This window comes from Ranitomeya variabilis, chromosome 2 (genome assembly GCF_051348905.1).
Source record: "Ranitomeya variabilis isolate aRanVar5 chromosome 2, aRanVar5.hap1, whole genome shotgun sequence".
NCBI lineage: Eukaryota > Metazoa > Chordata > Amphibia > Anura > Dendrobatidae > Ranitomeya > Ranitomeya variabilis.
Window position 1 is genome coordinate 1038247897 of NC_135233.1, and position 576716 is coordinate 1038824612.

The 576716-nt window shown below is 46.4% G+C and overlaps 6 protein-coding genes and 1 long non-coding RNA gene across 18 annotated transcripts; 3 read left to right on the top strand and 4 right to left on the bottom strand.

The window, feature by feature from the left end:
* Positions 1–10552: 10552 nt before the first annotated feature.
* Positions 10553–35080, bottom strand: ITGB1BP1 (integrin subunit beta 1 binding protein 1). 3 transcript variants are annotated; one of them, XM_077291402.1, is made up of 7 exons: positions 34993–35080; positions 30936–31035; positions 29395–29473; positions 27312–27448; positions 26779–26871; positions 15362–15511; positions 10553–13143 (listed from the first exon to the last, which is right to left on the bottom strand). In XM_077291402.1, exons 2-7 carry the CDS (start codon positions 31005–31007, stop codon positions 13060–13062), a joined length of 615 nt encoding a protein of 204 aa, XP_077147517.1. In that variant the 5' UTR covers positions 31008–31035; positions 34993–35080; the 3' UTR covers positions 10553–13059. The 3 variants fall into 3 exon arrangements, with proteins under 3 accessions (XP_077147517.1, XP_077147516.1, XP_077147518.1); XM_077291401.1 differs by having other exon boundaries at positions 34917–35062; XM_077291403.1 differs by lacking the exon at positions 34993–35080 and adding an exon at positions 34412–34436.
* On the top strand, positions 35037–95481 carry CPSF3 (cleavage and polyadenylation specific factor 3). The gene is made up of 19 exons (XM_077291400.1): positions 35037–35095; positions 59048–59174; positions 62299–62362; positions 62909–63006; positions 66881–67009; positions 76271–76448; positions 77078–77167; positions 78095–78245; positions 79616–79791; positions 79889–80047; positions 81081–81227; positions 81595–81747; positions 82310–82418; positions 82514–82612; positions 90087–90181; positions 92850–92937; positions 93974–94043; positions 94810–94906; positions 95175–95481. Exons 2-19 carry the CDS (start codon positions 59104–59106, stop codon positions 95277–95279), a joined length of 2079 nt encoding a protein of 692 aa, XP_077147515.1. The 5' UTR covers positions 35037–35095; positions 59048–59103; the 3' UTR covers positions 95280–95481.
* LOC143808582 (uncharacterized) lies at positions 45213–59037 on the bottom strand. The gene is made up of 3 exons (XR_013221980.1): positions 58764–59037; positions 54976–55265; positions 45213–45447 (listed from the first exon to the last, which is right to left on the bottom strand). It is a non-coding gene; the product is annotated as an uncharacterized LOC143808582 (long non-coding RNA).
* Positions 95482–98494: 3013 nt separating the features above from the next.
* IAH1 (isoamyl acetate hydrolyzing esterase 1 (putative)) lies at positions 98495–117479 on the top strand. Of its 5 annotated transcripts, none has more exons than XM_077291413.1 (7): positions 98495–98583; positions 108424–108492; positions 112796–112848; positions 113069–113217; positions 114666–114827; positions 115443–115564; positions 116296–117478. In XM_077291413.1, the coding sequence occupies exons 2-7, from the start codon at positions 108445–108447 to the stop codon at positions 116473–116475; spliced, it is 714 nt and encodes a 237-aa protein (XP_077147528.1). In that variant the 5' UTR covers positions 98495–98583; positions 108424–108444; the 3' UTR covers positions 116476–117478. The 5 variants fall into 5 exon arrangements, with proteins under 5 accessions (XP_077147528.1, XP_077147532.1, XP_077147531.1 ...); XM_077291417.1 differs by having other exon boundaries at positions 98553–98571; positions 116296–117479; XM_077291416.1 differs by lacking the exon at positions 98495–98583 and adding an exon at positions 98600–98618 and having other exon boundaries at positions 116296–117479.
* A 9412-nt stretch (positions 117480–126891) lies between these two features.
* Positions 126892–338102, bottom strand: ADAM17 (ADAM metallopeptidase domain 17). Of its 5 annotated transcripts, none has more exons than XM_077291410.1 (20): positions 322646–322807; positions 319274–319623; positions 304099–304231; positions 303157–303290; positions 302440–302528; positions 301654–301816; positions 279053–279195; positions 278616–278702; positions 273987–274100; positions 273512–273656; positions 272849–272937; positions 271987–272139; positions 268358–268557; positions 252053–252156; positions 250216–250350; positions 145803–145933; positions 145526–145604; positions 143099–143187; positions 137931–137987; positions 126892–127416 (listed from the first exon to the last, which is right to left on the bottom strand). In XM_077291410.1, the coding sequence occupies exons 2-20, from the start codon at positions 319404–319406 to the stop codon at positions 127078–127080; spliced, it is 2517 nt and encodes an 838-aa protein (XP_077147525.1). In that variant the 5' UTR covers positions 319407–319623; positions 322646–322807; the 3' UTR covers positions 126892–127077. The 5 variants fall into 5 exon arrangements, with proteins under 5 accessions (XP_077147525.1, XP_077147523.1, XP_077147524.1 ...); XM_077291408.1 differs by lacking the exons at positions 126892–127416; positions 137931–137987; positions 143099–143187; ... (1 more) ...; positions 145803–145933; positions 322646–322807 and adding exons at positions 225444–225967; positions 236026–236082; positions 239970–240058; ... (1 more) ...; positions 241946–242076; positions 338033–338102; XM_077291409.1 differs by lacking the exons at positions 126892–127416; positions 137931–137987; positions 143099–143187; ... (1 more) ...; positions 145803–145933; positions 322646–322807 and adding exons at positions 225444–225967; positions 236026–236082; positions 239970–240058; ... (1 more) ...; positions 241946–242076; positions 337996–338022.
* LOC143810172 (isoamyl acetate-hydrolyzing esterase 1 homolog) lies at positions 214316–218776 on the top strand. The gene is made up of 3 exons (XM_077293051.1): positions 214316–214473; positions 215072–215193; positions 218428–218776. Exons 1-3 carry the CDS (start codon positions 214368–214370, stop codon positions 218605–218607), a joined length of 408 nt encoding a protein of 135 aa, XP_077149166.1. The 5' UTR covers positions 214316–214367; the 3' UTR covers positions 218608–218776.
* Positions 338103–395842: 57740 nt separating the features above from the next.
* YWHAQ (tyrosine 3-monooxygenase/tryptophan 5-monooxygenase activation protein theta) lies at positions 395843–410898 on the bottom strand. Of its 2 annotated transcripts, none has more exons than XM_077291404.1 (6): positions 410747–410898; positions 406879–407293; positions 399768–399891; positions 397908–398071; positions 397506–397601; positions 395843–397015 (listed from the first exon to the last, which is right to left on the bottom strand). In XM_077291404.1, exons 2-6 carry the CDS (start codon positions 407173–407175, stop codon positions 396950–396952), a joined length of 747 nt encoding a protein of 248 aa, XP_077147519.1. In that variant the 5' UTR covers positions 407176–407293; positions 410747–410898; the 3' UTR covers positions 395843–396949. The 2 variants fall into 2 exon arrangements, with proteins under 2 accessions (XP_077147519.1, XP_077147521.1); XM_077291406.1 differs by lacking the exon at positions 410747–410898 and adding an exon at positions 409849–409999.
* Positions 410899–576716: the final 165818 nt, after the last annotated feature.

Below are 576716 nucleotides of genomic sequence, written 5' to 3' on the forward strand. Positions count from 1 at the left end.
TTTTCACAGAATCACTTTGCCTCTCCGTAATCTGGTATCCCCAGCTTCACATCACGCTCCTATATTCTATCTACGGGGTGTCCCTAAAGTCTGGACACATAGGCAAACAAATAATTTTATTTCTTGAAATTACGGTATGTAACAACATTTTATTCAAATGGAAATCCTATTCAAGAAGTTTTTTAATATTCCATTATTTGCGATGCAAAGGTTGACACACCCTGCAAAATTCTATTATAGTTAATTAAATTAATTACAATTAGTTAGAGAATTCCTGTGTCCAGACTTTAGGGATACCCTGTATTTTATCTCCCAGTTTCTAATTTATCATTACAAATGTTCTTTCCTCTTATTTATGCTGCTGTATACAATCCCTGTGGTTCTACTGAAGTTGGAATACTTAGAAACGTGTAGGGAATAAACTGCACTACCCATGGATTTGCCTGATTCTGACTCCTCGATCTGATATCAGGTCACCCGCTATCTCTAAATTACCCGCATATAAGACACTGCTGCTGTTTAGCATAACTCGGCATTAGTATACGAAATCAAACTCCAGCAGAATGCATCCAAACATCTTGGAGAACTAACCACAGATCTTCGCTGTATGAGGCTTGCACAAATCCTTCCGTCTCTTGAAATATTTAATACATTTTCCACACAAACTCTTTTAGGAGTATCTCTAAGGACCTCAACTGTTATCCCATAAACAGCAAACAATTGTTAGAGAATGTCTGCTAAATTGATACTGATGACTTTTCTTTAGGAAGGTGCATTAATATCTGATCAGTGGGGGTCCAACACCTGGTACCCTCACCAGTCACCTGTTATGAAGGATAGGTCATCAATATTAAATACCTGGACAACCCTTTTACTGAATGACCATATGCAAATTGTCTCTTCAGAGAGGAAGAGGAGTAGAACTCTAGCTCCACCTACTGGAAGCAGCGATCCTAAAAGTCAATATGATTCTGGATAAAAGCCAAACCAGAATGTCAATTTGCAGACACTGTGTTTAGGGGTATTGCCCCTCATCAGTGCAAGGTAAGAGATCAGTTTTGGCTGTGTGAGAGGCTCAGGATTGGGGTCACGTTTTTTTCCTTGTGGTAAATGACAAGCCAGGCTTGGCATGTCAGAGTGAGAAGACTTATAAGCCATGCATGATCTTCTTGGAAATTAAATACGCAAATTGTCTCTATAGCGAGGAATAGGACAAGAACTCTAGCACCACCTATTGCAAGGCTTGTTAAAGAGTCGATAGTGACTTTTAGGTGGCGCTAAAGTTCTAGTCTTCTTCCTTTCTGAACAGACAATTTGCATATTTAGTTTCCCAGAGAAGCATGCATGGCTTATAAGTCTCCTTACGCTGCCATTCCAGGCTTGTCACACTCAACAAGGTGAAACGTTACCCCTTACACCATTGAATGAACATGAAAGTTACATGTCAGACTGGAAAGCGGCCAGTGTCTTTAAATCACCTGACGGATGATGGATAGTGGAAATTTAATGGACACCATTTTTTGCTACATCTGATTACTTAATGCCGCCATTTCTCTCTTGCTGGAGACCTCTATAGTGTCCAATTTGGAGATGGAAAAGGGCCTATATCTGGCAGGCGGAAGCAGATGTGACCTAATGAAGGGCAATGGGTGTGATGACTACATCAGAAATTTATTTTCACTTTTAGTGGCCAGTGTGAAAAAACGGATTACTTACCGGTAATACTCTTTTATAGGTCCCATAACAGCACCCACTGAGAGATGGGATCTGCCCCTAGGAACAGGAAACATACAGAGATAAAAGGGGCGGCCCCCCTTCGCTCCTCAGTTGTATTACAGAGAATAGGAGGAACCGCCACCAGGTTTTAGTTAATAATCTCAATTATATATACATATTTACAATCTTATATACAGTCTACCTTAACTCACCACCAAGGCACCATGTGTTACTATAAGGGAGGGATGTGAGTGGGTGCTGTTGTGGGCTCTATAAAAGAACATTACCGGTAAGTAATCCGTTTTTTTCTATTTGCCACGACAGCACCCACTGAGAGATTTACAGAGACAATCACCTGGGTGGGACCACCGTGTCAAGAACTAATACTCCAAAAGCTAAGTCAGAGGAGGAAGATAGGTCTAGCCTATAGTGCCTATAAAAGGTAGAAGGCGAAGACCAGGTTGCAGTCTTACATATAAGATCTATTGGCACGTCCGCCTTCTCCGCCCAAAAAGCCGACATAGCCCTTGTAGAGTGTGCTCCCAGATTTCTTGGTGGATCTCTTCTCTTAGCTTTATATGCCAATATTATAGCATCTCTTATCGAGCGGGATAATGTATTCTTCGTGACCTTGGAACCCTTCTTATTACCCTAGAAAGATGCAAAAAGAGCCCTGCTCTGCCTCCAGTCCTTCGTTCTGTCTAGGTAGGCCAAAACAGTCCTCTTTACATCCAGGGTAAGAAGTTTCTCCTCTCTTGGTGTCGAGTGGTTCTCATAAAAGGTAGGAAGAAAGAAATCTAGTAGCGACTTTGGGAAGATAGGACGGGTCCGTCTTTAAAATTATTCTATCAGGTCTTATTGATTAAAACGGAGGATCTATTGACAAAGCTTGGAGATCGCTCACTCTCCTAGCAGATACCAAAGCTACTAATAATACTGTCTTTAACGAGATACATTTCAATTAGGCTATTTGAAGAGGCTCAAAAGGGCTTTCAGTTAATGCATCAGAACCAAATTTAAATCCCATGGGGGAACCTGTGGAATATGGACCGGTTTCGGACGTTGACACGCAGATACAAACCGAGATACCCATCTATTACCTGCAATGTCCTAATTAAAAAGAGCTCCTAAAGCTGAAATCTGAACTTTAAGAGTGTTTACTGAGAGACCTAATTCAAGACCCCTCTGCAGAAACTCTAATATGGAAAATATTGGTATGTATGTAGATAAATGTGCTGTGTGAAACTCAAGAAATTTTCTCCAGACCTTAGCGTAAATTTTTGTAGTGGACGGTTTTCTACTTTTCATAAGGGTGTTTATTAACCCCTCAGCGAATCCTCTAAGTTTTAATAATTGCCTCTCAAATTCCAAACTGTCAAGTTCATACCCTTGACCTGAGGGTGGAAGAAGGGGCCCTGTGACAGCAGGTCTCTGGTCTGCGGAAGAATCCAAGGGTCGGAGATCGACATTGTTTTCATGAAAACCATGGCCTTTTGGGCCAAAACGGAGCTATTACCAATACTCTTGACCCTTCTTCCCTTATCTTCCTTATGACTATAGGAAGATTCCATGGGGGAAAGGCATAAGCCAGAGTGAATATCCGTGGGATCTGCAGGGCGTCGAATACGTCCGGATTGTCCTGCCTGCACAACGAGGCGAATGTTCTGACCGGTCTGTTGGATCTTGTTGCAAATAAGTATCTAAAGGTACTCCCCATCGGGAAGTTATCATTTTGAAGACCTGTCTACTGAGCATCCATTCTCCTTGATGAAGAGTGTGGCGGCTGAGAAAATCTGCCCGAATATTGTCTATACCCCTGATATGTACAGCTGACGGACAAAAGATGTTCTTCGGCCAGATTCATGATGCTTGTAACTCTCATGAGATTGTTAGACCGCTTACCTCCTTGACGGTTTATGTAAGCTACTGAGGTGGTGTCGGAAAGAATTCTTGTATGGGAGCCTCGTAACTGCTGAGGAAAGTGAAGTATGGCATAATATATTGCCCTCAATTCCTTCATATTTGACGAGTCACTAGTCTCTGCTCTAGACCATTGACCTTGAACTACTTCCTCCTTAAAATGTGCACCCCAGCCCCAAGTTTCCATCCATATCATCTCAGGAAGGGGATCCCCAAGGGACAGTTTCTTCGTCTTAGAAGAAACTGCAGTACCAACAGCGACTTCCTACAAGAGGCTAGAGACTTATCGTGTCGGTTCAGGAAGAGAGGATATCCTCAAAGGACTATCTCTGGTGCCTTTCAACATGCTGCAGAACAAGACAGGAGCAGTCTTCTCACCAAAAAGGTACGTGATTCTTCTCGGCCTTTGTCTCTAATTACCACATACAACAACCAGTGGGCGGACATCCGAAAAATACTTCAGAACAACTGGGATATTCTTATGAGTGAGAGAAGAATTGTACCCTTCGTCTCAAGCTCGCCCTGTTTGGTGGCCAGGAGAGCCAAAAACTTGAGAGGGATACACTGTGCCACAGCCACTATCAACGACCCTCTTCAAGATTAAATAGTGGCACTAGGATATATGGCTCATATCCGTGTGGCGGTTGTACTATTTGCCAATATATGATTGCACAGGATGGTTATTCAATACCTACCCTCTCTTTTCAGATTCGACCTAAAGAATTTTTCACCTGTAAATCCAGAAATATTATCTATGCGATCTTCTGCGACTGTCCAAAAATTTATGTTGGACAAACGACACAAGAACTCAGAAGACGCATTCAACAACATCTATCTAATATCTCAATGGCTTGCAGGGATCGAGAAAAGAAGAAGGTCCTGTCATCAGTGGCTATGCACTTCCTGGACGTCCATCAGGGCAAAACATCTGGCTTCAAAGTTATGGGACTTGAGAGTGTTCGGACTAATATTAGGGGTGGAGATAGCTCCAACAGTCTTCTCCGTTGTGAAACGAAGTGGATATTTAATCTGAAAAGTTTGGCTCCTCAGGGCCTGAATGAAGAAATACTCTTCACAGGTTTTTACAAAAAACTATGACCTTGCATATCTGGTCAGTATCTATCTCGTTGGCTTTCCATATATTTTTTACTCATCCTCCTCATTCTTTCGGGATGGATATATATCCCGTATTTTGTAAACCGCTTCTGTAAAGAAGTCTGATTCCTTGAGGTGATGTTTTCTCATTTGAATAACTGTCTATGATGTACCTACATGCCCCAATACGTGCTTAATATGTTTGGGAGTCCAATCTCTCTATAATATGAAAAAAAATTTTTTTTTCTTTTTTTAACTGCTGCTGTGACATCCCATTTCTATTTATTCATATGGATACCTATACCTACAGGGTTTGGTGGCCTTGTTTATAGAAGTAATAGTTACTGCCATTGAGTTAACTTGTTTGGATTCACATTAATAGGCCATTCAGTACCCTTTATGAAATCTTTTAGTATGGTATAGATAGTACCACCGGGGTGGGGTTTTGTGTGTCAATCTTTTGGAGCCTATTATTGTGATCACTACTTAGCTCCTCCAATAGTACTTCTCCTGGTGCCGATATTCATATGGCCCCTCGGGTCTTGGTAGGTGTATGGGCATGTTATATACTACCCCATGCGGCATTTTATTATTATCATCTTTATTCTCTGTCTTGGATGTATATCCATAATTGTTTCTTTGCTGCCTCGTAGCTAGGGCACCTATTTCATTTTGGTTGTGCTATCCACATTCCTGTCCATGATATGATATCATCTGTGACATATCATGCACTTCCTGTGCTTGACCGTTTGGCTTTTATATGCATCATATTCTGCTCGTTATGGCGCTTGTGCAAATATGCTATGACAGCATTGTGATAATAGAGGGACCCACTCTTTCAGTACCTATACTTAGCGCATTTATATGCCGTCATGGTGCCCTTATTCCGGCACTTTGTTCCTTGTTGCCGTAGATACTTGGAATGTATAACAACGAACGTGTGAAGCATCTTGGCGCATGCGCAATGGTTATATCGCCCGCCATCTTGGGACACCTTGCCCGGTCTTATGTCTATGACGCTGGGACACCTCCGGTCCCTAGTGGCGCTTCAGCGTCCATCAGCCCACACATTGCCGTTCCCTGCTCTTGGCGCATGCGCAATGGTTATATCGCCCGCCATCTTAGGACTCCCTGCCCGGTCATATGCTTATGAGGCTGGGACACTTCCGGTCTCTAGTATGGCGTTTCGGCGTCTATCAGCCCACACATCGCCGTTCCCTGTTTAGGGAGTTTTTTCAGCTGGTATGTATTGATTTTGATTTTGGTCTATAAATAGTCAACATAATACGGACACTAGTACTTCCGCTCCTGACGAAGCCACGTTGTGGCGATACGCGTTGGGCGTTGTTTGCCCCCCACTACCGGTGCCATGCTGGCTTAGCGCTGGTTTAGCCTTGGGCAGGTTGTATTTGGCGTCCATAACTCCCTCTTGCTCCCCCTTGCATGTATCCGTATGCCTTTCCATACAGCCATTGGTGTAGGCAAATTTGGCATTTATATGCACTGCATGTGCAGGCCTATATATATTCCATCTATAGTCTGTGGTATCTAGGTATTGTCCTCCATTTATATCACAGCCCCTATATGTCCTGCTTCTATCATTCTATTGTTTGTTTGTGGCATTTAGGATATATTTATATACCTCTGATTCATCAGAATACATGTCTGTACGCTTCTTCTTCTTTATGCAGTAATTACTTTAGACTCTGTATACTTTGCATGCAGCACTTTATACATATGTGGGACTAGTACAGTATATGGGACTTAATTATTAGTTCTGATTATTCATCTCGATATGATTCCCTATTTAACATATACAAAAATACCTGTTTGCAAGGGGGTGTTCTAGATTGATTACTAGTATTTCTTGAGCTCTATTATATTTTTTTGAGCTTTATTACATTTTCACATTTGTTATGGCCATAACAATCACATGCCTATAGGGCTAACACCATAAATTTTACTCTTGGAGTAATTGTATATTTTATATGTGCTTTTCAACATTTGTTATTCTATTGTGTGCAATTGTCGTAGTATATCTACAAGATACATCTTTTTTGTACTGATCTGTATCCGGTTTTTGGGGGGCTACCCCTTCATGGGGATGTACCTATCAGGTTTTTAATTGTTTTTAATGTGTGCTGTGTCTTGTATTGACTATAATAAAATTAAGTATTAATCTAAAATTTGTTCTCTTGGTGATCCCCGGTTGTGTGTATGTCTTCTTTCTCTTCTTGTTGACATTACTCTCTTGGACATACCCCGGGTTGATCCCATTTTTGATATAAGGCTGATGGTGCCCTCCACTCTCTTCTTCCAGCCCCAAGGACTAGCAGCCGTGGTAATTATGTTTGAAGGGACCACCACCCAAGGAACTCCATCCGAGAGATTCTGGGTCTAACCACCACATAAGGGAGTGAACTACATCTAATGGGAGGAATAGTCTGCATTCTAACTGCCACTGCATCCTGTTATCTTCCTGTAACACAAATTTGTGTAACTCCCTAGTATGCAGTTGAGCCCACCAGACTGCAGGAATACATGATGTTAATGATCCCAGTAAAGACATAGCATTTCTTAATGACATACTACATCTGTCCACAGCAAGGCCTACTTTATCAATTATGGATGTCGTCTTTGCCTCAGGAAGCAGATATTTCTGGCTCACCGAGTCTAGAAGAAGTCAAAGGAACCTTTCACACGTCACCAGTTGGAGTTTGGATTTTTCCCAGTTGATAATCCAGCCAAGTGTTTGCAAAGAAGAAACAACCTCCCCCAACCTCTGTTCACATTGAAGGGGGGATTTCCCTACTATTAGGAGGTCATCTAGGTACGGAATAACCAGGGTGTCTTTTACCTGTAGATAGGACATTACCTCTAATAATAATTAGGTAAAAATTTGGGGAGCCATAGATAATCCGAAGGGCATTGCTCTAAATTGTAGATGAGAAATCTGGCCTCCTATCATAACTGCTACTCGAAGGAACTGTTGATGTGATTGGTGTATAGGTAGATGGTAATACGCATCTTTAAGATACAAAACCGCCATATAACAGCCAGGAAACAGGATTTTAATAGCTGAACGTATAGACTCCATTTTAAAGGTTTTGGATTTTAAAAAGGTATTACATTTTTTTACATTTATTATAGTCCTGAATGAACTATCAGGCTTTGGAATGAGGAACAAGGGAGAGTAAAATCCTCTCCCTCTTTGAGATGTCGGAACTTCTATCAACACTTGTTTGGCTAAGAGGGATTTAATTTCCAGCTCTAATGCCTGTTGCTGTGGAAGAGACTTTAAGGAAGTCAAGATTCCGGAGGTTTCTGGATAAAGTCTAAGGTCAGGCCGGATGGCACAATATTAATGGCCCAGGAATTAGAAGTTATTTTCTTCCATTGGTGACTGAAATTTAGCAATCTACCCCCTACTGGCAGGGAAGAACTAGCGGGTTCTATCAGCCGGTTTGAAGAGACGCCTGTTAAATAGGTTTCCCTTTTGTCTGAAATCTTTATTATTCCAGCGGTCCTTAAAGTCTTTTCTCCTGCCAAATGCCGGCTTCCTGAATGCCCTTCTGTAGGAGGGAATGAAAGTATTAGTAAACCCTTTTTTTCTTTCACCTGCTTTTGTCAGGATATCATCTAACATGGTCCCAAAGAACGTAATTTCTCTCTCGACATTCTGTTTTTTATATTCTGATCTAGCTGGTCCAGCCAAACCAGCATAGACTTGCCTGTACATGTTGCCGAAATTGCTGGTTTGAAAGCCGTTATGCAAGCTTCCCAGGATCTTTTTAGAAGCGCATGTGATTTTCGATCCATTGGATCAGACAGGGTTCCCACATCCTCTACAGGTAAGGAGGAGCGGCATCTACCTTAGGAACTTTAGCCCAAGTGGCCAGGTACTCGTCATCAAAAGGGTAGCGTCTTTTACAAGCTATGGGCACAAACCCTTTTTGCCCGTTTGTTCCACTCTTTTTTTTAACCAAATCTTTAATCGTCTGAATTACCGGAAACACTCGACCCTTTCTCTGGGAGAGACCCGCAAACATAGCCTCTTGCGGAGTCTGGGGCTCCTTAGATTCTGATAGACCCATTGTGTCTCTTACAGATTTAATTAGATTATTCACCCCGTCTGTTGGGAAACATACATAGTCCTCCTCGTCTGAGGATACGGATGTCTGTGAAATGTCTGAATCTATCTCCCCACTCTCAGAAGATGTGCCTGCTGAGGGTGAGGGTAACCTTCTGCTGGTTTTCTTTCCTACATTTATAAATGGTTCAGTAAAGGACTGTAGATCCTGCCAGATCATTAAGCGAATGTCCTCCATTTTGACCGACCCCTCCTCCTGTAAGGTACTACTTACACAGAATTGGCATAATCTCTTGGGGTAAGTGTCTGGCAGGGGTTCAGAGCATAATGCACATTGCTTATGCTTAGTCTTGCTCGTTTTTTGGCCTATAAAACAATAGAAAAATAGGCGACCATCTCTTAGTATAGTATAAGACAAAAACTCACCCCGCCGAATGACCATAAAAAAAAAAAATACCGGCTGTAGGCATATTTGTTTAGCCTGGGGTGTAGACCGGGTTGAACTTCTGTCCTTTCCCGTCTTGTCAGTGGAATCACTCACTTTAGACTGTCCACTACCTTTCTTGCTACTGTCATGTACTGGCAACATTAGCTCCTCCAGTGGGTGCGTGGTATTGTCACTTGGGGATGACATTTTGGCGCACAAACGACCACCTTAGCAAACATCTTAAATAGCTATGGAGGCAGGCTATCACACACACGCCCCCTGTGGGGATTTTTTTTAACGGAACCGAAGCCCTTCATCCTCCGGATAGGCCCGCTCTGTTACCGCTGCTCTAAGTCCTATGGTATAGCGGCCGCACCCAGGTACGTCCCCACATCTGCCATGGCGCTCCCGAAAGTACACCCATCTACTTCCGGGGCGCTCCAATCACTGTGCAAGCGCGCGTCTCCACGCTGCTGCACAGCGTTCCCCAGCAGCGTCTCTTACCGGACCTCCATTGAATCAAGTAGGCGGCTGTTGCCGGCGATACCAAATACTCCACCATCTTCCCAAGTTGCGGCACACACAGTGGGGCATCTTGCAAACCAGTGTCCCAGCAGGGAGACTGGCATAACATGGACATTAGGATCCCATGTCACAGAGGAGACCCTGCTGCTCCATCAAAAACTGCACAGGTGCCATCCAGGCGGGTATTCCTCTTCTCATATAATCTTCAGATAGTCTTCTCTGTAGGTTCCCTCTAGGACCAGGAAACCAACTGAGGAGCGAGGGGGCCGCCCCTTTTATCTCTGTAGGTTTCCTGTTCCTAGGGCCAGATCCCCTCTCTCAGTGGGTGCTGTCGTGGCGAATAGAAAAAAGTAACTTTAATCTGAAATACTACACAAAAGCTCATTAGTAATTATGGAGGGGGGGGACCACTTTTATTCTCGGCAACCATTTTGCACCAGAGTCATGTCTGCATTGTCAAGAACGGTGTCCTGTACCATCGTAGAAGCAGAGATGTGAAAATGACAAATTCCCTCTGAATGTGTCGCTGGGTTCCATCTGGTTTGGGATTTGATGGCAGAAATGGCATTGCAGCTTGTTCTACGCTACTAGCTGACACAATCTGCGACCAGGGCTCAACGCAGATGTGAACACAGCCTAAGAAGTTCTCCTGAAGCACTTTAATAACCAATCCTTGATGGAGACTTCTGAAACCAAAACCCAATGTCTGCACTGAATGGGAAAGGAATCAAACATGGGACTCTATCAACAAGAACATGCTCAGTATGTTTTTTTTTTCTTCTTGAGGTTTATTATAGTGCATAAGTTTTAATGACCTTTTCGGACAGACATAAGGCAATTACATCAACGTAACAAGGCAAAAAAAAAAAAAATCTGATAAATAAGATGTACCACAATGAGAAATGCAGCATTAAGATGTACAGTACATGCGTAAATCACCTCGCTGTGGAGACAAAGACGCCATGTAACATTGGAATGCCAGTGGTAGGCTGCCAGCCTGGCCCTGCTATATGTGGCTGCCAATGTGGCCATCCTATACATGGCTGCCAATGTGGCCATCCTATAAGTGGCTGCCAGCGTGGCCATCCTATAAGTGGCTGCCAGCGTGGCCATCCTATAAGTGGCTGCCAGCGTGGCCATCCTATACGTGGCTGCCAATGTGGTCATCCTATACGTGGCTGCCAGCGTGCTAAGTAAACACAAACCTCCACAGTCCTAGCCCTTGTTACGGCATGACAGCAATAACCCGATCATAGCGGAGATCCTATAAGACATATCTTGCATTGCATACTAGGAAATGTAGTTTACTCATCCGCAACAACTCATATGTTAAAGTTGTAAACACTACAAGTACCACAATGCCCGCTTAGTGCAGACACTCCGTTAATAAACTACTGCACAAAAAGGCTTGTCGGTACCTAATGTTTGAGGCTATGTTCACACGATGCGGTTTTTGCTGCGGATCCGCAGCAGTTTTCCATGTAGGTTACAGTACAATGTAACCCAATGGAAAACAAAACCCGCTGTGCCGACGATCCTTTTTTCCCCAGGAAAATCCGCACGGATTTGCCTGCGGAAAAAAGAAGTACCATGTCAATTCTTTCTGCGGATTCCGCTGCGGGTTTCCAGCAGCACCAATAGGAAACTGCAGTTGGAAACCCGCAGTGGAATCCGCAGTAGAAAAAGGATCAAAAACCGCAGGGAAAAGCACCGCGGATTTCACTGCGGATTTTACCAAAAAAGGACCTGAAAAATCCGCAGTGAAAAAAGGATCGTGTGAACGTAGCCTGATAGGGCAGAAAAAATGCAGTATTTTATAGTAGGAGCAAAAGTAAGGCTATGTGCACACATTGCAGATTTGACTGTGGAATTTTCTGTGCAGATTCTATATTTCTTGGCAGAAAACACAGGTCAGAATCTGCGCCTTTTTTTTGGTATGTGCACACGTTGCAGATTTTTGTGCGGATTTCTATTATGGAATGGGTGCAGAAACGCAGCAGATCTGCACAAAGAATTGACATGGTCCTTTTTTGAATCTGCTGCGTTTTCCGTGCAGATTTCTCCGCACCATCAGCACAGCATTTTCTTTTGCCATTGATTTACATTGTACTGTAAATCACTTGCAGATCTGCAGCGTTTCTGCGTGGAAAAAAAGCTGCAGATCTGCAGCAAATCTGCAATGTGTGCACATAACCTAAAGATATGATTAAAATGTCCTTCACATGTTGCTGGGTGCGGTTTTGTTTTTATTCTAAATGCTGCCTTCGCTTCTTTCAGTGTTTTCTTGCATCTTTTCCCATCAAAACCAATGAGGCTGCGGCAAAAAAAAAAAACCTGCACATTTTAATACAGGATTGTGACTGTCTGTTTTTATCCTGTGTGTGAACAAGGCCTCATTTAGATGCAGGAGCAACCACCAAACTGAAGCTGCTTCAGTAAAATGGCGGACTATGAAGTGTGCACGACATATATTCTTATTTGGCTGCTAAGGTGAAGGCAACTGGAATGAGGCAAGGGCCGGCAATTCTCTAAGGCCACGTTTAGTATTTGATCAGTATTTTACATCTGTATTTTTTACCTACTCTTGGTTTTGGCTTACAAATACAGAAGTGGTGACATGTTTCTATTACGCTTTTCCTCTGGTTGTTCCTCTCCTGGTTTTGGCTTACAAATACTGATGTCAAATACTGACCATGTTAACGATTGATGAGAATATATGAGCAGCTAAATTACTTCCCAAAATACCCTGGAAATGCAGATATTGGAAAATGCGGATATTCAATTGGACCGAAATGTGTTAAAATCAGGATGGGCATCAAACATCTTGTACCGATCGCTTTTAGCAGCACTGTGATATCAGCGCAGGATGGGAGAATCCACCATTGTTCTGTGACTACCAGGCAGAGGTACCGAGCACTCCGCAATGGCTACCATCCTGTAACAAGGAGCCGGCCCCTGGTTGCTCTGAGAGTTGTAGTCTTCTCAGTGTTCATGGAGCTTCTACCATATATCACCTTGTAGCCCGGCTCCGAGGCCGCACTGGTACAGGTAAATCTATACGCACATAAGTATTGTACCATGGCTCCTCCACCCGTGTAATAAGGGGACGAAGCTTCATACCTGAACCTCACAGATATCACAGGACTGTGAGTAATGGCAGCAATGGGTGCATATAAAATATAGTTCTGGGATCTATCCATGTCCTCACAGATCCTGGACTGCGGCTTCTTCTCCATGAGACATTGTAGGATAATCCTGGTGGGGTCGTCTGTGTCCCAGCACGTGGTCATTCTGTAGGCACTCGTGTCTTCTCAGTGAGAACAGAGTCAAACGCTGTGGAAAGGACCTTACAGATGGACTGCGCATGTTCCTGTAAGGAGAATGGAGCAGACGGATAAGTATTGGGAACTTCCATTAATGTAACTGCACACTACATACAATTCTCCAGGCCGTCTCTTGATCCGCCAGGTTAGCTCCTGTTCAGACACCACTTGGAGCCTTCTCTGTGCATTGGAGGACACCAGGCATACCTCACAGGATGCAAAATATCCGCCAGCCCTACACAGAGTGAAAGTTACCTACACAGCAGCTTGTCCCGTGGTCCGCACTCTGGTGGACCGATTCATCAACAGTGGCATAGCACCAGTCCAAGGTGCCAAATTCATTAAGAAAAATACCGCATGTCACTTAATGAATTCTTTGCATGTTATAAGAGGCGTGCACCCCACCAGAAATGCCGGTAATTTGATGAGTGTGACGGGCAGGCGTTGTCATGCCAAGTGCCCAGCTCCGGTCATTTCGGTGGAGCCGATTCATACTGGTGTGAAAGCGCAAAAAAAAAAGTCAAGGTTGCAACATTTTTGCGCAACTGCACAAAAATGTTGAAACTTTTCAAAGCTTTAACGCCACTTATCTGTAGTTAAATCTTTGATAAATTGGCCACCTTATATTAACCACGACGGACAGCCCTGTACGCTGTCATCATAGAGAAGCGAAAAACAGAAGGCCGGCACTCATTTGTAGGTTTTCATGGAATAAATTCTACCGATTCTGCAAACTTACAAGTGAGTGCCGGTCTTCTGTTATTTGCAATGGGACACCAACCATCGGCACGAGAACCACAGATGGCGGGCCAACTGGAATCATGGTTTATTGGAATCATAGAGAAGCAGGAGAATGACGGCTGCTGCCCCTTATACACCAGCCATGATGTCAGTGCACACTATTAACCCTTTCTTGGCTGCTAGTTCCTGCATATCCAGACTTCTATGCATTGGAAAATGTAAAATAATAGAAGCCATCACGGCTTGCTAAGGGATGAGAAAAAATAAGGAGATTGTGTATTCCCCACTAATCCTGGCAATGGAGATAGGATCTACGCTGACAGTGCCAGAGCTGTAAGTCCCAGCAATGGAGATCCCAGGAGCCTGCAGGTTTAAGCTGTGCTCGCAGGATCAATGCTGTGCCCGTAGGTGTTCGAGCTAGTGAACGCAGGGTCAGTGCTGTGCCCGCAGCGTGCGAACTAGTGCCTGCAGCGTCCGAGCTAATGCCCGCAGCGTCTGAACTAGTGCCCGCAGCGTCCGAGCTAGTGCCCATAGGGTCAGTGCTGTGCCCGCAGCGTCCGAGGTAGTGCACGCAGGGTCAGTGCTGTGCCCGCAGCGTCCGAGCTGTGAGCGCAGCGTCCTAGCTAGTGCCCGCAGCGTCCGAGCTAGTGCCCGCAGCGTCCTAGCTAGTGCCCGCAGCGTCCGAGCTAGTGCCCGCAGCGTCCGAGCTAGTGCACGCAGCGTCAGAGCTAGTGCACGCAGCGTCAGAGCTAGTGCACCCAACGTCCGAGCTAGTGCACCCAACGTCCGAGCTAGTGCACGCAGGGTCAGTGCTGTGCCTGCAGCGTCCGAGCTGAGACCGTAGCGTCCGAGCTAGTGCCCGCAGGGTCAGTGCTGTGCCTGCAGAGTCCGAGCAAGTGCCCTCAGCGTCCAAGCTAGTGCCCGTAGCGTGAGAGCTATTGCCCGCAGGGTCAGAGCTGGGTACAGAAAAGCTCACTGGGATTCCTGAAGGTACAGGGTTATCCCTAACTCATAGGCTATCATAGCCTCAATAAATGAATATTTTAAACAGGATTTTGCATGATGGAGTAATGTCATAAACTACAATATTCCACACTTACTTCTTCGCGTTATATTAACATATACCATCCAGACCATGCCCTTTTGGCCTCCGTCTGACCAGTGTATATCAGTACAAGGCAGAAAAAAAAAAAGTAAAAATATATATATATACACACATATGTATATATATATATATATATATATATATATATATATATATATATATATATATATATATATATATATATATATATATATATATATATATATATATATATATATACATACATATATATACATACATACATACACGTACACACACTCTATCATAGTGAACGACTAGTAAAGAGCCCTATGGCTAGGTTCAGTGTGTATGTATAGGGCTTTCTTACCATACAGGCTAAATGTAATGCCGAACAGTGCAGTGAAGCGCACCTTAGATTTACCATAAAGCTGGAGAAATCTGATCTGACCAGCACTCACCACATTGGCACACTGATAAACCCACAGGCTACACTGGTCCTCACTGGCATCTTTGGTCTTCAGAGCTAGCAGACTCTTCCCAGGCACCAGGCCGTCATCATAGCACACCATGGAGACAACGAGATAGAGCGGGTGCCGGTGCAGCACATCCTGGAAGCACAGGAACAGGTGAATACACAACTTGGCACTGTAGTTCCCAACCATTCCTGAGGGCTGAGCCGTCTTCATACATGAACTTACTGATTTAAAAAACACCTCTGAACCCTTGCGATTAAATGAAAAACAAAATGTAAAACAGAAACTTAATCAAACAAAGTCCAGCTCACCAGGGTCGACATCCTCGGAGACTCGTAGCACAGAGCCGCTGTGTCAGGGAGTGGAAGAATCAAGAAAATGATGAGGAATCCAGCTCAACGAGATAGTGAAAAACACCTTTTCTTTATTCCCTTGAAAAATGTGTTCAGTGGAGGATAAAAACATCAGAACTAACAGAGAATAAAATGCAATATCAACGCGTTTCTGGTGACCAAGCACCCTTAGTCATGATATCCAATGTGTAGCTTGTCTTACATTTTTCTCACATAGCGATTTACCAACGATCACGACCAGCGATACGACCTGGCCGTGATCGTTGGTAAGTCGTTGGGTGGTCGCTGGGGAGCTGTCACACAGACAGCTCTCTCCAGCGACCAACGATCAGGGGAACGACTTCGGCATCGTTGAAACTGTCTTCAACAATGCCGAAGTCCCCCTGCAGCACCCGGGTAACCAGGGTAAACATCGGGTTACTAAGCGCAGGGCCGCGCTTAGTAACCCGATGTTTACCCTGGTTACCAAAAAAAACCAAACAGTACATACTCGCCTTTCGGTGTCCGTCAGGTCCCTTGCCGTCTGCTTCCTGCTCTGACTGAGCCGCCGTACAGTGAGAGCAGAGCGGTGACGTCACTGCTGTGCTCTGCTCTCACTGTACGGCGGCACTCAGAGCAGGAAGCGGACGGCAAGGGACCTGACGGACATCAGATGGTGAGTATGTAGTGTTTGTTTTTTTTTACATTTACGCTGGTAACCAGGGTGTAAACATCGGGTTACTAAGCGCGGCCCTGCGCTTAGTAACCCGATGTTTACCCTGGTTACCAGTGAAGACATCGCTGGATCGGTGTCTCACACACCGATTCAGCGATGTCAGCGGGACCTCAACGACCAAAAAACGGTCCAGGCCATTCCGACACGACCAGCGATCTCACAGCAGGGGCCTGATCGCTGGTACGTGTCACACATAGCGAGATCGCTACTGAGGTCGCTGTTGCGTCACAAAACTAGTGACTCAGCAGCGATCTCGCTATGTGAGATGGGGCCTTTACACTGAGATCCGGTGAACACACCGGTACAATAATTAACATAATTGCTGAGCAAGGTGAAAGCACATGAAAGTGAATACAAATTAAAAATTAAAAACAAGTACTTTGGCTGGATAGAAATACAATATAGACAATGTGCTATTCACAATATTAAGTAGTTTTTGGATTATAGATCCTGTTACATAAAAATAGCAGCAAAAATATCTGAAATATATGGAATTTCATTTAATGTCATTATTTTATGAACATGAAGAAATTCACCATAATTGTTGGCACATCCAGTATAGGAGCAGATCTAATACGAACAGTCAATTTTTAAGTCAAGATCCAATTAAATGATTTTGACAACAATTAATTTCGTTCCATATGTTTGTTTTGCACTATGAGTATTGAGGAATTAGTATAATTAGTGGCAGGTCATGCATTATATGTTATATATGGGCATTTAGAATTTATAGTGCAGGGTTTCCTGCCAGGAAGATCAGTCCTGGAATATAAAAAATATAAAAAAACCTCATTTACAGCTTATTTATGTTTGGGAATTAGCTCTACTGACAGGATTTTCCGTGACACAGATTACAAATGCCTTTTTTTTGGCACAAAATGTTAGTATAAATAACAACATGTAACCTCAATAGTCGTGAGCAGCTCTCCTGTCTATCTTCCGGAAGATTTGATTTATAGCCTAATCAGACTTTAGAACTTATCTCTCTTACAGGCAACTTCAGGACAAAAATTCCAAATGTTCCTCTCTGGCACCTAATGTAATACTGGGTAATGATGCATAACGGCAACAAACTTACGGAGTTCCGTTATCTTCCCTTCGGAGGATCCGACCCGCTAGTTTATTTATATTCCAGGACTGATCTTCCTGACAGGAAACCCTGCACTATAAATTCTAAATGCCTATCTATAACATATAATGCATTCTATATTTCAAAATATTCTTCCCAGTTTATGTGGCTTATGCCAGTATAAAATATGTGCAGGGTATCCCTTCCTTTTTCTAAAACCGATATAAAGGTTAGATCGCTACATCAGACCTGCCTCTAATTATACTAATTCCTCAATACTCATAGTGCAAAACAACCATATGGAACGAAATTCATTGTTGTCAATTAATTGTTGTCAAAACCATTTAATTGGATCTTGACTTAAAAAAGGAGATTTTTGTGTACTCACCGTAAAATCTTTTTCTCCGAGCCAATCATTGGGGGACACAGGACCATGGGTGTTATGCTGCTTGCCACTAGGACACTAAGTAAACACAAAGAATTAACTCCTCCTCTGCAGTATATAACCCTTGACTGGCCAGTAATGACCCAGTTCGGTAGTAAAGCAGTAGGAGTATAAGAAAAAACAAGACAAGTAAACTATGTCAAAAACTGAGGAACAAACCAAAACAACCACCAGCCAATAGGCTAACAGGGTGGGTGCTGTGTCCCCAATGATTGGCTCGGAGAAAAAGATTTTACGGTGAGTAAACAAAAATCTCCTTTTCTCCTACGCCTCATTGGGGGACACAGGACCATGGGACGTCCTAAAGCAGTCCCTGGGTGGGGAGCAATGGCACTGCTAAAACCCCATGTACCACTGGCTTACTGAGGTACCGCTGTCTGCAGAATGCGCCTGCCAAGGGCTGCGTCTGCCGAAGCCTGGGTATGAACGGGATAGTGCTTCGTGAAGGTATGCAGACTGGACCAAGTCGCAGCTTTGCAAAGCTGTTGTGCTGACGCCTGGTGCCGAATGGCCCAAGAAGCACCGACCGAGTCGAATGCACCTTAATCCCTGCTGGGACAGGGGTGTTCCTGACGCGGTAGGATTCCTGGATAGTGGAGCGAATCCACTTGGCTAGAGTGGCCTTTGAGGCGGGTAGACCTTTCCTATGTCCCTCTGGAAGCACGAACAGGACATCCGACTCACGGAAGGGAGCCGTGCGAGATATGTACCACCGAAGAGCTCTAACTACATACAGGGTATGGAGAGCTCTCTCGATACGATGGGTGGGTGCCGGACAGAATGACGGCAAGACAATGTCCTCATTGAGATGAAAAGAGGAGACGACTTTGGGTAGGAAAGAGGGAGAGGTCCTCAAAACTGCCTTGTCTGGGTGAAAAATCAGAAAAGGAGGTCGGCAAGAGAGAGCTGCCAACTCAGAAACTCTCCTGATTGACGTAATCGCCACTAGAAAGACCACCTTCCATGAAAGGAGGGTGAGAGAGATGTCCTGCAATGGTTCGAAGGGGGCCTCCTGAAGAACTCCGAGAACCAAGTTAAGATCCCATGAAGCCAAAGGCATTCTATAGGGAGGGACCACCCGGGGGGACTCCTTGAATGAATGTCTTAGGGTGCTTTCACACTAGCGTCGTACAACGCACGTCGCAATGCGTCGTTTTGGAGAAAAAACGCATCCTGCAAAGTTGCCCGCAGGATGCGTTTTTTCTCCATAGGGTTGCATTAGCGACGCATTGCCACACGTCGCATCCGTCGTGCGGCGGATGCGTCGTGTTTTGGCGGACTGTCGGCACAAAAAAAGTTACATGTAACTTTTTTTGTGCGTCGTGTCCGCCATTTCCGACCACGCATGTGTGGCCAGAACTCCGCCCCCTCCTCCCCGGACATCATAATGGGGCAGCGGATGCTTTGAAAAACTGCATCCGCTGCCCCCGTTGTGCTTTTTTTCACAGTATGCTTCGGAACGTCGGCACGACGCATTGCGTCGTGCGTTGTACGACGCTAGTGTGAAAGTAGCCTTAACCGGCAGTCTGGAAGCGATCTTTCGTTGGAATAGGACTGACAATGCGGACACTTGTCCCTTGAGCGAGCCTAGGGCAAGGCCTGACTCTAAACCTGATTGGAGGAACTCCAGAATGGACGGAATGGAAAACACCAGAGGAGAACGTCCATGGGCATTGCACCATGAAAAGAAGATGCGCCAGGTGCGATGATAAATGCTCATGGATACGGGTTTCTTAGCACAAATCATGGTAGAAGAAACCTCTGGAGAAAATCCGGCTTGGGCTAAAATCCAGGATCCCACAGCCACACCGTCAAAGACAGGGTCCCGGAGTTCTGGTGGCAAATCGGGCTCTGTGAGAGAAGATCCATGCGATCCGGAAGCCGCCAGGGGACGTCGGCGACCATTTGAACGAGTTCCGCGTACCATGCTCGGCGCGACAATGATCACCGGTCTCCCCTCTGCCCTGATCTTCTTGATGACCCTCGGGAGCAGAGGAGGAGGAGGAAATATGTACGGCAGGTGGAACCGATGCCACGATAGAACCAGCGCGTCTGCTCCGATGGCGCAAGGATCGCGGGATCGAGCAATGAACTGGGGAACCTGGTTGTTTAGTCTTGAGGCCATGAGATCCACGTCCGGCGAAGACAAATCTGCTGGAAGACTTCCGGATGGAGGGACCACTCACCTGAGGCAAGACCTTGGTGACTAAGGAAATCCGCTTCCCAATTCTCCACACCCGGTATGTGGATCGCCGAGATGAGCGAATGATTGGTCTCGGCCCAGCGTAGGATGTGGGAGACCTCGAGCATGGCTGCCCTGCTGCGGGTTCCCCCTTGCCGGTTGATATACGCCACAGCTGTGGCATTTTTGGATTGGATTCTGATGGGATGGTCTGCGAGAAGGTGGTGAAAATTGCGTAAGGCAAGTGTGATCGCTCGAATCTCCAAGATATTGATTGGAAGACGCGACTCTCGTGTGGACCAACGACCCTGTGCCGTGTGATGATTGAAAACTGCGCCCCAGCCCAAAAGGCTGGCATCGGTGGTCACCACTAACCAGCGCACTGGGAGAAAGGACTTCCCTTGGTTCAGGGAGGACTGTAGCATCCACCACCTGAGGGTCTGCCTGACCTGTGGGGACAGGCGAAAACGACGGTCGAGGGAGAACGGACTCCTGTCCCAGGCTAACAGCAGCGCCTGTTGCAGGGGACGGAGATGGAACTGCGCAAACGGAACGGCTTCCATCGCCGCAACCATTTTCCAGAGGATGCGCATCGTGAAGCGAATGGAGTGAGGGACTGGGCGGGAGAGCTTGCGCAATCCCTGTTGTAAGGACAAGACCTTCTCTGGAGGGAGAATGACTAACCCGCGGGAAGAGTCCAAAATCATGCCCAAGAAGCAGATTTGCTGAGCCTGCACTGGAGGTGATTTCTCGAAGTTGATTTTCCAACACAGGCGAGAAAGAGAATCCACGGTGATACTTACAAACTCCTCGCAGGCAGAATGGGACGGACCCTTGATTAAAAGGTTGTCGAGATACGGAAGAACTACCACTCCCCGAGCGTGAAGAATGGCCATGACAGCTGCCATGACCTTCATGAAGACTCTGGAGGCAGTGTCGAGTCCGAAGGTCAAGGCCACAAACTGGAAGTGTTCGTCCTGGACTGCGAAGCGCAGGAACTGCTGATGAGAGGGAAAAATCGGGAAGTGTAGATAAGCATCCTTGATGTCTATGGATGCAAGGAACTCTCCTTTTTCAAGGGACGCGACAACGGAACGGAGCGAGTCCATCCTGAAGTGTCGGACTCGTACGAACTTGTTTAGCCGCATGAGATCCAGTATGGGTCGTAGAGTTCCGTCCTTTTTTGGGACCACGAATAGGTTTGAGTAAAACCCCTTGAACCTTTGGGCTCGAGGGAACGGAACGATGACACCGTCCCTTTGAAGCGCCTGTACAGCCTGAAGAAGATGTGACGCTCTTGATTTGGAGGGGAGAGGACTGGAAGAAACGTGGAGGGGGGATAGAAGAAAACTTGATTTTGTATCCGGAGGACACGAGCTCCCTGACCCACTCATCGTGAACGACCGAGAGCCAATTTTGACGGAACGAAAGAAGACGTCCGCCTACTTTGTCGGTGTCCGCCGGACACGTCGATGAGTCATTGTGTAGAAGGTTTAAGGGATGTGGATGCCTTAGAGCCAGAAAGTCTCGGTCTGGGCTTCCAGGAGCGGTTAGGTCTGTATGAGACCTGGGGATTTCTGTTTTCCCGCCGTCCCGAACCAGAGGAAGTGGATGACCAACTGGGGTTGTTACGAAAGGACCGGAATCAAAACTATAGTTGATTCCGAAAGGGCCGGGCAGGTTTTCGCTGAGGAAGAAATTTACTCTTCCCTCCGGTAGCGTCAGAAATGATTTAGTCTAGTTTCTCCCCAAATAAGTGGGCAGCTTGGTAAGGTAAAGAAGTCAGCGACTTTTTAGAAGCAGAATCTGCTCGCCAATCACGGAGCCACAAGGCCCTCCTGATGGAGATTGCGTTTGCAGCCGCTTGCGCTGTGCAATTAGCCGCATCTATGGAAGCGTTAGCTACGAAATCTCCGGCCTGAGCTATCTGGTTAGCGAGTCTGGCCGCCTCTGGGGGGAGATTACTGTCGTGGACGGTAGAGGTTAACACCTCTGCCCAGGCAACCATTGCCTTAGCCACCCAGGTAGCGGCAAAAGATGAAAGGAGTGCTGCTCCTGAGGCCTCAAAGACTGAGAGAGCCAGGTAGTCAATTTGACGGTCAGAAGGGTTTTTGACTGATGAACCGTCAGACAGAGATAAGACTATTTTGGATGCGAGTCGCGATACGGCAGGATCCACAGAAGGAGAGAGAATCAACTCCTTCATCAGGTCCTTGGAGAAAGGATACTTAGCTTCTGTGGATTTTGAGCCGTAAATCGCTTATCCGGGTGTTACCTGTGTTTTTCGACAATGTCCTGAAACTCAGGGTGATTAGCAAATATCTTTTGAACGTGTTTAGTCTTTTTAAAAGACACGATGTTCCTGAGTGGATACAGATTCCTCGTCCACCATTAGTGTTTTGTTGACTGCCTCAATAAGGGAGTCAAGTGTCTCCTGACCAATCGAGGAGTCTTGGGTTAAAGATTCTGCCGACTCGTATTCCGAGTTATGTTCGCTGTGGCCCTTGGGGGAGGGGGAGCGAGAAGATGAGCTCGCAGATACTGAAGCTCGAGCGTGTACGGGGGACGAGGGATGGGTTCTTTTCCTGGAACCCCCGAGATTCCCGTAGTACAGTACGCCCCTTGTGGTCGGACGGCCCCATACCGGCGCTAGATTCCGTAGCGGTGGACAGAGGGGAGTTCTGACTTAGGGAGGATCCCTGGAAAGAGTCCAATGCCTTGACCAAAGAATCCATTGCACGTGACAAGGAAGCGGCCCACTCAGGAGGGTTAGGCTCGACGGGGTCGGTGGAGACATTGGAGGAGGCAGAAGGCGGCTGCGCACAGGCCGGGTCACAGTTCTGGCACAGAGGGGTATTGTGGGCACGTGGCAATGCAGAATTGCAAGTGGCACATGAAGTAAAAAACACAGTGTACTTTTTATTGCCCCTTTTAGCCTCCTTAAATTGAGACATAGTGTATGTCTATTCTCCAATAAACTGCGATAGCAGGGCTATGGGTGCAGAGAAGGGGTTAAGCTTTTCCCTATGGAGTGGAGCAGCTTACCCACGGTCCTGTGCTGGGGTCCCCGGGGAGGAAGAGAAGGAAGGTGGCGTTTTTGGCTGATTTCCCTGCAGAAGTGACGTCCCAAGATGGCGCCCGAGATTTACAGGGCTCTTCTCGTTCAGAGCGAGAAGCACCTGAGTAGTGGGCAGGGCTCCGGCGGTGGGCGGGAATTTTAACTGCGGCCTAGTCCGGCTGAAGAAGCCGGGGACTAAATTTATGGAGCCGGCTGGCGGAACGCGCCTAATGATTGCCGCCGGCGTCTAGCCAGCGGTATCTCTCCCCAGGGACCCGGACCGCACCTTCCCACGCAGGCAGGAAGGGTACTACTCACCAAGGAGGGATGCCGCCTCCAGCTCAAATCGATCCTCCCTATGCCAGGGGATGGAGAGCGCCTGTGCGTCTTCAGATGTGCCTGCCACAGGGGACTTACGGCTGTGCCTGCCGCAGGGGACTTACGGATACGCCTGCCGCAGGGAACTTAAGGCTACTGTGGGGACTACATGACGCCGAGGTGAAGGCTTGATTGCAGAGGAGACCGAGAGATGCACATAAGAGATATACTCTATGTGCTCACCATCTTACAGGGGGGAGATCGGGACCATATAGGAACCGTAGCCCTAGCATAGATTAGGCGTGCCCCAGTCGTCGCAGGAGAGGTACGGGGAGGTATACTCGCCGTGCTCGCCTGTTGATGGTTCGGGGGAGAGCGGACCCTAGAAAGGAATCCATCGCCCCCTTCACTCCGTTAATTAAAAAATAAAAAATTTATAGAAAATAAAAAAAACGGTGGGGTCTGAGAACAGACCCAAGTGCCTCCTACAGACACTAAGCAAGAACTGGGTCATTACTGGCCAGTCAAGGGGTATATACTGCAGAGGAGGAGTTAATTCTTTGTGTTTACTTAGTGTCCTCCTAGTGGCAGCAGCTTATCACCCATGGTCCTGTGTCCCCCAATGAGGCGTAGGAGAAATTGACTGTTAGTATTAGATCTGCTCCTATACTGGATGTGTCAACAATTATGGTGATTTTTTTCGTGTTCATAAAATAATGACATTAAATGAAATTCCACATACAGTACAGAGCAAAAGTTTGGATACACCTTCTCATTTAAAGATTTTTCTGTATTTTCATGACTATGAAAATTGTACATTCACACTGAAGGCATCAAAACTATGAATTAACACATGTGGAATTATATACTTAACAAAAAAGTGTGAAGCAACTGAAATTATGTCTTATATTCTAGGTTCTTCAAAGTAGCCACCTTTTGCTTTGATGACTGCTTTGCACACTGTTGGCATTCTCTTGATAAGCTTCAAGAGGTAGTCACCGGGAATGGTCTTCCAACAATCTTGAAGGAGTTCCCAGAGATGCTTAGCACTTGTTGGCCCTTTTGCCTTCACCCTGCAGTCCAGCTCACCCCAAACCATCTCGATTGGGTTCAGGTCTGGTGACTGTGGAGGCCAGGTCATCTGGCGTAGCACCCCATCACTCTCCTTTTTGGTCAAATAGCCCTTACACAGCCTGGAGGTGTGTTTGGGGTCATTGTCCTATTGAAAAATAAATGATGGTCCAACTAAACGCAAACTGGATGGAATAGCATGCCGCTGCAAGGTGCTGTGGTAGCCATGCTGGTTCAGTATGCCTTCAATTTTGAATAACTCATCAACAGTGTCACCAGCAAAGCACCCCCACACCATCACACCTCCTCCTCCATGCTTCGCGGTGGGAACCAGGCATGTAGAGTCCATCCCTTCACCTTTTCTGCGTCGCACAAAGACACGGTGGTTGGAACCAAAGATCTCAAATTTGGACTCCTCAGACCAAAGCACAGATTTCCACTGGTCTAATGTCCATTCCTTGTGTTCTTTAGCCCAAACAAGTCTCTTCTGCTTGGTGCCTCTCCTTAGCAGTGGTTTCCTAGCAGCTATTTTACCATGAACGCCTGCTGCACAAAGTCTCCTCTTAACAGTTGTTGTAGAGATGTGTCTGCTGCTAGAACTCTGTGTGGCATTGATCTGGTCTCTAATCTGAGCTGCTGTTAACCTGTGATTTCTGAGGCTGGTGACTCGGATAAGCTTATCCTCAGAAGCAGAGGTGACTCTTGGTCTTCCTTTCCTGGGGCAGTCCTCATGTGAGCCAATTCATAGTTTTGATGCCTTCAGTGTGAATTTACAATTTTCATAGTCATGAAAATACAGAAAAATCTTTAAATGAGAAGGTGTGTCCAAACTTTTGGTCTGTACTGTATTTCAGATATTTTTGCTGCTATTTTTATGTAACAGGATCTATAATCCAAAAACTACCTAATATTGTGAATAGCACATTGTCTATATTGTATTTCTATCCAACCAAAGTACTTGTTTTTAATTTTTAATTTGTACTCACTTTCATGTGCTTTCACCTTGCTCAGCAATTATGTTAATTAATTATTGTACCGGTGTGTTCACCGGATCTTAGTATAAAAATGCAAGACAAGCTACACATTGGATATCATGACTAAGGGTGCTTGGTCACCAGAAACGCATTGATATTGCATTTTATTCTCTGTAATTGCTGATTTTTTATCCCCCACTGAACAAATTTTTCAAGTGAATAAAGAAGAGGTTTTTTTCACTATCTCGTTGAGCTGGATTCCTCATCATTTTTTTAAAACAGAAACTTACTGAGAAGAGGCTGCAAACATCGGATAATGATTTATACAGGGGAGAAACATGGGGTATAGTAGGCTTCACCCACTGAATAGCAAAAGCTCCCTGGGAACAGTAATGGAGGCTCTTTATCCTCAATAGGGAAGGTGCTCACCAGTGTGATAGCGGGGTTTTCGTCCAATACATCTCAGCTTTTTGCTGCTCAGCCCCATTCAGTTGCATAGAGATGCAGAACGAAACATGGACGCCGCTTTGTTGAGCGCATGGACCATGCAATAAGCTTATCCTAAGGGCATCAAAGTTGTATGCATGGCGGAGGTGATCTAAGACTGAACATGGGGATACTCGCTAGGCAGTACAGCTGACAAGGCCGCTTTGATGCCCAGCTAATATCATGCCCGGGTCTCATTAACTAGAATAGGATCCATGCCTATTGCTTTCTGGTGACCGGACAATCCCTCCACACCTGACGTCAGACTGGATGGAAGAGCGTGCCTGCAAAACACTGGGTCCCAGGAAGCTCCTTTGTGTCCCTGGCATAGAATTACTAAAGGGGTTTTCTACTATTAAAAAAGTTATCAGATAGTAATAAAAGAAACAAATACAGTATTCACCCTCCCCTGGTCCAGCACTGGCTCCTTTATTTCACCTGTAACAGTGACTTCACAACTACCATGGAAATCACCGCTGCAACCAATCACTGAACTTGCCATCACCAACAGGAAAGCTGCTGAAGCTCAACGACTGGCTGCAGTGGTCATGTGCGCTGTAGTCTTGATGTCGTCGCTGCAGCCAAAACACAGACAGCGGAGCAGCAGGTGGGAGCCAGGTCTTTACCGAGGGAGAGGGAGTGCTCATTTTTCTGTCTTCCCACCATTACAGGGTGTGGTATGTTATAGCCAGGCACCATAAGGAAGATACAAGACATCTACGATTACTCACATACTGATCCAACGTCATTACTTTAATGCCATATTTTGAAACGACCATAATGAAATCTTCATCCGAAGGCACAAAAGGAAGCTTTCCATCTTGCTAAAATAGAAACATGAAATTATGAAATCTCACTCAGTCAGAGATATTGTATAGGTGCTAACGGGCTGCTATAAAGGCATGCCGAGACTATGGAGCATTTCGTGAAGATGGCGCACTAGGTTAATAAGGCAGCAATGAGAGCCCGGACACAGGGAAAACACACTGATCTTTGTGATTGTGGCGATCTGACGTGTCTGGTACTACACTGAATAGGACATACACATATTCTGGCACCTCCTAGAAGGCGCAGAGTAGAAGAGAATATCGGGCTCGAGAAAAGTACTATTGTATATGGTAGCACACAAAGCACCTACCGATCCCCCATAAGTCCTACAGGGCTGCACATGGTCAGCGCAGACCTGTCATCTGCATACATACATGGATGCCATTATTAATAATAAAGATATTAATCCTATACGTCTGATTGTTATAACCATTACCTGTGCAACATCAATGTAGTTTATTAGGTCCAGGGATCCTTGCAATGTTTTGCTTTCCTCCGGCCTCACTCTTTCAACGGATCCCACATATTTCACCTTGAACTCAGCGCAAGGCTCTGAATTACTTGAGGCTTGTCCTGTCGGGAGCAGAGATGAAGAGGTTAATTTACAGATATACATGTAAGCCTCATCCGCGATTATAGTGCCCGATTACTTCTCTGGTGCGCCCGGGTGTCCTGCTGCATCGTGGGCTCCCGAGCTGTGAGCGATCTCTGCAGCGGTGAGAGGAAGCGCACTTCCTGTGAGCTCGGTTCATGCAATCATCTTGTTAAAGGAGACGCACACATTTACCACTGTGCAGTACATAATATGGACCAGACATAACGGGCAAATCCCCTGCTAACTAGTGTAATTAAAAAAAAACTATGAAAATGCAACACAAGGTTAACTGAGGGGGGTAAGCATTTTTTTTTGTTTTATTCCCCCCTCAATATTTTATACACTCCACAAGAAAACCAAAAAAATTTCCTTTAATTAAGCAAGACTTTTTTGGTTTGCAGTTTAGGATAGGCCACCTATGTGTAATATGTGAGCATAGTATCTAGGTACCAAGGAACCGGCACCAGTGACCAGGTATCAAGGAACCGGCACCGGTGACCAGGTACCAAGGAACCGGCACAGGTGACCAGGTACCAAGGAACCGACACCAGTGACCAGGTACCAAGGAACCGACACCAGTGACCAGGTACCAAGGAACCGACACCAGTGACCAGGTACCAAGGAACCGACACCAGTGACCAGGTACCAAGGAACCGGCACCGGTGACCAGGTATCAAGGAACCGGCACCGGTGACAAAGTATCAAGGAACCGGCACCGGTGACCTGGAAACCTGCACCCGGTGCTCAGGGGCACATCAATGCCCATGTATGCTCTATGTCTGGCACTACAGCTCAATCCACCAAGTATGGAGGCCACCAGCAATCACACAGTGATGTTCTATACTAAGAATAAGCCATAGATTTAAAATACTAACAAACCTCTTTAACCCTTCATGGACCAGGCAATTTTCCTTTTTTTGTTAGGAGATTTCATTTTTTCCTAACAGTTTTCCCATAATACTTTTTTTTTTATTATTCAGGCAACATGGCCGTACGAAGGCTTGTTTTTTGCAGGACTAATTATAATTTTGAATGACACCATATATTTTACCATATAATGTACTGAAAAATAGAGAAGAAAATCCAATTGCAATCAAATGGAGAAATAAAAAAACATTAAAATTCCACCATTGTTATTTAAGCTTTATTTTTACCCCGTCCGTTGTGCGCTCACAATAATAATTGTCAAAATGATTTTCAGGATTTTACAATCACAGCAATACCAAACTAGTAATATTTTTATTTTAGTGATGGAAAAAAATTGTGAAATATGTATATAAAAAAAAAAATTGGGTTTGTGTCGCCATTTTTTGAGTCTTGTACCTTTGTTATGTTTCCATTGATGGATCTGTGTGTGGGGTCATTTCTTCGGGAGCGAACTGTAGTTTTTATGGATACCATTTTGTGGTACATAATGACTTTTTGTTGTGTTTTTTTGTGAGCAGGTGTGCGCAACTAAAAAAAATTTAATTTTGGAGTTTGTTTTAAAAAGAAAAAAAAAAAAAAAAATAGGCATTTTTTTAACATCCTTATTTTTAATGGGGAAGAAGGTAGGGATTTCAAACTTTGTGTCTATGTGTATGTATGTGTGTGTGTGTGTGTGTGTGTGTGTGTGTGTGTGTATGTATGTATATATATATATATATATATATATATATATATATTTATTTATTTTTTACCTTTTACTGGGTTTTTTTATTCACTTGCACACAACATCTTCTTCAGGTACAATCTGTCTGAAAAAGTGTTGCAAGAAATGAACATAGTGCACAGCAATATCAAAACGACATTGTTGTGCGCATGTTCCATCTTATGTGCAGTCTTTTAACAGTTTCAGAATTATGGAAAACTTGTAAGTGACGAAAAGAAGTGACACCTAGAGGTGCAGCTCGATCACCCTTGGATGGCTCAGAAAGTAACTTACCAAAGCTTTTAGTAGAGTCTGTATCAAGGCTAGCCACGGTGCTGGATCTGGAGAGGCCCCCCAGGCTGGAATCTACAGACTAAGAAACCAACATTACCAGTCAAAACCACAAACCCAGCAAATAAATTAAAGATCTCCTTTCCCCTCTTCATATCAAGACATCGTACCTTTCATATAAAGACATCAGAGCAGCCATTGAACCATCGCCTAAAATAACACCCGACTACATAGACTATTACAGCAAAAGGATATTATAGTACAGCCCATCTCTCAGGACCTTCCTGTGTGAGCGGTTGTGTGCCATGTAATACCACCCTTTCCCTGCAGGGGCAGCTGCAGAAGGTTAGACCAGGAGGTCAAAACTCAGTCATTACATCTCGCACACTGATAGCTCTACTCTAAGCTATAGTGGAGGCGTGTTCTTTTTCTGCTGTGTTGCTGCCTGGCTATGATTGGTCAACATCATACAGGGAGAAGAAGTGCACGCCCCCAAGTGAAAACTATCTGAAAACACCCACTTGGACTTAGCAAAAGTTAACTCATTAGGTGCCAAATTCTTTGATTACTAATATCTCTCCAATGGAGAGGCCTAAATAAAGTAAATAAATTCTTTTATTTCACTCTGCAGCCACTATTGCAATGTGAATATAGTTTTTACATCTTTATTCAAAAAAATGAAGAAAAAATAATAATTTTACAATAATATACTAAATGTAGACAGACGGCTATACTTTTGGCATGTACTGCACCCACCCATAGCCCTGCATTCACACATCCATGTAAAATGGAAGTTTTTCTTCTACGTGCTGCACCCGTTTTTTTTCTAATCAGTTTTTTTTTTTTCCCGCCGAGGCAGGTAGACTGTGTGAACGATTTTTATCCATTGATTCTTAATGATGCATCAGTTAAAAAAGGGATGAATCTCGCATGTAAATGTAAAATTGACGAACAAAGTCTATCTTCTGGGTTTCCTCAGGTTTACACGGATCCACATAGACTTTAATGGCTGAGCCTGACCCACACAAAACGGATGAGAACTGGACGTGCTTAGTCTCACAAAAGGGAAATAAGGATCCGATGTGTAAGGATCAATGAAACTAAGGGTCTGTGTGCTGACAGAGAAAAAAAAGGACCACATTGATGTGTAACTGTAGCCCTAGTCATAGCCCGAGTCTACCACTTAGGTCATGCAAGCCAAAACCAGGAGCAGGTGGTGTGTTTCTATTATACTTTTCCTCTGATTTTCCCTCTCCTTGTTTTGGCTTACAAATACTGATGTAAAAAACTGACCAAATACTGAACGTGGCTTCCAGAGAGCTGTGGATGCCAGACATGCATCAGTCTGTACTACATGTAAAGTATTCTTTTAAAATCTTTTTTTTTTTTTTTTTATTCGACTGTTGGAAAAAGAAAAAAGGTTTTAAAAGAAACAGTGGAAGAATTGGACGTCCCCTTTTTATCTGTACCTATCAGGGCACCAAAACCTTTTTCTCTTGTCCACCCTGACACACAAGGAAACCTCTGGGGTACAGAGCACGGACCTTACTCTTGGTGCTGATCTCGCTGCTTTGTGAGCTGCTGCTGCTGTGTCTCTTCTTCGCCTTGCGGAACATCCTCTTATCTCAGGTCCATCCGGACGTCCTGTGGGGAAAAGACATTTGGAGGGTGAATATCGCTGCTCCCAGCATTGTATACAATCTACAGAATTATTATGTATTATTTGTTTACAATCCATGTAAATAGTAACAGAGTTTTTGCTTGTAACTTTTACGTTTTCTTATTTTATTTATGTTGCATGTTTAAGACTTTTTGTCTTAAATATTGTTCTATTTTGACCACTTTAATGTGCGATTACTTGGGTAACTTTGTCTACTGAGATCTGAAAGAGAAAATCGTCTATGGTTTTTTCACCCATTTTCATGCTACTACTGATGATGAGTAAACATGTTCGGATAAGGTGTTATCTGAGCATGCTCGGGTGCTGACTGGGTGACTTCGGCGTGCTTGAATACTATGTTCGAGTCCCCGCAGCTGCATGTCTCACGGCTGTTTGACAACCGCAATGCATGCAGGGACTACCTAACAAACAGGAAATCCCTGCATGTGGTTGGACTGTAAAACAGACATGGGACATGCAGCTACAGGGACTCGAACATATTTTGAGCACACAGTACACACTGTAAGCACCCGAGCATGCTCATATAAAACCTTATCCCAGCACGCTCGCTCATTACTGCATGTTATCTATCACTTTTTGCAAACAACCTCATTGTAAAAGGGTTTATCAATGGAATGTACCATCACCATCTAATTCTTAAGGGTCTGAATGCCAGGAAACTCATGACTGACATACAGTGCCTTGCGAAAGTATTCGGCCCCCTGGAACTTTTCAACCTTTTCCCACATATCATGCTTCAAACATAAAGATACCAAATGTAAATTTTTGGTGAAGAATCAACAACAAGTGGAACACAATTGTGAAGTTGAACGAAATTTATTGGTTATTTTACATTTTTGTGGAAATTCAAAAACTGAAAAGTGGGGCGTGCAATATTATTCGGCCCCTTTAACTTAATACTTTGTTGCGCCACCTTTTGCTGCGATTACAGCTGCAAGTCGCTTGGGGTATGTCTCTATCAGTTTTGTACATTGAGAGACTGAAATTCTTGCCCATTCTTCCTTGGCAAACAGCTCGAGCTCAGTGAGGTTTGATGGAGATTGTTTGTGACCAGCAGTTTTCAGCTCTTTCCACAGATTCTCAAATGGATTGAGGTCTGGACTCTGACTTGGCCATTCTAACACCTTTTATTTGTGAACCATTCCAGTGTAGATTTTGCTTTATGTTTGGGATCATTGTCTTGTTGGAAGACAAATCTCCGTCCCAGTCTGAGGTCTTTTGCAGACTCCAACAGGTTTTCTTCGAGAATGGTCCTGTATTTGGCTCCATCCAACGTCCCATCAATTTTAACCATCTTCCCTGTCCCTGCTGAAGAAAATCAGGCCCAAACCATGATGCTGCCACCACCATGTTTGACAGTGGGGATGGTGTGTTCAGGGTGATGAGCTGTGTTGCCTTTACGCCAAACATATCGTTTGGCATTGTTTCCAAAAAGTTTGATTTTGGTTTCATCTGACCAGAGCACCTTCTTCCACATGTTTGGTGTGTCTCCCAGGTGGCTTGTTGCAAACTTTAAATGACGCTTTTTATGGATATCTCTGAGAAATGGCTTTCTTCTTGCCACTCTTCCATAAAGGCCAGATTTGTGCAATATACGACTGATTGTTGTCCTATGGACAGACTGTCCCACCTCAGCTGTAGATCTCTGCAGTTCATCCAGAGTGATCATGGGCCTCTTGGCTGCATCTCTGATCAGTCTTCTCCTTGTTTGAGATGAAAGTTTAGAGAGACGGCCGGGTCTTGGTAGATTTGCAGTGGTATGATACTCCATCTATTTCAATATGATCGCTTGCACAGTGCTCCTTGGGATGCTTAAAGTTTTGGAAATCATTTTGTATCCAAATCTGGCTTTAAACTTCTTTGATTCTTCACCAAAAATTTACATTTGGTATCTTTATGTTTGAAACATGATATGTGGGAAAGGGTTGAAAAGTTCCAGGGGGCCGAATACTTTCGCAAGGCACTGTAGTAAAGGATTTTACACCAGAACCCTCAGAAAAATGGATTTTACCTGCACATTAACTCAGCAGTCTGTGCCGGGAGATAACCAAATGGGGCTTATTGCAATTTCCTGCCCCTGGGTAGCGCACTACAACATTGCATCAAATGATGGAGGACATGTTGCGACCCACGACCCGATGGGACCAAACCTGTTGGAATTTTGGTTGCAGGTCAAACACAACTTTGCCCCCTATAGACTTACAGGCAAATCGCAGCTATAAAACAGTTGCACAAATTATTTTGGACATGTGACTTGTCTGAGATCTGCATATGTGACCAGTGATGTCCTGTAACCATAAGGCCTCATTCACACATCCATTTGTTTTTTTATGTACAAGAAAATGGACTGTTTTTCCAACAGTGTCCTGTATCCAATTTTCATCCGTTTCTCTGCTTTTATCATCACATTAGTTTTTCTCACATGCAAAAATAAAAACATTTTCAAAGCTTCTCCTGCTCATTATTTGGTAAAACCAATGTTGGCGTTCACTTTCATGTGCGAGATTTGACCCACACATTGGACATGTCTATTTAGAAAGAAAGAAAATGGTTCACAAAACAATTACCGGTACATGATCAAACCAATAGACTAGAATGGGTCCATGCTACACCACGTTCACACGGTCAGTATTTGTAAACCAGGAGTGCAACAATCAGAGGAAAAGTATAATAGAAACACGTCCCCACTTCTGGATTTATCACCCACTCCTGATTTTGGCTTACAGATACTGAGGTAAAACACTGACCACATACTGACCGTGTGACCGTGGCCTAACATCAATGAAGTACAAAGATATAACATATATGTGAAACTGATGTTGAAATGAGGCCTAGGTCTAACATGGGGGAGGGGGTGCGAAACAACAGTTCAGAGAAAAAGTTGCACCAAAATCAATAGCTATAGGGTGTAACCCCTTCCTGTCTGCTTTCAGAGAAAAAAAATGGGTTTCTGCAGCAGATTTCAGACTTATGCAGAGGTTGAAGTTGCCCCCAGGTCCTGGGGTGGGGGTCAGGGGCCAAAAATATCTCTTTGGCCCATATGAGACCAGTTCTGTTAGACCCGTGATAGTCGGGGTCTGTGCTGGGAGATTTTTACTTCTCCCCTCGCTGATAACGTAGGTCACACCCCTCCCCAATATTGCAGAAATCCCCACTCTCCAGCACCACTCTCTTTAGTCTGTGTATCTGGGATGGGTATTCTACCAATTCCTTCACACAAGTGGAAATAAATTCAGCATCCCAGGCCGCTCTTGAAAACGGTCTTAACAATCGAAACCTCGTTTTTTGCTTTTCTGTTGGACCAGTATTAAAAGCCAAGAGGATTATTCTTCCACCCACCCTTCACATTCCCGGGCCCGCGCCCCTGATCGCAGCACACCAGCTACTGCTAGTGTGTCGGGATTATACTGCCAGCAACAGGGCCCTTTCTCATAAATAGGGCATTGATTACCCAGAGTAACCAATAGGATCACTTATTTCATGTTCCACACAGCGCTGCAAAGAAGAGAGCTGCAATGTGATTGGTTTCTGTGGGTAACTGCTCTCAGCACCAATAGGATCACTCCTTTCATGTTCTACCCAGTGCTGCAAAGAAGAGAGCTGCAATGTGATTGGTTTCTGTGGGTAACTGCTCTCAGCACCAATAGGATCACTTCTTTCATGTTCTACCCAGTGCTGCAAAAAAAAGAGAGCTGCAATGTGATTGGTTTCTGTGGGTAACTGCTCTCAGCACCAATAGGATTACTTCTTTCATGTTCTAATCTGCGCTGCAAATATAAGAGCCGCAACCTGATTGGTGGCTCAGCTATTCCGCAATAGTGTTACCCAGCACTCATTACTTTACCTTTCCCCACCAGCCCGGGTAACCGCTCGCCTACCGAGCCTCTCCTGCCCCTCACTCTAGGGTACAGCTGACATACCTTCGTCTCCGTGGCGGGGAGTAAAAAAGCATGTGGAACCTTACGGTAGAGAACACTGGACACCGGAAGTGGTGGAAGATATTCAGATACGGACTGATAGAAGGAAAGGAGAAGGTTGTGGCTAAATCCAAGTCGGCTAAAGGACCTGGTCCCTCTGCCGACTGGGAAATAGCCCACTCTGTGTGAGAAAGCTAAATCCCAGTCGGCTAAAGGACCAGGTCCTTCTGTGCACTGGGATTTAGCTTTCTCACACAGAGTGGGCTATTTCCCAGTCGGCAGAGGGACCAGGTCCTTTAGCCGACTTGGATTTAGCCTGCTCTATATAAGAATGCTAAATCCCAGCAGATAGAAGGACCCTCATTGTATATAGATAGATATGAATCCTGTCATGTGATTTTTTGCAGTAATATTGAGCTGCAGCCTGGATATGACATCTGATTACACATTTATTTATATGTGACAATTATACACACGAATTTTCCCCTTAATCCCAGTGTGTACAATATTCTGCGCCAATCTCATCCTCGTCCCGTTTTATTTACTGGTGATCATTTTTGTAGATCACACAACCACAGATTTTTTTCCATGCATGCACCTAGGAGTGTTTTAACCCTCGGGCAATTTTCCGTTTTTTTTTTTTTTTAATTTCCTTCCCATAACTTATTTTTCCATCCACATCGCCATTGGGATTTTTTTGTTATTTTGGCGGGACGTTCTTATTGATACCATTTTGGCGCGGATACCATGTTTTGATCACCTCTTATTTCATTTTATTGCAATGTTGCTGCGACCAAAAAAAATGTAATTATGGCGTTTTTTTTCTCGTTATGCCGTTTGCTGATCAGATTATTTTACATTTTGATTGGTCAGACCTTTCTGATCACGTCAATTCCAAATTTATTTATTTTTTTAAATGGAGCAAAAGCGATATTTTTTTTTCTGATATTTTTATGATATATGATGTAAGGCTACGTTCACATTTGTGGTCCGCGCCGCAGCGTCGGGCGCCGCAGCGGCGCCGCATGCGTCATGCGCCCCTATATTTAACATGGGGGCGCATGGACATGCGTTGTGCTGCGTTTTGCGCCGCAAGCGTTGGATGCAAGAAACGCTTCAAGTTGCATTTTTTTTGCGTCCAACTTTCGGCCAAAAAGGACACATGCGGCGCAAAACGCAGCGTTTTAGCGTGCGTTTTGCCGCGTTTTTGTTTGCGTTGTGCGCTGCGGCGCACAACGCAAATGTGAACGTAGCCTAACTGCATCATGTGTTGTGAAGGGGTCAATACTATAATTATTGGCCAAATGGACCAGGTCCTTCTGCCGACTTGGAAATAGCCTGCTCTCTGTGAGAAAGCTAAATCCCAGTCGGCTAAAGGACCAGGTCCTTCTGTGCACTGGGATTTAGCTTTCTCACACAGAGTGGGCTATTTCCCAGTCGGCAGAGGGACCAGGTCCTTTAGCCGACTTGGATTTAGCCTGCTCTATATAAGAATGCTAAATCCCAGTAGATAGAAGGACCCTTATTGTATATAGATATATATGAATCTTGTCTTGTGATTTTTTGCAGTTATATTGAGCTGCAGACTAGATCTGACATCTGATTACACATTTATTTATATGTGACAATTATACACACGAATTTTCCCCGTAATCCCAGTGTGTACAATATTCTGCACCAATCTCATCCGCGTCCCGTTTTATTTACTGGTGATCATTTTTGTAGATCACACAACCACAGATTTTTTCCATGCATGCACCTAGGAGTGTTTTAACCCTCGGGCGATTTTCCTTTTTTTTTTCTTCCCATAACTTATTTATTTTTCCATCCACATCGCCGTTGTGAATTTTTTTTATTTTGGCGGGACGTTCTTATTGATACCATTTTGGCGCGGATACCATGTTTTGATCACCTCTTATTTAATTTTATTACAATGTTGTGGTGACCAAAAAAAAGTAATTATGGCATTTCTAGTTTTTTTCTCGTTATGCCGTTTGCTGATCAGATTATTTTACATTTTGATTGGTCAGACCTTTCTGATCGCGTCAATTCCAAATTTATTTTTTTTTAAATGGAGCAAACGCGATATTTCTTTTTCTGATATTTTTATGATATATGATGTAACTGCATCATGCGTTGTGAAGGGGTTAATACTATAATTATTGGCCAAATGGACCAGGTCCTTCGGCCGACTTGGATTTAGCCTGCTCTCTGTGAGAAAGCTAAATCCAAGTGGGATAAAGGACCAGGTCCCTGTGAGTGTTTTAATACTAGACCTAGCAGGATAAAGGACCAGGTCCTTCTGCCAACTTGGATTTAGCCTGCTCACTGTGAGAAAGCTAAATCCCCGTTGGCTAAAGGACCAGGTCCCTTGGAGTGGTTTAATACCAGACTTAGTAAGCTAAAACACCAGGTCCTTCTGCCCACTTAGCTTTAGCTTGCTGTATATAACAAAGTCTAGTGGGCAGCGCAGTCCACCAGTGATTCACCAATCTGATGCACTGTAATGATCCCACTGGTTCACTGTCGGACTTCCGTACTGTAGTGCTGATGTGTCACGCTGGGGGCAGTCCGGCAATCCAACCTACTACAATGTTTCCGCCAGGTTATGCGTATTGCCGGTCACTGTGCTCCTTGAGTTCACCTCAAGTGACAGTTGACAGCTCAGAGGGTACTGTGATAACCGCAAACTGTAATCTCCAGTGACCTCACAGGTGGCGGCTTCCATGCCACCCTTAGTGTGTGTACGGCGGACACGGGGAGGGGTCACGTTTTATGATGTCACTGTGGCTTCTGTATGTATTGGAGCAGGGGATCGTCTTGGGACCTTGATGATGATGATAAATGGGTGAAAGAGGGTGTCTGTTTTTATATTTTAATTACCGTACATGTTTTTAATGTGTTTCTTTATTTTTACTTACAGTGTTAGTGAACTGGGTGTTTCATAGACACCTCTCTATTACTAACCCTGGGCTTGATGTCAGCTGTGATTTTTGACAAATCACAGTTGTAATTATACTTACAGCCCTGGCAAAAATTAAGAGACCACTGCAAAATGTCCAGTTTGATTTTTCTCTTTCTAGGTATATTTTTGAGTAAAATGTAAATTGTTCTTTTATTCTATAAACGTCTGACATGTCTCAGAATTTTCAAGAAATAAATTTAGTATTTTTTTCTAACAAAGAAAAATGGTCAAAATTAAAAAAAAAACAGTGCTTTCAGACCTCAAATAATGCAAAGAAAACAAGTTCATAATCATTTAGAAACAACAGTACTAATTTTTTAACTCAGGAAGAGTTCAGAAATAGTGATGAGTGAACGTGCTCGCCACTACTCGTTACTCGCCCGAGTATCGGGGTACTCGGCGAGCAGCGAGCATTTCCGGTACTATTCGGCGGTAACTGCAGTCTCCACCCAGAAGTTTTAGCGGACTTTAGAGACCCAATCATGGTGCAGAGATTGTCTGCCAGGCCATGAAACGCGGCAGCCATCTTTGTTGTGTCGTGCAGTGATTGGCTGGGCCGTACAGCATCATCCCAAGTATAAGAGACCTGGTGCCGCCCTGCTCGCCGTATTCTGTTCCTGTTTCAGCGAGAATAGGGAGAGCTGCTGCCGAGATAGGGTCAGAATCGTGGTTTTAGAGTGTAGGTCTGCAACTCTTACATCCACAACTCCTCAGAAACCAAAAGTCCTTTTTAGGGCTAATTTGTGGGTCCCGATATTGCAGCACTAGGTAGGCAGGGCATAGCATATCCACATCAGTGCAAGGCCAGCAGGCACTGTATGTGCGTCCATTGCTCCCACTGCATCCCTCCCAAAGCTCCATAACTGCCTGCAGCTGCAGCTTATTTACTGTCTATATATTTATTTTTCCTTCATTTTTTTCAAAAATCCCCCCCCCCCAAAAAAAAAAATACAGTCTGTTCTGTCATACTGAGGCCTGTTGAAAAGTTATAGTTTGTCAGGCATACGTAGCATAGTTGTCTGTGCGACCCTTGTGCTCCCTTTTTTTTGGTGTTTTAAATTCACTGAAAAAGGCCTCATATATCTGCGTGCTCCATGTTTGGTCATTGGAGGCCGGTGTACTTATTTTTTGACTGTGTGATAGTCAAATTCTATACAGCACTATTTCGTATCAAAAAAATTCAAAGGCTACAGATTTGCCAGTGTGGTGTTTCCGTTACAGCCGTCATATATCTCTGTGCTCCAAGTTTGGGCATTGGAGGCTGGTGTACTTATTTTTTGGCTGTGTGATACTCAAATTCAATACAGCACTATTTTGCATAAATTAACTTAAAAAAAACATGAATACAGTCTGTTAGGTCAGGCTGAGGCCTGCCTGGTGTTTGGGTTTGAAAAATCATAGATTTGCAGGCATACTGATCACATATTATTTCGCTACTAATAAAGACATTTGTGTTGAGCATTTGAAATAGTGCAGTAGTCCATTTAAAATGGTTAAGGCAAGAGGCAAAGGACGGGGAAGTGGACGTGATGGTGCATCCATAGGATGAGGCCGTGGGCAAGGTGAAAGTGGGCAACAACAAAGACCCACATCTTCTCGCTCGACATTCCTGTCCCAGTTTCTAGGGTACCGCAGCACACAACTATTGAAGCCAGAGCAGTGTGTAACGGTTGTTGGTTGGATAGCGGATAATGCTTCCAGTCACTTAGCCATCACCACCACTACCTTGTCTTTCACACGGTCAAGTCTGAGTAGCCGTGAGTGAGGCCAGGATATTCCTCACCCTGATCCTCCTTCCTCCCACCATGCCGAGTACCCTGAGACAACTGATCCCACACTTGGACACTCTGAAGAGCTGTTCAGTTTTCCATTTCAAGATTCAGAAATCTCTGCAGGTCAACTTGAAGTGGGGAAAGATGAGATCGCATGTAGAGCTGCCCAAAGCTTTGACCAGCCCCAGTCACACGAAGGCAATGGTGGGAAAGTGTCACAAGAGGTGGACCATGATGAGACCTAATTTCTAGAAAGTCAGGAGGAGGAGCAAGGTGCACATGTGGAAGACGAGGTGGTGGATGTCATAGTAAATGACCCAAGCTGGCAGGAGGACATGCGTAGCGAGGACAGCAGCACAAATGGGGAAGGAGGCATATCCCCCAACAGGCAGGAAGAAGCAGTGTGGTGGCCACAGACAGAAGGCGTGCATCCGTTCCCTGTAACACCAACATGAGTGAAGTTGCCATTCCACCTGTGAGATCTTCCCGAGTCTGGCTATTTTTTAAAGACTCTGCCGATAACCCTAAACAGGCCATTTGCAGCACCTGCCATGCCTGCTTCAGCAGGGGTAGCAAAACAACCAGCCTGACCACCAGCATGATCAGGCACATGCAAGCAAAGCACCTGACTTTGTGGGCCGAACCCCAGGCTCGAGGACCACTGCATGCTGGTCACACCACTGCTTCTTCCACTGTTTTGCATAGAAGCCAATCCCTAGTACACCGTGCATGTGAAGATGCCTCTAGCCCTGCACCTCTTGTGGCCCACAGTCAAGCAGCACCATCAGCAAGCCCGTCCACGTCCTTGACCCAGCACAGCATTCAGTTGTCTATAACCCAGTCTTTGGAACACAAGCAGAAATACCCAGCCAACACCCCACAGGCCACAGTCCTCAATTCTATTATTTCTCTTCTGCTTGTGCTAGAAATGCTGCCTTTTAGGCTTGTTGAGACGGAAGCATTCCGCAACCTGATCGGGGCGGTCATCCCAAGGTACTCGGTCCCCAGTCGCCACTATTTCTCTCGGTGTGCCGTACTGGCATTACACCAGCATGTGTCCCACAACATTACCCGTGCCCTCAACAATGCTGTTACCGGGAAAGTCCACCTAACCACGGACACGTGGACAAGTGCTTGTGGGCAGGGACGGTACATCTCAATGACGGCACACTGGGTTAACATAGTGGAAGCCGGACCCAGTTGGACCTTGAGATGGAACACATCCTCCCCACGCTGAGGATTGCTGGCCCTATGTCAATCAGGGTTGCCCCCACAGTCTACAGCTCCTGCACCTCCTCCTCCTATTCATCCTCCATCTCTGAAATCAACACATCAGTCAGAAACTGGAAGCACTGCAGCACTGCCTCAGCCAAGCGGCAACAGGCTGTGCTGAAGATAATCTGCATAGGTGACAAACCGCACAATGCAGAAGAGTTGTGGACAGCGCTGAAAGAGCAGTCAGATGTTTGGATGACACCGCTGAACCTACAGCCAGGCATGGTCATGTGTGACAATGGCCGAAACCTGGTGGTGGCTCTGAGGCAAGGTGAGCTCACACACGTACCTTGCTTGGCCCATGTGCTTAATCTCTTGGTTCAACGTTTTCTGAAAAGCTACCCGGAGCTGCCGGATCTGCTAGTGAAAGTACGCTGTCTGTCTGACCATTTTAGAAAGTCAGCTACAGCTTCAGCCGCCCTTGCCGTGCTTCAGCAGCGTTTTCAGATTCCAGCTCACTGACTATTGTGTGATGTCCCCCATCCCCACGCGCTGGAACTCTACGCTGCATATCTTGGAAAGGAGCAGAAGAGGGCCGTTGTTGACTACCAACATTAACAAGGCCGTCGAATTTCAGGTCAGACTCCACACATAAGACCTCAGGAGTGGACATGGATGTCAGACATATATAACATCCTCCAAAACTTTGAGGACTGCACTAAGATGGTGAGTGGCGATGATGCCATAATTAGCATCACTATCCCGCTTCTCAGCATTCTGAAAAACTCTCTGCTCACAATCAAAGAGGATGCATTGCAGGCGGAGCACGAGGACATGGAGCAAGGAAACATACAGGGGGATTACACTCAGCCCAGCCTCATGTCTTCTCAACGTGGATTGGTAGGCAATCAGGAGGAGGAGGAAGAACAGGAGCTACTTTCATGTGCTATAGATGGTACTACAAACACACCTGTATTAGCTTCTGTTCAGTGGGGATGACCTGAGGACAGGGAGGAGGAGGAGGAGGACAGCATCGTCAGTCGTCCTGTTGATGAGGACACGGAAGTCTTGCCTGTTAGCAGTCTGGCAGGCATGGCTGACTTTAAGTTGCACTGCATTTCACGTGACCCTCGGATTATCAAAATTTTGGGTGACACTCATTACTGGTTGGTGACACTTCTAGACCCACGCTACAAGGAGAACTTTCAATCTCTTCTGCCTGAGGCAGAGAGGTGTACTAAAATTTTGCAGTACCACAGGGCCCTTGTAGCGGAATTACTTAGAAAATTCCCATGTGAGAACGCTGGCAGCAGACTTCAAGAGTTTGTTGTACAACCAAGGACTCCAAGCAAGAGAGAGACAGAAGTACAATCCAGCTCAGGCAGGGGAACAATGGCCAAGTTCTGGGACAGTTTTCTCAGACACTCCCATCGTGGCGGCACAGAGGCAAGGGGTACTGTCACAAGAAGTGCAATGTTTGGGAAGATGGTGAGGGAGTACCTTGCAGATCGTGCAAACATCCTCCGGGATTCCTATGTGCCTTTGAATTATTGGGTATCCAAGCTGGACACGTGACATGAACTGGCTGTCTACACCTTGGAGGTCCTGGCCTGCCCTGCTGCTAGCGTTCTGTCAGAGAGGGTTTTTAGTGCCGCTGGTGGAATTATAACAGAAAAGCGCATCCGCCTGTCAACTGAAAATGCTGACAGGCTGACTCTTATAAAAATGAACAAGGCCTGGATTGGGAAAGACTTCTGTACACCACCAAGTGAAAACAGCAAAACATAACCTCAAATACATTCTCTCTTTTGGGGAGGCGTATTCTTATGCACCTCTTCACAACCCAACATGGGTATACGCTTACAGATTTGGTCTGTTTGTTCTTATCCTCCTCCTTATCCTAATCCTCCTCCTCCAGAACCAATATATCACCAGCGTGAACGTGGTCTGTACGGTGCATTTTGGCCAAGGATGCTCTGATGGCACTCTCTTATTTTTTTTTAAAAAGGACAACACATTGGGGAACTGGGCATGACATTACATTGGGCCTACTTCTTAACTCGGTCTCCTGCAAACTGTCCTGTACCTGCCAGTAGATCACCAGGGTGAACGTGCTCTGTACTGTTATAGGCCAGTGAATTTTGGGCAAAGGGGCTGTGCTGGCAATATTTTTTTAAGTCCAAAAAGGACAACACATTGGGAAATTGGGCATGACATTACATTGGGCCTACTTCTTAACTCAGTCGCCTGTTGTGGATTCTTTTTTTGGGCTCCCTCTGGTGGTTACAAGTGGTACTGGGTGACTTTGGTGGGTTGCGGTCTCTGGTTTCCACCTGTCCATCATAGGCTGGGTGTTTCCTATTTAACCTAGCTTTCCTGTCATTCCCTTGCCGGCTATCAATGTAATCAGAGTGTCTCTGTTTGCCTCTGCTACCTGCTCCTATAATCTGCTGGACAAGCTAAGTTCTGATTTTCTTGTTTTTTGTGTTCTGCCTTATCATGTTTTTAGTCCAGCTTGCATACATATGAGTCTTTGCTGCTGGTTGCTCTAGTGGGCTGAAATTACTCCCCATGTACCATGAGTTGGCACATGGGTCCCAGTAATTTCAGGATGGTTTTTTGAAGAAAGGGTTTTTCGCTGACCGCCTAGATCTCTTTTGTATCCTTCTGCTATCTAGCTTTAGCGGGCCTCATTTTGCTAAAACTGTTTTCATACCTGCGCATGTGCCTTCCTCTTAATTCACCGTCATTATATGTGGGGGGGCTGCTATCCCTTTGGGGTATTTCTCTAGGAGGCAAGAGAGGTCTGCTTTTCATCTTCTAGGGGAAGTTAGTTCTCCGGCTGGCGCGAGACGTCTAGAGTCCCCGTAGGTACGTTCCCCGGCTGCTGATAGTGTTTGTGTTAAGTTCAGGATCGCGGTCAGCTCAGGTTCCATCACCCTAGAGCTTGTCCTATTTTTGTGCTTGCCCTTTTGGTGATTCCCTGCCATTGGAATCATGACAGTCGCCTGCAATCTGTCCTGTATCTGCCAATAGATCACCAGGGTGAACGTGCTCTGTACGGTGCATTTTGGCCAAGGGGCAGGGCCGGACTGGGACTAAAATTCAGCCCTGGCATTTGAAGTCACACAGGCCCACTTGTCGCCTGGTGACTGTATAATATCTTTGTACAATTGTAGGTTACAAGAAGTGAGGGGAGTGTAACACGACTATATAACATATAATTACAGCTGTATCCAGCATTACAGCTCAGTCCCCATAGAATGTAATGCAGCACAGCCCCCATAGAATGTAATGCAGCACAGCCCCATAGAATCCTGTAATGCAGCACTGCCCCATAGAATTTAATGCAGCCCAGCCCCATAGAATCATGTAATGCAGCACTGCCCCATAGAATCATGTAATGCAGCCCAGCCCCATAGAATCATGTAATGCAGCACTGCCCCATAGAATCATGTAATGCAGCCCAGCCCCATAAAATCATGTAATGCAGCACTGCCCCATAGAATGTAATGCAGCCAGCCCCCCCCTACAATCCAGTTATCACCCATTGATATGTAATAATAAAAAAACAAAGTCTACTCACCTTTCCTCTTGCCCCGCGCTGCTGCTCCTGGCTCCGGTCTCAGCAGCTGCAGTCTGCCCGCCCGGTCACACAGCAGGTGCGCGATGATATGACGTCATCGCGCACCCACAGTGTCAGCGGCAGGCAGAGCGGGGAATGATGGGAGAGGGAGCGTCAGCAGACGCTCTCTCCTCCATCATTGCATTCAACTGTACCGGTGTCTATGACGCCGGTATAGTTGAATGCGGGGCCGGGAGTGTGCTGACAACGGGGGGAGTGTGCCGACAACGGGGGGAGTGTGCTGACAGCGGCACACTCGAGTGGCCCACTACTGCCACCGACCCTTCTGGCATTTGCCAGAACTGCCCGATGGCCAGTCCGGCCCTGCCAAGGGGGCTGTGATGGCACTCTTAGTTTTTTTAAAAAGATCCCACATTGTGGAATTGGGCATGACATTCCATTGGGCTGACTTCTTAACTTGCTCTCCTGCAATCTAAAATGTTCCTGCCACTAGATCACCAGGGTAAACATGCTCAGTACTGTTATAGGCCGTTAATATTTGGGCTAGGGGCATGCGATGGCACTAGTGTACTTTTAAAAAAGGTACTGTCGGGGTCGTCACGACAATAACCCTCATTCACCAGTCATCCCAAATTAAAGTATGAGCAGAGCATTTGGTACCGGGTAAGAATGAGTCAGACAAATAGCTGGTTCAATCTCAGTTGATGCTCGTGCGTCTACCAGTATCGGCCACGATCACAGCAACTGCGTTTATTTCCGGATACACAGTACTATATTGTGTGTTAGGAGAAGGAATGCATTGGGCGGGGTTTAAGCAGTATATGTCTAGTATTCAGTCTTTCTGATTTGTCCTGATGTCTCCTGGCGAATCCTCCTTTCTTCACATTCCTCAAGTTTCAATTTAAGAAGAAATGATACTTCTTTCCTCAGAGACAAAAAGTAGGGCAAAGGTGAATACTGGCAGCCATTTTAAATACAATTACATCTATATTAGCTAGCAGATGGGAAAAACTTATTGTTTCACAGTATAAGAATACAACAGTACAAAAAGTGTATGAAGATATATCTTTTCACCTTGACAGTACCCCCTTTGGGGAATTGTTTGGCAGATCATGCACTTCATTACAAGTCTCAGAGACCCACACCACTACATTGGCCCTAATTCTTAACTGTCTCCTGCAATGTCTCTTCCTTATCTCCGACAACATGACCTGGGTGAACATGCTTTGTATTGTTATAGGCCCGTGAAGTTTGGGCATGGGTGGCTGTGATGGCAATAGTATATTTTTAAAAAAGGTACCCCCCATTGGTGAAACCACATCCTTGATAGCAAGCACTTCACATTTGTGTACCTTAAAGAGCTCACTGGAAAAGCTCCTTTTTGTGTTGCCTGGTTGCGTAAATTGGACACAATACACTTCATATAAATTTGATAATGCAATGATGTTAGTTTGGCTCAGTAGTTTATTACAAATATTTCTTTGTCCACTATATTAGTTTCTCTCCTTGAGAGCGATAACTTTGGCTGCCTCAAATGTACAAATGGCGAATATACAAATGGCGATTTGTAAACAAGATTGAAATACTGTACACCGAATGCATTCAGACAATCACATAGCTGCATGTCTTGTAAAACATTTACAAATGTGACAGACAATGCTCATAATGCACCATGTTGATAAATGTTTGTTTTCTCACTTCAGAAACAGTTTGAAGCCTCTATGTTTGCTGTTTGTCGTTGTAAAACATTAAGGTTTACTGAAACTCTGCCTGTGGTGGTTTGATCTAAATCCTTGTGGTTTTTATTTTCTAGTGGTTTATGGCCACTCGTCTCATGACTCCATGATATCTCAGTTTAATACACCCGTGAAAGCTGGTCACTTGAAGGTGTGGGTGAAACTAGAGTTACTACATAGTGTAAATCACTATATAAGACCAGAGAAACATGACTAAGACAGATACCAAAACTGGGGTACCTGTACATGTACAGTGTGCTGATACCTGCATAATTGGGGACGCCCATGCAGTGTAGGTAATCTCAAAGGGGTTCTCTGTCTTGGTGTTGCTCCTCGGATATTCCAGACGGATGATATTTAAAAGCCTCTTGGTGATGATCTAAGTAGACTGTATGAAGTTAATCTTCATATATACACGTAATCAGTATATCTATGTAATCCTTATATGTAATCATTAACTTTTGTATGTTATTGGTAACATATACAAAAATGTACGCACTCACACTATTCAATCTTAATATTCCTTGATTTTTGTAGTTTGCAATGAAATTGCTTTGTATTGCTAGGATTAGACTTTTTTAAAGCCGTATCTGAACCTTAGTGTTAAAAACATGGCAAACACAATTGCCAAATTTCCTGTAAATAATTCTGCAAAGAGGGAACCATCATACCATAAAAAATACGAGTGGATTTTCATGGGCACATCCAGTATGTGTGTTCCAAGGCCTAATGGGGTGCATATGACTATGCAGCAGGGCTGGCCTTGCCGCCAATGTGTAAAACAAAGGAGTACGGAGTACAAAATGCATATTGTGAAGTGGATTTTCATGGGCCCATCCACTATGTGGGTTCAAAGGCTTATTGGGGTGCATATGAATTGGTAGCAGGGCAGGCCTTGAATTCAATGCAACACTTTTTCAGGAGTCCCCCCTGGACATCTTATGACAGGGGTATTGTGGTGCGTCGTAATTCTTGGCAGCCCATCCACTCACAGCATAGGCTACAACAGCTTAGGAGACCCACTGTTTCATATTGGCCCTTTAAGAAGATTAATGCCGCCTGATGCCAGTAAAAATAGGCTCTGTGACTTTAAGAGTCCCTCCTTTATAAATGAAACAAGATGGGTCTGCTTATGTGTCACACACCACATGGCCAGTTAAATGTTACAATGACATTTCCCAGTGAATGCATTTGTAGTGGTTGAAAGCAATGTTAAAGTTGAAAAACGCTTCAAAAACGCTGCGTCTGAACTAAGCCTAAGGCTGCCGTCACACTAGCAGTATTTGGTCAGTATTTTACATCAGTATTTGTAGCCAAAACCAGGAGTGGAACAAATAGAGGAAAAGTATCATAGAAACACGTCACCACTTCTGCATTTATCACCCACTCCTGGTTTTGGCTACAAATACTGATGTAAAATACTGACCAAATACTCCTTGTGTGACGGCAGCCTAAGAGGGAGAGGAAATTTTCGGCCTGGGGTTAAATATTTGGCCTTACAGGCCAGCAAAACCCATTTTGGTTTCGTTTTAATGTGTTTTTTGTGGCACCAGGAAAAATGGCATGAATCTCGGAAAAAAATTATTAAGGCTGTGAACTAGGAGTCAGGAATTTTTTCAGGGGCGATCCCCATGATGTTCCTGTGTCTTTTGAGCAGTGTTTCCATCATTTTTAGACCTTAAAAGGACCCCCGGGGGAGATCGTAGTAAAAGTACTTGGGTCTCCCATAGACTTATATTGGGTTCGCTGTTCTGGCTGAGTACCCGAGTATTCCAATTTGCTCGACCCCATCACTATTCAGAAATTAATATTTTGTGTACTAACCATAATTTTTAATCACAGCTTTCATGCATCTTGGCATGCTTTCCAGCAGTGTTTCACACTGCTTCTGGCGCACAAATGTAAGCAGTTCTTTGTTTGATGGCTTGTGACTATCCATCATCCTCTTGATTACATTCCAGAGGTTTCCAGTGGGGTTCAGGTCTGGAGAATGGGCTGCCCATGGCAGGGTTTTGATGTGGTGGTTTCTTAATTTTGGCCAGAGCTGTATATATTACCCCAGTTGCCACTGCACACATGCAATCAGGAAGAGCTGAGTCGATGCTCAAGAATTAGCGCTTCTTAGGGTATGTTTCCACGGTCAGGAAACGCTGCTTGTTTGACACTGCGCAGAGCTGCAGCGTCAAACAAGCAGCTTCCAGATGTTCCAGCATAGTGGAGGGGATTTTATGAAATCCCGTCTCCACTATGCGTGGAAACCCGCACGCGGCGGCCCTGCGACTCCAGACATGCTGCGCGTCTTTTCAGATCGCAGCATGTCCGTACACCTTGCAGGGACGCAGCGTCCCCGCAAGGCATATCACAGGGCCCTATGGGAGCGAGCGATCATCCCGGATGTGAAGAGTTAACACATCCGGCATGATCGCGTCGCAGAAAGGGGGCGGGGCTTCGCCGCTGCGGCGATACCGCCGGCCATCCTGACAGTGGAAATATACCCTAATAGATGCTCCATTTCTCGTGCGGCTGAGGACTAGTCTCATTAGTGTTGGTAGGGGCCAATATCCATGGACCTTCACAGCTTTTTAATATCAGCCCTTAGCTGTCTGTTTTGCCGTAGCTGGTTATTAAAAATAGAGGGGGCCCCAATTAATTTTTTGGATGAGTCCACCCATTTTTTAATAACCAGCAAAGAAAAAGCAGACAGCTGTTCACTGATTAATAAGCTGAAAAGTTAAATCTTTATTGGGCCCTTCCCAGCATAATGAGACCAGCTCACAGTTAATGTGGTCTCGTACTTTTGCGTGGTAAAATGGGGGTAGTAAGCGGTAAAGGTGAAAAATAGAACAAAAAGGGGGTAAGCAGGACAATAGCCCTGAAAACAAATGTGGATAGTAAGATCACTTAAAATAACAGAGAATAAAAAGTAATAATAATCTTGAAAAAAGAGGCATAGGTCCAAATGTAGGAGGAGGTGTAGTAGGTGGATGAGCTTGAGGCGAATGTGGCGATGAAGGTGGAAGAGGCAGGGGATGAGGTATCCAACAGTTTTTTGGAGGATTTTTTTTTTTTGTAGGGACAGCATTTAAAAGAACATAGTATAAAATAAAAAAGAACAATGTAGATACAGTAGTCGGATGTCCTAGTGGAGGAGGAGATGTAGGTGGACATTGCAGTGTAGGTGGAAGAGGCAGGCCATTATTTTGGTGGATTTTATTTCTCTTCCTTTTTGGTAAGGCCCCAAAATAAAACAAATGGCAAATAAAATATAACAATGTCTGGGTGCAGATGGTACCTTTGTCTGGTTTGCCAAAGGCAAAGACAAGTCCTGTGGACTCCACTCCTGGTTTCTTTTAATGAAGGCGAGAGTGGCCACGTTGGCTTTGGACAGGTGGATGCGCCTATGTGTGATATCCCCTGCTCTGATAAACAAATGTTCCAACATTACACTTGCCACGGGGCATGCCGGCACTTCCAAGCCTAGGCCATGTGTCCAGTTTGGAAACCAAGAAGTTAAATGGGCAGACCCAACTTAGTACATGCAGACGTGTGGACATAGACATGTACTCTTCCACCATGTTGTTATAACACTGGCACCTGGTTGTATAGACCGTATCAGATGGTGGTGCTGGATGCATGCTGTGTCATGCTGATGAATTTTTTTCACATTTTAGCCATGTTAACCCTCCCTTCTGAGGTGGTGCCACAGCTGCGTTGGCGACTTCCTCCTCCTCTGCGTTGTGTTTCTTCTGTCAGGTGGGAATGCCGTCAGTAGTGCCTCTACCAGCATGTGCTTGTATTCACACATTTTGCCATCCCGCTCCAGTGACGGAACAAATAATGGTACTTTGTCTTTGCAGCAGGGATCCAGCAGGGTGGCCACCCAGTAATCAGTAAGGAAGATCTGGGCAACTCTGCGGTCGTTGCGCAGGCACAGCAGACTGTATTGGCTCATTCCGCCCTCTCTCTGTTGGAGTCCCTCAAGGCTCTGGCCTGGGGCCCCTACTTTTTTCCATCTATACCCTTGGCCTAGGATAACTCATAAAGTCCCATGGCTTCCAGTATCACCTGTATGCTGATGACACTCAGATCTACCTCTCTGGCCCAGATGTCACCTCTCTGCTGTCCAGAATCCCGAAGTGTCTAGCAGCCATATCCTCCTTCTTCACCTCTCGCTTCCTAAAACTCAATGTAGACAATACCGAACTCATCTTTCCTCCATCTCGCGTATCCCCCCTACCTGATCTATCTATTATGGTAAGCGGCATCACGCTCTCTCCCACACCTGAAATACGCTGCCTCGCGGTAACTCTCGACTCTGCCCTGTCCATCAAACCGCACGTCCAAACTCTTGCCACCTCCTGTCGCCTCCAACTCAAACATATTGCCATAATCCGTCCCTTCCTCTGCCCTTAATCTACTAAAATGCTTGTGCATGCCCTCATCATCTCTCGCCTCGACTACTGCAACATCCTCCTCTGTGGCCTCCCCGCTAACTCTCTTGCACCACTCCAGTCTGTCCTCAACTCTGCTGCCCGGCTAATCCACCTCTCTCCTCGCTACTCCTGTTTCTCCCCTCTGCAAATCCCTCCACTGGCTCCCAATTCCACAACGAATCCAGTTCAAACTACTAACACTGATCTACAAAGCCATCCACAACCTGTCCCCTCCCTATATCTCTGAACTAATCTCCCACTATCTTCCCTCACGTAATCTCCGATCCTCCCAAGACCTCCTACTCTCCTCCACACTTATTCCTCACACAACCGCCTCCAAGATTTCTCCCCAATATCCTTCATCCTCTCGAATTCCACGCCTCAACACGTCCGATTATCCGCCACCCTTGGATCCCTCAGATGGAACCTGAAAACTCATCTCTTCAGGAAAGCCTACAGCCTGCAATAACCATTCTGCCGCCTCACCACCACCAGAGCTACTGCACCCCCGACCTTTTGTCTCTTCCCCATTATCCCATAGAACGTAAATCCGCAAGGAAATGAAATTTCAACTCATAGCTGTCAAACAAGTTTATTACAAGATGAATAGTTAGAAATAAAAAAGAGAAATATATAAGTATGCATACATACAAATCAATAATAAAGAGTTTTAGAAATCAAAACAATGAATTAAACATTAAAGACAGATTAATAACAAAAGAAAAACACATTTTTTTACCAAAGTCCACTGTGCTTTAGCTGCAAAAATTGTATTGTGGTGCTTAAAGGCAACCTGTCACCCCCAAAATTGAGGGCGAGCTAAGCCCACCAGCATCAGGGGCTTATCTACAGCATTCTGTAATGCATTCTGTAATGCTGTAGATAAGCCCCCGATGTATCCTAAAAAATGAGAAAGAGGTTATATTATACTCACCCAGGGACAGTCCCAGTCCTGTCCGATGGGCATCGCAGTCCGGAGCCTCCTATCTTCATCAGATGACGTCCTCTTCGTGTCTCAATTCAGTAGACAGCGGGATGCCATACAGAAATAAAAACGATCACAATTGTGGGTATCCCCAACGTTTCGGCATCAAATAGCCTTTCTCAAGGGGTATCAGTTTATTTGTGATGCGACCAACAAGGTGAAAGGCTCCCGCTTAATCTTTTCAACGTCCGGAACAAGGCTCCAAGTAAGGACAAAATGACAAGGACAAAACCTGACCGCAGCATTTTGTCCTTACTTGGAGCCTTGTTCCGGACGTTGAAAAGATTAAGCGGGAGCCTTTCACCTTGTTGGTCGCATCACAAATAAACTGATACCCCTTGAGAAAGGCTATTTGATGCCGAAACGTTGGGGATACCCACAATTGTGATCGTTTTTCTTTTCTGTATGGCATCCCGCTGTCTACTGAATTGAGATAATAAATATACATTTACTGCTGAAGATTTATGGTGTGCCGGAGTTATCTATAATACAGGTCCTTCTCAAAAAATTAGCATATAGTGTTAAATTTCATTATTTACCATAATGTAATGATTACAATTAAACTTTCATATATTATAGATTCATTATCCACCAACTGAAATTTGTCAGGTCTTTTATTGTTTTAATACTGATGATTTTGGCCTACAACTCCTGATAACCCAAAAAACCTGTCTCAATAAATTAGCATATTTCAACCGGCCAATCAAATAAAAGTGTTTTTTAATAACAAACAAAAAAAACCATCAAATAATAATGTTCAGTTATGCACTCAATACTTGGTCGGGAATCCTTTGGCAGAAATGACTGCTTCAATGCGGCGTGGCATGGAGGCAATCAGCCTGTGACACTGCTGAGATGTTATGGAGGCCCAGGATGCTTCAATAGCGGCCTTAAGCTCATCCAGAGTGTTGGGTCTTGCGTCTCTCAACTTTCTCTTCACAATATCCCACAGATTCTCTATGGGGTTCAGGTCAGGAGAGTTGGCAGGCCAATTGAGCACAGTAATACCATGGTCAGTAAACCATTTACCAGTGGTTTTGGCACTGTGAGCAGGTGCCAGGTCGTGCTGAAAAATGAAATCTTCATCTCCATAAAGCATTTCAGCCGATGGAAGCATGAAGTGCTCCAAAATCTCCTGATAGCTAGCTGCATTGACCCTGCCCTTGATGAAACACAGTGGACCAACACCAGCAGCTGACATGGCACCCCACACCATCACTGACTGTGGGTACTTGACACTGGACTTCAGGCATTTTGGCATTTCCTTCTCCCCAGTCTTCCTCCAGACTCTGGCACCTTGATTTACGAATGACATGCAAAATTTGCTTTCATCAGAAAAAAGTACTTGGGACCACTTAGTAACAGTCCAGTGCTGCTTCTCTGTAGCCCAGGTCAGGCGCTTCTGCCGCTGTTTATGGTTCAAAAGTGGCTTTACCTGGGGAATGCGGCACCTGTAGCCCATTTCCTGCACACGCCTTTCCACACCAGACTCAGTCCACTGCTTCCTCAGGTTCCCCAAGGTCTGGAATCGGTCCTTCTCCACAATCTTCCTCAGGGTCCGGTCACCTCTTCTCGTTGTACAGCGTTTTCTGACACATTGTTTCCTTCCAACAGACTTACCATTGAGGTGCCTTGATACAGCACTCTGGGAACAGCCTATTTGTTGAGAAATTTCTTTCTGGGTCTTACCCTCTTGCTTGAGGGTGTCAATGATGGCCTTCTTGACATCTGTCAGGTCGCTAGTCTTACCCATGATGGGGGTTTTGAGTAATGAACCAGGCAGGGAGTTTATAAAAGCCTCAGGTATCTTTTGCATGTGTTTAGAGTTAATTAGTTGATTCAGAAGATTAGGGTAATAGGTCGTTTAGAGAACCTTTTCTTGATATGCTAATTTATTGAGACAGGTTTTTTGGGTTATCAGGAGTTGTAGGCCAAAATCATCAGTATTAAAACAATAAAAGACCTGACAAATTTCAGTTGGTGGATAATGAATCTATAATATATGAAAGTTTAATTGTAATCATTACATTATGGTAAATAATGAAATTTAACACTATATGCTAATTTTTTGAGAAGGACCTGTATATTGGACTCTTTTTCTCCAGAGCACCCCTGCCTAAGTATAGTGAGCACCCTTGACTTTTGTTTTGGTCCTCTTCGTGTCTTCACGCTGCGGCTCCAGCACAAAGTACTGCAGTGTGCAGGCCCCTCTGACCTTTCCCGGCGCCTGCGCACCACAGCGTGAAGACAAGAAGAGGAAGTCATCCTATTAAGATGGGAGGCCCTGGACCGGACCGCGACTTGGATCGGACCGCGACTTGGATCGGACCGCCAGCGTGAGTATAATATAACCTCTTTTTCTCATCTTTTAAGATACATTGGAGGCTTAACTACAGCATTACAGAATGCTGTAGGATAAGCCCCTGACGCTGGTGGGCTTAGCTTACCATCGATTTTGGGGGTGACAGGTTCCCTTTAACAGACGGAGCCGGGGCGGGGGAGACGGAGCCGGGGCGGGGGAGACGGAGCCGGGGCGGGGGAGACGGAGCCGGGGCGGGGGAGACGGAGCCGGGGCGGGGGAGACGGAGCCGGGGCGGGGGAGACGGAGCCGGGGCGGGGGAGACGGAGCCGGGGCGGGGGAGACGGAGCCGGGGCGGGGGAGACGGAGCCGGGGCGGGGGAGACGGAGCCGGGGCGGGGGAGACGGAGCCGGGGCGGGGGAGACGGAGCCGGGGCGGGGGAGACGGAGCCGGGGCGGGGGAGACGGAGCCGGGGCGGGGGAGACGGAGCCGGGGCGGGGGAGACGGAGCCGGGGCGGGGGAGACGGAGCCGGGGCGGGGGAGACGGAGCCGGGGCGGGGGAGACGGAGCCGGGGCGGGGGAGACGGAGCCGGGGCGGGGGAGACGGAGCCGGGGCGGGGGAGACGGAGCCGGGGCGGGGGAGACGGAGCCGGGGCGGGGGAGACGGAGCCGGGGCGGGGGAGACGGAGCCGGGGCGGGGGAGACGGAGCCGGGGCGGGGGAGACGGAGCCGGGGCGGGGGAGACGGAGCCGGGGCGGGGGAGACGGAGCCGGGGCGGGGGAGACGGAGCCGGGGCGGGGGAGACGGAGCCGGGGCGGGGGAGACGGAGCCGGGGCGGGGGAGACGGAGCCGGGGCGGGGGAGACGGAGCCGGGGCGGGGGAGACGGAGCCGGGGCGGGGGAGACGGAGAGCGGGGGAGGGAGACAAATTTAGTAATTATACTCATCAATCTGACATTATCAGACGCCCACAGTGTCATCCCTTTGGGTCCTCACATGGATTGTGGGGGCACCGCCATTCCACTTGGTGAAAAGAAGTCCAGTGATGAAATGACATCTGCAGGGAGGTCACTGCTCTGGGGGGCACAGGATGGGGAAAAGTCACAATACCTAGAATAAAACAGAAAAAAAATCATGCAGAAAACTGGATACAAGTAGTGGCTGACACCAGTGGCCACCGGGCTAATACTGACCAGCACAGAGTGCGAGGGGAGAATAAAGTCAGGGATCTGGAGACATTGTTGTAAAGCTGCTTCGCTCCCAGAGGTCATAGCTCAGTCATCAACCTGACAGCAGGTGTCCCCAATAATATTAATGAGAACACATTTTATGTATATAAAAAAAAAAAAAAAAACAGGACCGACCCCTCACCACCAGGCAGAGATTCTCATGCTAAGTAATATCAATCCCTCAGAACTCCATCATTCATCCCCTCCCCTGTTCGCCCCCACACACGTAGCACTATACTTTCCTGCACCCCCCCACCGCAAGTGACATCACACACACTGACCTGCACACCACACAGACCCATGCGAGTAACATCAGCCCCATTCTCCCCAGGCAGCCCCATGCAAGCAACACCACCCCATTCTCCCCAGGCAGCCCCATGCAAGCACCCCCCCCATTCTCCCCAGGCAGCCCCATGCAAGCACCCCCCCCCATTCTCCCCAGGCAGCCCCATGCAAGCAACATCACCCCATTCTCCCCAGGCAGCCCCATGCAAGCAACATCACCCCATTCTCCCCAGGCAGCCCCATGCAAGCAACATCACCCCATTCTCCCCCAGGCAGCCCCATGCAAGCAACATCACCCCATTCTCCCCCCCAGGCAGCCCCATGCAAGCAACACCACCCCATTCTCCCCAGGCAGCCCCATGCAAGCAACACCTCCTCATTCTCCCCAGGCAGCCCCATGCAAGCAACATCACCCCATTCTCCCCAAGCAGCCCCATGCAAGCAACATCACCCCATTCTCCACAAGCAGCCCCATGCAAGCAACATCACCCCATTCTCCACAAGCAGCCCCATGCAAGCAACATCACCCCATTCTCCCCAGGCAGCCCCATGCAAGCAACACCCCCCCATTCTCCCCAGGCAGCCCCATGCAAGCAACACCCCCCCATTCTCCCCAGCAGCCCCATGCAAGCATCACCACCCCATTCTCCCCAGCTGCCCCATGAAAGCAACACCCCATTCTCCCCAGGCAGCCCCATGCAAGCAACATCACCCCATTCTCCCCAGGCAGCCCCATGCAAGCAACATCACCCCATTCTCCCCAGGCAGCCCCATGCAAGCAACATCACCCCATTCTCCCCAGGCAGCCCCATGCAAGCAACACCACCCCATTCTCCCCAAGCAGCCCCATGCAAGCATCACCACCCCATTCTCCCCAGGCAAGCAACATCACCCCATTCTCCCCAGGCAGCCCCATGCAAGCATCACCACCCCATTCTCCCCAGGCAGCCCCATGCAAGCAACATCACCCCATTCTCCCCAGGCAGCCCCATGCAAGCAACACCACCCCATTCTCCCCAGGCAGCCCCATGCAAGCAACACCACCCCATTCTCCCCAGGCAGCCCCATGCAAGCAACACCACCCCATTCTCCCCAGGCAGCCCCATGCAAGCAACACCACCCCATTCTCCCCAGGCAGCCCCATGCAAGCAACACCACCCCATTCTCCCCAGGCAGCCCCATGCAAGCAACACCACCCCATTCTCCCCAGGCAGCCCCATGCAAGCAACACCACCCCATTCTCCCCAGGCAGCCCCATGCAAGCAACACCACCCCATTCTCCCCAGGCAGCCCCATGCAAGCAACACCACCCCATTCTCCCCAGGCAGCCCCATGCAAGCAACACCACCCCATTCTCCCCAGGCAGCCCCATGCAAGCAACACCACCCCATTCTCCCCAGGCAGCCCCATGCAAGCAACACCACCCCATTCTCCCCAGGCAGCCCCATGCAAGCAACACCACCCCATTCTCCCCAGGCAGCCCCATGCAAGCAACACCACCCCATTCTCCCCAGGCAGCCCCATGCAAGCAACACCACCCCATTCTCCCCAGGCAGCCCCATGCAAGCAACACCACCCCATTCTCCCCAGGCAGCCCCATGCAAGCAACACCACCCCATTCTCCCCAGGCAGCCCCATGCAAGCAACATCACCCCATTCTCCCCAGGCAGCCCCATGCAAGCAACATCACCCCATTCTCCCCAGGCAGCCCCATCACCCCATTCTCCCCAGGCAGCCCCATGCAAGCAACACCACCCCATTCTCCCCAAGCAGCCCCATGCAAGCAACACCACCCCATTCTCCCCAGGCAGCCCCATGCAAGCAACATCACCCCATTCTCCCCAGGCAGCCCCATGCAAGCAACATCACCCCATTCTCCCCTGGCAGCCCCATGCAAGCAACATCACCCCATTCTCTCCAAGCAGCCCCATGCAAGCAACATCACCCCATTCTCCCCTGGCAGCCCCATGCAAGCAACATCACCCCATTCTCTCCAAGCAGCCCCATGCAAGCATCACCCCATTCTCCCCAAGCAAGCATCACCCCATTCTCCCCAAGCAGCCCCATGCAAGCAACATCACCCCATTCTCCCCAAGCAGCCCCATGCAAGCAACATCACCCCATTCTCCACAAGCAGCCCCATGCAAGCAACACCCCCCATTCTCCCCAGGCAGCCCCATGCAAGCAACACCCCCCCATTCTCCCCAGGCAGCCCCATGCAAGCAACACCCCCCCATTCTCCCCAGGCAGCCCCATGCAAGCAACACCCCCCCATTCTCCCCAGGCAGCCCCATGCAAGCAACACCCCCCATTCTCCCCAGCAGCCCCATGCAAGCATCACCACCCCATTCTCCCCAGCTGCCCCATGCAAGCAACATCACCCCATTCTCTCCAGGCAGCCCCATGCAAGCAACACCACCCCATTCTCCCCAGGCAGCCCCATGCAAGCATCACCACCCCATTCTCCCCAGGCAAGCAACATCATCCCATTCTCCCCAGGCAGCCCCATGCAAGCAACATCACCCCATTCTCCCCAGGCAGCCCCATGCAAGCATCACCACCCCATTCTCCCCAGGCAGCCCCATGCAAGCAACATCACCCCATTCTCCCCAGGCAGCCCCATGCAAGCAACATCACCCCATTCTCCCCAGGCAGCCCCATGCAAGCAACATCACCCCATTCTCCCCAGGCAGCCCCATGCAAGCAACATCACCCCATTCTCCCCAGGCAGCCCCATGCAAGCAACATCACCCCATTCTCCCCAGGCAGCCCCATGCAAGCAACATCACCCCATTCTCTCCAGGCAGCCCCATGCAAGCAACACCACCCCATTCTCCCCAGGCAGCCCCATGCAAGCAACATCACCCCATTCTCCCCAGGCAGCCCCATGCAAGCATCACCACCCCATTCTCCCCAGGCAGCCCCATGCAAGCAACATCACCCCATTCTCCCCAGGCAGCCCCATGCAAGCATCATCACCCCATTCTCCCCAGGCAGCCCCATGCAAGCATCATCACCCCATTCTCCCCAGGCAGCCCCATGCAAGCATCACCACCCCATTCTCCGCAGGCAGCCCCATGCAAGCATCACCACCCCATTCTCCCCAGGCAGCCCCATGCAAGCAACATCCCATTCTCCCCAGGCAGCCCCATGCAAGCATCACCACCCCATTCTCCCCAGCAGCCCCATGCAAGCAACACCACCCCATTCTCCCCAGCAGCCCCATGCAAGCAACACCACCCCATTCTCCCCAGGCAGACTCCCACTTACCTGATCTATGACTTTGGAGAATGACCCCCATAATACCCCAAATCTTGCACAAAAATCCTCGAAATCCAGCCATGACATCCACAGCCTCCTCCTGTCTGCTCTGCTCTATGGAGGAAGAGGCAAATCCTGCACAAAACACTCCAAATCCAAATCCTGCACGAAATCCCGCCATGACATCCACAGCTTCCTCGTGTCTGCTCTGTCTGTTCTATGGAGGAAGAGGCGCCGCCCCTTCCGGTCACATGGGCAGAGGTCCTTTAGCCGACTTGGATTTAGCCTCTACCGAAAGGAGAACGACCGGAAGTCGTGTTGACTGGCTGGGAATGAGGCTGATGTGAAGATGTCTGTGAAGAGGAAAGCGGAAAGTGTGATCCCGGCGGAGGAGAGCGACCAGCTGCTGATCAGACCGCTGTGAGTGCGGCCTCCATGGCTGTGTGCAGTGTCAGACTGTGTGTGACTACTAGTCTCAGCATGTCCTCAGGATGCAGATAGGGCCAATTCTCGGCTTCCCCTTCCCCAATTAAATAGGACGGGACTTATTTCTGAAGCGTATTTTTTTTTCTCAGCCGTGACTAAAATCCATCCTGAAAATTGTGATTGCTCTTAGATGAGTCTTCATCGCCGGGGTTGGCTGCAGATTGTGTTGGAATTTGTGCCTATTCCAGCCTGTGTGAACGCATTCCTACATGTCCCCATGTTTACACAGACACGACCCTCCAGAATGGACCTGTTCCCCTGTCTCCGGCCCGTACCTCCTACATGTCCCTATGTTTACACAGACACGACCCTCCAGAATAGACCTGTTCCCTGTCTCCGGCCCGTGTCTCCTACATGTCCCCATGTTTACACAGACATGACCCTCCAGAATGGACCTGTTCCCCTGTCTCCGGCCCGTACCTCCTACATGTCCCCATGTTTACACGGACACGACCCTCCAGAATGGACCTGTTCCCCTGTCTCCGGTCCGTACCTCCTACATGTCCCCATGTTTACACGGACACGACCCTCCAGAATAGACCTGTTCCCCTGTCTCCGGTCCGTACCTCCTACATGTCCCCATGTTTACACGGACACGACCCTCCAGAATAGACCTGTTCCCCTGTCTCCGGTCCGTACCTCCTACATGTCCCCATGTTTACACGGACACGACCCTCCAGAATAGACCTGTTCCCTGTCTCCGGCCCGTGTCTCCTACATGTCCCCATGTTTACACAGACATGACCCTCCAGAATGGACCTGTTCCCCTGTCTCCGGCCCGTACCTCCTACATGTCCCCATGTTTACACGGACACGACCCTCCAGAATAGACCTGTTCCCTGTCTCCGGCCCGTGTCTCCTACATGTCCCCATGTTTACACAGACATGACCCTCCAGAATGGACCTGTTCCCTGTCTCTGGCCCGTACCTCCTACATGTCCCCATGTTTACACAGACACGACCCTCCAGAATGGACCTGTTCCCTGTCTCCGGCCAGTGTCTCCTACATGTCCCTATGTTTACACGGACACGACCCTCCAGAATAGACCTGTTCCCTGTCTCCGGCCCGTGTCTCCTACATGTCCCCATGTTTACACAGACATGACCCTCCAGAATGGACCTGTTCCCCTGTCTCCGGCCCGTACCTCCTACATGTCCCCATGTTTACACAGACACGACCCTCCAGAATGGACCTGTTCCCCTGTCTCCGGCCCGTGTCTCCTACATGTCCCCATGTTTACACGGACACGACCCTCCAGAATGGACCTGTTCCCCTGTCTCCGGTCCGTACCTCCTACATGTCCCCATGTTTACACGGACACGACCCTCCAGAATAGACCTGTTCCCCTGTCTCCGGTCCGTACCTCCTACATGTCCCCATGTTTACACGGACACGACCCTCCAGAATAGACCTGTTCCCTGTCTCCGGCCCGTGTCTCCTACATGTCCCCATGTTTACACAGACATGACCCTCCAGAATGGACCTGTTCCCCTGTCTCCGGCCCGTACCTCCTACATGTCCCCATGTTTACACGGACACGACCCTCCAGAATAGACCTGTTCCCTGTCTCCGGCCCGTGTCTCCTACATGTCCCCATGTTTACACAGACATGACCCTCCAGAATGGACCTGTTCCCTGTCTCTGGCCCGTACCTCCTACATGTCCCCATGTTTACACAGACACGACCCTCCAGAATGGACCTGTTCCCTGTCTCCGGCCAGTGTCTCCTACATGTCCCTATGTTTACACGGACACGACCCTCCAGAATAGACCTGTTCCCTGTCTCCGGCCCGTGTCTCCTACATGTCCCCATGTTTACACAGACATGACCCTCCAGAATGGACCTGTTCCCCTGTCTCCGGCCCGTACCTCCTACATGTCCCCATGTTTACACAGACACGACCCTCCAGAATGGACCTGTTCCCCTGTCTCCGGTCCGTACCTCCTACATGTCCCCATGTTTACACAGACACGACCCTCCAGAATGGACCTGTTCCCCTGTCTCCGGCCCGTGTCTCCTACATGTCCCCATGTTTACACGGACACGACCCTCCAGAATGGACCTGTTCCCCTGTCTCCGGTCCGTACCTCCTACATGTCCCCATGTTTACACGGACACGACCCTCCAGAATAGACCTGTTCCCCTGTCTCCGGTCCGTACCTCCTACATGTCCCCATGTTTACACGGACACGACCCTCCAGAATAGACCTGTTCCCTGTCTCCGGCCCGTGTCTCCTACATGTCCCCATGTTTACACAGACATGACCCTCCAGAATGGACCTGTTCCCCTGTCTCCGGCCCGTACCTCCTACATGTCCCCATGTTTACACGGACACGACCCTCCAGAATAGACCTGTTCCCTGTCTCCGGCCCGTGTCTCCTACATGTCCCCATGTTTACACAGACATGACCCTCCAGAATGGACCTGTTCCCTGTCTCTGGCCCGTACCTCCTACATGTCCCCATGTTTACACAGACACGACCCTCCAGAATGGACCTGTTCCCTGTCTCCGGCCAGTGTCTCCTACATGTCCCTATGTTTACACGGACACGACCCTCCAGAATAGACCTGTTCCCCTGTCTCCGGCCCGTGTCTCCTACATGTCCCTATGTTTACACGGATACGACCCTCCAGAATGGACCTGTTCCCCTGTCTCCGGCCCGTACCTCCTACATGTCCCCATGTTTACACGGACACGACCCTCCAGAATGGACCTGTTCCCCTGTCTCCGGCCCATGTCTGTCCGTCTGTCAGGAGCTGTTTAGTGACGCCGCCGTGTCTCACTGATCGTCATTCTCCAGCTTCCTGATTATACAGCGTGACCGTCACTTTAACTTTTATTCCACAAAGCAGTATTACACATGAAAATAAACAACTTTCTAATAAATCGGAGCAATCCGCTTCTTCCTCCTCCGGAACGGATCGCTCACCCATCGCTGAGTAGCTGACGGTTGGTGCTTGTAATGTTCTATGGAGAGGCGCTCACAGACATTCTGCTGCAGGTTCTCCTACAATGACTGTTGTGCTCTAATGGCTTTTCTGTGTGTTTCTCTAGCGGGGCTGGTCAGGAGGTCGGCAGATCATGTATCATCTTGGAATTCAAAGGAAGGAAGATCATGGTGAGTGACCACCTCCGACATCACCAGTTTTATTATTTTTTTGTGTGATTTAGTTGTCAGTTTTGTCCCCAGTATTAATAACCTATTCCAAGGGCTCAGTCAGACTTCAGTATTTTCCACGTGCGAGAAAACCGGTCTGATTATTCTGCACGCTGTGATGATTCTGCCGTGCCGGAGTATATGATATGCATCTTCACCGTCATGTTCCGACCAGACTGTATCCGGCCTCACTGAATACACTTGCTGGACTGTGGCAATTACGTCTAGTCAGATTGTGGCCGTGAGTATGCATATCGAATACTTGCCGTCACATGATCACTATTCCTGTCATCAGTGACTCCTGACAGCGCGCAGTGTGATATAGAGTGACTGCAGACTTAGAGTTTTTGACCAGACAACCCCTTTATGGCTACATGTGTAACATATCACTGACTATTCATGAATGTTTGAATAAACATCTTCCCACCCAGCCTGTGGAATGGAAGAAACTTGCGCTGTCTGATTTTATGCCTTAACATTACTAACACTTTTCTTTTTGTACATTAGCTGGACTGTGGCATTCACCCCGGGCTAGAAGGAATGGATGCACTTCCTTATATTGATTTGATTGATCCTGCAGAGATTGATCTCCTCCTGATTAGTCAGTAAGTAAAATCCATACATGTGGAATCTGTCACCAGGTTTTTACTCCTTCATCTGAGAGCATAGATATATCACAGAAAACTACCAATCCAAATCGTTAGCAGTAGCAGCAAGGTAGTAGTGTTAAATAAAAAATAACTTTTAATAAATATCTTAAAAGAGGACTCAAGCCCCAAATAACACCAAAAGCAAAATAGCACAAACAAAAAACCACACACAGTATCACATATAAAGCCAGACGCTCCTGTCTAGCGCTGTAGTCCTTATAGCATGGTGACAAGCATTTTCTTATTACACCATAATGGCAATACCCTATCACAACCTTGCACAATTGCTTGTGCCTAACATACTATTTGTGCGCAAAAAAACAGCATGTTTTTAACAGTCAAGGGTATAAGCAGGAATGGTCTCACCAAACTTCAGGGACCTTCCTTACAGCGTCATTCCATGCGTCCGATGCATAAAAAACCGGGGGAGGATTTTCCACAGATCCTACTTGCAACCCCTTTTCTCTCTAATGCCAACGGACCCTATGGGAAGCCTCTTTGTTACTCGATCTCCCGACGCGTTTCTTTGGGCTCTATCATCAGGGGAGATGCCCAGTGTAGAAGAAATATGTGTGTGTGCCAGTCATCGCACTTCACACCGGAGGACCTGACTCACCGTGCGCGGGTACTTCATTTTATATAAGGCGCCGTCTTGTAGGTGTCCGCCTCCCATGCCTCTCTTCCGCTTTCAAGCGCGGTTTCCGGGTATACAGGGCGTCACATGACCATTACCGGTCACACCTCCAAAGGCTTGCGTGAGACGCATTCTGACACGCAAGGCCATATTATCGGGATATCCGGGGTAAGCATTCCCCGCCCCGGAGGCGTGTACAAGTGAATGATTGATGCCTGATATCGTAATGAGCCTAACCAGGCTCCGAAATAAGATAAAATATATAACGTTTAACCCCCGGAGTAACTTGGTGAAGTATTTAAAACTCTTTAAGGGGGTACAATTATCAAAAAATCCTACCACCTCCATTAATGGAAGGAGGATATAAATGAAAAAGAGGGACATTGGCAGTTTCCAAACAAGGGCACAAAAACAAGAAATATGGAAGGCTGCAAATGGTGCTATACATGAATACTGGTTAAGAACCAATCACCGTATTGCATTCCAAATTTGCAGCTCCTAAGCTCATACAGAGCATGCCTATATAATACTTCCTCCATAAGAAAAAAAGAAGAAACAAAGGAAAACCAAAACCAAAAAGTACAGAGGCAATTGATATCAAATTCATCACACAGTTGATGACATAAGGACGGGTATGATGGTAGTGACACTGGAGATCTAGCGGGATATGGGCCAGAAACATTTTGTTTTCCCTATCAAAACCCTAAATGGAGATCCTACCTATCCTGTGGGGGTTGGCACCCTATTAGAAACGAGAAATTGGCGCCCCCACTCCATGGAGGCTGTCCCTACGGGCCCTAATTCATCCTAACCACAGAGCCTCACTAAGTGCAAGGAAAAGGAACTCCATTAGAATAGTAAAGACCCACAGAGAGGGGCTCTTTTGGGACCGGAGGAGAAAATGCTTACAAAAAACAACCAAATGTCAGGGTCTCATTTAGACCCAAAGGTTGTTGTGTTTTAAGGCGGAAAATCCATTTGGTCTCGCACTGCAAGATCCTCCTGTCCCAATTGCCGCCCATTTTAGGTGCCTCTATCTTATCGATCCCCATGAATGTAAGACCCATTGTGTCCCCATCATGTATTGTGGCCATATGTCTTGCTAGGGGTGTATCTCTCTTTAGAGCAATGTCTCTCAGGTGTTCACCCACCCGTCTCCTCAGCTGCCGTCTTGTTTTTCCCACGTACTCCATGTCGCAGGGGCAAGTTGCTTTATAAATAACCCCCTTTGACCGGCAGTTAATGAAGTGACGGATCTCGTATTCCTGTTTCGTTACATTGCTTTTAAACACCTGTCCCGTTTCCATAACCGGACACCCCACACAACCACTACAGCGATAACATCCCCTGGTCTTGTTGGTAAGCCAAGTATCGCTTCTTGGAGGACAAAAATGGCTATGTACCACTCTGTCTCCTATTGATCTACCTTTTTGAAAGGTGATCAAGGGATGGGGTCCCACTAGATCTCCAATGTCACCATCCATCCGTATAGCACCATTTGTAGCCTTCCATATTTCTTGTTGTTGTGCCCTTGTTTGGAAACTGCCAATGTCCCTCTTTTTCATTTATATCCTCCTTCCATTAATGGAGGTGGTAGGATTTTTTGATAATTGTACCCCCTTAAAGAGTTTTAAATACTTCACCAAGTTACTCCGGGGGTTAAACGTTATATATTTTATCTTATTTCGGAGCCTGGTTAGGCTCATTACGATATCAGGCATCAATCATTCACTTGTACACGCCTCCGGGGCGGGGAATGCTTACCCCGGATATCCCGATAATATGGCCTTGCGTGTCAGAATGCGTCTCACGCAAGCCTTTGGAGGTGTGACCGGTAATGGTCATGTGACGCCCTGTATACCCGGAAACCGCGCTTGAAAGCGGAAGAGAGGCATGGGAGGCGGACACCTACAAGACGGCGCCTTATATAAAATGAAGTACCCGCGCGCGGTGAGTCAGGTCCTCCGGTGTGAAGTGCGATGACTGGCACACACACATATTTCTTCTACACTGGGCATCTCCCCTGATGATAGAGCCCAAAGAAACGCGTCGGGAGATCGAGTAACAAAGAGGCTTCCCATAGGGTCCGTTGGCATTAGAGAGAAAAGGGGTTGCAAGTAGGATCTGTGGAAAATCCTCCCACTGGTTTTTTATGCATCGGACGCATGGAATGACGCTGTAAGGAAGGTCCCTGAAGTTTGGTGAGACCATTCCTGCTTATACCCTTGACTGTTAAAAACATGCTGGTTTTTTGCGCACAAATAGTATGTTAGGCACAAGCAATTGTGCAAGGTTGTGATGGGGTATTGCCATTATGGTGTAATAAGAAAATGCTTGTCACCATGCTATAAGGACTACAGCGCTAGACAGGAGCGTCTGGCTTTATATGTGATACTGTGTGTGGTTTTTTGTTTGTGCTATTTTGCTTTTGGTGTTATTTGGGGCTTGAGTCCTCACTTAAGATATTTATTAAAAGTTATTTTTTATTTAACACTACTACCTTGCTGCTACTGCTTCATCTGAGAGCAGCATGATATATGGACTGAGACCCCATGCAGCTGAGGCAATGAAAACTAAATCTCCGAGCACTTACAAATACTCGGAGACCACCCAAGCGTGCTTGGGAAAACCTGAGCAACGAGTATACTCGCTTATCACTAATCACTAAGCCTATTCATTGGCTGCTGCAGTCACATACTATATTAATAAGGAGCAGGGCAGCAATGGAGGGGGGTTAAGTAAGGATTTTTTTTTTTTTACATAGGGAAAGCCTCTTTCAAATGTTCATATATTCACTTTTTTGGATTTAATACACCACTTTGTCCTGTTTCGGTTGTTCTTCACTGGTGTATAAGAAACGGTGAGCTAATAACCAAATTATTTGTATTGATTTTTTTATTTTTCACTCACTTACATAGCGCCAATAATTCCACTGCACTTTACATACATAGTCGTCCCTGTCCCCATTGGGGCTCTCAATCTACATTCCCTATCAGTATGTCTTTGGAGTGTGGGAGGAAACCCACACAAACATGGGGAGAACATTCAAACTCCTTGCAGATATTAATCTTGGTGGGATTTCAACAATGGACCCCAGCGCAGCAAGGATACAGTGCTAACCACTGAGCCACCCTGCTGCCCATTTTATTCAGCAGTCCTCCATTTTAAATCACTGTTTTCTTTTCTCCTCTTTAGCTTTCATTTAGATCACTGCGGGGCACTGCCATGGTTTCTGCAGAAGACGAGCTTTAAAGGCAGGACATTTATGACACACGCCACCAAGGCAATTTACAGATGGCTGCTGTCGGATTACGTCAAAGTCAGGTAATCTGGATCAGAATAATCACAGACGTGTTAGGAGAAATCGGTTGGATAAGATGCTACATTTGGCCATTTGTTTCTATGTCTTGTAAATAAGGGAATTGCTGCCATACTATAATCAGATTTATTTGGATGACCATATCGCTGTATATGGCGTAGATATGTTGTCCACTTGTTAGAAAAGCAGTTCTCATTGTTTACAGTCTTAAAATAACACTGCAGCTGAATTCACAAAGGATCATGTTCCTGATCATTAATTCCTCTGTCTCAAGCTTGAATTAACTGAATTTTTAGAGCCAAGAACATGACCTGCGAAATAATAAAGAATCTTTATGATAGGATAGGATTCTATCTCATCATATATCATTTTCATGTGTGTGAGCCCTTAAAGGAGTCTTCTGGTCAACATAAATTACAATATGAATACAAAAAAGCGTCAGTGCTTGGAGGACAAGGATACACACAGATGCTGATAGTGATAAAGGTGAAAATCTGTAAGTAGATCATAATAAATGTTATCAGAACATATGACAATATGTGTATAGTACCGAAAAGAAAGAAGGGGTCTATTATATTGGGGCTAGCGATGAGCGAACGTACTGGGATAAGGTGTTATCTGAGCATGCTTGTGTGCAGAATGTCTTTGTCATTCTCGAATAATATGTTCGAGTCCCCACCGTTGCATGTCTCGTGGCTGTTCAACAACATGCAGGGATTGCCTAACAAACAGGCAATCCCTGCATGTGCTGTGTGAAATGCAGCGGTGGGAATTCGAACATATTATTCGAGCACAACAAAGACATTCTGCACACAAGCATGCTCAGATAATGCTTTATCTGAGCACGTTCATTTATCACTAATTGGGGTCAGACCTAGTAGTACCTGAAAATATTTTCTAGTAATGACTAGTGCCCAAATGAGATTGCCTTCAATGGGATATGAGGTGACTGTAAACTCCGGAACTAGTGTCTCCGTCGTCCAGAAAGCCTCCTAGCACGTTATAGAATTGGATGGACTCTCAGTGGGACACCAGTCACTTTTAAGAAGGAGACCCACTAACCCAATTTTGAGGTAATATTGACTCTGGGCCCCAAAATAATTGACACTCCTCTGTCTTTTCGGTTCTGTACACATATAGTGACAAGCTCTGGCTGCATTTATTGTGATCTTACAGGTTGTTACCAGTTCTATCATTTATCTATTAGCTTATGTCTTTATCCTTCCTCATCCTCAGTGCTGACTCTGTGTTTTATTATTGCTGGGTAAGTGATCCTTTTACTTTCTGTATCCATATTGGAACAGTAAAGATAATGTGCTGTCCCTGGTTATGTATACGGACTGAATCACTTAGCTTCCTGCATTGTTTGAGGCAGGCCAGCGAGATTGGCTTACTATTGAGGGCATCTCGGAGGTTGGTTATTCATTGATCTGACATTTCAGTATAATTTTAATTGACCTGGCTTGCGCATGATAGAAGATAATTTAGACTAAATTGTGCTGTTAAATGTGTTCACAGTGTATAAATTGAAAGATTTTTCTTATTTCTTTATTGCTTCATTGGGGGACACAGGTGATCGTGGGTGTATGCTGCTGTCGCAAGGCGGCTGACACTAGGCAAAAAAAAGGAAAATGGCTCCTCCTCAGCAGTATACACTAGTGATGGGTAGTTCGTGAGTGAGTAGTTCAAAATGAACTAATCTTCAGAGTGAACTAGTTCGTCTAGTTCACCATCCTGACAGAGATTAGTTCATTATGAACTAAACAGCAAGTGGGAGGAGACAGAGAGTGATCCCTCATACAGCTCCTCACACTGAAGATCCCTGGTCTCACACTTGCTCTTTATAGCTCCTGATGCTGGAAAAGAAGGTAGTAAAACACTATACCACACATCAAATACAAATATAATAGTAATAATAAAAACTGAAATTGTACAGTAGACAGACCCAGCTCATGTGTGTATGAGAGTGATTCTGTGGTGTGGTTCATGCCCCTCACCAGTCTTTATGATAAGATCAGCCTCCTGTAGAGGATCAGCCTAGCCTTGCTAAAATCTTTACCACTGGCTCCTGTTCTGTTCTCAGGATGCTGAACGGCTTCTCAGCTCCCTCATACACAATCATTAGGAGTCAGTACTCTACACTAATACAGGGGGAATGGCTGCTGGGCTCAGTGAGATGCATCACGTTGAACTAGGCTGTCCTGAGTCATTCTCAACAGAACATCTAGTTCAGCAGTTCATTTAGTTCACAGGTCACATGACATGATGCATTTCCTATCAGCTCCTCACAGGAGCTAGGGTGGAGAATTATCAGGCTGTCTAATAGGAAGATTTTCTTTGCCCCATAGCAACCAATCACAGGTCAGCTTTCTGATACTGCAGTAGTGCAGTGCTCTGGCAAGTGAAATCTGAGCTGTGATTGGTTGCTATGGGCAGCAAAAGATCCATTTACTGTAAGGGTATGTGCACACATCAGGATTTCTGGCAGAAATTTTCCTGACAAAAACCGGACATTTCTGCCAGAAATCTGCATGCGTTTTTACCGCGATTTTGACGTGTTTTTTGTGCGTTTTTTCCCAATGCATAGAATAGCTGGAAAAACGCAAAAAAAACGCAAAATTAATGAACATGCTGCTTTTTTTACCGCGATGCGTTTTTTCCGCGGAAAAAAACGCACCATGTGCACAAAACACGCAGAATGCATTCTAAATGATAGAATGCATAATGTATGCGTTTTTAATGAGTTTTTATAGCGTTTTTATTGTGAAAAAACGCGAAAAAAATGCAAAAAAACCTGAACGTGTGCACATACCCTAAGGCAGCTTGGTAAATCTGTAGTTCTGTGTAGTTTCACCACATCTCTTCCTTTTGTAACCTATTGCAGTAGTGTGAAATGAATACTGTCTGCTCAGTGCTGAATACCAGAGACACTGCAAGTGACCATAATGTGTGCAGATAACACACTGCGCACTGGGAGGCTTGAATATTTCACAAAGAAAAAAAAGAAATTACTAACTTGAATAAATAACTTTAGAATTTTTTTTCTCCAGACTGAGTACCCCTTTAACAAGAGTTTGTTATTTAATGATCAGATGTATTAACTATTTCTGATCATTTTAACAAAACTATAACTCATCCTAGGAGCCACAGCTTCTGTGTAACGAACTAGAACTGATCCATCTCTTCTCAGCAGAATCCAGAGCACTACTGAACTAAATGAACTAAATGAACTAATCTTTTGAACTAATCTTTTCAGTGAACTAGTTCATGGTGAACTAATCACCAAAATGAACTAGATTTCCCATCACTAGTATACACCCACTGACTGGCACGAAGCACATCAGTTACTGATAAAGCAGTAGGAGAAGCAACCAAAACTCAACAAATGTACCAACCCAACAACAAAAGAACGTAGGGCTAATAGATCGCAAACATGGAGGGTGCGGTATCCCCCAATGAAGGCTCAAAGATGGAGAGAATTTGCAGTGAATACCAAAAATCCCTCTTTCTTTATCGCTTCATTGGGGGAAACCGGTAACCATGTGACGTTCCAACGCAGTCCCAAGGATGGGAAACAGAAAAAATACAAAGAAAACAGACTCTGGTCTGTTTGTCTGTGCAAACGCCACCTGCAGCAACTTCCTTCCCAGGCCTGCATCCGATGAGGCATGGGTATGAACCCTGTAAAACCTCGCAAAGGTGTGAAAAGATGACCAGGTCGCAGGCTTACAAATCTGCAAAGCAGAAGGCCTGGTAACAAACTGCCCAGGAAACTCCCACCGCCCGTGTGGAGAGAGCCTTTACCCCGGAGAAGGATGTTTGTCCTGAAAGTTATATGCCTCCAATATTGCCGAACGAATCCAACGGGCAATAGTGGACTTGGAAGCTGGGAGCCCCTTACGACGTCCCCAATGAAGGCTCCAAGAAAGATTTTAAGTACCAAAAATCCCTCTCTTACTTTCATTGGGGGAGGAAGATACACAAACAATGGGTAAAAAGACTTGCCCTATGAGACCGATACCAATAAATAAAGGGGGCTTCTCGTGTGCAGAGACTTAGCTAATCGGTTTGTACTCAGCTGTGGCTGAAGGAAGAAGAAAATTGAACAAGACTGACAGATTTTGTGGTTTGTAATAAAAATAAAATCCTTGCTGGTTTATAGAATTGTGAACATTGGAAGCGTGTGATGTCCTTAATGGGGTTCTCTACTTCTTGGATAACCCCTTCTCAATCACCATGTTTTCTCCCATGTGAAATAACCACAATACTCCTCTTCTGCACAGGCGCCGTACCAGTGATGTCGGCACATGCCGCATAATGTTAAACCGTGCCAACCCTGGATGGCATGCGCTGACATTGCTCGGATGGCGGCTACCCAGGCGGGGGAATATATTATCTTGCCGGGGGATATATTGATAAGGGGTTGTCCGATTAATGGACAACTCCTTCAAGCTTAATAGAAAAAGTAAAATCGACAGTGCACGTCTGAGCGGTTTCAACACCTTCCGACCAATCGATGCAATAGAGTGCAGAACTTGTAGAATTTGGCAGAGGTGTGCATGGAGGACCAGGTAGGGGTGTTGAATACCTGTAGTGTTGAATCTTGGTAGAGTGTCACGTATAAAAGATGAGGGTGGATCCCGTACTTAAAGTTATGCCTCATAGAGCAGATGCAGCAACAGAGTTTTCTTGGAGGCTCCCATCCGCTTATGTGGTCTGTCTGGGACGACAGTGGCAAAATTGTGCAGGCACCGGATTGTACAAAGGCAATAAGGTTGTGTCTACACACAGCGCGTACCGTTATCGCAGTACGACAGTGCTACATCACACCATTCATATTGAATGTGGTTATCACCATGACATCCAGGTACCACAAAATTCAAGGTAAAGTTTCATGGGGGGTAGCTCTTCCCACCACTGAAAGTATGGGTCATACAGATGCCTTGATAAATCTTAGGATAGGTCGGCCTCCTTGGCCTGACCAAGGACCGATCGTTTTGAGAATGCATTGGAAGTCAAGATGGCATCTTGAACCGCCGTGCTATTAAATACAGGGTTCTAAAATTCTGGCCAGACTGGATGTGGAGAAAGCAAATCTGGGCAAGTGGGATGGCATCAAAAGACATCTGTCAAGGTGGTGCAGGAGCATTTTTGGGAGATGACCAGAATCCCTTTTGCCATGATCACCTGAAGCACCAGAGTAAAGTGGCAAGGAAAACTGATAAAGCCAAGTGAGTGGAGTCCTTGAGATTATAGGCTGTGGTACCTCTTGGCTCATTTGAGGTGCCCCAGCACTCGAGACAAAATATTGGGATGAGTGGATGTTACCTGAAATCATGTGCCGGAGAAAGAAAGATTGCGCTTCACTCCACGACAAGAGATCAGTTCCCCATGGCTTCCAACGGCTTTGGGTCATGTGATGTAGAAAACTGGATATTCCTGCCCTTTCCCCCTGGGGAAAAAAAAATTACCGTCTGGAATGTTGCTGGGCCAAGGAGACTGGCTGCATATGGCCTTAACCCTCTTGCCCAGGATCTTTGTCTAGAACTGGAGAGGCAGAGAAGATGTGTTGACTGAAAGGAGTTATTTCTGAATGTGATTTGCTTGTCATCTTGGAGAAGTGCATGTGCCCCTGATGTGTTGAATAAACCCAAGCATTTTCACCAGAGATGGTCCTATGTCCTGAAAGGAGGGAACAAGACAATCTCCTACCAAAGTCTCTGGCTTGAGAAGATCCTCTGGCTGATTCCAAAGAAAGCTGCTTGCTTTGCCAGTCAGTCTTTTCACTGAGCTCCAGTCATGATCCTGGTTTTGAGCTTTTTCTGTCACATTTGGAAACACTCTTGGACACCAAAGTTGACACACAGACTGAGCGTGGAGCTTAACCTGGTGCTGTGAAATTGAATTTGGGGAATTTTGGGTGCCTTTCTAGTAGATTTAGAGAGGTGAGATACATGAGTGTCATTTGTGGAGATGCATATTTAGGAGACAGGTCCACAAGAAAGGGGTAAAAGATGTCAAAGCATTTGGGTTTTTGGAATTTCTTGCCATGTTGTGTTCCAGAACTTCAGAAGACCGAGTGGTTGCCAGAGTCGGTGTTTTTGTGAGAATTTGGTGCTTGAAGGACATCTCCTCCTATGAGGCAGATGCTTCTGCATCTTTGCTCTGTACGGTGTTCTGTCTAAAATAAGGAATTTTCCGCTTCCTTGGCTGGTTGTGGATGGAGTAATGGACTGGAAGAGGACAAACAAGGTAGACCTAACCTGACACTTGAAAATTTGCATCTGCAAACTGCACATGCATGGGTAACTGAGACTTGCCCACTCTTCCATGTTTTGACAATGCACATTAGCCTAGAAAGTGGCAAAAATGGGGAGAATGGTGGTGTTCAGCTCATCAGAGTGGATTCTAAAATTAGAGAAGGAACAATGGCAAATATAGAGAGTTCGAAGAGGGCATGAAAAAAAACAGGACTCTTGATACATGCTGCAGTGTCATGCCTAGATCAGTAGTGATCTACAAAAAGATGGCAGAAGGGGTAGAGGATTGGAGAAGCATGTGGTTCCCTGGCGAGAGCGACAGTGTGACTCTCATCTTAACCTCCCTCTCCAACATCACTGAAGGAGAGCTTACTCGCCTCTTTTCCAAATCACACCTCACCACCTGTGCACTTGACCCCATCCCCTCCCACTTGCTCCCCAACCTCACTAACATGCTCATTCCAGCCCTAACCCATCTCTTCAACCTATTGCTATCTTCTGGTACCTTCCCCTCTGCCTTCAAACATGCCACCATCACACCCATCCTCAAAAAACTAACCTTGACCCAACTGCTATGCCCAGCTACCGCCCCATATCACTGCTCCCGTTTGCTTCAAAACTCCTTGAGCAGCACGTCCATGCTCAAATTTCCTCCCACCTCTCATCTAACTCTCTCCTTGACAACCTCCAATCTGGCTTCCGCCCCCACCACTCCACCGAAACTGCCCTGACAAAAATTACTAATGACTTACTCGCAGTCAAAGCTAACAGACAGTTCTCCATCCTCCTCCTTCTTGACCTGTCCTCTGCTTTTGACACAGTCGATCACTGCCTACTGCTACAGATTCTTTCTTCCCTTGGCATCAAAGACCTCGCCCTGTCCTGGATTGCCTCATACCTTTCCGACTGCACATTTAGCGTTTCCCACTCCCACACTACCTCCTCATCCCGCCCTCTCTCTGTTGGAGTCCCTCAAGGCTCTGTCCTAGGGCCCCTACTTTTTTCCATCTGTACCCTTGGCCTAGGGCAACTCATAAAGTTCCATGGCTTCCAGTACCACCTGTATGCGGACGACACTCAGATCTACCTCTCTGGCTCAGATGTCGCCTCTCTTCTGTCCAGAATCCCAGAGTGTCTGTCAGCCATATCCTCCTTCTTCACCTCTCGCTTCCTAAAACTCAATGTAGACAAAACCGAACTCATTATCTTTCCCCCATCTCACGTATCCCCCCTACCTGATCTAGCTATTATGGTAAATGGCATCACGTTCTCTCCCGTACCTGAAATCCGCTGCCTCTGGGTAACTCTCGACTCTGCCCTGTCCTTCAAACCTCACGTTCAAACTCTTGCCACCTCCTGTTGCCTTCAACTCAAAAATATTGCCAGAATCCGTCCCTTCCTCACCCCACAATCTACTAAGACTCTTGTGCATGCCCTTATCAACTCCTGCCTCGACTACTGCAACGCCCTCCTCTGTGGCCTCCCCGCTAACTCTCTTGCACCACTCCAGTCTGTCCTCAACTCTGCTGCCCGGCTAATCCACCTCTCCCCTCGCTACTCCCCTGCAGCGAATCCAGTTCAAACTACTAACACTGATCTACAAAGCCATCCACAACCTGTCCCCTCCCTATATCTCTATATCTCTGAACTAATCTCCCAATATCTTCCCTCACATAATCTCCGATCCTCCCAAGACCTCCTACTCTCCTCCACACTTATTCGTTCCTCACACAACCGCCTCCAAGATTTCGCCCGAATATCCCCCATCCTCTGGAATTCCATGCCTCAACACGTCTGACTATCCACCACCCTCGGATCCTTCAGACGGAACCTGAAAACCCATCTCTTCATGAAAGCCTACAGCCTGCAATAACCATTCTGCCGCCTCGCCATCACCAGAGCAGCCGCCTCTCCATCGCCAGAGATGCTGCACCTCTGACCTTCTGTCTCTTCCCCACTATCCCATAGAATGTAAGTCCCCAAGGACAGGGTCCTCTCCCCTCTGTACCAGTCTGTCACTGTAAACTTGTTTACTGTAAACGATATTTATAACCCTGTATGTAACCCCTTTCTCATGTACAGCACCATGGAATTAATGGTGCTATATAAATAATAATAATAATCTATTTTTCTCCCCAGCATGTCTGTGACAGGACACCGGAGCTTGCTGCGCTTTGCTCTGTTTTTATACTAGGTCTTGTGACACTTGAATGGAGGGATTTCTTTATCTTTCCTATAAATTACAACATATCCACTGGATAGATGATGTCTGTCTGCTCAGACCATTGCAATTGTGGCCAGGTTCTTGCGATGCATCTTGCTGCATTACTCCAAGTCTATGGCGCTGACAAAGACAGTAGAGTCCAGCACTGTCCTCTGCTCGCTTTGTATTTGTAGTACTTATTCCTTAGAATGGCGTGGCCACACTCGTGACTTTACTTATCTTGCTCGTGGCCAGGGGTGAAACTGGAGACAGAAGTTTTCTGATTCTGGTCCTCAGGGGCCTAATGTGACGTTAGCACATTTTTGGGTATCAGTAATAATTTATGTAGTCTCGAATGCTTTTTTTTTTTTTACATAGTAGTTTGCACATCAGCCAGATTTGTAATCCGTTTTGTCTGGTCAATGCCAACCTTAACTGTACACTCTGCCATTCCACGATCAGATTGGGCCTCTTTATAGAACTTTTACTGGGTTATAAAACGGTCAGATACTTTGCAGATTTACAAAGCTTATTCCTGTGTCCCGGCTGATTCTCTGGTAGCTGTGAGAAGCTATTGTCCTGCACCCTGAGCTGGACTTATGAATATTATGGCATAATTATGCTCTGTGGAAAGCTGGGTCATGGCCCTCAGCGGATGGTTGCTGTTAACGGATTCAACTGGTAATTTTTGAAATGTCCAACTTCGAACAATCAAGCTGCAGCTTTTTTTTTCTTTCTTTCCTTTATCCAACCAGCGACATCGCTTGTAACATACGTTTTGTTTCTTTTCCTTTTGACCTCAGTAACATCTCTGCGGATGACATGCTCTACACAGAGACAGACTTAGAAGAAAGCATGGACAAAATTGAGACCATCAACTTCCATGAAGTGAAAGAAGTAGCAGGAATCAAGTTTTGGTGTTACCACGCTGGACATGTCTTGGGAGCTGCCATGTTTATGATCGAGATTGCAGGTGTCAAAGTGTGTACCCATTGTCTTAAACATCTAATGCTTAATCCCTTGTAGTAACTGTACAGAATGACTGTTCAAACCAAGCACTGGCGCTCGGTGCACCGTGGCATGGCTAAACACGAAGTGCACATTATCAACTCCTTGTCTTCCATCTATCTCCACCCCTTTCTGGCTCTATAAAGCCAGAGCTGTCAATCAAGTAAGAGGTGGGGTGGAGATCGATGGAAAACAAGGTGGGAAAGTGCAGTTAAATGTTTTGCCCCGCCATGATGTACAGAGTGCCTATGCTTGGTTTGAACAGTCATTCTCCTTTTAAAGGATTCTTGTACTTAAATGAAAATCTGCAGCTGGCGCAAGAACAATATGCCGACCCAAATACTTATTCCTTATGTTGTGTCGTTGACCTCCGCTCCAATGAACTTGTTATATAACAGGCACTTTTCCTGGAGCTGGGACTACGGCACAGTATATGGGTGGGTGCCATTCAGCCCCTCTACAAGTCCTGATCTCTGCACTCAAACAGGATTTTGATGGTTTATGCAATGCAAAATGTCACCCTGCCTGATATAAAATCCAAGAGTAAGTCTTCATCAGCAATACTAATGGTGTTTGTGACCGTGCAAGTCTTTGTTTTACAGTTGCTGTACACTGGCGATTTCTCCAGACAAGAGGACAGACATCTCATGGCAGCAGAAATTCCAAACATTAAGCCAGATATTCTTATTATTGTAAGTTTTATTTCTATGACGACATCCTAAATTTGCAAATTCAGTGTTCAGGTTAGGGTTAATAAAGTCAGATCTAAAGCGACCCTATAGTGTTGCTCTTTCCTAAAGATGTACATGACCCTGGGCTTACACATTAGTGAATGGCATATAATTCCTCATTCTGTGTTTGTCATCAGTTTTATGCCCTTGTATGTGCCCAAGTTTGCCAACTGGGACATTAAAGTCATAAAATTTTCTTCTGTCATCCCTTTAAAGGGAATCTGTCAGCCCCTGGACGCTTTCAAGCTATTACTATGAACATACAAGTAATAGAATGGTTAAAATAGTCCTATCTGTATGCCTTATAGCTGCGGTCTAGTTGTGGAGAAAGTTTTAATGTTTTATGTTAATGATTTCTTCCAGGCTCCGGGGCGTGCAGTTCCTGCAAGAAATCTTTGCCTCCTGACTTCATTATAATACCACCCCCTACCATGCATGTTAAACTACCCCGAGACATGCAACTTGTGGTGCCATAATCCCGCGCTTGAGCCCTGCACTCACGCTGTTCTGGGTACCTTATCCGCCCTTGTAATAGCAGTGTCTTCTTCATGCTTCTGCACAGGCAAGTTACTGCTACTGATGAATACACTACCATTACAAGGGCGGATAAGGTTTCTTCCAGTGCACCGCACGACCTGGAGCCTGGAAGAAATTCCCTTCTCACATGCTGTATATCCTGTTTTGTACTATACCCATGTAGTGTCACCAGGAAGAAAGGATGGTTCAGTGAATCTAAACGTTATCCTGTCCAACTTGTTAAAGTGTGCAACTGGAAAAGAGAAATGGGCTAGACAGCGTCTCAAATGGGGGGACTATGATGCCATTGTGATTTTTACCTTGGTCTTGTCTGTACTTACGACCTCTGTTTTTGCTCTCCATCTTCTATAGGAGTCTACATATGGCACGCACATACACGAGAAGCGGGAGGAGAGAGAAGCCAGGTTCTGTAACACCGTGCATGACATTGTGAACAGAGGAGGACGGGGACTCATCCCGGTGTTTGCTCTTGGTCGAGCTCAAGAACTTCTGTTAATCTTAGGTGAAAATTCATCGCAAAATAGTATTTATTGAAAGCCAGCCTGTATTCTGGTGCAATGGAAGGTTCTGTGTGTCCTTTTACAAATTCAATTTATTAGCAGAATTTACAAACTTTCTGCTGTTTGCAATAAAGCAATGACACGAGAACAGTATAAATGGCTCTGCGAGTATCACAAGGGGTTTCTCCAAATTCAGCACAAAATGACACCTTGTTGAAAGTTAGTCGGTCACACAACAGACATACAATGGGGACTAGGCCCCTATTAAGAAAAATAATTCCAGCAGGATACATTTTGGTTACTGAGAAATTGAGTTTTATTTCAAATGTAAATAAGTGAGCTTCAGCGTACTCTTGGCTCTTTACTCTGCCTCACTTTGCATTCCGAGTACTGATCCTGATTGATGGTTCTCGCTTTCCCACAGCGAGCGCTTCATGAACCCAAACTACGGTACCTCAACCCTGAAGGAGCCCGGTGGCACTCACACAGGTTCAGCAGAGATGTTCACGGTGTGGGTGCCATCCTGTTCTGTTCCCTGGCTCCTGTCTGTGGCTGCCATTCACTACTCTGATACTGGAAGTGCAACGAACGTTGGCTACCGACAGCAGCCATGTATGAGAGCGTGCCAGCACCAACACTGCGCGGCGTCTATGCTGACCCTGTGTGAGTGCCACCGGGCTTTGTCAGTGATGGGTAATCTGGATTAAGTTCATGCACTGCTCACTGTAGGAAAGTGAGCGTTATCAATCAGGGACATTGCACCGAATCCAAATTGTGGTAACGCCACTGTGCATGGAGTCCTTGGCCACGGCAAGGGTGCACCTAAGCTTCATCGTTTTCATATGAAATAAAAATTGTTCTTTCTGACACTAAAATACAAAAATGTATACTGCTAGTGTGATTTAAAAAAAAAAAAAAAGCCTAAGTCCCCTATATAAGTAGTTTAATTTGTGTTTTGGGTCTGACAGACACCCTTTATTGATTACTGTTACGACTTTTACTTCCTCTAGATAGTTCCTTTATTGATTACTGGAGTCTCAGAAATCTTCAGCTCCTTCATGATGAGCATCTTGAGTACTTGGTCTCTATGCAGTTGTGATGTATAGCCAGACACCATCTTCTGGCAGTGTTCCTGGGAATTATTTTACTGGTGACAGCAGAGAGTTTGTGCATTTTGCTAATAAATCTATTTTGCAATTGTATGTGTTCAGTATGTAAAGAGAAAAATCCCTTCTGCCAGTCTTCCACCTCGCTCACAACTGGTGGAGTGTCATCAGCACAACTCTTTCCCCATAACTACATTAACTACATACAGAGAAGTTGTGTGCTGACCTCTCGATACATAATGGACTGTTCCTAATCTTCCCTACAGATGAATACTGGCAGAACCACCCAGAGCTGCACGACATCCCCATATACTATGCCTCATCGCTGGCTAAGAAATGTATGGCGGTGTACCAGACCTACGTGAACGCCATGAATGACAAGATCCGCAAGCAAATCAACATCAATAACCCCTTTGTCTTCAAGCACATCAGCAACCTGAAGGTCTGATCTTATATTGTGCGCTGTGAGCTTGTAGACATCATATAATTGCAGTAAATACTTTGTATTTGCAAGAGGAACATGTCCGGTGTTATTTCAGAGCATGGATCACTTTGATGACATTGGCCCCAGCGTGGTGATGGCTTCCCCGGGTATGATGCAGAGCGGTCTGTCCAGAGAGCTGTTCGAGAGCTGGTGCACCGATAAGAGGAACGGAGTGATTATCGCCGGATACTGTGTAGAAGGAACGCTAGCCAAGGTAAGGGGCGGCCTTAGTCAGCAGATCATCGCTAGCTTTGCTGAAAAACTGCAATTATGTGATAGTGACATCGAGAAGATTCGTCCCTCTTTTCCATATGGACACCATAGACGTGTATGTCTTCTCCGCAGAAACACCCAACAAAGTATAACTCTCACTCTGGAGGACTTAACAGACATTCATTACTTAGATCGTTCTTTCAGCGCCATGTACTATTATTTGTGAAAGGCGTGCTTGTCCGAGTCTTCCCGTGTGTTCATGTTATTCGCATGTGATCGGCAGCAGGTCTGTCTTCAGGAAATGCATTGTCCTGCACTGCAAGAAAAGTGGACGCCGTTGTCACTGTGGCAAGAGCGTTTTTTTTGCAGATGATAGGATAAAGTCAGCAAGAAAATCTATTAAAATAGGCGTCAGAATCGGAGTCTAACAATTGGTGGTGTTTTACGGTAATATATAATTAAAGGAATTCTCCCAGTAGTGATATTTCACCCTACAGTATTATTTCATGCAAATGTTTTCACACATCTCGTTCAATCAGCCATGACCGTGATCTGTGGCCCATCACGGGAGCAGTAGGATTGTCTTTTACCTGTTGGCTTGTGTGGGTCTTTTGAATAGCCAGGCTGGCGCGATATCATGGCTGTATTGTGGCCCACATGACATAGCGCCAGGGCGGGATACTCCTGCTCCTGTGCAGCGACCACCGGCATGACCCAAGTGGAGACTCGATTTATACCAGATCTATACAGTGTATAACATGCCAATGCACTGTATGGATAAAACTACTGGATGCACTTTTTAATCTTTGAATTCAGGTTTATCCTTCAGTCCCCTCGCGCGGTGTGTATAATATTCGGCCCCCTCACCCCAGTGTACAACACCTTATCCCTGGTGTATTTGACTTGTTTTTTTCAAGAGGTATTGGAAAGCACTACTTTGTGTACTGGAAAAGGAGCACAATACGTTGGGTAAATAATCTTTCCAACTCATGGCTGATTTATACCAGATACCTAATGGCATCCTCTCTTTCCAGCACATCATGTCGGAGCCTGAGGAGATCACCACCATGTCTGGCCAGAAGCTGCCTCTGAAGATGTCTGTGGATTACATTTCTTTTTCTGCGCACACAGATTACCAGCAAACCAGCGAGTTTATCCGAGCTTTAAAGCCCCCTCATGTGGTAAGGCATTCAGATTGAAGTTTCACACAATTTTCTTATACTGAGGTCACTTCCCATTGATCGTCCCATCCCCTGTGTCGTTTGCATGGTGGCTGCTGGTGGAGGGACATCTCCTCTTGTGATACACTCTGTGCGCAGGTGACTAGCGCAGGTGCGGGGGGTGAGGCTGATTGACGATTAGGGTCACATGCCCACCGATTGCCATCTTTCTGACATTACCACTATACAGACAGGACAGAGGGCTGGGCTATCAAGGTGGCCTCAGTAATAAGAAAAAAAAAATGTTCACAGGCCTGCAAAGAATGGTACGGTATATTAGTGATGTAATGAATGGAGCATAACTATGTAGATCTGTGGTAACCTCCAGATACTGGTGCACGGTGAGCAGAATGAGATGGCACGTCTTAAAGCTGCTCTTATCCGCGAATATGAAGATAACGATGAGGTCGATATTGAGGTTCACAATCCCAGGAATACAGAAGCTGTGACCCTAAACTTCAGAGGAGAAAAACTTGCTAAGGTAGGAAGCTTTAATTCATAGATTCCATGTGATACTGGGGCTTACTCCGGTACTGCATTATACCAGTAGCCTTGTGAGCCTCAGTCTATGGGATATGCCCATATGTGGGTAAGGGACACTATCTTGAGGTGTTCGATACCCCAACCTCCTGACTCCCCGGTTACTGGCGCTCCTGATTAAGTGACTGTTCATGTCTGGGACATCCTTGCCAGCCTGTGTGTGCCCAGATGCCGCTACACCAGGCGGCTTCACATCCGCACCATCCGAGCTGCTGGGGGCCGAGAGCGGACAGTGCGCTCCAGCGAGCCCAGACGGCCTCTGTGCAGGACTTACAGGCCCTAGCAGAAGGAGCTTGCAAACATTGCATGTTTTTGGCCACCGCTCTTGGACAGAAGCGGTACCATGCTTCCCTGGCTTCGAGTGGTAAAAAAAAAGTGGGGCCTGTGGGAGAACGGGGAAAAATTGTAGTAACGTATGATTGGTTTTACAACCACTTTGAAATCATACTGTACCCATTTTGGATGTGGAGTATCCTTCTAAGATTTCTCTTTATTCCTCACAGGTGATGGGTTTGCTTGCTGATAAGAAGCCAGAACAAAGTCAGAGAGTCTCTGGGATCCTCGTGAAAAGAAACTTCAACTACCATATCCTTTCTCCAAGTGACCTCTCCAGTGAGCGCTCCGTATAGAACACACCTTTTATTATTACATTTCTGAGTGCTATGCCTAAAACTGCGGTGTACATGTATGTCTCTGCTTTCCTGCAGGTTACACAGATCTGGCGATGAGCACTGTGACACAGACACAAGCCATTCCTTACACCGGCCCTTTCAACTTGTTATCTTACCACTTACAGCAGCTCACAGGTCTGTGATTCCTCCACGCTGCTCCCGTTGTAATGGGACTGCACAATCCCCTCTGATTCTATTCAGATTTATTATACTCCGCAATCTCCAGCAAGGAGATGTTTTATGGAAAGCGCCATGGAATAAATGGCGCTATAATAACAAAAATAATCTTAAGTATATTAAACTAAACCTACAAATGTCCTTTCTTCTCACTGTAATGACCCCAACGGATATTTATTTTGTTTTTATGTGTGTATTTTTTACTTCTTATTGCAATATGTTTTCTCTCTAACTCAGCAGTTTATCTTCTAAAACCTCTCACGTGACACTGTACATAGCGAACTGCAGAATTCCTTAGAATGGTTGTCGCTTTAACATCAGGAGGCGAAGTGTGCGCTGAACCTGCGTCTACACGTTTGCCGGGACGTGTGTACAATCGGCTGCTATCATTCATCTGGCCTATTCTAATAAAGAAGACTTGTGCATGATACCTGCCGATTGTGCACGAGCCCTGGCAAATCAGTGTCTGGATGCAAAATCATCCGGCTCTGCTTGCCTCCCACTGCAGAAGTGAGTGGTGCCAAACAACCTGTTTTTTTTAAGAAATTCTTGCAAGGCTTATTTCAGAAAGGTATCTTTACGGGAAAAGAGGAAAAAACAAAACAGTGCTCCTCTTGTTACTTTACTGCCAATCCACTGCAGATGCTTTCATGGACCGCCATTTGTTTACAGTGATAACGCCTCAAATGCCAATCTTTGCCCTTAGTTATGATGTACCGCACTTGCTGGTGTATCCGAGTGCCGAGGCCAGTAGCTCCCCCCGCGTGGCTGCCGAAGGCCAGTAGCTACCCCCCCGCGTGGCTGCCGAAGGCCAGTAGCTCCCCCCCCCCCCCCCCTGCGTGGCTGCCGAAGGCCAGTAGCTCCCCCCCCCCCCCCCCCCGCGTGGCTGCCGAAGGCCAGTAGCTCCCCCCCCCCCCCCCCCCGGCGTGGCTGCCGAAGGCCAGTAGCTCCCCCCCCTGCGTGGCTGCCGAAGGCCAGTAGCTCCCCCTCGCGCGGCTGCTGCAGGCCAGTAGCTCCCCCAGCCCCCCCCACCAGCGTGGCCGCCGAAGGCCAGTAGTCCCCCCCCCCCCCAGTAGCTACGTGCCATATCACTGTCGGCTTGTAAATAAAAGTCAATCTTGGTCCGTCAACACGTATGCACTGGATTAGTGTGGGAATGAAGAAGTTAGTAATAGTTTTTCTTGCTTTATTTTACAGCATTGCTCACTTCTTTGAAAAAAAGCCCAATCTCTTTAAATGTATTATTACTCTGTCGCCTCATTGGGGGACACAGGACCATGGGTGTTATGCTGCTGTCCACTAGGAGGCGACACTATGCATAATCTGAAAAAGATTAACTGTGGCTCCTCCTGTGCAGTATACACCCCTGGATGGCATCAGCCTTCTCCAGTTTTTGCTTAGTGTCGCAAAGGAGGCACACCTAAAGATTTTTACTCCGTTTTACTCCGTTTCCCGCTTTCCGACGGGATTACAGATGAAGAAAAGAGGGTCTTCTGTGAGACCCCCGGCATGGCTCCTTCCTCGGCCCCCTATTATGGGGTGCCCAGTTGAAGTTGAGATGGCTATTCCCCATGCTGCTCCTTCCCCAACCCCTCGGGTGTTGGTTCGAAGTCGAGACCCCCCTCCTTCCCCAATTCCTTTTGGTTTCTGGGTTGAGGTCGAGGCGAGGATAAAGGCCCCTGAAGGTGTGACAACAGCACCCTCCCTATCCCCCTCTGGGGGTATTAGGTTGAGACACCTCAGGTAGGGCCTGTACAGGCAGCATCCTACAGCTCCGAGCAATGGGCCAGCATATTGCGCCTGCATCCAGGGACCCCAGCCCAGCTGCGGGCTCCTGTTGGGGCCGGGGGGAGTGCAGGCAGGCATGGCACATACAGACACAGGGCTCCCTGCGTCCCTGTCTCTGCGGCAGCACCAGCTCTCTACTGCCTCAGGGGGACCCCTCACCGGGCTCCCCCTTCCGCTTATAGCCCCACCGCCATCCTGCCTTCAAATCCGGAGGGGTCCGGTTCAGATCCGACCCCCTCCCGGACTTTCGCGCCGGCCTGGAGCCCTTCTGGGCCTCAGGCATCTAATTTAGGCCCCGGCTTCGGCCTAGCTGAAGCAGCAGCCTCCTCCCCGCCCCCCGGATGACAAATATGACACTCTACAGTGTCATACAAGGGGCGGATCGAGACAGAAAGGGCAGGTTTTTGATAGCCTTGCCGCCCTTTTCCAGCTCTCCGCCCCCTTCTCCTCCTCTCTCCTCTGTCTCTGCAGCCATTTTCGGCTGCAGATTAACCCTGCATCTCCCGGTCTGCAGGACCAGGCAGCCAGTCTCCGGGGGGCACAGGACTGTGGATCTTCGGCGCTGGACCTCGGGGCACACTGGTGGGGTAAGATCACAGCTGGGTTATTTTTACTGAGCTGTGAATCCATATTACCTATAAGACTCCCCTGTAGGTTCTCTACCCCTGTAAGGTCCATCTGCTGGCAGCACCTCTGCACTTTGTGCACTATGCAGGGCTCAAGGTCCAAGAGAACCAGGCAGATCTGCTATTATGCATTCTGCACAGCCTGCGGGACCGCTCTCTCCAGTAGTAGCACGTACCCGCATTGCCAGAACTGTATATAACCTAATGTGTCACTCGGTGTCTAATGCCACGCCAGAATGGGCTACTCAGTTCTCGCAATCTATGACGCCTTCTATAGATAACCTAACTTCCACATTGCTTCAGGCTCTGCAGGGTCATGCCCCGGCTATGACCGTTACCCAACAACGGGAGAGCTTGACTCAGGAACCAGATGACCCTGGCACATCCACGTCTAGGTCAGGACGCAAGCGGATCCATAGATCAAGTCCATCTGCATCACCCCATAGCACACGGTCATCCCCCTCTAGGGAGAGACACCGTAGCTCCAGGTCATCTAGACCGTCCCGTTCCAGGGACAGACGATGCAGATCTCCGCAATCACCAACCGGAGAAGGCCTTCTCCCCAGCCCACCCAGCAGGGGACGCCTCAGTGAGATCCCAATCCCTCCTAGCAATACAGCGCTAGTTGAGGACATAATATCTCAGTGATACACAGGATTCGGAAGGCATCTGCGACTCTGACTCGGACCGGACAGAGAAACGGAGGGGTCCCTGATCCCAATCCCTCCTAGCAATACAGCGCTAGTTGAGGACATAATATCGTCCATCCATCGGGTGCTGGACATTTCTGATCCGCCACCAGAGGTCCCAGAACATAAGATTTTCTTTGAAGGACCTCTGAAGCCGCCTAAGGTTTTCTCGAACCACCCAGAGTTTAAAGCGATCCTTAAAAAACAGCTCTACAGCCTGAGAAAAAATTTGCTAATCGCAAATATCTGGGGGCGAGGTACCCCTTCCCACAGAAGGAGAAATGGACAGATCCACCTGAGGTGGATTAAAAGTCTCCAGGCTAGCAGCACAGACCCTCCTTTCACTGCCAGATAGCTCAACCCTCAGGGACGCAGCAGACCGGCAGGTAGAACGCATGGCTCGTTCAATTTTCGAGGCAGCAGGGGCATCCATGGCTCCTGCGTTCGCCTCAGCTTGGGCTGCCAAGGCCATCCTGACCTGGGCAAAGAATTTACAAGCCTTCCAAGCATCCGCTCCTGAACTGTCGGACCAAGCGGTTCAAAATGCAGTTGTAGCAGATTATATGCTCCATGCAGCTCTGGTTTCAGCAAGGGGAGTCGCAGGGATAGCATCAAACGCCATCACGATTAGGCGTATCCTCTGGCTGTGGGAATGGCAAGCGGACGCAGCCTCAAAGGAGTCCCTCACGCACCTCCCCTACCTCAGTGGGAGTCTTTTCGGTGAACAGTTGGACACTATGATATCGAACGCCACAGGGGGTAAGAGTACTTCTCTTCCCCAACTGAAACCTAAACGCACTTACAAGAAGCGTAACCAAACTCGATTCCGATCCTTTCGGAATTCCTCCAGCTGGTCCGTCTCACGTCCGGTACAAAATCGTATCCGTTCCCCACGCAGGGATAACTCACGATCGACGCAAAGGTCGGACAAGACCTGGCAGTCAAAAGCAGGCCAGTCTAAGCCCAGAGGAGGAAAATCCCAGACTTCTCCTCCTCATGACTCACGGACTCCGGATAACACCACACCAGTAGGCGGCCGACTTTTGTAAAACCGCCAGCCAAGGCTCGAGCCTACCACCAAGCGGTCTCCTCGCTTTGTTAATCAGGAGTCATAGTACCGGTACCCACGTCCGACCGCTTCCGAGGGTTCTACTCCAATCTGTTCGTAGTTCCCAAGAAAGGAGGCAGCGTACGGCCCATACTAGACCTAAAACAGCTCAACAAATATGTACGGGTCCGTCACTTCCGCATGGAGTCCCTTCGGTCCATCTTGCGTCCATGGAGAAGGGAGAATATCTCCCCTTCATAGACATACGTGCATATACCCATTGCACCTGCCCATCAGAGGTTTCTCAGGTTCGCAATAGGCCAGGACCACTACCAATTCGTGGCTCTCCCCTTTGGACTCGCCACGGCTCCCAGAGTCTTCATCAAGGTCATGGCAGCAACCATGGACGTCCTGCATTCCAGAGGCATAGTAGTCGTTCCATACCTGGACGACCTAGTCATCAAGGCTCCCACCTTTCAAGGAATGCGAGCTCAGCGTCTCAATCACAACCGATACTCTCAGTTGCATGGGCTGGTTAATCAACCTACAAAGTCATCACCAACCCCGAGTCAGTCCCTGACTTTCCTGGGAATGTTATTCAACACTTCCAGGGGTCTAGTGCTCCTTCCCAAGGACAAGGCACTGGCCCTCCGACTAGCAGATGAAGAAAAGAGGGTCTCTTGTGAGACTCCAGGCATGGCTCCTTCCTCGGCCCCCTATTATGGGGTGCCCAGTTGAAGTTGAGATGGCTATTCCCCATGCTGCTCCTTCCCCAGTCCCTCGGGTGCTGGTTTGAAGTCGAGATCCTTCCCTCCCCCCCCCCCCCCCCCCTTTCCCAATTCCCTTTGGTTTCTGGGTTGAGGTCGAGGCGAGGATAAAGGCCTCTGAAGGTGACAACAGCACCCTCCCTATCCCCCTCTGGGGGTATTAGGTTGAGACACCTCAGGTAGGGCCTGTACAGGCAGCATCCTACAGCTCCCAGCAATGGGCCAGCACACTGCGCCTGCATCCAGGGACCCCAGCCCAGCTGCGGGCTCCTGTTGGGCAAGTGGTCTTCAGCGGAAGCGTCCATGCCCATCAACATCCTGGAAATTCGTGCCATCCTTCTGGCATTGAGGGCTTTCCATCACTTACTGGCCGCCTCTCACATCAGGATACAGTCGGACAATGCCACGGCTGTGGCATATGTGACTCATCAAGGGGGGACCCGCAGTACCCAAGCGATGCGGGAAGTGCCACATATCCTCCGCTGGGCGGAGGACACAGGGTCGGTCCTTTCGGCGGTCCACGTTCCGGGTGTGGACAACTGGGAAGCAGACTTCCTCAGCCGACAAGGAATAGACTCGGGAGAGTGGTCTCTCCATCCCGAAATTTTTCAACAGATCTGTCTCCGCTGGGGGACCCCGGATGTGGACCTAATGGCATCCCATTTCAATGCCAAGGTCTCCAACTTCATTGCCAGAACACACGATCTGCGGTCGCTCGGAGCAGACGCTCTGGTTCAGGACTGGACCCAGTTCCAGCTTCTGTATATTTTTCCACCTCTCCCCCTGATATCCAGAGGGTGAGGAAGATCAAACAAGAGGGAGTTTCAACCATCCTCATTGCACCGGACTGGCCCAGACGCACATGGTACGCCGACATCGTACAACTCACAGCAGACGCCCCCTGGCGTCTCCCCGACCGCCACGATCTTCTATCACAAGGGCCGTTCTACCACCAGAACTCAAGGGCTCTCAACTTGATGGCGTGGCCCTTGAGACCTGGGTTCTAACCCAGGCAGGTATCTCGACAGAGGTCATTGCAACCATGATCAGAGCACGGAAATCAGCCTCTGCCAAGATTTATTACCGTACCTGGAAAGTTTTTCTTTACCTGGTGCGAATCTCGTGGCCAGGTTCCACTCCCTTATTCCCTACCCAAAGTTCTTGGTTTTCTCCAAGCGGGTCTGGAGGCCAGTCTGTCATTGGGCTCGCCTAAAAGCCAGGTGTCAGCCCTCTCAGTGCTTTTTCCAAAAGCGCATTGCTACCAAGCCGCAAGTAAGGCCTTTCCTTCAGGGGGTTTCCCGATTGGTTCCCCCCTACAGACGACCAGTAGAAACGTGGGACCTCAACCTGGTCCTGACAGCATTGCAGGAACCACCCTTCGAACCCCTTAAGGAGGTCCCGCTCCGCCTTCTTTCCCAGAAGGTGGTTTCTTTCCTGGTGGCACTCACCTCGCTACGCAAGGTGTCTGAACCGACAGCACTCTCATGCAGACGGCCTTTCCTGGTTTTTTCACCAGGCCAAGGTAGTTCTTCGTACGGTCCCATCCTTCCTTCCGAAGGTTGTGTCAGACTTCCACCTCCATGAGGAAATTTCACTTCCCTCCCTTTGTCCGGTTCCGGTTCATAGAGTGGAGAAGGCTCTGCATACGCTTGACCTTGTCAGGCCTTTGCGTATATACGCGTCTAGGACTGCGTCCTTCCGGAGGTCTGATTCTCCTTTCCTCCTTCCGGAAGGCGGCCACAAGGGTAGGCCGGCTTCCAAAAGCTACTCTTGCCAGGTGGATCAAATCCACCATACAAGAGGCGTACCGCCTTAAGAATCCTACCTCTTCCAGCCGGTATTACGGCACACTCTATACGGGCGGTAGGGGCCTCCTGGGCCATTCGGCACCAGGCTTCGGCACAACAAGTGTGTAAGGCGGCCACTTGGACTAGCTTACACACATTTACTAAACACTACAGGGTTCATACCCAGTCCTCAGCGAGCCTGGGTAGATGTGTCCTGCAGGCGGCGGTGCCCTAAGTGTACGGGCCTGTCTGCACAATATTCGTCCATTGCTTCCCACCCAGGGACTGCTTTAGGACGTCCCATGGTCCTGTGTCCCCCAATGAGGCGACAGAGTAAAGGAGATTTTTGTGTACTCACCGTAAAATCTCTTTCTCTTAGCCTCTAATTGGGGGACACAGCTCCCACCCTGTTGCCCTTTCCGGGCTGTTGTAACTGTTGAGTTCTCATATTGTTTCTTGAGCTCGTACATAGTTGCCTTCTTACAGGCATAATTATGTTATTCATGTTACGTTCCTCCTACTGCTTTGGCACAAAACTGGAGAAGGCTGATGCCGTCCAGGGGTGTATACTGCACAGGAGGAGCCACAGTTAATCTTTTTCAGATTATGCATAGTGTCGCCTCCTAGTGGACAGCAGCATAACACCCATGGTCCTGTGTCCCCCAATTAGAGGCTAAGAGAAAGAGATTTTACGGTGAGTACACAAAAATCTTCTTTTTTCTTTCAGGCGAAGTGGATGAAATTGAAGTAAATGAGAAGGAGTGTCTGAGGGTCTTCAAAGCAATCACAGTGGTGAAGGAGGAAAGCATGGTCATACTGGAGGTGAGCAGAGTCTTCTGATTTCTCTCAAGGTTGTTTCGGGGCATTTTCTGTAGAATAAAAACTATGAAAACCCAAATATCTGCATATAAAAAAAAAAAAAAGATTCTTGATATCTGTTGGCCTGCAGTGAAGTTTTACACCTATAGTATATCACAAAAGTGAGTAACACCCCTGACATTTTTGTAAATATTTTATTATATCTTTTCATGGGACACCACTAAAGATCTGACACTGTGATAAATGTAGAGTAGTCAGTGTACAGCTTGTATAACAGTGTGAATTTGGTGCCCTCTATCTCAGCACACAACCATTAATGTCTAAACCGCTGGCAACAAAAGTGAGTACACCCCTAAGTGATAATGGCCAAATGGTGCCCAATTAGCCATTTTCCTTCCCCGGTGTCATGTGACTCATTAGTGTTACATGGTCCCAGGTGGGATTGGGGAGCAGGTGCGGTAAATTTGGTGTTTTCGCTCTCACACTCTCTCTTGCTGGTCACTGGGAGTTCAACATGGCAAAGAACTCTGAGGATCTGAAAAAAAAGAATTCTTGCTCTAAAGATGGCCGAGGCTATAAGAAGATCGCTAACACCCTGACACTGAGCTGCAACATGGTGGCCAAGACCATACAGCGGTGTAACAAGACAGGTTCCACTCAGAACTGGCCTCTCCATGGTTCACCACAGAAGTTGAGGGCACGTGCTCAGTCTCATAGCCAGAGGTTGTCTGTTCACAATAGACGTATGAGTGCTGCCAGAATTGCTGCAGAAAATACAAGGGTGGGGGGTCCGCCTGTCAGTGCTCAGACCATACACATTGCTGCAGAGGTTACAGGGGAGGGGGGTCCGTCTGTCAGTGCTGAGACATAAACATTTCTGCAGAGGTTACAGGGTGAGGGGGTCCGCCTGTCAGTGCTCAGAGCAAATACATTGCTGCAGAGCTTACAGGGGTGGGGGGGTCCGCCTGTTAGTGCTCATACCATACACATTGCTGCAGAGGTTACAGGGGAGGGGGGAGTCCGCCTGTCAGTGCTGAAACCATACACATTGCTGCAGAGGTTACAGAGGTGGGGGGTCCGCCTGTCAGTGCTCAGGCCATACACATTGCTGCAGAGCTTACAAGAGTGGGGGTCCGCCTGTCAGTGCTCAGACCATACACATTGCTGCAGAGGTTACAGAGGTGGGGGGTCCGCCTGTCAGTGCTCAGACCATACACATTGCTACAGAGGTGGGGGGTCCGCCTGTCAGTGCTCAGACCATACACATTGCTGCAGAGGTTACAGGGGAGGGGGGTCCGTCTGTCAGTGCTCAGACCATACACATTGCTGCAGAGGTTACAGGGGTGGGGGGTCCTCCTGTCAGTGCTCAGACCATACACATTGCTTCAGAGGTTAGCGGTGGGGGGTCCGCCTGGCAGTGCTCAGGCCATACACAGTGCTGCAGAGCTTACAAGAGTGGGGGGTCCGCCTGGCAGTGCAGAGACCATACGCTGCACACCGTATCAATTTGGTCTGCATGGCTGTCATCCCAGAAGGAAGCCTCTTCTAAGATGATGCACAAGAAAGCCCGCAAACAGTTTGCTGAAGACAAGGACACTATGGACGTGGATTACTAGAACCATATCCTGGGGTGTGATGAGACCAAGATAAACTTGTTTCAGGTGGTGTCAAGCGTGTATGGCGGCAACAAGGTGAGGAATGCAAAGACATATGTCCTACCTACAGTCAAGCATGGTGGTGGAAGTGTCATGGTTTGGCGCTGCATAAGTGCTGCCATCTGTGAGGAGCTACAGTTCATGGAGGGAACCATAAATACCAACATGTACTGTGACATGCAGAAGCAGAGCATGATCCTCTCCCTCCGGAAACTGGGCCGCAGGGCAGTATTACAACATAACGACCCCAGACACACCTCCAAGACTGCCTTGGTAAGGAAACAGGGTAAAGGTGCTGGACTGGCCAAGCATGTCTCCAGACTTAAGCCCTATTGAGTATCTGTGGGGCATCCTCAAGCAGAAGTTCGATAAGCGCAAGGTCTCCAACAACCACCAGCTCCGTGATGCCGTCATGGAGGATTGGGAGAGGATTCCAGTGGCCGCCTGTGAAGCTCTAGTGACCTCCATGCCCAAGAGAGTTAAGGCAGTGCTGAAAATAATAGTGGCCGCACAAAATATTCACACTTTGGCACAATTTGACCATTTTTACATAGCGGTGTACTTGTTTGTGTTGCCAGCAGTTTAGACATTAATGGCTGTGTGTTGAGTTATTAGAGGCCACCAAATTTACACTGTTATACAAGCTGTGCACTGACTACTGTACATTGTAACAACGTGTCTGATCTTCAGTTCTGTCTCATGAAAATATATAATAAAATATTTACTAGTATATCCCAAAAGTGAGTACACCCCAGACACTTTTATAATGTAATGACGACATCACTCAGTGACCTCAATAGGACATAATTGAATTCTCATTTCAGAAGTGTCATAAGCAGTGAGTGTGGCTGCACGCTGGCTCCGGGGTTAGCACTGCTGCCTTACCTTGGTGTCGCTAACAGTCTGGTGGGAGACGCTGTGACTTATATAATTGGATGTTTAGAATATAGGGTTATTTTGTTATCGGATTTACTATCCACATGCTTATTCTGGATACATTTTCTTTTTCCTTCCAGTGGGTGGCTAACCCTTCCAATGATATGTATGCAGACACCGTGGCCACAGTGGTCCTGGAGCTGCAATCAAATCCTCGCATCCAGAAAGGTAGGAGGGCCGGGATATTATGGTCGTAGCTGAACCTTAACCTCTTAATGAGCTGGGACGTAACACAACAGTCATAAGTAACAACGTTTATAATAATACAATAATTAAAGCAAAATAAGACAACCCTGCTCGTGAGAGCTTACAATCTACAATGAGGTGGGGGAGACAAAGTACAGGGGCTTATTTACAATGATGGTCCAGCCACTTAAAAGTAATACATGTTTGGTATCTGCATACTCATACTGACCTGGGGAATCATAATGCTTTGTCAGTTTTACAATAGGAAACATGGTATAAAATAAAAATTGTGGCATTGTATTTTTTTTTTTTATTTCGCCGTACTTGGAATTTTTTCCCCGTTTTCCAGTACAACAGGCCCTTACACAACCATATTGATTGAAAAATAAAAAAGTTATGGCTCTGGGAAGAAGTGGAGCAAAAAATAAAAGCCCACAAAAAAAACAGAAAATCAAATCGCAAGGGGTTAAACTTATGTACTTCTAATGCCTGATTTAGCCTAGAAGGCTTAAAACAGTGTTGAAGTAAAAGACGCGGTGCTCCCCCACGAGGATCATCCCAACCCCCTGTGTGGAGCCTCTGTATAGTAGACCCATGGGACTGCCAGGTCCCCATCACTTTTACCTCTTTGCAATGTTTCCAATTTCATTTTTTGCGTCTTGCTTGCCCCATATTGATTTCCCGAAGAACCGAGTCTTTTTAGAAATGTATCTCTGGGGTATCCAGATAGGGGGATTATGTGAACCATATGATACCTGGGTATTAGCAATTGTTTTATAGACAAGTTCTGTCACCTTGCTGCCCTCTGCATGTGATCACTCTGCATTTCCCACCTCTACTTTTAAGCAAGGAACTCTGGATAGAAAGATCAGGTGCCAGCGTTGGTACTGAAGATTCAGGATTCCCTAGTTTCTCGACGACTGTGTTGTCTCCTGCATATTCTAGAATTATGGAAATATTACTTGGTGCCAGGTTTGTTCAATGACTCCCTGTGTCTGTATTTTTATATTTTCCCTAGCGGTGAGCCATGGAGCCAGTAAAACAGTGGACATGGAAGCGTACAAGAAGAGACTGGAGATTATGCTGCAGTAAGTTTGGCCGGTTATGGAGCTTTTCTCTGAGGTTCTGGCTATAATTTATGAACGCTTTCCTAATAAAGCTCCCTGTACTACCGCACTATTCCTTCCAACTGATGCATGCAGATGTCTTTTATCTAGCGTGTAAGGGAGTCTGTCTACAGGTTTTTGCAATGTAATTTAAGAGCAGCATAATGTTGAAGAAGAGACTCTGATTCCAGTGATGTGTCACTTACTAGCCCGTGTGTCTGTTTCAATAAATTCCGTTTTATCAGCAGGACATTATCACTAGAAGACTGGGTGTCTTGTGCCTCCTGGTCCAGCCCCGCCTTCATCACTGATTAGCAGCTTTCTGCCTATGCACAGTGTACACAGAAAGCTGCCAATCGGTGTGGGCGGGGTTATACATTGCTCAGCATTCAGAGCACTGCTAGATCTGCAGCAGAGAAACAGGGATTTGTATGAAAATGACAGCAAGTGACACATGCTGGAATCAGGAGCTCAGCCCCTACATTATGCTGCTCTGACAGATTCTCTCCAATGTGGAAGATTATCAAATCTTCTGGATTGTTGCGTGGGTGTAGAATGAAACCTGTAATAATGTGCACACCGGAATCTGCCACACTAGGTTTCTGATATTTTATTTTTATCCCCTTGTGCTCAGTCGGGTCCCATGGGACTCCATGTTGTACTGCAGTCTCACTTTCAGGGTTATTGGATTATCACTATATGTATATAAAATGCCTGGGTTATGTCTGACGTGGTCCTCTTCCTACAGGGACATGTTTGGTGAGGAGTGTGTGAGCAATGAAAATGACACCACTGTCACAGTCACCGTGGACGGGAAGTCGGCCAACTTGTGTTTGGAAACTCGGGTATGTGACATACTAGCATTAATCTGGATACACAGAGGTGCGGGTATAAAGGCCTTTGCCATATAAGCCAGCATTGATGATATCGGGGCTTTTAAAAAAATCTATTTGTGAAGGTCAAGTCACAACCAATATGGCGGCCATTTACGGCCACCGGGTTTATACTGGGGGAAATGGAGGGTCCCGTGTCTGGATTTCACACATCACACGACTGTCTTTTATCAATGACTTTGGTTTTCCTTACGATAATCTCCTTTATTTCCCCTCTCAGACGGTGGAGTGTGAGGAAGGGTTGGACGAAGACGAGTCCCTGCGGGAACTGGTGCAGTTAGCGGCTCAGAGACTGTACGATGCCATCAGCCCCGCCTGTCTGTAACTTGTCACTCCGCTGTGTTTGATTTGTTTTCTTTCCTTCCGTTTTTCTAGTTGTTGTTTTTTTTTTTTTTTTAAATGACCCTACGGCTTGTTTTGTGATTGCGCTCACAATTTTTTTCAAGAGGTGATTTATGAAATATCGTCCCATGATGTAAATAGATGAAATGGCTGTGAATAGGAACAATAAATATTTTATAAATGGTCCCTTATTCCAGTGCATTTTATTCTATATACAATGACCCAAAAAAATAAAGTATTATCCACATGGATGGATGAAGGGGAAGCCGTCCGGAGCGAAGGTGATGATCACCAGTAAATTACAAGTACAGTATCGGCAAGCACGAGATGTGCAAACATGGCAGCTTGCCGAAATATTGTAAAAAAAAAAACTAAATAATTGCAATTAACCAATTATGTTTCTACTCTCTCCCCGAACCTCTTGTATTAAAGTGTTATTTAAAAAAGGAATAGTGGAAATTGTGTGTTCTGCATGGAAACTGATAAGCGCGCCTCACACGATAGGATCACTATCTGCTGCACTCGTCTATAGAAATTCCCTTCAGGGTATGTGCACACGTTGCAGATTTCCTGCAGATCTGCAGCTTTTTTTTCCGTGCAGAAACGCTGCAGATCTGCAAGTGATTTACATTACAATGTAAATCGATGGCAAAAAGAAAATGCTGTGCTGATGGTGCGGAAAAATCTGCACAGAAAACGCAGCAGATTCAAAAAAGGACCATGTCAATTCTTTGTGCAGATCTGCTGCGTTTCTGCACCCATTCCATAATAGAAATCTGCAGGGGTAAAAAAAGGAAGAAATCTGCGCAAAAATCTGCAACATGTGCACATACCAAAAAAAAGCGCAGATTCTGACCTGCGTTTTCTGCCAAGAAATGCAGAATCTGCACAGAAAATTCCACAGTCAAATCTGCAACGTGTGCACATAGCCTCAAGGGGTTAATTCTGCTCATTGTATAATGACCGTTGTGCAGCCATTGTTCACAATGCTTGTTGTTTGCCGTCCTGGTCGTGTGATCGCGTCCTGCGGGCGCAGGTTACAGTACAGTGAGGGTAGCGGCAGCGTTGGTTATGCTGTAAAGCTGGACGCTCATTGTGCAGCAGAACTCCCATCATCTTGATATAACCTGTAAAGGAATCCACGTGTTCACACTTCTCCTCTGCTAAGGGCCTAACTGAGGCTGTGAAGACTCTGCGGGGCTGAAAAGAGGCGGCTGGATGATAGCTCTGGTCTGAAAACTTCCACCTCGCTGCCTGCCAAGAGAAAGACCGTGGCCATCTTGAGGTCAGGACCTAGTGCTGTGATGTGAGGGGCGCTTGGTGGAGGAGAGGGGCTTGTGAGGGGTCACTCCGCAGTTACCCACCTGCATCATTGTGAATCCGGTGGTCCCGTCGGTCCTGCAGTCTCCGATTCCACGGAGACGTAAGGTCTCTTATCTTCTCAGCGGGCGGGAGAAAGAGACGCTGCTGGGTCGGGTCCTAGAACTGCCCAAGAACAAATAGTATGTGGATCACAGGCAAGCAAGGAAGGTGCCTGGGTACAGGGGGACCTTGCCTGCTACAGAACGAGGGTGCCTCTGCTGGGGAAGCCTTCAAAGGGATTGGGTGAGTGTGTGGTGGTCACTCTCCACTTCTCCCCCCGCCACCCCTTGGCGCCATTTACCATCTCCGCACAGACTGCTTTTCCTGTCCTCGGCTTCTGGCAATATCCCTACTGTGAATTAGAGGGCCTTGTGTTAAGGTCTTTGGCCGGAGGGCAGGCAAAATGGCAGGAGGGAGGAAGGCGCAACACAGAATTAAATTAAGGATGACGTCCATACACCCGGTGTGAAGAGACATCAGTGGGGAAGTGGCCACCAGATTGGGGAAGTTTCCTCATAGGGTAAAGGAGTAAAAAGCCGTGAGGGCGCACTTGGGATCCTTAAATAAGTCCTCAACAGGGTCTAGGTATGCAGCCCTAGAAATGGAGGAGGAAGACGATAGTCCCCCAGAAATGACCTCCACTTCTCAGAGGTCCCCAGAGGTAGGGAGAAAGAAAAAAGAAAAGCTGCACCTGTAAGTAAAGTTTAGGGAGATTCTCCCTCATTACTGGTTGTGCTGAACGCAGTCAATAAATGCAATCCCACCCGTGATATTCTGGCTGGGCAGGTGGGATTCATTCTGGAGACCATCTCCATACTCCCTCACAGGGTGCAGAAGGGGTGCAGCGTCCCACTGCTGGCGAGGGAAGAGTTAATGAGCTGGAGGGTGCCTGTCGCCCTGTCCATAGAGAAAGTCATACACAGGCGGTGGGAAATCTGTGGCCAGGGTGGAGGACATGGAAAATGGCCAGCGACTAAATAATATCAGGCTGGTGGGGGTCCCGAAGAAAGCGGAGGGGAGTGACCCGGATAACTTTGAAAAATGGCTCCTTGATACCTTCGGTAAAGATGTCCTTTCACACTTGCTTGCAGTAGAGGGAGCATACAGTGGGGTCTTAAAAGGGCAGTACTGCAGATAATGTTATCCCGTCTTTGGGATGGGGGATAAATTACTGATCTTTGGGGGTCTGACTTCTAGGACCCCCAAGAAGGCCGCACTACGGAGCCCCCTGTCCTCATTCCAAGGTCACGTTCACACAGGAGTGGGTGATAAATACAGAAGTGGGGACGTGTTTCTATTACACTTTTCCTGTGATTGTTCCACTCCTGGTTTTGGCTTATAAATGCTGAGGTAAAATACTGAGCGTGTGAATGTGGCCTATACAGTGCACACTTGGCGCTTTTCATCAGTCCCATGCACAACCAATGGACGAGCTGGAGCAATGCGCACCTCCGCTGAGGACCGGCCATCGCCTGTCAGAATGCCCCTTTAACTCTACTTTAAAATTACCTCTTGCACAGACGGCAACCAGACTTTTTTTTGGCCTCCTACTTTTGGAAACTACACCATGTATCAGATAAAAGGGAGCCGACCGTAATTCATCCAGATGAAGCACATTTGGTGGCAATTTGCACGTTAGAGCTCAATTATTGTTGTTTTATTAAATTAAAAAAAAAAAAGTAAAATGGGCAAAAGGAGATGTGAACACAGGAGCCATCACTGAGGGAAATCCTCTGGTCGTGGCCGGTCCGTCCGCAGTACCCAGCAACAGACACTAGATGGCGCTGTTCTGACTGAAGAGGAGGGAGAAGCAGCCGCCGCACTAGGTTCCTTATAAGAAGGCGGGGCTTGTGTGCGGAGTTGGTCATGTGACACGTCCTCTCCCAGAGCCGGGACGGAGTCTGCACACACTCGTGCGTGGATCTGTGAGTGTTTGCATCGTGGGCTGAGTGCGTGTGAGGTGTGAACAGCAGAGAGGTCTGCAGAATGGGGGAACTCCACGTCCTCCCGTGACCGGACCCTGCGCCCACTGACTGCAGCACCCCATTATAGTCCGACTAGAAGAATGCTTCCTGGGTATAGATATGAAACTACAACTCCCAGCATGCCATGAAAGCCACTGGATGCTGGGGCATGCTGGGAGTTGTAGTTGCAGGGTCGGAGCAGACCTCCCATCTCGGGTATACATATATTATTACACAGAAACGCTCCTAGTGAGGCCCAGGGGGCTACATGTCCCCCCGCCCCGATGGCGCCTACAGGAGAAGCCGCGGTTACAGGTTTACGCCATAATCCATAGTACGCGGGAAGTAAGAAACTTTATAATTTATCTTATCGGAGAAAGCTGCTTCCTTCTCCTCCTAGATTCATGTTTCCCTCTCCGCTCTGGAGTAAATTCAGGGTTCAGTGAAGCCAGATATCCCATTACTGAGATAGGAGAGGACAGCCGGAGGAACCCAGGCATTCTGCAGGAAGCTCCATACAACTTTATGTGCACCAACTGTGTGTGTATATATATATATACTAGCTGTCCTACCCGGCTTCGCCCGGGCTAATGACTGCTGTTAGCAAAATAGAATGTGTTAACAAAAATTTATTCTGCACACAAAAACCACAAAACAAATAGATAGAAATGTAATTATTAAAAGGCAAAAACTAAGCTAATAGAAGCATTTCACAACATATATTAGCTTTGTTATACCGAGAATGTCTTTGTTGCCTATATTAACCAATCAGAGCTCAGATTAATTAACTGTAGCAAAATAGAAGCTGAGCTGTGATTGGTTGCTATTGGCAGCCTGATAAATCCCCAGCCAACAGGAAGCCCTCCCCCTGGCAGTATATATTAGCTCACACATACACATAATAGACAGGTCATGTGACTGACAGCTGCCGGATTTCCTATATGGTACAGTTGTTGCTCTTGTAGTTTGTCTGCTTATTAATCAGATTTTTATTTTTGAAGGATAATACCAGACTTGTGTGTGTTTTAGGGCGAGTTTCATGTGTCAAGTTGTGTGTGTTGAGTTGCGTGTGGCGACATGCATGTAGCGACTTTTGTGAGATGAGTTTTGTGTGGCGACATGCGTGTAGCAACTTTTTGTGTGTCGAGTTGCATGTGACAGGTTAGTGTAGCAAGTTGTGTGCAGCAAGATTTGTGCGTGGCGAGTTTTGCGCGTGGCGAGTTTTATGGGTGGTGCGTTTTGAGTATGTGCAAGTTTTGTGTGAGGCAACTTTAGCATGTGTTGCAACTTTTGTACATGTGGCAATTTTTCTGTGTGTGCAAGTTTTGCATGAGGTGAGTTTTCCATGAGGTGAGTTTTGCACATGTGGCGAGTTTTGCGTGAGCCTAGTTTTGCATATGGCGAGTTTTGCATGTGGCGAGTTTTGCATGTAGCGAGTTTTGCGCGTGGCGAGTTTTCCATGAGGTGAGTTTTGCATGTGGCGAGTTTTGCATGTAGCGAGTTTTGCGCGTGGCGAGTTTTGAGTGGTGACTTTTGTGTTTCGACTTTTATGTGGCGAGGTTGGTGTGTGTGTGGTGAAATGTGTGCTGAGGGTCGTATATGTGTTCAAGCACGTGGTAGTGTGTGGCGCATTTTGTGTGTGTGTTCATACCCCCATGTGTGGTGAGTATCCCATGTCGGGGCCCCACCTTAGTAACTGTACAGTATATACTCTTTGGCGCCATCGCTCTCATTCTTTAAGTCCCCATTGTTCACATCTGGCAGCTGTCAATTTTCCTCCAACACTTTTCCCTTCACTTTTTCCCCATTATGTAGATAGGGGCAAAATTGTTTGGTGAATTGGAACGCGCGGGGTTAAAGTTTCACCTCACAACATAGCCTATGACGCTCTCGGGGTCCAGACGTGTGACTGTGCAAAATTTTGTGGCTGTAGCTGCGACGGTGCAGATGCCAATCCCGGACATACACACATACATACATACATACATACACACATTCAGTTTATATATTAGATATACCTGTATGTAATCTCCTGTATATAGTATATACCTGTGTGTCATCTCACCTATATATAGTATATATCTGTGTGTCATCTCCTCCTGTATATAGTATATACGTGTGTCATCTCCTCCTGTATATAGTATATACCTGTATGTCATCTCCTCCTGTATGTAGTATGTACCTGTATGTCATCTCCTCTATATAGTATATACCTGTGTGTCATCTCTCCTGTATATAGTATATATCTGTGTCATCTCCTCCTGTATATAGTATATACCTGTGTGTCATCTCCCCTGTAAATAGTATATACCTGTGTGTCATCTCCTCCTGTATTAGCCCTCGTTCACACGTTATTTGGTCAGTATTTTTACCACAGTATTTGTAAGCTAAATTGGCAGCCTGATAAATCCCCAGCCAACAGTAAGCCCACCCCCTGGCAGTATATATTAGCTCACACATACACATAATAGACTGGTCATGTGACTGACAGCTGCCGGATTCCTATATGGTACATTTGTTGCTCTTGTAGTTTGTCTGCTTATTAATCAGATTTTTATTTTTGAAGGATAATACCAGACTTGTGTGTGTTTTAGGGCGAATTTCGTGTGTCAAGTTGTGTGTGTTGAGTTGCGTGTGGCGACATGCATGTAGCGACTTTTGTGAGATGAGTTTTGTGTGGCGACATGCGTGTAGCAACTTTTTGTGTGTCGAGTTGCATGTGACAGGTTAGTGTAGCAAGTTGTGTGCAGCAAGTTTTGCGCATGGCGAGTTTTGCGCGTGGCGAGTTTTATGTGTGGTGCCTTTTGAGTATGTGCAAGTTTTGTGTGAGGCAACTTTTGCATGTGTTGCAACTTTTGTGCATGTGGCAATTTTTCTGCGTGTGCAAGTTTTGCGTGTGGCGAGTTTTGCATGTGGAGAGTTTTGCGCGTGGCGAGTTTTGAGCGGCGACTTTTGTGTTTCGACTTTTATGTGGCGAGGTTGGTGTATGTGTGGGGAAATGTGCGCTGAGGGTGGTATATGTGTTCGAGCACGTGGTAGTGTGTGGCGCATTTTGTGTGTGTGTTCATACCCCCGTGTGTGGTGTGGTGATTATCCCATGTCGGGGCCCCACCTTAGCAACTGTACAGTATATACTCTTTGGCACCATCGCTCTCATTCTTTAAGTCCCCCTTGTTCACATCTGGCAGCTATTAATTTGCCTCCAACACTTTTCCTTTCATTTTTTCCCCATTATGTAGATAGGGGCAAAATTGTTTGGTGAATTGGAACGCGCAGGGTTAAAATTTCGCCTCACAACATAGCCTATGACGTTCTCGGGGTCCAGACGTGTGACTGTGCAAAATTTTGTGGCTGTAGCTGCGGCGGTTCAGATGCCAATCCCGGACATACACACACACACACATACATACATACATTCAGCTTTATATATTAGACTAGCTGTACTACCCGGCTTCGCCCGGGTTAATGACTGCTGTTAGCAAAATAGAATGTGTTAACAAAAATTTATTCTGCACACAAAAACCACAAAACAAATAGATAGAAATGTAATTATTAAAAGGCAAAAACTAAGCTAATAGAAGAATTTCACAACATATATTAGCTTTGTTATACTGAGAATGTCTTTGTTGCCTATATTAACCAATCAGAGCTCAGGTTAATTAACTGTAGCAAAATAGAAGCTGAGCTGTGATTGGTTGCTATTGGCAGCCTGATAAATCCCCAGCCAACAGGAAGCCCTCCCCCCTGGCAGTATATATTAGCTCACACATACACATAATAGACAGGTCATGTGACTGACAGCTGCCGTATTTCCTATATGGTACATTTGTTGCTCTTGTAGTTTGTCTGCTTATTAATCAGATTTTTATTTTTGAAGGATAATACCAGACTTCTGTGTGTTTTAGGGCGAGTTTCATGTGTCAAGTTGTGTGTGTTGAGTTGCGTGTGGTGACATGCGTGTAGCAACTTTTTGTGTGTCGAGTTGCATGTGACAGGTTAGTGTAGCAAGTTGTGTGCAGCAAGATTTGTGCATGGCGAGTTTTGCGCGTGGCGAGTTTTATGGGTGGTGCGTTTTGAGTATGTGCAAGTTTTGTGTGAGGCAACTTTTGCATGTGGTGCAACTTTTGTACATGTGGCAATTTTTCTGTGTGTGCAAGTTTTGCATGAGGTGAGTTTTCCATGAGGTGAGTTTTGCACGTGTGGCGAGTTTTGCGTGAGCCTAGTTTTGCATATGGCGAGTTTTGCATGTAGCGAGTTTTGCGCGTTGCGAGTTTTGAGTGGTGACTTTTGTGTTTCGACTTTTATGTAGCGAGGTTGGTGTGTGTGTGGTGAAATGTGTGCTGAGGGTCGTATATGTGTTCAAGCACGTGGTAGTGTGTGGCGCATTTTGTGTTTGTGTTCATATCCCCGTGTGTGGTGAGTATCCTATGTCGGGGCCCCACCTTAGCAACTGTACGGTATATACTCTTTGGCGCCATCGCTCTCATTCTTTAAGTCCCCCTTGTTCACATCTGGCAGCTGTCAATTTTCCTCCAACACTTTTCCCTTCACTTTTTCCCCATTATGTAGATAGGGGCAAAATTGTTTGGTTAATTGGAACGCGCGGGGTTAAAATTTCACCTCACAACATAGCCTATGACGCTCTCGGTGTCCAGACGTGTGACTGTGCAAAATTTTGTGGCTGTAGCTGCGACGGTGCAGATGCCAGTCCCGGACATACACACATACATACATACATACATACACACATTCAGCTTTATATATTAGATATACCTGTATGTAATCTCCTGTATATAGTATATAGCTGTGTGTCATCTCACCTATATATAGTATATATCTGTGTGTCATCTCCTCCTGTATATAGTATATACGTGTGTCATCTCCTCCTGTATATAGTATATACCTGTATGTCATCTCCTCCTGTATGTAGTATGTACCTGTATGTCATCTCCTCCTCTATATAGTATATACCTGTGTGTCATCTCCTCCTGTATATAGTATATATCTGTGTGTCATCTCCTCCTGTATATAGTATATACCTGTGTGTCATCTCCTCCTGTATATAGTATATATCTGTGTGTCATCTCCTCCTGTATATAGTATATACCTGTATGTCATCTCCTCCTCTATATAGTATATACCTGTGTGTCATCTCTCCTGTATATAGTATATATCTGTGTGTCATCTCCTCCTGTATATAGTATATACCTGTGTGTCATCTCCCCTGTAAATAGTATATACCTGTGTGTCATCTCCTCCTGTATATAGTATATATCTGTATGTCATCTCCTCCTGTATTAGACCTCGTTCACACGTTATTTGGTCAGTATTTTTACCTCAGTATTTGTAAGCTAAATTGGCAGCCTGATAAATCCCCAGCCAACAGTAAGCCCACCCCCTGGCAGTATATATTAGCTCACACATACACATAATAGACTGGTCATGTGACTGACAGCTGCCGGATTCCTATATGGTACATTTGTTGCTCTTGTAGTTTGTCTGCTTATTAATCAGATTTTTATTTTTGAAGGATAATACCAGACTTGTGTGTGTTTTAGGGCGAGTTTCGTGTGTCAAGTTGTGTGTGTTGAGTTGCGTGTGGCGACATGCATGTAGGGACTTTTGTGAAATAAGTTTTGTGTGGCGACATGCGTGTAGCAACTTTTTGTGTGTCGAGTTGCATGTGACAGGTTAGTGTAGCAAGTTGTGTGCAGCAAGTTTTGCGCATGGCGAGTTTTGCGCTTGGCGAGTTTTATGTGTGGTGCCTTTTGAGTATGTGCAAGTTTTGTGTGAGGCAACTTTTGCATGTGTTGCAACTTTTGTGCATGTGGCAATTTTTCTGCGTGTGGCAATTTTTCTGCGTGTGCAAGTTTTGCGTGTGGTGAGTTTTCCATGAGGTGAGTTTTGCACGTGTGGCGAGTTTTGCATGTGGAGAGTTTTGCGCGTGGAGAGTTTTGAACGGCGACTTTTGTGTTTCTACTTTTATGTGGCGAGGTTGGTGTATGTGTGGTGAAATGTGCGCTGAGGGTGGTATGTGTTCGAGCACGTGGTAGTGTGTGGCGCATTTTGTGTGTGTGTTCATATCCCCGTGTGTGGTGAGTATCCCATGTCGGGGCCCCACCTTAGCAACTGTACAGTATATACTCTTTGGCGCCATCGCTGTCATTCTTTAAGTCCCCCTTGTTCACATCTGGCAGCTATTAATTTGCCTCCAACACTTTTCCTTTCATTTTTTCCCCATTATGTAGATAGGGGCAAAATTGTTTGGTGAATTGGAAAGCGCGGGGTTAAAATTTCACCTCACAACATAGCCTATGACGCTCTCGGGGTCCAGACGTGTGGCTGTAGCTGCGACGTTTCAGATGCCAATCCCGGACATACATACATACATACATACATACACACATACACACATTCAGCTTTATATATTAGATATAGACATAGGGGGTTTCCTAAACTAATGACCCAGTGTTACTGAGGGAGAAAATTAGGTTTGCTCTCCTGCACCAGCATCCTCAACCCAATCACTTCCTTTAATTACCTGAATTTAATACCTTGCAATCGCCACCCCATAGGTCAAACAATGACAGGTCGGCGGCCATCACTAACCCCATTCTGTCCAGCAACCAAGAGAAGCCCAGACTATTCTGCGTGGGAAAATCTCCCCAAACTGTCTTGAAGAGTTAATGGATTTATTTACCTTGGTAACCAATAATCCCATGTGGATCCCTCCATGTTCTCCAGTATCCTTCCATTAGTGTGCCCACACAGTACAGTGCCATCTTTGTGGCCTCCATGCATACTATGATGCCTCCACACCAGCATCCCCCCACACATACTATGGTGCCCTCCATACAGATTGATGCATCCACCCCCGTATCCCCCACACATATTATGATGCCCCCCATACAGATTGATGCCTCCACCCCCATATCCCCCCACTCATACTATGATGCCCCCCATACAGATTGATGCCTCCACCCCCATACATACTATGATGCCCCCCATACAGGTTGATGCCTCCACACCAGCATCCCCCCCACACATACTATGGTGCCACCCCCCATACAGATTGATGCCTCCACACCAGCATCCCCCCACACATACTGTGATGCCCCCCATACAGTTTGATGCCTCCACACCAGCATCCCCCCACACATACTGTGATGCCCCCCATACAGATTGATGCCTCCACACCAGCATCCCCCCACACATACTATGATGCCCCCCATACAGATTGATGCCTCCACCCCCGTATCCCCCCACACATACTATGATGCCCCCCATACAGATTGATGCCTCCACCCCCGTATCCCCCCCCACACATACTATGATGCCCCCATACAGATTGATTCCTCCACCCCCGTATCCCCCCCACATACTATGATGCCCCCATACAGATTGATGCCTCCACCCCCGTATCCCCCCCCACACATACTATGATGCCCCCCATACAGATTGATGCCTCCACACCAGCATCCCCCCACACATACTGTGATGCCCCCCATACAGATTGATGCCTCCACACCAGCATCCCCCCACACATACTGTGATGCCCCCCATACAGATTGATGCCTCCACACCAGCATCCCCCCACACATACTGTGATGCCCCCCATACAGATTGATGCCTCCACACCAGCATCCCCCCACACATACTGTGATGCCCCCCATACAGATTGATGCCTCCACACCAGCATCCCCCCACACATACTGTGATGCCCCCCATACAGATTGATGCCTCCACACCAGCATCCCCCCACACATACTATGATGCCCCCATACAGATTGATGCCTCCACCCCCGTATCCCCCCACACATACTATGATGCCCCCCCATACAGATTGATGCCTCCACCCCTGTATCCCCCCCCACACATACTATGATTCCCCCATACAGATTGATGCCTCCACCCCCGTATCCCCCCACACATACTATGATGCCCCCCATACAGATTGATGCCTCCACACCAGCATCCCCCCACACATACTGTGATGCCCCCCATACAGATTGATGCCTCCACCTCCCTCTGGCCTGTGTGTCATTGCTTCTCTGCTGCCAGTGGCCTGAGGGTCCTTCAGTCTCTACCCAGACGTAAACCTGGAGTAGGTATCTGACCACATCCCACCCAAGTCACCAGACCACTGTAGTAATCTCAGGCGTCAGCTCTTAGAGCGTTATCTGGCCTGGCGGAGACCACCAGAGCGGCCTGTGCTGGACCCACGTGGGTTAGACGCAGTGATTTTACCTTATTTTATTATTAAATATCATTTCTTGCTTATTTCTTTGTAATCACAAAAACCAAAACAAATCCTCTTAGAAATGACAATGATCCTCTTCACGTCCAGCAACTCATAACCAATAGAGAAATGAAGTGGCAACACGATCAAAAATGTATAAAAATATTAAGATCCCTTTATTATAAATGTTACAAAAATAATACAAAAATCTTGAGACAAAATAATCTCTCAACAGTATCACATCCTATAGATAACAAATGGCAGGGATGTACAGACTTGAGCGCGTACCGCGCATGCGCCTCTACTCTGTGCCCGAGGCAGCGCTGTATACAGGCAATGCATTAACTTGGTTATGGATCATGTGACTGGAAGTCGTGAGCTCAGAGCGACGCTCTCGTTCCGGAGTGGCAACATGCCGGGAACGCGCCGTTACAGCTGCAGGCACCTAATCCGCTTACGACATAAAAAGACTCCGGACACCATACGATCTACCTCCTGATGAAACTGCAGAGGCGGTGAAACGCGCGTCGAGGTGTAGCCACAGACCTTCATCCTGTTGTTAATATGGCCGCAGGTAATTTATGTATCTCTTACGCATGACTATATACCTAGCCGTCAGTATAGATAGCTTTCACATAGCTTCTCGGAGGGTAAATAATGAGTACTTGTTTCATGCACTGCGGGCCTGTTAACCCTATATATATGGACATGTATGCTGGCATGTAAGTTATCTACTTGTTATTATTATTTATTTGTTATTATTTACTTACCAGCATAGATGCACACATGACTATTTTAGTATGCATTTTTACTAGGATGTATAGGTCATAGATCCCTATAATTTACTGTCTACCGTTATGATTGTCCATGATTGTCAGGGAGTGTACATACCTGCCATTTGTTATCTGTAGGATGTGATATTGTTGTTAGATTAATTTTTCTCAAGATTTTTGTATTATTTTTGTAACATTTATAATAAAGAGTTCTTTATATTTTTATACATTTTTGATGGTGTTGCTACTTAATTTCTCTATTGGTTCTGAGTTATTTCTTTGTAAGTTGGAGAACCCCTTTAGCTCACAGAGGGGTCCTACAGATGAACACTCGGCTTGTTGAGCGTTCGTGTGTTTTCAGTAGAGAGTGGGGGGCGAGATGCTGCCATACACACGTGGCGGTGCCGGATCTTCTGGAGGATAAGAAGGATCAGGAATTTTAAGTTCAAATGACTGGATTCAGATGGTCTCACGGTCGTATGTTGGAGAAAGTCCTAACTACATGTAAGTGGTACCAAGCGGGTCACCTAGTAGCACATTAGTAAATGTGGGGCGATGTCGCCCTGCAGCGTCGTGGAGTCAGGGAAACTTGCAGGGCTTGGATGACGATGTAGGGTCTGCATAGGACCCCATGGGGAGGTGCTCAGTGTAGCCCCATCATTGTGACTTATTCTACTCTCCCCGGTCGTTTACATGGACAATTTCTCATAATATGTGATACTCCGATAATGATAAAGCTGCAGATCCGCCAGCGAGCCGTTATTAATCTCCATCCTCTGCGTCTTGTAGAATTCCACCCTGATTATCGAGATGATTTCTTGGCCGCTCATCCTCCTCTTCGGAGATTCAATCACCCAGGTAAGGAGATTTTCCGCTTGCTTGCATCCGCAGTCTTCATGCTGAACGTGATTTGCAGTTGCTGTAAGTGGAAGAAAATGCTGAGATGTCGCTTCAGTGTATAAACCCCGTCCTGTCCGGAGAGGGTCATTTATAATCATTAGCGCCCTGCAGCCTCATCGTGTCGCTATAAAGACATCGCTGGCAGATTATCTGAGCGCTGGCATCTGAGCTCCTGCCATGCACCGCTCCTTGGCAATCTACAAACCCAGACACCCCTTCTTATATGTTCTGGGGGCCACACTATTAGAGTAGAAAGTTGCCATCTCAGAGTCTTCCATTTCGGTGGACCATCGGACCCGCATTCTGGAAATTTGTGAGGTTCCCAGTGCTCGGATCCACAACGACCTAACAGTTATCATTAGTGATGAGCGAGTGCACTCGTTGCTCGGGTTTTCCTGAGCACGCCCGGGTGGTCTCTGAGTATTTATGACTGCTCGGAGATTTAGTTTTCCTTGCCGCAGCTGCATGATTTACAGCTACTAGCCAGGCTGAGTACATGTGGGGGTTGCTAGGGAATCCCCACATGTACTCAGCCTGGCTAGTAGCTGTAAATCATTCTGCTGCTGCAAGGAAAACTAAATCTCTGAGCAGTAACAAATACTCGGAGACCACCCGAGCAACAAGTATACTCGCCAGTAGCGTAGCTACCAGGGGGGCAGAGGGTGCGGTCGCCCCGGGCCCCGAGCTCAGAGGGGGCCCACCTGGAGCTACGCTACCCTTAACTATATTAGCCTACTTGCACGCCAATATAGTTGAGCTAGCCTCTGCAGCAGAGCAGGGACAGAATCTCCCTGCACTGCCGCGGTCTGTCCTGTAGAGGAGCATGTACCCGGGGACGCTGGGTGCCGGGCACTGTACCTGCTGCCTCCAGCAGAGCATACTGCAGACACGCACACATTGCCGGCTGTGTGGTGTCTGCAGCTGAAGAGACTTCAGGACGCTGCTTCTTCCCTCCCTGAGCCCTGCGTACAGGAGCAGGACAGGAGACAGGACGACGTAGGAGCTCAGGCTGCAGGGGGCTGGAGGTGACTGCACTGTGCAATAAGGAGGAGGCAGGACACTGTTCCCCTCCTGACAAGTCCCTGAGATTTCTTGCATCCGTTTTGCTCTGTCTCTGTCAGTCTCTCTCAGTCTCTCTCGCTCTCAGTCTCTCTCTGTCAGTCTCTCTCTGTCAGTCTCTCTCTGTCTCGCTCTCTCTGTCTCTCTCGCTCTCTGTCTCTCTCGCTCTGTCAGTCTCGCTCTCTGTCTTGCTCTCTGTCTCCCTCTCACTCTGTCTCGCTCTCTCTGTCTGTCTCACTCACGCTCTCTCGCTCTCACTCTCTGTCTCGCTCTCACTCTCTGTCTCGCTCTCACTCTCTGTCTCGCTCTCACTCTCTGTCTCGCTCTCACTCTCTGTCTCGCTCGCTCTCTGTCTCGCTCACTCTCTGTCTCGCTCACTCTGTCTCGCGCTCTGTCTGTCTCGCTCTGTCTGTCTCGCTCTGTCTGTCTCGCTCTGTCTGTCTCGCTCACTCTCTGTCTCGCTCTCTCAGTTTCGCTCTGTCTCGCTCTCTCTCAGTCTCTCTGAGTCTCTGTCTCTCAGGGTCAGTCACTCTCTGTCACTCTCTCAGTCTCTCTGTCAGTCTCTGTCTCTCACTGTCTCTCTGTCTCAGTCTTTGTCTAGCGCTCTCTCTGTGTCTCTCTGTCAGTCTCGGTCTCTGTCAGTCTCTCTCTGTCACTCTCTGGCAGTCTCTCTCTGGCTCAGTCTTTGTCTCACTCTCAGTTTGTCTCTGTCTCGCTCTCTGTCTCGCTGTCAGTCTCTCTGTCTCTCAATCTGTCTGTCTCTCTGTCAGTCTCTCTCTGTCTCAGTCTAGGTCTCGCTCTCTCTGTCTCAGTCTCTCTGTCTATCTCTCTCTGTCTGTCTCTCAGTCTCTCTCTATCTCTTGTAATGTGGTCCTGCAGCTGGGGTCAGGGTCCTATCAGTCCAGTGTGTGTCATCTCATATCAGTAAATACAAGGTAACAAACATCATAAAAATCCCCATAAAGTTGAGTATAAGGCTACTTTCACACTAGCGTTAACTGCAATACGTCGCAAATGCGTCGTTTTGCCGAAAAAACGCATCCTGCAAAAGTGCTTGCAGGATGCGTTTTTTCTGCATTGACTAACATTAGCGACGCATTTGCGACGCATTGACACACGTCGCAACCGTCGTACGACAGTTGCGCCGTGTTGTGGCGGACCGTCGGGAGCAAAAAACGTTACATGTAACGTTTTTTGCTCCCGACGGTCCGCTTTTTCCGACCGCACATGCGCGGCCGGAATTCCGCCCCCACCTCCCCGCACTTCCCCGCACCTCACAATGGGGCAGCGGATGCGCTGAAAAAATGCATCCGCTGCCCCCGTTGTGCGGCGGAGACAACGCTAGCGTCGGGGAGCCCGACGCTAGTGTGAAAGTAGCCTAAATATATATGATGAAAAACCAAGTAGAATAAAAATGGGAACAGCCAGTAGGTGAGTATAGATAATTACAATCACATATAGATGCATATGTATACTCAGTCTGAATAACATGGCCCGCAAATGGGGAGAAGGGAAAAAAAGAAGAGATGACATACAGGGGACGCACTTTCTTCTTTCATTGTGTGATATTTTACCTCCCCCCCCCCCCCCCTTTCTTCTGCTTTCCTCTTGTTTTCCATTCACCTCTTTAGGGTATGTGTCCACGTTCAGGATTGCATCAGGATTTGGTCAGGATTTTTCATCAGTATTTGTAAGTGGGTGATAAATGCAGAATTGGTGCATGTGTTTCTATTATACTTTTCCTCTAATTGTTCCACTCCTGGTTTTGGCTTACAAATACTGATGAAAAATCCTGACCAAATCCTGATGCAATCCTGAACGTGGACACATACCCTTAGGGTCTTGTCCAGACAAGAGTATTCCTTTTAGGGTTTCCTGGTTTAATTCAGGGACCTATTCCCATATGATGGACTCTATACGCATTTACTGGCTGTTTTTATTTTCTGCAATTTGCAGCCCACAGAAAGGGACAGAGTCCAGGATCCAAGAAAGATACAACGTGGGGGCTAAAGCGGGGGCCATTATACATTTTCGATTACAGCAGGATCATCTACTGAGGTTCCCCCTATACCCATGATTAAAGTGTGCCACCACAGTTGTAATCAAGGGTTAGGGGCCCACTCAGAAGGTTCGCCCCCCCTGAGCTGAACCCTTAGCTACGCCTCTGATACTCGCTCATCACTAGTTATCATCTATCCCGTTGATAGGTGCCCACAATGATCTAGAAGTTATCATCCATCCCGTTGATAGATGTTAATACCCGATGTTTGGCAACTGCGGAAGAACAGTCTGGGCAGCCGCGGCCTCGCTCCGCTGGTCACTGGGGGCTTACCAATATGGGATTTTACAGAGCAGCTGACTGCCAAACTTCACTTTCACAGACTTCTTGCTTTATGTATGTTGTACAGAAGTGCAACATATTTTTTACAATTCGGTTTTATTAAAAAATGTGCTCCATTTGGTTTTCACAGCCTCTTTGTTTTTCTGCATGTTGTTGACTGCGGAATGAGTGATCTGAGGATCCAACTGTGAGCTCATTCTGATGGAAAGTTTGTGACTTTTTTTTTGCATAGTTTTTCCATATTAAAGCAGAGCTGAACTTTGATGTGGTCATAGATCAGTCAACCTCGTACGTGGAAGAATTAATTTTCTCCATTCTGACAATTGTGATAATTGGACCACACTGAGATGTCATCTGAGTGCGGTCCAATTTGTTCCTGGACCCATTGACTTGCATGGCTGGTTTTGATCTGAAAATGAAAAATCACAGAGAAGTGAATGACCCCACAGACTATCACAGGTAGGAGCGCTCTCTGAGAAAACCACAGATCGTACTCGCACATGAAAGTCGGATATATGAATGAGCCCTATCCGTTGAAGCTTACTGACAGATTCTTAGTTAACTCATTCTGCTTTCAGCAATGTGCAGCATAACCAAGCCTGTAAAATACACACAATGCATAATTCTAAGTAAAACCCAATAGCAAAAACCTGTTGTTTGCTCAAAATACATGCAATTTAGCAAAAAGTAATGGCCTCTGAGGGTGTCCACATGCTTAAGGATTGCACCCTCAGGCAATATTAATACATTGCGCACGCAGCCCCATATAATCATTGCGCGGTCCCAGCATATTGTCCCTATTTGCAGGCGATCTAAACTATTTTTTGCACAGATCTATAATATTCTCTTTTTTTTTTGTAGTTTTCTTTTGAAACAAATGGCTGGGGAGCAACACTGGCTAATAAGCTTGTAAGGTGAGTGCAGGCTACCTAGGACATACAGGGGGCGGCGCGTTATCATGTCAGCCCGTACCGCCGTGTACCAGTCTTCTGCCACATTTATTGTATACAATCTGAAGCCCCGTCCTCATTTCAAACCGGTGTAATTGACGGAAAAAGTCTCCATGAATGCGACATTTTGTGACCTCTTCCCAATGCTGGACGGGTAGATAATGCGGTTTCTCTCTTTTTGCAGAAAGTGTGATGTCCTCAACCGTGGCCTGTCGGGGTACAACACCAGATGGGCTAAATACATCCTGCCCAAACTCATCCCTAATAGTTCCCATACTGAGAACATTGCTGCTGTTACCATTTTCTTCGGTGCCAATGATGGTTCTGTAAAAGGTAAGTTCACTTTCTGTGACATCATTGTGTATGGCTTCCTCTATAAGTAGCGGATGTACTATGCTCTGTTAGGAAGGAGTCCGGGGTTACGGGCTGTGGTACGGTGCCACGTGGCCGAGTACCATGCAGCAAAACGACAATCGTTGTATTTCAGTTTTGCAATGCTGGTATCGACTATTTGGTTTCTGCAAGTGAACCCCCTTTTTTTTTTTTCTTTTTTTTTTTTTACATACTGCACACCCGGATCTGTCCCCCAGTGCTGTCTACTGATAGTCGACCCTCTGCTCTAATTGCCGAGATCGGTGACATCTCATTTAATTCTTGGCTCAAGAGTGACCCAAGCATGATCAAAAGAGGTTTCTGTCGTTTCTTCAGGTCACCAGGATTTCCACTTAATTAGGTAATAGGGAATCTGTATACCCCCACCACGGTGGACTGTGTAAATAAGGGAATGTTCACACAGTGCTTTTTATCCCACATGAAAAATTCAGTGTTAGTAGGAAAAATGCTGCCTTACGTATGTTTTTCATTTTTTTATGCGTTTATTTTAAGTATTCAGGTGAATAGTCAAAAAACCACAGCAAAAAGATGCTGAACAAATTGACATGCTGACTCTTAAAGAAACTAAACATACCACAGCTCAAAAATTATAATACCTGATAGGATTTATAGAAGGATTCTATACAGTATAATCATCTCATGATTTAAGTTAAAATATAATAATAGTAAAAAAAAACAAAAAAAACTAAGTAGTATCAAATAACTTTTTCCCCAATCATTACATTAAAAAAAATCCTGCACTTACCCTGACCATAATAACCCACAGAATTATTGTAAAGTATTGTTCTCCTCTTCTTTCTTCAGGAGCACACCGCTCCCCAGCCTCTCCGCTTCCTGTCGGAGCGCGGTGTGCTCCTGATGATTGACAGTTCGGACCAGTGGCTAGGTCGTGCTGCTGACCCAAACTGTGCGATTGCCGATTCTGCACCCAGTGCCAGCATCGGAAGATTGCGGGGAAGCTGAACCTGGCCGGATCCATCAGAGCAGCGCTTACAAGCGCAAGCTCCTTCGCTAGAAGACGGGCCACCTCTCATAGGCTGCAGCAGTGGCCGGTAACCTAGGTAGCAAATTAATGGAGCGATGAATACCCATGTGCCCGGGTTCTCCCTCTTTGTTTTGAGGGGATCTATAAAAGATTATTGGGGGATAGTGTTGGTCGACCTCCACCATCGTCCAGGGTTCTCACATTATATGTCTCTCGATTTGATCCGACTTTGCTGATGATCCCTGGAAATGTCTCCTCTACTCTCCAGACTCTGCCCGCAAAACGCCCTTCACAAGTAATGAGGACGCCCCTTGCTGGGCACAAAGCTCCACCGCTCAGCGCCATGCTGGGAATAATACATCATTACTTTTCATTTTCTTTTCTTTTCCCTCCATTTACATAGAAGAAAACCCTCAGCAGCACGTTCCCCTGGAAGAATACACCGAGAATCTGAGAAGCATGATCCAGTATTTGATGAGCGTCGGTATCAAGCAGGATAAGATCGTTTTGATTACGCCGCCACCTATTCATGAACCGTCTTGGGAAAAGCAGTGCTTCACTAAAGGTACTAGCGTCAGGATAAGACTACTGAACGCGCCATCAATCCTCCTTCACGCTATTTATAGTACGCTCTCCATCTAATTCATACTGCGGCCTGATTGCTGCCACGCTGCTTCCCCCGCTCAGCAAGTCACATAGGAACAGTGGCAAGCAGCCTTTTATGGATCTCAGAGATTCCGAACTTTTGGGACAGTTGCAAAGTCAGGGCTGAGTTCACATAAAAAATCAACTAATTTTCATCCAGAGAAAACATGGCTGATTTTTTTCCTTCTGTATCATCATCGGTACATCACTCGGGTTTATACATCAGCGGTGATTAAAATGTACAGGGTCAATGTAATAAATGGAAATGTGGCAGTAAAAGCGAGACGCTATACGGATGATCCTTATGGGATCCAATTTGTTTGCACAGCGTATGTTTGAATGGGCGAGTCTCATCCAAGCTACGAAAGAGAATAGTGCATGCACCCATTTTTCGGTCCGTCTGCAAAAACTCATCTGAACAGTCCTATAGAAGAACATCGCTCTTACACTAACCCCATTACCAGTTGTGTACGATAATTGCAGGTGACATAGATTAACTCGCGCTGATAACTCTGTCCATTTGTTAATTTTAAAGGATCCAAGCTAAATCGTCTGAACTCTGTGACTGGGGCTTATGCCAAAGCCTGTGCTGAGGTTGGCAATGAATACGGGGCAGACGTTGTGGATTTGTGGACGCTGATGCAGGACGGGGGCTCGGTAAGAGGAATAAAATATATATATATATATATATATATATATATATATATATATATATATATATATATATATATAATCAATCAGAAAAATGCCACCAAAGGATGAGATGCTGAGAGAGAACCTAGGGCCGCAACAACAGGACCTGAGAATGTGGGATATATATATATATATATATATATATATATATATATATATATATATATATATATATATATATATATATTTATTACCACCCCTGCCGGCTATTGAATTCCGCTGTCACAAATTGACAGAGGCACTTTGATAGTTAACCAACAGCAATCAGAGCTAGCTCCGATCGCTGTGGCTAAGAGCTGTATAGCACATCCGGCAGCAGACCTATACTCCTGCATGAGACAGGCGCCATACACATACAGTGCTTGTTGGAAAAGGGGTCATGAGAATTCAATAATACTACCATCTAGTGGTTGAAACTGGTACCGCACCTCTTTAGGGGGCCGCTGTATCATCTTCTGCAACTCGTTTTCTTCAACTCGAACGTTCAGTTTTGCATAAAATAAATGTTAATTAAATGGGAATATTAAGGTTTGAAAACCCAACAGGACACTATTTTTCTTCTGGCAGCATAGCGGGTGGTTTTCTCACTCTACGAGGGGGAGGAGGCCGTGGCTTTGATTTCTGGGGTAGTCGTCATGTTGTACTCGTACGCCCCTGTTACTTGTGCCCTGATGATTGTGTTGTGTTGATTTCAGGACTACACGCTGTACCTGTCTGATGGGCTCCATTTATCAGATGAAGGGAACCAGTTCCTTGAGTCCAGATTGTGGCCCCTCTTGGAGAAGAAGCTGGGGGCCCTTCCTTTTATATTACCTTATTGGAACGACATAGACAATAATAACCCAGAATCCTCGCTTTTTCCAAAGCTGTGCTGAAAAGAAAGAATAATGATCCACTGCCATTTATAGTTAGTTATACCCCAGAATCAGGAATATGGGGGATACGCATACAATCTATAGAGACAACGTTGCACCTTTCTTCTCCGGATCGCTAGCTTACATTGCTGCTCTATATCTAATCCCATCATACCTCCCAGTGACAGGCGGGGTCTGGAGACAGAAAACAATAAATCTGACACCATAATGTCTGAAGGTTCTGTGTCACGTAGATCTATAACTCGGGCCTCATGCAGTCGGACATTTTTCACATCAGTGTTTCTCATGGATACAACACTTACCCATTATAATCTATGGAGCGGATTACATGTCTGGGGTTTTTCGGTGAACTGTGTCCATTTTTTATTTGTCCCGTAGACCAAAATTACCCATACGAGTCTATGGGTCCATGAAAATCACAGATCGCATAAGTGCGCTGTCTGTGATTTACATTACAGAAGCTTTTCAATTTTTTTTATCGTTATCCATGAAAATCACTCGTGTTCAAAACGGACACTGAGCAAATACTGATGAAATTTGGATCCAAAACACTGATGATTCTCCGACCATTTTTTGCATTTATGAAGAATGACCAATACAAATAGTGTTTTACCAGCAGGAGATTATCACCATCAGACCACGTGAGCACTGGTCCAATCATGTACACAGAGAGCCTGGTGTAGGCGGGGGCAGCTTACTGAGCTCTGCTACAGCTAACAACTATCATAACTGCAGTAAACTAAGTAACACATCGCTGGATTCAGGGTCTCTGTCCCTACATTATGTTGCACTCAGATGAGGTAGCAAAAGCTCGGTGACAGAATCCCTTTAATGGATATGAACAATCTTAGGGGTGTGTATATATATAATATACATACATACATATTACATAATATATATGTATATATTATATACATAAACAAGATTATTGTACCTGTTTTTATTATGTATACCCCTCCTCACATGTAAAGCGCCATGGAATAAATGGCGCTATAATAATAAAAAGAATATATACAAACACTTAAAATGAAGATGTCACTTGATTCATGCTGCAAAAAAAAAAAAACACAGCAGGAATCCCAGCCTGGCTGTCCGAGTGCAGCTAGGTGTGTTTTCCTCCAAATATAGTTTGAAGAGCCGGTAAGGGACCAAATAAAGAAATTGGTCTAGCCCGGCCCACTGTTGGGTGCCTGTTCCTAGCACCGATATAGGTGATTGACAGGTCTATGAAAAAGCCGACTGGGGGTGGCAGCTCTTCAATGTATACAGTTGTGCTGAAAAGTTTACATACCCTTACAGAATTTTTACTTTCTTGGCCTTTTTTCAGAGAATATGATTGAAAACACCAAAGCTTTTTCTCCCCTCATGGTTAGTGGTTGGGTGAAGCCATTTACTGTCAAACTACTGTGTTTTCTCTTTTTAAATCATAATGAAAACCCAAAACATCCAAATAACCCAGATCAAAAGTTCACATACCCTAGTGATTTTGGCCTTATAACATGCACAGGAGTTGACACAAATGTGTTTGAATGGCTACTAAAGGTAACATCCTCACTTGTGACCTGTTTGCTTGTAATCAGTGTGTGTGCATAAAAGCTGAGTTTCTGGGATCCAGACAGACTATTGCATCTTTCATCCAGCCACTGACATTTCTGGATTGTGAGTCATGGGGAAAGCAAAAGAATTGTCAACGGATCTACGGGAAAATGTAGTTGAACTGGATAAAACAGGAAAGGGATACAAAAAGATATGCAAAGAATTGATAATGCCAGTCAGCAGCGTTCAAACTGTGATTAACAAATGGAAAATCAGGGGCTCTGTAAAAACAAAACCACGGTCAGGTAGACCAACAAAAATGTCATCCACAACTGCCAGGAAAATTGTTCAGGTGCAAAGAAAAACCCACAAATGACTCTCTGAAAATTAGCAGTGTGGCTGTTTCAAGATTCACAATAAGGAGGCACTTGAAGAAAAATGGGCTGCATGGTTGAGTTGCCAGAAGAAAGCCATTACTGCACAAATGCCACAAAGTATCTCGCCTACAATACACAAAACAGCACAGAGACATGCCTCAAAACTTATGGAACAAGGTAATTTGGAGTGATGAGACCAAAATGGAACTTTTGACCACAACCATAAACGTTACATTTGGAGAGAGGTCAACAAGGTCTATGATGAAAGGAACACCATTCCTACAGTAAAGCACGGAGGTGGATCGCTGATGTTTTGGGGATGTGTGAGCTATAAAGGCACAGGAAACTTGGTCAAAGTTGAAGGAAAGATGAATGCAGCACATCAGCAAATACTGGAGGCAAATTTGCACTCATCAGCCCTGAAGCTAAAGCTTTGGACGTATTTGGATGTTCCAACGTGACAACGATCCAAAACACAAGGCCAAGTCAACCTGTCATTGGCTACAGCAGAACAAAGTGAAGGTTCTGGAGTGGCCATCTCAGTCTCCAGACCTCAATATCATTGAGCCACTCTGGGGAGATCTCAAGCGTGTAGTTGATGCTAGACAGCCCAGAAATTTACAGGAACTGGAGGCTTTTTGCCAAGAAGAGTGGGCAGCTTTACCATTTGAGAAAATAAAGAACCTCATCCACAACTACCACAAAAGACTTCAAGCTGTCATTGATGTTAGAGGGGGCAATACACGGTATTAAGAAATGGGGTATGTGAACTTTTGATCAGGGTCATTTGGATGTTTTGGGTTGTCATGATTTAGAAAGAGAAAACACAGTAGTTTGACAATAAATGGCTTCACCCGACCACTAACCATGAGTGGAGAAAGTTTTGGTATTTTTTATACTCTCTTAAAAAAGGCCAAGAAAGCAAAAAGAACCAACTATAAATTTAACAAACATCTTTGTGTGCCTAGTAGTGATGAGTGAACGTACTCATATAACGCCTTATTCGAGCATGCTTAGGTGCTAACCAAGTGACTTCAGCGTGTTCGAAAAATATGTTTGCGTCCACGCGGCTCCATGTCTCACGGCCGCGAGACATGGAGCCGCGTGGACGCAAACATTTTTTGAACACGCTGAAGTCACTTGGTTAGCACCCGAACATGAGATAACACCTTATCCGAGCACGTTCGCTCATCACTAGTGCATAGGTTTCACAGGTATAATCTTTCACAGTAAATATACACAAGACATAACTGATCTATACAGACCATTTTAAGAACAGAACCCTACTTAAGAGACTTCCAAGTAGGGTTTAAGAGGCACTTCTGATAATTATGACTTTTGAGCTGTAACCTACAAGTACTGGCAAGTAATTCAAACCGCCGGTCTCTGAAGAGGTCCTCAGGTGCCTCCCCTGGACTGGTCATCCATTTCCCCTATTGTTTTTCAAATTTCAAAAAACTGTCACATCCAAACATAAACTAAGTGTGAACAGATGCTAACCTAGAGTCAATAACTCATATACACTATATAATAATAATAATAATTTTATTTATATAGAGCCAACATATTCCGCAGCGCTTTACAACTTATAGAGGGGACTTGTACAGACAACAGACATTACAGCATAACAGAAATCACAGTTCAAAACAGATACCAGGAGGAATGAGGGCCCTGCTCGCAAGCTTACAAACTATAGGAAAAAGGGGAGACACGAGAGGTGAATGGTAACAATTGCTTTAGTTATTTGGACCAGCCATATTGTAAGGCTCGGGTGTTCATGTAAAGCTGCATGAACCAGATAACAGCCTAAGTATATAGCAGTACAGACACAGAGGGCTATTAACTGCATGAAATGTATGAGAACATGATGCGAGGAACCTGATTATGTTTTTTTTTTTTAATAGGCCACACAGGGATAGTTAGGTTAATGCGTTGAGGCGGTAGGCCTGAACAAATGAGTTTTTAGGGCACGCTTAAAACTGGGGGGATTGGGGATTAATCGTATTAACCTAGGTTGTGCATTCCAAAGAATTGGCGAAGCACGTGAAAAGTCTTGGAGACGGGAGTGGGAGGTTCTGATTATTGAGGATGCTAACCTGAGGTCATTAGTGGAGTGGAGGGCACGGGTAGGGTGGTAGACTGAGACCAGAGAGGAGATGTAGGGTGGTGCTGAGCCATGGAGTGCTTTGTGGATGAGGGTAGTAGTTTTGTACTGGATTCTGGAGTGGATGGGTAGCCAGTGTAATGACTGGCACAAGGTAGAGGCATCGGTGTAACGGTTGGTGAGGAATATGATCCTGGCAGCAGCATTCAGGACAGATTGGAGCGGGGAGAGTTTGGTAAGAGGGGGGCCGATTAGTAGAGAGTTACAATAGTCCAGACGGGAATGAATAAGTGAAACAGTAAGAGTTTTTGCAGAGTCGAAAGTAAGAAAAGGGCGAATTCTAGAAATGTTTTTGAGATGTAGATAAGAAGAGCGAGCCAATGATTGGATGTGGGGGGTGAATGAAAGCTCGGAATCAAGGATGACCCCAAGGCAGCGGGCATGTTGCTTTGGAGTAATGGTGGAACCGCACACGGAGATGGCAATGTCAGGCAAAGGTAGGTTAGTAGAGGGAGAGAACACGAGGAGTTCAGTTTTTGACAGGTTCAGTTTCAGATAGAGGGAGGACATGATGTTAGAGACAGCGGTAAGACAATCACTGGTGTTTTCTAAAAAGGTCGGCGTGATAACAGAAGAAGAGGTGTATAATTGGGTGTCGTCAGCATAGAGATGGTACTGGAAACCAAATCTACTGATTGTTTGACCAATAGGGGTGGTATACAAAGAGAAGAGGAGGGGGCCTAGGACTGATCCTTGAGGATCAGTCCTCAACAACAACACTCAAACAAAAAAGGCAGCACTCTAATACCAGGGGTAGTCGAGACCCTGAAGAACAAAATTCGGGTCGGTTTTTACCGTCCCTAGTCTTGTGATTGCCATTATTCACCGAATAACGGCGATCACAAAAAAAAGTATGCTAGAGAGAAATGGGGTCCCCCGAGCCCACCCAGTACCTCAGCCATCCCTGGACCCTCCAACTCTGTTTCTCGGCCCCTTGCCATCTTCTTCATCCTGGAAATAAATGGCGGACGAATGCGTAGTGCACCCGCCGTGATCTGCCGGCAGTACCTGGCAACAAAAATTTTTTCCTATTGGTTCATTTTGATCACTGTGATATAGACCCCCCTTTGTCACCCCTTAGGTAAAAGTAATTAAAAAAAAAAAAAAAAAATTTCCATTCTTTGCAGTTAGGCTTTGAGCTAGGGTTGTGTTGGGGTTAGTGTTGTGTTGAGTTTGAGGTTAGGGTTGTGATTAGGGGTAGGGCTGTGTCAGGGTTGGAGTTAGAATTGGGGGGTTTCCACTGTTTAGGTACATCAGGCGGTCTCCTAACGCGACATGGCGCCACCATTGATTCCAGCTAATTTTGTGTTCAAAAAGTCAAACGGTGCTTCCTCTCTTCTGAGCCCTGCCATGCACACAATCAGTGGCTTTCCCCCACATACGGAGTATCGGCGTACTCTGGAGAAATTGCACAACAAATTTTGTGGTCCATTTTCTCCAGTTACCATTGTGAAAATAAAAAAGTTTGACCATGGCGGAACATGGAGAACCCGTTGCTGAGAGACTAGCAGCATCCACAGTTTGTGGCAAATTGTTTTGGCGTCACCGCAGAGTCTCTTTTCACCTCCTCATTATCTTCCCCGCTCAGGCGTGCAGTTTTGGAATTCTCTATGTCCTGGTTTATCCTGCTGCGTGTCATGATTGAATGAGTTTACCCCGGTTGCCTCTCCACTGTTTACAGAGCTCGGCCCACACACCTTTGACTCCGTAAGCAATTATCACCAAAACAACAATACTTTCAGCATTAGACTAGGGCTAAATGGCGATTTTGACCAAAATAGCCGTCGTGCAACTAAAGCTCGCTCAGTGTCGCTGGTACATAACAGCATATTAGAACTGAAGGGCGTCACACTGGGACACCTACACCAAGTCCCCAAAAAATCCAACAGTCTGACTGATTCTCACAGCAGCAGAAATAGACATATACAATAGATTCCTCATCAGACCAAAATGAGCTCACTGACAGAGACTTCAATAACTCATTCTGTATCAAGAAATGTGCTGGGAAACAAGTAAGCAAATTATTGTCAGTAATGTATATCATATAGTAGGTGCCATCTGCCAAGCCTTTGTGAGGCACCTTCTTCCACAATTGTCTTTTATTACAGTTCTGCAGTCTGTGGGCTCCATATTCTGAATCTGAATCTAACAAGATCAGTGATATACGATTCGGAACATGTTCTGTTCAAAATGCAACGCCCTCCCTCCATGGAGGAATCCATGAGCTGCATGTAGACCAGCAATTACAATGGGACTACCTGTCATCCACTTATCACAAGTTACTAAATTAGAATTTCTTATGGTCGATGAATGATTTGGGTTGAATTCTCGTACCTAAACCTTTGGTGAATCTTATAGTCTGAATAATACTTACCGTAATTTAATCAGGTGATTGGCAGCCGGTTCACCTGCAGGATAATCTAAGTGACTCCCTTTCAACATGCTATAAACGGTCTGTTGTGTAATCCAAATATAAATCCAAGTATAAGCCATCTTTAACCCCTTAATGACCGCCAATACGTCTTTTAACGTAAGAGAATAGCCTCCCCATACAGGTGACAATCCAGCAGCTGTCGGCTGTACACTATAGCTGACAACTTGCTCTATCGGCCACGATCAGTGTTTGCATCGCCCAAATCTGTTTAACCCCTTAGATGCTGCTGTCAATAGTGACTACATCATTATAAATGGTTAACAGTGTGGGGCTTCCTCTTTATCCCAATTGGTGCCCTCAGATCATGATTTTGTGATCCTGATGTTTGCCATGGCAATTCACGACTAATTAGCGGCCTTAGAGTCTGACGGCTGTAGTAACCTGTTCAGAAGTTAGCGGCATTTAGGTGGTAAAAATACACTTTTTCATTTCTTTCATGCCACTTTGCATTAATTCCTGAAAGCACCTGAAGGGTTAATAAACTACCTGACAGCAGTTTTCAATATGTCAGGGGGTGCGGTTTTTAAAATGGTATCACGTTTGGGAGTTTTCCAATATATAGGTCCACTAAAGGCACTTTAAACATGGATAGGTCCCTAAAAAAAATAAATTTTGCAAATTTCTTTGAAAAATTGCTGCTACATTATTAAACCTCCTAAAATGCTAACAAAATAAAATAACATTTTACAAATGGTGCTGATGTAAAGCCGACATGTGGGAAATGTTATTTATTAATGTTTTGCTGTGGTATGACTATCTGGATTAAAGGGATAATCAAAGTTTGAAAATTGCTACTTTTTTAACATTTTTCTCAAATTTCTGATATTTTTTTTATAAATAAACACAAAACATATCAACCTAAATTTACCAATATCATAAAGTATAATATGTCATGAAAAAACAATCTCAAAATCACTGGGATTTGTTGAAGTATTCCAGAGTTATTATCACATAAATTGACACTGGTCAGATTTGAAAAATTTGGCTCCGTCACTAAGGGGATAAACAGAACAGAAAAAAATAAAGGAACTGGGGGAGCAAAGTCTTTTGCCTCTCTACAGGAAGTGGGGGTGGGTCTTGTTCCTTTCTACAGAAAGTGGGGGCAGGTCTTTTGTCTGTACAGAAAGTGGGTAAAAGGGTCTTTTTCTTCTCTACAGAAACTGGGGGCTGGTCTTTTGCCTTGTTACAAAAATTGAGAGCGTGTCTTTTGCCTTTCTACATAAATCGGGGGCGGGTCTTTTGCCTCTCTGGCTAGTGATGAGCAAATATACTCGTTACTCGAGATTTCTCGAGCACGCTCGGGTTTCCTCCGAGTATTTTTTAGTGCTCGGAGATTTCGTTTTTATTGCCGCAGCTAAATGATTTATATCTGTTAGCCAGCATAAGTACATGTGGGGGTTGCCTGGTTGCTAGGGAATCCCCACATGTACTTATGCTGGCTAACAAATGTAAATCATTCAGCTGCGGCAATAAAAACTAAATTGCCGAGCACTAAAAAATACTCAGAGGACCCCCGAGCGTGCTCGGGAAATCTCGAGTAACGAGTATATTCGCTCATCACTACTCTCTACAGAAAGTGGGTGAAAGGGTCTTTTTCTTCTCTACAGAAAGTGGGGGCGGGTCTTTTGCCTCTACATAAAGCGGGGGCGGGTCTTTTGCCTCTCTACATAAAGCGGGGGCGGGTCTTTTGCCTCTCTACATAAAGAGGGGCAGGTCTTTTGCCTCGCTACATAAAGCGGGGGCGGGTCTTTTGCCTTGCTACATAAAGCGGGGGCGGGTCTTTTGCCTCGCTACATAAAGCGGGGGCGGGTCTTTTGCCTCGCTACATAAAGTGGGTGAAAGGGTATTTATCTTCTCTACAGAAAGTGGGGGCTAGTCTTTTGTCTCTACAGAAAATGGGTAAAAGGGTCTTCGGCCTCTCTACAGGAAGTGGGTGAAAGGGTCTTTCTGATCTACAGAAAACAGGGGCAGCTCTTTTGCCTCTCTACAGAAAATGGGGGCGGGTCTTTTGTCTCTACAGAAAGTGTGAGAAAGGGTCTTTTGCCTCTATACAGAAAGTGGTGGGTGAAAGGGTCTTTTGCCTCTCTACAGAAAGTGGTGGGTGAAAGGCTCTTTTGCCTCTCTACAGAAAGTGGTGGGTGAAAGGGTCTTTTGCCTCTCTACAGAAAGTGGTGGGTGAAAGGCTCTTTTGCCTCTCTACAGAAAGTGGTGGGTGAAAGGGTCTTTTGCCTCTCTACAGAAAGTGGTGGGTGAAAGGGTCTTTTGCCTCTCTACAGAAAGTGGTGGGTGAAAGGGTCTTTTGCCTCTCTACAGAAAATGGGGCGGGTCTTTTGCCTCTCTGCAGAAAGTGGGTGAAAGGGTCTTTTTCTTTACAGAGAGTGGGTGAAAGGGTCTTTTTCTTCTCTTCAGAAAGTGGGGGCTGGTATTTTGCCTCTGCAGAGAGTGGGAGCAAGTATTTTGCCTCTGCAGAAAGTGGGTGAAAGGGTCTTTCTGCTCTACAGAAAGTGGGTGAAAGGGTCTTTTGCCTCGCTACAGAAAGTGGGTGAAAGGGTCTTTTGCCTCTCTACAGAAAGTGGGGGCGGGTCTTTTGCCTCTACAGAAAGTGGGGGCGGGTCTTTTGCCTCTACAGAAAGTGGGGGCGGGTCTTTTGCCTCTACAGAAAGTGGGTGAAAGGGTATTTATCTTCTCTACAGAAAGTGGATGGTGGGTCTTTTGCCTCTCTACAGAAAGTGCGTGAAAGGGTATTTATCTTCTCTACAGAAAGTGGGGGGGTGGGTCTTTTGCCTCTCTACAGAAAGTGGGTGAGTCTTTTTCTTCTCTATAGAAAGTGAGTGAAAGGGTCTTTTGCCTCTCTACAGGAAGAGGGTGAAAGGGTCTTTTGCCTCTCTATGGCGAGTGGGGGTGGGTCTTTTGCCTCTCTACAGAAAGTGGGGTGGGTCTTTTGTCTCTACAAAAAATGGGTAAAAGGGTCTTCCCTCTACAGGAAGTGTTTGAAAGGGTCTTTCTGCTCTACAGAAAGTGGGGGCGGGTCTTTTGCCTCTACATAAAGCGGGGGCAGCTTTTTTGCCTCTGCAGAAAGTGGGGGCGGGTCTTTTGCCTCTCTACAGAAATTGGGTGAAAGGGTCTTTTGCCTCTGCAGAAAGTGGGTGAAAGGGTCTTTTGCCTCTGCAGAAAGTGGGTGAAAGTCTTTTTCTTCTCTATAGAGAGTGAGTGAAAGGGTCTTTTGCCTCTCTACAGGAAGTGGGTGAAAAGGTCTTTTGCCTCTCTATGGCGAGTGGGGGTGGGTCTTTTTCCTCTACAGGAAGTGGGGGTGGGTGTTTTGACTCTACAGGAAATGGGGCAGGTCTTTTGCTTCTCCACAGGAAGTGGGGGTGGGCCTTTTGCCTCTCCACAGGAAATGGGGCAGGTCTTTTGCCTTTCCACAGGAAGTGGGGGCAGGTCTTTTCCTCCCCACAGGAAGTCGGGGCGGGCCTTTTGCCTCTCCACAAGAAGTGGGGGTGGGTCTTTGGCTCTCTGCTCCTGCTGTACTGTCACCCTGCATACAGATATAACAGAGGTGGCTTTCTGTTTGGAGCAAGGAAACTATGACAATGACCAGAGTAATGCACATCGAGAAGGTAAAATTTATGACAATTTATGGATAAATGAAACTGCCATGTGCATGAAAAGCACTTGTACTTAGTTGTGGAGGATGAGCACTGCATGTCCGTGTTCTTACTCTGGTTTTGGGTGAAACAACAGGTACACTTTACATTGGGTGACTGATGTTAAGAGCCTCTGCAAGGGACGGGTCTTCAGCACAGGTTGACTTTAGAGTGGCCGGATAACCTAGAACTAAATCTGAACCACAGTAAGGTTATGTCTAGGAATAAAAAGAATATTTTGCAATCATCCCAGTACAAAAGCAGTGTAAAGCAGTTTAATCATAAATAGACTTCCTTTTAAGAATACGTGTTAGGGTGTACAAAACAACACTTGGCAGAAAATATTAAATATATACAACATCTGGCAACTTCAGAAAACAGTGCACAATGCAGGGACTTCTTGTCTGCAGACACGTACGGGATTGTCATGGCCGAGCACCGGGGGTATCAGCACGCCGTCTCCTTGCTGTCCACTCTTCCTTGCCTCTGGAGTTTAAATGAAGAAGCCTTCTCGCTCCTGGTGACCGGGTGGTCGGTGAGGTCCTCAAAAGACTTGGCAGGAGAGCCGCTGTTGGGGAAAGGGTCATCATCAAACTGGTCTTCGAGGTGCGAGTCCATGCTGGGGTCTTCCTGGATAGTATCCATCCTCTGATGGTCGGCCTTAGCGGAGCTGGGGGCTACTGGCACTTGTTGCAAGGACTGAAATCTCGTGTTGGGTTGGGAGGATGGGAAAGGTTTGACAATGCGTACGGGGGCCGAGTCCATACTGCTCAACATTTCCACATTCTGTCAGGAAAACAACCAAAATCTAACATGAAGAAAACATCATATTCCCCATATGTAACCCATGACAAAAGTGAAATCTGACCGGTGTATGACTAAGGCAACTGGCTGCAGCAGGAGCCTCCCCCTAATTGCAGGTTTTATAAATACGGAGAAAATCCTGACACTTCTGTTTATCACTCGTTTTAGGTTTACTGTTCTTTTCATACAAGATTATTAACTCCTTAATGACCTGGCGATTTATCATTTTAACCTTTCTTATTTTACTTTCTTTTAAGAACCAGTTTGCTTGTGTCATCATTTTCCGTGACTTGCAACATTTTCATTTTTAGGTAGATGGAGCTGTGAGGGGGCTTGTTTTTGTTTTTTTCCCATGGTTACATGTTGTTATTGATAATTTGGTGTAGTTACAATATTTTTATTGCATTTTTGCAAAGCTGTCGCATTTTTTTTCTTTCCATGTTTGACCAATCAAGAGACGGTAATTAATTTTATATTTTGAAAGATCAAACTTTTATGAATGCAAATCCACGTGTTTTGGGGTTTTTTTACTTTATTTTTGAGATAATTTGATTGCTTATACTACATACACCAATATTACTGTATTACTCTAGATAGTACAAATCACGGTCTCCTATGAGACAGTCACAGGAGCACTGTCATGATAGGCACAGGGGTCTTCAGCAGACCCCCTGTTGTCATAACAACCCATCGGCGACAAGATTGTGCTGTGAGGAGCCGATGGGCGGTTAGAACGGATAACAGGTTAGCAGACACGAGTGGTTTGAGGCAAACTATAGCTGAATAACAGCCATTATCTGACAGGAATAGTGCGGGCTCAGCTCCTGAGCTTGCTCCAGTTATCCACTCCCGATAATTATCATTCATGTATGGCATTCGTCATTAAGTGTTTAGTGTTTGCCCCCTTCCTGATTTCCTATTCTTTTGCAAGTTTGTCACACTTAAATGTTTCAGATCAACAACAAATTAAAATATTAGACAAAGACAACACAAGTAATCACAAAACTGAGATTTTTGTGTACTCACCGTAAAATCCTTTTCTCCGAGCCAATCATTGGGGGACACAGGACCATGGGTGTTATGCTGCTGCCACTAGGAGGACACTAAGCAAATAAACAAAAAAAGTTAACTCCTCCTCCGCAGTATACACCCTCTGCTGGCTCTATCCTGAACCAGTTCGGTGCCAAAGCAGTAGGATCTCACAAACAGAATTGCAATATGTCAAAACCAAAAATGACTGAAGCCAACGGGCTAACAGGGCGGGTGCTGTGTCCCCCAATGATTGGCTCGGAGAAAAGGATTTTACGGTGAGTACACAAAAATCCCTGTTTCTCCTTCGCCACATTGGGGGACACAGGACCATGGGACGTCCTAAAGCAGTCCCTGGGTGGGAAAGCATCACAAGAGTTGAAACCTCACATGCCAAATGCTTAAAAGGTTAACTGATTAAACGAAGCCTACAGATGCGAAACTGAAGACTGCAGAATCTGTCTGCCAAGGGCCGCATCTGAAGAGGCTGGAAGATGAATGTTGTAATGATTAGCAAACTTGTGAAGATTGGACCAAGTCGCAGCCTTGCACACTTGCTGTGACGATGCCTGGTGCCGAATGGCCCAGGAAGCCCCCACTGACCGAGTGGAGTGTGCCTTAATCCCGGCCGGGACAGGCTTCTTGAATCGCTGAACGGATCCATCTAACTATCATGGCCTTAGAAGCAGGCAGACCTTTTCTGTGACCTTCTGGAAGCACAAAGAGGGCATCCGATTTGCGGAAAGACGCTGTTCTGGAAATTTATTTTCTGAGAGCCCTCAGCAGATCCAAAGTGTGAAGAGCCTTATCAGTACGGTGGACTGGAGCCGGACAGAACAAGGGCAGAACTATGTCTTCATTGAGATGAAAACCCAAGACGACTTTAGGCAGGAAGGACGGGGACGTCCTGGGCACCACCTTGTCATGGTGGAAAATCAGAAATGGAGGTTTGCACGACAAAGCCGCCAGTTTTGAAACCCGTCTGATGGATGTTATTGCCACAAGAAAGGCAACTTTTTATGAAAGAAGAGAAAAAGGAACATCCTGTATTGGCTCAAAAGGGGTCTCTTGTAAGGCACTGAGGACCAAGTTAAGGTCCCAAGATTCCAAAGGCATCTTGTATGGAGGGACAAGATGCGAAACTCCCTGCATGAAGGTCCTAACCTGTGGTTTGGAAGCTATCCGTCGCTGGAAGAGGACAGATAGAGCAGAGATTTGGCCCTTGAGAGAGGCCAGCGGTAAGCCTGAATCCAATCCCGCTTGAAGAAACAGAGGGGGAAGGAAAACGCCAATGGGGAACAACCCTTATCTTTGCACCAGGAGAAAAACGTTTTCCAAACGCGATGGTAAATACACATGGAAACAGGCTTTCTAGCGTTGATCATGGTAGATGCCACTTGATGCGAGAACCCGGCCTGGGCTAGAATCCAGGATTCAATGGTCAGGCCGTTAAACTCAGAACTCTCGAGTTCTGGAGGCAAATGGGTCCCTGGGAGAGTAGATCTGGACGATCCGGTAACCGCCAGGGAACGTCGGCGACTAGATGTACTAGCTCCGCATACCAAGCTCGGCATGGCCAGTCTGGAGCGACGAGGATAACCGGAATGCCTTCCGCTTTGAATTTCGGATGACCCTTGGGATCAGCATGAGTGGAGGAAAGATGTAAGGGAGACGAAATTGGCTGCATGGGAGTACTAGAGCATCCGAGCCGAAGGCTAATGGATCGCGCGACCGGGTTACGAATGTCGGGATCTTGGCGTTTAGCCTGGAGGCCATGAGGTCCACACCTGGAGTGCCCCAACGCTGGCAAATCTGCTGAAAGACTTCCGGGTGCAGAGACCACTCTCCTGAGGCTATGCCCTGGTGGCTGAAAAAATCTGCAGCCCAATTCTCCACTCCCGGAATATGAACTGTAGAGATGAGCGAATGATTTGTCTCGGCCCAATGCAGAATGTGCATCACTTCGATAATCGCCCTTTTCTGAATACCCTGGTGACGGTGGCGAGCCCAAAGGGCAGAGAAGTGAATTGAAAATGATCGTCTCCGACCGCAAAGCGTAGAAATCTTTGAGGACTTTCGAGGATTGGAATGTGAAGATATGCATCTTTGATGTCGATTGACGCAAGGTATTCCCGTCTCCATAGAGGCGATGACGGAACCGAGGGATTCCATCCTGAAGTGGCGCACTGTGACGAATTTGTTCAACAACTTTAGGTCTAGGATGGTACGCATGGTTCTGTTCTTCTTTGGGATGACAAAGAGGTTTGAGTAAAAGCCCTTGAACCTTTCCTTGGGAGGAACCAGAAAGATGATTGCGCTGTTGTGGAGGGCTTGTAAGGCCTGGTAAAAGGGGGCTGCGCGCGCCTTGGCCTTTGGAAGACGAGACTTGAAGAAACGCGTTGGAGGGGGGGATGTGAATTCGATTTTGTATCCGGAAGACACGAGATCTCTGACCCATTGGTCTTGAACGACCGTCAACCAGACTTGGCGAAACCAAATTAGACAGCCGCCTACCCTGCGTGTCCACCGGACACGGCAAGAAGTCATTGAGAGGAGAATTTGTGGGAAGGGACACTTTTGGGTCTGGATTGGGAGAGGTTTCTCCAGGAGTTAGAAGGTCTGAAGGAAGGTTGCGAACCCCTGCCTCTGTGTGGGGGCCGAGAAGAACTAGCGGAAGCGGCTGTGGATGACCAGCCTGTGGTATTGCGAAAAGGTCAGAAGCGAGCCTGGGATTGGTGTTATGATCCTAGTGGCTTAGGATCACAAATCTAACCAGCTAAGTAGAAAATAATAGGACGAGCTCTGGGGATGTGGTAACTGGACTAACCGCAAACCTGATCCTAACCGCACACACTATAGGCAGCCGTGGAACGTTTCCTGAAATCCTAGATGTCTTTTCACGGCCTGAGAAACTGACTACCCCTAAAGAGAAAGTAAAGACCTCACTTGCCTCAGAGAAATCCCCCAGAGATATAGATGCCCCCCACAAATAATAACGGTGAGTTAAGAGGAAAAGACAAACGCAGAGATGAAACAGGTTAAGCAAATGAGGCTAGATAGATAGCAGAAAATAGCAAGGGATCTGTGCGGTCAGTAAAAAACCCTATGCAAAAATATCCACGCAGAGAATGCGAGAACCCCCACACCAACTAACGATGTGGGGGGAGCAACTCAGCACCCCAGAGCACCAGCAAGCAGGGAAATCACATATTAGCAAGCTGGACAAAAACTCATCATATACTAGGAAACATCTTGAACACAGATGAGCAAAAATAAGCAAACAGAACTTAGCTTCTCTTGGAGAGACTGATAACGGATGTAGACAGGAGCAATCAGAATAGCACTGAATACAACGGCAACAGGCAAGGAATGAAGGACCAGGTGGATTAAATAGGAAACCTAACTAGCAGATGACGAGACAGCTGATCCTGCCAGAAACCTGCAAAATAACAAAAAGAGCCACCAGGAGGAGCCCAAAGAGAGAACTCACACAGTATGAGTGACATGGGCGGCACGCGACCAATCACAAGCCGTGACGTCACGGAAGGAGGAAAAGCGCGCATTTTAAGCAAAGAACGCTGCCGGTTCCCTCGGTGAGTTCCAGGCTGCGTCGGAGAGGTGAGTATAGCAATATTTTTTATTTTAATTCTTAATTTTACACATTAATGTTGTTTCGATACCGATACCCGATACCACAAAAGTATCGGATCTCGGTATCGGAATTCCGATACCCGCAAGTATCGGCCGATACCCGATACTTGCGGTATCGGAATGCAGTCAACACTAGTTTTGAAGCTTGTCTCGAAATGGGTGGATCTACTGCAGGGGACTCAGTCCACTCCTGTCTTAGAGTAGTTGCAAAAGGGTACCGAGCTACTAGCGGTTTGAGGTTTTGGTTAGCAAAAACCCTGTGTGGACGTTTTGTTCTTTAAAAAGACACTGGGTGATCCGGATTAGTACCGGGTTCGTCGTCCAATTCCAGAGAGTGATTAACCGCCTCGATGAGAGAATCTATAGACTCCTGGAATTCAGGGGAGTCTGGGGCCTCATCTGACTCATATTCTGAGTCGTGTTCGCTGCGCTCCCCTGGTGAGGGGGAACGAGACACAGAGCTACCAGATGTAGAGACATCGGAGTTTCGTGGGTCACGGGTACGTTTTCTAGAAGAATGTGTCCCTTTTGTGGCCGTCCTTCCCACATTTGAGGAAGGCTCTTGTGTGGCTGAGGGGCCTGCTACTGAAGGAAGGGAGATGCCCTGGCTTGAAGAGGAGTCACAAAAGGACTCTACGGCTTAGTGAGAGAAATCATGGACTGAGTCAAGGAAGCCCATTCTAGGGGGCTGGCACCGCTGTGTTCTACAGTAGCGGGGAGCTCCTGGGAACCTGAGGCGTCGCAGGCCGTACAAAACGGGTTAGGGTGCCCCCGAGGCAGAGAGACATTGCATGAGGCACATGCGGCATACACCACTGTGTGAGCTTTATCAGCTTTTTTAGTAGGTTTTGATTGAGACATATTGTAAAAAAGGGAGGCTACCACAAGTAAAAGACCTCCGGGAAGGGTTAAGCGGCATGCCTGCGGTGGAAGGGTTAGGATGTGTGTGACTGCCGTGGAGGGGTTAAGCGGCTAGCTTACCCATGTCCTGTGTCCGTGCCCCCAGAGAAGTCGCCTGCTGCGGTGCCCGGCATGCAAATGGCGTCGCCCATCTTCCTGCTTCAGGGGGAAGACCGCGAGAGTGAGTTTGGCGCTTCTCGTGGCTAACGAGAAGCGCCAGAAAAAGTGGGTGGAGGGAATGCCCAGGAGACCGTGGCTGCATAATGCAGCGTCCCAGAAAGGCAGGGCTATGCAGGATCTCATAGAGAGCTAAAAGAGGAGGGGGTGGAGCCGGCCAGGTGGACGGGCGGAGGCGGCTGGGTGGGCGGAATCGGGCCTACCTCGGCCAGAAGCTGGGGACTAAATTAGAGGCCGCGGCGATGGAGACGGCCGCGGCAAGCGGTAACGGCCGTGGCAGCTGGGATGATCGCAGCTGCAGCGGGGGAGCTGGCTATGCATCGCAGTCAGGATGGCGGCAGCTGGAGACAGCCGCGGCCATGGAGATGGCCACAGTCAGAGGATGGAGGCTGCAGGCACCCATCCGTCGCCCCGATGAGAGGCCAGGCTGTCGTTGCAGGAGGGGGTACGGGGAGGCATCACTTCACGTTCCCGCCTGTTGATGTTTTTGGGAGATCGGGACCTTGAAAGGCCCTGTCGCCCGCTCAATCCGTGTGAAAAAAGGGACAAAAATAGTAAAAAATAAAATAAAATCGAGGTCTGAAATCAGACTCTAGTGCCTCCTACAGACACTAAGCAAGAACTGGTTCAGGCTAGAGCCAGCAGGGGGTGTATACTGCGGAGGAGGAGTTAACTTTTTTTGTGTATTTGCTTAGTGTCCTCCTAGTGGCAGCAGCATAACACCCATGGTCCTGTGTCCCCCAATGAGGCGAAGGAGAAATGCAATTTTTTAATGAAGGTCTTTGTTATTAACTGAACAAGAAAACCACAGGCCCTGTGTGAAGAAGTGATTGCTCCCTAAACCTAATAACTGGTTGGTCCACCCTTAGCAGCAACAACTGCAATCAAGCATTTGCGATAACTGGCAAGGAGTCTTTTACAACTCTATGGAGGAATTTTGGCCACACTGGAGGGTTTCTGAACATGAACCAACTTTTTAAGGTCATGTCACAGCATCTCAATCAGATAATGTCATGACTTTGACTAGGCCACTCCAAAGTCTTAATTTTGTTTTTCTGAAGCCATTCAGAGGTGGATTGCTGGTGTGTTTTGGGTCATTGTCCTGTCCTGAAAAAGTGATAGCCCCCCCCCCCCCCCGATTACTGCCACACGTGTACTCAATCAAGAAATTACCTAAATAGGACTTGCCTGACAAAGGGAAGTAGACCCCAAAAAAACCCTCAAAAGCTAGACATCATCTCACAATCGATAGATTGTCCTGTCCTTTTTCATCACTACCGAAGCTACTGCCTCACCAACACCGGAGCTCCAGCAACCCCCAACCTACTGTCTCCTTCCCCATAATCCTGTAGAATGTAAGCCCGCAAGGGCAGGGTCCTCGCCCCTCTGTATCAGTCCGTTATTGTTAGTTTGTTTACTGTAAGTGATATCTGTAACTTGTATGTAACCCCTTCTCATGTACAGCACCATGGAATCAATGGTGCTATATAAATAAATAATAATAATTATAATAATTGTCCTGCTGCATAAACCAAGTCTGCTTCAGCTTGAGGTCACGAACAGATAGCCGGATATTCTCCTTCAGGATTTTTTGGGTAGACAGCATAATTCATGGTTCCATTTATCACAGCAGGTTTTCCCAGTCCTGAAAAGCAGCAAAACAGCCCCAGACCATCACACTACCACCACCACATTTTACAGTTGGTATGATATTCCTTTTCTGAAATGCTGTTATTTCTACACCAGATGTAATGGGACTTATACCTTCCAAAAAGTTAAACTTTTGTCTCCTCAGTCCACGGAGTATTCTCCCAAACTTCTTGTAGATCATCAAGATGTTTTCTGGCAAAACTGAGATGAGCCTTTATGTTCTTATTGCTCAGCAGTGATTTTCGTCTTGGAACCCTGCCATTCAGGCCATTTTTGCCCAGACTCTTTGTTATGGTGGAGTTATGAACACAGACCTTAAAGGGAACCTGTCACCTAGTTTTTTCGGTATGAGATAAAAATACTGTTAAATAGGGCCTGAGCTGTGCATTACAATAGTGTAGTTTGTGGACCCCGATTCCCCCCCTATGCTGCCGAAATACGTTACCAAAGTAGTCGTTTTCGCCTGTCAATCAGGCTGGTCAGGTCGCATGGGCGTGGTGTCTTCCCCCAGATCTTGCGTAGTTTTCCGTTGGTGGCGTAGTGGTGTGCGCATGTCCAAGGTCCCGAATCCTGCACAGGGGTGTGAAAATAGCAGCGATGTCCGTTATTCCATTGGTGGTCGGTGGGCGCGGCCATCTTGCTTTGGCCGCGCGTGCGCAGAAGCAGCGCTCTGCTGGCCGCGGCTTCAGGAAAATGGCCGCGGGCATCCGCGCGTGCGCAGATGGCTATCGCGGCGGCCATTTTCGTGAAGCCGAGATGCGAACTCTGCTTCACGAAAATGGCCGCCGCGATAGCCATCTGCGCACGCGCGGATGCCCGCGGCCATTTTCCTGAAGCCGCGGCCAGCAGAGCGCCGCTTCTGCGCACGCGCGGCCAAAGCAAGATGGCCGCGCCCACCGACCACCAATGGAATAACGGACATCGCTGCTATTTTCACACCCCTGTGCAGGATTCGGGACCTTGGACATGCGCACACCACTACGCCACCAACGGAAAACTACGCAAGATCTGGGGGAAGACACCACGCCCATGCGACCTGACCAGCCTGATTGACAGGCGAAAACGACTACTTTGGTAACGTATTTCGGCAGCATAGGTGGGGAATCGGGGTCCACAAACTACACTATTGTAATGCACAGCTCAGGCCCTATTTAACAGTATTTTTATCTCATACCGAAAAAACGAGGTGACAGGTTCCCTTTAACTGAGGCAAGTGAGGCCTGCAGTTCTTTGGATGTTGTTGTGGGGTCTTTTGTGACCTCTTGGATGAGTCATCGCTCTTGGGGTAATTTTGGTCGGCTGGCTGGCCACTCCTTGGAAGGTTATCCCCTGTTGCATGTTTTCGCTATTTGCGGATAATAGCTCTTACTGTGGTTTGCTGGAGTCCCAAACCTTCCGAAATGGCTTTATAACCTTTTCCAGACTGATAAGAAACAAAGTAATTGTGATCTAATTGCTCCAGAATTTCTTCCGATTGTGAGATGATGTCTAGCTTTTGAGGGTTTTTTTTAGGTCTACTTCCCTTTGTCAGGCAAGTCCTATATAGGTGATTTCTTGATTGAGTACACGTGTGGCAGTAATCGGGGGGGGGGGGGGGGGGCTATCACTTTTTCATACAGGATCTTGTAGGTTTAGTTCTCTTTTTCCCTTAATTATAAAGAGCTTAATTTTTTTAAAAAAGTGCATTTTGTGATTACTTGTGTTATCTTTGTGTAATATGTAAATTTGTTTAGGTATCTGAAACATTTAAGTGTGAGAAACATGCAAAAGAATAGGAAATCAGGAAGGGGGAAAACACTTTTTGACACATCTATAAATACAGACACCACATAGATGTCATTCTGTTTTACTTTTCTATAAGTAGGAGAAGCTTGGAAGCTAATGTTGTTGTCATGAGTAACAAATATTTTATATTAAAATAAACTTTCACTTTTCACACAGCATCAATGACCCTAATTAGTATTAGATTTCTACTTCCTGTTCTTCACATCGGCATTAGCAGCAAAAGTCTGACACTGACCTCAAATTTTTGTATGAAAGTCATCTGAGCTTGGTCTACCCTGGTTAAAAGTCATTGTTAAGGGAGGGGAGGAGGTGAGCTGTGACATTATCTAATGCCTGTGTTGATAAAGAAACTGCTGAAAAGTCTTCTGTAAAGAACAGTGGCCAGTATGAAATTTGCAAGATTTCTGATTTTTTTTTTTATATAGACCATGATGTAATAGGACAGGGGATGACTACCTGACACCTAGGACCCCTACCAATCTTGTAAACCAGTGATTTGAATAGCCCTGAGTGAATGGAGCAGTGACTGATCATGCGCTATGCTCCATTCATTCTTAATAGGACCGCTGGAAATTGCCGAGTGTTGGTCTTCAGCACTCCCATTAGAATGAATGACGCGGCAGTGCGCATGATCGACCACCGCTCCCATTCACTTGGGGCTCTTCAGATCTGTGGGGTTCAAGGAGTTAGACACCCTGGTATTGGGAAGTTATACTCCATCCCAATTTTAGGGCATAACTTTAAAACTTGAGAATACTCCTTTAAAAATAGGCAGAAAGACAATTCTTGGGGCCATGAACACACACTGTATTTTAGACATCGGCACAACTGCCATGTTTTCCCAGTGAAATCTTCTTCAGGAAAATGCTAGTGACCACTTTATTGAGGTGGCTTTGCCGTCGTTCTTGTGGCACAGAATCTCTTACTCTATATTGTGTACTATAGGGAGTGGGGAAGCATGAGCAGGTCACTTCCTCTAAACACTTCAAGGTTTCCGAACCCTAAAGTGGTTAAAAGCAGTGACCCAAGACAGAACGCACACAGCCATGTTGCTTGTACATTGCTGTGCACCATGTTCATTTTAGGGGGCGCTTTTGCGGAACTTATTCAGATGGATTCCGGGCGGAATCCACCTCAAAGACGCCATGTGCACATACCAGCAAAGAGACTGTCCAACGCCACCTTCTGACACAGGGGTGAGGAGCTGAGAATCCCTGTAATGTCTATGTCCACCGTCATTTTATTGCAGCCGCACAGAAGATAAATCTAATAAAGAAGCAGCCGATTGCAGGATGAACACTTACACTTGGCAAGAACAAGGACTTGGCGTTTTCTTCATACTGCTTGTCCAGCTTCTTATCCTAGAAAAGTGGAGAAAGCGCAGTAAAGCGTCACCATCCAGAGCAGGAGATTTTGGGTTTGTACCACCTGTAAAGGATCATGTACAGATTTTGTCCTGGTGCTAATGGGATAACTTGCTTTGCAGCCCTCTGCCATTGACCTTATATCTGCGGGTTCGGCCGATAGTGAAGCCACTGGCAACAACACTTTTCTGCGGGAATATAGTTTCCTATTCTGTATGATAGGGGGGGGTGGGCTATGATGGAGACCCCTCGGTATGATAGCGGAGGGTGGGCCATTAGTGGAGACCCCTCTGTATGATAGCGGGGGGTGGGCTATTAGTGGAGACCCCTCGGTATGATAGCGGAGGGTGGGCCATTAGTGGAGACCCCTCTGTATGATAGCGGGGGGTGGGCTATGATGGTGACCCCTCTGTATGATAGCGGGGGGTGGGCTATGATGGAGACCCTTCTGTATGATAGCGGGGGTGGGCTTTAGTGGAGACCCCTCTGTATGATAGCGGGGGGGGTGGGCTATTAGTGGAGACCCCTCGGTATGATAGCAGGGGTGGGCCATTAGTGGAGACCCCTCTGTATGATAGCGGGGGGTGGGCTATTAGTGGAGACCCCTCTGTATGATAGCGGGGGTGGGCTTTAGTGGAGACCCCTCTGTATGATAGCGGGGGGTGGGCTATTAGTGGAGACCCCTCTGTATAATAGCGGGGGTGGGCTATTAGTGGAGACCCCTCGGTATGATAGCGGGGGTGGGCCATTAGTGGAGACCCCTCTGTATGATAGCGGGGGGTGGGCTATTAGTGGAGACCCCTCGGTATGATAGCGGGGGTGGGCCATTAGTGGAGACCCCTCTGTATGATAGCGAGGGGTGGGCTATTAGTGGAGACCCCTCTGTATGATAGCGGGGGTGGGCTTTAGTGGAGACCCCTCTGTATGATAGCGGGGGGTGGGCTATTAGTGGAGACCCCTCTGTATGATAGCGGGGGTGGGCTATTAGTGGAGACCCCACGGTATGATAGCGGGGGTGGGCCATTAGTGGAGACCCCTCTGTATGATAGCAGGGGTGGGCTATTAGTGGAGACTCCTCTGTATGATAGCAGGGGTGGGCTATTAGTGGAGACCCCTCGGTATGATAGCGGGGGTGGGCCATTAGTGGAGACCCCTCTGTATGATAGCAGGGGTGGGCTATTAGTGGAGACCCCTCGGTATGATAGCGGGGGTGGGCCATTAGTGGAGACCCCTCTGTATGATAGCGGGGGGTGGGCTATTAGTGGAGACCCCTCGGTATGATAGCGGGGGTGGGCCATTAGTGGAGACCCCTCTGTATGATAGCGGGGGGTGGGCTATTAGTGGAGACCCCTCTGTATGATAGCGGGGTGGGCTTTAGTGGAGACCCCTCTTTATGATAGCGGGGGGTGGGCTATTAGTGGAGACCCCTCTGTATGATAGCGGGGGTGGGCTATTAGTGGGGACCCCTCGGTATGATAGCGGGGGTGGGCCATTAGTGGAGACCCCTCTGTATGATAGCGGGGGTGGGCTATTAGTGGAGACCCCTCGGTATGATAGCGGGGGTGGGCCATTAGTGGAGACCCCTCTGTATGATAGCGGGGGGTGGGCTATTAGTGGAGACCCCTCTGTATGATAGCGGGGGTGGGCTATTAGTGGAGACCCCTCTGTATGATAGCGGGGGGTGGGCTATGAGTGGAGACCCCTCTGTATGATAGCGGGGGGGTGGGCTATGATGGAGACCCCTCTGTATGATAGCGGGGGGGTGCGCTATGAGTGGAGACCCCTCTGTATGATAGCGGGAGGTGGTCTATGAGAGGAGACCCCTCTGTATGATAGCGGGGGGGGGCTATGAATGGAGACCCCTCTGTATGATAGCGGGGGGGTGGGCTATGATGGAGACCCCTCTGTATGATAGCGGGGGTGGGCTATGAGTGGAGACCCCTCTGTATGATAGCGGGGGGGTGGGCTATGAGTGGAGACCCCTCTGTATGATAGCGGGGGGGTGGGCTACGAGTGGAGACCCCTCTGTATGATAGCGGGGGGTGGGCTATGATGGAGACCCCTCTGTATGATAGCGGGGGGTGGGCTATGATGGAGACCCCTCTGTATGATAGCGGGGGGTGGGCTATTAGTGGAGACCCCTCTGTATGATAGCGGGGGTGGGCTATTAGTGGAGACCCCTCTGTATGATAGCGGGGGGGTGGGCTACGAGTGGAGACCCCTCTGTATGATAGCGGGGGTGGGCTACGAGTGGAGACCCCTCTGTATGTTAGCGGGGGGGGGTGGGCTATGAGTGGAGACCTCTCTGTATGATAGCGGGGGGTGGGCTATGATGGAGACCCCTCTGTATGATAGCGGGGGGTGGGCTATGATGGAAACCCCTCTGTATGACAGTGGGGGGTGGGCTATTAGTGGAGACCCCTCTGTATGATAGCGGGGGTGGGCTATTAGTGGAGACCCCTCTGTATGATAGCGGGGGTGGGCTATGAGTGGAGACCCCTTTGTATGATAGTTGTGGTGGGCTATGAGTGAAGACCCCGCTGTATGATGGGGGGTGGGCTATGAGTGGAGACCCCTCTGTATGATAGCGGGGGGTGGGCTATGAGTGGAGACCCCTCTGTATGATAGTGGTGGTGGGCTATGAGTGGAGACCCCTCTGTATGATAGCGGGGGTGGGCTACGAGTGGAGTCCCCTCTGTATGATAGCGGGGGTGGGCTATTAGTGGAGACCCCTCTGTATGATAGCGGGGGGTGGGCTATGATGGAGACCCCTCTGTATGATAGCGGGGGGTGGGCTATGATGGAGACCCCTCTGTATGATAGCGGGGGGTGGGCTATGATGGAGACCCCTCTGTATGATAGCGGGGGGGTGGGCTGTGAGTGGAGACCCCTCTGTATGATAGCGGGGGGGTGGGCTGTGAGTGGAGACCCCTCTGTATGATAGCGGGGGGTGGGCTATGATGGAGACCCCTCTGTATGATAGCGGGGGGTGGGCTATGAGTGGAGACCCCTCTGTATGATAGCGGGGGGTGGGCTATGATGGAGACCCCTCTGTATGATAGCGGGGGGTGGGCTATGAGTGGAGACCCCTCTGTATGATAGCGGGGGTGGGCTATTAGTGGAGACCCCTCTGTATGATAGCGGGGGTGGGCTATTAGTGGAGACCCCTCTGTATGATAGCGGGGGTGGGCTATTAGTGGAGACCCCTCTGTATGATAGCAGGGGTGGACTATGAGTGGAGACCCCTCAGTATGATAGCGGGGGGGGTGGGCTATGATGGAGACCCCTCTGTATGATAGCGGGGGTGGACTATGAGTGGAGACCCCTCAGTATGATAGCGGGGGGGGTGGGCTATGATGGAGACCCCTCTGTATGATAGCGGGGGGTGGGCTATTAGTGGAGATGCCTCTGTATGATAGCGGGGGGTGGGCTATGATGGAGACCCCTCTGTATGATAGCGGGGGGTGGGCTATGATGGAGACCCCTCTGTATGATAGCGGGGGTGGGCTTTAGTGGAGACCTCTCTGTATGATAGCGGGGGGTGGGCTATTAGTGGAGACCCCTCGGTATGATAGCGGGGGTGGGCCATTAGTGGAGACCCCTCTGTATGATAGCAGGGGTTGGCTATTAGTGGAGACCCCTCGGTATGATAGCGGGGGTGGGCCATTAGTGGAGACCCCTCTGTATGATAGCGGGGGGTGGGCTATTAGTGGAGACCCCTCGGTATGATAGCGGGGGTGGGCCATTAGTCGAGACCCCTCTGTATGATAGCGGGGGGTGGGCTATTAGTGGAGACCCCTCTGTATGATAGCGGGGGTGGGCTTTAGTGGAGACCCCTCTGTATGATAGCGGGGGGTGGGCTATTAGTGGAGACCCCTCTGTATGATAGCGGGGGTGGGCTATTAGTGGGGACCCCTCGGTATGATAGCGGGGGTGGGCCATTAGTGGAGACCCCTCTGTATGATAGCGGGGGTGGGCAATTAGTGGAGACCCCTCGGTATGATAGCGGGGGTGGGCCATTAGTGGAGACCCCTCTGTATGATAGCGGGGGGTGGGCTATTAGTGGAGACCCCTCTGTATGATAGCGGGGGTGGGCTATTAGTGGAGACCCCTCTGTATGATAGCGGGGGGTGGGCTATGAGTGGAGACCACTTTCTATGTTAGTGTGGTGGGCTATGAGTGGAGACCCCTCTGTATGATAGCGGGGGGGGTGGGCTATGATGGAGACCCCTCTGTATGATAGCGGGGGGGTGCGCTATGGGTGGAGACCCCTCTGTATGATAGCGGGAGGTGGGCAATGAGAGGAGACCCCTCTGTATGATAGCGGGGGGGGGGCTATGAATGGAGACCCCTCTGTATGATAGCGGGGGGGTGGGCTATGATGGAGACCCCTCTGTATGATAGCGGGGGTGGGCTACGAGTGGAGACCCCTCTGTATGATAGCGGGGGTGGGCTATTAGTGGAGACCCCTCTGTATGATAGCGGGGGGTGGGCTATGATGGAGACCCCTCTGTATGATAGCGGGGGGTGGGCTATGATGGAGACCCCTCTGTATGATAGCGGGGGGGTGGGCTGTGAGTGGAGATCCCTCTGTATGATAGCGGGGGGTGGGCTATGATGGAGACCCCTCTGTATGATAGCGGGGGGTGGGCTATGAGTGGAGACCCCTCTGTATGATAGCGGGGGTGGGCTATGATGGAGACCCCTCTGTATGATAGCGGGGGGGTGGGCTATGAGTGGAGACCCCTCTGTATGATAGCGGGGGTGGGCTATTAGTGGAGACCCTTCTGTATGATAGCGGGGGTGGGCTATTAGTGGAGACCCCTCTGTATGATAGCAGGGGTGGACTATGAGTGGAGACCCCTCTGTATGATAGCGGGGGGGGGGGGCTATGATGGAGACCCCTCTGTATGATAGCGGGGGTGGACTATGAGTGGAGACCCCTCAGTATGATAGCGGGGGGGGGGGGGGCTATGATGGAGACCCCTCTGTATGATAGCGGGGGGTGGGCTATTAGTGGAGATGCCTCTGTATGATAGCGGGGGGTGGGCTATGATGGAGACCCCTCTGTATGAACACCAAGGATAGGGAATCCCTGATGCACTCACCACACAGTGGACAAGAATACTGAGAGGAATCCAGAATAGCAAAGAAAAGACGATGACCGATCCCACAATGTTGTCTGCCAGGAACTTGCCTGCAGGAAAGAAAGAGACAGATAATGGAGAAAACGTTATAAAACCACCGCACTCCGGATCTCAGATAGTAAGGCCCATAAGCGTGACAGCCTGGGACCGGCGCCTCCATCTGCGCGAGGTCAATGTGGACCCTGCACACGTCCTCTCTGACCGGCTACAGCATGTGGCAGCTTTGGCTCCTGTCGCTTCTGCCTTACTTTGTACCTGAAGGGCCCCCATTCTCAGGATACAGAGGTGTGCCCTGCATCGGTCATACATTTATGTCTTATCCCATGATAGGACATAAATGGACACACATTCCTGATTTGCATAGTTTTTTATATGCAAATTGCCTCTTCTGAGAGGACGAGGACTTGGGCTCTAGCGCCACCTGTTGGAAGCAGTAATCCTAAGAGTCAATATCGACCCTTTAACGCGCCTTGTCACATGACTTAAGGTACCGTCACATTAAGCGACGCTGCAGCAATATCGACAACCATGCCGATCGCTGCAGCGTCGCTGATTGGTCGCTGGTGAGCTGTCACACAGACAGCTCTCCAGCGACCAACGATGCCAAAGTCCCCGGGTAACCAGGGTAAACATCGGGTTACTAAGTGCAGGGCCACGCTTAGTAACCCGATGTTTACCCTGGTTACCATTGTAAATGTAAAAAAACCAAAAACGTACATACTCACCTTCTGATGTCCGTCAGGTCCCTGGCCGTCTGCTTCCCGCACTGACTGTGAGCTCCGGCCGGCCGTAAAGTAAAAGCAGAGCACAGCGGTGACGTCACCGCTGTGCTGTGCTTTACGGCTGGCGCTCACAGTCAGTGCGGGAAGCAGACGGCCAGGGACCTGACGGACATCAGAAGGTGAGTATGTACGTTTTTTTTTTTACATTTACAATGGTAACCAGGGTAAATATCGGGTTACTAAGTGCGGCCCTGCACTTAGTAACCCGATGTTTACCCTGGTTACCATTGTAAAACATTGCTGGCATCGTTGCTTTTGCTGTCAAACACGACGATACACGCCGATCTGACGACCAAATAAAGTTCTGGACTTTCAGCAACGACCAGCGATATCACAGCGGGATCCAGATCGCTGCTGCGTGTCAAACACAACGATATCGCTATCCAGGACGCTGCAACGTCACGGATCGCTATCGTTATCGCTGCAAAGTCGGTTAGTGTGAAGGTACCTTTTAGGATAAAAGCCAAACCAGATACTATATTTGCAGATACGTGTTTCATAGTGTTTGCCCCTCATCAGTGCAAAGCAAGAGATCTGATTTGACTGTATGAGCAGCCTCGGAGGCCTAAGGGGTAAAATCTCTCCTTGTGGACAGTGACATGCCAGAGTAAGGAGGCTTATTCGACCTGCAATGCTCCTCTGTTTAATGAAATTTGCAAATTGGCTCTTCAGAGAAGGAGTTGGATTCTAGCGCCACCTATTGGAAGTAGCAATCCTAACTGTCACTATCAACCCTATAACGAGCCTTGCTATATAACCTTTTTTTTTTTATAAAGTCACTTCATTTTAGTCTTGCGGTATTCATTGCTGTCTTATATGTAAAAATCTTCAAAATGGTGCGCACAGTTCATGAATGCTGCGCAAAGCCAAAAATCATCTTTAGCGCAAAATTACTTTGAATAGTAAATACACCAGCACCTCGAAAGCAATGCTAATCACACTGCTAGATGCCGGAGATACTAGTAGAATATTCACCAATATAAAACATACAGAAAGATCTCCGCGCTATTTGTATGTCTATGGCAATTGCTTAAAAGGCAATACCTTGCATAAAGGACAACTCCTGGAAGGGAAACAAATAGAAGTTGCTACCAACACCCAATGGCAAAAAGATCAACTAATTAATAAAACAAAAACAAGACATTTTAGTTAGTTGATCTTTTTTGCATTTGTGAATGGTTTTACACAATTTAAGGAGCAAAGCTGGAGGTTTTACAATGGCCCTCACAGTCCCCTGATCTGAACATCATTGAAAATTTGTGGCTAGACCTCAAAATAGCAGTTATTGCAAGACGACCCAGGAATCTCACAGAACTGGAAGAATGTTCTAAGGAAGAATGGATGAAAATCCCTCAAACAAAAATTGAAAGACTCTTGTCTGGCTACAAAAAGCATTTTCAGGCTGTGATACTTGCAAAAGGAGGTGCTACTAGGTACTATCCATGCAGGGTGCGCAAACCTTTACATCAGCCAATGGAAATGTGTCATGTTTACCGTTATCCCTTTTAGAGATCATTTCATCTTCAACTTGCTTAACTGTTCACAGTTGACCAGGGGTGCCCAAACTTTTACATGCCACTGTATATACACTGTAGAAATCACTTACCCAACATATTGATGCTCAGTTTGTCTATGAAGTCCCAGATCCTCTCGATCACATCTTGCACTTGTTTCTCACATTTTCCCTATAAGAAAAAGCACACGAGAAATAAAGCAGAGGAGAATGGGTGCCCCCATAGCTATTCACCACGAGCAGATTTCAGGAGGCGGGCGACACTTGTGCTTCGCCCCGACTGTATACACACGGAACGCTCTGCGCGGTGACTCCGATGATCAGAGTCTAAATATCTGGAAGCTTCAGATACAGACAGGTGACCGCTTACATTGCCATCACAGAAGCCCACGGTGCACGGCTTTCCTTTCCGTAGCAAGCGGTTCTGCTTGGAGGCGTCCGTGTACGGGCTGCAGGTCCCATCGCTGTTTCGGCAGCAGACTTTACATGAATGCTCAGTTTCTGAAAGAACAAGATAAAATTATATCCTAGACAATTGGGCATTTTGAGCCAAAAAATGTATAATAGTTCTAATATTAAAGGAAAAGTCTCGAATTCCTCTTTATAGTCATAGATTTCTATTCAATGCATCTGCCACTAGGGGGCGCTTACAGTTGCACAGTTCCCATGCAGAGAGTGGAGTATCTGTCCACACGACTACAATAAACACTCCATAGACGTGGCCTATATGGCAGAGTGGGCAGAAAATAGCCTTTACTTACACGCATAAATTGTAAGGCTCGGTTTGAGTTTGCCAAAAGACATGTGGAAGACTCTCCAAATGTATAGAGGAAGGTGCTGTGGTCAGATGAGACCAAAATTAAACTTTCTGGTCACCAAGGTAAACGTTATGTCTGGCGCCAAACCAACAAAGCTCATCACCCCAAGAACACCATCCCCACAGTGAAACACAGTGGTGGCAGGCATCATGCTGTGGAGATGTTTTCAGCAGCAGGGACAGGGAAAATGGTCTGTGTTAAAGGGAAGGTGGATAGTGTCACATACAGAGATATTTTTGAGCAAAACATGGTTAAGTCTGTTAGTGATTTGAGACTGGGGTATAGATTCACCTTCCTCAAGACAATGACCCAAAGCATACTGCTAAAGCAACACTCGCGTGGTTTAAGGGGAGATTTGTAAATGTTTTGGAGCGGCCTCGTCAAAGCCCAGACCTCAATCCATTGAGAATCTGTGGTCAGACTTGAATATTGCTGTTCATAAGAGGAAACCATCTAACGTGAAGAAGCTGGAGCAGTTTTAGCTTGAAGAATGGGCAAAAATCCCAGTGACAAGATGTGGAAAATTCGTAGAGACTTATTCAAAGTGACTTGCGACTGTAATTTCTGAAAAAGGAGGCTCCACAAAGTACTGACTTTAGGGGTGAACAGTTATGCACACTGAAGGACAGTGATTGTCCTATTTGTTGTTTGCTTCACAATAAAAAGAAAAACAAATGTTCAGAGTTATAGGCATGTTCTTTAGATGAACTGATGCAAACCCTCAAAACAACAGTGAAATTCTAGGTTGTGAGGTAGCAAAACATTAAAAATGCCAAGGGGGTGAATACTTTTGCAAGCTACTGTCTGTAAATATAATATACTAGATTGTGGCCCGATTCTAACGCATCGGGTATTCTAGAATATGCATGTCCCCGTAGTATATGGACAATGATGATTCCAGAATTCGCGGCAGACTGTGCCCGTCGCTGATTGGTCGAGGCAACCTTTATGACATCATCGTCGCCATGCTGTGCCCATCTCTGATTGGTCGAGGCCGCCAGTCTAGTTATAACATCATAGTCACCATGGCAACCATTATGAAATCATCGTCACCATGGCAACCATTATGACATCATCGTCGCCATGACATCCATTATGACATCATAGTCGCCATGGCAACCATTATGACATCATCACCATGGCAACCATTATGACATCATTGTCGCCATGGCAACCATTATGACATCATCGTTGCCATGGCAACCATTATGACATCATCGTCGCCATGGCAACCATTATGACTTTTTCGTCGCCATGGCAACCATGACATCACCATGGCAACCTATTATGACATCGTCACCAGGGCAACCATTATAACATCATATTCGCCATGGCAACTATTATGACTTTATCATCGCCATGGCAACCATTATGACATTGTCGTCTCCATGGCAACCATTATGTCATTGTCGTTGCCATGGCAACCATTATGACATGTCGTCGCCATGGTAACCATTATGACATCGTCGCCATGGCAACCATTATGTCATCATTGTCGCCATGGCAACAATTATGACTTTATCGTTGCCATGGCAACCATTATGACATCATCGTCGGCATAGCAAACATTATGACATCATCGTTGCCATGGCAACCATTATGACATCATCGTTGCCATGGCAACCATTATGACATCATCGTCGCCATGGCAACCATTATGACATCATCGTCGCCATAGCAACCATTATGACATCATCGTCGCCATGTCAACCATTATGACTTTATCGTCGCCATGGCAACCATTATGACTTTATCATCGCCATGGCAACCATTATGACTTCATAGTCGCCATGGCAACCATTATGACATCATTGTCGCCATGGCAACCATTATGACATCATCGTCGCAATGGCAACCATTATGACATCATCGTCGCAATGGCAACCATTATGACTTCATCATCGCCATGGCAACCATTATGAAGTCATCGTCGCCATGGCAACCATTGTGACATCCTCGTCGCCATGGCAACCATTATGACTTTTTCGTCATCATGGCAACCATGACATCACGATGGCAACCTATTATGACATCGTAACCAGGGCAACCATTAGAACATCATATTCGCCATGGCAACTATTATGACTTTATCGTCGCCATGGCAACCATTATGACATCGTCGTCGCCATGGCAACCATTATGACATTGTCGGTGCCATGGCAACCATTATGACATCGTCGCCATGGTAACCATTATGACATCGTCACCATGGCAACCATTATGTCATCATTGTCGTCATGGCAACCATTATGACTTTATCGTTGCCATGGCAACCATTATGACATCATCGTCAGCATAGCAAACATTATGACATCATCGTCGCCATGGCAACCATTATGATATCATCGTCATGGCAACCATCATAGTCGCCATGGCAACCATTATGACATCATCGTCGCCATGGCAACCATGATGACATCATCATCACCATGGCAACCATTATGACATCATCATCGCCATGGCAACCATTATGACATCATCGTCGACATGGCAACCATCATCGTCGCCATGGCAACCATTATGACATAGTCATCGCCGTGGCAACCATTATGACAGTCGTCGCCGAGGCAACCATTATGACATCGTCTTCACAATGGCAACCATTATGACATCATCGTCACCATGGCAACCATTATGACTTTTTCGTCGCCATGGCAACCATGACATCACCATGGCAACCTATTATGACATCGTCACCAGGGCAACCATTATAACATCATATTCGCCATGGCAACTATTATGACTTTATCGTCGCCATGGCAACCATTATGACATCTTCGTCGCCATGGCAACCATTATGACATCTTCGTCGCCATGGCAACCATTATGACATTGTCGTTGCCATGGCAACCATTATGACATGTCTTCGCCATGGTAACCATTATGACATCGTCGCCATGGCAACCATTATGTCATCATTGTCGCCATGGCAACCATTATGACATCATCGTCGGCATAGCTAACATTATGACATCATCGTTGCCATGGCAACCATTATGACATCATCGTTGCCATGGCAACCATTATGACATCATCGTCGCCATGGCAACCATTATGACATCATCGTCGCCATAGCAACCATTATGACATCATCATCGCAATGGCAACAATCATCGTCGCCATGGCAACCATTATGGCATCATCGTCACCATGGCAACCATTATGACATCATCGTCGCCATGTCAACCATTATGACTTTATCGTCGCCATGGCAACCATTATGACTTTATCGTCGCCATGGCAACCATTATGACTTCATAGTCGCCATGGCAACCATTATGACATCATTGTCGCCATGGCAACCATTATGTCATCATCGTCGCAATGGCAACCATTATGACATCATCGTCGCAATGGCAACCATTATGACTTCTTCATCGCCATGGCAACCATTATGACATCATCGTCGCCATAGCAACCATTATGACATACTCGTCGCCATGGCAACCATTATGACTTTTTCCGTCGTCATGGCAACCATGACATCACCATGGCAACCTATTATGACATCGTAACCAGGGCAACCATTAGAACATCATATTCGCCATGGCAACTGACTTATGACTTTATCGTCGCCATGGCAACCATTATGACATCGTCGTCGCCATGGCAACCATTATAATATTGTCGGTGCCATGGCAACCACTATGACATCGTCGCCATGGTAACCATTATGACATCGTCACTATGGCAACCATTATGTCATCATTGTCGCCATGGCAACCATTATGACTTTATCGTTGCCATGGCAACCATTATGACATCATCGTCGGCATAGCAAACATTATGACATCATCGTCGCCATGGCAAACATTATGACATCATCGTCGCCATGGCAACCATTATGACATCATCGTCGCCATGGCAAACATTATGACATCATCGTCGCCATGGCAACCATTATGAAATCATCGTCGCCATGGCAACCATTATGACATCATAGTCGCTATGGCAACCATTATGACATCATTGTCGCCATGGCAACCATTATATCATCATCACCATGGCAACCATTATGACATCATCATCGCCATGGCAACCATTATGACATCATCGTCGACATGGCAACCATCATAGTCGCCATGGCAACCATTATGACATAATCGTCACCATGGCAACCATTATGACATAGTCATCGCCGTGGCAACCATTATGACAGTAGTCGCCGTGGCAACCATTATGACATCGTCTTCACAATGGCAACCATTATGACATCATCGTCACCATGGCAACCATTATGACTTTTTCGTCGCCATGGCAACCATGACATCACCACGGCAACCTATTATGACATCGTAAGCAGGGCAACCATTAGAACATCATATTCGCCATGGCAACTATTATGACTTTATCGTCGCCATGGCAACCATTATGACATCGTCGTCGCCATGGCAACCATTATGACATTGTCGGTGCCATGGCAACCATTATGACATCGTCGCCATGGTAACCATTATGACATCGTCACTATGGCAACCATTATGTCATCATTGTCGCCATGGCAACCATTATGACTTTATCGTTGCCATGGCAACCATTATGACATCATCGTCGGCATAGCAAACATTATGACATCATCGTCGCCATGGCAACCATTAATGACATCACCGTCGCCATGGCAACCATTATGACATCATCGTCGCCATGGCAACCATTATGACATGATCGTCGCCATGGCAACCATCATAGTCGCCATGGCAACCATTATGACATCATCGTCGCCTTGGCAACCATTATGACATCATCGTCGCCATGGCAACCATTATGACATCATCGTCACCTTGGCAACCATTATGACATCATCGTTGCCATGGCAACTATTATGACATCATCGTCGCCATGGCAACCATTATGACATCATCGTCGACATGGCAACCATCATAGTCGCCATGGCAACCATTATGAAATAGTCGTCACCATGGCAACCATTATGACATAGTCATCGCCGTGGCAACCATTATGACAGTAGTCGCCGTGGCAACCATTATGACATCGTCTTCACAATGGCAACCATTATGACATCATCGTCACCATGGCAACCATTATGACTTTTTCGTCGCCATGGCAACCATGACATCACCACGGCAACCTATTATGACATCGTAAGCAGGGCAACCATTAGAACATCATATTCGCCATGGCAACTATTATGACTTTATCGTCGCCATGGCAACCATTATGACATCGTCGTCGCCATGGCAACCATTATGACATTGTCGGTGCCATGGCAACCATTATGACATTGTCGCCATGGTAACCATTATGACATCGTCACTATGGCAACCATTATGTCATCATTGTCGCCATGGCAACCATTATGACTTTATCGTCGCCATGGCAACCATTATGACATCATCGTCGGCATAGCAAACATTATGACATCATCGTCGCCATGGCAACCATTAATGACATCACCGTCGCCATGGCAACCATTATGACATCATCGTCGCCATGGCAACCATTATGACATGATCGTCGCCATGGCAACCATCATAGTCGCCATGGCAACCATTATGACATCATCGTCGCCTTGGCAACCATTATGACATCATCGTCGCCTTGGCAACCATTATGACATCATCGTTGCCATGGCAACTATTATGACATCATCGTCGCCATGGCAACCATTATGACATAATAGTCGCCATGGCAACCATTATGACATCATCGTCGCTATGGCAACCATTATGACATCATCGTCGCCATGGCAACCATATTCGTCACCATGGCAACCATTATGACATCATTGTCGCCATGGCAACCATTGTGTCATCATCGTCGCCATGGCAACCATATTTGTCGCCATGGCAACCATTATGACATCATCGTCGCCATGGCAACCATTATGACATTATCGTCGCCATGGCAACCATTATGACTTCATCGTCGCCTTGGCAACCATTATGACATCATCGTCGCCATGGCAACCATTATGACATCATCGTCGCCATAGCAACCGTTATGACATCATCGTCGCCATGGCAACCAATATGACATCATCGTCGCCATGGCAACCATCATCGTCGCCATGGCAACCATTATGACATCATCGTCGCCATGGCAACCATATTTGTCACCATGGCAACCATTATGACATCATTGTCGCCATGGCAACCATAATGACATCATCGTCGCCATGGCAACCATTATGACTTTATTGTCGCCATGCCAACCATTTATGACATCATCGTCGCCATGGCAACCATTATGACATCATCGTCGCCACTGCAACCATATCTGTCGCCATGGCAACCATTATGGCATCATCGTCGCCATGGCAACCATTATGACATCATCGTCGCCATGGCAACCATTGTGTCATCATCATCGCCATGGCAACCATTATGACATCATCGTCGTCATGGCAACCATTGTGACATCATAGTCGCCATGGCAACTATTATGACATCATCATCGCCATGGCAACCATTATGACTTTATTGTCGCCATGGCAACCATTATGACATCGTAGTCGCCATGGCAACCACAATCGTCGCCATGGCAACCATTATGACATCATCGTCACCATGGCAACCATTATGACATCATCGTCGCCATGGCAACCATTATGACATCATCATCGCCATGGCAACCATTATTACATAATTGTCACCATGGCAACCATTATGACATCATCGTCGCCATGGCAACCATTATGACATCATCGTCGCCATGGTAACTATAATGACACCATCGTCGTCATGGCAACCATTGTGACATCAACGTCGCCATGGCAACCATTATGATATCATCGTCACCATGGCAACCATTATGACTTTATTGTCGCCATGGCAACCATTATGACATCATCGTCGCCATGGCAACCATAATCGTTGCCATGGCAACCATTATGACATCATCGTCACCATGGCAACCATTATGACATCACCGTCGCCATGGGAACCATTATGACATAATCGTCGCCATGGCAACTAATATGACATCGTCACCATGGCAAACATTATGACATAGTCACCATGGCAACCATTATGACATCACTATTGCAACCATAATGACATCATCAGTGCAACCTTTATGACATCACCATGGCAACCTATTATGACATCGTCACCAGGGCAACCATTATAACATCATAGTCACCATGGAAACCATTATAAAATCGTCGCCAAGGCAACCATTATGACATCATCGTCGCCATGGCAACCATTATGACATCATAATCGCCATGGCAACCATTATGACATCATCGTCGCCATGGCAACCATTATGACATCATCCTCGCCATGGAAACCATTATGACTTTATCGTCGCCATGGCAACCATTATGACTTTATCGTCGCCATGGCAACCATTATGACTTTATCATCGCCATGGCAACCATTACGACATCATCATCACCGTTGCAACCATTATGACATCACCATTGCAACCTATTATGACATCACCATTGCAACCTATTATGACATCATCGTCACCGTGGCAACCATTATGACATCACCATTGCAACCTATTATGACATCACCATTGCAACCTATTATGAAATCATCGTCACCATGGCAACCATTATGACGTCACCATGGCAACCATTATGACATCACCATTGCAACCTGTTATGACATCACCACTGCAACCTATTATGACATCATCATCACCGTAGCAACCATTATGACATCATCGTCACCATGGCAACCATTATGACATAATCGTCACCATGGCAACCATTATGACATCACCATTGCAACCTATTATGACATCACCATTGCAACCCATTAAGACATCTCCGTCACCAAGGCACCATGGCAACCATTATGACAACATCACCAAGGCAACCGTTATGACATCACTATTGCAACCATAATGACATCACCATTGCAACCTGTTATGACATCACCACTGCAACCTATTATGACATCATCATCACCGTAGCAACCATTATGACATCATCGTCACCATGGCAACCATTATGACATCATCATCGCCATGGCAACCATTATGACATCACCATTGCAACCTATTATGACATCACCATTGCAACCTATTATGACATCGTCACCGTGGCAACCATTATGACATCACCATTGCAACCTATTATGACATCACTGTCACCATGGCAACCATTATGACCTCAACCTATTATGACATCACCATTGCAACCTATTATGACATCGTCACCGTGGCAACCATTATGAGATCACCATTGCAACCTATTATGACATCACCATTGGAACCGATTATGACATCACCATTACAACCTATTATGACGTCACCATTGCAACCTATTATGACATCTTCGTCACCAAGGCAACCTATTATGACATCATCGTCGCCATGGCAACCATTAAGACATCATCGTCGCCATGGCAATCATTATGACATCATCGTCACCATGGCAACCATTATGTCATCATCGTTGCCATGGTAACCATTATGACATCATCATCGCCATGGCAACTATTATGACATCATCGTCGCCATGGCAACCATTATGACATCATCGTCGCCACGGCAACCATTATGACATCATTGCCGCCACGGCAACCATTATGACATAATCGTCGCCATGGCAACCATTATGACATAATCGTCGCCATGGCAACCATTATGACTTTATTGTCGCCATGCCAACCATTTATTACATCATCGTCGCCATGGCAACCATTATGACATCATCGTCGCCATGGCAACCATTATGGCATCATCGTCGTCATGGCAACCATTATGACATCATCGTCGCCATGGCAACCATTGTGTCATCATCATCGCCATGGCAATCATTATGACATCATCGTCGTCATGGCAACCATTGTGGCATCATAGTCGCCATGGCAACCATTATGACATCATTGTCGCCATGGCAACCATTATGACTTTATTGTCGCCATGGCAACCATTATGACATCATCGTCGCCATGGCAACCACAATCGTCGCCATGGCAACCATTATGACATCATCGTCGCCATGGCAACCATTATGACATCATCGTCGCCATGGCAACCATTATGACATCATCGTCGCCATGGCAACCATTTTGACATCATCGTCGCCATGGCAACCATTATGACTTCATCGTCGCCATGGCAACCATTGTGTCATCATCATCGCTGTTCTGTCTCCGCCATCTAATTTGTTACTTCCAATTATCTGTTTGCATAATTTGCAGTTTCTCAGCCAGTATACAGGACTTGATATATTCATACCTTTATTTGTAGTGCTTTGGCTCCCTCTAGCGGTCAGAGTCATGTTGACAGTTGTATTTTTCTGTTATGTATTTTTTATGTCTGATTCTCCTCCTCCTTTGCAATGCATTATGGTAGCTCAGCCTACATTTCACTTCCAGTTTGCCTTCCAGGAAAGAAGCTTACACTTCATCCCCCTTGCGATTGCATTGCCGGTATGTCTTTATGCTCTCTGTAGATATTTCTGCTCTATATTAGCCTAGCTTAACCAGTTGCACCAGTTACTAGCCTTCGAAATGTAATGCATAATGTTTATCATGTGTAGTATGTATTTGTTCCCTACCATGCACTGATTCTATGTATATCATTGTTCACAGTTTCACCGCATCAATATACCACTACGTTTAATAAAGCACAGACTCAACCACAGTCTCCTTATTGGACCCGGTATAGCGGTTTAGCTGACTGGATAGCTACAATGAGCCTGCCTCATTTAGTGAGGACAGAACAGTGAAACGGCAGCCATCCAACTAGTGGGATTCAAGTCACCGGCTACTCAGAGACTAAATACAGCTACAGCAATCTCTGCACAGCCAAGCACTTTCCCAAGACACCATGTCTCACAAATCGCATAGAACAAGATCTGTTACTTCCGTCTCCTCAAAGACAACATCCATCACCAGCGCGGTCGCCATTGCCCGCGCAAATGCCGAAGCCGCCAAAATGCGAGCAAGCTTTGCTGACCAAGAGATGAAACTTAAGTTAGAGAAGGAACGTGTGGATGCTGCCTTAGAAAGCCTAGCAGCAAAAAGGGAAGCTGCCGCAGCCCTCGCTGAAGCGGAATCGCTAGAAGCCGCGCAAAGTCCCAAGCCGCATAGCCAAAGCAGTATGTCGAGTCTGGAGTTTCCACTACAAGACTCACCACAACGCACATCTCAGTATGTTAATGAACTTCCTGATCCAAACTATAACCCTGAACCAGTACCAAAACAAGAGTATGACGTCTCCAGCGAAGTTAGCGAGAGTCATCACGAGGCTCAGCTCCAGGACAGAAACAAACTCGAAAACGTGAGACAAAACAACTCTGCTAATGACTACCTTGCCCCTCACCAGGTAACCAACGTGGATCACCCTGCTGACACACCGTACGTCAGACCGAAGCAATACGACACCGGCTGGCGCCACCCTGAGGACACTAACAGGTATGAACGCACCTCACATCACTATCAGGGCGACCCATCACCAGTATACTCTGCTGACAACCGGTTCACGACAGAATTTGCCAAGTTCTTCACACGACGTGAACTGGTTGCCAAGGGGCTCATGAAATTCACTGACCAAGCTGAAGGATACAGAGCTTGGAAAGCTTCCTTCCAAAATGTCATTAGAGACTTGGGGCTACAACACAGGGAAGAGATAGACCTGTTAGTCAAATACCTGGGAGAAGAGTCAGTCAAACACGCAGTAAGAATCAGAGACATTAATATAAATCGCCCGGAGACTGGCCTCAGAGAGATCTGGAAGAGGCTGGATGAGTGTTACGGTTCGGCAGAGGTAATAGAAAGAGCCTTGTTCAAAAGAATCGATGACTTTCCTAAAATTTCTAACAAAGGTCTCCAGAAACTTAGAGAGCTAAGCGACCTACTAAAGGAAGTCCAAGTTGCCAAATACGAGGACGACCTACAGGGACTTGCATTTCTCGACACAGCCAGAGGTGTTAACCCTATAGTCCAGAAGTTACCCTACAATCTACAGGAGAGGTGGCTCACACATGGTTCCACGTACAAATACAAACACAGTGTTCCATTTCCCCCCTTCTCCGTTTTTGTAGACTTTATACACCAACAAGCGAGAATTAGAAACGATCCCAGCTTTGACTTTGCAATGCCATATGCCACACCGTCACCACCTGCAAATCCACGCAGAACATCTGTGGCAGTACACAAGACTTATGTTTCTTCTCCAGGTTCTAATTACAGGTCTGCTGGCTGCTCCCAATCAGAGACAAAGGTGCAGGACCCTGACAAGCAGTGCCCACTTCATCAGAAGCCTCATCCTCTCCTGAAATGCAGAGCCTTCAGAGGAAAATCTATGCCAGACCGCAGAAGCTTCCTGAAAGAGAACGGTATCTGCTACAAGTGCTGCTCGTCCACAACTCATCTCGCCAAGGACTGCAAGGTCAGTGTAAAATGCACAGAATGTGGCACCACAGACCATAACACTGCTCTACACCCAGGCCCAGCTCCATGGAGTGCACAAAACACGCCAGCTAACAGTGAGCATGGCGGGGAGGAAAGGAACACTGATACAGCTACGCCAGAGATCACTTCACAATGTACCGAGGTCTGCAAAGGGACAATAGACAGTAGGTCCTGTTCAAAAATATGCCTTGTCAGAGTATACCCAAAAGGCCATAGAGACCAGGCTGTAAGACTGTATGCTATCTTGGATGATCAAAGTAATCGATCCTTGGCAAGATCAATATTCTTTGACCTATTCAACATCAAAGGGCCAAGCACTCCCTACTCATTAAAGACGTGTGCAGGTACTGTGACAACAGCAGGCAGGAAAGCTACAGACTACCAAATCGAGTCATTAGACAGACAATTCTGCCTACCACTACCTACGATCATCGAATGTAACCAGATCCCAGACAACAGATCTGAAATCCCTACGCCAGATGTAGCAATCCATCACGCTCACTTAAAGCGAATAGCACACCTTATACCGGAACTCGACCATCAGGCCCAGATAATTCTGCTGTTGGGGAGAGATATCCTGCAGGTTCATAAAGTGAGACGTCATATCAATGGACTCCACAATGCTCCCTATGCCCAAAAGCTAGACCTAGGATGGGTCATAATTGGCAACGTATGCTTGGGACGCATGCACGCCCCATCTTCTGTGACAAGCATGCTGACAAATACAATGGAGAAAGGACGACCATCTCTGTTTCAACCTTGTATCAATGAGTTCCATGTCAGGGAACTGCCACACAGCATCCAACTGCCCAACCATTTAATAGACTTTACTCACGACAGCAGTATAGTGTCGGGAAGCTATGAGGATCAGTTAGGGTGCACAGTCTTCCAGAGAACTAAGCAGGACAACCAAGTGGCAATGTCGGTAGAGGACAAGTTGTTCTTGGAGGTAACGGACAAGGGACTCGTTAAAGATGAGACCAACAGCTGGGTCGCACCTCTTCCCTTCAAAACCCACAGACCACGTCTACAGAACAACAGAAATCAGGCATTACAACGTTTCTCCTCTCTCAAACGTAATCTGCAAAAGAAACCAGAGATGAAAGATCACTTTTTCTCCTTCATGTCAAAGATTTTTGAAAACTGTCACGCAGAACTAGCTCCCACTCTCAAAGACTCTGAAGAATGCTGGTTCCTACCTATGTTCGGAGTATACCACCCTAAGAAACCAGGCCAGATTAGAGTCGTGTTCGATTCCAGTGCCAAATTTAATGATGTCTCCCTAAATGATGTTCTACTAACAGGACCAGACCTCAATAACAAACTGCTGGGAGTACTTATGCGCTTCCGTAAGGATTCCATTGCCTTCATCGCTGACATCCAGCAAATGTTCCATTGTTTCCTTGTGAGAGAGAGACAGGAACTTCCTAAGATTCTTCTGGTACAGAGACAATGATCCTACTAAAGAAGTCACAGAGTATCGCATGAGAGTGCACATCTTTGGCAACAGTCCTTCCCCTGCAGTCGCCATTTATGGACTCAAAAGGTCGGCTCAGGAAGGAGAAGCAGAATACGGAGCAGATGTCAGGCAATTCATAGAAAAGGACTTTTATGTCGACGACTGTCTGAAAGCCATGCCTTCAAATGAGACTGCCATCAGTCTTCTCAGGAGAGCCCAGGACATGCTTGCCTGCTCGAACCTTAGGCTTCATAAAATAGCCTCAAACAGCCAAGAACTCATGGAAGTGTTCCCTTCTCAGGACCTATGCAATGGTCTCAGAGACCTGGACCTGGGGTCAGACCCCGCACCAATGCAACGCAGCCTTGGGCTTCTCTGGAATCTACAGTCAGACACTTTCACCTTTCAGGTCAACCAGGAAGAAAGGCCTTTCACACGTAGAGGCGTCCTGTCTACCATCAACAGTCTGTACGATCCCTTGGGTTTCGCAGCTCCTGTTACTATACAAGGCAAGGCCCTACTAAGAGACTTAACTAGGGAAACATCTGACTGGGATGCACCTCTGCCACCTGATAAGAGGATCCAGTGGGAAGAGTGGAAGAACTCGTTAGCGGCACTCTCCAACCTGAATGTGCCAAGACCATACGCCCCTGTGCCATCTACTGAAATACAAAGCCAAAGACTGTACGTATTTGCAGATGCTTCTGTCAAAGCGATTGCCGCTGTTGCCTACCAAACCTACCTGTTGACTCCAAAGGTCAGTGCCACATTGGTTTCATTATGGGAAAGGCCAAACTCGCACCACAACCAGAGCACACTATACCCAGGTTAGAGCTTTTGTGCCGCAGTCCTAGCTGTTGAGTTAGCGGAGTTCATCACATCCGAAATGGATATCGACCTGACACAGGCCAAGTTCTACTCAGACAGCAAAGTAGTCCTGGGATATATCCACAACGAAACCAGGCGATTCTACGTTTATGTCAATAACAGAGTGCTACGTATCAGGAGATCAGTTCATCCAAAGCAGTGGCATTACACACCCTTGGTTCCAGTTCCTAACGACCCTGAGGAGCCCTTGCTATTGACTCCAGCTACTCTACTTACCCAGAAAACGGGACTGTCCAGTGCCCCTCCAGGAGGATTCGGCGCTAAGGACCTCTACAAGCACCAATGGAGACAGGTACAAAGTCTTGCAAATACTTTCTGGGACAGGTGGCGCAAACAATATTTGTCTACCCTGCAGCCACGTACGAAGTGGCAATCTACTAAACCTAATTTGAACGTAGGTGACCTTGTTCTTGTGAAGGACTGTCAAATTCACCGGAACCAGTGGCCACTTGGTCTAGTTACCGCAACATTCCCGAGCAAGGACGGCAACGTCCGCAAAGTTGAACTAAGGATGACCAAAGGGAATGAACCTAAGACATTTTCCAGACCGGTATCTGAACTGGTCCTATTGTTGCCTTCGGAAGAAAGGAGTAGTGACATCCGTTGATGTCAGACGGGGAGTGTTCTGTCTCCGCCATCTAATTTGTTACTTCCAATTATCTGTTTGCATAATTTGCAGTTTCTCAGCCAGTATACAGGACTTGATATATTCATACCTTTATTTGTAGTGCTTTGGCTCCCTCTAGCGGTCAGAGTCATGTTGACAGTTGTATTTTTCTGTTATGTATTTTTTATGTCTGATTCTCCTCCTCCGTTGCAATGCATTATGGTAGCTCAGCCTACATTTCCCTCCATTATCATTTCACTTCCAGTTTGCCTTCCAGGAAAGAAGCTTACACTTCATCCCCCTTGCGATTGCATTGCCGGTATGTCTTTATGCTCTCTGTAGATATTTCTGCTCTATATTAGCCTAGCTTAACCAGTTGCACCAGTTACTAGCCTTCGAAATGTAATGCATAATGTTTATCATGTGTAGTATGTATTTGTTCCCTACCATGCACTGATTCTATGTATATCATTGTTCACAGTTTCACCGCATCAATATACCACTACGTTTAATAAAGCACAGACTCAACCACAGTCTCCTTATTGGACCCGGTATAGCGGTTTAGCTGACTGGATAGCTACAATGAGCCTGCCTCATTTAGTGAGGACAGAACAATCACCATGGCAACCATTATGACATCATCGTCGTCATGGCAACCATTGTGACATCATAGTCGCCATGGCAACCATTATGACATCATCGTCGCTATGGCAACCATTATGACATCATCGTCACCATGGCAGCCATTATGACATCATCGTCGCCATGGCAACCATTATGACATCGTCGCCATGGCAACCATTATGACATCATAGTCGCCACGGCAACCATTATGACTTTATCGTCGCCATGGCAACCATTACGACATCATAGTCGCCGTTGCAACCATTATGACATCACCATTGAAACCTATTATGACATCACCATTGCAACCTATTATGACATCTTCGTCACCAAGGCAACCTATTATGACATAGTCACCATGGCAACCATTATGACACCACTATTGTAACCATAATGACATCATCATTGCAACCTATTATGACATCACAATTGCAACCTATTATGACATCGTCACCATGGCAACCATTATGACATCATCGTCACCGTGGCAACCTTTATGACATCACCATGGCAACCTATTATGACATAGTCACCAGGGCAACCATTATAACATCATAGTCACCATGGAAACCATTATGAAATCGTCGCCATGGCAACCATTATGACATCATCGTCGCTATGGCAACCATTATATCATCGTCGCCATGGCAACCATTATGACACCATCGTCGCCATGGCAACCATTATGACATCATCGTCGCCATGGCAACCATTATGAAATCGTCGCCATGGCAACCATCATGACATCATCGACGCCATGGCAACCATCATGACATCATCGACGCCATGGCAACCATTATGAAATCGTCGCCATGGCAACCATTATGACATCATCGTCGCCATGGCAACCATTATTACATCATCATCGCCAAGGCAACCATAATGACATCATCGTCGCCATGGCAACCATTATGACATCATCGTCGCCATGGCAACCATTATATCATCGTCGCCATGGCAACCATTATGACACCATCGTCGCCATGGCAACCATTATGACATCATTGTCGCCATGGCAACCATTATGACATCATCGTCGCCTTGGCAACCATTATGACATCATCGTCGCCATGGCAACCATTATGACATCTTCGTCGCCATGGCAACCATTATGACATCATCGTCACCATGGCAACCATTATGACATCATCGTCACCATGGCAACCATTGTGACATCATCGTCGCCATGGCAACCATTATGACTTCATCATCGCCATGGCAACCATTGTGACATCGTTGCCATGGCAACTATTATGACATCATCGTTGCCATGGCAACCATTATGACATCATCGTCGCCATGGCAACCATTATGACATAATCGTTGCCATGGCAACCATTATGACATCATCGTCGCCATGGCAACCATTATGACATTATCGTCGCCATGGCAACCGTTATGACATCATCGTCGCCTTGGCAACCATTATGACATCGTCGCCATGGCAACCATTATATCATGGTCGCCATGGCAACCATCATAGTCGCCATGGCAACCATTATGACATCATCGTCGCCATGGCAACCATTATGACATCTTCGTCGCCATGGCAACCATTATGACATCATCGTCACCATGGCAACCATTATGACATCATCGTCACCATGGCAACCATTGTGACATAATCGTCGCCATGGCAACCATTATGACTTCATCATCGCCATGGCAACCATTGTGACATCGTTGCCATGGCAACTATTATGACATCATCGTTGCCATGGCAACCATTGTGACACCATCGCCGCCATGGCAACCATTATGACTATTGTCGCCATGGCAACCATTATGACATCATCGTTGCCATGGCAACCATTATGACATCATCGTCGCCATGGCAACCATTATGACATTATAGTCGCCATGGCAACCGTTATGACATCATCGTCGCCATGGCAACCATTATGACTTTATTGTCGCCATGGCAACCATTATGACATCATCGTTGCCATGGCAACCATATTCATTGCCATGGCAACCATTATGACATCATCGTCACCATGGCAACCATTATGACATCATCGTCACCATGGCAACCATTATGACATCACCGCCGCCATGGCAACCATTATGACATCACCGTCGCCATGGGAACCATTATGACATCATCGTCGCCATGGCAACTAATATGACATCGTCACCATGGCAAACATTATGACATAGTCACCATGGCAACCATTATGACATCACTATTGCAACCATAATGACATCATCATTGCAACCTTTATGACACCACCATGGCAACCTATTATGACATCGTCACCAGGGCAACCATTATAACATCATCGTCGCCATGGCAACCTTTATGACATCATCCTCGCCATGGAAACCATTATGACTTTATCGTCGCCATGGCAACCATTATGACGTTATCGTCGCCATGGCAACCATTATGACTTTATCATCGCCATGGCAACCATTACGCCATCATCGTCACCGTTGCAACCATTATGACATCACCATTGCAACCTATTATGACATCACCAATGCAACCTATTATGACATCATCGTCACCGTGGCAACCATTATGACATCACCATTGCAACCTATTATGACATCACCATTGCAACCTATTATGAAATCATCGTCACCATGGCAACCATTATGACGTCACCATGGCAACCATTATGACATCACCATTGCAACCTATTATGACATCACCATTGCAACCCATTATGACACCTCCGTCACCAAGGCACCATGGCAACCATTATGACAACATCACCAAGGCCACCATTATGACATCACTATTGCAACCATAATGACATCACCATTGCAACCTGTTATGACATCACTGTCACCATGGCAACCATTATGACATCAACCTATTATGACATCACCATTGCAACCTATTATGACATCGTCGCCATGGCAACCATTAAGACATCATCGTCGCCATGGCAATCATTATGACATCATCGTCACCATGGCAACCATTATTTCATCATCGTTGCCATGGTAACCATTATGACATCATCATCGCCATGGCAACCATTATGACATCATCGTCGCCATGGCAACCATTATGACATCATCGTCGCCATGGCAACCATTATGACTTTATTGTCGCCATGGCAACCATTATGACATCATCGTCGACATGGCAACCACAATCGTCGCCATGGCAACCATTATGACATCATCGTCGCCATGGCAACCATTATGACATCATCGTCGCCATGGCAACCATTATGACATCATCGTCGCCATGGTAACTATTATGACATAATCGTCGCCATGGCAACCATTATGACATCATCGTCGCCATGGCAACCATTATGACATCATCGTCGCCATGGCAACCATTATGGATTCATCGTCGCCATGGCAACCATTATGACATCATCGTCGCCATGGCAACCATTATGGCTTCATCGTCGCCATGGCAGCCATTTGGCTTCATCGTCGCCATGGCAACCATTTTGACATCACCGTCGCCATGGCAACCATTATGACATCATTGTCGCCATGGCAACCATTATGACATAATCGTCGCCATGGCAACCATTGTGACATCATAGTCGCCATGGCAACCATAATCGTCGCCATGGCAACCATTATGACATCATCGTCGCCATGGCAACCATTATGACATCATCGTCGCCATGGCAACCATTATGACATCATTGTCGCCATGGCAACCATTATGACATAATCGTCGCCATGGCAACCATTATGACATCATGGTCGCCATGGCAACCATTATGACATCATCGTCGCCATGGCAACCATTATGACATCATCGTCACCATGGCAACCATTATGGCATCATCGTCGCCATGGCAACCATCATAGTCGCCATGGCAACCATTATGACATCATCGTCGCCATGGCAACCATTATGACATCATCGTCGCCACGGTAACCATTATGACATCATCGTCGCCATGGCAACCATTATGACATCATCGTCGCCATGGCAACCATTATGACATCATCGTCGCCATGGCAACCATTATGACATCATCGTCGCCATGGCAACCATTTTGACATCACTGTCGCCATGGCAACCATTATGACATCATCGTCGCCATGGCAACCTTCATGACATCATCTTCGCCATGGCAACCATTATGACATCATCGTCGCCATGGCAACCATTATGACATCATCGTCGCCACGGCAACCATTATGACATCATCATCACCATGGCAACCATTATGACATCATCGTCGCCACAACAACCATTATGACATCGTCGTCGTCATGGCAACCATTATGACATCATCGTTGCCACGGCAACCATTATTACATAATAGTCGCCATGGTAACCATTGTGTCATCATCGTCGCCATGGCAACCATTATGACATCATCGTCGCCATGGCAACCTTTATGAGATCACCATTGCAACCTATTATGACATCACCATTGCAACCGATTATGACATCACCATTACAACCTATTATGACGTCACCATTGCAACCTATTATGACATCTTCGTCACCAAGGCAACCTATTATGACATCATCGTTGCCATGGAAACCATTATAAAATCGTCGCCATGGCAACCATTATGACATCATCGTCGCCATGGCAAACATATTCGTCACCATGGCAACCATTATGACATCATTGTCGCCATGGCAACCATTGTGACATCATCGTCGCCATGGCAACCATTATGACATCATGGTCGCCATGGCAACCGTTATGACATTATCGTCGCCATGGCAACCGTTATGACATCATCGTCGCCATGGCAACCATTATGACATCATCGTCGTCATGGCAACCATTATGACATCTTCGTCGCCATGGCAACCATTATGACATCATCGTCACCATGGCAACCATTATGACATAATCGTCGCCATGGCAACCATTATGACATAATTGTCGCCATGGCAACCATTATGACATCATCGTCGCCATGGCAACCATTAATGACATCATCGTCGCCATGGCAACCATATTCTTCACCATGGCAACCATTATGACATCATTGTCGCCATGGCAACCATTGTGACATCATCGTCGCCATGGCAACCATATTCCTCGCCATGGCAACCATTATGACATCATCGTCGCCATGGCAACCATATTTGTCACCATGGCAACCATTATGACATCATTGCCGCCATAGCAACCATTATGACATCATCGGCGCCATGGCAACCATTTATGACATCATCGTCGCCATGGCAACCATTATGACATCATCGTCGCCATGGCAACCATATTTGTCGCCATGGCAACCGTTATGGCATCATCGTCGCCATGGCAACCATTATGACATCATCGTCGTCATGGCAACCATTGTGACATCATAGTCGCCATGGCAACTATTATGACATCATCGTCGCCATGGCAACCATTATGACATCATCGGTGCCATGGCAACCATTATGACATCATCGTCGCCATGGCAACCTTTATGACATCATCCTCGCCATGGAAACCATTATGACTTTATCGTCGCCATGGCAACCATTATGACTTTATCGTCGCCATGGCAACCATTACGACATCATCGTCACCGTTGCAACCATTATGACATCACCATTGCAACCTATTATGACATCACCATTGCAACCTATTATGACATCACCATTGCAACCTATTATGACATCATCGTCACCGTGGCAACCATTATGACATCACCATTGCAACCTATTATGACATCACCATTGCAACCTATTATGAAATCATCGTCTTCATGGCAACCATTATGACGTCACCATGGCAACCATTATGACATCACCATTGCAACCTGTTATGACATCACTGTCACCATGGCAACCATTATGACATCAACCTATTATGACATCTCCATTACAACCTATTACGACGTCACCATTGCAACCTATTATGACATCTTCGTCACCAAGGCAACCTATTATGACATCATCGTCGCCATGGCAACCATTGTGACATAATCGTCACCATGGCAACCATTGTGACATCATCGTCACCATGGCAACCATTATGACATCATGGTCGCCATGGCAACCGTTATGACATTATCGTCGCCATGGCAACCATTATGGCATCATCGTCGCCATGGCAACCATTATGACATCATCGTCGTCATGGCAACCATTATGACATCTTCGTCGCCATGGCAACCATTATGTCATCATCGTCACCATGGCAACCATTATGACATAATCGTCGCCATGGCAACCGTTATGACATAATAGTCGCCATGGCAACCATTATGACATCATCGTCGCCATGGCAACCATTAATTACATCATCGTCGCCATGGCAACCATATTCTTCACCATGGCAACCATTATGACATCATTGTCGCCATGGCAACCATTGTGACATCATCGTCGCCATGGCAACCATATTCCTCGCCATGGCAACCATTATGACATCATCGTCGCCATGGCAACCATATTTGTCACCATGGCAACCATTATGACATCATTGCCGCCATGGCAACCATTATGACATCATCGGCGCCATGGCAACCATTTATGACATCATTGTCGCCATGGCAACCATTATGACATCATCGTCGCCATGGCAACCATATTTGTCGCCATGGCAACCGTTATGGCATCATCGTCGCCATGGCAACCATTATGACATCATCGTCGTCATGGCAACCATTGTGACATCATAGTCGCCATGGCAACTATTATGACATCATCGTCGCCATGGGAACCATTATGACATCATCGTCGCTATGGCAACCATTATGACATCATCGTCGCCATGGCAACCTTTATGACATCATCCTCGCCATGGAAACCATTATGACTTTATCGTCGCCATGGCAACCATTATGACTTTATCGTCGCCATGGCAACCATTACGACATCATCGTCACCGTTGCAACCATTATGACATCACCATTGCAACCTATTATGACATCACCATTGCAACCTATTATGACATCACCATTGCAACCTATTATGACATCATCGTCACCGTGGCAACCATTATGACATCACCATTGCAACCTATTATGACATCACCATTGCAACCTATTATGAAATCATCGTCTTCATGGCAACCATTATGACGTCACCATGGCAACCATTATGACATCACCATTGCAACCTGTTATGACATCACCACTGCAACCTATTATGACATCATCATCACCGTAGCAACCATTATGACATCATCGTCACCATGGCAACCATTATGACATAATCGTCACCATGGCAACCATTATGACATCACCATTGCAACCTATTATGACATCACCATTGCAACCCATTATGACATCTCCGTCACCAAGGCACCATGGCAACCATTATGACAACATCACCAAGGCAACCATTATGACATCACTATTGCAACCATAATGACATCACCATTGCAACCTGTTATGACATCACCACTGCAACCTATTATGACATCATCACCGTAGCAACCATTATGACATCATCGTCACCATGGCAACCATTATGACATCATCGTCGCCATGGCAACCATTATGACATCACCATTGCAAACTATTATGACATCACCATTGCAACCTATTATAACATCACCATTGCAACCTATTATGACATGACCATTGCAACCTATTATGACATCGTCACCGTGGCAACCATTATGACATCACCATTGCAACCTATTATGACATCACTGTCACCATGGCAACCATTATGACATCAACCTATTATGACATCTCCATTACAACCTATTACGACGTCACCATTGCAACCTATTATGACATCTTCGTCACCAAGGCAACCTATTATGACATCATCGTCGCCATGGCAACCATTAAGACATCATCGTCGCCATGGCAACCATTATGACATCATCGTCGCCATGGCAACCATTATGACATTATCGTCGCCATGGCAACTATTATGACATCATCGTCGCCATGGCAACCATTATGACATCATCGTCACCATGGCAACCTATTATGACATCATCGTCGCCATGGCAACCATTATTACATAATTGTCGCCATGGCAACCATTATGACATCATCGTCGCCATGGCAACTATAATGACATCGTCGTCGTCATGGCAACCATTGTGACATCATCGTCGCCATGGCAACCATTATGACGTCATCGTCACCATGGGAACCATTATGACTTTATTGTCGCCATGGCAACCATTATGACATCATCGTCGCCATGGCAACCATAATCGTTGTCATGGCAACCATTATGACATCATCGTCACCATGGCAACCATTATGACATCACCGTCGCCATGGAAACCATTATGACATCACCGTCGCCATGGCAACCATTATGACGTCATCGTCGCCATGGCAACTGATATGACATCGTCACCATGGCAAACATTATGACATAGTCACCATGGCAACCATTATGACATCACTATTGCAACTATAATGACATCATCATTGCAACCTTTATGACATCACCATGGCAACCTATTATGACATCGTCACCAGGGCAACCATTATAACATCATAGTCACCATGGAAAGCATTATAAAATCATCGACATGGCAACCTTTATGACATCATCCTCGCCATGGCAACCATTATGACTTTATCGTCGCCATGGCAACCATTATGACTTTATCGTCGCCATGGCAACCATTATGACTTTATCGTCGCCATGGCAACCATTACGACATCATCGTCACCGTTGCAACCATTATGACATCACCATTGCAACCTATTATGACATCACCATTGCAACCTATTATGACATCACCATTGCAACCTATTATGACATCATCGTCACCGTGGCAACCATTATGACATCACCATTGCAACCTATTATGACATCACCATTGCAACCTATTATGAAATCATCGTCACCATGGCAACCATTATGACGTCACCATGGCAACCATTATGACATCACCATGGCAACGATTATGACATCACCATTGCAACCTGTTATGACATCACCACTGCAACCTATTATGACATCATCATCACCGTAGCAACCATTATGACATCATCGTCACCATGGCAACCATTATGACATAATCGTCACCATGGCAACCATTATGACATCACCATTGCAACCTATTATGACATCACCATTGCAACCCATTATGACATCTCCGTCACCAAGGCACCATGGCAACCATTATGACAACATCACCAAGGCAACCATTATGACATCACTATTGCAACCATAATGACATCACCATTGCAACCTGTTATGACATCACCACTGCAACCTATTATGACATCATCACCGTAGCAACCATTATGACATCATCGTCACCATGGCAACCATTATGACATCATCGTCGCCATGGCAACCATTATGACATCACCATTGCAAACTATTATGACATCACCATTGCAACCTATTATAACATCACCATTGCAACCTATTATGACATGACCATTGCAACCTATTATGACATCGTCACCGTGGCAACCATTATGACATCACCATTGCAACCTATTATGACATCACTGTCACCATGGCAACCATTATGACATCAACCTATTATGACATCTCCATTACAACCTATTACGACGTCACCATTGCAACCTATTATGACATCTTCGTCACCAAGGCAACCTATTATGACATCATCGTCGCCATGGCAACCATTAAGACATCATCGTCGCCATGGCAACCATTATGACATCATCGTCGCCATGGCAACCATTATGACATTATCGTCGCCATGGCAACCATTATTACATAATTGTCGCCATGGCAACCATTATGACATCATCGTCGCCATGGCAACTATAATGACATCGTCGTCGTCATGGCAACCATTGTGACATCATCGTCGCCATGGCAACCATTATGACATCATCGTCACCATGGGAACCATTATGACTTTATTGTCGCCATGGCAACCATTATGACATCATCGTCGCCATGGCAACCATAATCGTTGTCATGGCAACCATTATGACATCATCGTCACCATGGCAACCATTATGACATCACCGTCGCCATGGAAACCATTATGACATCACCGTCGCCATGGCAACCATTATGACGTCATCGTCGCCATGGCAACTGATATGACATCGTCACCATGGCAAACATTATGACATAGTCACCATGGCAACCATTATGACATCACTATTGCAACTATAATGACATCATCATTGCAACCTTTATGACATCACCATGGCAACCTATTATGACATCGTCACCAGGGCAACCATTATAACATCATAGTCACCATGGAAAGCATTATAAAATCATCGACATGGCAACCTTTATGACATCATCCTCGCCATGGCAACCATTATGACTTTATCGTCGCCATGGCAACCATTATGACTTTATCGTCGCCATGGCAACCATTATGACTTTATCGTCGCCATGGCAACCATTACGACATCATCGTCACCGTTGCAACCATTATGACATCACCATTGCAACCTATTATGACATCACCATTGCAACCTATTATGACATCACCATTGCAACCTATTATGACATCATCGTCACCGTGGCAACCATTATGACATCACCATTGCAACCTATTATGACATCACCATTGCAACCTATTATGAAATCATCGTCACCATGGCAACCATTATGACGTCACCATGGCAACCATTATGACATCACCATGGCAACGATTATGACATCACCATTGCAACCTGTTATGACATCACCACTGCAACCTATTATGACATCATCATCACCGTAGCAACCATTATGACATCATCGTCACCATGGCAACCATTATGACATCATCGTCGCCATGGCAACCATTATGACATCACCATTGCAAACTATTATGACATCACCATTACAACCTATTATAACATCACCATTGCAACCTATTATGACATCACCATTTCAACCTATTATGACATCGTCACCATGGCATCCATTATGACATCATCATCGCCATGGCAACCATCATGACATCATCGTTGCCATGGCAACCATCATGACATCATCGTCACCATGGCAACCATTATGACATCATCGTCACCATTGCAAACTATTATGACATCACCATTGCAACCTATTATAAAATCTATATTGCAACCTATTATGACATCACTATTGCAACCTATTATGACATCACCATTGCAACCTATTATAAAATCTATATTGCAACCTATTATGACATCACTATTGCAACCTATTATGACATCGTCACTGTGGCAACCATTATGACATCACCATTGCAACCGATTATGACATCACTGTTACCATGGCAACCATTATGACATCACCATTGCAACCTATTATGACATCACCATTGCAACCTATTATGACATCACCATTGCAACCTATTATGACATCACTGTCACCATGGCAACCATTATGACATCAACCTATTATGACATCACCATTGCAACCTATTATGACATCGTCGCCATGGCAACCATTAAGACATCATCGTCGCCATGGCAATCATTATGACAACATCGTCACCATGGCAACCATTATTTCATCATCGTTGCCATGGTAACCATTATGACATCATCATCGCCATGGCAACCATTATGACATCATCGTCACCATGGCAACCATTAATGACATCATCGTCGCCATGGCAACCATTATGACATCATCGTTGCCATGGCAACCATTATGACATCATCGTTGCCATGGCAACCATTATGACTTTATTGTCGCCATGGCAACCATTATAACATAGTCGCCATGGCAACCACAATCGTCGCCATGGCAACCATTATGACATCATCGTCGCCATGGCAACCATGATGATGACATCATCGTCGCCATGGCAACTATTATGACATAGTCGTCGCCATGGCAACCATTATGACATAATCGTCGCCATGGCAACCATTATGACATCATCGTCGCCATGGCAACCATTTTGATATCACAGTCACCATGGCAAACATTATGACATCATCGTCGCCATGGCAACCATTTTGACATCACCGTCGCCATGGCAACCATTATGGAATCATCGTCACCATGGCAACCATTATGACATCACCGTCGCCAATGCAACCATTATTACATCATCATCGCCACGGCAACCATTATTACATGATAGTCGCCATGGCAACCATTGTGTCATCATCGTCGCCATGGCAACCATTATGACATCATCATCGCCATGGCAACCATTATGACATCGTCGCCATGGCAACCATTATGACTTCATCGTCGCCATGGCAACCATTATGACTTCATCGTCGCCATGGCAACCATTTTGACATCACTGTCGCCATGGCAACCATTATGACATCATCGTCGCCATGGCAACCTTCATGACATCATCTTTCGCCATGGCAACCATTATGACATCATCGTCGCCATGGCAACCATTATTACATCATAGTCGTCACGGCAACCATTATTACATCATCGTCACCATGGCAACCATTATGACATCATCGTCGCCACGACAACCATTATGAGATCACCATTGCAACCTATTATGACATCACCATTGCAACCGATTATGACATCACCATTGCAACCTATTATGACATCTTCGTCACCAAGGCAACCTATTATGACATCATCGTCGCCATGGAAACCATTATAAAATCGTCGCCATGGCAACCATTATGACATCATCGTCGCCATGGCAACCATTATGACATCATCATCGCCATGGCAACCATTATGACATCATCATCGCCATGGCAACCTTTATGACATCATCCTCGCCATGGAAACCATTATGACTTTATCGTCGCCATGGCAACCATTATGACTTTATCGTCGCCATGGCAACCATTATGACTTTATCATCGCCATGGCAACCATTACGACATCATCGTCACCGTTGCATCCATTATGACATCACCATTGCAACCTATTATGACATCACCATTGCAACCTATTATGACATCATCGTCACAGTGGCAACCATTATGACATCACCAATGCAACCTATTATGACATCACCATTGCAACCTATTATGAAATCATCGTCACCATGGCAACCATTATGACATCACCATTGCAACCTGTTATGACATCACCACTGCAACCTATTATGACATCATCATCACCGTAGCAACCATTATGACATCATCGTCACCATGGCAACCATTATGACATAATCGTCACCATGGCAACCATTATGACATCACCATTGCAACCCATTATGACATCTCCGTCACCAAGGCACCATGGCAACCATTATGACATCATCACCAAGGCAACCATTATGACATCACTATTGCAACCATAATGACATCACCATTGCAACCTGTTATGACATCACCACTGCAACCTATTATGACATCATCATCACCGTAGCAACCATTATGACATCATCGTCACCATGGCAACCATTATGACATCATCGTCGCCATGGCAACCATTATGACATCACCATTGCAAACTATTATGACATCACCATTACAACCTATTATAACATCACCATTGCAACCTATTATGACATCACCATTTCAACCTATTATGACATCGTCACCAGGGCAACCATTATAACATCATAGTCACCATGGAAACCATTATGAAATCGTCGCCATGGCAACCATTATGACATCATCGTCGCCATGGCAACCATCATGACATCATCATCGCCATGGCAACCATCATGACATCATCGTCACCATGGCAACCATTATGACATCATCGTCACCATGGCAACCATTATGACATCACCATTGCAAACTATTATGACATCACCATTGCAACCTATTATAACATCTATATTGCAACATATTATGACATCACCATTGCAACCTATTATGACATCACTGTCACCATGGCAACCATTATGACATCAACCTATTATGACATCACCATTGCAACCTATTATGACATCGTCGCCATGGCAACCATTAAGACATCATCGTCGCCATGGCAATCATTATGACATCATCGTCACCATGGCAACCATTATTTCATCATCGTTGCCATGGTAACCATTATGACATCATCATCGCCATGGCAACCATTATGACATCATCGTCACCATGGCAACCATTAATGACATCATCGTCGCCATGGCAACCATTATGACATCATCATTGCCATGGCAACCATTATGACATCATCGTCGCCATGGCAACCATTATGACTTTATTGTCGCCATGGCAACCATTATAACATCGTCGCCATGGCAACCACAATCGTCGTCATGGCAACCATTATGACATCATCGTCGCCATGGCAACCATGATGACATCATCGTCGCCATGGCAACTATTATGACATAGTCGTCGCCATGGCAACCATGATGACATCATCGTCGCCATGGCAACCATTATGACATCATCGTCGCCATGGCAACCATTATGACTTCATCGTCGCCATGGCAACCATTTTGACATCACCGTCGCCATGGCAACCATTATGACATCATCGTCGCTATGGCAACCTTCATGACATCATCTTCACCATGGCAACAATTATGACATCATCGTCGCCATGGCAACCATTATGACATCATTGTCGCCATGGCAACCATTTTGATATCACAGTCACCATGGCAAACATTATGACATCATCGTCGCCATGGCAACCATTTTGACATCACCGTCGCCATGGCAACCATTATGGCATCATCGTCACCATGGCAACCATTATGACATTACCGTCGCCAATGCAACCATTATGACATCATCATCGCCACGGCAACCATTATTACATGATAGTCGCCATGGCAACCATTGTGTCATCATCGTCGCCATGGCAACCATTATGACATAATCGTCGCCATGGCAACCATTATGACATCATCGTCGCCATGGCAACCATTTTGATATCACAGTCACCATGGCAAACATTATGACATCATCGTCGCCATGGCAACCATTTTGACATCACCGTCGCCATGGCAACCATTATGGAATCATCGTCACCATGGCAACCATTATGACATCACCGTCGCCAATGCAACCATTATTACATCATCATCGCCACGGCAACCATTATTACATGATAGTCGCCATGGCAACCATTGTGTTATCATCGTCGCCATGGCAACCATTATGACATCATCATTGCCATGGCAACCATTATGACATCGTCGCCATGGCAACCATTATGACTTCATCGTCGCCATGGCAACCATTATGACTTCATCGTCGCCATGGCAACCATTTTGACATCACTGTCGCCATGGCAACCATTATGACATCATCGTCGCCATGGCAACCTTCATGACATCATCTTTCGCCATGGCAACCATTATGACATCATCGTCGCCATGGCAACCATTATTACATCATAGTCGTCACGGCAACCATTATTACATCATCGTCACCATGGCAACCATTATGACATCATCGTCGCCACGACAACCATTATGACGTCGTCGTCGTCATGGCAACCATTATGACATCATCGTTGCCACGGCAACCATTATTACATGATAGTCGCCATGGCAACCATTGTGTCATCATCGTCGCCATGGCAACCATTATGACATCATCGCCGCCATGGCAACCATTATGACATCATCGCCGCCATGGCAACCATTATGAGATCACCATTGCAACCTATTATGACATCACCATTGCAACCGATTATGACATCACCATTGCAACCTATTATGACATCTTCGTCACCAAGGCAACCTATTATGACATCATCGTCGCCATGGAAACCATTATAAAATCGTCGCCATGGCAACCATTATGACATCATCGTCGCCATGGCAACCATTATGACATCATCATCGCCATGGCAACCATTATGACATCATCATCGCCATGGCAACCTTTATGACATCATCCTCGCCATGGAAACCATTATGACTTTATCGTCGCCATGGCAACCATTATGACTTTATCGTCGCCATGGCAACCATTATGACTTTATCATCGCCATGGCAACCATTACGACATCATCGTCACCGTTGCATCCATTATGACATCACCATTGCAACCTATTATGACATCACCATTGCAACCTATTATGACATCATCGTCACAGTGGCAACCATTATGACATCACCAATGCAACCTATTATGACATCACCATTGCAACCTATTATGAAATCATCGTCACCATGGCAACCATTATGACATCACCATTGCAACCTGTTATGACATCACCACTGCAACCTATTATGACATCATCATCACCGTAGCAACCATTATGACATCATCGTCACCATGGCAACCATTATGACATAATCGTCACCATGGCAACCATTATGACATCACCATTGCAACCCATTATGACATCTCCGTCACCAAGGCACCATGGCAACCATTATGACATCATCACCAAGGCAACCATTATGACATCACTATTGCAACCATAATGACATCACCATTGCAACCTGTTATGACATCACCACTGCAACCTATTATGACATCATCATCACCGTAGCAACCATTATGACATCATCGTCACCATGGCAACCATTATGACATCATCATCGCCATGGCAACCATTATGACATCACCATTGCAAACTATTATGACATCACCATTACAACCTATTATAACATCACCATTGCAACCTATTATGACATCACCATTTCAACCTATTATGACATCGTCACCAGGGCAACCATTATAACATCATAGTCACCATGGAAACCATTATGAAATCGTCGCCATGGCAACCATTATGACATCATCGTCGCCATGGCAACCATCATGACATCATCGTCGCCATGGCAACCATCATGACATCATCGTCACCATGGCAACCATTATGACATCATCGTCACCATGGCAACCATTATGACATCACCATTGCAAACTATTATGACATCACCATTGCAAACTATTATGACATCACCATTGCAACCTATTATAACATCTATATTGCAACATATTATGACATCACCATTGCAACCTATTATGACATCACTGTCACCATGGCAACCATTATGACATCAACCTATTATGACATCACCATTGCAACCTATTATGACATCGTCGCCATGGCAACCATTAAGACATCATCGTCGCCATGGCAATCATTATGACATCATCGTCACCATGGCAACCATTATTTCATCATCGTTGCCATGGTAACCATTATGACATCATCATCGCCATGGCAACCATTATGACATCATCGTCACCATGGCAACCATTAATGACATCATCGTCGCCATGGCAACCATTATGACATCATCGTTGCCATGGCAACCATTATGACATCATCGTCGCCATGGCAACCATTATGACTTTATTGTCGCCATGGCAACCATTATAACATCGTCGCCATGGCAACCACAATCGTCGCCATGGCAACCATTATGACATCGTCGTCGCCATGGCAACCATGATGACATCATCGTCGCCATGGCAACTATTATGACATAGTCGTCGCCATGGCAACCATTATGACATCATCGTCGCCATGGCAACCATTATGACATCATCGTCGCCATGGCAACCATTATGACTTCATCGTCGCCATGGCAACCATTTTGACATCACCGTCGCCATGGCAACCATTATGACATCATCGTCGCTATGGCAACCTTCATGACATCATCTTCACCATGGCAACAATTATGACATCATCGTCGCCATGGCAACCATTATGACATCATTGTCGCCATGGCAACCATTTTGATATCACAGTCACCATGGCAAACATTATGACATCATCGTCGCCATGGCAACCATTTTGACATCACCGTCGCCATGGCAACCATTATGGCATCATCGTCACCATGGCAACCATTATGACATTACCGTCGCCAATGCAACCATTATGACATCATCATCGCCACGGCAACCATTATTACATGATAGTCGCCATGGCAACCATTGTGTCATCATCGTCACCATGGCAACCATTATGACATCATCATCGCCATGGCAACCATTATGACATCGTCGCCATGGCAACCATTATGACTTCATCGTCGCCATGGCAACCATTATGACTTCATCGTCGCCATGGCAACCATTTTGACATCACTGTCGCCATGGCAACCATTATGACATCATCGTCGCCATGGCAACCTTCATGACATCATCTTTCGCCATGGCAACCATTATGACATCATCGTCGCCATGGCAACCATTATGACATCATAGTCGTCACGGCAACCATTATTACATCATCGTCACCATGGCAACCATTATGACATCATCGTCGCCACGGCAACCATTATGACATCGTCGTCGTCATGGCAACCATTATGACATCATCGTTGCCACGGCAACCATTATTACATGATAGTCGCCATGGCAACCATTGTGTCATCATCGTCGCCATGGCAACCATTATGACATCATCGCCGCCATGGCAACCATTATGACATCATCACCGCCATGGCAACCATTATGAGATCACCATTGCAACCTATTATGACATCACCATTGCAACCGATTATGACATCACCATTGCAACCTATTATGACATCTTCGTCACCAAGGCAACCTATTATGACATCATCGTCGCCATGGAAACCATTATAAAATCGTCGCCATGGCAACCATTATGACATCATCGTCGCCATGGCAACCATTATGACATCATCATCGCCATGGCAACCATTATGACATCATCGTCGCCATGGCAACCTTTATGACATCATCCTCGCCATGGAAACCATTATGACTTTATCGTCGCCATGGCAACCATTATGACTTTATCGTCGCCATGGCAACCATTATGACTTTATCATCGCCATGGCAACCATTACGACATCATCGTCACCGTTGCATCCATTATGACATCACCATTGCAACCTATTATGACATCACCATTGCAACCTATTATGACATCATCGTCACAGTGGCAACCATTATGACATCACCAATGCAACCCATTATGACATCACCATTGCAACCTATTATGAAATCATCGTCACCATGGCAACCATTATGACATCACCATTGCAACCTGTTATGACATCACCACTGCAACCTATTATGACATCATCATCACCGTAGCAACCATTATGACATCATCGTCACCATGGCAACCATTATGACATAATCGTCACCATGGCAACCATTATGACATCACCATTGCAACCTATTATGACATCACCATTGCAACCCATTATGACATCTCCGTCACCAAGGCACCATGGCAACCATTATGACATCATCACCAAGGCAACCATTATGACATCACTATTGCAACCATAATGACATCACCATTGCAACCTGTTATGACATCACCACTGCAACCTATTATGACATCATCATCACCGTAGCAACCATTATGACATCATCGTCACCATGGCAACCATTATGACATCATCGTCGCCATGGCAACCATTATGACATCACCATTGCAAACTATTATGACATCACCATTACAACCTATTATAACATCACCATTGCAACCTATTATGACATCACCATTTCAACCTATTATGACATCGTCACCAGGGCAACCATTATAACATCATAGTCACCATGGAAACCATTATGAAATCGTCGCCATGGCAACCATTATGACATCATCGTCGCCATGGCAACCATTATGATATCATCGTCGCCATGGCAACCATCATGACATCATCGTCACCATGGCAACCATTATGACATCATCGTCACCATGGCAACCATTATGACATCACCATTGCAAACTATTATGACATCACCATTGCAACCTATTATAACATCTATATTGCAACATATTATGACATCACTATTGCAACCTATTATGACATCGTCACTGTGGCAACCATTATGACATCACCATTGCAACCGATTATGACATCACTGTTACCATGGCAACCATTATGACATCACCATTGCAACCTATTATGACCACCATTGCAACCTATTATGACATCGGCACCGTGGCAACCATTATGACATCACCATTGCAACCTATTATAACATCACCATTGCAACCGATTATGACATCTTCGTCACCAAGGCAACCTATTATGACATCGTCACCATGGCAACCATTATGACATAGTCACCATGGCAACCATTATGACATCACCATGGCAACCTATTATAACATCACCATTGCAACCTATTATGACATCACCATTGCAACCTATTATGACATCGTCACCGTGGCAACCATTATGACATCACCATTGCAAACTATTATGACATCACTGTCACCATGGCAACCATTATGACATCAACCTATTATGACATCACCATTGCAACCTATTATGACATCGTCGCCATGGCAACCATTAAGACATCATCGTCGCCATGGCAATCATAATGACATCATCGTCACCATGGTAACCATTATTTCATCATCGTTGCCATGGTAACCATTATGACATCGTCATCGCCATGGCAACCATTATGACATCATCGTCGCCATGGCAACCATTATGACATCATCGTCGCCATGGAAACCATTATGACATCATCGTTGCCATGGCAACCATTATGACATCGTCGTCGCCATGGCAACCATTATGACTTTATTGTCGCCATGGCAACCATTATGACATCATCGTCGCCATGGCAACCACAATCGTCGCCATGGCAACCATTATGACATCATCGTCGCCATGGCAACCATTATGACATCATCGTCGCCATGGCAACTATTATGACATAATCGTCGCCACGGCAACCATTATGACATCATCGCCATGGCAACCTTTATGACATCATCGTCGCCATGGCGACCATTATGACTTCATCGTCGCCATGGCAACCATTTTGACATCACCGTCGCCATGGCAACCATTATGACATCATCGTCGCCATGGCAACCTTCATGACATCATCTTCGCCATGGCAACCATTATGACGTCATCGTCGCCATGGCAACCATTATGACATCATCGTTGCCACGGCAACCATTATTACATCATCGTCGCCATGGCAACCATTATGACATCATCATCGCCACGGCAACCATTATGACATCATCGTCGTCATGTCAACCATTATGACATCATCGTTGCCACGGCAACCATTATTACATAATAGTCTCCATGGCAACCATTGTGTCATCATCATCGCCATGGCAACCATTATGACATCATCGTCGTCATGGCAACCATTGTGACATCATAGTTGCCATGGCAACCATAATCGTCGCCATGGCAACCATTATGACATCATCGTCGCCATGGCAACCTATATGATATTACCGTCGCCATGGCAACCATTATGACATCATCGTCACCATGGCAACCATTATGAAATCATCATCGCCATGGCAACCATTATGACATCATCGTCGCCATGGCAACCATTATAACATCATCGTCGCCATGGCAACCATTATAACATCATCGTCGCCATGGCAACCATTATGACATCATCGTCGCCATGGCAACCATTTTTTTTACATCACCGTCGCCATGGCAACCATTATGACATCATCGTCGCCATGGCAACCATTTTGACATCACCGTCGCCATGGCAACCATTATGATATCATCGTCGCCATGGCAACCATTATGACATCACCGTCGCCATGGCAACCATTATGACATCATCGTCGCCACGGCAACCATTATGACATCATCGTCGCCACGGCAACCATTATTACATCATCGTCACCATGCCAACCATTATGACATCATCGTCGCCACGGCAACCATTATGACATCACCGTCGCCATGGCAACCATTATGACATCATCGTCGCCACGGCAACCATTATGACATCATCGTCGCCACGGCAACCATTATTACATCATCGTCACCATGCCAACCATTATGACATCATCGTCGCCACGGCAACCATTATGACATCGTCGTCGTCATGGCAACCATTATGACATCATCGTTGCCACGGCAACCATTATTACATAATAGTCGCCATGGCAACCATTATGACATCATCGTCACCATGGCAGCCATTATGACATCTTCGTTGCCATGGCAACCGTTATGACATCATGATCAGTGACATCTCATTTAATTTTTGGCTCAAGAGTGACCCAAGCATGATCAAAAGAGGTTTCTGTCGTTTCTTCAGGTCACCAGGATTTCCACTTACTTAATTAGGGAATAGGGAATCTGTATACCCCCACCACGGTGGACTGTCTAAGGGAATGTTCACACAGTGCTTTTTATCCCACATGAAAAACTCAGTGTTAGTAGGAAAAATGCTGCGTTCCGTACGTTTTTCATTTTTTTAATGCGTTTATTTTAAGTATTCTGGTGAATAGTCAAAAAACCACAACAAAAAGACGCTGAACAAATTGACATGCTGACTCTTAAAGAAACTAAACATACCACAGCTCAAAAAAACAAAGAAAAAAAAACGCACAACAGCTGAAAAAAAGCATAAAAAAAACACACCGAGGGTCAAAAAACGCAAATTAAAAATAACGCACCATGTGAATGAGATTGTAGAATGAATGAACGTTCTGAATGAAAAGATGCAGTAATAACGCTGGGTGTGAATATACCTTCACTGTTCCTCTAATACCGACCTGTCCCTCAATGACACTAATTATATTACCTGATAGGATTTATAGAGGGATTCTATATAATCATCTCATGATCAAAGTTAAAATATAATAATAGTAAAAAAAATAAAAAAATAAAAACTGCAAGTAGTATCAAATAACTTTTTCCCCAATCATTACATTAAAAAAAATCCTGCACTTACCCTGACCATGATAACCCACAGAATTATTGTAAAGTATTGTTCTCCTCTTCTTTCTTCAGGAGCACACCGCTCCCCAGCCTCTCCGCTTCCTGTCGGGGCGCGGTGTGCTCCTGATGATTGACAGTTCGGACCAGCGGCAGGGTCGTACTGCTGACCCAAACTGTGCGAGCGCCGATTCTGCACCCAGTGCCAGCATCGGAAGATTGCAGGGATTGCTGAACCTGGCCGGATCCATCAAAGCAGCGCTTACAGCGCAAGCTCCTTGGCTAGAAGACGGGCCACCTCTCATAGGGTGCAGCAGTGGCCGGTAACCTAGGTAGCAAATTAATGGAGCGATGAATACCCATGTGCCCGGGTTCTCCCTCTTTGTTTTGAGGGGATCCATAAAAGATTAGTGGGGGATAGTGTTGGTCGACCTCCACCATCGTCCAGGTTTCTCACATTAGGCTACTTTCACACTAGCGTCGGGCTCGGTCCGTCGCAATACGTCGCTTAATGTTAGGCTACTTTCACACTAGAGTTAACTGCAAACTGTCTCAAATCGTCTTTTTTGCCGAAAAAACGGATGCGTCAAAAAAGTGAAAAACGTATGCAACGCATACAGCATTTCGACGGATCCGTCGCAAATCCGCTAAACGTTTCCGTCGAAATACTGGATGCGTTGCATATGTTGCATCCGTTTTTACGACGGATCCGTTTTTAAAATGGGAGGCTCCCAAATTTGATTGGCTACTGGAAAATATGGAAAACTATATAGTTACTGTTTTTACAGCCCATCTTTGAGGGTTTCAGTTTTGTGGCAGCGATGGAAGGTGTTCTTGTGAGGATTGCGAGTTTGGTTACCGACGTTATCTTTGAGACGAATCGCCTGGATATCATAGTGCGGGAGGAGGCGGCAGCGGAAAAACGTAGGATGCTTCTGCAGGAACGGAGACGGAGGCGACTCTGGATACGTCCGATTAATGAACTACGGATGACTCGGGGTGTCCAGTCCACTCTGTACCTGGAGTTGCGGCACAATCCACACAAATTCTACAATTATGTGCGGATGAGGATGGAAAATTTTGACTTTTTGCTTCAAAAACTGGAGGATGTCATCCGAAGGCAGGACACAAGGATGAGGCTTGCCATCACACCGGCGGAGCGGCTGATGGTGACCCTGCGGTAAGCCTCTTTTTTTATTTCATTGCTCATATTGAATGTTATATTACATGCTGCAGACAATACTGCGCTGACATATTGCGTTGCATTTTCTGCAGATTTTTTTTTTTTTGGGGGGGGGGGGGTTTGTTGACATGCAACTGCTTTTTTTTCTGTCATTGGTCATTTTTAATGTTATATTACATGCTGCAGACTTTACTGCGCTGACATATTACTCACTATTTTCTGTAGCATGTAATGTTTGTTTTGTTTGCGGCCATTCCACTGCTTTTTTACACCGGTTTCATGCAGGTTTTATTGTGTGTCCCGTCCTAAAAAAAAATTTTCACAATGCCATTTATTGAAACTTTTTGGTCTGTGCAATTTTTTATAACATTTTTTTTTTTTTTTTTTTTTTAAGTTTCCTAGCTACTGGTGAATCGATGACTTCGCTCCATTACCAATTCCGGCTGGGCATTTCCACTATTTCAGGAATAGTGAAGGAGACATGTCGGGCTATTTGGACCACTTTACAGCCAGAGTATATCCCCCAACCATCCATGGAAATCTGGTTGAGAAGTGCAGAACAGTTTCAGCAAATTTGCAATTTCTCAACTTGTGTGGGTGCAGTTGACGGGAAACATATAAGGATTGCGAAACCGGCAGGAACAGGATCGGAGTACTATAATTACAAGAAGTATTTCTCCATCGTCCTTATGGCTATTGCAGACGCCAACTGCAAGTTCCTTGCCGTGGACATAGGAGCGTATGGACGGTCCAACGATTCGCAAGTTTTTAAAAACTCACCAATGGGTCGTTGCCTTTATGGAGAGAGCTACGATTTCCCGTCAGCCAGACCACTGCCAGGAACAAGTGAACCAGCCATGGAATATGTTTGTGTAGGTGATGAAGCCTTTCAACTGTCGCCGCACCTACTGAAACCGTATAGTAGCCGGAACTTAACCCGTACCAAGCGGGTATTTAATTACCAGCTTACTAGAGCACGAAGAGTAGTGGAGTGTTCTTTCGGTATATTGACGGCGAAGTGGCGAGTTGTGCTGACGGCAATCAAACTGAAAACAACAACTATAGATGAGGTTGTTAAAGCCTGTGTGGTGCTCCACAACTTTGTCCTTTCAAAGGAGCCCGTTTCCTTGGATGACGAAGAGTTGGAGACAACCTTGTGGGACTACCGCAGCAGCTCGGTTCGCTCTACAGGTTCTGTTACAAGGATGAGGGACCAGTTTGCTGATTATTTTGTGTCACCTGTCGGGCGGATCCCATGGCAAGACATGATTTTGTAACCTGTTTTCCATGTGTTTTGTTTATGTAAGGGCAGTCTCACACGTCCAGATAATTCCGGTACCGGAAAAAATCGGTACCGGAGTTATCCGTGTCCGTGTGCCCGTGAGCTCACGCAGGCCATACGTGCGGCACACGTGTGCCGCCCGTGTGCCGAGTGGGTACCACACAGAGCGTGTGGTACCCACGCGTGTGGTACCCTGCATCGTGCTGAAGCCGCGATTTATATCTTCTGTGTAGCAGTGTTTGCTGCATAGAAGATATGAATAATAGTGTTTAAAATAAAGATCTATGTGTCCGCCGCCCTCCCACCCCCTGTGCGCCCCCCCCCCCCCCCCCCGCTGTTCTGAAAATACTCACCCGCTCCCTCGTTGGCTGTCGCTCCTTCCTGGTCTGGCCCCATCTTCTCCTGTATGCGGTCACGTGGGGCCGCTCATTTACAGTCATGAATAGGTGGCTCCACCCCTATGAGAGGTGGAGCCACATATTCATGACTCTAATCGTCGGCCCCACGTGACCGCATACAGTAGAAGGGGCGGCCAGCACGGAACACTGCGAGGGAGGCGGGTGAGTATTTTCAGAACAGCGGGGGGGCGCACAGGGGGTGGGGGGGCGGGGGACACATAGATCTTTATTTTAAACACTATTATTCATATTTTCTCTGCAGCAAACACTGCTGCAGGGAACATATGAATCGCGGATTCAGCACCAGTGGGGGGACAGCGCTTACTGTAGCGCTGTCTCCTGCACGCCACACGGACTGCAAACGGAGAAGGTCCGTGTGTGGTCCGTGTTTTACACGGACCCATTGACTTTAATGGGTCCGCGTAATATGTGCGCTCCCACGAACACTGACATGTCTCCGTGTTTGGCACACGGAGACACGGTCCGCAAAAAATCAATGACATCTGCACAGATGCATTGATTTTTATGGGTCTACGTGTGTCAGTGTCTCCGGTACGTGAGGAAACTGTCACCTCACGTACCGGAGCCACTGACGTGTGAAACCGGCCTAAAAAATGTGTTTCTCCCCAAAAAAAAAAAAGAAAAAAAAAAAGGCCCAAAAGCGTGGTTTTCTTGCTAGTAAAACCAATTATGTTAATTAATAATGTTATACCTTTCACACGTCTGGTGTTTATTTTTATTTTACCTTTTTTATTAGTTGCCATATTACCTTAATATATCCACACAAACACACGAAGACTAGAATTTAAAATCAGACAGAATTCTATTTTAACTTTTTAAAAAAAAAAAAAAAATTTTCTTAGCAAAAAAAGTAGAGATATTTTTTATTTTCAAATTTTTTTTTCTAAAACTTTGCAATTTTTTTAAAATAACATTTACATAACTACATTACAAATCTTCAAAGTATGGGGTGGAGATACGAGGGGAGGAGGGGCTGGAAGGTTGGATCACGTCGATAGGTGGGGAAACCCTACTTGTTTGGGGTGCAGTGGAAGGGGGGGTAAAACCAGGAGGCTGACCAGCGGGGGGTGGTGTTGGGGTAGGGGGAATACTTACTGGGGAAGAAAAGCTGGGCAAGGAAGAAAACATTGGGGAAGAAATTTGGTTTGGGGGCCGGGATGGGTATGGGGACTGGGTTGGGTGTTGGGACTGGGTTGGGTATTGTGACTGGGTTGGGTATTGGGACTAGGTTGGGTAGTGGGGCTGGGTTTGGTAATGGGGCTGGCGTGGGGTTTGGGGCTGGGTTTGGTAATGGGGCTGGTGTGGGGATTGGGGCTGGGTTTGGTAATGGGGCTGGTGTGGGGATTGGGGCTGGGTTTGGTAATGGGGCTGGTGTGGGTATTGGGGCTGGGTTTGGTAATGGGGGGTATGGTGTGGAAATGGGGCCTGGGGTGGGGCATGGTGTGGAAATGGGGCCTGGGGTGGAATTGTAGTGGATGTGTGGGTAGATTGGGGTTCGTTAAGGGCCTTCATTAGAGCATTATGGCAGGTATTCATTACCCGCATCTGTTGCTGAAGAGAAAGCTTCTCCATGCTCCTGAGCATGGATTGAAAAAAAAGATTGACCGGAGACTGACTTACATCTGAATGCAGCCTATCCAAGCGACTGCTGGTTTCATGGCTTGTTTCACTGATGCGGGATTGCACCATGTTGAAACCAGCAGTCACTTGCTCTCCCAAAATTTTGAAAGAGCTTTGGAAGGATGCATTCAGATGTAAGAATTCAGGAGCATAGCTCTTTTCCTGACCCCTCTGTCGCTGCCGCCACGAACCTAATGGTGGTCTCGAGGTGGCAGGATCAGAGGGGTGGGGTAAAGGGAACGCTATCTGTTCAGCATCAGATGCGAGCAATGAAGGCTGCAATAATGCTCCACTGCTTGGGGCGGATGAAGTGGAGGGGACAGAGGGGTCAGAGGAGAGGACAGAGGGGTCAGAGGAGGGGTCAGTGGTGTGGGGCCTACCGACGTGGCCCTCAGTGGCGGACTCAGGAGGGATCGCTCCAGAGGGCGCAGAGGAAGATGCAGGCGCCCGGTGGCTGGAGAAGGTGCTGTGAAGGAAAAAACAAAAGAAATTAATATATTGATATGAAAAAGCCCTGACTGAAACCAAACTAAGTTAGACAGGTTAACATGGTTATTAGTGGGCTGTAGAATACTTACACTCTGCTCAGCATGGTTCGCCTCAGGAAGGAGAGGGCCTGACCGTGTTTATATCTGCTCCTCTTCCTTCCTGCTGAGCCACTCGGGGCCTGCATCTCCGCGTTGAATTCCCTCTTAAAGCGATCCCTCAGTGACCGCCACTGCTTCCTAACCTTTCCACCTGTGAAGACAAGAATAAAAAGAAAAAAAAAAATTGGTAAATGCAATACATTACAGTCAGCTCAAAACATCACTGGAAAGTGAATACTTACATAGTTTGCTCTGCTGCTGTGGATGAAGGTCCTCCCACCTTGGAAAGATGTTATGACACACTTCGTCCCAGAGCCGACGGGTGACACCGGTATCGGCATGCCTGCGGTCAGCCATGTTCCACAGCGGCTCCCGCTCGCGAACCTCCTCGATGAGACAGTCTACATCAATGTCATCATCATCATCCTCCTCTTCTGCGGGAGCACGCTGTGAAGCCTGTGTCAAAAAAAGAAGAAGAAAAACAAACAAATTAGTACACTGAAACACTAAAGTACCAATAGAATCCCCCTCCCAAAAAAAAAAACTCACTGATGGCCTACCGCGGCGACGATTCCGCCGACTCTGGGAGCGGCTGGGAGAACCTTCACGATTTGCTGACTGGTCAGCAGCAGCAGCAGGAGACTGAAATAAAGGAAACAAATTCTCTGTAATGTAGGCATGTTTTCGGTGTTTAGTTATGTATGAAAATCTGTTTTGTGTATGGTGCAGTGTGATGTGTGAAGCAACTGTTTCACCACTACTTACACTTGGTTCCTCCTCCACTTGCATCTCTCCACCCGTCTCGCCCCCTTCTGACAGCTCCTCATCTGATTCAGCTTCCTGTTGAAACATAATTTATGCATGTAGTGATCCATAAAAATGTAATTTAAAAAAACTAAAAAAAAACAACATTTTTTGTGTTAACTTACCGATACACGCTGTTGCTGTGGAGGAGGGCTGTCAGAAGAGGACATTGTTGCTGTAGCAAGCCGGCAGCTGTGGTCCTGGTGTATCTGTAAGTTAAAAGACACTTGCAATCTGCTCTACACATTGAAGTAGCAGATTTGGGGTCTTCAAAACTTACTTGAAAAGATTGGTGGCTGTGGTCCTGGTTGGGACTAGAGGCGTCGGCGGCTTGCTGTGGCTGTGGTCCTGGTGTATCTGTAAGTTAAAAGACACTTGCAATCTGCTCTACACATTGAAGTAGCAGATTTGGGGTCTTCAAAACTTACTTGAAAAGATTGGTGGCTGTGGTCCTGGTGGGCTGGTCCTGGTTGGGACTAGAGGCGTCGGCGGCTTGCTGCGGCTGTGGTCCTGGTGTATCTGTAAGTTAAAAGACACTTGCAATCTGCTCTACACATTGAAGTAGCAGATTTGGGGTCTTCAAAACTTACTTGAAAAGATTGGTGGCTGTGGTCCTGGTTGGGACTAGAGGCGGCTTGCTGCGGCTGTGGTCCTGGTGTATCTGTAAGTTAAAAGACACTTGCAATCTGCTCTACACATTGAAGTAGCAGATTTGGGGTCTTCAAAACTTACTTGAAAAGATTGGTGGCTGTGGTCCTGGTGGGCTGGTCCTGGTTGGGACTAGAGGCGGCGGCGGCGGCTTGCTGCGGCTGTGGTCCTGGTGTATCTGTAAGTTAAAAGACACTTGCAATCTGCTCTACACATTGAAGTAGCAGATTTGGGGTCTTCAAAACTTACTTGAAAAGATTGGTGGCTGTGGTCCTGGTGGGCTGGTCCTGGTTGGGACTAGAGGCGGCTTGCTGCGGCTGTGGTCCTGGTGTATCTGTAAGTTAAAAGACACTTGCAATCTGCTCTACACATTGAAGTAGCAGATTTGGGGTCTTCAAAACTTACTTGAAAAGATTGGTGGCTGTGGTCCTGGTAGGCTGGTCCTGGTTGGGACTAGAGGCGGCGGAAGTGGTCCTGGTCCCTGGTGTATCTGTAATATGTATAATGGATTTATAGTTAGACCACCCCCTGAACTAGGTAATGTTTAAGATAAACACCCTGCTGAATTGATGTGAGAAATGTTCATTAAGGCCGGTTTCACACGTCAGTGGCTCCGGTACGTGAGGTGACAGTTTCCTCACGTACCGGAGACACTGACACACGTAGACCCATAAAAATCAATGCATCTGTTCAGATGTCATTGATTTTTTGCGGACCGTGTCTCCGTGTGCCAAACACGGAGACATGTCAGTGTTCGTGGGAGAGCACGTATTACACGGACCCATTAAAGTCAATGGGTCCGTGTAAAACACGTAACGCACACGGACGTTCTCCGTCTGGGGTCCGTGTGGCGTGCCGGAGACAGCGCTACAGTAAGCGCTGTCCCCCTCACTGGTGCTGAAGCCGCGATTCATATGTTCCCTGCAGCATCGTTTGCTGCAGAGAAAATATGAATAATAGTGTTTAAAATAAAGATCTACCTGTCCCCCGCCCTCCCACCCCCTGTGCGCCCCCCCCGCTGTTCAGAAAATACTCACCCGCTCCCACGTTGGCTGTCACTCCTTCCTCTCTGCCCCGCGCCTTCTACTGTATGCGGTCACGTGGGGCCGCTCATTTACAATCATGAATAGTCGGCTCCGCCCCTATGGGAGGTGGAGCCGCTTATTCATGACTGTAAATGATCGGCCCCACGTGACCGCATACAGGAGAAGATGGGGCCAGACCAGGAAGCCGCGACAGCCAACGAGGGAGCGGGTGAGTATTTTCTGAACAGCGGGGGGGGGGGCACACAGGGGGTGGGAGGGCGGGGGACACATAGATCTTTATTTTAAACACTATTATTCATATTTTCTCTGCAGCAAACGCTGCTGCAGGGAACATATGAATCGCGGCTTCAGCACGATGCAGGGTACCACACGCTCCGTGTGGTACCCACTCGCCATACGGGCGGCACACGTGTGCCGCACGTATGGCCTACGTGAGTTCACAGGCACTCGGACACGGATAACTCCGGTACCGATTTGTTCCGGTACCGGAATTATCTGGACGTGTGGGACAGCCCTAAAGGTGAACACCAAAACCCAAAAACAGGTGCACGTTAGACCATTCATTTCCATGTCCCCAAAAAAATATTTAAAAATGTGAACACACCATGTAAAAATATATTTACCACATTTTATTTTCAAAAATCACCTCCCCCAAAAAACCTTTAAAGTATAACCTTTATTAAAAAATGAGATGTCAACCAACTCTTTATTGCATGTGTAACCATTGGTACATACACCAGTTTTAAATTTACCTTTATGAAATGATACTACGGACATTGTTTTTAACAAACATTTTATTATTTATTTATTTTTTTTTCTTCACATCACAATTGGGAGCTGAAATGCTCTTTATTTTAAATACAAGTACGGTGCATCAACTGCGAATGGTTTCAACAGAAAATCAACACTTAAATAGAAAAAAAAAAAAAACAACACTCACACATTCAAACCACAAGCTGCAGACTAGACTTTGCCAAAATACATCAGATTTAACCCCTTAAGCCCCGAGGGTGGTTTGCACGTTAATGACCGGGCCAATTTTTACAATTCTGACCACTGTCCCTTTATGAGGTTATAACTCTGGAACGCTTCAACGGATCTTGGCACTGTTTTCTCGTGACATATTGTACTTCATGTTAGTGGTAAAATTTCTTCGATATAACTTGCGTTTATTTGTGAAAAAAATGAATATTTGGCGAAAATTTCGCAATTTTCCAACTTTGAATTTTTATGCCCTTAAATCACAGACATATGTCACACAAAATACTTAATAAATAACATTTCCCACATGTCTGCTTTACATCAGCACAATTTTGGAACCAAAATTTTTTTTTGTGACGGAGTTATAAGGGTTAAAAGTTGACCAGCAATTTCTCATTTTTACAACACCATTTTTTTTTAGGGACCACATCTCATTTGAAGTCATTTTGACGGGTCTATATGATAGAAAATACCCAAGTGTGACACCATTCTAAAAACTGCACCCCTCAAGGTACTCAAAACCACTTTCAAGAAGTTTATTAACCCTTCAGGTGTTTCACAGGAATTTTTGGAATGTTTAAATAAAAATGAACATTTAACTTTTTTTCACACAAAATTTATTTCAGCTCCAATTTGTTTTATTTTACCAAGGGTAACAGGAGAAAATAGACCCCAAAAGTTGTTGTACAATTTGTCCTGAGTACGCTGATACCCCATATGTGGGGGTAAACCACAGTTTGGGCGCATGGCAGAGCTTGGAAGCAAAGGAGCGCCATTTGACTTTTCAATGCAAAATTGACTGGAATTGAGATGGGACGCCATGTTGCATTTGGAGAGCCCCTGATGTGCCTAAACATTGAAACCCCCCACAAGTGACACCATTTTGGAAAGTAGACCCCCTAAGGAACTTATCTAGATGTGTGGTGAGCACTTTGACCCAACAAGTGCTTTACAGAAGTTTATAATGCAGAGCCGTAAAAATAAAAAATCATATTTTTTCACAAAAATTATCTTTTCACCCCCAATTTTTTATTTTCCCAAGGGTGAGAGAAGAAATTGGACCCCAAAAATTGTTGTGCAATTTGTCCTGAGTACGCTGATACCCCATATGTGGGTGTAAACCATTGTTTGGGCGCAGGGCAGAGCTCGGAAGGGAAGGAGCGCCATTTGACTTTTCAATGCAAAATTGACTGGAATTGAGATGGGACGCCATGTTGCATTTAGAGAGCCCTTGATGTGCCTAAACATTGAAACCCCTAACAAGTGACACCATTTTGGAAAGTAGACCCCCTAAGGAACTTATCTAGATGTGTGGTGAGCACTTTGACCCAACAAGTGCTTTACAGAAGTTTATAATGCAGAGCCGTAAAAATAAAAAATCATATTTTTTCACAAAAATGATCTTTTCACCCCCATTTTTTTATTTCCCCAAGGGTAAGAGAAGAAATTAGACCACAAAAGTTGTTGTGCAATTTGTCCTGAGTACGACGATACCCCATATGTGGGTGTAAACCATTGTTTGGGCGCATAGCAGAGCTCAGAAGGGAAGAAGCGCTATTTTACTTTTCAATGCAAAATTGACTGGAATTAAGATGGGATGCCATGTTGCGTTTGGAGAGCCCCTGATGTGCCTAAACATTAAACCCCCCCACAAGTGACACCATTTTGGAAAGTAGACCCCCTAAGGAACTTATCTAGATGTGTTTTGAGAGCTTTGAACCCCCAAGTGTTTCACTACAGTTTATAACGCAGAGCCGTGAAAATAAATTTTTTTTTTTTTTTTTTCACAAAAATGATTTTTTAGCCCCCAGTTTTGTATTTTCACAAGGGTATCAGGATAAATTGGACCCCAAAAGTTGTTTTCCAATTTGTCTGGAGTACGCTGATACCCCATTTGTGGGGAGGGACCACTGTTTGGGCGCATGACAGAGCTCGGAAGGGAAGGAGCGCCATTTGGAATGCAGACTTAAATGGATTGGTCTGCAGGCGTCACGTTGCATTTGCAGAGCCCCTGATGTACCCAAACAGTACAAACCCCCCACAAGTGACCCCATATTGGAAACTAGACCCCCCAAGGAACTTATCTAGATGTGTTGTGAGAACTTTGAACCCCCAAGTGTTTCACTACAGTTTATAACGCAGAGCCGTGAAAATAAAAATTATTTTTCTTTTTCACAAAAATGATTTTTTAGCCCCCAGTTTTGTATTTTCACAAGGGTATCAGGATAAATTGGACCCTAAAAGTTGTTGTCCAATTTGTCCTGAGTACGCTGATACCCCCTATGTGGGGGGGAACCACTGTTTGGGCGCATGACAGAGCTCGGAAGGGAAGGAGCGCCATTTGGAATGCAGACTTAAATGGATTGGTCTGCAGGCGTCACGTTGCATTTGCAGAGCCCCTGATGTACCCAAATAGTACAAACCCCCCACAAGTGACCCCATATTGGAAACTAGACCTCCCAAGGAACTTATCTAGATGTGTTGTGAGAACTTTGAACCCCCAAGTGTTTCACTACAGTTTACAACGCAGAGCCGTGAAAATAAAACATTTTTTTTTTCCCACAAAAATGATTTTTAGCCCCCCAAATTTTTATTTTCCCAAGGATAACAAGAGAACTTGGACCCCAGAAGTTGTTGTTCAATTTGTCCCTAGTACGCTGATACCCCATATGTTGGGGTAAACCCCTTTTTGGACGCACGGGAGAGCTCGGAAGGGAAGGAGCACTGTTTTACTTTTTCAATGCAGAATTGGCTGGAATTGAGATTGGACGCCATGTCGCGTTTGGAGAGCCCCTGATGTGCCTGAACAGTGGAAACTCCCCAATTCTACCTGAAACCCTACCCCTAACCGTTTACTGAACATTTTCTGACAGTCATAAGTGCCACGTATATAAGTGCCACGTATATAAGTGCCACGTATATAAGTGCCACGTATATAAGTGCCACGTATTTAAGTGCCACGTATTTAAGTGCCACGTATTTAAGTGCCACGTATTTAAGTGCCACGATATTTCAGTGCCACAATATTTCAGTGCCACGTATTTCAGTGCCACGTATTTCAGTGCCACGTATTTCAGGCACTGAAAAATACGTGGCACGTAAATACTTCAGTGCCACGATATTTCAGTGCCACGATATTTCAGTGCCACGTATTTCAGTGCCACGTATTTCAGGCACTGAAAAATACATGGCACGTAAATACGTGGCACGTAAATACGTGGCACTTAAATACGGGGCACTTAAATACGGGGCACTTAAATACGTGGCACTTAAATACGTGGCACTTATATACGTGGCCACTGAAATATCGTGGCACTTATATACGTATATACGTATATAAACGTATATTTCAGTGCCACGTATTTCAGTGCCACGTATTTCAGGTTAGGGGTAGGGTTAGGGGTAGGGTTAGGGTTTTTTGTTTTTTTCTTGTTTTCTTGTGTTTTTCTATAAAAACGCATGCGTTTTACCGCGTTTACATGCATTTTTTCACACATGTGGTTTTTTTAAAAAACGCATGCAGATAAAAACGCAAGTGTGAAACCAGACTAAAAGACGCTTTTTATAGCAAAAAAGTTTTTGCGTCTCCACATTTTGAGACCTATAATTTTTCCACATTTTGGTCCACAGAGTCATGTGAGGTATTGTTTTTTGCGGGACGAGTTGACGTTTTTATTGGTAACATTTTCGGACACGTGACCATTTTTTATCACTTTTTATTCCGATTTTTGTGAGGCAGAATAACCAAAAACCAGCTATTCATGAATTTCTTTTGGGAGAGGCGTTTATACCGTTCTGCGCTTGGTAAAATTGATAAAGCAGTTTTATTCGTCGGGTCAGTACGATTACAGCGATACCTCATTTATATCATTTTTTTATGTTTTGACGCTTTTATACGATAAAAACTATTTTATAGAAAAAATAATTATTTTGGCATCGCTTTATTCTGAGGACTATAACTTTTTTATTTTTTTGCTGATGATGCTGTACGGCGGCTCGTTTTTTGCGGGACAAGATGACGTTTTCAGCGGTAACATGGTTATTTATATCCGTCTTTTTGATCGCGTGTTATTCCACTTTTTGTTCGGCGGTATGGTAATAAAGCGTTGTTTTTTGCCTCGTTTTTTTTTTTTTTTTCTTACGGTGTTTACTGAAGGGGTTAACTAGTGGGCCAGTTTTATAGGTTGGGTCGTTACGGACGCGGCGATACTAAATATGTGTACTTTTATTGTTTTTGTTTGTTTTTTTTAGATAAAGAAATGTATTTATGGGAATAATATTTTTTTTTTTTATTATTATTTATTTAGGAATTATTATTATTTTTTTTTTACACATGTGGAAATTTTTTTTTTTACTTTTTTACTTTGTCCCAGGGGGGGACATCACAGATCGCAGATCTGATAGTGTGCACAGCACTCTATCAGATCTGCGATCATACTTTCATCGGAGCAGGCTGCAGCTTTCATCTGCAGCCTGCTCCGACCCGGAAGTGCTCCCTGCAGGACCCGGATACAGCCCCTCGGCCATTTTGGATCCGGGGCCTGCAGGGAGAAGACGTTCGGTACGAGGTGAGTACATCACCTTGTACCGATCGTCTCAGGGAAGCCCGCAGGGAGCCCCCTCCCTGCGCGATGCTTCCCTGTACCGCCGGTACACCGCGATCATGTTTGATCGCGGTGTGCCAGGGGTTAATGTGCCGGGGGCGGTCCGTGACCGCTCCTGGCACATAGTGCCGGATGTCAGCTGCGATATGCAGCCGACACCCGGCCGCGATCGGCCGCGCTCCCCCCGTGAGCGCGGCCGATCGCGTATGACGTACTATACCGTCACCGGGAATTAAGGCCCACCCCACCTCGACGGGATAGTACGTCATATGGGATTAAGGGGTTAAAAAAAATAAATAATAAAAAAAAAAATACACACATTTAAACCACAGGCTGCACAGACCACTATACTTATTAACCCCTTAAGCCCCGAGGGTGGTTTGCACGTTAATGACCGGGCCAATTTTTACAATTCTGACCACTGTCCCTTTATGAGGTTATAACTCTGGAACGCTTCAACGGATCTTGGCGATTCTGACATTGTTTTCTCGTGACATATTGTACTTCATGTTAGTGGTAAAATTTCTTCGATATAACTTGCGTTTATTTGTGAAAAAAACGAATATTTGGCGAAAATTTTGAAAATTTCGCAATTTTCCAACTTTGAATTTTTATGCCCTTAAATCACAGACATATGTCACACAAAATACTTAATAAATAACATTTCCCACATGTCTACTTTACATCAGCAAAATTTTGGAACCAAAATTTTTTTTTGTGACGGAGTTATAAGGGTTAAAAGTTGACCAGCAATTTCTCATTTTTACAACACCATTTTTTTTTAGGGACCACATCTCATTTGAAGTCATTTTGACGGGTCTATATGATAGAAAATACCCAAGTGTGACACCATTCTAAAAACTGCACCCCTCAAGCTACTCAAAACCACTTTCAAGAAGTTTATTAACCCTTCAGGTGTTTCACAGGAATTTTTGGAATGTTTAAATAAAAATGAACATTTAACTTTTTTTCACACAAAATTTATTTCAGCTCCAATTTGTTTTATTTTACCAAGGGTAACAGGAGAAAATAGACCCCAAAAGTTGTTGTACAATTTGTCCTGAGTACGCTGATACCCCATATGTGGGGGTAAACCACAGTTTGGGCGCATGGCAGAGCTTGGAAGCAAAGGAGCGCCATTTGACTTTTCAATGCAAAATTGACTGGAATTGAGATGGGACGCCATGTTGCATTTGGAGAGCCCCTGATGTGCCTAAACATTGAAACCCCCCACAAGTGACACCATTTTGGAAAGTAGACCCCCTAAGGAACTTATCTAGATGTGTGGTGAGCACTTTGACCCAACAAGTGCTTTACAGAAGTTTATAATGCAGAGCCGTAAAAATAAAAAATCATATTTTTTCACAAAAATTATCTTTTCACCCCAAATTTTTTATTTTCCCAAGGGTGAGAGAAGAAATTGGACCCCAAAAATTGTTGTGCAATTTGTCCTGAGTACGCTGATACCCCATATGTGGGTGTAAACCATTGTTTGGGCGCAGGGCAGAGCTCGGAAGGGAAGGAGCGCCATTTGACTTTTCAATGCAAAATTGACTGGAATTGAGATGGGACGCCATGTTGCATTTAGAGAGCCCTTGATGTGCCTAAACATTGAAACCCCTAACAAGTGACACCATTTTGGAAAGTAGACCCCCTAAGGAACTTATCTAGATGTGTGGTGAGCACTTTGACCCAACAAGTGCTTTACAGAAGTTTATAATGCAGAGCCGTAAAAATAAAAAATCATATTTTTTCACAAAAATGATCTTTTCACCCCCAATTTTTTATTTTCCCAAGGGTAAGAGAAGAAATTGGACCCCAAAAATTGTTGTGCAATTTGTCCTGAGTACGACGATACCCCATATGTGGGTGTAAACCATTGTTTGGGCGCATAGCAGAGCTCAGAAGGGAAGAAGCGCTATTTTACTTTTCAATGCAAAATTGACTGGAATTAAGATGGGATGCCATGTTGCGTTTGGAGAGCCCCTGATGTGCCTAAACATTAAACCCCCCCACAAGTGACACCATTTTGGAAAGTAGACCCCCTAAGGAACTTATCTAGATGTGTTTTGAGAGCTTTGAACCCCCAAGTGTTTCACTACAGTTTATAACGCAGAGCCGTGAAAATAAAAATTATTTTTTTTTTCACAAAAATGATTTTTTAGCCCCCAGTTTTGTATTTTCACAAGGGTATCAGGATAAATTGGACCCCAAAAGTTGTTGTCCAATTTGTCTGGAGTACGCTGATACCCCATTTGTGGGGAGGGACCACTGTTTGGGCGCATGACAGAGCTCGGAAGGGAAGGAGCGCCATTTGGAATGCAGACTTAAATGGATTGGTCTGCAGGCGTCACGTTGCATTTGCAGAGCCCCTGATGTACCCAAACAGTACAAACCCCCCACAAGTGACCCCATATTGGAAACTAGACCCCCCAAGGCACTTATCTAGATGTGTTGTGAGAACTTTGAACCCCCAAGTGTTTCACTACAGTTTATAACGCAGAGCCGTGAAAATAATTATTTATTTTTTTTTCACAAAAATGAAATTTAGCCCCCAGTTTTGTATTTTCACAAGGGTATCAGGATAAATTGGACCCTAAAAGTTGTTGTCCAATTTGTCCTGAGTACGCTGATACCCCCTATGTGGGGGGGAACCACTGTTTGGGCGCATGACAGAGCTCGGAAGGGAAGGAGCGCCATTTGGAATGCAGACTTAAATGGATTGGTCTGCAGGCGTCACGTTGCATTTGCAGAGCCCCTGATGTACCCAAATAGTACAAACCCCCCACAAGTGACCCCATATTGGAAACTAGACCTCCCAAGGAACTTATCTAGATGTGTTGTGAGAACTTTGAACCCCCAAGTGTTTCACTACAGTTTACAACGCAGAGCCGTGAAAATAAAACATTTTTTTTTTCCCACAAAAATGATTTTTAGCCCCCCAAATTTTTATTTTCCCAAGGATAACAAGAGAACTTGGACCCCAGAAGTTGTTGTTCAATTTGTCCCTAGTACGCTGATACCCCATATGTTGGGGTAAACCCCTTTTTGGACGCACGGGAGAGCTCGGAAGGGAAGGAGCACTGTTTTACTTTTTCAATGCAGAATTGGCTGGAATTGAGATTGGACGCCATGTCGCGTTTGGAGAGCCCCTGATGTGCCTGAACAGTGGAAACTCCCCAATTCTACCTGAAACCCTACCCCTAACCGTTTACTGAACATTTTCTGACAGTCATAAGTGCCACGTATATAAGTGCCACGTATATAAGTGCCACGTATATAAGTGCCACGTATATAAGTGCCACGTATTTAAGTGCCACGTATTTAAGTGCCACGTATTTAAGTGCCACGATATTTCAGTGCCACAATATTTCAGTGCCACGTATTTCAGTGCCACGTATTTCAGTGCCACGTATTTCAGTGCCACGTATTTCAGGCACTGAAAAATACGTGGCACGTAAATACTTCAATGCCACGATATTTCAGTGCCACGATATTTCAGTGCCACGTATTTCAGTGCCACGATATTTCAGTGCCACGTATTTCAGTGCCACGTATTTCAGTGCCACGTATTTCAGGCACTGAAAAATACGTGGCACGTAAATACTTCAGTGCCACGATATTTCAGTGCCACGATATTTCAGTGCCACGTATTTCAGTGCCACGTATTTCAGGCACTGAAAAATACGTGGCACGTAAATACGTGGCACGTAAATACGTGGCACGTAAATACGTGGCACTTAAATACGTGGCACTTAAATACGTGGCACTTATATACGTGGCCACTGAAATATCGTGGCACTTATATACGTATATACGTATATAAACGTATATTTCAGTGCCACGTATTTCAGTGCCACGTATTTCAGGTTAGGGGTAGGGTTAGGGGTAGGGTTAGGGTTTTTTTTTTTTTCTTGTTTTCTTGTGTTTTTCTATAAAAACGCATGCGTTTTACCGCGTTTACATGCATTTTTTCACACATGCGGTTTTTTTAAAAAACGCATGCAGATAAAAACGCAAGTGTGAAACCAGACTAAAAGACGCTTTTTATAGCAAAAAAGTTTTTGCGTCTCCACATTTTGAGACCTATAATTTTTCCACATTTTGGTCCACAGAGTCATGTGAGGTCTTGTTTTTTGCAGGACGAGTTGACGTTTTTATTGGTAACATTTTCGGACACGTGACCATTTTTTATCACTTTTTATTCCGATTTTTGTGAGGCAGAATAACCAAAAACCAGCTATTCATGAATTTCTTTTGGGGGAGGCGTTTATACCGTTCCGCGTTTGGTAAAATTGATAAAGCAGTTTTATTCGTCGGGTCAGTACGATTACAGCGATACCTCATTTATATCATTTTTTTATGTTTTGACGCTTTTATACGATAAAAACTATTTTATAGAAAAAATAATTATTTTGGCATCGCTTTATTCTGAGGACTATAACTTTTTTATTTTTTTGCTGATGATGCTGTATGGCGGCTCGTTTTTTGCGGGACAAGATGACGTTTTCAGCGGTAACATGGTTATTTATATCCGTCTTTTTGATCGCGTGTTATTCCACTTTTTGTTCGGCGGTATGGTAATAAAGCGTTGTTTTTTGCCTCGTTTTTTTTTTTTTTTTCTTACGGTGTTTACTGAAGGGGTTAACTAGTGGGCCAGTTTTATAGGTTGGGTCGTTACGGACGCGGCGATACTAAATATGTGTACTTTTATTGTTTTTGTTTGTTTTTTTTAGATAAAGAAATGTATTTATGGGAATAATATTTTTTTTTTTATTATTATTTATTTAGGAATTATTATTATTTTTTTTTTTTACACATGTGGAAATTTTTTTTTTTACTTTTTTACTTTGTCCCAGGGGGGGACATCACAGATCGCAGATCTGATAGTGTGCACAGCACTCTATCAGATCTGCGATCATACTTTCATCGGAGCAGGCTGCAGCTTTCATCTGCAGCCTGCTCCGACCAGGAAGTGCTCCCTGCAGGACCCGGATACAGCCCCTCGGCCATTTTGGATCCGGGGCCTGCAGGGAGAAGACGTTCGGTACGAGGTGAGTGCATCACCTTGTACCGATCGTCTCAGGGAAGCCCGCAGGGAGCCCCCTCCCTGCGCGATGCTTCCCTGTACCGCCGGTACACCGCGATCATGTTTGATCGCGGTGTGTCGGGGGTTAATGTGCCGGGGGCGGTCCGTGACCGCTCCTGGCACATAGTGCCGGATGTCAGCTGCGATATGCAGCCGACACCCGGCCGCGATCGGCCGCGCTCCCCCCGTGAGCGCGGCCGATCGCGTATGACGTACTATACCGTCACCGGGAATTAAGGCCCACCCCACCTCGACGGTATAGTACGTCATATGGGATTAAGGGGTTAAATCCATCAGAAAAAGGCAATTAACCAATTAGGCATGGACAAATGCACATGCAATCAACATGATGCGCACAAACATGCCTGGTATGTGTCCACGTTCAGGATTTCATCAGGATTTGGTCAGGATTTTCCATCAGTATTTGTAATCCAAAACCAGGAGTAGAGGAAAAGTATAATAGAAACATATGCACCACTTCTGCATTTATCACCCACACAAATACTGATGAAAAATCCTGACCAAATCCTGATGCAATCCTGAACGTGGACACATACCCTCCCACATGAACAGGCATAAGATTGGCGAAGGCATAATAAGGTGCAGGCACATGAAGACATACTTACAAAAGCACAGAGCCGTACAAAAATACACACACACACACACACACACACACACACACACACACACACACACACACACACACACACACAAAAGCACATAAGCTTTATGAAAATACACATATGTACAACAAAGGCAGAAAGGTGGACCCAAACAGAAGACGCATACGCACACGCACGTAAAAAAGGCTGACAATCCTTTGGCTGGAGCTGCATGTCTTCACAGTGGCTGGCATCAGGGTGGATCTGGACTCTAGCATGGCACTGGCTTGTGCAGGACGATGGCAGGCCTCTGGTTCTCTCCAGGTTTTAAGCTCTTGCTGTAGTCAGTACCTCATACACACACAAATGCACAGGCACACAGATGCACACAAAAATTGCAATACAGCTGGCTCCTGTGGCAGGCTCCGGTCTTGTGGCTGGCTGGGGTCTTGCTGGCAGTCTTCTCCTCTCTGGGTCTTGCTGGCATATGTGGGGTTGAAGGCCCAGGCCAGGTTTATATAGATTTGGGGGTGTCTGGCCAATTGGCAACAAAATCCTTCTTCTGAGCATGCTCAGTGTAAAAAAAACGTATTGCAGCGCTGCATTGCGTCATACGACATGTCCCGACGCATCCGTCGCTCATAGGCTTCCATTGTAGCCAACGACGTATGCCGCAGGATGCGTCGCGACACGTTTTTTAGGCGGAGACAAAAAACGTTACAATCAACGTTTTTTGCCGACGACGTGTCGCCAAATTTCGACGCATACGTCGTACGACGGACACGACGTATGCCAATCTGTCGCCATACGTCGCCAATACAAGTCTATGGGGAAAAAAACGCATCCTGCAAAAAATTTTGCAGGATGCGTTTTTTCTGAAAAAAGACAATTTGAGACGGTTTGCAGTTAACGCTAGTGTGAAAGTAGCCTTAGTCTACGGGGAAAAAACGCATCCTGCAAGCACTTTTGCAGGATGCGTTTTTTCGGCAAAACAACGCATTGTGACGGACTGCAGTTAACGCTAGTGTGAAAGTAGCCTATATATGTCTCTCGATTTCATCCGACTTTGCTGATGATCCCTGGAAATGTCTCCCCTACTCTCCAGACTCTGCCCGCCAAACGTCCTTCACAAGCAGGGGCGCTGCTATCATGTGTAGAGACCGCAGATAAAGAAGGATGCAGGGACAAATGGGAGCCAGAAAGCAAACAGCGTTTTTAACTTTTCTTTTAACTTCCAACCAAAAAGATAACAACAGTTTTCCACGCAGGGAACTTAAGTCCAAGTCTACAATATCACAGTAAATCCTATCTACTATATATGAGGCCTGAACTATACCCGAAGAACGCGGCAGCGCCTTACTAGTACCTCCCCTACTAAGGTAAAGTCAACAACGTTCACTTATCAGTGCTGTTTCAGCGATGTAGTCCCGGTGGTGAGGCTCCGTCAGCGACGTAGTCCTAGTGGTGAGGGAAGGCGGTGTCCTCCGACGTCGAGCCCAGGTGTAGATTCGAGTCCAGAATGTCTTTTGCGGTGCTGCGTTACCTCCCGCAGGCGGACGTTGATCCGGGGTAACAGTTTCCACGTCCAGAGAGGAGTCTTTTTGAGGAGAATTAGCAGAATTATAAGTATCAGTCACAGCTAAGAAAAACCCAGGAGGGCCCGGAGCACTCGGTGGCAAGATGCTCCCGGGGAGCGCGGTAATATTGTCCCTGAGCTGATCAGCACTACCCCTCTGCCTGGGGGGTCGCTGACGACGAATGCGCCTCTTTTTGGGGGCTCTGGTAATTGCCCGCAGTGTCTGTTGCACGTTTTCCCCCTGCTTCCTGCAAGTCTCACTGCGGCCTGCACACTCACAGCAACTGCGCTGCAGTTTCCTCTCCTCAGAGATTTCCCGCGCTTCTCTGCCCCTGCTTTCGCGCGTTTTGCTTTTTATCCTCTCCTCTCCCTGCGTCACTCTGCCTCCTGTCACATGAGCCTGGCTTCCCATGCGCCCCTCAAATCCGTCCCCCAGAACCCCGACTCCCGGCAACAATGGTTCCACCCGTCTGCACAGCTCACCAGGTCCCTGTCCCCTACATTCCCCCACCCTGTATGCTCGCCAGTCCCCGGGCGAGGCCTTCGCACTGACAGGTCGCCCACCTGACGGGTTGTTCCACACTTGGGTCTGTCTAGTGTGTAAGTCAGGACTGTAGCGAGTTGGGGGTCTACCGGCAGTAGGACGTTCAGAACGTCGTGGCTCGGGTCCTTGTGTAGGGGGTGTTGGGGGAATGTCGTCAGCGGAAGGGTGACTGGTCAGGGGTAGTGTAGTAGTCGAGATAGGGGGAGTATTTTGACGCCGTTCTTCTTCTTCATCATCTTCTTCATCCCACCAATGGTTGTTGTGGGACTCAGTCGTAGGTGGCTCTTCCCTGATTGCGGATACCGGGGTGTCCGAGTCAACAGAGCGACACAACCGGAGCATGTTGCGATGAAGAATGCGAGTACCTGTACTTCCGGGGGCCTCAGACTGCACTTCATATACAGGTCCATGCGGGTCTATACGGCGAAGCACCCGATAGGGTGTTTTTTCCCAATGATGGTCTAACTTGTTTTGCGGTCTTTGCTCTCGAACGAGTACTCGATCACCTGGCCGGAACTCTGGGGGTTTTGCTGTAGGGGTGCTCCGATGCTCCACTTCCCGAATTCGAGTGTGTACCAGTCGGTGTAAGGTCTGCAGCCGATGCCGATGATCACGCACCCACGAAGCCATCCCTGTTCGGGGGCCTTCTTCCTCCGAAGACAGTTCCAGATCTGTCATGCCTTTTCCTGGGCGCCCAAAGACCACTTCATACGGGGTGCGTCCTGTGACTTGATGAACTCTATTGTTGTAGACCCACACTAGGTCAGACACATACTCCGGCCAGCGGGCCTTCTGATCTTGTTCTAGCGCACGCAGCATTTGAAGCAAAGTCCGGTTAAACCGCTCACAAGCCCCATTTCCCTGGGGGTGATACGGTGTGGTGCGTGACTTATCAATGCCGTAGAGGCGATGCAGCTCTTCCATGACTTTGCCCAAGAAACAGGCGCCTTGATCCGAATGTATTCGCCTCGGACAGCCGTAAACTTGAATAAAGTTCTTACAGATAGCGCTCGCCGCCGACTCAGCTGTCTGATCACGGGTAGGGGTGACTACCGGGAATTTTGAAAAATGATCTACCATAACGAGGCAGTGTTTGTAGCCTTGATGCGCTGCTCCAATGGTAATGTAGTCTATCATTAATACTTCAAAAGGGGCAGACGTCGTGATGCTCTGCACAGGCGCCCTTTCCTCCGGTGACTTGGTTAGCTCACATTGTCGACATTGTCTACAGGCAGTTTGTACTTCCGCAAGCAGCCGAGGATGATAGAACCGAGTTTGCAGCCACTTAAACGTCCTCTTCACTCCGAAGTGTGCCCCGGACTCATGAGCTTCTTTAGCAACTGCGGCCACCACGGGCCCTGGTAAGACCATCTGCCAGGTCGGCTCGGAATCTGCCTGAGCCATGGTTAAGTGGCATAAGAGCCCGTCCTGAAGAGTTAGGCGCTCCCACTGCCGCAGAAGAAGGTTCAGGTCTGACGGGAGAGTTTGTCCAGGGGTTCTCACGGGCAATAGACCATTCGTTATCCACTGTCGCAATGGAGCTAGTTCCTGGTCTTCCTGTTGCAGCCGTGTCCATTCGTCCCGACTCTGAACCAACAGTCCTGTAGCCGTTCCGTTCCCGGTCTGTTCCCGGCTCACAGCCGTCCGAGCAGCGCCCCCGATGGCGTAGGGGATTTCTTCTCCCTCCAGCTCCTCATCTCGGTTAGTTCTTGGGGGGTTCTTCCGCAGACGAGATAACGCGTCAGCATGAACATTCTCCGCTCCTCGCTTGTAGAGGATACGGTATCTGTACTTGGCCATCCGGGCTACCCAGCGCTGTTCCAGGGCACCCAATTTCGCATTTTCCAGATGTGCCAATGGGTTGTTATCCGTGCATATCAGCACCTCGGAACCGGCCAGGTACTCAGCGAACCGCTCCGTCATAGCCCACACCACGGCCAGCAGCTCCACCTTGAAAGAACTGTAATTGTCCGGGTTCAACTCAGTCATGAAGAGACCGACTCGCATAGGCGATCACTCTCTCCCGCCCATCCTGAACCTGAGACAACACAGCCCCCAATCCCTGAGAGCTGCCGTCGGTGTGTAGGATGAACGGTTGCGAAAAGTCCGCATAAGCCAACACCGGCGGCTCCATGAGAGCTGTCTTCAAGTCCCGGAACGCTGCTTCTTGTGGCTCCTGCCATTGTATCTTCTTTCCCAGTTCCTTGGGGGAGCTTCCTTTCAGCAGGACTTGTAGATTGTGAGAACGGCGAGCAAAGTTCTTCACGAAGCGCCGGTAGTACCCAGCGAGGCCCAAGAACGCCCGTACATCCTTGGCGGTCTCCGGTGTGGGCCACTCCTGGATTGCGGCAATCTTCTCCTGCGATGGCCGGACTCCTTCGGCGGACACCACATGCCCCAGGTACTCGATCTGTTCCCGGAACAAGTGACACTTCTGGGGCTTCACCTTAAGCCCGTATTTCAGCAACCGGTCTAGTACCTGCTCCAGTCGGCACAGATGTTCCTCGAATGTTGGAGCATAGATGATGATGTCATCCAGATAAATGAGAGTGGCCTCGAAGTTCAAATCCCCCAGACACCGCTCCATTAATCGTTGGAAGGTGCCTGGAGCGTTGGCCAGCCCAAACGGCATTCGATTGAACTCGAATAGTCCCATGGGAAGGATAAACGCTGTCTTAGGACGATCTGCTTCTGTCATCGGGACCTGCCAGTATCCGCTGGCTAGGTCTAAGGTGGAAAAATATTTGGCCCGACCCAGCACGGAGAGAGACTCCTCGATACGGGGAAGTGGATAAGAGTCTCGGACGGTGCATGCATTTAGCTTACGATAGTCCACACAGAACCGGAGCATGCCGTCCTTTTTCCGCACCAGCACGATCGGGGCAGCCCACGGGCTCTGACTCTCGCGGATCACTCCCTTTTGTAGCATCTGGCCTAACAACGTCTTTACTTCCTGGTACATCTGCGGGGGAATCTGTCTGTACCGCTCCCTGATGGGCACTGTATCTCCGGTCGGAATTCCATGTTCGATGGCCGTGGTACAGCCAAAATCATCTTCATGTTGTGCGAACACTTTAGCATAATGTCCAAGGAGTCGCTGCACTTGTGAGATCTGTGATGGATCCAGGCCCGACAATTCCGTCCGCATGTGCTCCAGAATAGTTTGACCCTTTCGAAACGCTATTGGCTCAGGATCCTGCGTAGACCGGACACTGACCATCCAGGGATCAGGGGAATCCACCGTTAACTGCAAAGTATCTGGAGAGGGCATCACTTCTAAAGGTCGTAACACTTTGGCCATCTCACTTCGGACCCGTAGCACGACATCGTGTTCGTCCACATTCACACATCGCACTGGTACGGCCCCATTTTTAACAGTAGCCAGGGATCGGGCCACCAGCAGTCCTGTGGGCAAAGGGGATGTAAAGGTGGGCTCAATCTGTACTTGTACTCCTTCTAGAGGGATGCGAGCTCGTATGGGCAGGGATATAACAGTCTGTCCTGGGGGGAACGTCACCTTTGCTGTCGGGGAAGTAATTACTCTCCCTAGTATGTCTCCCTCCTGACAGGTCTCTTGCACCCGGACTTCCCTCACTAACTGTCTGAACACGGAGCCCTGAGGTGTACTGGTCCCCCACTGATAGGGGAGACTACGCAAGAGACACTCAAACAGAAAACTGCCAAAATCTTTCAATACGTTCATCCCCAAGGTCACAGTATGTTGTGGGCCGGGATCTCCCCGTGTTAACACAACCCCCCGGCGGCCCAGGTCCTTCCCACATAAAGATATTTGCATCCAGGTGACCCCTTCCACTGGGATGGGCAGCTGATTGGCGGCCTGTAACCGAATTACGGGACCCCATTGGGGTCTGACTGTCAAAGGAAAGTGTTTTCTAAAATAAGCCTCGGGCATAGTCGTGACTTGGGACCCGGTGTCCACCAGACAACGGACAGCCCGCCCTTCAAACTCTGCCCAAACCAGGGGGCAGCTGGCAACCAAATTTCCGGGACTTTCACCACCCATCCGCGGGGACTCTGGCTCCGAGCGTCGTCCCCTTAGCTCGGAGCCCTCTAGTTTAACGCCTGACGGGACGAGGCCCTCCCTCTCCGGGGGCACTCCCGTGCGAAATGTCCTGCCTCCCCGCAACCATAGCAAGCACCGGGGACCGGATAATATCCTGGACGAGCGCCACGAGCTGGACTCCCAGACCTTTGCCCCCGGGGTAGCTCCCTTGGGCTTCGCGCATTCTTTTTAACTTCAGCCAGTTCGTCTCTGATTTGTTTGAGCTCCTGCCGCATCTCCTGAACCCACGACGGCTCACCCCCTCCTGGTGCAGCAGTCTGGATAACCCGAGTCTCTCCTGTCAGGACCGTCACCCCCCTCTCTTGCTCCCGGGTGCGGGCCTCATTGCCTATGTCGGAGAAAGTCAGGCGCGGGTCGACCCGCACTCGTTCACGTAGAGCCTGTTTGGTCAACTCATCTCGCAGTCCCGTCACCAGTTGGTCGCGCAGGGTCACGTCAACATGTCCCATCCCCATACCATCTTTCCGCACGATTGCAATGTTTAGCTCTTGCAGAGCATTCATGTACTGAGTGACAGTCTCGCCTTCTTTTTGTCGCCGTCCAAACAACCGGGCCCGCAGCTCTCCCACGTCGGTGGGATCCCCGTGCGTCCCCTCTAACACATTTAACACCCCGGTAAAAGTATTCCGCTCTGTGGGGGGTCTCAACATCACTGAATCTCGGGCCTCTCCGTCTAAGGCCATAATGGCCACCTCTGCTTCCAGGGCCGGGGTCATAGGATGCATCCTCAGCAGCCCCCGCATCCTTTCAGTCCAACTCCACAACAACATGTTGCTCCCATTAAACTTGGGCAGGTTATTCAACATAGCCCCCAATGAGAGAGACGCTCTCGGCCCAGCCCCATCCTCCGTAACTTCTGGCTCCCTCTTTGGATCCTGCATCCTGCCGACTACGCCAAATGTAGAGACCGCAGATAAAGAAGGATGCAGGGACAAATGGGAGCCAGAAAGCAAACAGCGTTTTTAACTTTTCTTTTAACTTCCAACCAAAAAGATAACAACAGTTTTCCACGCAGGGAACTTAAGTCCAAGTCTACAATATCACAGTAAATCCTATCTACTATATATGAGGCCTGAACTATACCCGAAGAACGCGGCAGCGCCTTACTAGTACCTCCCCTACTAAGGTAAAGTCAACAATGTTCACTTATCAGTGCTGTTTCAGCGATGTAGTCCCGGTGGTGAGGCTCCGTCAGCGACGTAGTCCTAGTGGTGAGGGAAGGCGGTGTCCTCCGACGTCGAGCCCAGGTGTAGATTCGAGTCCAGAATGTCTTTTGCGGTGCTGCGTTACCTCCCGCAGGCGGACGTTGATCCGGGGTAACAGTTTCCACGTCCAGAGAGGAGTCTTTTTGAGGAGAATTAGCAGAATTATAAGTATCAGTCACAGCTAAGAAAAACCCAGGAGGGCCCGGAGCACTCGGTGGCAAGATGCTCCCGGGGAGCACGGTAATATTGTCCCTGAGCTGATCAGCACTACCCCTCTGCCTGGGGGGTCGCTGACGACGAATGCGCCTCTTTTTGGGGGCTCTGGTAATTGCCCGCAGTGTCTGTTGCACGTTTTCCCCCTGCTTCCAGCGAGTCTCACTGCGGCCTGCACACACACAACAACTGCGCTGCAGTTTCCTCTCCTCAGAGATTTCCCGCGCTTCTCTGCCCCTGCTTTCGCGCGTTTTGCTTTTTATCCTCTCCTCTCCCTGCGTCACTCTGCCTCCTGTCACATGAGCCTGGCTTCCCATGCGCCCCTCAAATCCGTCCCCCGGAACCCCGACTCCCGGCAACAATGGTTCCACCCGTCTGCACAGCTCACCAGGTCCCTGTCCCCTACACATGAAGCAAGTTGAGGACTTTGCTTCAGGCGGCAGCTCATCCCTCAAGCCAGGGGGCGGCAGAGCGGTGGTCAGAACACATGGTGCTGTTGCCGACTCTCCCTGTAATCCCTGCAGGGGGGCAGAGGGGGCCATTGCCCCGGGCCCAGTCACCTGAAGGGGCCCACCGGGAGATCCACTGCCGAGTCTGAGGTGTCAGGGAGAGATCAGCACAATGCCGGCTGCAGAGCCTCCCTCCGTGCAGAGTGCATGTGGTCTCACCGGAGGAATCTCTTCCTGGCTGCAGTAGTTACCTTCTGGCTGTGCAGTGTGTGCACGCTGGGTTTGGCTGAGGCACGCTGGGTCCTAGTGCCCTCCCTGCATCTATCTGGTCACTTCCTGGTTTTCCTCACTGCCTGAAAACGTCATCAGTAAGTGGGGATGGAATTTATTAGAGTAATTCGATTTAGGCATATCATGGTCACTGTGGCGGTGAATGTGAGAGGATTGTGGTATTGTGGGGGCTGAAGTGGGAGAGGAGGACAGGGCTCTGTGGGGTAAATGTGAAACGATGGGGGTTATTGTGGGTGTGCAGGGGGACAGGGCACTGTGGGGGTGAATGAGAGAGGATGGAGGTTATTGTGGGTGTGCAGGGGACGGCACTGTGGGGGTGAATGAGAGGATGGTGGTATTGTGGGAGGGGGACAGGGTACTGGGGGTGAATGGGAGAGTTTGAGGGTATTGTGAGGGCTGACGTGGGTGAGGGGGCACTGGGGGGCTGATTATTATTATACTGTGTAATGTTATGAGATATTCACTCTATCATATGTGAGGGTATGTGTCCCCGAGGTGTATTGGCAGCGCTTTGGATGCAGTAGATACCCCGCTCCGCCCAAAGTGCTGCCCCCTGTTGTACGCGCGGTGATTCCGCATATATTCATTGATCACAGGTGGAATCACCGCATCCTATTCATAGACTGTTTTATTTATCTTGTCGACACGGAGCATCTCCACAAGATAAATAGACATGCTGCTGTCTAGAAAGACGTGCCACATGTCCGGTTACGCAGGTCTGCCACCTGCGTCTATGTACACATAGTGGAGATGGGATTTCATAAAATCCCCTCCACTATGCTGTAACATTTGGAAGCTGCGGTTTCGACGCTGCGGATGTACACAGCGTCCAATCCCCAGCAAAACCCCAAGCAATACGCCCCTTGGAAACCTACCCTAATAGTTGCTGTCTTGGGGGCTGGAGATGGGGAGGTCGGGGGCTTTTTATTATTGCGAGCTGGGTCTTTTATAAGTATTAGTTAAACAAGCCTAGCAAAGAAGGTTAGTATTACTATAACAAGGATAAGTATTAACATAAGGGCGCAGACAGACACTGTATAACTCATGCGAGGATCGCATTACAATCCTCGGACTGGCCCTGACACCTCTCCTGACATAAGCTTGACAGCGTGATAATTACTATGCAACTGTCAGCCTCAGGTCAAGAGAGCCGACGGTCAGTCCGAGGATTGCGATGCGATCCTCACATGAGAAATACGTCAGTCTGTCTGCCCCCTAACAAGTATAACAATACAGTAACCACGGGCTGCATTCTATGTTATAAGAATACATTGCTCCCTTAATAGGCCCCCAGGGCCTATTAAGGTAATAGAGCCACCTTCAGCAGCACTAAGGCTGCATTCTGTGAAGGTGGCTCTTATGTTTTTGATCCCTAGTAACACTGAAATATTCTCTTTTATAAATTGCGTGCACTGACGCCGCTACCATGAGGCGACTTGAGCTCTTTGGCTCAGGCGGCAGAAGAGAGGGGGCGGCAGATTCTGTAACTAGATTTGCACTGCTAGGTTTTTGTTTTATTTTGAACTCCGGGTTCAAGTGCCCGCCCCCCCTCCTTCCTCCTGCCCCCCCTCCCTGAAGACGTAATACTCACCTTCCTCCAGCGGTGGCTGCAACTGTGTCTCAGCGCCGGTAGTGCGTCCTGTCTTCAGCGGTCACATGGTACCGTCATTAAGGTCATGAATATGCGCATATTCATCACCTTAATGAGCGCTACCATGTGACCGCTGAAGACAGGAAGGAAGAGGCTGCAGAGATGCCGGGAAGTTCTGCGCCGCCCGGTGAGAGGTGAGTATGACAGGGAAAAAGTATGGGGGAGCCACGCACACAGGGGAGAAGGATGGGGGAGCCACGCACGCAGGGGAGAAGGATGGGGAAGCCACGCACGCAGGGGAGAAGGATGGGGGAGCCACGCACGCAGGGGAGAAGGATGGGGGAGCCACGCACGCAGGGGAGGATGGGGGAGCCACGCACGCAGGGGAGAAGTATGGGGGAGCCACGCACGCAGGGTAGAAGGATGGGGGAGCCACGCACGCAGGGGAGAAGGATGGGGAAGCCACGCACGCAGGGGAGAAGGATGGGGGAGCCACACACGCAGGGGAGAAGGATGGGGGAGCCACGCACGCAGGGGAGAAGGATGGGGGAGCCACGCACGCAGGGGAGAAGGATGGGGGAGCCACGCACGCAGGGGAGAAGGATGGGGGAGCCACGCACGCAGGAGAGAAGGATGGGGGAGCCACGCACGCAGGGTGGGAGGATGGGGGAGCCACGCACACAGGGGAGAAGGATGGGGGAGCCACGCACGCAGGGGAGGAGGATGGGAGAGCCACGCACGCAGGGTGGGAGGATGGGGGAGCCACGCACACAGGGTGGGAGGATGGGGGAGCCACGCACACAGGGTGGGAGGATGGAGTAGAAATATGGAGTATAAATACTAGGCCCTATAGGGGGGGACACAGTGTGTATAGAAAGGAGAGGTCAGTGTAAAGAGTATGTACCATAAGAGGGACAGTGTGGGGGTCATATTTTGTGCAGACAATATAGTGAGGGGCAATTTTTCATTCAGGAGCATTATAATGACACTTGTATCTTTAAGGGCATCATGTGGAGACTTTCTGCAAAAGAGCGGAGAAGATGGAAGTCTGTAGAGACGGCTGTGGATGAGAAAACTCATCATGGGGTCTGGATAAGATGAAGAAAAGGAGAACGACTCCAGAGACAACGTCATCTATAAGGTATCTCGATGTAAATGTTATTTGTGATACTGACTAACTCTCATGTTTTTATTTATGTTAGGAGCATTAAAGGGGATGTCCAGGTTTGTAATGAGTCTGCAGTCATTCTTTGTGACTGCAGACTTCTGACTTCTCACAGTGCGCACTGCACGCTGTCAGGATTCTCTCGTGCTGGCGATTTAAATACATGCAGTCACATGCTGACTAGACATGTGTGGCCCCACTCTATGAAAATGAACTGAGTGAGGCCGGGCACGTCTAGTCAGAATGTGGTCAGAAGTATACAAATCACATGCTTGTGCTGACATGACTGTCCACTGGCAAGGGAGAATCCTAAAAGTGTGCAGTGCATTAGTTGTGAGAATTCAGAAACTGCGATGTCAGGATTCAGCTCTGCAGGTTCCAGTCGTCACATGGACACGTCACTCATATGCGATTTTCATACTCATGGTCCTGTGACAACGAGCTTCTCTTCCCGCTTCTCTCAGTTTTTCACTGAACATTGAGAGCATTAGGGAGAGGAGCTCATGGGCACATGACTGAGTGTGCAAATCGCATATGTCCTTGGTGGAGGGGGGGGCACCAAAATTAATTCTTGCCCCTGGTGCCAGAAACCCTAGATACACCTCTGCTGGTATGCTACTGTGAGCGGCGATTACCGGGTTCGGTGGAGGGAGGTCTGTGCACAGGCAGTGAGGCAGGGACTGTGTGTGTGTGTTGGGGGGGGGGAGCGCCGTTTTTCCTTTCGCCTCAGGCAGCAGAGAGGCTAGGTTCACCCCTGTTCACAAGTAATGAGGACGCCCCTCGCTGGGCACAAAGCTCCACCGCTCAGCGCCGTGCTGGGAATAATACACCATTACTTTTCATTTTCTTTTCTTTTCCCTCCGTTTACATAGAAGAAACCCCTCAGCAGCACGTTCCCCTGGAAGAATACACCGAGAATCTGAGAAGCATGATCCAGTATTTGATGAGCGTCGGTATCAAGCAGGATAAGATCGTTTTGATTACGCCGCCACCTATTCATGAACCGTCTTGGGAAAAGCAGTGCTTCACTAAAGGTACTAGCGTCAGGATAAGACTGCTGAGCGCCATCAATCCTCCTTCACACTCTTTTTTCATGCTCGCCATCTAATTCATACTGCGGCCTGATTGCTGCCACGCTGCTTCCCCCGCTCAGCAAGTCACATAGGAAAAGTGGCAAGCAGCCTTTTATGGATCGCAGAGATTCCGAACTTTTGGGACAGTTGCAAAGTCAGGGCTGAGTTCACATAAAAAATCAACTAATTTTCATCCAGAGAAAACATGGCTGATTTTTTTCCTTCTGTATCATCATCGGTACATCACTCGGGTTTATACATCAGCGGTGATTAAAATGTACAGGGTCAATGTAATAAATGGAAATGTGGCAGTAAAAGCGAGACGCTATACGGATGATCCTTATGGGATCCAATTTTTTTGCACAGCATATGTTTGAATGGGCGAGTCTCATCCAAGCTACGAAAGAGATTAGTGCATGCACCCATTTTTCGGTCCGTCTGCACAGTCCTATAGAAGAACATCGCTCTTACACTAACCCCATTACCAGTTGTGTACGATAATTGCAGGTGACATAGATTAACTCGCGCAGATAACTCTGTCCATTTGTTAATTTTAAAGGATCCAAGCTAAATCGTCTGAACTCTGTGACTGGGGCTTATGCCAAGGCCTGTGCTGAGGTTGGCAATGAATACGGGGCAGACGTTGTGGATTTGTGGACGCTGATGCAGGACAGGGGCTCGGTAAGAGGAATCGGGAACATATATCCAGGGCCGCCATCAGGGCATTACAGCCGTGACTGGCGTATGGGGCCCGGTGGGAAGAGGGGGTCCGCATCGGGCCCCCTCTCATCTGCTCACCGGGCCCCTACCGGCAGCCGTAGGCTGAACCGGGCCCTTAGCGGCGCGGCGCTGCAGCTGTTTAAAGCTATTGACGTGCAGGCCTGCGCCAGCACGTCAATAGTTAACAGCTGCCAGCCAATCTGAGGCTGGCAGCTGGGGTCAGCCGCAGCGTGCATGTCGCCGGCGTCTGACGTCATTGCCAGTCGCCGGCGAGTGCACGCTGCAGCTGCGTGGAGAGAGCAGGAGCGCGGCAGCCGGCAGGTAAGCAGAACTTGTGTTTTTTTTTTTGTTTTTTTTTTTTATTTTGAGCGGCGATCCGGGGGGCCCAGGGCAGAACGTCTGGACACAGTGGGGCAGAACGGCTGGACACAGTGGGGCAGAACGGCTGGACACAGTGGGGCAGAACGGCTGGACACAGTGGGGCAGAACGGCTGGACACAGTGGGGCAGAACGGCTGGACACAGTGGGGCAGAACGGCTGGACACAGTGGGGCAGAACGCTGGACACAGTGGGGCAGAACGCTGGACACAGTGGGGCAGAATGGCTGGACACAGTGGGGCAGAACGCTGGACACAGTGGGGCAGAACGGCTGGACACTGGGGCAGAACGCTGGACACAGTGGGGCAGAACGGCTGGAGACACTGGGGCAGAACACTGGAGACACTGGGGCATGACTGGAGACACTGGGGCATGACTGGAGACACTGGGGCATGACTGGAGACACTGGAGGCAGGATTGGAGACAGATGGGGCAGGATGGGGAGATCATATGGGGCAGGATGGATACTCATGAGGGCAGGATGGGAGAACATATGGCGGACGCCAGGAATGAGACACACGGGGGCCAGGATGGCGAATATTATTACCATAGGGGCTAATTAAGGGATATTATTACTGCAGTGATGTATTTATTTTATTTTTTGAGTATACTGTTTTAAATGGAGGGGCGGTCCTATTACTGTGTAGAGTGATACTATGTTGCCTTCTTCATGTGGTGTAATGTAGAAGTTGGGAAAATTTAAGTAATGTGTTCTGCAAGTGGAACTCGAGATAACGGTGTTATTTCCTGCAGAGACGAGTCCTGGCTGGATGAAGTGACGGCGATCTGTGCGAGATGAAAGATGAAGGACTTCACCTAGAGATGTCACTGGTGAGTCAGTGTGTTACCTATACACTGACACTATACACTGTATACTATATGCAGAGCTCCTGTGTATAATGTCACTGGTGATCACTGGATTACCTATACACTATATACAGAGCTCCTGTGTATAATGTCACTGGTGATCACTGTATTACCTGTACACAGACACTGCATACTAAGTACAGATCTCCTGTGAATACTGGCAGGAGACACTGGAGGCAGGATTGGAGACAGATGGGGCAGGATGGGGAGATCATATGGGGCAGGATGGATACTCATGAGGGCAGGATGGGAGAACATATGGCGGACGCCAGGAATGAGACACACGGGGGCCAGGATGGCGAATATTATTACCATAGGGGCTAATTAAGGGATATTATTACTGCAGTGATGTATTTATTTTATTTTTTGAGTATACTGTTTTAAATGGAGGGGCGGTCCTATTACTGTGTAGAGTGATACTATGTTGCCTTCTTCATGTGGTGTAATGTAGAAGTTGGGAAAATTTAAGTAATGTGTTCTGCAAGTGGAACTCGAGATAACGGTGTTATTTCCTGCAGAGACGAGTCCTGGCTGGATGAAGTGACGGCGATCTGTGCGAGATGAAAGATGAAGGACTTCACCTAGAGATGTCACTGGTGAGTCAGTGTGTTACCTATACACTGACACTATACACTGTATACTATATGCAGAGCTCCTGTGTATAATGTCACTGGTGATCACTGGATTACCTATACACTATATACAGAGCTCCTGTGTATAATGTCACTGGTGATCACTGTATTACCTGTACACAGACACTGCATACTAAGTACAGATCTCCTGTGAATACTGGCACTTATGGTGTTAGTATTGTGGGTTTTTTATTATTGATCAGTATTGTAGTATTCAGTCACTATGTGGTGGTAATATGTGGTCTGGTCATGATGTTGTGGTATTTGTTCCTTGTATTTGATATTATTCGATCACTGTGGTGATAATATGTCATCTGGTCATGGTGTGGCGGTATTTGTGCCTTGTAGGTAGTATTATAGGTCACTATGGTGATAATATGGTGTCTGGTCATGGTGTTGTGGTATTTGTTCCTTGTATGTGGTATTATAGGTCATTTTAAAAATTGAAAAATAAATAAAAATATACCTTAATTGTATTGCATATTTTAACAAATATTTAATAGGTTACAGTAGAGTAGGGCCCAGCCAAAAGTGTCTACCTTGTCATTTTGGTGGCTTAAAAAATCTTTTGGCCAAAACAAAAGCTGCCGGCTATATGTGTGATCTGGTGATGGGAACTGTCAATGTGTGATAGGTGAGAAGTGGAGTTTTTCCAAGAGAGAGCGGTGGGACTGTGGACAGTTTGAGGGGTGGAGCGTGGAGGCGGGGCTGGGGTGGAGCCTGGGCGGAGTCTCAAGGGGGCCCCGAAAATTTTGACAGTATGGGGCCCCGAAATTTCTAGTGGCAGCCCTGCATATATCTATTGAATTCCGCTGTCAAAGATTGACAGAGGCACTTTGATAGTTAACCAGCAGCAATCAGAGCTAGCTCCGATCACTGTGGTTAGGAGCTGTATAGCACATGCGGCAGCGGGAATGTATGACGCGAGCTCAGACCTATACTCCTGCATGAGACAGGCGCCATACACATACAGTGCTTGTTGGAAAAGGGGTCATGAGAATTCAATAATACTACCATCTAGTGGCTGAAACTGGTACCGCACCTCTTTAGGGGGCCGCTGTATCAACTTCTGCAACTCGTTTTCTTCAACTCGAACGTTCAGTTTTGCATAAAATAAATGTTAATTAAATGGGAATATAAAGGTTTGAAAACCCAACAGGACATTATTTTTCTTCTGGCAGCATAGCGGGTGGTTTTCTCACTATACGAGGGGGTTTATGTGGAGGAGGCCGTGGCTTTGTTTTCTGGGGTAGTCGTCATGTTGTACTCGTACGTCCCTGTTACTTGTGCCCTGATGATTGTGTTGTGTTGATTTCAGGACTACACGCTGTACCTGTCTGATGGGCTCCATTTATCAGATGAAGGGAACCAGTTCCTTGAGTCCAGATTGTGGCCCCTCTTGGAGAAGAAGCTGGGGGCCCTTCCTTTTATATTACCTAATTGGAACGACATAGACAATAATAACCCAGAATCCTCGCTTTTTCCAAAGCTGTGCTGAAAAGAAAGAATAATGATCCACTGCCATTTATAGTTAGTTATACCCCAGAATCAGGAATATGGGGGATACGCATACAATCTATAGAGACAACATTGCACCTTTCTTCTCCGGATCGCTAGCTTACATTGCTGCTCTATATCTAATCCCATCATACCTCCCAGTGACAGGCGGGGTCTGGAGACAGAAAACAATAAATCTGACACCATAATGTCTGAAGGTTCTGTGTCACGTAGATCTAGAACCCGGGCCTCATGCAGTCGGACGTTTTTCATGTCAGTGTTTCTCATGGATACAACACTTACCCATTATAATCTATGGAGCGGATTACATGTCTGGGGTTTTTTGGTGAACTGTGTCCATTTTTTATTTGTCCCGCAGACCAAAATTACCCATACGAGTCTATGGGTCCATGAAAATCACAGATTGCATAAGTGCGCTGTCTGTGATTTACATTGCAGAAGCTTTTCAATTTTTATTTATCGTTATCCATGAAAATCACTCATGTTCAAAACGGACACTGAGCAAATACTGATGAAATTTGGATCCAAAACACTGATGACTCTCTGACCATTTTTTTGCATTTATGCAGAATGAACAATACAGTGTTTTACCAGCAGGAGATTATCACCGTCAGACCACTTGAGCACTGGTCCGATCATGTACACAGAGAGGCTGGTGTAGGCGGGGGCAGCTTACTGAGCTCTGCTACAGCTAACAACTATCATAACTGCAGTAAACTAAGTAACACATCGCTGGATTCAGAGTCTCTGTCCTTACATTATGTTGCACTCAGATGAGATAGCAAAAGCTCGGTGACAGAATCCCTTTAGTGGATATGAACAATCTTAGGGATACAGATGTGTGTGTGTGTGTATATATGTATATATATATGTATATATATATATGTATATATATATATATATATATATATATATATATATATATATATATATATATATATTTATTACACACACACACACACACACACACTTAAAATGCAAAAAAAAAAAACAGGTAGCAGGAATCCCAGCCTGGCTGCCCGTGTGCATCTAGGTGTGTTTTCCTCTAAATATAGTTTGAAGAGCCGGTTAGGGACCAAATAAAGAAATTGGTCTAGCCCGGCCCACTGTTGCCTGCTCATGGCACCGATATAGGTGATTGACAGGTCTATGAAAAAGCCGACTGGGAGTGGCAGCTCTTCAAGTATACAGTTGTGCTCAAAAGTTTACATACCCTTACAGAATTTTTGCTTTCTTGGCCTTTTTTCAGAGAATATGAATGATAACGCCAAAACTTTTTCTCCACTCATGGTTAGGGGTTGGGTGAAGCCATTTATTGTCAAACTACTGTGTTTTCTCTTTTTAAATCATAATGAAAACCCAAAACATCCCAATGACCCTGATCAAAAGTTCACATACCCTGGTGATTTTGGCCTGATAACATGCACAGGAGTTGACACAAATGTGTTTGAATGGCTACTAAAGGTAACATCCTCACCTGTGACCTGTTTGCTTGTAATCCGTGTGTGGGCATAAAGGCGGAGTGAGTTTCTGGGATCCAGACAGACTCTTGCATCTTTCATCCAGCCACTGACGTTTCTGGATTGTGAGTCATGGGGAAAGCAAAAGAATTGTCCCAGATCTACGGGAAAATGTAGTTGAACTGTATAAAACAGGAAAAGGATACAAAAAGATATGCAAGGACTTGATAATGCCAGTCAGCAGTGTTCAAACTGATTAACAAATGGAAAATCAGGGGTTCTGTAAAAACAAAACCACGGTCAGGAAAATTGTTCAGGTGCAAAGAAAAACGCACAAATGACATCAGCTGAAATACAGGTCTCTCTGAAAATTAGCGGTGTGGCTGTTTCAAGATTCACAATAAAGAGGCACTTGAAGAAAAATGGGCTGCATGGTTGAGTTGCCAGAAGAAAGCCATTACTGCACAAATGCCACAAAGTATCTCGCCTACAATACACAAAACAACACAGAAACATGCCTCAAAACTTCTGGAACAAGGTAATTTGGAGTGATGAGACCAAAATGGAACTTTTGGCCACAACCATAAACGTTACATTTGGAGAGAGGTCAACAAGGCCTATGATGAAAGGAACACCATTCCTACAGTAAAGCACGGAGGTGGATCGCTGATGTTTTGGGGATGTGTGAGCTATAAAGGCACAGGAATCTTGGTCAAAGTTGAAGGAAAGATGAATGCAGCACATTATCAGCAAATACTGGAGGCAAATTTGCACTCATCAGCCCGGAAGCTATGCTTTGGACGTATTTGGATGTTCCAAGGTGACAACGATCCAAAACACAAGGCCAAGTCATCCTGTCATTGGCTACAGCAGAACAAAGTGAAGATTCCGGAGTGGCCATCTCAGTCTCCCGACCTCAATATCATTGAGCCACTCTGGGGAGATCTCAAGCGTGTAGTTGATGCTAGACAGCCCAGAAATTTACAGGAACTGGAGGCTTTTTGCCAAGAAGAGTGGGCAGCTTTACCATCTGAGAAAATAAAGAACCTCATCCACAACTACCACAAAAGACTTCAAGCTGTCATTGATGTTAGAGGGGGCAATACACGGTATTAAGAAATGGGGCATGTGAACTTTTGATCAGGGTCATTTGGATGTTTTGGGTTGTCATTATGATTTAGAAAGAGAAAACACAGTAGTTTGACAATAAATGGCTTCACCCGACCACTAACCATGAGTGGAGAAAGTATTGGTGTTTTTTATATTCTCTTAAAAAAGGCCAAGAAAGCAAAAAGAACCAACTATAAATTTAACAAACATCTTTGTGTGCCTAGTAGTGATGAGTGAACGTACTTATATAACGCCTTATTCGAGCATGCTTAGGTGCTAACCAAGTGACTTCAGCGTGTTCGAAAAATATGTTTGCGACCACGCGGCTCCATGTCTCACGGCTGTTCAACCGTCTCAACCCATGGAGGGATTACCTAACAGGCAGGTGTGGCGAACAGCCGCGAGACATGGAGCCGCGTGGACGCAAACATATCTTTTGAACACGCTGAAGTCACTTGGTTAGCACCTGAACATGAGATAACACCTTATCCGAGCACGTTCGCTCATCACTAGTGCATAGGTTTCACAGGTATAATCTTTCACAGTAAATATACACAAGACATAACTAATATATACAGACCATTTTAAGAACAGAACCCTACTTAAGAGACTTCCAAGTAGGGTTTAAAGAGGCAACTCTGATAATTATGACTTTTGAGCTGTAACTTACAAGTACTGGCAAGTAATTCAAACCGCCGGTCTCTGAAGAGGTCCTCAGGTGCCTCCCCTGGACTGGTCATCCATTTCCCCATTGTTTTTCAAATTTCAAAAAACTGTCACATCCAAACATAAACTAAGTGTGAACAGATGCTAACCTAGAGTCAATAACTCATATACACTCAAACAAAAGAGGCAGCACTCTGTAATACCAGGGGGAGTCGAGACCCTGGAGAACATGATTCGGGTCGGTTTTTACCGTCCATAGTCTTGTGATTGCCATTATTCACCGAATAACGGCGATCGCAAAAAAAAAAGTATGCTAGAGAGAAATGGGGTCCCCCGAGCCCACCCAGTACCTCAGCCATCCCTGGACCCTCCAACTCGGTTTCTCGGCCACTGGCCCCTGGCCATCTTCTTCCTGGAAATAAATGGCGGACGAATGCGCAGTGCACCCGCCGTGATCTGCCGGCCAGTACCTGGCAACAAAATTTTTTTCCTATTGGTTCATTTTGATCACTGTGATATAGACCCCCCTTTGTCACCCCTTAGGTAAAAGTACTAAAATAAAATAAAAAAAATGTCCATTCTTTGCAGTTAGGCTTTGAGCTAGGGTTGGGGCTAGGGTTGTGTTGGGGTTAGTGTGTTGAGTTTGAGGTTAGGGTTGTGATTAGGGGTAGGGCTGTGTTAGGGTTGGAGTTAGAATTTGGGGGGTTTCCACTGTTTAGGTACATCAAGTGGTCTCCTAACGCGACATGGCGCCGCCATTGATTCCAGCTAATTTTTTGTTCAAAAAGTCAAACGGTGCTTTCTCCCTTCTGAGCCCTGCCATGCACACAATCAGTGGCTTTCCCCCACATACAGAGTATCGGCGTACTCTGTAGAAATTGCACAACAAATTTTGTGGTCCATTTTCTCCAGTTACCCTTGGGAAAATAAAAAAGTTTGACCATGGCGGAACATGGAGAACCCGTTGCTGAGAGACTAGCAGCATCCACAGTTTGTGGCAAATTGTTTCAGCGTCACTGCAGAGTCTCTTTTCACCTCCTCATTATCTTCCCCGCTCAGGCGTGCAGTTTTGGAATTCTCTATGTCCTGGTTTATCCTGCTGCGTGTCATGATTGAATGAGTTTACCCCGGTTGCCTCTCCACTGTTTACAGAGCTCGGCCCACACACCTTTGACTCCGTAAGCAATTATCACCAAAACAACAATACTTTCAGCATTAGACTAGGGCTAAATGGCGATTTTGACCAAAATAGCCATCGTGCAACTAAAGCTCGCTCAGTGTCGCTGGTACATAACAGCATATTAGAACTGAAGGGCGTCACACTGGGACACCTACACCAAGTCCCCAAAAAATCTAACAGTCTGACTGATTCTCACAGCAGCAGAAATAGACATATACAATAGATTCCTCATCAGACCAAAATGAGCTCACTGACAGAGACTTCAATAACTCATTCTGTATCAAGAAATGTGCTGGGAAACAAGTAAGCAAATTGTCAGTAATGTATATCATATGGTAGGTGCCATCTGCCAAGCCTTTCTGAGGCACCTTCTTCCACAATTGTCTTTTATTACAGTTCTGCAGTCTGTGGGCTCCATATTCTGAATCTGAATCTAACAAGATCAGTGATATACGATTCGGAACATGTTGTGTTCAATATGCAACGCCCTCCCTCCATGGAGGAATCCATGAGCTGCATGTAGACCAGCAATTACAATGGGACTACCTGTCATCCACTTATCACAAGTTACTAAATTAGAATTTCTTATGGTCGATGAATGATTTGGGTTGAATTCTCGTACCTAAACCTTTGGTGAATCTTATAGTCTGAATAATACTTACCGTAATTTAATCAGGTGGCAGCCGGTTCACCTGCAGGATAATCTATGTGACTCCCTTTCAACATGCTATAAACGGTCTGTTGTGTAATCCAAATATAAATCCAAGTATAAGCCATCTTTAAACAGCACAGAAAAAAATAAAGGAACTGGGGGGGGCAAGGTCTTTTGCCTCTCTGCAGGAAGTGGGTGAAAGGGTCTTTTGCCTCTCTATAGGAAGTGGGGGCGGGTCTTTTGCCTCTCTACAGGAAGTGGGGGCGGGTCTTTCCTCTCTACAGGAAGTGGGGGGCGGGTCTTTTTCCTCTCTACAGAAAGTGGGTGAAAGGGTCTTTTGCCTCTCTACAGGAAGTGGGGGCGGGTCTTTTTCCTCTCTACAGGAAGTGGGGGCGGGTCTTTTTCCTCTCTACAGGAAGTGGGTAAAAGGGTCTTTTGCCTCTACAGGAAGTGGGGGCAAGGGTTTTTTTCTTCTCTAAAGAAAGAGGGAGTGAGTCTTTTGTTTGTACAGAAAGTGGGTAAAAGGGTCTTTTTCTTCTCTACAGAAAGTGGGGGCGGGTCTTTTGCCTCTCTACAAAAATTGAGAGCAGGTCATTTGCCTCTCTACATAAAGCGGGGGCGGGTCTTTTGCCTCACTGCTAGTGATGAGCGAATATACTCGTTACTCGAGATTTCCCGAGCACGCTCGGGTGTCCTCCGAGTATTTTTTTAGTGCTTGGAGATTTAGTTTTTATTGACGCAGCTAAATGATTTACATCTGTTAGCCAGCATAAGTACATGTGGGGGTTGCCTGGTTCCTAGGGAATCCCCACACTACTTATGCTGGCTAACAGATGTAAATCATTCAGCTTCGGCAATGAAAACTAAATTTCCGAGCACTAAAAAATACTCGGAGGACACCCGAGCGTGCTCAGGAAATCTCGAGTAACGAGTATATTCGCTCATCACTACTCTCTACAGAAAGTGGCTGAAAGGGTCTTTTTCTTCTCTGCAGAAAGTTGGGGCGGGTATTTTGCCTCTCTGCAGAAAGTGAGGGAGGGGCTTTTGCCTTTACAGAAAGTGGGTGAAAGGGTCTTTTTCTTCTCTGCAGAAAGTGGGGTGGGTCTTTTGCCTCTACAAAAAAATAGGTAAAAGAGTCTTGCCTCTCTACAGGAAGTGGGTGAAAGGGTCTTTCTGCTCTACAGAAAGTGGGGGTGGGTCTTTTGCCTCTACAGAAAGTGGGTCAAAGTCTTTTTCTTCTCTATAGAAAGTGAGTGAAAGGGTCTTTTGCCTCTCTATGGCGAGTAAGGGCGGGTCTTTTTCCTCCCCACAGGAAGTCGGGGCGGGCCTTTTGCCTCTCCACAAGAAGTGGGGGTGGGTCTTTGGCTCTCTGCTCCTGCTGTACTGTCAGCTTGCATACAGATATAACAGAGGTGGCTTTCTGTTTGGAGCAAGGAAACTATGACAATGACCAGAGTAATGCACATCGGGAAGGTAAAATTTATGACAATTTATGGATAAATGAAACTGCCATGTGCATGAAAAGCAGCTGTACTTAGTTGTGGAGGATGAGCACTGCATGTCCGTGTTCTTACTCTGGTTTTGGGTGAAACAACAGGTACACTTTACATTGGGTGACTGATGCAAGGGACGGGTCTTCAGCACAGGTTGACTTTAGAGTGGCCGGATAACCTAGAACTAAATCTGAACCACAGTAAAGTTATGTCTAGGAATAAAAAGAATATTTTGCAATCATCCCAGTACAAAAGCAGTGTAAAGCAGTTTAATCATAAATAGACTTCCTTTAAGAATACGTGTTAGGGTGTACAAAACAACACTTGGCAGAAAATATTAAATATATACAACATCTGGCAACTTCAGAAAACAGTGCACAATGCAGGGACTTCTTGTCTGCAGACACGTACGGGATTGTCATGGCCGAGCACCGGGGGTATCAGCACGCCGTCTCCTTGCTGTCCACTCTTCCTTGCCTCTGGAGTTTAAATGAAGAAGCCTTCTCGCTCCTGGTGACCGGGTGGTCGGTGAGGTCCTCAAAAGACTTGGCAGGAGAGCCGCTGTTGGGGAAAGGGTCATCATCAAACTGGTCTTCGAGGTGCGAGTCTGTGCTAGGGTCTTCCTGTATAGTATCCATCCTCTGATGGTCGGCCTTAGCGGAGCTGGGGGCTACTGGCACTTGTTGCAAGGACTGAAATCTCGTGTTGGGTTGGGAGGATGGGAAAGGTTTGACAATGCGTACGGGGGCCGAGTCCATACTGCTCAACATTTCCACGTTCTGTCAGGAAAACAACCAAAATCTAACATGAAGAAAACATCATATTCCCCATATGTAACCCATGACTAAAGTGAAATCTGACCGGTGTATGACTAAGGCAACTGGCTGCAGCAGGAGCCTCCCCCTATTTGCAGGTTTTATAAATATGGAGAAAATCCTGACACTTCTGTTTAGCACTCATTTTAGGTTTACTATTCTTTTCATACAAGATTAACTCCTTAATGACCTGGCGATTTATCATTTTAACCTTTCTTATTTTCCTTTCTTTTAAGAACCAGCTTGCTTGTGTCGTCATTTTCCGTGACTTGCAACATTTTCATTTTCAGGTAGATGGAGCTGTGAGGGGGCTTGTTTTTGTTTTTTTCCCATTGTTACATGGTTTTATTGATAATTTGGTGGTTACAATATTTTTATTGCATTTTTGCTGTGGCATTTTTTTTTCTTTCCATGTTTGACCAATCAAGTGACGGTAATTAATTTTATATTTTGAAAGATCAAACTTTTATGAATGCAAATCCACTTGTTTTTTTTTTACTTTATTTTTTTAGTCCCTGAGATAATTTGATTGCTTATACTATATATACCAATATTACTGTATTACTCTAGATAGTACAAATCACGCTCTCCTATGAGACCTACACAGGAGCACTGTTATGATAGGCACAGGGGTCTTCAGCAGCCCCCCTGTTGTCATAACAACCCATCGGGGTGGGACTTACAATGGGACTACCTGTCATCCACTTATCACAAGTTACTAAATTAGAATTTCTTATGGTCGATGAATGATTTGGGTTGAATTCTCGTACCTAAACCTTTGGTGAATCTTATAGTCTGAATAATACTTACCATAATTTAATCAGGTGGCAGCCGGTTCACCTGCAGGATAATCTATGTGACTCCCTTTCAACATGCTATTCACGGTCTGTTGTGTAATCCAAGTATAAGCCATCTTTAAACAGCACAGAAAAAAATAAAGGAACTGGGGGGGGCAAGGTCTTTTGCCTCTCTGCAGGAAGTGGGTGAAAGGGTCTTTTGCCTCTCTATAGGAAGTGGGGGCGGGTCTTTTGCCTCTCTACAGGAAGTGGGGGCGGGTCTTTCCTCTCTACAGGAAGTGGGGGGCGGGTCTTTTTCCTCTCTACAGAAAGAGGAAATCCACTTGTTTTTTTTTTACTTTATTTTTTTAGTCCCTGAGATAATTTGATTGCTTATACTATATATACCAATATTACTGTATTACTCTAGATAGTACAAATCACGCTCTCCTATGAGACCTTCACAGGAGCACTGTTATGATAGGCACAGGGGTCTTCAGCAGCCCCCCTGTTGTCATAACAACCCATCGGCGACACAAGATTGTGCTGTGGGGAGCCGATGGGCAGTTAGAACGGATAACAGGTTAGCAGACACGAGTTGTTTGAGGCAAACTATAGCTGAATAACACAGCCATTATCTGACAGGAATAGAGCGGGCTCAGCTCCTGAGCTTGCTCCAGTTATCCACTCCCGATAATTATGATTCATGAAAGGCATTTGTCATTAAGTGTTTAGTGTTTGCCCCCTTCCTGATTTCCTATTCTTTTGCACGTTTGTCACACTTAAATGTTTCAGATCAACAACAAATTAAAATATGAGACTAAGACAACACACGTAATCACAAAACAGAGATTTTTGTGTACTCACCGTAAAATCCTTTTCTCCGAGCCAATCATTGGGGGACACAGGACCATGGGTGTTATGCTGCTGCCACTAGGAGGACACTAAGCAAATACACAAAAAAAGTTAACTCCTCCTCCGCAGTATACACCCTCTGCTGGCTCTATCCTGAACCAGTTTGGTGCCAAAGCAGTAGGCGCTCACAAACAGAACTGCAATATGTAAAAAACAAAAATGACTGAACCCAACGGGCTAACAGGGCAGGTGCTGAGTCCCCCAATGATTGGCTCGGAGAAAAGGATTTTACGGTGAGTACACAAAAATCCCTGTTTCTCCTTCGCCTCATTGGGGGGACACAGGACCATGGGACGTCCTAAAGCAGTCCCTGGGTGGGAAAGCATCACAACAGGTGAAACCTCACACGTTCCGCTTTGATTTTTTGGATGACCCTTGGGATCAACGTGAGTGGAGGAAAGATGTAAGGGAGGCGAAATTGGCTCCATGGGAGTCCAGAGCATCCGAGCCGAAGGCTAACAGATCGAGGGACCGGGTTACGAATGTCGGGACCTTGGCGTTTAGCTTGGAGGCCATGAGGTCCACACCTGGAGTGCCCCAATGCTGGCAAATCTGCTGAAAGATTCTGGGTGCAGAGACCACTCTCTTGAGGCTATGCCCTGGTGGCTGAGAAAATCTGCCGCCCAATTCTCCACTCCCAGAATATGAACTGCAGAAATGAGTGAATGATTTGTCTCGGGCCAATGCAGAATGTGCGTCATTTCGATCATCGCCCTTCTGCTTCGCGTGCCTCCCTGGCGAATGATGTGCTCCACAGCCGTGGCGTTGTCTGATTGGATCCGGACGGGAAGTCCGGCCAAAAGGGGATGGAAATAATGAAGAGCCAGTTTTATTGCTCGGATCTTGAGGATATTGATTGCAAGGTTGGCTTCCTGAGTAGACCAACGTCCGTGTGCCGTGTGGTGACAAAAGATCACACCCCAGCCGAGGAGGCTGGCGTCAGTGGTCACTACCAGCCAGTGTACAGGGAGAAACGACCTTCCCTGATCCAATGACGACTTTGCCGTCCACCACCTGAGAAACCGCCTGATCCTGGGTGCCAGGCGAAAGAGGTGACACAAGGAGGTTGGATTCCTGTCCCAGGCCAATATCAAAGCCTGCTGCAGGGGACGGAGGTGAAATTGGGCAAACAGCACCGCCTTGATGGATGCCACCATCTTCCCAAGAACCTGCATGGCGAACCACAGAGAGAGAGAGTGGCCAAGCGATAGCAACTGTGCTCCCCGGATTAGAGAAGAGATCTTTTTCGGAGGGAAAATAACCAACCCTCGGGAAGTGTCCAAGATCATCCCCAAAAAAGGAATTCGCTGGGATGGAACTGGGGAAGATTCATCCAAGTTCACTAGCCAACCTAGGCGAGACAGAGTATCAATGGCGACACTGACGCTCTCTGCGCGAGCCTGATAGGACGGACCTTTAATGAGAAGATCGTTCAGGTAGGGTAGAATCACCACGTCCCGGGAGTGTAGAATAGACATGACGGTTGCCATGACTTTTGTGAATACCCTGGGGGCGGTGGCGAGCCCGAAGGGCAGAGAAGTGAATTGAAAATGATCATCTTCGACCGCAAAGCGTAGAAATCTTTGAGGACTTTCGATGATTGGAATGTGAAGATATGCATCTTTGATGTTGATTGATGCAAGGTATTCCCGTCTCCAGAGAGGCGATGACGGAACGGAGGGATTCCATCCTGAAGTGGCGCACTGTGACGAATTTGTTCAACAACTTTAGGTCTAGGATGGGACCATGGTTCCGTCCTTCTTTGGGACGACAAAGAGGTTTGAGTAAAAGCCCTTGAACCTTTCTTTCGGAAGAACCAGAATGATGACTGCGCTGTTGCGGAGGGCTTGTAAGGCCTGGTAAAAGGGGGCTGCGTGCGCCTTGGACTTTGGAAGACGAGACTGGAAGAAACGCCTTGGAGGGGGGGGATGTGACTTCGATTTTGTATCCAGAAGACACGAGATCTCTGACCCATTGGTCTTGAACGACCGTCAACCAGACTTGGCGAAACCAAATTAGACGACCGCCTACCCTGTTTGTGTCTACCGGACACGGCATGAAGTCATTGAGAGGAGAATTTGCGGGAAGGGACAGTTTTGGGTCTGGATCGGGAGATCTGTTTCTCCAGGAGTTAGAAGGTCTGTAGGAAGGTTGCGAACCCCTGCCTCTGCATGGGGGCCGAGAAGAACTAGCAGAAGCGGCTGTGGATGACCAGCCTGTGGTATTGCAAAAAGGTCAGAAGCGAGCCTGGGATTGGTTCCGAAAGGGGCGATTGGGCCTACGCTGAGGGAGGAATTTGCTTTTTTTTCCGGTAGCATCTGAGATAATTGATCGCGTTTATCTCCGAACAAACGCCCGTATTGGTACAGCAGGGAAGTCAAAGATTTCTTTGAAGCTGAGTCGGCCCGCCATTCTCAGAGCCACAAAGCTCTCCTGATGGTCACGGCGTTTGCGGCCGCAAGAGCGGCACAATTAGCCGCATCTAGGGAGGCATAGACTATGTAATTCCCTGCTCGGGCAATCTGGTAGGCGAGACTGGTCACCTCGGGCGGTAGGCTATTGTCCCTACTGGTCTTCACTATGACCTCAGCCCAGGCCACCATAGCTCTAGCTACCCAAGTGGTGGCGAAAGAAGGAAAAAACGTTGCTCCGGCAGCCTCGAAGACCGACCTGGCCAGGTTGTCAATCTGACGATCAGTGGGATTTTTAATGGAAGATCTGTCAGCCAGAGATAGAAGAGTTTTTGAAGAGAGTCTCAAAATGGGTGGATCTACTGCAGGGGACTCAGTCCACTGTAGTTGCAAAAGGGTACCGAGCTTCTAGCGGCTTGAGGCCCGTGAAACGCTTATCTGGGCGACTTCTATGCCTCTTAATGTCTGTAAACTCAGGGTGGTTAGCAAAAACCCTGTGTGGACGTTTTGTTCTTTTAAAAGACACTGGGTGATCCGGATTAGTACTGGGTTCGTCGTCCAATTCCAGAGCGTGATTAACCGCCTCGATGAGAGAATCTATAGACTCCTGGAATTCAGGGGAGTCTGGGTCTGGGGCCTCATCTGACTTAAGGTACCTTCACACGAAGCGACGCTGCAGCGATAGCGACAACGTTGCCGATCGCTGCAGCGTCGCTGTTTGATCGCTGGAGAGCTGTCACACAGACCGCTCTCCAGCGACCAACGATGCCGAGGTCCCCGGGTAACCAGGGTAAACATCGGGTTGCTAAGCGCAGGGCCGCGCTTAGTAACCCGATGTTTACCCTGGTTACCAGCGTAAAAGTAAAAAAAACAAACAGTACATGCTCACCTGCGCGTCCCCCAGCGTCTGCTTCCTGACACTGACTGAGCTCCGGCCCTAACAGCACAGCGGTGACGTCACCGCTGTGCTTTCACTTTCACTTTAGGGCCAGCGCTCAGTAAGTGTCAGGAAGCAGACGCTGGGGGACGCATGTAAGTATGTGCTGTTTGTTTTTTTTACTTTTACGCTGGTAACCAGGGTAAACATCGGGTTACTAAGCGCGGCCCTGTGCTTGGTAACCCGATGTTTACCCTGGTTACCAGTGTAAAACATCGCTGGTATCGTTGCTTTTGCTTTCAAACACAACGATACACAGCGATCGGACGACCAAATAAAGTTCTGGACTTTATTCAGCGACCAGCGACATCACAGCAGGATCCTGATCGCTGCTGCGTGTCAAACGAAACGATATCGCTAGCCAGGACGCTGCAACGTTACGGATCGCTAGCGATGTCGTTTCGTGTGAAGGTACCTTTATATTCTGAGTCGGGTTCGCTGCGCTCCCCTGGTGAGGGGGAACGAGACACAGAGCTACCAGATGTAGAGACATCACAGTTTCGTGGGTCACGGGTACGTTTTCAAGAAGAATGTGTCCCTTTTGTGGCCATCCTGCCCACATTTGAGGAAGGCTCTTGTGTGGCTGAGGGGCCCGCTACTGAAGGAAGGGAGATGCCCTGGCTTGAAGAGGAGTCACAAAAGGACTCTACGGCTTAGTGAGAGAAATCATGGACTGAGTCAAGGAAGCCCATTCTGGGGGGCTGGCACCTCTGTGTTCTACAGTAGCGGGGAGCTCCTGGGAACCTGAGGCATCGTAAGCCGTACAAAATGGGTTAGGGTGCCCCTGATGCAGAGAGACATTGCATGAGGCACATGCGGCATACACCACTGTGTGAGCTTTATCAGCTTTTTTAGTAGGTTTTCATTGAGACATATTGTAAAAAAGGGAGGCTACCACAGTAAAAAACCTCCGTGAAGAGTTAAGCGGTGTGCCTGCGGTGGAAGGGTTAAGTTGTGTGTGACTGCAGTGGAGGGGTTAAGCGGCTAGCTTACCCAGGTCCTGCGTCCGTGCCCCCAGAGAAGTTGCCTGCTGCAGTGCACGGCACACAAATGGCATCCCCTGTCTTCCTGCTTCAGTGGGAAGACCGCGAGAGTAAGTTTGGAGCTTCTCGTGGGTAACGAGAAGCACCAGAAAAAGTGGGTGAAGGGAATGCCCAGGAGACCGTGGCTGCATAATGCAGCGTCCCAGAAAGGCAGGGCTATGCAGGATCTCATAGAGAGCTAAAAGAGGAGGGGGTGGAGCCGGCCAGGTGGACGTGCGGAGCTGGCTGGGCGGGGGGAATCGGGCCTACCTCGGCCAGAAGCCGGGGACTAAATTAGAGGCCGCAGTGATGGAAACGGCCGCGGCCAGCGGTAACGGCCGTGGCAGCTGGGTTGTTCGCAGCTGCGGCGGGGGAGCCGGCTATGGATCAAAGCCAGGATGGCGGCAGCTGGAGACAGCCACGGCCATGGAGACGGCCACAGTCAGAGGAGAGGACGGAGGCTGCAGGCAGGCGGGGGTGGTGGTAACGGCCGTGGCGTTGTGAAGGCCGCGGCGCAGCATTGGATATGCCGATCCCCCGGGGGCCCAGACAGCGACACTGGCCCCCGGTGAGGGAGGTAAGGAAACCTCCCACTGAAAAGGCCATGCTCACTGCGAGTCGGGAGCGCTGGGCCACAGATGGCGAATGTCAGTCGCACCGTCCATCCTCAATCCACCATCCCTTTGATAGGGAGGTGGAGAGGGCATGATATATTCCTGACACCAACCGCTTTCTCTCACTGGTGGTGCAGTGGGGCCACACACAAGGCACAAAGGAGCTTCTCCTTCACCTCACTTCACTTGGGGGGCAGGCTGGCTGAAGTCCTGGCTCCGGAAGGGGGTACATGAGGGTGACACCCCATGTTCCCGTCCGTTGTCGGTGTGGGGAGAGCGGACCTATTAAAGGAATCCGTCGCCCCGATGAGAGCCCAAGCCGTCTTTGCAGGAGGGGGTACGGGGAGGCGACACTCCGCGTTCCCGCCTGTTGATGTTTTTGGGAGATCGGGACCTTGAAAGGCCCCGTCGCCCGCTCAATCTGTGGAAAAAAAGGGACAAAAATAGTAAAAAAATAAAATCGAGGTCTGAAATCAGACTCTAGTGCCTCCTACAGACACTAAGCAAGAACTGGTTCAGGCTAGAGCCAGCAGGGGGTGTATACTGCGGAGGAGGAGTTAACTTTTTTTGTGTATTTGCTTAGTGTCCTCCTAGTGGCAGCAGCATAACACCCATGGTCCTGTGTCCCCCAATGAGGCGAAGGAGAAATGCAATTTTTTAATGAAGGTCTTTGTTATTAACTGAACAAGAAAACCACAGGCCCTGTGTGAAGAAGTGATTGCTCCCTAAACCTAATAACTGGTTGGTCCACCCTTAGCAGCAACAACTGCAATCAAGCATTTGCGATAACTGGCAAGGAGTCTTTTACAACTCTATGGAGGAATTTTGGCCACATTGGAGGGTTTCTGAGCATGAACCAACTTTTTAAGGTCATGTCACAGCATCTCAATCAGATAATGTCATGACTTTGACTAGGCCACTCCAAAGTCTTAATTTTGTTTTTCTGAAGCCATTCAGAGGTGGATTGCTGGTGTGTTTTGGGTCATTGTCCTGCTGCATAAACCAAGTCTGCTTCAGCTTAAGGTCACGAACAGATAGCTAGACATTCTCCTTCAGGATTTTTTTGGTAGACAGCATAATTCATGGTTCCATTTATCACAGCAGGTTTTCCAAGTCCTGAAGCAGCAAAACAGCCCCAGACCATGACACTACCACCACCACATTTTACAGTTGGTATGATGTTCCTTTTCTGAAATGCTGTGTTATTTCTACACCAGATGTAATGGGACTTATACCTTCAAAAAAGTTAAACTTTTGTCTCCTCAGTCCACAGAGTATTCTCCCAAACGATCTTGTAGATCATCAAGATGTTTTCTGGCAAAACTGAGATGAGCCTTTATGTTCTTATTGCTCAGCAGTGGTTTTCGTCTTGGAACTCTGCCGTTCAAGCCATTTTTGCCCAGACTCTTTGTTATGGTGGAGTCATGAACACTAACCTTAACGGAGGCAAGTGAGGCCTGCAGTTCTTTGGATGTTGTTGTGGGGTCTCTTGGATGAGTCATCGCTCTTGGGGTAATTTTGGTAGGCTGGCCGGCCACTCCTTGGAAGGTTCTTCCCTGTTGCATGTGTTCGCCATTTATGGATAATGGCTCTTATTGTGGTTTGCTGGAGTCCCAAACCTTCAGAAATGGCTTTATAACCTTTTCCAGATGATAAGAAACAAAGTAATTGCGATCTAATTGCTCCAGAATTTCTCTGGATTGTGAGATGATGTCTAGCTTTTGAGGGGCTTTTTTGGGTCTACTTACCTTTGTCAGGCAGGTCCTATTTGGGTGATTTCTTGATTGAGTACATGTGTGGCAGTAATGGGGGGGGGGGGGGTTATCACTTTTTCATTCAGGATCTTGTAGGTTTAGTTTTCTTTTTCCCTTAATTATAAAGAGCTTGATTTTAAAACTGCATTTTGTGATTACTTGTGTTATCTTTGTGTAATATGTAAATTTGTTTGGTGATCTGAAACATTTAAGTGTGAGAAACATGCAAAAGAATAGGAAATCAGGAAGGGGGAAAACACTTTGACACATCTATAAATACAGACACCACATAGATGTCACCCTGTTTTACTTTTCTATAAGTAGGAGAATCTTGGAAGCTAAAGTTGTTGTCATGAGTAACAAATATTTTATATTAAAATAAACTTTCACTTTTCACACAGCATCAATGACCCTAATTAGTATTAGATTTCTACTTCCTGTTCTTCACATCGGCATTAGCAGCAAAAGTCTGACTCTGACCTCAAATTTTTGTATGAAAGAGTTATCTGAGCTTGGTCTACCCTGGTTAAAAGTCATTGTTAAGGGAGGGGAGGAGGTGAGCTGTGACATTATCTAATGTGAATAGTGGATCCTGTATTATCAGCTGTAATAATCTTGCCTGTGTTGATAAAGAAACTGCTGAAAAGTCTTCTGTAAAGAACAGTGGCCAGTATGAAATTTGCAAGATTTCTGATTTTTTTTTTTTTTATATAGACCATGATGTAATAGGATAGGGGATGACTACCTGACACCTAGGACCCCTACCAATCTTGTAAACCAGTGATTTGAATAGCCCTGAGTGAATGGAGCAGTGACTGATCATGCGCTATGCTCCATTCATTCTTAATAGGACCGCTGGAAATTGCCGAGTGTTGGTCTTCAGCACTCCCATTAGAATGAATGACGCGGCAGTGCGCATAATCGACCACCGCTCCCATTCACTTGGGGCTCTTCAGATCTGTGGGGTTCAAGGAGTTAGACACCCTGGTATTGGGAAGTTATACTCCATCCCAATTTTAGGGCATAACTTTAAAACTTGAGAATACTCCTTTAAAAATAGGCAGAAAAACAATTCTTGGGGCCATGAACACACACTGTATTTTAGACATCGGCACAACTGCCATGTTTTCCCAGTGAAAGCTTCTTCAGGAAAATGCTAGTGACCACTTTATTGAGGTGGCTTTGCCGTCGTTCTTGTGGCACAGAATCTCTTACTCTATATTGTGTACTATAGGGAGTGGGGAAGCATGAGCAGGTCACTTCCTCTAAACACTTCAAGGTTTCCGAACCCTAAAGTGGTTAAAAGCAGTGACCCAAGACAGAACGCACACAGCCATGTTGCTTGTACATTGCTGTGCACCATGTTCATTTTAGGGGGCGCTTTTGCGGAACTTATTCAGATGGATTCCGGGCGGAATCCACCTCAAAGACGCCATGTGCACATACCAGCAAAGAGACTGTCCAACGCCACCTTCTGACACAGGGGTGAGGAGCTGAGAATCCCTGTAATGTCTATGTCCACCGTCATTTTATTGCAGCCGCACAGAAGATAAATCTAATAAAGAAGCAGCCGGTTGCAGGATGAACACTTACACTTGGCAAGAACAAGGACTTGGCGTTTTCTTCATACTGCTTGTCCAGCTTCTTATCCTAGAAAAGTGGAGAAAGCGCAGTAAAGCGTCACCATCCAGAGCAGGAGATTTTGGGTTTGTACCACCTGTAAAGGATCATGTACAGATTTTGTCCTGGTGCTAATGGGATAACTTGCTTTGCAGCCCTCTGCCATTGACCTTATATCTGCGGGTTCGGCCGATAGTGAAGCCACTGGCAACAACACTTTTCTGCGGGAATATAGTTTCCTATTCTGTATGATTGCGGGGGTGGGCTATTAGTGGAGACCTCTCTGTATGATAGCGGGGGGTGGGCTGCTAGTGGAGACCCCTCTGTATGATAGCGGGGGGTGGGCTATTAGTGGAGACCCCTCTGTATGATAGCGGGGGGTGGGCTATGAGTGGAGACCCCTCTGTATGATAGCGGGGGGTGGGTTATGAGTGGAGACCCCTCTGTATGATAGTGGGGGGTGAGCTATCAGTGGAGACCCCTCTGTATGATAGCGGGGGGTGGGATATGAGTGGAGACCCCTCTGTATGATAGCGGGGTGGGCTATTAGTGGAGACCCCTCGGTATGATAGCAGGGGTGGGATATTAGTGGAGACCCCTCTGTATGATAGCGGGGCGTGGGCTATGAGTGGAGACCCCTTTGTATGATAGTGGTGGTGGGCTATGAGTGGAGACCCCTCTGTATGATAGGGGGGGTGGGCTATGAGTGGAGACCCCTCTGTATGATACCGGGGGTGGGCTATGAGTGGAGACCCCTTTGTATGATAGTGGTGGTGGGCTATGAGTGGAGACCCCTCTGCATGATAGGGGGGGTGGGCTATGAGTGGAGACCCCTCTGTATGATAGTGGGGGGTGGGCTATGAGTGGAGACCCCTCTGTATGATAGCGGGGGTGGGCTATTAGTGGAGACCCCTCGGTATGATAGGGGGGGTGGGCTATGAGTGGAGACCCCTTTGTATGATAGGGGGGGTGGGCTATGAGTGGAGACCCCTCTGTATGATAGCGGGGGTGGGCTATGAGTGGAGACCCCTTTGTATGATAGGGGGGGTGGGCTATGAGTGGAGACCCCTCTGTATGATAGGGGGGGTGGGCTATGAGTGGAGACCCCTCTGTATGATAGTGGGGGGTGGGCTATGAGTGGAGACCCCTCTGTATGATAGCGGGAGCTGGGATATGAGTGGAGACCCCTCTGTATGATAGCGGGGCGTGGGCTATGAGTGGAGACCCCTTTGTATGATAGTGGTGGTGGGCTATGAGTGGAGACCCCTCTGTATGATAGGGGGGGTGGGCTATGAGTGGAGACCCCTCTGTATGATAGTGGGGGGTGGGCTATGAGTGGAGACCCCTCTGTATGATAGCGGGGGGTGGGATATGAGTGGAGACCCCTCTGTATGATAGCGGGGGTGGGCTATTAGTGGAGACCCCTCGGTATGATAGCGGGGGTGGGCTATTAGTGGAGACCCCTCTGTATGATAGCGGGGGGTGGGCTACGAGTGGAGACCCCTTTGTATGATAGTGGTGGTGGGCTATGAGTGGAGACCCCTCTGTATGATAGGGGGGGTGCGCTATGAGTGAAGACCCCTCTGTATGATAGGGGGGGGTGCGCTATGAGTGGAGACCCCTCTGTATGATAGCGGGAGGTGGGCTATGAGTGGAGACCCCTCTGTATGATAGCGGGGGTGGGCTATGAGTGGAGACCCCTCTGTATGATAGCGGGGGTGGGCTATGAGTGGAGACCCCTTTGTATGATAGTGGTGGTGGGCTATGAGTGGAGACCCCTCTGTATGATGGGGGGGTGGGCTATGAGTGGAGACCCCTCTGTATGATAGTGGGGGGTGGGCTATGAGTGGAGACCCCTCTGTATGATAGCGGGGGGTGGGATATGAGTGGAGACCCCTCTGTATGATAGCGGGGGTGGGCTATTAGTGGAGACCCCTCGGTATGATAGCGGGGGTGGGCTATTAGTGGAGACCCCTCTGTATGATAGCGGGGGTTGGGCTACGAGTGGAGACCCCTTTGTATGATAGTGGTGGTGGGCTATGAGTGGAGACCCCTCTGTATGATAGGGGGGGGGTGCGCTATGAGTGGAGACCCCTCTGTATGATAGCGGGAGGTGGGCTATGAGTGGAGACCCCTCTGTATGATAGCGGGGGTGGGCTATGAGTAGAGACCCCTCTGTATGATAGCGGGGGATGGGCTATGAGTGGAGACCCCTCTGTATGATAGCGGGGGTGGGCTATGGGTGGAGACCCCTCTGTATGATAGCGGAGGGTGGGCTATTAGTGGAGACCCCACTGTATGATAGCGGGGGTGGGCTATGAGTGGAGACCCCTTTGTATGATAGTGGTGGTGGGCTATGAGTGGAAACCCCTCTGCATGATGGGGGGGGGGGGGGTGGGCTATGAGTGGAGACCCCTCTGTATGATAGCGGGGGGTGGGCTATGATGGAGACCCCTCTGTATGATAGCGTGGGGTGGGCTATGAGTGGAGACCCCTCTGTATGATAGCGCGGGTGGGCTATGAGTGGAGACCCCTCTGTATGATAGCGGGGGGTGGGCTATGAGTGGAGACTCCTCTGTATGATAGTGGTGGTGGGCTATGAGTGGAGACCCCTCTGTATGATAGCGGGGGGTGGGCTATGAATGGAGACCCCTCTGTATGATAGCGGGGGGTGGGCTATGAGTGGAGACCCCTCGGTATGATGGCGGGGGTGGGCTATTAGTGGAGACCCCTCTGTATGATAGCGGGGGGTGGGCTACGAGTGGAGACCCCTTTGTATGATAGTGGTGGTGGGCTATGAGTGGAGACCCCTCTGTATGATGGGGGGGTGCGCTATGAGTGGAGACCCCTCTGTATGAAAGCGGGAGGTGGGCTATGAGTGGAGACCCCTCTGTATGATAGCGGCGGTGGGCTATGAGTGGAGACCCCTCTGTATGATAGCGGGGGATGGGCTGTGAGTGAAGACCCCTCTGTATGATAGCGGGGGGTGGGCTATGAGTGGACACCCCTCTGTACGATAGCGGAGGGTGGGCTATTAGTGGAGACCCCACTGTATGATAGCGGGGGTGGGCTATGAGTGGAGACCCCTTTGTATGATAGTGGTGGTGGGCTATGAGTGGAAACCCCTCTGTATGATGGGAGGGGGTGGGCTATGAGTGGAGACCCCTCTGTATGATAGCGCGGGTGGGCTATGAGTGGAGACCCCTCTGTATGATAGCGGGGGGTGGGCTATGAGTGGAGACTCCTCTGTATGATAGTGGTGGTGGGCTATGAGTGGAGACCCTTCTGTATGATAGCGGGGGGTGGGCTATGAGTGGAGACCCCTCGGTATGATAGCGGGGGTGGGCTATTAGTGGAGACCCCTCTGTATGATAGCGGGGGGTGGGCTACGAGTGGAGACCCCTTTGTATGATAGTGGTGGTGGGCTATGAGTGGAGACCCCTCTGTATGATAGCGGGGGTGAGCTATGAGTGGAGACCCCTCTGTATGATAGCGGGGGATGGGCTATGAGTGGAGACCCCTCTGTATGATAGCGGGGGGTGGGCTATGAGTGGAGACCCCTCTGTATGATAGCGGAGGGTGGGCTATTAGTGGAGACACCACTGTATGATAGCGGGGGTGGGCTATGAGTGGAGACCCCTTTGTATGATAGTGGTGGTGGGCTATGAGTGGAGACCCCTCTGTATGATGGGGGGGGTGGGCTATGATGGAGACCCCTCTGTATGATAGCGGGGGGTGGGCTATGATGGAGACCCCTCTGTATGATAGCGGGGGGGTGGGCTATGATGGAGACCCCTCTGTATGATAGCGGGGGGGTGGGCTATGATGGAGACCCCTCTGTATGATAGCGGGAGGTGGGCTATGATGGAGACCCCTCTGTATGAACACTAAGGATAGGGAATCGCTGATGCACTCACCACACAGTGGACAAGAATACTGAGAGGAATCCAGAAAAGCAAAGAAAAGACGATGACCGATCCCACAATGTTGTCTGCCAGGAACTTGCCTGCAGGAAAGAAAGAGACAGATAATGGAGAAAACGTTATAAAACCACCGCACTCCGGATCTCAGATAGTAAGGCCCATAAGCGTGACAGCCTGGGACCGGCGCCTCCATCTGCGCGAGGTCAATGTGGACCCTGCACACGTCCTCTCTGACCGGCTACAGCATGTGGCAGCTTCGGCTCCTGTCGCTTCTGCCTTACTTTGTACCTGAAGGGCCCCCATTCTCAGGATACAGAGGTGTGCCCTGCATCGGTCATACATTTATGTCTTCTCCCATGATAGGACATAAATGGACACACAGGCCCTTATTCCTCATTCGCATTGTTTTCTATTTGCAAATTGCCTCTTCTGAGAGGAAGAGGACTTGGGCTCTAGCGCCACCTGTTGGAAGCAGCAATCCTAAGAGTCAATATCGACCCTTTAACGCGCCTTGTCACATGACTTAGGATAAAAGCCAAACCAGATACTATATTTGCAGATACATGTTTCATAGTGTTTGCACCTCATCAGTGCAAAGCAAGAGATCAGATTTGACTGTATGGCAACCTCGGAGGCCTAAGGGGTAAAATCTCTCCTTGTGGATAGTGACATGCCAGAGTAAGGAGGTTATTCGACCTGCAATGCTCCTCTGTTTAATGAAATATGCAAATTGGCTCTTCAGAGAAGGAGTTGGATTCTAGCGCCACCTATTGGAAGTAGCAATCCTAACTGTCACTATCAACCCTATAACGAGCCTTGCTATATAACGTTTTGGTTTTTTTTAAAGTCACTTCATTTTAGTCTTGCGGTATTCATTGCTGTCTTATAAGTAAAAGTCTTCACAATGGTGCGCACGGTTCTTGAATGCTGTGCAAAGCCAAAAATCATCTTTAGCGCAAAATTACTTTGAATAGTAAATACACCAGCGCCCCTAAATATATAATATATTGAAAGCAATGCTAATCAAACTGCTAGATGCCAGAGATACTAGTAGAATATTCACCAATATAAAACATACAGAATGATCTCTGCACTATTCGTATGTCTATGGCAATTGCTTAAAAGACAATGCCTTGCATAAAGGACAACTCCTGGAAGGGAAACTAATAGAAGTTGCTAACAATACCCAATGGCAAAAAGATCAACTAATTAATTTAAAAAAAACAAAAAAAAACAAGACATTTTAGTTAGTTGATCTTTTTGTAATTGTGTATGGTTTTACACAATTAAGGCGCAAGCTGAAGGTTTTACAATGGCCCTCACAGTCCCCTGATCTGAACATCATTGAAAATCTGTGGCTAGACCTCAAAATAGCAGTGCATGCAAGACGACCCAGGAATCTCACAGAACTTGAAGAATGTTCTAAGGTAGAATGGATGAAAATCCCTCAAACAAAAATTGAAAGACTTTTGTCTGGCTACAAAAAGCGTTTACAGGCTGTGATACTTGCAAAAGGAGGTGCTACTAGGTACTATCCATGCAGGGTGCCCAAACCTTTACATCAGCCAATGGAAATGTGTCATGTTTACCGTTATCCCTTTTGGAGATCATTTCATCTTCAACTTGCTTAACTGTTCACAGTTGACCAGGGGTGCCCAAACTTTTACATGCCACTGTATATACACTGTAGAAATCACTTACCCAACATATTAATGCTCAGTTTGTCTATGAAGTCCCAGATCCTCTCGATCACATCTTGCACTTGTTTCTCACATTTTCCCTGTAAGAAAAAGCACACGAGAAATGGAGAATGGGTGCCCCTGTAGCTATTCACCACGAGCAGATTTCAGGAGGCGGGCGACACTTGTGCTTCGCCCCGACTGTATACACACGGAACGCTCTAAGCGGTGACTCCGATGATCAGAGTCTAAATATCTGGAAGCTTCAGATACAGACAGGTGACCGCTTACATTGCCATCACAGAAGCCCACGGTGCACGGCTTTCCTTTCCGTAGCAAACGGTTCTGCTTGGAGGCGTCCGTGTACGGGCTGCAGGTCCCATCGCTGTTCCGGCAGCAGACTTTACATGAATTCTCAGTTTCTGAAAGAACAAGACAAAATTATATCCTAGACAATTGGGCATTTTGAGCCAAAAAATGTATAATAGTTCTAATATTAAAGGAAAAGTCTTGAATTCCTCTTTATAGTCATAGATTTCTATTCAATGCATCTGACACTAGGGGGCGCTTACAGTTGCACAGTTCCCATGCAGAGAGTGGAGTATCTGTCCACACGACCACAATAAGGCTACTTTCACACTAGCGTCGGGAACAACCCGTCGCTGTGCGTCGGGCCGAGGTTCCCGACGCTAGCGTGGTCTCCGCCGCACAACGGGGGCAGCGGATGCATTTTTCCCACGCATCCGCTGCCCCATTGTGAGGTGCGGGGAAGTGCGGGGAGGTGGGGGCGGAGTTCCGGCCGCGCATGCGCGGTCGGAAAAAGCGGACCGTCGGGAGCAAAAAACGTTACATGTAACGTTTTTTTCTCCCGACGGTCCGCTACCACACGCCCAAGCGTCGCAAAACGGACGCAACGTTTTGCAATGCGTCGCAAATGCGTCGCTAATGTTAGTCTATGACGAAAAAACGTATCCAGCAAGAACTTTTGCTGGATGCGTATTTTCGGCAAAACGACGCATTTGCGACGTATTGCAGTTAACGCTAGTGTGAAAGTAGCCTAAGCCGTACACTCCTTAGAGGTGGCCTATACAATTTAAATTGTAAGGCTCGGTTTGAGTTTGCCAAAAGACATGTGGAAGACTCTCCAAATGTATGGAGGAAGGTGCTGTGGTCAGAGGAGACCAAAATTAAACTTTCTGGTCACCAAGGTAAACGTTATGTCTGGCGCCAAACCAACACAGCTCATCACCCCAAGAACACCATCCCCACAGTGAAACACAGTGGTGGCAGGCATCAAGCTGTGGAAATGTTTTTCAGCAGCAGGGACAGGGAAAATGGTCTGTGTTGAAGGGAAGATGGATAGTGTCACATACAGAGATATTTTTGAGCAAAACATGGTTAAGTCTGTTAGTGATTTGAGACTGGGGTGTAGATTCACCTTCCTCAAGACAATGACCCAAAGCATACTGCTAAAGCAACACTCGCGTGGTTTAAGGGGAGATTTGTAAATGTTTTGGAGCGGCCTCGTCAAAGCCCAGACCTCAATCCATTGAGAATCTGTGGTCAGACTTGAACATTGCTGTTCATAAGAGGAAACCATCTAACGTGAAGAAGCTGGAGCAGTTTTAGCTTGAAGAATGGGCAAAAAATCCCAGTGTCCAGATGTGGAAAATTTGTAGAGACTTATTCAAAGCGACTTGCAACTGTAATTTCTGAAAAAGGAGGCTCCACAAAGTACTGACTTTAGGGGGTGAACAGTTATGCACACTGAAGGCCAGTGATTGTCCTATTTGTTGTTTGCTTCACAATAAAAAGAAAAACAAATGTTCAGAGTTATAGGCATGTTCTTTACATGAACTGATGCAAACCCTCAAAACAACAGTGAAATTCCAGGTTGTGAGGTAGAAAAACATTAAAAATGCCAAGGGGGTGAATACTTTTGCAAGCAACTGACTGTAAATCTAATATATAAAGCTGAATGTGTGTATGTGTGTGTGTGTGTGTGTGTGTGTATGTCCGGGATTGGCATCTGAACCGTCGCAGCTACAGCCACAAAATTTTGCACAGTCACACGTCTGGACCCCGAGAGCGTCAAAGCTATGTTGTGAGGTGAAATTTTAACCCCGCGCTTTCCAATTCACCAAACAATTTTGCCCCTATCTACATAATGGGGAAAAAGTGAAAGGAAAAGTGTTGGAGGCAAAGTAACAGCTGCCAGATGTGAACAAGGGGGACTTAAAGAATGAGAGCGATGGCGCCAAAGAGTATATACCGTACAGTTGCTAAGGTGGGGCCCCGACATGGGATAATCACCACACCACCACGGGGATATGAACACACACACAAAATGCGCCACACACTACCACGTGCTCGAACACATATACCACCCTCAGCGCACATTTCACCACACATACACCAACCTCGCCACATAAAAGTCGAAACACAAAAGTCGCCGCTCAAAACTCGCCACGCGCAAAACTCTCCACATGCAAAACTCGCCACACGTGCAAAACTCACCTCATGGAAAACTCGCCACACGCAAAACTTGCACACGCGGAAAAATTGCCACATGCACAAAAGTTGCAACACATGCAAAAGTTGCCTCACACAAAACTTGCACATACTCAAAAGGCACCACACATAAAACTCGCCACGCGCAAAACTCGCCATGCGCAAAACTTGCTGCACACAACTTGCTACACTAACCTGTCACATGCAACTCGACACACAAAAAGTTGCTACACGCATGTCGCCACACGCAACTCAACACACACAACTTGACACACGAAACTCGCCCTAAAACACACACAAGTCTGGTATTATCCTTCAAAAATAAAAATCTGATTAATAAGCAGACAAACTACAAGAGCAACAAATGTACCATATAGGAATCCGGCAGCTGTCAGTCACATGACCAGTCTATTATGTGTATGTGTGAGCTAATATATACTGCCAGGGGGTGGGCTTACTGTTGGCTGGGGATTTATCAGGCTGCCAATTTAGCTTACAAATACTGAGGTAAAAATACTGACCAAATAACGTGTGAACGAGGTCTAATACAGGAGGAGATGACATACAGATATATACTGTATACAGGAGGAGATGACACACAGGTATATACTATATACAGGAGGAGATGACACAGATATATACTATAGACAGGAGAGATGACACAGGTATATACTATATAGAGGAGGAGATGACACACAGATATATACTATATACAGGAGGAGATGACACAGATATATACTATAGACAGGAGAGATGACACAGGTATATACTATATACAGGAGGAGATGACATACAGGTACATAAAACATACAGCAGGAGATGACATACAGGTATATACTATATACAGGAGGAGATGACACACAGGTATATACTATATACAGGAGCAGATTACCTACAGGTATATAGTATATACAGGAGGAGATGACATACAGGTATATGCTATGTATAGGAGATGACATACAGGTATATACTATATACAGGAGGAGATGACACACAGATATATACTATATATAGGTGAGATGACACAGGTATATACTATATACAGGAGGAGATTACATACAGGTATATACTATATACAGGGGACATGACACACAGCAGGTATATACTATATACAGGGAAGATGACATACAGGTATATACTATATACAGGAGATGACATACAGGTGTATACTATATATAAGGGAGATGACAAACATGTATATACTGAGGTGAAAATGAGAGGTGTGAGGTGAAAATGAAAAGGTGTGAGTGCAAAATGAGAGGAGTGAGGGAAAATAGTGGAGTGATCGGAAAATGACAGATGTGAGGTCGAAATGACAAGTGTTAGGGGGGAATGAGAGGAGTGAGGGGGAAAATAAGAGGAGTGAGGGGGAAAATAAGAGGTGTGAGGGAGAAAATGAGAGATGTGAGGGGGAAAATGAAAGATGTGATGGGGAAAATGAGAGATGTGAAGGGGAAAATGAGAGGCGTGATGGGAAAATAAGAGAAGTGAGGTGCTATAACTAACCACAGATATTTACTATGCCCAGGCAACGCCGGGCTCTTCAGCTAGTATAATATATATTGTTATAACAGTTAACATAAAATCCTGATTTAGACAATGCGTCATTTTCTGATGACATGTTCATTAACACGAACTAACTTTGCTTCTTGTGTCTGCCACTAGGGGGCGATCAGGAGGTTACATCACTGGTTTACTATTGAGCTCAATGGGAGTTGTAGATACGCAGGAGGGGAGAGGAGACGATAAAAGGCGGGACTGGAGTGGAGGGGGGAGAGAGAGACACGATAAAAGACGGGACTGGAGTACAGGGGGAGAGGAGACGATAAGACCGGGGACTGGAGTACAGGGGGAGAGGAGACGATAAGACCGGGGACTGGAGTACAGGGGGAGAGAGAGAGACACGATAAAAGACAGGGGACTGGAGTACAGGGGGAGAGAGAGAGAGGGATATGGAAAATTGAATGAATATTAAAAAATAAAAGAATGGGAACATTTTATAAAAAGTTTATATAAACTGTATGTGACATGAAACCATTACATAACGTCATTTTCTGATTATATATTTATTCACTTTGAATCTATTGAGTGAAGAAAAAAACCCTCTGTCTCCTATAAAGATATATTGTGAAATTAATGTGACACAGGATTTTGAGAAAAAAAAAAAACGTGTAATGTCTGGAGTGACACTTATGGCCAGTTAGAAATTCAACAGATAAAGTGACAGGTGACGGCTGGATGTGACGCTGCACAGATGGATGAGACGCTGCACGTCTGGATGTGACACTGCACGGATGGATTTCACGCTGTACGGCTGGAGGCGACGCTGTACGACTACCAGGGGCGGATTATAATAGGGTCAATCTGGGCGGTAGCCCAGGGCCCAGCGGTGTGGGGGGGCCCTTGACTACCGCTCAGATTGCCCGCCGCCAGTCAGGGCATTACTGCCCTGACTGGCGTATGGGCCCGGTGGGCAGAGAGGGGGCCTGCATCGGGCCCCGTCTCATCTGCTCACCGGGCCCATACCGGCGCTGCGGCAGTTTCACCTATTGACGTGCGGCCGTGCGCCCGCACGTCAATAGTTAACAACAGCCACCAGCCAATTGGAGGCTGGCAGCTGAAGTCAGCAGGCACAGCGCACACGTCGCCGGCGTATGACGTCATTGTCAGTCGCCGGCGAGTGCGCGCTGCTGGAGGGAGCTTCGCCGCTGGAGCGCTGGTCAGGTGAGGAGAACTCGTTTTTTTTTTTCTTCTTTGCGAACGGCCAGATTGCTGGAGACACTGGGGGCAATGCTGGAGAGGAGACACTGGGGCAGATTGCTGGACAGACTGGGGGCAATATTGGAAACACTGGGGCAGATTGCTGGATCATGCACTGTGGGCAATATGCTCGACGGACTGGGGGCAATATGCTGGAGACACTGGGGCAGATTGCTGGACACACTGGGGGCAATATACTGGACACACTGTGGGCAATATGGTGGACACATGGGGCAATATGCTGGACAGACTGGAGCAGAATGCTGGACACACTGGGGGCAATATGCTGGAGACACTGGGGCAGAATGCTGGACACACTGGGGCAGAATGCTGGACACACTGGGGCAATATGCTGGAGACACTGGGGCAGATTGCAGAACACACTGGGGCAGAATGCTGGACACACTAAGGCAGATTGCTGGAGAGGAGACACTGGGGCAGATTGCTGGACAGACTGGGGGCAATATTGGAGACACTGGGGCAGAATGCTGGACACACTGGGGGCAATATGCTGGACACACTGGGGGCAATATGCTGGACACACTGGTGCAGAATGCTGGACACACTGGGGCAGAATGCTGGACACACTGGGGCAGAATGCTGGACACACTGGGGCAGAATGCTGGACACACTGGGGCAGAATGCTGGACACACTGGGGCAGAATGCTGGACACACTGGGGCAGAATGCTGGACACACTGGGGCAGAATGCTGGATATACTGGGGAAGAATGCTGGAGACACTGGGGCAGAATGCTGGAGACACTGGGGGCAATATGCTGGAGACACTGGGGGCAATATGCTGGATACACTGGGGCAGATTGCTGGACAGACTGGGGGCAATATGCTGGAGACACTGGGGCAGATTGCTGGACACACTGGGGGCAATATGCTGGACACACTGGGGACAATATGCTGGACACACTGGGGCAGATTGCTGGACACACTGGGGGCAATATGCTGGACAGACTGGGGCAGAATACTGGACACTGGGGCAGAATGCTGGACACACTGGGGCAGAATGCTGGGGGCAATATGCTGGAGACACTGGGGCAGAATGCTGGACACACTGGGGCATATTGCTGGACAGATTGGGGGCAATATTGGAGACACTGGGGCAGAATGCTGGGCACACTGGGGCAGATTGCTGGGCACACTGGGGGCAATATGCTGTACACATTGGGGGCAGGACTGGAGGCATGGGCAGAATGTAGATACGGGGCATGATTGGAGACACGGGGCAGAATGAAAGACATGGGGCAGGATGGATACGATGGAGACAGATGGGGCAGGATGGGGAGATCATATGGGGTAGAATGGATACTCGTGAGGGCAGGATGCGACAACATATGGCTGGAGCCAAGAATGAGATACACGGGGCCAGGATGGCGAATATTATTACCATAGGGGCTAATTAAGGAATATTATTACTGCAGTGATGTATTTATTTTATTTTTTGAGTATATTGTCTTAAATGGGGGGGCGGTCCTGTTACTGTGTAGAGTGACACTATGTCGCCTTTTTTTCTTCATGTGGTGTAATGTAGAAGTTGGGAAAAATTAAGTAATGTGTTCTGCAAGTGGAGCTCTAGATAACTGTGCTATTTCCTGCAGAAACGAGTCCTGGCTGAAAGAAATGATGGCAGTCTGTGCTGGATGAAAGATGAAGGACTTCACCTAGAGACGTCACTGGTGAGTCAGTGTTACCTATACACTGACACTATACACTGTACACTATATACAGAGCTTCTGTGTATAATGTCACCGGTGATCACTGTATAACCTCTACACAGACACTGCATACTAAGTACAGATCTCCTGTGAATACTGGCACTTACGGTGATAGTATTGTGTTTTTTTTTGTTTTGTTTTTTTTATTACTGATCAGTATTGTAGTATTCAGTCACTATGTGGTGGTAATATGTGGTCTGGAAATGGTGTTGTGGTATTTGTTCCTTGTATGTGCTATTTGGTCACCAAGTGGTGGTAATATGTGGTCTTGACATGGTGTAGCGGTATTTGTTCCTTGTATGTGATATTATTCGATCACTGTGGTTGTAATTTGTGGTCTGGTCATGGTGGTATTTGTTCCTTGTATGTGATATTATTGGTCAAAATATACCTAAATTGTATTGCATATTTTAACAAATATTTAATAGGTTACAGTAGAGTAGAGCCTGGCCAAAAGTGTCTACCGTGTTATGGTGGCGGCTTACAAAATCTTTGTCACATGACCCCATCACATGACCCCGTCATATGACCGGGGGGGGCCCACAGTGTCTGAACAGCCCGGGGCCCTGGCTACCCTTAATCCACCCCTGACGGCTGGATGGGACGCTGTACGGCTGGATGGGACGCTGTACGGGTTGGATGGGACGCTGTACGGCTGGATGGGACGCTGTACGGCTGGATGGGACGCTGCATGGCTGGATGGGACGCTGCACGGCTGGATGGGACGCTGCACGGCTGGATGGGACGCTGCACGGCTGGATGGGACGCTGTACGCTGAATGTGACGCTGCACGGATGGATGTGACGCTGCACGGATGGATGTGACGCTGCACGGATGGATGTGACGCTGTACGGTCGGATGTGACGCTGTACGGCCGGATGTGATGCTGCACGGATGTATGTGACGCTGCACAGTAGGTTGTGACGCTGCACGGATGGAAGTGACGCTGCACGGATGGATGTGACACTGTACGGCCGGGTGTGACGCTGTACGGCCGGATGTGACGCTATACACGGGGTTATGTACGTACATTTTGGACGAGTCATTCTCTAAATAAGCTAAACAGCAATTACATAACATGAAATCATAAGTGATTACTGCTGAGAACTAATCCTGCAAACTAGCATTAATCACCCTGCAGCAGGGCCGGGGTTCATTTCTCCAGTTCTCTGCTCAGTATAATTTGCCTGAAGGGAAAAAAAAAGCAAAACGCCCGGGAAAAATGGCCTCAATACAGTGTGAAGCATTACACAGTTCAATGTGCTGTCCAGAAATGTCCGGACGTGGCGGCTCCTGGGAGAAGAAGAGCTGCTCGTAGCCAACCTCCAAAAGTAGAGTCCGGTATGGAGAAAGCCCCTCTAATAAATCAGAATATCGGAGAACCCCCCGTCTAGCTTCATGTGATGGTTCTGCATACAGCAGCCGATCACACTCACCAGGACCAGGGAATATTAGGGGTGGTCCGGGATATTAGGGGTGGTCCGGGATACTGGGGGCGTGTGCGGCTCGCCCGCTGTGCCGCTGCGCGGCTCGCATGCTGTGCCGGCGCTGTACACACTCACCGTTGCAGGCGCAAGACTTGAGGTCCATCTCTATCTCACAGAACGGGCGACATTCCCCATTCATGCATTTTCCCAGATCTACACACACTGTGTCATTAGCTGCATTTCCGGGCGCAGGACACTCACTGCTGTTCCCTGTGGATAGGCAGAAAGTGAAGGGCATGAAACATCCTGGACAGTCTATAATGGAGCATGCTGCACATAGATATACATGGCCAAATAAAGCTAAAAAAATATATTAATATAATAATAATAGAATATATATTTAAAACAACCAACGTTGGCAAAACAAGTTTCTATGCCCATGACAACACTTCTTGGCTTTGTGCTCTGTCAGCTATGAGCACTATAGCATTGACCTATGTTTTAATAATCTCTGATGTGACGAAGGTTGTCCACTTCTGAAGACATTTTCTTTTTTAATTTAATTGCATGTATTTGGGGATAAAATTAATTTTTGCAAATTAAAAATTTGGCTTTTCCAGGCTTTTGGTTTCCCTTCGCATTCAACTTCGATGTGATCTGGGGTCATAAATCTGCCATGAGGAGCTCAGAAAAACAGATAAAAGAATTAAGATCTCCACCACTAGATGGTCAGAATAAGCTTACTGACAGATACTCAGCTACCGTGTTTTTCCGACTAGAAGACGCACTTTTTCCCCCAAAAAATTGTGAGGAAAATGGGGGGTGCGTCTTATAGTTGGAATACAGGCTTACCGGCAGTGTGGCAGCGGAAGAGGTGCGGGGATGATAATTCGCAGTGAGCGGTATGGCGTGAGCAGGGTCCCTTCCACAGGTGAGGTGACGCCGTGGCCCGGTATCCAAGGCGAGAAGCAGAGCTGGGTGAGTCACGGCTTTCTCGGTGGCGGCGGCCATCCTCCTGAGGCCACGCGTGCGCGCAGATTGAGTTTTCTGTTTCCTGGGGCTTCAGGAAAATGGCCGCGGGAGGCCGCGCTTTTCCTGAAGCCGAGTTCGCAGATTGAGATCTCGGCTTCAGGAAAATGGCCGCTGCGATCTCCATCAGCAGAGTACTCAATCTGCGCACGCACAGCCTCAAGAAGATGGCCGCCGCCACCGAGAAACTGGTGATTAACACAGCTCTGCTGCTCACCTTGGATACCGGGCCGCGGCGTCACCTCACCTGAGGAAGTGACCGCACATCTCCCGCCGCCACAGCACTGCCGCAACCCCCCCATGGACACCAGGCCATGGCACCGCCCACCTAAGCAGGAAGGCACCCTGCCCAGGAGCACGCCGTACCGCCCACCGCGCCTCAGCATCACTGCACCTCTGCTGACACCATGCCTCCTGTGACCCTGCTCTGCCACCGCCTGCCCTCAGGTAAGAAATTCGGACAATAAGACGGACCACCAGCTTATAAAAAAATCTTTTTTTCTGCAATTTTCACCCCAAATTTGGGGTGCGTCTTATGGTCCGGTGCGTCTTATAGTCCGAAAAATACAGTAACTCTTTCTGCAGCCAGCAGTAAACCGTGCAACACAGAAGATATAAAAGAATTTGTTAATGAAACCTAAACCTAATATGATTTTCAGCTAACAATACATGCAATTTAGCAAGGAAATAAAAATAGACTGGAGTAAGATTTCTGGAGAGTTGCAGGCCACTGTACAGACGAGTCCGATTCCCAGAGAATAGTATGCCTAGTAATGAATTGGGTGTCTCTGACTCCACCATGCCCCTTCATCAAGCCCGGCATGAACAACACTGCTCTTGATGAAACAGGGTCACTGACTATTGTAAAAAAAACAAAAAAACAAGGACTCCCAAGTGACAGATGCCCTGAAAAGTAAAGTGCGGTGAATCTGGCAGCACGTACCTGTGCAGTAGGACTCGCCCTTGCAGGTGGCGTTTATAGCTTCTTGGCATTTCTTTTGTGCAGTTTCGAACTGGCAATTCTTGCAGCACGGACTGTTCCGATCACTGGAACAATGGAGGATTTAGAAAAAATTACTTTTAAGATTTAAAGACCCTCCTAACCCAACACACTGTATGGCTTAGAAAACATAAAGGCTGACACTGAGGGTGACCATGCACCGTGGTATATTACAGTCTTTTTCGCAATTTCCCTTTCTCCACCAACCAGCTATAACTTTTTTTTTTTATATTTCTCCATCCGCACAGCCATAAAAAGGCTTATATCTTTGCAGCAGTAGTATTTTTGTAGAACACAATTCATTTTACGGTATAATGTATTAACCCCTTCACCTCCAAGGGTGGTTTGCACATTAATGATCAGGCCAATTTTTACAATTCTGACCACTGTCCCTTTATGAGGTTATAACTCTGGAACGCTTCAACGGATCCTAGTAATTCTGACACTGTTTTCTCGTAACATATTGTACTTCATGATAGTGGTAAAATTTCTTCGATATAACTTGCGTTTATTTGTCAAAAAAACGGAAATTTGGTGAAAATTTCGCAATTTTCCAAATTTGAATTTTTATGCAATTAAATCACAGAGATATGTCACACAAAATACTTAATAAGTAACATTTCCCACATGTCTACTTTACATCAGCACAATTTTGGAACCAAAATTTTTTTTTGTTAGGGAGTTATAAGGGTTAAAAGTTGACCAGCAATTTCTCATTTTTACAACACCATTTTTTTTTTAGGGACCACATCTCATTTGAAGTCATTTTGAGGGGTCTATGTGATAGAAAATACCCAAGTGTGACACCATTCTAAAAACTGCACCCCTCAAGGTGCTCAAAACCACATTCAAGAAGTTTATTAACCCCTCAGGTGTTTCACAGGAATTTTTGGAATGTTTAAATAAAAATGAACATTTAACTTTTTTTCACACAAAATATACTTCAGCTCCAATTTGTTTTATTTTACCAAGGGTAACGGGAGAAAATGGACCCCAAAAGATGTTGTACAATTTGTCCTGAGTGCGCCGATACCCCATATGTGGGGGTAAACCACTGTTTGGGCGCATGACAGAGCTCGGAAGCGAAGGAGAGCCATTTGACTTTTCAATGCAAAATTGACTGGAATTGAGATGGGATGCCATGTTGCGTTTGGAGAGCCCCTGATGTGCCTAAACATTGAAACCCCCCACAAGTGACACCATTTTGGAAAGTAGACCCCCTAAGGAACTTATCTAGAGGTGTGGTGAGCACTTTGACCCACCAAGTGCTTCACAGAAGTTTATAATGCAGAACCGTAAAAATAAAAAATCATATTTTTTCACAAAAATTATCTTTTAGCCCCCAATTTTTTATTTTCCCAAGGGTAAGAGAAGAAACTGGACCCCAAAAGTTGTTGTACAATTTGTTCTGAGTACGCCGATACCCAATATGTGGGGGTAAACCACTGTTTGGGCGCATGGGACAGCTCGGAAGGGAAGGAGCGCCGTGTGACTTTTCACTGCAAAATTGACTGGAATTGAGATGGGATGCCATGTTGCGTTTGGAGAGCCACTGATGTGCCTAAACATTGAAACCCCCCCACAAGTGACACCATTTTGGAAATTAGACCCCCTAAGGAACTTATCTAGAGGTGTGGTGAGCACTTTGACCCACCAAGTGCTTCACAGAAGTTTATAATGCAGAGCCGTAAAAATAAAACAAAACTTTTTCCCACAAAAATTATTTTTTAGCCCCCAGTTTTGTATTTTCCCGAGGGTAACGAGAAATTGGATGCCAAAAGTTGTTGTCCAATTTGTCCTGAGTACGCTGATACCCCATATGTGGGGGGGAACCACCGTTTGGGCGCATGGGAGGGCTCGGAAGGGATGGAGCACCATTTGGAATGCAGACTTAGATAGAATGGTCTGCAGGCTTCACATTGCGTTTGCAGAGCCCCTAATGTACCTAAACAGTAAAAACCCCCCACAAGTGACACCATTTTGGAAAGTAGACCCCTAAGGAACTCATCTAGATGTGTTGTGAGAGCTTTGAACCCCCAAGTGTTTCACTACAGTTTATAACGCAGAGACGTGCAAATAAAAAATATTTTTTTTTCCACAAAAAATATTTTTTAGCCCCCAGTTTTGTATTTTTCCAAGGGTAACAGGAGAAATTGGACCCTAAATATTGTTGTCCAATTTGTCCTGAGTACGCTGATACCTGATATGTGGGGGGGAACCACCGTTTGAGCACATGGCAGAGCTCGGAAGGGAAGGAGCATCATTTGGAATGCAGACATAGATGGATTGGTCTGCAGGCGTCACATTGCGTTTGCAGAGCCCCTAATGTACCTAAACAGTAGAAACCCCCACAAGTGACCTAATATTGGTAACTAGACCCCCCAAGGAACTTATCTAGTTCATGCAAATAAAAAATATTTTTTTTTCCACAAAAATTATTTTTTAGCCCCCAGTTTTGTATTTTCCCAAGGGTAACAGGAGAAATTGGACCCCAAAAGTTGTTCTCCAATGTGTTCCGAGTACGCTGATACCCCATATTTTGGGGTAAACCCCTGTTTGGGCGCACGGGAGAGCTCGGAAGGGAAGGAGCACTGTTTTACTTTTTCAACTCAGTATTGGCTGGAATTGAGATCGGACGCCATGTAGCGTTTGGAGAGCCCGATTGTGCCTAAACAGTGGAAACCCCGCAATTATAACTGAAACCCTAATCCAAACACACCCCTAACCCTAATCCCAACGGTAACCCTAACCACACCTCTAACCCAGAAACACCCCTAACCCTAATCCCAACCCTATTCCCAACCGTAAATGTAATCCAAACCCTAACTTTAGCCCCAACTCTAACCCTAACTTTAGCCCCAACCCTAACTGTAGCCTTAACCCTAGCCCCAACCCTGTTGTGATCCGCTTTTTGGCTCCCCTGGTGGTGGCTGGTGGTACTGGAGACTTGTGTGTGCTTTCTGCCTCAGCTCACCTGCTTCCATCAGTTTTGGGAGTTCCCTATTTAGCCTTGCTCTCCAGTCACTTCCTTGCCGGTCATCATTGTAACCTGAGTCATTCAGTTGCATGTTCCTGCTACTAGTCTGCTGATCAGCTAAGTGGACTCTTGTCCTTATTGTTTTGTTTTTCTTGTCCAGTTTACAGTTTTGTCATTTCCTGTTACTGGAAGCTCTTGTGGACTGAAATTGCCACTCCTGTGTCATGAGTTGACACAGGAGTCTTAAAGTAATTTCAGGATGGGTTTTTGAAAGGGTTTTTCAGCTGACCGTGAAGTCCTCTTTTGTATCCTTCCTCTATCTAGTAAGTGGACCTCGCTTTGCTAAATCTACCTTCATACTGTGTATGTCTTTTCCTCTGAACTCACCGTTAATATACGTGGGGGCTACTATCATCTTTGGGGAATTTCTCTAGAGGTAAGCCAGGTCTGTTCCTTCCTCTTCCAGGCGTAGTTAGTTCTCCGGCTGGTGCATGGCATCTAGGCAGCCGTAGGAATGCTTCCTGGCTACTGTTAGTTGTGTGGTAGATTTAGGTCACGGTCAGCTTGAGTTTCCATCACCCGAGAGCTAGTCTGTTATTTTTGTGTTTCTGATGTTCCCATGCCATTGGGGAATCATGACAGTATGACCGGCCACTGTTAAAGTAATTGGCAGAAGAAAGGAGAGTAAAAGAAGTCTGTAGATTTTTATTTTTTTTTTCCCTCTCATGTTTGCTACTTAGTTGGCTCAGTTGTATTTCTGCTCTATTTACAGCCTTGCCTTTCTCTCCTTCTAATCCTTGAATGGCTCTGATCTCTCCGGTTTAAGGATGGACCCTCAGAGTTTGGCTGCAGGTTTAAATAATCTTGCTACGAAGGTTCAGAATTTACAAGATTATGTTATACGTACTCCTATTTCTGAACCTAAGATTCCTACACCAGAGGTATTTTCCGGAGATAGATCTCGGTTTCTGAATTTCAAATGTAATTGTAAATTATTCCTTTCTCTCAGACCTCACTCCTCTGGAGATCCTGTTCAGCAGGTTAAGATTGTGATTGCGCCATAGATCTGATTCCAGGCAGTACATTTCCAAAGGGTCGTTTGTTTAACCTATCTGTACCTGAGCATGCTGCCATGCGAGAATATGTTAAGGAGTCCCTGGAAAAGGGACATATTCGTCCTTCTCCATCACCTTTAGGAGCTGGGTTTTTCTTTGTCTCTAAAAAGGATGGCTCGCTGAGGCCTTGTATTGATTATCGACTCCTGAATAAAATTACTGTCAAATATCAGTATCCGTTGCCGCTGCTTACTGATTTGTTTGCTCGCATAAGGGGGGCTAAGTGGTTCTCCAAGATTGATCTCCGTGGGGCGTATAATTTGGTGCGAATTAAGCAAGGGGATGAGTGGAAAACCGCATTTAATACGCCTGAGGGCCACTTTGAGTATTTAGTAATGCCTTTCGGCCTTTCTAATGCGCCTTCAGTTTTTCAGTCCTTTATGCATGATATTTTCCGTGAATATCTGGATAAATTTATGATTGTGTATTTGGACGATATTTTGATTTTTTCTGAGGACTGGGAGTCTCATGTTCAGCAGGTCAGGAGGGTTTTTCAGGTCTTGCGGGAGAATTCTCTGTGTGTAAAGGGTTCTAAGTGTGTTTTTGGGGTTCAAAAGATTTCCTTTTTGGGGTACATTTTTTCCCCTTCTTCTGTTGAGATGGACCCTGTCAAGGTTCCGGCTATTTGTGACTGGACGCAGCCTACTTCTCTAAAGGGTCTTCAGAAGTTCTTGGGCTTTGCTAATTTTTATCGTCGATTTATAACTGGTTTTTCTGGTGTTGCTAAGCCTCTTACGGATTTGACTAAGAAGGGTGCTGATGTTGCCAATTGGTCCTCTGCCGCTGTGGAGGCCTTTCGGGAACTTAAGCGCCGCTTTTCGTCTGCCCCTGTGTTGCGCCAGCCCGATGTCTCTCTCCCCTTTCAGGTTGAGGTCGATGCTTCCGAGATCGGAGCGGGGGCGGTTTTGTCGCAGAAAAGTTCCGATTGCTCAGTGATGAGACCTTGTGCGTTCTTTTCTCGAAAATTTTCTGCCGCCGAAAGAAATTATGATGTCGGTAATCAGGAGCTTTTGGCCATGAAGTGGGCATTTGAGGAGTGGCGTCATTGGCTTGAGGGTGCTAGACATCAGGTGGTGGTTTTGACTGATCACAAGAATCTGATTTATCTTGAGTCTGCCAGGCGCCTGAATCCTAGACAGGCGCGCTGGTCGTTGTTTTTCTCTCGGTTTAATTTTGTGGTCTCATATCTACCAGGTTCTAAGAATGTGAAGGCGGATGCCCTTTCTAGGAGTTTTGAGCCTGATTCCCCTGGTGATTCGGAACCTACAGGTATCCTTAAGGATGGGGTGATATTATCCGCTATTTCCCCAGATCTGCGACGTGCTTTGCAAGAGTTTCAGGCGGATAGACCTGATCGCTGTCCACCTGGTAGACTGTTTGTTCCTGATGATTGGACCAGTAGAGTCATCTCGGAGGTTCATTCTTCTACGCTGGCGGGTCATCCTGGAATTTTTGGTACCAGGGATTTGGTGGCTAGATCCTTCTGGTGGCCATCTCTGTCTCGTGATGTGCGTGTTTTTGTGCAGTCTTGTGATGTGTGTGCTCGGGCCAAGCCTTGTTATTCTAGGGCTAGCGGGTTGTTGTTGCCCTTGCCTATTCCGAAGAGGCCTTGGACGCACATCTCGATGGACTTTATTTCTGATCTTCCTGTCTCTCAGAGGATGTCTGTTATCTGGGTGGTGTGTGACCGTTTTTCTAAGATGGTTCATTTGGTGCCATTGCCGAAGTTGCCTTCCTCGTCTGAGTTGGTTCCTTTGTTTTTTCAAAATGTGGTTCGCTTGCATGGTATTCCTGAAAATATCGTTTCTGATAGGGGTACCCAGTTCGTTTCTAGATTTTGGCGGGCATTCTGTGCCAGGTTGGGCATTGATTTGTCTTTTTCGTCTGCCTTCCATCCTCAGACTAATGGCCAGACGGAGCGTACTAATCAAACTTTGGAGACGTATTTGAGGTGTTTTGTGTCTGCGGATCAGGATGATTGGGTTGCCTTTTTGCCGTTGGCGGAGTTTGCTCTTAATAATCGGGCCAGTTCTGCCACTTTGGTTTCCCCTTTCTTTTGCAATTCGGGGTTTCATCCCCGTTTTTCTTCTGGTCAGGTGGAGTCTTCGGATTGTCCTGGAGTAGATGCTGTGTGTTGTGAATTTGCTTTTTGCTCCCTCTAGTGGTTACTAGTTTTTTGACTCTGGTTTTTCTGTCATTCCTTTTATCCGCACCTGGGTCGTTAGTTAGGGGTGTTGCTATATAAGCTCCCTGGACCTTCAGTTCTATGCCTGGCAACGTAGTTATCAGAGCTAGTCTGCTGTGCTCTTGTCTACTGATCCTGGTTCCAGTTATATCAGCTAAGTCTGCCTTTTGCTTTTTGCTATTTGTTTTGGTTTTGTATTTTTGTCCAGCTTGTTCCAAATCTATATCCTGACCTTTGCTGGAAGCTCTAGGGGGCTGGTGTTCTCCCCCCGGACCGTTAGACGGTTCGGGGGTTCTTGAATTTCCAGTGTGGATTTTGATAGGGGTTTTTTTGACCATATAAGTTACCTTTCTTTATTCTGCTATTAGTAAGCGGGCCTCTCTGTGCTAAACCTGGTTCATTTCTGTGTTTGTCATTTCCTCTTACCTCACCGTCATTATTTGTGGGGGGCTTCTATCCAGCTTTGGGGTCCCCTTCTCTGGAGGCAAGAAAGGTCTTTGTTTTCCTCTACTAGGGGTAGCTAGATTCTCCGGCTGGCGCGTGTCATCTAGAATCAACGTAGGAATGATCCCCGGCTACTTCTAGTGTTGGCGTTAGGAGTAGATATATGGTCAACCCAGTTACCACTGCCCTAGGAGCTGGATTTTTGTATTCTGCAGACTTCCACGTTCCTATGAGACCCTCGCCATTGGGGTCATAACAGTTTGCCAGGCCAGTATTAAATGTTTAATGCATTGCAGAAGAGGGATTATAAGAAAGAAGATTGAGTTTTTTTTTTTTTTTTCTTCTTCCCCTTTACCTCAGAGTGGCTATGCTTGCTGCAGACATGAATGTCCAGACCTTGATTACAAGTGTGGACCAGCTGGCTACTCGTGTGCAGGGCATACAAGACTATGTTATCAGAAATCCTAGGTCAGAACCTAAAATACCGATTCCTGAACTGTTTTCCGGAGACAGGTTTAAGTTTAGGAATTTCGTGAATAATTGTAAATTGTTTTTGTCCCTGAGACCCTGTTCATCTGGAGATTCTGCTCAGCAAGTAAAAATTGTTATTTCGTTCTTACGTGGCGACCCTCAGGATTGGGCTTTTTCGCTGGCGCCAGGAGATCCGGCATTGGCTGATCTTGATGCGTTTTTTCTGGCGCTCGGTTTACTTTATGAGGAACCCAATCTTGAGATTCAGGCAGAAAAGGCCTTGCTGGCTATGTCTCAGGGGCAGGACGAGGCTGAAGTGTATTGCCAAAAATTTCGGAAATGGTCCGTGCTGACACATTGGAACGAGTGTGCACTGGCCGCTAATTTTAGAAATGGCCTTTCTGAAGCCATTAAGAATGTTATGGTGGGTTTTCCCATTCCCACAGGTCTGAATGATACTATGGCACTGGCTATTCAAATTGACCGGCGGTTGCGGGAGCGCAAAACCGCAAATTCCCTCATGGTGTTGTCTGAACAGACACCTAATTCGGTGCAATGTGATAGTAAAACCGCAAATTCCCTCATGGTGTTGTCTGAACAGACACCTGATTTAATGCAATGTGATAGAATCCTGACTAGAAATGAGCGGAAAATTCATAGACGCCGGAACGGCTTGTGCTACTACTGTGGTGATTCTACACATGTTATCTCAGCATGCTCTAAACGTATAGCTAAGGTTGTTAGTCCTGTCACCGTTGGTAATTTGCAACCTAAATTTATTCTGTCTGTAACTTTGATTTGCTCACTGTCATCTTATCCTGTCATGGCGTTTGTAGATTCAGGTGCTGCCCTGAGTCTCATGGATCTCTCATTTGCTAAGCGCTGTGGTTTTACTCTTGAACCATTAGAAAATCCTATCCCTCTTAGGGGTATTGATGCTACACCATTGGCAGCAAATAAACCGCAGTATTGGACACAGGTTACCATGTGCATGACTCCTGAACACCGCGAGGTGATACGTTTCCTGGTTTTACATAAAATGCATGATTTGGTTGTTTTAGGGCTGCCATGGTTACAGACCCATAATCCAGTCCTGGACTGGAAGGCTATGTCAGTCTCAAGTTGGGGCTGTCGTGGTATTCATGGGGATTCCCTGCCTGTGTCTATTGCTTCTTCTACGCCTTCGGAAGTTCCGGAGTATTTGTCTGATTATCAGGATGTCTTCAGTGAGTCTGAGTCCAGTGCACTGCCTCCTCATAGGGACTGTGACTGTGCTATAGATTTGATCCCAGGCAGTAAATTTCCTAAGGGAAGACTGTTTAATCTGTCGGTACCTGAACATACCGCTATGCGTTCATATATCAAGGAGTCTCTGGAGAAAGGACATATTCGTCCGTCTTCTTCCCCTCTTGGTGCGGGATTCTTTTTTGTGGCAAAAAAGGACGGATCTTTGAGACCTTGTATTGATTATCGGCTTTTAAATAAGATCACTGTCAAATTTCAGTATCCTTTACCACTGTTGTCTGACTTGTTTGCCCGGATTAAGGGTGCCAAGTGGTTTACCAAGATAGACCTTCGTGGTGCGTACAACCTTGTGCGCATTAAGCAAGGTGATGAATGGAAAACCGCATTCAATACGCCCGAAGGTCATTTTGAGTACTTGGTGATGCCTTTTGGGCTCTCCAATGCGCCTTCAGTTTTTCAGTCCTTTATGCATGACATTTTCCGGAAGTATCTGGATAAATTTTTGATTGTTTATCTGGATGATATTTTGGTTTTTTCTGATAATTGGGATTCGCATGTGGAGCAGGTCAGGTTGGTCTTTAAAATTTTGCGTGAAAATTCTTTGTTTGTCAAGGGCTCAAAGTGTCTCTTTGGTGTACAGAAGGTTCCCTTTTTGGGGTTCATTTTTTCCCCTTCTGCTGTGGAGATGGACCCAGTCAAGGTCCGAGCTATTCTTGATTGGACTCAGCCCTCGTCAGTTAAGAGTCTTCAGAAGTTCTTGGGCTTCGCTAACTTCTACCGTCGTTTTATCGCTAATTTTTCTAGCATTGTGAAACCTTTGACGGATATGACCAAGAAGGGCTCCGATGTAGCTAACTGGGCTCCTGCTGCCGTGGAGGCTTTCCAGGAGTTGAAACGCCGGTTTACTTCGGCGCCTGTTTTGTGCCAGCCTGACGTCTCACTTCCCTTTCAGGTTGAGGTGGATGCTTCGGAGATTGGGGCAGGGGCCGTTTTGTCGCAGAGAGGCCCTGGTTGCTCTGTTATGAAACCTTGTGCCTTTTTCTCTAGGAAGTTTTCGCCTGCCGAGCGAAATTATGATGTGGGCAATCGGGAGTTGTTGGCCATGAAATGGGCATTTGAGGAGTGGCGTCATTGGCTCGAGGGTGCTAAGCATCGTGTGGTGGTCTTGACTGATCACAAAAATCTGATGTATCTCGAGTCTGCTAAACGCCTTAATCCGAGACAGGCCCGCTGGTCATTGTTTTTCTCCCGCTTTGATTTTGTTGTCTCGTATTTACCAGGTTCAAAGAATGTGAAGGCCGATGCTCTTTCTAGGAGCTTTGTGCCTGATGCTCCTGGAGTCGCTGATCCTGTTGGTATTCTTAAAGATGGAGTTATCTTGTCAGCTATTTCTCCGGATCTGCGACGTGTGTTGCAGAGATTTCAGGCTGATAGGCCTGAGTCTTGTCCACCTGACAGACTGTTTGTCCCGGATAAGTGGACCAGCAGAGTCATTTCCGAGGTTCATTCCTCGGTGTTGGCAGGTCACCCGGGAATTTTTGGCACCAGAGATCTGGTGGCCAGGTCCTTTTGGTGGCCTTCCTTGTCAAGGGATGTGCGGTCATTTGTGCAGTCCTGTGGGACTTGTGCTCGAGCTAAGCCTTGCTGTTCTCGTGCCAGCGGTTTGCTCTTGCCCTTGCCTGTCCCGAAGAGACCTTGGACACATATCTCCATGGATTTCATTTCTGATCTTCCGCTATCTCAGGGCATGTCCGTTATCTGGGTGATATGTGATCGCTTCTCCAAGATGGTCCATTTGGTTCCTTTGCCTAAGCTGCCTTCCTCTTCCGATCTGGTTCCTGTGTTTTTCCAGAACGTGGTTCGTTTGCACGGCATCCCTGAGAATATTGTGTCAGACAGAGGATCCCAGTTCGTTTCCAGGTTCTGGCGATCCTTTTGTAGTAGGATGGGCATTGATTTGTCGTTTTCGTCTGCTTTCCATCCTCAGACTAATGGACAGACGGAGCGAACCAATCAGACTTTGGAGGCTTATTTGAGGTGTTTTGTCTCTGCTGATCAGGACGATTGGGTGACATTCTTGCCGTTGGCTGAGTTTGCCCTTAATAATCGGGCTAGTTCCGCCACCTTGGTTTCGCCTTTTTTCTGCAACTCTGGTTTCCATCCTCGCTTTTCTTCGGGTCATGTGGAGCCTTCTGACTGTCCTGGGGTGGATTCTGTGGTGGATAGGTTGCAGCAGATCTGGAATCATGTGGTGGACAACTTGAAGTTGTCACAGGAGAAGGCTCAGCGCTTTGCCAACCGCCGCCGCGGTGTGGGTCCCCGACTACGCGTTGGGGATTTGGTATGGCTTTCTTCCCGCTTTGTTCCTATGAAGGTCTCCTCTCCCAAATTTAAACCTCGTTTTATTGGGCCTTACAAGATATTGGAAATCCTTAATCCTGTATCTTTTCGTCTGGATCTTCCTGTGTCGTTTGCTATTCACAATGTATTTCATAGGTCCTTGTTGCGGCGGTACATTGTGCCTGTAGTTCCTTCTGCTGAGCCTCCTGCTCCGGTGTTGGTTGAGGGCGAGTTGGAGTACGTGGTGGAGAAGATCTTGGATTCTCGCCTCTCCAGGCGGAGGCTTCAGTACCTGGTCAAGTGGAAGGGCTATGGTCAGGAGGATAATTCCTGGGTGGTCGCCTCTGATGTTCATGCGGCCGATTTAGTTCGTGCCTTTCATGCCGCTCATCCTGATCGTCCTGGTGGTCGTGGTGAGGGTTCGGTGACCCCTCACTAAGGGGGGGGTACTGTTGTGAATTTGCTTTTTGCTCCCTCTAGTGGTTACTAGTTTTTTGACTCTGGTTTTTCTGTCATTCCTTTTATCCGCACCTGGGTCGTTAGTTAGGGGTGTTGCTATATAAGCTCCCTGGACCTTCAGTTCTATGCCTGGCAACGTAGTTATCAGAGCTAGTCTGCTGTGCTCTTGTCTACTGATCCTGGTTCCAGTTATATCAGCTAAGTCTGCCTTTTGCTTTTTGCTATTTGTTTTGGTTTTGTATTTTTGTCCAGCTTGTTCCAAATCTATATCCTGACCTTTGCTGGAAGCTCTAGGGGGCTGGTGTTCTCCCCCCGGACCGTTAGACGGTTCGGGGGTTCTTGAATTTCCAGTGTGGATTTTGATAGGGTTTTTTTTGACCATATAAGTTACCTTTCTTTATTCTGCTATTAGTAAGCGGGCCTCTCTGTGCTAAACCTGGTTCATTTCTGTGTTTGTCATTTCCTCTTACCTCACCGTCATTATTTGTGGGGGGCTTCTATCCAGCTTTGGGGTCCCCTTCTCTGGAGGCAAGAAAGGTCTTTGTTTTCCTCTACTAGGGGTAGCTAGATTCTCCGGCTGGCGCGTGTCATCTAGAATCAACGTAGGAATGATCCCCGGCTACTTCTAGTGTTGGCGTTAGGAGTAGATATATGGTCAACCCAGTTACCACTGCCCTAGGAGCTGGATTTTTGTATTCTGCAGACTTCCACGTTCCTATGAGACCCTCGCCATTGGGGTCATAACAGCTGTGGTGGATCGGTTGTATCGGATTTGGGAACAAGTGGTGGACAATTTGAATTTGTCCCAGGAGAGGACTCAGCGGTTTGCTAACCGCCAGCGTCGGGTTGGTCCTCGCCTTCGTGTTGGGGACTTGGTGTGGTTGTCTTCCCGTTTTGTCCCAATGAGGGTTTCTTCTTCTAAATTTAAGCCTCGGTTCATCGGTCCCTATAGGATTTTGGAGATTATTAACCCTGTTTCCTTTCGTTTGGACCTTCCGGCATCTTTCGCTATCCATAATGTGTTCCATCGGTCGTTGTTGCGGAGATACGAGGTGCCGGTGGTTCCTTCTGCTGGGCCTCCTGCTCCTGTGCTGGTTGAGGGTGAATTGGAGTACGTTATAGAGAAGATCTTGGACTCCCGTATTTCCAGGCGGAGACTCCAGTACCTGGTTAAATGGAAGGGCTATGGTCAGGAAGATAATTCTTGGGTAACTGCCTCTGATGTTCATGCCTCGGATTTGGTTCGTGCCTTTCATAGGGCTCATCCAGGTCGCCCTGGCGGTTCTTGTGAGGGTTCGGTGCCCCCTCCTTAAGGGGGGGGTACTGTTGTGATCCGCTTTTTGGCTCCCCTGGTGGTGGCTGGTGGTACTGGAGACTTGTGTGTGCTTTCTGCCTCAGCTCACCTGCTTCCATCAGTTTTGGGAGTTCCCTATTTAGCCTTGCTCTCCAGTCACTTCCTTGCCGGTCATCATTGTAACCTGAGTCATTCAGTTGCATGTTCCTGCTACTAGTCTGCTGATCAGCTAAGTGGACTCTTGTCCTTATTGTTTTGTTTTTCTTGTCCAGTTTACAGTTTTGTCATTTCCTGTTACTGGAAGCTCTTGTGGACTGAAATTGCCACTCCTGTGTCATGAGTTGACACAGGAGTCTTAAAGTAATTTCAGGATGGGTTTTTGAAAGGGTTTTTCAGCTGACCGTGAAGTCCTCTTTTGTATCCTTCCTCTATCTAGTAAGTGGACCTCGCTTTGCTAAATCTACCTTCATACTGTGTATGTCTTTTCCTCTGAACTCACCGTTAATATACGTGGGGGGCTACTATCATCTTTGGGGAATTTCACTAGAGGTAAGCCAGGTCTGTTCCTTCCTCTTCCAGGCGTAGTTAGTTCTCCGGCTGGTGCATGGCATCTAGGCAGCCGTAGGAATGCTTCCTGGCTACTGTTAGTTGTGTGGTAGATTTAGGTCACGGTCAGCTTGAGTTTCCATCACCCGAGAGCTAGTCTGTTATTTTTGTGTTTCTGATGTTCCCATGCCATTGGGGAATCATGACACAACCCTAGCCCCAACCCTAACCCTAGCCCTAACCCTAGCCCTAACCCTAGCCCTAACCCTAGCCCTAACCCTAGCTCTAACCCTAGCTCTAAGCCTAGCTCTAACCCTAGCCCTAATGGAAAAATGGAAATAAATACATTTTTTAAATTTTTTTATTTTTCGCTAACTAAGGGGGTGATGAAGGGGGGTTTGATTTACTTTTATAGCGGGTTTTTTAGCGGATTTTTATGATTGGCAGCTGTCACACACTGAAAGACGCTTTTTATTGCAAAAAATATTTTTTGCAGTACCACAGTTTGAGAGCTATAATTTTTCCATATTTGAGTCCACAGAGTCATGTGAGGTCTTGTTTTTTGCGGGACGAGTTGATGTTTTTATTGGTAACATGTTCGGGCACGGAAGATTTTTTGATCGCTTTTTATTCCGATTTATTCAGCTATTCATGAATTTCTTTTGGGGGAGGCGTTTATACCGTTCCACGTTTGGTAAAATGGATAAAGCAGTTTTATTCTTCGGGTCAGTACGATTACAGCGATACCTCATTTATATCATTTTTTTAATGTTTTGGCGCTTTTATACGATAAAAACTATTTTATAGAAAAGATAATTATTTTGGCATCGCTTTATTCTGAATACTATAACTTTTTTATTTTTTCGCTGATTATGCTGTATGGCGGCTCGTTTTTTGCGGGACAAGATGACGTTTTTCAGTGGTTCCATGGATATTTATATCCGTCTTTTTGATCGCGTGTTATTCCACTTTTTGTTTGGCGGTATGAGAATAAAGCGTCGTTTTTGTGCCTCGTTTTTTTTTTTTTTTCCTACGGTGTTCACTGAAGGGGTTAACTAGTGATATAGTTTTATAGGTGGGGTCGTTACGGACGCGGCGATACTAAATATGTGTACTTTTATTGTTTGATTTTTTTTTATTTAGATAAAGAAATGTATTTATGGGAATAATATTTTTTTTTTCTTTTTTTTTTTTTTTTACACATGTGGAAATTTTTTTTTTAACTTTTTTACTTTGTCCCAGGGGGGGACATCACAGAACGCCGATTTGACAGTTTGCACAGCACTCTGTCAAATCGGCGATCTTACTTCCAGCAGTGCAGGCTGCAGCTTTCATCTGCACCCGGAAGTAATCCCTGCAGGACCCGGATGCAGCCCCGTGGCCATTTTGGATCCGGGGCCTGCAGGGATACGAGGTAAGAGACCCTCGCAGCAACGCGATCACATCCGGGGGTCTCAGGGAAGCACGCAGGGAGCCCCCTCCCTGCGCGATGCTTCCCTGTACCGCCGGCACACCGCGATCATGTTTGATCGCGGTGTGCCGGGGGGTCAATGTGCCGGGGGCGGTCCGTGACTGCTCCTGGCACATTGTGCCGGATGTCAGCTGCGATAGGCAGCTGACACCCGGCCGCGATCGGCCGCGCTCCCCCCGCGAGCGCGGCCGATCGCGCTGGACGTACTATTCCGTCCTTGGGAATTAGGGCCCACCCCACATGGACGGAATAGTACGTCCATTGGCAGAAAGGGGTTAAAAAAAAAAAAAGAAAAAAAGAAAGAAAGGAGTACAATGTTAAAAAGGAAACAAAAAAGAAGAATTTTGCCATTCTTTTTTGAGTTTTGTTTCTACAGTCCTCACCGTGCGGTAAAACTGATCTGGCAATATGATCAGAGTTTGCGCTCATCATTGCTGGTAAGAGGCAGCGGCCGGCCGGATAATGAAGCAGTCACATAGGATAGGTAATCACTTAAAGGGGTTGTCCAGGCTTTGGACACAAGTCTGCAGTCACTTGATATGACTGTAGACTAGTAAATCCTCAAAGTGCACACTGTCAAGATTCTCCGGCGCCAGGAGCAGTTGGTCATGTGTCCGTAAGTATGCGATATTCAAACTGGTCACATTCTGACTAGACATGTCCGGCCTCTCTCATTTCACTTACACTGAGTGAGGCCGAGCACGTCTAGTTGGCACATGATCACGTGTACGCAAATCACATACTTACGGTCATGCGCCCACACCTTCCTGTGACCGGAGAATCCGGACAGCAGTAAGAATTCACCAGTCTGCAATCACAGAGTGACTGCAGACATGAACCCACAGAAATAATTAGAACGGAGCCACATATAAGTCCTCAAGCGGACAGAAAAAACTCCACCACAATACATATATAATCCGACAAAGGAGTTTGCACAACTGCCATATAAAGTATAAAATATATTAATATTTATTTAGTTAACATCATAATATACAAAGGGTACAAATGTTTAATAGCACAAAAAGTTAATGTCCAAATAACTATATGAAAGACCGATACAGGTAACAGGCACCACATAGCACACCAATAGTAAAAGACTGGAGGTCACAGGTTCAACATATCAAGTAATTTAAGAGCATGTATATCCAGCAAGTCCTATGGACCTTCTACTAGCAATAAGTCAATAACCATATAGAGGACTGGACCTCACCCATACTCAGTCGTGGTGTGTATGCAGCAGCACCAGCCCTGCTGCATACACACCACGACTGAGTATGGGTGAGGTCCAGTCCTCTATATGGTTATTGACTTATTGCTAGTAGAAGGTCCATAGGACTTGCTGGATATACATGCTCTTAAATTACTTGATATGTTGAACCTGTGACCTCCAGTCTTTTACTATTGGTGTGCTATGTGGTGCCTGTTACCTGTATCGGTCTTTCATATAGTTATTTGGACATTAACTTTTTGTGCTATTAAACATTTGTACCCTTTGTATATTATGATGTTAACTAAATAAATATTAATATATTTTATACTTTATATGGCAGTTGTGCAAACTCCTTTGTCGGATTATATATAGACATGAACCCACAGCCTGGACAACCCCTTTAATGTTGGTATGAACTCTTTAAGAGAAGAGAACAGTTCTCTAGTAGGCAAGTTGCTCCTCAATGCACTTTTCTTCATTGATTTACTGACCTGCATTCTGCATTATTCTTAAATTTGCAAACAGAGGTGCAGCAGGGGTCATCGTGCTGGTGCAGTAAGCCGGGGTCACAGTCTTCCCCCTCATCCACCCTGGAGTTGCCACAGACCTTGTTGTTGCGCTCCTTGAAGCAGATGGACGCCTTGTTCATCAGTGTGCGCAGGATTGACTCTCTGCTGCACGCGGAGAACATCTGATGGAGAGAAGCAGACATATGTGACTGTGAATCCTCTCCTTCCATCCTGTTTTGCCTTATTCACACAGGCGTAGAGCAGAAAGCCAGAATAGGTAAAGGTGTTGGGCAGCGGTGTACACACAATGGCGGCAGATCATACCGCTAGGGCACCAGAAAGAGTGTATTTTCACATAAACCCTCTTAAAAAAACAAAACAAAACATGGTCTTGCTGCCCCTCCCTTCTTACAAAGTAATAACTAGTTTTGGTGCATATACCAGTCACATATGTATAGGAACCGTTCCAATTCTCATGCTCTCTAACTTGCTATCCACTTTTATTAAGTGGCCATTTCTTCATAGTCAGCATTCTGCCAGCACTATAGGTGCTGGAACTTAATTTATTTTACTTGCTAACATGCATTGCTCCTGCCATTGTCCAATGTCTTGCTTGCAATAAACCGGAAACTAGCCTGCTATGTCATTATGCAATATCACAGACAGGAGATCAGGAGCAGAGAAACAAAGACGCGCCCTCATTTCCTGTAGAGACAAAGACAACCCCCCCCGCTTCCCATACAGAGACAAAAATCCTCCCACTTCCTGTACCGAGACAAGAACCAACTTCCCTTACTGAGAAAACAACCCGTCCCCACTTCCTTTACTGAGACAAGAACCCGATCCCACTTCCTGTATCGAGACAAAAACCCACCCCCCAGTTCCTGTACGGAGACAAGAACTCTTCCCCACTTCCTGTACCAAGACAAGAACCCGCCCCCACTTCCTGTACCGAAACAAGAACCCGCCCCCACTTCCTGTACCAAGACAAGAACTCGCCCCACTTCCTGTATCGAGACAAGAACCCGCCCCCACTTCCTGTATCGAGACAAGAACCCACCCTCACTTCCTGTATCGAGACAAGAACCAGCCACCACTTCCTGTTCCGAGACATGAACCCACCCCACTTCCTGTATCGAGACAAGAACCCGCCCCCACTTCATGTACCGAGACAAGAACCCACCCCCATTTCCTGTATCGAGACAAGAACCAGCCACCACTTCCTGTTCCGAGATAAGAACCCGCCCCGACTTCCTGTATCAAGACAAGAACCCGCCCCCACTTCCTGTATCGAGACAAGAACCCGCCCACACTTCCTGTATCGAGACAAGAACCCGCCTCCACTTCCTGTACCAAGACAAGAACCCGCCCACACTTCCTGTATAGAAACAAGAACCCTCCTCCACTTCCTGTATCGAGACAAGAACCCGCCTCCACTCCCTGTATCGAGACAAGAACCCGCCCCCACTTCATGTACCGAGACAAGAACCTGCCCCACTTCCTGTATCGAGACAAGAACCCACCCCCACTTCCTGTATTGAGACAAGAACCCGCCCCCACTTCATGTACCCACAAGAACCCGCCCCCACTTCATGTACCGAGACAAGAACCCGCCCCCACTTCATGTATTGAGACAAGAACCCGCCCCCACTTCATGTACCCACAAGAACCCGCCCCCACTTCCTGTATCGAGACAAGAACCCGCCCCCACTTCCTGTATTGAGACAAGAACCCGCCCCCACTTCATGTACCCACAAGAACCCGCCCCCACTTCATGTACCGAGACAAGAACCCGCCCCCACTTCATGTACCGAGACAAGAACCTGCCCCACTTCCTGTATTGAGACAAGAACCCGCCCCCACTTCCTGTATTGAGACAAGAACCCGCCCCCACTTCCTGTATTGAGACAAGAACCCGCCCCCACTTCATGTACCCACAAGAACCTGCCACCACTTCCTGTACCGAGACAAGAACCCGCCCCCACTTCCTGTAACCCATCTTGGTATCTCTGCTGCTCAGGCAGTGGAGAGAAACAGGAGGGAGACACCTGGGGCTGTCACTTTTAATGCATTTTTCAGTGGGTAAGACAACATAATGTAAAAAATGTGATAAAGTTCATATTTCAGGGAATGTGTAACCAAAGCTCCAGCTATTAGTTGACTCCCAGCATAAGACAGGAGGAGATCTGAAATGATAAGAGTCTTGTGTGTTTAAAGGCCCCGTCTCACTAAGCGATTTACCAACGATCACGACCAGCGATACGACCTGGCCGTGATCGTTGGTAAGTCGCTGTGTGGTCGCTGGGGAGCTGTCACACAGACAGCTCTCTCCAGCGACCAACGATCAGGGGAACGACTTCGGCATCGTTGAAACTGTCTTCAACGATGCCTAAGTCCCCCTGCAGCACCCGGGTAACCAGGGTAAACATCGGGTTACTAAGCGCAGGGCCGCGCTTAGTAACCCGATGTTTACCCTGGTTACCAAAAAAAAACAAACAGTACATACTCGCCTTTCGGTGTCCGTCAGGTCCCTTGCCGTCCGCTTCCTGCTCTGACTGAGATCCGGCCGTACAGTGAGAGCAGAGTGCAGCGGTGACGTCACTGCTGTGCTCTCACTTCTCACTGTACGGCCGGCAGTCAGTGAGAGCAGGAAGCAGACGGCAAGGGACCTGACGGACATCAGAAGGCGAGTATGTATTGTTTGTTTTTTTTTACATTTACGCTGGTAACCAGGGTAAACATCGGGTTACTAAGCGCGGCCCTGCGCTTAGTAACCCGATGTTTACCCTGGTTACCAGTGAAGACATCGCTGGATCGGTGTCACACACACCGATTCAGCGATGTCAGCGGGGCCTCAACGACCAAAAAAAGGTCCAGGCCATTCCGACACGACCAGCGATCTCACAGCAGGGGCCTGATCGCTGGTACGTGTCACACATAGCGAGATCGCTATGGAGGTCGCTGTTGCGTCACAAAACTTGTGACTCAGCAGCGATCTCGCTAGCGATCTCGCTATGTGAGACGGGGCCTTAAAGTAAACTATCAGCAGGATTGTGCTCAGTAACCTACAGACACTGTCAGGTCGGCACCGTTATACTGATTACAATCATACCTGGTGATGATATCCGTCTTGTGGTTGTTGTGAGGGATCAGTGACCTAACAGCAGGCTGCATTATGAATATAGCTAATCAGAGCACCACATGAAGACCCCCACAGGCCGCCCCGGAGCATGAGCATATCATTAACTAAAAACCCAAAAATAAAATAAAGATTAAACAACAACCACAAGACGGATTTCATCACCAGGTATCACTGTAATCTGTATAACGGCGCCGACCTGACACTGTCTGTAGGTTACTGTGCACAATCCTGCTGCCAGGTTCCCAATAATCACCTTACATAAAGGCCTGAATGGCGAGTGATAAACCTACCAGAACGCCTTAAATACCCATTCCAGAAAAGAAGATTGTCAGGGTCACAAAAGATGCGACCACGAGAGTGACCTTATGAGGGCTACATGATAGAAGACAGAAGGAAACCAATGCGATGTCAGCTCTGATCCGCTTAGTGAGGGAAAAACAGTGAGCGATGTGGGAAGGATCATCTGTACCTTATTGTTTTGGTGGTCTCCGCTCACAGCTATAGGATACATCACAAATTTGCCCCCGTGGTCCTCACTGGGTGCACAGTCTTCCATGCTGTCGGGGTCATGTTCAGAACCAAAGTTGTGACCCAGCTCATGAGTAGTTACCAGGTCGGCTTCCTGTCGGAGAGAAGACATGAATCCAATGTCGTCACACAACGGCTCATGCCTATGCAGAGCGCTGCTGTGAGCGGATCCTCCTGGTACTCGTCTTAGGGCAAGAGGCATGATAAGAGAAGAGGGTAGCAATCTGTCAGGCGATTCATGCTGACCAATGGCTCTGGCGTCTCAAGAATATTTACTTTGAAGATAGCAGCGCTGCTGCAGCAGATTGGATGAGACCTGCCGATTACCTGCAGCGGCACTGCAAACAGCCGGCCGCGGCAGCACCGGACCAGCCATGTATCTTCTGCTACAAGTGATTGACAGGTCTATCCCAATGTAGCGCACCTGCATACAGCACCCAGAGCCTTGCCCTACAGCCACCACATGGGTGGGCATGCTCACTATGCAGTGAGAGGGAGGAGGTGAGCTGTGACCACCGTCTAGAGTGAAAGGCGGATGCTATATAGAGGCGAGAGAATGAGACTGCTGGAAAGTGACCTCTACAGAACAGCAAATATTGGTCTATCGGAAGGCCCACGGCCCAGTGTGAAAAATGAATGAATTTTTTACATTTAGAGAAAATCATGGAACATTAAAATAATATATTTCTTTATTAGTTTTAAAATAAAAACCTTATTCAATTTAAATAATAAATCACTTTATAAATACATCTATATATCTATCAATATTTATTACACACACTAAAAAGTGGGTCTGGCTCTACCTTTGTAAGGATGGTTTTTCCGTAGTTTTTTGTACTTGTCAAACCGGTGTTCAAGAAAATAGATTTCTGTGATGCCTCACTTCTGTACGCTGCGGGAATAGAGAGGAGATCACGTCAGGCGACACTTCAGTCAGAGCAGAACATAGAAGAAAAAAGCCACCGGCACCAACTGTGTGAGACAAAGGACTGGAGGAGACGTCTCCGGCCACGGGCGGGGAATACCAAGCACAAAGCAGCGTCTGCTGGAGGGTCGGGCTGCACGAACACCACCGGCAACAGTGCTGGCAATGTGCCGAAGAAACACGGCGATGGCCGAAACCACGTGTGCTGGACACAGACAGTATATGGAATGTGGGGATTAAGGTCGTCTGTACCTTAGCTAATGCGTATGGAGGAGATCAGATTCTCCCTAGAAGGATTGGACATGTTGGATTATAATATGTCTGATCCACTGTCCAAAAAGTCAGGTCTGGTAGCGGCTTATCCACCTCTGCCCATAACACATGCGTGCGCAATCAAAATGATAGGTCAGGAGGAATAGCGGTGCCACAAACCATAGAAGGGTACGGAGCGATCTTTAATTTAATGAAGATCTTGTGAATAAAGAAGTAATAAGAAGTACGAAGTACAGAAATGACCCTACAAGAGCGGACTGTCACTCACCTTTAGGACAGATTCCACCGTGAGTGTTTGGCTTGTGGGATCCAACGTAGGCCAGTCCTAGAGTCCCCATGTCAAAGTCCTGATAGGTGAAGAGATGAGCCAGACACACCGTGGAGGCCTTGTCCGATATGTCATGGCTGAATTGCTGCAAACAACAAACTCACGTGACTGACCGTACTACACAATATGCCATTTCCCCAGCCGTGGGAATATATGTATGTGTGTGTACAACGGGAAGTCTCCCAACAAGCAAGATAATGGTGTCCATAGGGTGTCAATAGTCGGACGGGGCCATGGTTTTGAAGCCTTTATGCTTCAGACGCCATTTATTTTCTATTATTTGGGGTTGATATTTGTGGCCTCGGAACCAATTCCAAGTCTCTCATAGACTTACGTCTCCCATTATCAATGAACTTCACAGAATAATATGTGTTATTATAACCTGGCGGGGGGCTCCCCTGATGAAGCCCCTCACCTCCAGCAGCTGCTTCACATCCCAGGCGTCCTTGTTCTCGTTCGGATAGTTCTTTGCCATGTTATAGTGCAGCTTGGAGCCCGTCACGTTCTCTGGTTCCTTGTGAACAATGATCTACATAAATAAAGAGACAAGAGAATAAAAATGCGAAAACTAATCAAACAGTACAGGCGCCTGATAGCGGCAGCCTTACCGCACCGTGTTCTGCGGCACTCACAGTACACACAGCAGATTGTTCAGCCTCCTCCCTGCCATCTCCATGTCTGCTCATCCTGCCTCTTCCTAGGAATATTGTCATTCAGTCGCCTCTGATCCCAGCCTTCTGCTCGGCAGCTCATTATTTTGTGCTAACAACATCACCCGTTTCTGCTGTGCCATCTGCGCCCAGACTCCTGTGCTGCAGGCTCGGAATAAACACCGCATGGTGCAGAAGACAGTGATCATCGTCAGCCATTACGTCTCCACCATTATCCTAACTGTGCAGCAAATGTGTCCTTATAGTGGCTCCGAATCCCCCCTGCCAGGTCCCCGGAGCAGCAATCACAAGCACACACTTACTGGGCCAGGAGCTTTATAAGCTGCAACACCGCCATTTATTATAATGGTGACCCACATTTATATTTATTTATAAATATATTTATATATATTCTCCACCTGCACTATATGTACCGTAGTAGTCTCCACCTGCACTATAAGTACCGTAGTAGACTCCTCCTGCACTATATGTACCGTAGTAGTCTCCACCTGCACTCTATGTACCGTAGTAGTCTCCACCTGCACTATATGTACCGTAGTAGTCTCCTCCTGCACTGTATGTACCGTAGTAGTCTCCACCTGCACTATATGTACCATGGTAGTCTCCTCCTGCACTATATGTACCGTAGTAGTCTCCTCCTGCACTGTATGTACCGTAGTAGTCTCCACCTGCACTATATGTACCATGGTAGTCTCCACCTGCACTATATGTACCATGGTAGTCTCCACCTGCACTATATGTACCGTAGTAGTCTCCACCTGCACTATATGTACCGTAGTAGTCTCCACCTGCACCTGCACTATATGTACCGTAGTAGTCTTCACCTGCACTATATGTACCGTAGTAGTCTCCACCTGCACCTGCACTATATGTACCGTAGTAGTCTTCACCTGCACTATATGTACCGTAGTAGTCTCCACCTGCACTATATGTACCGTAGTAGTCTCCACCTGCACTATATGTACCATGGTAGTCTCCACCTGCACTATATGTACCGTAGTAGTCTCCACCTGCACTATATGTACCGTAGTAGTCTCCACCTGCACCTGCACTATATGTACCGTAGTAGTCTTCACCTGCACTATATGTACCGTAGTAGTCTCCACCTGCACTATATGTACCATGGTAGTCTCCACCTGCACTATATGTACCGTAGTAGTCTCCACCTGCACTCTATGTACCGTAGTAGTCTCCACCTGCACTATATGTACCGTAGTAGTCTCCTCCTGCACTGTATGTACCGTAGTAGTAACCACCTGCACTATATGTACCATGGTAGTCTCCACCTGCACTATATGTACCATGGTAGTCTCCACCTGCACTATATGTACCGTAGTAGTCTCCACCTGCACTATATGTACCGTAGTAGTCTCCACTTGCAATATTTGTACGGTAGTAGTCCCCACCTGCACTCTATGTACCGTAGTAGTCTCCACATGCACTATATGTACCGTAGTAGTCTCCACCTGCACTATATGTACCGTAGTAGTCTCCACCTGCACCTGCACTATATGTACCGTAGTAGTCTTCACCTGCACTATATGTACCGTAGTAGTCTCCACCTGCACTATATGTACCGTAGTAGTCTCCACCTGCACTATATGTACCATGGTAGTCTCCACCTGCACTATATGTACTGTAGTAGTCTCACGTATTCACATATACAATACATACATATATACACACGCACTCTTCTATCCATTTGCGGTAGCATCTGCTCTTTAGGCAGGATTTATTCAATCTATTGACAGATTTGCATTGCAAAAAAAGGGTAGGACTTTAAAATCTCTGGAGTCCTGTAACCTTATGTCTGCACACAGGGAAGTGACTGAATATGGCCAATATGCAGCGCAGTAGCTGAAGGAGGGTGCAGAGGCAGCAGCTCAACCTGAGCTAAGGTGTAAGGAGGGGCCCCCAAGGGAACCGCCATAATAAATGTCCTTGTTGCAGTTTATTTTCTGGGGCCAGAAACTTTATGTTATCTTCCAAAATAAAACCCCAATTCCAAAAAAGTTGGTCTGGTATGTATAATGTAAAGAAAACAAGAATGCAATGATCTGGAAATCCCTATAGCTATATTTAAAAAGAGAACATAGAACAGATCAGAAGATGAACATGAGACATTTTTCCATTTCATTGGAAAAAAAATTAAAGTAATTTAGAAATTGATGGCACAGCGCAAAAAATTTGGGCCTGGACTATATCTGCCATGGCGTAGCATCCTCTCTTCTATGTTCAACAGTCTGTAAATGTCTGGGAAGTGAGGAGAGAATTGCTGGAGTTGTGCCTAAGGGCCGGTAGACTACGAGCATCCAGTATTGACCATCGGACTTGTTCCTTGTGCTCATGGATTTCTTCAGAATCTCAATCTTTGGATGATATCATATACAGTAGATTGCGAGATATTCAAAGTTTTTTGCAATTTTAGGTTGAGGAAATTATTCCACAACTTTTTAGATGCAGTTGTTCACAGATTGGTGACCTCTGACCATCTTTGCTTCTGTGAGACTCTGCCTCTCTATCATGCTCTTTTTATACACAGTCATGTGACTTATTCATCAGTACCACTTACTTTTTCAGCCTTTTGTTAACCTGGTCCCAACTTTTTTTGAGAGGTCTTGCTGCCGTTCGTTTCTAAATGGAAATATTAATTTTCAAATGAAATGGATGAATTCTGATATGCCTTCTGTTTTCCATTCTTATTTTCTTTCTTTCTTTTCACACAGCGTCCCAACTTTTTTTTGGAATGGGGTTTGAACGTGCTTTTAAGTAAAGAGTAAAAAATGTCCATTTCTTCTAAAAAGAATGTATTTATCCTGTTTTTATTTTCTAATTGTAAATCTTTCATTGTATTTTTTGGATGCAATTAACTTGGACATCTTCCAATTTCTTACAAGGAGTGGCTCAGTCCAAGTAAAAAAAAAATAAAAAATCAGGTGAACGACCCCATAGCATAACATTGGTCCGACTGAGATCGGATGTTTTGTCAGATTGCACTCGGACGGAAATTACGGTGGCGTTAGCGAGCACTAATCCCGAGAATAGAGATCTGAAATATTGAGAAGTCCCATAGAGAAATAATGCGGCTATGGCCAACCATTCCAAAAGTGAATCACAGAGCCTCGTTCCCGGGCTGGGTGGAGGGTCCTAATATTCGGACCCCCAGGGATCCGCAATTAATCACTTATCCAGAGGATTGGTGATAACTAGTAATGATTGGGATAACCCTATTTGACTGGCAGGAAGGGTACTGATCGCCTAAAGTTTAGGTAATACCCAATTATCAGCTCCATTTTAATCCAGAATTCCCTCTTTAGGCTGGAAACACACGTTATCGATGCCATTTTTTTTTTAGTGTTTTTTTTTTTTTTTTTAAAGCTAAAACTAGGTCTGTATCCAGCATGAAGAAGTACTACAAGTCTTTCCTTTATATTTTACGTCCATACTGGATCCACGCATGGCATGGGGACTCCAACTTTGGGGCAGGTATAAGGAAGGGTTTTCATGATTTTACATCAATGCTAAATCTAGAAATGCAAAGTATCTCGGTAAGATTACTGTCAATAATCACCAATAGTAAATATACATAACCATGCATATAAATTAATAAAAAAATATATTTGCGGCTGGGGCAGCATTTACACCTTTATATTAAAAAAAATAATAATAATAATGAAAAAAATACTGCATTAAATTAAAAAAACTGTCCATCATTGTCCTGTATTGTGAGGACAGCCTTTTCTTGCACTGAGCATAAGAATCATCAGTTGTCCATAAATTATTAAATAGGATTCCCAGCAACAAGGAACCTCCAATGCGACACGAGACCCCTGTAATGGGGCGTCAGACGTTACAGCTGCCGGGTGACATCATGTCGCAGGATGCCAGACAGGAAAGATCCCACAGGACATGGCGACTTTAGGTTGGAGCTAGACAGGTCGTGTGGCCGAGGGTGCCGCTGCTACATCGCAGCAGTTTGCAAGGGAGTGGGGACTCTGCAAAGGAAAAAATTGGAATCATTTGGATTTTTTGGCAATTCGCTTGTCGCAGAATTTTACGGGTTACGGTGCAACCGCATTCACTTGGTGAAAAAATTGGTGAGCAAATGACAAGTTTTTTCCACCACTTTTACATGCCTGTCGCCACCAATCTATCACAGTGGTACTCTTTGAGCGCTTTTTCCTTTGTTTTTTAGTTCCTGCCTATGTAATGAAGTCCGTGCCATGCAGAGGCACAGCGAAGCTCCGTACACTTCTATGAGAGCTGTACTGTGGCTGATGTATAGATCTGTAGTATATTTGTATTTGTCCTAACCCCTTGCAGTCCTGGGATGAGGGCACCACCGCTGGTATAGACGGCTAATCACAACACACCTGTTCGATCTGGACCCCATATCCCTTCCACTGAGAATCCCACGATGTGTTCCGGTATATGTCGTCCACCCGGTCAATCAACTCAATCTACAATTGGCAAGAAATAATAATGAATTACGCTGGTAAAAACAGGAGTACAGATCGGAGCATAGAAGATGTAAGAAAATAATGAAAATCCACTTTAGCACAAATATGACTTCATTAACAAGTAATTACTAATGGTATCAAATGAATTTGAAGGGTGTAATACTTAATTTCCCCTGCAGTGGCGCTGCAGGCAAAATGAACACCATCTTCAAGGTTTTCCCACAAATTTCTACTAAATCGCTTGGGGTCCTGACATGGACTTGTGCCGATTGTCAAGAGACCCTTCTTATAAAATAGAGATCCTAAATAGCGGAGAAGCCCTTTAAACACAAACGCCGATGATTACTTACCAAATAATTGATGGTGGTGCTTTCTTCCTTCCGCCCCATGTATTTGTAGAAGCGATGATCGGCCACCACCAGCATCTTACATGTGTTCTTAGTAGGATCGGGAGGAGCTTTTTGCCTTTTCTCCCGATGTAAATGTTCGGGATCTGAAAACAATAGAAACAAATGCTCACCATTACTGGCAGTGGCTTAGTAATGATAAACGGGGTTATAGAAAAGCATAGCCACCAAAATATTAATAAATATACATATCCACCTCTCGTGTCTCCCCTTTTCCTCATAGTTTGTAAGCTTGAGAGCAGGGCCCTCATTCCTCCTGGTATCTATTTTGAACTGTGATTTCTGTTATGCTGTAATGTCTATTGTCTGTACAAGTCCCCTCTATAAGTTGTAAAGCGCTGCGGAATATGTTGGCGCTATATAAATAAAAATTATTATTATTATTATATCATGGTGTCTGCACCCAAAATTTTATGCAATTTGCTTCATTTCCTTGTTGTAAATGCTCTGCACAGAGTTTATCAATGATTTTATGCCATTTACGGTAAGAATTTTTAACTGTATAAAATTGGAAGAGAAGTTGAATTCTTTGGCGCCACCTGTTGTAGGAAGTAGCGATCCTAAAAGTCACTATCGACCTTTTTAACAAGTCTTGCAATATGACTTCGGATAAAAGCCAAATCGGAATCCTAATTTCCAGACACGGTGTTTCGGGGTGTTGCCCCTCAGCAGTGCAAAGTGTGAGATCTGATTTGGCAGACTGTGGACTGAGGTCTAAGGGGGAACGTTTCTCCTTGCGGACAGTGACATACCGTCCCTGGAACGCCAATGTAAGGAGGCTTATAGATTGTGGAGAGTGACATACCGGCCGTGGCATGCCAAAGAGAAACGTTACTTTATAAAAGGTGCGGGGCAAATACATTTCTATTGCAACCTAAATGTTTAGCAGGTTGTGATTTGTGCAAATTTCACACATTGGTCTCAGGCTCATTGCTAACATCGGGAGGTGTACTAAACATAAGGAAAACCTAATACAGTTCATTCACTTAAAGGGATTGTCACCAAAACAAAATGCAGCACCTATTCACAAGGATAGGTGATAAATGAAAGATCGCTGCGGGTCTAACCGATGGGACCAGCACCAACCAAGAGAATGAGGGCCCCAAAGTCCCTTGTGTTAGTGAGCATGTGCGACCACTGCTCCATGGACGGTCTACAGTGGCAGTGGTCACACATGCTCACCACTATCCCATCCACAAAACTGACTTTGTCTCCTCCATTTTTTTGGAACGCTGGTGGATGCAGCAATCAGTTCCCGAGGAATCAAACGTACCATAGTTATAGCCTTGAAGTGCAGACATTTTTTATAACATCTATTACTGAGTTACTGAGTCCAACTACATACACTTATACCACAAGGTTACAGAGCAAGAAGAAATTACTGGGCTGGCGGTTGGCTAAATACAGCTGCCGGCCCCACCACGGTGGTCTCTGGGAATCTGACCAAGGCCCGGATAAAAGGTCATCAAGGGCCGTTAAGTGGCCCCCACCACTGTATTAGACCAATGTCACTATCGGGGGGTTCAGCCAACAGTCTGATGTGCACAGGAGCCTCGGACAGATGACCTCTGGGTGGAGAAGGATCCAGCCTACCAACACCTACCAACGGCACTCTCATAGAGAGCACAGGAGCGCTCTGCTGAGTGAGTGCTCCCGTGTATAGGGGTCTGGGAGATGGCTGTTGGCCAAACTATGGTTTGGCCGATCCTTTAGCCGACAGCTATCTAATGTGTATGGGGGGCTTTAGTGTTCCGAGTTCCAGCAGTAGTGCAATTTCAAATTCGGCACAACTGGACCAGATAACCCCTCAAAACCTGATAAATACATATGTAATCTCCCACCTCCATAGTGCCTACCTGTATTAAGCAGCGTTTGGTAAGGGTTCTTGCTAGTAGTCTCCAAGAGCTGTAAACTACAACTCCCAAGATGTTCCAGCACATGTACTTTTGCAACAGTTGAGAAGCCACAAGTCAGGGTTGCGTTAGACCCTACACAGGCCGACAATTGGCTAAACCATTGGCCGGTATATACACAGCAGCAATGAGAGCAAATAACATTTATGCCATTGTTGGTAGCATATACCACTGTGTAAACTAAATGTGCTGCTGACAAAATCCCATGGGAATCCATTTACACTGGTAGAATTATGCACAAAATTAGCACCGATAGGCGATATACTAAGCCACTTGGCTCTTGTTTAATGATGAACTATGACTTGCTCAAAAAAATGAGCAAAATATTTAGTAAAAATCCCTCAGCTCTCCTGATTCTGCTGCTATTAACTTTTGCATCACTCCATTGCACAGGTATCCATACTTGTTGCGTTTGTATGTGAATCTCTGCTTGCAGAGCAATTCAGCAATTCTTCAGAGTCCTCTCTAAGGGCGTGCGCTTTCACTCCTCCCTCCTAGAAGCAGCCAATCACAATTTAGCAGCATCTGAGACTCCTAGAACAGCTGCCGAGCTGTGATTGGCAGCGACTGGGAGGGAGGAGTGAAAGCACACGCCCCCAGAGAGGACTCTGAAGAAACACCCAGTTGCACTACAAGCAGAGATTTCACATACTGTGCTCCGAAAATAACGTGTCTCTGCAATGGAAAAGCAAAGATATAAACAGAAAATAGTGACAGAGTCAGGGGAACGCAGGAATTTGTTATAACGCATTTTACTCAAGCGGGTTTTTGAGCTTGCACAAAGAATTATTTCTTATACAGATCCCAAGCAGCTGAAGCCATGAAGGAGCTGTCTCTATCCCCCATGGATGTCTGGTACAGCAGGGACAGGAATGTGTATTTTGAGGAGCGGGGGGCGGACGTATTCCCTTTGTACTAAAACATAACTTTCTATTTCCGTTAAGGTAGGACGTGAATATCACAGAGAGGTCTACCTCTCAGGATAACCTGCTATAGCCCAGAAGGAATGGCCGCTCCTAGTTAGTAGCCGTCTGCCGAATAAAATATTCATAGACGTCACATAACAGTGCACTAACCAAGCGACCTACTACAACGGCCCCTCATCATGCCCCTTATACAGAGATAAACAAGGTATGCCCCCTCAGTCGACATCTATAAGCTTTTGGCGATGGCAGAGAAGACTAATGCTGCACTTTGTGGAGGATTTCCAGTAATGGCCGACACTTAAGACTCCAGCTATAAATGAGTAATCAGGTAAATGATATACATTCCTCGCATTACCTGACACATTTATAAGGGGAGCATTAGCGGAGCAGTGCATTAGTACATCTCCCTGGCTCCAGTCCACAATACAGTCTCCGTAGATCTCTCCATGCCCACGGACTATCCGCGAGGCTCACTGTCTGGCCCGCTGCCACCACAGAGATCTCCATATTCTAAAAGAATGCCACAGATTATTCCCAGGATATAAAGTCATGGCGTATTTCTAGGATGAGACATTTAATGATTGGTGGAGGTCCGACATGGTCATAATGATGGTTAAGCATTTAATGCTACCACCTCGGCAGGGAACTGCACCATTTAACACACACGTGTTGCAAGATTAGGCAGGCAGATCTCCACCGTCTCTTCGCGTAACGGAAATAAGAGCTGATCAGTAGTCTGTGGCCACCGGACCAGAGCCCTGAAAGCCTCCTCCTACCTGCCAGCATCTCTGGTGCACGGTGACATCACGCCAGACTGACTAATCAGGCAGGTAGGACTCTGGTCCGGCATCCACGGGATAATGACATGGCGGCTGGACCAAGGTCCTACAAACTTTTTTTTAATCGACTCTAGGAATAACCCTTTAAGAATTGTTATCCACACACTACAACAAACTCAATCTATTCTTCTACCTGGAAATAAGATGGTGCCAGATAAATCTGGCAGTCGCTGATTCTCCTCTCATCACCGAGAAAGCGTGTCTACCATGAGGCCTTACATATATGGCCACCCCCCTTATACTATATACAGTTGGGTTTTATGGAGGCTTGTAAGGCAGACCGTTCATCACAACATCATCATTAGCCCTAGATCCTGCACAAAGTCAAGCCATGAAGCCAGTGCGAGAACAGCCACATGTCATTAATGGCCTCCATTTAACCCAATTTTCATTTTACGCTTTTGCTTTTTTCCTTTCTTCTTTCAAAAGTTTTCCTTTATCACCCACTGACAGTGGGTCGTTTTTATTTTTGCAGGACAAGTTGTAATTTTCAATACCATTAATTTCACCATATAATATACCGGACAATGGGGGAAAAAAATATTCTATTTGCGGTGAAATGACCCAAATAAAACCCACAATTCTGCCTATTTTTTTAAACATATTTCTTTATTTTTACGGCATGTATTGTAAGGTAAAAATGACTTGACAGCATGATTCTCCTGGTCTGTATGATTAGGCGAATACCAAATGTTCTATACTTTTTTTATTTCATTTATTTTAGCAATAAGAAAAAATTTCAGAAAAATAAAATTTGGTTGTGTCTCCTCTTTCTGAAATTCATAACTTTATTTCCTTTGATAGAGTTGTATGAGGGTTTGCTTTTTTTCTGTAGTTTTTATTTATACAGTTTTGGGGCACATGATGTTTTGACTGCTTTGTTGCATTTTCTTACACAGCGTTTATCCCTGTCTGTAGCATTTGCCCTATGAAAAAGATGTACTGCAGGGTAGGGCAATGTACAACATTTCCAGGGATAACGGTTTCATCAATAAAATAAGCTGCAAGCGCACCGGTGGGCCAACCAGTGCACCTGCAGTTTACGTCTCCTCTCCCTCGGCACCACCATTGCTTCATGATTGACAGCTGAGACAGATGTTCAGTTGCACGACATCAACACTGCTCTCCATTGTCAATCAAAAAGCAACGGATGGCGGGGAGAAGCAAAAAGGAGCAGATAAGTGCAAGTGCACTCATACGCCCACCAGTGCACTTGCAAATGAAATTTACATATAAATAAAAGATGAATTTCAAAGCAAGAAAGCAACAGATAGTGACCAATAACGGGTATCCCTAGAAATGTTTCACACTGCCCTATCCTGCAGTACTTCTGCTAGTCTGGAGAAAAGTTTTACTTAAAGATTCCCTTTAAATAAATTTCTATCTTGATTGGGATCAGAATTTTATGGAAACAGAAATGATTCAAATTTTTCTTTATTTAATTTTTTTTTTTTTTACTCCTTATAAGAGACTTGCACCCAACAATGTATTGAAAAGTACGGTATAGCTGAAATCACACTTCACAGACAAGCATCTCTGATCGCTGCTGTCGCTGGCTGTGTAAAAAAAGGGCGATCAGCGTACAGTCCATTTAGCACATTACAAATCTTTGAATGTGATTAAAAATTAAAGCTAAATCTATGAAAAATGCACAAAGCAGAGCGACGTAGGATCTTGGTACATACAGGCCACCTAATCTACTACTGCTCTGCAAAAAAATAAGTGGCCAAAAAAGCTTCACAGCGCTGTGACCCATTACCGCTGCTACATTATTCCCCAATTTACCCTACGTGCCGCAGATGTGCGGACAACATCTGCCTCCCGCAGAGCCGCAGTGCATGTAATTGCACACGATCCCCTGCCGCTCGTGTGCCAGGCTCTCGTACAAGATTCTGCCCACGCAGGAGCTGTTCTCCATTACAAGCGAGTGGGCAGCCGAGGCGGAGGGGGTGGGGGAGCGCCACTTACTGATAATTTCAAGCCTTTTCTTTTCTCCTTCTAGGAGGATGATCATTACTGCTGTACGACGCAGAGGCAGACAATAAGAAACCTGTGCACGTCTGGAGGAGAGTGTTACAATGACTACAAAGCTGGAGCCAAATCTGTGTCGTCCGCAGCTGACAACAGACAGAACACGCTCGTTATATTTAATGACCACACGGGATCCATAAATGGTTCCAGAAAGACAACAATTAGATTTTTCCACATTTTTCCACCTACAAGATCCTTTTTTTTTTTTTTCTTTTTTTATGTCCAGTGGAGGATTCTCTCGCCTTCCGATAATTCAGAGGCCCTAGCTTCACTTACCAATGATCCAGGGATGTTTTGGTGATCAGGTGTAATTTTTTTTCAGCCCAGTTTAGCCACATATCCCACCACACATTCATGATAAGATGTTGGGTCATGTGATCTTCAGTCTGACTACCTCTTCCGCACAGTCACTAATGTGTAGGCAGGAAGTCAGTCTCTTACTTCCTGCAAACTCCAGGATGACTTCACTTAAAAAATCCCTCCCAGCAGCTTCTTAGACCCCTTCCCTTGGTATATAAGTACAGGCTCTTTATTTCTATTCAGGTCCTTTCATGCATTTAAATAGATAAATTTGGCTATATATAAACAGTATATAGTGATAAAGGCGAGTCCATACAATCATTAGCAGAAGCGTTCTAAAACTCCCAATTCTTACACACTTACATCTCTGAGTGCAGAGTTTTCAATGTATTCGAGAAAAAGCAACACACAACTCTACCTCCTGCTTGTAAGAGCTACGGTACATATATTGAGACTCTATCATATAGGATACACTGAGACTGCTGTATGTACATCACATAGGAGACACTGAACCTGCTGTATGTACATCACATAGGAGATACTGAGCCTGCTGTACGTACATCACATAGGAGACACTGAGCCTGCTGTATGTACATCACATAGGAGACACTGAGCCTGCTGTATGTACATCACATAGGAGTCACTGAACCTGCTGTATGTACATCACATAGGAGACACTGAGCCTGCTGTATGTACATCACATAGGAGACACAGACTGCTGTATGTACATCACATAGCAGACACTGAGCCTGCTGTATGTACATCACATAGGAGACACTGAACCTGCTGTATGTACATCACATAGGAGACACTGAACCTGCTGTATGTACATCACATAGGAGACACTGAGCCTGCTGTATGTACATCACATAGGAGACACTGAACCTGCTGTATGTACATCACATAGGAGACACTGAGCCTGCTGTATGTACATCACATAGGATATACAGACTGCTGTATGTACATCACATAGGAGACACTGAACCTGCTGTATGTACATCACATAGGAGACACTGAGCCTGCTGTATGTACATCACATAGGAGACACTGAGCCTGCTGTATGTACATCACATAGGAGACACTGAGCCTGCTGTATGTACATCACATAGGATACACAGACTGCTGTACGTACATCACATAGGAGACACTGAACCTGCTGTATGTACATCACATAGGAGACACTGAACCTGCTGTACGTACACCACATAGGAGACACTTGTATATACATCACATAGAAGACACTGAGACTGTTGTATATACACATCACAAATGAGACACTGAGGCTGGCATGTACATAACATAGAAGACACAGACTGTGGTATATACATTACATAAGAGACAGAGACTGCTGAATATACATCACATAAAATACACTGAGACTGTTGTATATACCTTACATTTGATACACAAAGACTGCTATATTCATCATGCAGGATACACTGACTGCTGTATATACATCATGTACGCGACACAGACTGCTGTACATAAGAGACACTGAGACCGCTATATATACAAACCAAATTGCATGCAGAGAGACTGCTGTCTATACATCACATAGTGATGACAAAAAGACTGACTGGCACTTCAAAGCTAATGTGAACTGGTGCAAACTAGGAGCAGCAACCTCCATATACAATAAACAAAAAAGGTTGCACTCTGTAGTGCTAAAGCATGTCAATATATGAAACTAGCTGAAGAGTTCGGCGTTGCACGGGCATAGTAACTGTGGTTAGTTATAACAAATTATAATGATTATCCTCCATCCCATAGTCCCATGCCCATATACCCATCATGCACATCCTCCATCCCATAGTCCCATGCCAATATACCCATCATACATAACCTCCATCCCATAGTCCCGTGCCCATTTACCCATCATACACATCCTCATCCCATAGATCCGTGCCAATATACCCATCATACACATCCTCCATCCCATAGTCCCATGCCCATATACCCATCATACATATCCTTCATCCCATAGTTCCGTGCCCATATACCCTATATGACATCATCTTCACCATGGCAACCATTAACATAATCGTCGCCAGGGCAACTTATTATGGCATCATCGTTACCATGGCATAACGGTCACCATTGCATCATCGTCGCCATGGCAACCATTATGACATCATCGTCACCATGGCAACCATTATGACATCATCACCATGGCAACCATTATGACATCATCACCATGGCAACCATTATGACATCATCGTCACCATGCAACCATTATGACATCGTCACCATGGCAACCATTATGACATCGTCACCATGGCAACCATTATGACATCGTCACCATGGCAACCATTATGACATCGTCACCATGGCAACCATTATGACATCATCGTCACCATGGCAACCAATAATGACATCGTCACCATGGCAACCATTATGACATCACCATGGTAACCATTATGACATCACCATGGCAACCATTATGACATCACCATTGCAAACTATTATGACATCACCATTGCAACCTATGACATCACCATTGCAACCTATTATGACATCACCATTGTAACCTATTATGACATCTCCGTCACCATGGCAACCATTATGACATCACTATTGCAACCATAATGACATCACCATTGCAACCTATTATGACATCACCATTGCAACCTATTATAACATCGTCACCATGCCAACCATTATGACATCATCGTCACCGTGGCAACCATTATGACATCACCATGGCAACCTATTATGACATCGTCACCAGGGCAACCATTATAACATCACAGTCAACATGGCAACCATTATGACATCATCGTCACCATGGCAATGATTATGTCATCATCGTCGCCATGGCAACCATTATGACATTGTCGAAATGGCAACCATTATGACATCATCGTCGCCATGGCAACCATTATGACATCATCGTCGCCATGGCAACCATTATGACATCCATTATGACATCATTGTCGCCATGGCAACCATTATGACATCATCGTCACCATGGCAACCCATTATGACATCATCGTCACCATGGCAACCCATTATGACATCATCGTCACCATGGCAACCATTATGACATCGTCACCATGTTAACCATTGACATAACCATTGCAACCTATTATGACATCGTCACCATGGCAACCATTATGACATCGTCACCGCGGCAACTATCTATATATATAATTGTCTAAGGGTTTTTCCGTCTGTCTGTCTGTCTGTCTGTCCTGGAAATCCCGCGTCTCTGATTGGTCGAGGCCGCCAGGCCTTGACCAATCAGCGACGGGCACAGCATGGCGACGATGTCATAAAGGTTGCCTCGACCAATCAGCGACGGGCACAGTCTGCCGCGAATTCGCCTCGACCAATCAGTGACGGGCACAGTATCGACGTAGATGTCATAATGGTTGCCATGGCGACGATGTCAAAGGGTGCCTCGACCAATCAGCGACGGGCACAGTCTGCCGCTAATTCTGGAATCATCATTGTCTATATACTACGGGGACATGCATATTCTAGAATACCCGATGCGTTAGAATCGGGCCACAGTCTAGTTATGACATAACCATTGCAACCTATTATGACATCGTCACCATGGCAACCATTATGACATCACCATTGCAACCCATCGCAACATCGTCACCATGGCAACCATTATGACATCACCATCGCAAACTATTGACATCATCGTCGCCATGGCAACCATGACATCATCGCCAACATGGCAAGCATTATGACATCATCATTGCAACCATTATGACATCTTCGTCAACATGGGAACCATTATGACATCACCATTGCAAACTATTATGACATCGTCGCCATGGCAACCATTCTGACATCGTCGCCATGGCAACCATTCTGAAATCACCATTGCAACCTATTATGACATCATTGTCGCCATGGCAACCATTATGGCATCGTCACCATGGCAACCATCATAATGTAACCATCACAACCTATTACATTATCGTCACCATGGCAACCATTATGACATCACCATTGCAACCTATTATTACATCATTTTCGCCATGGAAACCATCATGATATCATTGCCATGGCAACCATTATGACATCATCGTTGATACACATACATATATATGTATAAGAGAGAGAGAGAAAGAGAGATTTATATATAGATATAAATACTATGAAAAAATTAGACACTTTGTTCGTTTGTTTTTTTGTGTATTACGTATCACATAGGGTCTGCTATGTGATGTATATACAGCACCATTACAACCTATTATGACATCATCGTCACCATGGCAACCATTAATACATCACCATCGCAACCTATTATGACATCGTCACCATGGCAACCATTACGACATCACCATTGCATCCTATTATGACATCGTCACCATGGCAACCATTACGACATCATCACCATGGCAACCATTATGACATCGTCACCATGGCAACCATTATGACATCGTCACCATGGCAACCATTATGACATAACCATTGCAACCTATTATGACATCGTCACTATGGCAACCATTATGACATAACCATTGCAACCTATTATGACATCGTCACCGTGGCAACCATTATAACATCACCATCGCATGCCATTATGACATCACCATCGCAAAACTATTGACATCATCGTCGCTATGGCAACTATTATGACATCACTATTGCAATCTATTAAGACATCTTCGTCACCATGGGAACCATTATGACATCACCATTGCAAACTATTAAGACAGCATCGTCGCCATGGCAACCATTCTGACATCGTCGCCATAGCAACCATTATGACATCACCATTGCAACCTATTATGACGACATCGTCACCATGGCAACCATTATGACATCACCATTGCAACCTATTATGACATCGTCACCATGGCAACGATTATGACATCGCCATTACAAACTATTATGACATCATCATCGCCATGGCAACCATTATGACGTCATCGTCACCAAGGCAACCATATGGCATCGTCACCATGGCAACCATCATGATGTAACCATCACAACCTATTATTACATCGTCACCATGGCAACCATTATGACATCACCATTGCAACCTATTATGACATCGTCACCATGGCAACGATTATGACATCGCCATTACAAACTATTATGACATCATCATCGCCATGGCAACCATTATGACGTCATCGTCACCAAGGCAACCATATGGCATCGTCACCATGGCAACCATCATGATGTAACCATCACAACCTATTATTACATCGTCACCATGGCAACCATTATGACATCACCATTGCAACCTATTATGACATAATCGTCAACATGGAAACCATTAAGACATCACCCTCACCATTGCAACCTATTATTACATCATTGTCGATACGTGTATGTGTGTGTGTGTGTGTGTGCGTGCGTGTATATATATATATATATAAATAAAAGAGAGGGAGAGAGATTTATCTAATATATAAAGCTGAATGTGTGTGTGTGTGTATGTATGTATGTATGTATGTATGTCCGGGATTGGCATCTGAACCGTAGCAGCTACAGCCACAAAATTTTGCACAGTCACACGTCTGGACCCCGAGAGCGTCATAGGCTATGTTGTGAGGTGAAATTTTAACCCCGCGCTTTCCAATTCACCAAACAATTTTGCCCCTATCTACATAATGGGGAAAAAGTGAGAGGAAAAGTGTTGGAGGCGTCGCAGCTACAGGCACAAAATTTTGCACAGTCACACGTCTGGACCCTGAGAGCGTCAAAGCTATATTGTGAGGTGAAATTTTAACCCCGCGCTTTCCAAGTCACCAAACAATTTTGCCCCTATCTACATAATGGGGAAAAAATGAAAGGAAAAGTGTTGGAGGCAAATTAACAGCTGCCAGATGTGAACAAGGGGGACTTAAAGAATGACAGCGATGGCACCAAAGAGTATATACTGTACAGTTGCTAAGGTGGGGCCCCAACATGGGATAATCACACCACCACGGGGATATGAACACACACACAAAATGCGCCACACACTACCACGTGCTCGAACACATATACCACCCTCAGTGCACATTTCACCACACATACACCAACCTCGCCACATAAAAGTAGAAACACAAAAGTCGCCGCTCAAAACTCGCCACGCGCAAAACTCTCCACATGCAAAACTCGCCACACGTGCAAAACTCGCCACACGCAAAACTTGCACACGCAGAAAAATTGCCACACGCAGAAAAATTGCCACATGCACAAAAGTTGCAACACATGCAAAAGTTGCCTCACACAAAACTTGCACATACTCAAAAGGCACCACACATAAAACTCGCCACGCGCAAAACTCGCCATGCGCAAAACTTGCTGCACACAACTTGCTACACTAACCTGTCACATGCAACTCGACACACAAAAAGTTGCTACACGCATGTCGCCACACAAAACTCATCTCACAAAAGTCCCTACATGCATGTCGCCACACGCAACTCAACACACACAACTTGACACACGAAACTCGCCCTAAAACACACACAAGTCTGGTATCCTTCAAAAATAAAAATCTGATTAATAAGCAGACAAACTACAAGAGCAACAAATGTACCATATAGGAATCCGGCAGCTGTCAGTCACATGACCAGTCTATTATGTGTATGTGTGAGCTAATATATACTGCCAGGGGGTGGGCTTACTGTTGGCTGGGGATTTATCAGGCTGCCATTTTAGCTTACAAATACTGAGGTAAAAATACTGACCAAATAACGTGTGAACGAGGGCTAATACAGGAGGAGATGGCATACAGCTATATACTATATACAGGAGATGACACACAGGTATATACTATTTACAGGGGAGATGACACACAGGTATATACTATATACAGGAGGAGATGACACACAGATATATACTATATACAGGAGAGATGACACACAGGTATATACTATATAGAGGAGGAGATGACATACAGGTACATACTACATACAGGAGGAGATGACATACAGGTATATACTATATACAGGAGGAGATGACACACAGGTATATACTATATACAGGAGCAGATTACCTACAGGTATATAGTATATACAGGAGGAGATGACACAGGTATATGCTATGTATAGGAGGAGATGACATACAGGTATATACTATATACAGGAGATGACACACAGATATATACTATATATAGGTGAGATGACACACAGGTATATACTATATACAGGAGATTACATACAGGTATATCTAATATATAAAGCTGAATGTGTGTATGTATGTATGTGTGTATGTCCGGGATTGGCATCTGTACCGTCGCAGCTACAGCCACAAAATTTTGCACAGTCACACGTCTGGACCCCGAGAGCGTCATAGGCTATGTTGTGAGGTGAAATTTTAACCCCGCGCGTTCCAATTCACCAAACAATTTTGCTCCTATCTACATAATGGGGAAAAAGTGAAGGGAAAAGTGTTGGAGGAAAATTGACAGCTGCCAGATGTGAACAATGAGGACTTAAAGAATGAGAGCGATGGTGCCAAAGAGTATATACCGTACAGTTGCTAAGGTGGGGCCCCGACATGGGATACTCACCACACACTGGGATGTGAACACAAACACAAAATGCGCCACACACTACCACGTGCTTGAACACATATACCACCCTCAGCACACATTTCACCACACACACACACCAACCTCGCCACATAAAAGTCGAAACACAAAAGTCACCACTCAAAACTCGCTACATGCAAAACTCGCCATATGCAAAACTAGGCTCACGCAAAACTCGCCACACGTGCAAAACTCACCTCATGGAAAACTCACCTCATGCAAAACTTGCACACACAGAAAAATTGCCACATGTACAAAAGTTGCACCACATGCAAAAGTTGCCTCACACAAAACTTGCACATACTCAAAATGCACCACACATAAAACTCGCCACGCGCAAAACTCGCCATGCACAAATCTTGCTGCACACAACTTGCTACACTAACCTGTCACATGCAACTCAACACACAAAATGTTGCTACACGCATGTCGCCACACAAAACTCATCTCACAAAAGTCGCTACATGCATGTCGCCACACGCAACTCAACACACACAACTTGACACATAAAACTCGCCCTAAAACACACACAAGTCTGGTATTGTCCTTCAAAAATAAAAATCTGATTAATAAGCAAACTACAAGAGCAACAAATGTACCATATAGGAAATACGGCAGCTGTCAGTCACATGACCTGTCTATTATGTGTATGTGTGAGCTAATATATACTGCCAGGGGGGAGGGCTTCCTGTTGGCTGGGGATTTATCAGGCTGCCAATAGCAACCAATCACAGCTCAGCTTCTATTTTGCTACAGTTAATTAACCTGAGCTCTGATTGGTTAATATAGGCAACAAAGACATTCTCAGTATAACAAAGCTAATATATGTTGTGAAATGCTTCTATTTGCTTAGTTTTTGCCTTTTAATAATTACATTTCTATCTATTTGTTTTGTGGTTTTTGTGTGCAGAATAAATTTTTGTTAACACATTCTATTTTGCTAACAGCAGTCATTAACCCGGGCGAAGCCGGGTAGTACAGCTAGTATATAGATATAAATACTAGGAAAAAATTAGACGCATAGCATTTTGTTCATTTGTTTTTTGTGTATTACATATCACATAGGGTCTGCTATGTAATTTATATACAGCAGTGTGTCTGCTAGGTGATGTATATACAGGACAGTGTCTCCTATGTGATGTATATACAGCAGTGTGTCTGCTATGTGATGTATATACAGCAGTGTCTGCTATGTGATGTATATACAGCAGTGTCTGCTATGTGATGTATATACAGCAGCGTGTCTGCAATGATGTATATACAGCAGTGTGTCTGCTATGTGATGTATATACAGCAGTGTGTCTGCTATGTGATGTATATACAGCAGTGTGTCTGCTATGTGATGTATATACAGCAGTGTGTCTGCTATGTGATGTATATACAGCAGCGTGTCTGCAATGATGTATATACAGCAGTGTGTCTGCTATGTGATGTATATACAGCAGTGTGTCTGCTATGTGATGTATATACAGCAGTGTGTCTGCTATGTGATGTATATACAGCAGTGTGTCTGCTATGTGATGTATATACAGCAGCGTGTCTGCTATGATGTATATACAGCAGCGTGTCTGCAATGATGTATATACAGCAGACTGTCTCCTGAGACTACTGTATCTATGTCACATGGGATACACAGACTGCGGTATATAAATCACATAGGAGTCAGGGTGCAGCAGCTCTATGTGACTGATCTGTCGCTGCATCCCTTATACTGGATTCAGAGCAGAGCATTTGCGAGGTGATGAGACTCTGTCCCCTATGTAAAGTGAGAGGCATCATAGGCAGATAATCTAGAAATGGACCATCAACTAACACAGGTATAGAAGAGTTTACACAAGAGACGCTACATTATTCTTTCATAATAGCTATGATTTACAATAAAGACAACAATTATCAATGTGCCATGGTAGGAGCTTTACTACCCAGTGACGGCCTCCTCTGTACTTGTGGGATAAACTACAATAGCCGTCACTCCACACAAAGGCAGCAATTCCCTTACTAACACAGTGGACTTAGAATAAGCTGGACAGGTAGGAAGACTTCCCATCAGATCGGAGAATTTATTGCAGGTATTTTATGGTAGTTACGGACAATAGTCAGATACTCTGTATCTGCTGCCTATTTATCCAAATTCACATACTAAAGAGAACCTGTTGTCAGGTCAAAGGTGGAGAGTTTTTGCACCGCTGCTCCCACAGGATTCCATTTTTGTTCTTAAATCGGTCATAGAGTTCCAGAAATATGGGCTTTTTATTTCTTGCTTTTTTATAGTCTTTATTGAGGGTAAAGTGGTTGACAGGATCCTCTGGGGCGTGTTTTTAGACTGCTCTGCAAACACTTCACCCCCTTACAGAGACCATAAAATAATGCTATCTAATATATAAAGCTGAATGTGTGTATGTATGTATGTATGTATGTGTGTATGTCCGGGATTGGCATCTGCACCGTCGCAGCTACAGCCACAAAATTTTGCACAGTCACACGTCTGGACCCCGAGAGCGTCATAGGCTATGTTGTAAGGTGAAATTTTAACCCCGCGCGTTCCAATTCACCAAACAATTTTGCCCCTATCTACATAATGGGGAAAAAGTGAAGGGAAAAGTGTTGGAGGCAAATTGACAGCTGCCAGATGTGAACAAGGGGGACTTAAAGAATGAGAGCGATGGCGCCAAAGAGTATATACTGTACAGTTGCTAAGGTGGGGCCCCGACATGGGATACTCACCACACACGGGGATATGAACACACACACAAAATGCGCCACACACTACCACGTGCTTGAACACATATACGACCCTCAGCACACATTTCACCACACACACACCAACCTCGCCACGTAAAAGTCGAAACACAAAAGTCACCACTCAAAACTCGCCACGCGCAAAACTTGCTACATGCAAAACTCGCCATATGCAAAACTAGGCTCACGCAAAACTCGCCACACGTGCAAAACTCACCTCATGGAAAACTCACCTCATGCAAAACTTGCACACACAGAAAAATTGCCACATGTACAAAAGTTGCACCACATGCAAAAGTTGCCTCACACAAAACTTGCACATACTCAAAACGCACCACACATAAAACTCGCCACGTGCAAAACTCGCCATGTACAAATCTTGCTGCACACAACTTGCTACACTAACCTGTCACATGCAACTCGACACACAAAAAGTTGCTACACGCATGTCGCCACACAAAACTCATCTCACAAAAGTCGCTACATGCATGTCGCCACATGCAACTCAACACACACAACTTGACACATGAAACTCGCCCTAAAACACACAGAAGTCTGGTATTGTCCTTCAAAAATAAAAATCTGATTAATAAGCAGACAAACTACAAGAGCAACAAATGTACCATCAGGGCCAGCCTTTGCCCTGTGCGACCTGTGCGGCCGCACAGGGCGCCAAGGCTCGTTAGCATACAAGGGGCGCATTTATTGAGCTCAGCAGATTAATGTCACATTACATCAAAATCAGGGGTGGGATTCAGCCGGTACGACCCGGTACGGGGCAGCCGTTTTCTAAAATTTCCATCTGCCAGCGTTCCGGTTACCACGCCCCCGGTCATCGGGCCCCCCCTGGCAGTGGCGTAGGAAGGGGGCGGCACAATGCGGGGGGCGGCACAATGCGGGGGGGCGGGTCGCCGGCGGCGCAGAATTTACCTGGCTGTTCGCTTCTCGGCTTCAGAAAAATGGCCGCCGCGATCTCCATCTGCGCATGCGCGGCATCCCGCGGCCATTTTCCTGAAGCCCCGGGCAGCAGAGCACTCCACCTGCGCACGCGCGGCCTCAGGAAGATGGCCGCCCCCACCGATAAGCAGATAGAGCAGGATCGCGGTCAGGTAAGAAGAACTTGTTGTTTTTTTTTAATTATTATTGAGAGCGGCGATCGGGAGGGGGGGGGCAGGGCAGAAAGCTGGACACAGGGAGGCAGAACGCTGGACACAGGGAGGCAGAAAGCTGGACACTGGGGCAGAAAGCTGGACACTGGGGCAGAAAGCTGGACACTGGGGCAGAAAGCTGGACACTGGGGCAGAAAGCTGGACACTGGGGCAGAAAGCTGGACACTGGGGCAGAAAGCTGGACACTGGGGCAGAAAGCTGGACACTGGGGCAGAAAGCTGGACACTGGGGCAGAAAGCTGGACACGGGGGCAGAACGCTGGACATTGGGGCAGAACGCTGGACACTGATGCAGAACGCTGGACACTGGGGCAGAAAGCTGGACACGGGGGCAGAAAGCTGGACACGGGGGCAGAACGCTGGACACGGGGGCAGAAAGCTGGACACGGGGGCAGAAAGCTGGACACGGGGGCAGAAAGCTGGACACGGGGGCAGAAAGCTGGACACTGGGGCAGAAAGCTGGACACGGGGGCAGAAAGCTGGACACTGGGGCAGAAAGCTGGACACTGGGGCAGAAAGCTGGACACGGGGGCAGAAAGCTGGACACTGGGGCAGAAAGCTGGACACTGGGGCAGAACACTGGACATTGGGGCAGAACGCTGGACACTGATGCAGAACGCTGGACACTGGGGCAGAAAGCTGGACACTGGGGCAGAACGCTGGACACTGGGGCAGAAAGCTGGACACTGGGGCAGAAAGCTGGACACTGGGGCAGAAAGCTGGGCACTGGGGCAGAAAGCTGGACACAGGGGGCAGAAAGCTGGACACTGGGGCAGAAAGCTGGACACGGGGGCAGAAAGCTGGACACTGGGGCAGAAAGCTGGACACTGGGGCAGAAAGCTGGACACTGGGGCAGAACGCTGGACACAGGGGCAGAACGCTGGACACAGGGGCAGAACGCTGGACATTGGGGCAGAACGCTGGACACTGATGCAGAACGCTGGACACTGGGGCAGAAAGCTGGACACTGGGGCAGAACGCTGGACACTGGGGCAGAAAGCTGGACACTGGGGCAGAAAGCTGGGCACTGGGGCAGAAAGCTGGACACAGGGGGCAGAAAGCTGGACACAGGGGCAGAAAGCTGGACACTGGTGCAGAATGCTGGACACTGGTGCAGAATGCTGGACACTGGTGCAGAATGCTGGACACGGGCAGAATGCTTGACACAGGGGCAGAATGGAGACACGGGGCAGGATGACAGACATGGCGTCATGACTGGAGACACTGGAGGCAGGATTGGAGACAGATGGGGCAGGATGGATACGATGGAGACAGATGGGGCAGGATGGGAAGATCATATGGGGCAGGATAGATACTCATTAGGGCAGGATGGGAGAATATATGGCTGACGCCAGGAATGAGACACACGGGGGCCAGGATGGCGAATATTATTACCATAGGGGCTAATTAAGGGATATTATTACTGCAGTGATGTATTTATTTTATTTTTTGAGTATACTGTTTTAAATGGAGGGGCGGTCCTATTACTGTGTAGAGTGACACTATGTCGCCTTCTTCATGTGGTGTAATGTAGAAGTTGGGAAAATTAAGTAATGTGTTCTGCAAGTGGAACTCGAGATAACTGTGTTATTTCCTGCAGAGACGAGTCCTGGCTGGATGAAGTGATGGCGGTCTGTGCGGGATGAAAGATGAAGGACTTCACCTAGAGATGTCACTGGTGAGTCAGTGTGTTACCTATACACTGACACTATACACTGTATACTATATACTGAGGTCCTGTGTATGTCACCGGTGATCACTGTATTACCTATACACAGACGCTGCATACTAAGTACAGATCTCCTGTGTATAATGGCACTTATGGTGATAGTATTGTGGTTTTTTTTATTATTGATCAGTATTGTAGTATTCAGTCACTATGTGGTGGTAATATGTGGTCTGGTCATGATGTTGTGGTATTCGTTCCTTGTATTTGATATTATTCGATCACTGTGGTGGTAATATGTCATCTGGTCATGGTGTGGCGGTGTTTGGCCTTGCAGGCCGCCGCTCTGCACTCTGATTGGCTGTCAGCCCATATGGCTTTGGACCAAGCGTCATTTTTTCCTTTTGGTCCGCTTTAAAGCACTTTATAATTCCCGTTATTGCAATATTAGTGTTTCTTCAAGTGTTTTGCAGGGAAACACAAGTTTTCTAAGTAAACGTGTTGTTGTGAATATTAAAGAGTTATTGTTTTCTTTCAAAGTTTGGAGGGGGGGGGGCGCCGTCCTGCAGTCTCGCACAGGGCGCCTTTTGGGCTAAGTCCGGCCCTGTGTACCATATAGGAAATACGGCAGCTGTCAGTCACATGACCAGTCTATTATGTGTATGTGTGAGCTAATATATACTGCCAGGGGAGAGGGCTTCCTGTTGGCTGGGGATTTATCAGGCTGCCAATAGCAACCAATCACAGCTCAGCTTCTATTTTGCTACAGTTAATTAATCTGAGCTCTGATTGGTTAATATAGGCAACAAAGACATTCTCAGTATAACAAAGCTAATATATGTTGTGAAATGCTTCTATTAGCTTAGTTTTTGCCTTTTAATAATTACATTTCTATCTATTTGTTTTGTGGTTTTTGTGTGCAGAATAAATTTTTGTTAACACATTCTATTTTGCTAACAGCAGTCATTAACCCGGGCGAAGCCGGGTAGGACAGCTAGTCTATTTATATAATTGCCTTGCAATGTTTTCATTTCCTGTTCTGTCCAGATGTCACCGTATCCCAGAATTCCAAGCGGAGGAAGTTCAAAGACCGCCATATTGGGACACCCAAGTGATGGGTGTCTCAATATGGAAACTGCTGCTGGTACCAACCTATTGAGCGGTACAACCAGCGGAACACTGTCACACCACAAACACATTGTATACGCCGTACGCAGCCTCTTGCATGGTACCACCAGCGGAACACGCCGCCGCCGGGATCAGCCGAATGATTCACTGACTGCCGCCATCTTTGTACAGGCGGAGCACATGCGCAGTTTTAATGTGACCACCGCTATCTGCATAAAGATAGCGGCAGTCTGATTTACTGCGTCTGCGCGAATTACTCACAGGCGCAGTGAAACATTTGGCTGATCCCGGCAGCAGATGCGATACGTGTCTACAGGCAGAGGAAGCCGGTCACATTAAAGGGCTTTTCCCACGAACGAAAGTTCATTTTAAAAATGGTCTGTGTCTGACTGTGTACGGAGCATACCACAACACCTGGGCAGGGGAGGAAGCAAAAGACAATACTGACATTACAGCAGGGGATCACAGAGGATTAATTTTGTGAGATAAAATATTTCACTGAGTGTTTTTAAAAAATATTTTACCTCACAAAATGTATCTTCTGCGATCTCCTGCTGTAATGTCAGTATTGTCTTTTGCTTCCTCCCCTGCCCATGAGCTGTGGTATGTTCGGTACACAGTCAGACACAGACAATTCTTAAAATGAACTTTTGTTCATGGGAAAACCCCTTTAAAAAGCACAATATTAAACCTTAAACACCCAGGCGCTGAACACGTGTGCCTAGAGAAACAGCAGCAGGCAAATTCGCCAGGTGTGGAAAATACGCATATATATAGTTTTTAATAGGTATTATTCATCCAATTAAAATTAGGTTTTTATATATTTATTATATTGATTTGGTTTTAATAGTTTTATAAATAAAGAGTGTATTTTATTAGGAGGAGGGAGGATTATGATATTATGTCCAATAGCGTTGGATGTAGCCATGTATCAAATCTGCTATCATGAGTTTTAAATTTATTTATTATATATTTTTTTGTGAAGCAGCAGTCGTCTTTGATTATATTAAGCTCCTTTAAGTCTGGGTTTGATTAGCTAAGTGCACTTTTCTGGTTAAGTCACGGGATTGCAGAAGCGTGGATATATAGGAACAGCGGCAGTGCAGGCGCCATACCTTGAGAAAGAGGGACGTTTCCCTCGAAACGCGTCGGGATTGGCCCTTGCACACGTCCGTCATACACGGACAGGTGACGTCACCACTATACCACGCCCCCCGCTAACCTCGCTACGCTGACAGCGGCGACAGCGGCGCCATCGCCTGAGGCTACCGCTGAACAACAGCGGCGAGTGTTTTTCGGGGACTGCCTCCCGGGAAAGGACGCTTCATCCACTAAAGCACTACTGAACTCAGGGGGCAACGTACCGCTCCACGAACGGACATTCTATTCAAAGGACAACAACCCTATCTGTAAGTGCCTTAACAGCGCAGCAATCATTTATCTATTTTGTCCCCTTTAAAAAGCAAATATCAACGCCAACATGGCTCCTCCTAAAAAGTACGCCAATGACAATGAAAGGAAAGCAGCAAAGGCACAACGTCGAAGACAACAAAGGGCAAATGAGACTCTTGAAGAGCAACAGCATCACTGGGACAAGAACAATGCATATAAGAGTAGACGTCAAGCACAAGTCCCCTGATGCAAAAGTCATTAGATTATCACAGGATGCCATTAGGCAACAACAGCGCCACATGCCTGCCCCCATTGTGACATTACCGCCCTCCCGATGCGATAGCATCCGGCCTCCATCTAGTTCTTTCATAATAGTTATATTGGGATAAACTACAATAGCCGTCACTCCACACACAGGCAGCAATTCCCTTACTAAGGCAGTGGACTTAGAATAAGCTGGACAGGTAGGAAGACTTCCCACCAGATCTGAGCACTTACTGCAGGTATTTTATAGTTGTTATGGACAATAGTCTGATACTCTGTACCTGCTGCCTATTTATCCAAATTCACATACTAAAGAGAACTTTAGGTTGGACAGTTTTCGCACCGATTTTACTCCCGCTGCTTCCACAGGATTCCATTTTTTTTTTTTGTTGAATCGGTCGTACAGTTCCAGAAATATGGGCTTTTTATTTCATGCTTTTTTATGGTCTTTATCAAGGGTGAAGTGGTTGACTTATCCTCGGGGGCATGTCTTTAGGCTGCTCTGCAAAAGTATCCTGTGAACACTTCACCTCCTTAGAGGGGCCATACAATAAATAAACCCCTAATATTGTAACCATATGGTGGATTGAAAAGAAAAAAATACTAAACAGAAATAGAATACTCAGGCAATCAGAAGGAATAAACCCCCAAACAGGACCTCTTTAAAGAGTTTTAAGCAGTACCTTTGTGAGTTTCTTTAGACTCCTGATTTCTAAAGAGATCCTGTTCAGGACTGACATAACCACACACTTTGGAGGACTGGAGACGGGACACTTCTTTGATGTCAACGGATCGGTAGAACAAAAGATTATCTCTCGAGGCATTCCCAGTAAACCTCCACAGTGGCTGAAAGAAAAGTGAAAAACTGTATTTGTAAATCCATATATACTGGGGAGAAACAAGTGTGCCTAGGTATAACTAATTTTTTCTAACAACCATAAATAAAAAGTTTAATAAATCTACATAGAATTAGGTTCTGCAGACATGATGGCCTGGGAACCACAAGGAATGTGAGAGCTAGTCATATTAAATGTAAGTTTAGTAAATTATATTGATACACGTGGAAAACTGGGATGAAAAAGGACTTGTCGCCTGCCCTCATGTCTGTGTTTTACAATTCTCTAGTCTGCAGCATGTTTTCTCAGAACTCTGGGTTGTGCTAGTCCTCTGCTATTCCTCCTTCAAATGTACAAGACAGCTGGGGGCGTGTCCCTGATTCTGACCAATCAGTGCAAATAATGTCAGACTGTGTACAGACACACCCACAACATTTTTTTTTTAATGTATTCATAAATTTGCAGGAGGAATAACAGAAGAAAATCAACCAGACTAAAAAAAATAAATAAATAAACACACCACCAAGTTCCAGAAATGTTATTTCAATGTGATGGCAAGTTTTTACTAAAGTCACCACAGGAGAACAAGCAACACAAAGGAAGCTGGCGTATGGAAATGTTGAGAAGTCCTACCTCAATGTTATATTCGTCGCCATCTGCCGAGATCCGTGCTGTAAAATCTCCATCACCAATGTGCGCTATGACCTTCGAATTGTGCTCCCCTGCAAAAAGAGACAAAAAAAAACTAAACACATGAGTAAAAAATTACAAAAACAGTCAAAAGGGCCAAAATAATTGCAAAAACAATGATGGAGATAGAGATACGTATACTGTGAAAAACATAAGGCTAGGTTCCCATTGCGTTAATGGGATAGCGCCAACGGACAGCGTTGCACGGCGAAATTAACGCCGTGCACCGCGTCCGTTAGCGCTCCCATTGCCGGCAATGTTAGAGCGCATTGCTAGCGCGTGTCATTTTCGGCACGCGCTAGCGATGTGCCGGTGTTTTGTAGAGCGCCTCGGACGCTGCTTGCAGCGTCCGCGGCGCGCCAGAGGTCCGTTCCCCGCTCTCGCAGATCGGGGATCTGCGAGAGCGGGGACGTTAACGCGACCCCTGAACGCGGCCCCGAAAAAGACATTGCGTTAGCGCAATCCACTAGCGCTCGCGCTAAACGGATTGCACTAACGCAATCTGAACCTAGCTTAAGAATGCTATAGGGTTCTGAAAACTGCTCCCGATAAAGGGAATCTCCTACATGCGAGCGGTCTCTGTGCTCGATTTCATATTGTTTATTTTTGACCCCTTGATCGGAATTTGGTGGTTGCAGGAAGGTCTGCCATGGCACTCACCAACTACATGCCCGGTGAAGAAGTCAGAGCGCTTTACGTGATACTCCTTTCGTTTGCCGTTCCCATCCAGCACAACAGCCTTCAGATTTTCAGAGAGATGTTCGGCATCTGAGGTTAGGTACAATTTAAAATGCCTAAAAATACAAAAATATTATTATTTTAGATATACAATTTATGGTTGTCCAGGTCATGGATATATGGGAAAGTTGCACCAGGGCAGGGTGTTTTTTTAGGGGTCTCATCATATATCAGCCCATCTGTTGCCCTTCTTGGGATGGGAGCGTTATGCAATTAGGACAGTAGACTTAGCAGGATGCGTGGCTTATGATGGTGAATAAAAAGTGGAAAAACCTCTACTACAATTTATTTTTCTTCACTAAACCGATAACAAAAGTCGGTCAGATATGTTTTAAAAAAAGACCATAGAGGAAATTTGGCCCCTATAATAAACAGACCTTTAATTTATTAATTTGTCACTCCATTCTGACGAAAATTATTTTTCATCCAAAATGCTACTTAGTACACTTGCCCCTTCCCCAGATTTTGCATGCAGTTGCTTTCCTGTGTGTTGATTCACAGTGCTGGCTTGCCCGGAGCTAGCGCGGTCTGCAGAGAAATCTCGGACATACACACAGCCCTCTTCTCCTCTCTCTGAGGCTGCTCTTCAGGGCGCAGGAGAGCAGCGAGCGGCCGCAGCAGAGGGGAGAGAGGGCTGCAGACAGCACTGTCCTTCAACATATAGGGGTGGAATGGTGCACCAAGTCGCTTGGCCACACCAAGGGTGCACCAAGTACACCGGTGCCCTCTTTCGTCTACATTTCTACTCACTGGACGTATTCAAGAGCTTCTCACCCACCGCTATACATCAAATCTCTACGGGGTCAGGCGCAGACTTTAGGCCATGTAATCCCAGCACGCCAAGGTGGGTCCGATGTGGATTACCTGTGCAGGGCAGTGAAGTCCACCATCCTCTCCACCTGAGACTGCGGCTCCAAATCCCGTTTTCGGATGGAGTGCTGCTGGATGCCAGACAATGAGATAACGTCATACTCTGACAACATGGCGTCTAGGTTTGCTGAGGATAAAAAAAAAAAATAATTGCATTTGAACATGGAGGATTATAAAACAGGAGCATCGGGATATAAACCACAGACATTCTGCAGCAAGTTCTCCTGAAACGTCAAGTACAGTTCTCCATAGAACTTTATGAGCACCAACCGTCATCTCCTATCTCAGCAATGGGAAAGTTTGCATTAACTGAAGACAGATTTTACATGTGAATTGAGAATTTTGAGAACGAATGACCAGTCCTGAAGGAGAAAGAAGCAGATTTCTCGGATAAGACATATTTCAAAGTTTCTTAGTTTCAAGTCTACTATTGATTTATGGAGAAAACAAAACAAAAATGATGGTTACTCTTTAAATATTGTATCATGTAGTGAAGATCATGGTTCCCTATAAATACCAGTCTGCATTTGGGCTTCTCGGAGGAACACATAACCTATGCGCACCCCTCAATTGCGTTGCATGGTATAGAGTTGGATGGGGGCCCAAAGGACACACCACCGGGATCCCACCACGAGATACAAGCCGATGGTGTTAGCTCCCGCTCTCGCAGTGATCAGGGGATCACTAGACGGTCTACATTTCGAGTGGGGCACATGCAGCTATGGTGGTAGAGTTACAGGACGTGATGTTCACACCCTGGATGAGAACAATTTCACGCGGTGACTACACGCCAAATCCGGTGACGGCAACACAATATATAAATGGAGACTATTCCTTCTTTAATGCGTTGCCAGCGCTTCCTCTGTGTATCAATCACATCAGCCTCCGCAGGACGTCTGCCAAGATTTCCTTTCAGGCGGCCACTTGAGCACTCGTGCCTTCTGTCAGTGGGAAGAGGTTAACGTTTCCTGCACTAAGAATTATGGCTCCCGCTAGTACCACCAAAATGCCTGTAAGAAAGCGATCCCCTCACCTTGTTAAATATACGGAGCACTAGCTCTCCCGGCGGGCTCGTTATTTCCCGCACTTCATCTTAACCACAATATGCGGTAAACAATAAATCCTTCTCGAAAAATGGAATAATAAAAATACACAGTAAGTATTCTTCCTGGTGATACTCCCCCTATAGGGCCAGGGCTGCTCCTCAAAAGAACAAAAATGAACTACTAGAAGGGGCACGTTCTGTAAAAATGTAAAATAAAATGTAGGAAAAGCCATAAAATTGAAAATAAGAAAAACTGGTTTTGGTTTTCATTACCTAATTTTTGCCATGTAGTGCCCGAAGGTCCATCTTTGAAGCCCCCATGACAAAAACGAATAGCCTCTGCTAACCTTTGTGTAGCCTCATTATAGGGACACAGAATGAATGTAAATCATCCCCACCTTTATGCTTGGATTTGTATTAATAAATGGTTGAGGATTTTGATTTGTACAAATTTTTCGACCAGAGCGTACGAGCAAAGTGGATGAGATTTGTACCAAATCTCATCGACATGATGTATAAAAATTTGGAATGACCTGCGGTGAAGACTAAATCCTCTGTGCCCCACAGATTTTCACACTTTGTAATGCAGAGAGTGAAATCAGTGTCACATTTCTCTAGACAGCAGATGGACAAAAGTACTGGGACTTCTACATATCACACCTACAGGAGCTTGTATGACCTCCCGTTCTACATCCATAGCCATCCATGGAGTTCAACTCTCTTCTGGGAAGAATTTCTGCAAGATTTTGGAATGGTCTGAGCAAATTTTGGCCCATTCAGCCAAAAGAGCATTTGCGAGGTCAGATACTGATATTCGTGGAGGTCAGGATAAAACCTCAGCTCTATTTCACTCCAAAGGTGCTGGATGGGGTTGAGGTCCGGGCCCTGAGCGGCCGATCATCTTCTTCCCAACAATCTCCCCCAAACAAGTCTTTATGGACTGTGCGCTGGGGGAACAGAAAAGGCCTTATGTAATCTGTTCCCACTAAGTTGGACGCTACAATTATCCAAAACATCTTGTTATGCTGTAGCATTACGATTCTCTTTCACTGGAACTCAAGGGTCTTTAGGTCAAACCTCAATAAACAGCCTCATACACCAACCTTCACAGCTGGCAGACAGGTAACGTTCTCCTGGCATTCACCAAACCCAGACTCCATCAGACACCAAATAGAAAAGTGTGATCCGTCACTGCACAGAACATGGTTCCTCTGCTCCAGAGGCCAGTGGTGGTGACTTTACAGGTGACGGGGGAAGGTTTCGGAGGGAAGAAACATCATGCAATGACTTGTTACACCAATGGCTCCGATTACAGGACCACGCTGGTATCAGCTCTTTACCACCAGCTGCTCTATCACAGATTAATAAAGACAGACGGCATGGTGGGGGGCCGGATGTCATACCCGGAGGTCATACACAGGGAAACCAGATGTCATGCACCGGGAGGCCAGGGGCCGGATATCATACAAAGGGAAACCTGGTGACATACACCAGGGGGCCGCATGTCATACACAGGGAAACCAGATGACACATACCAGGGGGCCGGATGTCATACACAGGGAAACCAGATGACATACACCGGGAGGTCGGATGTCATACACCGGGAGGCCGGATGTCATACACCGGGAGGCCGGATGTCATACACCGGGAGGCCGGGGGCCGGATATCATACACAGGGAGCCCGGGGGCTGGATGTCATACACAGGGAGCCCGGGGGCTGGATGTCATACACAGGGAGCCCGGATGTCATACACAGGGAGCCCGGATGTCATACACAGGGAGCCCGGATGTCATACACAGGGAGCCAGGGGCCGGATGTCATACACCGAAAGGGAAGGATGCTATAAACCAGGAGGCCAGAGGCTTGAAAGAAAAAACTGAATCCAATTATTAAAATATCTAATACCTTTAGCCATACTCTGAACATCTCATGTGGACGCACACTTAGGGTACAGAACCGCATTAATCTCTGCGGCTGCATTGGTGGATGTAGGACACCGCCTGGAATCAGTGTCTTCAATCAAGATCCACTCTTCACTGCCATTAAGAATCACTTATTGAGATGTACCCACTTTATGGTTCCTTATGTTCGTACCATATGTTTCTGAGCAGAGTGATATCCCAGCAGGAATTAAATGAAGCTCCTCACAACATGTCAGTACAGAGACCGTAATGGTGAGATTAATAGAAGGTTATGATTATGCTGCTTATTTCTGACTTGTAGATTTATATCTGCAGCATGTAAACTCTTTCAGCAGCGTTTTTTTCACCCATTGACTTCAATGAAGTCAGTCATAAATGCTATAAAAACGCAGGTTTAAAAATTGATTGCGGATTTGCTGCATTTTTGCCCCAAAAAATGCAGAAGTGTTAATAATAATAATCTTAATTTATATAGCGCCAACATATTCCACAGCACTTTACAGTTTAACAGTTCATACACAACAGTCAGAAGTAACAACGTTAAAGATAATACAATAATTAAAGCAAAGTAAGACGACCCTGCTCGTGAGAGCTTACAATCTACAATGAGGTGGGGGAGACAAAGTATAGGTGTGTATTTACAATGATGGTCCAGCCATCTTCAGGGGGTGGGGGATAGATAAAGGCTGCATGAGCTGGTCACTAGCCAGTATTTGGGGTGATGTTGGGTGCGATGGAGTTTGATGGAAGATTATTCTCAGATAGTGAATGGACCACGCACACTTAGGGTAAGTTCACACAGGGGCGTTTTTGCTGCTTTTTTTCTGCAGCAAAACCTGATCTTCTTGGCAGGAAAGAAGCTGCGCCAAAAACTCAGGTTTAGGTGCGTTTTTTTTCCTCCTTGTCCATGCTAATGTCCTTGAATTTTCAGCAGCAAAAACACAGCAAATAATGATACCTGCATTTTCTCAACACCCATTCAAGTCAATGGGTGAAAAATGCTGAGAAAGCGCAGCAAAAACGCTAAAAGAAGTGACATGCTCTATGTCCAAAAAACGCAGCAAAGCACAAAATACTGATCACACAAAAAACCATACTGTGTGCATGAGATTTCTAAAATCTCATAGGCTTTGCTGGTACTGTAAAAAGCAGCTGAAAATCAGCATAAAAAAAAAAAAAACACAGCAAAAACGCCCTGTGTGACCTTACCCTCACACCTAAAAGGACTTTGATTAGGGAACATGATAGGCCACTCTGAACAATTGTGTTTTGAGGGAGCGCCTAAAGCTGTGCAAGTTGTGGATGGTCCTAATTTCTTGGGACAGAACATTCCAGGGGATTGGTGCAGCACGGGAGAAGTCTTGGAGTCGGGAGTGGGAGGTACGGATTAGTGCAGAGGTTAGTCGAAAGTCGCTTGCAGAGCGTAAAGAGTGGGTTGGCCGATACACAGAAATGAGGAGATGTAGGGGGTGCCGCACTGTGGGGAGCTTTATGGGTGAGAACAAGCAGTTTGAATGAATGGGCAGCCAGTGCAATGACTCGCACAGAGCGGACGCGTCCGAGTAACGATTAACCAGGTGAACGACCCTGGCTGCTGCATTAAGGATGGAGTGGAAAGTTGAGTGAGGGGGAGGCCAATTAATAGAGCGTTACAGTAGTCCAGGCGGGAGTGGATCAAGGCGACAGTGAGGGGTTTCGTTGTTTCCATGGTGAGAAACGGGCGGATTCTAGAGATGTTCTTTACACTGTGTTCCAAATTATTATGCAAATTGGATTTAAGTGTCAGAAAGATTTGATTGTTTTGTTTTTCAAATAAACTCGTGGATGGTATTGTGTCCCAGGGCTCAATGGATCACTGAAATCAATCTTAAACACATGTGATAATTGACTTTCCAGGTGATTCTAATTAAAGGAAAACTACTTAAAAATGATGTTCCACATTATTAAGCAGGTCACAGTTTTCAAGTAACATGGGAAAGAAAAAGGATCTCTCTGCTGCTGAAAAGCATCAAATAGTGCAATGCCTTGGTGAAGGGATCAAAACATTAGAAATTTCCCAAAAACTTAAGGGTGATCATTGTACTGTTAAGAGATTTGTGGCTGTATCTGAGCACAGATGTGTTTGTGCTGATAAAGGCATAATGAGAAAGATTTCTGCCAGGCAAGTTAATCGGATTAAGAGACCAGCTGCTAAAAAGCCATTACAAAGCAGCAAACAGATATTTGAAGCTGCTGGTGCCTCTGGAGTCCCTCAAACCTCAAGGTGTAGACTCCTTCAAAGGCTTGCTGTGGTTCATAAACCTACTATTCGGCCACCCTTAAACAGTGTTCACAAGCAGAAATGGTTGCATTGGGCCCACACATACATGAAGACTAATTTCCAAACAGTCTTGTTTACTGATGAGTGTCGAGCAACCCTGGATGGTCCAGATGTATGGAGTAGTGGATGGTTGGTGGATGGCCACCATGTCCCAACAAGGCTGCAACATCAGCAACGAGGTGGAGGAGTCATGTTTTGGGCCGGAATCATGGAGAAACAGCTGTTAGGGCCCTTTAAGGTTCCTGAAGGAGTGAAAATGACCTCTGCAAAGTATATAGAGTTTCTGACTGACAACTTTCCTCCATGGTATAAAAAGCGGAAATGTGCCTTCAGGAGCAAAATCATCTTCATGCTGACAATGCCCCATCTCATGCTGTAAAGAAAACCTCTGAGTCATTGGCTGCTATGGGCATAAAAGGAGATAAACTCATGGTGTGGCCACCATCTTCCCCTGACCTCAACCCTATAGAGAACCTTTGGAGTATCATCAAGCAAAAGATCTATGAGGGTGGGAGGCAGTTCACATCAAAACAGCAGCTCTGGGAGGCTATTCTGACTTCATGCAAAGAAATACAAGCAGAAACTCTCCAAAAACTCACAAGTTCAATGGATGCAAGAATTGTGAAGGTGACATCCATGAAGGGTCCTATGTTAACATGTAACTTGGCCTATTAGGATGTTTGGAGTTAAATAGCTTTTTTGTTCAGTGAATGTGACCTCCTAATGCCGCAAATTCCACAAATGAGCATTTTCAGTTCTTTAAAACAAATCAAATGTTTAGAAATTCTACTGTGCCTAATAATTTGGAACAGTGCATTTTAAGTTTTTATTCATTTTGGAGATTATACTGTTATCATTGGGAGGTTTATTCACTAAAATTCGATGTATACTCTAACGGGTGATTACTTTTCTTAGACTGACTGTCATTTGCACCGACCATTTAGGAAAATCCGATAAAAATGTTATTTGCATAATAATTTGGAACATAGTGTAGGTGTAAGCGGCAAGAGATTGTATATGGGATGTGAAGGATAGATTGATGTCAAACATAACACCCAGACAGCGCGCTTGCTGCTGGGGTGTTATTATGGTGCCACCCACGGGAGGTTAGTAGATGGCGGGAGCAGAAGAAGTTCAGTTTTGGAGAGGTTGAGTTTCAGACAGAGAGCGGACATGATGTTGGAGACTGCGGACAGACAGTCAGTGGCGTTCTGTAGTACAGCAGGGGTAAGGTCAGGGGACTATAGTATGTATAGTTGTGTGTCATCGGCATAAAGATGGTACTGAAAGCCAAATCTGCTGATGGTCTGTCCAATTGGGGCCGTGTAGAGGGAGAAGAGAAGGGGGCAAAGGACTGAGCCCTGAGGTACCCCGACAGTGAGAGGAAGAGGAGATGAAGTGGAGCCAGCGAACAGAACACTGAAGGAGCGGTTATAAAGGTAGGAGGAGAACCAGGAGAGAGCAGTGTCCTTTACGCCTAGTGACTGGAGAATAGGGAGTAGGCTACGTTAGGCTATGTGCGCACGTTGAGTATTTGCTTGCAGAAATTTCTGCAAGGTTTCTGCATCTCTTGGCAGGAAAAACGCTGGGGCAAAAAAGCGATGCGGTTTTTGCATGCGTTTTTGTACAGCAATAAAGGCTTTTTTGAGCTAAATAAAGATATTTAAAAAAAAAAAAGTTTGGTGATGTAATTTATTGGTTCAACACCACCTTTTTCATGCTGATGCAGTGGCATCAGGGTAAAGGGATTAGGGCTTGGGGGTCAGCAGCTGTCATTGACACCAAGCCCTAGGTTTAGTAATGAAAAGGTGTCAGCCCGACACCCTCATTACTAAGCCGATAAGTAAACACAAACACACACACATTGTCACTAGCCTATTTGGAGAATTAACAGAATGAACATACATAGGCTGTAACCAAAGAGCAACTGTTAGGGTACTGTCACACAGTGCAATTTTGATCGCTACGACGGTACGATTCGTGACGTTCTAGCGATATCGTTACGATATCGCAGTGTCTGACACGCTACTGCGATCAGGGACCCTGCTGAGAATCGTACGTCGTAGCAGATCGTTTGGAACTTTCTTTCGTCGCTTGATCACCCGCTGACATCGCTGGATCGTTGTGTGTGACAGCGATCCAGCGATGTGTTCGCTTGTAACCAGGGTAAACATCGGGTTACTAAGCGCGGCCCTGCGCTTAGTAACCCGATGTTTACCCTGGTTACCCGGGGACTTCGGCATCGCTCCAGCGCCGTGATTGCAAAGTGTGACCGCAGTCTACGATGCTGGAGCGATAATCATACGGATCGTGCCATCGTAGCGATGAAAATGGCACTGTGTGACAGTACCCTTAATTTTAAAGAAAAAAAATTGAGCGGGCTCACTCATAATTTTAATAACCAGCAGAGGGAAAGCCGAGGGCTGATGTTAACCCCTTCATGACCCAGCCTATTTTGACCTTAATGACCTGGCCGTTTTTTGCAAATCTGACCAGTGTCCCTTTATGAGGTAATAACTCAGGAACGCTTCAACGGATCCTAGAAGTTCTGAGACGGTTTTTTCGTGACATATTGGGCTTCATGTTAGTGGTAAATTTAGGTCGATAATTTTTGCGTTTATTTGTGAAAAAAATTGAAATTTGGCGAAAATTTTGAAAATTTCGCAATTTTCAAATTTTGAATTTTTATTCTGTTAAAAGAGTTATGTGACACAAAATAGTTAATAAAAAACATTTCCCACATGTCTACTTTACATCAGCACAATTTTGGAAACATTTTTTTTGCTAGGAAGTTATAAGGGTTAAAATTTGACCAGCGATTTCTCATTTTTACAATGAAATTTACAAAACCATTTTTTTTTTAGGGACCACCTCACATTTGAAGTCAGTTTGAGGGGTCTATATGGCTGAAAATACCGAAAAGTGACATTAATCTAAAAACTGCACCCCTCAAGGTGCTCAAAACCACATTCAAAAAGTTTATTAACCCTTCAGGTGCTTCACAGCAGCAGAAGCAACATGGAAGGAAAAAATGAACACAACTTTTTAGTCACGAAAAAGATCTTCTAGCAACAATTTTTTTATTTTCCCAAGGGTAAAAGATAAACTGGACCCCAAAAGCTATTGTACAAGTTTTCCTGAGTACGCCGATACCCCATATGGGGGGGGGGGACCACTGTTTGGGCGCACGACAGGGCTCGAAAGGGGAGGAGCGCCATTTGACTTTTTGAATGAAAAATTAGCTCCAATCGTTAGCGGACACCATGTCGCGTTTGGAGAGCCCCTATGTGCCTAAACATTGGAGCTCCCCCACATGTGACCCCATTTTGGAAACTAGATCTCCCATGGAACTAATCTAGATGTGCGGTGACCACTTTAAACCCCCAAGTGCTTCACAGAAGTTCATAAGGCAGAGCAGTGAAAATAAAAAATCATTTTTCTTTCCTCAAAAATTATTTTTTAGTCCTCAATTTTTTATTTTCACAAGAGTAACAGGAGAAATTGGACCCCAAAAGTTGTTGTTCAGTTTGTCCTGAGTACGCTGATACCCCATATGTGGGAGGAACCACTGTTTGGGCACACGTCGGGGCTCGGAAGGGAAGTAGTGAGGTTTTGGAATGCAGACTTTGATGGAATGGTCTGCGGGCATCATGTTACGTTTGCAGAGCCCCTGATGTGCCTACACAGTAGGAACCCCCCACAAGTGACCCCATTTTGGAAACTAGACCCCCCAAGGAACTTATCTAGATGTATGGTGAGCACTTTGAACCCCCAAGTGCTTCACAGAAGTTTATAACGCAGAGCCGTGAAAATAAAAAATAATTTTTCTTTCCTCAAAAATTATGTTTTAGCAAGCAATTTTTTATTTTCGCAAGGGTAACAGGAGAAATTGGACACCGATAATTGTTGCCCAGTTTGTCCTGAGTATGCTGGTACCCCATATGTGGGGGTAAACCACTGTTTGGGCGCACGTCAGGGCTCGGAAGGGAGGGAGCACCATTTGACTTTTTCAACGCAAGATTGGCTGGAATCAATGGTGGCGCCATGTTGCCTTTGGAGACCCCTGATGTGCCTAAACAGTGGAAACCCCTCAATTCTAACTCCAACACTAACCCCAACACACCCCTAACCCTAATCCCAACACACTCCTAACCACAACCCTAACCCCGACACACCCCTAATCCCAACCCTAATCCTAACCCTAATCCCAACCCTCACCACAACCCTAATCCCAACCCTCACCACAACCCTAACCCCAACACACCCCTAACCCTAACCACAAGCCTAATTTTATTCCTATTTCCAACCCTAGCTCCAATTCCAACCCTAAGTCTATGTGCCCACGTTGCGAATTCGTGTGAGATTTTTCCACACCATTTTTGAAAAATCCGCAGGTAAAATACACTGCGTTTTACCGTGGATTTCCAGCGTTTTTTGTGCAGATTTCACCTGCGGATTCCTATTGAGGAACAGGTGTAAAACGCTGCGGAATCCACACAAAGAATTGACATGCTGCGGAAGATACAAAGCAGCGTTTCCGCGCTGTATTTTCCGCACCATGGGCACAGCGGATTTGGTTTTCCATAGGTTTACATGGTACTGTAAACCTGATGGAAAACTGCTACGAATCCGCAGTGGCCAATCCGCCACGGATCCGCAGCCAAATCCACACTGTGTGCACATAGCCTAATTCTAACCCTAACCCTAGCCCTAACCCTAACCCTAGTTCTAACCCTAACCCTAGTGGAAAAATAAAAGTAAATATATTTTCTTTATTTTATTATTGTGCCTACCTATGGGGGTGATAAAGGAGGGGGTTCATTTACTATTTTTTTATTTTGATCACTGTGATAAAACCTATCACATTGATCAAAATGTACCTGGAACGAATCTGCCGGCCGGCATTTTGGAAGATGGCGGCGCCCATGGAGCGGACGGACGGACTCCGGGAGGCTCGGTAAGTATGAGGGGGAGGGGGGGAAATCGGAGCAGGGGGGGGAACGGAGCACAGGGGGGGGATCGGAGCACGGGGTGAGCGGACAGTAGGACGGGAGAGCGGACAGGCGGACGGAGGGGAGCAGAGCACAGGATGAAGGACTGGGGAGGCGATCGGTGGCGGGGGGGGGGGGAGATCAGGGTTTCCAGCCATGGCCGATGATATTGCAGCATCGACCGTGGCTGGATTGTAATATTTCACCAGTTTTCATAGGAGAAATATTACAAATCGCTCTGATTGGCTGTTTCACAGCCAATCAGAGCGATTGTAGCCACGGGGGGGGTGAAGCCACCCCCCCTGGGCTGAAGTACCACTCCCCCTGTCCCTGCGGATCGGGTAAAATTGGAGTTAACCCTTTTACCCGATCTGCAGGGACGCGATCCCTCCATGATGCCACATAGGCGTCACAGGTCGGATTGGGACCGACTTTCATGACGCCTACGTGGCGTCACAGATCGGGAAGGGGTTAATATTCTGGGAAGAAGCCAATAGCCATAAACATTCCCAGGCTATTAATATCAGCTCACAGCTGTTTGCTTAGCCTTTACTGGCTAGTTTACAGTGGAACCCCAGAAAAAAACGGACATAAAATCTAACCAGCAAAGGCTAGGCAGACAGCTGTAGGCTGATATTAATAGCCTAGGAAGGGGCCATGGATATTGGCCCTCTCCCAAACTAAAAACATCAGCTCTCAGCCGCCCCAAAAAAGGCGTATCTATGAGATGCGCCAAATCTGGCGCTTAGCCTCGCTCTTTCCACTTTCTTTTGTAGCGGTGGCAAGTGGGATTCATATTTGTGGGATTGATGTCACCTTTGTACTGTCAGGTGACATCAAGCCCACAGATCAGTAATGGAGAGGCGTCTATAAGACAACTGTCCATTAGTAACCCCATAGTGATATTGTATAAAAAAAAACACACACCCAGAATAAAGTCCTTTATTTGAAATGATGACACAGACTCCTTTAATAAATCTTAATTAAACTATACTCACCGAATGCCTAATCCACAGAAGCCAACGTCACCTGCAACAAAAATAAGATAAAAATCCACAATATTCCTCACCTGTCCGCAGCTAAAATAATCCATAATGTCCCACGACGATCCTGATGACTTTGAGAGCAGTCACTGATGTGACTGCTCTCAAAGACAGCCGGCGATACACTGACAGGTAATCGCTCCCGCAGTGTATAGCACTGAGCTGCCATGAGAAAGTTCTCACGCAGCGGTGCTGTAAGTGAGAGCACCAGAGCTGATCAGCTTATGAACTCCGGTGAACTCCTTCACGGCAGCTCAGTGATACACTGTGGGAGCGATTACCTCCTATCAGTGTATCGCCGGCGGCCGGGTAGAGCAGTCACATCTCCTGATGTGACTGTTCTATACATGAGATTGCCATGGGACACTCGGGATTATGTGGACTACGGCGGACAGGTGAGTATATGGTAGTTTATTATTTTTTCTAGAAGACGAGGGCATTGGGGAGTTGGTGTTAAGGTGAGTATAATGGGTTTTTTATTTTTATTTGAATATGTATGTAATTATTTTACTTTTTTTTTTTAAACTGTGAGCACAGGCGCAGGCAGATGAGACTACGTCTCCCATCAGTGGCACCTGCTGTCACTTACCAGTGACAGCAGACGTAGCCCAATGGGAGCAGTAGTCTCATCAGTCCACGCCTGCTGACCTGCGGTATCCTTTTTACCGCATGTCATCGCTGTGGGTCACAGTCACAGCTGCGGGGTCATGCTGACATCTGACAGCATAACCCCGCAGCACTCTGACCGACGGTCTTACTGGCAGCAGCGTTACCAGGGGTCACAGTCACAGCTGCTGGGTCATGCGGACATCTGACAGCATAACCCGGTGGCGCTCTGACCGACAGACGTACCGGCAGTAGCGTTACGGCCAATAAGAACATCCACGCCGGTGTTTCACACAGATGACAGCGTGGGAAACACCATAGGAAGTACGTGAAAATGCAATAAAATACTCAGCAAATCTGCAAACATTTTTACACCCGTGTTTTTGCTGCGGATTTGACTGACTCAATTGAAGTCAATGGGTGAAAAACGCTGCAGAAACGCAGAAAGAATTGACATGCTGCAGAAAATAAATGTACTGCAAATACTCAAAGGAAAGTCACTGATCATGTGCACAGCACTTCAGGATTGCCATTGAATTAGCAGCAGGCATAAGGATTCCATAGCGTTTCTGGCCCATTTCCGTAGGGGAAAACTGCTGTGAAAACGCATCAAAAATGCACCGTGTGCACACTGCCTTATTGGTTTTCGTGCTCCTTAACATCTTGATGCTGAAATATCAGGATTGGAAAACCAGAAATTACCTGTCTTAAAAGACTTCGCACTGCATTAAAGAGTTATCAGCACTCACTGATCGCCAAACACTGTGCTCAGCTAAGTCCGGATGTCCCTCAGAGAGTGACCAGAGCGGTTGTGCCCAGGCTCGACCGCCAAACCATTGACACAGATGGGATAGTTGGGACCAGTCATCAATTTTCATCTATCCAATGGTTAAAGATTAAATTTACCTTCAAAGGATCCAGAATTAAAGGGGTTGTTTCCTCAAGAATCCATCCCTTCCAAAATCGTGCGGCTGCTGGAATCTCCTGGCAAACTACTGACGGTCTTACATGGCAGCCTTTCGTGTGAACAGCAATCCAGATCACCCCCATGTCTGGCTTATATAAAGGCAGAACAATACCCTACTGTACAGAACAGTCACCATTACTGTACGGCCGGGGGAAATGAGTGTAAAATCAGGAAAATGGTGTTGAAACACACAAGTGATAAAATTATGAAATCCTGTAATTACCAAGGACGTGTGAAATTAATAACTTAGTGTTAAAATTTAACTAATATATCAAAGGGGATGTCCAGAATTATAAAAAGGGGCAAATAGCAAAAAAAAAACAAAAAAAAAAAAAAACACACACCCTTCTCGCCTGATCAATCCCCTCCGTGCCGGACTGTTTACTTCCTTGCAGAGAGGATATGTCGTACATTCCAGTGATTGCTGCAGCCAATCACTGACCTTACTGATGAGGTCAGCATGTAGAGCACATGACGGCTGATACCAGTGATTGGCTGTGAGGGTCACATGGCTGTATGACAGGTCATTGCTACAGCCAATCACTGACCTTACTGATGATGTCAGCATCACCACATGACTGCTGATACCAGTGATTGGCTGTGAGGGTCACATGGCTGTATGACAGGTCATTGCTGCAGACAAGTAAGCCGGGGCCCCTGTCGGGGACATTGGACCATCAGAAGTAGAGTTACGGGGGATTGAACGGGTGAATATTGTTTGTGGGTTTTGTTTGTTTCTTTAAAATCACATTTCCCAGACAATTCTTCCATAGTGAACCTTCATCTTCAGCATTTCCATTGACAAGGTATATAAAATACAAAGTAAAATTCCTTATATCCATAATGTGATAATACAAAAGACAAGTAGATGCGGAATTGAAATAGTAAGTGAAATTTTACATAAACAATATATGGGTAGGTACCCAAGGAAAAATATGTGCCATACAAAAAAAATCAATTTGTATGAACAATTTTTTTTATTTTGCCGAACCCATGCCAAATATCTACAGGACAATGCAAATCCCATTTATGAGCACCAGCACAGACATATATATTTATATTTAATGCGTACTGTTAAATGACCGCCAAAGGGGCAATATGCCTGCAAGTCCACGGTTTTGACCCTGAAATAAGCACTCGGAGTTCCCGATAATCGTGCAGTGTAAATGGACCTTTTATGTTTTTCAAATTCTCTGCTTGCTGTTCTTTGATAAGGAACAATTTTATTCACACCTGTAGGCTGTATACCAGAACAAAACAAATACTATCCTGGCCAATTAGTCTCCTTACACCAGCTCCATTACAATAAACATTACCCCTAAACCTCCGTCACAGGCTTCTCACCCAGCACCAACCAGTACACTGCACTGATGAGGGGCAAGAACCCCGACAGCTGCCTGCAGACAGAATATGGCACCCATAGTCACGTGGCAGGGCTAATTAAAGGGATGGACATGGTATTACCAGGAAGTCACCTTCAATAAGAGTCACTAGAGACAGCTTTGTTTGTCTTGAAGGAAAGAATTTGCATATTATCTTCCCAGAGAGCACTGCCTGGCCTATAGGGCTAACTATGTAAGCTGGTGTCCTACAACCCTAAAACTAATAGGTCAGACAGCTGGCAAATGTCCAGACGGGATATGCTGATAGCAATCAACAGCAGCAGCACATCCTTCTCCTATGCAGATATTTGCTCCATTGTTTTAGTGCAGTAGCAACCGGTTTATAACTGGCATCCTCCGCTAATAGATGATCCCACAAGATATCCTTTCATGATGACTTCAGACATCCGTGAAACACGGTCCCTGTATGGACCACCGCGGGTCTCCTGTCCTTAAAGGGAACCTGTCACCTGAATTTGGCGGCACCAGTTTTGGGTCATATGGGCGGGGTTTTCGGGTGTTTGATTCACCCTTTCCTTACCCGCTGGATGCATGCTGGCCGCAATATTGGATTGAAGTTAATTCTCTGTCCTCCGGAGTACACGCCTGCGCAAGGCAATATTGCGGCCAGCGGGTAAGGAAAGGGTGAATCAAACACCCGAAAACCCCGCCCATATGACCCAAAACTGGTCCTGCCAAATTCAGGTGACAGGTTCCCTTTAACTTAAGGCTTATGAGAGTGTTGAGATCAGGCAGGAGACCGGCAGCCGGTCCATACACGGGGCGTATTTTACATACTTCTGAATTCTTACATTTTAGCGGCACGGTTGTGTGACATATAAAACGCTCACACATATAAATTATACAGGACACACTACCCCGCAGCTCTTACCGTGTTGTCCCGAGCTATCCTGCTCATGCCTCACAGGGATCCGTTCACCATTTGTTGGTTCTGGTGATAAGACGACCATTGAGGACAGTAGCAAAAATAAATTGATGCAACCGTAAGACTTGATGGACTCCATCTTGTTTCTTCGCTTCCTTTCCTTGTTTCCGAGATTCTGTGTACCAATTGTCAAAACTCCACACGGTCACTGCCCCCGAGGACCATCCACCATCCACAAGTGTCGGGCGATAATCCACATGACAAGTGTAACGTTGTGGAAATACTGTAAAATGCTTCATTCACATCTCAGGTGATGGTAAAAAAGGCAACGTGACCACCATTGTTATAGCACCGGTCTGGAAAGAGGAAAAACAAGGAACAGTGAGGACAAAGGAAAGTCACTGGTATCACGTAGATGTGCCGTTAGTATAGCACTGGATCAGAGGTCCGGGACCCTCACCAACTCTCAGATGAAGGTGACCCATCTCCTTACAAACATTCTTCCCTGTACACTGACTGACCCAAAATCTCCCGCTAAGTCCTCCACACATGTGTCCTCAATAATGAGAGGAGATAAGCCGAAGAGTCAGACATCTGCTACTGAGGAAGAGTAAGGACCCCCACACACACGGTGAGATGACTGGCAGTCAGCAGGTTTAGCCAAAATTCACGAGTGTGGAGACCTTTATAGGAGTCCCCAGGATTTTTATATTGATGTTTGCTAAAGGACAAGAGTATCAGATTAGCGGGGGTCCTATACCAAGTGCCCCCGACTTATCAGCTGTTTCCAGCACCGGCAGTGCCTGTGGATAGACGGAACGGAGTTGGAGCGGTTCCTTTTAGGCAGGACGTTCTCAGATATTTTGGCTCCTAGTGGAATAAATAGGAACTGATTTGCCGTTTTTGGCAACAGATGTGGGGCTGTGGAGTCGGAGTCATGGAGTCGGAGCCCATTTTGGTGGAGTCAGTGTCATGGAAATTGAGGAATCGGGAGGTTTGTCTTACCGACTCCACAGCCCTGTCAACAAGGAACCGAGCTGTGCTGTCCTGACTCCGTCCACTGTCTATATCCAGGCTGTAAATAGCTGATCAGTGGGGGTACCGGGTATAGGAGACCCCCATCAATCTGGAATTAATGTCCTATTTCAAGGCTAAGTCATCAGTATCATAAGCCTGGGCAACGTCTTTAAGCTCAGCATGCATCTCCGAGGTCGCACCTCCTCTGATCCTAATGTCACGGCATGTGCCCGGGAAGCCTGCCCGACCCGCAGGCAGCAGGAATCAGACACTGCTGCGGTTCACAGAACACACACTCATACATTGGAGGGCCCTCCGGGAAATATGCGCCTTGGATGACTAGCCTGCAGCCAGTCCCTGACAGCCTGTCCTCCCCCTCTCCAATCCCCAGGACTGACAGGTCTCTCCATAGCTGGTTCACCAAAGTAAGTTCTCTCTGCTGCATGAGGTACAGACGGCAAAAATCTACTGCCAGGTCCCTTACAGAATGTTAACCTGCGCATCTTTTTTTTTTTTATTATTATTATTATTATTATTATTGCTGCTTCAACATATAAAAAAAAACTAAAAAAAAAAAGTTTAAAATAGGAAGCAACTCTCCAAATAGTCTCGACTAAAAACACCTTACCGTTTTATATCCACAGCTCCTATGCAAAACTATGAGTCTACACGATTAGAATAGAAACAATGACTGCGGCCATGTGTTATTTCCCTCCATCCGCCCCCTTTCTGCTACGTAATACTTTTTTTGGGGTGGATTTTGGGTGTTGATTACCCCCCTCCCTGCAAATCCACAGCAAATTACATGTTGATGGGGTTAAAAAAAAAAAAAAAAAAAAGGGTCATTGTCCACATGTAATGGAAAAATTTGGGAGCGGAAAAAGGGCTTGCTGCAAATTTTTTAAATCCACGGAGTCATTATTATATGGTGGAAATGCTGTGGATTCACACAGTGGATTTTACCCTTTCAATATTTGGGGTGAAATCCGCAGTAAATGCACCGGCAATAAATGGAGAAATTGCTGCAGAATCACGATGAATTTGTGACATTAGGGGTAAAATGTTCCATTTCTGCTAATCATGGCCTAACCCTAAGAATATACCCCCTTAAAGGGGTTGTCCCCTATGTTACTGCAGACTTGAGACACCTTGCATCGTACACACTGTCAGGATTCTCTAGTGTCGGCGGCAGGAGCGGGCAGTCACGTGACCCACAAGTATGTGATTTGCATATTCCCAGCCACATTCCGACTAGACGTGTGCAGCCTCGCTCAGTTCACTTGTATTGAGGCTGTGTGCACGTCTAGTTAGCATGTGACCGCATGGATGCACATCACATATTTGCAATCCCGGCACCAGAAATCCTGACAGTGCGCCCTGCGCTCCCTGTATGGATTCACAAGTCTTGGCAGTCACATAGAGTAGCTGTAGACTTGTACCCCAATGCCGGACAATCCCTTTAAGGGTATGTGGACACGCTGAAAATTTGAAGCAGATTTTTGGCACCAAGTATTGTCAGGAAAAGCGCAGCATAAAATATGCGTTTTTTTTCCCATTCTTTAAAATGAGTGAAAAACTCTGCAAACTGCTGAAAGAATCAACATTCTAAGATAAGAGACTACTTCAAATCTGCAAGGAAAAAAAATGATTTCAGAAATCTCATTCATTTTTTTGATCCTGGGGGGGGTGTTTACCCATGAAAACCACGAGGGGGAAAAACGCAGCGTGTGAACAAACCTCCAAGGGTCATCCGGCTCCACACTATAAATGGGGTCAGTGACTCATGTCTGCCCCCTGGTGTGAGCGCCAGGTATCGCGCACCTGTCCTGTTCAAAATTAAAGGGGTAGTCCGGGCCGCTGCCTTTTGCTTCGGGTATTTGAGGGAGACCAGACTTTATCTTGGGTTGCATATCAACAAGTTACTATATCTTGGGGTGAACTTATCTTGAGCTTGGAGGAACCGCTTGTTCCTGTTTGCTGTCAGTGAATAGAAACGTTCATTACTAACACGTACATAGGAGATGTGGGATTTTATCAGCATTTTCTGTGGATTTTGATGGTTCTGCTGATAAACACTGCGCCACTCCAAGGCTGCGCCCCCCTAATAGGCGACAGTCACGTGACACTTCCATTGACTTCTATAGGAAGCAAGAATGGCACAAATGTCGCATCCTGAGACATTACACTCGGCCATTACAACCCCTTAAAGAGTCCAAAGCAAAACATTAGGAGGAAATGAGGCTTTTTACCAGGAAAGAGGAAGGGAAGGGAAAGACACACAGTACTGGGTGCTTTACGGTATAGAGAGGCGCCATAAGACAAGACAGAGCAGTGATTAAAAAACTCTCATACGTTACGTACCTGCTCGTCGTGAATTCGGAAGTGCCCGCACAGCGGCGAACGCAGCGCACGGATACACACAATTCTCGGTAACGAATGAGGGACATTCAATGCAACAAGTCTCTTCCTACACACAGGGCCGGAACTTCTTACTTATTCCACAGGATATCCTTGCGCTCATGTGAATTACACTTCGGTGCATGTGATCAGTCTGCCGTAAGCTAAGTGATAGGCGTACGTAGTTTACGTAAAGGAGCTCTGGTAGCACTTCTGGTTTCTGGAGAGTTATGCTGTGACTCATGCTCTGCCATTGCGCATGTGCGAAGCGCTGCAGCTGGTCACACAGTTCTTATAGTACGTTTTTTAAGTAAATCTGCTACAAAATTACCCTAAAAAAAACACTTTGGGCTATGGGTACACATGGTTTTTTGAGGAGTTATGGAAGGGAAACTGAGCGCAAACTCTACAAATCTCAAAACTCCTCAACTTTGGAATTTTCGTTGAGTTTCTGCTCCGAAAGCCTCGTTTTTGTGGCATTTTTTTGCGTTTTTGTGGCATTTTTTTCCTGCAGAGTTTTTCCCACAAAACCTGACGATTTTCCTGATGCCAGCGGAGTAAACGAGAATCCTGAGGTCTCATCCTTGCAGATTTGGTCCAGCTTTAAATCTTCAGGATGTCGATTCTCCTCCTAGCATTTTTGCTGCAGATTTCACTCATACTAATAATAAGTAGGTGAAAATCAGCACCAAAAATGCATGTACCCCTTCACGCCGCAGCCATTTTCGGTTTTCGTTTTTCGCTCCCCTCCTTCCCAGAGCCATAACTTTTTTATTTTTCCAGCAATATGGCCATGCGAGGGCTTGTTTTTTGCGGGACAAGTTGTACTTTAGAAAGCCACCATTGTTTCTAATATATCGTGTACTAGAAAATGGGAAAAAAATTCCAAGTGCTGTGAAATTGCAAAAAAAGTGCAATCCTACACTTGTTTTTTAGGTTTTTTTCTTTGCCATGTTCACCAAATGCTAAAACTGAGCTGCCATTATGATTCTCCAGGTCATTACGAGTTCATAGCACCAAACATGTCTAAGTCGTTCTTTTATTTAAATGGTGAAAAAAAAAAAATAGTAAAAAAAAAAAAATTAAATTGCGCCATTTTCCGATACCCGTAGCGTTTCGTGATCTGGGGTCGGGTGAGGGCTTATTTCCTGCACCCCGAGCTGAGGTTTTTAATGATACCATTTTGGTGTGAATATGTTCTTTTGATCGTCCGTTATTGCATTGTAATGCAATGTTGCAGCGACCAAAGAAATGTATGGTAATTCTGGCGTTTTGACTATTTTTTCGCTACACCGTTTACCGATCGGATTAATTCTTTTTATAGCTTGATAGATCGGGCGATTCTGAACGCGGCGATACCAAATATGTGTTTGTTTGTTTTTTATTGTTTTATTTTGAATGGGGGGTGATTTTAACTTTTATTTTTTTATATATTTTTAAAACCATTTTTCTTTACTTTTTGCATGCTTCAATAGTCTCCATGGGAGATTAGAAGCTGCAGTTGTCTGCTACTCACAGCCCAGAGGTAGAGGAGGTGGATGTGGCGTTGTATGTGGAGGAGGAGGAGGAAGAGCAGGAGGAGGTAGCCAACACAGTTTTTTGGCTTATTTGGGGAGTAGGCACTTAAATGAAACCAATGGCAAATAGAGTTGAAGATTGGCTGGGTGTGGCTGTAATAGTTGTCTAGTCATCCAACTTTTTTTTTTTTTCATTTATTTATATATTTTTTTAATGTTTATTTTTATATAACTCACTTAAAAAAAAACTAGTTTTTACAAAACTAAAACTAGCTATCTAAAACCATGAAGCACAGGTCCAAGTGGAGGAAGAGGTGGCTGTACCGGTATAGGTGGCAGAGTCAAGAGAGGAGTAATCCTTTGTATTTTTTTTTTCATGTTTTTTTTTTTTTATGTAAACTAAACAACTTAGAATTTACAAAACTAAAACTAGCTATCTAGAACCACAATGCGAAGGTTTAAGTGGAGGAAGACATGGATGTGGCCAGGGCCGCCATCAGGGCATTACTGCCCTTACTGCTGCATGAGGCCCGGTGAACAGCAGTACACAGAGGGGTCCGCAGGTCCAGGGCCCCGCTTATGTGCTACTGTTCGTTACGTTGTCCCTTGTCTCCGTCTGCCAGATAAACAATTTTAGACGGATCCAGCGAGCGATGGATGAAACGTGAGGCCATCCGTCGCAATCCGTCGCTAATACAAGTCTATGAGAAAAAAACTGATCCAGCGGCATCATTCACCGGATCATTTTTTTTTTTCAAAATTCGACGGATTGTGACTGATAGCAAAAAACTGATTTGTGAAAGGGGCTAAGGGGGACTGCACATGATGATGTGGGGAGGGGGTGAAAGGGGGACTGCACATGATGATGTGGGGTGTAAAGGGGGATTGCACATGATGTGGGGGAGGATAAAGGGGGACTGCACATAATGTGAGGAGGGGGTTAAAGGAGGACTGCACATGATGTGGGGAGGGGGCTTAAAGGGGGATTGCACATGATGATGTGGGGAGGGGGCTTAAAGGGGGACTGCACATGATGATGTGGGGAGGGGGCTTAAAGGGGGACTGCACATGATGATGTGGGGAGGGGGGTTAAAGGGGGATTGTGGATCGCCCCCACGTAAGGGAAATGGGGTACTCGGTACCGGGTCCTTCGGTTCGGGGGAATGTCACGGTGGCTGACCCGGTCCATGGCCCTCAGGGGTGTCCAGTAAAAGAGAAGAGTTTTTATGGTTTTGGGAAAGGTCTTTAAAGGGGTAGTTCGTGACGCCACCTGTGGTATTCGGTCAGGGTGACCGACGCTGCTTAGGGGTCCGCTGGGGTGATGGCTACCGGCTTCTGCACCTCAGAAGGAGGCAGCCTTTTACAGGGCAGAACTCCTTCTGGTTTTATCTCCTTGTGCTATGACTTAGTTTCTCACCCGCTACAATACAATTCTCTTCGTGTCCTTTCTTTGGATTCTGCCGCACGTGGGGCAGGCGCAGCTCCGTGACTTTCTGTCTAGGCCTCTGACAGGATCCCACCCCTGTCAGGGACCTCTCTGTCTGCAGCTCTGTGATGTTCCTCCTTCCCCTCTGTCTGCCTGACAGTGACTGCCTGGGTGAAGCCCAGTCAGCTTTTGACTCAATGTTACCTGGGTGAAGCCCAGTAAGCCTCTGACTCCTTCTCCCTCCAGTCAGCTTCTCACTAACTTTCTATCCAGCTCAACAGTTTTACCTAATTGTGAGGAGTGCCCTAGTAGACAGGAGCAAGGTTCTCCCTGGTGGACTGGAGTGTGAAGTGTGGTGTTAGGTTTGTGATACCTGGTAAGAGGATCTCCTTTATTGCCATCAGACGTAATATCACTCCCCCTGGTGGAAGAATAATATTACTGCAACGACCAGGACTCTGGGGCGCTGCACCCCCCCCCCCCCTTTAAATCCAGTACTCCCGGACTAGGAAAAGAAAACAACAATACATTAGCAAAAGACATGCAAAATTTTGGAAATGCTATAAAACAAATTAATATAACTGTGCTTCCCTTTACGGGAGGTGAGAACACTTGAACGTTGCAAGCAAGAATATATTTACATAGGGTGTATGACTTTAAGTTATGTAAATAACAAACAATGAACTATAATTACCCATACAGGTATACTATCTATTATCTACTAAGTGCAATTACAAAACAGTCCTTAAGTGCAAATACCCTCTAAGGGTGTACTATCAAACCTCAAAGTGGAAATTAACATTTTCTTTATTCTTCTTCAACTCTTCTACACATGCAGGACTATCTATCCACCCCCACGGGCTCACTGCATTTTTCTTCAGTTTATTTGACCTCAATTTTATTTAAAGTACATCATTTAACATTTTCTATTCTTGGCTACATACTATCGTCTATGTAAACATTATTGCTATCTAACTACTCAGGGCAACATTATTACTTTTAAGGAAAGTGCAACAAGTAAACATTCCCTTTATGGGTAAACCCAAGTCTCTCAATTAGGTAGTGCCAAATAATCACATCAGCAGTATACAAGTTTACTTAAAGGCGACGTGACGTGATGCGATATGAGGGACCTGTTACGAACCCCCGAACGTTGGTCTTGGGTGGGCTACAAGACGTATAATCCTGACCCGGAATTCTGCCGCACCAACGGGTTTTTCTTCAGGTCTGTAAAGCAAAGTTATTTTTACAGCAGAATTAACAGCAGTTTCTGTTAAGAGGCAGTCTCTGTAAAAGCCTCCTATGTAAAACCAGTAGGAAGCACCTTTAAGAAGGTGCAAACTATTTACAGGCACAGTTTGTGGTCATGCAACAGTCCATGATTCTGCAGTTCTTTGATGAATAGAGAACTTGTGCAAGCTAGATGCAACTGAAACATAGGATCCCTTTAAACAGGGGACCCCTTTAAGGAAATAACCCTGGACGGGTTCAGTACTTGTAAAGCAGCAAAGAAACAGTTAAAGGCAGCAAAGAAAGAACAGTTAACTATGTACATTCTTTTTGGATTTTCGAGGTTTATTTGAACCATTCTGGAGGTAGTACCGGCGGGGGTAGTCCTTTTGGGTACTGGCTACCGCCTGGTACTACATAGGGAGCTCCCTCACTCCAGTTGGGGGTCTGAGTGCCCACAGTGTTCCATTCAGGAATAACCTTTGCAGGGGTCACCACGGGAGTTGGCTCAGTAGCCACCACAGTTTCAATAGTGGTGACAGTGCAGGTGGTGGTCCGAGTAGCAGTGTATGTGGGAGTGACAGTGGTAGTTGTAGTCGTAGCGGTAGTTTGAACGCATGGTGGCGCCGTTGTCACAGGAGACGATTTAGCTGGAGCTTTGGCGTAATGTGCCACAGTGTCTCTTTTCTTGTGCACATTTAAACCAAACCAGCCTTTCTCACCAAAATGTCTGGTGTAGGTGACGGTGTTTCCCGGGTAAAGGTCTCGGTCTGGGTGGCCTTCCCAGAGGTGGGGTTCCACGTCCCTCCTATTCACAAAGACCTCTGCATACAGTCCTTGCTCCTTGATGAAACCCCATCCCCCTCGGAGTTTGAAAGCTACAACTGTGCCCTGCTTAGGCTACGTTCACATTTGCGTTGTTGTGTGTTGCGTCGGTGACGCATCGGCGATGCAACGCACAACGCATGCAAAACGCATTGTTTTGTGATGCATGCGGCCTTTTTTTGCATGATTTTGGATGCAAAAAAAATGCAACTTGCTGCGTCCTCTGTGCCCTGACGCGTGCGCCCAAAAAGACTCATGCGTCACAAAACGCAACACAACGCATGTCCATGCGCCCCCATGTTAAATATAGGTGCGCATGACGCATGCGGCGACGCTGCAGCGCCCGACGCTGCGGCGCACAACGCAAATGTGAACGTAGCCTTACGCGGGGCCTGGTAGGTGGTGCGGTCCTTGCGGGCCTTGGCCTTGACTGCTAGGTCGCGTTGATCGTGAGCCTTGCGTTGGGCCTGGTGTCTCTCCTCTGTTTCCTCCCACTTGCGGCAACCTGGGCCTAGTAGTCCTCCCAACTTAGCACTTCCACTGTCTCTCCCTTGTGTCGTTCTTCTCCGAGGAACCCCATGAAATCGGACCCAGGATTCACCCAGCGGTACACAGTCCGCTCTGCGTATTCCTCACCCGGCAGGGTGGTGGGCGCGATTGGGGCCTTCAAAAATTGCTCCATGCCTGTGGCCTGGTCCCAGGGTTCGAGACACTGCAACCAATGAGTACCACGGGGAGGTGGCGCCTCTACAGGGCCTATCAGTAGTCCCTCTGTCACTGGGGCAGGGTTGGCGTGCTTACCGGCCGCAGCGGTGTTCTCCATGTCAGCTGGCTCCGCCGGCGTCGTCGTCCGCGGTGGTTCTGTCGACAATGTTGGCAGCGCCTCCTGTAGCGGTGCAGGGAGCAGTGTCTGTGGCGATGCCGGCTGGTCCTCGGCAGGTGTTATCTGGCATGCGGCCTTGGTGGTCACCCGCAGCTGCAGCAGTTGGTCGATCAGCTGTCCACTCCAGCCTGCAGGAAATCAGCGCCAACTGTGGAGGCCTGGTCGCGGTGCCTCTCCGGGTAACTGGGGGAGTCCTCTGCTCCGACCTCACGCTCTGGTTCCGGGTGGCTTGCCATGGTGTCCTCCACGTGGCTCGCTGCTTCCTGGTGTTTTTCCCGCTCTCTTCTTCTTGGGCGGTTTCGTTTTTGTTGTCTCAGCCCGCCATTGAGGATCAGGAGGCGGATCTCAGCTGCTGACAGACACGTCCTCAAGGTACAGAGATATTTAGACTGGGCAGCCATTATTCTGCTCGCTTCTCAGTTCGTTCACGCCCACAACTCCACGCCCTTCTTCTCCTGCGCTCCTCGTGGCGCTGTAATGGCGGCGGTTTTGGCGGGAATTTTGGTGGCAAATGGCAATACACAGTCTTTAAGCAGTTCAAGCACAATTCTGGCACAGTTCTTAGGCACACATGACCCGATTATCAGGCTTAAGTAGATCCTGTTCGTGACGCCAAGATGGATCGCCCCCACGTAAGGGCAATGGGGTACTCGGTACCAGGTCCTTCGGTTTGGAGGATGTCACGGTGACTGACCTGGTCCGTGGCCCTCAGGGGTGTCCAGTAAAAGAGAAGAGTTTTTATGGTTTTGGGAAAGGTCTTTAAAGGGGTAGTTCGTGACGCCACCTGTGGTATTCGGTCAGGGTGACCGACGCTGCTTAGGGGTCCGCTGGGGTGATGTTATGGCAGCTAGATGATATACCTTTCCACAGGTGAAGTGTATCCCCAGGGCTTCTCAGAGTGTAGATGGTGGATGGTGAATGATGTAAGGCGCAGTGAATAACGAGGACACAAGGTTGCAGTCTCTTTACCTTTACTGAAGGCTTCAGTGTCCACCAGGGCTGCCACTAGAAATTTCGGGCCCCATACTGGCAAAATTTCCGGGGCCCCCTTGAGACTCCGCCCAGGCTCCACCCCAGCCCCGCCTCCACGCTCCACCCCTCAAACTGTCCACAGTCCCACCGCTCTCTCTTGGAAAAATTCCACTTCTCACCTATCACACATTGACAGTTCCCATCACCAGATCACACATATAGCCGGCAGCTTTTGTTTTGGCCAAAAGATTTTTTAAGCCACCAAAATGACAAGGTAGACACTTTTGGCCAGGCCCTACTCTACTGTAACCTATTAAATATTTGTTAAAATATGCAGTACAATTTAGGTATATTTTTATTTTTCAATTTTTAAAATGACCTATAATACCACATACAAGGAACAAATACCACAGCACCATGACCAGAAACCATATCACCACAGTGACCTATAATACTATCTACAAGGCACAAATACCGCCACACCATGACCAGATGACATATTACCACCACAGTGATCGAATAATATCAAATACAAGGAACAAATACCACAACATCATGACCAGACCACATATTACCACCACATAGTGACTGAATACTACAATACTGATCAATAATAAAAAAAAACACAATACTATCACCATAAATTCCAGTATTCACAGGAGATCTGTACTTAGTATGCAGTGTCTGTGTACAGGTAATACAGTGATCACTGGTGACATTATACACAGGAGCTCTGTATATAATGTATAAGTAATACAGCGATCACTGGTGACATTGTACACAGGACCTCTGTATATAGTATACAGTGTATAGTGTCAGTGTATAGGTAACACTGACTCACCAGTGACGTCTCTAGGTGAAGTCCTTCATCTTTCATCCCGCACAGACCGCCATCACTTCATGCAGCCAGGACTCGTTTCTGCAGGAAATAACACAGTTATCTCGAGTTCCGTTTGCAGAACACATTACTTAATTTTCCCAACTTCTACATTACACCACATGAAGAAGGCGACATAGTGTCACCCTACACAGTAATAGGACCGCCCCTCCATTTAAAACAGTGTACTCAAAAAATAAAATAAATACATCACTGCAGTAATAATATCCCTTAATTAGCCCCTATGGTAATAATATCCCCCACCCTGGCCCCGTGTGTCTCATTCCTGGCGTCAGCCATATGTTCTCCCATCCTGCCCTAATGAGTATCCATCCTGCCCCATATGATCTCCCCATCCTGCCCCATCTGTCTCCATCGTATCCATCCTGCCCCTAAGGGGAGCTATAGTACGTCTGATGGCACTGAAGGAGTTCATCTGGACAGGTATAACAGACACCAATACATTTCACAGCCGGGCCACCAGGGGGAGCTAAGGGTGCTATTTATTAGGCCACTCCCCACCATTGTGGGTAAACTGGGGGTCAGGCAGGAAGTTAGATGAGAAAGCTGACTGAGTTGGAACCAGGCAACACCTTGTGGCAGAGGGTGTTGAGGGAGAAGATTCAGTAGGGTCTCTGTCAGGGGTGGGATCCTGACAGAGGCTTGGCAACTAGAGCGAACGTAACGGGACCGTGCCTGCTCAGTATAGCGGCGGTACCCAAGAAGGGACTGGAAGCGAGATAGATTGTGCTGAGTGAGAAACGAGATCAAAGCAATAAGGAGAATACCAGTAGGAGTCGTGCTGTAAGATCGAGGCAACATCCTATTGAGGCGCACAACCGGCGGCCGGAACGCCGAGGAAGTATTACAATATTCAGCTTCAAGCAATACTCTAAACCAACGGCAGGACAGTCAGTCTAAGGCGGGCTGTCTCAACTAAATCACCTATGCAGTCTTGGGGGGCAACTTGTGGAGAGGGGCGACTCTAGGGTCCCGGAAGAGCTCCGAGCCTACCCATCATACGGGTGCCGTTCCAACCATAACATCAGGGAGGGACGGAGGATTAGCAGAACATCATCTAATCGAGTTGTGAGGGAACTTAACCCCTTCCCGACTCATGACGCCACGTAGGCGTCATGAAAACCCGTGCCAATCCGACCCATGACGCCTATGTGGCGTCATGGAATGATCGCGTCGCTGCAGATCGGGTGAAAGGGTTAACTCCTATTTTACCCGATCTGCAGAGACAGGGGGAGTGGTACTTCAGCCCAGGGGGGGTGGCTTCACCCCCCCGTGGCTACGATCGCTCTGATTGGCTGTTGAAAGTGAAACTGACAATCAGAGCGATTTGTAATATTTCACCTAAAAAACTGGTGAAATATTACAATCCAGCCATGGCCGATGCTGCAATATCATCGGCCATGGCTGGAAAACCTGAAGTGACCCCCCCCCACCCCACCGATCGCCCCCCCAGTCCTCCGTTATGGGGTCCGGTCCCCTCCGTCCTGTGCTCCGCTCCCCCGTCCTCCTGCCCGCTCCCCCCCTGCTCCTATGTCACCCCCCGGTGCTCCGACGCCCCCCCCGTGCCCCGATCTCCCCCCCCTTATACTTACCGAGGCTCCCGGTGTCGGTCCGTCTCCTCGCTGGGCGCCGCCATCTTCCAAGATGGCGGGCGCATGCTCAGTGCGCCCGCCGAATCTGCCGGCCGGCAGATTCATTACAAGTACATTTTGATCGCTGTGGTAGGTTCTATCACAGCGATCAAAATAAAAAAATTAATAAATAACCCCCCCCCTTTATCACCCCCATAGGTAGGGACAATAATAAAATAAAGAAAATATTTTTTTTTTCTTTTTCCACTAGGGTTAGGGTTAGAACTAGGGTTAGGGTTAGAACTAGGGTTAGGGTTAGAACTAGGGTTAGGGTTACGGGTAGGGTTAGGGTTAGGGGTAGGGTTAGGGTTACATGTAGGGTTAGGGTTATGGCATGTGCGGATTTAGCTGCGGATCCGCAGCGGATTGGCCGCGGATCCGCAGCGGATTGGCCGCGGATCCGCAGCGGATTGGCCGCGGATCCGCAGCGGATTGGCCGCTGCGAATTCGTAGCAGTTTTCCATCAGGTTTACAGTACCGTGTACACCTATGGAAAACCAAATCCGCTGTGCCCATGGTGCGGAAAATTCCGTGCAGAAATGCTGCGTTGTATTTTCCGCAGCATGTCAATTCTTTGTGCGGATTCCGCAGCGTTTTACACCTGTTCCTCAATAGGAATCCGCAGGTGAAATCCGCACAAAAAAACACTGGAAATCTGCTGTAAATCCGCAGGTAAAACGCAGTGCCTTTTACCTGCAGATTTTTCAAAAATGGTGCGGAAAAATCTCACACGAATCCGCAACGTGGGCACATACCCTTAGGGTTAGGGTTGGAATTAGAGTTAGGGTTGGAAATAGGGTTAAGATTAGGCTTGTGGTTAGGGTTACGGATAGGGTTAGGGGTGTGTTGGGGTTACAGTTGTGGTTAGGGTTGGGATTAGGGTTAGGGTTGGGATTAGGGTTAGGATTAGGGTTAGGGTTGGAATTAGGGTTACGGGTGTGTTGGGGTTAGGGCTGTGGTTAGGGGTGTGTTGGGGTTAGGGTTGGGATTAGGGTTATGGCTACAGTTGGGATTAGGATTAGGGGTGTGTTGGGGTTAGTGTTGAAGTTAGAATTGAGGGGTTTCCACTGTTTAGGCACATCAGGGGTCTCCAAATGCAACATGGCGCCACCATTGATTCCAGCCAATCTTGCATTCAAAAAGTCAAATGGTGGTCCCTCCCTTCCAAGCCCCGACGTGCGCCCAAACAGTGGTTTACCCCCACATTTGGGGTACCTGCGTACTCAGGACAAACTGGGCAACAACTGTTGTGGTCCAATTTCTCCTGTTACCCTTGCAAAAATAAAAAATTACTTGCTAAGACATAATTTTTGAGGAAAGAACAATTATTTTTTATTTTCACGGCTCTGCGTTATAAACTTCTGTGAAGCACTTGGGGGTTGAAAGTGCTCACCACACATCTAGATAAGTTCCTTCGGGGGTCTAGTTTCCAAAATGGGGTCACTTGTGGGGTGTTTCTACTGTTTAGGCACATCAGGGGCTCTGCAAATGCAACGTGACGCCCGCAGACCATTCCATCAAAGTCTGCATTTCAAATGTCACTACTTCCCTTCCGAGCCCTGACGTGCGCCCAAACAGTGGTTTACCCCCACATATGAGGTATCACTGTACTCACAACAAACTGGGCAACAAACATTGGGGCCCAATTTCTCCTGTTACCCTTGTGAAAATAAAAAATTGCTTGCTAAAACATCTTTTTTGAGGAAAGAAAAATGATTTTTTATTTTCACGGCTCTGCGTTGTAAACTTCTGTGAAGCACTTGGGGGTTGAACGTGCTCATCACACATCTAGATAAGTTCCTTGGGGGGTCTAGTTTCCAAAATGGGGTCACTTGTGGGGTGTTTCTACTGTTTAGGCACATCAGGGGCTCTGCAAATGCAACGTGACGCCCTCAGACCATTCCATCAAAGTCTGCATTTCAAATGTCACTACTTCCCTTCCGAGCCCTGACATGCGCCCAAACAGTGGTTTACTCCCACATATGAGGTATCACTGTACTCACAACAAACTGGGCAACAAACATTGGGGCCCAATTTCTCCTGTTACCCTTGTGAAAATAAAAAATTGCTTGCTAAAACATCTTTTTTGAGGAAAGAAAAATGATTTTTTATTTTCACGGCTCTGCGTTGTAAACTTCTTTGAAGCACTTGGGAGTTGAACGTGCTCATCACACATCTAGATAAGTTCCTTGGGGGGTCTAGTTTCCAAAATGGGGTCACTTGTGGGGTGTTTCTACTGTTTAGGCACATCAGGGGCTCTGCAAATGCAACGTAACGCCCGCAGACCATTCCATCAAAGTCTGCATTCCAAAACGTCACTACTTCCCTTCCGAGCCCCGGCATGTGCCCAAACAGTGGTTTACCCCCACATATGGGGTATCAGCGTACTCAGGAGAAACTGGACAACAACTTTTGGGGTCCAATTTCTCCTGTTACCCTTGCAAAAATAAAAAATTCTGGGCTAAAAAAATATTTTTGAGGAAAGGAAACACATTTATTATTTTCACGGCTCTGCGTTATAAACTTCTGTGAAGCACTTGGGGGTTCAAAGTGCTCACCACACATCTAGATAAGTTCCTTTTGGGGTCTGGTTTCCAAAATGGAGTCACTTCTGGGGAGTTCCTACTGTTTAGGCACATCAGGGGCTCTGCAAACGCAACCTGACGCCCGCAGAGCATTCCATCAAAGTCTGCATTTCAAAACGTCACTACTTCCCTTCCGAACCCCGACGTGTGCCAAAACAGTGGTTTACCCCCACATATGGGGTATCAGCGTACTCAGGACAAACTGGACAACAACTTTTGGGGTCCAATTTCTCCTGTTACCCTTGGGGAAATAAAAAATTGTGGGCTAAAAAATCATTTTTGAGAAAAGAAAAATTATTTTTTATTTTCACGGCTCTGCGTTATAAACTTCTGCGAAGCACTTGGGGGTTCAAAGTGCTCACCACACATCTAGATTAGTTCCTTGGGAGGTCTAGTTTCCAAAATGGGGTCACTTGTGCAGGAGCTCCAATGTTTAGGCACACAGGGGCTCTCCAAACGTGACATGGTGTCCGCTAATGATTGGAGCTAATTTTCCATTCAAAAAGCCAAATGGCATGCCTTCCCTTCCGAGCCCTGCCGTGCGCCCAAACAGTGGTTTACCCCCACATATGGGGTATCATCATACTCAGGACAAACTGGACAACAACTTTTGGGGTCCAATTTCTCCTATTACCCTTGGGAAAATAAAAAATTCTGGGCTAAAAATCATTTTTGAGGAAAGAAAAATTATTTTTTATTTTCACGGCTCTGCGTTATAAACTTCTGTGAAGCACCTGGGGGTTATAAGTGCTCACTATGCATCTAGATAAGTTCCTTGGGGGGTCTAGTTTCCAAAATGGGGACACTTTTAGGGGAGCTCCAATGTTTAGGCACACAGGGGCTCTCCAAACGCGACATGGTGTCCGCTAACGATTGGAGCTAATTTTCCATTCAAAAAGTCAAATGGCACGCCTCCCCTTCCGAGCCTTGCCGTGCACCCAAACAGTGGTTTACCCCCACATATGAGGTATCAACGTACTCAGCAGAAATTGCCCAACAAATTTTAGGATCCATTTTATCCTGTTGCCCATGTGAAAATGAAAAAATTGAGGCTAAAAGAAATTTTGTATGAAAAAAAAGTACTTTTTCATTTTTACGGATAAATTTGTGAAGCACCTGAGAGTTTAAAGTGCTCACTATGCTTCTTGATAAGTTCCTTGGGGGGTCTAGTTTCCAAAATGGGGTCACTTGTGGGAGCGCTCCAATGTTTAGGCACACAGGGGCTCTCCAAACGTGACATGGTGTCTGCTAGCGATGGAGATAATTTTTCATTCAAAAAGTCAAATGGCGCTCCTTCCCTTCCGAGCCTTACCATGTGCCCAAACAGTGGTTTACCCCCACATGTGAGGTATCGGTGTACTCAGGAGAAATTGTCCAACAAATTTTAGGATCCATTTTATCCTGTTGCCCATGTGAAAATGAAAAAATTGAGGCTAAAATAATTTTTTTGTGAAAAAAAAGTACTGTTTCATTTTTACGGATCAATTTGTGAAGCACCTGGGGGTTTAAAGTGCTCACTATGCTTCTAGATAAGTTCCTTGGGGGGTCTAGTTTCCAAAATGGGGTCACTTGTGGGGGAGCTCCAATGTTTAGGCACACGGGGGCTCTCCAAACGCGACATGGTGTCCGCTAAAGATTGGAGCCAATTTTTCATTCAAAAAGTCAAATGGCACTCCTTCCCTTCCGAGCCCTGCCGCGCGCCCAAACAGTGGTTTACCCCCACATATGAGGTATCAGCATACTCAGGATAAATTGGACAACAAAGTTCGTTGTCCAGTTTCTCCTTTTACCCTTGGGAAAATAAAAAAAAATTCGCTAAAAGATCATTTTTGTGACTAAAAAGTTAAATGTTCATTTTTTACTTCCATGTTGCTTCTGCTGCTGTGAAACACCTGAAGGGTTAATAAACTTCTTGAATGTGGTTTTGAGCACCTTGAGGGGTGCAGTTTTTAGAATGGTGTCACTTTTGGGTATTTTCAGCCATATAGAACCCTCAAACTGACTTCAAATGTGAGGTGGTCCCTAAAAAAAATGGTTTTGTAAATTTTGTTGTAAAAATGAGAAAACTAATACTCACAAGAACCTTATATCCTACCGGATAATGATAGATAAAATTAATTTTATTAAATACCTTTACCACACAACAAAGAATACATGCAACCGTGCTCACTATAACTATCCCTCACACTGTAAACACTATATTTCCCTGCCTATGCAGCGGTGGTTGGCACCCTATTTTGATACGAGAGGCGCCCCCGCTCCTCGACGGCTGACCCTCCTACTCCTGCACAATTAATCTAGGTAAAGTGATCCAATCTATACCTAAGTCTCACGCGGCAGGAAAGTTGAAAAAGACAGTAATTGCTTGATAAAGCATTTAATAGACAGTGTGAGGTGAAGTGATGCCGTTACCTAAAGTGCAAACATATAGTGCATAAAACACACAAAGGGTGCGTGTCCACGTTCAGGATGGCCGGCGGTATCGTCGGAGCGGCTAAGCCGCTCGGCGCTAAGCCCCACCCCCTTCTGGGACGCGATGATGCCGGATGTGTTAACTGTACACATCCGGGACCATCGCATTCCTCGCATAGGGCCCTGTGATATTCCTTGCGGCGACGCAGCGTCGCCGCAAGGAACACGGACATGCTGCGATCTGAAAAGACGCGCAGCATGTCCAGAGTCGCAGGGCCACCGCGTGCGTGTTTCCACGCATAGTGGACACGGGATTTCAAAAAATCCCCTCCACTATGCTGGAACATCTGGACGCTGCGTGTTTGACGCTGCGGCCCCACGCAGCGTCAAACACGCAGCGTTAACTGACCGTGGACACATACCCAAAGAGGTCTGACTAAAAGTCCCCTGTTCTGTCACAGCCTACCTCACTGTGGGGGTTGGCACCCTACTGTACAGCGGAATTGGTGCCCCCACTCAACAAAGGCTCACCCTATCGGTAACCCTATCACTGCAAACCCCGGCTATTAGATGTATAGCCTAATGGAAGTCATTAATAGGGGTATTGGAATTAACTGTCCTGCCACTCTCTGAAGTAAAGCGTAGAGACTATTACTCCCTCGGTGTTCTGGCTACCGGCTTCTGCACCTCAGAAGGAGGCAGCCTTTTACAGGGCAGAACTCCTTCTGGTTTTATCTCCTTGTGCTATGACTTAGTTTCTCACCCGCTACAATACAATTCTCTTCGTGTCCTTTCTTTGGATTCTGCCGCACGTGGGGCAGGCGCAGCTCCGTGACTTTCTGTCTAGGCCTCTGACAGGATCCCACCCCTGTCAGGGACCTCTCTGTCTGCAGCTCTGTGATGTTCCTCCTTCCCCTCTGCCTGACAGGGACTGCCTGGGTGAAGCCCAGTCAGCTTCTGACTCGATGTTACCTGGGTGAAGCCCAGTCAGCTTCTGACTCCTTCTCCCTCCAGTCAGCTTCTCACTAACTTTCTATCCAGCCCAACAGTTTTACCTAATTGTGAGGAGTGCCCTAGTAGATAGGAGCAAGGCTCCCCCTGGTGGACTGGAGTGTGAAGTGTGGTGTATGGTTTGTGATACCTGGTAAGAAGATCTCCTTTATTGCCATCAGACGTAATATCACTCCCCCTGGTGGAAGAATAATATTACTGCAACGACCAGGACTCTGGGGTGCTGCAACTGCACATGATGTGGGGAGGATAAAGGGGGACTGCACATGATGTGGGGAGGGGGGTTAAAGGGGGACTGCACATGATGTGGGGAGGTGGATTAAAGGGGGACTGCACATGATGATGTGGGGATTGCACATGATAATGTGGGGGAGGATAAAGGGGGATTGCACATGATAATGTGGGGGAGGATAAAGGGAGATTGCACATGATGATGTTGGGAGGGGGGGTTAAAGGGGGACTGCACATGATGATGTGGGGAGGGGGCTTAAAGGGGGACTGCACATGGTGATGTGGGGGGATAAAGGGGGACTGCACATGATGATGTGTGGAGGGGAGGTTAAAGGGGGACTGCACATGACGATATAAGGAGGATGGCACACGATGATGTGGAGGGTAAAGGGGGACTGCACATGATGATGTTGTGAGGGGGTTAAAAGGGGACTGCACATGATGATGTGGGGAGGGGGTTAAAGGGGGACTGCACATGATGATGTGGGGAGGGGGGTTAAAGGGGGACTGCACATGATGATGTGGGGAGGGGGTTAAAGGGGGACTGCACATGAAGTGAGAAGTTAAAAGGAACTGCAAAGGATGACATGGGGTAAAGGGGACTGCATGTGATGAAGTGGGGGGGTTAAAGGGGTACTGCACATGATGCTGTGGGGAAGGGGGTTAAAGGGGACTGTACATGATGATGTGGGGGTTAAAGAGGGACTGCACATGATGATGGGGGGGTTAAAGGGGGACTCCACATGATGATGTAAGGAGGGGGGATAAAGGGGGACTGCACATGATGATGTGGGGAGGGGGCTTAAAGGGGGACTGCACATGATGATGTGGGGAGGGGGCTTAAAGGGGGACTACACATGATGATGGGGGTTAAAGGGGGACTGCACATGATGTGGGGAGGGGGTTAAAAGGAGACTGCACATGATGATGTGGGGGGATTAAAGGGGGACTGAACATGATGATGTAGGGGGGTTAAAGGGGGACTGCACCTGATGTGGGGAGGGGGTTAAAGGGGGGCTGCACATGAAGTAAGAAGTTAAAAGGAACTGCAAAGGATGACATGGGGTAAAGGGGACTGCATGTGATGAAGTGGGGGTTAAAGGGGGACTGCACATGATGCTATGGGGAAGGGGGTTAAAGGGGACTGTACATGATGATGTGGGGGTTAAAGGGGGACTGCACATGATGTGGGGAGAGGGGTTAAAGGGGGACTCCACATGATGATGTGGGGAGGGGGGTTAAAGGGGGACTGCACATGATGATGTGGGGAGGGGGGTTAAAGGGGGACTGCACATGATGATGTGGGGAGGGGGGTTAAAGGGGGACTGCACATGATGATGTGGGGAGGGGGTTAAAGGGGGACTGCACATGATGATGTGGGGAGGAGTTTAAAGGGGTACTGCACATGAAGATGTGGGGAGGGGGGTTAAAGGGGGACTGCACATGATGTGGGGAGGGGGTTAAATGGGGACTGTGCAGCGCCCCAGAGTCCTGGTCGTTGCAGTACTGATGCTCCACCGCTAAGGGGGGCTATGGTACGTCCGATGGCACTGAAGGGGTTCACCTGACCAGGTATCACAGACACCAATACACTTCACAGTCTGGCCTCCAGGGGGAGCTAAGGGTGCTATGTATTAGGCCACTCCTCACAATCTGGTAAAACTGGGGGTTAGAGAGGAAGTTAGTCAGAAGCTGACTGGGAATCGAACAGGCAACACCCTGTGGCAGAGGGTGTTGCGGGGAGAGACTCAGGGGGGTCCCTGTCAGGGGTGGGATCCTGGCAGAGACCTAGCGAACAGAGAGAACGTTACGGGGCCGCGCCTGCACCTGATCGCGGCGGTTCCCTAAGAAAGGACAAGAAGCGAGGTTTATTGTGCTGAGTGAGAAACGAGATCAACGCAACAAGGAGAAACACCAGTAGGAGTCGTGCTGTAAGACGAGGCAACATCCTACTGAGGCGCGTAGCCGGTGGCCGGAACGCCGAGGAAGTACTAGGCTCCAAGCAATACTTCAAACCTACGGCAGGACAGTCAGCTATAGGCGGGCTGTCTCACACAAATCACCTACGAAGACACAGGGGGCAACAACAGGAGAAGGGCGACACTAGGGTCCAGGAAGAGCTCCGAGCCTACCCGTCATACGGGTGCGTCCTAGCCATATCATCTGGGGGACGAAGAAGAACATCAGAATCGAGTTGTGAGGGAACACGAGAAACAGACACAACAGTTGTGGGGACTATCCCGTAAGCACAGCAGGGGAGGACCACAACACACAAGCGCTAGAAGGTAGGCACAGATTTCCACCTGCAAAGGGAACTCTGGAAGTGCCATCGGACCGGCCGGACTTGCGCAGCCTGGTTAACCGTATTCCGGACTGAGGATCCTGAAGCCTTCAGTAAAGAGGTAAAGAGACTGCAACCTGGTGTCCTCGTTATTTACTGTGACCAGCACTGCACCGCACTACCACCACCATCCACACCTTTTATTGGGCGCCCCTCAGCAGGGTCACGGACCGGGTCTAGCCACCGTGACAACCCCAGAGCTGAGACTCAGAGGCCCGGTACCGGGTACCCCTCGGCCCTGCGGCAGTGGGGGCGCTACAACTTGGCGTCACGAACAGGATCTACTTAAGCCTGAAGAATCGGGTCATGTGTGCCTTGGAACTGTGATTTATTGTGCTTGGACTGTGACTTATTGCAAGGACTGTGTATTGCCACTTGCCGCCAAAAGTTCCCGCCAAAACCCGTCGCCATTGCAGCGCCACAGGGAGCGCAGAGGAAGAAGAAGGGCGTGCCATGGGAGGAGAATACCAAAGCGGCGCCAGAAGTAGCGACCGCCCCCTCCGACTTCTGCTGCGAGATGACGACCTGCCCAGCAGCAGAGGAGAATCGCCCCCTGATTTGCAACGGCGGGAACGAGGCGAAGAGGGAGCTCGACCTTGGAGAAATGGCGGAGCCAGGTGTATGCGGTGCCGCCGAATGCCGGACAGCGACGATGAGCAGCAAGTGCCCGAGCGACGGCGAAGTGATCCTGGCTTGCCCTCACCTACCAGAGGCGGACTCGCGTCCACCGCAGCTGAAGGATCTGAACTCCTTGGAGTCGCCGGCGGAGGAGCCGAGCCTACCTATCCCGACCACGGAGCCGTGGAGGGCGGAACCACATCAAGAGGCTACCTTGGAGGAACAGCAGTCCGGGCTGCGGCCGATTCCAGTGTCCTTGTCAGCGGAACGGATCGACATCGGTGGAATCACATCAGGCGCAGGTATGGAAGACGCACCTGCTCCCCTGACCGATCCTGCTCCCCTGACCGATCCCGCTCCCGTGACCGCTCCTCACCCCAACAATAACCGTTTCCTCTAGGCGGGTGTTGTGTATCCGCTTTTTGGGCTCCCCTGGTGGTTGCTGGTGGTACTGGTGACTTGTTTGCACTTTGCTTCTTCTGTTCACCTGCTTCCATCAGTGTTTGGGAGTTTCCTATTTAGCCTTGCTCTCCAGTCATTTCCTTGCCGGTCATCATTGTAACCAGAGCCTTCGGTTGCATGTTCCTGCTACTAGTCTGCTGATCAGCTAAGTGGACTTTGTCCTTTTGTTTTGTACCTTTTGTCCAGTTTGCAGTTTTTGTAATTCTCTGTAGCTGGAAGCTCTTGCGGGCTGAAATTGCCACTCCTGTGTCATGAGTTGACACAGGAGTCTTAAAGTAATTTCAGGATGGTTTTTGAAAGGGTTTTCAGTTGACCGTGAAGTCCTCTTTTGTATCCTTCTGCTATCTAGTAAGTGGACCTCTCTTTGCTAAATCTACTTTCATACTGTGTATGTCTTTTCCTCTTAATTCACCGTTATTACATGTGGGGGGCTGCTATCATCTTTTGGGGTATTTCACTAGAGGTAAGCCAGGTCTGTTTCTTCCTCTACCAGGCGTAGTTAGTCCTCCGGCTGGTGCGTGGCATATAGGAAGCCGTAGGTATGCTCCCTGGCTACTGTTAGTTGTGTGGTAGATTTAGCTCACGGTCAACTCGAGTTTCCATCACCCGAGAGCTCGTTCGTTACTTATATGTTTCTTACGTTCCCTTGCCATTGGGAACCATGACAGTATGACCGGCCTGTGTTAAACTTATTGGCAGAAGAAAGGAGAGAAAAAAGAAGTCTGTAAATTTTTTTTTTTTTTTTTTTCCCTTTTTCCTCTATGCTTGCTCCATAGTTGGATCTGTTGTATTTCAGCTTTAATTACAGCCTTTGCCTTTCTCTCCTTATAATCCTTGAATGGCTCTGAGCTCACCTGTTTAAAGATGGATCCTCAGAGTTTGGCTGTAGGTTTAAATAATCTTGCTACGAAGGTTCAAAATTTACAAGATTTTGTTATACATGCTCCTATTTCTGAACCTAAAATCCCTACACCAGGGGTGTTTTCCGGAGATAGATCTCGGTTTTTGAATTTCAAATATAATTGTAAATTATTCCTTTCTCTCAGACCTCACTCCTCAGGAGATCCTGTCCAGCAGGTTAAGATTGTAATCTCTTTGCTGCGAGGTGACCCTCAAAATTGGGCATTTTCATTGGCACCAGGGGATCCTGCGTTGCTCAATGTGGATGCGTTTTTCCTGGCTTTAGGGTTGCTTTATGAGGAACCTAATTTGGAGATTCAAGCTGAAAAAGCTTTGATAGCCCTATCTCAAGGGCAAGATGAAGCGGAGATATACTGCCAAAAATTTCGTAGGTGGTCTGTGCTTACTCAGTGGAATGAGTGCGCCTTAGCGGCAAATTTCAGAGAGGGCCTTTCTGATGCCGTTAAAGATGTTATGGTCGGGTTCCCTGCGCCTACAGGTCTGAATGAGTCCATGACAATGGCAATTCAGATTGATCGGCGTTTGCGGGAGCGCAAATCCGTGCACCATTTGGCGGTATCTTCTGAAGAGACGCCAGAGAAAATGCAATGTGACAGAGTTATGTCCAGAAGCGAGCGGCAGAATTATAGGCGTAAAAATGGGTTATGCTTCTATTGTGGTGATTCTGCTCATGTTATATCGGCATGCTCTAAGCGTACTAGGAAGGTTGACAAGTCTATTTCAATTGGCACTTTACAGTCCAAATTTATTTTGTCTGTAACCTTGATTTGTTCATTATCAGTTATTACCGTGGATGCCTATGTGGACTCTGGTGCCGCTCTGAGTCTTATGGACTGGTCCTTTGCCAGGCGCTGTGGGTTTGATTTAGAGCCTCTGGAAGTCCCTATACCTCTGAAGGGTATTGATTCTACATCTTTGGCTTGTAATAAACCACAGTTCTGGACGCAAGTGACTATGCGTATGACTCCAGACCATCAGGAGGTGATTCGCTTCCTTGTGTTGTACAATTTACATGATGTTTTGGTGCTTGGATTACCATGGTTACAGTCTCATAACCCAGTCCTTGACTGGAAAGCTATGTCTGTGTTAAGCTGGGGATGTCGGGGGGCTCATGGGGACACTCCTTTGGTGTCCATTTCGTCATCTATTCCATCTGAGATTCCGGCATTTTTGTCTGATTATCGTGATATTTTTGAAGAGCCTAAAATTGGTTCACTCCCTCCTCACAGGGATTGTGATTGCGCCATAGATCTGATTCCTGGCAGTAAATTTCCAAAGGGTCGTTTGTTTAACCTATCTGTACCTGAACATGCTGCTATGCGCGAGTATATTAAGGAGTCCCTGGAAAAGGGACATATTCGTCCTTCTTCATCACCTTTAGGAGCCGGTTTTTTCTTTGTCTCTAAAAAGGATGGCTCTCTGAGGCCTTGTATTGATTATCGACTCCTGAATAAAATTACAGTCAAATATCAGTATCCGTTGCCTTTGCTGACTGATTTGTTTGCTCGCATAAGGGGGGCTAAGTGGTTCTCTAAGATTGATCTTCGTGGGGCGTATAATTTGGTGCGAATTAAGCAGGGGGATGAGTGGAAAACCGCATTTAATACGCCTGAGGGCCATTTTGAGTATTTGGTAATGCCTTTCGGCCTTTCTAATGCACCTTCTGTCTTTCAGTCCTTAATGCATGATATTTTCCGTGAATATTTGGATAAATTTATGATTGTGTACTTGGATGATATTTTGATTTTTTCTGATGACTGGGAGTCTCATGTTCAGCAGGTCAGGAGGGTTTTTCAGGTTTTGTGGGAGAATTCTTTGTGTGTAAAGGGTTCAAAGTGTGTTTTTGGGGTTCAAAAAATTTCCTTTTTGGGGTACATTTTTTCCCCTTCTTCTATTGAGATGGACCCTGTCAAGGTTCGGGCTATTTACGACTGGACGCAGCCTACTTCTCTGAAGAGTCTCCAGAAATTCTTGGGCTTTGCTAATTTTTATCGTCGATTTATAGCTGGTTTTTCTGGCGTTGTTAAACCTCTGACGGATTTGACTAAAAAGGGTGCTGATGTTGCCAATTGGTCCCCTGCTGCCGTGGAGGCCTTTCGGGAGCTTAAGCGCCGCTTTTTGTCTGCCCCTGTGTTGCGCCAGCCTGATGTTTCTCTTCCCTTTCAGGTTGAGGTCGATGCTTCCGAGATCGGAGCGGGGGCGGTTTTGTCGCAGAAAAGTTCCGACTGCTCAGTGATGAGACCTTGTGCGTTCTTTTCGCGAAAATTTTCGGCCGCCGAGCGAAACTATGATGTTGGTAATCGGGAGCTTTTGGCCATGAAGTGGGCATTTGAGGAGTGGCGTCATTGGCTTGAGGGTGCCAAACATCAGGTGGTAGTTTTGACTGATCGCAAGAATTTAATTTATTTGGAGTCTGCCAGGCGCCTGAATCCTAGACAGGCACGTTGGTCGTTGTTCTTTTCCCGGTTTAATTTTGTGGTCTCGTACTTACCGGGTTCTAGGAATGTGAAGGCAGATGCTCTTTCTAGGAGTTTTGAGCCTGACTCTCCTGGGAATTCTGAACCTGCTGGTGTCCTTAAGGATGGAGTGGTTTTGTCTGCTGTCTCTCCAGATTTGCGACGTGCTTTGCAAGAATTTCAGGCGGATAGACCTGATCGTTGTCCGTCTGGTAGACTGTTTGTTCCTGACGAGTGGACCACTAGAGTCATCTCGGAAGTTCATTCTTCTACTCTGGCAGGTCATCCGGGAATTTTTGGCACCAGAGACTTGGTGGCTAGATCCTTCTGGTGGCCTTCCCTGTCTCGAGATGTGCGTGTTTTTGTGCAGTCTTGCGATGTGTGTGCTCGGGCCAAGCCTTGTTGTTCTAGGGCTAGTGGGTTGTTGTTGCCCTTGCCTATTCCGAAGAGGCCTTGGACGCACATCTCTATGGACTTTATCTCGGACCTCCCTGTTTCTCAGAAGATGTCTGTCATCTGGGTGGTGTGTGACCGTTTTTCTAAAATGGTTCATTTGGTGCCATTGCCTAAGTTGCCTTCCTCATCTGAGTTGGTCCCTCTGTTTTTTCAAAATGTGGTTCGCTTGCATGGTATTCCGGAAAACATCGTTTCTGACAGGGGTACCCAGTTCGTGTCTAGATTTTGGCGGGCAGTCTGTGCCAGGTTGGGCATTGATTTGTCTTTTTCGTCTGCATTCCATCCTCAGACCAATGGCCAGACGGAACGAACTAATCAAACTTTGGAGACTTATTTGAGGTGTTTTGTGTCTGCGGATCAGGATGATTGGGTTGCCTTTCTGCCGTTGGCGGAGTTTGCTCTTAATAATCGGGCTAGTTCTGCCACTTTGGTTTCTCCTTTCTTTTGCAATTCAGGGTTTCATCCGCGTTTTTCATCTGGTCAGGTTGAGTCTTCGGATTGTCCTGGAGTGGATGCGGTAGTGGATCGGTTGCATCAGATTTGGGGACAAGTGGTGGATAATTTGGAATTGTCCCAGGAGAGGACTCAGCAGTTTGCTAACCGCCGTCGTCGTGTTGGCCCTCACCTTCGTGTTGGGGACTTGGTGTGGTTGTCTTCCCGTTTTGTCCCTATGAGGGTTTCTTCTCCCAAATTTAAGCCTCGGTTCATCGGTCCTTATAGGATTTTGGAGATTCTTAACCCTGTTTCCTTTCGTTTGGACCTCCCGGCATCTTTCGCTATCCATAATGTGTTCCATCGGTCGTTGTTGCGGAGATATGAGGTACCGGTGGTTCCTTCTACTGAACCTCCTGCTCCTGTGCTGGTGGAGGGTGAATTGGAGTACGGCGTAGAGAAGATCTTGGACTCCCGTATTTCCAGACGGAGACTTCAATATCTGGTTAAATGGAAAGGCTATGGTCAGGAAGATAATTCTTGGGTAACTGCCTCTGATGTTCATGCCTCGGATTTGGTTCGTGCCTTTCATAGGGCTCATCCAGATCGCCCTGGCGGTTCTTGTGAGGGTTCGGTGCCCCCTCCTTAAGGGGAGGGTACTGTTGTGTATCCGCTTTTTGGGCTCCCCTGGTGGTTGCTGGTGGTACTGGTGACTTGTTTGCACTTTGCTTCTTCTGTTCACCTGCTTCCATCAGTGTTTGGGAGTTTCCTATTTAGCCTTGCTCTCCAGTCATTTCCTTGCCGGTCATCATTGTAACCAGAGCCTTCGGTTGCATGTTCCTGCTACTAGTCTGCTGATCAGCTAAGTGGACTTTGTCCTTTTGTTTTGTACCTTTTGTCCAGTTTGCAGTTTTTGTAATTCTCTGTAGCTGGAAGCTCTTGCGGGCTGAAATTGCCACTCCTGTGTCATGAGTTGACACAGGAGTCTTAAAGTAATTTCAGGATGGTTTTTGAAAGGGTTTTCAGTTGACCGTGAAGTCCTCTTTTGTATCCTTCTGCTATCTAGTAAGTGGACCTCTCTTTGCTAAATCTACTTTCATACTGTGTATGTCTTTTCCTCTTAATTCACCGTTATTACATGTGGGGGGCTGCTATCATCTTTTGGGGTATTTCCCTAGAGGTAAGCCAGGCCTGTTTCTTCCTCTACCAGGCGTAGTTAGTCCTCCGGCTGGCGCGTGGCATATAGGAAGCCATAGGTATGCTCCCTGGCTACTGTTAGTTGTGTGGTAGATTTAGCTCACGGTCAACTCGAGTTTCCATCACCCGAGAGCTCGTTCGTTACTTATATGTTTCTTACGTTCCCTTGCCATTGGGAACCATGACAGGCGGGTCTGGTGGTGCTCACCCCCGACACGATGGGGAAGCTGGTACCTCCACTACCGACCACGATGGGGGAACCCATAGATGTGAGCCCAGAGGGGGTGATCCTCCAGTGGGACACCCCCTGGACCGGGCCAGAAGGAGCTCGGGAGGAAGGCTTCACCCTTGCTGTGCTCACTTGGGAACAGTATAAACAATGCCTGATCCTACATTGGAAAAACCGAAAAGACACAGAACAAACTAATGCGCCAAAAATACAACGCCTGAAGCCTGCGTGCGGCAGGAAAGACGTGGTAAAGCGGGGAACTGTGCTGGCCTTTCACCCAAAGCGGGGTTGGGGCTCCATACAGGAACCGGGACTACCGACTGACGTCTTCGTTACTGGTCATGATGTGAAGACTCCTTTCCATAACCGATATGGTGACCCACTATTGCAAAGGGGGGATCAGGTAACCTACACCCGCCACCGGAGTGCACAAGGATGGTGCGCTCGGAACGTCCAACGATGTGGGCCTGAGGGGGTGTTACCTGTTGCCTCGACCATGATTGAACCAGACCTGACAGATCTTGTTACTATCGCCACTGTACGCCTTGTTGCGGCTACCGAGCTTGCAGCCAGGGTTAGCCTTCGAATCCAGACACCGGGTGATATGACTGCACCCGAGAGACCAACCATTGACACTGACACTACATCGGCCGCAGAAGGCCACCTGCCAGGTAAAACCTCGGAGGGGGCAGACAGAAACTGAGTAAGCAAGAATGCTGCATCGAATGTAAATAGTTAACTGTTCGTCCTCTTGCTGCTATGACCCGATCAGGGTAACTCTTAAAGGGATCCCTTTGTTTACCCGGGATCCCTTCTTCTGCTTTTTGTTTCTGTTCCTGTTTTATTATTGTTGAAAGAACTGCTGGATCATGAACACTGCATGATTACAAACTCCTTGTAAATAGTTTGCACCTTCTTAAAGGTGCCCTCTACTGGTTTTATAAAAGAAAGGACTCTTTGCGAAGAAACTGTTCCTGGAAGCAGTACCGGAGTCCTTGCTGCGTACGGACTTGCAGCTTGAGAAGTTGCACTACCTCATAGAGACTTGGTTCCTTCTTAAAGGGAACGTTCATCGATAGCACTTAAAGAATGATGATGCTTTAAAAGAAAGTACTAATAATGCTTATGTATAGAAAGTTATATGTAGTGAGCTAGTTGATTGTGAGAAATGTTTAATGATGTTGCTAGAAGAGTGAGGACAGGAAGTTAACCCATACGGGGTTAATCGGTGAGTCCTCCTAGGAGCCATACAGAGATGGCTCGGTGATCCTGAACTGAGAGATGGATGATACGTTCTATACTGTGTATAGTAGCAGAGAGGCAGTAGGCCCGGGCGGAAAGGGGCGGTCCTGCAACAGAACGAGAGGCAGTAGGCCTGGGGCAGATAGACAGGCGGTCCTGCAGCTGTAAAGATGGGAAATGAAGGAAAGTTGATTAGCCTTATAGTGTTTTATAAGAAGGTCTTTAGTGGATTCAGCGTGTACGTCCTTAAAGGCAACGTTAAATTATTGTTCAAAATTTTGCACTTAGTAGAATACCCGGTTAGGTAAGAAAAGTTATTTATAGTATGCTATTTAAAGTATTCAACCATGTTTGTAACGTTCAAGTGTCCTCACCTCCCATAAAGGGAAGCTCTGTTCAAATTTACTTATCGTTATTGCATTTCAAAATTGTATGTCTTTTTGCTGACATGTATTGTTGTTTTCTTCCCAGTCCAGGAGTACTGGATTTAACCGGGGGGGAGTGCAGCGCCCCAGAGTCCTGGTCGTTGCAGTACTGATGCTCCACCGGTAAGGGGGGCTATGGTACGTCCGATGGCACTGAAGGGGTTCACCTGACCAGGTATCACAGACACCAATACACTTCACAGTCTGGCCTCCAGGGGGAGCTAAGGGTGCTATGTATTAGGCCACTCCTCACAATCTGGTAAAACTGGGGGTTAGAGAGGAAGTTAGACAGAAGCTGACTGGGAATCGAACAGGCAACACCCTGTGGCAGAGGGTGTTGCGGGGAGAGACTCAGGGGGGTCCCTGTCAGGGGTGGGATCCTGGCAGAGACCTAGCGAACAGAGAACGTTACGGGGCCGCGCCTGCACCTGATCGCGGCGGTTCCCTAAGAAAGGACAAGAAGCGAGGTTTATTGTGCTGAGTGAGAAAAGAGATCAACGCAACAAGGAGAAACACCAGTAGGAGTCGTGCTGTAAGACGAGGCAACATCCTACTGAGGCGCGTAGCCGGTGGCCGGAACGCCGAGGAAGTACTAGGCTCCAAGCAATACTTCAAACCTACGGCAGGACAGTCAGCTATAGGCGGGCTGTCTCACACAAATCACCTACGAAGACACAGGGGGCAACAACAGGAGAAGGGCGACACTAGGGTCCAGGAAGAGCTCCGAGCCTACCCGTCATACGGGTGCGTCCTAGCCATATCATCTGGGGGACGAAGAAGAAGATCAGAATCGAGTTGTGAGGGAACACGAGAAACAGACACAACAGTTGCGGGGACTATCCCGTAAGCACAGCAGGGGAGGACCACAACACACAAGTGCTAGAAGGTAGGCACAGATTTCCACCTGCAAAGGGAACTCTGGAAGTGCCATCGGACCGGCCGGACTTGCGCAGCCTGGTTAACCGTATTCCGGACTGAGGATCCTGAAGCCTTCAGTAAAGAGGTAAAGAGACTGCAACCTGGTGTCCTCGTTATTTACTGTGACCAGCACTGCACCGCACTACTACCACCATCCACACCTTTTATTGGGCGCCCCTCAGCAGGGTCACGGACCGGGTCTAGCCACCGTGACAACCCCAGAGCTGAGACTCAGAGGCCCGGTACCGGGTACCCCTCGGCCCTGCGGCAGTGGGGGCACTACAACTGCACATGATGATGTGGGGAGGGGGGGTTAAAGGGGAACTGCACATGCTGATGTGGGAAGGGGGTTAATGGGGGCTGCACATGATGATGTGGGGAGGGGGTTAAAGGGGGACTGCACATGATGATGTGGGGAGGGGGTTAAAGGGGACTGCACATGATAATGTGGGGAGGGGGTTAAAGGGAGACTGCACATGAAGTGGGGGTTAAAAGGAACTGCAAAGGATGGCATGGGTAACATGCACATGATGAAGTGGGGGGAGGGGGACTGCACATGATGAAGTGAGGAAGGGGTCGGGAGACTGCAAGTGATGAATTGAGAGAGAGGGAAAAGGGACAGCAATTGATTTGAAGGTGGGGGTGGGGAGAGCAAATAATGATCGGGAGAGAGCAAATAGTGATGAATTTTGAGGGTGGGGGAGTAAATGATGTATTGAATGTGGGAGTAGAGCTGTTGATAATGATTAGAGTGTGGGAGAGAGAAGACATGACAATGAATTGGGGTGGAAGGGGCATGTAAATATAATGAGTCGGGGGAGCGGGAGGTACATAGTGGGGGGGCGTTGAGTATGCAGTGATTGGTAATGAATTTGGGGTTAAGAGTACAGGTGCTAATTAATTTATATATTTATTAGGTGGGGAAAGTGGCTATGTATAGTGTGAGATAGCGCTTACTGCATATGTTGGGGGACACTCGCTTAGCAATAGGACTCAGTCACGCAGGCACGTTTTTCTCACAAAAACAGTCCATGCGATTTATTATGGCATCATAAACCGGGTTATGCACAGTTCATTGTAAACTTCATAGAACACAATAGGCACCAACCGGTGACATTAAGTTGCAGCTTTAACTCAGATCTTTCATATACAGCTTTAACTCACAGACACTAAACATGCTAGACCTCTCACTTCGTCCAGTTACCATGGGTGACCGTATGCCGAAGAGTTCATCAATTTCCATGGAACACAACAAGCACCAACAGTCTGTTCCACTGGGAGATACTTCTCTGCCGTAATTATAGCCTCCTTCCCGGGTGTTATCTTTATGGAGCTCCTGCTCCACATGCTGACCTCCTGTCAGTCCTCTCTCCTCCAGGGAAACTGCTGAACTGGTATCACCAACTTGCCTGGCAGGCACATATCAGTTAGTCCAGATCCTCAGAAGGGCTGTAGCTCCCCAATGCAGTGCCATGGCACACTCTGCATACACTCCTTCCCATGTGCTCTTCAGGGAGTCCTACTCCCAGGACTCCCAACATGGGTTGTGCTCTTCAGGAAGCCTACTCCCAGGACTTCCAACACAGGCCACTCAGTGTGCTATTCAGGACGTCTGTCCCCACCTGGGACCGTCCAACACACGAGTCTCTAAGTACGCTCTTCAGGGATCCGATCCTACTCCCAGGATCTCCCAACACACCAGTCTTCAGATCCACGGCCTCACAGTGTGCTGTTCAGGGATCCGGTCCACACACAGGACCTCCCAGCACACAAGTAGTCCAGGATCTCACACTCTCCACTACAGAGAACATTGAGGTCCATACACAGGAACCATGTGACCCACACCCTGGTCACATTATGTAGTTGTATCCACTCCCATAGATGAGTGGTGTGTGTGTGTGGCTAGTTCGACCTGCCCAGCTCTCATAACTAGCCCTGTAAGCCTCCCATCACAACTATACAAACACTTGTGGGACTACAAGTGCCAGAACAACAACATTACTTCAGGCTTACAGCGCAGATTCCATCTGCGACAAATACCGTCCATTTACAATCCTGTGGGTCACCATCTCATTATCACCATTATAACCACAGATACGCCTCCATGCATATCCTGAGGAGCACACACAGCGACCTCTAGCTGCACCAGGGGTCACTGCATCACAATAGCTAGAAGGCGCTCAGTGGTGGATAGTAATTTATATTTGGAATGGTGGGTTGCATAATAACCAATTATATATTGATTGTGGGTGCACTTCTGTATTCAGATTCGTATTGTAGAATAAAGGGAAAAAGAGGGGAGTGTGCTCTGGAAGACGTGCTCTATGTAACTATGCTATTTTATTTAGAGATGAGTCCTGGCTGGAAGAAGTGATGGAGGTCTGTGCTGCATATGGTGCCTTTGATATCAAACTTGGAAGCATAAAGGAAACGTGTGAATGTGGTTTTCTTAAAAAAATAAAGTAACACGAATTGTAGTATAATTTCTCTCAGTATCTAAAATTATCACCAATCTTACCCTACATCCGTACTTAAATTATTACTAACTAGTTGTAAGGTCATAAATGTCTAAAGGTGTTAATCCAGAAAGAAAGTAAACTAACACAAACAAACTGTAATGTAAAAGCAAGAAAGAAAAGAGGCAACAAAATTCTGCCAGCACAAATATGTAAACGGCCATATTTATTACACAGCTCCTAGAAGGTGAGGTTCTTAGCGCACATTTTGATCAAATTGTGCGAGCCCATCTGCCAACAACAAGGCGACCTCTTCAGATGGGACCCTACACTAGCACTACACTAAGGGTACTGTCACACAGTGGCACTTTTGTCGCTACGATGGTACGATCCGTGACGTTCCAGCAATATCCATACGATATTGCTGTGTCTGACACGCAGCAGCGATCAGGGACCCTGCTGAGAATCGTACGTCGTAGCAGATCGTTTGGAACTTTCTTTCATCGCTGGATCTCCCGCTGTCATCGCTGGATCGTTGTGTGTGACAGCGATCCAGCGATGCGTTCGCTTGTAACCAGGGTAAACATTGGGTTACTAAGCGCAGGGCCGCGCTTAGTAACCCGATGTTTACCGTGGTTACCAGCGTAAAAGTAAAAAACAAACAAACAGTACATACTTACATTCCGGTGTCTGTCCCCCGGCGTTCTGCTTCTCTGCACTGTGAGCGCCGGCCGGCCGGAAAGCAGAGCACAGCGGTGACGTCACCGCTGTGCTTTCCGGCTGGCAGACACAGTGCAGAGAAGCAGAACGCCGGGGGACGGACACCGGAATGTGAGTATGTACGGTTTGGTTTTTTTACGTTTACGCTGGTAACCACGGTAAACATCGGGTTACTAAGCGCGGCCCTGCGCTTAGTAACCCGATGTTTACCCTGGTTACCCGGGGACTTCGGCATCGTTGGTCGCTGGAGAGCTGACTGTGTGACAGCTCTCCAGCGACCATACAACCACTTACCAACGATCACGGCCAGGTCGTATCGCTGGTCGTGATCGTTGGTAAATCGTTTAGTGTGACAGTACCCTAAGGCTACTTTCACACTTCCGCCGGTACGGGGCCGTCGCAAACAGTCGGTCCAACGTACCGACGGACGTTGTGCTAAATTTAGCACAACGTGGGCAGCGAATGCAGTCTTACGACGCATGCGCGGTTGGAAAAAGCTGAACCGATGGACAAAAAAACGTTGCATGGAATGTTATTTTAATATTAAAACTAAAATCATTAGCATATGCTTATTTATTGAAATACTAATTTAATAACTATTATAATTATTTTATGCTTTTTGTCCTTTTTCTTCCTTATTATAAATATTCTACCATTGCAGCTTTAATAATTTTTTTGCTATTACTATAAAAAGACTATTGTAACTTTTCTACTATAAATGCTACTATACTATGTATATGCTTTTGATCCAGAAGAAGGCAAAAACCCTTGGACGCTTTCAGCCAATCTGTGTCTGAAGGGAAATATTCCTTCTTGACCCCGGGAAAAGGCGATCAGTCCTAGAACCCTGGATCAAGCCGCCTAATTCTAATAAAATGTGTATAGTGTTATATTAATAGAATAGTTGTTAATACTATCTGACTGCCCTTGTTATGACAACTTCTCTATATCCTATTTATACTACTGTAACTAATTGTTTATATTATTATTATTAATGCTACGCCCTACCAATAATAAGGTCCCTATGTTATTTACTGCTAGATCCAACCTGCTGTTATAACTACTGTGGTGCAGTGACCAACGTTACAGCCAGGGGGCGCTGTGTGTGTGCTTCAAGATGCGCTTGGAGGCATAAGGCTACGTTCACACGATCCGTTTTTTGCTGCGGATCCGTAGCGGAATTGCAGCTACGGATCCGCAGCCGTTTTCCATGCAGGGTACAGTACAATGTTACCCTATGGAAAACAAAACCCGCTGTGCCGACGATCCTTTTTTTCGCTGGAAAATCCGCGCGGATTTGCCAACGGAAAAAAGAAGTACCATGTCAATTCTTTCAGCGGATTCCGCTGCGGGTTTCCAACAGCACCAATAGGAAACTGCAGTTGGAAACCCGCAGTGGAATCCGCAGAAGAAAAAGGACACAAATCCGCCGAGAGAAGCACCGCCGTTTTCCACTGCGGATTTCCCCGAAAAAGGACCGGAAAAATCCGCAGTGAAAAACGGATCGTGTGAACGTAGCCTAAATGTGATGAGACTAAGGCTTCTTTCACACTAGCGTCATACTCGGCCCGTCGCAGTGCGTCGGGCCGACGTACCGACGCTAGCAGTGAATGCGCCGCACAACGGGGGCAGCGGATGCATTTTTCCAGCGCCCCATTGTGAGGTGCGGGGAGGTGGGGGCGGAGTTCCGGCCGCGCATGCGCGGTCGGAAATGGCAGTCCGTCGGCAGCAAAAAACGTTACATGTAACTTTTTTGCAGCCGACAGTCCGCCACAACACGGCGCAACCATCGCACGACGGTTGTGACGTGTGGCAAAGCGTCGCAATGCGACGCTAATGCAAATCAATGGTGAAAAAACGCATCCTGCAAACACTTTTGCAGGATGCGTTTTTTCAACCAAACGACGCATAGCGACGTGCAGTGCACGACGCTAGTGTGAAAGTAGCCTTAGTCCGGCAGGAGTGTTAATGGCCGGTGTGTGTGTTGCAGAGGAAGACACTCTGTGCTGTAAATCTGAAGTTTGGTTGGTGTGCTGGGACCTGTAGTCCCACAAGTAGTTGTGTAATGCTAATGGGAGATTGGCAGGGCTAGTTATGAGAGATGGGAGGGTCAGACTAGCCACACACACCCACACCCCCACCCAGGGGAGTGGTTACAGGTATGTAATGTGACCAGGGTGTGGGTCACATGTGCCTGTGTGGTTCCTGTGTATGGATCCGTTTGGTCCATGTGCAAGTTTCTGGACGGACGGTGTTGGAGACTCCTGGTATTGGAGAAGTCCTGCAAGCACCTGGGACCGTGGACCTGATGTACGGTCAGTGTTGGATTGTCCTGAAGTGGGCTGGAGTCCTGGAAGCACTGCTGAGGCTATGGACTGAATGCTTGAGGTGTTGGATTGTCCTGGTATGGGCTGGAGTCCTGCAAGCACCTGGTAAGAGTGTGAGTCCTGTAAGCACTTGGGTAGATCATGGACTGATGGCCTGTGTGTTGAAAGTGCCTGTGACTGGTCTTCCTGAAAGCACATGGAGAGGCTGCAACTACAGAACCTGTGACGGCTTCTGTATTGTGGAGGCTACAGTTCCTACTGTGGGTCTGGACTATCTGAGGTGCCCTGGTCACAAGGACGGTGATCCCAGTGAGGCAGCTTTCCCCTGTGAACCAGCACTGGCAGGAGTCAGTGTGTGGAGCCGAAGTTCATGTGAGGTAATCCCTGGTATGGGAAAAACCTGTGATATACGGCAGAGACGTATCTGCCATTGGCACAGGCTGTCGGGGTTTAATATGTTCCGTTGATGCATGTAATGAACTGTAATGGAGAGAGATACCAGTGTTACCACTGAAGGCAATGTAAAACCGTATGTGATATGGCGGTATAATGAACAGTTCGAGATATGGTTTATGATGCTTTAATAAACCGGTACGGACTTAATTTGTGGAAAAATTGTGCCTGAGTGCTTAAATCCTATGCCAAGCGAGTGTCCCCCAACACACTCAGGTAGCGTTTCACAACATTTGGTGTTTCGAATGCGGGCAACGATCCAGGACGCACGTGCGGAGTTAATACCTGTAACTCGGTGGGGTTACGAAGGTGACAAGCGTCTTGCTGTGGATCGGCAGGTCCACGAAGGTGACAAGCGACTTGCTGTGGATCGGCGGGTCCACGAAGGTGACAAGCGACTTGCTGTGGATCGGCGGGTCCACGAAGTTTGCGGTGGAGCCGTGCAGAGCTTTGTGAAGTGTAGCTGCAGTTGCAGCAAAGAAAAGGGGAAAAAAAAGACATTGCTGGTCCAGAGCGTGCAGATTCTTAAAGGGCCAGTGCAAGGCCAGAGTCACATTGGTGTACTGTGCGAACTGGGGCCTGAAAGTACTGTGGGGAGTCCACAGAGTGTACCCCAGGGAAGGGGTGGTGTCCCTAATAGGGTGGTGTCAAAATAAAGGGGGTGGTGACCCAAACAGGGATGGTTGCTAAAAAGGGGCGGAGTCCCAAAAGGGGGCGGTATCCCAAAAGAGCATAGTTGCCCAAAAGGGGGTGTAGTCCCAAAAGGGGGTAATGACCCTAAAGGGGCGGATTCCCAAACGGGGGAGTAACCCAAATAGGGGCGGTGGCAAAAAAAAAAAAAAAAGAGCGGCGGCGAATACACCATTGGACTGTAGCCGGGAACAACGTAGTTCATGCTATACAGGTCCATGCTATACGGTGAATCGCTCAGCCAATGTTTTATCACAACAGTGCTCCTTTTCGTTGGCTGCAGAATATAAGATGGCGACCTGTTGTGAATTCCGTTCTCAGACTCCCTCCTGTGGTCATGAATGGTACTTTGGTTAGTTCTGCTCTTGGACTCCCTCTGGTGGCTTTGAGCGGAACTGCTGGTCACTGAGGTTGGCTTTGTCAGCTGCTCTCGATTATTGCTTGCTGGCTTCCCTATTTAACTCCACTCAGATCGTTACTTCATGCCAGCTGTCAATGTTCAGTATTGGTTCAGATCTCTCTTGGACTTCTCTGAGGACCTGTCTACTCCAGCAGAAGCTAAGTCTTTGCTAGTTCATTTGTTGTTACTGCTTCCTGAATATATTTCTTAGTACTGCTAATTTCTAGTCCAGCTTGCTATCATGATATTCCCTTGCTAGCTGGAAGCTCTGGGGGTGCAGAGTGGCACCTCCACACCATGAGTCGGTGTGGGGAGTCTTTTTGCTTACTCTGCGTGGTTTTTTGTAGTCTTTTGTGCTGACCGCATAGTTCCCTTTTCTATCCTCTGACTATTTAGTGAAGTCTGGCCTCCTTTGCTAAAACCTGTTTCATTCCTGTGTTTGTGACTTTCCTCTTAACTCACAGTCAATATATGTGGGGGTCTGCCTTTACCTTTGGGGAATTTCTCTGAGGCAAGGTAAGGCTTCTATTTCTATCTTTAGGTGTCGTTAGCTCTTAGGCTGTGAAGAGGTGTCTAGGGAGAGTTAGGTACGCTCTACGGCTATTTCTAGTGTGTGTGATAGGAGTAGGGTTTGCGGTCAGCAGAGTTTCCACTTCCCAGAGCTAGTTCCGATTTTGAGTTTACTCATCAGGTCATTCCGGGTGCTCCTAACCACCAGGTCCATAACAGCGACCACTTCCAACCCAGGGTATGGAGATACAAAAAGGTACCATAAAGAATAGAAGAATTCAAAGTAGTGACTCCTCAGTTGACTCAGGGATGAGTGACATAGGTGGAAGACCTTGTAGCAAAAGTGGGTTGACCAAAAAGGGTCTGCTGACACAGACAGGTGGTGACTCAAGGGTTGAAGCCCAAGGCCGACAGACTGACCGCTGGGGGCGGGGGAGGCCTATCAAAGGTAACATGGGTTCCCGGTATCGGAACCCCGGGTTTATGTCATGTGTCCACCCCAATAGGGTTGAACAAAGGGGGGAGGTATGTGGTGCAGTGACCAACGTTACAGCCAGGGGGCGCTGTGTGTGTGCTTCAAGATGCGCTTGGAGGCATAAATGTGATGAGACTAAGTCCGGCTGGAGTGTTAATGGCCGGTGTGTGTGTTGCAGAGGAAGACACTCTGTGCTGTCAATCTGAAGTTTGGTTGGTGTGCTGGGACCTGTAGTCCCACAAGTAGTTGTGTAATGCTAATGGGAGATTGGCAGGGCTAGTTATGAGAGATGGGAGGGTCAGACTAGCCACACACACCCACACCCCCACCCAGGGGAGTGGTTACAGGTATGTAATGTGACCAGGGTGTGGGTCACATGTTCCTGTGTATGGATCCGTTTGGTCCATGTGCAAGGTCCTGGACGGACGGTGTTGGAGACTCCTGGTATTGGAGAAGTCCTGCAAGCACCTGGGAAGAGAGAGTCCTGCAATAGCCCGTGTGTTGGATGGACTGGAGTCCTGGAAGCACTACTGAGGCTATGGACTGAATGCTTGAGGTGTTGGATTGTCCTGGTATTGGCTGGAGTCCTGCAAGCACCTGGTAAGAGTGTGAGTCCTGTAAGCACTTGGGTAGATCATGGACTGATGGCCTGTGTGTTGAAAGTGCCTGTGACTGGACTTCCTGAAAGCACATGGAGAAGCTGCATCTACAGAGCCTGTGACGGCTTCTGTATTGGGGAGGCTACAGTTCCTACTGTGGGTCTGGACTATCTGAGGTGCCCTGGTCACAAGGACGGTGATCCCAGTGAGGCAACTTTCCCCTGTGAACCAGCACTGGCAGGAGTCAGTGTGTGGAGCCGAAGTTCCTGTGAGGTAATCCCTGGTATGGGAAAAACCTGTGATATACGGCAGAGACGTATCTGCCATTGGAACAGACTGTCAGGGTTTAATATGTTCCGTTGATGCATGTAATGAACTGTAATGGAGAGAGATACCAGTGTTACCACTGAAGGCAATGTAAAACCGTATGTGATATGGCGGTATAATGAACAGTTCGAGATATGGTTTATGATGCTTTAATAAACCGGTACGGACTTAATTTGTGGAAAAATCGTGCCTGAGTGCTTAAATCCCATGCCAAGCGAGTGTCCCCCAACACACTCAGGTAGCGTTTCACCACACTACTAATATTATTACTTTTACATTTTTATTCCTACTATTTTTTACTATATTTACTACTTTTTGCTACTACTATGATAGCTAATATTACAATTTTGCCTACTAATATTAATATACTGCTGCTCTAATATTATTATACCGCTCTTATTACTATTCTTTTTTTATACTTACCTCCCAGTATTTGCCGTTTATGATGTTATCGGCTGAGAGGTCCTAGCAGGATTGTCCAGATGATGTTCTTCTTTCCTCTCAATTACTGGTTAATATATTGGAGGATATGGCATTGCCTTCTTTTGGCCTCTGTCCTGCTGCTTCTTCTTGCCTCTGTTGTGGTTTTTCTTCCGGCGCCAATCTTAATTGTGATTTTGACCTTTTTTTCTTCCTTTCTTCTTTTGGGGTTCTCTGCTCTTCATCCAGGTCCATACACAGTACTTTAACCCGCATTGCCCTTGCTTCTTGTTCTGTGATCTGGGTCTTCATGGATGTGCAGGCTGCTCTTCATTTTCATGCCTTGGTGTATATTTCTTCTGGGCTTCTGGGTTGGTCGGCATGAGGCGCTAAGAAGACAGCAGATTAAGTTACTCATGTAATAAGACATTCCTCTACACCCTTGTAAAATTAAAGGCAGCGGTATAGTCGTCTTCTAACTAACCTCCATCTTGTAGAGGGGTGACGGCAGTAACTTCATACAGAAGGCCAGTCTTCTGAGTGTCTTGTCCGGTGTGAAATCAACTGAAGAGAAAAGAACCAAATATAAGGGTCACCCATAACCGTACAGAGAGGATGTGACAGAGCGGCACTACTGATCGCCATATTGCTAACCATCCCACTAAGTGCTAGGAACAGAAATGTCAGTAAGAAGAAGCTAGAAAATGTGTTTTGTACATGGAAGATGCAATCCTTCTGTAGCCTTCATGGCCAGTGATAGGATTCCCCTCTCTACCTATGGAGCTCACGTTCTGCTCAGACCGGCAATGTCATCCTTTGTTGGGGATCAGTTTAGCTTTCTGGTATTTTTTACAGCAAATATCTGCAGTTCTATATTTACCCCCCAAAATTAATGGAAACCTGACACATCCCAAAGATAAAGAAAGGTGAAGCCGTTGGCAGCCGTCTGACCACAGGACAGAGAATGGTCGTCTAACAGTGTGAGGAATCTCACCAGATCCAACGCAGGATGAAGGTCCGGTCCACATGGTCTCGCTGTGGTCTTCACTCGTGTCGAAATCTATCAAAATCCTGTAAAATAGCAGAACAGTCAGAATAGGTTTTGGGCTCATTGACCAGGGTGTACTGTTACTGGAAACTTTGGGAAACACGGTCTGTGTGTTTAGGAGGCATTGCCGGGGCAAAGGCAACATTGGGCAATGTGCAGGATATGACCGTTATATATCCTATATCTGCCCACCCCCATTATTCTGTGCACTTTATTTAATGGAGGAATATTCGGAATAATCGACTTTGGGCCGTTCTCCGCGCTGCAGGCGCCTTTCTCTATGGAGGAGAGAGCTGATGTTAAATATTGGACCCATCCAATAAGACGTGACAAGTGGAGACAAGCAGAGTATCAGCCGCCGGCTCCTCATCATGTACATTTCTCTATGTGAAGTATTGGGGTAAATATGAACAATTAGTAACAGAACATCTCAGGTTATTCTGTGTGAATATGTGATGAGATAAATCAGCCGTCACTTATATAATATTACAGGTTTGTACCTGATATGTCGCGGTGGCCGCAGGTGTCCGTCTTCACTTAAGTTTTTCATCATATGTAGGTGTGAATATTTCCACAAATACATATGCTTTGACCGTGATATTGCAGCAATGCAAAGTTATGTAGATGTTTGGTGTACAGGGCAAAGCACCAGTTACTATTGGTTTTTGGTCTTGAGTTATATATGGGCAAAGTTTGGCATAAATTTTATGCGACGCGTTTTTCAAGCTACTTTGACACAAAATTGCGGCCAAAATATTGTTTTGTCATAGCCGGTAATAATTTTATCGTGTTTAGCAGCAAAAGTTGAGCTAGTATGCCAAATTTCAGCATCATAGCCAGTATAGAACTCTAATGGCTATGTGCCAAAGTTTGCAAAATCCTCTTAGCTGAAGCCGCAGGCTTGGTGGAACCTCCAGTGAAAGGTCAACAGTGCCCAATGTATTTGAGATCTGGCCCTAAAAATGTACAGAACCTATTTTCAAACATACATGTACATCCTTATAAATTTTCAGCAAAATCGGAGAAGGTCGAGTGGGGACGATTTTTAAAACTGGTCCACTTGATGTGGAATGACCCAGATGGAACAGGACCATGGGACAGGATGGAGACAGATGGGGCATGATGGAGACATATGGGGCAGGATCATGGGACAGGATAGAGACAGATGGTGCAGGATCATGAGGCAGGATGGAGACAGATGGGACAGATGGAGATAGATGGGGCAGGATGGAGACACATGGTGCAGGATCATGGGGCAGGATGGAGACATGGTGAAGGATCATGGGGCAGAATAGAGACAAACAGATGGGGCAGAATCATGGGGTAGGATGGAGACAGATGGGGCAGAATGGAGACAGATGGGGCAGGGATTATGGGGCAGGATGGAGACACATGGGGCAGGATGGAGACAGATGGGACAGGATGGGGAGATCATATGGGGCAGGATGGGACATCACATGGAGTGAATAGATATTAATGAGGGCAGGATGGGAGAACATATGGATGGAGCCAGGAATGAGACACAAGGGGGCCAGGATGAGGGATATTGTTACCCTAGGGGCTAATTAAGGGATATTATTACTGCAGTCATGTATTTTATTTTTTGAGGATACTGTTTTAAATGAGGGGTCCTGTTACTGTTCAGAGCGACACTATGTTGCTTTTTTCCTTCATCTGATGTAGTGTAGATGTTGGGGAAAATGAAGTAATGTGTTCTACAAGCGTTGCTCTTGATAACTGTGTTTTATCGGTCGTCCATGACAGCACTACGGAGAGAGGGAATCCGCCCTTCAGGAATAGGAAACCTACAGTGTTATGATCCTAGTGGCAAGGATCGCAGGTCGGACTAGCTAAGTAACTGAACAGACTACTAGCTCTGGGGAAGTGGTAACTAGATTGACCGCAACCTGATCCTATCCGCAAACAACTATAGGCAGCCGTCAGGGCCGGCGTCAACACCCGGCCTAGCCGGGCAAGTGCCGGGGCCCTGACAAGACAGGGGGGCCCACTCACACAGTCATAGAGCCATCTGGCTGCTTTAACCCTTTCTACCCTTTCAATTTGCGCTGGCACAAGCATCTTCTCACTGTCAGTGCAGTGCCAGGCACACATAGGGGTTAATTAAGGACACAGCCAGCGTGACATTGTGGGCGGAGAGTTCTCCTGCTCTGAATCTCCTGACTGTGTGCACTGCTGAATTTATCAAGGAGACGGAGCTCCTACCAGCACCTGAGTGAGTGCCATGCTATATCGCTGTATGTTCTGACAGTCTGGGACTGGGTGACCTGGGGCGGCCATGGGCTGGGCGGCTGCAGCTGACATATATATATATACTACAGCAGCCGCCCAGCCCAGGCCCCCAGCACAGCCTGTATAGATACAGTGTATATAATATATATTCAGGACAGGTGCTGGGGGCCTGGGCTGGGCGGCTGTTGAAGTATATACACTGCACAGTACCACTCCCCTGTATATATACACTGCACAGTACCACTCCTCCTGTCCTGTATATATACACTGCACAGTACCACTCCTCCTGTCCTGTATATATACACTGCACAGTACCACTCCTCCTGTATATATACACTGCACAGTACCACTCCTGTATATATACACTGCACAGTACCACTCCTCCTGTCCTGTATATATACACTGCACAGTACCACTCCTCCTGTATATATACACTGCACAGCACCTCTCCCCTGTATATATACACTGCACAGTACCACTCCTCCTGTCCTGTATATATACACTGCACAGTACCACTCCTCCTGTATATATACACTGCACAGTACCACTCCTGTATATATACACTGCACAGTACCACTCCTCCTGTCCTGTATATATACACTGCACAGTACCCCTCTTCCTGTCCTGTATATATACACTGTACAGTACCACTCCTCCTGTATATATACACTGCACAGTACCACTCCTCCTGTATATATACACTGCACAGTACCACTCCTCCTGTATATATATATACACTGCACAGTACCACACCTCCTGTATATATACACTGCACAGTACCACTCCTCCTGTATATATACACTGCACAGTACCACTCCTCCTGTATATATATATACACTGCACAGTACCACACCTCCTGTATATATACACTGCACAGTACCACTCCTCCTGTATATATACACTGCACAGTACCACTCCTCCTGTATATATACACTGCACAGTACCTCTCCCCTGTATATATACACTGCACAGTACCACTCCTCCTGTCCTGTATATATACAGTGCACAGTACCACTCCTCCTGTATATATACACTGCACAGTACCACTCCTCCTGTATATATACACTGCACAGTACCACTCCTCCTGTCCTGTATATATACACTGCACAGTACCACTCTCCTGTATATATACACTGTACAGTACCACTCCTGTCCTGTATATATACACTGCACAGTACCACTCCTCCTGTATATATACACTGCACAGTACCACTCCCCTGTATATATACACTGCACAGTGCCACTCCTCCTGTCCTGTATATATACACTGCACAGTACCACTCCCCTGTATATATACACTGCACAGTACCTCTCCCCTGTATATATACACTGCACAGTACCACTCCTCCTGTATATATACACTGCACAGCACCTCTCCCCTGTATATATACACTGCACAGTACCACTCCTCCTGTCCTGTATATATACACGGCACAGTACCACTCCTCCTGTATATATACACCGCACAGTACCACTCCCCTGTATATATACACTGCACAGTACCACTCCTCCTGTCCTGTATATATATACACTGCACAGTACCACTCCTCCTGTCCTGTATATATACACTGCACAGTACCCCTCCTCCTGTATATATACTGCACAGTACCACTCCTCCTGTATATATACACTGCACAGTACCACTCCCCTGTATATATACACCGCACAGTACCTCTTTCCTGTATATATACACCGCACAGTACCACTCCTCCTGTATATATACACTGCACAGTACCACTCCTCCTGTATATATACACTGCACAGCACCTCTCCCCTGTATATATACACTGCACAGTACCGCTCCTCCTGTATATATACACTGCACAGTACCTCTCCTCCTGTATATATACACTGCACAGTACCACTCCTCCTGTATATATACACCGCACAGTACCACTCCTCCTGTATATATACACTGCACAGCACCTCTCCCCTGTATATATACACTGCACAGTACCACTCCTCCTGTATATATACACTGCACAGTACCACTCCTCCTGTATATATACACTGCACAGTACCACTCCTCCTGTATATATACACTGCACAGTACCGCTCCTCCTGCCCTGTATATATACACTGCAGAATTTACAATAGCTATCACTCATGTAAGAAGTGAAATCTGGCATTGTACTATACCTATATTTCTCCGCTGTATCTGGGCATCATGAATCGTGGTATATGTTAAAGGGGGGGGGGGGGCCCACTGAGACTCTTTCGCCTGGGGCCCTCAAAAACCTGGAGCCGGCCCTGGCAGCCGTGGAACGTTACCTAAAAAATCCTAGACGTCTCGTCACGGCCTGAGAAACTGACTATTCCTGAAGGGAAAGTAAGTCCTCACTTGCCTCAGTGGAAGACCCCAAAGATATAGAATAGCCCCCCACAAATATTAACGGTGAGTTAAGGGGAAAGCACAAACGCAGAGATGAAATCAGATTTAGCAAATGAGGCCCGCTAATACTAGATAGCAGAAAATAGGAAGGAAACTGTGCGGTCAATAAAAAACCCTATTCAAAATATCCACGCAGAGATTGCTCGAGCCCCCGCACCAACTAATGGTGCAGGGGAAGCAACTCCGTACCCCAGAGCTTACCAGCAAAAAGAAATCACATGTTAGCAAGCTGGACTAGACTCATCATACAGAGAAATCATATTGCAGGCAGATGAGCAAAAAGTATTCAAACAGAACTTAGCTTATCCTGAAGAGGCAGAAAACGAGATAATCAGGAGTAATCAGAATAGCACTGAATACATTGACAGCCGGCAACAAGTGGAAGTGAAGCAGAGCTAAATAGGAGCCTCCCTGGTGAATAACGAGGCAGCTGATCCAGCAGACCCGCAGGACAATAAACCAAACCACCAGGGGGAGCCAAAAAACCAAAGTCACACAATACCATCTGTGACCACAAGAGGGAGCCTGAAAACGGAGTTCACAACACTACAGATACATAAAGGCGGCACCTCTCCCACGCATCAGTTGGTTTCCTGTTCCTGGAGGACAGGATTCCCTTCAGATACGACTTAGTTTCTCCTATCAATACCCAGGCCGGCTGTCCGACCCAGGTAGCGAAGGGGTCTCCTACCTCGGGCAGTGCGGGTCCCTGGAAGCGCTACGGTGGGTCCAGGTAGGACTCCACGACAGTGAGCGGTGCAGTGTGGAGCGACGTCCGGAGGAGGTCCATCCCCAGTGGTCAGCGAGGTGAGTATGTCCCCCCCGGGGTCCGCTCACCCCCCTGGACCTCGGTCTTCCCCGCTCTGATCCCCGTCGGTGCGGTGGGGTGCAGTGTCCTGTGCGTCCTTTCGGTTCGAGACCGGAGCTGGGGGTCGGACGCCGGCTTCTGCCGCAATCGTCACTGTGCTGCGGCCGCAGGCGGCGATGGTGTAGCGGCGGGCGGCTGGGTGGTCCGGCGGCACCGTCCCCCGGCTTCCGGGCGCGTTCCTGAGCGCTCTGCCTGATACCGGAAGTGCCGCGCGGAGGGCGGGGCCAGGACCAGAAGTCAAACGCCGGCCGGCTTTTTTTTCAAAAAACACCGCTGTCCTGCATGCGGGGGGTGGAGCAGTGACCTGCAAGTGGGGGGGTGGATTTGGCCACGCACCTGCACTGATTCCGGATCCGGGGGAAGGGCTATTTATAGCCAAACAGAACGCTGCAGGGCTGCTTGTGAGCCCATCTGCAGCTATGGATGAGCCGGAAGCTGCCGTCATTCTGCTGGAGCAGGAGCAGGACAGATCCTCGGAGAAGTCCCATGCGAACCCCCAGCTGAAGACCCGCGGACGCAGTAATCAGGCCAGTCGCAGATCGAGACAGAAGGATCTGGACCGACCCCCCAATAATCCGGTATCTACCGCTACTGCCTGGGTAAGAGATCTTCGTGAATGTACCCTGATGCAGTCTTTTCCTATGTTTATTTCCGTAGGGGAAAAAATGCGCTGGTAAGGCAAAAAACAAGGAGTGCGCGCTATGCGCCTGCCCTTTGCCAGACGCCTACCCTAAGAGACTTTGTCAGTCGTGTGTACGGCAGACGGTAGGAAATAAACTGATGGGAACACTGATAGCGGTAGCACCAGATAAATTACATAGCCTTTTTCTCCGCTCCCATAGGTGGCGGAAGAGTCTCCTGATTTCACATCAAACCTTAGGGAGATTATCAGGAAGGAGGTGAAAGATTCCCTGAAATCCCTGTCGCGGGGGGAGCCTTCCAAAAGAAGAAGGGAGCCTAGCGCCTCAGATTCGGATTCGTCCGCTGGCCCTAGTAGGGAGAATGAGTCAGACGCCTCTGTCTCCTCAGCATCCTCTTCGGAAGAGGAGTCTAACCGTTTCTGTTTCCCGTTAGACCAAATGGACAAACTAATTAAATCGGTTAGATCCACCTTGGGGGTGGCTGACGAAAGGCCAGAACTTTCGGCGCAGGACCTAATGTTTGGCGGTCTAGACCCAAAAAAGCGTAGGTCTTTTCCGCTCAATGACAAGGTTCAGAACCTCATCAAAAGGGAATGGAAAAAGCCAGAGAAAAAAGGCTCTTTTCCACCGGCCTTTAAACGTAGATATCCCTTTGAGGACCCCATGGTGAACACATGGGATAAGGCGCCGAAATTGGACACAGCGGTGTCTAAGGCGTCTAAAAAATCATCTATTCCCTTTGACGACATGGCTTCCCTAAAGGATCCTCTCGATAAGAAGGCTGACTCGTTCCTTAAAGGGACATGAGAGATGTCGGCGGGTGCCCTGAGACCTGCTGTAGCTGCGACATGTGCAGCCAGATCGATGATGGTCTGGCTGGATCAGCTAGGGTCTAAATTGGAAGAGGGTGTTTCCAGAGATTCTATGTTGAAATTCCTCCCAACAATTCAGAATGCCGCTGCCTTTCTCACGGACGCATCTGCGGATTCGGCAAGAATGGCGGCTAGAGCGGCAGGACTATCAAACGCAGCACGCAGGGCCCTATGGCTGAAATGTTGGCCGGGTAACCTTCAATCCAGATCCCGTCTATGCTCTATACCATGCGAAGGGGAATACCTGTTTGGTCCAGTCCTAGATGAACTGCTAGAGAAAGCCGGAGACGAGAAGAAGAAGTTTCCCAATCTACCAACTACTTCTTACAGGCGTCCCTTCGCAGGGAAAAGATTCTTTCGGAGGAGACCAGCCAGAGACCAGAGCAGATGGGACGATAAAAAGAAGAAAGGTACTGGATTTATGTTTGGAGGTGGAGGACGTCAGGAGCCATCCCGTGAGGTCAAAAAACCACCTCAATGACTAGTCGCCCCGGTGGGAGGTAGACTATCTGCCTTCTACCCGGCCTGGTCCAAAATCTCCAGTAGTGATTGGATTTTGGGGATAATAGCTATGGGTCTGCGGCTAGAGTTCTCCTCTATCCCTCAGAACTTCTTCAGAATTACCCACTCAGGTCCTCTCCAGCAGAACAGGCGGCCCTGGAAACGGAAGTTCACGACCTGCTCAATAAGAATGTCCTGTCAGAGGTTCCGGAAGGAGAACAGGGTAGTGGATTCTACTCTCCTCTATTCCTAATAAGTAAACCTGACGGCTCCTTCAGAACAATTATTAACCTTAGGGCTCTTAATAATTTCCTGACCGTTCAATCATTTAAAATGGAAACTATTAACACCGCAATAAAGCTACTGTTTAAAAACTGCTTTATGGTAGTATTGGATTTGAAGGACGCCTATTACCATATCCCTATTTATGCAGGTCACCAACGATACCTGAGGGTGGCGGTACGGTTGGATGGGGTAGTCAGACACTTTCAGTATAGGGCCCTCCCCAGGGCCGGACTGGGACTAAAATTCAGCCCTGGCATTTGAAGTCACACAGGCCCACTTGTCGCATGGTGACTGTATAATATCTTTGTACACTTGTAGGCTACAAGAAGTGAGGGGAGTGTAACACAACTATATAACATATAATTACAGCTGTATCCAACATTACAGCTCAGCCCCCATAGACTATAATACAGCACAGCCCCATAGAATGTAATACAGCACAGCCCCCATAGACTATAATACAGCACAGTCCCCATAGAATGTAATGCAGCACAGCCCCCATAGAATGTAATGCTGCACAGCCCCCATAGAATGTAATGCAGCACAGCCCCCATAGAATGTAATGCAGCACAGCCCCCATAGACTATAATACAGCACAGTCCCCATAGAATGTAATGCAGCCCAGCCCCCATAGAATGTAATGCTGCACAGCCCCCATAGAATGTAATGCAGCACAGCCCCCATAGAATGTAATGCAGCACAGCCCCCCATAGAATGTAATGCAGCACAGCCCCCATAGAATGTAATGCAGCACAGTCCCCATAGAATGTAATGCAGCACAGTCCCCATAGAATGTAATACAGCACAGCCCCCATAGAATGTAATACAGCACAGCCCCATAGAATGTAATACAGCTCAGCCCCCATAGACTATAATACAGCACAGCCCCATAGAATGTAATACAGCACAGCACCCATAGAATGCAATGCAGCCCAGTCCCATAGAATGTAATACAGCTCAGCCCCCATAGAATGTAATACAGCTCAGCCCCCATAGAATGTAATACAGCACAGCCCCCATAGAATGTAATACAGCACAGCCCCCATAGAATGTAATACAGCACAGCCCCCATAGAATGTAATACAGCACAGCCCCCATAGAATGTAATGCAGCCAGCCCCATAGAATTTAATGCAGCACAGCCCCCATAGAATGTAATACAGCACAGCCCCCATAGAATGTAATGCAGCACAGCCCCATATAATGCAATGCAGCACAGCCCCATAGAATGGAATGCAGCCAGCCCCATAGAATATAATGCAGCACAGCCCCATAGAATTTAATGCAGCACAGCCCCCATAGAATATAATGCAGCACAGCCCCATAGAATATAATGCAGCACAGCTCCCATAGAATGGAATGCAGCCAGCCCCCTAGAATAAAATGCAGCACATGCCCATGGAATGGAATGCAGCCAGCCCCATAGAATATAATGCAGCCAGCCCCATAGAATGTAATGCAGGCAGCTACCATACAATATAATGCAGCACAGCCCCATAGAATATAATGCAGCACAGCCCCATAGAATATAATGCAGCACAGCTCCCGTAGAATGGAATGCAGCCAGCCCCCTAGAATAAAATGCAGCACATGCCCATGGAATGGAATGCAGCCAGCCCCATAGAATATAATGCAGCCAGCCCCATAGAATGTAATGCAGGCAGCTACCATACAATATAATGCAGCACAGCCCCATAGAATGTAATGCAGCACAGCCCCATAGAATGCAATGCAGCACAGCCCCATAGAATATAATGCAGCCCAGCCCCATAGAATATAATGCAGCACAGGCCCATGGAATGCAGCCAGCCCCATAGAATATAATGCAGCACAGGCCCATGGAATGGAATGCAGCCAGCCCCATAGAATATAATGCAGCCAGCCCCATAGAATGTAATGCAGGCAGCTACCATACAATATAATGCAGCACAGCCCCATAGAATATAATGCAGCACAGCCCCATAGAATATAATGCAGCACAGCTCCCATAGAATGGAATGCAGCCAGCCCCCTAGAATAAAATGCAGCACATGCCCATGGAATGGAATGCAGCCAGCCCCATAGAATATAATGCAGCCAGCCCCATAGAATGTAATGCAGGCAGCCACCATACAATATAATGCAGCACAGCCCCCATAGAATGTAATGCAGGCAGCCCCCACAGAATGTACTGCAGGCAGGCAGCCCCCACAGAATGTACTGCAGGCAGGCAGCCCCCATAGAATGTACTGCAGGCAGGCAGCCCCCATAGAATGTACTGCAGGCAGGCAGCCCCCATAGAATGGAATGCAGGCAGGCAGCCCCCATAGAATGGAATGCAGGCAGGCAGCCCCCATAGAATGGAATGCAGGCAGGCAGCCCCCATAGAATGGAATGCAGGCAGGCAGCCCCCATAGAATGGAATGCAGGCAGGCAGCCCCCATAGAATGGAATGCAGGCAGGCAGGCAGGCAGTCCCCCCCCCCCCCCCCCAATAGCTCCACAATCCACTCATCACTCTTTGTTAAAAAAAAAACAAACACTCTACTCACCTCTCTCCTCGTGCCCCGCGCTGCTCTCCTCTGGCTCCGGTCTCAGCAGCTGCAGTCTGCCCGGCGCCCGGTCACACTGCAGGTGCGCGATGATATGACGTCATCGCGCACCCGCAGTGTCAGCGGCAGGCAGAGCGGGGAATGATGGGAGAGGGGGCGTCAGCAGACGCTCTCTCCTCCATCATTGCATTCAACTGTAGCGGCGTCTATGACGCCGGTATAGTTGAATGCGGGGCCGGGAGTGTGCCGCGACAGCGGGGGGAAGAGTGCCGACAGCGGCACACTCAAGCGGCCTGCTACTGCCATCGGCCCTTCTGGCATTTGCCAGAACTGCCCTATGGCCAGTCCGGCCCTGGCCCTCCCCTTTGGTATATCGGTCGCCCCTCGGGTGTTTACCAAAGTAATGGCGGAAGTTATGGCACACCTGCATGAGTCCAACATTCTAATAATCCCCTACCTGGACGATCTCCTTATTGTAGGTAAAACGGCGGATCACTGTCTGGAATAGTTACATAAAGTGATGTCTGCTCTGGAGCATCTGGGATGGATGATAAATGTTAAAAAATCACGGTTACAGCCCATGACGGTGCAGCGATTTTAGGCCTGACCCTGGATTCCCAGGTTCAGGAATGCCGTTTGCCTCAAGAGAAAATTGATCGCCTGCACCTTCAAGTGCTGAATGCCTCTAAAAACCCCACCATGTCCCTTAGAAGAGCCATGTCTCTGTTAGGCTCTCTCTCGTCCTGTATTCCAGCGGTCCGATGGGCCCAGTATCATACGAGGATACTTCAGGGCGAGGTGCTGTTACAACAAAAAAGGTTGGGGGGATGTCTGGAGAGCCTACTGACCCTATCCCAAGACGCTATTGTATCCCTCGGATGTGGCTAGACCAAGAGAACCTGTCCACAGGGTTCCCCTGGGAATATAATGTAACTCGTATAGTCACCTCGGACGCTAGCCCTTCTGGGTGGGGGGCTCACATGGGGGATGCATTGGTCCAGGGGCTTTGGGATTGGGGTCAGATGGATATGTCTTCCAACCTGAAGGAATTAACGGCTGTGGAACAGGCAGTTAAAACACTCCTTGTCTATCTACAGGGCCACCACGTGCGGGTATTCTCGGACAATCGGGTCACCGTGGCATACATAAATCACCAAGGCGGGACTCGTTCCAAATCCCTAATGTGCGTAGCAGATCGTCTATTCCATCTAGCAGAGCAACATCTTCTCTCATTGACGGCTCTTCACATAAGAGGGGCAGAAAACACTACGGCGGATTTTTTAAGCCGCAACACATTGAGGCAGGGAGAGTGGTCCCTGAACGGTTCCATCTTCAACCTCATCGTGGAAAGATGGGGTCAACCAGAGGTAGACCTGTTTGCCACAAAAGAAAACAAGAAAGTGGCACAATTCTGCTCTGTGAACCCCAGAGAAAATCCTCTGTCAGTAGACACCCTCCTCATAGACTGGAACTTCAGGCTAGCCTACGCCTTTCCTCCCCTGTCTCTACTTCCTCTGGTGGTGAGGAAAATCAGGAAGGACAAAGCCACAGTGATAGTAATTGCCCCCTTCTGGCCCAGAAGGACATGGTTTCCATGCCTGAGGGCTATGTCGATATCCGACCCATGGGTCTTGCCAGACATCCCGGATCTCCTATCCCAGGCCCCAGTCTACCATCCTCGGGCGGTTGGCCTTCATCTGACGGCGTGGATTTTGAGCGGGCGCTGTTGAAAGATAGGGGGTTCTCTCCGGCTCTCATTAACACTCTGCTGAAGAGCAGAAAAATAATCACCACAAAGATCTATGTCAGAATCTGGAAGAGATTTCTTCAGAACTCGGGGGTAGTGGCTGGGCAGTCAATACCGATTTACCAGATCTTGGAATTTTTACAGAAGGGGTTAGATATGGGATTATCCGCAAATACTCTTAAAGTGCAGGTATCAGCCTTGGGGGCCCTCTTTGGCTGCAATATTGCTGAGAATCACTGGGTCAGCAGATTCATCAGGGCAACAAAACGGGCTAGGCCAATGGTGAAGAATAGGGTCATGCCATGGGACCTGAACCTAGTCCTCTCAGCCATGACAGAGGCCTCATTTGAGCCAATTTCTTCAGCCTCTATTAAAAATTTATCTCTTAAAGTAGCCTTCCTGGTGGCCCTAACATCGGCGCGTAGGATAGGCGACATCCAAGCATTATCCAGGGTCCCCCCTTACATGCAGCTTAGAGATGATAGAGTGATACTATCCCCTGATCCAGCATATCTTCCTAAAGTAGTGTCCAGGTTCCACAGAACACAGGAAATAGTTCTTCCATCTTTCCTCCCCAATCCTACTAACGATAAGGAAAGGAAGCTACACACTTTAGATGTAAAAAGATGTATCTAGCAGTAACTGATCCCTGGAAGATAGATAATGCCCTATTCGTGTCCTATCAGGGTAGTAGGAAGGGTCATAGAGCATCAAAATCTACCTTAGCTAGATGGATCAGGGAGGCTATCTCGCTGGCATACATCTCAAAGGGCAAGCCGGCGCCTGAAGGTCTGAAAGTGCATTCCACTAGAGCTATGGCGGCTTCATGGGCGGAAAGATTGGAGGTGTCGATTGACCAAATTTGTAAGGCTGCTACTTGGTCTTCCCCAAACACATTCTATAACCACTATAGATTGAACTTGGGAGTGCAGCGCCCCAGAGTCCTGGTCGTTGCAGTACTGTGGCTTCGCCGCTATGGGGAGCTATGGTACGTCCGATGGCACTGAAGGAGTTCATCTGATCAGGTATCACAGACACCAATACATTTCACCGCCGGGCCTCCAGGGGGAGCTAAGGGTTCTATTTACTAGGCCACTCTCCACTTACAGGTAAAACTGGGGGTCAGGCAGGAAGTTAGGGAGAAAGCTGACTGGATATGAACCAGGCAACACCTTGTGGCAGAGGGTGTTGCAGGAGGGCCTCTGTCAGGTTTGGGACCCTGATGGAGACCTGGCTACAAGAAAGAAAGTAACGGGACCGTGCCTGCACTGAGAAGCGGCGGTGCCCTAAGGAAGGACTAGAAGAGAGATATATTGTGCTGAGTGAGAAACGAGATCGAAGCAATAGGAGAATACCAGTAGGGGTGATGCTGTGAGAAGGGGGCAACATCCTACTGAGGCGCACTACCGGTGGCCGGAACGCCGAGGGAGTATTTCAATAGACAGCTTCAAGCAATACTCTAAACAGCAGCAGGACAGTCAGTCTAAGGCGGGCTGTCTCACCTAAATCACCTATGAAGTCTTGGGAGGCAATTGTGGGAGAGGGGCGTCTCTAGGGTCCCGGAAGAACTCCAGGCCTACCCGTCAAACGGGTGCCGTTCTAACTGTAACATCAGGAAGGGACGGATGATTAGCAGAAGATCAGTTAATCGAGTTGTTGTGAGGGAACTTAAGAAACAGACACAACAGTTGTGGGGTACTTTCCGTAAGCATAGCAGGGAAGGACTACAACACATAGCGCTAAGAAGGAAGGCACTGATTTCCACCTGTGAAGTGAACTCTGGAGGTGCCATTGGACCGGCGGGACTTGCGCAGCCTGGTGAACCATATTCTGGACTGAGGACTCAGAGATCTTCAGTAAAGAGACTGCAACCTGGTGTCCTCGTTATTTACCGCGACCTGCACCCCACAACTGCACCGTTACACCACCACTTATTGCACCGGACGTCCCCCACTGACGGACAGGGCTACGGACCGGGTCCAGCCACCGTGACAACCCCAGAACTGAGACTCAGAGGCCCGGCTCCGGGTACCCCTCGGCCCTGTGGCGGTGTGGGGGCGCTCCAACTTGGCGTCACGAACAGGATCTACTTAAGCCTGAAGAATCAGGTCATGTGTGCCTTGGAACTGTGATTTGTTGTGTTTGGACTGTACTTTATTGCAAAGACTGTGCTGCGCCATTTACCGCCAAAAGTTCCCGCCAAAAATCGCCGCCATTGCTACGCCAGAGAAGAAGGAGGGCGTGCCATGGGAGGAGACTATCAGAGTGGCGCGAGAAATGGCTACCGCCCCCTGTGTTTCTGCCTGCAAAGCGATGACCTGCCTCGGAGTACAAGACCACCCCCTGATTTGCAACGGCGGGAAGCAGGAGATGGAGAAGCTCGGCCCAGGAGAAATGGCGGAGTCCGATGCCGGCATTGCCACCGATCAGCAGATCATGATGAAGAACAGCGAGTGTCGGAACGAGGAAGGAGCAGTCCCGGCTTGCCCTCGTTTATCGGAGACAGACCCGTGTCCCCTGCAGCCGGAGGATCCGAAGCCCCTGGAACAGATAGCGGAGCGGAGTCCACCAGTCCCGACCTCGGAGCCAGAGAAGGAGGAGCCGCGGTCCGAGCGGCAGCCGACTCCATCGTTCTTGTCAGCGGACCGGATCGACATCGGTGGAACCACGTCGGGCGCAGGTATGGAAGACGCCCCTGCTTCCCCGCTCGAGCCCGCTTCCATGACCGCCCCTCACCCCAGTAAAAGCCGCCTCCTCTCGGCTGAGCTAATGGTGTTACCTCCGGACGTAATGGGAGAGCTGGTGCCACCGCTGCCTACCAGGATGGGTGAACCCATGGATGTGGGCCCAGATGGGGTGATCCTTCGGTGGGACACCCCCCGGATCGGGCCAAATGGATCTCGGGGGGATGGGTTTACCCTTGCTGTGCTTACTTGGGAACAGTATAAACAATGCATGATCTTACATTGGAAGAGACAAAAGGAGGCGGAACTGATTGGCTCATCAAAGGTACAACCATCGCCCCTGGCCAGTGATGATAGGGACGTGATAAGGCGGGGAACGGTATTGACCTTCCACTCGAAGAGGGGATGGGGTTCCATACAGGAACCGGGGCTACCAACTGACGTTTTCGTTGCCAGTAGCAACGTGAAGACTCCTTGCTGTGGCCGAAGTGGCGACTCTCTACAAAAGGGGGATCAAGTGACCTACTACCGTCATCGTAATGCCCAAGGGTGGTATGCCCGTAACGTTCGCCGATGTGGACCTGAGAGAGTGTCACCTACTACTTCAGCTATGATTGAACCAAGTCTGACAGGGCTCGCCAACGTCGCCACTGTACACATCCTTGCAGCAACTGAGCTGGCGGATAGAGTTCGCCTTCAGGTTCAGGTCTCAGGTGGCCTGACTGCACCGGGGAAAATCATAGGTGATGTTGGTGCGGCATCAGCCACCGATCAAGAAGCGAAGCCTACACAGCCGGAAGGTGGCCACTTTCAGCTGATGTCTTGCAACATACTATAAGAATAAACCTCGGAAACCTGAATATGTAAATAGTTCTCCGTTTAACTGTTTGTTTACTGTTGCTGCTAAACCCGCCCAGGGTTAATTCCTTATGGATCCCTCTGCTGACCCGGGATCCTTGCTGTTTTGTTTATGTTTCTCAAGTTTGCACAAAAAGTCTACAGAACTGCCGTAATCATGAACAGTGCGTGATACAAACTTTTTTGTAAATAGTTCGCACCTTCTTAAAGGCGCTTCCTACTGGTTTTACTTAGAAAGAGACTCTTTGCGAAGATACCGCACCGGAGCCTTTGCTGAGTATGGACTGGTAGTCTGAGAAGACGTACTACCTCAGAAAGACTTGATCCCCTCTTAAAGGGGATGAACAACTGTGTACTTACGAGTGATACTGTTTTAAGAACAGTAATGTGATGATAATGCTTGAAAGAACATGATAATGCTTATATGTTGAAGTTACTTGTATTGAACTAGTTGGCTGTAAGACAAAGAAATGTTGATAATGTCCTTAAGAAGAAAGAATGAGAGTTAGAGGAAAGATGCAGTAGGCCCGTAGGGGTAGACAGAGTGTCCTGCATAGAGTAAGAAGAGTAAAGATGGAAGTTTGATATTTGATAATGTTGATAGAAGATGGGGATAGAAGGTAAACCCTGAGTCCCCCGTAGAGAGTTAGTTTGTTATAGAGAAAGAAGTAATACTGTGTTACAAAGGACAGAAAGTGAGCCCGTAGGGGTTAGTTAGTGAGTCCTTTAGGAGCCATATAGAGATGGCTCAGTGCTCTTAAAATGAAAGTAATGTTATGTTCTATACTGTGTATAGTAGTTGAAAAGACAGAAGGCTCGGGCGAAAGGAGCGGTCCTGTATAGAAAGGAGAGGCAGTAGGTCTGGCGCCGATAGGACAGGCGGTCCTGCAGATTAAAGAAGGAGTATGTAAAAGTTGACGTGCCTTATAATGTGATTATAGGAAGGTCTTTGGCGGACTTAGAGTGTGCGTCCTCTAAAGACAATGTTAATGTATTATCCAAATGTTTGCACTAGTAGAATACCCGGTTGGGTAACAGGAGTTATTTATAGCCTGTAATTTATAATGTTATTTAACCATGTTTGTAACGTTTAAGTGTCCTTACCTCCCATAAAGGGAAGCCTGTTCAAGTATACTTATTGTTATTGCACTCAAACAAAACTGTATGTCTTTTTGCTAACTTGTATTGTTGTTTTTCTTCCCAGTCCCGGAGTACTGTGTTTAACCAGGGGGGAGTGCAGCGCCCCAGAGTCCTGGTCGTTGCAGTACTGTGGCTTCGCCGCTATGGGGAGCTATGGTACGTCCGATGGCACTGAAGGAGTTCATCTGATCAGGTATCACAGACACCAATACATTTCACCGCCGGGCCTCCAGGGGGAGCTAAGGGTTTTATTTACTAGGCCACTCTCCACTTACAGGTAAAACTGGGGGTCAGGCAGGAAGTTAGGGAGAAAGCTGACTGGATATGAACCAGGCAACACCTTGTGGCAGAGGGTGTTGCAGGAGAGGATTCGGTAGGGCCTCTGTCAGGTTTGGGACCCTGATGGAGACCTGGCTACAAGAAAGAAAGTAACGGGACCGTGCCTGCACTGAGAAGCGGCGGTGCCCTAAGGAAGGACTAGAAGAGAGATATATTGTGCTGAGTGAGAAACGAGATCGAAGCAATAGGAGAATACCAGTAGGGGTGATGCTGTGAGAAGGGGGCAACATCCTACTGAGGCGCACTACCGGTGGCCGGAACGCCGAGGGAGTATTTCAATAGACAGCTTCAAGCAATACTCTAAACAGCGGCAGGACAGTCAGTCTAAGGCGGGCTGTCTCACCTAAATCACCTATGAAGTCTTGGGAGGCAATTGTGGGAGAGGGGCGTCTCTAGGGTCCCGGAAGAACTCCAGGCCTACCCGTCAAACGGGTGCCGTTCTAACTGTAACATCAGGAAGGGACGGATGATTAGCAGAAGATCAGTTAATCGAGTTGTTGTGAGGGAACTTAAGAAACAGACACAACAGTTGTGGGGTACTTTCCGTAAGCATAGCAGGGAAGGACTACAACACATAGCGCTAAGAAGGAAGGCACTGATTTCCACCTGTGAAGTGAACTCTGGAGGTGCCATTGGACCGGCCGGACTTGCGCAGCCTGGTGAACCATATTCTGGACTGAGGACTCAGAGATCTTCAGTAAAGAGGTAAAGAGACTGCAACCTGGTGTCCTCGTTATTTACCGCGACCTGCACCCCACAACTGCACCGTTACACCACCACTTATTGCACCCGACGTCCCCCACTGACGGACAGGGCCACGGACCGGGTCTAGCCACCGTGACAACCCCAGAACTGAGACTCAGAGGCCCGGCTCCGGGTACCCCTCGGCCCTGTGGCGGTGTGGGGGCGCTCCAGGTGCCTCTTCTGACCTCTCTTTTGGTGTAAGGGTGCTGCAAGCTGTAGTCCCTCCCTAGTTAGTTACTCTCTGTAATTCTCTCCGTAGTGCTGTCATGGACGACCGATAAAGTCTTAGTTACTCACCGGTTAACGGTGTTTTTCGGAGTCCATGACAGCACCCGTACATACCCTCCCGTCTTCTTAAGTTCTGGGTGTACACCTCTTCCTTTATTTATATAATTCACGGGTAGTGAATAGTTAGTTATTGTATCATTGTTTATTATGTATGCTATTAACCTTGGTGGTCCTCTTGTGCTCTGTAAACCAACTGATGCGTGGGAGAGGTGCCGCCCTTATGTATCTGTAGGTTTCCTGTTCCTGAAGGGCGGATTCCCTCTCTCCGTAGTGCTGTCATGGACTCCGAAAAACACCGTTAACCGGTGAGTAACTAAGACTATTTCCTGCAGAAACGAGCCCTGGCTGAAAGAAGTAACGGCAGTCTGTACTGGATGCACATGAAAAGTGAAGATGAAAGACTTCACCTAGAGATGTCACTGGTGAGTCAGTGTGTTACCTGCACACTGACACTATACACTGTATACTATATACAGAGGTCCTGTGTCGCCAGTGATCACTGGATTACCTTTACACTATCACTATATACAGAGCTCTTGTGTACAGTGTCACCAGTGATCACTGTATTACTTTTACACTGACACTATATACAGAGTTCCTGTGTACAATGTCACCAGTGATCAATGCATTATCTGTACACTGACACTATATACAGAGCTCCTGTGTATAATGTCACCGGTGATCACTGTATTACTTGTACACTGACACTATATACAGAGCTCCTGTGTATAATGTCACTGATCACTGTATTACCTGTACCCAGACACTGCATACTAAGTACAGATCTCCTGTGTATAATGGCACTTATGGTGAAATCAGTATAGTGGGTTTTTTTTGTTCATGATCAGTATTGTAGTATTCGGTCACTATGTGGTGGTAATATGTGGTCCAGCCCTGGTATAGCTGTATTTGTTCCTTGTATGTGGTATTATAGGTCACTATGTAGTGGTAATATGTTGTCTGGTCATGGCGTGGTGCTATTTTTTCCTTGTATGTGGTATTAATTGGTCACTGTGGTGGTAATATATTGTCTGGTCATGATGTGGCGGTACTTATTCCTTGTATGTAGTATTATTCGGTCACTGTGGTGGTAATATGGTGTCTGGTCATGGTGCGGTGGCATTTGTCCCTTGTATGTAGTATTATTCGGTCACTATGTGGTGGTAATATGGTGTCTGGTCATGGTGCGGTGGTATTTGTCCCTTGTATGTGGTGTTATTGGTCATTTGAAACATTGAAAAATAAATAAATATATACCTAAATTGTATTGGATATTTTAACAAATGATTAACAGGATAGAGTAGAGTAGAGCTCGGCCAAAAGAATCTACCTTGTGGTGGCGGATTTAAAAATCTTTTGGCCAAACAAAAGCTGCTGGCTATGTATGTGATCTGGTGATGGGAACTGTTAATGTGTGACTGGAGAGGATGTGGTGCAGAAATTGAGTTTTTCCAAGAGAAGGAGGTGGGACGGTGAACAGTTCGAGGGGTGGCAGCCGGGGCGGAGTCTCAAAGGGGCCCGGAAATTCCTAGCGGCAGCCCTGGATGTGGCTGTATAAGAGGAAAGGCAAGGGAGAAGTAATCCAACACTGCTTTTTTTTTTTTTTTTTTTTAATGGAACTGACTTCAAAGAACATAGAATGGACATAAAATAAACTATCAAGATACAACCAGGGGGCGGAGGTCCAACTTTAGGAGGAGGTATAGGAGGTGGACGTGGCGCTGTAGGTGGAAGAGGAGGAGGTACCCAACACAGTTTTTTGGCTTATTAATTTGGGGAGTAGGCACTTAAATGAAGCCAATGGCAAATAGTGTTGAAGATTGGCTGGGTGTGGCTGTAATAGTTGTCTAGTCATCCAAAGGTATGACCAAGTCCTGGGGGATCCACACCTGGTTCATTTTAAGGAATGTTAGGTTACCCAAATTGGCTGTGGACAGGCAGATGCGCCTGTCTGTGAGGCCCCCCCACCCGTTCGCCATGCTAAACAAACGTTCTGACATGACTCTTGCCGCAGGGCAGGCCAGCACTTTCAAGGCATAAAGGTCAAGCTCTGGCCATGTGTCCAATTTAGAGACCCAGAAATTAAATGGTGCAGACCCATCTGTTAGTTTGTGGAGACATATGGACACGCACTCTTCCACCATGTTGTTATAATGCTGGCTCCTGCTAATACGGACCCTATGACATGGTGGTGCTGTATGCTGTGACGTACTCATAAAGTTTTGTCACATTTCGGCCATGCTAACCCTGCCTTCTGAGGTGGTGATGGTGCCCTAGCTGTGTGGGCGACTTCCTCCTCTGCCTTGTTGTTCCACTGAGCCCCCGCTGTCAGGTCGGAAAGCCATTTTTCTACCAGCGTGTGCTTGTATTCACGCATTTTGCGATCCCTCTCGAGTTGCGGAAGTATCACCCCAGCCACCCTCCAGTGATGCCCATGAGCTGATCTGAGTGCCACCCTGATGGGAACATGGTTGTTCCTCCTCTCCTGCCTCCTCCCCATTAACATCTTCCCAAACTGTCCCCTGGCTGTACAGTTGCGTACCTATTTGATGTTGGGACAGTAACCCATCCTCCGAGCCATGTGTGGATGACAGGCCTGATAACGGTGTGAATTAGGTCTGTTCCTCCTCCTGCTCCTCTTCGTCCAGTGACACCACCTCATCCTTCACGGCCTGAATTAATTTTTCCAGCAGGGATATAAGAGGTATAATAACGCTGATGATGGCGTCATCAGCGCTGGCCATATTGGTGGCATATTCGAAGCAGCGCAACATGGTACACACATCCCGCATGGAGGCCCACTCATTGGTGGTGAAGTGGTGATGTTCTGCAGAGCGACTCATGCATGCTGCACCTGAAACTCTAGTATTTCCTGCTGCTGCTCGCACAGTCTCCAGCATATGCAACGTGGAGTTCCATCTTGTTGGTACGTCGCATATCAGCCGGTGAGCAGGTAGGCAGAAGTGACACTGCAGCGTAAATGGGTGAGCAGCAGCAGGGTAAGAACGATGAAAGTGCACCAAGTTCAACACATGCGCCAGGCAAGGGATATGCATCAAACTGACTATGCCCATAGCTGCTATGCGATTTTGCCCATTATCACACACCACCAGGCCGGGCTTGAGATTCTCTGGCACCAACAACTGTCTGCTGTTTGGTCACTGTCCACAGCTCCAGCGCGTTGTGAGATTTGTCCCATAAACAGGCATTTAAGGACAGCCTGCTGTCGTTTTCCCATGGCTGGGCTCAAGTTGGTGGTGCAGGAACAGAGTAGGAAGAGGAGGACAATACAAGTCATACAAGTGGTGTACAAGTTCAGAAAATGTATGCCTCACTTCAGGGACTGACAGCACAAAGTGAAAACAACCCATCACTTGTCAACAGCACATTCCCTGAAATAATGCCACTTCAGGGAGCTCTTTTGAGCTGCCTTTGGTGTGCTGATTTCACCGGCACGGTGGGCAGTAGCAGCTGACGTACTGGCTAAGGGCCATGCGCTGTGCATTTGCCCCCTGCTCCCTCTTTTGCTGTGCTGTTGTGGCAGCATGGTCACCTCCTCTTCCTCCAAACTATGCACGTCACTAGGATGGCCACCGCTCCATGTGAGATCTAGGACCTCATCATCCCCTGCATTATCTTCCACCAAGTCCTCAACCTTGCCCTCCTTGCTGGACTGTACACTGCATAAAGACGCATATCATCATCATCATCATCATCTGACATGTCCTGCGGTGGTCCACTGAAGGTGTGCATTAGCTGTCCCACGTACTCTCATCCAACATAAGTGGTTGAGCATCGGTGCACTCAGTCTCTTCCACGTCTGTGGCAGGGCTAGTTGCGTGACTTGGGGCTCAGACTACTTGGCTAATTTGTAAGGGGGTGAGGTGGAAGCCAGATTACCATGTTTCTCAGATGCCAACTGTGTAGTTTCTGCAGTGGACTGGGTGGTAGATAATGGGAAGGAACTGGAGGCACTATCAGCCATCCAATGCAACATCTCTTCAACATTTTGTGGCCTCACCATTTGTGCAAGTGGTATTTGGGCCTACAAAAGGACGCATAATGTCCTGTCGTCTGCATACACCAGAGGAAGGTGTTGTATTTGGGCACGTACCAAGTCCAGAACAACCATGTCCTCTCTCTGCATCAGCTACACCACCAGCACCATCACACACAGTGGCTTTAAAGACAGTACTTACACAGGCAGGGGGGTGCAGAGTATACACAATGGCCTAAAGGACATTACTCCCACAGGAGGGGGGTGCAGAGTACAAACAGCGGCTTCATGAACAGTACTCCCACAGGTGGGTGGGTGCAAAGTACACAAAACGGCTTCAAGGAAAGTACTGCCACAGGCAACACGGGGGGAGGGTGCAGAATACACACAGCGGCTTAAAGAACAGTACTCCCACAGATATGGGTGCAGAGAACACACAGCGGCTTTTAACACAGTAGTAGCACAGTACTACCACAGAAAAGGGTTGCAGCATTTTTCTTATAGAGTGCATCAGAATCTGTCCCTCACTCCAGTTGCGTCCTATCCCTACACTAATTAGAGAATAATGGAGGTGGCACTCATGATTCGGCCGGGTCATGTGCTGTGGCGGCCAATCAAAGCCTTGCCAATACTTGTTATGGCTGTGATTACTCTGGAAGTGCCCACAGTCTAAAAGCTTGTTGATTTACTGCGCTGTAGCCTTTCAACAAGCTTTATTAGACTGGCGAACCTGAACAGGAAACCGGACATACAGTAAAAAGTGTTCAGTAACAGACACAAGGTGTTCTGTACGTACCATGAACTTTCCCGTTTGGGTTCACTCATCTCTAAATGCAATGCATTATACCAGCAATCAAAGTAAAAAAAAAAAGTTAAATTCCTCTAGAGGGAAAAAAAATTTTGAAAAAAATATCACAACATAAATAAAAAAAAAATGAAAAAAATAAATAAAAAATTATACCAATAAGTATAGTAGGTACTGAAAGTATTCAGACCCCTTTAAATTTTTCACTCTGTTTCATTGCAGCCATTTGGTAAATTAAAAAAAAAGTTAATTTTTTTCACATTAATGTACACTCTGCACCCCATCTTGACTGAAGAAAAAACTGAAATGTAGAAATTTTTGCAAATTTATTAAAAAGAAAAACTGAAATATCACATGGTCATAAGTATTCAGACCCTTTGCTCAGACACCTATAGTTAAGTCACATGCTGTCCGTTTCCTTGTGATTCTCCTTGAGATGGTTCTACTCCTTCATTGGAGTCCAGCTGTGTTTAATTAAACTGATAGGACTTGATTTGGAGAGGCGCAGACCTGTCTATATAAGACCTCACAGCTCACAGTGCATGTCAGACCAAATAAGAATCATGAGGTCACAGGAACTGGCCAAGGAGCTCAGAGACAGAATTGTGGCAAGTCACAGATCTGGCCAAGGTTACAACAGAATTTCTGCAGTACTCAAGGTTCCTAAGAGCACAGTAGCCTCCATAATCCTTAAATGGAAGAAGTTTGGACCACCGGAAGTCTTCCTAGACCTGGCAGTCCAGCCAAACGGAGCAATCATGGTAGAAGAGCCTTGGTGAGAGAGGTAAAGAAGAACCCCAAGATCACTGTGTCTGAGCTCCAGAGATGCAGTAGGGAGAAAGTTCCACAAAGTCAACTATCACTGCAGCCCTCCAAGAGTCGTGCCTTTATGGCAGAGTTGCCCGACAGAAGCCTCTCCTCAGTGCAAGACATGAAAGTCCGCATAGAGTTTGCTAAAAAAACACATGAAGGACTCCCAGACTATGAGAAATAAGATTCTCTGGTGTGATGAGATGAAGATAGACCTTTTTGTGATATTTCTAAACGGTATGTGTGGAGAAAACCAGGTACTGCTCATTACCTGCCCAATACAATCCCAACAGTGAAACATGGTGGTGGCAGCATCATGCTATGGGGGTGTTTTTCAGCTGCAGGGACTGTATAACTGGTTGTCATTGAAGGAAACATGAATGCGGCCAAGTACAGAGATATCCTGGATGAAAACCTCTTCCAGAGTGCTCTGGACCTCAGAGTTGGCCAAAGGTTCACCTTCCAACAAGACAATGACCCTAAGCACACAGCTAAAATAACAAAGGAGTGGCTGCAGAACAACTCTGTGACCATTCTTGACTGTCCCAGCCAGAGCCCTGACCTAAACCTAATTGAGCATCTCTGGAGATACCTGAAAATGGCTGTCCACCAACGTTCACCATCCAACCTGACAGAACTGGAGCAGATCTGCAAGGAAGAATGGCAGAGGATCCCCAAATCCAGGGGTGAAAAACTTGTTGCAGCATTACCCAAGTCTCAGCATGATAGGGTTAGGAGAATTGTCTCCGACCCGATACAACGTACCACCAGACATATTGAAATGGACAAGAAATTTCAGGACAGGGGTTGCCTTCGTTAGTGTCTTTCATCCTTTTAAGCAACGTATTCAACAATGTATATTGAAACATTGGAATATTTTACAAAACTCATATCCTACCATTCCCGAATTTAACACCAGACCTATGTTTTGTGATAAGAGATCCAACAATCTGAGGAACTTTTTAGTAAAGGCCGATGTGGGCTCTTCTAGATCTTTGGTGAAGCAGAGGTTTTTCAGCACCCCAAGTAATGGGACATTTCCTTGTTTGGGATGTCTACAGTGCTCTAATGTGATGAAGGGGGATTCATTTACTCATCCACGATCTGGACAAAGATTTCCTATAAAAGGACATTTTACGTGTGACTCATCATTCGTTATATATTTGATTAAGTGTCCATGCGGTCTCGGATATGTGGGCGAAACCACCCAACATATCCGGGACCGCATCTCCCAGCATAAATCTACAATTCGATGTAGGCGTACTCTTCTCCCGGTCCCTGCTCATTTTGCCCAAAATAATCATACAATTGCCCAACTCAGATATCAAGTTATTGATTGGATACCCCCTATGAGAAGGGGTGGTAATAGAATAGAAAAATTAAAGGTACGGGAATCTTACTGGATTCACAAATTACAAACTCTTTCTCCATTTGGTCTCAATAGGGAATATGAGGTTATGCATTAGGTGACTTTATCTACATAGACCCGATACTATTCATCCCTACTCTTTATTTTAGTCATGGTCCTTTAGAATATTCATTAGATACTACAGTAATATAGATATGATATATCTATTATTATTTATTTTATTATTTTCATTGCTCTGTCTTGAGTATTGTGCACGTTATAATGTAAGCGGCAGATATAACAAATATTTTTCTTATTGTGTCTCTTGTTTTTCCTCTTTCCTACAGACAGGCGCTGATCTTCGCTGATCTAGTAAATGGGAGAGTCACATGATCGGCCGGGTTACTCGGCTTTTCTCGGCGGCACTCGGCTCCTTTCGGCTTAGTAGCCGCGCACGCGCACTTCACACTGTCACCCGGAAGTACTCACATAACCGGCTCATTTGGGGCTGTATAAGAGGACGCATGTTTTAGCGTCCTGACACCGCACTCCGGACCTCTGCAAGCACCCGAATCCATTGTTTAGGGTAAGATCACGCTTTTTATTGTATGAATGTTAGCATCGAGGACTTTATTTGGTGGTACCATATTCCGGACCTTTTAAGCAATATACTTTACCGCCTTTAGTAACACGGTGTTATCCAGCACTAAGAATCACACGTCTCTTGTGATGTTATCAGATCTGCAGTATGACGGACCTCACTTTGTTTATTTTCTGATTCACCCTCTGGTTTTTTGGCGGCTCTCAATCTTTGTTTCTTGACACTTATTATTATTATTATTTTAGTTTTTTTCAGCTACCTGAAGATGGAATAATATTATTTTTTATATATAAAATCTTCTGCGACACTAACCATATTCTTTTAGGTGACTTGTTTTTGTCAGCAATCATCCGTGTTCTCTATATGTATGATAGAGTCCTGTATCCATGAATTATTGAATTATTGAATCATTGTTACCTACCTCAAGTTTTGCTATACAATTGTGTATGTATATACTTTATTGTTCTATTCTAATTTTTGTGATATATGGAATATGATTCTATGTCATTTTTATTTTATATTTAGGTATCTCTTGATAATGGCTTATGATATAGCCGAAACGTTGAATTTTGATACCCATATCATATACCTCAATGGTCCTTTACTGTGCGATATTGATTTGAATATGGAAAGAAAATAAAATATTCCTAATAAAATTATTTCATTTTTGCTTGAAACAACAGTGTGCCAGATTTTTTCATAAGACTGTTTATATTTTTCTAGAGCACCTGTTATTATTTAAAACAGTGAGCTACTCCTTAATTTACTCTAGAGGATCCCCAAATCCAGGGGTGAAAAACTTGTTGCAGCATTGCCAAGAAGACTCATGGCTGTACTAGTTCAAAAGGGTGTGTCTACTTAATACTGAGCAAAGGGTCTAAATACTTATGACCATGGAATATTTCAGTTTTTCTTTTTTAATAAATTTGCAAAAATTTCTACATTTCTGTTTTTTTTTTCCAGTCAATATGGGGTGCAGAGTGTACATTAATGAGAAAAAAATGAACTTTTTTGAATTTACCAAATGGCTGCAATGAAACAGAGTGAAAAATTTGAAGGGGTCTGAATACTTTCCGTACCCACTGCTTATACTGCTACTCTCAGGTAATGCTGGTCTCTCTGATGGATTGGGACATGGTAGTATGCCTCCTTGAAAAGAAGACCCAATATAGCAGCCTGGGAACAACAGCTTTATAGTTGATTTTATTGACTCCATCTTGAATGGTCTGTAGACCAGAAATTTGTTCAGACTCCATAGGTTGACAATAGTCCTGAAGGACCGGTCGAGTTTCCTTATCTGGAACAGGGGAGAATGAAAACCCTTCCCCTGCTGCTGAACCGCTACCTCCACCAGAACCTGTTTCTGCAGCAAGCTTAACACTTACGCCTCTAGGGCCTGTTGTTCCTTCAGAGTCCTGGGGGACGAGATCTTGAAGCTGTGCCTGGGAGTGGACCTGAACTGTAGTTTTAGTCCTGATTTTATTATATTCAGGATCCAGGTATTGGAGATCTCCTTTCGGGCAGGTTGGAAGTGGGACAGCCTTCCTTCTACCCGGGGACGCCTGTTACTTAGAGGGCTTTTGGTACTCTGCCGAGGGGCCACCACACAAGAAGGCTCCACTCCTTGATTTTTTCCTTCTTCCACCTCTCTTGTTCTCTAAGGTTTTTTTTGTTTCTGTTATACTTCCGAACTTTTGTATTGTGGAAGAGACACATTGGGAAAGCCTTTCTTATCTGCTGCTTTATTTAGGATATCATCCAGTACCTGGCCGAAAAGATATTTCCCTTCACATGGGACTGAGCCAAGTCTGGCCTTGGATTAGGCATCCCATGGCCAGCTTTTGAGCCACAGCTCTGTGGGCCGCATTTGATAGATTCGCTGACCGATTCTGCAGAGGCGTCTGCCAGGAAGGCAGCCACTCCATGCATCAGTGGAAGGTTTGCCAAGATCCTCTACCTAGGGGTGTTGTTCTTGATTTGGTCCTCAAGCTGCTGTAGCCACACCATCATGGACCTGGCTGTGCAGATTGCCGCTATTAAATATTAACGACCCTGCTGGTGATTCCCAGGTCTGCTTCAAGTAAACCTCTGCCTTCTTGTCCAGGGGTCCTTAAGGGCCCCTAGATCTTCAAAGGGCAAAGTAGACATTTTATTTTACTGATTTTGCTACCATCACATCAATTTTAGGAGTTTTCTCCCATATGCCTGCTTCTTCATCAAAACGGATATTTTCTATTTAATGGAGATAGTAGCAGACCCTTCCTCTCCGGTCTCTTCCATTCCTTACTAATCAGCATTTTGATCTTTTCATTGACCGGGAAAGAGAGCCTTTTCCTCTGTTCCAAGCCCCAAACATGATGTTCTGGACTGTTCTAGGGGTCTTGGGATCAGCTATGCCCATAGTCGACCTGATTGCTCTAACTAGTCCGTCTGTATCCTCTACTGGAAACCAAGGCCTCCTCCCTCCATGTCATTATCAAAGGGGGAAGCTGAGCCAGATAAATCCGAATCCTCCTTATTCTTTAATGTTACTGATCCCTCAGACTCAGATGACTGCAGTCTTGATTTTTCCTCCTCTTTATGCTTCATTAGGTGTTTTAATGACTCCTGGACTTCTGATCTAATTATGGACTTTAGATCCATAGCAAACACAGGAGTTTCCTCTGAGACAGAGTGCTTTATGCAATCAGAACAGAGACTTTTACTATAAGTGCTTGGCAAATTCTCCCTGCACAGAGCACACTCATTGTTCTGCTTGGAGCTACGTTTCAGAGGCCTTTCTGGAGATGAAGGCTGGATGGGTTCAGAACGTTCTCCCCTGGTGGTGGGCTCACGACTAGAGCTGAGCAAACATCGTCAGCTCTCTCCTTATTCGGCAAGCTATAGCACTTACCAAAGAAGCTACATCGGGAACCCAGATACCCGGAGCGCTCCCGATGATCAGCTGTTCAGTGTTACAGCTGCATGTGCTGCAGCTGTGAGTCACAAAACATGCATGGAGAGCCCAACAAACTTCATCGGGAGCGCTGCAGGTATCTAATGCAGCTTCTTCAGTAAGCGCTATAGCTTGCCGAATAAAAAGGGAGCCGACAATGTTTGCTCATCTCTACTCATGACCTGCCTTGCTCTTCAGGCTGGTCCTGCTGCCTGAGTGCCACTAGTGTGTCCCTGGCTATGGAACTGCTGTGTCGGCTGCTGCACAACCATGTTCAGGACTGCCGCAGAAAACACCATAATCCTGAACACATACCTTTTATACCTGGATGGCCAAGACCAGTTCCATCTGGCCCCAGACTTCCAGTCGTTGAATCCGGCACACTGGGGGCAGGGAGCCTCAGCCAGCCCTGTGCACACAGACATGGATGGCCGCTATAGCTTCCTGAGGAGGCCGCTATAGCTTCCTGAGGAAGCCGCTATATAGGCGGCGATACGCGTGGGAGCCTATTCCCACATCTTGCTTCCCCTAGTCACATGACTTCTTGCCATGATTCTGGTTTGTGGGTATGAAGGGGTTTATCTGGGTTGGAGGTTTTGGGTCCTTGCATTTTTAGGTTCCCTCTCCCTGCCCCTTTTTGCAGTCTTGATGTGCATAATTACCAAGTGATACCTGCATTTTTGTCATGCGCTTTCAGTCTTGACCCAATTAATATTTCTGCACGAAAGTTATGCACCTTATTATAGGGCTATTATTATAGGTCTGTATGGTACTGCAATATCTATGTCCGTGTTCCTATTGTATCTAGTGGGTATTATCCCTTTTCTTTGCATTACTTGCTTTTTTGCAGTTGCATTATTGTGACATCTTTATTGTGGGTGAATCATGTGTTGCGGGCTGTCATTTCCCTTACACTGGGGTATGACATGTTAATAGGCATCTTTTTGCATGTTTGTATTTTTTAAGTGTTTTTAATCACATTGTATGTTGTTCTTTGCATTGACATGTCTGAGGTTTTTTCAATCTAATAAAATACAACTTTGATATTGTTATATGTGGAGGTGTTCCCTTTTATGTGGGCATTTTTTTTTTTTTTCCTTGTTTTCCGCTATAGCTTCTGGCACGCTAAATTAGAGACGCGCCAGATATCCGCCCCGCGCAGACCCAGGCGTCCTCACCTTCCAGCACACTCGTCGCAAGGGTGCATCGGAATCCCACCAGCGCACCCAACACATGCGCAGACCCGGAAGAGAGTCCCAGCGCACTCCACTGGGGTGCTCCTGCAGCCCCAGCGCACACAGTCCCGAGACCTCATGTCAGCCAGAGGCTTTGCCCCAAGAGGTTTGCCTGCACGGTGTTATACCGACCTCCTGGCCAGTGTTACTTTTCCCTCCGGAATACATCCAGTCCTGGACACCCTCCAGATTCTGGGTAAGGGTCCCTTTCCACTTGCGAGATAAAAAACGGTCCGTAATCTGGACCGAAAAAACGGATGGAACGTATGCGATTGTCATGCGAGTGTCATGCGAGTGCCATGCGATTTTTTAATCGCACCATCCGTATGACATCAGTATGACATCCGTATTGCTGTCCGATTTTTACGCACCAGTGTCCTTTGAAAAGCCGGCAATTCAGCGCTGTGTACAGTAAAATCACACTGACAGGTTAGAATAGAGTAGATATATGCACATAGAATGTGTATATATACATATATACATGTCAGTGAGACACCTATATATGTATATTTATATTTAATGCAGCGCTAGATAGCATAAAAGCCTCTAATTCAATTGCCGGCTTTTTCCTTCTCCTTCACAAACCCGACAGGATATGAGACATGGTTTACATACAGTAAACCTTCTCATATCCCCATTTTTTTTGCATATTCCACACTACTAATGTTAGTAGTGTGTATGTGCAAAATTTGGCCGCTGTAGCTGCTAAAATAAAGGGTTAAATGGCGGGAAAAATTGGCGTGGGCTCCCGCGCAATTTTCTCCGCCAGAGTGGTAAAGCCAGTGACTGAGGGCAGATATTAATAGCCAGGAGAGGGTCCATGGTTATTGGCCCCCCCGTGGCTAAAAACATCTGCCCCCAGCCACCCCAGAAAAGGCACATCTGGAAGATTCGCCTATTCTGGCACTTGGCCACTCTCTTCCCACTCCCTGTAGCGGTGGGATATGGGGTAATGAAGGGTTAATGCCACCTTGCTATTGGAAGGTGACATTAAGCCAGATTAATAATGGAGAGGCGTCAATTATGACACCTATCCATTATTAATCCAATTGTTTGAAAGGGTAAAAACACACACACACACACGTGATTAAAAAGTATTTTAATGAAATAAACACAGCGGTTGTTTTAATAATTTATTGCTCTCTCATTCCATTTTCATACCCTCGCTTGGCAAAACAATAAACACACAAGATACATACCTTCTGATGTACTGTCAGGTCCAACGATGTAATCCATCTGAAGGGGTTAACTAATATTACAGGCAGAGCTGCGATAATCCACTCGCTCGTACCTGTAATCCCCCGGGTGCTGAAAGGAAAGCAGTGATCTGTACTTACATTCAGTCGCGGTGATGCGCCCCTGCTGGATGTTCTCATGAACTGCAGCCTGGGAACTTTTTCCCACGCTCCAGGTCATATGAGGACATCCACCAGGGGGCGCATCAACGCGACTGAAGGAAATGTAGGTCAATGACCTATAGTTACCTTCAATCGCGGTGATGCGCCCCCTGGTGGATGTCCTCATATGACCTGGAGCGTGGGAAAAAGTTCCCAGGCTGCAGTTCATGAGAACATCCAGCAGGGGCGCATCACCGCGACTGAATGTAAGTACAGATCACTGCTTTCCTTTCAGCACCCGGGGATTACAGGTACGAGCGAGTGGATTATCGCAGCTCTGCCTGTAATATTAGTTAACCCCTTCAGATGGATTACTTCGTGGGACGTGACAGTTCATCAGAGAGGGTATGTATCTTGTGTGTTTATTGTTTTGCCAAGCAAGGGTATGAAAATGGAATGAGAGAGCAATAAATTATTAAAACAACCGCTGTGTTTATTTCATTAAAATACTTTTTAATCGTGTGTGTGTGTTTTTTAACCCTTTCCAACAATTGGATTAATAATGGATAGGTGTAATAATTGACGCCTCTCCATTATTAATCTGGCTTAATGTCACCTTCCAATAGCAAGGTGGCATTAACCCTTCATTACCCCATATCCCACCGCTACAGGGAGTGGGAAGAGAGTGGCCAAGTGCCAGAATAGGCGCATCTTCCAGATGTGCCTTTTCTGGGGTGGCTGGGGGCAGATGTTTTTAGTTATGGGGGGGCCAATAACCATGGACCCTCTCCTGGCTATTAATATCTGCCCTCAGTCACTGGCTTTACCACTCTGGCGGAGAAAATTGCGCGGGAGCCCACGCCAAGTTTTTCCGCAATTTAACCCTTTAATTTAATAGCTAGATCCCCCAAATTGTGCACACAGACACTTGTTACATTAGTGAAGAGGAATATGTAATAAAAAAAGGGATATGAGATGGTTTACTGTATGTAAACCATGTCTGATATCATGTCGGGTTTGTGAAGGAGAAGGAAAAAGCCGGCAATTGAATTAGAGGCTTTTAAGCTATCTAGCGCTGCATTAAATATAAATATACATATATAGGTGTCTCACTGACATATATATATGTATATATACCTATTCTATGTGTATATATCTTCTCTATTCTAACCTGTCAGTGTGATTTTACTGTACACCGCACTGAATTGCCGGCTTTTCAAAGGACACTGGTGCGTAATAATCGGACAGAACTCGCATGTTGCGAGTGCTGTGCGATTTTTTTCTCGCACCCATTGACTTGCATTGGCGAGTCTCGTCCGAGAATCGCAGCAATACGCAGCATGCTGCGATTTTTTTCTCAGCCGATCCAGATTTTTCTCAGTCCGATTTCGGCTGAGAAAAAAATCGCAAATGAAAAGCCACCTATTAAATAACATTGGTCAGAGTGCAATCCGATTTTTAATCGGATTGCACGCATCCGTTTTCCTCGCAAGTGGAAAGGGACCCTAAGTCCAAGTATTGCTCACTTTTCAGGTTCCCACAAGGACAGGAAACCAAACTTATGACTGATATGGAGGAGAGTTAGGGTATGTGTCCACGTTCAGGATTGCATCAGGATTTGGTCAGGATTTTCCATCAGTATTTGTAAGCCAAAACCCGGAGTGGAACAATTAGAGGAAAAGTATAAAAGAAACATATGCACCACTTCTGTATTTATCACCCACTCCTGGTTTTGGCTTACAAATACTGATGGAAAATCCTGACCAAATCCTGATGCAATCCTGAACGTGGACACATACCCTTACCGCCCTTTTATTAAGTAGGTTTCCTGTCCTTGAAGGGTGGATACCCTTTCTCAGGTGGTGCTGTCATGGGAGAAGGGGGGAAAAAAACAAAACCATAGTACATGTGCAGAGGTTTTGCAACTTTTATGAAGTTGCATTTGATGCATTAGCCAAACACATCTGAGAAACCCCACATACAGTGATTAAAGGGAACCTGTCACCAGGTTTGTCCGATACGAGTTACAGCCAACACCTTTCAGGGCTGATATCTACAGCATTATAGAATGCTGTATAAGCCCCCGGATCCAACCTGCAAGAGAAGAAAAATAACTTATTAGACTCACCTGTGTGGCGGTCCGGTCTGATGGGTGTCGCAGGTCCTGCTATGACACCTCCCATCTTATGATCTCCGCCCTCCTGCTTGCTTCATGTGAATGACACGTACCTGCGTTATCGCGCTCCTGCGCAGGCGTATTTTTCTGCCCTGTTGAGGGCAGAGCACAATACTGCAGTGCACAGGTGCCAGGAAAGGTTAGAGAGGCCCAGCGCAGTGCAGGAATTTGCTCTGCCCTCAGCAGGGCAGAGAAGTACAGCTGAGCAGGAGCACGATGTCAGGGAGCCTGTGAAGCAAGGAGGGAGTCATCGTAAGAAGATGGGAGGTGTCAGACCAGGATCTGCAACATCCAGACTGGACCGCCCTACAGGTTAGTATAAGTAGTTATTTTTCTTCTCTTGCAGGTCGGATCGGGGGCTTATCTACAGCATTATAGAATGCCCTGGCGACAGGTTCCCTTTAAACAAAAAAAAAATGTACAATAGGCAAAAATGTGCAATGAATGAGACCTCAGAAAAGTAAGATCCACAATAAGCATACAACACAAGGCACAGATCGTGGATTGAAAAAGTAACCTGGGGTGCCATAATTTGGGGGGAATCACGAGCCACGTTAGGGCTAGAGCAGTTTAATGTACTTCTGCCAATTTTCAGCACAGACTAAACCGCAGGCTTCATTGCATGGCGCCATCTTCCAGTCATGCAATTAATCAGCCATAGGAATGGTTTTGCAACATTTTCTGGGGTCCTTGGTATCAGACTTCTGTTCCCAAATCGCATGGCAAAAAAAAAGCCCCCCCAAAAAAAATCACCGGCTAATCATTTCGGTATCACAAAAAATGCAAATGTGCCGGTCAAACTTGCGGACTGTACAAAACAGACATGGCCTTCAGCACAGAATGACTGTTCACACCAAGCCCCCCGCTGCTCAGTGCATCATGGCAGGGCTAATCATTTATATACACCTTCCCTCTATCTGCACCATTATTTGACAGCTCTGGCTTCATAGATTAAGAGAAGGAGAGAGGGAATCCAAGCAGGTGGGAAGGTGTGTATAAGCATTTGGCCTTGCCCTGAAGCACCGAGCGCCTGTACTTGGTATGAACAGTCATTCTGTGCAGAGGCACTTTAAAAAGATCCAAGCACAGAATCCTAAAAGCATTTTATTCAAAATGTAAGTTTCTTTAACAGGTTACAATTGCGGAAAAACAAATTTAGTAAAAAAAAAAAAAAAGTGAACTGCAAATGTATATATATATATATATATATATATATATATATATATACACATATATATATACATATATATATATACACACACACACACTCACTGGCCACTTTATTAGGTACACCTGTCCAACTTCTTGTTAACACTTAATTTCTAATCAGCCAATCACATGGCGGCAACTCAGTGCATTTAGGCATGTAGACATGGTCAAGACAATCTCCTGCAGTTCAAACCGAGCATCAGTATGGGGAAGAAAGGTGATTTGAGTGCCTTTGAACGTGGCATGGTTGTTGGTGCCAGAAGGGCTGGTCTGAGTATTTCAGAAACTGCTGATCTACTGGGATTTTCACGCACAACCATCTCTAGGGTTTACAGAGAATGGTCCGAAAAAGAAAAAAAATCCAGTGAGCGGCAGTTCTGTGGGCGGAAATGCCTTGTTGATGCCAGAGGTCAGAGGAGAATGGGCAGACTGGTTCGAGCTGATAGAAAGGCAACAGTGACTCAAATCGCCACCCGTTACAACCAAGGTAGGCCTAAGAGCATCTCTGAACGCACAGTGCGTCGAACTTTGAGGCAGATGGGCTACAGCAGCAGAAGACCACACCGGGTACCACTCCTTTCAGCTAAGAACAGGAAACTGAGGCTACAATTTGTACAAGCTCATCGAAATTGGACAGTAGAAGATTGGAAAAACGTTGATTGGTCTGATGAGTCTCGATTTCTGCTGCGACATTCGGATGGTAGGGTCAGAATTTGGCGTAAACAACATGAAAGCATGGATCCATCCTGCCTTGTATGGAACATACATACACACATACACACTCCAGTGTACCAAGAATTTGAATTAAGAAAACACCAGGACAGCAATAGGAGTGTAATGAAGGTTTATTGGAGTAGGCAGGTTTGTCAACTGAACAGCAGCAAGAAGTTTAAAGAAAAAAAAAAAAAAAAATTAATTGGACATGAGAAATCCTCGATCTTCGTCCGCAGCCCCTGGTGCATTGGGCTTTGATCATACAGTGTGATTTTTAATGGGCTTTATTTACAGCTAAAACCAAGACAGGTTTTTTTCTAAGAACACACAAAAAAAAAAAAAGCCCTCACCAACCTAAAGGAGAATTTCACACAATCGTATGGTAGCTGTAATAAGGCCACAATTGCCAGCCCCACCTCAGGTCTCGTGACCGAACCATAGGGATATGATGTTAGCCTGTGCCATAAGGCCCACGGTTGGCCAGGGAACTGAGGTTACAATACGAACATGTGAACCTTCCCCTAAAGCTGTACTGTGTGAACAAAGCCTTGACCAGATGTCTGTTAGGTAGAAAACTAAAGTTATACCCAAGCAGCAGCGTTTGGCCTTTTAGGATAGTGGGCAGGCAGAGGGGGCCAAAATATTTAATTATTCATGGACGAAGATACCCCACAAAAGAAAAAAAGAAAAAAAAAAAAAAAAAAAAAAAGAAGGGCGATGTCAAAAGGGAAAATTATATTTAATCAAAACTGGGTTTGGCTGCAGCAGATAACTATATTTCTTACATTTTACAATATAATACACAGAAAGTCAGTTGCAGAATCTGGTGGTTCCAATTTTTCTTTTTTTATTTAAATATTAGGAAAGCTTAGATAGTCCTTACCATAAGTGTCTGGTAGTTAATGTGCATTTCCACTTTTAATATCTTTGTTTTATTTATTTTTTTTACATGAAGTGAAACCGTTAATACTTTTCTACAGCAGTAACCGCACACCAAAACAAAAAACCTTGTAAAAAAAAAAATATATATATAGGAGGGAGAAAAAATAAAAATAAAATAAGGAATGGAGCTCTCCAGAAGCTGCAGTGTGAACAGACTATAAACTTTATTTCCGTTACACATGGATGGACTTTCTTTTGCTATAAGGAAATCCCACGTGGAGCGAATAGGAATGGAGACGTGTAAAAAGGGTTGATCGGGGGTCGGATGGAAGGACAAGTTAGTTGTTTTCTCCTGCCTGTTCTCCAGCATCGTTGTCATCTCCTGCAGCATCAGATGTCCATAACTGAGGGAAAGTAAGAGATAAATATCACTTATTTTTAAAGTTTTAAGTACTGAAATAGTAAGTTTTAAACCTCTATCATCACTCAGCAAGCTTTATAGCAACACATCCAGCACAACTAGGCATATGATGGAAGGGTAGAGGGCAAGGAAGAAGGGGAGATGGGTCGTTCAACCCAAAAAACAAGATATCCAACCTTAAACAGTTTTTATGGTTAAAATGTGTAATGTGGCTCTTTACTTCCAACATTGGGAGGTGAGCAGAGTGGAAAAGTCACAGCAGCAGATATCCACCAGGCTGTGTGCTCGTGCAGCAGGTATGCATAAAATTATGGCTGATGTGCCATACCTGCCACTTACAACTGGGAGATATCTGTAAAGTGACACTTTGCTAAATTTTGCATCAGGTGGTGAGTGAAGGCCTAGGAGTCCTAGGGTACCGCCCCCCCCTCCAAAAAAAAAAAAAAAAGAAAAAAAAAGTCATCAAGACTTACTGTTAGGTTGTCTCTAAGCAACTGCATGATAAGTGTGCTGTCTTTGTAGGAGTCTTCATTGAGGGTGTCAAGTTCTGCAATGGCTTCATCAAATGCCTGTGATAAAAAATTAAAAGATATGTTTAGCCCATTGGTACAGACCAAGCTTCTAAGCTTATACGAAAAACCTCCACAGGAGGAAAAAGAAAAAAAATAAAATAATGCCGAAGGAAAGCAACAGCAGCAGAGGGTCTAGAATAGGAGGCTAGGATGGATCCCGGGCAGGAACTACTCCACTTGTCTGTTCCACCCAGTGTTATTAGCAATAATACATATAATATTGAGAATATTGTATGAAGCATTTAGCTGCCATACTATAAGGAAACCCTACACCGGCATAAACATATAGGCTCGAGTACTTACAGTCTTGGCCAGTTGGCAGGCCTTTTCTGGGCTATTGAGGATTTCATAGAAGAATACAGAGAAGTTCAGGGCCAGGCCCAGGCGGATGGGATGTGTTGGTTGCATTTTCTGTTTGCTGATATCAAATGCTTCTTGATAAGCTTCTTGTGAGTCTTGGATTGTGCCTGATAAGCAAAGAGGCAGAACAGCCATTAGATGCCAGCTGGGGGCAAGTGATCACTGGAGAAGCATCAGTCGCTCAAGCAGTTTAAAAAAAGTATTGAAGTAATTCAAAGGTGTTTTTTTTGCTCCTCTTAAAATGAAACGTGCTGCTATTTTTAAATTTTGCATTTATTACCCTCTTTCCAACATTAGACTTCTATTTATGCCTTTTTGTTGTAGCCTAGCGTTAATTCTAGTAGAGCCAACCACTGCCATATTCAGAGTAGTCACTCAGCTCTGTCAGTATAAACCTCCGACATCCCTATATTATAGAAGTCATGGAGGCTTTACCCCAACATAGCAGCGCTGCGTATCTAGTACCAGGGCATGTATCCAATCCCAACCCACGATACAGCTAGAAGCACCAACTAACAGGATCAGCACTGCTGGCCATCCTTGGTGACCTCGGTATCACTTTGTAGTCACCAACACAAGGTCTCCAAACTACAAAGCCTAAACTTCATGCTCCCTTATCCTTCAGCAAGCCCCCAGAAGCGGAGGAGCGAGAGAAATGTGAGCTGATCCCACCCACATTTACAGCAGGCGTAACGCGAGCTAGTAGTACACCGTTTTCATGGCAAATTTCAGCAGCTGCTCCCCCTGTTGCCTAAAAGAGGAAATATCAAAACTTTTTTATTGCTTTAAAATATGAAGTGTTTTTTATTTTTTTAAAAAGAAAAGAAATTACATTCTTCACATTTCTTCAATGTTTTTTCTCATGATGCCACATTCCTCTTAACGGGAACCATTTCACCTGAAGGGGTTCTTACTAAAGCAAGAAAATTCACTTTTGCAAGCCTAACTCAAATCAATAGGGCAGTCGGGTAAAGGTCTGCCTGAGTGACTTCACCGGTAAGCTGGGCGCACAGATTTCAGGTGGCCGTTTTCAGAGACACTCCCTATTCAGGGTCAGTCTACGAAGCTCGTCTTTGTGGGCGACTGCCATAAGTTTTAAGAATTTGCTGACTAATCTCTGCGGCCTGATCTCAGCTTCCAATGATAAGGATTTAAAAAAAATGAAATCAACACTGCAAGTCTTTGACAGATATCTACTGATCAGTCAGTCAGTCAGTCATGCTCATAGGTGTCATGAAAAGGAACCAATAGCTGGCAGGAAAGTCTTCAGACATTACAACCGCACGATCGGCAGGTATCATGCACACATCCCTATCTAAGGAACAGGACACGTGCACAATATCTTCTGATCTAGCACAAGTCACAGAAGATGTGTGGGGTTGTAACATCATCGGCATCTCAAGATGCAAACGTGCGCAACGAGGGACGGTTCCTTTAAGGGAAAGCTTGGATGTTATGATATGGTCCAGCCCGTGCGCCATTAGTTTTAAAAAGGTCGCAAATCTAACCAATTTTAGTTGGTGGAACTATGACACTTATCTACACGGATCCATGTGTTCGTTCTGTGAAAATCAGCTAATATATGCTTGTGTGCTTTCCCCCCCACCCTCAGATAATCAAGTCTACGGACCTCCATAAAAAAAAAAAAAAAATGGTGTATATAAAAACATTTATAACCGATTTGAGGTATGGGACTGGGGGGGGGGGGGAAAAAAAAAAAAAAAAAAATAGAAATTGGATGGGCGTTAAAGGTTTTTTTTTTTAGGGTCATCATGCCCTGACACTGCATGTAAGGACACTCACGGGCTCTATCTTCTCCGGCGGCCACCTCTGCAAGGTATCGGTAGTAGTCTCCTTTCATCTTCAGGTAGAAGACCTGGCTCTCTGCCTGGGTAGATTTGGCGATTAAAAATTTATCAAGCAGGGTCTAGATTGGAAAGAAAAGGAGATTAAAACATCAGCTGCAACATCTTTTTTAGGTTTTATGGTAACATTGCTACTCATGACATTACCTGCACCCCTGTGGGCCTCAGATACAAGGTCTATTCACCTGCTATCAGAAGGTAGACATTTGGAGGATGGCAGTGATGGGTCAGCCCGTATCTCACCAACTCTGCGGATAATCTTCTGATTAGCAGAACACTCATATGGGCACAGGTGCCGAGCCATCACTGCCATCATCGGTACTCCTAATGAGTACGTGCTGATATGAAGAATGCCACTTACATGCACTATTTCTACCATAATGACAGATCTAATTAAGAGATTCACAGTTTAATAACCTTCCATGCTGGACAAAAATTATATATTTTGTCCCTTTAAATTAAAAACTACGAAAGGTTTTATATATCTGTAGGCAGCACTATGCAAACTATCACTAACAAATGGCTCACATCCTGAATCAGTTTCACTGGAAGTCTCCAGTCCAATCTTTAGGTTTTGGGACATAAATCCAGCCAGATCATCATCTGTGTGGGAGTTTATTGGTCAAAAGGTCTTTTATGAACGTGTGCAAAGATCATGGTGAAGGGAATAGGAGCAGTCAGCTGTGACATCTGTGATTGGTGGACCCCGGTGTTATAAGCTGTGTATAGGTTACCTGTCATAGTAATCCTGTCTAAACCCCCCCCTGGTGACAAAACCCTGATTTAATAGGAAATTTGATGATCGGTTCAAAAGGGAGCTGACAGCTGAATACATTCTGCCCACAATGGGTTGGCGGTGCAGAGAAACACTTTACAAGCCTCCAGGGACAGAGCCACATGGGGACTAGTCAAACAGGAGGGTCCCCAGCAGCCTCTGCCCAGCCGCTCTGAGTGACAGGTCTCTTCCTATGTGCATATGGGGAAAAGGGCCAGTCATTTCAATGCAGCAGGCAGGAAAAAGCCACCAGGGACCAGCCTTTCAGAAGAGTTCTCCATGGTTTGGTAATTGGCAGCTTTTAAAGTAGGGTGCTCTCCGAATCGCCGCAGAGCAATTACACGGCTGGAAGTATGAAAGCAAGGTCTGTCAGATGCATGCTGCCAGATCCAAGGGCAGAATGCGTCAGTGGTCGGATTCCCTTTAGAGAGAACCCGCTATTAACCTCCAGGTTCACCACATTAGGAAGGTGTCCGGCGGTATCACTAAAAGTGCGGCACTCAGGAGAAAATGAGATTTATTCCTCCAAGAAGACGACAGCTTTCAGTTTAAGTGCTGGGCATACTTACATCCAGAACTCAGGCTGTGAGCAGTGACTGAGTTGATGCCTCCATGACTAAGCCAGGGGCTCCAAGGAGGAATTAAGTTCATTTTCTCCCTTAGGTGCAAATGGGCACCTTCCTAACCTGCAAACTAACCTTATAGCTGCTTGATTCAAGTAAAAACCTAAAAATGTTAGATGGGGAAGTGAATGGATAATATCAGAGCCATCATACATGGGCAATATATACACCACTGGCCAGGATATTACCAACTGGCAATAGTTATGTACCAAGGTCTTTGCAGATCTTCCATTTTCTAAGCACTTTATAAAATAGCCTACATAAGCAGAGTAAGTCAGATGTGACACCGGGACACCATAGTCCCCACAAATTATGGAGCACAGCAGCACAATAGTGCTCATTAAATCACTTGATGCGCTAATTAAATTGACCACCCTATCACACGTCAGTCTTCACATGACCCTATTATAACCAGGTGATTCCCCACCTGAAGTGTCCTGACCCAATTTTTCTTTCCAGTGGGCAGTCTCTGCTGCTTAGTGCTTCCCCCCCCCCCCCCCCCCCTCTACCATTAGACCTGCTGCAAAGAGGAAATGTATAGATGACGTAACCAAACCCAACAGGGTCTCTGCAGAAGCACCACCTGCCCTTCAATGTTCATATACCGACCCTGTGGGACATGGACAGGATGACAATTTGGCATCCTCTCACCTTGCTGCACTGAACTTAATCTTTTATCTACATTAGTTAAATCTGATGGTTTTCAAAAACAGTTAGAGCTTGTTCAAATGCGCAATTTCCTCATCCAAGGTTTAAAAAAAATAAAAAATAAATGCTGCACTTTACAGGATCAGCAAAGTGAAATTCTTGAAATATCACATGGCTTAATTACACACACAAAAAAAATATTCGATTTTCTAAAAATCCAGGACACTGCTGTAATTGTTGTAACTAAGATGCTGCATTTTTATGCAGCAAAAATATGCAGGGTCAAGCATTCATCAGCCGTACAAAAGTATTTGCAGCAGCTTTTTCTGCACCTAAATCCTAATGCTAACCAGGCCATGAACAGACCCTGTATCAGGCATCAGACTCGGCTCTGCATACTTCACTCCTGCACTGTTGATAGTCAGCACCTCCGGTGAATTCTCCAGCTCATTCTGTAAGGCAGACCTGGTAACCTGATTCTTTTGTGGCAGCAAGGGACAGATGCTTTGCATGGCATGTGGACTTTGCAGAAGTAACAAATAAAACACAAGCCTAATTTCCATAACTCAACTGGTCATACAATCATATGACATCTTAGCATTAAGGCGCAGTCTTCAGGCTGCACGGTCCTTTACTGCTGACACATAAGCAGATATCAGACCGATGAATGAAAAGATTGCTTGTTTTCCCAAGTAGGTAAGTACAGCAAAGTGCTCAGCTATGCCAAGAGTGTGCTTGGCGTGAACAGTCATTTTGTGCAGACAGACACTTTAATAAAGTCTTGATGTGCACATGTAAATATGGACACTAGGGGGCGCACTCCCTACACGTCTGCTGTCTTTTCTTTGTGTCCCAACTGCCGTGTGATCGTCTGGGCAAGAGTAATCATGGGGTAAGGAAGAGAGGGGGCAAGACAAGACCCCCTTGCCCTCGTCTGATGGGTGATCAAATGTTTACAGAAGGCAGACGTTTCAGTAGCTTAAATCTCACACACGAAATGGAGAGGTTTCCTACGTAAGTGAGTTTTTACAAGTCCCTTTCTATCAAAATCCAGAAGAGATGCTAATTAAATTATAATATACATTTTTTATAGCTACACCTCCATGTCCGGCATAGTCACTAGATAGAGCCCACACGTATGTGTACGAGTGACCGATTCTCCTCCACACAAGCACCGCTGTCCACCAGGAGAAACTGGGGGGGGGGGGGGGGGGGGGGGCACACAGACCAGACAGTCGGGCAACAGAAAACTCACAAATCTAGGTACAAACATCAAAAGATGAAGCCATTTCTGTTCACTAATTCAAGATAGGCAATTTTGGGGATGTCCTAGCAACAGCAGCAAGCTATTATTCTGGTAAAAGCAATGCTGTAAACCTTGATGCGAAGGCAGTACCATCTACAGTGCCTCAGTCATGTAAAGTCATCCATACCCTACTTTCCGCTGACGTACATCAGCTTATAAATGTCCAACAACATAAATTTAGAAAACCGCATAATGACAAAAGTAATGTTCATCGTCATATGGATTCTTGTATCAGGATCAGAAAAATTCTCAGTTGAGATCAGACTCTTGGACTTGTGAATACCTGAAGTGATAAATTACCATACTTATCCTTAAAAATAAGGGGAAAAAAAAAAAAAAAAGTTACTTCACAATAGACAGATTTACTCAACTAAACCCAGCCAAAAGGGTTACAGAAGAGGGGAGCACATGGTATATAGTCCAAATTGCCAAGAATATCCAGGTGTAAGGAAAATCTGCTGTGCTGTGTAAATAGCTACATAGACTGAGCAGCTGACGCTGTGCCGCTACATTAGTGTGCCGACGTTCTCTGCAGCGCACTCAGCACTGCAGTGCTACAGACAGAAGGATTTATATGGCTTCCATGATTATTGATCCAGTGGACAGATAGCGCCACTCCTGCACTGCTGACAAGTGCAGGCAACAATGCAGCAAAATCACTGGAATGAAAAGCATGATGCAGCTCATTCACACGATACTACAGCTTCAGCAAATCAAGGAAAACCACACGAGGCAGCAACGGCTCCTGTGCACGGGAAACCAGCATGTCCAGAAAAACACAAAAACGTTCAGTGTCTGCACACAATTATACGGATGCCCTAGCCATGTCATGTTTAGCCGGCTGATCACATTACTGTCATCTATGACACAGACATGCACGTTTGTTACATTTGGATCATCAATGCAGGAGCCACCAGCAGCTTTGGCCTCTGCCCAGATTGTGCGAGCCAATGGCCACCACGTGTACAGGGAAGAAGGAATAGGGGATGGTGTTGGGACGAGCACCATTCTCCACTCACATGTGCTTTAATATAAGCAGGAAGCCACAAACGCTACTATCTTTAGGCACATTCTTTACACAACACCAGAAAGTCTGATTATGACAAGAGGATCAATGTGGATTTCCATTGCCAATACTTTAGTCTTGTACATATCTGTAGCCACAAAACAAATTGGTTCCGGAGTCACCAGGAGAAATCCGAAGCCCATATTGCCGGCTGACCTCAACCTTAATGCAGAATACAGGCCACCCTCAGACAGCGGTCTTCTGCCATTTATCTGGAATACACATTACATCATTTACAACCGATATATTAGGCTAAAACATGCAACCTCTTCTCCAGAGATGGAGGGCAAAAACGTGAAACTAAGGTGGCCATTTCATAAATCAAAAGTACATGTGAAAATAAGAATCCTTTTAATTTATTCGAGAAAACTGTTTCTCTCCACCTGATCACTCAATTCTGAGTAAACCGACTTCAATGACGACAGACTTTTCTCCATTACAGAGAGACAGTTGGAGCTCATACAGTTCTATGGAGCAATGTAAGTTTCAGGAGTTTCAGCCTCCAGCTCCTCCTTTACCCATTCATCTCCTCTGTATAACAGAAAATCACTGAATACAGAGTTTAGACCTGAATGGAGCCAATGATCAGTCAAGGAGGAGAAAATAAGATGGTTTCAGATCATTTTCATGTGTACTATTGATTTATGAAGTAAAAAAAAAAGTTAAAGTGGTGATTACTCTTTAAGGAGCCCATTGACATGCATTCAAAGTGAAATAGAGAACGGTGCATTTCTTCAAAGTTTTCTAAAACAGGTAAAACTAGACCTCAAGTTAACATAAAGAGTCCCTTAGCAGAACACTGTTCCTCCCAGTAACAAAGCTTATAAAACCTGGCGACGAGAAAGCTTCCAGGCTCGTTAAATATGACTAGGATTATGCAACACTGATATAGAAGCCATCAGAAACGTGCACGGGCAGGGAGGAACCAGACTGTCATGCTTAGACAAAGTCAAAAGAAATGAAGAAAAAAAAAAAAAAAAAAAATTTAGTAAGTTAAGTAATTTCACATTGCTTGCAATAGAAGATCAGAAACCCAAAATAAGATTGACGAGCGGGTCACACAACAGACTGCACGAACAAAAGATCAGCCAGGGAGACAAATCCCAGTAAGCAGGACGCTAATGGTCACTAGTAGCACAACAACTATTTCTCTTCTACTGAGGTCTAAGGAAGTTCTCATGGACTGGCTCAAACATCTAGTAATCTGGGGCATTTTTATAATTAGATTGCACACTATTAATACACTTAAAAAGAATCAGATCCACCACTAAGGTTCATGCCGTTAGACTAGAGACCTCCAGGATTATCTTTGCCTCCACCAACTATTAGCTGGCTTACTCTGTCAGAAATATGTAACAAAAGTTTGTCACTTTGCTCAATCACAGGGTCACGTTCTGCAGCAACCCCTCTTCAGAGAGGGTGGAGAAAAAGGACAATTTTAAAGGTGCAAATTGCACCATAATTGGCGTACTTGGCTCCATGCATCACCCCCCACTGTGGCTAGTGTAATATATACAGAGATACAAGGCATCAAGGAAAAGATTAAGGAAAAAGGTGCAATTGTTAATTTATTAAAAGGGAACTGGTCAGAAAGACGTTACCCACAAACTATTGATATGCACATGTAGCAATTTCAGAGACAGATCCAGCAATACCTTACGGGGACAATCCGTTCCTTTGCTGCTGAGAAATCAGATTTGAGAAGCAAATGAAGCTGATAGACTAGGATAGAGCTGAAGCCTCTGTCACTCCAGCTCTACTCCCCACCTAGCATCACCTCCTCCTGCTTCACTAACCATCTCTATTGTATGACTTCAGGAAAAGGAGCCATCAGTCAAGCAGGAGGATGAAGCACTGGGTGGGAATAGAGCTGGAGTAACAGAAAGCTTCAGTTCTACCATAGTCCATCAAACACTATTCTCCAGAAAGGAGTAACCGATTGGCCATGTAAAAGGTACTGCTGGACTTGTCTTTGAAAGATCTAGATGCACATATAAACAGTTTGAGGGTGTGAAATCCTGCTGACAGATTCAATTCAAAGTCTTTATATGTTGTAGAAACAGCCCAGTGCAATGGGATCCAGTTCTCCCAACACCCAATCACATATCCCATTAACTAGACAGTGACTGGTAAACCACATTAAAAAAAAATAAATAAATAAGTTTTCAGCTTTCAGAGAAGTTGACTGAGCTCAGTGGTTAGAGCAGTTTACTCCATGACTGACTACAGCGGTGATCCACGCTGTCAATATCAAGACATCACACCAGCCAAAACACAGACTGGCAAACAGGACTCGCTGGGCCCAGGGAAGGCGAGCGAGTACCTGTTTCCATTCACACTTACCAAGCATAGCAGTACCCAGAACAATGCTGGGCAGGGGGATTGGAACATTACTCAAGTGTATGGGTCAAGCTGTAGTTCCCTGCACAGCTGGAACGCAAGAGTTGCTTTGCAAGCAAAACCAGTGAAAGGGTCAAAGTTCCGGAACATTCTCAAGTCTGGTGAGGGTCACAAAGGACATAAAACATCCTAGAAAGGTTAATTCCTTACAATAAGTAGGGGTTGAGTACTACACTAGTAGTAGCCATGTTTGACATTTCCATAATGGTCAACTGCAAGTCACCAACTTACCAACACAGTATCACATATAGATTTAAGTTCTCCCTCCACTTTCTCCCTGTACTCCTTCACCATCTCCATCTTCTTGTCCGCACAATCCGTCTTCTGCTCGATGCTGGAGATGACCCTCCATGCTGACCTCCGTGCGCCAACCACATTCTTGTAAGCCACAGAAAGAAGGTTCCTTTCTTCGTTGGACAACTCGTTCCCATACTCAGTCACAGCCTTCATATTGGATGCCATATCATCGTAGCGCTCTGCTTGTTCTGCCAGCTTGGCCTTCTGAATCATCTCGGTTCTGTCTGCCATGGCTTCAGTGTGATTTGGTAAAGAGCAGAGTAAAACGGCCCGAAGGAAAGAAAAAAAAAGTTGGGAAAGTCGAGTGGGGAGTTCTAGTTAGACGTGAAGCTGGAGCAGGCAGCCAAACCTACAAAAATAAAAACCATAAAAGCAAGAGTTAAAATAATAGAACGTCAGTGTATAAAAGTGCAATTATGCTTATTATTAACCCATTGTCTTGTATCTGTATGGGGTAAAAAAAGATGAATCTTTAGGAAGTACCAAGACACAGGTCCACCACCACCACTTCATGAAGTATAGAAGAACCACCATAGTAGACCTGAGATCAACTATATTCCGTGTCCAGAGGAGTGGTTAGGTCTATAGAATTTAGATCAACAAGCCACATTAAAAATTGATGGGTTTGCCAAACTTATTAAATACATACGAGGGCCTTTGGTCAAACATCAAAGCAGGTATCTGGCTGTGGCCAATCCAGAAAAAAAAAAAGTTAACTAAATAAATAAGTAATCACCTAAGTAATCGCCACTATCTTCAGGCCTTCCCAGTGCCATCTTATGACCACAACTTCTAACAGACCAGAAGTCAGAGGTAACGATCACAAGCTCTGAATGCAATCTAACATCCTGGCTCTCCAAGACGTTTGGATGTCACCACTTAACGTATCACCCAACAATCACTGGAGAGAATTGGCAAGTCACAGACTGCAGAAAATAACTGTAGTGGCACCAGAAACAGCTGAAGATAGCAGATAGTGAGTATAAAGGTACCGTCACACTAAACGACTTTATAACGATATCGCTAGCAATCCGTGACGTTGCAGCGTCCTCGCTAGCGATATCGTTTAGTTTGACACGCAGCAGCGATCAGGATCCTGCTGTGATGTCGCTGGTCGCTGAATAAAGTCCAGAACTTTATTTGGTCGTTTGATCGCTGTGTATCGTTGTGTTTGACACCAAATGCAACGATACCAGCGATATTTTACACTGGTAACCAGGGTAAACATCGGGTAACTAAGCGCGGGGCCGCGCTTAGTAACCCGATGTTTACCCTGGTTACCAGCGTAAAATGTAAAAAAAACAAACAGCACATACTCACATTGCGTCCCCTGCAGTCTGCTTCCTCCTCTGACTCAGCGCCGCAAAGTGAAAGTGAAAGCAGCACAGCGGTGACGTCACCGCTCTGCTCTCACTGTACGGCGCTCAGTCAGTCAGGAAGTGGACGCAGGGGGACGTGAATGTAAGTATGTGCTGTTTGTTTTTTTTACATTTTACGCTGGTAACCAGGGTAAACATCGGGTTACTAAGCGCGGCCCTGCGCTTAGTTACCCGATGTTTACCCTGGTTACCAGGGGACCTCGGCATCGTTGATCGCTGGAGAGCGGTCTGTGTGACAGCTCTCCAGCGATCAAACAGCGACGCTGCAGCGATCGGCATCGTTGTCGTTATCGCTGCAGCGTCGCTTAATGTGACGGTACCTTAAGACTAGGGGCAAGGAACTTACTGACAAATCCAGAGCTGCCATAAAAAGAAAAAAAAAAAAAAAAAAAAAGGGAACGGCTAAGAAACAAGTACCGCAACATAAAATTCAGATCGGACATAATTATGATAAGAGATTAAGAGGCTTCAAGGGGGTCACCTATTACGCAAGAAACTGCAGTGCATCCCATTCAAGTGATTAGGGCCCGCAGCAAACCCTGCAGTCAAGGGGGTGACCACAGTGCAGAGAAAAATTAGAAAAGACTGCAGCACTAAACTGCTGACAAATCACCTTAACTCAGTATCCACAGTGGGGATCCCACAAGTCATACTCAAGTTAATTAAAAGTAATGCAGAAGTCTACCAACATGACACTTTAAAAAAGATGGGAAACTTTACATTCAAAGGCATTTAAAAAAAAAAAAAAAAAAAAAAAAAAACATATACATACAGATATTTAAAAAAAAAAAAAAAAAAAAGCGTGCAAATATCAAAGCCTAACCACGTCCTCTCCATTCATAAATAATGCGGGAAATTCCAGGTCACATGTCAAATCCAAGGAGGAAGAACACACCCAGTAACTACGGTATACTGTGGACGGCTCCCTTCACTGATAATCAGCAAAAAAAAAAAAAAAAAAATGCTTGACAGCAGAAAAAAAAAAAAAATTAAAGAAAAAAAAAACACCCTCACGACACCCTAAAAATCAGCAAGGCAAAGCTTGCTTGTAAAACGAGTTAACACATGAGTCATTAACAGGAGGCGCTGGGTGATGGAAATTGTACTAAGGGAGGAGGAATGAAGCCGCCTGCCCTGCCTTTTGTCTCCAGGCTCTATGGATCATCCCCGCCCTGCCGGCCTCTCCTTCCATCACTCCCACCCCTCAGGCTTCCCAGTAATGCACTACCAGTAGTAGAGAACAGGCAAGGCTGGGAAGCAGACGGAGCGTGTGTGACAGCGTGTGCTAGTATCAGGCATCTTTCAATAATAAGCAGCAAAATCATTAGCTGCCAAAAAAAAAAAAAAGACTCCATCTCCAACCAATTGTATCATCTGGAAAGACACATTGCAGATCACTAGTGTCTGGTCTATTGTGAAGCATAAAGGCAACTGTGATACAATGTTTCCAGTTTATGGTACAATATTGGGAAACAATATATAAAACAGATCTGATAAAAGACAAAGTATATAATTGTATAGCCACCTAATGCCAATAGACTGGAATATTCCAAGAAATTAATATGCAGCGGAGGGTGGGAATTTCCCCCCTCCCACCAGGGGAGCAGTGAATCCAGAGGTGGAAGGAGATCCCCAGCTACATCCATCCGCACCTGCGATGCACAGGGAGCAGAGACAGATACACATACATACACACTATATAAGAGGGGAGGCAGTGTGACTATATTAGGGGGCTAGGCTTACTATATAGGAGGGATCAGGATATGGCAGTGATAGCCCCATATATAGCTGCCATATAGTGCACCCTCCCTACATAGTAAGCAGAGCCCCCCCAATATCACCCTCTTACACACCCCTCATATACCCCTCTTATACAGTACATACCCCCCACACACACACATACATATATATATACATATATATATATATATATATATATATATATATATATATATATACATACATATACATATATATACATACATATATATACACACACAGTACATACCCCACACCCATATATATATATATATATATATATATATATATATATATATATATATATATATATTTTACATACCCCACACCCCTCATCTCACCAGACTCTTGCTACACAGCCAACATATCTCCCCCACCCTCACACACAGACTATTCCTATCGCCATTCAGCCTCACTATCGCGATATCCTGCTGATGTTACAATAACGCCAGTCCCCAACTAACGAGCCACTAGCACAGAACAGATAGCAATGGCGGCCAGGCGTGAAGAAGAACACAGCAGCCCGGCAGCGTCCGTGACATTGCAGGCGGTGACAGGATCATGGCGTGTGCCGCGGAGCAGGCAGAAAGGCGGGCGGGAAGGTAGGGAGAGGCTGAGGGCCGAGCACAGGCAGCCGGGGCTCCGGGAGCCGCGCACACACTCACCTGGCGCTCCTCACGGTGTGAGCCGCTGGCCGGCGGAGAGAGGAGAGGGAGGACAAGAGAAAACCCAGAGACTGAGTGCAAGCGAACAAGAAACCCCTCTAGGCTCAACCTAACCCAATTACCAGGCGTTGGCAAAAAGGGAGTGGTCAGTAGAAGCCAGCCAATCTCAAACTCGGAGAAAAGCCGACAATTCCGCGTTCACCTAGACGTAGGAGCCAATCAGAAGCTAGCGCGGGAGCTAAAGGCGGGGTTCAGAGGGTGGGGAGAACAGGAGGATGGGTTAGGTTGAACGACAGGCTGCGGCTTGGGCCACGGGGTTTCCTCCAATGAGATGCAGGGAAAAATAACGTCATTGTTGCTGTGGCAACCGGATTGCTGCTTACCTCTCTCCTCACGCTGTGCAGCCTGGGCGTGGTGGCGGCGGCTTCCTGCAGCAGAGGTGCTGCACTACGGGCAGGGCGGGCCACCACCACCACCACAGACCACCACCACCACCACACCATGGCCGAGTGCCTGCTACACACGGCCAGCAATGTCCTCTGTATACATACATATATATATATCTCCAGCATATATCTCCAGCAATGTCCTCTGTATATATAGATAGATAGAAGAAAAATGGAACAGCACAATTCTGCTCACCGCTGGGTGCCTGGCCTCCTGGACAGAATGGTCCACTCATCTATCCAACATGTATACCAACTAGAAAAAAGAAGGCAGCACTCCAAGTCCTTTTCAAGGTAAAAAAAAAGTGTAGTGTTAATCAACCCACATCTCTGTGCGACGTTTCGGCTCACACTGAGCCTTTTTCAAGGCTTGAAAAAGGCTCAGTGTGAGCCGAAACGTCGCACAGAGATGTGGGTTGATTAAAACTACACTTTTTTGTACCTTGAAAAGGACTTGGAGTGCTGCCTTCTTTTTTCTAGTTGGTATATATATATCTCCAGCAATGTCCTCTGTATACATATATATATATATATATATATATATATATATATATATATATATATATATATATATATATATATATATATATAGATACAAAAAAGTGGAACAGCACAATGCTCACCGATGGGTGCCAGGCCTCCTGGGTAGAATGGTCCACACATCCACCCAATATGTATACAAAATAGCAAAAGAAGGCAGCACTCTAAGTCCTTTTCAAGGTGAAAAAAAGTGTGTCGTTTATTCAACCCACATCTCGGTGTGACGTTTCGGCTCAACTGAGCCTTTCTCAAGCCCCCGTTGTGTCATGTGTTGCTCCCATCCTGAGACCCGATTCTGTCATGTGCTGCTACCATCCTGCGCCCCCAGGCTGTCACGTGCTGCTCCCATCCTACCCCCCCGTTCTGTCATGTGCTGCTCCCATCCTGTGCCCCCATGCTGTCATGCGCTGCTCCTATCTTGAGCCCCCATTCTGTCATGTACTGCTCCCATCCTGCGTCCCCGTTCTGTCATGTGCTGCTTCCATCCTGCACCCCCGTTCTGTCATGTGCTGCTCCCATCCTGCCCCACCGTTCTGTAATTTGCTGCTCCCATCCATATGCCCCATACGCTGCTCCATAAAGGTTGATGGCCCCCATAAGATGCTCCATAGTATATGCCTCATATGCTGCTCCATTATGGTTGATGGCCCCCATAAGATGCTCCATAGTATATGCCTCATATGCTGCTCCATTATGGTTGATGGCCCCCATAAGATGCTCCATACTATATGCCTCATATGCTGCTCCATTATGGTTGATGGCCCCCATAAGATGCTACATAGTATATGCCCTGTATGCTGATCCTTAAAGGTTGATGGCCCCCATAAGATGCTCCATAGGATTATATGCCCTGTATGCTGATCCATAAAGGTTGATGGCCCCCATAAGATGCTCCATAGTATTATATGCCCTGTATGCTGATGCAATAAAAAAAAAAATAACATACTCACCTATCGTCGCTGGGCGCCGAGTGCTGGGGGCCTGAGCAGGCGCTGACACTGGCGCACTGTGGGGGTCAGGTGCCGGAGTCGCCACTAGCTCAGGCCCCCGGCACTTGCTATAGTCGCCTGGCCCTGATCCAGTGCTGCGCGCCACTCTGTCTTCCGGGTCCTTGGCTGTGACTGTCAGTCAGAGGGCAGCGCGCATTAAGCACGTCATCGCGCCCTCTGAACTGAACGTCACAGGCAGAGGATGTGGAGGACGGAGCAGTGCGCATCACTGGAACGGGACAGGTGAATATAGCATACTCACCCTCCTGGCTCGTCCCTGCTTCTCCATTGGAGATCGCGGTGTGCGTTCAGTGCTTACGCATACCGTGATCTCCTGGGCTGCGTCACTCTGTGGGGTCCAGACTGTGCCGGCGCTTGCGCCTGCGCAGTCTATAAAGGCTTCGGACAGAGTGACGCTCCCAGCGTTATATTATAGATATACCTGTATGTCATCTCCTCCTGTATATAGTATATACCTGTATGCTATCTCCTCCTATATATAGTATATACCTGTATGTAATCTCCTGTATATAGTATATACTGTTGTGAATTTGGATTCTGGGCTCCCCCGGTGGCCGCTTGTGGAATTGGACTTGTCATCCTCTTTCCTGTTTCACCTGGTTCCATCAGTGGTGGGTGTCGCTATTTAAGCTCATTTCTCTGGTGGTTTCTTGCCGGTCAACAATGTTATCTGATGCCTCTCAGTGCTTGTTCCTGCTTCTAGACTACTACTAGATAAGTTGGACTTTTGTCCATGTTTTGTTTTGCCTATTTGTTCCAGTTCACAGCTGAAGTTTTGTTACTGTGTCTGGAAAGCTCTCGTTGATCAGGGATTGCTACTCTGGCGTTATGAGTTAATGCCAGAGTTTAAGGTAATCTCTGGATGGTGTTTTGTTAGTGTTTTTCTGCTGACCATGAAAGTATACTATCTGTCTTCTGCTATCTAGTAAGCGGACCTCAAATTTGCTAAGACTATTTTCCTGCTGCGTTTGTTGTTTCATCTGAACTCACCGTCATTATATGTGGGGGGCTACTGTCTTCTTTGGAATATTTCTCTAGAGGTGAGCCAGGTCTTATATTTCCCTCTGCTAGCTATTTAGGTCTTAGGCCAGAGCTGGGCATCTAGCGATAAATAGGAAATGCTACCTGGCTATTTCTAGTTGCACGGCAGGCTTAGTTCATGGTCAGTATAGTTCCATCTTCCGAGAGCTTGTCCCTCTATAGGCTTGCTATGATCTCTGCCTGCAGAGATCATGACAGTTTGACCGGCCAATAAAGTGTTAAAGACCCAGGTTGAGAAAGGAGAGTTATAAGAAGTCTGCTGGAATTTTTTTTTTTTTTTTTTTTTCCTCCAGTCTGCCTTGCTGCAGTCTTTTTTCTCTCTCTCCTCCTAATCTCTGTATGGCTCTGTGTGCACCTGACAATAATGGATCTCCAGAGTGTAACTGCGGGTTTGAATAATCTCATCACGAAAGTACAAAATTTACAAGATTTTGTGGTACATGCTCCGGTATCTGAGCCGAGAATTCCTTTGCCGGAGTTCTTCACAGGGAATAGAGCTAGCTTCCAGAATTTCCGAAATAATTGTAAGCTTTATTTGTCCCTGAAGTCTCGTTCAGCTGGAGACCCTGCTCAGCAGGTTAGGATTGTGATTTCCTTGCTCAGGGGTGACCCTCAAGATTGGGCCTTCTCATTGCCAGCAGGGGATCCTGCGTTACGCGATGTGGATGCGTTTTTTCTGGCCTTGGGCTTGCTTTATGAGGAACCTCATTTGGAACTTCAGGCAGAAAAAACTTTGATGGCACTATCTCAGGGGCAAGACGAAGCTGAAGTTTTCTGCCAAAAATTCCGTAGATGGTCTGTGCTTACTCAGTGGAATGAGTGCGCCTTGGCGGCAACTTTCAGAGAAGGTCTCTCTGATGCCGTTAAGGATGTTATGGTGGGGTTCCCTGTGCCTGCAGGTCTGAATGAGTCCATGACTATGGCTATTCAGATTGATAGGCGTCTGCGGGAGCGCAAACCGGTGCACCATCTGGCGGTGTCTATGGAAAAGACGCCAGAAAGTATGCAGTGTGATAGAATTCTGTCCAGGAGCGAGCGACAGAATTTTAGACGGAAGAATGGATTGTGTTTCTATTGTGGGGATTCTACTCATGTTATATCAGCATGCTCTAGGCGTACAAAGAAGCTTGATAAGTCTGTTTCCATTGGCACCATTCAGTCTAAGTTTATTTTGTCTGTAACCCTGATTTGCTCTTTGTCATCCATTGCCACGGACGCCTATGTTGACTCTGGCGCCGCTCTGAGTCTTATGGATTGGTCCTTTGCCAATCGTTGTGGTTTTGATTTAGAGCCTTTGGAGACTCTTATTCCTCTGAAGGGGATTGACTCCACCCCATTGGCTAATAATAAACCACAATACTGGACACAAGTAACCATGCGTATCAATCCGGATCACCAGGAGATTATTCGTTTCCTGGTGCTGTATAATTTACATGACGATTTGGTACTGGGATTGCCATGGTTGCAGTCTCACAACCCAGTCTTGGACTGGAGAGCAATGTCTGTGTTGAGCTGGGGATGTAAGGGTATTCATGGGGACTTACCTTTGGTTTCTATTTCGTCGTCCATTCCCTCTGAAGTCCCTGAGTTCCTCTCTGATTATCAAGATGTCTTTGACGAACCCAAGCTTGGGTCGTTACCTCCGCACCGTGAGTGCGATTGTGCCATAGATTTGATACCGGGTTGTAAATATCCCAAGGGTCGTTTGTTTAATCTGTCTGTGCCGGAACATGCTGCTATGCGGGAATATATAAAGGAGTCTTTGGAAAAGGGACATATTCGTCCATCTTCTTCTCCCTTGGGAGCTGGGTTTTTCTTTGTCTCAAAGAAAGACGGCTCTTTGAGACCATGTATTGATTATCGGCTTCTGAATAAGATCACTGTTAAGTATCAATACCCATTGCCATTGCTTACTGATTTGTTTGCTCGTATAGAGGGTGCTAAGTGGTTCTCTAAAATTGATCTTCGTGGGGCGTATAATTTGGTGCGGATCAGGCAGGGGGATGAGTGGAAGACCGCATTTAATACGCCCGAGGGCCACTTTGAGTATTTGGTCATGCCTTTTGGTCTTTCTAATGCCCCTTCAGTTTTCCAGTCTTTTATGCATGATATTTTCCGCGATTTTCTGGATAAATTTATGATAATATATCTGGATGATATTCTGATTTTTTCTGATGACTGGGACTCTCATGTCCAGCAGGTCAGGAGAGTTTTTCAGGTTCTGCGGTCTAATTCTTTATGTGTGAAGGGGTCTAAGTGCGTTTTTGGGGTCCAGAAAATTTCCTTTTTGGGGTATATTTTTTCTCCTTCCTCCATTGAGATGGATCCCGTCAAGGTGCAAGCTATTTGTGACTGGACTCAGCCCTCCTCTCTTAAGGGTCTTCAGAGATTTTTGGGCTTTGCCAACTTTTACCGCCGATTTATTGCTGGTTTTTCGGATGTCGTTAAACCACTGACTGATTTGACCAGACAAGGCGCTGATGTTGCTAATTGGTCCCCTCATGCTGTAGAGGCCTTTCAGGAGCTTAAGCGCCGTTTTGCCTCTGCCCCTGTGTTGCGTCAACCTGATGTGAATCTGCCTTTTCAGGTTGAGGTTGACGCTTCGGAGATCGGAGCTGGGGCAGTGTTGTCGCAGAAAGGTTCCGACTGCTCCGTCATTAGGCCTTGTGCCTTCTTTTCTCGCAAATTTTCGCCCGCAGAGCGGAATTATGATGTTGGGAATCGGGAGCTTTTGGCCATGAAGTGGGCGTTTGAGGAGTGGCGCCATTGGCTCGAGGGGGCTAGGCATCAGGTGGTGGTATTGACCGACCACAAAAATTTGATTTATCTTGAGACTGCCAGACGCCTGAATCCTAGACAGGCGCGCTGGTCTTTATTTTTTTTCTCGCTTTAATTTTGTGGTGTCATACCTACCGGGTTCTAAGAATGTTAAGGCAGATGCCCTTTCTAGGAGTTTTGACCCGGACTCTCCTGGTAATTCTGAACCCACAGGTATCCTTAGGGAGGGAGTAATTTTGTCGGCCGTTTCTCCTGATCTGCGGCGGTCCTTGCAAGAGTTTCAGGCGGATAGACCGGATCGTTGTCCGCCTGATAGACTGTTTGTTCCGGATGATTGGACCAGCAGAGTCATCTCTGAGGTACATTCTTCTGCATTGGCAGGTCATCCCGGAATTTTTGGTACCAGGGATTTGGTGGCAAGATCCTTCTGGTGGCCTTCCCTCTCACGAGATGTGCGAGTCTTTGTGCAGTCATGTGACGTTTGTGCTCGGGCCAAGTCTTGTAGTTCTCGGGCTAGCGGACTGCTGTTGCCCTTGCCTATTCCTAAGAGGCCTTGGACACACATCTCGATGGATTTTATTTCAGATCTGCCTGTTTCCCAGAAGATGTCTGTCATCTGGGTGGTCTGTGACCGTTTCTCTAAAATGGTCCATTTGGTTCCTCTGCCCAAGTTGCCTTCTTCTTCTGAGTTGGTTCCTCTGTTTTTTCAGAATGTTGTCCGATTGCACGGTATTCCTGAGAATATTGTTTCTGACAGAGGTACCCAATTTGTGTCTAGATTTTGGCGGGCATTCTGTGCTAGGATGGGCATAGATTTGTCTTTTTCGTCTGCTTTTCACCCTCAGACTAATGGCCAGACCGAGCGGACTAATCAGACCCTGGAGACATATCTGAGGTGTTTTGTCTCTGCTGACCAGGATGATTGGGTTGCTTTTTTGCCATTGGCAGAGTTCGCCCTCAATAATCGGGCCAGCTCTTCCACCTTGGTGTCCCCGTTTTTCTGTAATTCGGGGTTTCACCCTCGATTTTCCTCCGGTCAGGTGGAATCCTCGGATTGTCCTGGAGTGGATGCGGTGGTGGAGAGATTGCATCACATCTGGGGGCAGGTTATGGACAATTTGAAGTTGTCCCAGGAGAAGACTCAGCGTTTTGCCAACCGTCATCGTCGTGTTGGTTCTCGGCTTTGTGTTGGAGATTTGGTGTGGTTGTCTTCTCGTTTTGTCCCTATGAGGGTCTCTTCTCCTAAGTTTAAACCTCGGTTCATCGGCCCTTATAGAATATTGGAGATTCTTAATCCTGTTTCTTTCCGTTTGGACCTCCCTGCGTCCTTTTCCATTCATAACGTTTTTCATCGGTCGTTATTGCGCAGGTATGAGGTACCTGTGGTACCTTCAGTTGAGCCTCCTGCTCCGGTGTTGGTTGAGGGTGAGTTGGAGTACGTTGTGGAGAAAATTTTGGACTCTCGTGTTTCCAGACGGAGACTCCAGTATCTGGTCAACTGGAAGGGTTACGGCCAGGAGGATAATTCTTGGGTCAATGCATCTGATGTTCATGCTTCTGATCTTGTTCGTGCCTTCCATAGGGCTCATCCTGGTCGCCCTGGTGGATCTGGTGAGGGTTCGGTGCCCCCTCCTTGAGGGGGGGGTACTGTTGTGAATTTGGATTCTGGGCTCCCCCGGTGGCCGCTTGTGGAATTGGACTTGTCATCCTCTTTCCTGTTTCACCTGGTTCCATCAGTGGTGGGTGTCGCTATTTAAGCTCATTTCTCTGGTGGTTTCTTGCCGGTCAACAATGTTATCTGATGCCTCTCAGTGCTTGTTCCTGCTTCTAGACTACTACTAGATAAGTTGGACTTTTGTCCATGTTTTGTTTTGCCTATTTGTTCCAGTTCACAGCTGAAGTTTTGTTACTGTGTCTGGAAAGCTCTCGTTGATCAGGGATTGCTACTCTGGCGTTATGAGTTAATGCCAGAGTTTAAGGTAATCTCTGGATGGTGTTTTGTTAGTGTTTTTCTGCTGACCATGAAAGTATACTATCTGTCTTCTGCTATCTAGTAAGCGGACCTCAAATTTGCTAAGACTATTTTCCTGCTGCGTTTGTTGTTTCATCTGAACTCACCGTCATTATATGTGGGGGGCTACTGTCTTCTTTGGAATATTTCTCTAGAGGTGAGCCAGGTCTTATATTTCCCTCTGCTAGCTATTTAGGTCTTAGGCCAGAGCTGGGCATCTAGCGATAAATAGGAAATGCTACCTGGCTATTTCTAGTTGCGCGGCAGGCTTAGTTCATGGTCAGTATAGTTCCATCTTCCGAGAGCTTGTCCCTCTATAGGCTTGCTATGATCTCTGCCTGCAGAGATCATGACAATATACCTGTCAGGACTCTAAACATTTTTTACCTTTTGTGCATTACTGCCCTTTTCCAACATGGCGTCTTTGGTCTCATGTGCACTTTTCTTCCTGCTATAAAACTCCACCCCAGCCTTCAGTCTGTGCTAGATTATTCTGCTTTGCATCCAGCTCCTGATTACTCCCTGGCCTTGCACCTGCACCTGCTCCTGTGAACCTGTGTTGGAGATCCTGCCACTCTGCTCTGAGTTCCTGCTGCATACACCAGTGTTCAGTAATCCTCCTTCATCTGCTGCTCGTGTTTTAATTCCATCTGCATTTGCTGGACATGTAAGCTGTTTATGCTGTGCAAAACCTGAGACTATTAACCAGGCCTCCCTGGTTGAGCTAAGATATGATTTGAACTGCCTAATAGCATATCTATCTGTGTCTGGACTAAGTCTAGGATCTATTCGTGTCAAGTTTCCTCAAGAATAACTGTGCTTCATAGACTTTCTGTTTGTTTGCATCTACCTCTGAAGTTCCCTATAGACTGCTAAGCTGCGTTTATTGTTTGCACCAAGTGTTGTGGACTTGAGTTTCTCTCTGCACCTGCTTGAATCACCGTGTGAGAATATAAACTTTACCACTTATAAAACTGTGTCCTGTTGTCTTGTTCCACGCAAAGAGTCTCCTGAATTATCCCCTATAATTATTACAGGATAATCTAGCCATTAAAAAAAAGGAGACTGCTGGAACAATGACTGCAGAGAGCAGATTAGATCAGGTGTTTTCCATAATTAGATCACTGCAGAAAGATGTGGAAGGTCTGCAAAAGAAGTTTGGAAGCTTTGAACACAACAAGTGTTTGGACAAACTTTGCAGGACTTAAGCAATCGCATGGCAGCCCAGGAAAACAAACTTGCTGGCATAGAGTCCCAGTATGGACGGGCTTTTCAGGACATAAGCACGCAAAACGCTGCACAAGTGACTTTACCCTCTGGGCAACCGCCACCAGCTGGCCCACCTAAGTTGCCCCCATTCAGATTTAATGGTGATCGTGACAAATTTCGTGGCTTTGCGAATCAATGTATGCTATATTTTGATGTGCATGCTGACCGTTTTCCTACTGATAGATCCAAAGTATTGTGTGTAATAATGCTACTGACCTCACGGGCGCTCGCCTGGGCGAATCCGATGATTGAGTCTCGTGACCCACGGTTAAATGACTTGGATGATTTCTTGGCCGCTATGGCATTAATGTTTGATGATCCTAATCGCCGTGCAACCGCTGAATCTGCTTTGTTGTCTTTACGCCAGGCTAAACGTTCTGTTATTGAGTATGCCACTGAATTCAGGAGATTGGCGGTAGATACCAATTGGGACAGTTATGCACAATTGCCTATTTTTAAAAGGGGTCTGTCTAGTATTATAAAAGATGAACTGGCTCGCTCAGAATCACCACAAGAACTAGAGACATTTATACAGCATTGTGTGCGCATAGACATTCGCCTTACTGAGCGTAGGCAGGAGAAATTTGCTGCATATAACCGTATTTCTAACTTTTCCCTGCCTTCCAAAGAGCCTGCAGGTAAAACATCTCGGGAAGTGGAGGAGGTGCCCATGCAAATTGATTCCGTTCAGAGACGCAAGATCAATGAGCGCCAGGAGCATCGCCTTCGTGAAAGTCTATGTTTCTACTGCGGCCAGTCTGACCACTTCTTGGTCAATTGTTCTAAGTGTCCTAGACGGCCTAACAAGGTGCTAGCAGCAATAGGGGAGTATGACAACTGTGATGATGAATCTGACATCTCTGAATGTAGCCTGCCTTTAAACGCTGTATTCCATTCACTTTCTATGACTTCACCCCCCAAGGAGCTGAAGGAAAAGAACTCTCACTGTTCTCTCCCTATTAAGATCCTGTGTTCAGGAAAGTGGATTTCCTGTTCAGCTGTGATTGACTCTGGTGCAGGTGGCAATTTCATGGATATCGCATTTGCCAAGGAACATGGTATTAAAATTCAGCAAAGAGCCTCTCCAATTACCATGGAAACAGTGGATGGGTCACCTTTAATCTCTGGGCCTGTGGATCAGGAGACCGTACCCCTTGAAATTTTGTTGGAGCCTAATCATCAGGAGCAACTTTCTTTCTTGCTAATTTCTTCTCCTCATTTTCCTGTGATTTTAGGCATCCCTTGGTTGCGTTCTCAGAACCCAATTATCAACTGGGAGACCAAGGAGATTATCTTTCCAACAAGGAGCAACTCAGCGTTAACAGACGGTGTCCCTGAGTCCACGGCTACGGAACCACATGTACAGGTATCTTCTTTACCTCCAGCATATAAAGAGTTCTCTGACCTCTGTGACAAGAAGAATGCAGATCAACTTCCTCCACACAGGCATTATGACTGTTCCATTGAGTTGCTTCCTGGGGCAGATATTCCTTTTGGTCATGTATACCCTTTGGCGGCACCTGAGCTTCAAGCCTTAAAGGAGTATATTGATGAAAATCTGGCCAAAGGCTTCATACGTCCTTCTTCCTCACCAGCAGGGGCACCCATTTTTTTTGTAAAGAAGAAGGATGGGACCCTGAGACCCTGTGTTGACTATCGGGAACTCAATAAGGTAACCGTACGAAACCGTTACCCTTTGCCTCTGATTCCCGAATTACTGGAAAGAGTCCGCCATGCTAAGGTGTTCTCTAAGCTGGATCTTCATGGGGCTTATAATTTGGTGCGTATTCGTCCAGGGGATGAGTGGAAGACAGCATTCAGATGCCGGTATGGACACTTGTGATGCCCTTCGGGCTTTGTAACGCCCCTGCAGCATTTCAACACCTTGTTAATGACATTTTCAGAGATTTGTTGGACCAGTTTGTGGTGATCTATTTGGACGATATTCTAATCTTTTCTGACTCTCTACAGGAACATGAAGAACATGTCAAAACTGTTTTAAGACGTCTGAAAGAGAACCAACTGTATATCAAGCCGGAGAAATGCGAGTTCCATCGTTCTGAGATACAGTTCTTGGGTTATATCATCTCTCCCCAGGGGCTGAACATGGAATCTGGTAAGATTCAGGCTATCCTTGACTGGCCAGCACCCAAGAACGTTAAGGAGGTCCAACCTTTTATTGGTTTTGCAAATTTCTACAGACGCTTCATTCGAAATCTTTCTGATATTGTCCATCCCATTACTTCCTTGACAAAGAAGGAAAAGCCCTTTAAGTGGTCATCACAGGCTCAAGAAGCTTTTGATCGGCTGAAGATCTGTTTCACATCAGCACCGCTGTTGATACACCCAGATCCAACACATCCTTTCATTGTGGAGGTGGACGCTTCTGATAATGCTTTGGAGGCTATTCTCTCCCAAAGAACTGGAGAGAAGAGTCTGCTACATCCTTGTGCTTTCTTTTCCCATAGACTAACCTCAGCAGAGAAGAATTACGACATGGGAGACAAGGAATTGCTGGCTATTATTGCGGCTTTCAAAGAATGGAGGCATCATCTGCAAGGAGCTGCACAACAGATCATAGTGCTAACTGACCATCGCAATCTAGAGTTCCTTAGATCCGCTAGATGTCTTTCTCCTCGTCAGGCTCGTTGGAACTTATTCTTAAATCAGTTTAACTTTGTTATCTCGTACCGTCCAGGTTCTCGTAATGGGAAGGCTGATGCTTTATCCCGAATCCATGCTGCGGATTCCGTACCTGGAGCCCCGTCCAAGACCATTCTATCTGATGCCAATTTCATCTGAGTTATCCACGAATAACTGTGCTTCATAGACTTTCTGTTTGTTTGCATCTACCTCTGAAGTTTCCTATTGACTGCTAAGCTGCGTTTATTATTTGCACCAAGTGTTGTGGACTTGAGTTTCTCTCTGCACCTGCTTGAATCACCGTGTGATAATATAAACTTTATCACTTATAATAATATTAATAATACTTATAAAACTGTGTCCTGTTGTCTTGTTCCACGCAAAGAGTCTCCTGAATTATCCCCTATAATTAGTACAATACCTGTATGTCATCTCCCCTGTATATAGTATATACCTGCTGTATGTCATCTCCTCTATATACCTATGTGTTATCTCTTCTTTTATATAGTATATACCTGTATGTCATCTCCTCCTGTATATAGTATATATGTGTGTCATCTGCTCCTGTATATAGTATATACCTGTGTGTCATCTCCCCTGCATATAGTATATGCTTGTAAGTCATCTCCTCCTGTATATAGCATATACCTGTATGTCATCTCCTATATATAGTATATACTTGTATGTCATCTCCTCCTGTATATAGTATATACCTGTATGTCATCTCCTCCTATATATAGTATATTCCTGTGTGCCATCTGCTCCTGAATATTGTATATATCTGTGTGTCATCTCCTCCTATATATAGTATATTCCTGTGTTATCTGCTCCTGTATATAGTATATATCTGTGTGTCATCTCCTCCTGTATATAGTATATACCTGTGTGTCATCTCCTCCTGTATATAGTATATACCTGTATGTCCTCTCCTACTGTATATAGTATATATCTGTGTGTCATCTCCTCCTATATATAGTATATTCCTGTGTGTCATCTCCTATATATAGTATATTCCTGTGTGTCATCTGCTCCTGTATATAGTATATATCTGTGTCATCTCCTATCTATAAATATAATTGTCTAAGGGGTACTTCCGTCTTTCTGTCGGCAACTTCCGTCACGGATATTCATTCGCTGATTGGTCTCGCCAGCTGCCTGTCATGGCTGCCGCGACCAATCAGCGACAGGCACAGTCCGATTAGTCCCTCCCTACTCCCCTGCAGTCACTGCCCGGCGCCCGCTCCATACTCCCCGCAGTCACGGCTCACACAGGGTTAATGCCAGCGGTAACGGACCGCTTTATGCCGCGGGTAACTCACTCCGTTACCGCCGCTATTAACCCTGTGTGACCAAGTTTTTACTATTGAGGCTGCCTATGCAGCCTCAATAGTAAAAACATCTAATGTTAAAAATAATAATTAAAAAACCAAACAAATCATTATATACTCACCTTCCGCCGCCTTTCCGACGCTCCGGTGACCGGTCCATGCAAGCGGCAGGCTCCGGTGCTAAGGTTGGTGTGCGACAAGGACCTGCCATGACGTCACGGTCATGTGACCGCGACGTCATCACAGGCCCTGCGTGCCTGCACGAGAAGGACCTGCCATGACGTCACAGTCATGTGACCGCGACGTCATCGTAGGCTCTGTGCGCCTGCGCGAGAAGGACCTGCCGTGACGTCACGGTCATGTGACCGCGACGTCATCACACCCTGGGACCGGAAGCTGCTGCCTGAACGGAACACAGACGACAGAGCTACAAGGGGCCCCTCGGAAGGTGAGTATATGTTTATTTTTTATTTTTTAACCTGTGACATACGTGGCTGGGCAATATACTACGTCGCTGTGCAATATACTACGTGGCTCTGTGCTGTATTCTACGTCACTGGGCAATATACTATGTCACTGGGCAATATACTACGTGGCTGGACAATATACTACGTCACTGGGCAATATACTACGTAACTGGGCAATATACTACGTAACTGGGCAATATACTACGTGGCTGTATACTACGTCGCTGTGCAATATACTACATGGCTCTGTGCTGTATTCTGCGTCACTGGGCAATATACTATGTCACTGGGCAATATACTACGTGGCTGGACAATATACTACGTCACTGGGCAATATACTACGTAACTGGGCAATATACTACGTAACTGGGCAATATACTACGTCGCTGTGCAATATACTACGTGGCTCTGTGCTGTATACTACGTCACTGGGCAATATACTACGTCACTGGGCAATATACTACGTGGCTGGGCAATATACTACATCACTGGGTAATATTCTACGTAATTGGGCAATATACTACGTAACTGGGCAATATACTACGTGGCTGTGCGATATACTACGTGGCTCTGTGCTGTATACTACGTAACTGGGCAATATACTACGTGGCTCTGTGCTGTATACTACGTAACTGGGCAATTTACTACGTCACTGGGCAATATACTACGTAACTGGGCAATATACTACGTCGCTGTGCAATATACTATATGGCTCTGTGCTGTATACTACGTAACTGGGCAATATACTACGTGGCTCTGTGCTGTATACTACGTCACTGGGCAATATACTACGTCACTGGGCAATATACTACGTAACTGGGCAATATACTACGTGGACATGCATATTCTAGAATACCCGATGCGTTAGAATCGGGCCACCATCTAGTATATATTATATACCTGTAAGTCATCTGTATATAGTATATACCTGTATGTCCTCTCCTACTGTATATAGTATATACCTGTGTGTCATCTGCTCCTGTATATAGTATATACCTGTAAGTCATCTCCTCCTGTATATAATATATACCTGTATGTCCTCTCCTACTGTATATAGTATATATCTGTGTGTCATCTCCTATATATAGTATATTCCTGTGTGTCATCTGCTCCTGTATATAGTATATATCTGTGTGTCATCTCCTCCTATATATAGTATATACCCGTAAGTCATCTCCTGTATATAGTATATACCTGTAAGTCATCTCCTCCTGTATATAGGATATACCTGTATGTCCTCTCCTACTGTATATAGTATGTATCTGTGTGTCATCTCCTATATATAGTATATTCCTGTGTGTCATCTGCTCCTGTGCATAGTATATATCTGTGTCATCTCCTCCTATATATAGTATATACCTGTAAGTCATCTCCTCCTGTATATAGTATATACCTGTGTGTTATCTGCTCCTGTATATAGTATATACCTGTGTGTCATCTCCCCTGTATATAGTATATACCTGTATGTCATCTCCCCTGTATATAGTATGTACCTGTATGTCATCTCCTCTGTATATAGTATATACCTGTATGTCATCTCCCCTGTATATAGTATATACCTGTATGTCATCTCCCCTGTATATAGTATATATCTGTGTCAGCTCCCTTGTATATAGTGTATACCTGTATGTCATCTCCTCCTGTATATAGTATGTACCTGTGTGTCATCTCCCCTGTATATAGTATATACCTGTGTGTCATCTCCCCTGTATATAGTATATACCTGTGTGTCATCTCCCCTGTATATAGTATATACCTGTGTGTCATCTCCCTTGTATATAGTATATACCTGTATGTCATCTCCCCTGTAAATAGTATATAACTGTATGTCATCTCCTCCTGTATATAGTATATACCTGTGTGTCATCTCCCCTGTATATAGTATATATTTGTGTGTCATCTCCTCCTGTATTAGACCTTGTTCACACGTTATTTGCTCAGTATTTTTACCTCAGTATTTGTAAGCTAAATTGGCAGCTTGATAAATCCCCAGCCAACAGGAAGCCCTCCCCCCTGGCAGTATATATTAGCTCACACATGCACATAATAGACAGCTGCCGTATTTCCTATATGGTACAGTTGTTGCTCTTGTAGTTCGTCTGCTTATTAATCAGATTTTTATTTTTGAAGGATAATACCAGACTTGTGTGTGTTTTAGGGCGAGTTTCATGTGTCAGGTTGTGTGTGTTGAGTTGCGTGTGGCGACATGCATGTAGCGACTTTTGTGAGATGAGTTTTGTGTGGCGACATGCGTGTAGCAACTTTTTGTGTGTCGAGTTGCATGTGACAGGTTAGTGTAGCAAGTTGTGTGCAGCAAGTTTTGCGCGTGGCGAGTTTTATGTGTGGTGCGTTTTGAGTATGTGAAAGTTTTGTGTGAGGCAACTTTTGCATGTGTTGCAACTTTTGTGCATGTGGTAATTTTTCCGCGTGTGCAAGTTTTGCATGTGGCGAGTTTTCCATGAGGTGAGTTTTGCATGTGTGGCGAGTTTTGCATGTGGCGAATTTTGCGTGTGGCGAGTTTTGAGCAGTGACTTTTGTGTTTCGACTTTTATGTAGCGAGGTTGGTGTATGTGTGGTGAAATGTGTGCTGAGGGTGGTATATGTGTTCAAGCACGTGGTAGTGTGTGGCGCATTTTGTGTGTGTGTTCATATCCCCGTGTGTGGTGAGTATCCCATGTCGGGGCCCCACCTTAGCAACTGTACAGTATATACTCTTTGACGCCATCGCTCTCATTCTTTAAGTCCCCCTTGTTCACATCTGGCAGCTGTCAATTTGCCTCCAACACTTTTCCTTTCACTTTTTCCCCATTATGTAGATAAGGGCCAAATTGTTTGGTGAATTGGAACGCGCGGGTTTAAAATTTCGCCTCACAACATAGCCTATGACCCTCTCGGGGTCCAGACGTGTGACTGTGCAAAATTTTGTGGCTGTAGCTGCGACGGTGCAGATGCCAATCCCGGGCACACGCGCGCACACACACACACACCCACATTCAGCTTTATATATTAGATATATATATATCCCCAGCAATGTCCTCTGTGTGTATATATATATATATATATATATATATATATATATATATATATATATATATATATATATATATATATATAATTGTCTAAGGGGTACTTCCGTCTTTCTGTCTTCAACTTCCGTAACGGAAATCCCGCGTCGCTGATTTGTCTCGCCAGCTGCCTGTCATGGCTGCCGCGACCAATCAGCGACAGGCACAGTCCGAATAGTCCCGCCCTACTTCCCTGCAGTCAGTGCCCGGCGTCCGCATACTCCCCTCCGATCACCGCTAACACAGAGTTAATGCCAGCAGTAACGGACCGCATTATGCCGCGTGTAACGCACTCCGTTATCGCTGCTATTAACCCTGTGTGTCCACAACTTTTTACTATTGATGCTGCCTATGCAGCATCAATAGTAAAAAAATGTAATGTTAAAAATAATAAAAGAAAACAAAAAACCTGCTATTCTCACCCTCCGTAGTCCGCGGAGCCGCACGCGGCTGCCGCCATCTTCCGTTCCCAGAGGTTCCCTCGCGAGACCGCTAAGTCTTCTGGGAAATTTCGCAATGCATCCTGGGAACGGAAGATGGCAGCAGCCGCGCGCGCATCGCCAGAGCTTCGGTGGATCCCGGCGGGAGAGTATATCACTATTTTTTATTTTAATAATTTTTTTTAACAGGGATATAGTGCCCACACTGCTAAATACTGCGTGGGCTGTGTTATATACCGCGTGGCTGCTATATACTACATGGCCTGTGTGATATGCTGCGTGGGCTGTGTTATATACTACGTGGGCTATGCTATATACTACATGGGCAGTGTGATATACTGTGCGGGCTGTGTGATATACTGCAGGGGCTGTGCTATATACTACATGGGCAGTGTTATATACTACGTGGGCCGTGTGATATACTGCGGGGGCCGTGTTATATACTGCGTGGGCTGTGCTATATACTGCGGGGGCTGTGCTATATACTACATGGGCAGTGTGATATACTGCGTGGGCTGTGTGATATACTGCGAGGGCTGTGCTATATGCTACATGGGCAGTGTTATGTACTATGTGGGCTGTGTGATATACTGCGGGGGCTGTGCTATATACTACATTGGCAGTGTGATATACTGCGTGGGCTGTGTGATATACTGCGAGGGCTGTGCTATATGCTACATGGGCAGTGTTATGTACTACATGGGCAGTGTGATAGACTGCGTGGGCTGTGTGATATACTGCGAGGGCTGTGCTATATGCTACATGGGCAGTGTTATGTACTATGTGGGCTGTGTGATATACTGCGGGGGCTGTGCTATATACTACATGGGCAGTGTTATATACTACGTGGGCTGTGTGATATACTGCGGGGGCTGTGCTATATACTACATGGGCAGTGTTATATACTACGTGGGCTGTGTGATATACTGCGGGGGCTGTGCTATATACTACATGGGCAGTGTTATATACTGCGTGGGCTGTGTTATATACTGCGTGGGCTGTGCTATATACTACGTACCCTGTGTTATATACTGCGTGGCCTGTGTTATATACTACGTCGCCTGTGTTATATACTGCGTGGCTGCTATATACTGCGTGGGCTGTGTTATATACTGCGTGGCCTGTATTAACGCATCGGGTATTCTACAATATGTATGTATGCATATAGCATCCACATAGTATATACCACAGGCCACGTACTATTTGTCTGCTATATACTACATGGCTCCTATATACTACGTGGCCTGTGCTATATACTATATGGCTGCTATATACATACATACATACATGTTCTAGAATACCCGATGCATTCGAATCGGGCCACCATCTAGTATATATCCTGCAATGTCCTCTGTATACATATATATATATGTATATATATATATATATATATATATATATATATATATATATATATATATATATATCTCCTGCAATGTCCTCTGTATACACATATACAGTACAGACCAAAAGTTTGGACACACCTTTTCATTTAAAGATTTTTCTGTATTTTCATGACTATGAAAATTGTACATTCACACTGAAGGCATCGAAACTATGAATTAACACATGTGGAATTATATACTTAACAAAAAAGTGTGAAACAACTGAAATTATGTCTTATATTCTAGGTTCTTCAAAGTAGCCTCCTTTTGTTTTGATGACTGCTTTGCACACTCTTGGCATTCTCTTGATGAGCTTCAAGAGGCAGTCACTGGGAATGGTTTTCACTTCACAGGTGTGCCCTGTCAGGCTTAATCAGTGGGATTTCTTGCCTTATAAATGGGGTTGGGACCATCAGTTGGGTTGTGCAGAAGTCTGGTGGATACACAGCTGATAGTCCTACTGAATAGACTGTTAGAATTTGTATTATGGCAAGAAAAAAGCAGCTAAGTAAAGAAAAACCAGTGACCAGTCAGTCTGAAAAATTGGGCAAACTTTGAAAGTGTCCCCAAGTGCAGTTGGAAAAACCATCAAGTGCTACAAAGAAACTGGCTCACATGAGGACCGCCCCAGGAAAGGAAGACCAAGAGTCACCTCTGCTTCTGAGGATAAGTTTAGCCAAGTCACCAGCCTCAAGAATCCGAGCAGCTCAGATTAGAGACCAGGTCAATGCCACACAGAGTTCTAGCAGCAGACACATCTCTACAACAACTGTTAAGAGGAGACTTTGTGCTGCAGGCCTTCATGGTAAAATAGCTGCTAGGAAACCACTGCTAAGGACAGGCAACAAGCAGAAGAGACTTGTTTGGGCTAAAGAACACAAGGAATGGACATTAGACCAGTGGAAATCTGTGCTTTGGTCTGATGAGTCCAAATTTGAGATCTTTGATTCCAACCACCGTGTCTTTGTGCGACGCCGCAAAGGTGAACGGATGGACTCTACATGCCTGGTTCCCACCGTGAAGCATGGAGGAGGAGGGGTGATGGTGTGGGGGTGCTTTGCTGGTGACACTGTTGGGGATTTATTCACAATTGAAGACATACTGAACCAGCATGGCTACCACAGCATCTTACAGCGGCATGCTATTCCATCCCCTTTGCGTTTAGTTGGACCATCATTTATTTTTCAACAGGACAATGACCCCAAACACATCTCCAGGCTGTGTAGTGTAAGGGCTATTTGACCAAGAAGCAGAGTGATGGGGTGCTACGCCAGATGACCTGGCCTCCACAGTCACCAGACCTGAACCCAATCGAGATGGTTTGGGGTGAGCTGGACCACAGAGTGAAGGCAAAAGGGCCAACAAGTGCTAAGCATCTCTGGGAACTCCTTCAAGATTGTTGGAAGACCATTCCCGGTGACTACCTCTTGAAGCTTATCAAGAGAATGCCAACAGTGTGCAAAGCAGTCATCAAAGCAAAAGGAGGCTACTTTGAAGAACCTAGAATATAAGACATATTTTCAGTTGTTTCATACTTTTTTGTTAAGTATATAATTCCACATGTGTTAATTCATAGTTTTGATGCCTTCAGTGTGAATGTACAATTTTCTAGTCATAATAGTCACAATAGTCATGAAAACACAGAAAAATCTTTAAATGAGAAGGTGTGTCCAAACTTTTGGTCTCTACTGTGTATACACTCACCGGCCACTTTATTAGGTACACCATGCTAGTAACGGGTTGGACCCCCTTTTGCCTTCAGAACTGCCTCAATTCTTCGTGGCATAGATTCAACAAGGTGCTGGAAGCATTCCTCAGAGATTTTGGTCCATATTGACATGATGGCATCACACAGTTGCCGCAGATTTGTCTGCTGCACATCCCAAAGATGCTCCATACAAGGCAGGATGGATCCATGCTTTCATGTTGTTTACGCCAAATTCTGACCCTACCATCCGAATGTCGCAGCAGAAATCGAGACTCATCAGACCAAGCAACGTTTTTCCAATCTTCTACTGTCCAATTTCGATGAGCTTGTACAAATTGTAGCCTCAGTTTCCTGTTCTTAGCTGAAAGGAGTGGTACCCGGTGTGGTCTTCTGCTGCTGTAGCCCATCTGCCTCAAAGTTCGACGCACTGTGCGTTCAGAGATGCTCTTAGGCCTACCTTGGTTGTAACGGGTGGCGATTTGAGTCACTGTTGCCTTTCTATCAGCTCGAACCAGTCTGCCCATTCTCCTCTGACCTCTGGCATCAACAAGGCATTTCCGCCCACAGAACTGCCGCTCACTGGATTTTTTTTCTTTTTCGGACCATTCTCTGTAAACCCTAGAGATGGTTGTGCGTGAAAATCCCAGTAGATCAGCAGTTTCTGAAATACTCAGACCAGCCCTTCTGGCACCAACAACCATGCCACGTTCAAAGGCACTCAAATCACCTTTCTTCCCCATACTGATGCTCGGTTTGAACTGCAGGAGATTGTCTTGACCATGTCTACATGCCTAAATGCACTGAGGTGCCGCCATGTGATTGGCTGATTAGAAATTAAGTGTTAACAAGAAGTTGGACAGGTGTACCTAATAAAGTGGCCGGTGAGTGTATATCTCCAGCAATGTCCTCTGCATTCATATATATATCTCCAGCAATGTTCTCTGTATATATATAGATATCTCCAGCAATGTTCTCTGTATATATATAGATATCTCCAGCAATGTTCTCTGTATACATATAGATATCTCCAGCAATGTCCTCTGTGTAATATATATATATATATATATCTCCAGCAATGTCCACTGTATATCTATATAATTGGATAAGGGGTACGTCCGTCTGTTTGTCTGTCTGTCTGCAACTTCTGTAACGGAAATCCCGCGACCAGTCAGCGACAGGCTTAGTCCGGCCGTGAATTGGCCCCGCCCTACTGTCCTCCAGTCAGTGCCCGTGTGTCGCCCCATCCCGGACCAACTTTTTACTATTGATGCTGGCTATGCAGCATCAATAGTAAAAAGATATCATGTTAAAAATAATAAAATAAAAAATCATGCTATTCTCACCTTCCGTCGCTTCCACAGCTTTCCCGCTCCTCTCGATGCGGCCGGCAGCTTCCATTCCCAGAGATGCATTGCAAAATTACCCTAATGACTTAGCGGTCTCGCGAGACCGCTAAGTCATCTAGGTAATTTTGCAATGCATCACTGGGAGCGGAAGCTGGTGGCAGCATCGCGCGCATCGGCACAGCTTCGCTGGACGCCGGAGGTTGAGTATATAACTTTTTTTTTTAACAGGGATATGGTGCCCACATTGCTATACACTACGTGGGCAGTGCTATATACTGCGTGGCCTGTGTTATATACTACGTGGGCTGTGTTATATTTTATGTGGGCTGTGCTATATATTACGTGGGCTGTGCTATATACTACGTGTGCTGTGTTATATACTGCGTGGGCTATGTTATATACTGCGTTATATACTGCGTGGCCTGTGTTATATACTACGTGGGCTGTGCTATATACTACGTGGGTTGTGCTATATATTACGTGGGCTGTGTTATATACTACGTGGCTGCTATATACTACGTGGGCTGTTATATACTATGTGACTGTATTATATACTACATGGGCTTTGTTATATACTGCGTGGGCTGTGTTATATACTGCATGGGCTGTGTTATATACTACGTGGGCTGTGTTATATACTGCGTGGGCTGTGTTATATACTGCATGGGCTGTTGTCATGATTCTCAATGGCGAGAGAACATAGCCCAGCATATATGAGAACTAGCTCTTGGAAGATGGAAACTATACTGACCATGAACTAAACCTGCCGCACAACTAGAAGTGGCCGGGTAGCATGCCTACGTTTTTTAACCCTAGATGCCCAGCGCCAGCCGGAGAACTACCTAATCCTAGCAGAGGAAAAGACAGTCCTGGCTCACCTCTAGAGAAATTTTCCCAAAAGGCAGACAGAGGCCCCCACATATATTGGCGGTGATTTTAGATGAAATGACAAACGTAGTATGAAAATAGGTTTAGCAAAATCGAGGTCCGCTTTCTAGATAGCAGGAAGACAGAAAGGACACTTTCATGGTCAGCAGAAAACCCTATCAAAACACCATCCAGAAATTCCTTTAAGACTCTAGCATTAACTCATAACACCAGAGTGGCAATTTCCGATCACAAGAGCTTTCCAGACACAGTAACGAAACAGCAGCTGTGAACAGGAACAAAATGCAAAAACACACAAGGACAAAAGTCCAACTTAGCTGGGAGTTGTCTAGTAGCAGGAACAAGCACAGAAGGCTTCTGATTACATTGTTGACCGGCAAGAAACTGACAGAGGAGCAAGGTTATATAGCGACTCCCACATCCTGATAGGAGCAGGTGAACAGAGGGGATGATGCACACAAGTTCAATTCCACAAGTGGCCACCGGGGGAGCCCAGAATCCAATTTCACAACAGTACCCCCCCCTCAAGGAGGGGGCACCGAACCCTCACCAGAACCACCAGGGCGATCAGGATGAGCCCTATGAAAGGCACGGACAAGATCGGAGGCATGAACATCAGAGGCAGTGACCCAAGAATTATCCTCCTGACCGTATCCCTTCCATTTGACCAGATACTGGAGTCTCCGTCTGGAAACACGAGAGTCTAAGATCTTTTCCACAACGTACTCCAACTCACCCTCAACCAACACCGGAGCAGGAGGCTCAACGGAAGGCACAACCGGTACCTCATACCTGCGCAACAATGACCGATGAAAAACATTATGAATCGAAAAGGATGCAGGGAGGTCCAAACGGAAGGACACAGGGTTAAGAATCTCCAATATCTTGTACGGGCCGATGAACCGAGGCTTAAACTTAGGAGAAGAAACCCTCATAGGGACAAAACGAGAAGACAACCACACCAAGTCCCCAACACAAAGCCGAGGACCAACACGACGACGGCGGTTGGCAAAAAGCTGAGTCTTCTCCTGGGACAACTTCAAATTGTCCACCACCTGCCCCCAAATCTGATGCAACCTCTCCACCACAGCATCCACTCCAGGACAATCCGAAGATTCCACTTGACCGGAGGAAAATCGAGGATGAAACCCCAAATTACAGAAAAACAGGGACACCAAGGTGGCAGAGCTGGCCCGATTATTGAGGGCGAACTCCGCCAAAGGCAAAAAAGCAACCCAATCATCCTGATCCGCAGACACAAAACACCTCAAATATGTCTCCAAGGTCTGATTAGTCCGCTCGGTCTGGCCATTAGTCTGAGGATGGAAAGCAGACGAAAAAGACAAATCTATGCCCATCCTAGCACAGAATGCCCGCCAAAATCTAGACACGAATTGGGTCCCTCTGTCAGAAACGATATTCTCAGGAATACCATGCAAACGAACAACATTTTGAAAAAACAGAGGAACCAACTCGGAAGAAGAAGGCAACTTAGGCAAGGGAACCAGATGGACCATCTTAGAGAAACGGTCACACACCACCCAGATGACAGACATCTTCTGAGAAACAGGCAGATCCGAAATAAAATCCATCGAGATGTGCGTCCAAGGCCTCTTCGGGATAGGTAAGGGCAACAACAATCCACTAGCCCGAGAACAACAAGGCTTGGCCCGAGCACAAACGTCACAAGACTGCACAAAGCCTCGCACATCTCGTGACAGGGAAGGCCACCAGAAGGACCTTGCCACCAAATCCCTGGTACCAAAGATTCCAGGATGACCTGCCAACGCAGAAGAATGAACCTCAGAGATGACTCTACTGGTCCAATCATCAGGAACAAACAGTCTACCAGGTGGGCAACGATCAGGTCTATCCGCCTGAAACTCCTGCAAGGCCCGCCGCAGGTCTGGAGAAACGGCAGACAATATCACTCCATCTTTAAGGATACCTGTGGGCTCAGAATTACCAGGGGAGTCAGGCTCAAAACTCCTAGAAAGGGCATCCGCCTTAACATTCTTAGAACCCGGTAGGTACGACACCACAAAATTAAACCGAGAGAAAAACAACGACCAGCGCGCCTGTCTAGGATTCAGGCGCCTGGCAGACTCAAGGTAAATTAAATTTTTGTGGTCAGTCAATACCACCACCTGATGTCTGGCCCCCTCAAGCCAGTGACGCCACTCCTCAAAAGCCCACTTCATGGCCAAAAGCTCCCGATTCCCAATATCATAATTCCGCTCGGCGGGCGAAAATTTACGGGAAAAAAAAGCACAAGGTCTCATCACGGAGCAGTCGGAACTTCTCTGCGACAACACCGCCCCAGCTCCGATTTCAGAAGCGTCGACCTCAACCTGAAAAGGAAGAGCAACATCAGGCTGACGCAACACTGGGGCGGAAGAAAAGCGGCGCTTGAGCTCCCGAAAGGCCTCCACAGCATCAGGGGACCAATCAGCAACATCAGCACCCTTCTTAGTCAAATCAGTCAATGGTTTTACAACATCAGAAAAACCAGCAATAAATCGACGATAAAAGTTAGCAAAGCCCAAAAATTTCTGAAGACTCTTAAGAGAAGAGGGTTGCGTCCAATCACCAATAGCCTGAACCTTGACAGGATCCATCTCGATGGAAGAGGGGGAAAAAATGTATCCCAAGAAAGAAATCTTTTGAACCCCAAAAACACACTTAGAACCCTTCACACACAAGGAATTAGACCGCAAAACCTGAAAAACCCTCCTGACCTGCTGGACATGAGAGTCCCAGTCATCCGAAAAAATCAGAATATCATCCAGATACACAATCATAAATTTATCCAAATAATCGCGGAAAATGTCATGCATAAAGGACTGGAAGACTGAAGGGGCATTTGAAAGACCAAAAGGCATCACCAAATACTCAAAATGGCCCTCGGGCGTATTAAATGCGGTTTTCCACTCATCCCCCTGCTTGATTCGCACCAAATTATACGCCCCACGGAGATCAATCTTAGAGAACCACTTGGCCCCCTTTATACGAGCAAACAAATCAGTATGCAGTGGTAACGGATATTGATATTTAACCGTGATTTTATTCAAAAGTCGATAATCAATACACGGCCTCAAAGAGCCGTCTTTCTTAGACACAAAGAAAAAACCGGCTCCTAAGGGAGATGACGAAGGACGAATATGTCCCTTTTCCAAGGACTCCTTTATATATTCTCGCATAGCAGCGTGTTCAGGCACAGACAGATTAAATAAACGACCCTTAGGGTATTTACTACCCGGAATCAAGTCTATGGCACAATCGCACTCCCGGTGCGGAGGTAGTGAACCAACCTTGGGTTCTTCAAAAACGTCACGAAAGTCAGACAAGAATTCAGGAATCTCAGAGGGAATAGATGATGAAATGGAAACCAAAGGTACGTCCCCATGAGTTCCTTTACATCCCCAGCTTAACACAGACATAGCTCTCCAGTCGAGGACTGGGTTATGAGATTGCAGCCATGGCAATCCCAGCACCAAAACATCATGTAGATTATACAGCACCAGAAAGCGAATAACCTCCTGGTGATCCGGATTAACACGCATAGTCACTTGTGTCCAGTATTGTGGTTTATTACTAGCCAATGGGGTGGAGTCAATCCCTTTCAGAGGTATCGGAGCCTCCAGTGGCTCCAAATCATACCCACAGCGTTTGGCAAAGGACCAATCCATAAGACTCAAAGCAGCGCCAGAGTCGACATAGGCGTCCGCGGTAATAGATGACAAAGAACAAATCAGGGTCACAGATAGAATAAACTTAGACTGTAAAGTGCTAATTGAAACAGACTTGTCAGGCTTCTTAGTACGCTTAAAGCATGCTGATATAACATGAGTTGAATCACCACAATAGAAGCACAACCCATTTTTTCGTCTAAAATTCTGCCGCTCGCTTCTGGACAGAATTCTATCACATTGCATATTTTCTGGCGTTTTCTCAGTAGACACCGCCAAATGGTGCACAGGTTTGCGCTCCCGTAGACGCCTATCGATCTGAATAGCCATCGTCATGGACTCATTCAGACTCGCAGGCACAGGGAACCCCACCATAACATCCTTAATGGCATCAGAGAGACCTTCTCTGAAAATCGCCGCCAGGGCGCACTCATTCCACTGAGTAAGCACAGACCATTTGCGGAATTTTTGGCAGTATATTTCAGCTTCATCTTGCCCCTGAGACAAGGACATCAAGGCCTTTTCCGCCTGAAGCTCTAAATGAGGTTCCTCATAAAGCAACCCCAAGGCCAGAAAAAACGCATCCACATTGAGCAACGCAGGATCCCCTGGTGCCAATGCAAAAGCCCAGTCTTGAGGGTCGCCCCGGAGCAAGGAAATTACAATCCTGACCTGCTGTGCAGGGTCTCCGGCAGAGCGAGACTTCAGGGACAAAAACAATTTGCAATTATTTTTAAAATTTTGAAAGTGAGATCTATTCCCCGAGAAGAATTCAGGCAAAGGAATTCTAGGCTCAGACATAGGTGCATGAACAACAAAATCTTGCAAATTTTGTACCTTTGTGGCGAGATTATTCAAACCTGTAGCTACACTCTGAAGATCCATTTGAAACAGGTGAACACAGAGCCATTCAAGGATTAGAAGGAGAGAAAGAGAGGAAGGCTGCAGTATAGGCAGACTAGCAAGTGATTCAATTAAGAGCACACTCAGAACTAGAGGAAAAAAAAAAAAAAAAAATTGTAGCAGACTTCTTTTTTCTCTCCTTTCTCAGCCAGTAATTTAACCCTTTTTTGGGCCGGTCAAACTGTCATGATTCTCAATGGCGAGAGAACATAGCCCAGCATATATGAGAACTAGCTCTTGGAAGATGGAAACTATACTGACCATGAACTAAACCTGCCGCACAACTAGAAGTGGCCGGGTAGCATGCCTACGTTTTTTAACCCTAGATGCCCAGCGCCAGCCGGAGAACTACCTAATCCTAGCAGAGGAAAAGACAGTCCTGGCTCACCTCTAGAGAAATTTTCCCAAAAGGCAGACAGAGGCCCCCACATATATTGGCGGTGATTTTAGATGAAATGACAAACGTAGTATGAAAATAGGTTTAGCAAAATCGAGGTCCGCTTTCTAGATAGCAGGAAGACAGAAAGGACACTTTCATGGTCAGCAGAAAACCCTATCAAAACACCATCCAGAAATTCCTTTAAGACTCTAGCATTAACTCATAACACCAGAGTGGCAATTTCCGATCACAAGAGCTTTCCAGACACAGTAACGAAACAGCAGCTGTGAACAGGAACAAAATGCAAAAACACACAAGGACAAAAGTCCAACTTAGCTGGGAGTTGTCTAGTAGCAGGAACAAGCACAGAAGGCTTCTGATTACATTGTTGACCGGCAAGAAACTGACAGAGGAGCAAGGTTATATAGCGACTCCCACATCCTGATAGGAGCAGGTGAACAGAGGGGATGATGCACACAAGTTCAATTCCACAAGTGGCCACCGGGGGAGCCCAGAATCCAATTTCACAACAGGCTGTGTTATATACTGCATGGGCTGTGTTATATACTGCGTGGCCTGTGTTATATACTGCGTGGGCTGTGTTATATACTGCATGGCCTGTGTTATATACTACGTGGACTGTGCTATATACTACGTGTGCTGTGTTATATACTGCGTGACTGTGTTATATACTGCGTGGGCTGTGTTATATACTGCGTGGGCTGTGTTATATACTGCGTGGGCTGTGTTATATACTACGTGGGCTGTGTTATATACTACGTGGGCTGTGTTATATACTGCGTGGGCTGTGTTATATACTGCGTGGCCTGTGTTATATACTACGTGGGCTGTGCTATATACTACGTGGGCTGTGTTATATACTGCGTGGGCTGTTATATACTACGTGTGCTGTGTTATATACTGCGTGGGCTATGTTATATACTGCGTTATATACTGCGTGGCCTGTGTTATATACTACGTGGGCTGTGCTATATACTACGTGGGTTGTGCTATATATTACGTGGGCTGTGTTATATACTACGTGGCTGCTATATACTACGTGGGCTGTTATATACTATGTGACTGTATTATATACTACATGGGCTTTGTTATATACTGCGTGGGCTGTGTTATATACTGCATGGGCTGTGTTATATACTATGTGGGCTGTGTTATATACTGCGTGGGCTGTGTTATATACTGCATGGGCTGTGTTATATACTACGTGGACTGTGCTATATACTACGTGGGCTGTGTTATATACTGCGTGACTGTGTTATATACTGCATGGGCTGTGTTATATACTGCGTGGGCTGTGTTATATACTGCGTGGGCTGTGTTATATACTACGTGGGCTGTGTTATATACTATGTGGGCTGTGTTATATACTGCGTGGGCTGTGTTATATACTGCGTGGCCTGTGTTATATACTACGTGGGCTGTGCTATATACTACGTGGGCTGTGTTATATACTGCGTGGGCTGTGTTATATACTGCATGGCCTGTGTTATATAGTGCGTGGCCTGTGTTATATACTACGTGGGCTGTGCTATATACTACGTGGGTTGTGCAGGCGTCGAATAAGCTGTTAGTACAGCAGCAGCGACAGCAGCATGAGGCGCTAACATGGCAAATGGAGCTCCTCGCAGGGGCGGGTCATATGAGGCTAGCGGTCTCCTCCCCATCTCCAGGTGATGACTCGTATGTCTGGAAAATGGTGAGATGAGCCATGCAAAAAATAACCCTGAGGGATGATGTGGAAGCCTTTTTGACTGTTTTTGAGGGGATAGCTAAATGGGACAAACTTCCACCGGAGCAGTGGGAGGAGGTGTTGACACCATACCTGTCGATGGAACCTCAAAATGCATGTTATGACTTAGCCCTCCAGGATGCCAAAGAATACGCCAAATTAAAAACTGAAATCCTGGCACGCCTGGGGGTAAGGATGTCTGTGAGAGCTCAGCGAGTCCACCACTGGGAGTATGCTGGCAACAAACCTCCTCGCTCACAAACGTTCAATTTGTTACACCTGATCCAAAAGTGGCTGCAGCCAGAGACTTCCACTCTGGTCCAGATTGTCGAGCGTGTGGTGATGGTGTGGTGTGGCAACTCAGGCCAATACAGATCTGGGTTGCCCAGGGCATCCCTCAGAAAGCGGATGACCTGGTTGGCCTGGCTGAGAGATACCAGGTTGTTGAGAAATCCCTTGGGAAAGCAGACATCACTACTTCCTCGCACTGAGATACCCAAAGGGGGGGGTGGGCTTACCATGGAGGGTGGCTAGACCAACAAATAGGGGGAGTCCCAATCCTGCTGAGGGGTCCCCTAAGGCTGGTATGAAGGACGTGGTTTGTTGGCAGTGTCACAATCTTGGACACGTAGCCGCCCTGGGTCATTTGTCCTCTGAACCCATAGATTGCAGCCTTGGCAGGTGCTGCTCTTATTATGCCTATCCAGCTTGCACTATTGACTTTCAACCCAGCAAGGGGCCGCAGTCATTTACCGTGTCCATCAATGAGGTAATGTTTCTGGGACTTTTGGACTCTGGAAGTCTAGTGACCCTAATCAGTGCTACTCTGCCCCACCAGTTAATCCCTATCAAGTTTGTGGGCGTCCGCTGCATACACGGAGATGCCAAGGACTACCCTGTAGCCCGTGTCACTATGGGAACAGCCTGTGGTGATAAGTCCCATGAAGATGAGGTAGTAAAAGTCTTACTCCATCCTGTCATACTGGGGTAGGATATTTCTCTGTTTTGGAACTTGTGGCAAAAGGGGGCTGTACAGAGTGTCCCAGTGAAGAGCCAGGCCCCTCTGGCAGAGGCGCCATCAAAATTAAAGATGGAGTAGTTTCCTCTCTGTGTCCTCACTTTGGAGGAGGATGAGATGGTGACAGAGGAGCTCAGCTTCCCTGACTTAGAGGTGCCCGAAGAGAACTTTGGGACTCATCAATTTCGAGACCTTACATTAAAGGGACATTTGATAATGTTACTGTATGTAATGGGGTTGCTCAAGATACGGGGGCTGACATCGGGCTCCCTCACTTTGCAGTCAATGGCGAGTTGTATCGGGTGACCAAACTTAGGGGAGAAGAGATAGTAGAGCAGCTGTTAGTTCCATAACCCTACCGGTGGAGGGTGTTAGACATGGCCCGTTCGCATGTTTTGTGGGGACATCTAGGGGTAGAGAAGACTCAGGAGAGTGCATGACAGAGGTTCTATTGGCCAGGATGTTACCTGGAGTTCCTAAATTATTGTAGGTCCTGCCCCACCTGTCAGATAACTGCTCCAACTTCTCACTTCCAATGCCCCTTAGTCCCATTGCCTGTGATAGAGATCCCCTTTGAAAGGATTGCCATGGACCTGGTAGGTCCCCTATTTAAATGTGCACGTGGCCATCAAAATATCCTAGTGGTCATGGACTACGCGACCTGGTACCCAGAAGCGGTACCACTGAGGAACTTTTTGGCTAAGATTATCGCCCGGGAGCTTGTCCATATCTTTACTAGGACCGGCTTGCCTAAGGAAATTTTGATGGACTAGGTACCCCCTTTATGAGCAAAGTGATGAGGAAGCTGTGTAGAGTCCTCCAGATTACGCAGCTGCGAACATCTATTTACCATCCACAGATCGATGGCCTGGTGTAGCGCTTCAATAACACATTGAAGGCCATGCTCAAGAGGGGGTCGTTGAGAAGGATGGTCGAGACTGGGACTATCTGCTTTCATTTCTGCTATTTTCTATCAGAGAAGTTCCACAAGCCTCCACTGGCTTCTCGACGTTCAAGCTCCTGTACAGTCGACATCCAAGAGAGCTCCTGGACATCGCCAAGGTCAAGCCGCACTGGAGTGTCATTAATCATGTCACCCAGCTGCAGGAGAGGATGGCACACATAATGCCTATCATAAAGGAACATCTTCTGCAGGCACAGGAGACCCAGGCAAGGGTATACAACGGATCAGCAAGGCTAAGGCAATTCCAGCCCGTGGACTGCATGCTAGTACTTATCCCCACTGTAGAGAGCAAGTTCCTAGCCAAGTGGCAAGGCCCATACGAAGTCGTCAAAAAACTCGGTGACGTGAAATACAAGGTACACCAGCCCGCTTGCAGGAAGCCGCACCAGGTGTACATGTGAACTTGCACAAACCATGACGTGACTGTGAATCGCTGGATGCTCCTTGCCTGGGGGCCACCCAGAAGCCAAGTTGAAGGAGGTCATGATTGCTGAGATGCTGTCGCCGGCCCAGAAGAAACAATGTCGATAACTGCTGCAGCAGAACCGCGACCTGTTCTCGGAGTTGCCAGGGCACACACACAGGTCGTTGAACTCGACATGTTAACAGAGCCCCATGTAAGGGTGAACCTTAAGCCCTATCAAATCCCCGAAGCATGCCGGGAGATAATCTCAATGGATTCAAGTATTGGATGGTCGAGTCCCATCGTCTTCGTGCCAAAGTCCAATAGTGAATTGCAGTTTTATCACAACTTCTGCAGGCTCACTGAGGTGTCCAGTTTTGATGCATATCCAATGTCTCGCGTGGATGAACTCATTGAACGACTGGGGCCCGCAAGGTACCCTCGACCTGACGAAGGGGTACTGTCAGATTCCCATGTCAGCAGGGCTGCCACTAGGAATTTCGGGGCCCCATACTGGCAAAATTTTCGGGGCCCCTTGAGACTCCACCCAGGCTCCATCCCTCGATCTTTCCACACCCCACCACTCTCTCTTGGAAAAACTCCACTTCTCACCAATCACACATTAACAGTTCCATCACCAGATCACACATATAGCCAGCAGCTTTTGTTATGGCCAAAAGATTTTTTAAACCGCCACCACGACAAGGTAGACTCTTTTGACCAAGCACTACTCTACTCTATCCTATTAATCATTTGTTAAAATATCCAATACAATTTTGATATATTTTTATTTATTTTTCAATTTTTAAAATGACCTATAATACCACATACAAGGAACAAATACCACCACACCATGACCACACCACATATTACCACCATAGTGACTGAATACTACAATACTGATCATTACTAAAGAAAAAGAATACTATTATCACCATATGTGCCATTATACACAGGAGATCTGTACTTAGTATGCAGTGTCTGTGTACAGGTAATACAGTGATTACCGGTGACATTATACACAGGAGCTCTGTATATAGTGTACAGTGTACAGGTAATACAGTGATCACTGGTGACATTGTACACAGGACCGCTATATATAGTATACAGTGTATAGTGTCAGTGTACATGTAACACACTGACTCACCAGTGACGTCTCTAGGTGAAGTCCTTCATCTTTGCTTTTCATCTTCATCCAGCACAGACCGCCATCACTTCTTCCAGTCAGGGCTCGTCTCTGCAGGAAATGACACAGTTATCTAGAGCACCACCTGCAGAACAAATTAATTTTTTTCCCAACTTCTACACTACAAAAGATGAAGAAAAAAAGGCGGCATAATGTCGCTTTGCACAGTAATAGGACTACCCCCCAATTTAAAACAGTATCCTAAAAAAATAAAATAAATACATGACTGCAGTAATAATATCCCTTAATTAGCCCCTATGGTAATAATATCCCCCATCCTGGCCCCCGTGTGTCTCATTCCTGGCTCCAGCCATATGTTCTCCCATCCTGGCCCCATATGTTCTCCCATCCTGCCCTCATCAGTATCCATTCTGCCCCCATGTGATGTCCCATGATCCTGCCCCATGTGCCCCATGATCCTGCTCCATCTTTCCCATGATCTTGCCCCATCTGTCTTCATTGTATTCATCCTGCACCATGTATCTCCATCCCGCCCCATGTCTCCATCCTGCCCCATGATCCTGCACCATGTGTCTATACTGCCCCATGATCCTGCCCCATCTGTCTCCATCCTGCCCATGATCCTGCCCCATCTGTCTCCATCCTGCCCCATCTGTCTCCATCCTGCCTTATGATCCTGCCCCATGTCTCCATCCTGCCACATGATCCTGCACCATGTGTCTATACTGCCCCATGATCCTGCCCCATCTGTCTCCATCCTGCCCATGATCCTGCCCCATCTGTCTCCATCCTGCCCCATCTGTCTCCATCCTGCCTTATGATCCTGCCCCATGTCTCCATCCTGCCACATGATCCTGCACCATGTGTCTATACTGCCCTATGATCCTGCCCCATCTGTCTCCATCCTGCCCAATGATCCTGCCCCATCTGTCTCCATCCTGCCCCATGACCCTGCCCCATCTGTCTCCATCTTGCCCCCTGTGTCTCCATCCTGCCCCTTGTGTCTCCATCCTGCCTCCTGTGTCTCCATCCTGCCCCATGATCCTGCCCCATCTGTCTCCATCCTGCCCCATGATCCTGCCCCATCTCTCTCCATCCTGCCCTATGATCCTGCCCCCTGTGTCTCCATCCTGCCCCATGATCCTGCCCCATCTGTCTTAATCCTGCCCCATCTGTTTACTGTACATCCTGCCCATGATCCTGCCCCCTGTGTCTCCATCCTGCCCCTTGTGTCTCCATCCTGCCCCCTGTGTCTCCATCCTTCCCCCTGTGTCTCCATTCTTGCCCCTGTGTCTCCATTCTTGCCCCTGTGTCTCCATTCTTGCCCCCTGTGTCTCCATTCTTGACCCCTGTGTCTCTTTTCTTCCCCCTGTGTCTCCATTCTTTCCTCTGTGTCTCCCATCCTGCCCCCTGTGTCTCCATTCTTTCCCCTGTGTCTCCATCCTTCCCCCTTTGTCTCCATTCTTGCCCCCTGTGTCTCCATTCTTGCCCCCTTTGTCTCCATTCTTGCCCCCTGTGTCTCCATTCCTGCCTCCTGTGTCTCCATCCTGCTACCTGTGTCTCCATCCTCCCCCCCTGTGTCTCCATTCTTGCCCCCTGTGTCTCCATTCTTGCCCCCTGTGTCTCTTTTCTTCCCCCCAGTGTCTCCATTCTTCCCCCTGTGTCTCCCATCCTGCCCCCTGTGTCTCCCATCCTGCCCCCTGTGTCTCCCATCCTGCCCCCTGTGTCTTCATTCTTGCCCCCTGTGTCTTCATTCTTCCCCCTGTGTCTCCCATCGTGCCCCCTGTGTCTCCATTCTTTCCCCTGTCTCTATTCTTCCCCATGTGTCTCCATTCTTCTCCCTGTGTCTCCATTCTTCCCCCTGTGTCTCTATTCTTGCCCCGTGTCTCCATTCTTGCCCCATTGTGTCTCCATTCTTGCCCCCGACGTGCGCACTGACGTCAGCCTCTGATTGGCTGGCAGCTTTTAACTATTGCGGTGCGGGCCCAGGCCTACTCGGCAATAGAGTTTAACTGGACCTGGGTCTCGGACGTAGGTTTAGTTTCTGCACTGGCAGAATCCTGCCACTGGGGCCCGATGACCAGAAGAGATGGGGCCCGATACAGGTCCCTTCTGGTCATTGGGTCCCATATGCCAGTTAGGGCAGTAATGCCCTGATGGTGGCCCTGCCCTGTCAGAGCTGGTTTTAGATAAAGCGGGGCCCTGGGCAAAGTTTAAAGTGGGTCCCCAAATGTTTACATATTGCACCATCACACAGAAACATAAGCGCTAAGCTCAGGCCGGTAAACGAGCGTGTTCAACAATATTTAAGTCGTTTGTTTCCTGGCCTCTTTAGGGTAGGTGAACACGTTCAGTAATTGGCAGAGCTTTGAACGCAGCACATGTCACTGGCCCCTCCGAGTATAATGCAGCCCTACACACAGTATAATGCAGCCTCCCCACAAGCAGACACAGTCTAATGCAGCCCCCCCACACAGTATAATGTAGCACCACACACACAGTATAATGCAGCCCACACACACATAGTGCAGTCCCACACACACACACACACACACGCACAGTATAGTGCAGCCCCCACACACAGTGTAGCCCCCACACACAGTACAATGCAGCCCCCCACATACACAGTATAGTACAGCCCCGCCACACAGTATAGTGCAGTCCCCTACACACAGAGTAGTTCAGTACCCCCCACACTATTGTGCAGCAGACACACATACTATAATAAATAACACAATTTCCAGATTCATCGTGTGCCAACTATTCGTCACTACATAGTAATGTAGCCTTCCTTAAATGCCATATGTTACTCAAGAGAACCAAAGGAAGTTTTTTTATAAAAATGAATAAACTTTATTTATAACAATACACACAATTTAAAACCCAAGCACATATCAAGGTAATTAAAGTGCAAATAACAGAATATACAAATATCAAAAGACACCAGAATTTAACGGTCTACCGCACAAAAAAGATGTAATGTATAGACATAATTCAATTGTGTTTAAGGTGCTGATATAGCTCTCCCATGTAATATCCTAAGAGATAGTATCTCTATTCGTAGTAAGCCATCTTGGAGTCAAGATCCCTTATTAATCTCCACCTGGGGGGATTAACATCTGCCAGTACCCTCGCTATAATAGGGCTAAAAACCATAATGAGTATCCCATATGACAACCTGGTGATGGGAAATTTAGAGGAGCATATCTCACCTCGTGCTAGATAGACCTCCGCTCGCACCCCGACGCGCGTTTCGCCGCTGTCGGCCTCGCTTTTTCAAGGGGAAGTGTGGTCTTAATTGCTTCTAGGGCCTTTAAATATCTATGGAAACCTCCCATGTGATCGTCACGTGGTATGACTTCATCCTATGCTATGTGAATACGGCGCATGTACAGCCAACCTGCCCCCGCCCGGATGTATCCAGCTCCTAGCACAAGCGGGCACCTGCTGGTCCCGATTGCACTCACAGCGGGACGCTGCCGGACGAGGAGGGACGGCTCCGGAGAGAAAGCCCGCGCACGCGCACCATAGCTACGGACACTTGCAGCCTGTATATATCCAATACTACGGTCAAGAAAGATCAAACAGCGTATCAATATATAATAAAGGCTCTTCTCGGTGAACACAGTCCTATATTTCATCAGACTGGTCGAATCTATCATTCCACATCCAATATTGTTAGTATTTGTATGTATTTCTCACAGGGGAGACACCAGGCTCCAAATATATTCTTGGTGATAATTATAAAACGGAAATGGACCTATATGATATATAAAAAGGAAAAGAAAAAAGTGCATTAAAACCAGACACACAAATACAAGTTAAAATACAGAGAGAGGGGAACGTTTGGGTAGGTATAAAGGGAGAGATACAGTAACTTTATAAATATGGACCAAAATTCAGGGATTCATTCAAACCCGCAGGTTTCATAGTTCCAAGTGTCACTATCCATTTCAATTTGCGTTGTGCTAACAGTTTTTTTACATTTCCTCCCCTGATGCCAACATGTACCACATCTATGCCCCTTACTTTGAATTCCTTTGGATTACAATTATGCGCCATTCGGAAATGTCTGGGAATGGTTTTAAGACTTGATATATCCTCTACTGCTCTAGCAGCACTAATGTCCCGCACGTGTTCTCTTATGTGTATCCTTAGCTCACGTGATGTGAGTCCCACATATATGAGGGGGCAACTACACGTGGCGTAATAGATTACATTCTTGGTGTTGCAAGAGATATATTCTCTGATCTCAAATTCTTTTTGGTCAACCGAATTAAATGTGGACGTTTGATGGGTATTAGTACAAGCCAGGCAGTGACCACATTTATAAAAGCCTTTTCTAGGTTGTGTATTACCAAAGAAGTTCTTACTGGGTGCTATGTAGTGGCTTTTGACCAGTAGGTCACTTACATTTTTGGATCTACGGGGAGTCATCTGAGGTCTATCAGTCAGGAACGGTCTCAGGGAGGGCTCGGCACTCAAAACAGGACAGTATTTTGTCAGGATGCTTCGCATGTTATCGCAATGAAGCGTATGTTTTCATCCGTTTTTCCTGTATTTTTCTTTTGGTATAACAGTGAGTTACGGGATACCGATTTCGCTCTATTGTAACCATTTTTTATACATCCGCGGCTGTAGCCACGCTGTTCAAATCTCTTCTTTAAATCTAAGGCCTGGGTTTCAAATTTTTGGTCTGTCGAGCAGATCCGCCTCACCCTCAGAAACTGTCCAACCGGGACGGCCCTCACAGTGGAATAGCTGTGCGCAGTTGGGGCATGTATTGTTCTGTTATTTGCACTTTCATTACCTTGATATGTGCTTGGGTTTTAAATTGTGTGTATTGTTATAAATAAAGTTTATTCATTTTTATAAAAAAAACTTCCTTTGGTTCTCTTGAGTAACACACACTATAATGCAGACACACACAAACATACACACACTATAATGCAGACACACACACACTATAATGCAGACACACACACATACACACAATACTTACCTTACCTCTCCTCCTTCGTTCCCCAGCTGCTCTGACTTCTGCTGAGCATCTCAGTGTCTCGTCAGCTCCACTGCTGAAACATGCTGAGACAGAGGCAGAGGGGGGGGGGGTGATGGGAGAGGGAGCATCCCATGATGCTCTCTCCTTCATCACTGCTTTCAACTTTATCGGCATCTATGATGCTGATAAGTTGAATGCACGATGCGGGGAGGGGGCGATGCCAGACCCCTTTTACTCAGGGGCCCCATAGCGACCACTGGCTGGGGGCCCCTGGAGGGGCGGGGGCCCTAAGCGGTTGCCTGGTCTGCCTGCCCCTAATGCCGGACCTGCCCTATGTCCCTGAGCGCCAAGGAGAAGATGGCCTTCTCGACGCCGGATGGGTGTTTCCAGTACACCAGAATGCCCTTCAGACTGCAGGGGGCCCCAGCTACCTTCCAGATAAGAAATATGCCGCAGTCTGCTTGGATGATATTGTCGTCTTCAGCCCTGACTGGAGTGCTCATCTGCTAAAGGTACAGGTTATCCTCAAAGCATTGAGGTGAGCTGAATTCACCATAAATCAATAGAAGAGTGCCATAGGGAAAGAAGAAGCCAGGTACTTAGGTTACATCATTGGGAGAGTCGAAATCAAGCCTCAGTTAAATAAGATAGAGGCAATTCAGAAGTGGCCACAACTGCTCTCCAAGAAGCAAGTCCCATATTTTGCCATAATTGCCGCACTGTTAATGGATCTCCTTATGGACACCAAGTCGATAATGGTGAAATGGACCTCTTACACACAAATGGCATTTCAAGAACTTAAGCGGGCTCTGTGCAAGCATTCGGTTCTGGTCGTACCAGACTTTAGAAGAGAATTTGTAGTCCAGGCCAATGGTTCAGAAGTCGGGTTAGGAGCCGTGTTGTCGCAGGAGATAAATGGAGAAGAGCATCCCATCCTGTATCTGAGCCGGAAACTGTCTTCTTGCAAGAAGAACTACACAATTGTTGAGAAGAAGTGCTTAGCCATAAAGTGGGCTGTGGACACACAGAAGTATTACCTTCTAGGCTGTAGGTTTAAGCTAGTGTTGGACGGTGCCCATCTGAGATGGTTAAGAGATTAGAAGGGTAAGAACCGCCCGGGTGACTAGGTGGTTCTTAGCCCCCCAAGACTTTACTTTCCACGTAGAACATAAGCCAGGGAAGTTACATGGCAATGCAGCGCCCCAGAGTCCTGGTCGTTGCAGTACTGTGGCTCCGCCACTATGGGGAGCCATGGTGCGTCCGATGGCACTGAAGGAGTTCATCTGATCAGGTATCACAGACACCAATAGATTTCACAGCTGGGCCTTCGGGGGGAGCTAAGGGTTCTATTCATTAGGCCACTCCCCACCATAGTGGGTAAACTGGGGGTCAGGCAGGAAGTTAGAGGAGAAAGCTGACTGGATTGGACGAAGCAACACCTAGTGGCAGAGGGTGTTGTGGAGGAAGAGACAGTAGGGTCTCTGTCAGGGGTGGGATCCTGACAGAGGCTTGGCATTGAAAAGAACGTAACGGGTCCGCGCCAGCTCCGGGAAGCGGCGGGACCCAAGAAAGGACTAGAAGCGAGATAGATTGTGCTGAGTGAGAAACGAGATCAAGCAATAGGAGAATACCAGTAGGGGTCGTGCTGTAAGACCGGAGCAACATCCTACTGAGGCGCACTACCGGCGGCCGGAACGCCGAGGGAGTATTTCATTAGACAGCTTCAAGCAATACTCTAAACAGCGGCAGGACAGTCAGTCTCAGGCGGGCTGTCTCACCTAAATCACCTATGAAGTCTTGGGAGGCAATTGCGGGAGAGGGGCGTCTCTAGGGTCCCGGAAGAACTCCAGGCCTACCCGACAAACGGGTGCCGTTCTAACTGTAACATCAGGAAGGGACGGAAGATTAGCAGAAGATCAGTTAATCGAGTTGTGAGGGAACACGAGAAACAGACACAACGGTTGTGGGGTACTTTCCGTAAGCATAGCAGGGAAGGACTACAACACATAGCGCTAAGAAGGAAGGCACCGATTTCCACCTGTGAAGTGAACTCTGGAGGTGCCATTGGACCGGCCGGACTTGCGCAGCCTGGTGAACCGTATTCTGGACTGAGGAATCAGAGATCTCCAGTAAAGAGGTAAAGAGACTGCAACCTGGTGTCCTCGTTATTTACCGCGACCTGCACCCCACAACTGCACCACCAACATCCACACCTATCATTCACTGTGCGCCCCACGGCAGGGTCACGGGCCGGGGCCTAGCCGCCGTGACAACCCCAGAAGCAGAGACTCAGAGGCCCGGTACCGGGTACCCCTCGGCCCTGCGGCAGTGGGGGCACCACAACTTGGCGTCACGAACAGGATCTACTTAAGCCTGAAGAATCAGGTCATGTGTGCCTTGGAACTGAGATTTGTTGTGCTAGGACTGTATTATGTTGCAAAGACTGTGCTATGACCTTCCCCGCCAAAACCGTCGCCATTACAATAATATGTGGCGCGCAGGGAACATGGGGCGTGTCATCGTGGGCGTAGCTTGGAAGAGTGGCGCGAAAATGGAACCCACCCCTCATAGATACTACTATGTTCAGAAGATATGCCCATCAAGGGGAAGGGCCCGCCTCCTAGTGTGGGATGGTGGAGGAGAGAAAGGCCGCCATCCGGACGGGGAGGGGCAAGAACTTCTGGAGACCACGAGGCAGAATCCGATTGGCAGCATGGAGCGCGGAAGTCACCCCGGGGAGGGAGAGAAGACCTCTGCCAGGTTCTACCAATGGGAGCCGGCGGAGTCCTTACCAGGTTGCGCTAATCAGGAAATCCTCGGGGCAGAAGTGGAGGAGCTGTGTCGGCAGTTCCGGAGCCTGTGCCAGCGAGCAACCACCCCTAGCGAGGAGCCGCACCAGGTATCGGTCCCGCAGCCGACAACGGAGGAGGCCGGCACCGGAGATGCGGCGGAAGCAGGTAACAGCGCCGACTTGGACGTGGCGATTGAGGAACCCCTGCTGGTGGATGTAGACTCGCCCCCACCACGACCACCCGGACGGGTGTGTAGCCGTATCGAGTGCGAGAGGCCCTGGGAAACCTTGCAGACCGCCGATCGCCCCCTGCGACCCATCAAACAGTCCCCGCAGTTCCAGGGAGAATGGGTCACCTTCAAGTGGACCCGCGCGGCCACCACCAACCTGATGGGGTTTCCCGGGGATGTCCAGGAGGAAGGGGAGAGTATTGAGGTCATCCGCCAGAGGGAATACCGCCAGCAGCTGCGCCAGCAAGAAGAAGAGTGGGCCCGCAAGAAGGAACTCCGGCGTCAGGCTGAGCGGGAGAAAGACCTTCAACTCAAAGCCCAGGTCAGGCAGGCCGCTGAAGAAAACTGGGGCCCGCAGCGCTGCGGTGTGATCAGCACCTTCCGATTGCAGGGAGGTTGGGGCTTCATTAAAGAGTCCGGCCTTGCCTTGGAGGTGTTTGTAAACCGGCGGGACGTGGAGGCGCACCTTGTGGAAGGACATCCAGGCCGGGATCTCTATCCAGGGGACCGAGTTAAGTATACCCGCCACTGGGGAGATAAAGGGTGGTATGCCTTGCATGTACGTAAATACAAGCCGGGAGTGACACTACCAGCCCCTGATGATTCCCCAAGACCTGCGGCCATTCCCCCGATCTCCTTGTGTGCCAGATGCTTGCGGACCATCACCCCAATGAGGACTGTGAGTACCCAGACCCCAATCCGGGGTGCAGACACCCTTTATGTGGTGGCAGGAGGAGAGCGGTACTCGCGGAAACCGCCCCCAGACTTGGAAGGTTAAACCTCGATACCATGAGTATGTATATAGTTACTATTTCCTGCTGTTGCTAAAACCCGTCCAGGGTAAATTCTTAAGGGGATCCTTCTATGGACCTGGGATCCCTTTTGTTTTTGGTTATTTTCTATTTTTCTACGATTACTTCAAAAACTGTGAAATCATGAACAGTGCATGATCCGAACTTTTTGTATATAGTTTGCACCTTATTAAAGGCGCTCCCTACTGGTTTTACTTAAAGAAAGACTCTTTGCCAAGATACCGCACTGGAACCTTTGCTGAGTATGGACTGGTAGCTTGAGAAGACGCGCTACCTCACAGAGACTTGGTCCCCTCTTAAAGGGGATGTTCATTTGTCGCGTTTCGATAGTAATATTGCTTAAGACAAGTAACAATAATGTTGATGAGAGAAAAGTGATGATAATGTTTGTACGAGAAAGTTATATGTGTTTAATTAGTTAAATGTGAAGAAATACTGATGATGTGCTCTGAGAATTAAAAGGTGAAAGATAGAAGAAAGATGCAGTGGGCCCGTAGAGATAGATGTGGTGTCCAGCATGCAAGAAAGGAAGAAAGATAATGAGAAGGCTTAATGTTCGATAGAAAATGTTTAGATAATGTTGATAGATAGTTAGGATAGAAGGTAAACCCTGAGTCCTCATAGGAGTCATGTAGAGATGACTTAGTGCTCTTAAACTGAAAGTAATGTTATGTTCTATACTGTGTATAGTAGTTGAAAAGGCAGTAGGCCCTGGCTGAACGGGGCGGTCCTGTAACAGAAAGGAGAGGCAGTAGGTCTGGTGCCGATAGGACAGGCGGTCCTGCAGATTTAAAGAAGGCGAATGGGAAAGTTAAAATACCTTATAATGTGATTATAGGAAGGTCTTTCGTGGATTTAGAGTGTGAGTCCTTAAAGGCAATGTTAAATTATTGTTCAACAATTTTGTACTTAGTAGAATACCCGGTTGGGTAACAGGAGTTATTTATAGCCTGTAATTTATAATGTTAACCATGTTTGTAACGTTCAAGTGTCCTCACCTCCCATAAAGGGAAGCTCTGTTCAAGTATACTTATTATTATTTGCACTCAACAAAAATTGTATGTCTTTTTGCTAACCTGTATTGTTGTTTTCTTCCCAGTTCTGGAGTACTGTGTTTAACCAGGGGGGAGTGCAGCGCCCCAGAGTCCTGGTCGTTGCAGTACTGTGGCTCCGCCACTATGGGGAGCCATGGTGCGTCCGATGGCACTGAAGGAGTTCATCTGATCAGGTATCACAGACACCAATAGATTTCACAGCTGGGCCTCCGGGGGGAGCTAAGGGTTCTATTCATTAGGCCACTCCCCACCATAGTGGGTAAACTGGGGGTCAGGCAGGAAGTTAGAGGAGAAAGCTGACTGGATTGGACGAAGCAACACCTAGTGGCAGAGGGTGTTGTGGAGGAAGAGACAGTAGGGTCTCTGTCAGGGGTGGGTTCCTGACAGAGGCTTGGCATTGAAAAGAACGTAACGGGTCCACGCCAGCTCCGGGAAGCGGCGGGACCCAAGAAAGGACTAGAAGCGAGATAGATTGTGCTGAGTGAGAAACGAGATCAAGCAATAGGAGAATACCAGTAGGGGTCGTGCTGTAAGACCGGAGCAACATCCTACTGAGGCGCACTACTGGCGGCCGGAACGCCGAGGGAGTATTTCATTAGACAGCTTCAAGCAATACTCTAAACAGCGGCAGGACAGTCAGTCTCAGGCGGGCTGTCTCACCTAAATCACCTATGAAGTCTTGGGAGGCAATTGCGGGAGAGGGGCGTCTCTAGGGTCCCGGAAGAACTCCAGGCCTACCCGACAAACGGGTGCCGTTCTAACTGTAACATCAGGAAGGGACGGAAGATTAGCAGAAGATCAGTTAATCGAGTTGTGAGGGAACACGAGAAACAGACACAACGGTTGTGGGGTACTTTCCGTAAGCATAGCAGGGAAGGACTACAACACATAGCGCTAAGAAGGAAGGCACCGATTTCCACCTGTGAAGTGAACTCTGGAGGTGCCATTGGACCGGCCGGACTTGCGCAGCCTGGTGAACCGTATTCTGGACTGAGGACTCAGAGATCTCCAGTAAAGAGGTAAAGAGACTGCAACCTGGTGTCCTCGTTATTTACCGCGACCTGCACCCCACAACTGCACCACCAACATCCACACCTATCATTCACTGTGCGCCCCACGGCAGGGTCACAGGCCGGGGCCTAGCCGCCGTGACAACCCCAGAAGCAGAGACTCAGAGGCCCGGTACCGGGTACCCCTCGGCCCTGCGGCAGTGGGGGCGCCACAGCAACACGAGTGCTCTTTTTCGAATTCCCTGTTAAGTGTCTGAAGGTGCTAAACCCCCTAACTTTGGGCAAAGGAGGGGGGATATGTGACAGGGTCACTGGCACAGTGTATAAGGGGAGATATGTGTCACTTTGCATATTGGTGTCAGTGATGTGAAACCAGGAAATTTTTCCTCCAGTAGACTAAGTGTTGAGAAGGTTAAATTAAAGTTTTATGTGGGCACCCATAGAGCGGGTGGGAGGGTGCTCACCAGATCTCCACTTGCAGAGCCGACACCAGCATGTCTTCTGACAGGAACTGGGATGATGTCACGGTCAGGTGATCATCACATGGTCTGGCTTAGATAGCTTGTCTAGAGAGTCAGTGTGTGGGGTGTCGGGAGAGGAGGAACTCCCAGGAGGCTCCGGGAGGAGCTCAAGATGGTGTGTACTACTTGCGAGTGAACCCTGCAGGGAAAGGACTCTTTTGGGCTGTATCTTTGTTTTACCATTACGCCAGAAAGGCTTTGTTTATTTTGCTGAACCCTGCTAAGGTTTTATGCTATCCATAATTTTAAAAAAACAGCAGGTGATCTACTACCAAAACCGTTCCTGTGTCTTCCTTGTGAAGCAGCTGAGTGTGTCAACCCCTCACGATATATATATAGCTCTGGCAAAAATTAAGAGACCACTGCAAATTTTTCAGTTTGTCTGATTTTTCTTTTTATAGGTATATTTTTGAATGTAAATCGTTCTTTTGTTCTATAAACTTCTAACAACATGTCTCCAAATTTCCAAGCAATAAATTTTGGGTTTTTTTCTGAAAAGGGCAAATGGCCTATATAAAAAAAACAAACAAACAAACAATGCTTTCAGAACTCAAATAATTCAAAGAAAGCAAGTTCATAATAATTTAGAAACAACAATACTAATGTTTTAACTCACAAAGAGTTCAGAAATCAATATTTTGTGGAATAAACATGATTTTAAATCACAGCTTTCATGTGTCCTGGCATGCTTTCCACCAGTCGAAACACTGCTTCTGGTGCAAAAATTTAAGCAGTTCTTTGTTTGATGGCTTGTGACTATCCATCATCCTCTTGATTACACAGAGATTTTCAATCGGGTTCAGGTCTGGAGATTGGGCTGCCCATGACAGGGTTTTGATGTGGTGGTCTCTTAATTTTTGCCAGAGCTGTATATATACATATATAGAGAGAGATAGATACAGTGTGTGAAAAAGTGTTTCCCCCTTCCTGATTTTTCTTTTGCATGTGTGTCACACTTAAATGTTTCAGATCACCAAACAAATTTAAATATTAGACAGCGATAACACAAGTAACCATAAAATGCAGTTTTTAAATAAAGGTCTTTACTATTAAGGGAAAAAGAAATCCAAACCTACAGGGTCCTGTGTGAAAAAGTATCAATCAAGAAATCACTTACAAAGCACCTGCCTGACAAAGTGAGGTAGATCAAAAGATCTCCAAAAGCTAGACATCATGCTGTGATACAAAGAAATTCTGGAACAAATGAGACACAAAGTAATTGAGACTTATCAGTCTGGAAAAGGTTATAAAGCTATTTCTAAAGCTTTGGGACTCCAGCAAACCACAGTAAGAGCCATAATCCATAGATAGCGAAAACATGAAATAGTGGTGATCCTTCCCAGTAGTAGCCAGCCATCCAAAATTACCCCAAGAGCACAGCGACGACTCATCAAAGAGGTTACAAAATGTTCCCAAAACAACATCCAAAGAACTGAAGGCCTCACTTGCCTCAGTTAAGGTCAGTGTTCATGACTCCACCATAAGAAAGAGACTGGCCAAAATGGCCTGCATGGCAGAGTTCAAAGATGAAAACCGCTATTGAGCAAAAAGAACATAAAGGCTCGTTTTAGTTTTGCCAGAAAACATCTTTATGATCCCCAAGACTTTTGGGACAATACTCTGTGGACTGACGAGACAAAAGTTGAACTTTTTCTAAGGTGTATGTCCCACTTCATCTGACACAGATGTAACACATCATTTCAGAAAAAAAAACATCATAGTAAAAGTAAAATATAATGGTGGTAGTGTGATGGTCTTGGGCTGTTTTGCTGCTTCAGGACCTGGAAGACTTGCTGTGGTAGATGGAACCATGAATTCTGCTGTCTACCAAAAAAATCCTGAAGGAGAATATCTGACCATCTGTTCAGTACCTCAAGCTGAAGCACGCTTGGGTTATGCAGCAGAACAATGATCCAAAACACACCAGCAAGTCTACCTCTGAATGGCTTAAGAAAAGCAAAATTAAGACTTTGGCGTGGCCTAGTGAAATTCCTTACATTAATCCAATAGAGATGTTGTGGCATGACCTTAAAAAGGCGGTTCATGCTCGGAAACCCTCCAATGTGGCTGAATTCCAACAATTCTGCAATGTAGAGCTGGCCAAAATTGTAAAAGACTCTTTGTCAGTTATCTCAAATGCTTGATTGCAGTTGTTGCTTCTAAAGGCCCCGTCACACATAGCGAGATCGCTAGCGAGATCGCTGCTGAGTCACAAGTTTTGTGAGGCAACAGCGACCTCAGTAGCGATCTCGCTATGTGTGACACGTACCAGCGATCAGGCCCCTGCTGTGAGATCGCTGGTCGTGTCGGAATGGCCTGGACCTTTTTTTGGTCGTTGAGGTCCCGCTGACATCGCTGAATCGGTGTGTGTGACACCGATCCAGCGATGTCTTCACTGGTAACCAGGGTAAACATCGGGTTACTAAGCGCAGGGCCGCGCTTAGTAACCCGATGTTTACCCTGGTTACCAAAAAAAACAAACAGTACATACTCACCATCTGATGTCCGTCAGGTCCCTTGCCGTCCGCTTCCTGCTCTGACTGAGTGCCGCCGTACAGTGAGAGCAGAGCGCAGCGGTGACGTCACTGCTGCGCTCTGCTCTCACTGTACGGCGGCTCAGTCAGAGCAGGAAGCAGAGCAGACGGCAAGGGACCTGACGGACATCAGATGGTGAGTATGTACTGTTTGTTTTTTTTGGTAACCAGGGTAAACATCGGGTTACTAAGCGCGGCCCTGCGCTTAGTAACCTGATGTTTACCCTGGTTACCCGGGTGCTGCAGGGGGACTTCGGCATCGTTGAAGACAGTTTCAACGATGCCGAAGTCGTTCCCCTGATCGTTGGTCGCTGGAGAGAGCTGTCTGTGTGACAGCTCCCCAGCGACCACACAGCGACTTACCAACGATCACGGCCAGGTCGTATCGCTGGTCGTGATCGTTGGTAAATCGCTATGTGTGACGGGGCCTTAAGGGTGGCCCAGACAGTTATTAGGTTTAGATGGATATCACTTTTTCACACAGGGCCCTGTAGGTTTGCATTTCTTTTTCCCATAATAATTAACACCTTCATTTAAAAACTGCATTTTGTGTGACAAACATGCAAAAGAACAGGAAATCAGGAAGGGGCAAACACTTTTTTAGCACAACTGTATGCAGGGCCGGACTGGCCATAGGGCACTTCTGGCAAATGCCAGAAGGGCCGGTGCCAGTGGTGGGCCGCTCAATCCGCCGCCCCCGCCGTCGCATTCAACACAGTTGAATGCAATGATGGAGGAGAGAGCGTCTACAGACGCTCCTCTCCCATCATTCCCCGCTCTGCTTCTGACACTGCGGGTGCGCGATGATGTCATATCATCGCGCACCTGCTGTGTCCCGGGCAGACTGCAGCTGCTGAGACAGGAGCAGGAACCAGGAAGCAACGCTGGGCACGAGGAGAGGTGAGGAGAGTTTTTTTTTTTCTGGACTGTGGGGCCATTCTCGGAGGAGGGGAGGGGAGGAAGAGAAGAGATGTGGGCTGTATATAGTTCTCTGTGGGCTGTGCTCTGTGCTGTATACTGCTGTGGGCTGTATATAGTTCTCTGTGGGCTGTGCTCTGTGCTGTATACTGCTGTGGGCTGTATATAGCTCTCTGTGGGCTGTGCTCTGTGCTGTATACTACTGTGTGCTCTGTGCTACATATAGTACTCTGTGGGCTGTGCTCTGTGCTGTATACTGCTGTGGGCTGTATATAGTTCTCTGTGGGCTGTGCTCTGTGCTGTATACCACTGTGGGCTGTATATAGTTCTCTGTGGGCTGTGCTCTGTGCTGTATACTGCTGTGGGCTGTATATAGTTCTCTGTGGGCTGTGCTCTGTGCTGTATACTGCTGTGGGATGTATATAGTTCTCTGTGGGCTGTGCTCTGTGCTGTATACTACTGTGGGCTGTATATAGTTCTCTGTGGGCTGTGCTCTGTGCTGTATATAGCTCTCTGTGGGCTGTGCTCTGTGCTGTATACTACTGTGTGCTCTGTGCTATATATAGTTCTCTGTGGGCTGTGCTCTGTGCTGTATACTGCTGTGGGCTGTATATAGTTCTCTGTGGGCTGTGCTCTGTGCTGTATACTGCTGTGGGCTGTATATAGTTCTCTGTGGGCTGTGCTCTGTGCTGTATACTGCTGTGGGCTGTATATAGTTCTCTGTGGGCTGTGCTCTGTGCTGTATACTGCTGTGGGCTGTATATAGTTCTCTGTGGGCTGTGCTCTGTGCTGTATACTGCTGTGGGCTGTATATAGTTCTCTGTGGGCTGTGCTCTGTGCTGTATACTGCTGTGGGCTGTATATAGTTCTCTGTGGGCTGTGCTCTGTGCTGTATACTACTGTGGGCTGTATATAGTTCTCTGTGGGCTGTGCTCTGTGCTGTATACTGCTGTGGGCTGTATATAGCTCTCTGTGGGCTGTGCTCTGTGCTGTATACTACTGTGGGCTGTATATAGTTCTCTGTGGGCTGTGCTCTGTGCTGTATACTACTGTGGGCTGTATATAGTTCTCTGTGGGCTGTGCTCTGTGCTGTATACTACTGTGTGCTGTATATAGTTCTCTGTGGGCTGTGCTGTATATAGTACTCTGTGGGCTGTGCTGTATATAGTACTCTGTGGGCTGTGCTGTATATAGTACTCTGTGGGCTGTGCTGTATATAGTACTCTCTGGGCTGTGCTGTATATAGTACTCTCTGGGCTGTGCTGTATATAGTACTCTGGGCTGTGCTGTATATAGTACTCTGGGCTGTGCTTTATATAGTTCTCTGTGAGCTGTGCTGTATATAGTTCTCTGTGGGCTGTGCTGTATATAGTTCTCTGTGGGCTGTGCTGTATATATTACTTTGTGGGCTGTGCTGTATATATTACTTTGTGGGCTGTGCTGTATATATTACTCTGTGGGCTGTGCTGTATACTACTGTGTGGACTGTGCTGTATACTTCTGCATGGGCTGTGCTGTATACTACTGTGTGGTCTGTGCTGTATACTACTGTGTGGTCTGTGCTGAATACTGCTGTGTGGGCTGTGTTATCTACTACGCGAGCTGTGCTATAGTATGCAGGCTGTGCTGTATACTATGCGGTTTGTGCTATATAATATGCGGGCTTTGCTATATACTATGGGGAGTATATTATATTCTATGGGGGAGGCCATGTTATGTACTATGTGGCTGTGTTATATACTATTGTGGGGGTATATTATATTCTATGGGGGAGGCTGCGTTATATACTATGGGGGGCTGCATTATATTCTATGGGGGGCTACATTATATATTATGGGGAGGTGGGCTGTATTATATTCTATGGGGGTTACATACTCTGGGGTGGCTGCATTATACTCTGTGGGGTGGCTGCATTATACTCTGGGGTGGCTGCATTATACTCTGGGGTGGCTGCATTATACTCTGGGGTGGCTGCATTATACTATATGTGGGCTGCATTATACTGTATCGAGGACTATGGGGAATACGTTATACTATATGAAGAACTATGGGGTGCATTATACTATGGGAAGTGAATTGTACTACATGGATGACTGTGGCGGTGCATTATACTATATGGAGCACTATGAGGATTGTATTATGCTATATGGAGGACTATGAGGATTGTATTATGCTATATGGAGGACTATGAGGAGTGTATTATACTATGTGGAGGACTGAGCAGTGTATTTTAATATATGGAGGACTATAGGGAGTGTATTATACTATATGGAGGACTATGGAGCACATTATAATATATGGAGGACTATGGGGTGTATTTTACTAAACAAGTAAAATGCTGCATATTCGGATTGTTTTTGCTGGAACAAAAAGCCTTGTTGTCAGCAGCACATTGCCAGTGTAAACTGTAGATGTGCTGCTGAAAACATGATACTGTATGGTGATCTATTAGTGATCGTTCTGTCTCATCATTATTCCTCAGCTGGTGGAAAGAGGCCGGGAAACAAGCGTTGAACAACTTCAGTATTGTCGATCAAACTCGTTTAGCGGCCTGAACTCAGCGCACGTAAATACAACAGAAAGGCTTCTGTGTGATGTGCAATATGTTAGCATTTGGGGACCCATTTTAAACTTTGCCTAGGGCCCCACTTTGCCTAAAACCGGCCCTGCCTACAAGTGTACAAAGATATTATACAGTCACCATGTGACAAGTGGGCCTGTGTAACTTCAAATGCCAGGGCTGAATTTTAGTCCCAGTCCGGCCCTGACTGTATGTATATATATATATATATATGCAATCCCTAACTTACAGAGACCCTTCTCTATGCTTCACTGCTGCCTGAAGACACTTATTATTGTACCAATCTCCAGCCCTTCAACAAACAAATTGTCTTCTGTTAAAACCACACATTTTTTCACATTTTTCCAGTGTATGTGCTGACATTTTTTGCACTCAATTTCCTATGTTTTTGTGCATAGTTGAGTCTCTTGGCCTTTTTTCCATGTCAATGGTATGATTTTTGGTCTTAATTCTTCCATGAAGACCATGCCTGATGGACAGTAGATTGGTGTAGCTGGGTCCCACTGGTTGCTGCCAGTTCTAAATTGACACTACTACTGGACATCTTAGGAAGTAAACACAATGTTTTATTTTTTCTGCTGCACTGTTTCCTTGGCCGAAGACTGCATCTGCAATTCTCCACATTGCCCATTTTTAGTGCTTCCTCAGAAAAGCTTGAACAGCACATCCTGAAACTCCAGTCGGCTATAAAATCTTTGCCTGAAAGAGACCCTGCTGATGCAGTATAATTACCTTGTATATTGTAACATAAAACTGTCTTCCATAACCTCACCTTTGTAGCAGAGTTTGGTTGTTCCTTGCCTAGTTTTTAAGCCTCCTACACAGCTGTTTCTGTATCAATGAATGACTATATTCAACCCTACATATGAAAATGATGATCATTATCACCTGTTTGATATAACTGGTTACTCATATACCTTACTATAATCCTACAAAATACCGGACTTTGTACAAGTGTGCCTTTGAAGGCAAAGGGCGGTCTCCCCAAATACTGATCTGATTTTGATTTCTCTTTTGTTCATTTGCATCACATATTGATATTTTTGTCAACACATTTTTAATTTTCAGCATTTTTTTCAACACTTGCCTAAAACTTTTATCTGTGAAGTTGTTGAGTACTGGTAAGGAAACGCCTGAGTATTTTGGAGATCACGATCTGCACAAGAGCCTTGAAAGTTGGATGTGTGACACCACCATTTGTTAGAATGTACAGATTGTTCTGTCTTGGACACAAGACCATGGTCAAGAGGAGTTGAACGGAGTGGCCATTCCATTCCTCTCCTCTTGACTATGTGAAAGTAAGGGACACAAGCTTACCCTTTTCGGTGAGGGTCCCAGTATAACCCACATGGATGTATGAAATAGCATCTTTCCATGGGTAGGTGATAGTTTTCGAATCTAGAATATCCAAAATGAAAGGGATTGGTTATATTGCCCATGTGTACAGTAGTAGGTGTTTCCAAGACTGCTGTGACCTGAACTCTTAACTCCCATGAAGTGACGCCACACCATTTTTTTAAATATAACTGCTTTATTATATGGAAAGATTTAAATAAGACTTTCATCTTTACGTGATTTTGGTCGCAGCTCAAAACCAGGCAATATTTGCCAACAACTGGCTGTAGGGAGATTATCTGCCTTCCAGTCTCCCGGTGCAGGTTTCGTCACCACCAAAATCTCCACCCATTCCTCCACGGAGTAGCGTGGCAATCGAGCTACGACCCCCCCATCAACTGGAGCGCTTGGGCCACCCCATCTCTAAGGCTAGACAGGAAAATATCCAAACCAGCATCATTAAGATGCACACCGTCCGGGAGTAAAAAACACGCGTCTCCTTTGAGACAATGATGCCTCACCACTATACCATTTTTAAATCTAATAAAACGAGATAACCGCTGGTTCATCGTGCGCCTCGATCTTTCCATGGCGCTTAACTCCCTGGCCCCACGCAATACCAGCCTCAGAACCACTTCTGACCAGACTATATGCATTTCAGAAAAGAAACTCAGAAACTTAACCATATCAGATCGCATGAGAGTCAGTAGTTCAGCGAGAGGAGATGAAGCCAAGTAGTTTCCTCCAGCATGTATGACCACCACTGTCGGGGATGACACCACTCGTGCAATGCAAACCACTTCCGGAAGAACCTGTGACCAAGTGAGACCCCTTGTGCCATGCCAGTTAACGTCCAAATCCAAAAAGCCCAATGACCGTCCTCCCGGATGCAAATCGGCTCGCCGAGTTGACCAATATATGTATGAGTGTCCCACAATCCAAACACTGGGAATGAGCTCCATCTGAAAAGATAAAATTATTACCTACTGATCCTTAATTTTGAACATCCACTAAATAGCTCTTGAATAACATTCACTGTGCAGAAAAAAAAGCTATCCCTCCTCTTAATCTAATTTAAAACATTTTTTAATATATATATAAACATGCAGGGGCGTAACTACCGCGGTCGCAGGGGTCGCAATTGCGACGGGGCCCGCAGTGCTTAGGGGCCCCTAAGAACTCTGAGCTACAAAATGGGCCGCCGGCCCTTTATAAACCTTCTTTACAGGCCCTGGTGCGCGTGCACTCTCTCAGTGCATGCGCGATCACGGGTGGGACTGCACTTGTCACGGCAGCAGAGCCCCTCCACCGCAGAGAGCCGCACACCACAACTATGGCTGCAGCTGCTCTGTGCGCACAGGACCTAGGATGAGGTCACAGGAGGGGAGGAGTCGGAGTCACATGATCAAGGGCTTCCGTGTAGTGCAGGACAGTAGTGCAGTGCTGGTTGTCATCATGCTGGAGGAGGGTAAGCTTTTGTGTGAGGTCAGGAGGGGTTTGTGTGGATGTAGCAGAGCAGTGTGTGTATGAGGTGTACAAGGCGGAGCTGGGTGTGTATGAGGTGTACAGAGCGGAGCCGTGTGTGTATGAGGTGTACAGAGCGGAGCCGTGTGTGTATGAGGTGTACGGAGCGGAGCCGTGTGTGTATGAGGTGTACGGAGCGGAGCTGTGTGTGTATGAGGTGTACGGAGCGGAGCCGTGTGTGTACGAGGTGTACAAGGCGGAACCGGGTGTGTATGAGGTGTACGGAGCGGAGCCGTGTGTGTATGAGGTGTACGGAGCGGAGCTGTGTGTGTATGAGGTGTACGGAGCGGAGCCGTGTGTGTATGAGGTGTACAAGGCGGAGCCGGGTGTGTATGAGGTGTACGGAGCGGAGCCGTGTGTGTATGAGGTGTACGGAGCGGAGCCGTGTGTGTATGAGGTGTACAGAGCGGAGCAGTGTGTGTATGAGGTGTACAGAGCGGAGCAGTGTGTGTATGAGGTGTACGGAGCGGAGCCGTGGGTGTATGAGGTGTACAGAGCGGAGCAGTGTGTGTATGAGGTGTACAGAGCGGAGCAGTGTGTGTATGAGGTGTACGGAGCGGAGCCGTGGGTGTATGAGGTGTACAGAGCGGAGCAGTGTGTGTATGAGGTGTACAAGGCGGAGCCGGGTGTGTATGAGGTGTACGGAGCGGAGCCGTGTGTGTATGAGGTGTACAAGGCGGAGCCGGGTGTGTATGAGGTGTACAAGGCAGAGCTAGGTGTGTATGAGGTGTACAAGGCAGAGCTGGGTGTGTATGAGGTGTACGGACCGGAGCCGTGTGTGTATGAGGTGTACAAGGCGGAGCTGGGTGTGTATGAGGTGTACGGAGCGGAGCCGTGTGTGTATGAGGTGTACAAGGCGGAGCCGGGTGTGTACGAGGTGTACGGACGGAGCGGAGCCGTGTGTGCATGAGGTGTACGGAGCGGAGCCGTGTGTGTATGAGGTGTACAAGGCGGAGCTGGGTGTGTATGAGGTGTACAAGGTGGAGCCGGGTGTGTATGAGGTGTACGAAGCGGAGCCGGGTGTGTACGAGGTGTACGAAGCGGAGCCATGTGTGCAAGGTGTACGGAGCGGAGCCGTGTGTGTACGAGGTGTACGGAGCGGAGCCATGTGTGTACGAGGTATACGGAGCGGAGCCGTGTGTGCAAGGTGTACGGAGCGGAGCCGTGTGTACGAGGTGTACGGAGCGGAGCCATGTGTGTACGAGGTATACGGAGCGGAGCCATGTGTGCAAGGTGTACGGAGCGGAGCCGTGTGTGTACGAGGTGTACGGAGCGGAGCCGTGTGTGTACGAGGTGTACGGAGCGGAGCCGTGTGTGTACGAGGTATATGGAGCGGAGCCGTGTGTGTATGAGGTGTACGGAGCGGAGCCGTGTGTGTATGAGGTGTACGGAGCGGAGCAGTGTGTGTACGAGGTGTACGGAGCGGAGCCGTGTGTGTACGAGGTATACGGAGCGGAGCCGTGTGTGCAAGGTGTACGGAGCGGAGCCGGGTGTGTACGAGGTGTACGGAGGGGAGCCGCATGTGCAATGTGTACGGAGCTCAGCCGCGTGTGTAGGAGTAACTATGTGTGGCCATTATACTGTAGGCAATATCATGTGTGGCCATTGTACAGTATAGAGCACTATGTGTGGCCATTGTACAGTATGGACAGGGGCGTAACTACCGCGGTTGCCACTGCGACCGGGCCCGGCAGGTCAGGGGCCCGGGGCCGGCAGGTCAGAGCAGGGCCGGACTGGCCATCGGGCACTTCTGGCAAATGCCAGAAGAGCCGGTGCCAGTCATGGGCTGCTCGATCCGCCTCCCCCCGCCACCGACTCACCCCCCCCCCCGCCGTCGCATTCAACTATACCGGCGTCTATGACGCCGGTACAGTTAAATGCAATGACGGAGGAGAGAGCGTCTACAGACGCTCCCTCTCCCATCATTCCCCGCTCTGCCTCTGACACTGCAGGTGCGCGATGACGTCATATCATCGCGCACCTGCTGTGTCCCGGGCAGACTGCAGCCGAGCCTGAGATCGGAGCAGGAAGCAACGCTGGCAAGAGGAAAGGTAAGGAGAGTGTTTTTTTGTTTTTTTACTGGACTGTGGGGGCATTCTCGGGGGGGGCGAGAGATGCGGGCTGTGCTGTATAGACCACTGTGCGGGCTGTGCTGGATAGACCACTGTGCGGGCTGTGCTGGATAGACCACTGTGCGGGCTGTGCTGGATAGACCACTGTGCGGGCTGTGCTGGATAGACCACTGTGCGGGCTGTGCTGGATAGACCACTGTGCGGGCTGTGCTGGATAGACCACTGTGCGGGCTGTGCTGGATAGACCACTGTGCGGGCTGTGCTGGATAGACCACTGTGCGGGCTGTGCTGGATAGACCACTGTGCGGGCTGTGCTGGATAGACCACTGTGCGGGCTGTGCTGGCACCCAACACCATATTGCAGTGCAGGGGATTCCTCCTGCACAGCAACAGTCCGAGGCGTATCTAGGGGAAGGGGGCAGCCGGGGCACGTGAGAGACAGGAAGCAGCTCCAGTCATCACGATGAGACAGCTTCTCAATCTGTTTTTTCCCCCTCATACATCTCATGTACCTCTGAATGAGATCGTATTTAAGAGAAAGCCAAAATAACCCCGGGACAGAAGGCGAGAGCAGGGGGGAGGTGCGGGACAGAGCCGCTTTAGTCAGGAGAAGCTGAGGAGCTGCAGCCGGTTTACATCAGCCACCCCTGTACCAGAGAGGAGATTGTGAGTTGTGTATATGAGCTGGTATCTCTGGTGTGTGTGTGCGTGTGTGTGTGTGTGTGTGTGTGTGTGTGATATCTGTAGTATGTGTGTGTGTGATATCTGTAGTGTGTGTGTGATAACTGTAGTATGTGTGTGATATCTGTAGTATGTCTGTGTGTGTGTGTGTGATATCTGTAGTGTGTGTGTGATAACTGTAGTATGTGTGTGATATCTGTAATATGATGTGTGTGTGTGTGATATCTGTAGTGTGTGTGTGATATCTGTAGTATGTGTGTATGTGTGATATCTGTAGTGTGTGTGTGATAACTGATGTGTGTGTGTGTGATATCTGTAGTATGATGTGTGTGTGTGTGTGTGTGATATCTGTAGTGTGTGTGTGATATCTGTAGTATGTGTGTGTGTGAGGCAGCGGCGTAACTACCACGGTCACAGCTGCAAGCGGCTCTGGCAGGTCAGGGGGCCGTGTGTCCCCTTGAGCCTGTCTCCCTTATGCTTGTGTCCCCATGTGCCAGTCTCCCTTGCCCATTAGTCCCTGTGTGTCCCCATGTGCCTGTCTCCTATGTCCCCTTGTGCTTGTGTCAGTCTCCTTTGTCCCCTTGTGCTTGTGTCAGTCTCCTTCGCCCACTAGTCCCTGTGTGTCAGTCTCCCTTTCCCACTTGTCCCTGTGTGTCCCCTTGTGCTTGTATCCCTTGTGTCAGTCTCTTGCCCACTAGTCCCTGTGTGTCCCCTTGTGCCTGTCTCCCTTGTCCCCTTGTGCTTGTCCCTTGTCCCCGTGTGTCCCCGTGTGCCAGTCTCCCTTGTCCACTAGTCCCCATGTGCCCTTTGTGTCAGTCTCCCTTGCCCACTTGTCCCCATGTGCCCCTTGTGTCAGTCTCCATTGTCCCCTTGTGTCAGTCTCCCTTGCCCACTAGTCCCCTTGTAACCTTCTCCCCTGCCTCCTAGCCCCCATGTGTCCCCTTGTGCCTGTCTTCCTTGCCCACTTGTGCCCTCTCCCCTGCCCCCTAGTCACCATTTGCTCGTGTCTTTCTCACTGCCCCTGTATGGAGGGGCTGCATTATACTATGAGGGGGGCTGCATTGTATTCTATGGGGGTTACATTGAATTTTATGGCGGGGGGGGGCCCCATTTGGAAGTTCGCACCGGGGCCCATAACTTTGTAGTTACGCCACTGTAAACATGACATAGACTTTACAAAACTAATTCTGGCCTGATATACCTGTAAAAACAACGCGATCTCCATCTGCCACCTCGTTGAATATCTGACTCAAATAGACCCGCCCTGGAGGCTTCTGTGGCTGCCCCGATTCTAAAGAAATGAATGCCAAACTCCACTGCAGGTAAACCCAGGAACGTCAAAATGCACCTCATCACTGCCAAAAATTGCCCAGATACCAGAGGAACACCATTCTCGTGAATAAAAAATTGATCCCGCTGCACCTGATATTTTTATAATTGTTAATTAATGCCAATGGGCATATTTCACCCGGGATGGCAAATATAAGGAACCATGTTCCCCTCCCTTCTTGATCGGTCTTAGATCTGCATACCCTGATCCTCAAACCATTCCTTCAGTGCTTGACCAATTAAAAAATGCTTTGTGGAGTCCGCAATTTAAAATGAAATACCAACCCCCGATATGCGGTTTTGTGCCACAGCCCCTGACCCCCCTTTGGCATGGATCTGCATTAAAAACGCCAAGGTAACATGTAGTCTCACTAAATCAGAAGAACCTACCGGTTTGTCTGCCGCTAAAACACACCACTCATCCCATGCCTTACCATAAGATCTCCACGTGGATGGCTACTGACGACCCTATCAGGGGAATTAATTCTCCAGGACATCCCGTATCGAGGGCGGACAGTCTAAACCTTCTGAATGTTCCGGCGACTCTAGTCCTAACTGCTCCTGTAAATCACACCAATGGATAGCATCAAATAACTTGTTGTTAATCTCTGGAACAGCCCTTGCTCTAAACCACAAGTTCAGAGATAAACTTTTTAGAACAATAAACCTGATTAGTTTGATTACCAACGGGGAGGAAGATGATAGGTAATTTATCGCATGCACAGCACTGGCGTTTCTCAGTTGCAAACGTATCCGCTTATTGCTCAAAAACTGACCCCAATTTTCCATGACCACTGCTATGGGAAACAACTCGAGGAGGGTTAAATTCTTTGTCTAACCCCTGGTGAACCAATGTTCAGGCCATTTTTCGGCGCATCGTTTTCTGAAACGGACGCTGAAACCCGCAGGTCCAGCTGCTTCAAAAAATAAGTCCAATGTGCCAAATATCGCACTCTTCCTCCTGAAAACAGGTTCGCCCATTATAATTACCTTAAAGGGAACCTGTCACCTGAATTTGGCAGGACCAGTTTTGGGTCATATGGGCGGGGTTTTCGGGTGTTTGATTCACCCTTTCCTTACCCGCTGGCTGCATGCTGGCCGCAATATTGGATTGAAGTTCATTCTCTGTCCTCCGGAGTACATGCCTGCGCAAGGCAAGATTGCCTTGCGCTGGCGTGTACTCCGGAGGACAGAGAATGAACTTCAATCCAATATTGCGGCCAGCATGCAGCCAGCGGGTAAGGAAAGGGTGAATCAAACACCCGAAAACCCCGCCCATATGACCCAAAACTAGTCCCGCCAAATTCAGGTGACAGGTTCCCTTTAAAAGCGTTTCCATATTATCAGGTCACCCTGCACTTGTGAAGTAATCCTGATCCTATAGTGAGGTTGTTTCACCCCTCTTGCGGCAAGTGCCAGCCTGCGAGAAAATATTTTCCCCATGGGCATAATTCTGCAAGCGAAATTTAGGGATCCTAGTGGGATTGCATTTGTGTCAGGCTCACTTTCCCAACTGAAAGGTAACCATCGATTAGTTCTATTAAACCAATAATTTTTTGCTCGGCAACCTGAATTCCATGGCTTCGGAATCAATGATAATACCGAGGAAAGTTATCTCTGGGACTGGGCCGACCGTTTTCTCTGGAGACAACGGAACCCCAAAATGTGCAATGAGCACTTTAAACTGCTCTAATGCCTGAGAACATATCGCCAACTTAGCTGGTCCTACAAACAGGAGGTAATGTTTAATGGAGGGAAGTCGAGTGAACTTGCGAACAACTTATTCTAAAATGTGCTAAACATTTCAAAATAATAGCATGATGTACAATAACAAATTGTATTGTGGTACCGTGTTAGCCAGAAAAACTCCAAATAGTTGTAATCTTGCCTGAAGAAGGAGCCACTGTGCTCTGAAAGCTTGCAAACATATTGTTTTCTGGTTGGCCAATAAAGGTATCACTCCTAGAATACTTCTGTCATCATTGGACAGAAAAATATTCAAAATAATAGCATGAAATTGAGCAACCCATGGGGAGGCATGTGTTGTAATAATAACATCCATCAACCATGGCACCCAGGAGGTGGTAACAATCTGGGTGCACTGGTAAAAGCCGAAAGGCGGATTCAATATCTGACTTGGCCATAAGGGCTCCAGGTCCCGCCTTTCTGACCATGTCAACTGCCCTGTCAAAAGACACGTATGCCTCCGTGGTATCATCACTCTGTATGCCGTCTTTCACTGACTGACCTTTCGGGTAGGACAGATGATGGATCAGCTGGTATTTTCTCTGCTCTTTCTTGGGAACTATACCCAAAGGGGAAACTCATAGATTCAAAAATTGACGAACATTGAACGGACCTTGAAATCGTTCTAATTTTATTTCTTTGTCTATTTTTTCTTGCAAGATGTTTTCTCGCTATCCCTTGCTGATTTTAAATTGGGAGCCAACTGGGGTACGTTCGAAAAAATGAACGGGATGAAAAAACTGAAGGAAAAACTGAAGCGGATTTGCACTGCAGCTGATTTCTTGGGTTGTTTGTGTAGCCACGGTCCCATTTTTTCCACGTTCACCGGGGTCATGTGGCTCACTCGGGACGACCGTCTTGGGGCTATATGTTTTCTGAGGGGGTCGCGTACATCTTGCCGCAGCATGAGACCCTCCGCAAATGGAGCACTCGTGTTTGTATTTACAGAGTCCGTAAAATTTGCAATGTCCCTCATTGAAAAGCCAACATGAGCCTGGTCTACAAACAACTGCTGAACCTGGGTTGGTGCCAGATCCAGGTGTCAGGACTCTGAACATTTTTTACCTTTTGTGCATTACTGCCCTTTACCAAGATGGCGTCCTTGGTCTCATGTGCACTGTGTCTTCCTGCTATAAAACTCCACCCCAGCCTTCAGTCTGTGCTAGAGTATTCTGCCTTGCATCCAGCTCCTGACCTCTGATTACTCCCTGGCTATATACCTGCTCCTGTGAACCTGTGGGGTTATCCTGCTACTCTGCTCTGAGTTCCTGCTGCATACACCAGTTTCCAGTAATCCTCCTTCATCTGCTGCTCGTGTTTACTTCCATCTGCATTTGCTGGACATGTAAGCTGTTTGCTGCTCTGCAAAAACCTGAGACTATTAACCAGGCCTCCCTGGTTGAGCTAAGATATGATTTGAACTGCCTTATAAGCTTATCTATCTGTGTTTGGACTAAGACAAGGATTTATTCGTGTCAAGTATCCTCAAGAATAACTGTGCTTCATAGACTTTCTGCTTGATTGCATTTTTCTCTGAAGTTTCCTATAGACTGCTAAGCTGCGTTTAATATTTACACCAAGTGTTGTGGACTTGAGTTTCTCTCTGCACCTGTTTGAATCACCGTGTAATAATATAGACTTTACCACTTATAAAACTGTGTCCTGTAGTTGTCTTGTTCCACGCAAAGAGTCATCCCCTATAATTATTACAGGATACTCTAGCCATAAAAAAAAAGAGACTGCTGGAACAATGACTGCAGAAAGCAGATTAGAGCAGGTGTTTTCCATAGTTAGATCACTGCAGAAAGATGTGGAAGGTCTGCAAAAGAAGTTTGGAAGCTTTGAACACAATCAACAAGTGTTTTGACAAACTTTGCAGGACTTAAGCAACCACATGGCAGCCCAGGAAAACAAACTTGCTGGCATAGAGTCCCAGTATGGATGAGCTTTTCAGGACATAAGCATGCCAATAGCTGCACAAGTAACTTTACCCTCTGGGCAACCGCCACCAGCTAGCCCACCTAAGTTGCCCCCATTCTGATTTAATGGTGATCGAGACAAATTTCGTAGCTTTGTGAATCAATGTATGCTATATTTTGATGTGCATGCTGACCGTTTTCCTACTGATAGATCTAAAGTATTGTGTGTAATAATGCTACTGACCTCACGAGCGCTCGTCTGGGCGAATCCGATGATTGAGTCTCGTAACCCACGGTTAAATAACTTGGATGATTTATTGGCCGCTATGGCATTAATGTTTGATGACCCTAATCGCCATGCAACCGCTGAATCTGCTTTGTTGTCTTTACGCCAGGCTAAACGTTCTGTTATTGAGTATGCCACTGAATTCAGGAGATTAGCGGTAGATACCAATTGGGACAGTTATGCACAATTGCCTATTTTTAAAAGAGGCCTGTCTAGTATTATAAAAGATGAACTAGCTCGCTCTGAGTCACCACAAGAGATAGAGACATTTATACAGCATCGTGTGCGCATTGACATTCGCCTTACTGAGCGTAGGCAGGAGAAATTTGCTGCATATGACCGTGTTTCTAACTTTTCCATTCCTTCCAAAGAGCCTGCAGGTAAAACCTCTCAGGAGGTGGAGGAGGTACCCATGCAAATTGATTCCGTTCAGAAGCGCGAGATCAATGAGCGCCGGGAGCATCGCCTTCGTGAAAGTCTATGTTTCTACTGCGTCCAGTCTGACCACTTCTTGATCAATTGTCCTAAGTGTCCTAGACGGCCTAACAAGGTGCTAGCAGCAGTAGGGGAGTATGACAACTGTGATGATGAATCTGACATCTCTGAATGTAGCCTGCCTTTAAACGCTGTATTCCATTCACTTTCTATGATTTCACCCCCCAAGGAGCTGAAGGAAAAGAACTCTCACTGTTCTCTCCCTATTAAGATCCTGTGTTCAGGACAGTGGATTTCCAGTGCGGCTATGATTGACTCTGGTGCAGGTGGCAATTTCATGGATATCGCATTTGCCAAGGAACATGGTATTGAAATTCAGCAAAGAGCCTCTCCAATTACCATGGAAACAGTGGATGGGTCACCTTTAATCTCTGGGCCTGTGGATCAGGAGACCGTACCCCTTGAAATTTTGTTGGAGCCTAATCATCAGGAGCAACTTTCTTTCTTGTTAATTTCTTCTCCTCATTTTCCTGTGATTTTAGACATTCCTTGGTTGCGTTCTCAGAATCCAATTATCAACTGGGAGACCAAGGAGATTATCTTTCCAACAAGGAGCAACTCAGCATTAACAGAAGCTGTCCCTGAGTCCACGGCTACAGAACCACATGTACAGGTATTTTCTTTACCTCCAGCATATAAAGAGTTCTCTGACATCTGTGACAAGAAGAATGCAGATCAGCTTCCTCCACACAGGCATTATGACTGTCCCATTGAGCTGCTTCCTGGGGCAGCTATTCCTTTTGGTAACGTATACCCTTTGGCGGCACCTGAGCTTCAAGCTTTAAAGAAGTATATTGATGAAAATCTGGCCAAAGGCTTCATACGTCCTTCTTCCTCACCAGCAGGGGCACCTATATTTTTTGTAAAAAAGAATGATGGGACCCTGAGACCCTGTGTTGACTGTTGGGAACTTAATAAGGTAACCGTACAAAACCGTTACCCTTTGCCTCTGATTCCCGAATTACTGGAAAGAGTCCGCCATGCTAAGGTGTTCTCTAAACTGGATCTTCGTGGGGCTTATAATTTGGTGCGTATTCGTCCAGGGGATAAGTGGAAGAGAGCATTCAGATGCCGGTATGGACACTTTGAATATCTTGTGATGCCCTTCGGGCTTTGTAACGCCTGTCATGAATCCCCAATGGCTAGGGATAGCACAGGACAAGCAAAGTACAAATAGATAACGGACGAGCTCTAGGGTGAAGGAACCTGGGCTGACCGCTGCCCTACGCCTGACAAACGCAACTAGAGATAGCCAGGGAGCGTGCCTACGTTGGTTCTAGATGCCACGCACCAGCCTAAGAGCTAACTAGTACTGCAGAGAAAATAAAGACCTCACTTGCCTCCAGAGGAATGAACCCCAAAAGATATAGTTGCCCCCTCACATGTATTGACGGTGAAATGAGAGGAAGGCACACACATAGAGATGATATATATAGTTTTAGCAAATTGAGGCCCGCTGTAAACTAGAAAGCAGAACGATACAAAAGGGGACTGAGCGGTCAGCAAAAAACCCTAATCAAAAAAAAAACATCCTGAGATTACAAGAACCCATGTGCCAACTCATGGCACATGGGGAGAACCTCAGTCCACTAGAGCTACCAGCTAGCATAGAGACATAATAAGCAAGCTGGACAAAAAACCAAACAACTGAAAATCAGCACTTAGCTTATCCTGAAAGATCTGGGAGCAGGTAGGCAGGAACCAAACAGAGCACATCTGAATACATTGATAGCCGGCAAGGGAATGACAGAAAGGCCAGGTAAAATAGGAAACACCCAGCTTCTGATGGACAGGTGGAAACCAAAGGCCGCAACCCACCAAAGTCACCCAGTACCAGCAGTAACCACCAGAGGGAGCCCACAAACAGAATCCACAACAGTACCCCCCCCTTGAGGAGGGGTCACCGAACCCTCACGAGAACCCCCAGGGCGATCAGGGTGAGCTCTATGGAAGGCGCGGACCAAATCAGTCGCATGAACATCGGAGGCGACCACCCAGGAATTATCCTCCTGACCATAACCCTTCCACTTAACCAAATACTGGAGTTTGCGTCTGGAAACACGAGAATCCAAGATCTTCTCAACAACATACTCCAATTCTCCCTCCACCAGCACCGGAGCAGGAGGCTCAACCGAAGGAACAACGGGCACCTCATACCTCCGCAACAATGACCGATGGAACACATTATGAATAGCAAACGATGCTGGGAGATCCAAACGAAAAGATACAGGGTTAAGAATCTCCGAGATCCTATAAGGACCGATGAACCGAGGCTTGAACTTAGGAGAAGAGACCTTCATAGGGACAAAACGAGAAGACAACCACACCAAATCCCCAACAAGAAGTCGGGGACCCACGCGGCGACGGCGATTAGCAAACTGCTGAGTCTTCTCCTGAGATAACTTCAAATTGTCCACCACCTGATTCCAAATCTGATGTAGCCTGTCCACCACCACGTCCACTCCAGGACAATCCGAAGACTCCACCTGACCAGAGGAAAAACGAGGATGAAACCCCGAATTACAAAAAAAAGGAGAGACCAACGTGGCAGAACTAGCCCGATTATTAAGAGCAAATTCGGCCAGTGGCAAAAAAGCAACCCAGTCATCTTGATCAGCAGAAACAAAACACCTCAAATAAGTTTCCAAGGTCTGATTAGTTCGCTCCGTCTGGCCATTCGTCTGAGGATGGAATGCAGACGAGAAAGACAAATCAATGCCCATCTTGGCACAAAACGTCCACCAAAATCTAGACACAAACTGGGATCCCCTGTCAGAAACGATATTCTCTGGAATCCCATGCAAACGGACCACGTTCTGAAAAAATAAAGGGACCAACTCAGAGGAGGAGGGCAACTTAGGCAAGGGCACCAAATGAACCATCTTAGAAAAGCGGTCACACACAACCCAGATAACGGACATTTTCTGTGAAACCGGAAGATCAGAAATAAAATCCATGGAAATGTGCGTCCAAGGCCTCTTCGGGATGGGCAAGGACAACAACAACCCACTGGCCCGAGAACAGCAAGGCTTAGCTCGAGCACACACTTCACAAAACTGCACAAAGGTACGCACATCCCTAGACAAGGAAGGCCACCAAAAAGACCTGGCCACCAAGTCTCTAGTACCAAATATTCCAGGATGACCAGCCAACACAGAAGAATGGACCTCGGAGATGACTCTACTGGTCCAATCATCCGGAACAAACAGTCTTTCTGGTGGACAATGATCCGGTTTATCCACCTGAAACTCCTGCAATGCACGTCGCAAGTCTGGGGATACGGCGGACAATATTACCCCATCCCTAAGGATACCAGTAGGCCCAGAGTCTCCAGGAGAGTCAGGCACAAAACTCCTGGAAAGAGCATCTGCCTTCACATTCTTTGAACCTGGCAGGTATGAAACCACGAAATTGAAACGAGAAAAAAAACAACGACCAACGAGCCTGTCTAGGATTCAAACGCCTGGCAGACTCAAGGTAAATGAGATTCTTGTGATCAGTCAAGACCACCACACGATGTTTAGCACCCTCAAGCCAATGACGCCACTCCTCAAATGCCCACTTCATGGCCAAAAGCTCCCGATTACCCACATCATAATTGCGCTCGGCGGGCGAGAATTTTCTAGAGAAGAATGCACATGGCTTCATCACCGAGCCATTAGAACTTCTCTGTGACAAAACCGCCCCCGCTCCAATCTCGGAAGCATCAACCTCAACCTGAAAAGGAAGTGAAACATCTGGTTGACACAACACAGGAGCAGAAGAAAACCGGCGCTTAAGTTCCTGAAAGGCCTCCACGGCCGCAGGAGACCAATCAGCAACATCAGCACCCTTTTTAGTCAAATCAGTCAATGGTTTGACAATACTGGAAAAATTAGCAATGAACCGACGATAAAAATTAGCAAACCCCAAGAACTTCTGAAGGCTCTTAACAGATGTAGGTTGTGTCCAGTCACAAATAGCCTGAACCTTGACGGGATCCATCTCAATAGTAGAAGGAGAAAAAATGTACCCCAAAAAAGAAATCTTCTGGACTCCGAAGAGACACTTTGAACCCTTCACAAACAGAGAATTGGCCCGCAGAACCTGAAACACCTTCCTGACCTGTAGAACATGAGACTCCCAGTCATCAGAAAACACCAAAATATCATCCAAATACACAATCATAAACTTATCCAGATATTCACGGAAAATATTGTGCATAAAGGACTGAAAGACTGACGGAGCATTGGAGAGTCCAAAAGGCATTACCAAATACTCAAAATGGCCCTCAGGCGTATTAAATGCGGTTTTCCACTCATCACCTTGTTTTATCCGCACCAGATTATACGCACCGCGAAGATCTATCTTAGTGAACCACCTAGCCCCCTTAATGCGAGCAAACAAATCAGTTAATAATGGCAATGGATACTGGTATTTGACCGTAATCTTATTCAGAAGGCGATAATCTATACAAGGCCTCAGGGAACCATCTTTTTTAGCCACGAAAAAGAAACCTGCTCCCAGAGGGGACGAAGATGGACGAATATGTCCCTTTTCCAAGGACTCCTTAATATAATTCCGCATAGCAGTATGCTCTGGCAGTGACAGATTAAATAAACGACCCTTAGGGAACTTACTGCCAGGAATCAATTCTATAGCACAGTCACACTCTCTATGAGGAGGGAGCGAATTGAGCTTAGGCTCCTCAAAAACATCCCTATAGTCAGACAAAAACGCAGGGATCTCAGAAGGAGTAGATGAAGCGATTGAAATCGGAGGTGCATAATCATGAACCCCCTGACATCCCCAGCTTAACACAGACATTGTTTTCCAGTCCAGGACAGGATTATGAGTTTGTAACCATGGCAGACCAAGCACTAGTACATCATGTAAATTATACAGTACAAGGAAGCGAATCACCTCCTGATGAACGGGAGTCATGCGCATGGTCACTTGTGTCCAATACTGCGGTTTATTCATAGCCAATGGTGTAGAGTCAATTCCCTTCAGAGGAATAGGAACTTCCAGAGGCTCCAGACTAAAACCGCAGCGTTTAGCAAATGACCAATCCATAAGACTCAGGGCAGCGCCCGAATCCACATAGGCATCGACGGAAATGGAAGACAGTGAAAAAATCAGAGTCACAGACAAAATGAACTTAGGCTGCAGAGTACCAATGGCAAAAGATTTATCAACCCTTTTTGTGCGTTTAGAGCATGCTGATATAACATGAGCTGAATCACCACAATAAAAACACAATCCATTTTTCCGCCTATAATTTTGCCGTTCACTTCTGGACTGAATTCTATCACATTGCATAGTCTCAGGTGCCTGTTCAGAAGACACCGCCAACTGGTGCACGGGTTTGCGCTCCCGTAAACGCCGATCAATCTGAATGGCCATAGCCATAGACTCATTCAGACCTGTAGGCGTAGGGAACCCCACCATAATATCCTTAATGGCCTCAGAAAGACCATTTCTGAAGTTTGCAGCCAGGGCGCACTCATTCCACTGAGTAAGCACCGACCATTTCCGAAATTTTTGACAATATATTTCCGCTTCATCATGCCCCTGAGAGAGGGCTAATAAAGCCTTTTCAGCCTGAATCTCTAGGTTAGGTTCCTCATAGAGCAATCCCAATGCCAGAAAAAACGCATCCACACTGAGCAATGCAGGATCCCCTGGTGCCAATGCAAATGCCCAATTCTGAGGGTCGCCGAGCAGGAAAGATATTACAATCTTGACCTGTTGAGCAGGGTCTCCAGAGGAGCGAGATTTTAAAGAAAGAAACAATTTACAATTGTTCCTGAAATTCAGGAAGGTAGATCTATCTCCAGAAAACAACTCTGGAATAGGAATTCTAGGTTCAGACATGGGAGTGTGAACAACAAAATCCTGTATGTTTTGAACTTTTGCCGCGAGATTACTCAGGCTGGAAGCCAAACTCTGGACATCCATGTTAAACAGCTAAGATCAGAGCCATTCAAGGGTTAAGAGGAGGTAAGAAGCAGCTAGACAGCAATTAAGGGCTAGGCAGCAAAACTCTGAAGGGAAAAAAAAAAAAAAATAATAATTTTCCCTTAAACACTTCTTTTTCTCCTGCTTCAGCCCAAACAATTAACACTTTGTGGGCCGGCTATACTGTCATGAATCCCCAATGGCTAGGGATAGCACAGGACAAGCAAAGTACAAATAGATAACGGACGAGCTCTAGGGTGAAGGAACCTGGGCTGACCGCTGCCCTACGCCTGACAAACGCAACTAGAGATAGCCAGGGAGCGTGCCTACGTTGGTTCTAGACGCCACGCACCAGCCTAAGAGCTAACTAGTACTGCAGAGAAAATAAAGACCTCACTTGCCTCCAGAGGAATGAACCCCAAAAGATATAGTTGCCCCCTCACATGTATTGACGGTGAAATGAGAGGAAGGCACACACATAGAGATGATATATATAGTTTTAGCAAATTGAGGCCCGCTGTAAACTAGAAAGCAGAACGATACAAAAGGGGACTGAGCGGTCAGCAAAAAACCCTAATAAAAAAAAAACCATCCTGAGATTACAAGAACCCATGTGCCAACTCATGGCACATGGGGAGAACCTCAGTCCACTAGAGCTACCAGCTAGCATAGAGACATAATAAGCAAGCTGGACAAAAAACCAAACAACTGAAAATCAGCACTTAGCTTATCCTGAAAGATCTGGGAGCAGGTAGGCAGGAACCAAACAGAGCACATCTGAATACATTGATAGCCGGCAAGGGAATGACAGAAAGGCCAGGTAAAATAGGAAACACCCAGCCTCTGATGGACAGGTGGAAACCAAAGGCCGCAACCCACCAAAGTCACCCAGTACCAGCAGTAACCACCAGAGGGAGCCCACAAACAGAATCCACAACAAACGCCCCTGCAATGTTTCAACACCTTGCTAATGACATTTTCAGAGATTTGTTGGACCAGTTTGTGGTGATCTATTTGGACGATATACTAATCTTTTCTGACTCTTTACAGGAACATGAAGAACATGTCAAAACTGTTTTAAGATGTCTGAAAGAGAACCATCTGTGTATCAAGCCGGAGAAATGCGGGTTCCATCGTTCTGAGATACAGTTCTTAGGTTATATCATCTCTCCCCAGGGGCTGAACATGGAATCTGGTAAGATTCAGGCTATCCTTGACTGGCCGGTACCCAAGAGTGTTAAGGAGGTCCAACTTTTTATTGGTTTTGCAAATTTCTACAGACACTTCATTCAAAATTTTTCTGATATTGTCCATCCCATTACTTCCTTGACAAAGAAGGAAAAGCCCTTTAAGTGGTCATCACAGACTCAAGAAGCTTTTGATTGTCTTAAGATCTGTTTCACCTCAGCACCGCTGTTGATACACCCAGATCCAACACTTTCATTCATTGTAGAGGTGGACGCTTCTGATAATGCTTTTGGGGCTATTCACTCCCAATGAACTGGAGAGAAGGGTCTGCTACATCCTTGTGCTTTCTTTTCCCGTAGACTAACCTCAGCAGAGAAGAATTACGACGTGGGAGACAAGGACTTGCAGGCTATTATTGTGGCTTTCAAAGAATGGAGGCATCATCTGCAAGGAGCTGCACAACAGATCATAGTGCTAACTGACCATCGCAATTTAGAGTTCCTTAGATCTGCTAGATGTCTTTCTCCTCATCAGGCTCGTTGGAACTTATTTTTAAATCAATTTAACTTTGTTATCTCGTACCGTCCAGGTTCTCGTAATGGGAAGGCTGATGCTTTATCCCGAATCCATCCTGCGGATTCCGTACCTCGAGCCCCGTCCAAGACTATTCTATCTGATGCCAATTTCATCTGAGTTATCCACGATCAGGACTTGTGGAAGGAGTGCAGGGAGGCCTATGACGGTGATGTATTTCTGGCCAACCCACCTGTGGATATTAATCTTGTCTTTAAGGGTGGCATGTGGTTCAGAGATCGACGTATCTACATCGCTGAGGTCATCCGTCTGCAGATCTTCAAGTTGGTACATGACTCCAAGTTGGCTGGTCACAGGGGGGTACAGAAGACACAAGAGTTCCTGAGCCGATTCTTCTGGTGGCCAACTTACCTGAAGGAAGCCAAGGATTATGTTCTCTCTTGCGAGGTATGTGCCCGTTACAAGACTCCTCATATGGCACCTACGGGTCTTCTACAACCATTACCTGTTCCATCCCGCCCTTGGGGGTCTATATCAATGGACTTTATTGTGGAGCTGCCTACATCGGGGGGCATGAATACAATCATGGTGGTAGTTGATCGCCTGACTAAAGCTGCTCATTTTGTTCCATGCACCGGCCTCCCCTCAGCTAAAGATACAGTGAACTTGGTTATACAGAATGTCTTTCGGTTGCATGGGGGTTCCGGATGAGATCATCTCTGACCGTGGAGTACAGTTCACTTCAAGATTCTGGGAGGGGTTTTGCTCTGCACTCAATATTAATGTCTGTCTCTCTTCCGCTTACCATCCCCAGACAAATGGTCAGACTGAGCGGACCAACCAGACGCTGGAACAATATCTAAGATGCTATGTCAGCCATCTCCAGGATGATTGGTTGGAGTTGCTTCCGTTAGCCGAATTTTCATATATTAATTCTCAGAGCGCCTCCACTAAATTTACACCTTTCTTTGCCAATCTGGGTTATCATCCGTGTATTTTACCTAGGTCTCCAATTAATTCTCCGGTTCAGACAGTGTAGGAAAGGCTGACTGCGATGAGGCAAAATCTGGAGGTTCTGAAGGAATCCCTGACCACAGCTCCAGAACGTTATAAGAGATCGGCTGATAGATTCCGTAAACCTGCACCCATGTTCAAGGTAGGAGATTCCGTGTGGTTAGCAACTAAGAATCTGAAGTTAAACGTTCCTTCACAACAACTTGGACAGAAATTCATTGGCCCTTTCAAGATCAACGGTATTGTGAGCTCTATGGCCTGCCGGCTGAAGCTGCCTAGGACTATGAAGGTACACCCAGTTTTTCATGTTTCTTTACTAAAGCCTGTATCTCATAATACCTTCCAGGGACGTGTTGTGCCACCTCTGCAGCCTGTGGTGATTGATGGGCAAGAACAATTTGTGGTGGAGGAAATTATTGATTCCAGGATTCGCAGGAATCGGCTCCAATATCTGATAAGATGGCAGGGATATCCCCCTGAGGAAGACTCTTGGGAACCTGTGGAAAACATCAATGCCCAACAGAAGATTTCTCGTTTTCATCAGAGATTCCCTGAGAAACCAGGTCCAGGATCGTCCTGAGGCCGCTTCTAAGGAGGGAGTAATGTCCGGACTCTGAACATTTTTTACCCTTTGTGCATTACTGCCCTTTTCCAAGATGGCGTCTTTGGTCTCATGTGCACTGTGTCTTCCTGCTATAAAACTCCACCCCAGCCTTCAGTCTGTGCTGGAGTATTCTGCCTTGCATCCAGCTCCTGACCTCTGATTATTCCCTGGCTATATACCTGCTCCTGTGAACCTGTGTGGTGATCCTGCTACTCTGCTTTGAGTTCCTGCTGCATACACCAGTTTCCAGTAATCCTCCATCATCTGCTGCTCATGTGTACTTCCATCTGCATTTGCTGGACATGTAAGCTGTTTGCTGCTCTGCATAAACCTGAGACTATTAACCAGGCCTCCCTGGTTGAGCTAAGATATGATTTGAACTGCCTTATAAGCTTATCTATCTGTGTTTGGACTAACTGTGCTTCATAGACTTTCTGCTTGATTGCATTTTCCTCTGAAGTTTCCTATAGACTGCTAAGCTGCGTTTAATATTTACACCAAGTGTTGTGGACTTGAGTTTCTCTCTGCACCTGTTTGAATCACCGTGTGATAATATAGACTTTACCACTTATAAAACTGTGTCCTGTAGTTGTCTTGTTCCACGCAAAGAGTCTCCTGAGTTATCCCCTATAATTATTACACCAGGGGTCGTGTCGGGAAAGGACTGTGTGGTCCTCTGTGCCATCATCAGGCGTAGCCATGAGTCTGTAGCCTTAACTCCCCATCCCAATTGCGGGTTAACGGCCAGGCAGCGGCGAAAAATCTCATCATATTTCCACCAAGCCGACCCCCTTGTGCCTTGTACGAGCTGTAAATACTGTCTAAATAAATAAACAACTCAGAACATCTCTCAGGGTGTTTTTCACCCATAATGCATCCCAAAACTGCGAAGGCTTGCAGCCAATTATTAATGGTCTTGGCTACTTTGGGTTTCCTTTCGTAAACCTTGTTTCCAACTCGTCGTTCTTTGTTGATCGAATGCTGCTCAGGAGACACTAGGGACCATATATCAATTAAATTGTTTGCCCAAATTTGTTCCTCTGTGCTGATGTCTAAATACGATCCTAATGGAAGAACTCCGCAAATAAAAGCCATCTTTGTAAATTTCCAGGCAAGGGGGGGAGGAGGCCAGGACACTCCCGAGGCTTGTAGCATTTTCGGATTAACAAATATCTTATTCATACCTACATTTAGGCTATTAACTGTGTCAGTCAAGCTCGTGTTAACCCTGTCATTACACCAAGCCCCAACATAAGAGTACTCACCAGTTTGTGGACCCGACTTTGGATGACTTTGCTCCTACAGTGCATCTCTTGTAGCACTTCGGTGTTCCACACGTCGCATTGACCTATGGCACGAGGATTCTTCCCTATGCGGTTTGTCCGATAAGTCATCTGACGTAGATGGGGAGCGCCACCGTGATGCCCTAGAACGCTGACTACGATGGCTAGATCTAGATCTATGAGAACATCTTTTACTCCGGCATCTCTCACAACGGCTGTCCCTTCTCCTACAATACTCTTCTGAGGAGGATGAAGAAATGCTGCGCGCAGAGCGTCTACCCGCGCTCTGTTCGTTAATTCGAGCCGGGGTCCAAGCACCCTGTGTAGGGAGACTAACACCGGATCCCAACAGCGATAATAAAGCCGGGGTGTTCTGGTGTTCTCCTGTAGCTAATTGTGACGTCACTGTCTCCCCCAGTCATTTGGGGTTGAGGTGTATTAAATATGACCGGATATGAAGGGAATGGTGACTCCCCCCTTTCTCCTAGTTGGCTAATGACAATCTGTTGAAAAGGTACTGCAACCCCCCTGCAAGATAGCAAATGCTGTGTTGTGTTGCTGTGCACACCTCCAACCCTCTTCCTATATTGCCATTGGTATCCCCCACTTGTTGTGAAACCCCTTGAAGAGTTGATTCCACTAGTTCTGCTGCTCCTGCTTCTTGAGCAGAAGGGGATGAGCCATTTGCCCCCCCATCTCATATGCACCTCTCTGCTCTGGCCCTTGTATATGTTCGGGTATGTGTGGTTGTTTAACCGCAAACCCGGTGGCTATAGCCTGGGAGTGTGCAAAATTGCAAAGCCGCAGTCCTGGCGGATCGCTTCCCCCTCCGTGAGACGGCACGTCCCTCGCGGCTGGGTTAATATGGCGGGCGGCTGTAGTATGTCTCGGAGCGTGTGTAGTTGATCTGTGCGTGCTCCGCTTTGAACTAAGTGGCGGGCTCAGACGCGCTGGAGGCTGGGTTGCTCTGCAAGGTCACAGGCCATCCGGCACCGTTGTTTGAGCTTTAGTAGGGAAGGAGCCGCTCCCAGCTAAAACAGCCAAGCGCTACCTTCCCTGCTGATTCTGTCTCTCACCGCTTCCTGGAGCAGGTCCATGGTGCTGGCTGCCCAACAGGTCCGGGTAACTGAAGAGACCGGATGTTCAGCCGGTGACCTGATCTACATCATCATGGGGCTGGGACAGCCCCTCCTCCCTGGAGGCGTGGTCAACTCTCTGCCAGCGTCACTGCATGGGAGACCATAATAACCTGCAAAGGGGGCCCAGCAGTCAGGGAACAGCGGCCACTCAAGCCGCAGTGTCCCTCAGTATTCTGCTCACCATATACAGTTTTGTGTACTTGTGACGGAGCTCAGGTGTATACGGACAGTTTTAGTTGTGTAGTTGTCCTTCTTTTACTATAATATGCAAAAATATTAAATATTGCTCATGTTATAACCACCTACATCCCTGCACTGAAATTGTAAAATTGTAGGTACTCAGTAGGGGGGAATACACCATTGTTGCAACCTATGCAGTCGCACAGGGGCCTAAGAGGTAGTGGCCATGTCTACCTTCTAAGCAGCAATCAGCCTCTGTCATAGACATATGAAAGACTGCATTATGATGGTCTATTAACCTGCAAAGGACCCATATTTGCTTGTTAACCAATTAAATTGTTAATTAATTTTATGACCAAAACCCCTAAATAGTGAGTTGCATTTTTAATAGCTATTTGATGCGAAACTTCATTATAAAACGGTTTTATAATCAGACATTACAGAATATAATCTCCGGATCTCAACAATTAGTTCCTCTGATCTCAGCAATAAAAACAGTTCAATGGACTGGGTGTCAGTGGATGGATAACTTTATTTGATTCTTGTTTTGCTTGGAAACAATCACAATTCTTTGAAGTAATGAATATAATGGCATCCAGTGGATGTGTGTGAATGTATACATTATCTGTAGATATTTCATTTGAGTAATTTATGAATCTAGCAACAAAGAGACAATGAAGAGTTCTTCTGTATTGTAGTTGGCTTGCTAAGAGTCTCCGCTGCTCTATGGCACCCCATGTGCCGTCATCTCTACAAACATACATGATAACCAAGAAAATGGAGAACGCAACATTGGTATTTTTATTTTTTTACACTAAGGAAAGATGTGTTTCTTGTTCTCATATATGGCTAGGTCGCTAAGTGTAGAAGATGCTATGGGTCAATTTCCATTTGGATGTAAAGGCCCCGATTTATCAAAATCGGCAATTTTCTTTCTGGTCTTGATGGAGGGCCGAGGAAGAGTGTGAGGCGCCTGATTCATTACAAGGCGCTCAATTTTTGATGAATCAGGCGAGTGGGGTTCACTTCGCTGTACACCTCGCCATAAATCTTACTCAAAAAAAAGGACTGGAGTAAGATTTGTGGGGTAAAGAACGCCACTACATGTCATGAATTCAGTGAGCAACAGTTCAAACCTGCTCTATCCACTTTTTCAGAGCTGGAGTGAAAATGGTATAAAAACACAGAAGGTCGCATTGGACAAAAAAGTTGAGATTTCTCAAATCTTTTTAAACCACTTTTCTGGTGTAAAAGCTTTGATGAATCAAAGCCAAAATGTTGGTCCTCAGCATTCCCTATCCACTGGGGGAGTGTGCATGAGTGTAACTTCGGCGTCCATGCACGGTTCTTCTTCCTCCACCCCGGCAAGGATGCCAACAAGGATGCCAACACCGCATGGCTGCTCTGCTATTCCGCCTGCTCCAGCTCCTGCCGCAGTTCCCAGGTCCGAGAACCTGGGCACGTTGTGCAGGTCTTCTGGCAATGCACTTAGGGAGCGCGCTCCCAGCTTCTTAAAGGGGTAGTGCTCTGTAAAGTTTCCCCATCCTACAGCTCCCCTGAGTTGCCTGAGCAACTTTTGTGTCTAGTTAGTCTTGCACTTGCTACTTAGTTGTTAGATCCTGTTAAATATTAATTATTGGTTATTGTTTTATGCTTATTACACTCAATTCTGTACTGAGCCTCGTGGAAGGTTTGGCTGACATTACATGTGCTATTCCTGTATATTTAGGTCAGAGTAAAAGTTAACACCATATAGAGAGAACACGTGTTCTATGGGACATATATATCCACGACTCACAGGAGGGAGGGGCTCGCTCTCTTGGGGGGTTCTTCTTCACTCTCTGTGGACTTCACACATTGCACACAGACTTCAGACGGAATGAACAGCTGTTATGTGAGTTAGCCAAGTGCTTCTGGAGCGCCCCCACCAGGGCAGCGGGGTACTCGGTACAGGGTTCGGTCTTAAAGGGGATGTCATGTGGCTGCGACCCGGTCCGTTGCCCTGAGCATCCAATTAAAGGGGGAGGTCTTTAAGGGGATTTGTAATGTCTATGTTCATGACGCCACCTGTGGTGTTCAGTCAGTTGGTACCGACGCTGCTGAAAGGGGTCCTCTGGGGTGATGTTGTTGCAGCAAGATGGTAACGCTTCCCACAGGTGAAGCAGGTTCCCCAGGGCTTCCCAAGTGTATGTCAAGATGGTGTAAGCCAACGAATAAGTGGAGGACACAGAGTTTGCAGTCTTTTACCTGGTCTACTGATGGTAGCAGTTCTCAGTCCAGGGTACCAGGTGTAGGGTAGCTGTAGTCCGGCAGGCTTGGAGGCAATAAGGGATCCCACTTCAGGTGAGGTCCGTAAGCCTTTTCTACTTGCGCCAGATGGCGAGCTCCCTTCGGCTTAAAGCTTGCTGACAGGGTCCACTCTCTCCTGTCCTAAGACAGATGTCTGTACGATAGGCAGTGTGAGCCTGTTTATAGGATCTCTTAGATGACTCGGCTCTTAGGGTTACTGCTTCACCTCAGACTTGTTACAGGCAATTGACATATAGTTTTATGCCCTCCGGTTCTGTCGCGCGTCCCGGAGAACAACATGACCTTGGGCTCCCGGTACCCGGCTTCTGCGCTCTGGCTCTGAGAGTGTCCTTCTGCTATTCCCCTCCTGACCCCGTTCCTCCACTGTGCTTCTTCCCTCTAATCTCCTTCACAATTCAACTCCTTTCGTTATCTCTCTTTCCAGAGGCTGCAGCTCCCTCGTGGCTGCTGGGCCTCTACGTCTGCTCCAGACGTCCTTCTCCTCTCCTCTTTCAGACTAACTCGGACTCACTCACTCCTCCTCCAGATCTGGAAACATAAAGTGTAAGGAAGCTCCCCTGAATCCGGGTCCTGAGCTCTCCCTCCTGGCCTAGATTCAGATGTGTTGAATGTAAGTGCCTTACCCAATAGACAGAATCTCCCTTGCCTCCAAGCATGACATCACCCTCCCCGAAGGGAAGGCAACATCACTGCAGCAGCCGGCTACCTGGGGTGCTGCACTCCCCCCCGTTAACTCCAGTACTCCCAGAATGGGAAAAGAAAGAAACATAAACAGCAGGTTACAATAAGACATGCAAAAACATTTTTTAAATGCTTAAGAACAAGTAAAACAAATTAATATAAACTTTGACTTCCCTTTATGGGATGCATCAATTTCTTTTAACATTGCAAACATATTTACTATAAAAATGCTATTACCCCTGAGGGTATGCTACTCAGAATTCTCCTTTAATTACTGTGCAAAAACAATCATTAGCTTTTCTGACTATCTAATGCTTTCTGTCGCTTCAAACAATATTAATTACTTTCAAATACAGTGCAGTTACCCTCTAAGGGTATACTATCTTCACAACTAGAGTGTATAACTTCTCTCATAACTATCAACTACCTTTTCAGGTATGCTACATCACATATATATTTTATTCAAAAGTGCAATACTTTAACTGGTCAAAAAGTTCATAATTTAATCTGCAAACCTCTCTAGCATGGTAAAATTAATTCTAACTTTTCTCAACTCTGAGGTAGTGCAATTGTTTCATCTAAATTAATATTCAAGTCTATCAATCACATTCTTGAACAGCAGCAACGATGCGAGGGACCCGTTATCAACCCCCAACGTAGGTTTTGGCGGGCTACAAGGCGTATCCAGACCCAGTGTTCTGCTGCGCCAACAGGTTTTGCTTCAGGTCTTTATGTAAACAATCAACAATTAAAGGCAACTTTGTAACAGTTTTCTTAAAGGTTCTATGTAAAACCAGTAGGAGCACCTAAGGAGGTGCCAACTATTTACAGTACAGTTTGTGAATCATTCACTGTTCATGATCCTATTGTCTTTCTTAACCCCTTCCCGACCTTTGACGCCACGTAGGCATCATGAAAGTCGGTGCCAATCCGACCCATGATGCCTATGTGGCGTCATGGAATGATCGCGTCCCTGCAGAGCGGGTGAAAGGGTTAACTCCAATTTCACCCGATCTGCAGGGACAGGGGGAGTGGTACTTCAGCCCAGGGGGGCTTCACCCCCCCGTGGCTACGATCGCTCTGATTGGCTGTTGAAAGTGAAACAGCCAATCAGAGCGATTTGTAATATTTCACCTAAAAAACTGGTGAAATATTACAATCCAGCCATGGCCGATGCTGCAATATCATCGGCCATGGCTGGAAACACTTATGTGACCCCCCCCCCCCACCGATCGCCCCCCCAAGCCACCGATCTGTGCTCCGCTCCCCTCCGTCTTGTGCTCCGCTCCCACGTCCTCCTGTCCGCTCCCCCCGTGCACCTATGCCACCCCCCCGTGCTCCGACGCCCCCCCCCGTGCCCCGATCTCCCCCCCCCCCTTATACTTATCGAGGCTCCCGGTGTGCATCCGTCTTCTCCATGGGCGCCGCCATCTTCCAAAATGGCGGGCGCATGCGCAGTGCACCCGCCGAATCTGCCGGCCGGCAGATTCGTTGCAAGTACATTTTGATCGCTGTGATAGGTTCTATCACAGCGATCGAAATAAAAAAAATAATAAATAGCCCCCCTTTATTACACCCATAGGTAGGGACAATAATAAAATAAAGAAAATATTTTTTTTTCTTTTTCCACTAGGGTTAGGGTTAGAACTAGGGGTAGGGGTAGGGTTAGGGGTAGGGTTATGGCATGTGCACACAGTGCGGATTTGGCTGCGGATCCGCTGCGGATCCGCCGCGGATCCGCAGCGGATTGGCCGTAGATCCGCAGCGGATTGGCCATGGATCCGCAGCGGATTGGCCGCTGCAAATTCGTAGCAGTTTTCCATCAGGTTTACAGTACCACGTACACCTATGGAAAACCAAATCCGCTGTGCCCATGGTGCGGAAAATTCCGTGCAGAAACGCTGCGTTGTATTTTCCGCAGCATGTCAATTCTTTGTGCGGATTCCGCAGCGTTTTACACCTGTTCCTCAATAGGAATCCGCAGGTGAAATCCGCACAAAAAAACACTGGAAATCCGCTGTAAATCCGCAGGTAAAACGCAGTGCCTTTTACCTGCAGATTTTTCAAAAATCGTGCGGAAAAATCTCACACGAATCCGCAACGTGGGCTCATAGCCTTAGGGTTAGGGTTGGAATTAGAGTTAGGGTTGGAATTAGGGCTAGGGTTGGAAATAGTGTTAAGATTAGGCTTGTGGTTAGGGTTACGGATAGGGTTAGGGGTGTGTTGGGGTTACAGTTGTGGTTAGGGTTGGGATTAGGGTTAGGGTTGGGATTAAGGTTAGGATTAGGGTTGGAATTAGGGTTACGGGTGTGTTGGGGTTAGGGTTGTGGTTAGGGGTGTGTAGGGGTTAGGGTTGTGATTAGGGTTATGGCTACAGTTGGGATTAGGATTAGGGATGTGTTGGGGTTAGTGTTGAAGTTAAAATTGAGGGGTTTCCACTGTTTAGGCACATCAGGGGTCTCCAAACGCAACATGGCGCCACCATTGATTCCAGCCAATCTTGCGTTCAAAAAGTCAAATGGTGCTCCCTCCCTTCCAAGCCCCGACGTGCGCCCAAACAGTGGTTTACCCCCACATATGGGGTACCAGCATACTCAGGACAAACTGGGAAACAACTGTTGTGGTCCAATTTCTCCTGTTACCCTTGCAAAAATAAAAAATTACTTGCTAAAACATAATTTTTTGAGGAAAGAACAATTATTTTTTATTTTCACGGCTCTGCGTTATAAACTTCTGTGAAGCACTTGGGGGTTGAAAGTGCTCACCACACATCTAGATAAGTTCCTTGGGGGGTCTAGTTTCCAAAATGGAGTCACTTGTGGGGTGTTTCTACTGTTTAGGCACATCAGGGGCTCTGCAAATGCAACGTGATGCCCGCAGACCATTCCATCAAAGTCTGCATTTCAAATGTCACTACTTCCCTTCCGAGCCCTGACGTGCGCCGAAACAGTGGTTTACCCCCACATATGGGGTACCAGCATACTCACAACAAACTGGGCAACAAATATTGGGGCCCAATTTCTCCTGTTATTCTTGTGAAAATAAAAAATTGCTTGCTAAAACATCTTTTTTGAGGAAAGAAAAATTATTTTTTATTTTCACGGCTCTGCGTTGTAAACTTCTGTGAAGCACTTGGGGGTTGAACGTGCTCACCACAGATCTAGATAAGTTCCTTGGGGGGTCTAATTTCCAAAATGGGGTCACTTGTGGGGGGTTTCTACTGTTTAGGCATATCAGGGGCTCTGCAAACGTAACATGATGCCCGCAGACCATTCCATCAAAGTCTGCATTCCAAAACGTCACTACTTCCCTTCCAAGCCCCGGCATGTGCCCAAACAGTGGTTTACCCCCACATATGGGGTATCAGCGTACTCAGGAGAAACTGGACAACAACTTTTGGGGTCAAATTTCTCCTTTTACCCTTGCAAAAATAAAAAATTCTGGGCTAAAAAAATATTTTTGAGGAAAGGAAACACATTTATTATTTTCACGGCTCTGCGTTATAAACTTCTGTGAAGCACTTGGGGGTTCAAAGTGCTCATCATACATCTAGATAAGTTCCCTTGGGGGTCTAGTTTCCAAAATGGAGTCACTTGTGGGGAGTTCCTACTGTTTAGGCACATCAGGGGCTCTGCAAACGCAAGCTGACGCCCGCAGAGCATTCCATCAAAGTCTGCATTTCAAAACGTCACTACTTCCCTTCCGAACCCCGGCATGTGCCCAAACAGTGGTTTACCCCCACATATGGGGTATCAGCGTACTCAGGAGAAACTGGACAACAACTTTTGGGGTCCAATTTCTCCTGTTACCATTGGGAAAATAAAAAATTGTGGGCTAAAAAATAATTTTTGAGAAAAGAAAAATTATTTTTTATTTTCACGGCTCTGCGTTGTAAACTTCTGTGAAGCACTTGGGGGTTGAACGTGCTCACCACAGATCTAGATAAGTTCCTTGGGGGGTCTAATTTCCAAAATGGGGTCACTTGTGGGGGGTTTCTACTGTTTAGGCATATCAGGGGCTCTGCAAACGTAACATGATGCCCGCAGACCATTCCATCAAAGTCTGCATTCCAAAACGTCACTACTTCCCTTCCAAGCCCCGGCATGTGCCCAAACAGTGGTTTACCCCCACATATGGGGTATCAGCGTACTCAGGAGAAACTGGACAACAACTTTTGGGGTCAAATTTCTCCTTTTACCCTTGCAAAAATAAAAAATTCTGGGCTAAAAAAATATTTTTGAGGAAAGGAAACACATTTATTATTTTCACGGCTCTGCGTTATAAACTTCTGTGAAGCACTTGGGGGTTCAAAGTGCTCATCATACATCTAGATAAGTTCCCTTGGGGGTCTAGTTTCCAAAATGGAGTCACTTGTGGGGAGTTCCTACTGTTTAGGCACATCAGGGGCTCTGCAAACGCAAGCTGACGCCCGCAGAGCATTCCATCAAAGTCTGCATTTCAAAACGTCACTACTTCCCTTCCGAACCCCGGCATGTGCCCAAACAGTGGTTTACCCCCACATATGGGGTATCAGCGTACTCAGGAGAAACTGGACAACAACTTTTGGGGTCCAATTTCTCCTGTTACCATTGGGAAAATAAAAAATTGTGGGCTAAAAAATAATTTTTGAGAAAAGAAAAATTATTTTTTATTTTCATGGCTCTGCGTTATAAACTTCTGTGAAGCACTTGGGGATTCAAAGTGCTCACCACACATCTAGATTAGTTCCTTGGGAGGTCTAGTTTCCAAAATGGGGTCACTTGTGTGGGAGCTCCAATGTTTAGGCACACAGGGGCTCTTCAAACGCGACATGGTGTCCGCTAATGATTGGAGTTAATTCTCCATTCAAAAAGCCAAATGGCATGCCTTCCCTTCCGAGCCCTGCCGTGCGCCCAAACAGTGGTTTACCCCCACATATGGGGTATCATCGTACTCAGGACAAACTGGACAACAACATTTGGGGTCCAATTTCTCCTATTGCCCTTGGGAAAATAAAAAATTCTGGGCTAAAAATCATTTTTGAGGAAAGAAAAATTATTTTTTATTTTCACGGCTCTGCGTTATAAACTTCTGTGAAGCACCTGGGGGTTATAAGTGCTCACTATGCATCTAGATAAGTTCCTTGGGGGGTCTAGTTTCCAAAATTGGGTCACTTGTAGGGGAGCTCCAATGTTTAGGCACACAGGGGCTCTCCAAACGCGACATGGTGTCCGCTAACGATTGGAGCTAATTTTCCATTCAAAAAGTCAAATGGCACGCCTCCCCTTCCGAGCCTTGCCGTGCACCCAAACAGTGGTTTACCCCCACATATGAGGTATCGGCGTACTCAGGAGAAATTGCCCAACAAATTTTAGGATCCATTTTATCCTGTTGCCCATGTAAAAATGAAAAAATTGAGGCTAAAAAAATTTTGTGTGAAAAAAAAGTACTTTTTTATTTTTACGGATCAATTTGTGAAGCACCTGGGGGTTTAAAGTGCTCACTATGCTTCTAGATAAGTTCCTTGGGGGGGTCTAGTTTCCAAAATGGGGTCACTTGTGGGGGAGCTCCAATGTTTAGACACACAGGGGCTCTCCAAACGCGACATGGTGTCCGCTAAAGATTGGAGCCAATTTTTCATTCAAAAAGTCAAATGGCGCTCCTTCCCTTCCGAGCCCTGCCGGGTGCCCAAACAGTGGTTTACCCCCACATATGAAGTATCAGCGTACTCAGGACAAATTGGACAACAACGTTCGTGGTCCAGTTTCTCCTTTTACCCTTGGGAAAATAAAAAAATTGTTGCTAAAAAATCATTTTTGTGACTAAAAAGTTAAATGTTCATTTTTTACTTCCATGTTGCTTCTGCTGCTGTGAAACACCTGAAGGGTTAATAAACTTCTTGAATGTGGTTTTGAGCACCTTGAGGGGTGCAGTTTTTAGAATGGTGTCACTTTTGGGTATTTTCAGCTATATAGAACCCTGAAACTGACTTCAAATGTGAGGTGGTCCCTAAAAAAAATGGTTTTGTAAATTTTGTTGTAAAAATGAGAAATCACTGGTCAAATTTTAACCCTTATAACTTCCTAGCAAAAAAAAAAAATTGTTTCCAAAATTGTGCTGATGTAAAGTAGACATGTGGGAAATGTTATTTATTAACTATTTTGTGTCACATAACTCTCTGGTTTAACAGAATAAAAATTCAAAATGTGAAAATTGCGAAATTTTCAAAATTTTCGCCAAATTTCCGTTTTTTTTCACAAATAAACTCAGAAATTATCGACCTAAATTTACCACTAACATGAAGCCCAATATGTCACGAAAAAACAATCTCAGAATCGCTAGGATCCGTTGAAGCGTTCCTGAGTTTTTACCTCATAAAGGGACACTGGTCAGAATTGCAAAAAACGGCAAGGTCATTAAGGCCAAAATAGGCTGGGTCATGAAGGGGTTAAACAAATGAACTCTATAACTGAAAACCTGATCTGGTTTAATATCGCTTCCAAACTGGAACAACATAGGTAGCACTTTCTGCAGTCTTTATTTAAATTCAAATTAGAGGACAAACTGTTTATTTCCTTTTCCAGGGTAGCTGGGTAGAATTGCCACTTCTTGGTCGAGAATACTCTGGATCATATTTCTCCCTAGGTACCGCAGGTCTGTTGGCTAGTTCCACTACTGGAGTCGGTGTAGACTGGTCACATTTGGGCGTTGGCCTGGCCTGGGCTGTGACTTTTACAGGGGCTGAGGGTGGTACATGCTTTTTGCAGTCTAGTGCATACCATCCTTTTTTTCCAATGTGACGGGTGTAGGTCACACGGTCGCCAATATTCAGGTCCCTATCAGGGTGTCCCTCTCTTAAGTGTTACTCCACATCCTTGCGGTTGACGAAAATTTTGTTTATCATGCCAGCTTCCTTTATAAAGCCCCAGCCTCGCTTTTTATTAAAGATTACAACTTCCCCCAGCCACCTTGGTCCTCTCTCTGACCGTGAGGCCTGTCGCATGCGTGCCTTTGCAGCTAGACTTTTCTCCTCAAATGCTGTTGCACAAGCTAGAGACTCCTGTTGCTCCCTCTCCTCCCGGCACCTGCAGTGCTCCCACCAGGTAATCATGGGGATCTCCCCCTGGAGCGCGATGAGGTCCTCCTCTGCGGGCCCCCTGTACACACCATGGGCTCTGGGGAGCTAGCCTGGGATTCACTTACGGGGATAAGTGGAGATGTCATCTGTCTCAGGATGCTGTCGTCCCGCGGTAGTCGGCGGCATGTCCGTCAAGGTGTCGGTGCTGGCGGGACCGGAAAGGGGCTTAGCAGGGTGTCATTGGGCCCAGAAGATGGTGTCGAGCTCCCAGCCGGGATATCCTCTAGGTACGGTGGTGTGTCGTCGAGGGCCTCATCACCCTGGTGGGGTGTGTACAGCTGGGGAGGTGAGTTGGGAAAGCCACTGTGGCCTTTCGCCATCTGGGTTGTCAAGGTCATGCCCCTTACCTCTGCCTCCGGAGCACCGGAACTCCTTTTCGGCTCCAGACCGGTCAGGGTAGTTAGCGGGCGTCTGGCAAGACTTCCGATCAAGCCTCTTTCTACATATTCTATATAACATATAGTACTATGCCCTCCGGTTCTGTCGCGTGTCCTGGAAAGCAACACGACCTCGGGCTCCCAGTACTTGGCTTCTGCACTCTGGCTCTGAGGGTGTCCTTCCGCTGTTCCCCTCCTGAGCCCTTTCCTCCACTGTGCTTCTTCCCTCTAATCTTCTTCACAATTCAACTTCTCTCGTTATCTCTCTTTCCAGAGGCTGCAGCTCCCTCGTGGCTGCTGGGCCTCTACGTCTGCTCCAGTCGTCCTTCTCCTCTCCTCTCTCAGACTAATTCGGACTCACTCACTCCTCCTCCAGACCAGGAAACATAAAGTGTAAGGAAGCTCCCCTGAATCCGGGTCCTGAGCTCCCCCATCCTGGCCTAGTTTCAGATGTGTTGAATGTAAGTGCTTTACCTGATACTTTCACACTAGCGTCGTACTCGGCCCGTCGCAGTGCGTCGGGCCGACGTACCGACGCTAGCGTAGTTTGCTCTGCACAACGGGTGCAGCGGATGCAGATTTTCAGCGCATCCACTGCCCCATTGTGAGGTGCGGGGAGGAAGGGGCGGAGTTCCGTCCGCGCATGCGCAGTCGGAAATGGCGGATACGACACAGCAAAAAATGTTACATGTAACATTTTTTGCTGCCGACGGTCCGCCACAACACGACGCAACCGTCGCACGACGGTTGTGACGTGTGTCAATGCGTCGCAAATGCGTCGCTAATGTTAGTCAATGGTGAAAAAACGCATCCTGCAAGCACTTTTGCAGGGTGCGTTTTTTCGCCAAAACGACGCATTGCGACGTATTGCAAAAAACGCTAGTGTGAAAGTACCCATAGACAGAATCTCCCTTGCCTCCAAGCATGACATCACCCTCCTCGAAAGGAAGGCAACATCACTGCAGCAGCCGGCTACATGGGGTGCTGCACTTCTCAATGGCTTCTACCATGCTCCATGACAGAGACAGACGCCATTTACCATAAAGAATCTCAGGAAAGATGGGGAACAAACTTTGATATGAACAAATGGATAATCTCTTTGTAACCATTTCACCTATTTTATGTTTTGCTGCAATGATGCTTTTTAGTGGACAATCTAATAAAACACTACATTTTTTATGAGAAATATCATGACATTTTCTTTAAGGTATCGCATCTGGTAAAGAGTCCTGAATAATTAAATATACAAAATAAGCATTTTTAACAGATCCCTGTTTCTGAATCCGTTCTATTTGTTCCTGAAACTGAAAGCATCTTGTCTGTGCCCGAACCGGAATCTGCTGGAACCTTAAACCGTCCTGTCTAAACCAGTACCTGTGAAACTTAACCCATCCTGTCTAAATCAGTGGTCCATGCTGAACCTGTACCAATATTCTTTCTGCCAGTGTTGTTGTTCCTGTTCTGCTAGACACTCCAACTCTGTACTTGCATTCCTGACCCTTGGGGTCTGATGCTGAAGTACCAGGGACTGCCCTGGAGTGGTACTTGGTGGCTACCTGCAGCTCAAGCCTAACCTCACCATCAGAGGCTCTAGTGAAGACAAGGTAGACATTAGTCACGCCTCTCCAGGGTAAGCCTGACCCATGGCGCAGTGGGTCTACACCCACTCACAATAAGTGACAGATCAGGACAGCGGCATCATTGTATAATTGTGCCGGCAGAGTGAACATGCGCTCTGATGTGTATCATTTTTGGGTGTATACGCCTACTGGAGGTGTACATATCTGAAAATGATGAAGTCAGAGCACACGTTCGCTTTGCTGTCACCATTATAGTTTATAGCGCATACGTCCGAATCCAGTTTTGTGGGGAGTTCGGACATAAGCCCTGATGGGGCCACTGAAGGGTGCCAAAACGCAATGTGAAAGCACCCTTTTGGATATAATTCTATGTGTACCTTAACACTCAAGGGATTGTCCAAAAAATCTAATAATCTAATCAAATTAGCTTTAAATAATAAGTTAGCAATTCAATTCAGGACAGGTGCACACATCTGCAGGTAACTTCTTCATCCTGGTTCCGGCAACTTGTGCGACAGCCTCGGAGAAATATATGAAGCTGTCATGTTCCAGTTAGAACACCCTTGGCCAGTCCATGGATTGCAGTCTGTCATTGGACCGAGATCTACAGACGTCTGCGTAATCGCTAAGTCAGGGGCATGACTAGAACCGTGTGTAAAGGGGAATGGCTCCTTATGGCACTAGCTTAATAGCTTTGCAGGTCCCATTCCGTATCTTTGCTGTGACTACCAAATTGACACTACATTTTTTTATGTGTTTGGTTCAATACTTACAGTTTAGTTTTAAGTTTGTATGGCTTATAATAAAAGTACAGTGTTTGGTCATTGATCAAGCTTTCAGCTGACTTGGACTCCATGGGGGGCAAACCCTTGTTTCGGTTTACTCAATCTGTCTTCCTATTGAGTTTTAGGACCCTGACCAGGGATCTCCCTTTTCGACTGAGTCTGCCTCTCATCTCTACAGTCTCTTGCTGATTTGTAATGCTCGTTTGTTTTCTTGTAAACCCGAGCTGCCTAATCCTCAGTATTACCCCTGACACATACTAACATCAACAGACACACTCGTGTGTACACCTACAGCTAAGGCTACGTTCACATGATGAGCTTTTGGTGAGTTTTTCACGCTGCGTATTTTTGAAAAATGCAACTAATCGATTTTGCTTAATTGGTGCAGAAAATCTGCAACATCAAAAACACACCAAAAGGTAATTGTGGGAACTTACCATTGATGTAATGAAAAATGCTTAAGAAAATATGTTTTTTTGTTGGTTCTTCTACAATTAAATTACAGCTCCATCCAAATGATAATGTAAGGTAGCACGTTGTAATGTCACCATCCCCCAAAAATGGCCAGTCTCTACAGATCTCTTTTTATTTTTCAACGTTAAAACATATTGATCATTACCTGCAGGGAATTTTCGGTCCTCGAGCCATCTCCAAGTCTCGTCCTTTGCAGCCAGAATCAATATCATGTACTGATGTGGCCTAATAAGGCTGAAACAGCAATTCGCAATGTTCAGCTAGTCCCAAAGAAGTGTAAATGCTTTTGTTACTGACATTTTATCTACCCAAACAATGATAAGTGTAATCATGATGGCACATCAAATGTGGTCTGCCATGTCTGAAAAAGACAAATATTGCCAGGTTGGAGGCCAGACAGTGTCCACAATGACTCTCTAGACTTCACTGAAGTGAATGGTTCCGTCCAGTGTTCCACTAGGAAATTCGGGAATTCTGATGGAAACTCTGACCCAGTGCTAGCGGAGAACACTGCATATGTGTGAACCTAGGCTTAACCTCACCAGGAATTAAAAATTGTCATTCTGTCTATACAGGGAACTTACTCTCAGCTAACAGAAGCTAATAACAGGAATGATGAATGTCAGGTTGGGTAAAAAGCGTAATAAAGAAGTGACCAGGACCACGCTGCATCTCCACTGTATCTGTAGCTCCAATGATAACGACTATTAGTAGTTTAGGAACAAAGAGGGGTCGTCATCATAAACGATTGTGCTTTGAAGGTAATATCAACTCACTAATAAAATTGAACTTTAACTAACCTATTAAGCCTTTCCATTATATTTTAGATTAGAATGGGTCCATGGGTTGTGAAAAACAAAGACTCTATACTCACCTACTAGACCCCCTTCCCACCATGCCGTTGCCTGTGTACTGAGCCGGTTACCAAATTTATTTTTCCAATGGGGACTTCACATGACCACTGCAGTCTGTCAGTGGATGTAACTCTCATATTGTGTCTGTGCCAAAAGAAATAATATCTCTTCCAGTTCAGATGGAATGTGAAGGCTGCAGTCAATCACTGGCCGCAGTAGTCAAGAGACCAGAGGAAAACTTAGGCAGTGGTATGGCGGAACAAGGAAGAAGGTCCGCTTAGATGAGAATATGTTCTTCTTTGTTTTAATTACCCCATGGTCTAATTTTTTTAAATAAAAATGTATGAACAATCTCTTTAGAATCCATATTATTTTTCAAAGGGAACTTATCTACAACATGTTAAATTGTCAGGTGTATTCAATATTTCTAAGAACATGCCTTCCAATTAATCCAAATACTAGCCCAAAATTAGTCTGCATTTTTATAAAGCATGGTTTTAAAGGACCACTCTGAAAAATAATATATACACTGCACAACATTGAAATTGCAACACCAAGAAGGAAAAATTGTGGAATTAAGGAAATTACTTGATGGATAGACATGTTACTGATATGAAAATGATGAAAAAGTGTAAACTACATTTTCAAAACTTCTTGATTTATTATATTTCAAGTATGAGCCAAAAGCAGAAGTCCCCACACTTACAGCCTTGGCTGCTATCAATGAGGTTATTAATGGTTGTCTGAAGAATGTTCTGCCGCACTGAATTCACTCGGACAAATCATCAAGATCCACTGCTGGCAGCTCCTTTGCAACAGAAGACCAATGACGTCCCAGATGTCCTCGATGGGAGACAAGTCTGGAGACTCTGCAGGCCATGGTATCTGGTTTAAGATATATAGGCTGCTCACAGTAGCAGGAGAAACATGCGGCTTTGTGTTGTCGTGTTGAAAAATAGCTCCTGGAACACTTTGGAGAAATAGATGTATTTTGTTGTCTCTAGTTCTGTTATGTTTTGCATGTTACAAAGCAGGAAGCCCAATTTATGGGCGACAATTGTACATGACGCACAAGCAATAACCCTGCCACAATTTATGAAACATCAGAGATGACAAGAATCCCCTGAGCATCTGCCTCCTCTGCAATCTTCTATTTAGACTACAGAAGCGGAGTCCCTCCAGACTATGCCCAGCACTGTCATGTCACTTTTCTGAACATATTCTGAGATATCTTAGTCCAGTAACCCCTGAAAGTCCTGAATTATACAATACATCAGAAAAACTATCTATGGCAACTTTTGGCCTTTTACGGGAGAAAAAAAAGTCAAGATCTTTGAGTCATCATGTCAACTTTGCGAAAACAGCAAATCTGAATATATCTATTTGGAAATATCCAACAAATCCCACCAATATTTGGAGGAACATAGCTATAGTAGGAATTAAAACATAACCTTTATTGTTATATAGGGTAAAAATTAAACACCAAAAAACAAACAAACAAAAAGTGTCACCCCAAAAGAGTACCAAATGATATAACCTGTATGGTAATATACCAATAGATAGTACTAATGGATTGTAGCTGGAACAGTAGTTACACACACAGAGTGTGCTGTCCCAGACTATCAAGATACCTATAGTCTATAATGGAAGCACATATAAGTGCAAGAATTGCTTTACCAGGTAATCTTGTTTATATAGGTATCAGCAGGTATCAAAAGCAGATAATAGGCAGGCGGGATGAAATAAAGCAAAATAAGGTGGCCATCATGTAAAATATTTAAAACAGGAATGATCTCACCAATTGCCATAGACCAGGTAGGTGAAGCCCACGGTTCGCTGGAGCGGAGAATTCCATGGATCAGCGATGTCGGGAGACAATACCCTGTCAATCCCTGAAGGGCTATCAATACACCTACGTCCCAAGCTCCCGCCCTTACAAGGGCAGTCCACAGCTACCCCTGAGCAATGTCATGCCCTGCACTCTCCCTATTGAAGTGTCCCGACGCGTTTCCTTGCAGGCCTAATCATCAGGGGACTTGCCTGCCTGGGAGATAAAGTGCACGAGTGCTAAGCAAAAGGACATAAGGACCTGCCACCCTCCTTATTATGCTGAGGAGAGCACTATTTACATTATGCAATACACATTACAATGCGTTTAGTGTCTTTAGTTGTAGGATTGGGACAGTTCAGTCTAGACCCCAGTCTAGTACTGTTCTGCGCAGGCGCAGTAAGCTCTGGCCGTCTGCCGTCCAAGCCAGGCTTTCACACTGCGCCTGCGCGGGCAGTGCGGCCCCCACCTTTGGAATCCCCGCCCCGCACTGTGTTATGCATTATGCACAGTGCGGGGCTGGTATTCCTGGGCATGCGCACAGCGTGTTGCATCCTGTCAGCCCGGTCCCCCGCCTCACTGCTTGCCTGCTAGGTGGTGTGTGTTGTGTCTAGGTGTGTTATTTATGGGTGTGAAAGCCTGGCTTGGACGGCAGACGGCCAGAGCTTACTGCGCCTGCGCAGAACAGTACTACACAGCGCAGGCGCCGGTTTGAAAACGTAAACAGCGCTGAGGGGGCGGCGCAGAAAGACCAAGAAGATGTGAGTGACGGCAGAGGAGCGTTTCGACCTGGGGAGGGAGGACCAGCCTACGTGGCTAGAGACACCAATTATGGCTAAGTATCAAATCGCTTTTTTTGGGGTATACTTGAACCTAAAACTAAAAGAGCCACCTTGTTAGAATGCAGCATTACTGCTGCACAAGGTGGCTCTTTTAGTTTATAACGGCTGGAGGGGGGTGACAGTGGCCCTTTAATTCTCCCCGCCAGCATTTGGTATGAGTCATGGAGGCAGGGGTGGTGCTGGTTCAGTCACCGCTCTGAGCCCTGACTGACAGCTGAGCCCCAATGCAGAGGGAGTGTCACTGGAGGTTGGGGGAGTTTGCGGCTCCAGCTCTTGCTTCCCAGTCAGCATTGGGTATGCAGGTTAGTATGGGCAGCCGGCAGTCCGCACGGCATTCCCTCCCATCACAGAGGCATGATCTAGGTAAGGTGAACAGGAGACGGTCAGCGCAGGCAGTGCCTGAGGTCTCCTCAGAACGTTTTCACACTCATAGTGTAGCCGTGTCCCCTTTCTCCCCGATGCCATTTCACTCAGCGATGTCTACTGTGCTTGGTGCTGATGTGCCAGTAGTCATGGGCAATCAGAAGCGCACCTCCTCTGCTGATGAACCTTTAACCTCTCCTTCTACACGGGTTAATGAAGGAGTTGCAGCATCTCTCCCAGCTAATGATGATGCTAAGAACTGTTTCTTTGATGTCCCTGATCCCCCTCTTAAAAGTTCACAAGTGGAAAGATTTTCACCTATTGTCGCTCCTGGTGCCATGTCACGCAGGCGACGCATGAGGGCTCCCTCAAGGTCACGCTCCCAGTCTGGTTCCCAAAGTTCTGCTAGGTGTGGGTGCAGCAGAGCCGCTGGATACAGATGTCAAGGTTGCAGACATTCCTTCAGATAATACTGGAACAGACGGAGGTCGCAACGCTCCAATTCATCTTAGCTTACTTAGCTTACGCTCCCACGTTGCCAGGCCACGACGACGTGGGGCGTGCGTCCCAGTTAGTAATGGAATGTGCACCCACTGGACCACAGAGGGGGACCCGGGCTTACTTGGACTAGGGAAGGGCAGCGGCTATTATCTGTGGCAGCTAAGTATGTGGCAAGGTAGTGACATGCAGGACTAGATGACATCGCACAACTTCAGGTAAGAAGAAACATAAAGTTTACTGCATAAAGTCATTATACAGAACACAAGACATAACAAAGCTAGGCTCCCGATTCTGCACATCATGGAAGGGTGAACATCACAGGTCTGCAGACATCAGAAAAAGGCAAGAGGTCATCACGGGTTGATGCAGTCCAGGATCATCTGGCACAGGCATATCAGGAGAACATCTCTCTCAGGCCTGAAGCATAGCACAGGCACAGCAGGAGAACATCAGACACCGCCCTTGGGCAGACGTTACCAAAGGAAGGACCCCAGGGCACAGGCAGGACATTTGGACACAGGCAAAACACGGACAGCACAGATCCAGGAACACCGACAAGGAAGCTCAATACATCAGCTGGTCAGATCCAGGACTCACAGGCAGAGTCGTCACCGAGAAACAAGACTGGAGACTCCCCAGAAACACGGAGGAGGAGCCCGTCCATGAACAGGACCTACTCTGAAACACAGGCTGGGCCACCAGGACCACAGACTGGACATCAAGACACCGGCTGGACATAGGGACACAGGCAAGACACGCACAGCATAGGTCCAGGAACATCGAACTGGCAGCTCAGGACATCGGCTGGTCAGATTCAGGACTCACAGGCAGAGCTGTCACCAGGAGGCAAGACTGGAGACCCCCCAGGAAAACGCAGAAGGAGCCCATCCAGGCACATGAGTAGACTGGAGACTCCCCAGAAACACGGAGGAGGAGCTCGTCCAGGAACACGAGTGGGACCGACTCTAAAACACCGGCTGGACCACCATGACCATGGACTGGATATCGGGACACAGGCTGGACATCTAGGACAAAGGCAGGACATCTGTACTCCAGACAACAGACACGGCTCCAGGCAGAGAACATCAGGATCCAGGCAGGACATCAGAGACACCAGCAGAACTTCAGAAACACCGGTAGGACTTCAGGAACACAGGCAGGAAATCGAGCAGCGGTCATCAGGCTCCAAGCACCAGACAGCGGTCGTCAGGCTCCTGGCACCAGACAGCGGTCACCAGACACGACCTAGAAAGGAACTCAAGCAGTATGGTGCAAGCACCGCAAGATTGGACTGAAGCTGGATGGAGCTAGCACCGCATAATAAGTTGAGTCAGCATAGTAGATGCTCAGCAGGAACACCGGACTCCATCTTCAAAAGACGAACACAGGTTAATCTTCAAGACACAGGTCTCTAGAAACTCACAGTCACTTTGTACATGGTACAAGACACAGAAGGACTTCAAGAATATCACACAGCAGGAATCCACCTTCAAGGGTAAGGACTTTGGTACCAAAACATAGACAGGACTGGTCCAGGGACAAAAACATCAGCTTTCCTAGAACTAATAGCAGGCAGAACAGGAGCTGAAGACCAGGCAGACCAGGAGCAAAATGGAGGTCCAAACATATAGCAACCTAATGAGAAGCTCTGGCAATGCCCAACAGGGAAGAGGAACTTTAAATAGGAGCTGCCCCTCAGCAATAGGCTGGGGACAGCAATTCAAGCGCACATACTGGCCCCAATAAAAGTGTGGAAGGTGTGGCCGCATGCACCCTAAGCACAGACAAAAACTAGTACAGCATAGCCAGCACAGAAGCTGAGGCTTAAGGCACCTGGCAGTGGCTGCAAGCCTGGACACAAGTGGAAATTCATGCACCAGCTGCAGAGGACCTCGCAACCCGCGGATAGCTTCCACAGCGGCAGCCATGGACCGCACTCATGGATGGTTGTGCAGTGGAGCAAAGACATTAGAATACATGTACGGCTACGCAGTAGAGCAGGGAACTGAGCAGCATCCATACAGGTAACATACAACAGTATCCCAGCTGATTAGGGAAAAAGGAGCAAAGGGTAAGAGCACAGACATGCAGAGTAACGCCGAGGTAACAAGGCACAAACACACCGTCGTTACAGGAAGGTCATCGTGTGGCAGTTCCTGCAGTTCAGGCAGGTCAAGCCAGCAAATGAGGCAAGAGCGTTCACTGTCTGCCGGTCAGTTGTGGCACTGGGCAAGTCAAGTTTGCGTGGTCCCGAATTCCCTGGAAGGGTCGTTGCAGGTTCCGTCAGGCAATGAGTTTAACTTCACAGGGACAACACAAAGGCTCTCTGTCATGATTCTCAATGGCGAGAGAACATAGCCCAGCATATATGAGAACTAGCTCTTGGAAGATGGAAACTATACTGACCATGAACTAAACCTGCCGCACAACTAGAAGTGGCCGGGTAGCATGCCTACGTTTTTTATCCCTAGATGCCCAGCGCCAGCCGGAGAACTACCTAATCCTAGCAGAGGAAAAGACAGTCCTGGCTCACCTCTAGAGAAATTTTCCCAAAAGGCAGACAGAGGCCCCCACATATATTGGCGGTGATTTAAGATGAAATGACAAACGTAGTATGAAAATAGGTTTAGCAAAATCGAGGTCCGCTTACTAGATAGCATGAAGACAGAAAGGGCACTTTCATGGTCAGCAGAAAACCCTATCAAAACACCATCCAGAAATTACTTTAAGACTCTAGCATTAACTCATAACACCAGAGTGGCAATTTCCGCTCACAAGAGCTTTCCAGACACAGTAACGAAACAGAGCTGTGAACAGGAACAAAATGCAAAAACACACAAGGACAAAAGTCCAACTTAACTGGGAGTTGTCTAGTAGCAGGAACATGCACAGAAAGGCTACTGATTACATTGTTGACCGGCATGAAACTGACAGAGGAGCAAGGTTATATAGCGACTCCCACATCCTGATAGGAGCAGGTGAACAGAGGGGATGATGCACACAAGTTAAATTCCACAAGTGGCCACCGGGGGAGCCCAGAATCCAATTTCACAACAGTACCCCCCCCTCAAGGAGGGGGCACCGAACCCTCACCAGAACCACCAGGGCGATCAGGATGAGCCCTATGAAAGGCACGGACAAGATCGGAGGCATGAACATCAGAGGCAGTGACCCAAGAATTATCCTCCTGACCGTATCCCTTCCATTTGACCAGATACTGGAGTTTCCGTCTGGAAACACGAGAGTCCAAGATCTTTTCCACAACGTACTCCAACTCACCCTCAACCAACACCGGAGCAGGAGGCTCAACGGAAGGCACAGCTGGTACCTCATACCTGCGCAACAATGACCGATGAAAAACATTATGAATCGAAAAGGATGCAGGGAGGTCCAAACGGAAGGACACAGGGTTAAGAATCTCCAATATCTTGTACGGGCCGATGAACCGAGGCTTAAACTTAGGAGAAGAAACCCTCATAGGGACAAAACGAGAAGACAACCACACCAAGTCCCCAACACAAAGCCGAGGACCAACACGACGACGGCGGTTGGCAAAAAGCTGAGTCTTCTCCTGGGACAACTTCAAATTGTCCACCACCTGCCCCCAAATCTGATGCAACCTCTCCACCACAGCATCCACTCCAGGACAATCCGAAGATTCCACTTGACCGGAGGAAAATCGAGGATGAAACCCCGAATTACAGAAAAACGGGGACACCAAGGTGGCAGAGCTGGCCCGATTATTGAGGGCGAACTCCGCCAAAGGCAAAAAAGCAACCCAATCATCCTGATCCGCAGACACAAAACACCTCAAATATGTCTCCAAGGTCTGATTAGTCCGCTCGGTCTGGCCATTAGTCTGAGGATGGAAAGCAGACGAAAAAGACAAATCTATGCCCATCCTAGCACAGAATGCCCGCCAAAATCTAGACACGAATTGGGTCCCTCTGTCAGAAACGATATTCTCCGGAATACCATGCAAACGAACAACATTTTGAAAAAACAGAGGAACCAACTCGGAAGAAGAAGGCAACTTAGGCAAGGGAACCAGATGGACCATCTTAGAGAAACGGTCACACACCACCCAGATGACAGACATCTTCTGAGAAACAGGCAGATCCGAAATAAAATCCATCGAGATGTGCGTCCAAGGCCTCTTCGGGATAGGCAAGGGTAACAACAATCCACTAGCCCGAGAACAACAAGGCTTGGCCCGAGCACAAACGTCACAAGACTGCACAAAGCCTCGCACATCTCGTGACAGGGAAGGCCACCAGAAGGACCTTGCCACCAAATCCCTGGTACCAAAGATTCCAGGATGACCTGCCAACGCAGAAGAATGAACCTCAGAGATGACTCTACTGGTCCAATCATCAGGAACAAACAGTCTACCAGGTGGGCAACGATCAGGTCTATCCGCCTGAAACTCCTGCAAGGCCCGCCGCAGGTCTGGAGAAACGGCAGACAATATCACTCCATCTTTAAGGATACCTGTGGGCTCAGAATTACCAGGGGAGTCAGGCTCAAAACTCCTAGAAAGGGCATCCGCCTTAACATTCTTAGAACCCGGTAGGTAAGACACCACAAAATTAAACCGAGAGAAAAACAACGACCAGCGCGCTTGTCTAGGATTCAGGCGCCTGGCAGACTCAAGGTAAATTAAATTTTTGTGGTCAGTCAATACCACCACCTGATGTCTGGCCCCCTCAAGCCAGTGACGCCACTCCTCAAAAGCCCACTTCATGGCCAAAAGCTCCCGATTCCCAATATCATAATTCCGCTCGGCGGGCGAAAATTTACGGGAAAAAAAAGCACAAGGTCTCATCACGGAGCAGTCGGAACTTCTCTGCGACAACACCGCCCCAGCTCCGATTTCAGAAGCGTCGACCTCAACCTGAAAAGGAAGAGCAACATCAGGCTGACGCAACACTGGGGCGGAAGAAAAGCGGCGCTTGAGCTCCCGAAAGGCCTCCACAGCATCAGGGGACCAATCAGCAACATCAGCACCCATCTTAGTCAAATCAGTCAATGGTTTTACAACATCAGAAAAACCAGCAATAAATCGACGATAAAAGTTAGCAAAGCCCAAAAATTTCTGAAGACTCTTAAGAGAAGAGGGTTGCGTCCAATCACCAATAGCCTGAACCTTGACAGGATCCATCTCGATGGAAGAGGGGGAAAAAATGTATCCCAAGAAGGAAATCTTCTGAACCCCAAAAACACACTTAGAACCCTTCACACACAAGGAATTAGACCGCAAAACCTGAAAAACCCTCCTGACCTGCTGGACATGAGAGTCCCAGTCATCCGAAAAAATCAGAATATCATCCAGATACACAATCATAAATTTATCCAAATAATCGCGGAAAATGTCATGCATAAAGGACTGGAAGACTGAAGGGGCATTTGAAAGACCAAAAGGCATCACCAAATACTCAAAATGGCCCTCGGGCGTATTAAATGCGGTTTTCCACTCATCCCCCTGCTTGATTCGCACCAAATTATACGCCCCACGGAGATCAATCTTAGAGAACCACTTGGCCCCCTTTATACGAGCAAACAAATCAGTAAGCAGTGGTAACGGATATTGATATTTAACCGTGATTTTATTCAAAAGTCGATAATCAATACACGGCCTCAAAGAGCCGTCTTTCTTAGACACAAAGAAAAAACCGGCTCCTAAGGGAGATGACGAAGGACGAATATGTCCCTTTTCCAAGGACTCCTTTATATATTCTCGCATAGCAGCGTGTTCAGGCACAGACAGATTAAATAAACGACCCTTAGGGTATTTACTACCCGGGATCAAGTCTATGGCACAATCGCACTCCCGGTGCGGAGGTAGTGAACCAACCTTGGGTTCTTCAAAAACGTCACGAAAGTCAGACAAGAATTCAGGAATCTCAGAGGGAATAGATGATGAAATGGAAACCAAAGGTACGTCCCCATGAGTTCCTTTACATCCCCAGCTTAACACAGACATAGCTCTCCAGTCGAGGACTGGGTTATGAGATTGCAGCCATGGCAATCCCAGCACCAAAACATCATGTAGATTATACAGCACCAGAAAGCGAATAACCTCCTGGTGATCCGGATTAACACGCATAGTCACTTGTGTCCAGTATTGTGGTTTATTACTAGCCAATGGGGTGGAGTCAATCCCTTTCAGAGGTATCGGAGCCTCCAATGGCTCCAAATCATACCCACAGCGTTTGGCAAAGGACCAATCCATAAGACTCAAAGCAGCGCCAGAGTCGACATAGGCGTCCGCGGTAATAGATGACAAAGAACAAATCAGGGTCACAGATAGAATAAACTTAGACTGTAAAGTGCTAATTGAAACAGACTTGTCAGGCTTCTTAGTACGCTTAAAGCATGCTGATATAACATGAGTTGAATCACCACAATAGAAGCACAACCCATTTTTTCGTCTAAAATTCTGCCGCTCGCTTCTGGACAGAATTCTATCACATTGCATATTTTCTGGCGTTTTCTCAGTAGACACCGCCAAATGGTGCACAGGTTTGCGCTCCCGCAGACGCCTATCGATCTGAATAGCCATCGTCATGGACTCATTCAGACTTGCAGGCACAGGGAACCCCACCATAACATCCTTAATGGCATCAGAGAGACCTTCTCTGAAAATCGCCGCCAGGGCGCACTCATTCCACTGAGTAAGCACAGACCATTTGCGGAATTTTTGGCAGTATATTTCAGCTTCATCTTGCCCCTGAGACAAGGACATCAAGGCCTTTTCCGCCTGAAGCTCTAAATGAGGTTCCTCATAAAGCAACCCTAAGGCCAGAAAAAACGCATCCACATTGAGCAACGCAGGATCCCCTGGTGCCAATGCAAAAGCCCAGTCTTGAGGGTCGCCCCGGAGCAAGGAAATTACAATCCTGACCTGCTGTGCAGGGTCTCCGGCAGAGCGAGACTTCAGGGACAAAAACAATTTGCAATTATTTTTAAAATTTTGAAAGTGAGATCTATTCCCCGAGAAGAATTCAGGCAAAGGAATTCTAGGCTCAGACATAGGTGCATGAACAACAAAATCTTGCAAATTTTGTACCTTTGTGGCGAGATTATTCAAACCTGTAGCTACACTCTGAAGATCCATTTGAAACAGGTGAACACAGAGCCATTCAAGGATTAGAAGGAGAGGAAGAGAGGAAGGCTGCAGTATAGGCAGACTAGCAAGTGATTCAATTAAGAGCACACTCAGAACTAGAGGGAAAAAAAAAAAATTGTAGCAGACTTCTTTTTTCTCTCCTTTCTCAGCCAGTAATTTAACCCTTTTTTGGGCCGGTCAAACTGTCATGATTCTCAATGGCGAGAGAACATAGCCCAGCATATATGAGAACTAGCTCTTGGAAGATGGAAACTATACTGACCATGAACTAAACCTGCCGCACAACTAGAAGTGGCCGGGTAGCATGCCTACGTTTTTTATCCCTAGATGCCCAGCGCCAGCCGGAGAACTACCTAATCCTAGCAGAGGAAAAGACAGTCCTGGCTCACCTCTAGAGAAATTTTCCCAAAAGGCAGACAGAGGCCCCCACATATATTGGCGGTGATTTAAGATGAAATGACAAATGTAGTATGAAAATAGGTTTAGCAAAATCGAGGTCCGCTTACTAGATAGCATGAAGACAGAAAGGGCACTTTCATGGTCAGCAGAAAACCCTATCAAAACACCATCCAGAAATTACTTTAAGACTCTAGCATTAACTCATAACACCAGAGTGGCAATTTCCGCTCACAAGAGCTTTCCAGACACAGTAACGAAACAGAGCTGTGAACAGGAACAAAATGCAAAAACACACAAGGACAAAAGTCCAACTTAACTGGGAGTTGTCTAGTAGCAGGAACATGCACAGAAAGGCTACTGATTACATTGTTGACCGGCATGAAACTGACAGAGGAGCAAGGTTATATAGCGACTCCCACATCCTGATAGGAGCAGGTGAACAGAGGGGATGATGCACACAAGTTAAATTCCACAAGTGGCCACCGGGGGAGCCCAGAATCCAATTTCACAACAGCTCTCCATGCATTTATTGTGACTGTCACACAGCCACGACACATGCAGCTGCGGAGCTGAACAGCTGATCAGTCAGAGCGAACCAGGAAGCCGGGTTCCTGAGGCAGCTTATTCGGTAGGCGCAATAGCTTGCCGAATAAACCCTCACCCAATCAAATTCACTCATCTCTATTTACTAGGCCTGAACATCACATTCGTGTCATGAAGCCCATGAAGCGCGATCTTGATGTGTGGCGGATCTTTCCGAGTGAGTAAAACGGCCTTATTTGCTGTCAGGCAGCGGAAGTACCAAATAGCGAATTATCACTTCTCACTGACGCTTCCGAATCGGTCAACTTTGGGGCTATCCATGGTTTTGAATGGTGCGCTTCAAGTGGCAAGACGAATGGGTTAGTAGCGGTCTGTGCAGAAACGTCGCGTTCTTGGAATTATTTCCCATTATAGTGGCAGTTGAGCTTTGGGTCTCAGCTTTCTTTCGAACAGAAAGGTATGTTTTTGGACCGACCGACAATTTGGGTGTTGTTCACAGAATTAATAACACCACTTCATCTTCTCTTCCCGTGCTGGATTTGCTTAGACATTTGGTTCTTCGTTGTTTGCAGATTAATGTATCGATCCATGCTCGACATGAACCGAGAATTAAAAATGTTTGTGCTGATGCCTTTTCACGTTTTCGTCACCTCATGCCGGAGGCTTTCAAAGAGGGTAGGACATGCCCCCCGCAGCTGTGTGACATACCGATGAATGCATGATGCCGCTGGTTCGCTTGTCTGTGGCTTCGTCCACTTGGAATAATTATTGTAAAGTGTGGAGCGAATGGTATGAGTTAGCTGGAAAAAGGTTTTGGCATTTGGATAGCACTGAATTACTGGACAGCATCATTCATTACTTGGGTATTCAGTTCAAAAGGGGTGTCCCAGTCTGTGGTACAAAGAAAATGAGTGGGTTTAAGTTTTCAATTGTCATGTCTGAAGCACCCCATAGATGAAAAAGTGTTCTTCATCGAGCAAGCCCTTAAAAGGTGGAAAATTGAATTTGTCAGGAAACAATGTTGTTGTCCTGGCTCTTATAGTTTGCTGGGTCGTTTGATTTCTGAGACGGAAATGATTTGTTTGGGCTCTTTCAGGTCTGAGCAGTGCAGCCTTTTGCTTAGCTTTTTTTGGTGCATTACGGCTTAGTGAGATGGTTGCTCTGTCCATAAGAAAGAAAGAGGGTTTATTGAAGGATGACTTTCTAATAGAAAATGGTTTAGTCCGTATTCGTATACGGCGCTCTAAACCTGACCATTACAGTTGGAGTGTAAGGCCGGTTTCACATTTGCGGTTGTGTCCGCAGCGTTTCTTCTGCAAATATCCGCATGCGTTGTGTATTCCTATATTTAACATTAGGGACGCATGCGTCTGCGATCGTTCGCGTTTTGCCGCGTTTGCGGTATCCCATCTTGGATTACACAATAGATAAACCTTAATCCACTTGATAATGTTTTAAATGAAACGAACATTCTGCCCACATAGCCTCGGGGTCACCCAGAGATGTTCCCGGACAAAGAACTCTACGTTACTCCGTTATAACTATAAGAAGTTTTCCACTTACATAATTACTCCTAAGAACCGAACTTTCCCTCCACTCAGTTTAGGGTTGCCTAAGGGTGCTTCCAGACATGACGGGCCTACATGTACAGAAGAATACAATGTACTTTTTATTTTAATTTACTTGTTTCTCTTACAGGTCGCTAGGTTTACTTTAAAGACTTAATCAGCAACAGATAGCTGCATAATTTTCAATAATGCTTATATGTGCATTGATACGCCTGTCTTTTCTTTCCCATTCCCTGTGTCGCAGGGAATTACCTATCCTTCCCCCTTTTACCCATTTTCCGTCCCCTTTCCCTTTACCCCCATAAAAATTTTGTAAAACCAATAAAGTTTGTTGGAAAAAACAAAACAAAACAACGTCGTTTCGTCGTCTGCGGCTTGTCGCGGAAATGCAACATGTAGTAATTTTTAGAGGCGTCAATTTGCCGCCTGGAAATGTATGCGGTCGATTGCGCAAGGAATGCGCAAAAAAACCCGCATTGCTGTCTATATGAACGCATGCGTTCACAAGCACATGCGTTTGCTTGCGTTCGTGAACGCATGTGTTCCACAAGAGAAAAACATATCTAGACACTGATAAGCCACCCCCCACATACAAGGTGATAAAGGGAGGGAGTAGACATTTGCAGGTCACTACTCAGCAGACACTGAAGCAGATGAGACGCAGGCTACATCCTTGGAGGAAAACAAGACACTGAACAATGTGAGTATATAATCTTTTTTTTTTATCTATGTGAGTATATCCTATCCAATGCCTTTATTTTCTGTCTCTACATGTCCTAATTTCTGCCATTTCTATCTTTCTGCATGCATCAGAATGTCTTCTTCTTCTGATGAGGAGCAACGTCCTGGGCCTTCTGAAGTAGAACATGTCAGTGAGGTGAGTACTTGCCTCCTCAGATTGGTAAGTATTCACTGTCACATCTACACATATGACAATTTTTGTTTTTCATTTTTTTAGAGCTCTTCTTCTACTGCGGCAGAGACTGGGCAGGAGCAGCGGAGTCACGGTCGGGTGGCAAGGCTGTTTACTGTATCCTCACTTTAGTATTCTTGAATCTTCCTTTCTTTACATTCCTATTTCTTTGCATTTTTCTTCTGGAATCCTTTTGTATCTTGACTTTCCTAATCATGCCATTTCTCAGCCTCTGTTTTCTTTCTTTTCCTTATGTTAATTGACCCAACATTAATGTCTTTATTTAATTTTTAGGTTCCTGTTGTGAATTCTGTTTTTGGGCTCCCTCTGGTGGTTACTGGTGGTACTGGCTGACTTTTGTTTTGCACCTGTTCCCATCAGGAAACTGGGAGTTTCCTATTTAGTCTGGCTTCTCAGTCATTCTAGTGCCGGCAATCAATGTTACCAGAGCACCTCTGTTGCTTGCTACCTGCTCCAAGTCTGCAATTCAGCTAAGTTGGATCTTTGGCATTTTTTGTGTTTGTTTGTCCAGCATGCATTTATATTTCTCTTGCTGCTGGAAGCTCTAGTGATCTGAAATTACTACTCCGGTGTCATGAGTTGATAACGGAGTTAAAGTAATTTCAGGATGGCTGTTTAGGGTTTTGAGGTGACCGCGAAGTCCTCTTTTGTATTTTCTGCTATCTAGTCAGAGGGCCTCTCTTTGCTGAATCTATATTCATACTGCGTACGTGTTTTCCTCTTACCTAACCGTTATTATATGTGGGGGGCTACTATCACTTTTGGGGTTTCCCTGGAGGCAAGCCAGGTCTGTGTATTCCTCTACTAGGGGGTAACTAGATCTCCGGCTGGTGCGAGGTGTCTAGGGATAATCGTAGGCACACCCCCTGGCTACTATTAGTTGCGTGTTAGGTTCAGCGTCGCGGTCATCTGAGATTCCATCATTCCTAGAGCTAGTCCCTGCCATTGGGAACCATGACAGTATTGCCGGCCGGAAATGTATTAAAGGTATTGGCTGAAGAAAGAGAGAAAAGAAGAAGTTTCTGACACTTTTTTTTTTTTTTTACTCAGAAGTTCTGTCTAGCCATAATTGCAATCTGCTGCTTTTTTCTCTCCTCTTAACCCCTGAATGGCTCAGATCTCAGCTGTTGAGAAATGGATATCCAGAGTTTAGCTACAGGCCTGAGTGCTCTTGCTTCTAAGGTTCAAAATATCCAAGACTATGTTATACATGCTCCTATGTCAGAACCCAAGATTCCTATACCTGAGTTCTTTTCTGGAGATAGATCTCGTTTTTTGAATTTTAAGCACAATTGTAAATTGTATCTTTCTCTGAGATCTCGCTCCGCTGGAGACTCCGCTCAGCAGGTTAAAATTGTGATTTCCTTGTTGCGGGGTGACCCCCAGAATTGGGCATTTGCATTGGCACCAGGGGATCCTGCGCTGCTCAATGTGGATGCGTTTTTTCTGGCACTGGGGTTGCTCTATGAGGAACCTAATTTGGAGATTCAGGCTGAAAAGGCCTTGATAGCCCTCTCTCAGGGGCATGATGAAGCTGAAATATATTGTCAAAAATTTCGAAAATGGTCTGTGCTTACTCAGTGGAATGAGTGCGCCCTGGCGGCGAATTTCAGAGAAGGTCTCTCTGACGCCGTTAAAGATGTCATGGTGGGGTTTCCTACGCCCACAGGTCTGAATGAATCCATGACTATGGCTATTCAGATTGATCGGCGTTTACGGGAGCGCAAACCTGTGCACCATTTGGCGGTGTCTTCTGAGCAGACTCCGGAGATTATGCAATGTGATAGAATTCTGTCCAGAAGTGAACGGCAGAATTATAGGCGTAAAAATGGGTTGTGCTTCTACTGTGGTGATTCTGCTCATGTTATATCAGCATGCTCTAAACGCACAAAAAAGGTTGATAAGTCTTTTGCAATTGGCACTTTACAGTCTAAGTTTATTTTGTCTGTAACTTTGATCTGTTCATTATCATCTATTACTGTGGATGCCTATGTGGATTCTGGCACTTCCTTGAGTCTTATGGATTTGTCCTTTGCCAGACGCTGTGGGTTTAGCCTAGAGCCTTTGGAAGTTCCTATCCCTCTGAAGGGTATCGACTCCACACCATTGGCTAGGAATAAACCACAATACTGGACACAAGTGACTATGTGTATGACTCCTGACCATCGGGAGGTGATTCGCTTCCTTGTGTTGCATAACTTGCATGATGTCTTAGTGCTTGGATTGCCATGGTTGCAAACTCATAATCCAGTCCTTGACTGGAAAACAATGTCTGTGTTAAGCTGGGGATGTCAGGGGGCTCATGGGGAAGTACCTTTGGTTTCCATTGCTTCATCTACTCCCTCTGAAATTCCGGCATTTTTGTCTGACTATTGTGATGTTTTTGAGGAGCCCAAACTTAGTTCTCTCCCCCCTCACAGGGATTGTGATTGTGCTATAGACTTGATTCCGGGCAGCAAGTTTCCCAAGGGTCGTTTGTTTAATCTGTCTGTGCCTGAGCATGCTGCTATGCGGGAGTATATTAAGGAGTCCTTGGAAAAGGGACATATCCGTCCATCCTCATCCCCTTTAGGAGCAGGTTTTTTTTTTCGTGGGTAAAAAAGATGGCTCCCTGAGGCCCTGTATTGATTATCGCCTGTTGAATAAGATTACAGTCAAATACCAGTATCCTTTGCCACTATTGACTGCCTCCGATGTTCATGCCTCTGATTTGGTTCGCGCCTTTCATAGGGCGCATCCAGATCGCCCTGGTGGTTCTCATGAGGGTTCGGTGCCCCCTCCTTAAGGGGGGGGTACTGTTGTGAATTCTGTTTTTGGGCTCCCTCTGGTGGTTACTGGTGGTACTGGCTGACTTTTGTCTTGCACCTGTTCCCATCAGGAAACTGGGAGTTTCCTATTTAGTCTGGCTTCTCAGTCATTCTAGTGCCGGCAATCAATGTTACCAGAGCACCTCTGTTGCTTGCTACCTGCTCCAAGTCTGCAATTCAGCTAAGTTGGATCTTTGGCATTTTTTGTGTTTGTTTGTCCAGCATGCATTTATATTTCTCTTGCTGCTGGAAGCTCTAGTGATCTGAAATTACTACTCCGGTGTCATGAGTTGATAACGGAGTTAAAGTAATTTCAGGATGGCTGTTTAGGGTTTTGAGGTGACCGCGAAGTCCTCTTTTGTATTTTCTGCTATCTAGTCAGAGGGCCTCTCTTTGCTGAATCTATATTCATACTGCGTACGTGTTTTCCTCTTACCTAACCGTTATTATATGTGGGGGGCTACTATCACTTTTGGGGTTTCCCTGGAGGCAAGCCAGGTCTGTGTATTCCTCTACTAGGGGGTAACTAGATCTCCGGCTGGTGCGAGGTGTCTAGGGATAATCGTAGGCACACCCCCTGGCTACTATTAGTTGTGTGTTAGGTTCAGCGTCGCGGTCATCTGAGATTCCATCATTCCTAGAGCTAGTCCGTTTTTGCCTGAGTCCCTGCCATTGGGAACCATGACAGGTTCCAGAACGGGATGAAGACCTCATAGAAAATGACCTCCTCATCTCCCTGGTCCAGGAGCGAGTCCCGTCGTGGGACACCCGGGATCCACTGCACTCAAACACCGTGACAATCCGGCGCCTATCGAATGAGGTGGCCAAAGCTATGTGAGATGGCTGGGACAACGCCCCGAATCGGGTCCGAAATGCATTTGGTAAGTATTGCACTGCAGTGTGAAGCAGCAGAGACCTTGGCCGTGCTCACACAACTGTGTGTGATGAAAGAAACTCTCAGGAGTTTCTCTCATCACACACACTTGTGTGAGCATTGCCAAAAGTCAATTTTCAGACCATAATGTTTTTTTGTTTTTTTGTTTTTAACAGTGGCCAAAGTCAAAACACGTTGGCGTTCGATGAAGGACCGCTTCAACAAGGACCTGCATCAAGAGAGCCGTGTTCCCAGTGGTTCAGGAGCAAGGATCAGAAAATACAAATACCATCGCGTTCTGGCATTTTTAAGACCGGTCCTTGCCCAGAGAACGTAAGTATTTCTCCCGTGCATTAGGTTATATTGTATTGCCATAATCTGTATATTTCTATTCCACAGAATTTTGCATCTGGTTAATTTTTGGTATTAATTTTCTTTTTCCTTTTTTCACAGCACATGGAGCACTACTGTTGGCCCAGGTTCTGGAGCGGTCCTTCATCAGACAGCCACGGACCCGTCCCAGCCATCCAGCAGCGCTGCAGCAAGTGGGCCTGCCACACTAACTGGAGACCAGTGTCACGCTCATGCCCTGACTGGTGGGTGTGAGCTCGGGGGTTTGTGGCCCCACTGTGCCACAAACCAGACTACCCTGGAAGGGGCGTGACTATGACAGCTGCCTGGGTTTTCACTGGAGCCTCTGATGGGGAGGTCAGGCTTGTGCAGCAGGCAGCTGCCAGGTGCTACTCCAGGGTGGTGTCTGGCTGTGGCTGATGATCCCACTTGGGAGACAGGAACACCAGGATTGGTGCGGGCATCAGGCAGGACTGGCAGAAGAGCACGGCTGAAACTCAGACGAGTAGGCTGGCATGGCTGAGACACAGGGCTGGCAGAGACACGGCAGAGAACACAGGGCTGGCAGAGACACGGCAGAGAACACAGGGCTGTCAGAGACACGGCAGAGAACACAGGGCTGGCAGAGACACAGGACTGGCAGGAAACACAGGACTGGCTAGGACGGCAGGAACACAGGACTGGAAGGTACAGCAGAAACAGCAGGACTGGCAGGAACACTGGATAGGAAGGCACGGCAGAGAACACAGGACTGGTTGATGTGGTTTATGAAGGAACAGGTAGGGACCTGTTCACACTGGAGGTGCAGGTACGGATATGTAGTGTGAAGGAACAGGTAGGGACATGTTCACACAAGAGGTGCAGGAACGGATATGAAATATGAAGGAACAGGTAGGGACCTGTTCACACAGGAGGTGCAGGAAAGGAAACAAGCAGAAAGGAATGAGGTATGAAGGAACAGGTTGGGACCTGTTCACACAGGATATGTAGGTACAGAAACAAGCCAGAAGGAAAGGAGAATAAAGGAACAGGTTGGGACCTGTTCACACAGGAAGAGAACCGCAAGGCTGCGGATAGGAAAGGTAGAGTAGCAAGAGATAGTGTAGCAACAAAAGCTAAGCAGAGCAGATTTGCAAGGAATACGGAGAGGAGCTGCAGTGAGAGGTCTCTGCAGCAAAGCAGAGCGGAGCCACAAGTAATGTGGAGAGGAGCTGCAGCAAGGGATAACTGCAGCAGCAGAAGATAAGCAGAGTAGAAAGGAGCAGAACCGTGGGAGTACGGAGTAGAGGTAAAGCCACAAAAGTACAGAGCAGCCAGAGCCGCAAGAGTGCGGAGTGTAAGCAGACTGAGAACACGAGGAAAGACACAGCAGGGAAGGAAGCCACAGACAAGGAGACCGAGATAAGACTAAGTTCAGACAAGGAAATGGAACAAGACAAAAAACAAGGACAAAGACACAGGGACCAGGATATTCTGCCTCCTGGAGGGTGGACAACAAGATCAAGGCAATAGCACAGAGAAAAGCCTCCAGAGAGGGAGTAACACAGAGCAAGGCCTGGCAAACTCAGAAGCTAAACACAAACTGAGCTAACACATTGCACAGGCCCAGTCCACTGGGTGGAGCTGCACTAAATACTGGAGGCCTCTTGGTAATTGGTCAGGAACAGATTAGACAGATGCACCTGATTCCTATAAGAACCAGAGAGTTCAGGCGCCGCCCCCCTATACACACAGCCATGAAGCATGCAGAGAGCAGAGACACAGAACATGGAGCTGGCATGAAACAGAAACCACATCATGACCTGGAGCAGTGGGTAAGATAGTGTGAGAGATGCGAGGCCCCTTTTTTTTTGGCTCCTCCCGGCAGCGGGCATCGGACAGGTCCCTCATGCCCGAGTTTTTGCACTTGAGCTCGGTTTTTCACGAAGGACTCAAGGCTTTGGGTGACCGAATGGATATTTCACTTAGCCACATGAATACACGTATCCAGGAGGTCACCAAAAGCCTTGACCAAGTAAAAGCCAACCTCCAGAGGCCAGCACATCATTTTTTTAACCAAATTGAGCAGGGCATGTCGGAACACCTTACTCCTGATCTCCAGCTGAGTGTCATGCAGGCCTGCAATGCTGCTTACGTGCAGGATATGCAGCAGAGTCGGTATTTTCTGCAGACAGTGGTGGCATATCCACCTGTGCCTTCACTGTCACGATTAACCTCAATGCCGACCTCTGCTGCATACCACTGCACGGCCACCTCTATTCCTAGCACTGTCGGACACCAGTACAGCACCACCACCATGCTGAGTGCTGTTGGACAGCCCACCGCCACCACCATGACAACCGCTGCTCCTGCTTGGACCTCCTCCACTGACACAACGATGCAGCAGGACCCAGGCATGGCCTTCCATACCGCCACCACCACGATGCAGCAGGACCCTGGCATGGCCTTCCGTACCGCCTCCACCACGATGCAGCAGGACCCTGGCATGGCCTTCCGCTCTACAAGCACTATGGACTCTGGCATGGCTGCACGCTCTACGAGCACTATGGACTCTGGCATGGCTGCATGCTCTACGAGCACTATGGACTCTGGCACAGTGCAGCCGGACCCAAACAGGTCACCCACCACGACCATGCCACGACAAATGAGTCCTCCGAGGCTTCCCAAAACCCGTAAATCCCAGAAATTAAAAAAAAAACAAAAAAACAGCGGACTCTTAGTATTCCTCCCCCTTCACCTCCCAGTGTGTCTGTAATGTCAGGTTTGTCTCACCCTTCCAGTGCGTCTCAAGCCTCTCATGTGTCAAGCCCTATCCCCGAACTACCAGACCCCACAAGTTTCATGGCCCCTTCTCCTGCCACCCCTGCGTCGTCCACTGTTAGCCAGACCTCACTGCTTCACACCCCCCGTTTACATCACTCTACCCCAAGCAGGCGCAGTTAAATAAAAAGTTTGTTTTAAAAAAAAATATATATATTATTTTTTGCCCCCAATTATGTGTGGTTTATTGTGTATTTCGCTGCCGTCAACACACACCGTGCGCCGAACACATTTTTTGGCCAAATCATAGCTCCAGTAGTTAGCAAATAAAAGACTGCAGCTTTGTGTGTCTTTAGTATAGAGATATGAGGTGGGCCAAAAAATTAATTCATGTATTATCTCCATAATCTCTTCCTTCTGCTTAGTCTGTGACTAGTGTTGCAGTCTGAAGAGAAAATGGCGGAAATACAATGCAGAACTATACTCAACAGGTCAGGTGTCAAAAAACTCATTAGTTAGGACACCTGACCTGGTGAGTAGAGAACTGCCTTGTATAACCATCATTTTCTCTTCTTTATACATAATCTATTCCACACAAAGTGAAGGGACGATTGTGGTCATACACGGCATATCTATGCTCACCTGCACAGGTGTCAGAAATAGTGAATTCATGAGGCTGTTATATGTGCATCATGAATTCATTATTTCTGACACCTGACTTGATGAGTATAGATAGTGTGACAGTCATTGTCTCTTCAGTCTGTGTCCAATGGATACTGCAGAACAGAATCAGGACGCAATTACGTTAACAAGCTTACCACTAAAGCAACATGGCTGCCGTCACACTAGCAGTATGTGGTCAGTGTTTTATATCAGTATTTGTAAGCCAAAACAAGGAGTGGAACAATTAGAGGTAAATTATAATATTAACATAATAACTAGCACCTCTGCCTTTATCACCCACTCCTGGTTTTGGATTACAAATACTGATATTAAATACAGACCAAATAATGCTAGTTTTAGGACAGCCTTGGTTTGTAGAGGAAATACATAGGAGACACGGTAAAGACAACCAAAAATAAAGTTTATTAATGAGAATTATTATTAACATTTAAGAAAATTACTGGTACAGATAAAATTACAACAGGACATTTACACAACATTGTCCTGCCATGACACACGTCCAATATCAGAATCAAAAAAGGCAGCAAATTGGTCCCGCATGTGACCAACTTCAGCAGTTGACCGCAGCGGGTGATGCTGGTAATCGGGCAGTGAGTGTGCACCTGTTCATCCAAATCAATGTTGGGTTGCTCCTTAGCCATTATATAATTATGCAGAACCACACAGGCTTTGACCACCTCGTCGACTGTCTCCATTTTTAGATTAATGGCTGATGCAAGAATGCGCCATTTTGAGACTAGAATGCCAAAGGTACACTCTACTGTTCTTCGGGCCCTGGTCAGTCTGTAGTTAAAGATCCTTTTAGTGTGGTTCAAGTCCCGACTGAAATATGGCTTCAGTAGGTTTTCACACATCTGAAAGGCCTCATCCCCAACCATAACAAATGGCATCGGTGGACCTTGAGTGTTGGGGAGCGGTTGTGGCCGTGGAAAATTAAAATTTTTGCCATACACACGGCGGCCCATATCAGAGTTCTTAAAAGTCTGGGAATCGTTGCCACGGCCAAGAGCTCCAATGTCCACGGCGATGAAGCGACAGTCCACATCGGCTATTGCCATGAGCACAACAGAAAAATATTTTTTGTAATTGAAGTACTCCGATCCTGTTCTGGCTGGTTTGATAATGCGAATGTGCTTTCCATCAACCGCTCCCAAACAGTTGGGGAAATCACACACACTCCAGAATTTTTCCGCAATTTCAAGCCACATGTCCAAGGTGGGTAGGGGTATAAACACATCCCGGAGTACATTCCACAAAGCCCGGCAGGTGTCCGCAACTATTCCGGACAGGGTGGATATTCCAAGCCGGTATTGGAAGTGGAGGGATGATAAACTCTCTCCGGTTGCCAGAAATCTGTAAGAAAAAAATAAATAAATTACAACCTATTCTATTTATGGTGTGGTTATGCTAAAGACAGAAAGGAAAATACCCAAAAAATACATGTCAGAACACCCAAAATTTGGACTGTCATTGGTTTAGATTTGGAACGTACCTTAATGTAACCAGCAGACGTTCCTCGGGTGGAATCGCTGTACGGAGCTGGGTGTCCTGTCTCCGTATGGTTCCTTGGACACGAGCAAGCAAATCCCAGAAAGAGTCTTGCGACATCCTTGTATATTCATGGAATTTCTCCGGGTTGGCATTAAGCTCGCCATACAGCGTGTGATAGGCTCCACGGCTCTCACGTAGTTCGATAATGGGGTGCCTCCAAAAATGCCTACGTTGTCTCCTTCTCCATCTTTAGCGATTTCTGTCTTGCTCCCAAGCAAACGCACAGGCAAGAAACAGCTTGATGCTTAAATCCAGGTTGAAATAAAAGCTCTCCATGTGAAGTTCCATTCTGACACAGCATACAGGAGCAAAATCTGAAGATTTCAGCTGTTCAAGGGTCTATATATAGAGATCCCATAATACACGCCCTCTGTAGTCCCATTGGCGCTGTCTGGTTATCTAGATTTTTCTCCTGATAAATTTTTCACCCTGCGCACAAAAACGCAAACGCAGGAAAAAACGCATAGAAACACGTACAAACGCGGTGTTTTTTTAACCGCATGCGTTCCCGCATGCGTCTAAAAAATGCCGCATTTGTACGTGTTTCCATGCTATTTTTCCTGCACTTGCGGATGCGGATTAAACGCTGCGGATTCTAATGCTAATGTAGCCTAAGGCTTCTTTTGGGACAGATAGATGGCCTAGTTTGCCCGTTTCGCATTGTCCGTGCATTTTTAGCCATTTTACTCGACAGCAGACAATTTTTGGCTTATGTGGATGATCCCCTTTTCCCTATTATCAGTTTCAGGCCATTTCCGAAAACTGCCTCATGATAGTTGGGGTTTTGCCTGCAGATTTTTGAACTCACTCCTTTAAGATCTGAGCTTAATGTGGAGGTTAAACGTATCGGATGGAGGAAGTTGGAGTATTTTGCTTCCTATATCCACCCTTAACTATTGAACTAATTATTTATTTTTTTCTGGCGCTCAGCGTTCAACGATGTGGTTGCTGGGGCACTCATACATTTCTTGGGCCGCGCACAGAGCCGCATGCAGACCAGGCAGAAAGAACTTGGCTTTCGAGACATCGAGGTGATGTGGAGAGGGATCCGGGGGAAAAAAAATATTTAGTCAGCCACTAATTGTGCAAGTTCTCCCACTTAAAAAGATGAGAGAGGCCTGTAATTGACATCATAGGTAGACCACAACTATGAGAGTCAAAATGAGAAAACAAATCCAGAAAATTGCATTGTCTGATTTGGCAAGATTTATTTTGCAAATTATGGAGGGGAAAAAAGTATTTGGTCTTTAACAAAAGTTAATCTCAATATTTTGTAATATATCCTTTGTTGGCAATGACAGAGGTTAAACGTTTTCTGTAAGTCTTCACAAGGTTGGCACACACTGTTGGTGGTATGTTGGCCCATTCCTCCATGCAGATCTCTAGAGCAGTGATATTTTGGGCCTGTCGCTGGGCAACATGGACTTTCAGCTCCCTCCAAAGGTTTTCTATGGGGTTCAGATCTTGACACTGGCTAGGCCACTCCAGGACCTTCATATGCTTCTTACGAAGCCACTCCTTCGTTTCCCTGGCGGTGTGCTTGGGATCATTATCATGCTGAAAGATTCATCCACGGTTCATCTTCAATGCCCTTGCTGATGGAAAGAGGTTTGCACTCAAAATCTCACGATACAAGACCCCATTCATTCTTTCATGAACATGGATCAGTCGTCCTGGTCCCTTTGCAGAGAAACAGCCCCAAAGCATGATGTTGCCACCCCCATGCTTCACAGTAGGTATGATGTTCTTTGGATGTAACACAGGATTCTGTCTCCTCCAAACACAACGCGTTTTGTTTCTACCAAACAGTTCTTTGGTTTCATCAGACCATATGACATTTTCCCAATACTCTTCTGGATAATCCAAATGCTCTCTAGCAAACTTAAAACGGGCCCGGCCATGTACTGGCTTAAGCAGGGGGACACGTCTGGCTCTGCAGGATCTGAGTCCCTGGCGGCGTAGTGTGTTACTGATGGTAGCCTTTGTTACCGTGGTCCCAGCTCTATGCAGGTGTCATGAAGTGACTGACCTGGCATAAAACGACCCAACCGTAGGTCTGTCACGAACAGCACAACACACAAGGGAACACCGGGGACACAATTACAATGGTGGACCCTGTCGGTAGGGACTGGGGGAATGGGCACCTCCTGCACTAGCCTGCAGATGTGCCCTGATCTTGCTACCATCCCTATACGGGTTCTTTCAACCCGTCGTCGACCAGGATACCTAGTCCCCCACTTGTCCTGCACCTACCCCTAAGTAGGGAACTGGCAGGTGAGAGCACTGGTCCCACCGCTGCACTAATACAACATGGGATAAGGAAATACAGACAAGGTAAAGGTAAACAACACTTAACTTAATGCTGCAATGCACAGCACAGCGGAAAGAAACACCAGATTCACCGGACACAGAAGTAGGACAACTGTTCCCAGCAAGCTCCTACTCCCAGCTTGGTTGCTGAAGTATGAACTAACACCGACAGTCAGCTGATGAACCAGGTGACCTCTTAAAGGATGGAGGGAGTGGTCACCACCAACATCAGCTGACCCAGCAACAATGCAATGCAACAACACCAGCGGCCACCGGGTGGGGAAAACTGCATTAACCCCCGATGTCCAGAAAGGAAAAAAGGTCTTAAACTGAGGGAAACCAGATCTGCCGCAAATCCAAAATTGGATCGTGACAGCAGGTCATTCACTAGGTCCCCCCATGTGGTTCTGGGATTTTTGCTCACCGTTCTTGTGATCATTTTGACCCCACGGGGTGAGATCTTGCGTGGAGCCCCAGATCGAGGGAGATTATCAGTGGTCTTGTATGTTATTATTATTATTATTTATTGTTATAGCGCCATTTATTCCATGGCGCTTTACATGTGAGGAGGGGTATACATAATAAAAACAAGTACAATAATCTTAAACAATTCAAGTCATAACTGGTACAGGAGGAGAGAGAACCCTGCCCCCGAGGGCTCACAATCTACAAGGGATGGGTGAGAATATGTCTTCCATTTTCTTACTATTGCTCCCACAGTTGATTTAATCACACCAAGCTGCTAGCCTATTGCAGATTTAGTCTTCCCAGCCTGGTGCAGGGCTACAATTTTGTTTCTGGTGTCCTTCCACTGCTCTTTGGTCTTCACCATAGTGGAGTTTGGAGTGTGACTGTTTAAGGTTGTTGACAGGTGTCTTTTATACTGATAACAAAAGAAATCTTGACAAATCAGGCACGGTGATTTTCTGGATTTGTTTTCTCATTTTGACTCTCATAGTTGTGGTCTACCTATGATTACAATTACAGGCCTCTCTCATCTTTTTAAGTGGGAGAACTAAATACTTTTTTCCCCACTGTATGTGGTCACAAGTGTTGCCGGAAGCGTTGGAGCTGAGCAGAACTGTTTGTTCACCAGTTATTTTGATAATTCATATGGGAGGTAATGATTTGTGCTTCCTAAAAATGGAGGAGTTTATGACCCTTATAAGCGCGGATCTGGGTCACTTGATAGGTTTTTTTCTCCTAGATCATTTTAGTTTGGTCCCTAAGAGTTGCATGGCAGTGTGCCAGAGATACCGTTGCAGAAAACTCGAGAAAGCTTGTAGAATAGTTAAGTGTTGCGTCTCTCATTTTGTAAAACAAGGCAGAGATGCTTACCTGCCTAGGCCTCAAAACAGATGCACTATCAGGATGCAGTGGACCCATGTGGTTAAGATGGAAAAAACACAGGTGCAGCATAACCGATGAGGCAGCCACTCACGACCTACCAAACTAATGGAGGGGGTGGGTCGTCTTGTAAACTGTGGTGTCTGTTCACATGGGGTGCATTTAGTTAGCGCTGGGCAGGCCCGCCTGATCTAATAGAAGGGTGTCACTACTAGGCTTGCCTGGATGCTGTGCATCTCCATTGTGTGAACAGCGCCACATACAAGTCTTTTATGTGCAGCAATGTGCCAAGCAGCCACCCCCTCCATTAGTTTGGTAGGTCGTGAGTGGCTGCCTCATCGGTTATGCTGCACCTGTGTTTTTTCCCATCTTAACCACATGGGTCCACTGCATCCTGATAGTGCATTTGTTTTGAGGCCTAGGCAGGTAAGCATCTCTGCCTTGTTTTGCTGTTTCGTCTAATTTTTGGAGGATCTCCGAATCCTCTTTTTGTGCTTTTGCTGTCTCTCATTTTGTGCAATCAAAATCTGGTGTTGTAGTTCGCCATAGGCAGTTAGAAGGAGATAAGGATCTCACAGAGAAAGCAATAACTAATGGAGTAAATAAAGCACTAGTTTCACAGAAACCCCCCAAAAATATTAAAAAAATCTCTTTATTAATCAATAAATTTAAAAACCTAGTGTATACAAAAGCATCACCAGATAATCGACACTTGAGAATAGAAAAAGAACCTAGGGAGGTGCCTATCCCTATTAACCTATCACTTTGTATACACCCTACCTACCAGCGGAGGTTGGCACCCTAAACCTGCGCAGTGGTGCCCCCGCTCACCGTCGACTGTCCTTTCTGATCTAATATCCCCTAATTGGGAAGGGAAGAAAAGGTATATATGTGAGGTGCTAAGAGGTGGGCGAAGATGGATGCTATCCCTTAGGTTCACCCTACCTACCAGCGGGGGTTGGCACCCTAGACCTGCGCAATGGCGCCCCCGCTCCTCGACGGCTGTCCCAACAGTAGATTACCATATTGAAAATTTAAAAAATCTTTATTGTTTTAGGGTACTGAAATGTGAGATCTTAGTAAACCAGGGAGAGAGAAAAAAAAAATATATAAATTTAAATGATCCAATTATGGACCACCCTGGATATCAAATATAAGAAAAAGACACAGAATACCGATCTAAATAAAGGCACTCAGCCTCAATGGTATAGAATATATTGCACAGTGCCCACAATGATAATGGGACAATCCCCAGACATCATACAAATGTTCATAAATCCCAAAGACACCTGGTTCACACACTTTTTAACCAGTGGGGCCATGAAGCAGACAGTCATGTTTCTCAGGCTTCTAGATTCAAAGACCCCCCTACTGATAATAAAGTGACCAATCTCTCTGATTAGCAAATTTTCAAAAACTCATATTTCAATGGATAGGTATAAATACAACCAGTCTCATAACTCTAACTCGACGCGTTTCTCCTCCCAAAGGAGGTTCATCAGGAGTGTATTCAAACGATATCAGAGACCGCTACTTAGCTTTATGTTGTCCATCACGATGCAGGACACCAGCACCAGGCATGTACCTTCCAGATAAAGTGCCTGAGGTCAAGTGTCTGGACCGCACCATATAAAGACTCAATTAATTGACAGATGGAAGTTGGAACGCACCTGAACCTCTCCACGTGCATACATATGTCAGGGCAAAAGGGATCCGCCATATTCAAAAGATGCCCTCTCCCTGGTTCACTAAGCTCTCACATTTCAGTACCCTAAAACAATAAAGGTTTTCTGTGAAATTAGAAGGAGATAACCGTCGCAAGATGGCATCCACTTAAATGACCTAAGTTTGGATCTATATATATAATTGTCTAAGGATTTTTCTGTCTGTCTGTCTGTCTGTCTGTCCTGGAAATCCCGCGTCTCTGATTGGTCGAGGCCGCCAGGCCTCAACCAATCAGCGACGGGCACAGTATCGCCGTAGATGTCATAATGGTTGCCATGGCGATGATGATGTCATAAAGGTTGCCTCGACCAATCAGCGAAGGGCACAGTCTGCCGCGAATTCGCCTCGACCAATCAGCGACGGGCACAGTATCGACGTAGCTGTCATAATGGTTGCCATGGCGACGATGATGTCATAAAGGTCGCCTCGACCAATCAGCGACGGGCACAGTCTGCCGCGAATTCTGGAATCATCATTGTCCATATACTACGGGGACATGCATATTCTAGAATACCCGATGCGTTAGAATCGGGCCACAATCTAGTATATTTATATCGGGCCTTCAGGATGAGGTTAAGCAGGCTTTGTTATTGCTGAGTGGCGGTGTAGATTTACATGAGCCCCTTCGTGGTGGTAAAAATTAGCGATTTGGAGAGTATGGAGCTGAAGACAAACGTGTCCTCCGAAAGGAGGTGGTGCATACCGTTTCGGATCATGGATGCTTTAACCCCTTCCCGACATTTGACGTACTATCCCGTCGAGGTGGGGTGGGCCCGTATGACCGCCGACGGGATAGTACGTCATCACCGATCAGCGGCGCTCACGGGGGGAGCGCGGCCGATCGCGGCCGGGTGTCAGCTGCATATCGCAGCTGACATCCGGCACTATGTGCCAGGAGCGGTCACGGACCGCCCCCGGCACATTAACCCCCGGCACACCGCGATCAAACATGATCGCAGTGTACCGGCGGTATAGGGAAGCATCGCGCAGGGAGGGGGCTCCCTGCGGGCTTCCCTGAGACCCCCGGAGCAACGCGATGTGATCGCGCTGCTGCGAGGGTCTCCTACCTCCTTCCTGGCTGCAGGTCCCGGATCCAAGATGGCCGCGGCATCCGGGTCCTGCAGGGAAGGAGGTGGCTTACCGAGTGTCTGCTCAGAGCAGACGCTTGGTAAGCCTGCAGCCCTGCACAGCAGATCGTCGATCTGGCAGAGTGCTGTGCACACTGCCAGATCAATGATCTGTGATGTCCCCCCCTGGGACAAAGTAAAAAAGTAAAAAAAAAAATTTTCCACATGTGTAAAAAAAAAAAAAAAAAAAAATCCTAAATAAATAATAAAAAAAAAAAATATATTATTCCCATAAATACATTTCTTTATCTAAATAAAAAAAACAAAACAATAAAAGTACACATATTTAGTATCGCCGCGTCCGTAACGACCCAACCTATAAAACTGCCCCACTAGTTAACCCCTTCAGTAAACACCGTAAGAAAAAAAAAAAAAAAACGAGGCAAAAAACAACGCTTTATTACCATACCGCCGAACAAAAAGTGGAATAACACGCGATCAAAAAGACTGATATAAATATCCATGGTACCGCTGAAAACGTCATCTTGTCCCGCAAAAAACAAGCCGCCATACAACATTATCAGCAAAAAAATAAAAAAGTTATAGTCCTGAGAATAAAGCGATACGAAAATAATTATTTTTTCTATATTTTAGTTTTTATCGTATAAAAGCGCCAAAACATAAAAAAATGATATAAATGAGATATCGCTGTAATCGTACTGACCCGAAGAATAAAACTGCTTTATCAATTTTACCAAACGCGGAACGGTATAAACGCCTCCCCCAAAAGAAATTCATGAATAGCTGTTTTTTGGTCATTCTGCCTCACAAAAATCGGAATAAAAAGTGATCAAAAACGGTCACGTGTCCGAAAATGTTACCAATAAAAACGTCAACTCGTCCCGCAAAAAACAAGACCTCACATGACTCTGTGGAGCAAAATGTGGAAAAATTATAGGTCTCAAAATGTGGAGACGCAAAAACTTTTTTGCTATAAAAAGCGTCGCTGGTTTCACACTTGCGTTTTTGTCTGCAGCGTTTTTTGCACAAAAAAACGCATGCGTTTTTTCCCTATATTTAACATTGAAAACGCATGCGGTTTTTTTGTACGCGTTTGGTCGCGTTTTCAAACGCATGCGTTTTTTTTCTGCATGCGTTCATTTTCAGAAATACAACCTGCAGTATTTTCTTGCGTTTTTAAGCACATGCGTTTGTTTGCGTTAAAAACGCATGCATTTAAACACACTGAAAAGCCACCCACCACCATCAAGGTGATAAAGGGATCCAAACCCTAACCCTAACTCTACCCCTAACCTCACCCCTAACCGTTTAATGAACATTTTCTGACAGTCATAGTGCCACGTATTTCAGTGCCACGTATTTCAGTGCCACGTATTTCAGTGCCACGTGTTTCAGTGCCACGTATTTCAGTGCCACGTATCACATATTTCAGTGCCACGTATCACGTATTTCAGTGCCACATATCACGTATTTCAGTGCCACATATTTCAGTGCCACGTATTTCAGTGCCACGTATTTCAGTGCCACGTATTTCAGTGCCACGTATTTCAGTGCCACGTATCACGTATTTCAGTGCCACGTATTTCAGTGCCACGTATTTCAGTGCCACGTATTTCAGTGCCACGTATTTCAGTGCCACGTATTTCAGTGCCACGTATCACGTATTTCAGTGCCACGTGTTTCAGTGCCACGTATTTAAGTGCCACGTATCACGTATTTCAGTGCCACGTATTTCAGTGCCACGTATTTCAGTGCCACGTATCACGTATTTCAGTGCCACGTATTTCAGTGCCACGTATTTCAGTGCCACGTATTTCAGTGCCACGTATCACATATTTCAGTGCCACGTATTTCAGTGCCACGTATTTCAGTGCCACGTATTTCAGTGCCACGTATTTCAGTGCCACGTATTTCAGTGCCACGTATTTCAGTGCCACGTATTTCAGTGCCACGTATCACGTATTTCAGTGCCACGTGTTTCAGTGCCACGTATTTAAGTGCCACGTATCACGTATTTCAGTGCCACGTATTTCAGTGCCACGTATTTCAGTGCCACGTATTTCAGTGCCACGTATTTCAGTGCCACGTATTTCAGTCACGTTTAGGGTTAGGGTTAGGGGTAGGGTTAGGGTTAGGGCTAGGGTTGGAGGTAAAGTTAGGGTTGGGGCTAAAGTTAGGGTTGGGGCTAAAGTTAGGGTTAGGGTTTGGATTACATTTACGTTTGGATTAGGGTTGGGATTAGAATTATGGGTGTGTCAGGGCTAGGGGTGTGGTTAGGGTTACCGTTGGGATTAGGGTTAGGGGTGAGGTTAGGGGTAGGGTTTCAGGTAGAATTGGGGAGTTTCCACTGTCCAGGCACATCAGGGGCTCTACAAGCGCGACATGGCGTCCAATCTCAATTCCAGCCAATTCTGCGTTGAAAAAGTAAAACAGTGCTCCTTCCCTTCCGAGCTCTCCCGTGCGCCCAAAAAGGGGTTTACCCCAACATATGTGTTATCAGCGTACTCGGGACAAATTGAACAACAACTTCTGGGGTCCAAGTTCTCTTGTTATCCTTAGGAAAATAAAAATTTGGGGGGCTAAAAATCATTTTTGTGGGAAAAAAAAGATGTTTTATTTTCACGGCTCTGCGTTATAAACTGTAGTGAAACACTTGGGGGTTCAAAGTTCTCACAACACATCTAGATAAGTTCCTTGGGAGGTCTAGTTTCCAATATGGGGTCACTTGTGGGGGGTTTGTACTGTTTGGGTACATCAGGGGCTCTGCAAATGCAACGTGACGCCTGCAGACCAATCCATTTAAGGCTGCATTCCAAATGGCGCTCCTTCCCTTCCGAGCTCTGTCATGCACCCAAACAGTGGTTCCCCCCCACATATGGGGTATCAGCGTACTCAGGACAAATTGGACAACAACTTTTGGGGTCTAATTTATCCTGTTACCCTTGTGAAAATACAAAACTGGGGGCTAAAAAATCATTTTTGTGAAAAAAAAAAAGAATTTTTATTTTCACGGCTTTGCGCTATAAACTTTAGTGAAACACTTGGGGGTTCAAAGTTCTCAAAACACATCTAGATAAGTTCTTTGGGAGGTCTAGTTTCCAATATGGGGTCACTTGTGGGGGGTTTGTACTGTTTGGGTACATCAGGGGCTCTGCAAATGCAACGTGACGGCTGCTGACCAATCCATTTAAGTCTGCATTCCAAATGGCGCTCCTTCCCTTCCGAGCTCTGTCATGCGCCCAAACAGTGGTTCCCCCCCACATATGGGGTATCAGCGTACTCAGGACAAATTGGAAAACAAATTTTGGGGTCCAATTTATTCTGTTACCCTTGTAAAAATACAAAGCTGGGTGCTAAAAAATCATTTTTGAGAAAAAAAATAAAAATTATTTTCACGGCTCTGCGTTATAATCTGTAGTGAAACACTTGGGGGTTCAAAGCTCTCAAAACACATCTAGATAAGTTCCTTAGGGGGTCTACTTTCCAAAATGGTGTCACTTGTAGGGAGTTTCAATGTTTAGGCACATCAGGGGCTCTCCAAACGCAACATGGCGTCCCATCTCAATTCCAGTCAATTTTGCATTGAAAAGTCAAATGGCGCTCCTTCCCTTCCAAGCTCTGCCATGCGCCCAAACAATGGTTTACACCCACATATGGGGTATCAGCGTACTCAGGACAAATTGCACAACATTTTTTGGGGTCCAATTTCTTCTCTTACCCTTGGGAAAATAAAAAATTGGGGGTGAAAAGATCATTTTTGTGAAAAAATATGATTTTTTATTTTTACGGCTCTGCATTATAAACTTCTGTGAAGCACTTGGTGGGTCAAAGTGCTCACCACACATCAAGATAAGTTCCTTAGGGGGTCTACTTTCCAAAATGGTGTCACTTGTAGGGGGTTTCAGTGTTTAGGCACATCAGGGGCTCTCCAAACGCAACATGGCGTCCCATCTCAATTCCAGTCAATTTTGCATTGAAAAGTCAAATGGCGCTCCTTCCCTTCCAAGCTCTGCCATGCGCCCAAACAATGGTTTACACCCACATATAGGGTATCAGCGTACTCAGGACAAATTGCACAACATTTTTTGGGGTCCAATTTCTTCTCTTACCCTTGGGAAAATAAAAAATTGGGGGCAAAAAGATCATTTTTGTGAAAAAATATGATTTTTTATTTTTACGGCTCTGCATTATAAACTTCTGTGAAGCACTTGGTGGGTCAAAGTGCTCACCACACATCAAGATAAGTTCCTTAGGGGGTCTACTTTCCAAAATGGTGTCACTTGTAGGGGGTTTCAGTGTTTAGGCACATCAGGGGCTCTCCAAACGCAACATGGCGTCCCATCTCAATTCCAGTCAATTTTGCATTGAAAAGTCAAATGGCGCTCCTTCCCTTCCAAGCTCTGCCATGCGCCCAAACAATGGTTTACACCCACATATGGGGTATCAGCGTACTCAGGACAAATTGCACAACATTTTTTGGGGTCCAATTTCTTCTCTTACCCTTGGGAAAATAAAAAATTGGGGGCAAAAAGATCATTTTTGTGAAAAAATATGATTTTTTATTTTTACGGCTCTGCATTATAAACTTCTGTGAAGCACTTGGTGGGTCAAAGTGCTCACCACACATCTAGATAAGTTCCTTAGGGGGTCTACTTTCCAAAATGGTGTCACTTGTAGGGAGTTTCAATGTTTAGGCACATCAGGGGCTCTCCAAACGCAACATGGCGTCCCATCTCAATTCCAGTCAATTTTGCATTGAAAAGTCAAATGGCGCTCCTTCCCTTCCAAGCTCTGCCATGCGCCCAAACAATGGTTTACACCCACATATGGGGTATCATCGTACTCAGGACAAATTGCACAACATTTTTTGGGGTCCAATTTCTTCTCTTACCCTTGGGAAAATAAAAAATTGGGGGCAAAAAGATCATTTTTGTGAAAAAATATGATTTTTTATTTTTACGGCTCTGCATTATAAACTTCTGTGAAGCACTTGGTGGGTCAAAGTGCTCACCACACATCTAGATAAGTTCCTTAGGGGGTCTACTTTCCAAAATGGTGTCACTTGTAGGGAGTTTCAATGTTTAGGCACATCAGGGGCTCTCCAAACGCAACATGGCGTCCCATCTCAATTCCAGTCAATTTTGCATTGAAAAGTCAAATGGCGCTCCTTCCCTTCCAAGCTCTGCCATGCGCCCAAACAATGGTTTACACCCACATATGGGGTATCATCGTACTCAGGACAAATTGCACAACATTTTTTGGGGTCCAATTTCTTCTCTTACCCTTGGGAAAATAAAAAATTGGGGGCAAAAAGATCATTTTTGTGAAAAAATATGATTTTTTATTTTTACGGCTCTGCATTATAAACTTCTGTGAAGCACTTGGTGGGTCAAAGTGCTCACCACACATCAAGATAAGTTCCTTAGGGGGTCTACTTTCCAAAATGGTGTCACTTGTAGGGGGTTTCAGTGTTTAGGCACATCAGGGGCTCTCCAAACGCAACATGGCGTCCCATCTCAATTCCAGTCAATTTTGCATTGAAAAGTCAAATGGCGCTCCTTTCCTTCCGAGCTCTGCCATACGCCCAAACAGTGGTTTACCCTCACATATGGGGTATCAGCGTACTCAGGACAAATTGTACAACAACTTTGGGGGTCCATTTTCTCCTGTTACCCTTGGTAAAATAAAACAAATTGGAGCTGAAATAAATTGTGTGTGAAAAAAAGTTAAATGCTCATTTTTATTTAAACATTCAAAAAATTCCTGTGAAACACCTGAAGGGTTAATAAACTTCTTGAATGTGGTTTTGAGCACCTTGAGGGGTGCAGTTTTTAGAATGGTGTCACACTTGAGTATTTTCTATCATATAGACCCCTCAAAATGACTTCAAATGAGATGTGGTCCCTAAAAAAAAATGGTGTTGTAAAAATGAGAAATTGCTGGTCAACTTTTAACCCTTATAACTCCGTCACAAAAAAAAATTTTGGTTCCAAAATTGTACTGATGTAAAGTAGACATGTGGGAAATGTTACTTATTAAGTATTTTGCGTGACATATGTCTGTGATTTAAGGGCATAAAAATTCAAAGTTGGAAAATTGCGAAATTTTCAAAATTTTCGCCAAATATTCGTTTTTTTCACAAATAAATGCAAGTTATATCGAATAAATTTTACCACTAACATGAAGTACAATATGTCACGAGAAAACAATGTCAGAATCGCCAAGATCCGTCAAAGCGTTCCAGAGTTATAGCCTCATAAAGGGACAGTGGTCAGAATTGTAAAAATTGGCCCGGTCATTAACGTGCAAACCACCCTTGGGGGTGAAGGGGTTAAGAGAATGGTTGTTTGTGAGAACAAAAGGAATAAAAACTGTGGCCGTCTACTAAAGGAGTTTGTGTCATGTGCATTATTGGTCTTATTGGAGGCTTTCTATTTCCTTAAAGGTGTTTGTTGGTCTCCTCAGTCCGGGTGGGTTCAGGGGGCCATATTTATAGACTAGTAAAACAAACACGGTCTGGAAGATTAGCCGCATTGGTAATATTCCTTGTAAAATAGCTTTACTCTTATGTCATAGGTATGTGTGAAATCTCAACTTACCAGAAGAGCTGTTTGTCGAGAAATGCCTGCGACATATTTGTAGCCCGTGTAATAGGACATTTTGAGAGTTCATGACAAGTTTACGTTGAGTCGGCTTTCTAACCAGAGCTATTTATACCAATGGTGGCAGGACCGAGACAGATAACACACGCACCATCCCAAAAGTGTAAAGTACGCTTCTTGGCTTTCAGTTACAAAAATCTGTTGCAGCCATCTGTCAGATATACTTTATTCTGTTAGTGATGCCCGTATGTATATATTCATATGCATTTGTGTTTTACAGGAAACGTGCCTGTTTACACCATAGGGTAATTGACCTTGTACTGCATCTCTATTGTGTATATATGGGCAGGTATCGATTCACACGGGATCGTTACCCTGAAAATGCAAAAAAGATGTTTTACAAAGGTCTCAAAAATCTCCTTGCAAATAGGATTCTTTATAGCAGGCAGGCAGGAGAAGGCGCAGTCACACATTACACAGGCTTTCTTTCTAGTCCGTAAACTTGGAGATTTATAGGCCCTCATAGGAGCTTTATACATAATACGGTGCCATGTTTTTATTAAAAGGAACCTGTCTTGTTGAAAATGGTATCTGATCTGCAGGCAGGATGATATAGAGCAGGAGTCCAGTGGGCGGTCCTACTCAGTGATTCGCAGTTCTCCCTATATGACTGCTTGCAGAGATAACTGTCAATCACTGAGTAGGACCGCCCACTGGACTCATATACACCAATACCAGGGATTTTAATGGATAAAATACAAGTTATACTGAATCTTTTCCAACAGCCCTATAAACCATTCTGCTCAGCTTCTCCTTCTCTATACCATGCTGATTGGACTGTACGTATGGCGTGACTGATTCCCTTTAAGACAATTCGTTTAGTTGATTCTATTTTTATTTTAGGTTGCAATAGACTATTAAAAAATCTTTTCCTAACCAATGGTCAATTATAGCACCCATAGTGCAGTCTATTAGATAAGTTGTAGTTCAGAATTATTTTGTGATTGTTGTATATTATCATTGTGTTAAACTATGTATATGCCCATGCAGCTCTTTCAAAGAGAAAAGATGAAATAAACCAAAATAATAAATCTTTTTTTTCTGCTCCTCATCCACTATTGAAAAATTTGGCGAAAGGTTCTCTTTACCATCCAATTGTGGATCTGTAGCCTCTGTCACTCCAGCTCTATTCTCTGCCCAGCGTTGCCTCCTCCTGCTTGATTGTCTGCATCTATGCTGTCAAGCAGGGGAATGCTTCGCTGGGCAGGGAATAGAGCTGGAGTGACAGAGGCTTCAGATCTACCAAAGTTTAATTTGCATTACAATTTAAACATCTATTCCTAAGTAACGGAGGAACGGACTCATCATATAAAGGTATTGTTGGACTTGTCTTTGAAAGAGCTACATGTGCATAGAGATAGCTTTTCTTTGGGTGGAGGGGGTGAAATTCTACTTATAGATTCCCTTTAATCTGGTTATAAAATGACAATTTCTGACATCAGAACGGTCTTCTCATTTGGGCAAGCCTCTGTGTGCATGAGAACGGTAGCACTGAGACATTAGGGCAGCTCTCAGCAGGTCCATAAGTGGCGCTGTCACATCTTGTAGTGTTTACATTGGAGTCCGGAGGGGATAAGAAGTAACTTTGGGAACTTTTCTTAGAATGTTTACTAATCATTTTCATGTAACACCAGGTTTTCCTCCTTTGTATAATCATAAATAATTGATTATTGTATATGAGTCATGTCTTACTCCTGCCTGACTTCAGATATGTGTCCGTTTTTCTGGTGCCAGCTCCATTCAGGTTGGCGGGTTTCTTTATATTTCCCTTGTAAATGGTTGTTATGTTAGGCTCTTTTGTAAGTATTTTTATTTTGATCCATGAGACATTTCTGTATTAAATATAGCTATTTTTTATTAAGCATTTAGGCCAGACAGGGTAAATGGGGCATGCCTCATACACACTCGAATGTGGTGCCAAATAAATGCCCCAGAGAACTTGTAATTGCACTTACATTATCCACTGACTTTCACACAATTATTTTTTTTTCTTGATGCATTAAAAGCAGTTTTTCTATACAGTTAAAATCAGTATACCAGCATAAAGTGTATATGTGTGACCATATGTATGATGGGAGTGTATATGTCTAGAATTACTCCATAGGGCTAACATGAAGCACATGGTAGCCAGTACAAAATCTATAAGTCTATGTTCACACCCAACATTTTGACAGCATTTTTTTTTTCTGCATCCAAAATCTGCTCTGTAAACATTAAAAACGCTGCATTCCAAACGTAGGTTTTATGGCTTTATTGCAGCATTTTTTTAAGCATTTTTTCGGTGTGGATTACATATGTGCTTTGTTTACAGTACTTGTCTAATAAAGTTAGTTTTATTCACCAAAAGCATCTGTTGCATTTTTAGCAGCATTTGTTTCACTTTCTCATTGATTTCTATATGTGAAAAAATGCTGCAAAAATGCTGGAAGAATTGACGCTCTGCAGAATTAAAACATGCTGCAGTTTTCAAATTTAGGAAAAAAGTCAGGAAAAAAAAAGCGCGTGCATGAGACTTTTGAGATCTCCTAGCTTTTAGTAGAACTGTAAAACACATATTCTATTGATTACATGTCCCACTTTTGGCCCTTCGAGACCTCTGCACCCCCATTGGCTAAGGGCTCGCTTCTGTCTTATATGCCAAACACACAATGTGAAAAGAGCCTCAGGGTGAGTTCACACGTTGCAGATTTGCTGCAGATTTTAAGCAAAGACTTTCCACATATAAAATTCACAGCATTTTTCAGTACCTGCAAAGCAGATTAGTTTTTAGGGTTAAAGGGTTTTTATTTCCGTGGAAGCAAGCTATTACCTATCCCACTGGCAGAATGAGAATTTTTTTTTTGTCCCCAAGGGGCACTTTAATCCTTATTACAAACAGGGAGCACAAGAGCAACAGGTCAGATGCCTGACTGCTGCTGCATTCATTGTTTATTGGGTTACCAGAAAAACTGGGCACTAGGGTTGAGCGAAACGGGTCGTGCATTTTCATAAGTCGCCGACTTTTGGCAAAGTCGGCGTCTCATGAAACCCGACCCGATCCCTGTGCGTGGTCGGCCATGCGGTACGCGATCTTGGCGCTGAAGTCGCGTTTCGTATGGCGCGTTTAGCGCCATTTTTTCAGCCAATGAATGAGCATGGGCAGAGTGATGACATAGGTCTTAGGGGAGTGAACGCCTATCGTCATGTTATCGCTTGTGCGCAGTAGGGATTTGGAATGTGCAATACGAAATTTTCTGTGCTGGGACGGAGGGGAGAGAGAGAGAGAGAGAGAGAGAGAGAAAAAAAAATAAATAAAAATAAATAAATAAATAAAATAAATTCCTTCATTGGGTTTCGTGTTTCGGCCGAAACCCGACTTTTCACGGTGGTCGGCCGATTTCACTCGACTCGACTTTTAAGACAGTCGGGTTTCACAAAACCTGACTCGACCCAAAAAAACTAAAGGTCGCTCAACCCTACTGGGCACAGCTCTCGGCAACCCCATAGGAGATGAATGGAGTGTTAGGTCGAACACATGCACTGCCATACCCTTCTAACTATGAAAGTGGAACATTATGCAGGTCCCAGTGCCGGACCCCAACCCGTCAGAAAGTAATCACCTATCCTGTGGATTATTAACAATATGCCGGCAGCTTGCGATGAATTTCTGATAATTCAGCTGAAAACCGCTGCGACTTTTACCAGCATCTCAGGTGCACTTCAGTCGCACAGGAATCACATGCTGTCTGGTACGTAAGACCCCATTATATGAGACTGTAGGAGGGTCATGGACAATGTCTCCTGTGGGACAATTCCTTTAAATCCCTTTTAAGCTTTGTACACAAAAAGCAATCACAGAACATAAAGAGGCTGATGAGAAGCAATCACTATCACACAATAATGAGCAGCAGAAACTCTCCCCTAATAGGGTCTTTCCTGAAATTCCTGATGTAAGGAATGTTTTTGAACTGTAGAAATTCCTGAAGAACTATGGAAGGATTTTTTTTTTACTGCCCTTTTTCACCATTGTACAAGAAAAATGCTAATACTATAGCAAAATGTGATACACAACAGCAAAACATAATCGGCACCATAGAAGGATACAGACAGCACTGACCTGCCAAAGCAAAGACCCTAAAAAGTGGCATGGTTGTCTTTTATTTGTGTCTTCGGAAAGTAGGTATATTTGAGACAAGCTTCACTTTCTATGGAGTCCGGTGTAGAAAAAAAATCTAAATTCTTGCCCAGAATAGGAAACAATTCTGCTTTTTACCAGGTTGAACCATGTCCTTGGTTGGGACTAGTGATGCGCGAACGTGCTCGGATAAGGTGTTATCTGAGTGTGCTCGTGTCCTAATTGAGTATTTTCGGTGTGCTTGAAAAAAGTGTTCTGTCTGCATAGCTTATTTTTGCAAGATGAGTTGTAGTTTTGAATTCTACTATTTATTTTACTATATAATGTACTGAAAAATGAGAAAACATACAAGTGGGTTTCTTTTTTTACTGTAAACCTATAAATAACTTCTCAAAGTCCAAAAAATACAAAAATACAAAGAAATATATTTTTATCCAAAGTAAATAGAATTTTATTAAATTGGGAAACAGACTTGGACAGGTCGTTCACCCCAGAAAAGTGGGAAAAAGCATTGGATTATTCATATTCCCCCAATATTTCCATGCTACTTCATGAATCCTATTTTAAACTCTCAGCGAGTCGGTACTTCACTCCTGTCAGGTTAGCTAGTTTTAACCCCTTCCCGACATTTGACGTACTATCCCGTCGAGGTGGGGTGGGCCCGTATGACCGCCGACGGGATAGTACGTCATCACCGATCAGCGGCGCTCACGGGGGGAGCGCGGCCGATCGCGGCCGGGTGTCAGCTGCATATCGCAGCTGACATCCGGCACTATGTGCCAGGAGCGGTCACGGACCGCCCCCGGCACATTAACCCCCGGCACACCGCGATCAAACATGATCGCAGTGTACCGGCGGTATAGGGAAGCATCGCGCAGGGAGGGGGCTCCCTGCGGGCTTCCCTGAGACCCCCGGAGCAACGCGATGTGATCGCGTTGCTGCGAGGGTCTCCTACCTCCTTCCTGGCTGCAGGTCCCGGATCCAAGATGGCCGCGGCATCCGGGTCCTGCAGGGAAGGAGGTGGCTTACCGAGTGTCTGCTCAGAGCAGACACTTGGTAAGCCTGCAGCCCTGCACAGCAGATCGTCGATCTGGCAGAGTGCTGTGCACACTGCCAGATCAATGATCTGTGATGTCCCCCCCTGGGACAAAGTAAAAAAGTTAAAAAAAAAATTTTCCACATGTGTAAAAAAAAAAAAAAAAAAAATCCTAAATAAATAATAATAAAAAAAAATATATTATTCCCATAAATACATTTCTTTATCTAAATAAAAAAAACAAAACAATAAAAGTACACATATTTAGTATCGCCGCGTCCGTAACGACCCAACCTATAAAACTGCCCCACTAGTTAACCCCTTCAGTAAACACCGTAAGAAAAAAAAAAAAAAAACGAGGCAAAAAACAACGCTTTATTACCATACCGCCGAACAAAAAGTGGAATAACACGCGATCAAAAAGACTGATATAAATATCCATGGTACCGCTGAAAACGTCATCTTGTCCCGCAAAAAACAAGCCGCCATACAACATTATCAGCAAAAAAATAAAAAAGTTATAGTCCTGAGAATAAAGCGATACGAAAATAATTATTTTTTCTATATTTTAGTTTTTATCGTATAAAAGCGCCAAAACATAAAAAAATGATATAAATGAGATATCGCTGTAATCGTACTGACCCGAAGAATAAAACTGCTTTATCAATTTTACCAAACGCGGAACGGTATAAACGCCTCCCCCAAAAGAAATTCATGAATAGCTGTTTTTTGGTCATTCTGCCTCACAAAAATCGGAATAAAAAGTGATCAAAAACGGTCACGTGTCCGAAAATGTTACCAATAAAAACGTCAACTCGTCCCGCAAAAAACAAGACCTCACATGACTCTGTGGAGCAAAATGTGGAAAAATTATAGGTCTCAAAATGTGGAGACGCAAAAACTTTTTTGCTATAAAAAGCGTCGCTGGTTTCACACTTGCGTTTTTGTCTGCAGCGTTTTTTGCACAAAAAAACGCATGCGTTTTTTCCCTATATTTAACATTGAAAACGCATGCGGTTTTTTTGTACGCGTTTGGTCGCGTTTTCAAACGCATGCGTTTTTTTTCTGCATGCGTTCATTTTCAGAAATACAACCTGCAGTATTTTCTTGCGTTTTTAAGCACATGCGTTTGTTTGCGTTAAAAACGCATGCATTTAAACACACTGAAAAGCCACCCACCACCATCAAGGTGATAAAGGGATCCAAACCCTAACCCTAACTCTACCCCTAACCTCACCCCTAACCGTTTAATGAACATTTTCTGACAGTCATAGTGCCACGTATTTCAGTGCCACGTATTTCAGTGCCACGTATTTCAGTGCCACGTGTTTCAGTGCCACGTATTTCAGTGCCACGTATCACATATTTCAGTGCCACGTATCACGTATTTCAGTGCCACGTATCACGTATTTCAGTGCCACATATTTTAGTACCACGTATTTCAGTGCCACGTATTTCAGTGCCACGTATTTCAGTGCCACGTATTTCAGTGCCACGTATCACGTATTTCAGTGCCACGTATTTCAGTGCCACGTATTTCAGTGCCACGTATTTCAGTGCCACGTATTTCAGTGCCACGTATTTCAGTGCCACGTATCACGTATTTCAGTGCCACGTGTTTCAGTGCCACGTATTTAAGTGCCACGTATCACGTATTTCAGTGCCACGTATTTCAGTGCCACGTATTTCAGTGCCACGTATCACGTATTTCAGTGCCACGTATTTCAGTGCCACGTATTTCAGTGCCACGTATTTCAGTGCCACGTATTTCAGTGCCACGTATCAGTGCCACGTATCACATATTTCAGTGCCACGTATTTCAGTGCCACGTATTTCAGTGCCACGTATTTCAGTGCCACGTATTTCAGTGCCACGTATTTCAGTGCCACGTATCACGTATTTCAGTGCCACGTGTTTCAGTGCCACGTATTTAAGTGCCACGTATCACGTATTTCAGTGCCACGTATTTCAGTGCCACGTATCAGTGCCACGTATCACATATTTCAGTGCCACGTATTTCAGTGCCACGTATTTCAGTGCCACGTATTTCAGTGCCACGTATTTCAGTGCCACGTATCACGTATTTCAGTGCCACGTGTTTCAGTGCCACGTATTTAAGTGCCACGTATCACGTATTTCAGTGCCACGTATTTCAGTGCCACGTATTTCAGTGCCACGTATTTCAGTGCCACGTATTTCAGTGCCACGTATTTCAGTCACGTTTAGGGTTAGGGTTAGGGGTAGGGTTAGGGTTAGGGTTAGGGCTAGGGTTGGAGGTAAAGTTAGGGTTGGGGCTAAAGTTAGGGTTGGGGCTAAAGTTAGGGTTAGGGTTTGGATTACATTTACGTTTGGATTAGGGTTGGGATTAGAATTATGGGTGTGTCAGGGCTAGGGGTGTGGTTAGGGTTACCGTTGGGATTAGGGTTAGGGGTGTGTTTGGGTTAGGGTTTCAGGTAGAATTGGGGAGTTTCCACTGTCCAGGCACATCAGGGGCTCTACAAGCGCGACATGGCGTCCAATCTCAATTCCAGCCAATTCTGCGTTGAAAAAGTAAAACAGTGCTCCTTCCCTTCCGAGCTCTCCCGTGCGCCCAAAAAGGGGTTTACCCCAACATATGTGTTATCAGCGTACTCGGGACAAATTGAACAACAACTTCTGGGGTCCAAGTTCTCTTGTTATCCTTAGGAAAATAAAAATTTGGGGGGCTAAAAATCATTTTTGTGGGAAAAAAAAAGATGTTTTATTTTCACGGCTCTGCGTTATAAACTGTAGTGAAACACTTGGGGGTTCAAAGTTCTCACAACACATCTAGATAAGTTCCTTGGGAGGTCTAGTTTCCAATATGGGGTCACTTGTGGGGGGTTTGTACTGTTTGGGTACATCAGGGGCTCTGCAAATGCAACGTGACGCCTGCAGACCAATCCATTTAAGGCTGCATTCCAAATGGCGCTCCTTCCCTTCCGAGCTCTGTCATGCACCCAAACAGTGGTTCCCCCCCACATATGGGGTATCAGCGTACTCAGGACAAATTGGACAACAACTTTTGGGGTCTAATTTATCCTGTTACCCTTGTGAAAATACAAAACTGGGGGCTAAAAAATCATTTTTGTGAAAAAAAAAAAGAATTTTTATTTTCACGGCTTTGCGCTATAAACTTTAGTGAAACACTTGGGGGTTCAAAGTTCTCAAAACACATCTAGATAAGTTCTTTGGGAGGTCTAGTTTCCAATATGGGGTCACTTGTGGGGGGTTTGTACTGTTTGGGTACATCAGGGGCTCTGCAAATGCAACGTGACGGCTGCTGACCAATCCATTTAAGTCTGCATTCCAAATGGCGCTCCTTCCCTTCCGAGCTCTGTCATGCGCCCAAACAGTGGTTCCCCCCCACATATGGGGTATCAGCGTACTCAGGACAAATTGGAAAACAAATTTTGGGGTCCAATTTATTCTGTTACCCTTGTAAAAATACAAAGCTGGGTGCTAAAAAATCATTTTTGAGAAAAAAAATAAAAATTATTTTCACGGCTCTGCGTTATAATCTGTAGTGAAACACTTGGGGGTTCAAAGCTCTCAAAACACATCTAGATAAGTTCCTTAGGGGGTCTACTTTCCAAAATGGTGTCACTTGTAGGGAGTTTCAATGTTTAGGCACATCAGGGGCTCTCCAAACGCAACATGGCGTCCCATCTCAATTCCAGTCAATTTTGCATTGAAAAGTCAAATGGCGCTCCTTCCCTTCCAAGCTCTGCCATGCGCCCAAACAATGGTTTACACCCACATATGGGGTATCAGCGTACTCAGGACAAATTGCACAACATTTTTTGGGGTCCAATTTCTTCTCTTACCCTTGGGAAAATAAAAAATTGGGGGCGAAAAGATCATTTTTGTGAAAAAATATGATTTTTTATTTTTACGGCTCTGCATTATAAACTTCTGTGAAGCACTTGGTGGGTCAAAGTGCTCACCACACATCAAGATAAGTTCCTTAGGGGGTCTACTTTCCAAAATGGTGTCACTTGTAGGGGGTTTCAGTGTTTAGGCACATCAGGGGCTCTCCAAACGCAACATGGCGTCCCATCTCAATTCCAGTCAATTTTGCATTGAAAAGTCAAATGGCGCTCCTTCCCTTCCAAGCTCTGCCATGCGCCCAAACAATGGTTTACACCCACATATGGGGTATCAGCGTACTCAGGACAAATTGCACAACATTTTTTGGGGTCCAATTTCTTCTCTTACCCTTGGGAAAATAAAAAATTGGGGGCAAAAAGATCATTTTTGTGAAAAAATATGATTTTTTACTTTTACGGCTCTGCATTATAAACTTCTGTGAAGCACTTGGTGGGTCAAAGTGCTCACCACACATCTAGATAAGTTCCTTAGGGGGTCTACTTTCCAAAATGGTGTCACTTGTAGGGAGTTTCAATGTTTAGGCACATCAGGGGCTCTCCAAACGCAACATGGCGTCCCATCTCAATTCCAGTCAATTTTGCATTGAAAAGTCAAATGGCGCTCCTTCCCTTCCAAGCTCTGCCATGCGCCCAAACAATGGTTTACACCCACATATGGGGTATCATCGTACTCAGGACAAATTGCACAACATTTTTTGGGGTCCAATTTCTTCTCTTACCCTTGGGAAAATAAAAAATTGGGGGCAAAAAGATCATTTTTGTGAAAAAATATGATTTTTTATTTTTACGGCTCTGCATTATAAACTTCTGTGAAGCACTTGGTGGGTCAAAGTGCTCACCACACATCAAGATAAGTTCCTTAGGGGGTCTACTTTCCAAAATGGTGTCACTTGTAGGGGGTTTCAGTGTTTAGGCACATCAGGGGCTCTCCAAACGCAACATGGCGTCCCATCTCAATTCCAGTCAATTTTGCATTGAAAAGTCAAATGGCGCTCCTTTCCTTCCGAGCTCTGCCATACGCCCAAACAGTGGTTTACCCTCACATATGGGGTATCAGCGTACTCAGGACAAATTGTACAACAACTTTGGGGGTCCATTTTCTCCTGTTACCCTTGGTAAAATAAAACAAATTGGAGCTGAAATAAATTGTGTGTGAAAAAAAGTTAAATGCTCATTTTTATTTAAACATTCAAAAAATTCCTGTGAAACACCTGAAGGGTTAATAAACTTCTTGAATGTGGTTTTGAGCACCTTGAGGGGTGCAGTTTTTAGAATGGTGTCACACTTGAGTATTTTCTATCATATAGACCCCTCAAAATGACTTCAAATGAGATGTGGTCCCTAAAAAAAAATGGTGTTGTAAAAATGAGAAATTGCTGGTCAACTTTTAACCCTTATAACTCCGTCACAAAAAAAAATTTTGGTTCCAAAATTGTACTGATGTAAAGTAGACATGTGGGAAATGTTACTTATTAAGTATTTTGCGTGACATATGTCTGTGATTTAAGGGCATAAAAATTCAAAGTTGGAAAATTGCGAAATTTTCAAAATTTTCGCCAAATATTCGTTTTTTTCACAAATAAATGCAAGTTATATCGAATAAATTTTACCACTAACATGAAGTACCATATGTCACGAGAAAACAATGTCAGAATCGCCAAGATCCGTCAAAGCGTTCCAGAGTTATAGCCTCATAAAGGGACAGTGGTCAGAATTGTAAAAATTGGCCCGGTCATTAACGTGCAAACCACCCTTGGGGGTGAAGGGGTTAATAACGATTGTTCTCCTTTATGTTGGAGAAATTGTGGTCAACAAGGCACTTTATTGCATATCTTTTGGAATTGTCCTAAAGTAAGGACTTTATGGAAGCGGGTTTTCTCTCTGATTGCAGGACTATTCAATAAAAAATGTTTTGATTGCTCCACAGATGGCCCTCCTTTCAATCGAGATGGAGAGCTTCGAACCTGCCCATAAGCAACTTTTGATTCAGGTTTTTCTTTAGGGCAGAGACAGACTGCCGTATTTCTCGTGTGAGAATCGCATCGCACTGCACGGACTGGCCGGCACTAGGGTTGAGCGAAACGGGTCGTGCATTTTCATAAGTCGCCGACTTTTGGCAAAGTCGGCGTCTCATGAAACCCGACCCGATCCCTGTGCGTGGTCGGCCATGCGGTACGCGATCTTGGCGCTAAAGTCGCGTTTCGTATGACGCGTTTAGCTCCATTTTTTCAGCCAATGAATGAGCGCGGGCAGAGTGATGACATAGGTCTTAGGGGAGTGAACGCCTATCGTCATGTTATCGCTTGTGCGCAGTAGGGATTTGGAATGTGCAATACGAAATTTTCTGTGCTGGGACGGAGGGGAGAGAGAGAGAGAGAGAGAGAGAGAGAAAAAAATAAAATAAAATAAATTCCTTCATTGGGTTTCGTGTTTCGGCCGAAACCCGACTTTTCACGGTGGTCGGCCGATTTCACTCGACTCGACTTTTAAGACAGTCGGGTTTCACAAAACCCGACTCGACCCAAAAAAACTAAAGGTCGCTCAACCCTAGCCGGCACCCCTCCTGACCTGAGCAAGACAGCATGATGGGTTACTATGCAGCCATCAAGCTCAGGTCAGGAGAGCCGACAACCAGAGGTTTACGATGGGATTCTCGCACGAGAAATACGACAGTCTGTCTCTGCCCTTAGTCAAAAATTCCATTGCTTTTTCAATGAAAAATGCTCTACCTCCTAAGTTTAACGATATCATTGAGAAAACCTCTTTGCATAGTTCTTTAGAGCTTAGATACGCTTTAGCTAACAATGTCCATCATAAATACATTTAAAAAATGGGATTATTGGACCTCAACTTTCCCCTAGATTTTTATCCAATTTCCGAATCCACCTAAATATTGTTTTTCTCTTTCTTATATATGTGGTAATATTGTGGGTAACAAATCCTACCTCATAATTTGTTTAGTTGTTATAGGTATACTGTTTCATTGTTTCTTTTGTTTATATTTCTGTGTAAGTGTAGCGCCCCCACCACCGCAGGGCCGAGGGGTACCCGGTACCGGGCCTCTGAGTCTCTGCTCTGGGGTTGTCACGGTGGCTAGGCCCGGTCCGTGACCCTGCCGAGGGGCGTACAGTGATAGTTATGACGGATGATGGTGGTGAAGCTGTAGTGGTGCGGTGCAGTAAATAACGAGGACACCAGGTTGCAGTCTCTTTACCTCTTTACTGAAGATCTCTGGGTCCTCAGTCCGGAATCCGGATAACCAGGCTACGCAAGTCCGGCCGGTCCAATGGCACCTCCAGAGTTCTCTTAGCAGGTGGAAATCTGTGCCTTCCTGCTAGCACTATGTGTTGTGGTCCTTCCCTGCTGTGCTTACAGAAAGTCCCCACAACTGTTGTGTCTGTTTCTTAAGTTCCCTCACAACTCGATTAGATGATGTTCTGCTAATCCTCCGTCCCTCCCTGGTGTTCTGGTTGGGACGGCACCCGTTTGACGGGTAGGCTCGGAGCTCTTCCGGGACCCTAGAGTCGCCCCTCTCCACAAGTTGCCCCCCAAGACTGCATAGGTGATTTAAGTTAGACAGCCCGCCTTAGACTGACTGCCCTGCCGCTGTTTAGAGTATTGCTTGAAGCTGGATGTTGAAATACCCTCTCGGCGTTCCGGCCACCGGTAGTGCGCCTCAGTAGGGTGTTGCTTCGGTCTTACAGCACGACCCCTACTGGTATTCTCCTATTGCTTGATCTCGTTTCTCACTCAGCACAATCTATCTCGCTTCTGGTCCTTCCTTGGGCACCGCCGCTATCCTGAGCAGGCACGGTCCCGTTACGTTCGTTCAAGTTGCCAAGCCTCTGTCAGGATCCCACCCCTGACAGAGACCCTACTGTATCTTCCCCCAAAACACCCTCTGCCACAAGGTGTTGCCTGGTTCCAACCCAGTCAGCTTTCTGATCTAACTTCCTGCCTGACCCCCAGTTTACCCACTATGGTGGGGAGTGGCCTAGTGAATAGAACCCTTAGCTCCCCCCGGAGGCCCGACTGTGAAATGTATTGGTGTCTGTGATACCTGATCAGATGAACTCCTTCAGTGCCATCAGACGCACCATAGCTCCCCATAGTGGCGGAGCCACAGTACTGCAACGACCAGGACTCTGGGGCGCTGCACTCCCCCCTGGTTAAACACAGTACTCCGGGACTGAGAAGAAAACAACAATACAAGTTAGCAAAAAGACATACAGTTTTGTTGAGTGCAATAACAATAAGTATATTTAAACAGGGCTTCCCTTTATGGGAGGTGAGGACACTTGAACGTTACAAACATAGTTAAATGTCATAGCAACATGCTATAAATAACTTGCTTTTACCCAACCGGGTATTCTACTAAGTGCAAAATTGTTGAACAATAATTTAACATTGCCTTTAAGGACATACACTCTGAATCCACTAAAGACCTTCTTATAATCACATTATAAGGCAATTTAACTTTTTCATTCTCCTACTTTAAATCTGCAGGACCTCCTGTCCTAACGGCACCAGACCTTCTGCCTCTCCTTTCTGTTACAGGACCGCCCCGTTCAGCCCGGGCCTACTGCCTTTTCAACTACTATACACAGTATAGAGCATAACATTACTTTCAGTTTAAGAGTACTGAGCCATTTCTATATGGCTCCTAGGAGGACTCAGGGTTCACCTTCTATCCTCATTGTCTATCAACATTATCAGCATTTCTTTACAATTAACTAGTTGGATACATATAACTTTCTCATGTAAACATTATCATCACTTTCTTTCATCAAACATTATTGCCACCTGTCTTAAAGCAATATCACCATTTAAGTGCAACAAATGAACATCCCCTTTAAGAGGGGACCAAGTCTCTATGAGGTAGCATATCTTCTCAAGCTACCAGTCCATACTCGGCAAAGGTTCCAGTGTGGTATCTTCACAAAGAGTCCTTTTTGAAGTAAAACCAGTAGGGAGCACCTTTAATAAGGTGCAAACTATTTACAAAAAGTTTGTATCATGCACTGTTCATGATTGCGGCAGTTCTGGAAACTTGTGCAAAACTTAGAAAAACAAACACAACAATAGGGATCCCGGGTCAACAAAGGGATCCCTTTAAGAGTTAACCCTGGACGGGTTTTAGCAGCAAAATAATAGAACAGTAACTATTTACATATTCAGAATACAGAGACATTTACTCAAACCACCCAGGAGGCAGCACCGGCGGAGGTAACCCCTTTGGGTATTGCGAGCCGCCTGGTACTGCATAAGGGGGTCTGTCGTCCCATCTGGGGGTCTGTGTACCCACAGTCTTCAGCTCCGCAGCAGCACGGGCACCACCCTCCGAGAGAGGTGCCTCCTTGGCCACGAGGGTGCTGGAGGTGACAATGCTGCATGTCGTGGTCTTGACCATAGTGCACGTGGGGGTGTCTTCGGTGGTCCTGGCCACGACCACGGGCTGACCGCAGGGGGACACCTTTGCTACAGGGGTCAGCTTTACTGGCACCCTAATTGGAGGCATCGCAGGGGTTGGCTCCTTGTGGACATTCAGGGCAAACCACCCTTTTTCCCCAAAGTGCCTGGTGTATGAGACTTCATCCCCCGGATAGAGATCCCGGCCTGGGTGGCCCTCCCTGAGGTGCGACTCAACATCCCTCCGGTTCACGAACACCTCCGCATACAGACCCGGTTCTTTGATAAAGCCCCAGCCCCCACGGAGCTTGAAGGTGGTGATGATGCCCTGCGCAGGGCCTGGTGAGCAGTGGGGTCCTTGCGGGCCCGGTCCTTGACCGCCAAGTCTTTCCGATGGTAGGCCTCCAGCCCGGCCTGGTATTTTTTTTCTTTTTCCTTCCACTGCTGCTCCAGCTGGACCTGATATTCTCCCCAGCTTAGGGCCTGCACCATCTCTTCCTCCTGGGTCTCCACCCCGGGGAACCCCATAAGATTGGATCCGGGGTTCACCCAGCGGCATACTGTGCGCTCCGCGTGGACCTCACACAGCAGGGGAGTGGGGGCGATTGGGGCTCGCATACGGTGTTCCATGCCCGTGGCTTCCTCCCATGGTAGCAGGCGCTGGAGTCTATGGGTTCCCGGGAGAGGTGGTGCTGCTACGGGACCCACCAGCAAACCCTCGGCCAGCGGGACGGGGTCGGCGGACTCACCAGCCGATGCAGGTTCCTCCTCCGCGGCGGGTTCCTCCGGCGGTGTCAGCGAGGATCTCAGCGGCTGCTCCAGTAACGGTGCAGGATCCGGCGCCTGAGGACCTGCTTCCGGCGCTGCCTGGTGCGGAGCCTGGGCCTTCATGTTCAGCTGAAGGAGCTGGTCGAGCAAGCTCTCCATCTCGACTCGCAGGAGTTCGGTGCTGTCCACGGAGAACGGGCTGCTGTGCTCATCCGGGTAGTTGGGGGAAACTTCCACTTCAACCCCACTGTCGGGTTCGGAGCTGCTGGCCATGGCGTCCTCCACGTGGGTCGCTTCCTGGTCTTTTTCCCGCTCTCTCCTTCGTGGGCGGTGTCGTTTTCTCGATCTCCGCCCCCCATTGAGGATCAGGAGGCGGATCTCCGCTGCTGACGGACACGTCCTCACAGTGCAGAAATATTTAGACTGGGCGGCCATTGTTGTTCGCGCTCTCCAGCTTGCCTACGCCCACTCCACGCCCCTCTTCTTCTCCTGCGCTCTCCTCAGCGCTATAATGGCGGCGAATTTTGGCGGTAAATGGCGCAGCACAGTCTTTGCAATAAAGTACAGTCCAAGCACAACAAATCACAGTTCCAAGGCACACATGACCTGATTCTTCAGGCTTAAGTAGATCCTGTTCGTGACGCCAAGTTGTAGCGCCCCCACCGCCGCAGGGCCGAGGGGTACCCGGTACCGGGCCTCTGAGTCTCTGCTCTGGGGTTGTCACGGTGGCTAGGCCCGGTCCGTGACCCTGCCGAGGGGCGTACAGTGATAGTTATGACGGATGATGGTGGTGAAGCTGTAGTGGTGCGGTGCAGTAAATAACGAGGACACCAGGTTGCAGTCTCTTTACCTCTTTACTGAAGATCTCTGGGTCCTCAGTCCGGAATCCGGATAACCAGGCTACGCAAGTCCGGCCGGTCCAATGGCACCTCCAGAGTTCTCTTAGCAGGTGGAAATCTGTGCCTTCCTGCTAGCGCTATGTGTTGTGGTCCTTCCCTGCTGTGCTTACAGAAAGTCCCCACAACTGTTGTGTCTGTTTCTTAAGTTCCCTCACAACTCGATTAGATGATGTTCTGCTAATCCTCCGTCCCTCCCTGGTGTTCTGGTTGGGACGGCACCCGTTTGTCGGGTAGGCTCGGAGCTCTTCCGGGACCCTAGAGTCGCCCCTCTCCACAAGTTGCCCCCCAAGACTGCATAGGTGATTTAAGTTAGACAGCCCGCCTTAGACTGACTGCTCTGCCGCTGTTTAGAGTATTGCTTGAAGCTGGATGTTGAAATACCCTCTCGGCGTTCCGGCCACCGGTAGTGCGCCTCAGTAGGGTGTTGCTTCGGTCTTACAGCACGACCCCTGTCATGGTTCTCAATGGCAAGAGACCGTAGTAAAGCATACAAAAGGACTAGCTCTTGGAAGATGGGAACTCGAGCTGACTGTGAGCTAAACCTACCGCACAACTAACAGTGGCCGGGTAGCGTGCCTACGTTTTATCCCTAGACGCCCAGCGCCAGCCGGAGAACTGACTGACCCTAGCAGAGGAAAATACAGACCTGGCTTACCTCTAGAGAAATTTTCCCCAAAAGGCAGACAGTAGCCCCCACATATAATGTCGGTGATTTTAGAGGAAATTGACATACGAAGTATGAAGATAGGTTTAGCAAATTGAGGTCCGCTTACTAGATAGTAGGAAGACAGAAAAGGGAACTACACAGTCAGCTGAAAACCCTTTCAAAACACCATCCTGAAATTACTTTAAGACTCTAATATCAACTCATGACACCAGAGTGGCAATTTCAGCTCACAAGAGCTTCCAGCCTCAGAAATATTCAAACACAGAGAACTGGAACAAAAATGCAAAACAAACTTAGGACTACAAGTCCAACTTAGCTGATAGTAGTCTAGGAGCAGGAACATGCAACAGAAAGGCTTCTGGTAACATTGTTGGCCGGCATAGAAATGACTGAGGAGTAAGGCTAAATAGACAACTCCCACATCCTAATGGAAACAGGTGAACAGAGGCGATGAAGCACACAAGTTCAGTACCACCAGTGACCACCGGGGGAGCCCAGAAACCAAATTCACAACAGTACCCCCCCCTCAAGGAGGGGGCACCGAACCCTCACCAGAACCACCAGGGCGATCAGGATGAGCCCTATGAAAGGCACGGACCAAATCGGAGGCATGAACATCAGAGGCTGTCACCCAAGAATTATCCTCCTGACCGTAGCCCTTCCACTTGACCAGATACTGAAGTCTCCGTCTGGAAACACGGGAGTCCAAGATCTTCTCGACAACGTACTCCAACTCACCCTCAACCAACACCGGAGCAGGAGGCTCAACGGAAGGCACAACCGGTACCTCATACCTGCGCAACAATGACCGATGGAAGACATTATGAATAGAAAAAGATGCAGGGAGGTCCAAACGAAAGGACACAGGGTTAAGAATCTCCAATATCTTGTACGGGCCGATGAACCGAGGCTTAAACTTAGGAGAAGAAACCTTCATAGGGACAAAATGAGAAGACAACCACACCAAGTCCCCAACACAAAGACGAGGACCAACACGACGACGGCAGTTGGCAAAATGCTGAGTCTTCTCCTGGGACAACTTCAAATTGTCCACCACATGCCCCCAAATCTGATGCAACCTCTCCACCACAGCATCCACTCCAGGACAATCCGAAGACTCCACCTGACCGGAAGAGAAACGAGGATGAAACCCCGAATTACAGAAGAAAGGAGAAACCAAGGTGGCAGAACTAGCCCGATTATTGAGGGCAAACTCCGCCAAGGGCAAAAAGGCAACCCAATCATCCTGATCCGCAGACACAAAACACCTCAAATAAGTCTCCAAGGTCTGATTAGTTCGCTCGGTCTGGCCATTAGTCTGAGGATGGAAAGCAGACGAAAAAGACAAATCAATGCCCATCCTGGCACAGAACGCTCGCCAAAATCTAGACACGAATTGGGTTCCCCTGTCAGACACGATATTCTCCGGAATACCATGCAAGCGAACCACATTTTGAAAAAACAGAGGAACCAGCTCGGATGAGGAAGGCAATTTAGGCAAGGGGACCAAATGGACCATCTTAGAGAAACGGTCACACACCACCCAGATGACAGACATCTTCTGAGAAACAGGGAGATCAGAAATAAAATCCATGGAGATGTGAGTCCAAGGCCTCTTCGGAATAGGCAAAGATAACAACAATCCACTAGCCCGAGAACAACAAGGCTTGGCCCGAGCACAAACATCACAAGACTGCACAAAACCTCGCACATCTCGCGACAGGGAAGGCCACCAGAAGGACCTAGCCACCAAATCCCTGGTACCAAAGATTCCAGGATGACCAGCTAAAGCAGAAGAATGGACCTCCGAGATGACTCTACTGGTCCAATCATCAGGAACAAACATTCTACCAGGCGGGCAACGATCAGGTCTATCCGCCTGAAACTCCTGCAAGACCCGTCGCAAGTCTGGGGAAACAGCAGACAATATCACTCCATCCTTAAGGATACCTGTAGGTTCAGAATTACCAGGGGAATCAGGCTCAAAACTCCTAGAAAGGGCATCCGCCTTCACATTTTTAGAACCCGGTAGGTAAGAAACCACAAAATTAAACCGAGAGAAAAATAACGACCAGCGCGCCTGTCTAGGATTCAGGCGCCTGGCAGACTCAAGATAAATCAAATTCTTGTGGTCGGTCAATACCACCACCTGATGTCTAGCCCCCTCAAGCCAATGACGCCACTCCTCAAAAGCCCACTTCATAGCCAAGAGCTCCCGATTACCAATATCATAATTTCGCTCAGCGGGCGAAAATTTACGAGAAAAGAACGCGCAAGGTCTCATCACGGAGCAGTCGGAACTTTTCTGCGACAAAACCGCCCCAGTTCCAATTTCTGAAGCGTCGACCTCAACCTGAAAAGGAAGATCAACATCAGGCTGACGCAATACAGGGGCGGAAGAAAAGCGGCGCTTAAGCTCCCGAAAGGCCTCCACAGCAGCAGGGGACCAATCAGCAACATCAGCACCCTTCTTAGTCAAATCAGTCAACGGTTTAGCAACATCAGAAAAACCAGTTATAAATCGACGATAAAAATTAGCAAAGCCCAAAAACTTCTGAAGGCTCTTAAGAGAAGAGGGTTGCGTCCAATCACAAATAGCCTGAACCTTGACAGGGTCCATCTCAATGGAAGAGGGGGAAAAAATGTACCCCAAAAACGAAATCTTTTGAACCCCAAAAACGCACTTAGAACCCTTTACACACAAGGAATTAGAGCGCAAAACCTGAAAAACCCTCCTGACCTGTTGGACATGAGAGTCCCAGTCGTCCGAAAAAATCAAAATATCATCCAGATACACAATCATAAATTTATCCAAATATTCACGGAAAATGTCATGCATAAAAGACTGAAAGACTGAAGGGGCATTTGAAAGACCAAAAGGCATTACTAAATACTCAAAATGGCCCTCAGGCGTATTAAATGCGGTTTTCCACTCATCCCCCTGCTTAATTCGCACTAAATTATACGCCCCACGAAGATCAATCTTAGAGAACCACTTGGCCCCCTTTATTCGAGCAAACAAATCAGTAAGCAGTGGCAAAGGATACTGATATTTAACCGTGATTTTATTCAAAAGCCGATAATCAATACACGGCCTCAAAGAGCCATCTTTTTTAGATACAAAGAAAAAACCGGCTCCTAAGGGAGATGACGAAGGACGAATATGTCCCTTTTCCAAGGACTCCTTAATATATTCCCGCATAGCAGCATGTTCAGGCACAGATAGATTAAATAAACGACCCTTTGGAAACTTACTGCCCGGAATCAGATCTATTGTACAATCGCAATCTCTGTGCGGAGGTAGTGAACCAAGTTTAGGCTCCTCAAAAACGTCACGATAATCAGATAAAAATTCCGGAATCTCAGAGGGAATAGATGACGAAATGGAAACCAAATTTACGTCCCCATGAGTCCCCTGACATCCCCAGCTTAACACAGACATTGCTTTCCAGTCGAGGACTGGGTTATGAGATTGCAGCCATGGCAATCCAAGCACCAAAACATCATGTAGATTATACAACACAAGGAAGCGAATAATCTCCTGGTGATCCGGATTAATACGCATAGTTACTTGTGTCCAGTATTGTGGTTTATTACTAGCCAATGGCGTGGAGTCAATACCCTTCAGAGGTATAGGAACTTCCAGGGGCTCTAAATTAAACCCACAGCGTTTGGCAAAGGACCAATCCATAAGACTCAAAGCGGCGCCAGAGTCGACATAGGCGTCCGCGGTAATAGACGATAAAGAGCAAATCAGGGTCACAGATAGAATAAACTTGGACTGTAAAGTACCAATTGAAACAGACTTATCAACCTTCTTAGTACGTTTAGAGCATGCTGATATAACATGAGTTGAATCGCCACAATAGAAGCATAACCCATTTTTTCGCCTAAAATTCTGTCGTTCGCTTCTGGACAGAATTCTATCACATTGCATAATCTCTGGCGCCTTCTCAGTAGACACCGCCAAATGGTGCACAGGTTTGCGCTCCCGCAAACGCCGATCAATCTGAATAGCCATTGTCATGGACTCATTCAGACCTGCAGGCACAGGGAACCCCACCATAACATCTTTAATGGCATCAGAGAGACCCTCTCTGAAATTCGCCGCCAGGGCGCACTCATTCCACTGAGTAAGCACAGACCACTTACGAAATTTTTGGCAGTATATTTCAGCCTCATCTTGCCCTTGAGACAGGGCCATCAAGGCTTTTTCAGCCTGAATCTCTAAATGAGGTTCCTCATAAAGCAACCCCAAAGCCAGGAAAAATGCATCCACATTGAGCAACGCAGGATCCCCTGGTGCCAAAGCAAATGCCCAATCCTGAGGGTCGCCCCGGAGCAAGGAAATTACAATCCTGACCTGCTGTGCAGGATCTCCAGCGGAGCGAGATCTCAGAGACAAAAATAATTTACAATTATGTTTGAAATTCTGGAAGCGAGATCTATCCCCGGAGAAAAATTCAGGCAAAGGTACTCTAGGTTCAGATATAGGAGCATGAATTACAAAATCCTGTAAACTTTGAACCTTCATAGCGAGATTATTCAAACCTGTAGCTAAACTCTAAAGATCCATTTTTATCAGGTGAAATCAGAACCATTCAAGGATTAGAAGGAGAGAGAGACGAAGGCTGCAGTAAGCAGAGATGCTAGTGAATCAACTAATGAGCAAACTCAGGGAAAAAAAAAAAAAAAATTCTCTGCAGACTTCTTTTCTCTCCTTTCTTCTGCCAATTATTTTAACCCTTGGCCGGCCAAACTGTCATGGTTCTCAATGGCAAGAGACCGTAGTAAAGCATACAAAAGGACTAGCTCTTGGAAGATGGGAACTCGAGCTGACTGTGAGCTAAACCTACCGCACAACTAACAGTGGCCGGGTAGCGTGCCTACGTTTTATCCCTAGACGCCCAGCGCCAGCCGGAGAACTGACTGACCCTAGCAGAGGAAAATACAGACCTGGCTTACCTCTAGAGAAATTTTCCCCAAAAGGCAGACAGTAGCCCCCACATATAATGTCGGTGATTTTAGAGGAAATTGACATACGAAGTATGAAGATAGGTTTAGCAAATTGAGGTCCGCTTACTAGATAGTAGGAAGACAGAAAAGGGAACTACACAGTCAGCTGAAAACCCTTTCAAAACACCATCCTGAAATTACTTTAAGACTCTAATATCAACTCATGACACCAGAGTGGCAATTTCAGCTCACAAGAGCTTCCAGCCTCAGAAATATTCAAACACAGAGAACTGGAACAAAAATGCAAAACAAACTTAGGACTACAAGTCCAACTTAGCTGATAGTAGTCTAGGAGCAGGAACATGCAACAGAAAGGCTTCTGGTAACATTGTTGGCCGGCATAGAAATGACTGAGGAGTAAGGCTAAATAGACAACTCCCACATCCTGATGGAAACAGGTGAACAGAGGCGATGAAGCACACAAGTTCAGTACCACCAGTGACCACCGGGGGAGCCCAGAAACCAAATTCACAACAGACCCCTACTGGTATTCTCCTATTGCTTGATCTCGTTTCTCACTCAGCACAATCTATCTCGCTTCTGGTCCTTCCTTGGGCACCGCCGCTATCCTGAGCAGGCACGGTCCCGTTACCTTCGTTCAAGTTGCCAAGCCTCTGTCAGGATCCCACCCCTGACAGAGACCCTACTGTATCTTCCCCCACAACACCCTCTGCCACAAGGTGTTGCCTGGTTCCAACCCAGTCAGCTTTCTGATCTAACTTCCTGCCTGACCCCCAGTTTACCCACTATGGTGGGGAGTGGCCTAGTGAATAGAACCCTTAGCTCCCCCCGGAGGCCCGACTGTGAAATGTATTGGTGTCTGTGATACCTGATCAGATGAACTCCTTCAGTGCCATCAGACGCACCATAGCTCCCCATAGTGGCGGAGCCACAGTACTGCAACGACCAGGACTCTGGGGCGCTGCATAAGTTCTCCCTATGTTGTTTCCCAACGTCCCTCTTTCCCTTTCCCCTCTCACCTTCTCTTTTAATAAACAACCCCCTCAATTCCCAACCTAGCTACCCCTTTTCCCTTACCACTCCCTCCCCCTTGTTAATTATAAAAGATTCAATAAAAATTATTGGAAACGATCTATTCACACAACCATGAAAATAACAGATCCAAGTGTGAGATTCAGAGCACGTCCGATCCTGATCGTATTCGCAGATCAGACTCGCCCATAATGTCTATGGGGATCCATGAACCACAGATACAGTGTGGAAGCCTTCGGATCTGCTTCCATGTCCCATAGATCTGTGAATTTAATAATAATAATAATAATAATAATTTTATTTATATAGCGCCAACATATTCCGCAGCGCTTTACAACTTATAGAGGGGACTTGTACAGACAACAGACATTACAGCATAACAGAAATCACAGTTCAAAACAGATACCAGGAGGAATGCCCCATAGATATTAGACTAATGTCAGCTGAACTTGCCGATATCGACAGGTTTGGCCGACAGTTTAATGTATACGGGGGCGCCCTGGCGGTCAGGAGAGATGTCAATCGCGCATATCCAATTTTAGACTTACGATTACATTGTTCTCCCTGAGATAAACAGCCAGTTGATGTGTCAGTCGATGGCTTTCCAGAGCACACAGGAGAGCTCGCTCGGCCAAGAGTCAGAGTGGCAGGTGAGATGGTTGTTGGCCAAACAAACGGTAGAAGCATGGTTTGGTCGACAGCTGTCAAATGTATATGGCCGGCCTTAGTATTAATTTTGAATAAAAACATGTCACCTTCCAAGGGTCTGTTTACTGCCTTGGGATTAAACATGCCTCTTCAATGGAAAACAAAAAGCAGAAGAGAAAAAAATGGAAACTACTGGGCTGAAAATAAGACGACAACTGAGAAAAAAAGTAAACGATTGCTCCCTTTCTTTCGGATAGTAACATTCAGGCTGTGTTCACATGGCCGTATATTCCATCCCAGTGCTGTCCCTGGAGAAAACTGACATCACACGGACAGCACTAGGGCCAATGTTCTAGTTTGGCGTTTGTTTTTTTATCATAGGCCAAATCTGAGTGTGAGAAAAATCACAGCATGCACTATGTTATTCAGGATTTTGGATGAAACTCACATATTCACGTCTATGGGTTTATTATGTCAACGCATTTCAAAGTTTTCAAATCTCTTCATCAGGATCCGGTTACTATGAATAAAACAGTCATCTGAACAGCCCTACTGAATATCATTGGTCCGAGCGCTGTCTGTTTTTTTCACGGACAGCACTTGGGCTGAAAATTTGGTTGTGTGAGCATAGTCTTAAGGTGATTGGAGTGGGCAGGTTTAACTGGTTATGTCACATACCAGTGTCTACCTCTGCCTCAATCTGATACCAAGAACTGGGAGAGGAGCCACCGGGAAATGTAGTAATGAAGGATTTTGTGTTTGCCCCACGTTGGGTCACAATCGGACAGTATGCACTAGTTTCTTTCGTATTTTGGATGGGACTCACCCACTCAAGTATGGGGGTGCACAAAAATCAGATCCTATAGGGATCATCTGTATAGTATCCAATTTCTGCGGATAAATTGCTGTTGATTACCTTGGAAACTCTATTTTATCATGTACATTTTAAAATGTTGATGTATAAATATAAATGTCACAAGGGTATAAAAATAGATACGAGGATGGCACAAGGATGAAATACAGATATGCATGAAATTCAGCCAAATTTTCTGGACGAAAATCAGCCGGAAGATCTCGGCGGGCACACTGCGCATGCGCCTGCCATTTTCTTCCTGGAAGAAGACGGCGAGCGCTGGGGGAAAGAGCCAGAGGGACCGTGGGATGCCAATGGTACCGGGGGGCTCAGGGGACCCCATTTCTCTCTCTCCTGGTATGATAGATCATATCAGAGGAGAGAGAAATAAATAAATGGGAAATCAGACTTTTTTTTGCGGTCGTCGCTATTTGGTGAATAACGGCAATCGCAACACTGGGGATGGTAAAAACCCACCCGAATCATGTTCTCCAGGGTCTCAGTTACCCCAATAGCTGTGACCCCAGAGATTTTCTGACTCTGGGAGGAACTATAACCTTATTTCTCAGCGTAGTTAAAAAGCGGTGCTGAGGAATAAGTACCCTTAACTGCCACCGTTAAAAGGCATATCGGCGGTCATTAAGGGGTTATCAGATTATCTCAAGCCATGTCATCTAGACTGGTTGACAGCTCCTCAGTGGTCCTCCGCCCCGCTGAGATCTCACACTGCTCAGTACAAACTGCAGCTGTCTGTCAGGCTGGGTGAGCAGGGACTGAATACACAGCAGCTTCCTCCCTCTTTAGGTGGACATGGATTTTAAGAGCAAGTACAACAGCATGGCCAGGTCTAAGAGTTCTCTTTAGTAATGTATGCAGCTTGTATTGTAAAATCTGGTAACAGATCTGTTTTGACATTGTTGTTGCGTTGCTTATCACATATTGAGTAGAGACAAGACAACATAATCATTAAATTCATAAAGTCTGACTTTCCAAGTGTCTGGAAAAATTCACTTTCTGCCAGAAAAGAAAGAAATTGCATCTGGAGGACCCCCTACATATTAATTAGTCGGCTGGTCCCATCAAAAATACAAGTTTGGGTTAACAAAAATGATATAGGAATGGTAAGCTTATAAAGGGGTATTCTGAAGATTGTCGCTGGGGGTCCAACCACTGTAATCCCCACCGATCATGGAAACTGGATGGAATGGAGAAGTGGTCGATCTTAAGTGGTCTTATTAGGACCGCCAGATAAAGCCAAGTGCAGCACTCGGCTGGTCTCCGGAGGTCCCATAAGAATAAATAGAGCATCAGTGCTTATGATCGACCACCGCTCCATTCATACAGAACTCATCAATGCCCCAGTTCTTGGGATCGGTGGGGGTCTCAGTAGTCGGACCCCCTGGGATTGGATATCATATACCCGACTCTAGGGAACATTGTGGTTGGTAAGGACCATTCTGGATGAAAGTGGAGGTATTTTTGATACATTTTTGCAGAACTCCTCAGCTGGCATCGCAGACAGATGATTTCTAGTAATGTCTGGTGGACTCAATGTGACTGGTACTGTACGAGGCACCGGCACTTTATGGAGGGCACATTGTGACTGATATCATAGTACAAGCCTTTGTGGCTATGAACCCACATGACTACAAAGAAGGGGTTATGTAGAGGTTCATTGTCCATAAAATTGTTAGTCCAGGATCGGAAAGACATGGCTGTTTTTTTTTTCCAATAACAGCACCACCCCTGTCTGCTGGCCTTGTGTGGTATTGCAGCTCGCTCAACCCCACTCACCTCAGTGAGGCCAAGCTACAATACCAGACCCAACCTACAGACAGGTGTGCTGCTGTTTCTGGTAGAAAGCAGCCATCTTTTTTTAATCCTGGACAATCCTTTTAGATTCTTCAGGAATGATGTATTATGAGATATAACCCCAAAATCCTGAATAAAATCAGTTAGTGAATTTCTTCGAGGCTCCAAATAATCTTATAATTTGCAATACATCGCCCTATATATTAATCCACGTTTCAGGGATTTTATTCCTTGCATGTGGCTTTAAAACCTGTAAGCTTCCTCTGGCTGACAATGACTTGACATGGAGTGACTGTCACAGTATGAGTCAGCTGCGCCGAGAAAGGGATGATGCTGATCTGCTGCTCATATCACGTATATCGCATATCGCGTTCCTTGGGAATGGGGGAGACGTTTCCCAGCCTTACCCAGAGAAGGTTCTGCAGGCCGCTACACATCCAGACACAGCTGTTGACATAGGTGTGTTGTGGCACGCCCCATTTTTTACATTCTTCTTGGCTTTGTATCACACTGTAAGGGCTGAAAATCATTCCTAGCTTCATGCCTGAAGGCATTGGGGAAATCTGACCGTCCCCACCCTGCTGATGTGTCACATTACTGGATCCAGGTACTCAGGACCATGTTCACGTAGCAGAATTTGCACTTTGGCCATCGATAAGTGTTACCCTCAATATCCCATAGGTCTACACTTTATGAAAATGGAGCTTTCCTGAAAAGCATTTCTGATTGTTGCTACTCCGCAGTGCCCATACACAACGGCGGGCAATGTGAATCAGATCCTGGCTGTATGATTGCGGCCAGGTATTTATTTCCCTGATACGCTCTGACATTTCAGAGAAAGTGTAGTATGAAGATCCCAGTGCTGCTCTAGGTGATTGACAGGTCTCTGTATGAGAAAGATCTGTCAATCACCTACTGGGACCCTGGGAAGAGTCAGCAGGGGGTAGGGCCGGACCACTCTTGTGTCCGGATCTTTAAAATATATTTTTATTTATTATGCTTTGCTTATATAGCGCTATCATATTCTGCATTCTGTCAGGTTCACCAGGTGAGGGGGATCCTGTAAGATGGGTGGGCTTGCAGTTAGGCACGTGGGCAGCGAGGACTCGGCACACACAGGAATCTCAGGGGCAGCAGGAAGGATGAGATGGAACCCAGCAGAGATGAATGCAAGCACAAACACAAAAAGCACAAAAGGTGGCGCACACCAAACATAGGACTAGAGTCTCAATCCCAAGAACCAGGTATGTGTCTTATGGGTCTTAAATACTGTAGGTCTAAGGAGATTATGGCATTGATCCATGACGGGCAACTTGAAAAATCCGACGTGGAGCACAACAGAGGGCACCGGACTGATTGGAAGGAAGCGGATTCTGGGTTACATGGACAGGGGACATTTCTCGCTGTAGCTGCTGTTTCAGTAAGCCTCATAAACAGGACTTAAATGCTATTTACCTGCAATTTAACCCTATATGTGGAAGCAAGTAAACAGCGCTTCTCCACTTGACAGGTTCCCTATAAGGAGACCGCCAAGCTTGCACAGGGAGATGTATTGTTATGTTTTGCCCCTTGAAAAAAAATACTGAAATATCCTCTGAACAGAGAAAGAGGAGCATTGTGGGGTCTTCATTTCTGCAAGGCCTATTCAGATTTCTGTACCTTTCCTTCAGATTGCGACGGTCGCAGACATTTCTGCATAAGGTGCAGATTGTACAGTCGGTGCAGTCATTGATTTCAGTCTAATTGGGTGAAACATTGCACAGATACAAAAATGTTATCTCTTGTTTCAAAGTAACCACATGGCTTCCTGACCAATTTCGGACGTCATTACTATGCTTGCTGTGATAGCAGAAAAGTTACAGATAAGTCAGGAAGTATACCTAAGGCTTTCAGACAGCCATCTGAGTCATCAGAAGGGTGTGAGCCATCAAGTTTTCTGGCTAAAAACCATTCACAGAAACTAGAAAACCACATAGGACTACATAGTGTACTTAGATCTGTGGGTGATGTGCACCGTCTTCTTCCATCAAGAGGGTGAACAAAAATGTACTAAGAGCGTGGATAAGAGAAGGTTATTTCTAGAAAAGACAAAGAAGTACAAGGTATCTGTACTGAAGTCAATCAGCCTAGTGGAGACCGATGCAGTTTGTAGGATAGGCTACAGATGAGATACCTTCCATTCTTTAGGTCAGGGACAGGACAAGGTCTATTTTGGCCAAAGCAATTCCTCCTGTTATGACCTGGTGGTTAAGAGGCCACACTGATATGACCTGGTGGCTAAAACGCAACATGGGAAGAGCTCTGAGAAGGTGGTATCTCTACTGACCGCAGTCCCTAATCCTAACAACAACACTAGTAATAGCCGTGGGATGTTCCTGACTCTCCCTAGACACCTCTTCACAGCCTAAGAACTAACTACCCCTAAAGAAGGAAATAGAAAGCTATCTTGCCTCAGAGAAAACCCCAAAAGGAAAGACAGCCCCCCACAAATATTGACTGTGAGTGAAGAGGGAAATGACGTACACAGAAATGAAATCAGATTTCAGCAAAGGAGGCCAATACTAAACTTGATAGACAGAGAGAAAAGGATACTGTGCGGTCAGTATTAAAAACTACAAAATCCACGCAGAGTTTACAAAAATGAACTCCACACTGACTCACGGTGTGGAGGGGCAAATCTGCTTTCCCAGAGCTTCCAGCTAGCCTGAATATGACATAGTGACAAGCTGGACAAAAAGAGACATATTTGCAGAGCAATAGAGTCCAAGCAAATGGACAAACAAAAACTAGCAAAAACTTATCTTTTGCTGACAAGGACAGGCCATATGAGAAATCCAAGGAGAGAACCAAATCCAACCAAGAACATTGACAGCTGGCATGAACTAAAGCCCAGAGCAGGTTTAAATAACAAACCCAGGCAAGGCGATTAGTGAAGGCAGCTGCTACAGCTACCTAAAGGAGCAGCAGTTCCACTCGAAACCACCAGAGGGAGCCCAAGGGCAGAACTCACAAAAAATACTATTAGCAACCACAGGAGGGAGCTCCAGAACGGAATTCACAACATCCTCCTATGTAAACTATACTACAACACAGTCAAACAAAGTCAGTCAGCTGATCTGTGGTGGTGCCAGATATCAGACCCACAGTCTCAGGTCTAGGTAGGCACATGTTGAAAGTGCCTGAGCGAGGTAGTCGTGGGCAAACTGCTGCTTCTGCACGCTCTGGCACCCTACAGGAAAATCGTGTTCCTGTTGTTGTGGACTGCTATGTGTGGGGTGCATCACATTTGCATGTGGCCCATAGGCCTCCACTGGATCCAGGCTTTCATCTTCCAGAACCTTCGCTGCACACAGTCAGTTAACGGTTTATTACAATGAAGCATATAGGATAGGGCCCAATGGGCTAGTCTTTCCCACAGGTCACGGATATAACTTCTGCCATAGTTCTTGGTATGGGTAGAGCATGCCGGTGGAGACATGGGGAGTTGGCGGGTGCCCTGATCCGCTAGCTGAAACCACATGGACCAGAGATCGTCCCACCGAACACCCGCTGTTCCTTCACTGTGGGCATAACGCTACTCAAACAACACAGGGTTAGGGTAAAACAGTGTGGCAATGCTTTATTGAACCACAAAACAGGCATATAACAGGCATGTGAGTTCCAATCCTGCCTTTCTCCAAACGTATCCATGGTTCAGATATGGTCAATGGAGCAGATCTGTATTATTTCAACCAGGGCCGAGGTCCCCTAGTTCCTGTAGAATGATAGATCCGTGTTCCTCGTGATGAAGCCATGATTTATTGGCAGCCGTCCTGTGGGGTCGCCTGGATGTTTGGATGTCTTGGCAGAATCTCTAGCTGTCTCTATCTCTCTATACAGAGACATGTAACCTATTTTTATACTTAACAAGTGTCCTTCATTCAGTATTTACATAAAGGGTTTGAATGAAGATGAGATCAAGCAGCATTACTTGATTATTTAATCTATTTGCATAGTTTTTCCTCCTCTGTTTTCAAGTCAGCAAATTATCTGGCTTAGGCTACTTTCACATTAGCGTCGTGTGACATAGACTTGCATTAGCGGCGCATTACGACAGATTGCCACACATCGTGTTTTGTGGACCGTTGGCACAAAAAAAGTTCCATGTAACTTTTTTTGTGCGTCGCGTCCACCATTTTCGACCGCGAATGTGCGGCCGAAACTCTGCCCCCTCCTCCCCGGACATTACAATGGGGCAGCGGATGCGTTGAAAAACTGCATCCCCTGCCCCCGTTGTGCATTTATTTCACAACGTGCATCGGTACGTCGGGCCGACGCATGGCGATGGCCCCGTACTGACGCTAGTGTGAAAGTAGCCTTACACAATGCATAATTAGCATATCAGTAAACATCACTAGTCATCAAGGATAAGAGCACATTATGTTATATCAAATACCAGCTTAGAAGTCAATATTCCAGGCTTAGGCTACTTTCACACTTGCGTCGTTTGTTATCCGTCGCAATGGGGGGAAAAAACGCATCCTGCAAATGTGCCCGCAGGATGCGTTTTTTCCCCATAGACTTGTATTGCCGATGGATCGCGACGTATGGCCATACGTCACGTCTGTTGTGCACTGGATGCGTCGTGTTTTGGCGGACCGTCATCACGAAAAAACATTCAAGGGAACTTTTTTTGTACGTCGGGTCCGCCATTTCGTACCTCGCATGTGTGGCCGGAACGCCGCCCCCTCCTCCCCGGGACTTTACAATGGGCAGCGGATGCGTTGAAAAACTGCGTCTGCTGCCCATGCAGGGCCGGCCCAAACGTATAGGCGAACTAGGCGGCCGCCTAGGGCACTGACCCTAAGGGGGCGCCAGAGAAAAAATAGAAAAAATTATAAAAAATCTTTTCAAAAGGCAAAAGGTGTATGGAGCGGAGCTGAATGTGTATGAGGTGTATGGAGCGGAGCCATGTGTGTATGAGGTGTACAGAGCCGAGCCGTGTGTATGAGGTGTACCTAGCGGAGTCGTGTGTGTATGAGGTGTATGGAGCGGAGCTAAATGTGTACGAGGTGTACGGAGCGCAGCCGCGTGTGTAGGAGTAGCTATGTGTGGCCATTATACGGTACGAAGTATCATGTGCGGCCAATATACAGTATGGAGCATCATGTGCGGCCAATATACAGTATGGAGCATCATGTGTGGTCATTATACAGTATGGAGCATCATGCGTGGCCATTATACAGTATGGAGCATCATGTGTGGCCATTATACAGTATGGAGCATCATGTGTGGCCATTATACAGTATGGAGCATCATGTGTGGCCATTATACAGTATGGAGCACTGTGTGGCCATATTTTTTTGTTTATAATTATTCTTTATGAAATAGTGTGATCAGCAGTGCTAAATGGGTGTGGTTGGGACGTGGATATGGGTGTGGCTAGTTATGAAAGGGTGTGGTCAGAGGCGTGACCTAAAATTTGCCGCGCCACGCTTCGCGCGCCGCAAACTTTGTCCCTCTTTCCATTCTTCTAAAGTTGGGAGGTATGTTAAAAGTAGTAGGGGCGCCTAGGGCGCCGTAATCTCTCGGGCCGGCCCTGTGCCCACGTTGTGCCGAATTTTCACAATGTGCGTCGGTACGTTGCGCCGACGCTTAGCGACGGCCCCGTACCGACGCAAGTGTGAAAGAAGCCTTACACAAGCAAAAGACTGTTTTTTTGACCAACACATACATTCAAAAGTCAACAGAGAGATAACAATCTGTTCTTCTTGGTTTGCTAAAAATAGTCATCTGGTTAATTAAGATACAATGCTGTGTCTCCACAATCCCTCTTGCTAACTCCTCTAGCACTAGGACTTTTTCTCCATCACAAGCAGTTCACCCCGCATCCATCACCTCCTGCCTCTGAGAATTTGAGTCCATCTTTCCCTAGAATTCCACAGCCTTAGTGCACCCACTGCCCTGAGTAACAGGCTCACATTGTCCCTAGCAGCCTGCTGTCTATGACCACTGCTATCACTTCAGCACACTTTCACTAACTGATCTTGACACTTCCTGAACTTGGCACTAATTCTCAGTTCCCCCTCCCCAATCTGGGCCTACCATTGCAGTTAACTCTTTCTCGGCTAAACTGCAGCCCCAGGGGGTTTTGCTTTAAAATAACATACATTATTATAAAATACATTTAACCACTTGGGGTGTCCGAGAGTAGAACATCATCTCCACCACTCCTACACACGGACCCCGGGCGTTGGGTCGGTGAGCAGGAAGGCACGTGGGCAGAGAGGACTTGATACACATAGGAATTTTGGGAGCAGCAAGACAGATAAAGTGGAATCCAGTAGGGATTGAAGCAAGTTAAAGTATAGAAAGTGGAGCACACCAAATGGAAGCCTTGAGTCTCACTCCCAAGACACAGGTGTGTGTCTAAATGGGCCTTAAATAGGTCTTAGGAGATGATGTTATTGATCCAGTCCAGGCAACCTGCAAAACCCGACATGGAGCGCAGCAGAGGGCTGCAGACCCAGGGGAAGGAAATGGAGCCCAGGATACCTGGGACAGGTGTGTAACAGCAGGAACCCTAACAGTGAGCCCCAGGCTGCAGTGGTGTGTATGAGAGAATTTATTCTGTTTAAAAATGCAAATAGTATTCTTTACAAGCATCATGTACTGGTATATACTCATGTATCTCTTTATGTCAGTAGATTATAGGTTAAAAAAAATAAAAGTAAAAGATTTTTTTCACATGAATTGTACAAAAAATAATGTTGCAAAAACAATTGCAATAATCACATTTTTGTAATACACATTTTTTAATAAGCATCACAAAGCTTTAAATAACATGAAGGTATATCCTTGTGATCGTATCAATGTCCGACATGACAGTACCCCACCTTCTACGAGGGACCCCAGGGCCCTCACGGCTTATAGGACCCAGCTTGTCTGGATGGCGACGATGAAAAAACCTGACCAGCCGATCAGCATGAATGTCCGAGGCTGGTACCCAGGACCTCTCCTGAGGCCCATAACCACGCCAGTGTACCAAGTACTGTAAAGTGCGACGCACTACACGAGAGTCAACCACCTTGGAGACTTCAAACTACAAATTACCATCCACCAAGACTGGAGGTGGCATAGGCGCTGCGTCCACAGAACCCACCACCTTCTTTAGAAGAGACCTGTGGAACACGTTGTGTATCTTATACACCATAGGGAGCGCCAATCGGTATGCTACTGGGTTAATGACGGCGTTGACGCTAAATGGACCAATAAACCGTGGACCCAATTTAAGGGACGGTATTTTGAGTCTTATGTTTTTTGTGGATAACCACACCCAGTCATCCACACTCAGGTCTGGACCTGGCACACGCCTACTGTCAGCCACACGCTTGTACCTAGCACCCACACTCAACAGGCGCTGCTTAACTCTCCTCCAGACTGATGACAATTGTGTCCCCAACTGGTCCTCCTCCGGAACGCCGGAAGAGCCCTTCTGACTCAAGGTACAAAATTGAGGATGTAGCCCGTAAACACAAAAAAACGGAGACTCCCCAGACGACTCCTGGCGGTGATTATTAATGGCAAACTCAGCCAAAGGAAGAAAGGTAGACCACTCCTCCTGGTTATCAGAGACAAAGCAGCATAAGTACTGTTCCAAATTTTGGTTCATACGCTCAGTCTGACCATTTGACTGAGGATGAAACGTCGAAGAATGAGATAACTTGATCCCCAGCCGTGAGCAAAATGCTCTCCAAAATTTTGCCACAAACTGAGACCCCCTATCAGACACGATGTCAGACGGAACCCCATGAAGTCTGACCACCTCCTGCACAAATACCTGAGCCAGAGTCTTAGCGTTAGGCAACGAAGGCGAAGACACAAAGTGCGACATTTTAGAAAACCGATCAACAATCACCAAGATGACCGTGTTCCCAGCTGATAAGGGCAAATCAGCGATGAAATCCATGGAGATTTCCGTCCAAGGCTTGCTAGGTACCTCAAGAGGAAGTAGTGTGCCAACAGGATGGGAGCGAGGCGTCTTAGCCCTAGCGCACGTGGTACAAGCTGACACGTATGAGACCACGTCCTGTCGGATCTTGGGCCACCAAAACCGACATGACACCAACTCCAAGGTACCTCTAATACCTGGGTGGCCAGCCAGGACAGTATCATGATGCTCCGCCAAAACCTTTAGGCGGAGATGAAGCGGTACAAAAGATTTGTTGACGGGAAGCTCAGATGGTACCTCCTCCTGAGCCTCGGCAATCTCAGCCTCAACCTCGGTAGTGAGAGCCGAAATCACAACACCCTTTTGGAGGATGGGTACTGGATCCTCCCAAGGTTCTCCCCCCGGAAAACACCTGGACAGAGCATCCGCCTTAGTGTTTTTAGACCCCGGTCTGTAAGTGACCACAAAATTGAACCGCGTGAAAAACAATGCCCAGCGAGCCTGCCTGGGGGACAGACCCTTGGCTGACTCCAAATTCAGCAGATTCTTATGATCGGTAATAGCAGTAACCTGATGTACCGACCCCTCCAAGAAGTGTCGCCATTCCTCAAAGGCCAACTTAATAGCCAACAACTCCCTGTTGCTGATATCGTAGTTACGTTCGGCGGACGACAGTTTCTTGGAGAAATAGGCGCACGGACGCAAACTACTCAAAGATGAGCCTTGAGATAGTACCGCCCCCACACCAACCTCCGACGCATCGACCTCCACAACAAAAGGCTTCGACACGTCTGCCTGCACAAGAATGGGGGCCGAAACAAAACTGTTCTTAAGAAATTCAAATGCGCGCACAGCAGCCTCAGGCCAAACGGAGAAATTGGTACCCTTTTTAGTCATGTCAGTTAGCGGTTTAGCAATGATGGAAAAATCCTTGATAAATTTCCTATAGTAGTTAGAAAACCCAAGGAACCGCTGAAGTGCTTTCAGGTTATCAGGACGTTCCCAATGCAGCACCGCTTGCACCTTAGCGGCGTCCATTTTAAACCCAGAAGCAGTCACAATATAACCCAAGAAAGGCAACTCTCGAACAGAAAATACACATTTCTCAAGTTTAGCATACAGCTTATTCGCTCTGAGAAGCTGTAACACCTGCCTGACATGATCTAAATGAGCATCACGGTCGCAAGAATATATGAGAATGTCATCTAGATACACGATAACGAATTTCCCCAAAACATGCGAGAACACATCATTGATGAAATGTTGGAACACTGCAGGTGCGTTAGTCAACCCAAACGGCATCACCAAATTTTCAAAATGACCCTCAGGGGTATTAAAAGCCGTCTTCCACTCATCACCTTGACGGACTCTTATGAGGTTGTACGCCCCCCTGAGGTCAAGCTTGGTAAACCACTTAGCACCTGCCACCTGGTTGAACAAATCTGGTATCTGGTAGGGTATGGATCACGAACCGTAATCTGGTTCAACTCCCTGAAATCCAAACACGGGCGTAATCCGCCATCTTTCTTCTTCACGAAGAAGAACCCTGCTGCCACCAGCGAGGATGACGGCCTGATGTGCCCTTTGCTCAAGCTTTCAGCAATGTAATCTTTTAACGCTTGTCTCTCCGGAGATGTTAAACATCCTTGCTTTCTTAGATTTCTACACATCATACAACATAACGCAACCACTAAACTATCCATAAATAACTTACTATCTCCTCCAATCACTTTGGAAAGGGGAGCAAGACAGGGATGCCCAATCTCACCGATACTTTTTAACTTGGCATTAGACCCACTATTAAGGTACTTGCAGGAGTGGCCAGGCCTTCAGGGATTACAATTTGGAAACACTGAAATTAAAACGATGGCTTTCGCAGATGACCTTTTAATCTTTATGTCAAGACCTCGGGTCAATCTGGGCCCTTTGCTTTCAGTAGTAGAGCAAAAGGGAGCAATAGTAGGTTTCTCAATAAATGTGACAAAATCTGAAGCTCTGATGCTCACGGGACCCACAAAACCTACGTGGACTCAAAATTACCCTATCCAGTGGAGAACCCAATCTATTACATACCTGGGTGTTCAAATTACTAGATCTCCAACAGAACTGCAGCGGACTAACCTGCAGGCATTTATCAAATCATTACAGGACGACTTAAATGCGTGGAGCAAATTCACCTTATCTTTTATAGGTCGGGCAAACCTAATAAAAATGATCTCCTTCCCGCGGCTGCTATACCTGTTTAATGTCTTGCCGTTCTATCTAAGACCCGTAGAGGAACGCAACATCAATCGACTATTCCGCAATTTCATATGGCAGGGAAGGAGACCTAGAATTGGACTGTACATCCTCCAACAGCCTAAGACTAATGGGGGAATCAATTTCCCAGATGTTAAACTATATAATCTGGCAGCCAATATGCGGATCCTTAAAGACTGGCTGAACGGTACATCCACGTATTCATCCAATACCGTAGAATCATCTCTGATAGGTAATAGGTCCCTGGTAAGCTTATTACATTCCCCTTATCCCTCACTAACATCAGACCACAAAAATAACCCCTTATTCATATCAATGTGGAGGACGTGGGTGGTGGTACGTAGGGGGCTGCACTTATCCAGTGGTGTTTCACTTGCACAATCATTTTCCAATAATCCTAGTTTTCATGATGGAAAGGCACACCCCATCTTCTCTAGATGGCGGAGAGAGGGTTTACAGTCCATTGGAGACATAGTTGACATACAGACAAGGACCGTCATTTCATTTGCTCAGGCATGCACTTTGTTTGACTATATACGCGCACACCCTTTCCACTACATGCAGCTGCAAAGCTACGCACATAGTGTCATACACGCTTTCAATGACAATGACTGGCAGGACAAATTACTGAACAAGTTGAATACATGCACTCAGAATAAGGGTCTGGTCTCGGAGTACTATACATTCCTTCGTCCTTTGATGCAGTATGATACCGTAGGGGTGGGAATTACAAAATGGCAGATGGATGATGTCTCCTTTACGCCATCTCTTATCTTGCGGGCATTACAGAAAGCACTTAAATATATACCTTCTGTCTCTTATTGGGAAATGGCGTTACAGATCCTACACAAGACCTATGTTTCACCAAAACGTAGTTATCTGATGGGGAATCTGGCGAGCCCGGCCTGCTCTAGATGTGGGGAACCTGAAGCGGACCACTATCATTGCTTCTGGGCTTGTCCACAAATTCAATTGTTCTGGCAGCGTATACATACCTTCGTGTTGACACACACCTTATATAACATCACACTTACTCCAGCCTGGGCTCTCTTTGGTCATATTACAGATAATGATGTCCATATACCATACCATGGTAAAAAATTCCTTTTTATTATCTCAGCTGCAGCTCGTAAAACAGTTCTACAAAACTGGTTGGCGCCTAAAGTGCCCACATTGCGACTTTTCCTAGAGAAACTTGCTTTTCTGTTTAGAATGGACTGGATAGACGCTTCCCTTCAGAAAGAGAGACGGACTCAGACATTCTTTGACACATGGGAACCATTTATAGCGATTCTTCCGGCTCACACTAAGCAAGGAATCAGAGATTGTTTTAAGATGACTACTTGGTTTTTGGAACAGACAATAGCAGGTCGTCCGCCTCTGTGAGGATGATTCGCGGATTGGGGCATGCAAACCTGAGGATGTAGAGGTGGAAGCCGTGTGCTCTCCCCCCTTCCCCCTCCCCCCTTCCCCCTCCCCCCATTTTCCCCAGGTGTTCCCCCCCCCTTTTTTTTTTTTTTTTTTTTTTTTTTTTTTCTCTTTTCCTAAGTATTTTCTCCATGCTTCTCTGTTTTTCTGCCCATTTCTGCATAACGTCAAAATATGGCAGTGACAGATAATAAGGACCAAGAACAGACCTTTCAAAATTAGTCATTTTGCTTATTTGTTATGTTTATGCAAATTATTTTATTTACTTACATCGTATTGCTCGAGATGTGACGTAACATTGACTGACTGATACAAGAATGTGCAAATTATATTTTGTTTCAGTTTTTCCTTAGCCCCCCCCCCCCCTTTTTTGTCTAAATTTTATATTTGTATTGTTAAAAAGTTTAATAAAAACATTATTGAAAAAAAAAAACATCCTTGCTTTAGGCAATTTGGCCCCTATTTTAAACCTGATAGAACAGTTATAAGGACGATGTGGCGGCAACTCTGAACAACCCTTCTCAGAGAACACATCCACAAAATCCAGAAGTGACTCCGGAACGCTTGAAGTCACCGCAGCCACACATGTGGCCAGGCAATTCTCCTGGCAGAACTCGCTCCACCGAATTATGTCCTGAGTTTTCCAGTCAATTACCGGGTTGTGCATAGACAGCCAAGAAAAACCCAAAACCACCTGAGCAGGAAGATTCCTGGGCACCTTACATGTAACCCGCCCGGAATGTAGAACTCCTATGTGGAGTTTCACCTCAGCCACAAATTCAGTAATCTCCCCCTGAGAGAGAGGAGCAGCATTGATGGTGACCACGCGGATAGGATGAGACAGTTTTTCAATCCTAAAACCTGCTGTGCGCGCAAACTCCTCATCAATGAGATTTGTGGCTGAACCACTATCCACAAAAACAGTAATTGGCAGCTCACTGCCAGCAATAAAAACCTTAGCAGGGAGCATGCATTGAGAAATCACCATGGAGGATATACATAAGCTCAGATTGGTCTCCTCCACACCATCTGAACTTAGAAGTTTTCCGCCGTTGCGTTTTTTCTTAGACAGCAGAGGACAGATGTTAATAAAATGACCAGTTTTACCACAGTAAAAACAGGCTCCCTGCTTCCTGAGCTCAGGGGCTTGACGTTTAACATGTGACACCCCTGCGATTTGCATAGGTTCCGTGGGCTCACCTGCAGCAACCTCACGTGAACCTAAACCCTCTCCCATAGGCGGTGTCTCATGCTCCCCCTGAAGCAAACGGCGATCAATGCGGACAACCAGACTCATAGCGGAATCTAGAGAAGCAGGAGTCTCGTACATCAGAAGGGCTTTTTTAACCCTTCCAGAAATCCCATGTATAAACTGACTCCGCAATGCTGGATCATTCCATTGTGTATCGATCGCCCAGCGAAGAAATTCAGAACAGTAATCCTCTGCAACTCGCTCCCCCTGGCGAATAGTGCGTATCTTAGATTCTGCTAGAGCCATTCTGTCAGATTCATCGTAGATTTTCCCAAGAGAAGAAAAAAAACTCTCCACAGAGTCAAATGCAACAGAATCAGATGGCAAAGAAAACGCCCATGCTTGGGGATCCCCGCTTAACAATGACAACACCAGGCCCACACGCTGAGCTCATTACCCGAGGAGATCGGGCGCATGCGGAAAAATAGTTTGCAAGCTTCACGAAAAGAAACAAATTTACTGCGTTCCCCAGTAAATCTTTCAGGCAAAGGAAATGTAGGCTCAGCAACTCTTCCTGTCGCTCCAGCCTGCACATTAGATACTGCTAGTCCCTGTTGCTGCACTGCCCCCCTCAACTCAGTGACCTGTAGGGACAGCGCCTCCAACTGGCGGGTTATGGAAGTCATGGGATCCATGACAAAACACAAAAAAAAAAGAAACCCTTTTTTTTTTTGGGCCGATTATAATGTCACGGGGAGACTAGGTGAGCGAGCTAAAAACCCGGGCCCCTGCAGTTTCCCTCAGACTAGGGAAATCCTGACTGACCCTCTACCTGGAGTTTACACTGATGGTGTGCATGTCCAGGCCTCGACCCTCACCCTAACTCCTGTTTTAACCCTAGGCTGATACCTCCGCCCTCCACCCAGTGAAGAGGTTATATTCCAATACCCACAGTTAGCACAGACAAGGATAAAGGAAAATATACACCACGCCGCAGTCACTCAGGAATACACTATAAATGTGCAGGGCAAAATAAATACAAATATAGGAAGGAGTAAATAAGACAGAGGAAAATACACCACCAGCAACGAATCTCCAACAACCAGCTCTCCACTCCAGACTGAGATCACAACGCACAAGACAGAAGCTATAATCGGCGACGCCCAATGAACAGGAGAACTATTTAAAGGCCATGGGAATGGCCCAGCTTCCAATCCGAGGATTAGGTCAATTAACCCCGGAACAGCTAGATAAAATCTAGCAGACACCAATGAGCAAATAGTGGTCAAAAGCGGAATTACCGCTGTCTGTCGGACGACCTGGTCTGAACGGACGACCTGGTCTGAACAGCGTCCGACATGACAATCAACCCGGACTATACAGTGAACACATTATCAGTTATTAATTCTTGGATAGCCCCTTAAAAGCAGTGGTGGTGGTCTTGTGAAATATGTAGGGTCAGGTTCCATTGAACAACTGTTAGACACAAACAGAAATGACTGATATACTAGGTGACATCGCAGTGACTTTTGGGGGTACATGAAGACTGGAGTAGGGAAATACTGCCATAAAGTTTTTTGATTCACCTATGCCTGAGAATAAATTGGATTTGGCTGTGAACACTCTCCTCTGTGTCCCGTTTGTCCCAGCTTGGGTCTCTTGCAGACGACTGTAGTTGTGGTCTTGGTGTAATTGGTCAAAACATCGGATCGCACTCGGACCAATGTTATCCAATGAGGCACATGTCCAGTTTTTTAATGAGTTCTTTTTGAAAAACTACTAAGATTGTGCCATAAGGTTCTGGAGCTGAACAGAACTTGACCTTGGAATGGACACTTGCAAACACATTTGCATCTCTTATTGTTATTACCGTAAGTACCGATATTCCCGGTAATATCCTGAAGCACCTTTTTTTTGGAACTCTGCTACGTACTATTCCTCTGTTGTTCCTGACAGAAATGTATGAGTAATTTGTCCTCTTCTTGTGGAAGTGTGCACTTACTAGTCCAAGGGCCTGTGCACGACCGTTGTAATCGGACAAGTGCTATCTGTGGATTTGACGGATTGCACCTATGTTATTCTAAGGGGCCGTGCACATGTCCGATTTGGTGACCAGAAAAATGCCCACAGGAAAATTGCCCACAGGAAAATTACCCACAGGAAAAATGCCCACAGGAAAATTGCCCACACGGAAAATTGCCCACATGGAAAATTGCCCACATGGAAAATTGCCCACACGGAAAATTGCCCACACAGAAAATTGCCCACATGGAAAATTGCCCACACAGAAAATTGCCAATTGCAGCATCACAAAGTTTCAGATCCATGATATTTGAGGTGCAAGGTGAAGAATACCCACAGAAAAAGGACAGGGGGATAGTATATGCATGTATACATGAGATGCTCTGCAGGGCAGAAGAATAATATATAATTATAGGTGAGATGCTCTGCAGGACAGAGAATAGCAAATACCTATAGGTTAAATGCTCTGTAGGACAGGGGGATAGTATGCAGGTATACATGAGATGCTCTGCAGGGCAGAAGAAAAATATAGAATTGTAGGTGAGATGCTCTGCAGGACAGAGAATAGCAAAGATATATAGGTTAAATGCTCTGCAGGACAGGGGGATATTATGCAGGTATACGTGAGATGCTCTGCAGGGCAGGAGAATAATATAGAATTATAGGTGAGATGCTCTGCAGGACAGAGAATAGCAAAGAGATATAGGTTAAATGCTCTGCAGGTCAGGGGGATAGTATGTAGGTATGCGTGAGATGCTCTGCAGAACAGAGAATAGTATAGAATTATAGGTGAGATGCTCTGCAGCACAGAAGAATGTCGGCAAAAATTGCCCACATAAAAAACTACCGACAAGTTTATTAAGAACAGTTTATTAAGGAGTTCTAATAACAACAATAACTGAAGTTTATTAAACAATCATTGCACACCTGCAAATAATTAGCTGCCGGGTGATGGTCCTGGACTTCCATGGGCTCCATTGAAATACAATACAGCACAACACAGGCAGCAAAGAAAATGCAGAATGGATTTCAACAAAGGTCTCTGGGCCCAGTTTACTTCCCCAGGTTCGGTTCACTCCTCCCTTGTACGGATTCTGTTCTTAGGAGTTGTCATTCCACTGTGCTAACAATAATTCTACTCTCATTGTGGTGTGTCTGGGCCTAGAGACCCTTAGGCTATGTGCACACGCTGCGGATTTTGCTGGGAGTCCGCAGCGGTTTCCCATGCGTT

Excerpts from the sequence above, each read along its gene's own strand:
- ITGB1BP1 (XM_077291402.1), bottom strand. The coding sequence starts at position 31,007 with ATGTTCCGCAAGGCGAAGAAGAGACACAGCAGCAGCAGCTCACAAAGC. Across the intron at positions 27,449-29,394 it reads AGACTCTACTAAAAGCTTTG|GACAAGCCTCAAGTAATTCA; the intron begins GTAAGTTACTTT and ends TGCTCCCGACAG. Across the intron at positions 15,512-26,778 it reads TAATGACGTTGGATCAGTAT|GATGTGCTGCACCGGCACCC; the intron begins GTGAGTAATCGT and ends CTGTGCTTCCAG.
- CPSF3 (XM_077291400.1), top strand. The coding sequence starts at position 59,104 with ATGTCTGTGAAGAGGAAAGCGGAAAGTGTGATCCCGGCGGAGGAGAGC. Across the intron at positions 67,010-76,270 it reads TCGGATTACGTCAAAGTCAG|TAACATCTCTGCGGATGACA; the intron begins GTAATCTGGATC and ends TTTTGACCTCAG. Across the intron at positions 77,168-78,094 it reads AGCCAGATATTCTTATTATT|GAGTCTACATATGGCACGCA; the intron begins GTAAGTTTTATT and ends CATCTTCTATAG.
- IAH1 (XM_077291412.1), top strand. Across the intron at positions 114,828-115,442 it reads AAAGCAGTGCTTCACTAAAG|GATCCAAGCTAAATCGTCTG; the intron begins GTACTAGCGTCA and ends TTAATTTTAAAG. Across the intron at positions 115,565-116,295 it reads TGATGCAGGACGGGGGCTCG|GACTACACGCTGTACCTGTC; the intron begins GTAAGAGGAATA and ends TGTTGATTTCAG.
- LOC143810172 (XM_077293051.1), top strand. The coding sequence starts at position 214,368 with ATGATCCAGTATTTGATGAGCGTCGGTATCAAGCAGGATAAGATCGTT. Across the intron at positions 214,474-215,071 it reads AAAGCAGTGCTTCACTAAAG|GATCCAAGCTAAATCGTCTG; the intron begins GTACTAGCGTCA and ends TTAATTTTAAAG. Across the intron at positions 215,194-218,427 it reads TGATGCAGGACAGGGGCTCG|GACTACACGCTGTACCTGTC; the intron begins GTAAGAGGAATC and ends TGTTGATTTCAG.
- ADAM17 (XM_077291410.1), bottom strand. The coding sequence starts at position 319,406 with ATGGAGTCCATCAAGTCTTACGGTTGCATCAATTTATTTTTGCTACTG. Across the intron at positions 252,157-268,357 it reads AAGAATAATGCAGAATGCAG|TGATCGGAACAGTCCGTGCT; the intron begins GTCAGTAAATCA and ends CCATTGTTCCAG. Across the intron at positions 127,417-137,930 it reads AGTCCTTGTTCTTGCCAAGT|AATGTGGAAATGTTGAGCAG; the intron begins GTAAGTGTTCAT and ends TTTTCCTGACAG.
- YWHAQ (XM_077291404.1), bottom strand. The coding sequence starts at position 407,175 with ATGGCAGACAGAACCGAGATGATTCAGAAGGCCAAGCTGGCAGAACAA. Across the intron at positions 398,072-399,767 it reads CGCCGGAGAAGATAGAGCCC|GCACAATCCAAGACTCACAA; the intron begins GTGAGTGTCCTT and ends TTTGCTTATCAG. Across the intron at positions 397,602-397,907 it reads CCTGCCAACTGGCCAAGACT|GCATTTGATGAAGCCATTGC; the intron begins GTAAGTACTCGA and ends TTTTTATCACAG.